Source organism: Lichenostomus cassidix, chromosome 26 (genome assembly GCF_008360975.1).
Source record: "Lichenostomus cassidix isolate B80296 chromosome 26, HeHo_3.0, whole genome shotgun sequence".
Classification (NCBI taxonomy): domain Eukaryota; kingdom Metazoa; phylum Chordata; class Aves; order Passeriformes; family Meliphagidae; genus Lichenostomus; species Lichenostomus cassidix.
The window spans coordinates 3955151-4511825 of record NC_139506.1 but is presented as its reverse complement, the minus strand read 5'-3'; the positions used below and the strand labels follow the sequence as shown (position 1 = coordinate 4511825).

The 556675-nt window shown below is 53.7% G+C and overlaps 19 protein-coding genes, 5 long non-coding RNA genes and 2 other non-coding genes across 107 annotated transcripts in view; 10 read left to right on the top strand and 16 right to left on the bottom strand.

Annotated features, from left to right (window-relative positions):
• CNTN2 (contactin 2) overlaps positions 1-308 on the bottom strand; it is a 29957-nt gene extending 29649 nt beyond the window's left edge. The window contains exon 1 of the mRNA XM_085082766.1: positions 136-308. The gene's annotated coding sequence lies outside the window, so the exon portion shown is untranslated. The remainder of the gene's footprint in view (positions 1-135) is intronic.
• Positions 309-8409: 8101 nt separating this feature from the next.
• On the bottom strand, positions 8410-114737 carry NFASC (neurofascin). Of its 19 annotated transcripts, XM_085083087.1 has the most exons (34): positions 114607-114737; positions 85845-86019; positions 85541-85558; positions 84076-84181; positions 83760-83956; positions 81979-82101; positions 80168-80338; positions 77453-77503; positions 72303-72414; positions 70389-70573; positions 69329-69460; positions 68480-68623; positions 67589-67700; positions 67322-67488; positions 65870-66017; positions 65133-65257; positions 63967-64002; positions 62693-62794; positions 61573-61770; positions 58582-58652; positions 56833-57055; positions 54828-54943; positions 53439-53643; positions 49071-49193; positions 47592-47765; positions 43029-43043; positions 33202-33247; positions 32996-33150; positions 30522-30638; positions 27417-27572; positions 20431-20562; positions 18190-18259; positions 14482-14493; positions 8410-10748 (listed from the first exon to the last, which is right to left on the bottom strand). In XM_085083087.1, the coding sequence occupies exons 2-34, from the start codon at positions 85936-85938 to the stop codon at positions 10517-10519; spliced, it is 4068 nt and encodes a 1355-aa protein (XP_084939213.1). In that variant the 5' UTR covers positions 85939-86019; positions 114607-114737; the 3' UTR covers positions 8410-10516. The 19 variants fall into 19 exon arrangements, 18 of the variants coding, with proteins under 18 accessions (XP_084939213.1, XP_084939204.1, XP_084939208.1 ...); XM_085083078.1 differs by having other exon boundaries at positions 32996-33247; XM_085083082.1 differs by having other exon boundaries at positions 8410-10718; positions 32996-33247.
• Positions 114738-140912: 26175 nt separating this feature from the next.
• On the top strand, positions 140913-158461 carry LRRN2 (leucine rich repeat neuronal 2). Of its 2 annotated transcripts, none has more exons than XM_085083098.1 (2): positions 140913-141162; positions 155880-158461. In XM_085083098.1, exon 2 carries the CDS (start codon positions 156127-156129, stop codon positions 158155-158157), a length of 2031 nt encoding a protein of 676 aa, XP_084939224.1. In that variant the 5' UTR covers positions 140913-141162; positions 155880-156126; the 3' UTR covers positions 158158-158461. The 2 variants fall into 2 exon arrangements, with proteins under 2 accessions (XP_084939224.1, XP_084939225.1); XM_085083099.1 differs by lacking the exon at positions 140913-141162 and adding an exon at positions 141683-142380.
• A 1726-nt stretch (positions 158462-160187) lies between these two features.
• On the bottom strand, positions 160188-179899 carry MDM4 (MDM4 regulator of p53). Its single transcript, XM_085083100.1, has 10 exons — positions 179820-179899; positions 178627-178701; positions 174524-174657; positions 173488-173537; positions 167015-167076; positions 165888-165975; positions 164624-164784; positions 163095-163211; positions 162096-162179; positions 160188-160876 (listed from the first exon to the last, which is right to left on the bottom strand). The coding sequence occupies exons 1-10, from the start codon at positions 179880-179882 to the stop codon at positions 160334-160336; spliced, it is 1377 nt and encodes a 458-aa protein (XP_084939226.1). The 5' UTR covers positions 179883-179899; the 3' UTR covers positions 160188-160333.
• On the bottom strand, positions 167229-171727 carry LOC146427043 (uncharacterized). Of its 3 annotated transcripts, none has more exons than XR_014856617.1 (4): positions 171016-171727; positions 169160-170707; positions 167892-169033; positions 167229-167464 (listed from the first exon to the last, which is right to left on the bottom strand). It is a non-coding gene; the product is annotated as an uncharacterized LOC146427043 (long non-coding RNA). The 3 variants fall into 3 exon arrangements; XR_014856618.1 differs by lacking the exon at positions 167229-167464 and adding an exon at positions 167515-167848 and having other exon boundaries at positions 167997-169033; XR_014856616.1 differs by lacking the exon at positions 167229-167464 and having other exon boundaries at positions 168050-168338; positions 168482-169033; positions 171016-171300.
• Positions 179900-188451: 8552 nt separating the features above from the next.
• On the top strand, positions 188452-188524 carry TRNAK-UUU (transfer RNA lysine (anticodon UUU)). Its single transcript has one exon. It is a non-coding gene; the product is annotated as a tRNA-Lys (tRNA).
• A 171-nt stretch (positions 188525-188695) lies between these two features.
• On the bottom strand, positions 188696-188768 carry TRNAK-UUU (transfer RNA lysine (anticodon UUU)). Its single transcript has one exon. It is a non-coding gene; the product is annotated as a tRNA-Lys (tRNA).
• Positions 188769-191412: 2644 nt separating this feature from the next.
• PIK3C2B (phosphatidylinositol-4-phosphate 3-kinase catalytic subunit type 2 beta) lies at positions 191413-218696 on the top strand. The gene is made up of 33 exons (XM_085082855.1): positions 191413-191457; positions 198638-199528; positions 200516-200616; positions 200703-200863; positions 200944-201064; positions 204134-204245; positions 204350-204429; positions 204894-204957; positions 205576-205722; positions 205923-205956; positions 206778-206973; positions 208768-208890; positions 209604-209771; positions 210509-210620; positions 210692-210834; positions 211710-211898; positions 211990-212083; positions 212594-212688; positions 212795-212975; positions 213652-213759; positions 213847-213939; positions 214431-214560; positions 214740-214876; positions 215428-215597; positions 216067-216223; positions 216330-216439; positions 216523-216724; positions 216803-216927; positions 217004-217121; positions 217243-217324; positions 217600-217706; positions 217790-217918; positions 217994-218696. Exons 2-33 carry the CDS (start codon positions 198689-198691, stop codon positions 218180-218182), a joined length of 4818 nt encoding a protein of 1605 aa, XP_084938981.1. The 5' UTR covers positions 191413-191457; positions 198638-198688; the 3' UTR covers positions 218183-218696.
• Positions 205175-208922, bottom strand: LOC146427039 (uncharacterized). The gene is made up of 2 exons (XR_014856580.1): positions 208784-208922; positions 205175-206059 (listed from the first exon to the last, which is right to left on the bottom strand). It is a non-coding gene; the product is annotated as an uncharacterized LOC146427039 (long non-coding RNA).
• Positions 218697-219198: 502 nt separating the features above from the next.
• Positions 219199-227301, top strand: PPP1R15B (protein phosphatase 1 regulatory subunit 15B). The gene is made up of 2 exons (XM_085082870.1): positions 219199-220806; positions 225850-227301. The coding sequence occupies exons 1-2, from the start codon at positions 219373-219375 to the stop codon at positions 226060-226062; spliced, it is 1647 nt and encodes a 548-aa protein (XP_084938996.1). The 5' UTR covers positions 219199-219372; the 3' UTR covers positions 226063-227301.
• Positions 227302-234119: 6818 nt separating this feature from the next.
• PLEKHA6 (pleckstrin homology domain containing A6) lies at positions 234120-285383 on the top strand. Of its 13 annotated transcripts, none has more exons than XM_085082862.1 (29): positions 234676-234907; positions 235204-235280; positions 235799-235856; positions 264471-264551; positions 264678-264792; positions 264868-264972; positions 265048-265120; positions 265438-265538; positions 267783-267898; positions 268351-268848; positions 269360-269861; positions 270497-270583; positions 271198-271251; positions 273616-273696; positions 275929-275997; positions 276911-276991; positions 277999-278148; positions 278414-278509; positions 279386-279497; positions 279639-279778; positions 280574-280726; positions 281336-281462; positions 282057-282145; positions 282408-282605; positions 282712-282876; positions 283002-283135; positions 283628-283770; positions 284827-284951; positions 285204-285335. In XM_085082862.1, the coding sequence occupies exons 1-28, from the start codon at positions 234825-234827 to the stop codon at positions 284940-284942; spliced, it is 3804 nt and encodes a 1267-aa protein (XP_084938988.1). In that variant the 5' UTR covers positions 234676-234824; the 3' UTR covers positions 284943-284951; positions 285204-285335. The 13 variants fall into 13 exon arrangements, with proteins under 13 accessions (XP_084938992.1, XP_084938985.1, XP_084938984.1 ...); XM_085082860.1 differs by having other exon boundaries at positions 267723-267898; XM_085082866.1 differs by lacking the exon at positions 234676-234907 and adding an exon at positions 234120-234511 and having other exon boundaries at positions 264678-264972; positions 267723-267898.
• Positions 271260-272545, top strand: LOC146427036 (uncharacterized). The gene is made up of 2 exons (XR_014856581.1): positions 271260-271442; positions 271478-272545. It is a non-coding gene; the product is annotated as an uncharacterized LOC146427036 (long non-coding RNA).
• A 2765-nt stretch (positions 285384-288148) lies between the features above and the next one.
• GOLT1A (golgi transport 1A) lies at positions 288149-289843 on the top strand. The gene is made up of 5 exons (XM_085082954.1): positions 288149-288264; positions 288633-288724; positions 288801-288979; positions 289346-289409; positions 289517-289843. The coding sequence occupies exons 1-5, from the start codon at positions 288240-288242 to the stop codon at positions 289553-289555; spliced, it is 399 nt and encodes a 132-aa protein (XP_084939080.1). The 5' UTR covers positions 288149-288239; the 3' UTR covers positions 289556-289843.
• Positions 289844-294387: 4544 nt separating this feature from the next.
• REN (renin) lies at positions 294388-300465 on the top strand. The gene is made up of 9 exons (XM_085082947.1): positions 294388-294705; positions 295144-295300; positions 295396-295519; positions 295814-295932; positions 296575-296780; positions 297784-297906; positions 298446-298590; positions 298667-298765; positions 299856-300465. Exons 1-9 carry the CDS (start codon positions 294605-294607, stop codon positions 300015-300017), a joined length of 1236 nt encoding a protein of 411 aa, XP_084939073.1. The 5' UTR covers positions 294388-294604; the 3' UTR covers positions 300018-300465.
• Positions 300466-302838: 2373 nt separating this feature from the next.
• Positions 302839-314447, top strand: ETNK2 (ethanolamine kinase 2). Its single transcript, XM_085083175.1, is given in 10 exon segments — positions 302839-302854; positions 302857-302880; positions 302883-303118; positions 307319-307578; positions 308431-308568; positions 310939-311081; positions 311192-311275; positions 312081-312250; positions 312929-313002; positions 313338-314447. Coding segments are annotated over 10 exon segments (1218 nt in total). The 3' UTR covers positions 313411-314447.
• A 124-nt stretch (positions 314448-314571) lies between these two features.
• Positions 314572-355479, bottom strand: SOX13 (SRY-box transcription factor 13). Of its 21 annotated transcripts, none has more exons than XR_014856634.1 (16): positions 355244-355479; positions 323846-324032; positions 323335-323434; positions 322016-322102; positions 320886-321058; positions 319813-319881; positions 319537-319651; positions 319370-319452; positions 319107-319266; positions 318849-318958; positions 318660-318756; positions 318441-318584; positions 317769-317985; positions 315678-316977; positions 315552-315614; positions 314572-315509 (listed from the first exon to the last, which is right to left on the bottom strand). XR_014856634.1 is itself a non-coding variant. In XM_085083169.1 (14 exons), the coding sequence occupies exons 1-14, from the start codon at positions 355408-355410 to the stop codon at positions 316704-316706; spliced, it is 1983 nt and encodes a 660-aa protein (XP_084939295.1). In that variant the 5' UTR covers positions 355411-355479; the 3' UTR covers positions 314572-316703. The 21 variants fall into 21 exon arrangements, 4 of the variants coding, with proteins under 4 accessions (XP_084939295.1, XP_084939297.1, XP_084939299.1 ...); XR_014856638.1 differs by having other exon boundaries at positions 315594-315614; XR_014856637.1 differs by having other exon boundaries at positions 315573-315593.
• Positions 355480-358156: 2677 nt separating this feature from the next.
• On the bottom strand, positions 358157-362824 carry SNRPE (small nuclear ribonucleoprotein polypeptide E). 2 transcript variants are annotated; one of them, XM_085082923.1, is made up of 5 exons: positions 362668-362820; positions 361708-361734; positions 360321-360383; positions 359649-359727; positions 358157-358398 (listed from the first exon to the last, which is right to left on the bottom strand). In XM_085082923.1, the coding sequence occupies exons 1-5, from the start codon at positions 362719-362721 to the stop codon at positions 358343-358345; spliced, it is 279 nt and encodes a 92-aa protein (XP_084939049.1). In that variant the 5' UTR covers positions 362722-362820; the 3' UTR covers positions 358157-358342. The 2 variants fall into 2 exon arrangements, with proteins under 2 accessions (XP_084939049.1, XP_084939048.1); XM_085082922.1 differs by lacking the exon at positions 358157-358398 and adding an exon at positions 359178-359198 and having other exon boundaries at positions 359553-359727; positions 362668-362824.
• An 898-nt stretch (positions 362825-363722) lies between these two features.
• ZC3H11A (zinc finger CCCH-type containing 11A) lies at positions 363723-379251 on the bottom strand. 10 transcript variants are annotated; one of them, XM_085083214.1, is made up of 20 exons: positions 378567-378951; positions 378402-378473; positions 377402-378368; positions 375076-375128; positions 373685-373868; positions 373323-373442; positions 372574-372697; positions 372041-372238; positions 371735-371851; positions 371310-371390; positions 370956-371066; positions 370598-370660; positions 370326-370427; positions 370071-370136; positions 369112-369606; positions 367874-367947; positions 366946-367252; positions 366221-366381; positions 365924-365985; positions 363723-364836 (listed from the first exon to the last, which is right to left on the bottom strand). In XM_085083214.1, the coding sequence occupies exons 3-20, from the start codon at positions 377498-377500 to the stop codon at positions 364566-364568; spliced, it is 2688 nt and encodes an 895-aa protein (XP_084939340.1). In that variant the 5' UTR covers positions 377501-378368; positions 378402-378473; positions 378567-378951; the 3' UTR covers positions 363723-364565. The 10 variants fall into 10 exon arrangements, with proteins under 10 accessions (XP_084939340.1, XP_084939343.1, XP_084939339.1 ...); XM_085083217.1 differs by lacking the exon at positions 378402-378473 and adding an exon at positions 378370-378391 and having other exon boundaries at positions 377402-378337; positions 378693-378951; XM_085083213.1 differs by having other exon boundaries at positions 377402-378473.
• A 1953-nt stretch (positions 379252-381204) lies between these two features.
• On the bottom strand, positions 381205-441968 carry ATP2B4 (ATPase plasma membrane Ca2+ transporting 4). Of its 17 annotated transcripts, none has more exons than XM_085082904.1 (24): positions 441809-441968; positions 421175-421640; positions 415809-416006; positions 414500-414757; positions 413275-413400; positions 412913-413038; positions 410746-410781; positions 409030-409191; positions 408307-408521; positions 407988-408230; positions 406545-406786; positions 404758-404992; positions 403458-403637; positions 402652-402739; positions 402433-402539; positions 400493-400684; positions 397398-397611; positions 395668-395879; positions 394670-394777; positions 394198-394380; positions 391858-391947; positions 385169-387374; positions 382905-385090; positions 381205-382661 (listed from the first exon to the last, which is right to left on the bottom strand). In XM_085082904.1, the coding sequence occupies exons 2-22, from the start codon at positions 421368-421370 to the stop codon at positions 387078-387080; spliced, it is 3708 nt and encodes a 1235-aa protein (XP_084939030.1). In that variant the 5' UTR covers positions 421371-421640; positions 441809-441968; the 3' UTR covers positions 381205-382661; positions 382905-385090; positions 385169-387077. The 17 variants fall into 17 exon arrangements, with proteins under 17 accessions (XP_084939030.1, XP_084939036.1, XP_084939038.1 ...); XM_085082910.1 differs by having other exon boundaries at positions 381205-382905; positions 383033-385090; XM_085082912.1 differs by having other exon boundaries at positions 381205-382871; positions 383064-385090.
• LOC146427028 (uncharacterized) lies at positions 398736-400453 on the bottom strand. The gene is made up of 3 exons (XR_014856582.1): positions 400346-400453; positions 399176-400303; positions 398736-399121 (listed from the first exon to the last, which is right to left on the bottom strand). It is a non-coding gene; the product is annotated as an uncharacterized LOC146427028 (long non-coding RNA).
• Positions 441969-468112: 26144 nt separating the features above from the next.
• Positions 468113-474707, bottom strand: OPTC (opticin). 3 transcript variants are annotated; one of them, XM_085082945.1, is made up of 7 exons: positions 474455-474707; positions 473444-473704; positions 472477-472615; positions 470871-471029; positions 469682-469884; positions 469059-469154; positions 468113-468451 (listed from the first exon to the last, which is right to left on the bottom strand). In XM_085082945.1, exons 2-7 carry the CDS (start codon positions 473663-473665, stop codon positions 468281-468283), a joined length of 990 nt encoding a protein of 329 aa, XP_084939071.1. In that variant the 5' UTR covers positions 473666-473704; positions 474455-474707; the 3' UTR covers positions 468113-468280. The 3 variants fall into 3 exon arrangements, with proteins under 3 accessions (XP_084939071.1, XP_084939072.1, XP_084939070.1); XM_085082946.1 differs by having other exon boundaries at positions 473444-473672; XM_085082944.1 differs by lacking the exon at positions 474455-474707 and having other exon boundaries at positions 473444-474287.
• Positions 474708-477315: 2608 nt separating this feature from the next.
• On the bottom strand, positions 477316-486516 carry PRELP (proline and arginine rich end leucine rich repeat protein). The gene is made up of 3 exons (XM_085082830.1): positions 486403-486516; positions 479569-480520; positions 477316-478060 (listed from the first exon to the last, which is right to left on the bottom strand). Exons 2-3 carry the CDS (start codon positions 480503-480505, stop codon positions 477882-477884), a joined length of 1116 nt encoding a protein of 371 aa, XP_084938956.1. The 5' UTR covers positions 480506-480520; positions 486403-486516; the 3' UTR covers positions 477316-477881.
• Positions 486517-508727: 22211 nt separating this feature from the next.
• Positions 508728-515042, bottom strand: LOC146427024 (uncharacterized). Its single transcript, XR_014856575.1, has 3 exons — positions 514618-515042; positions 509478-509548; positions 508728-508930 (listed from the first exon to the last, which is right to left on the bottom strand). It is a non-coding gene; the product is annotated as an uncharacterized LOC146427024 (long non-coding RNA).
• Positions 514308-521965, top strand: FMOD (fibromodulin). Its single transcript, XM_085082804.1, has 4 exons — positions 514308-514621; positions 517913-518917; positions 520601-520769; positions 520850-521965. Exons 2-3 carry the CDS (start codon positions 517927-517929, stop codon positions 520750-520752), a joined length of 1143 nt encoding a protein of 380 aa, XP_084938930.1. The 5' UTR covers positions 514308-514621; positions 517913-517926; the 3' UTR covers positions 520753-520769; positions 520850-521965.
• Positions 521966-533776: 11811 nt separating this feature from the next.
• On the bottom strand, positions 533777-538430 carry BTG2 (BTG anti-proliferation factor 2). The gene is made up of 2 exons (XM_085082829.1): positions 538198-538430; positions 533777-536671 (listed from the first exon to the last, which is right to left on the bottom strand). The coding sequence occupies exons 1-2, from the start codon at positions 538355-538357 to the stop codon at positions 536337-536339; spliced, it is 495 nt and encodes a 164-aa protein (XP_084938955.1). The 5' UTR covers positions 538358-538430; the 3' UTR covers positions 533777-536336.
• Positions 538431-554316: 15886 nt separating this feature from the next.
• The window catches only part of LOC146427021 (acidic mammalian chitinase-like), a 3980-nt gene continuing 1621 nt past the window's right edge, over positions 554317-556675 (bottom strand). Inside the window, exons 5-11 of the mRNA XM_085083128.1 lie at positions 556635-556675; positions 556421-556545; positions 556124-556241; positions 555819-556004; positions 555479-555598; positions 555242-555383; positions 554317-554623 (exon numbers count right to left, since the gene is read on the bottom strand). The exon at positions 556635-556675 is cut by the window's right edge and continues 125 nt beyond it. Of these exons, the coding sequence (XP_084939254.1) occupies positions 554349-554623; positions 555242-555383; positions 555479-555598; positions 555819-556004; positions 556124-556241; positions 556421-556545; positions 556635-556675 (1007 nt within the window). The 3' untranslated portion in view covers positions 554317-554348. The remainder of the gene's footprint in view (positions 554624-555241; positions 555384-555478; positions 555599-555818; positions 556005-556123; positions 556242-556420; positions 556546-556634) is intronic.

The following is a 556675-nucleotide window of genomic DNA, read 5'->3' as shown; positions in this document are numbered from 1 at the left end:
TGCCCGAACCACCCCCGGCTGCTTCCCCATCCCCTCCGGAGCCCACCGGCAGTCCCCACGGCCGGAGCGGTGCGCTGACCCCCGGAGAGTCCCCGATCGCGCCGGGGATGGAGCGGAGCGGCGCACGGAGCTCACCTGGGGCGGCAGGGCGGCGCGGGCATCGGCCGGGGGCCGGCGGGGCCTGGCGGCTGCCGGAGCTTCAGCTGCGAGGCAGCGCTCGGCGGGTGCGTGGCCGAGTGGGGCTGTGTGTGTGCCCGAAGCCACTGCAGCATCTCTGCATTAGGATGTGCTCCTCCCTCTCCTCCCTCCTTGCGTGCGCGCTCCCTCGCTCGCTGCCAACCGCCACGCCGCTCCCCGGAGACGCCGGATTTATTTATTTGATTTTTTTTTTTTTTTTTTTTTTGCTGGCTGGCTTTACCTCGCTTGCCACAGCGCGAGGAGCAGGCTGGCGGGCAGAGCGGCTCGGGGATGGTGAATAATTCATCCCCCTCGGCTGCTCCCAGCGCCGCCGGCTCGGCGCTGTCCCTGGGGCTGGAGCAGGTGTAGGGCCGCGGGGGTTTTAGGGGCTCCGAGCCCTTCTCTGTGGGGTGGGAGAAACCCCAAACCCCCCCGGCTGTGTGCCGTTCTGGCTGCTGAGCCTAAATATATCCGCGGGTTACACAATCTAGCCGTAATTGTACAATTATCCATATATATCCGCGCATTGCTGTGCCTATAGACAGCCGGGGCTGGCAGGAAGTACCAAATTTTGGGATATCGGAGGATCCCCGACCCTCCCGCGAGGGGAGGATGGGGTTTCCTCTCAGTGACGGAGCGCTGGCTCTAGGGACAGGGCGACAGCGCCGTCACCTTGGGGGTTTTGGGGTGCCCGAGCCACCTTTGGGGTCACCGAGGGGCTCAGGGTGCAGCCGGAGCCTTTCCCGGGAATATCCGCAGCTCCTGCCGGGCGAGTGACACTGGGGATGTGACACTGGGGATGTGACAGCGACACTCCGGGACCTCCTCCGCCACTCGGGGGGCGAGGGGTGCCCGTGTTTTTGGGGGGCTCAGCGGGAACAGGACCCGGGGATGTGCCAGGGACCCTCCAGCCCTTCGCAGAGCTTTTAATGATGTCGGGAGATCAGCGGGGCTGGCCGCAGGTTAATGGGCTGCAATTAACAGAAGAGTAATTAAGGCATTAGCGGCGAAGTGGCATCAGTGTCGTTGATGTCACTATCGATCGGCGAAGCTCCCGCGGGCAGGAGGGACTCGGGGGTGGCATGTCGCTTCCTGTCGCCCAGTTTGTCCCAATTTCGCTGCCGGTTTTGGGGTGAGACTGGCAGAAATCGGTCACACCCTGACCGGGGAGGGAGCCAGGCCGCGAGAAGGATGGATGGAGGGAAATCCGAGGGAGGAGACGCGAGATTTTGAGGGTTTGACGTGGAATTTTGGGGACTGACGCGAAACCTTGCCGGTCCGACGGGGAATTTTGAAAAGTTTGGCGCGGAATTTTGGGGGTTTTGACGCGGAAATTTGGGGGTCTGACGTGGAATTGTGGGGGTTCGGCCTGGGATTGTCGAGGTCTGACGTGGAATTTTGTGGGTTTGATGTGGAATTTTGTGGGTTTGACATGGAATTCGGGGGTCTGACATAGAAATTTGCGGGGTTGACCTGGAATTTGAGGGGTTTGATGTGGAATTTTGCGGGTTTGGTGTGGAAATTTGTGGCTTTGACATGGAATTCGGGGGTCTGACATGGAATTTTGGGGTCTGACATGGAATTTTGGGGTCTGACATGGAATTTTGTGGGTCTGACATGGAATTTTGGGGTCTGACATGGAATTTTGGGGATTGACATAGAATTTTGGGGTCTGACATGGAATTTTGGGGTCTGACATGGAATTTTGGGGTTCCCCCAGAGGACCGAGGGGGACCCGCCCTTTGTCCCCTCCCCTCCGTGTCTCTGCCACCATCAGCTCTGCGAGGGTCACTCCGCGGGTGACAAGGACAGCGGGGACCTCCGCGGATATTCCCGGTGAAAACAGGGAAAGCTCTCAGCCTCGGGAATGGGCAACAGGCTGGGATCTGCCGGTATCGATCCTGTCCCGGGATTTGCCGATATCGATCCGGCCGGGGTCAGTCGGGTGTCACCGCCGGGCCACCAAAAGGGACAAACGCCAATCGATCCATCCCGAGGATAAAATCCCGACGGGAATGCTGGAAGCAGCTCAGACCTTGAGTTTGGTGTTTCCAGCGGCTGCGGGAGGTGGGAATGGGGGATTTGGAGGATTTGGGGGATTGGAGGAGTCCCCGCTGAATTCTGGAATTATTCTGGAATTCTGGAATTCCTCACCAGGAGCCAAGCGCAATTCCACAATTCCTCCTCCATCCTTCTTCGGGATAGCGCTGGGAATGTCTCGCCGGGCAAAAAGTGCTTTTTTCCCCTCTCTGCCGTTCCTGGAAATGCCGGGAAGGGGCGGGAGAAGCACTCAGCCCTCCATCCCCTCGGCCGGGCTGACCGCAATTACATCTCAATTAACCGAATTACTCCAAATTAGCCCCTCTTCGCCTCGGGGAACTCTGCCAGGAGCACTCCGGGGCCTCGGGGCAGGAAGGGCTGGAGGGAGATGGGATGGATCCTGCCGGGAATGGGGGGTTGAGGTGAATTCCGCATTTTCCGAGCTCTCCCCGCGGTGATTCCCGAGGGTCTGGGGGCTGGAAATGGAGCTGGAGAGGATCCAGAGCTGCTCTTTGCCAGCTGAGCATCCTCTTTTCCCGGCCAGGATGGGAATTTTGGGAACACCGAGGAGCAGCACAACCCAGGCTCTGGATCTCCCCCTGAGCATCCTCCTTTCCTGGGCCGGGTTGGGAATTTTGGGAATTTATTCCCAATTTATTTATTGGGAATGCAGAGAACCTGCAAAATCCAGGCTCTGTGCTGGAGAGGATCCAGAGCTGCCCCTGAGCATCTTCCCTTCCTGGTCAGGCTGGGAATTTTGGGAATTTATCCCCGATTTATTTCTTGGGAATGCCAAGCCACCAGCACAATCCAGGTTCTGCTGCTTTTCCCACCTGGAATTTGACGGGAATGACTTTCAGGCCCAGCGTGACTTTTGAACCATGTTTTATTATATGTTTAGTGTTTTCTCTATACAAAAAAATCCAGTCTTTTCTTTTTTTTTTTTCATTTTTTTTTTAACAGTGATTCAAAAAAAAAAAAAGATATCTGAGTAGTTTGGCCTTCTCTCGTCTCTCATGCAGTCGGTTTAGAAGTCCTTAAATTAAACTTATTTCCATTTTTTTTTTTTGTCTTTTCCCTGTAGTCCATAAATCTCGCTGGAAACTGAATTTCGACAGCCTCAGCTTTACATTTCTCATCGGAACAGGCGGGGTTAACGCAAAGGTGGTGCTGTTTTTTCATTTTTTAAATTTTTTTTTTTGCTTTTTTGCTTTAAAAAAAAAAAAAAAAAAGCAAATAAATACGTGGAATACTCGAGACCAGCCGGCAGGTCGGACGGAGAGGACGGACGGATCGGGAGATATTTACAAATTAAATTAAAACGAAACACTTCCGGTGCTTTCTGGGGGTGTGAGAGGGAGGAACGGACGGTGGGAATGGGATTTTGGAGGGAGGGCTCTGGGCTGGGGGGTGACATGGGATTTTGGGGGTTTGACATGGGAATTTTGGGGTCTGACATGGGATATGGGGTTTTGACATGGAATTTGGGGGTCTGACATAGGATTTGGGGGTCTGACATGGAACTTTGAGGGCTGACATGGAATTTTGGGGGTTTGACATGGGAATTTGTGGGTTTGACATGGGAATTTTGGGGGTTTGACATGGAAATTTTGGGGGTTTGACATGGAAATTTTGGGGTTTTGACATGGGAATCTGTGGGTTTGACATAGGATTTTGGGGGTTTGACACGGAATTTGAGGGTCTGACATGGGAATTTGGGGGTTTGATGAGATTTGGGGGTTTGACATGGAACTTTGAGGGCTGGCATGGAATTTTGGGGGGTTAACACGGAGTTTCAGGGGTCTGACGTGGAATTTTGTGGGTTTGACATGGGATTTTGGGGGTCTGACATGGGAATTTTGGGGTTTGACATGGAATTTTGGGGTTTGACATGGGATTTGGGGTTTGACATGGAGTTTCAGGGGTCTGACACAGAATTTTGGAGGTTTGACATGGAGTTGTGGGCTCTGACATGGGACTTTGGGGGTTTGACATGGAATTTCGTGGGTTTGAAATAGGATTTTGGGGGTTTGAAGTAGGATTTGGGGGTCTGACATGGAATTTGGGGGTCTGACATAGAACTTCGAGGGTCTGACACACAACTTTGGGGTTGACACGGCCTTTTGGGGCTTGACACGGAATTCTGAGGGCTCGACATGGGATTTCGGGGGTCTGATGCGGAATTTTCCAGGTTGACATGGAATTTTGATGGATCCACTTGGGATTTTGAGGGTCTGACATAGAATTTTGCACATTCAACATGGATTTAGGAGGTTCAACACAGAATTTTGGGTTCTCACACGGGGTTTAGACAATTCTGGACAACCAAATCCTGATTCCTGACTCGAGGACACGCAGACAAGAGCAAGGGACACTACGGATGCCATGGGTGACACTGTGAGGACCAAAAAGCTTCGTTATTCTCGTTAATAAAACAGCTTTTAGTGCAAGAAATAGAAGGTGGTCTCTCTTTTTTTTTTTTGTCTTTTTTTTGTGTGTCTTTTTCCTTTTCTTAATAAGTTTTTTTTTTTTTAATTTTTATTTTTTTTATTGCTTAACTGAAATCTCGGTTGCTGCAAGTAGAGGGAAAGCCTGGGCTGAGGAGGTGACATCGAGGAGGTGACGTCAGGGAGGTGACATCGAGGAGGTGACATCGAGGACCTGACGTCCAGGAGGTGATGTTGAGGAGGTGACATTGAAGGTGACGTCGAGGAGGTGATATCAAGGAGGTGACATCGAGGAGGTGACATCTAGAGTGACATCAAGGAGGTGACATTGAGGAGGTGACGTTGAGGAGGTGACATCTAGAGGGACATCGAGGAGGTGACGTCCAGGAGGTGATGTCGAGAAGGTGACATTGAGGAGGTGACATCGAGGAGGTGACATTGCAGGTGGCACTCGCAGCTCTGCTGGGAGCTGTGTGACGAGGAGAGGCTCTGGGATGTGCCACGTTGGGTGGTGGCATTTGAGATGAGACAGGAGAAGGCGGTGGCGTTGGGATGTCCCAGATCTGAGGTGACACGTGGAGTTGGGATGTCCCGGATCCGAGGTGAGTTGTGGATTTGAGATGTCCCAAGTAAGAGGTGACACGTGGATTTGGGGTATTCTGGATCAGAGGTGACATGTGGATTTGGGGTATTCTGGATCTGAGGTGACATGGAGTTGTCATGTCCTGGATCTGAAGTGATATGTGGAGCTGGGATGTCCCGGATTCAAGGTGACACATGAAGTTGGGATGTCCCAGATCAGAGGTTACATGTGGAGTTAGGATGTCCTGGATCAGAGGTGACACGTGGATTTGGGATGTCCCAGATAGGAGCTGGCACATGAAGTTGGGATGTCCCAGATTCAAGGTGACACGTGGATTTGGGGTATCCTGGATCAGTGATGTGGAGTTGGCATGTCCTCGATCTGAAGTGACACATGGATTTGGGATGTCCCAGATCGCAGGTGACATGTGGATTTGGGATGTCCCGGATTCAAGGCGATATGTGGATTTGGGATGTCCTGGATCTGAAGTGATATGTGGATTTGGGATGTCCCAGATCAGAGGTGACACACAGAATTGGGATATCGTGGATTCAAGGGTATACATGGATTTGGGGTATCCTGGATCCAAGATGACACGTGGAGTTGGGATGTCCCACATCAGAGGTGACGTGTGGAGTTGGGATATCCCAGATTTGAGGTGACACGAGGATTTGGGATGTCCCAGATAGGAGGTAACATGTGGATTTGGGATGTCCTGGATCCGAAGTGACACGTGGATTTGGGATATCCCAGATTCAAGGTGACACGTGGATTTGGGGTGTCTTGGATCAGAGGTTACATGTGGAGTTGGGATGTCCCAGATCAAAGGTGACATGTGGAGTTGGGAAGTCCCAGATCAGAGATGATACGTGGATTTGGGATATCCCAGATCAGAGATGACACATGGATTTGGGTTGTCCTGGATCTGAGATGACTCGTGGTGTTGGGATGTCCCAGATTCAACGGGACATATGGATTTCAGGTATCCTGGATCCAAGGTGACATTTGATTTGGGATATCCCGTTTCTGTGGTGACACATGGATTTGGGATCCGTCACCGGCAGGAAGGCAATGCCGGCAGCAGGGACACCATGTCCCATCATCTGTTTGGGTTCCTCCGAGCAGCACTGTGGTTTGGACCAAAATCCCAGCTTTTCCAGCTGTGACATCACCTCGGGGAGAAGGACAGCAGCCTCTGGATCAGGGCAGCACAGCGGTGTCCTCTGGTGTCCCCAATTCCCGACGTTCCCGTGGGCGATGTCCCGGAATTCTGATGGAGCCTGGATCCGTCCCCAGGACATGGATGAGGTGCTGGCTCCAAATTTTGTAGGAACAGGAAAAATCTGCACCTTTTGGGGTTGAACTTGACTCCTGAGAGTGATGGGATTTGGGGTCTGGTGCTGGGATTTGGGGTCTGGTATTGGAATTCGGGGTTTGATGCTGGAATTTGGGGTTTGGTGCTGGAATTTGGGGTCTAGTATTGAAATTTGGGGTCTAGTATTGAAATTTGGGGTCTGGCATTGGATTTGGGGTCTAGTATTGAAATTTGGGGTCTAGTATTGAAATTTGGGGTCTGGCATTGGATTTGGGGTCTAGTATTGAAATTTGGGGTCTAGTATTGAAATTTGGGGTCTGGCATTGGATTTGGGGTCTAGTATTGAAATTTGGGGTCTGGCATTGGATTTGGGGTCTGGCTCTAGAATTTGGTGTCTGGCCCTTCCCTTTTTATTTGTCAATTAAATGTTGGATCCTGATTGAAGCCCTTGATGAAGGAAGGGTTATTTCTCCTGGAAAACTGGAAGTGTTTCCTGGCCCAGAGAAGTTGTGCAGATCCCCCAGAAGGATCCTTGTCCCTGCGGTGGGAATGGGAACATCCCTGCCAATCCTGGGGTCATTATGGGAAGAAGGACCGGGATGTCCCCTCTGGAAGGGGATTGGGAATCCCCAAATCCTGCTGTGGATTCTTCATCCACCCCTCTCCTGCCCCAGGGGTGCTCCTGGGACACGGTGTGGATTCATCCCAGCCCTGGCTGTTTTTGGGATCTGTGGGGTCACCCCGTCAGCCATGTGGAAGATTTGGGGTCAGCGCTTTGCTCCCCATACAAACCACGAGTGAAAATGTGAAGCTCAGGATGAGTTCTTAACCTGAATTTTCTTTGGGCTCTAAAACCCCAGGGGAGGAAGTTTTGAGGAAAAATCGGAACTTTTGCTGAAACTTAAAAATTTGGAGTAATTTTTGAGTCATTTTTACCCCAAAAGGGCTGTGAGTAACTTACACCGAGTTGTTCGTCCACCTTCATCTCCTCCCTCTTCCCATTACTCAGAGTAACCTGGGCTTAGAACTGGGAAATTTATGAGGAAATTTGGGACAAATCCCATTCCTTCCCATCCATGAATTTCCAAATGATGCCAAGAGGTTTCCTCAGGGTTGAGGGATCTGGGATTTAATGGGAATGGCACATCATGGATACCCAACACAGAGTTGTTCCTAGGAATTCCAGCCAAATTCCCGGAGGTTTGGAGGGGTTTGGGGTCACCGAGGGTCCTGTGGTCAGCTGGGCCATGGGGCAGTGAGGACTGGGAACGCTGGGAAGATCCCACATCCAGAGGCTGGAATTTCTCTCTCCTCATTCCCAGCGGGAATTTGCCCAAACTCCACACTGAGGACAGCAGGGAATGGCATTGGGATTGGGAATGGGATTGGGAATGGGATTGGGATTGGGATTGGGAATGGGATTGGGATTGTCCCCGTGCCCGGGGCAGTGTCACCTTTGGCCTGGGGAGTGTTTCCCTAAAAGCTGGATGGAGCTCTGGGTCCCAGATGAGATTGGTGGCAGGAATGGGATCAGGATTGGGATCAGGATCAGGATTGGGATCAGGATTGGGATCGGGATCGGTGGCAGGAATAGGATCGCTGTCCACACCGAGGGTCACAGCAGAGCTGTCCCAGCCAGGGGACACAGCCTCAGGTGACAGACAAGGGACATCCCTGTGCCAGCTCCCCCATCTCTACCTCATGATCCCAACCTAAACCCTGGAATTCCTTTGCCGTCGGGTTCAGGGGACAATCGGGGTGGGAAGTGACCTTTGAATGTCACCAAATCCAACCCCACCAGCTCCATCTTCACCCCGCGTTTGACCCATCAGAGAAGACGACCAAGATCAATGAGAATTATTATTTTAAGGAAGGCATTTGCATTGGATTAATTGGAATCCGTCTCTCCCGCCGGCCCCGCGGGACCCGCAGGGCTCCTCCCGGGATCCGTCGGGATGTGGCAAAATCCCTTTCCAAAATCCATCCCTGTCACCGACGTGGCTCCGGAGCAGAAGGAATAACTGCACGAATTTAAATTCCATCCAAAAAAACCCCTCCATCCTCCTCGGGGAAAAAACAAAATAAAAAAAAAGAAAGAAACAAAAGGAAAATCCATCCGAAAAATCCATCTTTTCCAAAAGAAATTCCATCTCTCTCTCTCTCTGAAGGTACCTTTGGTTTCGAAAGTGCAGGAGGTGGGAGGAAGGTTGGAAATCCCTGCCTTCGACCCTGATCCGTGCTGGGAGAGCTGGGAACGCTCCCAGTTATCCCATTCCATCCCAATCCTACTGCTCGGGCGGATCCGAGGCCGTCGGGGGGCGCGGAAGCGGAGCGGGAAGAGCGAATTCCCGGGAATTCCCAAGCTGTGTAAGGCATGTGAGGGAGCGCTGGGATCCTGGGAATCTCCAGGAATTTGGGGTCCCACGGTGGCCGGGCTGAGCGGGGCAGGGGGGGGAAAGGCCACTGTCAGGAAGGAGGAGGAATTTTCCTGGGAAAGACAGCGTCCGTCCGGCTGTTCCCGGTTCCCGTGGAAGTGTGGGATCGACTCCGCCGCTCCTTCCCAAAATCCTTCAGGGAGTCCTCCACCCGATCCCGGCGGGGTTTTTTCCATCCTGGGATTGATTTTTGTGAAATCATTCCGGTCTCCTCATCCCGTCCCCATCCCGCTCCTGCTTCCAGGCCCTCTTTGCTACATAGGATTTATGGAATTGCCTTGGAAAGAAAGCAGGCGTGGGGCTGCAGCCCCTGAAATTCCTACAAAGCGGATTTCAACCCCAAAAGGGTTTTTTTTTTTCTGCGGCGCTCGGCGGGCGGGAGGTTCCTCCCTGTCCTTCCAAAAATCCCACAAGTTCCTCCGTGATTTCTTCTCCTCCCGGGATGCTCCTGGTGGGAATGGGGGATGAGCTCCCCGTAGGTTTTCCCAGCCTCAGCACGGACAAATCCCAGTGTCCAGGAGGTGATGGGGATCCTGGAGAGGTTTTTTCAGGAAGGAGCAGTTTTTTGGGAGAGGTTGTGGGCAAGGTGCTGCTGTGAGCGTGGACAGCGCGGTGATCCGGTGGTTTCACCCCAAAATCCACCCCAAAATCCATCCCAAAATCCACCCCGTTCCTCCTTGGCTCTGCCCAGGCACCTCTCACCCCCAAACCCTCTTTGCTTTCCCCCCTCCCCTCTGATCCAGAACCTTCCTGGGAAAATTAAACCCAAAATTTGCAGTTCACTCCTAAAAGAACAGAAAAAAGCCTCGGGGAGCTGAGCCCAGCCTGGAGCCCTCTGGACCGGCCCTGAGGCAGCCCCAAAACTGGGGGCAACCCCAAAACTGGGGGGCAACCCCAAAAAAATGGGAAACAGCCCCCCACTGGGGTACAACCCCAAGCTGGAGAGCAACCCCAAAACTGAGGAGCAACCCCAAAAAACTGGGAAGCAACCCCAAACTGAGGAGCAGCCCCAAAGTGGGAAATAACCCCAAACTGGGGAGCAGCTCGAGCACCTCCTGCCCCTCCAGCCGCCCCAGCCCAGCCCCAATTCCCAATTAATTCCCAATTAATTCCCAATTAATTCCCAATTCCCGCTCCCCTCCCGCCAGCACGTCCTTTGCCGTTGGCTCTTTGCTAAGGATAAGATGGCATCGGCAGCCGCCTGGGCCGCCTGGCTGCTTAGTTTTTCTTTTTTTTCCCTTTTTGTTTTTTTTGGATTTTTTTTTGTTTGTTTTTTTTTGCTATTTTTAATCTCTTTTTCTATTATTTCTCTCTCCGTCCATCGCATTTTCCAGTCCCCCTCTCTCTCTCCCCTTCCCCCTCGGATCCGGCAGAACCTCCCGGCCACTCCGAACCCCGCGGGTTTGTTGTTTTTCCATTTTCCCATCCGTTTTTTTCCATTTTTCCATCCATTTTTTTCCATTTTTCCATCCGTTTTTTTCACTTTTCCATCCGTTTTTTTTTCTCCCCCCGCTTCCCGCTATGCCAAGGAATAAATCGCGTTCACAGGGGAGGTCGCCTCGGAGCTCTCGTTGCCCTCGGTCTCCTCCTTGTCCTTCTTGACGGTGTACTGCCCGATGAACGACCCGTCCTCGTTGAACTGACCTTCTCCTCCTTCCCCGTAGTCCACCAGGCTGTCGTCGCTCTCCTGCTGCTTTATCGTGCCGTCCAGCGAGGTCTGGCTGTTGGGAAGAGGTTTGTTGTCCTCATCGCTGGCGGCGGGAGACAGACAGACACGGCATGGGGTGAGAAACGGGGCGGGAAAGGTTTTTCTCCCGGGAAAGGTGGAGATCCTAAATCCGTCCGGGATGGGGGCGAGGCTGGGAGGAGCTCCGGGAAAATGGGGGTTTGCTGGTGGGGGTGGAGGGGTGGGAGGTGGAGGTGGTTGGGAGTTTTGAATACCCAATTTTGGGGTTTTTTTTCCTCAAAAAAATCAATTTTTTTGGACCTCCGTTTCTCAATCTCGATTTCTTAATCTCAGTTTCTCGATGTCAGTTTCTCAGTCTCAATTTCCTAATCTCAATTTCTTAACCTCAGTTTCTAAATCTCAATTCCTTCACCTCAATTTCTTTCCTTCGATTCATTCATTTCAATTTCTGAACCTCAATTTCTAAATCTCAATTCCTTCACCTCAATTCCTTTCCTTCAATTTGTTCATTTCAATTTCTGAACCTCAGTTTCTAAATCTCAATTCCTTCACCTCAGTTCCTTTCCCTCGATTTATTCATTTCAATTTCTGAACCTCAATTTCCTAATCTCAATTCCTTTCCTTAATTCGTTAATTTCAATTTCTTAACCTCAGTTTCTAAATCTCCATCCTTTCACCTCAATTTCTTTCCTTCGATTCTTTCATTTCAATTTCTGAACCTCAATTTCCTAATCTCAATTCCTCTACCTAATTCATTCATTCATTTCAATTTCTTAACCTCAGTTTCTTAATCTCCAATTCTAAATTTCTTAATCTCAGTTCTTCTACATCAATTTCTTAACCTCAGTTTCTTCATCTCCAATTCTTAATTTCTCAATCTCAATTCCTCTACATCAATTTCTTAACCTCAGTTTCTTCATCTCCAATTCTTAATTTCTCAATCTCAATTCTCCTACCTCAATTTCTTGATCTCAATTTCTTAACCTCAGTTTCTAAATCTCAATTAATTTCTTCATCTCAATTCCTTTGCCTCAATTTATTAATTTCAGTTTCTTAACCTCAATTTCCTAATCTCAATTCCTTAATTTCAATTTCTGAGCCTCAATTTCCTCATCTCAATTCCTTCCCCTCAATTTATTAATTTCAGTTTCTGAACCTCAATTTCTCAATCTCCAATCCTCACACTCCATTCCTTAATCTCAATTTATTCACCTCAGTTTATTCATCTCAACTCCTAAATCTTTTAGTTTCTTAACCTCAATTTTTTAACCTCGATTTCTCAAGTTTAATATTAAAACCAAAACTTGGATCAGTTAAATTCTTTCCCTCTCAATGTTTTCTATCCCCTTGGTTTAGTGATTTATTCCCAGATTTCCTTGAAAAAATGCATTTTTTCCTTGAAGAAATTCAGTTTTTCCTTGAAAAACCATAGGTTTTCCTTGGAAAACACAGTTTTCCTTGAAAAAACATATTTTTTTTCTTGAAAAACACAGATTTTCCTTGGAAAAAAATGCAGTTTTTCCTTGAAAAAACCACATGCACTGTGAGTGGGACACTTTCAGCTTCCTAAACTCCTGGGAATTCACCTTTCCCAGCTGATTTCTAGGAATTTTGGGGTTTTTCTCCTTTTCACTAAAAGCCAGGGAGCTAAAAAATAAAGAGTTTGACCCAACAGGGAGGAATATCACTTAAAAAATTCCTTTTAACTAAAAACTAACCAGGGAAAAGCTGTTTTCCCTCTGGAGGGTCGGGATTGATATCCCATAAATTGAGATATTTTGGGAAGGACGAGAGTGGATTGCTCTAAACTGATATAAAAAATCAATTTTTCTGTCCGCTATTCCTCCCTTCATGCAAATCCTGCCATATTCCTGAAGATATCCCCGAAATTTTTCTCCTCCCACCTCCATTCCTGTCTTTTCCTGGTTTTTATTTTTTATCTTGGGATTTGCCAGATTCGCTCCACTCCTTTATTTTACCTAAAATCAGTGAAAATATTGGGATTTATTTTCTTTTTTCTTGGCACTCTGCTCGGGCTCTTGAGCTGGGCAAGGTGTTGATTTCCCCTCATTCCCTGGGATTGATTTTCCTTTATTCCATGGGATTAATAGGATTTGGGATTAATTCGGGATCCCGAAGTGGCTTTCCGAGGGAATTCCCTGGAAAAATTCCCACCCACTTTGGGAATCCAACAATCCCAATATTTGAGAATTTCTGTTAGATTTCATCGCAATTAAAAGAATTAATTTGTTAGGTCTGGAAGCACTGTTTTTGGGGAAAAAAAGGGGATAATTCAGTGTGGAAGCAGGACTGGTTAGAAAGCCCCAAAAACGCCGAGGAGAGAGCGGCAAAACCCTAAATTCCCGACATCCCTTCCCGAAATTTTTGGGGTGAATTGAGCCACATTAACAACCAGATTATCCCTATCAGGGTGGATTTGCAACACCAAATTCCCGCCGGGAATTCCAGGGAATTTCCCCTCTCTCCAGGAGCGTTGATCCCGTTAGCGCGTTGGGAAGGAGCAGCCGTGATCCGTCAGCTCCTGGGTTGGATTGTATTCCGTAAAAATGGATTTTATTCCGTAGAAATGGATTTTATTCCATAAAAATGGATTTTTGGGAGGTCGGCTGAGCCAGGAATTATGGGATGCAGATGGGAAATGCTGTTCTGAATCCCATAAATCCCATAAATCCCATAAATCCCATAAATCATCGGGAACAGGGCGAGGCTGGAGCTGGAGGGAGGATTTTTAGGGCTAAGAGCAGCCAGACCCATTGGGATCTGGATTTTGGCTCATGTCCCTTGTCCCCAACCCCTGGGATGCACTTTTCCTTGGAAAACCAGATTTTTCCTTGGAAAAATGCAGTTTTCCTTGAAAAACCAGATTTTTCCTTGGAAAAAAACACAGTTGTCCTTGAAAAACCAGTTTTTCCTTGGAAAACCACCATTTTTCCTTGAAAAAAAACACAGTTTTTCCTTGGAAAAAGAAAAAAAGCAGTTTGAAAAAAATGTAGTTTTTCCTTGAAAAAACACTGTTTTTCCTTGATTGAAACACAGTTTTCCTTGGAAAACTACCATTTTCCTTGAAAAAACCCACAATTTTCCTTGAAAAAATGTGGCTTTTCCTTGAAAAAAAGCTGTTTTTCTTGGAAAGAAAGCAGTTTTCCTTGGAAAAATCGGCAGTTTTCCTTGAAAAAATGCAGTTTTTCCTTGAAAAAATGCAGTTTTTCCTTGCAAAAAAATGCAGTTTTTCCTTGGAAGACCACAGTTTTTTTCCTTGAAAAGAAAGGTTTTCCTTGAAAAAACACAGTTTTCCTTGGAAAAAACCACATTTTTCCTTGGAAAAAACCCAGTTTTCCTTTAACAAAACGCAGTTTTTCCTCGAAAAAACTGCAATTTTCCTTGGAAAAATGTGGTTTTTCATTGGAAAAACACACTTTTTTCCTTGAAAAAAAATCACATGCATTCCCAAGTTCAATCCCGCTCCACCGGGAGGGATCAGCAGCTGGAGCTGGGGGGTGCCTGGCTGGATTTTGGGGCGAAATTCCAACCCCTGGAGCAATTCCAAGCAGGATCTGAGTCTCCGGAAGCCCCGAATTAGCGGGAATTAGAGGGATCTGGTTGGATGTGTTAGGCGGGGGGATTTGGGAAACGGGGAAAAACGGGGGAAATTCTGGCTGTGAAGAAACCAACGGGAGGAGAGGAGGAGGGAGGAGGAGGAAGGAAAATAAAATTCCCAAAAATTAAGAAAAAAAAAAAGCGGGATGTGCCGGACTTCTGGCAGCACGAGGTCCTACCTTTCAAGAGACCTTCACGGCCCATGTGGATAGACCAGGTGAAAAGGAGGAGAAGGGAAACGGGGAATAAAAAACAGAGAGAAGCAGAAAGAGCCTGATCAGAGAGAGAGAAAAACGAGGAGGTTCTGCATTCCCAAAAAAAAAAAATTTAAAAAAAATTAAAAAACCCCAAATTTCGGCATTCCTTCACGTCCTCGTTATACCAAATGGAGAACCATTCCAGGCGGGATTTGGTTCCTCCTGGGAGCATCCCGAGCGGAATGGGGGTGACATCCAGGGGACAGCGGTGGCTCTGGTGTCCCGCAGGCAGCAGGACGAGGGTGGCCAAGTGTCCACCCAGGAATTCCTTGGAATTACCCTCTGGACAAAGCCACACCTTCCCAGAGCTTTTCCGGCAGTTTTGTCCCTCTGGGAACAGCTCAGTGTCCTCCTGCCTGGCTGAGATGTCCCCTCCTGCCTGCCCTGTGGTGTCACCTGTGTCACCATCCCGGAGCTGACCCGGAATTCTGACCCTAAATCCGCTCGGCTCTCCCTTCCCGGCATCCAGAGTTTCCAGATTTTTGGTGGGAAATTTGGTATAATGAGGCACGGAGTGTTGTCCGTGGATAACGGTGTCCTGCTTGGGGAAAGAGCTTCCCTGCTCGGGATCACCATTATCCCGGGATGGGAGCAGTGCCGGGATTTTGGGATTTTGGGGTTTTGGGGTTTTGGGATTTTGGGATTTTGGGATGAGTAGCTCGGAGAGTGGCATGCACGGGGCGCTGGGGACGTGGGGGTGGCGAGGGTGGCATGGCAGCCATGGGGAGGGGACAGCAGCCGGGATGGGCTTGACTCCTTTTCCCACAGAAATCCCAAAAATCTGGGAAGAAAGAGGCTTTTCCCTGGAATCCTAAATGCTGCCTCAGCCCTGCGATCAGCTCCAGCAGCTCCAGCTTCACCTTCCCTTCTTCCCTTCTGGGATTCTCCCGGGAATTCTGCTGTTCCTCAGAAGGAGAGGGAAAATTTGTGGGTTCATGGGTTTTTTGGGGTTTTTTTTGTTCTTATTTGAGGGGTTTTTTCCCCTTTATTTACTCCACAAAACTCCATGGATTCCATCCCAGAGTGTTGCTGTCCTTCCCCTCGGAAATTTTGGGAATGGGGCTGTGGATAAAATCGGAGCTCCAGCTGAGCAGGATGGAGGATTGACCCCAATCCTTCCCCTCGGATGGTGTCAGGGAATTGATCAAATCCATTCCAAGAGGTTGGATTCCCTTTGGAATTCCTTTCAGCCATGGATTTTCCTTGGAATGGCAGATTGGGGCCAGGAGGGGTTGGCTGAGTTCTCCTTTTTGGGGTTTTGGGAAGCAGAGCAGGGAAATCCTCGAGTGCTGCCAGAAGCTCGGCCTGGGGGAATCCCGGTGGGAATAGGGATTTGAGGTTTCCCACAGAAATCCCAAAAATCTGGGAAGGAAGAGGCTGCCTATCCTGCCTGGAATCACGATTTGGGGCCAGGGGTGTGTCCTGATCATGGTTGTTTCCTTCTCCAGGAGTGTCCCATAAAATCCAGCCTGGGAAGGGATGGGTTCGGGGTTTTGGGGTTTTGGGTTTGACCCCAAAACCTGCGGCTGAGCTCATTCCTGTTTCCCTGTCCCGGCGAGGAACCCCAGAGGAGCATCCCAGGAATCCACAGGTGGATTTTTGGCCACCCTGAGCAGCTCCAGCAGGGAGGTTTTGGCCCCAAATGTTGTTTTAGGACCTGGAGGAATGCCAGCCTTTCCCTACAGCATCCCACTGGGATCTGTTTGTGTTCTGTGGGTTTTTTGGGAGCTTCGGGATTAATGGAATCCTTTGGAATTTAAAAAGTCCCTCTGGAATGGACTTTCTGTGCCACTGACAAAATAAATATGATCTCCTGCTCCATTTCCCTTCCTGATTCACTTCGTTTCCCCTAAATCCTTCAACAAAACCTTTTCTTTTTCCATCCCTTCCTGCATCCCAAATAAATCCTTCCCCTGCTGGGAATGACGCTGGATTGACTCAACCCCTGGTTTAAATCAGGAGGAAAATCCCTTATTTTCAGCTCAGCTCAGGCGGGAAAGGGAATTTGAATTCTTGAAGGAATTCTTGAAGGAATCCTTTAAGGAATTCTTTAAGGAATTCTTGAAGGAATTCTTTAAGGAATTCTTGCAGGAATCCTTTAAGGAATTCAAATTAAAACGTCCCAGATCCCCTCATTTTCCAGGTGAGCCCTGGCAGTGGGAATCATGGGAAATTCCTGGAATCCTCCAAGGGGTTTTGGTGGAATTCTGTGGGGCTGGAATGCAGGCAGACCCCAAATCATCCCCTTTTCCTGCTTCCAGGGCTGATCCCAATGGAATTTTGGGAATTTCTCCCCTGGATATTCCTTTATGGGAAGGAGAGGGGTTGAGCTATGGGGTGAGACTGCAGAAATACCCTCAGGGTGGGACACAATTTGGGGTTTTGGGGTAATTTTTTTTGGGTTTTATTGGGGTTTGTGTGTCAGGAGCTTCATTAGGGTTGAGATCCAGAAATACTTTCAGGGTGGGACAAAATTTGGGTTTTTTGGGATGATTTTTTTTGGGTTTTATGTGTTAATCAGGAGCTGAGCTGATTCCAGAATCTCAGCTCTGCCTGCACTGATCCCAAAAAAACTTTGGGTATTGCTCCCCTGGATTCTCCTTTATGGGAAGGAGAGGGGCTGAGCTATGGGGTGAGACTGCAGAAATACCCTCAGGGTGGGACAAAATTTGGGGGTTTTGGGGTGATTTTTTGGGGTTTTATGTGGGTTTTTTATGTGTTAATCAGGAGCTGAGCTAATTCCAGAGTCCCAGTTCTGCCTGCACTGATCCCAAAAGAACTTTGGGAATTTCTCCCCTGGATTCTCCTTTATGGGAGGGAGAGGGGTTGAGATTTGGGATGAGACTCCACAAATACCCTCAGGCTGCTCCAAAATTCAGGGTTTTGGGGTGATTTTTTGGGTTTTATGTGCTAATCAGTAGCTGAGCTAAATCCAGAGTCCCAGCTCTGCCTGGAGTGATCCCAACAAAACTTCAGGCATTTCTCCCATGGATCTTCCTTTAGGATATTTCACAAATGCCCTCAGGCTGCTCCAAAATTCGGGGTTTTGGGGTGATTTTGGGAGTTTTATGTGTTAACCAGTAGCTGAGCTAATTCCAGAATCTTAGCTCTGCCTGCACTGATCCCAACAGGCATTTCTCCCATGGATCTTCCTTTAGGATATTCCACAAATACCCTCAGGCTGCTCCAAAATTCAGGGGTTTGGGGTGATTTTTTGGGTTTTATGTGCTAATCAGTAGCTGAGCTAATTCCAGAATCTCAGCTCTGCCTGGAGTGATCCCAACAGGCATTTCTCCCGTGGATCTTCCTTTAGGATATTTCACAAATACCCTCAGGCTGCTCCAAAATTCGGGGTTTTGGGGCGATTTTTCGGGATTTTACACCTCAAGAGCTCCATTAGGGTCGCTCTGCTCCCTCTGGGATCTTCCCCAGATGGCCAATTCCAGAATCCCAGGAAAACAAGGAGCATCCCAGCGTTTTGGGAACCGTTTTTTTGGGGAAGAACGGGCAGCGGGAAGGCGGCAGGAGGAGGGAAAAACCAGGGATCGTTCCGGGGGGATTTGTGGGGTTTGTGGGGGGAACAGGGGGTGGTGATGGTGGGGAGGGATCCGACATTCCGGGGGATCCCACCTGTAGTCGAAGGATCCGTCCTCCACGTTCTTGTCCTCGGGGTTGAGGTGCTCGTCCTTGTTGTCGCGCACTGGGGAGGGAGGAGAGGATTCCCAGTTAAACCAGTAAGGACTGGAAGGGACTGGGGAGGAGTTGTGGGGGAGAGCTGAGGGGGAGGAGGTTGGAGAGGGAAAAATTGCGACGGGAAGGGTTGGAAAGGGAGTTACACAGGGTTTACAAAGGGGTTACAAAGGGTTTATAAAAGGTTTATAAACAGGGTTACAAAGGGGTTATAAAGGATGTGATAAAGGGGTTACAAAGGGGTTACAAAGGGTTTATAAAAAGAGTTACAAAGGGGTTACAAAGGGTTTATAAAAAGAGTTACAAAGGGGTTACAAAGGGGTTACAAAAGGGTTACAAAGGGGTTACAAAGGGTTTATAAAGGGTTTATAAAAAGGGTTACAAAGGGGTTACAAAGGGGTTACAAAGGGGTTACAAAGGATGTGATAAAGGGGTTGTAAAAGGGTTACAAAGGGGTTAAAAAAGGGTTACAAAGGGATTACAAAGGGGTTACGAATGGGTTCATTAAGTGAAAAAGTGTTTGAAAAGGGCTTGTGAATTATTTACAAGGGTTTTACAAGAGGTTTGCAAAGGGTTTGACAAGGTTTGGGTTTTTTTTTAAAAGAAATTTTTAAAATGATTTTTTTATAAGTAAATAACCCCCTGAAAAAAATAAATAATGAATTAAATGATGCTTCTTATAAATTCATATATAAATTTCATGGATATAATTTGCATATTCATTTATATACTCACATAAAATATAGCTCTGTATTTCCCACCACCGTGCTATCCCAAACCTGTTTGAATTTTGGGAATTCCCATTCCCATCTCTCACTTGGATATTTCCCAGGACTGGATGAACCCCAAGAATACCAAACCTGTTTAAATTTCAGGAATATCCATTCCCACTCTCATCTGGGTATCTCCAAGGACTGGATTATCCCAGACCCATCCAAATTCTGGGAATGCCCATTCCTGCTCTCACCCGGATATTCCCCACCACTGGATTATCCCAGACCTGTTTCAATTTTGGGAATGCCCATTCCCATCTCTCACTTGGATATTTCCCAGGACTGGGTTAACCCCCAGAATCCCAGAGCTTTCTAAGGCCTTGGGATTGGAAATTCTTGTCCTCACCTGGATATTTCCCAGCACTGGATTATCCCAAACCTGTTTAAATTTTGGGAATTCCCATTCCTGCTCTCACCTGGATATTTCCAAGGACTGGATTATCCCAGACCCATCCAAATTCTGGGAATTCTCATTCCCACTCTCACCCAGATACTTCCCACCACTAGATCATCCCAAACCTATTTAAATTCTGGGAATTCTCATTCCCACTCTCACCTGGACATTCCCCATTACTGAATTATCCCAGATCCATGTAACCCTTGGAATTCCCAATCCCACTCTCACCTGGACATCTCCCACCACTGGATCATCCCAAACCCATTTAAATTCCGGGAATTCCCATTCCTGTCTCTCACTTGGATATTTCCCAGGACTGGATGAACCCCAAGAATCCTGGAACTGCTGAAGTTTTGGGAACACCCATTCCTGCTCTCACCTGGATATTTCCCACCACTGGATCATCCCAAACCTATTTAAATTCCGGGAATTCCCATTCCCGCTCTCACCTGGATATCTCCCAGAACTGGATCATCCCAAACCCGTTTAAACTTTGGGAATGCCCATTCCCACTCTCACCTGGGTACTTCCCACCACTGGATTATCCCAAACCCATTTAAATTCCAGGAATTCCCATTCCCATCTCTCACCCAGACATCTCCCACCACTAGATCATCCCAAACCTATTTAAATTCCAGGAATCCCCACTCCCACTCTCACCCGGGTACTTCCCACCACTGGATCATCCCAAACCTATTTAAATTCCGGGAATTCCCATTCCCGCTCTCACCTGGACATTCCCCACCACTGGATTATCCCAGACCTGTTTCAATTTTGGGAATTCCCATTCCTGCTCTCACCCTGTTGTTCCTCACCACTAGATCATCCTAAACCCATTTAAATTCCAGGAATTCCCATTCCCATCTCTCACCCGGACATCTCCCACCACTGGATCATCCCAAACCCATTTAAATTCCAGCAATCCCCGTTCCCGCTCTCACCCGGACATCTCCCACCACAGGATTATCCCAAATATTTTTAAATCCCAGCAATCCCCGTTGCCGCTCTCACCCGGGTACTTGCCGCCGCGGCTCCTCTTGATGAAGCAGACGATGAGCAGGATGAGCACCAGCAGGGCGATGGCGCACATCAGGCCGATGAACCAGCCCTGCGTGGCGATGTCCACCTGGTTCTTGGTGTAAGCTGCCGGGAAAACGGGAAAAACCATCCTGAGGAACGGAGAAAAACGGGGAGGGAGCGGAGGAGGAGGAGTTCAGGGAGCTGGTTTGGGAATTTTTTTGGGTTTGGGTGTGTGGGTGGTGTTGGCTGAGGGTGGAGCTCAGGGGGTTGTGGGTTTTGGTGTTTTTTGGTGTTTTTTGGTGGTTTTTCGTGGTTTTTTGGTGGGTTTTGGTGGTTTTTGGTGGTTTTTTTGGTGGTTTTTTGGTGTTTTTTGGTGTTTTTTGGTGGTTTTTGGGTGGATTTTTTGTGGGTTTTTTGTGTTATGTTGATGTTCTTCTGGTGGTCCTTTGGTGGAATTTTTGGTGGTCTTTCAGTGACATTTTGGTGTTTCCTGGTGGTTTTTTGGTTGCTTTTGGTGCTTTTATGTGTATGTTTTTAATGGTTTTTTTGGTGTTTTTTGGTATTTTTGGGGGTGGGTTTTTGGTGGGATTTTTGTGGGTTTTTGTGTTTTATTGGTGAGTTTTTTCTGGCTTTTTGGTGTGTTTTTGGTGGGGTTTTTGTGGTTTTCTGTGGGTTTTTGGTGGCGTATTTTTGGTGGCGTTTTTGTATTTTATTGGTGGTGTTTCCTTGTGTGTTTTTTGTGGTTTTTTTCCCTTTTGCAATGCTAAATAACTCCATTTCCTCCAGAACAGCAGAGGAACAGCAGAGGAACCCAACAGAAAGGAAAACCTGGGAAAAGGGAATTGCAAACAAAAGCAGAAGAAGCTGTGGAAGAGATGGAATGGAATTTGCTGCGTCTGAAAACTGAAGATCCAAGAGAAACATTCCCAAATCCTGCTCTCCAGGGATTTTGGGGAACACCATGGATCAGGGAATTGCTGAACCCTCAGGGTCCATTGGAAGCCTTGAACTGGGGTGGACTGGGATGAACTGGGATGGACTGGGATGGACTGAGATGGACTGGGATGAACTGGGATGGACTGGGATGAACTGGGGTGGACTGGGATGGATTTGGATGAACTGGGATGGACTGGGATGAACTGGGATGAACTGGAGGTTCTCCAGGACTGGGAAGGTCCAGGTGGAAGACCTGGGAACAAGTGGGAAAAGCTTGGAATGACACAGGGAACAACAACAGGAATGACAAGGAATCCCAAAGAAACCCTAAAGAAGAGAAACCCAAAAAGAGAAAAAGAAAAGAACTCAAGAAAAACCCTAAAGAAATCCCTCAGGGTCCATTGGAAGCCTTGAACTGGGATGGACTGGGATGGATTGGGATGGACTGGGATGAACTGGGATGAACTGGGATGAACTGGGATGAACTGGGATGGACTAGGATGAACTGGAGTCCCTGCAGGGGGGACTGGAGGAAAACCCCAAGACCTGGGAACAAGTGGGAAAAGCTTGGAATGACACAGGGAATGACATGAATGACACAGAATCCCAAAGAAACCCTAAAGAAAAGAACCCAAAAAGAGAAAAAGAAAAGAACTCAAGAAAAACCCCAAAGAAATCCCACATAGAAGAGATCTGATCTCTCAAATTTTTTTTCCCCTCGAGCAAATTCCTGCTTCCAGCACCTTCCCAAGTCTCCTGCCTGTTAATGGGATTAATTCCGAGCCTGGAAGTGCCTCATTCCCATCCTCCAGTGTCCTCCATGCCATTCCCAGATTCCCACACGGTCGGACAGACAATTCCATGGCCTATAAATAGCTTTTTCCAGCCTCTCCTTGGAATTCAGCGAGGCAGAGCAGAGCAGAAAATAACCTTCAGGGATTTTGAAGGGTTTGTCTGAGCTGTGGGAAAACTGAGGAGTTCCCGGTGGGAATGTGGGAGAATTGGGATGGGATTTGGGATGGAGATGGGCGGAGAGAGCAGAGAGAGTCCTGGAAATCTGGGGGAAAAAAGGTGGATAAAGAAAGCAGGGAATGACCTTCCCTTAACGTGCTGGGATGGAAAGGATCTTGGAAAAATGGGATGGATTGGCAAAAATTCCCACCCCACAAAATTTCAGGGCTTAAACGGCAAACTGAAAACTGAAAACTGAAAACTGAAAACTGAAAACTGAAAACTGAAAACTGAAAACTGAAAACTGAAAGCTGAAAACTGAAAACTGAAAACTGAAAGAGAAGAAGTTTTTCCCTCAGGATGAAATCCAAGGAATTCCAGGCAAACCACAGCAAGGAAATTCGGATAAAAGAATTTATCAAGGGAACGAGGGAGAACCTTTGGTCAAGAGATGATGCCGAACCCGGAACTTTTTGGGATTTTGGGAAGGACTGAGGGTGGAAGGAGCTGCCTGATGCTTCCTTTGGCTGTTTTTCCCACTAGAGCTGCCAAACCCCACATTTCCTCCATCCCAACCTGAGCTCCCCGAGGATGCACTTTTGGGTGGAGAGGATGAGATGATAATGAAGAAATTGATTCGATTATCGGAGCGCTCAGGGAGGGAAAACCTGGAGATGGGAAAAGATTCCGTGGATAGCAGTGAAATGGGATTTTTCCAGGGGGAAACAAAAGGGTCGTCAAGTAGGAATAATGGGATGAGGTTTGGAGCTGAGTTTGGAAAGGAGGGAGGATTTTAAATTCCAAGTGCCTAGGAGATCTCTGGGCTGGAAGTAGTTTCTGGAGGTAATTTCTACCCTTTCCCCCCCAAAAAGGGGAATAATTTCCATCCTTCACGAAGAAAAATGGGATCATTTCAACCCTTCCCACAAAAAATGGAGTATAATTTCCATCTTCTCCCCAAAAAAAGGGGGATAATTTCTATCCTTCCCAGAAAAAAGGGGGATAATATCCACTGTCCCCCAAAAAAGGGGGATAATTTCCATCCTCCCCCAAAAAATGAGGATAATTTCCATCCTCCCCAAAAAAGCAACACCTGAGGACCAAATCTGAGTCCCAGCAAGGATGGATTTGGAATAAACGAGTGAAGGGAAGGTTTGGAGCCTGTGGATCTCCATGGGGATTTCGTGATTTGCTTTAAGGTGACAACAACCTCGAGGGAAAACGGGAAAGCAGCTGCCTGATCCAGCAGGTCCTGATTGGAATTGCAGCTGCAGAGCCTTTTTAGAAATAATTAAGGATAATTTCGTGGCAGCAAAGTCGTCAGCCAAGCGGTGTGATTGATGTGCCAGGAGCAGAGCTCGGCGCCAGAGAGTTTTTGTCTTTGATTGCAAAGATTCCTGGGGGTGAAAAGTCCCTGTGGGATCTTATTCCCAGAATTCCAGGATGGCTGAGGTTGGAAAATCCCTCTGGGATCATCGAGTCCAAGCTGTCCCTGATCCCCACCTTGTCCCCACCCTGAGTGCCACATCCAGGTGACACCTGCAGGGCTGAGCACTCCAAACCTCCCTGGGCAGCTCCAATCCCTGACCACCCTTTCCATGAGGAAATTCCTGCTGCTGTCCAACCTGAGCCTCCCCTGGCCCAGCCTGAGGCTGTTCCCTCTCCTGCTGTCCCTGTGCCCTGGGATCAGATCCCAAATCCCTCCTGGCAGGGAGTTTGCAGAGCCACAAGGTCCCCCTGATCCCCTTTGCTCCAGGCTGAGCTCCTTTCCCAGCTCCCTCAGGATTCTCCCAACCCTTCCCTTTCCTGGATGTTCTTCCCAGCGTTTGGCCAAGCTGAGAAACTCATTTATTTTATTCCAAATCCAGCAGACCTCCTTCCACTCCGCTATTTCTGTCGTTTCCAAGCACCCTTTGCTCCCGGGAGGAATTTTTTTTTTGCCTTAATGAGCCGCCAGTTAATCAGGAGCAAAATCCAAGCAGCACCTCCCGCGGTGGAATATTCCTTATTTATCCACCCCCAGCCTGAAGAAACCTTCAGAACAACCATTTGCAAGACATCAAAAACCCCAAAACCCCCCAAAAACCTGCAAAATTCCCTTTTATCCAAAGCATTCCCGGTGCCAGCAGGGTCCTGCAGCATCCAGCCAGGATGGGAATGGATGTGGAGAATTTATTCCTGCAGGGAAGGCGACAACTCCGAGCATCCCACAGGGCTCAGGTCAGCTCCATCAGCCTCCATCCCGGGGAGAAAGGTGGCCGAGTCCTTAATCTCCATGAAAATATCAGTAGGAACCTCTCAATTATGGAAAATATATGCAGAGCCTTCCCGGCAGGAATCAGCCGAGGATATTGTGCTTTTTTTCCGGGTTTTTTAATGATTCCCGGCCCCTTGCTGTCCCCCCATGGATCCTGAAGTGGGGGGAAAGCAGGGGAGAAAGGATAAAAGGCGGGTCCAGGTTGGGAATGGTTGTCCAGGGGGATAAAATATTATCCAAAGGGATAAAATCATCATCCAGAGGGATAAAATCGTTATCCAAAGGGATAAAATCATTATCCAGAAGGATTAAAATCCAGATAAAATCGTTATCCATAGGGATAACTTCCACGTCAGGGTGGGAGATGTCACTGGTAGTGATTTTGGACTCAGAAGGATCTGGAAGCAGAAACAAAATTGGGGATTTAACCCAAAATTGAGGCATCTGAGTCCAAAATCAGCTCTGAGGTGTGGGATCGGAATATTCCAGAGGTGCTGTGCCATGGATTTGCTCAATCCCGGAGCAGTCTGGGGACAAATCGCCGGCACTCACTGGAGATTTGTCCTTGTTGGGCAGTGTTGGACACCCCAAACCCACCCGGGTGTGGCACCTGGGGACACGGTGGCCTCGGCGGTGCCAGGGCGATGGCGGGACTCGATGATCCTAGAGGTTTTTCCAACCTTAATTCCACGGAATGCCATCTCTCCCTACAGGGGAATTCCCCAGATTTTTGGATTATTTTGGATACACATGGGCGTGGGGAGCTCTGCTCCCCAATTCCCAAATCTCTCCCTTGCTGGGAATCCCATTTTCCTTCCACCCTTCCTGGCAGAGCCCAGGAATTCCCAGACCTTCCCATCCCACGGCTGGAGCCAAAACCATTTTAATTCCTTGGAAATCTCCACCTCTCTCAGGGTTTCCTGCTCTGGTGTTTCCTGCTCTGGGGAATTCCAGTGGAATACTTGACAGGAGCACAGATCCCTACGGAAAAGCCTCACGAGGATTCGGAGGGATTTAGGGCTGTTTGGATTTTCTGGGAATGGTCAGGAGGGAACGGCGGGGATTTAAAAATGGATAAAACTCCTGTGGGACAAACGAGGAGCTGGGTGGGAATTGGGAATCCATCGGCAGGAAGATGTGGAAACCACACGGATCCAAAGCCTGGGAATTACACCCAAAGTGCCACAGGAAAGATGCCAGGAGGATGGAATCCCTATGGATACACTCGTGCCAACACTGCATTCCTGCTCCGGTCCTGCATCACATCCCATCGCCCTCTGGATTGTCCCCAAGTGTCCCCAGCATGCTTGGGGGGCTGTGACAACACGGACATGTTCTCCTCCCTTTCCTTCATCCCGAGGGATCCCCAAATTGAGGAATCTCCAGATTGAGGAAACCTCATCCCAAGGAATCCCCAAATCGAGGAATCCTCATCCCAAGGAATCCCCAAATTGAGGAATCTCCATCCCAAGGGATCCCCAAATCGAGGAATCTCCATCCCGAGGAATCCCCAAATTGAGAAATCTCCATCCCGAGGAATCCCCAAATCAAGGAATCTCCATCCCGAGGAATCCCCAAATTGAGGAATCTCCATCCCGAGGAATCCCCAAATTGAGGAATCTCCATCCCGAGGAATCCCCAAATCGACGAATCTCCACCCCAAGGAATCCCCATCCCTTCCTGGGATTCTCCTCCTCCTCTGCGCAATGCTGAGGTTTGAGCAATTCCAGGAGCTGAGGGTGTGGGATGAGCGTTTTCCATGCAGCCGTGGCTGGAGCACCATGGGGATGGTGGGGAGGTGCTGGGGACACTCTGGGGACACTCTGGGGACACTCGGAAGACACGACGGGGCCATGCTGGGGACATTCTGGGGACATGTTGGGGACACCCTGGGGACACGCCGGAGCCATGCCAGAGACACACCTGAGACATGCCATGATGGGGACACACCAGGGACACTCTGGGGACATGTCACAGACACTCTGGGGGCACTTTGGGACATGCTGGGGCCATTCCAGGGACACTCAGGGGACACTCTGGAAACACCATGGAGACACCCTGGCGACACTCTGGGGACATTCCATGGACACGTCGCGGAAACTCTGAGGACACTCCGAGGACACTCTGGAGCCATGCTGGAGCCATGCCGTGGACACTGTGAGAACACTGTGGGGACACTCTGGGAACATCCCGAGGACACTGCGGGGCCATGCCAGGGACACTCTGGGGACATCCTGAGGACACCGTGGGGCCATGCCAGGGACACTCTGGGGACACTCCGAGGACACTCTGGGACCATGCTGGGGCCATGCTTGTGGATACTGTGGGAACACTCTGGGGACACGCTGGAGACACTCTGGGGACACTTCAGGGATGCTCTGGGGACACCCTGGGACCATGCCGGGGACACTCTGAGGAAACTCCGAGGACACTCTGAAGACACCCTGGGGCCATGCTGGGGACACTCCGAGGACACTCTGGGGACACTTTAGGCACAGCCTGGGGACACCTTGGGGCCATGCCAGGGACACTCTGGGAACACTTTAGGCACAGCCTGGGGACACTGCAGGGCCATGCTGGGGACACTCCGAGGACACCAGGCTGTGCCTTGCAGTGTCCCCAGTTTAGGCACAACCTGGGGACACTGTGAGGCCATGCCGGGGACACTCTGGGGACACTGCGAGGCACAGCCTGGGGGCACTTTAGGCACAGCCTGGGGACACTGCGGGGCCATGCTGGGAACACTCCAAGGACACTCCAAGGACACTCTGGGGACACTTTAGGCACAGCCTGGGGACACGGCGGGGCCATGCTGGGGACACGCCCGTCTCACCTGAGCTGGTGGTAAAGGTAATGTACGAGTGCTCGCTGGGGTGAGACCATATGGGGAACACCCAGAGCTTGTACATCATGCCCGGCGTCAGATCGGCCAGCTGCACCGAGGACGGGCCCTGAGCCCTAACGGGGATGGAGCGCTCTGTCTTGTTACCTGGGGAACAGAAACCGCACATCAAACCCCGCCCGACACCCCGCGGGGACACGGGGACACCGCCGCCTCGGCGCTGCGGGGCTGGCGCTGCGGGATGGCCGGGAACGGCGTGGCTCCCGGGGCAGGGTTTGGGATTGAGAACGAGCCAAGGGGCTGCTGGTTTGGGATCGAGAACAAGCCAGGGAGCTGCTGGTTTGGGATCGAGACTGAGCCAAGGGGCTGCTGGTTTGGGATCAATACGGATTCAAGGAGTTGCTGGTTTGGGATCAATATGGATTCAAGGAGCTGCTGGTTTGGGGTCAATACTGAGCCGAGGAGTTGCTGGTTTGGGATCGAAACCAAGCCAAAGAGCTGCTGGTTTGGGGTCATTGTCCCAGCCAAGGAGCTACTGATTTGGGATCAGTACTGATTCAAGGAGCTGCTGGTTTGGGATCAAAACCAAGCCAGGGAGCTGCTGGTTTGGGATCGAGACTGAGCCAAGGGGCTGCTGGTTTGGGATCAATACGGATTCAAGGAGTTGCTGGTTTGGGATCAATATGGATTCAAGGAGCTGCTGGTTTGGGATCAATACTGAGCCAAGGAGTTGTTGGTTTGGGATCAAAACCAAGCCAAAGAGCTGCTGGTTTGGGGTCATTGTCCCAGCCAAGGAACTGCTGGTTTGGGATCAGTACTGATTCAAGGAGCTGCTGGTTTGGGATCAAAACCAAGCCAAGGAGCTGTTGGTTTGGGATCGAGAATGAGCCAAGGGGCTGCTGGTTTGGGATCAATATGGATTCAAGGAGCCTCTGGTTTGGGGTCGAGATGATACAAGGAGCTGCTGGTTTGGGGTCAATACTGACCCAAGCAGCTGCTGGTTTGGGATCGAGACCAAGCCAAGGAGGTACTGGTTTGGGATCAATATTGAGCCAAGGAGGTAATGGTTTGGGATTGTTTCCTGACCCAAGAAGCTGCTGGTTTAGGATCAAGACCAAGCCAAGGAGGTGCTGGTTTGGGATTTTTTCCTGAACCAAGGAGGTGCGGATTTGGGGTTGTGCTGTTTTGGGATCGTTACCCCAACGCCTACATCTGAAATGCCAATTCCAGGGATTCCAGACCAGCACAGCAGCAGATCCAAGGGCTGGGAATAAACTCTGGGATAAACAGCAGCCGATTTCTCCAGAAATCCCAAACCAGCCAACACCACAAAACCTGCCCCTAAACCAGCCCCGAACCCTGAGATCCCGGCTCTGCTTCCTGCCCGCGACGGAGCCTGACAGCGCCGAGAGACACCGAGGAGGAGCTTTGGGATCACAGAGGATTCTGCCAACTCCAGGTTCAGGAATCCCATCTTCCAATTCCCATCAGTTTCCTTTTTCTCCTTATTTTCCATCTCTTTCCATCGACCACAGCTCATTATCCCCAAAAATCACCCAACCCCACGGCCGTCGGCGCACGGAGAGGGAACTGCTCCAGAGCCACCCTAACCACCATGACCACGAGGTTTTCTCCTCCCGATTTTCCAGCTGGAATTGGGGAATTCAATCCAAGGAATGGGCAGGATTTTAAAGGGCATCGCCATGACTATGAGGTTTTGCTCTCATTTTTCCAGCTGGAAAATGAAATCCAAGGGATGGGTGGGAGCTGGCAGGATCTCTAAGGGCACCGAAATGACCACTAGGTTTTACTCTCCTGCTTTTCCAGCTGGAATTGGGGAATTCAACCCAAGGAATGGGCAGGATCTCAAAGGGCACCGCCATGACCACGAGGTTTTCCTGTTGTTTTTCCAGCTGGAAAATGAAATCCAAGGAACGGGCAGGAGCTGGCAGGATCTACAAGGGCACTGACACAACCACGAGGTTTTCCTCTCCCATTCTTCCAGCTGGAATTGGGGAATTCAATCCAAGGGAGCTGGCAGGATCTCTAAGGGCACTGAAATGACCTCAAAGTTTTCCCTTCCCATATTTCCAGCTGGAATTGGCGAATTCAATCCAGGATCTCTAAGGGCACTGACATAACCATGAGGTTTTCCTTTCCAATTTTTCCAGCTGGAATTGGGGAATTCAATCCAAGGAATTGACAGAATCTCACCTCTGAGATGCCTCACTGCCATGACCATGAGGTTTTCCTCTCCCATTTTTCCAGCTGGAAAATGAAGTCCAAGGAACGGGCAGGAGCTGGCAGGATCTCTAAGGGCACTGATATGACCATGAGGTTTTCCTTTCCCATTTTTCCAGCTGGAATTGGGGAATTCCATCCAGGATCTCTAAGGGCACTGACACAACCACGAGGTTTTCCTTCCCTTATTTCCAGCTGGAACTGGGGAATCCAATCCAAGGAATGAGCAGAATCTCAAAGGACACCAGCACGACCACGAGGATTTCCCCTCCCATTTTTCCAGCTGGAATTGGGGAATTCAATTGAAGGGAGCTGGCAGGATCTCTAAGGGCACTGAAACGACCTCAAAGTTTTCCCTTCCCGTTTTTCCAGCTGGAATTGGGGAATTCAATCCAAGGAATTGGCAGAATCTCAAAGGACACTGCCATGACCACGAGGATTTCCCCTCCCATTTTTCCAGCTGGAATTGGGGAATTCCATCCAGGATCTCAAAGGGCACTGACACAACCACGAGGATTTCTCCTCCCATTTTTCCAGCTGGAATTGGGGAATTCAATCCAGAATCTCGAAGGGCACCACCATGACCGTGAAGTTTTCCCCTCCCATATTTCCAGCTGGAATTGGGAAATTCACTCCAGGATCTCTAAGGGCACTGACACAACCACGAGGATTTCCCCTCCCGTTTTTCCAGCTGGAATTGGGGAATTCCATCCAGGATCTCTAAGGGCACTGACACAACCACGAGGATTTCCCCTCCCGTTTTTCCAGCTGGAATTGGGGAATTCCATCCAGGGAACCGGCAGGATCTGCCAGGGCACCGCCACCCCGTAATGCCCCACGCGATCTGATGCTTACTGGTGATATACTTAACCACAAAGTCAGTTCCTGCCGAGAAATTGTGGCTCCAGGTGATGTTTGCCCAGTTACTGTTCGCCATGGCCCTGATGTCCCATATGGACGATCCATTGGCGGCTGGGGACGGTTAGAAGAGCGGTTAGTGGGGTGGTTAGTGGGGTTGGAGCCGGATTGGAGGGTGCATGGAGGGTGGCGGTGGGGGGAGGTGGAAAAATGGTGTGGAAACCTAAAAAACCTTAACAAAACCTAAAGAAACCTTAAAAAACCTTAAAAAACCTTAAAAAACCTTGAAAAACCTTGAAAAACCTAAAAAAAAACTTGAAAAACCCTAAAAGCCCTAAAAAACCCTGAAAAAACTAAAAAACCCTAAAAACCCTAAAAAAAATCCTAACCCCCCCAAAACCTTAAAAAAACTAAAAGACCCTAAAAAAACCTAAAAGACCCTAAAAAAACCTTAAAAACCTTAAAAAACCCTTAAAAACCCTAAAAAAACTTAAAAAAACCCTAAAAACCCTAAAAAAACCCTAACCCCCCTAAAATACCTTAAAAAACTTTATAAAACCCTAAAAACCTTAAAAAAACCCACTAAAATCCACCTTACAAAACCCTCTCTAAACCTCACAAAAACCTTACAAAAACCTCGCAAGAACATTATAAAAATGTTGAAAAAGCCTTTCAAAATCTTTAAAAACACCTCACAAAACCCTAATGTAAACCTCACGACAATGTGGTAAAAATGTTTAAAAAAACCTTACAGACCAAAAAAAACTTACTAAAACCTCTCAAAACCTCACAAGAATATAACAAAAACATTTTTGAAACCCTCACAAAATCCTTACAAAAAGCCCACAAAAACCTTACAAAATCCTCACAAAAACATCACAGAAATACTTGAACATCATAAAAACCTCACAAAAACCTTAAAAAAAAAACTTTACAAAATCCTTACAAAAATCTTACAAAGCTTCACAACAACCTCACCAAACCCTTACAGAATTCTCACAAAACCTCACAAAAACCTCACAAAAATCTTAAAAATCCTTACAAAATCCTTACAAAAACCTTACAAAAACCTTACAAATTCCTGGAGTGAACACTCCAATCCAAACCCAAGCATGGATTAACTTCATCCTAAGGATAACCTTATTTTTTCCAAGATTCTCAAAATTTTAGGGAATTTTGATGGTGTTTAAATCCAACCCCACTCTGCTCATCCCAGAATCCTTTCAGGGCACATCCCTCCCGGAATTCCCACCTGGATGAGCACTGGGGGTTTTCCTGGCATTTTTCCTCGGGAAATTCTGAGGTTTTGACCTCACAAAATTGGGATTGACACCCACAGTCCCTGGGAAAAACTGACTGAGGGATTTTTAGGGTTCTGCCACTGCAGGGTGACCCAAAATCCTTTAAATCCTGGGCTGGGTGAGGACACAGGAAGTCCCTTTTTCCTTCCTGTCCTTTTTCCCTGCTCTGTGCCTCACACCACATCCCCTATTCCAAATTTTCCATGGATTAATGACTGTTTTTCCATGGATTAATAACTGTTTTTCCATGGATTAATGGCTGCTGTGGGGTGACTTCACTCCGTCACCAAACCTGGGCTGTCATATGGGGGAAAATCCCCCCTGATTGAGGTTTTGGGGGATTTTTAAAGCATTTTAACCTGATTTTATGGAAAAATACAAAGAGACTGCTTCGAACTGAGTCACGGAATCACCCCGGGCTGGTCTGGGTTGGGAGGAACCTCAAAACTCATCGCATTCCACCCCATATTCCACATTTCCCACCACCCCAGGTTGCTCCAAACCCCATCCAACCTTTTAATCCAAATTCCATCCCTTTCGCTCGATTTATTTCCAAATAAACCTAATAATTCACCAACCACACATCCCACCACCCCGGCATTTCCAACCCAAGGCTCTGCCAGATAAATCCTTCCAGATTCATCCCCAAAACACAACCGAGCAGGGAAGATTTCCCCACCAGATCCGAGTCGGCACGAGACGCTTCCCCTGACCCGGGAAACACCCGGCGAGGGAACTGTGCTGGAAATCCTGGAATTCCCACCCTTCCCGCGGGGGAATTCCAGCGGGATAAACCCGAGAACTCGGATAAATCCTGACAGCTCTCCTCGCCAGCCGCCGAAGCGCTAAATCCGAGGTGACGTTTCCTGCGGGAGCGCCAGAACCCGTTTTTAACAGCCCTAAATGCAGGATCGCGCTTTGGGGTGAGAGTTTGTAGGGTTTTTTGGCTCTTCCCAAACACTCATCGCCACACCCCAGAACTGAGACCAGAGAGACCTCCAAATTCCCAGTTTTACACCCAAATTCCCAGCTTTACACCCAAATTCCCAACCCTCGGCCACTCCCAGAGCACGGCACAGCTCCGATTTCCCCCGGATCCGCGGGAATCGGGGTGGGGAAGGATGCCAGTAGGGTCAGCGAGGGGTTAGGAGGAAAAGGAAAGCTCAGTACCCAACTCGTGCCTGGTGGTGGCTGCCGGAGCCCTCTCGGCAGCGGCGCTGGTGCTGGCGGCGGTGCTGGCGGTGCTGGTGGTTGTTGTGGTGGCGGTTGTGGTGGTTGTTGTGGTGGTTGTAGGGCTGGTTGTAGGGCTGATTTCAGGGCTGGTTGTAGGGCTGACTGTAGGGCTGACTGTAGGGCTGATGATTTCAGGGCTGGTTTCAGCACTGGTTTCCTCCACTGCGGTTGGAGGTGGCCCAGTTGCCTCTGGGAGAGGGAAATACCAGCTTTGTACCCGAGGTGACGCCCCGGGGCTCGGCACGGGACAGCATGGCACGGCTCGGAGCAAATCCCACCAGGAACACATGGCTGAACCCATTTTCCTATGCCTCTCCCCATGCAAGGATGAGCTGCACACATTCCAGGAGCTGGCAAAGGTGTTGGAAAAAAATCCCATTGGGAATGCACAGCTGAACCCCTTTTCCTGACCTTGACCCCATGCAGGAAGGGTCTGCACACATTCCAGGAGCTGGGAGAGATGCTGGAGCAAATCCCACTGGAAATATGAGGCTGAACCCTTTTTCCTATCCCTGACCCCATGCAGGGATGGTCTGCACCCATTCCAGGAGCTAAGGAGGTGCTGGAGCAAATCCCACCAGGAATACAAGGCTGAACCCTTTTTCCTATGCCTCTCCCCATGCAAGGATGAGCTGCACACATTCCAGGAGCTGGCAAAGGTGTTGGAAAAAAATCCCATTGGGAACACCAGGCTGAACCCCTTTTCCTATCCATGACCCCATGCAGGGATGGTCTGCAACCATTCCAGGAGCTGAGGAGATGCTGGAGCAAATCCCACCAGGAACACAAGGCTGAACCCTTTTTGCTATCCCTCACCCCATGCAAGGGTGGTCTGCACACATTCCAAGAACTGGCAAAAGTGCTGGAGCAAATCCCACCAAGAATATGAGGCTGAACCCCTTTTCCTATCCCTGACCCCATGGAGAGACAGCCTGAGCCCATTCTAGGGGTTGGAGCAGATCCCATTGTGAACACCAGGCTGAACCCATTTTCCTATCCCTGACCCCATGCAGGGATGAGCTGCACCCATTCCAGGAGCTGACAAAGGTGTTGGAGCAAGTCCCATTAGAAATCCATGGCTGAACCCATTTTCCTATCCCTGAGCCCATGCAGGGATGGTCTGCACACATTCCAGGAGCTGAGGAGGTGCTGGAGCAAATCCCACCAGGAATACAAGGCTGAACCCTTTTTGCTATCCCTCACCCCATGCAGGGATGAGCTGCAACTATTCCAGGAGCTGGGAGACGTGCTGGATCAAATTCCACTGGGAATATGAGGCTGAACCCATTTTCCTATCCCTGACCCCATGGAGAGACAGCCTGAGCCCATCCCAGGGGTTGGAGCAAATCCCATTGGGAACACCAGGCTGAACTCCTTTTCCTGCCTTTGTCCTGCTGTGTCCATCCCAGGAGCTGAGGAGGTGCTGGGGCAAATCCCACAGGGAATATGAGGCTGAACCCATTTTCCTATCCCTGACCCCATGCAGGGATGGTCTGCACCCATTCCAGAAACTGAGAGAGGTGCACGAAAAAATCCCATTGGGAACGCCAGGCTGAACCCCTTTTCCTATCCCTGACCCCATGGAGAGACAGCCTGAGCCCATCCCAGGGGTTGGAGCAAATCCCACTGGGAACGCCAGGCTGAATCCCTTTTCCTATCCCTGTCGCCATGCAGGGATGGCCTGAGGCCATTCCAGGAGCTGCTCCCGTTCCCCCAGTCTGATCCCAATCCCGATCCCAATCCCAATCCCGATCCCAATCCCAGGGCAGAACGAGCTGCTTCTCCTCTGACTTTTCCCTGCCCATCACCCTCCTGGGATGAAACAGCACAGATTTCACCCTGGAAAAACGGCTCTGAGGGGACGCACGGCTTCGTCCTCATCCCATCCTCCTCATCCCATTGTCCCACCGCGCTCGGGGCTCCCGGGAAAACCTAATGGGATTTAGCTCTCCAGGAACAGCCGCTAATCCCATTAGTCGGGCGAGCCGCAATCCCGTTAATCCAGCCGCCCCCGCACTACACCTCCAGTATTTTTGGAGCTGCCAGCTCAGCCTGAAGCTTCACAGCTTTTTTTTTCCAGCCTGGAGAAGGAGAAGTTTCGGTATTGAGGAGGATTTGAGCTCATGGAGGAGGGAGGGGACGGAGATTTGCCGGAATTTGCCTGAAATTTGTATTTAAATCGGGACGGAGGGTTTGGAACACCTCGGGCTGTCCCGGGGGAAATCGGGAGCGATTTGTTTGCTAAACGATCTCACTTGAGCTGCGATTCCAAGGAAAAATGGGGAAACGTGTCCTTTAAACTCTCCCTGAGTGTGCGTGAGGCTCCTGCTGACAGGGAGGAAAGCATTTCCAGCAGAAAAAAAGCAGCTGGAATTCTGCTCCAAATACCGAAGGTAACTCGGAGGGGATTCACCCCGGCACGCTCAGGTTAAATCAGATTTATACAAATCACTCCTGCAGGTCGAGGCATTCCCAACCCCTCCGCTGGGCAAAGGGAAGCAGATTTTATAAATGTCACCCCCGGACGAGATCAGCTCCAGGAAAGCACTTTAGAACCAGTTCTAGGGCCGAGCGGGGCTTTTCTTTCCCTCCCATCCCATCCCCGAGGAGAGCAGAGCCCTAAAAGCTCCATCCCAAAGCGGAGAGGGGCGGCAGCTCGCTAAATCCTTCTGGGATGCAAAAAACCCCACAGTTACAGCTGGGCCAGGCCAGGGGTGACCCCAGAGTGCTCCAAAGTCCTAAAAAACATCAGTCCAGCCCCAGGGATGACCCCAGAGCACCCCAAGATACTAAAAACTCCAGCCCAGCCCCAGAGGTGCACCAGGAGCAACCACAGCTCCTGAAAATCTCCAGCCCAGCCCCAGGGATGACCCCAGAGCACCCCAAGGTCATAAAAAAATCAGCTCAGCCCCAAGGATGACCGAAGAGCACCTCAAGATACTAAAAAAACTCCAGCCCAGCCCCGGAGGTGCCCCGGGAACATGCACAGCTCCTGAAAAACATCAGCCCAGCCCAAATTGTGTCCCCAGAGCACCCCCGGTTCCTCAAAAGTGCCCCCAGAGCAGCCACAGTCACCCCAAAATCCCCAGCCAGACCCAGAAGTGCCCCAAAGCATCCACAGTGACCCCAAAACCCTCAGACAGACCCAAAGCATCCACAATCACCCCAAATCCCCTCCCCGCTCATGCAGCCCCAACCCGAAGCCCCCGCCGGGCCCAGCCCGTCCCTGCCCAGCTCGGGAGCGGTGACAGGGAGGGGACAGGGAGGCGACACATCCCACGGCTCGGCTTTGCCCTCGGGTGCGGTAAAAAAAAGGGATTTTCGCGGTTTGCCCTTGTGGGTTTGTCCCGCCCGGCTGTGGGGGAAGGACTTTGTGGGGTCCTGAGGTCGCTAAAAGGTTTGGCTGGGCTGGGGTTTGGGATCCATCTCGGCGGATTGCTGGAGGGGTTTTGGGGTTAAGAGATTGGGGTCGCGGGGTTAATGTTCCCATTAGCGGGATGGAGCAGACTGAGCGATCAAACAGCGCCGGGGAGAGCAGATAATGCGGGCTGGGAGTTCCCTTGGGGATCCTGGGCTCCCCGGGAAGGAAAATGAGACCCCAAAAGGCACAAATGGACTTTGGGAAAACACAGAGAACCTGGCAGAGCTTTCCAGCATTCCATTGGGAATCGCTGGCTTCTCAGGAAGGAAAATGAGATCCCAAAAGGGGAAAAGTGACTTTGGAAAGGTGGAAAATCTGGCACAGCCTTCTAGGATTCCTTTTGGAATGCCTGGCTGCCCTGGAAGGAAAATGAGACCCCAAAAGGCACAAAGGGACTTTGGGAAAACACAGAGAACCTGGCACAGCTTTCCAGCATTCCCTTCGGAATATCTGGCTCCCCTGGAAAGAAAATGAGACCCCAAAAAGGAAAAAAGGACTTTGGGAAAAGGCGGAAAACCTGGCACAACATTCCCTATTCCCTCGGGAATGCCTGGCTTCTCGGGAAGGAAATGGAGACCCCAGAAGGGGAAAAGTGGCTTTGAAAAGGTGGAAAACCTGGCAGAGCCTTCCAGCATTCCCGTGGGAATGCCTGACTCCCCTGGAAGGAAACTGAGACCCCAAAGGGGGAAAAGTGACTTTGGGAAATCACAGAGAACCTGGCAGAGCCTTCCAGCATTCCTTTGGGAATGCCTGGCTCCCTGGAAGGAAAATGAGACCCCAAAAAGGCACAAAGGGACTTTGGGAAATCACAGAGAACCTGGCACAGCCTTCCAGCATTCCCTCGGGAATGCCTGGCTCCCCTGGAAGGACAACGAGACCCCAGAAGTGACTTTGGGAAAGGCAGAAAACCTGGCACAGCCCTCCAGCCTTCCCTCTCCGCTCCGCCGGAGCAGCAAAACTCCATCTCCTAATCTCCTCCAGACTTCAGACGGGAAGAGATTACCCGGGATAAATCCCAGCCCTGGCTCAGGATCGCATCCCTCCCGCACGGAAATCCTCCGGGACGAGCCGGCAGCGATTCCAGGCGGGATTTGCCCTCCCTGCTCCTCCCGGGCGAAGCGATGGCCGGGAGCGGAGCTGTCGCTTCCCATCAGGGTGACCCCGAGCGGGGATGTGGGGATGGAAATCACGCTGGCAGGAGCGGGGCTGGGTGAGGAGTGCGGTGGGGTGAGCTGGAAAGCTCGGCGAGGGGAGGGTGGGGATGAGGGGAGAGGGAGGGGTGGGATTTGAGCCGGGATGGGAAAGTCGGGGAGCACACCGGGGGATTGAGGCTTTGAAATTCATCCCCTGATGAGGGCTGGGGGGATCTGAGGGATCTCAGGGACGAGAGGGATCCAAGATCTCCCCAAGAAAAGGGATCAGGGAGTTCGTGGGGGTTTGAAATCCATCCCCTGATGAGGGCTGGGGAGATCAAGGGGATCTGAGGGATGTGAGAACTCCCGAAGAAAAGGGATCTAGGAGTTCCTGGGTTTTGAAATCCATCCCCTGATGAGGGCTGGGGGGATCAAAGGGGATCTGAGGATCTCAGGGATCCAATATTCCCCAAAGAAAAGGGATCTAGGTGTTCCTGGGATTTGAGATCCATCCCATAATGAGGGCTGGGGGGATCAAGGGGATCTGAGGGATGTGAGATCTCCCGAGGAAAAGGGATTAAGACATTCCTGGGATTTGAAATCCATCCTGTAATGAGAGCTGGAAGGAGTAAAGGAGATCTGAGTATCTCAGAGATCTGCTGTCCCCCGAAGGGAAGGGATCTAGGCGTTCCTGGTTTGAAATTCATCCCATAATGAGGGCTGGAGGGATCAGGGAGATCCGAGGGAATCTCAAGGATCAAATATTCCCCAAAGAAAAAGGATCAGGGAGTTCATGGGGCTTTGAAATCCATCCCATAATAAGGGCTGGGGGGATCTGAGGGATCTCAGGGATCCGAGATCTCCCAAAGAAAAGGGATCAGGGCATTCCTGAGCTTTGAAATCCATCCCCTGATGAGGGCTGGGGGGATCAAAGAGGATCTGAGGATCTCAGGGATCCAATATTCCCTGAAGAAAAGGGATCTAGGTGTTCCTGGGCTTTGAAATCCATCCCATAATGAGGGCTGGGGGGATCAAGGGGATCTGAGACATGTCAGATCTCCTGAAGAAAAGGGATCAGGGCATTCCTGGGCTTTGAAATCCATCCCCATAATGAGGGCTGGAGGGATCAGGGGGATCCAAGGGAATCTCAAGGATCAAATATTCCCCAAAGAAAAGGGATCAGGGCTTTCGTAGGGCTTTGAAATCCATCCTCGAGTAAGAGCTGGGAGGATTAAAGGGGATCTGAGTATCTCAGAGATCTGATATCCCCCGAAGAAAAGGGATCTAGGCTTTCCTGGGATTTGAAATTCATCCCCTGATGAGGGCTGGGGGGATCAAGGGGTTCTGAGGGATGTGAGATCTCCCAAAAAAAAGGGATCAGGGCATTCCTGAGTTTTGAAATCCATCCCCTGATGAGGGCTGAGGGGATCAAAGTGGATCCGAGCGATCTCAAGGATCACAGAGATCCCATAACCCCCAAAGAAAAGAGATCCAGCCATGGACAATCCCTTCCCGATGTCCCCTCTGGCTGCCACCAGCAGTGACAAAGATCCCAAAGGGATCCAGGCTGGCACTCCCAGCCCAGCTCCGTTTTTCCTTGGAAATCCCATCCATCCTTCCTCCAAACTGCCGCGACATTCCCGATTTTTGAGGAGGAACTGGAGCTGATTTCCTTCCCAGCACTCCAGGGCTTGGGCAGCGATTTTAGGGACAGGATGGAGCGCCTGGAATTTGTGGGATGAGGGGAGAAAAAAAAATCCCCAGTGCTGGGCAGAGCCTGGAATTGCTCCGAGCGGGGAGAAATCTCCCAGGAAATTCGGATTAAAACCACCAGGAGCAATTTATCCCGTCTGGGAAGAGCTAAAGGAGCACTCAGGTCTTTAATTGTCTCCTTTCCGAGGCTTTTCCTGTCTGGAAAATCCATTTATTCCCTCTCAGGGAAGGATGGGGGGAGAGAGAGGGTCTGGTGATGGATGGGGGGAGGCAGCAATTAAGGATTTCGTTAATGAGAGATGCTGAGATCTTGTTCCTCCTCCCCAGCCGGGATGGAGCGGGAAAAAAAAAAAAATAGAATCCAAATATTCCACAAAAAAAACCCGTTTGAAGCTCGGATTTGGGGAAAAAACCAGCAGAGAGGAAGAATCCTAAAAGAAAAATGGGATTTTTTTAGGGGAAGAGCTAAGGAAAAGACACAAATCCTGCTCAGAGTTGGATAATTTAGTGAGGATTTTTTTTTTTTTTGGCCCAATCCCAATCTCTGCTGCTTTTTAATTATTTAAAGATGCTTTTAAAGCGTTGTTGGGCAGCAGCTTTCCCTGGGGTGTGCCTACCAAATAATTAGGCTTGGAGGAACGGGGATGAATTTTTCATGATTTTTGATGATTGGGGCCGAGTACATTTGCGGAGGTTTATTTTTAATTCTTCCTGGTTTCTACTGATAGCACAGGATTGGAGAATCTCAAATCCCACAGGTTTTTTATGTTCGTTTTTGGAGTTTTTTTATGTTCATTTTCGGGTTTTTTTATGTTAATTTTCAGGGGTTTATGCTTATTTTCAGGGTTTTTATGTTAATTTTTGGGGTTTTAATGTTCATTTTTGGGTTTTTCATGTTCATTTTCAGCTCCCCACCACCTCAACCAGACCAATCTGTCATTCCTCATTTCTTTTTAAGAATGGGAAGGAAGAGAAAAAAGACAGGAAGCAGAAAGACAGGAAAGATCTATTCAGAAAGAGAGGAAAAAAATCAAAATAAAATCGGGAAGAGACATCACTGTGACAAAACCAAAGGACAAGGGACACCGAGGAGGCAGGAGAGCAAATCCTACAGGTGCAGAGAGAATTCCTGCACTTGTATCCCTCGGGAAGAGAATTCCCTGGGAAGTTTTCCTGCCTGGGCTGAGCGAAGGCAAAGCTGGAAAACCCTCGGAGCGGGAAATGGGGAATTGTTGGTGTTCTGGATTTTTTGGGATGAGTTTGGGGTCGGCTACACCCCCTAGAACTTTCTTTAATAGGGAAAAACTTGTGTATCATAGGGGAAACCTCACTTTAATAGGGAAAAACCTGTATGTAATAGGGAAAAAACTGTGTGGAATAGGGAAAACCCCATTTCAATAGGGAAAAACCTGTATGTAATAGGGAAATCCTGCTTTAATAGGGAAAAATCTGTATATAATAGGGGAAACCCCACTTTCATAGGGAAAAATCTGTATATAATAGGGAAAACCAACTTTAATAGGGAAAAACCTGTATGTAATTGGGAAAACCCCATTTTAATAGGGAAAAACCTGTACATAATAGGGAAAACCCCACTTTAATAGGGAAAACCTCTATATAATAGGGGAAACTCCACTTTAGTAGGAAAAATCTGTGTATAATAGGGAAAATGCCACTTTAATAGGGAAAAACCTACATATCATAGGGGAAAACCCACTTTAATAGGGAAAAAACACTCTTTAATAAGGAAAAACCCTTTTAATAAGGAAAAACCCTGTTTAATAGGGAGAAACGGTTTAACCATTCCATTTCCAGCTGGGAAAAAGCTCTCCCACCGCTGGAATGTGGGAAACGCCTGCTGGGTGTGGAAAAAATCCCAATTTTTCGGGTCTGAGATGTGGGAATCCTATTTGGGATTTATTTGCAGGGCGATCGCCGGGATTTCCAGGGCAGCGGGAGGAGCTGTCCGTGGTGCTGGAAAAGGGACTCTTCCCCTGCTCCCGAGGGGAATTTGGGAATTCCCGAGCGGGGGGATTTTAATTTTGGGGGATCGCGAGGAGGGCAAAGCCAGCGGGAGGCTCCATGCAGAACATGCGCAGCTCAACCCTTTCAATGGGCACCGGGAATGGGGAGGAATCTCCTGGGAAACCCGCAGGGAACTCCGTGAGAATCCTAAAAATCCCAAATATCCGGCAGCGGGGTCCTGGGAGGATCCCAAAGGAGGTGGGGATGGCCGTAAATGTTGGTGGTTTTGTAGGGTGGGGATGGCGAGGCTGAAAATGGGAGAGGGGTTTGGGTTTGAAACCCTCTGTAAGAGGGGAAAAAAAGATATTTAATAGGGGGAAAAATCCCCTATTTACTAGGGGGAAAACCCTTCTAAAATAGGGGGAAGCCACTCTTTAATAGGGGAAAAAAATCCTTTAAAATAGGGGAAAATCCCTCTAAAACAGGGGGGAAAATCCCTCTTTAAGAGGGAAAAATCTATTTAATAGGAAAAAACCCATTTTAATAGGGAAAAAACCCTCTTTAATGGGAGAGAAAACTCCTATTGTTCAGGGGGGAAAACCCTTCTGTAAAAGGGAAAAAAGATCTTTAACAGGGGGGAAAAACCCTCTTTAATAGTGGAAAAACCCTTCTAAAATAGGGGGAAACCCCTCTTTAATAGGGAAAAAAAACCCCTTTAAAATAGAGGGAAACTCCCAGTAAAATAGGAGGGAAATCTCACTAAAATGGGGGGAAATCCCTCTTCAAGAGGGAAAAAACTGATATAATAGGAAAAAAAACCACTTTATTAGCGGAAAACCCTCTTTAATAGGAGAGAAATAATTATGAGAGAAAACTCCTATTAATCGGGGAGAAAACCCTTTTATAAAAGGGAAAAAAGGTCTTTAATAGGGAAAAAAACCCTCTTTAATACAGGAAAAAGGAACTCCCTAAAATAGGGGGGAAACCCCTCTTTATCAGGGAAAAAACTGTATGTAATAGGGGAAACCCCACTTTAATGGGGGAAAAAACCTCTTTAATAGGGAAAAAACCACCTGTTTAGCAGGGAAAAAACTGTTTAATAGGGGAAAAAAACCCTGTTTAATAGGGGAAAAACCCTGTTTAATAGGGGAAAAAACCCTGTTTAATAGGGGAAAAAAAACCTATTTAATAGGGAAAAAAACCCTCTAATATCAGGGGAAAAACCCCTTTAAAATAGGAGAAAACCCCTCAATAGTAGGGAAAAAAACCCAATTTTAATGTCCAACTCGCCTCTCCTTTGGCCTCACCTACTCCGTGGCCAATGCGGTTTGGTTTTAGGGGATTTTTGGGGTTTTTTTTGTTTTTATGGGATTTTTTTGGAGAACCTTAGAACCCTTTTAGGAGTCACCCTCATCCCTGGAATGATAATTTTTCCCTGGAATGACAATTTTTCCCTGGAATGACAATTTTTCCCCGGAATGACAATTTTTCCCTGAAATGACAATTTTTCCCTGAAATGATAATTTTTCCCTGGAATGACAATTTTTCCCCGAAATGACAATTTTTCCCTGAAATGACAATTTTTCCCCGGAATGACAATTTTTCCCCGGAAGGATCGGAACGCCCAATGGGATCCTGGGAAGGGTGGCCATTGGAAGGGTTTTAACGAAGTTTTTTCCGCTTAATTGGCAGCCCGGGAAGCTCCTCGGCCCCATGCCGGTTACCTCCGGTACCCTACCTGGGCTCGGCGTGGCTTCGGGGGAAAAACCGGGAAAACAACGGGAAAACGGAGAGAAAGAGGGGAGAGAAAAACACAGGAATTTATCAAACGACCCCAACGCGCCGCCGGGAGAGCCGGAGTCACCGGAGAGGAGAGAGAGAGGGGGAGGAATGGGATTGGTTGTTATTTTTGGGGGGTTTTGACATTTTTTGGGTTTCATTTTTTTGGGGTTTGCCATTTTTTGGGTTCCATTCTTTAGGGTTTGACAGTTTTTGGGTTCCATTCTTTGGGAGTTTGACATTTTGGGGTTTGCCTTTTTTTGGGTTTCGTTCTTTAGGGTTTGACAGTTTTTGGGTTCCATTCTTTGGGGTTTGACAGTTTTTGGGTTCCATTTTTTGGGGTTTGACAGTTTTTGGGTTCAATTCTTTGGAGTTTGACAGTTTTTGGGTTCCATTCTTTGGGTCTGTCATTTTGGGGTTTGCCAATTTTTGGGTTCCATTCTTTGGGGTTTGACATTTTTTGGCTTCCATTTCTTTTTGGGTTTGTAATTTTTTTGGGTTCAGTTCTTTGGGTTTACCTTTTTATGGCTTCCATTTTCTGGGGGGTTTGCCAATTTTTGGGCTCCATTCTTTGGTTTAGCCATTTTTGGGGGTTTGTCATTTTTTGGGTTCCATTTTTTAGGGTTTTGCCTTTTTTTGGCTTCCATTTCTTTTCAGATTTGCCATTTTTGGGTTCCATTTTTTGGGGTTTGCCATTTCTTGGGGTTTGTCATCTTAGGGTTCCATTTTTTTGGGTTTGCCATTTTTTGGCTTCCATTTTCTGGGGGGTTTGCCATTTTTTGGGTTCCATTCTTTGAGTTAGCCCTTTTGGGGTTTGCCAATTTTTGAGTTCCATTTTTGGGAGTTTGCCATTTTTTGCATTCCATTCTTTAGGGTTTGCCAAGTTTTTGGCTTCCATTCTTTGGGTTTGGCCATTTTTTGGCTTACATTTCTTTTCAGATTTGCCATTTTTTGGTTCCATTTTTTGGGGTTTGCCATTTTGGGGTTTGCCAATTTTTGGCTTCCATTTTTTGGGTTCAATTCTTTGGGTTTACCTTTTTTATGACTTCCATTTCTTCTCAGATTTGCCATTTTTGGGTTCCATTTTTTGGGGTTTGCCATTTCTTGGGGTTTGTCATCTCTGGGTTGCATTTTTGGGGTTTTGCCTGTTTTTGGCTTCCATTTCTTTTCAGATTTGCCATTTTTTGAGTTCCATTCTTTGGTTTTGCCATTTTGAGGTTTGCCAATTTTTGGCTTCCATTTTTTGGGGAGTTTGACATTTTTTGGGTTCCATTCTCTGGGTTTTCCCTCTTTTTTGGCTTCAATTCTTTGCAGTTTGCCATTTTTTGGCTTCCATTTCTTTTCGGGTTTGCCATTTTTGGGTTCCATTCTTTGGGGTTTGCCATTTCTTGGGGTTTGTCATCTTTGGGTTCCATTTTTGGGGTTTGACAGTTTTTGGGTTCCATTTCTTTTCAGATTTGCCATTTTTGGGTTCCATATTTTTGGGGTTTGCCACTTTTTGAGGTTAGATTCTTCAGGCTTTGCCATTTTTTGGGGGTTTGCCATTTTTTGGGTTTCCATTCTTTGGGGTTTGCCATTTTTGGGTTCCAATTTTTTGCGGGTTTGCCATTTTTCGGGTTAGATTTTTTAGGATTTGCCATTTTGGGATTCAATCCCCATTCCCTGGAACGTGGGAATCAGGGACAAACCACGTTAAACACCCGGGAGGTGCCAGAGGTGACACCGAGGTGACACCGAGGTGACAATGGGCTCACTAAACTCAGTCCTTGAGCGGGGCTTTAGGTCTAATCCCAACAAAAACCGGTTTTGACACCGAATTTCCCCTCGGGGTTTGATTTAAACTCCGAGTCTGAAGGAGTCTGGCAGCAAAAATCCACCTCGGGATTTTTGGGTATTCATGAGTTTAATTTCCCTAAAATCTGCTTATTTTCCTCAAATTCCAGCCTAGTCTTCCCCTCAGCTCTGGGCGCCACCTGACATGTGTATTTTATATAAAATTGATCCAAATCCATTAAAATTTACGCCCTGAAAGGTGCAAATTTCATCTGCTAATTTATTTATCTGCAATTTTTTAAAAATCTGTAAACTTTATCTGTTTATCTGTAAATTTTACCTCTTTCTCTGTAAATTTTATCTGTTTATCTGTAAATTTTATTTGTTATATTGCTTATCTTGCTTATCTTGTTGTTCACGTCCAGAAGTAAATTTGGCTAAGAAAATTGTTTATCTGTAAATTTTCTCTGTTTACCTGTAAATTTTATCTCTTTATCTGTAAATTTTCTCTGTTTACCTGTAAATTTTATCTCTTTATCTGTAAATTTTATCTCTTTATCTGTAAATTTTATCTCTTTATCTGTAAATTTTATTTGTTATATTGCTTATCTTGTTCATGTCCAGAAGTAAACCTGGCTAAGAAAATTGTTTATCTGTAAATTTTATCTGTTTATTTGTAAATTTTATCTGTTTATCTGTAAATTTTATCTGTTTATCTGTAAATTTAATTTCTTATATTGCTTATCTTGCTTATGTCGTTATCCATGTCCAGAAGTAAACCTGGCTAAGAAAATCTATCTATCTGTAAATTTTGTCTGTTTATCTGTAAATTTTGTCTGTTTATCTGTACATTTTACCTCTTCATCAGTAAATTTTATCTGTTTATCTGTAAATTTTATCTGTTTATCTGTAAATTTTATCTGTTTACCTGTAAATTTCATGTTTATCTGTAAATTTTGTCTGTTTATCTGTAAATTTTGTCTGTTTATCTGTAAATTTTACCTCTTTATCTGTAAATTTTACCTCTTTAACTGTAAATTTTACCTCTTTAACTGTAAATTTTATCTCTTTATCTGTACATTTCACTTCTTTATCTGTAAATTTTTTCTGTTATCTCACCATTTTCCACGTCCAGAAGCAAACCAGGCTAAGAAAATCATGGCAAACCACCTAAAACCACCAAATTTTCAACTCCAACCCCAATCCCTGATCCCTCACAATTCCTTTTCAAGCAATTCCAGGCTGCAATTTTGCTCTTCCTCCCCCAATCCCATAAATTCTGCCGGATTCAGAATCGTCAGGAAGAGTTTTATTCCCACCAGATCCGGGCAGGGATCGTTTTCCCCACTCAGCCCCATTAACAGGGCAGAGGGGATGGAGGGAAGGAGACCAAAACCCCATTAAATCCCAATTTCAATTAAATTTAAAACCCAACCCCAGCCCCATCAGCCGAGCCTAAAGAGGGGGAAAGTCGCTCTTGGTTCCCTCGGGGCTCCGGAGATTCCACTTAGATTTGATGGATGTTCCACAGTGGGGATTTTATCTGATTTCGGGGCTGAGATTGGGGCTCTGGAGGCTCTGTAGGGTCGGGTGATGCCCAGGGGGTGACACTGGGGATTTTATCTGATTGTGGACATCCACCTCGGCAGGAAAATCCACGTCTGGCACTCCTGGGGTTTTTTTGGATTCCCTGATTCTGGTTTTTTTTGGGATTTTCCGTGGGCTGTCACGGTTCTGTTCTTTGGGTTTGCCATTTTTTGGGTTCTACCACCACCACCCACACCACCACCATTCTTTGGGGTTTGCCATTTTTTGGGTTCCCTTTTTTGCGGTTTGCCAATTTTTTGGGTTCTATTCTTTGGGTTTGCCATTTTTTGGGTTCCATTCTTTGAGTCTACCAATTTTTGGGGTCCATTCTTTGGGTTTTGCCATTTTTTGGGGTCCATTCTTTGGTGTTTGCCGTCTTTGGGTTCCATTTTTTGGGTTTGCCATTTTTTTGGGTTCAATTTTTGGGGGTTTGCCATTTTTTGGGTTTGTCATTTTTTGGGTTCCATTTTTTGGGGTTTTCCATTTTTTGGGGGGCGTTTGCCATTTTTGGGGTTCCATTTTTTTGGGTGCACCAATTTTTGGGTTCCATTCTTTGGGTTTTACCAATTTTCAGGTTTGCCATTTTTTCGGGTTTGCTATTTTTCGGGTTCCATTCTTTGGGGTTTGCCATTTTTTTTGCTTCCTTTTTTTTGGGGGGGATTCCATTTTTTGGGGTTTGCCATTTTTCAGGTATACCATTTCTCAGGTTTGCCATTTTTTGGGTTCCATTCTTCATGCTTTACTATTTTTTGGGGTTCCATTTTTTTGGGGTTTTCAATTTTTTTTGGGTTTTCCATTTTTTTGGGGTTTTCCATTTTTTGGGGGGTTTTCCATTTTTTAGGGTTCCATTTTTGGGAGTTTGCCATTTTTGGCCTCCATTTTTTTGGGTCTGCCATTTTTGGGGGTTTTCCATTTTTTTGGGGTTTGTAATTTTTTGGGGTTTGCCATTTTTTCAGGCTCCACTTTTTGGGGTTTGCCATTTTTGGCTTTCATTTTTTTTGGGTCTGCCATTTTTTTGGGTCTGCCGTTTTTGGGGGTTTTCCATTTTTGGGGTTTGCCATTTTTTCAGGTCTGCCATTTTTTGGGGTTTACCATTTTTTGGGGTTTGCCATTTTTTCAGGCTCCACTTTTTGGGGTTTCCCGACCCGGGAGCTGCCCTTACCTTCATCCAGCAGCGCCGGCGACTCCTCCACCAGCGGCTCCCCCTCTCCCACCTGGGTTCGGGCGCGGAGCTCGAAGCGATAGCGGGAAATGGGGTCTGTCCTCTGCAGGGTGAAGCGCGTCTGGTTCGGGGAAAGGTTCTCCACCACCGTCCGGCCCGTCCGGGATCCGTTAACTGCCGAGGGAAATCGGGGCTCAGGAATTTTCTGGGGTTTTCCAGCTGTGGGGTATCTGTGGGGTCACTGTGGGGTCTCTGTGGCGTCACTGTGGGGTCTCTGTGGGTCACTATGGGGTCACTTTGGGGTCCCTGTGGGGTCACTGTGGCATCACTGTGGGGTCTCTGTGGGGTCACTGTGGGGTCACTGTGAGGTCACCATGAGGTCACCATGTGGTCTCTGTGCGGTCACTATGTGGTCACTGTGAGGTCACTGTGAGGTCACCGTGGGGTCACTTTGGGGTCTCTGTGCGGTCTCTATGAAGTCACTGTGTGGTCACTGTGGGGTCACTATGTGGTCACTGTGGGGTCTCTGTGGATTATCTGTGTGGTCACTTTGGAGTCTCTGTGGGGTCACCATGGGGTCACTGTGAGGTCATCGTGGGGTCACTATGAGGTCACTATATGGTCACTTTGGGGTCACTTTGGGGTTACTGTGAGGTCCCTGTGAGGTCACTTTGGGGTCTCTGTGGGGTCACTGTGAGGTCACTGTGTGGTCACTGTGTGGTCACTTTGGGGTCTCTGTGGGGTCACTGTGTGGTCACTTTGGAGTCTCTGTGGGGTCACCATGGGGTCACTGTGAGGTCATCGTGGGGTCACTATGAGGTCACTGTGAGGTCACTTTGGGGTCACTTTGAGGTCTCTGTGGGGTCACCGTGGGGTCACTTTTGAGTCACTGTGGGGTCTCTCTGGGGTCACTGTGGAGTATCTGTGGGGTCACTTTGGGGTCACTATGAGGTCACTGTGGGGGTACCGTGGAGTCACTGTGAGGTCACTATGTGGTCACTTTGGGGTCTCTGTGGGGTCACTGTGAGGTCACTATGTGGTCACTATGTGGTCTTTTTGGGGTCACTGTGAGGTCTCTGTGGGGTCACACTGGGGTCACTATGTGGTCACTTTGGGGTCTCTGTGAGGTCACTGTGAGGTCACTGTGGGGTCTCTGTGGGGTCACTATGTGGTCACCATGGGGTCACTGTGGGGCTCAGAGCCATTCCAGTGGGCAGGGAAGGATTAGGGACATTCCGGCTCTGAGCATCACTTCCTAAAATTTGTTTTGTGCTGAGCATAAAACCCACTCAGGCTGCACCTAAAATCTTCCCAAAACCCACAGATTTTCCCTCAAAAACTGAGTCTGGGAAGCTGCTGAGCTCCCAACACTTTGTCCCACCACGGAATCCTCCGGTTCCTCATGGGTCTCCCTGCTCCGGGAAAAACCGGGAAGAATTCCCGGATGGAATGATCGCGAGGAGGAGCCGCGGGACGTACAGGGCCGGTAGCGCAGGGTGTACCCCGTGATGATCCCGTTGGGGTGCTCGGGGTGATCCCACTCCAGGTTGATGATCTCCAAGTTGGGCTGCCGGATCCGCAGGTACCTGGGGGAGCTGGGCACTTGGAGAGGGGAGAGAGGGGAGAGAGGAGAAAACACGCCCGGGATGACAAATCCTGAACCGCTGCACCCGCCGTGCTCTGAGATCCTGCATGGATTGCACAAGGATTGATCCCAAAAACCGTGAGCCAGGTGGCTCAACTGCACCCACCACAGGCTCTGAAATTCCATACGGATTGCAGAAGGATTGATCCCAAAAAATGTGAGCCAGGTGGGAATTTCAAATCCTGAACTTCACCCACCACAGGCTCTGAAATGCCACACGGATTGCACAAGGATTGATCCCAAAAACCATGAGCCAGGTGGGAATTTCAAATCCTGAATTTCTGCACCCACCATGGGCTCTGAAATCCCACAAGGACACAGAGATCACACAAGGATTGATCCCAAAAACTGTGAGCCAGGTGGGAATTTCAAATCATGAACTTCTGCACCCACCACGAGCTCCGAAAATTCCACACACCCCAGATGGATTGCACAAGGATTGATCCCAAAAACCACGAGCCAGGTGGGAATTTCAAATGCTGAACTTCTGCACCCACCACGGGCTTCAAAATCTCCACATGGACACACAGATTGCACAAGGACTGATCCCAAAAACCGTGAGCCAGCTGGGAATTTCAAATCCTGAATTTCTGCACCCACCACGGGCTCTGAAATCCCACAAGGACACACAGATCGTACAAGGATTGATCCCAAAAACCATGAGCCAGGTGGGAATTTCAAATCTCACACTGCTGCACCCACCATGGGCTCTGAAATCTCCACATGGATTGCACAAGGATTGATCCCAAAAAATGTGAGCCAGGTGGGAATTTCAAATCCTGAATTTCTGTACCCACCACAGGCTCCAAAATCCCACAAGGACACATAGACTGTACAAGGATTGATCCCAAAAACCATGAGCCAGGTGGGAATTTCAAATCTCACACTGCTGCACCCACCATGGGCTCTGAAATCTCCACATGGATTGCAGAAGGATTGATCCCAAAAACCATGAGCCAGGTGGGAATTTTTAATCCTGAATTTCTGCACCCACCACGGGCTCTGAAATCTCTACAAGGATTGCACAAGGATTGATCCCAAAAACCGTGAGCCAGGTGGGAATTTTTAATCCTGAATTTCTGCACCCACCATGGGCTCTGAAATCCCACAAGGACACAGAGATCGCACAAGGATTGATCGCAAAAAATGTAAGCCACGTGGGAACTTCAAATCATGAACTTTTGCACCCACCACAGGCTCCGAAATTTCCACACACCCCGGATGGATTGCACAAGGATTGATCCCAAAAACTGTGAGCCACGTGGGAATTTTAACTCTTGCACTGCTGCACCCACCACAGGCTCTGAAATCTCCACATGGATTGCAGAAGGATTGATCCCAAAAACCGTGAGCCCAGTGGGAATTTCCAGCAGAGAGCAAATCCCAATCCCATGGGATCCTCCAGCGAGGCCACAGAGCTGGAGCACAGATCCAGCCCTGCTTCTCCTGCTGGATACAAATTTCCCAACCTTCCTTACTCACTCTGCCCATCCCAAAATTTTCATCCCGAAGAAGATCAAAATTTATCAAGGTTTTTATCTTAGAAGATCAAAATATCCCCAAAACTCCTCTTAACTCCCGTTCCACTTCTCCTCTTGGACACGAATCTCCTGACCTACTTTACATCCCTCACCCATCCCAAGGTTTTCATCCCAAAAATTTCTCTTGGGACAACAAAAAGGATCCCAAAAAGTCCTCAACTCCAGCCCTACTTCTCCTGTTGGACCCAAATTTCCTGACCTTCCTCACACCACCCACCCATCCCAAAATTTTCATCCTGAAGATTCCTCTCTTAAAACCCCAAAAATTGGCTTCTCTTATCCCAAAAAATTGCTGGGAAGTGGAATTCCAGATATCCTCCACAGGGAGCTGCTGCCCACCACTCCTCACCCTAAGGAATATTTGGGATTTTCACTGCTAAAGGAAGGAAAGAATTATCCAACCTGGATTTAAATTATTCTCCTGATTTCCTCTTAATTGTGGTGTTTTAATTGGGGGAAGAGAGATCGTGGAGCTCAGGGATTTATTTTTAAGGTGCAGGAATATCCTTCATTTGGGGTCAATAAAAGGGATTGGTGGTGTAGGAAAAATAAAAATCCCCGTTTTCCTGGCGATGAGAGGAAAATCCAATGTGGTTATTAAAAGGTTATTAAAAAGTGACCTTGTTGTCACCCCAAATGTCCAAATTCACCCCAAAACCCCCAGAACGTGGAGTCACAACATCCCTGCCTGAAAAACCTACAGGAATCAAACCCTTCCTCCTGAAACTACATTAATTATCCACAGAAAATCCTTAAAAAATGAGAATAACATCCAAAAAAAATGCGAAGGAAGAGGCAGCGCTGAGAGGTGCTGGGATGGGGTGGGGAGGAAGAGAAAGGGGAAAACCCCACAACGTTTTGAGACGAAATTTCTGAATTTTTTGTCATGTTTTCCATGACATTTTGTTCCCAAATTCCCTCCCGTGCTGCAGGGAAAAGTCACTTCCAGCCGCTGGAATTGCAGCTCCAGCCCAGAATTATCGGCAAGTCTATAAATAGCTCCCGTGCTGGGATAAAATTAAACCTCAGAGTTCATCCCTGGCGCAAGAACGAGGTGATCTCGCCTCAAAAACCTGGCAGGGGAAGCAGGGATGTCCTTCCAGAAGGTTCTGGGAAGGTTTTCCAGCCTTTTCCGGGATGGATCCATGCAGGGTCATGTCCCCAAAGCGTGGTTTGGGGACATTGGGGACACTGAGCTGTGCCTGGGGAAGGGTTTTGGGAATATTCCTTTTGCTCAGTCCGAAATAATCTTGGCTGAGGTGGGCAGAGCACCTGGCAGGGATGCTTTTGGGGATTTTTTGGGATTTTTGGGGGGATTTTTTTGGATTTTCTGGGGACTTTTTGGTGACTTTCTGGGGATTTTTCAGGGGACTTTTTGGGGGATTTTTTCGGGGATTTTTGGGGATGCTGAGGGGGTCAGCACAACCCCAGCTGTGGCTTCAGGAATGTCACAAACAGTGAGGTGTCCTGAGCACCTGGCAGGGATGTTTTGGGGATCTTTTTTGGGATTTTTGAGGGATTTTTGGTAGCATTCTGGGGATTTTTCAGGGGACTTTTTGGGGGACATTTTCAGGGACTTTTTGGGGACGCTGAGGGGGTCAGCCCAAATCCAGCTGTGGCTTCAGGGATGTCCCCAAGAGTGAGGTGTCCTGAGCACCTGGCAGGGATTTCTTGTTGGTTTTTTTGTGATTTTTTGGGGGATTTTTTTTACTTTTTTGGGGATTTTTGGGGGTCAGGGACCAACCCCAGTTGTGACATCAGGGATGTCACCAACAGGGAGGTGTCCAGAGCAATTGGCAGGGATTTTTTGGGGGGTCAGGGACCATCCCCACCTGTGGCACCAAGAGTGAGGTGTCCAGAGCACCTAGGAAGGATTTCTTGGTGGGGTTTTTTGTGATTTTTTGGGGGATTTTTTTGACTTTTTGGGGGATTTTGGGGGGTCAGGAACCATCCCCAGCTGCAGCTTCAGGGATGTCACCAACAGTGAGGTGTCCAGAGCAATTGGCAGGGATTTTTTTTTTATTTTTTTGGGTCTTTGGGGTCAGGGACCAACTCCATCTGTGGCTTCAGGGATGTCCCCAAGAGTGAGATGTCCAGAGCACCTGGCAGGGACTTCTTGGTGGTTGTTTTGCAATTTTTGGGTGACTTTTTTTTTACTTTTTGGGGGATTTTTGGGGATCAGGAACCATCCCCAGCTGCGGCTTCAAGGGAGGTGTCCAGAGCAATTGGCAGGGATTATTTGGGATTTTTGGGGTCAGGGACCATCCCCAGCTGTGGCTTCAGGGATGTCACCAACAGTGGGATGTCCAGAGCACCTGGCAGGGACTTCTTGGTGGTTGTTTTGCGATTTTTTGGTAAATTTTTTGGGATTTTTTGGTGACTTTTTTGTGGTTTTTTGGGGATTTTTTGGGGGATTTTTGGGGGATTTTTGGGGCTCAGGAACCATCCCCAGCTGTGGCTTCAGGGATGTCACCAACAGTGAGGTGTCCAGAGCACTTGGCAGGGATTTTTGGGGGATTTTTGGGGTCAGGGACCAACCCCATCTGTGCCTTCATGGATACCCCCAACACCAACACTCACCAAAAATCCCTCATTTTCCCCTACACCTCCAAACCACCCGAACCTCTCCCACCGGGACACCATTCCCATCGGGATCATTACCTCCTTCAGGGGTTGGGAACTCCTTCACCTCGCTGCGGGGTCCATCACCCCGGCCGTTGGTCACCACCATCTCCAGCTTGTAGTTGCTGTAGGGGAACAGCCGGGACACGACGCCCCGGTTCCGATCCCCGGGAAAACTCACAAACTGACGCTTCTTGGACACCCACAGGTTCTTCAGCAGGCTGCTGTCTCTCCAGAAATACGCCTTGGGGAAACAGCCGGGCCAGCTGAAGTTTTTTTTCCCGGTTTAAATGTGATTTTTGGGGTTTTTTTTTACGTTAAAAAGCGGGGTTTTGGCGTTAAGAGCGGTGGAGGGTTTTTAGGGGAATGAGTGAAGCTCCAGGAGGTAATTCGAGGGTTAAGAGCATCCCGAAATCACTGGGCTCAGGTTAAAGCTGTTCCTAATTCCTGAGATTTTAAAAATTTAAAGATAAAAGAATTTTTTAAAAAAGGGATTCTCCCATTCTGCTAGGGTAGCAGCGGACAGAGAAAGGTGGGAACCACCCAGATGTAAGAAAAGCCTAAATTTGGGAAATTTCCCATTTGAACCCTTGTCTTGAAATCCTATTTTGTGCAGAAACAAGAATCCATTCGGAAAATCCATTCAGAAAATCCATTCAGAATGGGGAAAAGGAGAGCCAGAGGAAGACTGGCTTTGGAATGCTGGAATTCTTGGCTAGACATGAGGTTTTGGGAATGGTTAAAGAGGTTTTGGGAATGTTTAAAGAAATTTTGGGAATGTTTAAAGAAATTTTGGGAATGTTTAAAGAAATTTTGGGAATGTTTAAAGGAATTTTGGGAATGTTTAAACGCCAAGGGAAGGGCTCAGAGTTTGGCTTGGTTTGAACAGCTCCACCCTCTGTGCATCAGCAGCAGATGTTAAATATTAAATATGAACCCGGAAAGACGGATAAATATTAAATAGAAACCCGGAAAGACAGATAAATTTTAAATAGAAATCTGTAGAGACAGATAAATATTTCTGGGTTTAAATATAATCCCAGAAGGACCTGGAAAAACTCGGATCCATTTTGGCTTTAGTGCCCAGTTAGACTGTGGGTTTAGGCTTTGCAGGGGTTGTTGGTCAGTAAAACACGCTGTCAGGATTTTGGGGATGACACAAAACCTGACCTGCATGGCCAAAACCGTCCCAACCCCTCCCTGATTCCTTGGAGAATCCCAAATCCCACAGCCAAGCAACGGGAGAAGTTCCCAACCCCATCCTGAACACCCCAAAGTGCAACCCAAGGCTTCTCCAGGGTGACCAAAGGGAAGTTTTCTGTCATCCCCACAGCCAGAAGTTCCATCAGGTGGGAGTTTTAGGGTTTTTAGCTGGGTTAGAGGTCAGTGCCGGGGATTTGGGATCGGGGGATTTGGGATTTGGCTCACTCTGTACTCCTTGAGCTGTCCCTGGATGGTGTCCAGGTGCACCCTGGTCCAGGTCAGAGCTATGGCAGTGCTGTTTAGCACTCTGATCCTGACATCCGTGGGGGCAGCCTTGGGATCTGGGCGGGCAGGGATAGAGCAGAGTGGTCAGCAGGGAGCTGGAGTGACCCCGGAGCTCGGACAGATGGACAGACAGATATTCTTACCATGCTTTTCCCATCAAAAATCCCATCAGCCCCATGATGGTTCCACCCTCTTCCATTGGAAAGGGAGGAAAATAAATCCTATTTCAACTCCTTCAACCATGATGAGAACATTCCTGACCCCATTAAAAGCAGGAATGACCCTGGAGCTCGGACAGATGGACACACGGACACTTCCTGTGCTTTTCCCATCCAAAATCCCATGAGCAACAACCCTGCCATGGTTCTGCCCTTTTCCACAGGAAAGGGAGGAAAATAAATCCCATTTCATTCCTTCAATCAACAGGAGAACATTCCCAATCCTGTTAAAAGCAGGAATTCCTGCCTGACCTCCCTCTCCAGGTGAAGTTTCCCAGCACAACCCTTTCCTGCCTCACTTTGGACCCCAAACTTCCAAACCCACCTCATGTCCTTATTTTTAATAGGAATTTGGCCAATTTTCTGTGGATCCAGTTGGGATTTTACCTCCTTTTTACAGCTCCTGCTGTGTGTGGGAATCCGGAGTGAAGCAGCTTGGATGTGACTATTTTTGGCAGAGTTTTTTGGGGTATTTTGGGTTTTTTAACACATCCCACCCCTCAAATAGAGGCAGGAGAAGCTCTGGTCTCCCTGCTTTGCCTCCATACAACACCAGAGGCTCATCCAGTCATGCATGGTCACCTGTTTTATCCCAAAATTCCAGCTTTGATCCCAATTTCTGTGCCCTGTTTGTGCCCTTTGGCTTCAAACCTGGAATCTCCCGGCTTTATCCACCTTCCTTCCCGAAAATCCCAAAGTCCCACCGCCAGGACACCCCTGACACCCCAAAATCACAGGAATTCCTTTGAAAATCCAGCAGCTGGCAGCAAACCCCGTTATCCCAGCGGGATTGGGATGATGGAAGTCAGGAGTCTCAGAAGTTACAAGCACAGGATGTGATCCCAGTGATCCCGAGAGGGAAAGGACAGGGAGACCTTCTATAGCCCAGGTGGCCATGGATAAGGACATTTTCCATACCCAGGTGGCCATGATAGGGACATCTTCCGCTGTCCAAAGTGGCCATGATAGGGACATTTTCCATATCCCAGGTGGCCACGGATAAGGACACTTCCACAGCCCAGGTGGCCACGATAAGAACATTTTCCACAACCCAGATTGCCCTGGACAGTGACATTTTCCATATGTCCCTATTTTCCATAGCCAGGTAGCCACGGATAAGGACAATTTCCACAGCCCAGGTGGCCCTGACAGGGACACCTTCCACTGTCCAAAGTGACCATGGACAGGGACATTTTCCACAGCCAAGGTGACCATGGATAAGGACACCATCAAGAGCCTAGGTGGCCACAGACAGGGACACCTTCTACTGTCCCACGTGGCCATGGACAAGGACATTTTCCATGACCCAGCTGGCCATGGATAAGGACATTTTCCATGACCCAGCTGGCCATGGATAAGGACATTTTCCATGACCCAGCTGGCCATGGATAAGGACATTTTCCACAGCCAAGGTGACCATGGATAAGGACATTTCCCACAGCCAAGGTGACCATGGATAAGGACATTTCCCACAGCCAAGGTGACCATGGATAAGGACATTTCCCACAGCCAAGGTGACCATGGATGAGGACATTTCCCACAGCCAAGGTGACCATGGATAAGGACATTTCCCACAGCCAAGGTGACCATGGATAAAGACACCTTCCACTGTCCATCTCCTCCAATCCTTGTCCAACCCAAACCCCAATTTTCACCCCAAACCCCACACCACCCACACCCTACAACACCCCCATCCCTCCCCTCCCTCCCTCCACGCCAACACTCACAATCCTCCCCGGAATATCCGATGTACGTATCCGGCTCTGGGGCTCTCCCAAAGTCGTTCTCCGCCTGCACCTTGATCTCGTAGGGCACGAAGATGGGCGTGTTCCACACCACGTGCCGCGCCCCGCGCACCGTCTCGTTGTACCAGCTGCCGCGCGGCTCCCGCCGCCGCCAGCGCACGATGTAGCGCAGGTTGGGCCCGAAGGCCTGCGTGGCGTTCAGGGGCTTCGCGGGGGGAAACCGAGAGGGGAGAGTGAGAAGAGAAATCATGCCTGATGGTGTTTTCCGTTTTCATTTTTACGTATTTTATATAGGCTTTTATATGTTTTCTGTACCCTTAACCTACTCGCCTGGATGGTGTTCAGAGGCTTCGGGGAAAAGAGTGAAATTGAGAAAAGGAAGTGAGAAGAGAAATCATGCCTGATTTTTCTTTTTTACATATTTTATATAATTTTTTCTTTTTCTGTGCCCTTAACCTACACACCTGCGTGGCGTTCAGAGGCTTCATGGAGGGAAACTGGGAAGGGAAAGTGAGAAGAGAAATCACGCCTGATGGTTTTTTCCTTTTCCTTTTTTATGTATTTTATATAGGCTTTTATATGTTTTCTGTGCCCTTAACCTACATGCCTGTGTGGTGTTCAGGGGCTTTATGGAGGGAAACCGAGAAGGGAAAGTGAGAAGGAAATCATGCCTGATGTTTTTTTCCTTTTTCTTTCTTATATATTTTATATGCCCGTTTATATGTTTTTCATAACCTTAACCTACTCGCCTGGATGGTGTTCAGAAGCTTTGGGGAAAGGAGCGAAACGGAGGAGAAAAGGAATTGAGAAGAAAAATCATGCCTGATGGTTTTTTCCTTTTTCTTTTTTATATATTTTATATAGCCTTTATATGTTATTTGTACCCTTAACCTACATGCCTGCATGGTGTTCAGAGGCTTTGGTGGAGGAGAACCAAGAAGGGAAAGTGAGAGGAAAAATCATGCCTGATGGTTTTTCCCTTTTTCATTTTGATATATTATATATATTTTATAAAATCTATATGTATTTTCCGTAGCCTTTATATGTTTCCAATATTCCAATCTCCATTCCCTCTGCTATTCCAGCCTTCCCCACAGCTCATCCCTGATCTGTGGCTGACACCTGCTGGTGCAGGGAGCAAAGCAGGAGCTGCACCCTGAATCCTCTGATCCTAATTATTCTAATTATTCTTTTCATCACAGACCTTCTTGGCACTAAAAATGGCCTTTCTGGTGTCTCCTGATTTTTATTTCATCACAGAATCGTGGAATGGTTTGGGTTGGGAAGGAGCTTAAATCCCAATATCCCATCCCAATCCCATCCATCCCATCCCATATCCCATCCCATATCCCATCCCATATCCCATCCCATCCCATATCCCATCCCATATCCCATCCCATCCCAATCCCATCCCATATCCCATCCCATCCCAATCCCATCCCATATCCCATCCCATATCCCATCCCATCTCATTTTCCCATTCCATCCCATCCCATATCCCATCCCATCTCATTTTCCCATTCCATCCCATCCCATATCCCATCCCAATCCCATCCCTGCCATGGCCATGGAAAAATTCCCCAATCCCAGGTTGCTCCAAATCCCATCCAACCTGCCCTTGGACAATTCCAGGGATGGAGCAGCCACGGATTTTCTGGGAATTCCATCCCAGCCACTCCCCACCCTCTCAGGGAAGGATTCCATCCCAAAATCCACCCGAGGAGAACTCACAGTCCACGTTATCTCCATGTTGTTCTTTTGGGTCCCAGCACCTTGAACTCCTGTCGGGTTTATCTCAGGACCTGAAATAAATGATAAAACCCCCAATAAATTAAAAAAAAATGAATTTTTCAATGTCAAAGCACAACCGCTGAGGGGTTAAAACCCCACAAGCCAAAAGTCCTTCCGAGACACAAGTCAATGGCCTGAATTTTCCAGAAGTTCCCATTCAGGTTAATGGGACACGAGACTCTCAGTCCTCTGGAAAATCAGGCCATTTATTTATTTAGGAGGCTCTTTTTTGTTCCCCCAGGAATGTCCTAAATCCTTGAAAGGAACCCATTGTGGAGGAGATCCAGGGGCAGAGTTTGTCGCTCCGAGCCCGAGATGTGTCGGGCACTGTCGGGAGCCAACACTAGATGCCAGCAGATCCTGCAAAAATATCCCTGGAATGGAAGATTTCCTGCAAAAATATCCCTGGAATGGAAGATTTCCTGCAAAATGTCCCTGGAATGGAAGATTTCCTGCAAAAATCTCTTAGAATGGAAGATTTCCTGCAAAAATCTCCCTGGAATGGAATATTTCCTGAAAAAATATCCCTGGAATGGAAGATTTCCTGCAAATATCTCCCTGGAATGGAAGATTTCCTGGAAAAATATCCCTGGAATGGAAGATTTCCTGAAAAATATCCCTGGAATGGAATATTCTCTGCAAAAATCTCCCTAGAATGGAAGTTTCCCAGCAAAAATCTCCATGGAATGGAAGTTTCCCAGCAAAAATCTCCCTGGAATAGAAGATTCTCTGAAAAAATCTCCCTGGAATGGAGGATTCCCAGCAAAAGTCTCCCTGGAATGGAATATTCCCAGCAAAAATATCCCTGGAATGGAAGAGTCCCTGCAAAAATCTCTTGGAATGGAAGATTTCCAGGCAAAAAGATTGGGAAAACTCATGTGCCCCGTTGGGTAAATCTATTTTTAAGGATGGAGGGAGGAATTTCCTGTGGAGTATGGTGGATTCCAAGGATAAAAAGATGGGAAAAAATCATTCATGTGCACTTTTGGGTAAATCTGTCTTTAGGATGGAGGGAAAAATTCCACGTGGTGAGTGGTCAATTCCAAGGACAAAAAGAGTGGGAAAAATTCACTCACGTGTCCCATAAGGTAAACCTATTTTTGGGATTGAGAAAAGAGTTCCCCACAGAAAGTGGTGGATTCCAAGGATAAAAAGACTGGGAAAAAATCATTCACATGTCTCATTGGGTAAACCTATTTTTGGGATGGGGGGAAAAATTCCCCATGGAGAGGGATGGATTCCAAGGATAAAAAGACTGGGAAAAAACATAATTCGTGTTCCCTATTGGGTAAATCTATTTTTGGGATGGAGGGAAGAATTCCCCATGGAGAGCGGTGGATTCCAAGGACAAAAAGACGGGAAAAAAATCATTCATGTGCCATATTGGGTAAACCTATTTTTAAGATGGAGGGAAAAATTCCTCGTGGTGAGTGGTCAATTCCAAGGAAAAAAAGACTGGGGAAAAACTCACTCACCTGCCCCATTGGGTAAACCTATTCTTGGGATGGATGGAAGAATTCCCCACACAGAGCAGTGTATTCCAAGGATAAAAACACTGGGAAAAAATAATTCAGCTCTCATTGGGTAAACCTATTCCTGGGATGGAGGAAGAATTCCCCATGGAAAGCAGTGCATTCCAAGGACCAAAAAAATGGGAAAAATTCACATGCCCCGTTGGGTAAACCTGTTTCTGGGATGGAGGGAAGAATTCCCCACAAAGAATGGTGGATTCCAAGGATAGAAAGACCGAAAAAAAAAAATCATTCATGTCCCATATTGGGTAAACTTATTCCTGGGATGGAGGGAAGAATTCCCCACGGAAATTGGAACATTCCAAGGACAAAAAATCCTGGAAAAACTCACATGCCCCATTGGGTAAACCTGTTTCTGGGATGGAGGGAAGAATTCCCTGTGGAGTATGGTGGATTCCAAGGATAGAAAGACCGCGAAAAAAAAAATCACTCATGTGCCCTATTGGGTAAACCTATTTTTGGGATGGAGGGAAGAATTCCCCATGAAAAGCAGTGCATTCCAAGGACAAAAAAATGGGAAAAATTCACATGCCCCATTGGGTAAACCTGTTTCTGGGACGGAGGGAAGAATTCCCCACAAAGAATGGTGGATTCCAAGGATAGAAAGACTGGGAAAAAATCATTCATGTCCCATATTGGGTAAACTTATTCCTGGGATGGAGGGAAGAATTCCCACGGAAATTGGAACATTCCAAGGACAAAAAAACCAGGAAAAACTCACATGCCCCATTGGGTAAACCTGTTTCTGGGATGGAGGGAAGAATTCCCCACAAAAATGGTGGATTCCAAGGATAAAAAACCGCAAAAAAAATCATTCATGTGCCCTATTGGGTAAACCTATTTTTGGGATGGAGAGAAGAATTCCCCACGGAAAGCAGTGCATTCCAAGGACAAAAAAATGGGAAAAATTCACATGCCCCATTGGGTAAACGTGTTTGTGGGATGGAGGGAAGAATTCCCCACAAAGAATGGTGGATTCCAAGGATAAAAAGACTGCAAAAAAAAATCATTCATGTGCCCTATTGGGTAAACCTATTTTTGGGATGGAGGGAAGAATTCCCCACAGAAATTGGTGCATTCCAAGGACAAAAAAACCAGGAAAAATTCACATGCCCCACTGGGTAAACGTGTTTGTGGGATGGAGGGAAGAATTCCCCACGGAGATTGGCGCATTCCAAGGACAAAAAAACCGGGAAAAACTCACATGCCCCATTGGGTAAACCTGTTTCTGGGATGGAGGGAAGAATTCCCCACAAAGAATGGTGGATTCCAAGGATAGAAAGACCGCAAAAAAAATCACTCATGTGCCCTATTGTGTAAACCTATTTTTGGGATGGAGGGAAGAATTCCCCACGGAAATTGCTGCACTCCAAAGACACAAAAACCCGGACAAACTCACGTGCCCCGTTGGTCTGGTAGCGCTCGGAGGGCAGGCTGGGCACGCTGCTGCCCACGTCGTTAACGGCGATGACGCGGAATTGGTAATTAACGTAGGGCGAGAGGCTCAGCAGGGCCGTGTTGACGCTGCCGGGATACCGGGAGTGGTTGTGCCACACCCCCGGCTGGAAGCGATCCTCCTCGAACTGCACGATGTAGTCTGGGGACAGGTGGGAGAAGGATGGGATGGGGTTTGGTTTGATTTTCCCTGGATGGGAAGGAAGGGATTTTGGGGACGGGGATTTTGGGAGTGGGGATTTTGGGAACAGGGATTTTGGGGATAGAGATTTTTTGGGATGGGGATTTTGGGGATAGAGATTTTTGGAGATGGGGATTTTGGGGATAGAGATTTTTGGAGATGGGGATTTTGGGGATAGAGATTTTTGGAGATGGGGATTTTGGGGATAGAGATTTTTGGAGATGGGGATTTTGGAGATAGAGATTTTTGGAGATGGGGATTTTGGAGATCCTCCTCGAACTGCATGATGTAGTCTGGGGAGAGGTGGGAGAAGGATGGGATGGGATTTGATTTGATTTTCCTTGGCTGGGAAGGAAGGGATTTTGGGAACGGGGATTTTGGGGATGGGGATTTTGGGGATAGAGATTTTGGGGACAGAGATTTTTGGAGGTGGAGATTTTGGGGATGGGGATTTTGGGGATGGAGATTTTGGGGATGGGGATTTTGGGGAGAAAGGGATTTTGGGGATGGGATTTTGGGGATGGGATTTTGGAGGTGGGGATTTTGGAGATCCTCCTCGAACTGAGCGATGTAGTCTGGGGACAGGTGGGAGAAGGGTGGGATGGGGTTTGATTTGATTTTCCCTGGCTGGGAAGGAAGGGATTTTGGGGACAGGGATTTTGGGGGTGGGGATTTTGGAAACGGAGACTTTGGGGGTGGGGATTTTGGGGATTGGGATTTTGGGGAGAAAGGTATTTTGGAGATGGGATTTTGGAAATGGGGACTTAGGGGACGAGGATTTTGGGGAGAAAGGGATTTTGGGGATGGGGATTTTGGGGACGGGGATTTTGGGGACAGGTGTTCTGGGGACAGGGATTTTGGGGATGGGGATTTTGGGACAGACCCGTGATGGGGCTGTTGTTGTCATCGCCGGGGATCCACGTCAGCTTCACGCTCCTCTCAGCCAGGTCCGACAGCTCCAAGTCCCGCGGCCGGTCGGGTCGTTCTGTTGGAATGGGATCAGTGAGGCTGGAATTGTCCCAGGAATTGTCCCAGGAACGAGTCCCAGTTCCCACCACCTCTCCCAGCCCCTGGCGGGATGTGCTCCAGGGCACGATCCACGTCCTGAGGCTCTTTGTGGGACTGGAGAAGGTTTTAAAAATATAAATGTGGTCATTTCAGACAGTGCCTTGCCTGGAAATGTTGCGCCTTTCCCAGAAAAATCCTGCCTTTCCCAGAAAAAAACCTGCTTTTCCCAGAAAAAAAACCTGCTTTTCCCAGAAAAAATCCTGCTTTTCCCAGAAAAAATCCTGTTTTCACCAGAAAAAATCCTGTTTTCCTCAGAAAAACTGGCAAGGGAAGCACCAGGTGCAGTTTTAGGGGAATTCGTGACTTTACACCAAAAAAATGACATGGATTTGTTAGAAATCCCCTGGGGTTTTTTAAAATTTGGTCACAAGGAGCAGCTTGTGCGATAAAAGGAATAAATTCCAGGTAAAAATTAAGGAATTCCACATGGGTTTGGGGTTTTTTTTCCCCCCATGGGGATTTTCAAGTGCAGGCAAAGCTATTCCTGCACTCGGGAAATGCCACAAAGTTGGGACACAAAATGTGGTGGCACGGGACCTTTCCACCCATCTGGATGGGTTTTCAAGGACAAATTGGGCAGGACTTGGAAAAATGAGTTCCTTCAAGGAAAATTTGGACAGGACTTGGAAAAAAATCAGCTTTTTCAAGGACAATTTGGACAGCAGTTGGAAAAATTATCTCCACCAAGGACAATTTGGGCAGGACTTGGAAAAATCAGCTTTTTCAAGGACAATTTGGACAGGACTTTGAAAAAAATCAGCTTTTTCAAGGACAATTTGGACAGGAGTTGGAAAAATCATCTCCACCAAAGACAAATTGGGTAGAACTTGGAAAAATCAGCTTTTTCAAGGACAATTCGGACAGGACTTGGAAAAATGAGTTCCTTCAAGGACAACTTGGACAGGTCTTAGAAAAATCATCTCCACCAAGGACAACCTGGAATCACCAACTCCCCAAAACTTGGAATCACCAACTCCCAATTTTTCCAGCTGCTACCCTTTCCTCTCGCAGTCACCGGCGACGGAAACCAAAACCAAGGCGGAAAAAAACGAAAGGAAAAGGTGAGGAATTAGTGGGAAATCCTTTTACCTTTGGGTAAATCTCTCAACCGGTTAGCAGGGACGGCTGCAAGGTAAGACAGTGCTGGTTAACCAGGTTAGTTTAAGCTTGGGTGGCCAAAGGAGCACCTGGCAAATGTAAATTTTGGGATTTCAGCGGGAATGGGTCCGGTTTGGGAAGCAGAGCGGGAATATCCTGACCCTAAAGATGTCCTTGGAGGGAAATATCAGCCTGGTGTGGGGTTAATGAGCCATTAGGGGGGAGGAAATCTAGTTCGGGGGGTTATTTGGGATTTGGGATTCCGGGTTGTGGTGTTCCTGGGAATGGGAGGTGGCCAGGGGAGGATCAATCCCTGTTGGCCAAGCAGGATTTGGGGTTTGTGCGGTGGCAGAAATGGGGAATGGGGTGAGGTTTGTCCTTCCCTCACCGCAAAGGGGACACGCAGGGTCCACCCCAATCCCACTGCTCAGCACCCCAAAATCCCACTAAATTCACCCCCAGATTTAGGACTGTTCTCTTGGAGCTCCAACATCCCCCTGGGGATATTTTGGGCTGCGTGCAATCACAACACTTTCCTATTTTCTGCTCTCAAATTCCATATTTTCGGACACCAATTCAATGTCACTTCCTGACAACGGAACCCTTGCTCTGCCAGCACCTCCCTGAGCATCCAGGGGACAATCCCAAAGCCTGGATCCCCTTTTCCTTGGGGTTAGGGGGTCCTGTGGGGTCAGGAATTGTCCTAGGAGGGGACAGTTGGGTTCTGTGCGGTCAGGAATCATCCCAGGAGGGGACAGTTGGGTCCTGTGGGGTCAGGAATCATCCCAGGAGGGGACAGTTGGGTCCTGTGGGGTCAGGAATTGTCCCAGGAGGGGACAGTTGGGTTCTGTGCGGTCAGGAATCATCCCAGGAGGGGACAGTTGGGTCCTGTGGGGTCAGGAATCATCCCAGGGGGAGACAATTGGGTCCTGTGGGGTCAGGAATCGTCCCAGAGGAGGACAATTGGGTCCTGTGGGGTCAGGAATCATCCCAGGAGGGGACAGTTGGGTCCTGTGGGGTCAGGAATCGTCCCAGGAGGGGACAGTTGGGTCCTGTGGGGTCAGGAATCATCCCAGAAGGAGACAATTTGGTCCTGTGGGGTCAGAAATCGTCCCAGGAGGGGACAGTTGGGTCCTGTGGGGTCAGGAGGGCTTTACCCAGCACGGTGAGATAGGCTTTGGCCGAGTCCTTGTCCAGCTCCGTGCTGGCCACACACGTGTAGTCGCCCTGGTCCTTCTCCATCACGCCGTAGATCGTCAGACCATCCTCTTCCTTCTTCATCCTTCGGGAAAACAACATCCCAAAACTCTGCCCCGGCAGAGGGTTGGGCGATCCCTGACAAAATCCAGCCGGAAAACCAACTGGGAACGGAGAACATCTGCGGGCTGGAGGTTTTATCAGCTGGGGAAGCTCATTTTTATTCTGGGAAAAGCTCATTTCCTAAGGAATCGCGTGCCCTGGGGTGTATCCGGGGAATAATCACATTTTGGGACAGCAGCCAACCCCAACCTCGTGCCCTGAGATCAGATCTTGCTTCCCAAGCAAGGAGAGTCAGGTACGGAAAGGAAATTAAAGCCGCGCCAGCCGCGGCTGAGGAATATTAATTTTGGGGCTCCAAGGTTTTATCAAGGTGTCCTGAAATATCCTGGAATAAAACCTGCAGGGAAGTCTGGATTTACTGATAAATCAGCTGTAATTGTTGAAGGAGCTGGCGAGATTAAAAACATCAAGAACATCAAATCTTGCTGAGGTGAGAACTCAGTATTCATCCCTGGAATAATTTTTTTTTTCCTGTTAAAAATATTTTTTTCCGTTAAAAACCCAGCAACGCCGGGATTCCATTAAAAACCCAACAACCCCGGGAGAGGAACCCACGGAATTTCGGGGCACTGACCTGTTCCCCAGGTACAGCGGGGCGTCGTCCTTGAGCCAGTTGACGGTCAGCCGCAGCGTGGGGTCGTGCTTGACCCGGCAGTGCAGCCTGGGCATGGTGCCCCTCTTGACCACCTGGTCCTCGGGGCCTCTCACGATCCGCGTGGGGTCTGTGGGGTCACAAAGAAAGGGGACACGGCCCTAAAGCCTCAGGACCACTCGTGATCTGGGTGGGGTCTGGGTGGGGTCAGGGATCATGTCCCAAAATCATCAGGTTCCCTGCAACCCTTGTGGGGTTTGTATGGGGTCAGAGATCATGTCCCAGATTCCTCAGGTTCCCTCATAACCCTGGTGGGTCAAGGATTGTGTCCCAAACTCCTCAGGTCCCCCACAACCCTTGTGGGGTTTGTATGGGGTCAAGGATTATGTCCCAAATTTCTCAGGTTCCCTCATAACCCTGGTGGGGTCTGTGTGGGGTCAAGGATCATGTCCCAAACTCCTCAGGTCCCCCACAACCCTTGTGGGGTTTGTATGGGGTCAAAGATCACATCCCAAAATCATTGGGTTCCCTCATAACCCTGGTGGGGTCTGTGTGGGGTCAAGGAACATGTCCCAAATTTCTCAGGTATCCTCATAACCCTGGTGGGGTCTCCACGAGGTCACAAATAGTTCCAGAAGATCCAAGATTTTAACCTCAACTGTTTCTCCTGGAAACTTCCAGAAAATTCAATATTTTGACCTCAACTGTTTCTGGTGCAAACTCCAGAAGATCCAAGATTTTAACTTCAGCTATTTCTCCTGAAAACTTCCAGAAAATCCAAGATTTTAACCTCAGATGTTTCTGCTGAAAACTGCCAGAAAATCCAAGATTTTGACCTCAACTACTTCTGCTGCAGCTTCCCAAAAATCCAAGATTTTAACTTCAATTATTTCTGCTGAAAATTCCAGAAGATCCAAGATTTTGACCTCAGCTATTTCTGCTGAAAATTCCAGAAGATCCAAGATTTTAACTTCAACTATTTCTGCTGAAGCTCCCAGAAAATCCAATATTTTGACCTTAACTATTTCTCCTGAAAACTCCCAGAAAATCCAATATTTTGACCTCAACTACTTCTGCTGAAAATTCCCAAAAATCCAAGATTTTAACTTCAACTATTTCTCCTGAAAACTCCCAGAAAATCCAAGATTTTAACCTCAGCTATTTCTCCTGAAAACTTCCAGAAAATCCAATATTTTGATCTCAACTACTTCTGCTGCAGCTTCCCAAAAATCCAAGATTTTAACTTCAACTATTTCTGCTGCAAATTCCAGAAGATCCAAGATTTTGACTTCAAATATCTCTGCTGAAAACTTCCAGAAAATCCAATATTTTGACCTCAACTATTTCTCCCGAAAACCCCCGGAAAACCCAACATTTTGACCTCAGCTACTTCTGCCGAATCTCACAGAAAACCCAAGATTTCTTTGCTCCTACCTTTGACCTCCAGGCGCACCTGGGCCTCCATCTTGCCCAGGATGTTGGTGGCCACGCAGGTGTAGATCCCCTGGTCCTCCTTCCGAGCCATGAACATCTCCAAGCTCCCGTTCTCGTGGGCTTTGTAGTTCCCTCCATCCAGCATGTTCCCCTGGCCGTTCTTAAACCTCCCAACACCACAAAGTGCTGTTGGAAGGGAAGGGAAAAGCGGGAAAACCCAACTTTTCCCACCCCTGGGGATGCAGCGGGACGGGCTGCGGGTCTTACCAGCGCAGGGTGGGGATGGGGGAGCCGAAAAAGGGACAGTCCAGGCGGGTGTGGTTGTTCTGGATCACTCGGATCACCTGGTTCCTGGGCGCCAGGATTCGCGGGGAAACATCTGCCAAGGGACAGAATTCCAGCCATGGAGGGGGAGGAAAAATGGATTTTGCTGCTCCTTTCCACCCTTCTCTCAGTTTTTTTTTTGTTTGTTTGTTTTATTTTCCCGCTGATGCTTTCAAAACCTAGTAGAGATTTTCCTTTCCCTCTCCTTCCATGACTCACATCCCAGGATTTGCTCAGCCTGGTTGGAATCCACGGGAATGGATTCCTCTTCCAAAGCCTGGGAGCTTTTGGAGCCTTTTTCCCTTTTTCCCTCAGAGCAGCAAACAGCAAAATCAGGGAAAAAACATGGAAAATTTCTGCAGGGAAAAGGGGGTTTGGAGAAAACAGGGAGAATGAGTTTTATGTTGCCACGAGGGGGAATGGATTTAAATTAAAATAGGAGAATTTATATGGGATATTGGGAAGGAATTCTTCCATAGGAAGGTGAGGACGGGCTGGGATGGAATTCCCAGAGAAGCTGTGGCTGCCCCTGGATCCCTGAAAGTGCCCAAGGCCAGGCTGGACAAGGCTTGGAGCACCCTGGGATCATGGAAGGTTCCATCTCCCACCCACGGCAAAGGGATGGAATTTTAGATGAATCCCAGAACCAACCAGGCTGGAAAAAGGTTGGAAAAGACCTTTAGGATCATCAATCCCAACCCGTAACCCAACACCGCCTCACACCCAAACCACATTATTTGAGATGAGCTTCGAGACGAACTTTCAGCTCCTTTTCCATCTGACCCATCCCGGGATTCCGCGGAATTCCGAGGTTTGGGCGCTGTCAGGACTCACCCAGCACGCTGACGAAGGCGTTGGCCAGCAGGTAGCCGTGCTCGTTGGAGGCGTTGCACTGATAGACGGCGCTGCTGCCGATCTGCGTGTCACGGAACACGATGGTGTCCCCGGCCACCTCCCGGCTCGGGTTGGGCGGAGCCGCTGCGAAAAAAAAAAATGGGGAGAGCTTCTTCAATTCTATTTCTGACCAGCAGTTCTGGTTTGTGCTCAGACGTGAGATCATTGGTTGGGATTTTGGTGGGATTTTGGAGAAAGAGGCAGCTCTGGCTTGTGCTCAGCCATGAGATCCCTGGCTGGGATTTGGGCTGGAATTTTTGGTGGGATTTTGGAGAAGGAAGCAAACTCTGGCTCATGCTCAGCAATGAGGTCCTCTGCTGGAATTTTGGTGGGATTTGGGCTGGGATTTTGGAAAAGGAAGCAAACTCTGGCTCATGCTAAGCCATGAGATCCTTGGCTGGAATTTTGGTGGGATTTTGGAGAAGGGGGCAGCTCTGGCTCATGCTCAGCCATGAGATCCTTGGCTGGGATTTTGGTGAAGGAGGCAGCTCTGGTTTGTGCTCAGTCACAAGATCCTCTGCTGGAATTTTGGTGGGATTTGGGCTGGGATTTTGGTGGGATTTGGGCTGGGATTTTGGTGGGATTTGGGCTGGGATTTTGGTGAAGGAAGCAAACTCTGGTTTGTGCTCAGCCACAAGATCCTCTGCTGGAATTTTGTGGGATTTTGGCTGGGATTTTGGAGAAGGAAGCAAATTCTGGTATGTGCTCTGCCATGAGATCCTCTGCTGGAGTTTTGGTGGGATTTGGGCTGGGATTTTGGTGGGATTTTTGACCCTGCCCCTCACTCACCCTCGATGGGCTCCCCGTTCACCAGCCACTGGATGGTGGGTTTGGGATTCCCGTTAGCCCGGCACACCAGCCTGCCGTCCTCGCCGGGAGACAGGATCAGGTTCTCCGGCTCATCCAGCCAGTAGGGAGCAGCTGGAAAAAAACATCCCGACCCCAGTGACACAGGGACAGCGGCACCACCCCCAAAATGCCCCTCTAACACTCCCTGGGGGAGGAAAACGATGGAAACATGGAGAGGATTTCCCAGGATGTGGTGAAGGTGGGGAAATCCTATTCCCTCTCCATACAAAACCACCCTCATTCCTATCAGAGAAACCCCATCTGCTTTTGGGGCAGCTGGGATAAGATTTATAATGGGAAAAGGGAAGATTTAGATGGGATATTGGGAAGGAATGGTTTGGATTCACAGCAGTGGATTCCTGCTCTGTGCTTTCCCTCAGAGCAGCGAACAGCAGAGAGGAAAACTGATGGAAAATTTCTGCAGGGAAAAGGGGGCTTGGGAAAAACAGGGAGGAAGAGTTTTATGTGAGGATATGGTGATAAGAAAGGGGGAACTTTGAAACTAAAGATTTGAAAGATTTGAAACTAAAATGGGAGAGTTTAGATGGGATATTGGGAAGGAATTTAAAGGTTTAAAATGAAGAAGGTTTAAAATGAAGAAGGTTTAAAATGAAAAGAGGCAGATTCGGGATCTTCTTTAGATGGGATATTGGGAAGGAATTCCTCCCTGTGAGGGTGGGGAGGGACTGGGATGGAATTCCCAGAGAACCCATGGCTGCCCAATCCCTGGGAGTGCCCAAATCCAAGTTGGACAAGGCTTGGAGCAACCTGGGGTCATGGAAGTTTTCCCTGCCCATGGGACTGGACGAACTTCAGCCTCCCTTCCAACCCAAACAATTCCACGAATCCCTGAAGAACACGGCTCCAGCCCATCCCCACCCCCAGGGCGATCCCCCGCCATCCCTCCCAGCATCCCATGAAGATCCCTCCCCAGCATTCCATGAATTCCATGAACTCCCAGGCGGGCAGCTCCCGAAGAGGGAAGGTAAAGGCGACGTACCCTTCACTCTCACCGAGATCGTGTGGCGGATGATGCCCATCTTGTTGGAGGCCAGGCACACGTACTCCCCGGAGTCCTCCTCGGACACGTTGGCGATGCGCAGCGTCTTGTTGAAGTTCTCCAGCTTCTTCTTGTGCGCCGGCAGGTCGCCGCCTTTCTTGTGCCAGTTGATGACCGGCGTCGGTCTGGGGAGAGGGGAGGACATGTGGCAGGACGTTTCCCCCCTTGCCCTTCTCTCTCTCTCCCTGATCGCTAGCTGGAGATGAATGCCTCAGATTAAGCTGATAAACTTAATCTTAGCTATCTATCTATCCTGGCGCCTGGAAGTCAAGGTGAGACACTGAGAGAATGTGAAGAATTTTTAAGTTACCTCAAATCCACACTCTTTTCCCTATAAAGACACCACGAAATCTCGGAAAGGTAGAAGGTTTTCTACATGGACATTGGAGCGTGAGGGAAAGTCTTCTCCCCAGGGTCTGGACGCAGCCCTGTGGTTACTTCTCGTGGGATTGAGTGAGGAAGTCTAACGTATTCCAGCTCCAAAATCGGATTTGGTAAGATCATTGGTTTCCTAAATTGTACTATTCCGGCTAATTTATAGGTACCTTTCTTAACATGCATTATAGTTCAAGTAAGCATTTCTTAACTTGCATTCTTAACTTGCATTAACTCTCCCTGATCGCTAGCTGGAGATTGATGGCTCAGATTAAGTTGATAAACTTAATCCTAGCTATCTATCCTGGCGCCTGGAAGTCAAGGTGAGACACTTAGAGAATGTGAAGAATTTTTAAGTGACAGCAAATCCACACTCTTTTCCCCACAAAAACACCACGAAATCTCGGAAAGGTAGAAGGTTTTCTACATGGACATTGGAGCGTGAGGGAAAGTCTTCTCCCCAGGGTTGGACGCAGCCCTGTGGTTACTTCTCGTGGAATTGAGTGAGGAAGTCTAACGGATTCCAGCTCCAAAATCGGATTTGGTAAGATCATTGGTTTCCTAAATTGTACTATTCCGGCTAATTTATAGGTACCTTTCTTAACATGCATTATAGTTCAAGTAAGCATTTCTTAACTTGCATTTTTGGAGCTATTTTTATAGTTCAAGCAAGCTTTTACCCCATAATTGCATTTTTAGCTATTATAGTGTTGCAATTATGCATTCATTGCGTGCCTATGTGTGTCAATCTGTTCTATGTTTGTATGTTTGTTATTTTCTGCATCTAATAAATGGTATTTTTAGACCAATCGACCAAATATCAAAGATCCTTGCGAACGGGACTAAGTCTTGGGGAGCTAGCTACCCTAAAGCCTGGCTAACTGCAGAAACTCATAAAGCTTCTGTCTCCCTTGCAAGACAGGACATCGGGAATTCTCCTGTTGTTTAGGAATAACCACCCTTTCCTTGGGAATAATTCCCTCACCTCGGAAAAGTGAGGGAAAACCCCCCTTTCCAGCACCACCCCTAAATCATGGTCCTGAGCATTCTCAGCTCATCCGGAGTGGTGTTCTCTTCCTGGTTTTCCTGGGAATGCAGGATCATGGAGTTCTGGAATGGTTTGGGGTGGAAGGGACCTCAAAGCTCATCCCTGACCATGGTGTGGGCAGGACCATCCCACCAGGACACTTCTGGAGGCACAAATGTCCTCTCCCACAGTGTGGTGAGGGTTTCCCTGGAAATTCCCAAACTTTAGGATAAATCCATGGGGAATTATCCTCGGACAAAGATCTGAAAACACCCGGAAACCTCAGCGCTTCCGTTTGCTCATCAACCAGGTCATGGGAACATCGTTAACAATCAAAAAGGTGGGAATGATCCCTTTTTCCCAATCCGTGGGTAATTCCATGTCCTGATTCCACGCCCAGATCCCAATTCTCTCCGGGAATTCCCGGGGATCGCCCTCCCCGTGGTACGTACACTCCGGAGGCGATGCATTCCAGCAGGAGATCCATCCCCCGGAGCACCATGTGGCTGCTGGAAGTTCCGTAGGGATACATGAAGCTGGGAGTCGTCTCCGGGATCCCTCGGGCTGGAATCAGCGGGAGAGAAGGAAAAACAAAAAACCAAAAACAAAACAAAAATAGAGAAAAAGAAAACGTGGGGGTTTTTAAAGTCTCCTTGGATGGTGGGGATCCGTGGAAAGAGTCACCTCCCTGGCCATCCCGGGATTCTGAACTCACCCGGGAACGCGCCTGGAAAGGAGAGGATGGATTTGGGATTGGGAAATAAAAGGGGAGAGAGAGGAAGTTGGGCAGGAAGGGAGGGGAAGGAGCAGCAGAGCCACAGGGATTGCTCACATTCCATCAGCTCCTGCTTTTCCTGCCCTCCCTGCCTCTGGAAAACGGGCTGGAATCAGATGGAATCGGGAAATATCGATGGATGTAACGCGCAGTGGAGAACAAAAGGACAAAAGGGCACGGGAAGGGTTTGTTCAGCCCCTGAGCTGCTTTTCCACTGAGATCTCCGGGATACGGAGAATTCCCGGGGCTCCAGCAGCACCAAGGAGGTTTTCCAGCCTTCCAGGAGGCCTGGAAGGACAGTTCCCCTTGGAAAGGAACAGCTCAGCCCCCAAAATGACCCATTTAGGGCTGGAAAGGGAAGTTTAGCGGGGAAAAAGCAAAGGGAAAGACACGAGACAGCTCCCTACGGATCCACGAGCAGGGAGAATTAATTATTCACGGAAAAAATTCCATTAATGAGAGGGATGGTTGACCTAGATCTGGATCAGCGAGGACAAAGCGGGATGGGATGGGATGGGATGGGCGGGAAAGCGGCAGCAGCAGGGAGGGGAGTTATGGGATTGGGAAAGGGGATGGGATGGGATATTGGGATGGGATATTGGGATATTGGGATATTGGGATATTGGGATAGGATATGGAATGGGATGGGATATTGGGATGGGATACTGGGATGGGATACTGGGATATTGGGATGGGATAGGATATGGGATGGGATGGGATATTGGGATGGAATGGGATGGGATATGGGATATTGAGATATTGGGATATTGGGATGTTGGGATGTTGGGATGTTGGGATGGAACAGGAACAGTGATCCATGGGGAGATCCCAGTGAAGGAACAGGATTTGGGATCCCAAAACTTCCTTGGCTCAATGAGTGGGAGGCAAGCAGGATTTGGGGAATTTTGGGAAACCTCCGGAGCTGCAGCAGGGGAAGGAGGAGGAGAGGGAGGGGAGGGGCTGATCCTGGAATTCCCACCTTCGGGAAGGAAAACTCAACTCCATGGGTTGATCCACGGAATCCCTGGAATTGATCCCATACCCCACCTCTCCCACAGGCTCCACATGCTCTCCCAGTTAGTCAATTAGGGATTAATTGATTACCAGGGCAGGAAAATCCCGATTTTATCCCAAAAAGCCAAGTTCTCCACGCCTGTTTGCATCCCTGCTCCCGAAAAAATCTCATTCCCAGCTAAACCCAGTGACTCCCAAACCTCCACCACGCTCAGGAAATTCTCCCATCAGATCAGGGAAGTGGAATTTATTATTTTATCAGCCAAGATCGGCTTTGATCAGGATTTATTCCCACTCCAGATCCCGTGGGATAACCGGAAGAGCTGAGGCAGCAGAGCAAGCTGGATTTTACTGTGTTAATGATGGCAATTAAAAATCAAGGGGATTAATTAGCACCCTCACGGCTTTAATGAACCTAAGCACAACACGGAGAAAAAGTGGATTTTTGCCTCAGCATGGCACCACTGATCAGTAATCAATAATAAGTCATAGATAATGAATATTAAATAATAAAAAATTATTAATAAATAAAATATTAAATAAAATAAATATCAAAAAAGTACTAAATGATAAATAAATTATAATTAATGGATTATAAGTAATAAATATTAAATAATAAAGCAAAAAGAAGAAATAATAGATAATAAATAATAAATCATAAATAATAAATTATAATTTATAATTTATAAATATTTCTCCATTTCTAAGAGGGAGCAGCCAGAAATTCCCTCAGAACCAGAGGAAATTCCAGCTGGAAGTGTCAAGGTTTCCCTCATCCCTTTGGATGAATCCAAGTCGGAAAAATAAATCCATCCCAGGGCTTTTTATTTCGGCTCAAAAGTCTACTCTGCTCCCAAGCTTTGTGAGAAAGGACTTGGGATCATCCCAGAAATATCCAGTTCTCACCCCGGAGCTGCCAGCTGCCCCTTTCCCATCAGGAATTCCTCCACCAGCTCTGTTTTCCAGACTGGGAAAAAGAGATCATTCCCAACTCATCCCAGCTGCTCAGCCAGGCTCAACCAGCCTCAGGTTTGCCAAAAAAATTAGAAAAAATATATAAAGAAAAGAGAGGAAAAGGAACAAAACAAGTTCTTATTTCTGGTAAATTTTAAAAAAAATATATATCTGCTAAAGAAATATCCAGTTTATCCTTTTTGGATCATTTTTCCTTGATAATTTCAGCCGGTTTGCCCACGGAATTCAGGGAATTGTGGCTCCGAGGTGACACTTCCCGTGGTTATCCCTCTCCGTGGGATTTGGGATAAATGTCCCACAAACCCTCCGTGCTCCACATCCACACCGGCAGATCCCACATTCCCAAGCTCGGGATTATCCCGGGAATGGGATCTGCAGCCTTCCGGAGCTTTTCCAGCCCTTTTCCAGCACCCCGAGGAGGAGCAGCAGAGAATCCCAAATCCTCGGGATTGCCGTCCCTCGCCGCATCCCAAACACTCCCTGCTTCCAGCATTCCCAGACAGCTCATTCCAGGGAGAATTCCAGGAAAAGGGCTGAGGGTCAGAGGTTTTGTCCCCCAGCTCGTTAATTAATGGGTTAATTAACGGAGTTCAGGTCTGCACAGGGGTGGGAGAGGGGATTGGAATGGGGAGGTTTTCCAGGGAATGTTACGACACGAGCAGCTGGAAGCTTCTGTGCACCAACAGAGGAACAGAAATCCATGGGATTGTGTGGCTAAAATCCCATTTTTCTGGCGGAGTGACCCTCAAGATCCCTTTTCCCTGAACAAAAACATGCAGTGGGAAATCCGGAAACCCAGGAGAACTCTCCACTAGAATTCCCTTTCTCCCTGTCCCTGTCCCATCTCCCCCAGGAGGTTCACACAACTCCCCCCGGAGTTGATTTTCCTGCCAATCCCTTTTCCCAGCCATTTCCCAACTATTTCCCAATTTCCCAGCCCATTCCAGCAGCGCTTCCCCCAAAGCTGATCTCACTGCGGAGCTTTCACTGTTCCTCATCCTCCCAACAATCCCATTCCCCATTCCGACATCCCGATTCCCTCCGCTGCGCCCAGCCTGGCACTTCACTCCTGCTCTCCCTGCTCCCAGCTGGCAAACGCCACCCTTGTCCCCAAAAGTCCCCGCGGGATGGGAACAGCGCCCTGGGCTGGGCCAGGCGACAAGGAAACTCTGGTTTCCAGGGATTTCACTCCAGGACGTTCCCGGGAGTGAAAGTTCCCGGGATTTCACTCCAGGACGTTCCCGGGATGTCCCAGGTCATTCCTAGGAGTGAATGTTCCAGCAGGGATTTCACTCCAGGACATTCCTGGGACATCCCAGGACATTCCCAGGAGTTAATTTTCCTGGGATTTCACTCCAGGACATTCCCGGGACATCCCAGGGAGTCAATGTTCCAGCAGGGATTTCACTCCAGGACATTCCTGGGACATCCCAGGACATTCCAACGAGTGAATGTTCCCAGGATTTCACTCCAGGACATTCCCAGGGCTGACCCCACACAACCCCGATCCCAAAAGCAGCAGGAAGGGCAGGAGGTGAATCCAGCACTGGATTTGGGAGCGGGGATTGTCGCACTCCTGGAATTCCCTGGGATCCCAAACCAGCCCCATCTGCCTGGGATCCCTAAAATCCCCCACAGCCGCCCTGGTCATCCCAACACATCCCTGACAATTCCAAGCCATTCCCAGGGCACCATCCTGCTTTTTTTAGTGCCTGAAGGATCATTTGGAATGGGATTCTCCCAGCAGGAGCAGGATCCAGAGGGAATTCCCTGCCCGGACAAATTTAGGATTTAGGGATGAATTTCTCCCAGCAGGAGCAGGATCCAGAGGGAATTCCCTGCCAGACAAAAGGAAGGAGCCTATGGAAGCATCCAGTACATGTCCAAGCTCTCTGCACACAAAGCACCTGGATTTCAGGAAAAGCCAAATATTCCTCTTCTTCCCCCACTTTTTTCCCCTCTTTTTCCCTCCTGGAAATCCCAGGGATGCTCCTTCTGGGAATGTTCTTTCTGGAGCCAAAGAAAGAGGGAATGTGGGGTGTGATGTTTAAATCCTGAACATTCCCGGGGACAGGACAGGAGGGACAAAACTCAGCCATGCAGGGTCAGATCCTATAAACCCCAAATCCCCCAAGCCAAACTTAACTCTGGCTCAGATTCTATAAACCCCAAACCTGGCTTAACTCAGGCTCAGATCCTATAAACTCCAAACTTCCCCAGCCAAACTTAACTTGTGGTCAGATCCTATAAACCCCAAACCAGGCTTAACTTGTGGTCAGATCCTATAAATCCCAAACTTCTCCAGCCAAACTGAACTCAGGCTCGAGTCCTATAAACCCCAAACCTCCCAAACCAGACTTAACTTGGGATCAGATCCTATAAACTCCAAACCAGGCATAACTCGGGCTCAGATCCTATAAACCCCAAACCCCCCAAACCAAACTTAACTCAGTGTCAGATCCTATAAACCCCAAACCAAACTTAACTCAGGCTCAGATCCTATAAAACCCAAACCAGGCATAACTCAGGCTCAGATGCTATAAACCCCAAACCTCCCAAACCAAACTTAACTCAGTATCAGATCCTATAAACCCCAAACCAGGCTTAACTCGTGCTCAGATCCTATAAACCCCAAATCTCCCAAATCAGGCTTAACTCTCTCAATCCTCGCACGAATTTTGTGGGGTTTTTTGGGTTTGTTTCTGGGATTTTCCCCGGAATCTTTGCCTGGATAGATTTGGGGCCGGCAGAGGGGACTGGGGCCGGTTAGGCGGGTCGGTGAGCGGGGTTAGGCGGGGCTGGGTTAGGCCGGGACCCCCAAAGCCAGCGTGGACTCACCGCGGTACATGGCGGGGGAATATCCTAGGGACGTTTCGTTATGGGGTTTCTCTGCAATCAAACAGAACACCGTGAGCGGCTCGGGGACAGCGGGGACAGAGCAGGGGGACAGCGAGTTCCCAAAAAACAGCGGCGGATTCCCAAAAAGTTCAGCGGCAGCGGGGATACGGAAGCACTCGGAGCGCGGCGACTTCCAGGACAGACACGGGAACGGGAGGGAAAGGGGCTGGTTTCCTTCTCCAAGGGGTGGGGAGAATCAAAAGTCCTAAAAATTCCCAATGAAAGTGTGGGAATTGTGGCGGAAGTGTTTCCTTGGAATGTTTTGCTCTTTGGGATCTTTTTCTCTTTGGGATTCTTTGGGAAAACCCAAAAATCGGATTGGTTTGGAGGAGAAAATGGGGGTTTTCCTCTGTTTTTTGGACTGCAAAGGAAAGATATTCCAGCTGTTTTTTCCCAGCTGGAAAATGATGGAGGAAGGCAAGGAGGAGATGGAATAATAATTAATAATAATAATAATAATAATAATAATAACAACAATTTTACAGCAGGTTATTCTCTCGTGACCTCATCCCCTTCCAACACTTCCAAGGATAAAGCATTTTTTGGGTCACAATATGAGGAATCAAAACCTCAGTTCTGGAATTTTTAAGGAATCTGGGAGGCTCCCGGGGTGGAATTTGCCTCTGATCCTACAAGGAATTGTTTCCCAAGGAAAACTGGAAGAGAAGGAGCTGATTTTCCATTGGGAGTGAAGGAATTTGGAGGCACCTGAGGGGAGATTTTATCCATGAAAATCCACCAGGATTTCACCCATGTTCCTTCCAGAGCTGGATAAATCCATCAGGATGGAGCCTTTGGAGGCTCCAAACGCCACAGATCTCTTTTTGCCAGGATTTTTCCCAAAAATAAACACTGGGATTCTTCACCCAGAAAAATATTCCAAATTACTAAATAATATCCAGAATTAATGACCTTCCCACATTCCCAACACTGGAATTATTTAATTCCTGGATTCCCTACTCCAGCTTTGCACAGAGGAGGAGCTGCTCGTCCCTTCAATCCCATTTCCTGCCAGAAAATCAAATTAATTTCCTCCCACTGGGATTTGGGAGCACCTGGTGCTTCCCAAAAAACAGCCAGCACCTCCCAGGTGGATTTTACCGGGAATGGGTAAAATTTTACCAGAATGGGTAAAATTCCTGGGAATGGTTAATGCTGTTCCTCAAGGATTTTGTCCCATCCTGCCCCAAAACATCTGAATCCCTCAGATCCAGCTCAGTTCCCACAGTTCAGCAGGAATTCCTTTTCCTTCGGGAATTCATTTTCCTTCAGGAATTCATTTTCCTTCGGGAATTCCCATTCCTAGTAAAGAACCTGCCCTGAAAGAATCCATGGGAAAGTTCTGGAAAGAGCTCCTCTTGTCCCCTCCAGTGGGGACACCTGGGGACATCAGTCCTGACTGTCCCACCGCATTCCAGAGGCTCCTGGAGCGAAGGATTGCCAGGAATATCCAAAACCATTCCAAACCCCTTTTCCCTACATCCAATCCCCTCGTGCAGCGCCAGAACCTGGAGCAAACCGCGGCCACTCCCTGGATATTCCACACTTCCCTGGAGATGGTGGGAATGTCCAATCGCTGTCCAAACATTCCCTGTTTTGTCCCAAATACATGGAATTGATGATTCCCGCGTCAAGTTTCCATTTCCCTGGAGATGGCGGGAATGCCCCAGCTGTGCTGAACATTCCCTGTTTTATCCCAAACTCGTGGAATTGGTGATTCCTGCACCAAATCTTGGTATTCCACATTTTCCTGATGATGTCAAAACATCTCCCTGTTTTATCCCAAACTCATGGAATTGGTGATTCCTGCACCAGGTTACCTCTGGATAGTTTCCATTTCCCTGGAAAGGGCGGGAATGCCCCAGCCGTGCTGAACATTCCCTATTTTATCCCAAACACAGGGATTTGGTGATTCCCACATTTCCCTGGAGATGATGGGAACGCCCAATCTGCGTCAAAACATTCCCTGTCTTATCCCAAAAGCATGGAATTGGCAATTCCTGCATTTCCCTGGAGATGGTGGGAATATTGAAACATTCCCAGTTTTATCCCAAACACACGGAATTGGCAATTCCTACACCAAGTTCCCTCTGGATATTTTCCATTTCCCTGAAGATGATGGGAATGTTCCATTTGTGTGGAAACATTCCCAGTTTTATCCCAAACACACGGAATCGGCAATTCCTGCATTTCCCTGGAGATGGTGGAAATATTGAAACATTCCCAGTTTTATCCCAAACACATGGAATCAGCGATTCCTGCATTTCCCTGGAGATGGCAGGAATATCCACGGTGAAACATTCCCAGTTTTATCCCAAACACAGGGATTTGGTGATTCCTGCATTTCCCTGGAGACAGCGGGAATATCCATGGTGAAACATTCCCAGTTTTATCCCAAACACACGGATTTGGCAATTCCTGCATTTCCCTGGAGATGGCAGGAATATCCACGGTGAAACATTCCCAGTTTATCCCAAACACACAGATCTGGCAATTCCAACCCCAAACCACCTCCAAAACCCCAAATCCACCAAGCCACCCAGGACCCACCCAAACCTCCCTCATCCCACCCTACAAACCCTTTTCCCACACCGCATCCCCAGCCGGAAAACCCCGCGGAACAGAACCCAAACTGGTCTCCCAGTGGTCACTTACTGGTTTTGACTTTCAGGGTGTAAGGGTTCTTCTGCTGGATGGTGTGGGTGAAGTGGAATCTGGCGTTGCAGCTGTAGTCGGTCAGCGCGTCCTGAGCCAGGACGTTGGCGAAGTACAGGTCACCGTTGAGACCCTGGGACACCCGCTTGTCCTGCGGGATCGGCTCCATGGCTGCGGGAAAACGGCGGGAATTCAGTGGGATTTGGGGAGAAAGGGATGGCAGAGGGGAGGGAGGGTGAGATGTGGTGATCCTAAAGTTGGAGGGAGGGTTGTGAATGAGCGGGAATGACCCTGAACTACTAAAAACTATTTGAAATTATCAGCCGTGACCCTAAACTATTAAAAATGATCCAAAATGATCAGCCATGACCCTAAACTAGCAGGAATGACCCTGAACTACTAAAAACAATCTGAAATTATCGGCCGTGACCCTAAACTAGCAGGAATGACCCTGAACTATTAAAAACAATCTGAAATTATCAGCCGTGACCTTAAACTATTAAAAATGATCCTAAATTATCAGCCATGGCGCTAAACTAGCAGGAATGACCCTAAAAACAATCTGAAATTATCAGCCATGACCCTAAACTATGAAAACACATCCAAAATTATCAACCGTGACCCTAAACTAGCAGGAGTGACCCTAAACTACTACAAACAATCTGAAATTATCAGCTGTGACCCTAAACTAGCAGGAATGACCCTACTCTACTAAAAATAATCCAAAATTATCAGCAGTGACCCTGAACTACTAAAAACACTCTGAAATTATCAGCTGTGATGCTAAACTAGCAGAAACTACCCTAAATTAGCAGGAATGACCCTAAACTACTAGAAATTATCCTAAACGAGCAGAAACCACCCTAAACTAGCAGAAAGTGCCCTAAATGGTCAATAATAACCCTAAACTTGCAGAAACAACCCTAAATGAACAGAAAGTGCCCTAAAAGAGCAGAAATAACCCTAAACTAACAGAAACAGCCCTAAATGAACAGAATTTACTCTAAACAAGCAGAAACAACCCAAAACTAACAGAAACAACCTCAAACCATCAGCAACCACCCCACCCGCGGTTCTTTGAAACCCCGCCAGCGATGGAGACACCATTCCCAGATTCCTGGGGGGAAAGGCTCTCCCACCATTCCCAGGATTCCTGGCAGGAAGAGCTCTCCTGCCATTCCCGGATTCCTGGCGGGAACAGCTCTCCCACCATTCCCTGGATTCCCAGTGGGAAAAGCTCTCCCACCATTCCCAGGACTCCTCGCAGTAACAGCTCTCCCACCATTCCCAGATTCCCAGTGGGAAAAGCTCTCCCACCATTCCCAGGACTCCTGGTGGGAAAGGCTCTCCCACCATTCCTGGAATTCCCGGCGGGAAAGGCTCTCCCACCATTCCTGGATTCCCAGCAGGAACAGCTCTCCCACCATTCCCGGAATTCCCGGCGGGAAAGGCTCTTCCACCATTCCCGGATTCCCAGCAGGAAAGGCTCTCCAACCATTCCAGGATTCCCGGCGGGAAAAGCTCTCCTGCCATTCCCAGGATTCCTGGCTGGAAAGCCTCTCCCACCATTCATGGATTCTTGGTGGGAAAGGCTCTCCCGCCATTCCCAGATTCCCAGGCGGGAAAAGCTCTCCCACCATTCCCAGGATTCCTGGCAGGAACAGCTCTCCAACCATTCCTGGATTCCTGGCGGGAAAGGCTCTCCCACCTTTCCCGGTGGGAAAGGCTCTCCAACCATTCCCGGAATTCCCAGCAGGAAAAGATCTCCCGCCATTCCCAGATTCCCGTCAGGAAAGGCATTTCCGACTCACAGCTGCTCATCCAGAAGATGACCGGCTCGGGCAGGCCGGGAGGAGGATTGCACTGCAGGCTCAGCGGAGCTCCTTCGTCCACCTCGATCACATCTACCTTCTCCTTGGGCCACAGCGGGGATTCTGGCGGGAAGGAAAGGAATCGTGTCAGGGAAGGAGGGAAGGATTCCTGCGGAGAAATTCCCGCTGGATCTGGCCTGGTTTTGGTGCAAAATTCATCTCTGCGTGCGTGAGATTCCCTGAAATCCACACCCTCAAATCCATCCCTCAAATTCATGCCCTCAAATCCACCTCCTGAAGTCCAGACCCTAAAATCTATACCCTTAAATCCATATCCTCAATTCCATTCCTTCAAATTCATACCCTCAATTCCACCCTCTCAAATCCACACCCTTAAATCCATAACCTCAGATCCACACCCTCAATTCCATACTCAGAAATCCACAACTTTAAATCCACACCCTCAAATCCACCCTTGAAATCCGCATCCTCAAATTCATATCCTCAATTCCATCCCCTCAATCCCACACCCTCAATTCCATCTCTGAACTCCATACACTTAAATTCATATCCTCAATTCCATCCCTGCAACTCCATCCCCTCAATTCCATCCCTAAAATCCATCCCTGTGGTCCACACCCTCAATTCCACACCCTCAAATTCATATCCTCAATTCCACATCCTCAATTCTACCCCTGAAATCCACACCCTGAAATTAATATCCTCAATCCCACAAACTCAATTCCACACCCTCAATTCCACACCCTCAGTTCCATCCTCTCAATTCCATCCCTGAAATCCACACCCTTAAATTCACATCTTCAATCCCACACCCTCAATTCCACACCCTCAATTCCATCTCTGAAATCCATACACTAAAATTCATATCCCCAATTCCATCCCCTCAATTCCATCCCTAAAATCTATCCCTGCAATCCACACCCTCAATTCCACACCCTCAATTCCATCCCTAAAGTCCACACCCTCAATTCCGCACTCTCAAATTCATATCCTCAATTCCATCCCTGCAATCCATACCCTCAAATTCATATCCTCAACTCCACACCCTCAATTCCATCCCATCAATTCCATCCCAAAATCCATCCCTGCGATCCACACTCTCAATTCCATCCCCTCAATTCCATCCCTATAATCCACACCCTCAATTCCATCTCTGAAATCCATACACTTAAATTCATATCCTCAATTCCATCCCCTCGATTCCATCCCTAAAATCCATCCCTGCGATCCACACCCTCAATTCCATCCCCTCAATTCCATCCCTAAAATCCACACCCTCAATCCCACACCCTCAATTCCATCTGTGAAATCCATACACTAAAATTCATATCCCAAATTCCATCCCCTCAATTCCATCCCTAAAATCCACCCCTTCAATCCACACCAATTCCACACCCTGAATTCCATCCCTAAAATCCACACCTTCAATTCCATCCCCTCAATTCCATCCCTAAAATCCATCCCTGTGAGCCACACTCTTAATTCCATCCCCATAATCCACACCTTCAATTCCATCTCTGAAATCCATGCACTTAAATTCATATCCTCAATTTCATCCCCTCAATTCCACACCCTGAATTCCATCCCCAAAATCCACACCCTGAATTCCATCCCCTCAATTCCATCCCGACCAATTCCCCACCACCTCCAGCCACAACCCCATTCCTTCCCCTCTCCAGGACACCCCTGGATCCCTTTGAGCACCAAACATTCCCCCCAAACCACCCACAGCCCCGCTCGGCTTCCCGGGAATCACTCACTGGAAACCTGGAGGTGGATTTTGCTGGACAGCGCCGTTCCGTAGTCATTCCTGGCGAAGCACTGGTACTCCCCCTCGTAGTCGTCCGGCCGTCCCCCGCTGTGGAAATCGATGACCAAAGTCCCCGAGCGTCTCCTCATGGACACCTTGGGATCCTTGGCCACGTTGAAGAACTTCCCGTTCCGCGTCCAGGAGAAGCTGGAATTGCAAGGAAAAGCTGGAATTGCAAGGAGCTGTTGGATCCTCACCGTGGATGGGAGGGAGGCACAGCTGGAATTGCTCTGGATTTTGGGATGGAGGGATGGGAATTCACTCACGTGGGAACGGGATTGCCTTTGGCTTCGCACTCGATGAAGATGTTGTCCCTGGGATCCACGATGTAATCCTTGATGGATTGCTTGGTGATGGTGGGAGGCTGGGGCACTGCGGGAACAGGGAATTCTGTCAGGATGGGGGATCACCTGTGGGTCCTGCAGGAATTCCTGCTGGGATCTCAGCTCCTTCCCTGGGCTGGGTGTGCGATTTAGGGTTTGGAAATTCCTGGGAATTCCTGCTGGGATCTCAGCTCCTTCCCTGGGCTGGGTGTGCGATTTAGGGTTTGGAAATTCCTGGGAATTCCCTCTGGGATCTCAGCTCCTTCCCCGGTTGGGTGTGAGATTTGGGGTTTGGAAATTCCAAGGAATTCCCTCTGGGATCTCAGCTGCTTCCCCAGCCTGGGTGTGTAATTTGGGGTTTGGAAATTCCCAGGAATTCTTGCTGGGATCTCAGCTCCTTCCCCGGGCTGGGTGTACAACTTGGGGTTTGGAAATTCCCGGGAATTCCTGCTGGGATCTCAGCTCTTTCCTCGGGCTGGGTGTGCAATTTAGGGTTTGGAAATTCCTGGGAATTCTTGCTGGGATCTCAGCTCCTTCCCCAGTTGGGTGTGAGATTTGGGGTTTGGAAATTCCCGGGAATTCCCTCTGGGATCTCAGTTCCTTCCCTGGGCTGGGTGTGTGGTTTGGGGTTTGGAAATTCCAGGGAATTCCTGCTGGGACCTCAGCTCCTTCCCCGGGCTGCATGTGTGATTTTGTGATTTGGAAATTCCTAGGAATTCCCTGAATTCATCACCCTTTGGAGCATCACAGTGCCCAGACCCCAAAAAACCCCAATCCCCTCCCCAAATCTTGGTCTCCTCAGGGAATATCCCAACTACATCCTCCTGCTCCCACAGGGTGAATCCAATGGGAATTCATCCTGGACCTGCAGGGATCTCAGGAGGGTTGGGAAGGAATCCTGAGACATTCCTGGTGCAAGGAAGAGACTCCAAACCCCCAGGATGGCCCCAGAGGAGCTCAGACCTGGAATTTAGGAGGGTGGGAATGGGGAAAAGGGACACAGGGGCCTTGTGGCTGCAGTAGGACCTGGAATTTGGGAATGCAGGGATGGAAAAAGGGACACAGGAACCCCAAGGCTGGAGCAGGACCTGGTCCTGATCCCAAAATTTCAGATTCCAGCCCCTGGAATGAGATCCAGGGCTGTCTCCTCCTCCCCCAAAATCCAGGAAGAAAAGTATCAGGATGCCAGGAAGGGAATTCCACCTTTGTCCAAACCCAACCCCTGCAGGAACCATTTTTCCACCACCTGGATTCTGCTCCAGGGACAGCCAGGAATTCCTCCCAGCTTTTCCACACCTTTCCCAGCCCGGATGTGCAGGAAAAGTGGCTCCAAAGGGGTTGTGTCCCCCCTGTGCCACCCTCCGGGACCCCTGGTGCCCTTCTGGGGACAAGGACAGGCAACACTTACATTCACTCTGGATATTTGCTGTTATTCCCAAAGGGAAAGCGTAGAGGGAAAAAGACAGGAGGTTAATCCGGGAGCAAACCTGTTTCCAGCATGGCCATAAAACAAATCCATGGGGTTTTTCCAGGGAGTTTTCCCAGTTTTTCCAGGCAAACCCTACACAAAACCCCTTTTTCCAACCCCACTCCCCATCCACGGGGGAGAAGCTCCTGCTGGCTCCAAACTCCTCTCCCGTTTTCCCACCTCCTCCCCATTCCAGCTGGGAATTTTCGGGGAGGGATTGGAGGGAATAAATCCCCAAACTCACAGTCCAGAGGGACCTCGATGGCACTGACGAGGTGCTGCAGGCAGAGGGCGAAGGCGATTCCCGCAAAGGTGATTTGGGATCTTCTCGGGGTCATCTTGGAGCTTTCCCGGGCGGCTTTGGGATCTCGGGATGTCCCTAAATGACCTCAGGGTGGCACAGGCAGAGGGATCCTCAGCTGGGGAAAAAAAAAATAAACCCCAAAATCACATCCCTGAGCCATTCCCAGCTCAAATCCCGGTGTTTTCCCTTTGGGAACGGAGAGTTTCCATCCAGGAAATGTTTGTGAGGAGGGATTGGGGTGGGAACAGTGCCAGGAATGGTGGCCAGGATTTGGGGACAGCTCTCCCGAGCCCTGGATTGTCCTGCTGGAAGGATTTATGGGATTGTTTGTGCTCCAGTCCTGGACGGAGCGCTGGGATGGGAGGAGGAGGATGTGAGCTCTGCCCAGGGATCGGCAGAAAATTCCTGGGAGCAGTGGGATGGAAATGGAGGATCAGATAAAAAGGTGGATTTGCTGTTTAAAAGATGGAATTCATTGGAATTTATGCGCAAAAAAATATTTAGGAATATGCAATCCCTCAGGGCTTTGGGAGGAGCTCAGGGGTTTGGAGTCTCCCAAAAATCCTGGTGTTGATCCAGCAAAATCCCAGGATTGGGATCTTCCCTCACTGATCTCCAAACAATCCCATTCCCAGCCAGGCTCCAGATGTTTCCCTCCCTGGAGTTCTGATGTTCCATCAAAACCACGAAAATGACCCTAAATCCAGACCTTTGACATTCAGTGATAACACAGAACTGATCCTCAATCCAAACCTCTGATATTCCATAAAAACCACAAAAATAACCCTAAATCCACATTTGACATTCAGTGAAAGCACAGAACTGATCCTGAACCCAAACCTCTGTTATTCCATAAAACCCACAAAACTGACCCTAAATCCTGACCTTTGGCATTCAGTGAAAATACAGAACTGATCCTGAATCCAAACCTCTGTTATTCCATCAAAACCACAAAACTGACCCTAAATCCTGACCTTTGGCATTCAGTGAAAACATAAAACTGATCCTGAACCCAAACCTCTGATATTCCATAAAAACCACAAACTTGACCCTAAATCCAGACCTTTGCCATTCAGTGAAAACACAAATCTGATCCTCAATCCAAACCTCTGATATTCCATAAAAACCACAAACTTGACCCTAAATCCAGACCTTTGCCATTCAGTGAAAGCACAGAACTGATCCTGAATCCAAACCTCTGATACTCCATAAAACCCACAAAAGTGATCCTAAATCCAGACCTTTGGCATTCAGTGAAAGCACAGAACTGATCCTGAATCCAAACCTCTGATATTCCATCAAAACCACAAAACTGATCCTAAATCCTGACCTTTGACATTCAGTGAAAACATAAAACTGATCCCAAACCCAAACCTCTGTTATTCCATAAAAACCACAAAACTGACCCTAAATCCTGACCTTTGGCATTCAGTGAAAACATAAAACTGATCCTGAATCCAAACCTCTGATATTCCATAAAAACCACAAAAATAATCCTAAATCCTGACCTTTGGCATTCAGTGAAAGCACAGAACTGATCCCAAACCCAAGCCTCTGATATTCCATAAAACCCACAAAACTGACCCTAAATCCTGACCTTTGGCATTCAGTGAAAATACAGAACTGATCCCAAACCCAAGCCTCTGATATTCCATGAAAACACAACCAACCCTATATCCAGACCTTTGCCATTCAGTGAAAACATAAAACTGATCCGGAATCCAAACCTCTGATATTCCATAAAACCCACAAAAGTGACCCTAAATCCTGACCTTTGACATTCAGTGAAAACACAGAACTGATCCTGAACCTCTGATATTCCATCAAAACCACAAAAATAACCCTAAATCCTGACCTTTGGCATTCAGCGAAAACATAAAACTGATCCTGAACCCAAAATTCTGATATTCTGTGAAAACACAACCCACCCAGCCAATCCAGGGATTCCTCGGGGGGAAATTCCATGAGTTTTTAGGATTTTCCCATCCCGATGCTCCATTTCCCTGCCATAGAATCCCCTGCTTGAAATTCCCTCCCAACAGAGACATTTCACGGGAAGGAGGGATTTTAAAAGGGTTTAAATTGGAGGAATTTGGGGCTGGAAAGTGAGGAATTTGTTGTTTTCCTTGGATTGGGGGGTAGGGAATGGCTGGGAAGTGAAGGAGGAGGATCCTGGCACAGATTCCTGAGGGATATTTGCAAATCCGGGAATGAAAAAAGGGCTGAAAACTCGGAATCCTGGAATGGTTTGGGATTGGGAAGGGATATCAAAACTCATCCCACGGGCAGGGAAACCTTCCCCAATCCCAGATTTCCCCAAGCTTGGACATTCCCAGGAATCCTGGGGCTTCTCCTGCAAACCCCTGCAGAGCACCACCGCTGCAAAAAACACGGGAAAATCAGGAAGAAACGAAATTCCAGCCAACTTTTGAGCTTTGAACAGTCAAAGAATCTCCATCCTGAACCCAGGGGCAGAATGCTGGATGATCCATGGGATTGCACTGCCCGGGAACAGGGAAAAAGCAGAACCCTGGATGATCCATGGGATTGCAGGGAAAAAGCAGGATCCTGGATGATCCATGGGATTGCACTGAGCAGGAGCAGAGAAAAAGCAGGATCCTGGATGATCCATAGGATTGCAGTGCCCGGGAGCAGGGAAAAAGCAGAACCCTGGATGATCCATGGGATTGCAGGGAAAAAGCAGAATGCTGGATGATCCATGGGATTGCAGGGAAAAAGCAGAATGCTGGATGATCCATGGGATTGCAGGGGAAAAGCAGAATCCTGGATGATCCATGGGATCACACTGCCCAGGAGCAGGGAAAAAGCAGGATCCTGGATGATCCATGGGATTGCAGGGAAAAAGCAGGATCCTGGATGATCCATGGGATTGCAGGGAAAAAGCAGGATCCTGGATGATCCATGGGATTGCAGGGAAAAAGCAGAACCCTGGATGATCCATAGGATTGCAGGGAAAACGCAGAACCCTGGATGATCCATGGGATTGCAGGGAAAAAGCAGAACCCTGGATGATCCATGGGATTGCAGGGAAAAAGCAGAACCCTGGATGATCCATAGGATTGCAGGGAAAAAGCAGAACCCTGGATGATCCATGGGATCGCACTGCCCGGGAGCAGGGAAAAAGCAGGGAATTCATCCCCTGGGAATGCCAGGCTCCTCCAGGCTCCTCCAGGCTGCTCCGGGGCGCCTTTGTGCGGAGCAGATGTGGGCAGAGGGAACAATTCCCGGGAACAATTCCTGCCCGCGTAGGTGGATCGCGGAGAACACAGCCCGGCTTTGTCCCGCCGGGAACTGGGAATTCTCCCGGCACGGAGGCTGGAGTGGATCAGGGACATTCCGATCTAGGGGTGGAGAGGAGTATTTTCCGAAAAATTGGTGGTTTTGCAGCGGTTTTGGTGGATTGGGAGGATTTGAGCTGAGCCTGGAGGGAAGGAGAAATCCATCCAAAGGGAGGGATGGAGGTGGGAAGGTGGGGGAGAGGAGGGTGGGATGGATGGAGCCAAAATTGAGCTTGAATCTGGACCTCTGATGTTCCACAAAAACCACGAAACTGGTCCCAAATGCAGACTTTCGACAGAAAACGTAAAACTGATCCAGAATCCAAACCTTTGATGTTCTGGGGAAACACAAAACCAGGCTTAAGGGGGAAAAAGGGGGAAAAAAAGAGAGAAAAAGGGGGAAAGGGGAAAAAGGGGGAAAAGGGGGAAATGTGGGAAAAACGGGGAAGAATGGGGGAAAAAGGGGGAAAAAGGGGAAAATGGGGGAAAATGGGGGAAAAAGGGGGGAAAAAGGGGAGAAAAATGGGGAGAAAAATGGGAGAAAAATGGGGAAAAAGGGGGAAAAAGGGGGGATAAAAGGGGGAAAAAAGGGGGATAAAAAGGGGGAAAAAAAGGGGAAAAAAGGGGGAAAAAGGGGAAAAAACGGGAAAAAGGGGGAAAAAAGGGAAAAAAGGGAAAAAAGGGGGAAAAAAGGGGAAATAAATAATGGGGAAAAATAATGGGGAAAAATAATGGGGAAAAATAATGGGGAAAATAAATAATGGGGAAAAATAATGGGGAAAAATAATGGGGAAAAATAATGGGGAATAAAGGGGGAATAAAGGGATCAGGGCAGCCGGGAATTGTCCCGCGGCAGCGGATGGTGCGGGGGAAGCTTTGGGATCGGCGGGACCAGCAGGACACTGCAATCCCTCTAATCAGCTTCCCACCCTCCTGCTGCTCCCCGCGCCTTTCCCTTCCACCCTCTCCCGCTGTTCTCCATGGTTTTCCCTTCCTCCAGGAAAAATAAAATAATAAAATAATAAAAAAATAAAATAAAATAAAATAAAATAATGAAATAAAATAAAATAAAATAAAAAATACAATAAAAATATAATAAAATAATAAAATAATAAAATAAAATAAAATAAAATAAAATAATAAAATAAAATAATAAAATTAATAAATAAAATAAAATAATAAAATAAAATAAAAAAAAAAATAAAATAAAATTAAAATAAAATAAAATATAAAATAAAATAAAATAAAATAAAATAAAATTTAAATATCCCAGCTATTTGGGATTGTCGGTGGCTGAAAATGAAGGGGGTGTGGAGCGTTCCTGCATTTTGGGAATTTCAGGAATCTGAAAACTCCCTAAAAACCATTTAGGCATTCCCTAAAATACTCCCGGGTTTTTAGGGAATGAGTTAAGATGGAAATTCCTGGTTTTCCCTTGGAATTTTGGGAGGGAGAACCCTTAACAGCCCTCCTGATATCAGAACAATATTTCAATCGTAATAAATCATCATAAATCGCAATAAATCATAAAAAAATTTAATTTAATTAACCAGAAAAATCACCCAGTGGCTTAATCAGGATATACCTGGATTGGGATGAAGGAGGAAAGGAACTGGGGTGAGAAACAGGGATGGGGAAGGGAAAAATCCAGGTGGGAATGTGGGAAGTTATGGAACAATTGGAAGGCACAGGACTCTCCCAGTGTCCCCTCACCTGGCACTGGGGACACTGGGGGACACTGGGGTGATCCAGCACCATTTTTCCAGCAAGAATCCTGACAGGAAATCCCAAAGAATCTGTGGGGTGGGAGACACTCTGCTCCTCTCATCCCATTTCCAATGGAAAATCCCAAATAATCCATGGCGTGATGACTCTGAGGGACAATCCGAGTGCCTTATCCCATTCCAAAGGGAAAATCCCAAAGTTTCCATGAGTTGGTGACTCTGAGGGACATTCCAGGACACTGGGGTGTCCCAGCACCATTTTTCCAGCAGGAATTTTGACAGGAAATCCCAAAGAATCTGTGGGATGGTGACTCTGAGGGACAACCCAGGTGCCTTATCCCATTCCCAATGGAAAATCCCAAAATTTCCATGGGTTGGTGACTCTGCGGGACACTGGGGGACACTGGGGTGTCCCAGCCCCATTTTCCCAGCAGGAATTCTGAGAGAAAATCCCAAAAAATCTGTGGGGTGGTGACTCTGAGGGACACTCTGCTCCCCTTATCCCATTCCTGATGGAAAATCCCAAATAATCCATGGGGTGGTGACTCTCAGGGACAGTTCATTCCCCTTATCCCATTCCCAATGGAAAATCCCAAAGATTCCATGGGGTGGTGACTCTGAGGGACAATCCAGGACACTGAGGCTGCTCCAGCCCCATTTTCCGAGCAGGAATCTCAACAGAAAATCCCAAATAATCCATGGGGTGGTGACTCTGAGGGACAGTTCATTCCCCTTATCCCATTCCTGATGGAAAATCCCAAAATTTCCATAGGGTGGTGACTCTGGGGGACTCTGTGGGACACTGGGGCTGCTCCAGCCCCATTTTCCCAGCAGGAATTCTGACAGAAAATCCCAAATATTCCATGGGGTGATGACCCTGAGGGACAACCCGGGTGCCTTGTCCCATTCCCGACAGAAAATCCCAAAGATTCCATGGGATGGTGACCCTGAGGGACAATCCCTTCCTCTCATCCCATTCCTGATGGAAAATCCCAAAGAATCTGTGGAGTGGTGACTCTGAGGGACACTGGGGGACACTGGACTGCTCCAGCCCCATTTTCCCAGCAGAAATCCCAACAGGAAATCCCAAAGAATCTGTGGGGTGGGGAACACTCCATTCCCCTTATCCCATTCCCCATGGAAAATCCCAAAGATTCCATGGGGTTGGTGACTCTGAGGGACAATCCAGGCACCTTATCCCATTCCCGATGGAAAATCCCAAAGAATCTGTGGGGTGGGGAACACTCCGTTCCCCTTATCCCATTCCCGATGGAAAATCCCAAAGATTCCATGGGGTGGTGACTCTGAGGGACAATCCAGGACACTGAGGCTGCTCCAGCCCCATTTTCCCAGCAGGAATCTCAACAGAAAATCCCAAATATTCCATGGGGTGGTGACTCTGAGGGACAATCCGTTCCCCTTATCCCATTCCTGATGGAAAATCCCAAAGATTCCATGGGATGGTGACCCCGAGGGACACTCCATTCCCCTTATCCCATTCCCGATGGAAAATCCCAAAGATTCCATGGGATGGTGACCCCGAGGGACACTCCATTCCCCTCACCCCATTCCCCACAGAGCAGCAATCCCCACCCTGACCCCGCTGGCACCTCAGGACACGCCGAGGTGACACCGTGCCATTGTCCCCAACGGAAAATCTCCTTCCCAGGGCCACCCATCCCACGCTGCTCCCGGAAAACCCACGGGATCTGGTGGCACGGGGGGACACCGGTCTGACCCCAGGGTGTCCCCGGGCCACCTCTCCCTGCTGGTGGCAGCTGGCGAAGGGTTAATCCGGGATAAAACCAGCCCTGGGATGAATCCCGAGCCGTGGGGAAGGGAGAGGTTTGGGGATTCCTCCGGGTTTGGGGAAAACGGGACAGAGTTTGTCCCATAAATCTGGGGAATTTATGAGTTTTCCGGTTAAACAATCTCATGGTGTCCCCAAAGAATCCCAGAAAATCTGGGTTGGGATTGACCTCAAATCCCATCCCATAGCCAGGGATGTTTTCCACCATCCCAGGCTGCTGTCCAACCCAGCCTTAAGCAATTCCAGGGAATTTTATTCCCAAAAAACCCAGCTGGTGATCCCAAAAATCCGTGCTCCAGGTGTTTCCCAAAACCCCTGACAGGTTTGGTGATCCCAATCCCACTTCCCATCCTCAGGAATGGTAACAACCCTGGAAAACTGATGGAGTTTTTCCACAATAACAATGTGAAATCCCATTTTATTTATTCCCCTGAGCTTGGAATGAGGAGGAAAACACCATTCCCTGCTTTTTCTCACCATTCCCTAATTTTTTCTCACCATTCCCTAATTTTTTCTCACCATTCCCTGGCATTTCTCACAACTTTTTTCCGTCACTTTCCCTGGAATTGTCACCCTTTGTCACTCAACCATCAGTTCCCGGTGTCACCACCTCTCCATCTGTCCCCTTCCGGAACGGGAATGAATTAATTGGGAGAAGATTTCGGCTCTTGGATAATGAATTTGGCAAAAATCCAGCTCAGGGGGGAGGCTGGGGGATGCCGTGGCTGGAAAAAATTCCATGGAAATAAAAGGGATTTTGGGGAATTCAAAGGCAGGTTGGGATTTAGGGTTTTCCCTGGAAAAAGGGGAAGGATGGGAGGAAGGATTGAGCCAGGGATGCATCAGGGTTTTATCCAAATTCCCTGAGATGCCAAACCTTCCCAAAATCCCTGGAAAAGGTGAAATTCGTGTCCTAAAAATCCTTGGAAACACAGATTTCCCCTTGCTGACACCACTGGAAGCGGGAGGGGAAAAATCCATGGAAAAATTGTGGAGTTGAAAGCCGAGGAAAAACCACCAAGGAATGGGAAATTTCAATATTTAATATTGAAATTAATTAATGGGAATGAAAATATTTAATGGGAAATTTCAATATTTAGCTCCCACCTCATCTCTGATCCATCAAAGCTTCCTGCTGGGAATATTCAACGGGAAAAGTGTGAAAATCCGTTAAAAACCTGGAGCTGAGAGGAAAGAAGGAGCAGGGAGTGGGAATGAGGGCTGGAGCAGCAAATTCCTGGAATTCCTCTGAATTCCAAGATCGGAGCTGGAATTCAACTTTAGTTTCCTAATGAAATAATGAGGTTTTCCCGGAAAAATTCAGGGAGAGGAGGAAAGATCCACAGGATCTGGGATTGATCTGTCCCAAAAAAAACATTCCAAGCTCCTTTTCCCACCTTTCCCGGGATAATGTGGGAATGCAGAGCCTGTCCTGAGGTGATGTGGAAAATTTTTATGGAAAAAACAGAATTTCCATGCGGGAAAGGTGAATCCCACAGGATCCAGGCACAAAACCCCTTTAGATTTTTGGGGAATCCCACAAAAAACTCGGAGTGGGATGATCTGGATCACCCCTATGGGATGTCAAACCCCTTTTTGGGATTTTCCCGACCCTTTCCCTGCCTCTCTCCCGCATCCCTCGGGATCTCATCCCTCTCTCGTAGCCATGGCAACGCCAATCCGGGCGGGAAAGGGCAGGAATTGGGAAATTATTCATGAGGAATGAGGGAAAGTTCGGATCCAACCCTCCGGAGCAGGAGGGAAAAATCACCTTCCTCCCTCTTCCCGCCGGGAAAACACTCCGGATTTATTATTAAAAGGGGAAAGAGAACAAATTTCTTTGTTGTTGTTGTTTTTGGGATTAATTAGGAGGAAAATTTCCCTGGAGGGATCCTGGTGATCCCAAAATTCCTCCCAGACCCTTTCCAGCTTCTCTGGTTCAGCTCCGAATCCAGCAGGATTTCTCATCCCATTGGGATTATTTGGTATTATTGGATCCTGGAATTGTCCAAGGCCAGGCTGGATGGGGTTTGGAGAAATTTGGGATTGGGGAATGTGTCCCTGTGGGGCATGGAATGGGGAATTCGAAGCCAGGTTGGGATTTAGGGTTTTCCTTAGAAAGAGGGAAGGATGGGAGGAAGGATTGAGCCAGGGATGCATCAACTGAGGGGTTTATCCAAATTCCCTGAGCTGCCAAACCTTCCCAAAATCCCTGGAAAAGGTGAAATCCACATCCTGCAAATCCTTGGAAACACAGATTTCCCCTTGCCAGCACCACTGGAAGCGGGAGGGAAAATCCATGGAAAATTGTGGAGTTGAAAGCCAAGGAAAGGAGCCCTGGAATGACCCCAATCCCACACCAGGGCAGATCCCAAAAATCCCAACTCCATCAGCTCCAGCCCCAAATTCCTGGAGGAATTCCTTGGTTTTTCCTCAGCTTTCAACTCCACAATTTTCCTGTGGATTTTCCCTCCCGCTTCCAGTGGTGTCAGCAAGGGGAAATCTGTGTTTCCAAGGATTTTTAGGACACGAATTTCACCTTTTCCAGGGATTTTGGGAAGGTTTGGCAGCTCAGGGAATTTGGATAAAACCCCTCAGTTGATGCATCCCTGGCTCAATCCTTCCTCCCATCCTTTCCCAGGAAAACCCTAAATCCCAACCTGGCTTTGAATTCCTGGAGGAATTAAAGAATCTCCTGCTTGTCCTTCCTTCCCACAGCTCTGGAATCACCTCATCCCACCCAGCACTGATCCCAAAATCCGCTTATTCCCAGATTATTCCAAACTCCTCCAGCAGGAAAAACCTCCTGAACAACCCAAGGAGCCGGGAGAGAACTTTTCTACCTTTTGGGATCAACAGGGATGAATCCTAATTAAATGGAAAATTGGGAATGGGTGATGAGGGTTTTACACCAATCCCATCCCATCCCTGTTCCCATTGTTTGGATTTTGGGAATTCCAGGCTGGATGGTCAGATCTTCCCAGCCTGAGTGGGAAATGCTCGAGAAGAAGGAAGGAAAATGGGATAAAAGGGATGAAAATGGAATTAATTCATCCTGGGAAGCACCAGGGAGGGAATCCAAGGGAAAATGGGGATTCTCCTCACACCTTATTCCAAAGGCAGGGAGTTCCTCTCCCATTTCAGGCACAGTTTTCCCTCTCCAGAGCTCAGGTTGAAGTTTTCCCTCACTTTATCCTCCAAAAAATGCCTCAAATCCAAGGATTTCCAGGAAATCTCCACCTCCTCACATGTTATTCCAAAGGCAGGGATCCTACTTCCTTTGCCTCTCCCAGTTTTTCCCCCCTCTGAAACTCCAGCTGAGGTTTTTCCTCTCTCTTTCCCATAAAAAAAACAAAAAAAGTGTCTCAAATCCAAGGATTTCCAGGAAATCTCCACCTCCTCACATTCCAAGGATTGCAAACACCTCCCTTTGCCTCTCCCATTTTTCCCTGTCCAGAGCTGAGGTTTTCCTTCTCTCTATCCCCAAAAAAATCTCTACATCCTGGGAAGGACACGCTGAGCCTTCCACATCCCAAAAAATCAAAAAAAAAATCCCCAAAAAACCCCCCCAAAAAACCTCAAAAAATCCGAAAAAAATCCCCAAAAAATAAAAAAAAATCCTCAAAAAATCCACAAAAAATCCACAAAAGATCCACCAAAAAAATCCCCAAAAAATCCCCCCAAAAAAACTCCAAAAAATCCGAAAAAAATCCCCAAAAAATAAAAAAAATCCACAAAAAATCCACAAAAAAATCCACAAAAAAATCCACAAAAAATCCACAAAAAATCCACAAAAAATCCACAAAAAAATCCACAAAAAAATCCACAAAAAATCCACAAAAAATCCACAAAAATCCACAAAAAATCCACAAAAAATCCACAAAAAAATCCACCAAAAAATCCACCAAAAAATCCACAAAAAATCCACAAAAAATCCACAAAAAATCCACAAAAATCCACAAAAAATCCCAAAAAAAACCCCAAAAACCCCCCAAAAATCCGGATCCAGGCCAGGTTTATCCCAAACCCCTCCATCCCGCGGCTCCACAGCCTTTATCAAAAATCCCAATTTTCTCCATCGCGCCGTTTTTTCCCGCTGAATGCCGAGCCGAGGGACACTGCCGGCTCTGTCCCCAAGTGCCACCCGGGGCCTGGCCCTTTGTCCCCGCGGCTGTTCCCAGATGTTCCCAGCTCCCCTTTGTTCCCCATCCTGCGGGAAAGCAGAGCGGAGACATCCCCGGAAAATTCCCATTTAAACACCGGGAAGGAGATTCCCGGAGTTTTGGGAACAGGGAATAGGGATTTGTCCTTCCTGAATGGAGAATCCGGATATTCTTTATCCCAAAAAACTCTTCCCTGATCCAAGGGTTGCTCATTCCGGAGGGTCTGAGTGTTCTCAACGCTTCCCAATCCATGGGAAGCACCAATTCCCATGGAATATCAATGGGATAAAAGAGATCCAAACGGAATTAATTTCTCCTGGGAGTTATCAGCCCAGGGAGGGAATCCAGGGAGGGAATCCATTCCAGCGGAATTTTGGGATAAACCACCCCAAATCCACCCCTCTGCCCCATCCCAACCTCCCTCACCATCCTGGGATTTGTGGTTTTCCCAGCGGTGAGAACCAAACTGGGAAAGAGCCAAACCCAAACCAGCAAAAAAAACCCAAAAAAACGGGATTTAATTAAAAAATTTAAATATCCAGGCAGGGCCATCCCGGCTCCAGCGGTAATTAGGGAACAGATGGGGGAAGGAGAGGAATCTTTGTTGGGATAATTGTTGGAAAGGCTGAATTTCCCTGGAGGGCGGCGAGGGAAATTTGGGAGAGATTTTCCAGGGAATAAAAAGAGGGAATTTCCCGGCGATCAGGGCTAATCAGGCAGGGCCAGGAGGGATAAAGTTGGTTTAAAAACAAAGCTCGGCTTTGGGGTTTTAAAGGGGGAATCGCCCAATCCCGTCGGCAGCTTCATTAGCATCTCATTAGCATCTCATTAGCATGCGATTCCCGTTTTCCCGATTAAATGGTTGGGAGAAGGGGAGGCTGGGAGGAGGAGGTGGCTTGGGGACAGTTCGGGTGACACTTTTTGGGGTGAGAATTCCCATTTTCCAGCTTCCCGAGGTGCTCTCCAAGGATTCACCTTTTCCCGGATCGAATGTACCCAAAAATATCAGGAAAACCCAATATTTTGCAGCAAACATCCCAAATTTTGGAATTGACATCCCGAAGGGAATTGCTCTTATCTCCACCACCAAAATTCCTTTTTTAGCCACAATTCCCAGAACTTCCAGGAATTTCCAGGGATCTCATCCCAGCTCTTTCCACCTCCAGGACACCCCAAATTTTCCCCCAAAAAGGGCCCAAAAAACCCCTCAGGCTTCCTCTTCCCACCTCATTAACCCCACCGGGATAATTACAGATCCGGATTTTCTGGGATTGCCCACCGGGCACGGAGGAGAGATTTCCAACGGCTGGAAAACTGGGAATGGGAGAAGGATTGGGACAACGAGAGGATGGGATTTGGGATTTGAAACCCTCCAAGCCTCATCCCTGCCGATCGAGGGATTCGTTCCTCATCCCGGTTTTCCCTCGATCCCGTGGAATTTAATCCCGTGGAATTCAATCCCGCTCCGGCCTCGGGAAGAGGGAATGTTAAAGGGAGATGGGATCTGAGAGAGGTTTTCATCAAAAGCTCCTCGGAGGTTCCGGCAGGATATCGAAGGGAAAATGGGATTTTGGAGAGATTTTGGCCTTTCTGAGGTTTCCCAGGGAGAGGAGGAGGAGGATTGGGAAGAGCAGACGCTCGACGGGTGACCCTGATGGCACCTCGTGGTCAGTCTGGGTCCTTCCCAAGGATTTGGGAATTCCTAGTGCCTGGAGAGACCTCTGGATCCCAATTTTCCTGGGAACAGAGTGAGTTTGGCTCTGGCTGTGGGGGTTGGAGCTCTGGGGAATCTCCTGGAAAGGGGTGATGTTCCCAGGAATTTCCCCTGATCCTAGTGATGTTCCCAGGAATTTCTCCTGACCCTGGAGTTATTCCCAGGAATTTCCCCTGACCCTGAAGAAGTTCCCAGGAATTTCTCCTGACCCTGGAGATGTTCCCAGGAATTTCTCCTGACCCCGAAGAGGTTCCCAGGAATTTCTCCTGACCCTGGAGTTGTTCCCAGGAATTTCTCCTGACCCTGGAGTTGTTCCCAGGAATTTCTCCTGACCCTGGAGATGTTCCCAGGAATTTCTCCTGACCCTGAAGATATTCCCAGGAATTTCTCCTGACCCTGAAGATATTCCCAGGAATTTCTCCTGACCCTGAAGATATTCCCAGGAATTTCCCCTGACCCTGAAGATATTCCCAGGAATTTCCCCTGACCCTGAAGATATTCCCACGAATTTCTCCTGACCCTAGAGATATCCCCAGGAATTTCCCCTGACCCTAGAGATATTCCCAGGAATTTCCCCTGACCCTGGAGATGTTCCCAGGAAGTTCTCCTGACCCTGAAGATGTTCCCAGGAATTTCTCCTGATCCTGGAGATATTCCCAGGAATTTCTCCTGACCCTGAAGATGTTCCCAGGAATTTCCCCTGACCCTGAAGATATTTCCAGGAATTTCTCCTGATCCTGGAGACTGGAGATGCCCACAGGGATTTTTCCTAACTCTGGAGATGTTCTCAGGAATTTTCCTTGATCCTGGAGAGCTGAAATTCTCACAGGACATTCCCTGGAAAAAGGAGATATTCCCAGGAATTTCTCCTGACCCTGGAGATATTCCCAGGAATTTCTCCTGACCCTAGAGATGTCCCCAGGAATTTCTCCTGACCCTGGAGATGTCCCCAGGAATTTTCCCTGATCCTGGAGAGTGGAGATTCTCCCAGGACATTCCCTGCCCCTGGAGAACCAAGATGTCCCCAGGAATTTCTCCTGACCCTGAAGATATTCCCAGGATTTTTTCCCTGACCCTCTATGGGGTCCTCAGGAATTTCTAACCCTGGAGATTAGGATCCTGGAGATCTTCCCTGATCCCAGAAAGTGGAGATGTCCTCAGGAATTTCCCCTCATCCTGGAGAGAGGAGATGTCCCCGGGAACTTCTCCTGACCCTGGAAATGTCCCCAGGAATTTCTCCTGACCCTGGAAATGTCCCCAGGAATTTCTCCTGACCCTGGAAATGTCCCCAGGATTTTTCTCTGACCCTGAAAATGTCCCCAGGATTTTTCTCTGACCCTGGAAATGTCCCCAGGATTTTTCTCTGACCCTGGAAATGTCCCCAGAATTTTTTCCTGATCCTGGAAATGTCCCCAGAATTTTTCTCTGATGCTGGAGATGTCCCCAGGAATCTCTCCTGATCCCAGAGAGTGGATTTATCCCCAGGACATCCTCGGAATGTCCCCAATGTCACAGCAGGACCTCGGGAGCTGGATGGACTCACTGGGAATGAATTCCCTGTCTGTATTCCCTGAGTTTGGGATGGGGAGAATGAGGGGAATAAAGGGGAGAATGAGGGGGGAAAAGGGAAAAAGGGGAAGAACGAGAGGGGAAAAAGGGAAAAATAAAGGGGAATAAAGGGGAGAATAAACGGAAATAAAGGGAAAAATAAAGGGGAATAAAGGGAAAAATAAAGGGAAGAATAAAGGGGAATAAAGGGAAAAATAAAGGGGAATAAAGGGAAAAATAAAGGGGAATAAAGGGAAAAATAAAGGGGAATAAAGGGAAAAATAAAGGGGAATATAGGGGAGAATAAAGGGGAATAAAGGGAAGAATAAAGGGAAATAAAGGGGAGAATGAAAGGAAATAAAGGGGAGAATAAAGGGGAATAAAGGGGAGAATTAGGAGGGAAATAAAAGGAAAAACAAGCGGGAATAAAATTCCTTTTATCTTCCTAATGAACACCGCATCCTAAAAACCCTCCAGAAATCCCAATTAACACCTCAGCGCCCCTTGAACTTCCCTCTCCTCCTCTCCCAGCATTCCCAGCTGTTCCCAATTCCCATTCCACCTTTCCCTGCTCGAAACCCCATCCCCAGCACATCCCACATCCCGATTTTTTTGGCTCCCAGTGGGGCAGGGCAGGACCCTTTGGGGTCCTTTTCCCCCAAAAAAGCACCTGGGAGGAGATTTTGGGATGAGTGGGGTTCCGAGGATGGGCTGGAGCAGCCGGAAGGATCCCAAACCTCTGGATCTGAAGGAACCATTCCCGCTGTTCCCTCTCCTCCTCCGGCGGAGCACGAGGCTGTAATTATCCCAAATCCCATTTTTTTTCCCTGCCCTCTGGACAGAAATAGCGGGAGGGTGGCACAGATCGCTCCGAGGTGGCACAGTTCGGGATTGTCACATCCCGAATTGTCACATCCCGAATTGTCACATCCCGAATTGTCGGATTGTCCCAAAGCTGCCCGGGGCCAGGGTTGGGAAATCTCCCGGGAATTGCCTCTCCACAGCCTCTCCCGGCTGAGGTTTAGTGGGAAAAAGATCCTAAATATTCCAAAAGCTCCTCCATGGCTACTCCCAGACCAGGATCAGTGGGAAATGGTCCCAAATATTCCCAAAGTTCCTCCACAGCTACTCCCAGCCCAGGTTTAGTGGGAAAATGATCCCAAATATTCCAAAAGCTCCCCCGCAGCCTCTCCCTGCTGAGGTTTAGAGGGAATGAGATCCCAAATATTCCCAAAGTCCCTCTGCAGCCTCTCCCTGCTGAGATTTAGTGGGAAAAGGATCCCAAATATTCCCAAAGCTCCTGACAACCTCCTGGCTCAGGTTCAGTGGGAATGAAATCCCAAATATTCCCAAAGCTCTTCCACAGCTTCTCCCAGCACAGGATCAGTGGGAAAAGGATCCCAAATATTCCCAAAGTCCCTCTGCAGCCTCTCCTGGCTGAGGTTTAGTGGGAAAAGGATCCCAAATATTCCCAAAGCTCCTTCACAGCCTCTCCCTGCTGAGGTTTAGTGGAAATGAAATTCCGAATATTCCCAAAGTCCCTCTGCAGCCTCTCCCAGCCCAGGATCAGTGGGAAAAGGATCCCAAATATTCCCAAAACTCCTCTGCAGCCTCTCTTGGCTGAGGTTTAGTGGGAAAAGGATCCCAAATATTCCCAAAGCTCCTCCACAGCTTCTCCCAGCCCAGGATCAGTGGGAATGGGATCCCAAATATTCCCAAAACTCCTTCACAACCTCCTGGCTCAGGTTTAGTGGGAATGAGATCCCAAATATTCCAAAAACTCCTCCATAGCTACTCCTAGAGCAGGATCAGTGGGAAAAGGATTCCAAATATTCCCAAAGCCCCTTCACAATCTCCTGGCTGAGATTTAGTGGGAAAAGGATCCCAAATATTCCCAAAGTCCCTCTGCAGCCTCTCCTTGCTCAGGTTTAGTGGGGAAAGGATCCCAAATATTCCCAAAGCTCCTCCATAACCTCTCCCTGCTCAGGTTTAGTAGGAATGAGATCCCAAATATTCCCAAAGTTACTCTGCAGCCTCTCCCAGCCCAGGATCAGTGGGAAAAAGATCCCAAATATTCCCAAAGTCCCTCCACAGCCTCTCTCCACACAGGTTTAATGGGAAAAGGATCCCAAATATTCCCAAAGCTCCTCCATAGCTACTCCCAGACCAGGTTCAGTGGGAACGAGATCCCAAATATTCCCAAAGTTCCTTCACAACCTCCCGGCTGAGTTTTTGTGTGAATGAGATCCCGAAGTCCCCCAAACCCCACTGTTCCCACCCCATTCCAGGGCTAATTGCACCACCTGCCCTCCCTCGTCCCAGCAGCTGCTCGGGGTCAGTCCAGCCATCCCAACCCCTTTCCACCGGACAGTAGGGTGGGAATTGCTTTTCCACGGGGAAAAAGGGTTTTGTTTGCCTCCTGGGGTTTTCCAGCCCTGGGATATCCACGGGAATCCCTGGTTTTCACCCTCACTGCTGTGGGGTGGAAGAGGAATTCTGAGAGCCATCCATGGGTGGGAATTCCCAGGGAGTGTTCATGGAGGAATTGTCCCCACGGAGCTGGGATTGTCCCCATGGAGATGGGATTGTCCCCATGGGATTGTCCCCATGGAGATGGGATTGTCCCCATGGAGATGGGATTGTCCCCATGGGATTGTCCCCATGGAGCTGGGATTGTCCCCCACTGAGATGGGATTGTCCCCACGGAGATGGGATTGTCCCCCACTGAGATGGGATTGTCCCCATGGGATTGTCCCCACAGAGATGGGATTGTCCCTGTGGAGTTGGGATTGTCCCCACGGGGATGGGATTGTCCCCATCCTCCTTTCCCAATTCCCTGTGCTCCCACACCCTTGGAATTTGGGCTGAAAAAAAAAAAGAAAAAAAATCCATATCCCACATCCACAGACTGCAAATTTATAGGGAATTTTCCAGCTCCTCCTTCCCTGAACTTCCTGGTTGTTCTACAGGAACCATTCCCACCTCAATCCCAAATCCAGAACTCAGGTCCTAAGCCCACCAGGAATATTTAGGAAGCCCAGACCCCTCATAAGAACAATTCCCACCCCGATCCCAATTCCAGAATTTAGGTCCAAACCCTGCCAGGAACATTCAGGAATTCCCAAATCCCCCAAGCTCAGCTGTGCCACTCCCAGTAACAATTCCCACCTCAATCCCAAATACAGGATTTGGGTCCAAACCCTGCCAGGAACATCCAGGAATTCCCAAATCCCCCCAGCTCAGCTGTGCCACTCCCAGAAATCATTCCCACCTCCATCCCAAATCCAGAAATCAGATCCAAACCCCGCCAGGAACATTAGAAATCCCCCAAAACCCCCCCAAAACCCCCAGCAACAACCCCCACCTCCATCCCGACCCCAATCCCATCCACCAAGGGGTGGGAAAAGGCAGACAAAGGAGTTGGAATCCCTGGAATCAGCAATCCGGGAGCAGCCTGCTGCCCTGGGCCGCGGCCAGCTCAGCCTCCCAGCTGTCACCCCAGACGAGGTCAACCAAAAACGCCAGCTGCCGGAACGGCCGGGGATAAATCCCTGCGGGGCTCTGGCAGCTGGATATCGGGGCTGGCCGGACGGGGACGGCAGCCCGGGATGGGGAAAATCAGATTTTTGAAGGACGTTTTGGGATAAAGTTCGTCCTCTCCGCGCGCGCGAAATGGATTTGGCGAGAAACGAGCAAAAGTGATTTTTGTGTTGGTGAAATGGTGTTTTGTTGATGTGAAAAGATAAATATGTGGGTGGATTGGACTGAATTCCAGATTTTTTTGGAAATAAAGGGAGGAGAGCGGAGTTTTGACGGGAAGTTTGGTTTCGAGATGTTTTGCGTTTGGGATTTGAATTCTCCGGATTCAGGGGGAGAAGGAAACGGGATTTTTAAATGTGGGATCACGGAATGGTTTGGGATGGGATGGGATTTAGGGATCGTCCAGTGTCACCACAGGGACACCTCTGCTGTCCCAGGGTGCTCCAGGCTGGCCTGGGACACTCCAGGGATCCAGGGATCCTCTGGGAATTCCATCCCAGCCCCTCGCAGGGAACAATTCCTTCCTAAAATCCAACCGGAATTTCTCCACCATGGACTCGAATGACAGATTCATTAGGTGGATAGGGCTGGATTTGGGATGGAGGTGGGAGTTTGGGATTTTGGGATTTGGGATGGAGGTGGGGATTTGGGATTTTGGGATTTGGGATTTTGGGATTTGGGATCCAGGTGGGAATTTGGGATTTTGGGATCGAGGTGGGAATTTGGGATTTTGGGATTTGGGATGGAGGTGGGAATTTGGGATTTTGGGATTTGGGATGGAGGTGGGAATTTGGGATTTTGGGATTTGGGATTTTGGGATTTGGGATCCAGGTGGGATTTTGGGATTTGGGATCGAGGTGAGAATTTGGGATTTTGGGATTTGGGATTTGGGATGGAGGTGGGAATTTGGGATTTTGGGATTTGGGATCAAGGTGGGGATTTGGGATTTTGGATTGAGGTGGGAATTTGGGAATTTGGGATTTGGGATCGAGGTGGGAATGGTTCCTGCAGAGGAACCGGGAAGTTCAGGGAAGGAGGAGCTGGAAAATTCCCTATAAATTTTCAGTCTGTGGATGTGGGATATGGATTTTTTTTTTTTTTTTTTTGCAGCCCAAATTCCAAGGGTGTGGGAGCACAGGGAATTGGGAAAGGAGCATGGGGACAATCCCATAACTGCCACGAAATTCCACTAATTTCTGGGTAAAACTGGTCTTTATCCAGGGAATATTTCCTTGGATCATCCCAGAACTACAGAATTACACTAATTTCTCCATTTGTGGATAAAGCTGGTGTTTATCCAGGGAATATTTTCAGCCTGGACTCATCCCCTTGTCCTGGCACTGCAATTCCTGCTGCAGATTCCCCTCTTCCTTCCTTGTAGTTCCTTTCAGATCCTGAGTTTCCACACAAATCACATCCTGAGTTTCTGCAAAAATCCGATCCCACTGTCCCCACAAAAATCTGATCCTAATATCGCCACGCAGATCACACCCCGAGTATCCATGAAAATCAAATCCTGGTATTCCCACACAAAGTAGATCCTGATATCCCCACAAAAATCAGATCCCGAATTCTCACAAAAATCAAATCCTAAATTTCCACACAAACCAAATCCCGATATCCCCACAAAAATCTGATCCCAAATTTCCACACAAATCACATCCTGAGGTCCCCACAGATCCCGAGGACTCCACACAAATCAGAACCCGAAGTTCCCACAAAAATCAAATCCCGATATCCCCACAAAAATCAGATCCTGAATTTCCACACGAATCAAATCCTGAGGTCCCCACAAAAATGCAATCCCGATATCGCTACAAAAATCAAATCCCAAAGTTCCACACAAATCAGATCCCGAGTTTCCACACAAATCACATCCTGATGTCCCCACAGATCCCAAGGACTCCACAAAAATCAGATCCCAAAGTCCCCACAAAAATCAAATCCCAATGTCTCCAAACAAATCAGATCCCAATTTCCTGACACAAATCCAATCCAGATTTTCCACACAAATCAAATCCTGAGGTCCCTACAAAATGCAATCCCAATATCGCCACACAAATCAGATCCCAATATCCCACAAAAATCAAATCCCAAAGTTCCACACAAATCAGATCCTGAGTTTCCACACAAATCACATCCTGATATCCCCACAGATCCCAAGGACTCCACAGAAATCAGATCCCAAATTCCCCACACAAATCACATCCCAAGGTCCTCACAGAAATCTGATCCCAATATCTAATCCCGATTTTCCGCACAAATCAAATCCTGATGTCCCCACAAAAATGCAATCCCGATATCCCCACACAAACCTGATCCCAATAACCCACAAAAATCAAATCCCAAATTTCCACACAAATCACATCCTGATGTCCCCACAAAAACCAAATCCCAATATCCCCATGCAAATCAGATCCCAATATCCCCACAAAAATCAGATCCCAATATCCCGACACAAATCCAACCCCGATTTTCCACACAAATCACATCCTGACGTCCCCACAAAAACCAAATCCCAATATCCCCACGCAAATCAGATCCCGAGTTTCCACACAAATCACGTCCTGATGTCCCCACAGATCCCAAGGACTCCACACCAATCAGATCCCAATATCCCCACAAAAATCAGACCCCAATATCCCGACACAAATCCAACCCCGATTTTCCACACAAATCAAATCCTGAGGTCCCCACAAAAATGCAATCCTGATATCCCCACGCAAATCAGACCCCAATATCCCAAAAAATCAAATCCCAATATCCCACAAAAATCAGATCCCAATACACAAATCCCATCCCACAAATCCCATCCCAATATCCCACAAATCCCATCCCAATATCCCCACACCAATCCCCTCCCCACATCCCCCCACAACACCTGCTTCTCCAGCCCCGATGTCCCCATGCCGTCACAAGTGCCACCGAGGGAATGTCCCCAAGGCTCCTGGCACGTGCCACACAAAGCCACCATTGTGTCCCCGCCCTGCTCCCGTCTGGGATGGCACCGACCCCATCCCAAGGCCATCCCCACAAGGAGCCTTTGTCACCAGGTCTGGTGGGAAGGTCAAAGCTGGATTTTGGGAATGTGACACTGCTGGGGTGACAGCAGGGCTGGGAGAGCCTCTGGGGACTGGGATGAGCTGGTGGGACAAGGGACAGGCTGGGGAGTGGGGACATCGGTGACACACATGGAGCTGAGCACAGGAAAATTGGGAAGTGGGGAAAATTCTTAAAAGTGGGAAAAATCAGGGGAAATAAAGGGGAGAATGAGGGCAAATAAGGGGAAGAGTGAGGGGGAATAAAGGGGAGAAACAGAGGAAATAAAGGGGAGAATGAGGGGGAAAAAAGGGAAGAGTGAGGGGAAAAAAGGGAAGAAGGAGGAGGAAATAAATGGGGCAGAATGAGGGGAAATGAAGGGAAGAATGAGTGGAAAAAAGGGGGAAAATGAGTGGAAAAAAGGGGGAAAATGAGGAGGAATACAGGGGAAAATGAGGGGAAACAAAGGGAAGAGTGAGTGGAAAAAAAGGGGAGAGTGAGGGGAGGGAAAGATCCTCCTGGGACTGGGAAGAGCTGGTGGGACAAGGGACATCGTGGGGAGTGGGGACATCGGTGACACACACTGAGAGGAGCACGGGAAAATTGGGGAAATTCCCAGGAGTGGGAAAATGAGGGGAAATAAAGGGGAGAATGAGGGAAAATAAAAGGGGAGAGTGAGGGGGAATAAAGGGGAGAAGGAGGGGGAAATAAATGGGGGAGAATGAGTGGAAAAAAAGGGAAGAGTGAGGGGGGATAAAGGGAAGAAGGAGGGGGAAATAAATGGGGCAGAATGAGTGGAAATGAAGGGAAGAATGAGTGGAAAAAAGGGGAAGAACGAGGGGGAATACAGGGGAAAATGAGGGGAAACAAAGGGAAGAGTGAGGGGGAAAGAGGGAAGAACAAGAGGGAATAAAGGGGAGAGTGAGGGGAGGGAAAGATCCTCCTGGGACTGGGAAGAGCTGGTGGGACAAGGGACATTGTGGGGAGTGGGGACATTGGTGACACACACGGAGCTGAGCACGGGAAAATTGGGAAGAGGGGAAAATTCTTAAAAGTGGGAAAAATCAGGGGAAATAAAGGGGAGAATGAGGGGAATAAAGGGAAGAAGGAGAGGGAATAAAGGGGAGAATGAGGGGGGAAAAATGGGGGAGAATGAGTGGGAAAAAAGGGAAGAATGAGCAGAAAAAAGGGGAAGAATGAGGGGGAATAAAGGGGAAAATGAGGGGAATAAAGGGGAGAATGAGGGAGGAAAAAAGGGAGGAGTGAGGGGGGAAAAAAGGGAAGAAGGAGAGGAAATAAAGGGAAGAATGAGGAGGAATAATGGGAAGAATGTGAGGGAAGAATGGGAAGAACAAGGGGGAATAAACAGGAGAACGAGACAGAAAAAAGGGGAGAATGAGGGGAATAAAGGGGAGAATAAGGGGAAAAAAAGGGAAAACAAGGGGGAATAAAGGGAAATTTCACCTGGGGAAAAAGGGAATGCTGTCATCCTTTCCCTGCCCCCAGGCTGGGGGTTTATCCGGTAAAAACTGATGGGAATATCCAATAAACCTGCTGGGAATAGCTAATAAAAACTGCTCTGATTATCCGTCAAAACCTGCTCTGAATATCCACAAAAAACCTGCTCTGAATATCCGGTAAAAACTGCTGGGAATATCCAATTTAAACTGCTCTGAATACCCAACAAAAACTGCGAGGAATGTCCAAAAATCGCTGCTCTGAATATCCAAAAAACCCTCTCTGAATATCCACCAAAAACCAGCCAGAAATATCCCATAAATCTGCTCTGAATATCCACCAAAAACTGACAGAAATATCCCATAAATCTGCTCTGAATATCCCCCAAAAACTGCCAGGAATATCCCATAAATCTGCTCTGAATATCCACCAAAAACTGCCAGGAATATCCCATAAATCTGCTCTGAATATCCAACAAAAAATGCCAGAAATATCCCATAAATCTGCTCTGAATATCCACCAAAAACTGCCAGGAATTTCCCATAAATCTGCTCTGAATATCCACCAAAAACTGCCAGGAATATCCCATAAAAACTGCTCCTATAAGGATGGGCAGCCGAATTTTGCCCATGAGGGAAAAAATCCTCAAAGCCACACCAGGAGGGAGTGGATTTTGTTCCTTGATCCCAAAAACCCCGCAGCAGGATCCCAACAGAATTCCAGCTGGATTCCCAAAGAACTCCAGCAGGATCCCCACAGAATTCCAGAAGGATTCCCGAAGAATTCCAGCAGGAACCCCGAAGAATTCTGACAGAATCCCCACAGAATTCCAGCAGGAACCCCAGCAGGATCCCCAAAGAATTCCAGCTGGATCCCAAGAGAATTCCAGCTGGATCCCAAGAGAATTCCAGCAGGATCCCAAGAGAATTCCAGCAGGATCCCCAAAGAATTCTGGCCAGATTCCCAAAGAATTCCAGCTGGATCCTCAGAGAATTCCAGCAGGATCCCAACAGAATTCCAGCAGGATCCCCACAGAATTCCAGCAGGATCCCCACAGAATTCCAGCAGGATCCCAAGAGAATTCCAGCTGGATCCCAAGAGAATTCCTGCAGGAACCCCGAAGAATTCCAGCTGGAACCCCAAAGAATTCCAGCAGGAACCCCGAAAAATTCCTGCAGGATCCCCAAAGAACTCTGGCTGGATTCCCACAGAATTCCAGCAGGATCCACACAGAATTCCAGCAGGATTCCCAAACAATTCCAGCAGGATTCCCAAAGAATTCTGGCTGGATCCTCAAAGAATTCTGGCTGGATTCCCAAAGAATTCTGGCTGGATCCTCAAAGAATTCTGGCTGGATTCCCAAAGAATTCCAGCTGGAAGGAACCTCAGGAGGTCACCCAGAGCAGCCATGGGGAATGGGATCAGCTGAGCTGGAATTTTTCCAGGTGGAGTTTAAAATCCCAAATTTTGGAGATCACGGCTTAAAACCCACGCTGGAGATGGGAAACGGGGAAATTCCCTCCCTCTCCCCATCCTATTGATCCAATAGGATAAATATCCCTGTTTTCCCTTTTTTTTTCCTGGATTCGAGGGGGAACAGGGCGGTGGGAATTCAGGGAATAATGGGGAATTCCCAAATTCCCGGGAGGACCTTCAGCACCCTGGAGAGCTGCCTGATCCCAGAGGATCCTTTTCCCATTCCCGCCCTCGGTATTCCCAAATTTTCCAGAGGATTTTTGGTTGCCACATCCCTGGAAGTGTCCAAGCTCGGAGCAGCCTGGGATTGGAGCTTTTCCTGCCTATGGAATGGGATAACTTTTAATTTTCCCAATTTTCCAACCTGAATCATTCCAGAATCCTCAGGAAAACCAGGAAAATAGGGGGAAAAAAGGGAATTTCAGTGCGTTTTTCACACATCCGAGACATTTCTCCCGCTGGAACAATGGAATCATCCGCGCCAGGAGATTTCAGGAGGAATTCGGGATTCGGGCTGACAGCGCCGCGGGATCCAATCCCGAATTCCTCTCCAAACCTCGGGCTGGAAAACGGCAAAATTCCCGTGCCAAGGAGTTGGGAAAAGCTGCCAGGAATTCTGACAAACCTCCGGCTGCACCAATCCCAGTTTTCAAACCAATCCCAGTTTTCCAGCCCTCCGGGTTGGCTGCCAAAGGTGGGAGAGGATAATCCGGGAATTTTGGGATTTAGCGGCTATTCCCGAGCTTGGGTTGTGTAAATTTTCCTCTTCCCTTTGGATTTCCTTCTGGAAAACTGGGAAAGCACCAACCACCTCCTGTTTGAAAGGAATGACAGGAAAAAAAAATCCCAAATGTTGATTTGGAAGGAAAATTTCCATTCTGTCTCCCCCCACCCGTGCCCTTGGTGCTGCATCCCTGAAAATATTCCCTGGAAAAACACCAGTTTTATCCAGAAATGGAGAAATTAGTGGAATTTTGTGGCAGTTCTGGGATGATCCAAGGAAATATTTCCTGGATAAACACCAGTTTTATTCAAAAATGGAGGAATCACTGGAATTTCGTGGCAGTTATGGAATACTCCCTGAAAATATTCCTTGGATAAACACCAGTTTTACCCAGAAATGGATAAATTAGTGAAATATGGCAGTTGTGGGATGATCCCAGAAAATATTCCCTGGATAAACACCAGTTTTATCCACAAATGGGGAAATTAGTCAAATATGACAGTTATAGGATTCTCCCAGAAAATATTCCCTGGATAAACACAAGTTTTATCCAGAAATTAGTGGAATTTCGTGGCAGTCCTGGGATGATCCAAGGAAATATTCCCTGGAAAAACACCAATTTTTACCCAGAAATCGGGAAATTAGTGGAATTTCGTGGCAGTTCTGGGATGATCCCAGAAAATATTCCCTGGGAAAACACCAATTTTTACCCAAAACCAGCAGAAACCAGCAGCTGCATCCCTGAGGATAACGGGGTTTGGATCCCAAAACAACGGGACGAGACCCAAAGGCACCTGAAGAGGCTGGAAAAGTGGAATTTCTCGGGAATTTCTGCCCATCCCGGTTTGTTCCTGGGTCAATCCCCATCTCATTTAACGGGAATGGTGATCCCTGTAAGCCGAGGGATAAATCCTCCTCTTTTTTAATCCATAATAACCCAGCCTGGTTTCTTTCAGCTCGGGATTAGAGGGGGAAAAAAAGGAAAAAGGGAGTGCAAAGAGGGGGGATTATGGGACATTAAAACTTCCAGCAGGTTCGTCCCGAAATCCCTGGAATTACACCAAAAATTATCCTGGATGGGGAAAGGAATGAGCAAAAAAAAAGGAAAAGGTGGAGCAAAAATCATCCAACAAATTGCCGTCCTGAAAATAAATGAGGTTGGGAAGGAATTTCCTCCAGGGCAGGAAGGAAAACTAGATTTTCCTGACGAGATTTGAGAAAAATTGTAAGGGAATCCAAGCCCTGGGATGGAGCCTGATGGCACCTTAAAAAATATTTTAGGAATATTTTGGGAAGAGCAAATGAAACCCAAGGAATAAAGGGAAGTGCCAGAAGGTTTTTTCCTATTTTTTAAGGAGTTTCCTCACAGGTTTTGCTGTTCAAATTCAAATAAAATCTGATTTTCTGCACATTGTTTGGACATTCCACGGGTTTAAATCCTCTTAATTCTGCTGCTTTTATCCCACCTGAAAAAGCGTGGAAAGCAGGGAATTCCAGAGCTCCCAGAAACCAGAGAAATGAAGGAATTCCTGCCTGAAATTCCACATTTTCCCCCCTGCGACTGAGATCGGAGAGGTGGATTCCTCCCAGACGAGGAAATTACAATCCCACGGCAAATCCACTCCCCCAGAGCGCTCCGGCATGGAAAACAAATCCAGAAATTCCTGCCCAGCCCTCCCAGATAACATCAGCGCCTCTGAAGTTTCCTGGGAATGAGGCTGCTTGGTTTTCCCAGATTTCTCAAGCAAATCCCAAAAACTTTCCCTCAAGCAAATCCCAAAATTCCTCATTCCCTGAGAGCACCAAGGGCAGGATGGAAACCCCATTGTTATTTCGTATTTTTGCCCATTTTTGACCCTTTTTTGGTGGAAATTTGCCACCACAGCATTGATTTTATCCCCTAAAAAACCCCAAAAACAATGGGATCAGAGCAAAACAAATCGATCCTTATCCATCAATACCTCTGGGAAAATTGGGATAATTTTATCATTTTATCATTTTATCATTTAACCACCAGCTGGGAGAAGAGATGGTTGGTTTGGATTGGATTCCTCACCACAGCAAAATTTGGGATCGGGATGAGGATGAGGATGGAGTTTTTTTAATCCCAAAATGAACCCCAAACCAGGCCTAGATCCCAACTCCCGGAAACAAAATTCCCTTTTCCAGCAGAACAACTTCCCCCCCGGGCCAGCCGAGCTGCTTTTCCCATGCATTATTTATGGAGGATTCACGTTACAACCACACACAAAACAAAAAAAAAAAAAAAAATATATAAAATAAAACCAGGGACAGGCAGCAAAGACAGCCCAGCCGGGCAGCTGGGAAAGGGGGAAAAATTAATTAAAAATTAAAAATTAAAAATGGGAATCGATCAGAAAACGCTGGATTTGAGGAGGTTTGGGGTTTTTTTTTTTTTCCCCAGGATGGAAAGCAAAGAAGTTTCCTCGGAACAAAGCAACCCCTCGGCGCCTGCCAAGGGGGGAGTTTTTTTTCCAGGAGCACGGGCGGAAAGAAAGGAGTCAGCATCCCTGGAAAAGTCACAGGATTCCTGCTTTTGTCCTCGGCAGCTGCCGGGAGCACCCCGGAAACAGCGCAGCGCCACGGGATCCATCTTAAAGCGGCCGGCCTTGTCAGAATTCCAGCTTTTCCCGCAATTCCCGCAATTCCCGCAATTCCTGCAATTCCTGCATCCCCCCTGGCAGTGTTTCCCTGTCTCCCGAGGCAGCCCGGAGCAGCCCGGGGTGACTTTCAGGAGTGTGGAGCATTCCCAAGGACCTGACCTTGAGGGAGGAAGCGGCAGGGAGGATTCCAGAGGGGGAAAAGCAAAACCCAGCCGAGCAGGACGCGCCAGCCTTGCCCAGGTTGGGCAGGGAGGGACAGAAGATTGCTTTTCGCAGCACAAAACCCTGCTTGGAGGAGGGAAAAGTGCCCCTCAGAAGGGGGTTTTTGGGAATTCTCTTTTCCAGAGGTCTCTCCAGGGTGGGAGGAGTGTTTTTTCTGCTCGCTGTGCTCCAAGGAGCACCTGAGGCCATGGAAAAGGGAGGACTCTGATCCATCCCAGCTCCATCTCCATCCCAGCTCCATTCCTGCTCCATCCCAGTTCCATCCCAGCTCCAACCTAACTCCAGCCCTGCTCCATCTCCATCCCTGCTCCATCCCTGCTCTCCATCCCAGTTCTCCATCCCAGATCCATCCTGCTCCATCCCAAATCCCATCCTAACTCCATTCCAGCTCCATCCCTGCTCTCCATCCCATCTCCATCCCGGCTCCATCCCAAATCCCATCCCAGCTCCAATCCCGGCTCTCCATCCCAGTTCTCCATCCCTGTGCCATTCCCAGCTCCATCCCAGCTCCATCCCTGTGCCATTCCAGCTCTCCATCCCTGCTCCATCCCGGCTCCAATCCCAGATCCAATCCTTGCTCCATCCCATCTCCATCTCTGCTCCATCCCTGCTCCCATCCCAGCTCTCCATCCCAGCTCCATCCCAGCTCCATCCCGTCTCCATCCCATCTCCAACCCCTCTCTCCAGGCCCCACCGCTCCCCCCTCGGCCTCCCCGCACACGCAGCCGAGCTCTCCCCTCTCCCTCCCCAGCCATTCCCGAGCTTTTCCCGGCCATGGCAGCGGCCGCGGGGATCCCAGTGATTCAGCACTTTCCCCCCCGGTTCCCGGAGGCCGATCGATGCCCGGGAGCCGCTGCGGGAGGATGCGGACCGCGCTGCTGGCACTCACAGCCGCCGCTCGCCGCCCGGGCCCGGCGCTTCCCGGCGCCGCATCCCAGCCCAGGTGCGTTTTCCCGACGGATTCGGCCGGCCCGGGATGAATCCGGAGGGAGAATCCAGGGGGAAGGAGCGGCGCGCTGTCCCCGCCAGGCTCGGAGGCCCCAAAGTTGCGCTGTCACCCCAAGGTCCCCGCCGGGGCCGCGCCGCCGCTCCCCCCGCCCCGCCGCCGCGGGATTTTGGGATCCTGGCACGCGCAGGGAGGGACGCGATGCCGTGACGTAAGAGCCAAAATCCCATCACATGCCCCAGCTCCCCCCTGCCGGGGTCCGGCGGGTGAAAACCGGGCGATGCTGGAGGTCACCGAGCCGCTTGGGGACCCCAAACCCGCCCGGAGGGTGCGGAAATCCCTGCCGCGCCCCGCGCCGAGCATCCCCCGGGATCCTCCCGCAGCCCCGCGATTCCCGAGCCCGGCTGTCCCTTACCGGCTGGCCGCGGCTCGCTGCGGGCTCGGGGAGGACTCGGTGCGCCGCACTGCGCGCTCCCGGGCGCGGCCGCGCCGCACTGCGCGCTCCCGAGCGGGCGGAGAGCGAGCGGGAGGAGGAGGAGGAGGAGGAGGAGGCAGGGAGGGGAGGGAGGGAGGAAGGCTGGAGGGGAGGGCGATGAGCGAGGGGAGGAGTTAATTAGCGGCGGCCTTAATGAGCAGCTGCAGCCGCGGCGGGCTGAGCGGAGCCAACCCCCCGGTTTGGGGAGAGAAAAGGGGATTTTGGGGAGGGCGGGACGGGCTGGGGTCAGCCCAGGGTGACGGGTGGCACGGCTCGGCTCGGGCTGCGACATCCGCGGGTGGCACTGGTGGCACTGGTGGCACTGTCCCCGCCGGGTGACCCCACGGACCGGCCAGTGATCAGAGCCGGCCGTTAATTAAAGGTTTAATTAAAGCCTCCCCCCCACCCCCCGATCAGAGCTGTCTGGTTTGAATTAAATCTCCCCCTCCCGATATTTGTGGTTTTCTTCTCTTTGAGGTTTTTTTTTATATCTCATCCCGAAAATTCTGCTGAGGCTGCGGAGTTGGGATGGATGGATGGATGGATGGATGGATGAGGGATGGAAGGATGGAGGGATGGATTTTCATCTCTGGGATTTCATCTCTGGGATTTCATCTCTGGGATTTCACCTCTCTGCCGAAATTACAGATCTAAAGATGAAATATTTTATGTGCGTGAGGATAAACACATAAATTAAATAAATTGGATGTGCCAGAGGAAATAATGAATGGAACGAGGGAATGGTTTGGGTTGGGAGGGAGATTAAAGATCCCTCATCCAACCTTTCCTTGGACATTTCCAGGGATCCAGAGGCAGCTGTGGATTTTCTGGGAATTCCATCCCTCCCAAGGAAGGATTCCTTCCCGATATCCAACCCAAATTTCCCCCTTTTCCTGGCACTCCAGGCCCTTTTCCAGAGCATTTCTCCATCTTTCCCGTCAGCTCCTGGAAGGTCACAGTGAGGTCATTCCAAAGATTCTCCTCTCCAGGCTGAACAATCCCGATTTTTCCCAGTTTTTCCTCACTCCCGAGCTGCTCCATCCCTCTTTCCCGAGCTGGGAATTCCAGGGCTGGAATTCTGCAGGTGGAGTCTCACCTGAGGGGTTAGAGGGTCAGAATTCCTGATTTATCCCCAAAAAAAAATCCATTTCCAGGTGTCACCATCCCAGGGAAATGAGGGGAAAATTCAGAATTCCCACGTCAGCAATTCCACATGGAATTTTTTTCCATCCCCAGCTTTGCTGGATTGCCAGAGGGGGAAAAAAAACCTTCCTGGGGGGATGTGGGGAAGGAGCTGGAAATCCCAATTCCCACATGGAATAACAGATCCAGGCAGCAGCTGCTGGCAGGGGATGGAGGGAGATAAATCAATCAGGAATATTCCGGAGCAGAGCAGAATTCCAGCTGCCCGGAGGTGGGGAAAACAGGGAAAAAGGAAAAATGTACTCAGGGATCGGCAATGAAGGGGAAAAATTGCTGGAGTTAAATTTGGGGATATTTTTTCCATTAAAGTCGGCAAAGACAGGGATCATCAACAAAAAAAAAATTTTAAAAATTTAAAAATCTGGAAGAAAAAAATCCTGGAATTAAATTTGGGGATATTTTTCCATTAAAGTCGGCAAAGACAGGGATCATCAAAAAGAAAAAAAAAATTTAAAAATGTGGAATTGAAAAAAAAAATGGGGAAAAAATCCTGGAATTAAATTTGGGGACATTTTTTCCATTAAAGTCGGCAAAGTCAGGGATCATCAACAAAAAAAAAGAAAAAAAAATTAAAAATGTGGAATTGAAAAAAATCTGGGGAAAAAATTGCTGGAATTAAATCTGGGGATATTTTTCCATTAAAGTCAGCAAAGTCAGGGATCATCAACAAAAAAAAAAATTTTAAAAAAATTGAAAATCTGGGGAAAAATTTTGGGGACATTTTTCCATTAAAGTCAGCAAAGTCAGGGATCATCAAAAAAAAAATTTTTTTTTTAAATTTTAAAAAAATTTTAAATTGTGGAATTGAAAAAAATCCAGGAAAAAAAAATCCTGGAATTAAATTTGGGGACATCTTCCCATCAATGTCGCCAAACTCAGAGATCATCAACAAAGGACAAAAAAAAAAAAAAAATCCCAGAGCTCAATTTGGGGACATTTTCCCACCAAAGTCACCAAAAAGTCAGGGATCTTCTCCCTGACGCTGCAGCTTTGGGAACATCAGATTTCACCAGGCTTTGCCTTTTTCCCCCCAGATCCGGTTGTTCCGCTGGATTTCGGGAGGAAATCTTCCTCCTCCGAGCTGCTGATCCCTGCGGGTTCCCGAGGGATCCAAGGGCATGCTGGACTTCTGGAAAATCCACTTTTCCCCCTTTTCCCTGTGAAAATTTTTCCCTTCTCTCCCATTCATGGCCACAAACAGCCAGGAAGGAACTAAAATATCCCTTTTTTGGGAAGTTTCCGTGGAAAATCCAATCTGGGAGAGGTTGCTGCACTCCCATCCCTCAAAAAAAATCTGATTGATACAACTCAGGGCTGAGTTTTTGGGATGAAAATTGAAAAAAGTGAGGTGAAAATTCCTTATTTTTCCATGTAGGTTCCTCTGGAAGAGGTGGGGAGCAGGAGGAAAAGCTTGGAATCTGCTCGTGGAGGAAAGGGGTGCAAAAATGATAAAAATGCCCCAAAAAAATAGTTGGAAACTCCAGAAAAATCCCGTTAATGGAATGGGAAACTCATCCTGCAATTCCAAGATCCGTTCGGGATGGGGGAGTGTTGGAATCAGCAGGAATTTGGGTTTTTTCTGGGAAATCCCTTCCCAAATCCACCCTGGATCTTTGTCTTCTCCCAAAACCCCAGGGAAATTCCCCAGGGATCCACGGCAATCCACTCATCCCGGTTAATCACGGAATGGGAAAGCGGGAAAATGAATCCTTCCAGTCCCCTTGGGATAATATTGATCCGCGGGAAAGGATTCGGGAAAGATGGATTGGTGGGTGGGATTGAGACTTTGGGGTGAGCTGGTGATGGATGTGCAGCCCAGGGACTCGATTTTCGTGGATGTGCCTCCCAGGTTTTCATGGATTCCACATCCCAGGCACTCAGTTTTCATGGATTAACTCATTTTTCATGGATGCACATCCCAGGTTTTCATGGATCCATATCCATGGCACTCAGTTTTCATGGATGCACATCCCAGGGATTGGGATTTCATGGATGCACTCGGTTTTCATGGATGAACTCAGTTTTCATGGATACACTCAGTTTTCATGGATCCACATCCCAGGTTTTCATGGATCCACATCCCAAGTTTTCATGGATCCACATCCCAAGTTTTAGTGGATGCATGTCCCAGGCACTGGGTTTTCATGGATGCACTCAGTTTTCATGGATCCACATCCCAGACATTCAGTTTTCATGGATCCACATCCTAGTCATTCAATTTTCATGGATGCACTCGGTTTTCATGGACACAAATCCCAGGGACTTGGTTCTCTTGGATCCACATCCCAAGTTTTCATGGATCCACATCCCAGGCACTCATTTTTTATGGATGCACATCCCAGATTTTCATGGATGCACTCAGTTTTCATGGATCCACATCCCCAGTTTTCATGGACGCACATCCCAGACACATGGTTTTCATGGATTCACTCTTTTTTTTTTTTTCATGGATTTCCACCCTAGGCACTCAGTTTTCATGGATGCACATCCCAGGCACTCAGTTTTCATGGATTCACATCCCAGGTTTTCATGGATGCACTTAGTTTTTATGGATCCACATCCTAGGCATTCAATTTTCATGGATGCATTCGGTTTTCATGGATGCATCCCAGGTACTCGGTTTTCATGGATGCACATTCCAGGTACTTGGTTTTCATGGATGCACTCAGTTTTCATGGATCCACATCCTAGACATTCAGTTTTCATGGATGCACATCCCAGGTTTTTATGGATCCATATCCCAGACACATGGTTTTCATGGATGCACTCAGCTTTTAGGGATCCACATCCCAGACATTCAATTTTTATGGATCCACATCCCAGACACTCAGTTTTCATGGATACACTCAGTTTTCATGGATGCACATCCCAGCCATTCGGTTTTCATGGATGCACTTGGTTTTCATGGATCCACATTCTAGGCACTCAGTTTTCATGGATTCACTCGTTTTTCATGGATGCACATCCCAGGGACTGGGATTTCATGGATGCACTCAGTTTTCATGGATCCACATCCCAGGTACTTGGTTTTCATGGATGCACTCACTTTTCACGGATCCACATCCCAGACATTCAGTTTTCATGGATGCACATCCCAGGTTTTCATGGATCCATATCCCAGACACATGGTCTTCATGGATGCACTCAGCTTTTAGGGATCCACATCCCAGACATTCCATTTTTATGGATGCACATCCCAGACACTCAGTTTTCATGGATCCACATCCCAGGCATTCGGTTTTCATGGATACACTCAGTTTTCATGGATACACTCAGTTTTCATGGATACACTCAGTTTTCATGGATACACTCAGTTTTCATGGATGCACATCCCAGGGACTCAGTTTTCATGGATGCACTTGGTTTTCATGGATGTGCATCCCAGGTTTTCATGGATCCACATCCCAGGCACTCCTTTTTTATGGATGCACATCCCAGATTTTCATGGATGCACTCAGTTTTCATGGATTCACTCGTTTTTCATGGGTGCACATCCCAGACATTCAGTTCTCATGGATGCACTTGGTTTTCATGGATCCACATCCTAGGCATTCGGTTTTCATGGATGCACATCCCAGGTTTTCATGGATACACTCAGTTTTCATGGACACACATCCCAGGTTTTCATGGCTGCAATCCCAGCACTCAGTGCTCATGGAGCAGCAGCTTTTCCCACCCCGGGATGTCAATCATCCCATTTCCCTCATGGAATTCCCTGGACACGGTGATTTCCCGTCTGTCTCCATGGGCAGAGGGTTTGGCCTCATTTTATTCCCTATTAAAACAGGAATTAAATCCTGGATCGGGAGTTAAATAACAAATCCCGAGTTTGTTTTTCCAACACAAGCAGGAAAAGCGGGACAAATCCCGAAGTGAATTCCTTTGGGACAATAATTTGAATCCAAGGAGAAGCGATCGCTCCTTCCCCAAACATCCAATTCGGAGCTCCGCCGGCACAAAAGGAGGGAAAATCCCAATTGATATTCCCAAAAAAACCGCCATCCGCGGTCGGGGACTGCCACCTGCTGTCCCTGCTCCAGGGGAATCCTTGTGTCATTCCCAAATCCCGGAGCTGAGGGAATTCCCGGGAATTTTGGTGGGAATCACATCGGATCTCCGGATCTCTTAGATCCTGCAGGAATTAGGCTTTTCCCGGCAAAAAAATCCTGGAAAAATCACTTTGGGAAGCAGAATTCAGCCTGGAGCGAATCCCATGGATCCGCTTCGCCACTAGATCGCAGCACAACCCCAATTTCGGCATTCCCGGCAGGAGAAGGCAGCCGCTGGAACATCTGGGAATTTCTGGAGCGAAAATCCAGGTGGGAAATGGTGCGGAAAGAAGGACAAGGCCGGGAACATCCCTGCCCTCAGGATGGATCCAACCCGCGGGAATTTCTCGGGATAAAGCAATTCGGGCATTTTCCAGCTTTTCCAGAGCTTCCCATTCCACGGGAAAAAGGTTGGAATGGAATCGCTGGGTTTGTCACAATCCTTGGGAAAACTCGGCGGGAAACCGGATGGAAAATCCTGGAATTTTCCATCCCCGGATTGGAGTCGGTGATCCCGAGGGATTTTCCAGCCTCAGGGATCCTGGGATTCTGTGCAGGATGTTCCTGGAGGTCCTGAATTCCATCCCTGGCAGTGTGGGATATTCGGGGGATGAGGATGTAATTCCCAGTGGGCAGAGGAATCTTCCCCATCCCTGGATTCCTGTCCTGTCACATCCCTAATTCCTTCCCTTTTCCCACTCAGATTCCCTAATTCCTGCCCTTTTCCCATTCACATTCCCAAACTCCTGCCCTGTCACATCCCAGAATTCCTGTCCTTGTCCTATTTTCATCCCCAAATTCCTGCCCCTGTCCCACTGCAGGGACACATTCACATCCCCAAATTCCTGCCTTTTTCCCACTCCAGTGACAGGATCACATCCCCAGATTCCTGCCCTGTCACATCCCTGAATTCCTGTCCTTTTCCCACTCACATCCCCAAATTCCTGCCCTTGTCCCATTCACATCCCCGATTTCCTGTCCTGTCACATCCCTAATTCCCGTGCTTTTCCCTTTCACATCCCTGAATTCCTGCCCTGTCACATCCCTAATTCCTGCCCTTGTCCCATTTTCATTCTCAAATTCCTGTCCTTGTCCCACTGCAGGGACAGGATCACATCCCCAAATTCCTGTCCTTTTTCCTTTCACATCCCCAAATTCCTGCCCTGTCACATCCCTAATCCTGCCCTTTTCCCTTTCACACCCCTGAATTCCTGCCCATTCACATCCCCGAATTCCTGCCCTTTTCCCATTCACATCCCCAAATTCCTGCCCTGTCACATCCCTAATTCCTGTCCTTGTCCCACTTGCATCCCCAAATTCCTGCCCTTGTCCCACTGCATGGACACATTTGCATTCCCAAATTCCTGCCCATTCACATCCCCAAATTCTTACCCTTTTCCCATTCACATCCCCGAATTCCCACCTTGTCACATCCCTGAATTCCTGTCCTGTCACATCCCCGAATTCCCACCTTGTCACATCCCTGAATTCCTTCCCGTTCCCTTTCTCCATCTCCTTCCCTTACCAGATGAATCACCCGAGAAAAAAAAAACAAAAAAACAAAAAAACCTGGAATTCCCTCCCTCCTTTTCCCCTCTATTTTTCCTCCATTCCCCCTCTTTCCGCTGCCTTTCCCAGCCCCGGCAGCTCCCAAATTCCCAAATTCCAATCTCACGAGGTGTTCCAGAGGTGTTCCAGAGGTGTTCCAGAGGTGTTCCAGACTCCCGCGGCTGTTTGCTATTCCCGGCAGGATCATCCCGAGACACCGAACTGCTCTGTTGATCCTGCGGAGGGAATCGATCCCGGAGCAGCTCGGCGCCTCTGGAATGTTCATCCCCGAATTCCCGGGAGCGGGAAGGATCGGGAATTGGGAACGGAACCATCCCAGAATTCCCGGGAGCGGGAAGGATCGGGAATTGGGAATGGAACCATCCCAGAATTCCCGGGAGCGGGAAGGATCGGGAATTGGGAATGGAACCATCCCCGAATTCCCGGGAGCGGGAAGGATCGGGAATTGGGAATGGAACCATCCCCGAATTCCCGGGAGCGGGAAGGATCGGGAATTGGGAATGGAACCATCCCCGAATTCCCGGGAGCGGGAAGGATCGGGAATTGGGAATGGAACCATCCCCGAATTCCCGGGAGCGGGAGGGATCGGGAATTGGGAATGGAACCGTCCCGGCATTCTCAACCCGTCTGGAATCGAGTTCTGCCGGTTTAAAGCTGGGGATGGAGCAGAGGGTTGGGATTTAGGGAATGCCGGCAGGGATGGACGTTCCAGGGCGGGAAGTTCCCATAAAATCCGGGATGTGAGATTTGGGGTTTGGAACGGGATCAGAGCCTGTAGGGTTCCTCCCAACCCAAAGCATTCCAGGATTCCATGTGGAGATTCCATGTAAGAATTCCTTTTAAGGATTCCATGTAAGGATTCCATATAAAAATTCCATGTAAGAATTCCATGTGAAGATTCAATGTAAGAATTCCATTTAAGAATTCCATGTGAAGATTCCATGTAAGGATTCCATGTGAGGATTCCACGTAGGATTCCATGTAAGAATTCCATATAAAAATTCCATGTAGAATTCCATTTAAGGATTCCATATAAGAATTCCATGTAAGAATTCCATGTAAAGATTCCATGTAAGGATTCCATGTAAGAATTTCGTGTGAGGATTCCATGATTCCATGTAAGGATTCCATGCAAGGACTCAATGTAAGAATTCCATGTGAGGATTCCATGTGAAGATTCCATATAAAAATTCCATGTAAGAATTCCATGTGAAGATTCCATTTAAGGATTCCATATAAAAATTCCATGTAAGGATTGCATGTAAGAATTTCGTGTGAGGATTCCATGATTCCATATAAGAATTCCATGTAAGAATTCCATGTAAGGATTCCATTTAAGGATTCCATGTAAGAATTCCATATAAAAATTCCATGTAAAGACTCCATATAAGGATTCCATGTAAGAATTCCATTCCATGATTCCATGTAAGGACTCCATGTAAGGATTCCATATAAAAATTCCATATAAAAATTCCATGTAAGAATTCCATGTAAAGATTCCATATAAGAATTCCATATAAAAATTCCATGTAAGAATTCCATATAAGAATTCCATATAAAAATTCCATGTAAGAATTCCACGTTGGCACAGCGAAAACCACCAACTCCCAAATCCTTCCCAGAGATCCTAAAGCTCCTTGGGACAGGAATTATAGGATCATGGAATATCCCAAGCTGGAATGATCCCGAGGGAATTCCGCCAATTAACGCTGGAATTGAACTAATTAAAGCTGCAATTCTGCCAATTAATGCTGGAATTACCCCTCGGAATGCTCCAAACAACACCAGGAAAAATAGGGAAAAGGAACTGGAGTTTCCCATCAGCAGCAAGCGGGGAAATCCCTCAGTTAATACAATAAAAAATTAAAATTCCGGGATTTTTATTCCTTTTCCCTCCTCTCCAACAACCCCGCGGATATTTGGAATCTCCTCCGAGGAATTTAATGGGAAAACCTCCAGGATTTTCCAATGGATTCCGGCAGAGCTCCTGGAATTTAAAACATTCCCTGGGAGAAGGATGGGAATAAATCCCGGGAGTTGACCATAAATCAAAAATTAATCTCCGCGGAGCGCCGGGCCTGTCCCGATCCTTCAAACTGCAAAACAGCGGGAATTTATCACGGGAATTGCTGCGGGGCAGGGAGGGGTGGGGAGGGAAGGGCAGGGAGGGAAAAACAGGAAAAAACAGGGAAAAAAATGGTGGGAAAATCAGCGGGAAAAAAATCAGGGAAAAAAAAACAGGGGAAAAAATCTGGGAAAAAAACAGGGGAAAACTTAGGGGGAATTTATCACGGGAATTGCTGCGGGGCAGGGAGGGATGGGGAGGGAAGGGCGGGGAGGGAAAAATAGGGAAAAAAACAGGAAAAAAACAGGGGGAAAATCAGTGGGGAAAAAAAATCAGGGGAAAAAAACAGGGAAAAAAAAACAGGGGAGGAAAAAAACCAGGGGGAAAAACAGGAGAAAAAACAGGGGAAAAATCGGGGGAAAAATCAGTGGGAAGAAAAATCAGGGGGGAAAAACAGGGGAGAAAACAGGGAAAAAACAGGGGAAAAATCAGCAGGAAAAAAAAATCAGGGGAAAAAACAGGAGAAAAAAAAACAGGGGAGGAAAAAATTCAGGGGGAAAAAACAAGGGAAAAACAGGGAAAAAATCGGGGGAAAAATCAGTGGGAGAAAAAAAAATCAGGGGAAAAAAACAGGGGAAAAAAAGCCAGGGGAGGAAAAAAAAAACAGGGGGAAAAACAAGGGAAAAACAGGGAAAAAATCGGGGGAAAAATCAGAGGGAAGAAAAATCAGGGGGAAAAAACAGGGGAGAAAACAGGGGAAAAAACAGGAGAAAAATCAGCAGGAAAAAAAAATCAGGGGAAAAAACAGGAGAAAAAAAAACAAGGGAAGAAAAAAAATGGGGAAAAACAGAGGAAAAAACAGAGGAAAAATCAGGGGGAAAATCAGAGGGAAGAAAAAACAGGGGGAAAAAACAGGGGAGAAAAACAGGGAAAAAATCGGGGGGAAAAAAAAAACCCATTGAGCATTCCAGGCCAAATTCCCTCTTGGATTTGTTTTCTGGGATGCATCCAGAGCATTTTGGGGAAAAAAAAACCAGGGGGAAAAAATAGGGGAAAAAAACAGGGGGAAAAAAATAGGGGAAAAAACAGGGAAAAAAATCAGGAAAAAAAAAACCAGGGAAAAAATCAGGGAAAAGAAAAAAAAAACAAAAACAAAAACAAAAACAAGGAAAAAAACCAACGCAGGAGAAATTAAGGAAAGAAATCCCAGAATCACTGAGGCTGGAAAAACATTCCAAGGTCACCAAATCCAGGCTGTGCCTCATCCTTGTCACCCCGAGTGTCACATCCAGGAATTCCTTGGACACCTCCCGGGATGGGAATTCCAGGCGGGAGATGATTCCGGGAATTCCCTGGAATCCTGGAATTGGGAGGGAGAGGAGCTGGAATGGGAATTGCAGCCTTTCCGGAGGGAAATGTTGGATTTTCCAGGGAGGAGGGGAAAAATCTCTCCCAGATTTTCGTTGGGATGGGAAAACTCTGCATCCAGCGGAATTCCAGAGAATCCTTGGATGTTTTGATGTGGATATCTTGGGAAGGGGAGAGGAGAGGAGAGGAACAAAGAGTTTCCATGGATTCTCCAGGGAATATTTTTCCAGGATCAGCTCCGGAGCTGCAGCCTCCACATTCCCACATCCCCACATTCCCATGGATCCATCCCCAGTTTTAAAGCTGATTCCTCCAAATTCCAAAATAGCTTTTCCCTCCCTTCCACCATTCCCGGCAATTTTCGCCGCTTTTCCTTTGAAAAAATTCCTTTTGATCTTTTTTTTCTTCTTTTTTTTGTTCTTTTTTTTTTTTTCCCCTCTCCCTTTCTCCCACAGATTAAGCCCAAATTCATCAGCAGGAATTTCTCCCGCTGGAATTACTCCCAGCACCTCCGGCTAGGGATGGAATTGTTCTATTTCCTTAAAAAAAAAAAAAAAAGAAAGATAGATGAGGAGATGAAAGGAATTTATTGGAATTTTTCCCTGGAGGTGGCTTTGGAGTCTCCTGGAGCACTCGGGGACAGCTGGGACACTTTTCCCTGAAATTTGCATTTTATGGAAGTTTCTCCTCCTGTTCGGAGTCGGGATTTTTTGGGATGTTGCTCCCAAATGTTGGAATATTTTAAGGAGTGGGATTTAGAAAGTATGGGGGTTCCAAGGCTGCCTGGGCAATTCCTAGAGGAGAAATTCTGCACTTCCATCCCCTTTCTTCCCAACCATTCCCACTGCTTCCTACCCATTCCCATTCCCATTCTATTACCATTCCCATTCCTGTTCCTTTCCACCCATTCCCACCCCTATTTCCACCCAACCATTCCCACTTCTTCCCATTCCCATTCCCATTCCCATTCCTTTCCACCCATTCCCATTCCTTCCCACCTATTCCCAGTCCTTTCTACCCATTCCCATTCCCATTCTTACTCCCACTCCTTCCCATTCCCATTCCCACTGCTTCCCACCAATTCCCATTCCTTTCCACCCATTCCCATTCCTTTCCACCCATTCCCATTCCCATTCCCTCTCCTTCCCACCCATTCCCATTTCTTCCCACTCTTTCCCACCCATTCCCATCCATTCCCACCCCTTCCCTGCTCCTTCCCTCCCATTCTTGCTCCTTCCCACCTATTCCCATTCCTTTCCACCCATTCCCATTCCCATTCCCATTCCCATTCCATTCCCATTCCCATTCCATTCCCATCCCCATTCCATTCCCATTCCCATTCCCATTCCCATTCCCATTCCCATTCCCATTCCCATGCCTTCCCATTCCCATTCCCATCCCCATCCCCATCCCCATCCCCATCCCCATCCCCATTCCCGTTCCTGTTCCATTCCATTCCCATTCCATTCCCATTCCCATTCCATTCCCATTTCCATGCCTTCCTATTCCCATCCCTATTCCCATCCCTATTCCCATTCCCATTCCCATTCCACTCCCATCCCCATTCCTTTCCAACCATTCCCACTCCTATTTCCACTCATTCCCACCCACTCCCTCTCCTTCCCACCCATTCCCACTTCTTCCCATTCCCATTCCCATTCCCATGCCTTCCTATTCCCATTCCCATTCCATTCCCATTCCCACTTTTTCCCACTCTCTCCCACCCATTCCCATTCCCATTCCCATTCCCATGCCTTCCTATTCCCATCCCCATTCCATTCCCATCCCCATTCCATTTCCATTCCCATTCCCATTCCCATTCCCATTCCCATTCCCATTCCCATTCCATTCCCATTCCATTCCCACTCCCATTCCCACTCCCATTCCCACCCATATTTCCACTCATTCCCACCCATTCCCACTCTTTCCCATTCCCATTCCCACTCCCATTCCCATTCCATTCCACCCATTCCCACCTGTATTTCCACTCATTCCCACCTACTCCCACCTATTCCCAGTCCTTCCTACCCATTCCCATTCCCACTGCTTCCCATTCCCATTCCCATTCGAATTCCCACTCATTCCCACCCATTTCTACCCATCCCCATTCCTTCCCACCCATTCCCACTCCTTCCCGCCAATTCCCATTCCTTTCCACCTATTCCCACTTCTTCCCTAATCCTTCCCACGCATTCCTGCTCCTTCCCATCTATTCCTATTCCTTTCCACCCATTCCCACCCCTATTCCCAGAGATTTCCCTGCCACCATCCCACGCTCAGCCCTCTCAGCCCGGCACGTCCATTTGCTGGATGCACAAACACCAGCTAATTAGCGTTGTCCCTAATTAGCGTCATCCCTAATTAGCGGGATGCTGCCAAGGGAAGGAAAACGAAGGAAGAGGAGAGGGGGAAGAGGGGGGAGGGATGGGGAAGGAATTAAAAAAAAAGGAATATAAAAGACATGGAGATAAAAGGTCTGGATAAAAATAGAAATTAAGTCGTTCCCTCGGATTCCCTATTCCCACCTGGAGCTCCGACAGCATTCCTGGGAATTCACACTGCCGGGGAGGAGCGACAGGCAAATCCTTCCCGTCCCTCCTTCCCTGAAAATGGGAATCCTGGGATCAACTCCCACCCCTGCTGGCTTTGGGTCCTGTCTGGGAGGGCAGGAAAGAGGCTGGAGAAATCATGGAATCATGGAATCATGGAATTGTCATGGAATCATCATGGAATCATCATGGAATCATGGAATCATCATGGAATCATGGAATTGTCATGGAATCATCATGGAATTGTCATGGAATCATGGAATCATCATGGAATCATGGAATTGTCATGGAATAATCATGGAATTGTCATGGAATCATGGAATGGTTTGGGTGGGAAGGACCTTAAACTCATCCCATTCCATGGGCAGGGACAACCTCCATCATCCCAGGTTGCTCCGAGCTCTGTCCAGCCTGGCCTTGGACATTCCCAGGGATCCAGGGGTTCTTTTCCTGCCTTTTCCATAGGATTTGGGTTCTTTTCCTGCCTTTTCCATAGGATTCAGGCTCTTTTCCTGCCTTTTCCATAGGATCAGAGCTCTTTCCCTGCCTTTTCCATGGGATCAGAGCTCTTTCCCTGCCTTTTCCATGGGATCAGAGCTCTTTCCCTGCCTTTCCATAGGATTTGTGCTCTTTTCCTGTCTTTCCATAGGATTTGGCTCTTTCCCTGCCTTTCCATAGGATTCAGGCTCTTTCCCTGCCTTTTCCATAGGATTTGGGCTCTTTCCCTGCCTTTTCCATAGGATTCAGGCTCTTTTCCTGCCTTTTCCATGGGATCAGAGCTCTTTCCCTGCCTCTCCCGAAGCCCTGGAGAGCAGATTTGATTCCAGCCCTGATTCCAGCAGCAAATCCAGCCTTCATCAGGTGCTATAAATATCCCTGTCCTTCTCCCAGGCTCAGCTCCCATTCCAGCAAAACCCTGGCTCGGAACATTCCCAAAAATCCCCTTCCTGGATCTCTCCCATCATCTTTCCATCCCACATTTTCCTCGCCCAGCCTGATCCTGGTGTGATTCCATGGGAATTATTCCGTTGGAAAAATTCCATCAGAATAATTCCATCAGAATTATTCCATCGGAAAAATTCCATCAGAAGAATAATTCCATCGGAGTAATTCCATCCTAAATTTTTTTGGGGACTTGGCCTGGAGCACCTCCAAGGACTCTCCACGAGTCCCGAGCTTCCCGAAAAACCCAAAAATCCCAAAATCCAACTCCATGTTGGATTCGCGGAGTTCTCTCTTCCCAAGGACTTCCCAAGGATTTTCCGTCAGTCCTGAACTTCCCGAAATCCCCACGGCAGCGCCGGATGCACGGAGCTGTCTCTTCCCGAGGAACGAATCCTCATTAATCCTCCCCCTGTCATTAACCACGGCATTTAATTAATAAATTAGCATCTGGTTAGGTCCGGACAGGAGATGGATCAGCGGGAATGAGTCTCCAGAGGCCACGGAGTGTTGGGAATGTGGGGTGAAGATGGGAATGGGAAAATCCTGTGGGATGGATATGGGATGGATGGATGTGGGATGGATATGGGATGGAGATGGGATGGATATGGGATGGATGGATCTGGGATGGATGTGGGATGGATGGATGTGGGATGGATGTGGGATGGATGTGGGATGGATATGGGATGGATCTGGGATGGATCTGGGATGGATATGGGATGGATATGGGATGGATATGGGATGGATATGAGATGGATGTGGGATGGATATGGGATGGATCTGGGATGGATATGGGATGGATGGATATGGGATGGATATGGGATGGATATGGGATGGATGGATATGGGATGGATATGGGATGGATATGGGATGGATGGATATGGGATGGATATGGGATGGATATGGGATGGATATGGGATGGATATGGGATGGATATGGGATGGATATGGGATGGATGGATATGGGATGGATATGGGATGGATATGGGATGGATCTGGGATGGATATGGGATGGATATGGGATGGATATGGGATGGATATGGGATGGATATGGGATGGATGGATGTGGGATGGATATGGGATGGATGTGGGATGGATGTGGGATGGATGTGGGATGGATGTGGGATGGATCTGGGATGGATCTGGGATGGATGGATATGGGATGGATATGGGATGGATGTGGGATGGATATGGGATGGATTTGGGATGGATATGGGATGGATGGAAATGGGATGGATATGGGATGGATGGAAATGGGATGGATATGGGATGGATTTGGGATGGATATGGGATGGATCTGGGATGGATGGATCTGGGATGGATAGGGGATAGAGAATCCCTGGAATCTGGAAAGGACCTCTTCACCAGGAGCTGGAGGGACAGGGCACAGGGAATGGCTCATTCCCTGGGGATATTGGGATATCCTTTAGGATATTGGGATATCCCCATATCCTAACTGTGAATATTATAATATCCGATATTATCCCTTAGGGATATCGGGATATCGGGAAGGAATTCCGGCTGTGAGGATGGGGAGGGCTGGGATGGAATTCCCAGAGAATCCGTGGAATCTGCCCAATCCCTGGAACTGCCCAAAGCCAGGCTGGAGCACCCTGGGATCAGAAAATCTTCCATCGTGGAATGGGATGAGCTTAAGGTCTCTTCCCACCCAAACCATTCCATGATTCCATGATTTTTCCAGCCCAGTTTGTCACGATCTCTCTCCAGCAGCAGCAGCAGCCACATTCCCATATTCCCATATTCCCACATTCCCCTATTCCCACATTCCCACATTCCCACATTCCCACATTCCCATATTCCCACATTCCCACATTCCCACATTCCCACATTCCCACATTCCCACATTCCCACATTCCCATATTCCCACATTCCCACATTCCCATATTCCCACATTCCCACATTCCCATATTCCCACATTCCCACATTCCCATATTCCCATATTCCCATACTCCCACATTCCCACATTCCCATATTCCCAGCCCATTCCAGAGCCATTCCCTCTCACCTGGCACCTCAGGAACATCCCACCCACCATCTCCACCCCACCCCAAATTCGGGATAAAACCCCATCAGATTCCTTCCCTTCCCCAATCCATTAAATTCCTCATTTCCCTCATCCACCTTCCCTTCACCTCCAGCTTTCCCGGGAATTCTCCGCCAGGCTGGAATTATTATTCAGGGGAAGGAGTGGGAGAGAAGCTCCAAACGCAGAGCTCCGGAGCGACTCCTTAATCACCCTCATCATTAGCTAATTGCCGCAGCCCGCTCCGAGGGGAGCGCGGGAGGTTAAATTTAGACGGAGCGACCGGATCTATTTTTGGGGAATTCGCGGATCCCGCCTGCCGCTCTTCCCGGGGATGTCAACACCCCGGGAATGGCAAAGCCTGGCGTTCCGTGGGCTCCCAGCAGGAATTCCTGGGAATGTGGGAATGTGGTGAATCCTGGGAAATTGATGGAATCAGGATCCTGATGGATCCTGCGCTCGGGTTTTTGGGGGAAAGCTGTTCCGTGCCTGGTTTTGACAGCATCGTGTCCAAAGGAATCTCGGGATGTGCCAAATCCTGCCCAGGATCCATTTCCCTCCATTTCCGGGATCCCAGACTGGCAGAATTCCTCGCTCTCCTCATTCCCTGCTCCTCATTTTCAGAGCTCTTTTCCAAGCCCTCCTGGTGACATTCAGATGGAGCTCCAGCAGCAGATCCGGAATTTCCCACCTCAATCCCTAATTCCCATTGTCCTCCCGGAGCAGGGCTGGGAATTCCAGATCCAATCCCTGATTCCTGTTTTCCCCAGCAGGAGAAATGGGAATCTCCCATACCAATCCCTCATTCCCATGAGCAGATTTGGGATCTCCAGCTCCAATCCCTGATTCCCATTATTCCCAGCAGCAGATCCAGAATCTCCAGCTCCAATCCCTCATTCCTGTTATTTCCAGCAGCAGATTTAGGATCTCCCACCCCAATCCCTCATTCCCATGAGCAGATATGGGATCTCCAGCCCCAAACCCCTGATTCCCATTATTCTCCAGCAGCAGATTTGGGATCTCCCACCCCAATCCCTCATTCCCATGAGCAGATTTGGGATCTCCAGCTCCAATCCCTCGTTCCTGTTATTCCCAGCAGGAGAAATGGGATCTCCCATACCAATCCCTGATTCCCAGCTGCAGATTTGGGATCTCCCACCTCAATCCCTCATTCCCATCAGCTCTGCAGCCACGCTGCCTCCTCTCCCTGTCCCCCACCCCAACCCATGAATTCCCAATTTTTGGGACCCCGGAAGGAGCTCTGTCACCCCTCAGCCACACCCTCACCACCATCCCTTCGGATTCTGCTTTTCCCAAGAAAACCAGCAGCAGGAAAGGGGGGAAAAAAAGTCAAAACCTACAAACACATTAGGACAACAGATCCATCAAGAACTCGTTAATTCCTGCCAGGAGCTGCTTTAATTAACGAATCCCGGGAATGCGGCAGAGCCTCGTGGCTCCCGCGGCCACCTGAGCGCCGCTAATTAAATGCCGGTTGAAATTCCCCGGAATCTGGCAGGGAACGTTTCTCCCTCTGCCAAGTTTTTCTCCGCAGCCTCCGAGTTCACCTCGTTTGTCATTGTCCTCCCCGCGCTGGAGAAGGGGGAGTTTCTTGGAAAATATTCCCGGGTTTCTCCTCTGCTTCTTCCCGAGAAGGGCTTGGGAAAGGTTGTTTGCTTCTCCCCCTGGGGGGTTTAGCCAAATTCCGCTTTTCTGGTGGATTTTTGGAGCTGTGGGAGTGTTGACGCTGCTGCTTTCCATGGAATGTCATCCTGCTGGGTCTGGTGGGAGATGTCCCTGCTCAGGGACTTGGGGACTTCCAAAGGTCCTTCCCAACCATTCCGTGGTTTTGGGGAGATTTTCCTCAGCCAAGATTTTCCTCATCTAAGATTTTCCTCATCCAAGATTTTCCTCATCTAAGATTTTCCTCATCCAAGATTTTCCTCATCCAAGATTTTCCTCATCCAAGATTTTCCTCATCCAGGATTTTCCTCATCCAAGATTTTCCTCATCTAAGATTTTCCTCATCCAAGATTTTCCTCATCCAAGATTTTCCTCATCCAAGATTTTCCTCATCTAAGATTTTCCTCATCCAAGATTTTCCTTATCCAAGATTTTCCTCATCCAAGATTTTCCTCAGCATCCTCAGCCGTGGAAAATCCTCGTTCCTCCTCCCACCCCTGGGTGAGATCTCCAGTGGGATCCTCACTCCCTGAGGATGCTCCTTGGCTTTCCCACACATCCCTTGGATCATTTATCCCTTCGTGTCGCATTTCTCCCCAAGAATTCCCAACCGGAAATTTTCCAATCAGCGGGAAAGCTGCAGGAAAGTTCTGGAAGGGCCTCGGGATCCAATCCCAGCTGGGACTCTGGGGGCAGAGGGAGCTGAGGGCCTGGAATAGCTGAGCCTGGCACCATCTGGAGCTTGGGAACACCCAGGGAAACAAAACCTGCTCCAAGAAATCCAGGAAGGGCTGTGAAGCCCTTTGGAGAGGGAAGTAGGAGAATCCATGGTCTGAGAGTTGGGAAAGGGATTTCCTTTCCTTTCCTTTCCTTTCCTTTCCTTTCCTTTCCTTTCCTTTCCTTTCCTTTCCTTTCCTTTCCTTTCCTTTCCTTTCCTTTCCTTTCCTCTCCTCTCCTCTCCTCTCCTCTCCTCTCCTCTCCTCTCCTCTCCTCTCCTCTCCTCTCCTCCCCTTTCCCTTTCCCTTTCCCCTTCCCCTTCCCTTTCCCCGAACTTCCCTTCCCTTCCCTCTCTTAAAATAAAATATTCCCAAAATAATGGGATTTCTTTGCCCAATTCCAGCCTCCTCCACACTTCCCGCCGACCTCTGCTGGCAAAACCAACTTATCCACAGTTTTCCCGATTTCCCGGAATTTTTTTCCCTCATCCCTAACTCTCCTCACAGTCCCTTTGATGTGACAACCCCAGGTGTTCCCTCAAACACCAATTCCATAAAACCCACGGCGTTCCATAAAACTCACAGCATTCCATAAAACCCACAGCATTCCCACGCTGGGATTTGCCCAGCAGGGACACCAGAGGCATCAAAAGGAATCAGAGATGAGGTTTGGGAGGAATTAGAGATCCCGAGGAAAGGAGGGACACGGCAAACACCGGGATGTCCCCAGCTCTTGTCCCTTCCCACCCAGAAATTCCAGCTCCAAACGTCCCCACGGTTTTCCTCGGGAATTTTCCAGGGAGGGTTTTGAGTTCCTGGAAGTGTCACCAAGCCGAGGAGGGGACAGGGGGTGGCTCTTCCCGAGGGGATTTGGAAGGGACGGAGGGAGGTGACGTTCGATCCCAGAAATCAGAGGATTGCAGGAATTCGGCATTCCAGGATTCTCTGGAATTCGGGAAATGGCTTTGGGAAGGAAAAAGCATCCAGCAAACCCCCACGGGCAGCGCCGGGGCCTGACCCAAATCCATCCAGACACCCCAAAAAATCCCAATTAAACCTGGATTCCTTGAGCCAGATCCCACAGCAGGGGAAATCTGTGGGAATCTGGGGGAGATTTGGGATTCCAGGACCAAATGCCCCACAATCCACCCCAAACTCTCTGGTTTTTCCTACTCCAAAGCCTGAATTTTGGGATCTCAAGCACCGGAGCTTGAATTTTGGGATCTCTCCTCCTCCAGGATCGGCATCCCTGAGCTCCCAGCCTCCTCCTCCTCCTCGAATCCCAACCCTCTTCCCACCCTCGGCGAGGCTTTCCCTCCTCCTCAGCAAACCCGGGGAGAAATAATCCGAGGATTTGGAGATGCTCGGTCGCCATGGCAACCCCGCAGGCTTCCTCCTCCTCCTCCTCCTCCTCCTCCTCCTCCTCCTCCTCCTCCTCGGATCGTTTTCCCTGCCGATGGAATGGGATCATTTTCCATCCTTTCCCACCCAAACCATTCCAGGAATTCCTGACTCCATCCTCGCACTCTGAGCTTCCCTCCCTCTCCCTCTCCCTGTCCTTTTCCTCCTTTTCCCAGCCGGAAATTCCCAATTCCCGTCGCATTCCCAAGGCTCCGATCCCCCTGGATCAGCCCAGCTCTGGGGTTTGTCCCTGTCCAGCCCTGCTGGTGGCACTGGGACAGCTGGGATTGTCACCAGTGTCCCCTAGCTGTTCCCAGTGCTGGGAGCTGGGGCAGACTGGGAGAAGAATGCCATGTTATCCATAAAAAAACATGTTATCCATAAAAATCCCTGCTATCCATGTTATCCGTGAAAAAACCTCATGTTGTCCATTAAAAACTCCCATGTTATCCGTAAAAACCCTCATGTTATCCATAAAAAACCCCCATGTTAGCCATAAAAACCCTGTGTCTTATCCATTAAAAACCCCATGTAATCCATAAAAAATCCCTAATGTTATCCGTAAAAAAAACCCCACGTTTTCCATTAAAAACTCCCATATTATCCCCAAAAAAACCCACAATGTTATCCATTAAAAACCCCATGTTATCTATAAAAAAACCCAGTGCTATCCATAAAAAACCCTCATGTTATCCATAGAAAAACCCCACACTATCCATAAAAAACCCCAACATTTTCTATTAAAAAAATCCCATATTATCCATTAAACCCCCATGTTATCCATAAAAAAACCCCATGTTATCCATAAAAAACCCAACATTTTCCATTTAAAAAATCCCATGTTATCCATAAAAAACCCCATGTAATCCATAAAAAACCTTACGTTATCCATTAAAAAACCCAATGTTATCCATAAAAAACCCAATGTTATCCCTAGAAAAACCCCACACTATCCATAAAAACCCCCCACATTTTCCATTAAAAAAATCCCATATTATCCACAAAAAACCCCATGTAATCCATAAAAAACCCTCATGTTATCCATAAAAAACCCCCACGTTTTCCTTTAAAAACTCCCATATTATCCCAAAAAAAACCCACAATGTTATCCATTAAAAACCCCATGTCATCTATAAAAAACCCCAGTGTTATCCATTAAAAACCCCCACGTTTCCCATAAGAAAACTCCCACATTATCCATAGAAAACCCCATGTAATCCATAAAAAACCTCACGTTATTCATAAAACCCCCAATGTTATCCATAAAAAACCCAATGTTATCCCTAGAAAAACCCCACACTATCCATAAAAACCCCCCACATTTTCCATTTTAAAAATCCCATATTATCCATAAAAAACTCCCATGTTATCCATAAAAAACCCCATGTTATCCATAAAAAACCCTCACGTTTCCCATAAGAAAACTCCCATATTACCTATAGAAAACCCCATGTAATCCATAAAAAACCTTACGTTATCCATTAAAAAACCCAATGTTATCCATAAAAAACCCAATGTTATCCCTAGAAAAACCCCACACTATCCATAAAAACCCCCCACATTTTCCATTAAAAAAATCCCATATTATCCACAAAAAACCCCATGTAATCCATAAAAAACCCTCATGTTATCCATTAAAAAACCCCCACGTTTTCCATTAAAAACTCCCATATTATCCCCAAAAAAACCCACAATGTTATCCATTAAAAACCCCATGTTATCTATAAAAAAACCCAGTGCTATCCATAAAAAACCCTCATGTTATCCATAGAAAAACCCCACACTATCCATAAAAACCCCCAACATTTTCTATTAAAAAAATCCCATATTATCCATTAAACCCCCATGTTATCCATAAAAAACCCAACATTTTCCATTTTAAAAATCCCATGTTATCCATAAAAAACCCCATGTAATCCACAAAAAACCCCACGTTATCCATTAAAAAACCCAATGTTATCCATAAGAAAACCCAATGTTATCCATAAAAAAACCCATGTTATCCATTAAAAAAACCCTCATGTTATCCATAGAAAAACCCCACGTTATCCATAGAAAAAACCCCAATGTTATCCATAAAAACCCCATGTAACCCCTAAAAAACCCACTTTATCCATAAAAAAACCCCACGTTATCCATAAAAAACCCTATAAACAGGGATTCTCGGCTCAGGAATCGCTTCCCAAGGCGGATGTGAAAGTTTCTGGGAATGGGGAAAGGACAAACCCTCCTGCCGCATTCCCTTTTGGGCTCTAATTCCCGTTATCCCAGAGTTTTATGGGATCAGCCGGGATTCAGGGCAGCTTTTATGGCGGCTGTGAAGCAACCCCAAAACAGGGGAGTAAAGGGAGGAAAAATTCCAATTTCCATTCCCATTCCCATTCCCAGATCACGGGAAGGGCGCCAGGAGATGGGAATTTGGGAATGCTGAGCTAATTTGGGATTGCGGGAGGAAAAACGGGATTTGGGATCCCATTGGAATTTGGGGGAATTCTCGGAATGTGGGGAGGGAGAGGGACAGCAAGGGAAATCCGGATTTGGGAATTCACCTCCAGCTTGGGAAAAAGGGATAAAATCCCATTTCCATCCCAACCGCATCCATTCCATCCCGACCTTGGCTCGCCCCATAAATTTATGGGAATCCCAGAATCAGTTGGAGGCTGAAATGTCTTTATGGATTGAAAATTCCCAGCTCCAGCAAAATCCTGGAGCAGGAATTCCCTGCATCCAACACCCCCTTGTCCTCCTGGAATTTTTTCCCTGTTTTTTGGGGGATTTTGGGGATTTCTCGGCACAGTTTTCGATGCCCAAAGGGGCACTAAAAGTGGAAATCTGTGGAATTTCTGTGGAAATTCCATAAAATTCCATAAAATGTTATGGAATTTTATTTATATAAAATTTTATTCCGTAAAAATCCATCAAATTCCAATAAGGAATATCCTCATCCCGGCAGGGATTTATGGATAACCCTGGAAAACGGGGTCAGAACGCCATACAAAATCCCCTCCGAGATTCCCAAATTCTCCCAAAATTCCTCCTGAATTTAAATCCCTAAATTTGAGGGTTTGGCTCCTAAAAAATGGGAATGAAATCTCCAGGTTTGATCCGTGAGGAATCACGGATTGGGATCCGGAGGAAGCGAGGGAAAGAGGGAATGGGAAGAAAACAGGGAACGAATCCTTTAAAATCCCTTTTTCCAGGGCAAGTCCGGGAAGTTTTGGGGTTGATATTCCTTGGAATTGCAGCCGCTGGATGAACGGGAAATCCTGGGAAGCAGGGCAGGGATGGATAACTCAGGAACAGATGGAATTACGGCTCCATCCTGCACCGTAAATTCCCACTTTTGGCTTTCCAGAGCCAAAAATTCCCTGTTGAATCTTTCAAAACCCGGAGGGATTTGGGTTTTTCCTCGCAGGGAATCTCCCACCTGGATCCAGGGAAGGGCTGCAGGTGGCTTTTCCCAACTTTTCCTGGGTTTCCCTCCCTGCTGGAATCACGGAAGGAAGATAAAATCCATGACGCCGACAGGAATTCCCACAGCTGGATAACCCCAGCAGGATTTTCCAGGAGCGATCCCGATGGTTTTCCCAGCAGATCTCATCCCTGCTGAGAGGTTCCGCAGTGCTGCTTGGCTTGGATGATTCCCGGCAGGAAGGAGAGGATGGAAAACATCTGGGAATGGATCCTGACCATCCCAGGATCCAGTGGGAATCCACAGGACAGGAGGTATCACCCCCAAAGGGGTGGGAGCTGCCGGGATCCCAAATCCATGAGGTTTTCCCGATCCAGAAGGGGAAAAAAAGACCTTGGAGCTCTTTGTCCATCCGGGTGTGGTGGAGCCGAGCCCGGCTGAGGTTGGCTTATCCCTCCGAACCTCCTGGTTCTCCAGGGAAATTCCTCAGGGGAAAATTCCTCCAGGAAATTCCCGAGGAAATCGCAAGGGATAAAAGGATGGGAATCTCCTCCCAACCCCGCAGTTGTGGGGTGGGAAAAACCCACCCTGAGACCCCAGAAAAGCCAAGTTTAAACCCCTTTTTTTGGGGGGAATTTTCTCAGGATTCTCCCGGAGCAGGCCAGCGCTGAGGCAGCAGGGAAGATAAATCAGCTCCACCTCGGCTGCAATCCCACGCAATTCAAACCTGGATCGGGCTGTTCCCCATCTCCGGAGCGGCAGGAATTACTCATCCCCTGCAGCAGCTCGGGAATGCCAGGAGTGGGTGACAGACAGGGGTGACATGGACAGGCAGGGGTGACATGGACAGGCAGGGGTGACACGGATGGGGGTGACATGGGCAGGGGTGACATGGATAGGGGTGACATGGACAGGGGTGACATGGACAGGGGTGACATGGATAGGGGTGACATGGACGGGGTGACATGGACAGGGGTGACATGGGCAGGGGTGACATGGGCAGGGGTGACATGGACAGGGTGGCACGGACAGGGTGACATGGGCAGGGGTGACATGGACAGGGGTGACATGGGCAGGGGTGACATGGATAGGGGTGGCACGGACAGGGCTCCAGGCCACCCGGGAGTGGCTTTTTTCTGCCCCCAGAGAATGGCTGGAGCAGCGGGAATTCCTGATTCCAGTTCCTTCCCTCCCCTGTAGCAGGAAAAATTCCTGATTCCAGTTCCTTTCTTTCCCCTGGAGCAGCAGGAATTCCTAATTCCAGCTCCTTCCCTTCTCCTGTAGAAGAGGGAATTCCTGATTCCAGCTCCTCTCTTTCACCTGGAGCAGAGAGAATTTTTGATTCCAGTTCCTTTCTTTCCCCTGGAGCAGAGAGAATTCCTGATCCCAGATCTTTTTTCCCCTGGAGCAGCAGGAATTCCTAATCCTAGTTCCTTTCCTTCCCCTGGAGCAGCAGGAATTCCTAATTCCAGTTCCTTTCTTTCCCCTGGAGCAGAGAGAATTCCTGATTTCAGTTCCTTTCCTTCCCCTGGATCGGCAGGAATTCCTGATTTCAGTTCCTTCCCTTCCCCTGGAGCAGTGGGAATTCCATATTCCGGTTCCTTTCCTTCCCCGGACAAGGGGCTGGCTGGAAATTTGGTCACGGGGATGATCCTGGTGATCCTAAAGGATCCTAAAGGATCCTGATGAAGAGAGGGTTGAAATAAAGGCAAATGGTAATGGGGTTTTTGTTGTGAAAATGTGTAAGCAGGAAAAGAAAAAAATCTGCAAACCAACCCCAAATCTGAGTATCCACAGCAGCAGGATGTGGGCAAGGGAACAAAATCCACTTTTTTCTGGTGGTTTTTGGGCTTTTCCAGCCCACCAGGATCTCCACAGGGGATTTTCCACGTGATGTTAATGGGATTTGGCAAAAATAAAAGGACATTTCCTCGCGTGACCCAGAGCTGGGTGAAACCTCCCGTTTTTCCTTTCGCCGTCGGAAAATCCTCTGATCCCGGGAATTCTCTGCCAAGCCAGGAGCGATGCTGAAATCCAGCCCTGATCCCTCGGAGCAGAAGGGGATGTCGCTGCTGCCACCCCAGAGCCTCCAGGGTCACCTTTGGGTGTCCCAAAAGGACCTCCCGGGAGCTCCAGGCTGGGAGGATCCAGCGGGAAAATCCTGCCGTGGGATGTCGCGATGTCGTGGGAAGTCCTGCCGATCCAATTCTGCTGTCCCCACCCCAAATCCTGCCCTTGTCCAGCCCAGCAGCTGGGGGTGACAGAATTTTGTCACCACCTCATTTCGGGGTTTCCACCTCCATTTTTCCCAGTGTTGGGAATTTTGGGGTTTCCCCCTTTTCCCCTGAGGGAATTTTGGGGTCCCACCATCCCATTTTTCCCTGCGTTGGGGAATTTTGGGGTCAAATTTTGGGTTTCAGGGTGGGTGGGGTTCTCCATCCCCGCCGCTGAAACGGGTGGCACAACCGGAACCCCAAATCTGTCGTTTTCCCAGTTTTTCCAATGTTAAGAATCCCTGGACATCTGGATTTTTGGGGAAATGAGCCCCAAATGAGCAGCGCATCCTGAGCTGCCAAACCCCTCGGGGTGTCCGCGCTGTCCCCTGGGAGGGCGTGGGGACAGGAGGGGACGAGCTGGCGAGGCCACAGCAAGGCGCATCTTTCCAAAGCCAAAAATTCCCTGCCGAATCTTCCCAAATCCAAAAAATCCCGGTGGGATCTTCCCAAATCCAAGAAATCTTGGTGGGATCTTCCTAAATCCAAGAAATCCCGGTGAGATCTTCCTAAATCCAAAAAATCCCGGTGGGATCTTCCCAAATCCAAGAAATCTTGGTGAGATCTTCCCAAATCCAAAAAATCCCGGTGGGATCTTCCCAAATCCAAGAAAACCCGGTGGGCAGGAGGGGATTTGGACCACCCCGAGGGGTGACCCCAACCCTCCGGAAGGGCAGCAGAGATGCGCTGCGGTCGCTCAGCATTCCCTGGAGCTTTCCCAATCCCTCGGGAACATTCCCTGGAGCTTTCCCAATCCCTCGGGAACATTCCCGGGAGCTTTTCCCTCCCTCGGGAGCATCCCCGGGAGGTTTTCCCTCCCTCGGGAGCATCCCCGGGGAGCTGCCGGAGCCGCAGGGGTTAAGGCGCTGCCGGCAGCAGCCGCTCGGGTGGGCGGCACGTCGTGGCGCCGAGGCTGGAGCGAGGGGGAGGAGGATCGGGGAAGGGAGGAGGAGGAGGAGGAGGAGGAGGAGGAGGGGAGGAAGAGCTCGCAGGCAGCTCGGGCTGCGCGGCTGCGAAGGCGAGCGGAGGGTGAAGAGCTCTCCCCGCCGCCTCCCGAGGGTCAGCGCGGCCGGAGGCTCCTGCTGGCCTTGTCGCCGCCCTGAGGGACAAGGAGAGATTCCACCCCAGGCGGTGACAGCTCGGCAGCCAGCCGGCCCTTTGTCTGCCAGATGTGCGGGCAGCTGTGGCGGTGACAGCGGCGCGGGGACGGGGACAATCCCGGGGTGAGTTGGGGGCCGTTTGGGGTTCGGCGGTGCTTAATTCCGGGGTGGATTTGGGGGAAATCCTGCGCTCTGCAGCAGCGCCGAGCCGGTTTGTTTGGGGTTGGGTTGGTTTTTTTCCCCTTCCAGAGCTTCGCTTTCCCTGCTAAACGGTGGGTTTGGGGAGGAATGGGGGAAAAAAGGTGGGAAAAAAAAATCGGGAATGGGCAGAGAGCCGGGAAGGGTGCGGGAGGCAGGCAGGGATGGAGCTGCATTCCCGATCCTGGAAACTCCGCTGGGATCGAGAGGATTCTCATCCCGATGGGGATGGAATGGGGATGGGAATGGGGATGGGAATAGGAATGGGAATGGGATGGGAACGGGAATAGGAACGGGAATGAGGATGGGAATGAGAATGGGAATGGGAATGGGAACGGGAATGGGAATGGGAATGAGAATGGGAACGGGAATGGGAATGGGGATGGGAAAGGGGATGGAGATGGGAATGGGATTAGGAATGGGGATGGAAATGAGGGTGAGGGAGGCCGAGGCGGCGGGATGCGCTGGGGCTGAGCCGCCGGCGGGGCTGCGATCCAGGCAGGATGCGATCCAGGCGCTTCCCGGCCATTAACCCCTCGGTTCCCGAGCGCAAATGTGACAGGAGGGAGGCGGAAAAGCGGCTGTTGAATCAAATAAACACGGCGGCGCTCCGCGCTCCTGCCCTGCCCTCCCTCACCTTCCGCCGCCGCGGGGAGGGGACAGCCCGCCGGGAGTGGGGGCGGACAGGCGGAGGTGATGGCAGAGGACACTCGGGAGCGGCCGCGGTGTCATTTTGGTGTCGTTTCGCCCATTTCCGTGCCCGTTCCGTGTTTACCTCCCCCTCCCCGGCGCTGCCCCTCCCCGCCGCGGCGCCGCCCGCAGTGCCCGAGCGCCGTGCCAGCAGCCAGCCCTGCCCGGGCCGAGCCGAGCCGAGCCGAGCCGTGCCACCGGGAGAGCCCCGGGAGCATCCCGGCAAGGGCTCGGGGCTGCCAGCGACCTGCTCGCCCATCCCGGTGCTCGCCCACCTCCCCCGGCTCGAGGCAGAGCCTGAAAAAAGGGGGTTGGAGGCGCCCAGGAGCAGCGGCTGGAGGGGCAGGGATTGTCCCAGGCTGGTGTGACACCCAGCGGGTGGCAGGGAGTGTTCAGGGCCGGGAAAAGGCCTCGGAGCGGCGCTGGCAGGGAGGGTTTGGCCGGGAGGTGCAGGTGGGTGCTGCCGTCACTTTTTGGGGGGAAAAGGATGGCCGGGATCGGCCTGGATCCGCCAGGGCTGGGAGCTCGGGAGCCACCTGTGTCCCCTCCGTGTCCCCTCTGTGTCCTCCCTGTGTCACCTCCGTGTCCTCCCTGTGTCACCACCGTGTCCCCTCCGTGTCCCCAGCTCGGATGCCGCCCTGGCGCCCAGCCAGGACCCAGCCCTGCCTGCCCCGATCCTGCAGCCCGGCTGCTGCCGGAGCGCCTGGAAAAGCTGCCAAGGGAATATTCCATCCCTGCCCTCCTCACCCCGAGCCGCGCGGTGACGCCAGGTGCCTCAGGGCGACATTCCCGGCCTCGGGGATTGTCCTGGGGTGTCCCTCGGGGATGTGGGGTGGCATCTCCCAGCTCCGTGGGGTTGTAGGATTTTGATCCTGATCCGCCGAGGCTTTTCCCGGTGTTCGCGGCTCTCCATTTCCTGTGTCTCCGCCTTGCTGGGGCTGTTTTGTCACCTCGGTGTCACCTCTGGAGGTGGCAGGGCAGGGCAGGGCTCAGCGTCGGCCATTCCCAGCCCTTTCCTTTGGCTGCTCGGGGTCAATCCTTGGGAATTCCAGGGAATTCTTTCCTCCTCCGCGGTGGAAAACAGGGAGCTGAGCTGTGCCAACACCCCCGGCAGAGCCGGCAGGATCCCTCTGGAAAAGGGTCAGGAATTCTGTAGGATCTCCCTGGAAAAGGGTCAGAAATTCTGTAGGATCCCTCCGGAAAAGGGCTGGGAATTCTGGAGGATCCCTCTGGAAAACGGTTGGGAATTCTGTAGGATTCGTCTGGAAAAGGGTCAGAAATTCTGTAGGATCCCTCTGGAAAAGGGTCAGAAATTCTGTGGGATTCCTCTGGAAATGGGCTGGGAATTCTGGAGGATCTCTCTAGGAAAGGGCTGGGAATTCTGGAGGATCCCTCTGGGAATTCTGCGGGAACCCAACCTCATCCCACCTCAGCAGGGCTGGGGAGCAGCAGGAATTCTCTCTTCCCAAAGCTCCGGGAATTGAGCTGGAATTGCCTTCCCAAGGGTTCGAAGGAGCTGTTCCCATTCCCTTGGAATCTCCCATTCCCATGGAAATTCCCATTCCCATGGAAATTCCCATTCCTACGGAATCTCCCATTCCCATGGAAATTCCAATTCCCATGGAAATTCCCATTCCCACAGAATCTCCCATTCCCACAGAATCTCCCATTCCCATGGAAATTCCCATTCCCATGGAAATTCCCATTCCCACAGAATCTCCCATTCCCAAGGAATCTCCCATTCCCATGGAAATTCCCATTCCCACAGAATCTCCCATTCCCATGGAAATTCCCATTCCCACGGAATCTCCCATTCCCACGGAATTTCCCATTCCCATGGAAATTCCCATTCCCAAGGCGACCACCCTCACCTCCTTCTCCCTCTGGCTCATCCCTGCTCCTCATTTCATCCGGAAAAATCCCATTTCCCTGCCATTTAGGGACGCAATCCCAAATTTCCTGGATTGCTAGGGCAGGGATGCTGGGAAGGTCCATGGGGAAAGCTGGGAATGTCACCTGCCCTGGTGACGTGAGGGAGAATTCCCGCTGGGTTTTTTTCCCAATTTTTTTCCCCAATTCCAGAGTTCCTGGCCCTGGAATGAGGGTTAGGATCCCGGCAGGCACCGGTGACTTCGGTTTTATGGGATTTTTTCCCGGGAAAAATGCCCTCCAGGCGCTCCGGAGCTCCGGAAGGAGAATTCCAACCCCAGCCGCTGCTTCCCGGGATAATCAGGAAAACGGGATGAGCTGATAACTCATCCAGAAATGTCCCTGTGGATAAAACCCTGAACTTTTGGGGGTTTTGGAGCGCAAATTTGGGATTTTGGGGTGGAAATTTGGGATTTTGGGGTGGAAATTTGGCATTTTGGGGTGGAAATTTGGCATTTTGGGGTGGAAATTTGGGATTTTGGGGGATCCCATTTATCCTCCTGGATAAACCGGATCACTTCCAGCATCCCTTTTTCCAACACCAAGGAATTCCAGCATTCCAGGACATCCATCTGATGATGGAATGCTCAGGAAAAAGCTGCTCCAGCAGCTGGATTTTAGGATTTTTTGGGAATATCTCTCTTGTCATCCCCTCTCCATCCAGCTGGGAGTTCCTGGACATCATTCCCATGGAAAATTCCCAGATTTCCAGCCGGAATAGGGGCTGGAAAACCCCCTCGGCTCCCCCTGTGAACGCTGGCAGCTGGAGCTGTTTGCAAACAGTCGGGAAAAAAAGCAGGAATTATGTGGCGGCTGGGTTTGGAGAGCGATCCGGAACGACAAACAAACGTGGGGAAAATTGGGATTCGTTCCCAGGCGATTCACAAAGGGCTTAATTGGGAGTGAAGTCTGGGGTTGCTTTGCACCCAAACTCCATCCATGAATGATTTGGGATGAATTATTTGGGATTAATTATTTGGGATTAATTATTTGGGATGGATTTTTCGGGATAAATTATTTGGGATGGATTTTTTGGGATGAATTTTTTGGGATGAATTATTCGGGATGAATTTTTTGGGATGAATTTTTTGGGATAAATTATTTGGGATGAATTATTTGGGATGAATTATTCGGGATGAATTTTTTGGGATGAATTTTTTGGGATGAATTTTTCGGGATGAATTTTTTGGGATGAATTATTCGGGATTAATTTTTTGGGATGAATTATTCGGGATGAATTTTTCTGGATAAATTATTTGGGATGAATTATTCGGGATGGATTTTCCGGATGAATTTTTCGGGATGAATTTTTCGGGATGAATTATTTACCGGCTCAACCAGGTTTTCCCTCCATTTTTCCTGATCCTCTCCAGGCTCTGCAGCCTCTCCCAACCTCCCTTACAAACCCATTTTTCCATGGAATTTAGAACCCAAAATAATAATAATAAATCACTCCCAGATGGAATTTGAGGGTCAGGGTTTTGTCCTTCCCGCTGGTGAAAAATGAGATTTTTCCAGGTTTAAGCTGGGAAAAAAAAAGAAAAAAAAATTCGGGAAGAGAGAGGTTTTAATAAGGCTCGTTTGGAATTTAAAAGGCTTCATCAGTGAGGAATTTGTAATCAGCAGGAAAAAAAGGGTTTTGCATCTTAACCAGCTTTTCCCAAAGGATGAGAGGAGAATTCAGATCTTTGGTTTAGGGGGAAAAAAAAAGAGCTTTGCTCTTCCCTGTCCTGATTCCCGGCAGGAGCGTTGGGAATAAAGCGGGAAAAGGATGAAAAATGTGAATTTTGGCTGCTTGGAAAGGGGAAAAAAACCCCAAAAATGGGTTTTTTCCTTATTTATGATCCATGAAAAACGATCCGGTTTGGTCTGAGCTGGGAGAAGCTTTTCCATCCTCTGCTCGTCGCCTTTTCCAGAGGATGATCCTTCAATTCCAGGGAATATTTTGGGTCCTCAAACCATCCTTTGACTCCTCATCAAAGCCTCTCCCTTCCCTTGAAATCCCAAAAAAATAAATTAAAAAGAAAAAAAAAGGGGAGAGGAGGCTTTGATCCCGACTTGCAAATTGCTGCGGAGGTTTTTCCCGGGAAGGCTTTGATTCCCATGGAAAATTCTGATTTTCGCTCCCATTTCCTGAGTCACTTCTCCCAACTCCCACTCGCTGCTCCCACCCTGGGTTGTCCCAAACCCTGGGACATTCCCGAATTCCCGGTTTTCTGCGGGATTTATCCCTTTATCCGCGCCCAGGGTCGGGATTGGGGTCAATCCTTTGGAATTTTGGGGCTGGAATTCCCCGCCGAGCTTCCCTTTCCATGGAATTCTTGTTAAATAGGATAAAAAAATGGGATTTCAGGGATGTTTTCCAGCTGTTTTTATGGTTCTTTGAGAATTCCTTGGCTCTGTTTTTCCCGGTTGAATTTTCTTGGGAAATTCCTTCCCTCAGCAGGGTTGTCCTCGCTTGGATTTTCCCGATTTTCCCGATTTTCCCGGTTTTCCGCAGGCTTTGGGGTTGTTTCCATCCCAAACCATCCCAAACCATCCCTCCGGAATTTCTGCTCCGAGGCTGGCAGCAGGAATTCGGGATCTGCCTTTGCCTTTGGGTGGGATTTGTTAGGGAATGGGAAATCTCCGGGATATTTCTGGGATTTTTCTGGGATATTTCTGGGATATTTCTGGGATTTTTCTGGGATTTTTCTGGGATTTTTCTGGGATATTTCTGGGATATCTCTGGGATATTTCTGGGATGTATCTGGGATATCTTCGGGATATCTCTGGGATATCTCTAGGATTTTTCTGGGACATTTCTGGGATATTTCTGGGATATCTCTGGGATATTTCTAGGATATCTCGGGGATATCTCCGGGATTTTTTCTGGGATATTTTTGGGATATCTCTGGGATATTTCTGGGATTTTTTCTGGGATATCTCTAGGATATCTCTGGGATATCTCCGGGATATCTCTAGGGTATTTCTGGGACATATCTGGGATATCTGTGGGTTACTTCTGGGATATCTCTGGGATATTTCTAGGATATTTCTGAGACATTTCTGGGATATCTCCGGGATTTTTTCTGGGATATTTTTGGGATATCTCTGGGATATTTCTGGGATATCTCTGGGATATTTCTGGGATTTTTCTGGGATATCTCTGGGATATTTCTGGGGATATTTCCAGGATATTTTGGGCATATTTCTGGAATATTTTTGGGATATCTCTGAGATATCTCTGGGACATATCTGGGATATCTCTGGGTTACTTCTGGGATATCTCTGGGATATTTCTAGGATATTTCTGGGATATCTCTGAGATATCTTTAGGATATTTCTGGGACATTTCTGGGATATCTCCGGGATTTTTTCTGGGATATTTTTGGGATATCTCTGGGATATTTCTTGGATTTTTTCTGGGATATTTCTAGGATATCTCTGGGATATCTCTAGGATATTTCCGGGATATTTCTGGGATATTTTTGGGATATTTCCAGGATGTCTCCAGTCTCACGGAGAAGCCACTCCCAGCGTTTGCCATCCCATTCCTGGTCCATGGAATTCCATTCCCAGCCCGTGGGAACAGGGATGAGCTTTTCCCGCTGCGTTTTCCAGGTTTTTCTGTTTCCTCTCACAGAACCTCTGGAAACTGCGGGATTTTCCCGTGGGAATGAGGGGGATGAGCAGCCGGGATGCACCTTGGATCCCCAAAAATTTCCCTCCTCATCCAGCTCCAAACCTTTGCCTCACCCCAGTTTTTCTCCCACGGATTAATTCCCTTTCCCCTCCTCTCCCGGCGGCCAGCGGGATGATTTTATTCCCAACAAACCAGAGGTGGATTTTGCCAGGAATCATCTCCATCCCTCACCCTGGGGAGGTTTTTCCATCACTTCCCACTCCGCTGGGTGCAAAATCCACATCCCGCTGGAAAATCCCTGAGACCCGGCGAGGAGCTCATCCATCCCCCCCAAAAAAAATCCCATAAAAAACCCCAAATCCCATCCTCCCCAGCTCCCCGGCGCTTCCAGAGGGATTCGCTTCCATCCCCCGGATCCGCTCGGTGCCCGGGGAGGGGTGAGGCAGCCAAAATCCTGCCTGGCAGTTGCCATGGCAACCGTACGTTTTCCTGATGATTCCTAATGACTCCTTGGCATTCGCGCCAATCCAGGGGGGTTTTTTTTGGGGATGCTGGAGGTTGTTTCTCTCCCTTCCCGGGTTTGGATCTGCTGGATCTGCTTTTTGCAGTGGGAAAAGCCTGGATTTGCTCTTTTCCTTGTTTTTTGGGTTTTTTTTACTGCTGGATATTCCCTTCTGTTTGCCCTGTCCTGCAGCCAGCGATTCCAGAGGTGGGATTGGTCAGGAATTGGGAGCTGGGACACTTCTGGCTGTCCCCTCGTGTCCCCTCGTGTCCCTGTGGCAATTCCAGACCATCCAGGTGGGATCCATGGGGCTTTCCAGCCATGGATCCACAGGGCAGCATCAGCTCTGCCAGGAGGATCCCAGATCCTGCTGGGATGTCACTCCATGGTGTCCCCAAGCCCTCGGGGGCTGTTTGGTCACTCCAGCCCTTGACGGCATTCCATCTCTGGGATGCTCCAGGGAAAAACAGGGAGAGGTTTTCCTGGATTGGGAAAACTCTGATCCCGCAGGTGCCACCCTGAGTTTTCCCCCTCTGGAATTCAGCGGGAGCAGTTTTGGGGATCTCCCCTCTCTCCAGCCCTCATCCCAGCGCCCATTCCCGACTCTGGAATCCCCTGGAATTCCCTCCCGGCTCCCTTTCCTCCCGGAGGAGCAGCTCCATCCATGGATGGAGACACAAATCAGCCCAAAGCGGGAAGATTCCGTGCGACATTCCCGGTTCTCCAGCCTCTTCCCCTGCGGCATTCCCGCCTGCCGAGCCGCAGGAATGTTGTTTCCAACCGCGGGAACCTCTGGAGAAACACCAGGAGAGATCCCGGGATGGGTTGGGTTTTAATCACACCCTGGAATTCATTCCCGGCTTTTCCAGCTTTAATAACCTGAATTTCCCCTCCCGGCCCTCCCTGGCTGGGGGAGTTTAAAGAGTCTGGATTGATCCCTCTGGAGGGAATTCCACATATTTCTTCCCAAAATATCCCGAGGGCAGTGCTTGGAGCAGCCAATGGCCATTCCCAGCCTCTGGATTGGGAGGTTTTCCACCCAATCCAGCATCCTGGAATGCTGGGAGCCACAATTTCCAGTGTCCCACTGGGAATGGACTGGTTTGGATGTTCTCCCGAAGCCTCTCTGTCCTTCAGATCCAATCTGAGCTCGGAATCACGGCAAATTTATGGAAAACCACGCGGATGTGGAGCTCCGACCCTTTGACTTTGCCCGGAGCATTCCCAATCCCATCGCGCTGCCCTCGGCCTTGGCCTGGGAAGGGGAAGGGGGAGGATCGGAGGGGGAGCTGCTCCGCAAATGAGGCGGCGTTAATGATTGGTTAATTAATTAATTATGGATCATTCCCGCCGGGAAGCTGATCCGCTGGGAAGGTCATTGGGAATGATGCAGCAGCAGAGCAGCAGCAGCAGCGTCCCTTGAGTGTCCTGGAGATCCCTGTGCTCCTTTAGGGAATGGGATATTGGGATATTGGGATATTGGGATATTGGGGTATTGGGATATTGGGATATTGGGATATTGGGATAGTGGGATGGGATAATGGGATATTGGGATATTGGGATATTGGGATATTGGGATATTGGGATGGGAATACCAGGATGGGAATACTGGGATGGGAAAATGGTCAGGAAATGAAAGTGCCGGGAAGGGTTAGGGGAGTTGGGGAGGATGGAATTTGGAATTTTTGATGGGATTTGGCGGGCTGAGCTCCTCGCTGGGCTGCCAGAGAGGGATTTTCCAATGGGATGTGGATTCTGCACCCACCGGAGGGAGAGGAGATGGAAAAATCATCTGGGATGGGATGGGATGGAATCCTGGGATGGGATATTGGGATGGGATATTGGGATGGGATGGGATGGGGTAGTGGGATACTGGGATATTGGGATATTGGGATGGCATACTGGGATGGGATATTGGGATGAGATATTGGGATGGAGACCCTCGTGTCTCCAGCAGTCAGGAGCAGCAGGGAAATGGACAATTCCATGTGGGAATTCTCCTCCCTGGGGGAGCCTCGGCTCCGCTCGTCTGTCTGATCAGAGCAGGGAGAGATAACAGGAAGCGATCCCAGCATCCCTCCTCATTCCCAGCTCCTCCGCGGGACTGACTCGGTTTTCCCAAAGGATTCAGCATCCGGAGCTCTCCAAACCCTTCCCAAGGGGCTCAGGGTGGAGGAATCCTTGAAACAAACACCTCGTCCCGAGCGCTGCGGGCTTTTCCCCTTCACCCCAGCCGGGCCGGTGCTCTTTCCCTGCATCCCCGGGGGAGAGATCCAGCAGGGAAACCCCCTGGATCTCTCTTTCCACCTCCTGAAAACCGGGATCAGCCTTTCCCGTGCCTTCCCAGCGCCGCCGGGCTCAGCCGCTCGGGGTTTGACGAGTGCCTGCTGCTGTCATGTTGGCGAAGCTCAACAGGAGCGATCCCAGCCCCTGGCAGCTGCTGTGCTTCCTGGTCCATGTCCTCCCTTCCTGATCCATGTCCTCCCTTCCTGGTCCATGTCCTCCCTTCCCGATCCATGCCCGAGGCCTCCCCAGGGCTGAGGGAGTGGCAGGAGGTGGTTCTGGGTCACAGAGTCCTGTGGGAAAAGGAAAAGGGGGAAAAGGAGCTGCAGGAATGGTTTTGGGTGGATGTGCCTGGCTGGGGGGGTCCAGCTGGGGTCTGGCTGGTCCGGCTCTGCTCACCTGGCTCTGCTCACCTATCTCTGCTCACCTGGCTCTGCTCGCCTGGCTCTGCTCACCTGCCCTGCTCTCCTGGCTCTGCTCACCTGGCTCTGCTCACCTGCCCTGCTCACCTATCTCTGCTCACCTGGCTCTGCTCACCTGGCTCTGCTCACCTGCCCTGCTCTCCTGGCTCTGCTCACCTATCTCTGCTCACCTGGCTCTGCTCACCTATCTCTGCTCACCTGGCCTGCTCACCTGGCCGTACACTCCAGCCTGGAGTGACAGCGTTAGGGACATCGAGATGAGCCATCCCTCGTTCCGCGGTGACACCAGGAATCTCCCGGCTAAACCTGGGGATGGAAAAGGGATGGAGAGTGGCTGGCAGAGCGATGTTTTCCCAAGGGAAAGACCACCCCAGCCCAGGCTGTGCAGCCCCCCAGGCCGGGGGTCCCTGGCAGGAGCCGCAGGTCTCAATTCCCGCTGCGATCTGTCACCTTCCCCTCGCCGGCAGCTATAAATACACGCCAGCGCTCCCAGCGCCTTCCCCAGCGCCCTGCGGAGGAACAGCGCGGAGGATGCTCGAGGGGGAGGTTTGATGGATGAGAGCTGCGCCTGGCGCCGCAGCGGGATGGAGACCCTCTGGGGTGGCAGGGGGTGACAGGGGTGTCACCGTGCGGGGGGAGGGCGGTGGAGACCCCCAGGGATGTGCAGATCCTTGGAGCAGGGTGGGCTCGGATTTATCCCTGATTATCTTTTATCCCTGATTCTCTTTTATCTGGAATCCCAGCGATTCCAGATGTGGGATTGGTCAGGAATTGGGAGCTGGGACATCTCTGGCTGTCCTCTGCTTGTCCCCTCGTGTCCCTGTGGCAATTCCAGAGGCATCCAGGTGGGATCCATGGGGCTTTCCAGCCATGGATCCACAGGGCAGGATCAGCTCTGCCAGGAGGATCCCAGATCCTGCTGGGATGTCACTCCATGGTGTCCCCAAGCCGTCGGGAGCTGTTTGGTCACTCCAGCCCTTTACGGCATTCCATCCCTGGGATGCTCCAGAGAAAAACAGGGAGAGGCTTCCTAGGATTGGGAAAACTGAGATCCCACAGGAGCCATCCTGAGCTTTCCCCCACTGGAATTCTGTGGGAACAGCTCTGGCACTCTCCCCTCTCTCCCTGCCCTCATCCCAGCGCCCATTCCCGACGGGATTTAACACATTCCGGGCGCTAAACCTGGACAAAATTCCCAAAATTCCCACGGAATCACCGCCGGCTCCATCTCCGCTTTTCCAGCCGGGCTCTTGGCCTCCCCACCTGGGACTGAGAGCAATTAATTCCCGCAATCTGCCCGCCGATCGCCGCCGAGGAGAACAATTAGCAGGGCACAAATTGCAATTGTCATCTCGCTCCCGGTTTTAATTTGCCCTAATGAGGGCTGAGTGATTCCGGCGCGCTCCTCCTCCCCTCCCGGCCCCTCTGGCAGCCCGTTTTTCCCGGGATGCAGGGAAAAGCCGTGAATTCCAGCCGCTTTCCGAATTCCAGAGGCGATAAAAGTTGGATTTGAGGGCTGTCGGTGCATCCTGCTTTGGCACTTCACCCCAAATAACGCTCGGTTTGCATCCCCTTCCCGATTTTCTGCTCCTCGTGCATCCTGAGCCATCCTGGGATTCTCACATTCCCGATGGATCCACATTCTCACGGAATTCCCTTTCTCTGGAATGCTTCGTTTAGGTTGAGGATGGTGCTGGTTGGGTGTCGAGTACCGAGCGAGTCTCCGGCTGGAAGTGCGCGATTCCCGCGGGGATCGGGATGTGGGAAAACATCCCAAATTGGTGGAGCATCCGGAAGTTTTGGGGGGCTTGGAGATGGAGAAATTGGGATTTGTGATGGAGAAAGTGGGGTTTGTGCAGATGGTGAAACTGGGATTTGTGCAGGTGGAGAAATTGGGGTTTGTGCAGACAGAGAAATTGGGATTTTGATGGAGAAATTGGGATTTGTACAGATGGAGAAATTGGGATTTGTGATGGAGAAATTGGGATTTGTGCAAATGGAGAAATTGGGATTTGTCTTCACTCACCCCCTGCCCCAGCGCCTGTTTCCCCAAAAACTCCCATTTTCCTGTTTATCTTGGAAACCCGAGAGTTTAAAGGCTGTTCGAGGGATGGATGTGAAAGCAGATCCAGCAGATCCAAACCCGGGAAGGGAGAGAAACAACCTCCAGCATCCCTTCCCTCCCCAACCAACCCTTCCTGACCCAAACCAACCCTTCCCGACCCCAAACCATCCCTCCCCGAGGCTGGAAGCAGCAGGATGGGAACACCAAGCTGTTTTTCCAGCTCTCCTGATTAAATCCCAGCCGGGCAGAGGCAGAGAAGCTCCCGATAAGAAGCAGGCGCTGCTGCCCCCGGGCTGCCGAGCCTGAGCCGCTCCCGGCTGCGTTTTTATCTCCTGGCTGCCTCCCAGACCAGCGGGAATTACGTTATCGGCCTCCCTGCCAGGCTCGGGGAAAATAAAAAACATCCCTGAGCACAAAACAAGGATTAAGGGAGGCTGGGAAAGGAGGTGGAGCAGCATCGGTGGGTTTGGAGAGATTTGGGAGCTCCTGGGTGATCCAAACGCTGTCCAGCCTGGCCTTGGACAATTCCAGGGATGGGAGAATCCCTGCCAGGGCCTTTTCGCTTTCCCAGGGAAGGATTTGTTCCCAAAATCCCATCTAAACCTGCCCTGCTTCCAGGAAAAGCGGCCTGGTGAAAGCAACAAGGGAATATTTCCAAAGCTGCTTTTCCCGAGGATAAATCCCGGCAGGGACTTTGCCAGATGTTCCCCGGGTTGGGGAAATATTTATTTAGGGAATGGCATCCCGAAATGCCGCTGGGGACAGCACGGGGTGGGACACGCGTGGGGACACTGCTGTCACCCTCGGGGGGCTGCTGGATTTCGGGGGGAGTGAAGCGGCTGGAAAAGTAGGGTGGGAATGCCGGGAAAACCCTCCCATCCCAGGAAAATCCTCCCATCCCGGAAAAATCCTTCCTTCCCAGGAAAACCCTCCCATCCCTGGAAAATCCTCCCATCCCAGAACACCCACCCCTCCAAACCCCGATCCCCAAAGCGCTGAAAACCCCCCGGAATGCAACAAAACGCCTCAAAAAGAGCTCAAGTTTCTCCCCTCGCCAGCTGCCGGGTGAAGCCATGGGCGGTGGAGCTCCAATCCCGGAGCTCCAGGACCTGGGGGTTGCCATGGAGCTCCGGCTGTGCCCGGGAATGCAGATGAGGAGGGGACGCTGGTTGCCACCGTTACCGGGGACATCCTCGGGCCCTTTATTCCCGGTTTGTTTTCCCCGCCGAGGTTGGGAAAATTCGGGAAAAGCGGCGGATTTCGCATTCCGGGGATTCGGTGGGGTTTGGGGGGAGTTGGGAGGTGCTGGGGGGTCCTGGATTTTCCTGGGATTTTGGGATATCGGGAAGGAATTGCTCTCTCGGTGAAGGTGAAGAGGGGGTGGGATGGAATTCCAAGAGAATTCCCGGAGGGTGGTGGATTGGGAGAAGCTGCAGAAGCTGGGAAAGCTGGAAAAGTTGGGAAACATGGGAAAGATGGAGAAGATGGAAAAGCTGCAGAAGATGGGAAAGATGGAGAAGCTGGAGAAGATGGGAAAGACGGAGAAGATGGAAAAGCTGGAAAAGCTGGAGAATATGGGAAAGATGGAGAAGTTGGAGAAATTGGAAAAGCTGGAGAAGTTTGAGAAGGTTGGGAAGCTGGAGAAGGTTGGGAAGCTGGGAAAGATGGAGAAGATAAGAGAATCCAGAGAATATGGAGGAACTGGAAAAGATGGAAAAGCTCTCCCAGTTTGTTCCTTTCCATTTGAAACCGTGAATTTTAGTCCCAAATTTTCCCAAAATCCAGCATTTCTCCACCAGCTCTGACCCCGCCAGTCACACAAACACCTGGATTATCCAGGAATATCCAGGATTTTTCTCAGCCATCCCTGCTGCAACACTGATCTGCGCTGGGAAAAATGGGATAAAATCCACTTAAGGACAAAAACCAGCAGAGCTGGGGGATATTTCCCTGGAAAACAACGGTTGGATTTCCCAGTTTTGCTCCACAGCCTGAAGAAAATAACTAAAAAACCCCAAATTCCTCTGTAATATTTTTTCTTAAACGAGAAAACATTCCGAGATATTTGAACTGCCGGAGAGTTTTTATAGACCCAAAACCATCGAAGCACTTAAAAGGAAAAGCTGAGTCCATCAGAAGGGAGTGGGAATCGATGGATCCATCCTTCCCTTTCATGCCGTTTCCCCGGGAGCTGCTGTAAAAGCTGAAAGCCTCGCAGCAGGAAAAGAGGGGAAAAAAAATCCAGGATCAATCCTGGAGGAGTTGATGCTGGAATAAACTCGGCTCGGGAGCACTTTCCCGGGAGAAAAGCAAACTTTGCTTTTGGCCATTCATTTATTTTTTCCTGCTGGGTGAGATGTTTTTGAGGGAGGAAAGGTTGGATTGGGGTCAGTGAGGGATAGGAGAGCTGGAGGAAATCAGGGAATAAAAATTTGGATGGATGGGGAGAGGGGCAGGAGGTGCCAGGGGGATCAAAGCCATCTCAGTTTTTCCCTAAACATTCCCAGTTTTTGGGGAATGTTTCTCCCCAAGGAATGACCCACTGGAGGGTTGAAAATGGGGCTGGAGCTCCTGGATGTGGGAATTCTGAGCTGGGAGGATAAAGGACAGGGAGCAGAGCCTGAAGGAAAATTATCCCTCTGGATAATTATTCCCAATACAGAATTATTCTGAATCTGCTCAGCCACAGATCTGGGGGCTGTCGGGGGTCCTGGGCAGATTCCACGGGATAAACCCACCCAGATCCTGTGGAACAGCAGGGCACAGAGCATGCCATGGATATAAAATGGAATAAATGGATTTTTTGGAGAGTCCTGGGCAGATTCCATGGGATAATTCCACCCAGCATTATCACCCTGCAGGGCACAGTTGAAGCCACGGATATAAAATGGATTAAGTTGATTTATTGGGTTATTTTGAGGGTCCTGGGTAGATTCCATGGGATAATCCCACCCAGATCCTGTCGAACAGGAGGACACAGAGAATGCCATGGATATAAAATGCAATAAATGGATTTTTCAGGATGTTTTGGGGGTCCTGGGGGTCCCACACTCAGCTTTTCCCCTCTCCACTCCATTCCTTGCTCCCCACAAACCCTCCCCTAACAAAATCTCCCTGTTTTCCCAGGAATGCCCTTGAGGAGGAGCCGGGAAGATGCAGCCGAGCTCGGGAACAACCCCTTTGAGGAGGAAGCAGCTTCCCCCCTCTCCCTGAGGCTGCCCCCGCTGCCATGATCCCACACCTCGGGGCTCCAGCCAGGCGCTGACACTCCCGGAGGCTCGCATGGAGCATCTCCCCCCTCGGGCACCGTGCCCACCTCACCACCCCCCTTCGGCCACCTCCGGACGCCCGCAGTGACCTCTCCCAGCCCAAAATGCGAGGCCTCCAGCCCAGCTGCCTGCTGCTGTGCGCGGTGGCCGCCAGCGCCGTGCCCACCGTGCCCTGGAGGGTGCCGTGCCCGCCGCGCTGCGTGTGCCAGGTCCGCCCGTGGTACACGCCGCGCTCCGCCTACCGGGAGGCGGCCACGGTGGATTGCAACGACCTCTTCATCACGGCCGTGCCGGCGGAGCTCCCCGAGGGCACCCAGACGCTGCTGCTGCAGAGCAACAACATCGCGCGGCTGGAGGAGGGCGAGCTGGGCTACCTGCGCAACCTCTCCGAGCTGGATTTGTCGCAGAACAGCTTCTCCCGCGTCGGGGATTTCGCGTTGGGGGAGATGCCGCAGCTGCTCAGCCTGCACCTGGAGGAGAATCAGCTGTCGGAGCTGCCCGACGGGAGTTTCCCGGGGTTGGGGAATCTGCAGGAGTTGTATTTGAACCACAACCGGCTCCGCAGCATCGCCCCCCGCGCCTTCGCCGGGCTGGGCAGCCTGCTGCGGCTGCACCTCAACTCCAACCTGCTGCGGACGCTGGACAGCCGCTGGTTCCAGGCGCTGCCCAGCCTGGAGATCCTCATGGTGGGCGGGAACAGGGTGGACGCCATCCTGGATATGAATTTCCGGCCGCTGGGCAACCTGCGGAGTTTGGTGCTGGCCGGGATGCACCTGCGGGAGATCTCGGATTTCGCCCTGGAGGGGCTGCGGAGCCTGGAGAGCCTCTCCTTCTACGACAACGAGCTGGCCGATGTCCCCAGGAGGGCGCTGCAGAGGGTGCCCGGCCTCAAATTCCTGGATCTGAACAAGAACCCGCTGCAGAGGGTGAAGCAGAGCGACTTCGCCGACATGCTGCACCTCAAGGAGCTCGGCCTCAACAACATGGACGAGCTGGTGTCCATCGACCGCCTGGCCCTCAGCAACCTGCCCGAGCTGACCAAGCTGGACGTCACCAACAACCCCAAGCTGTCCTTCATCCACCCCGAAGCCTTCCGGCGGCTGCCGCGCCTGGAGACGCTGATGCTCAACAACAACGCCCTGAGTGCCTTGCACCGCCGCACGCTGGAGTCGCTGCCGGGGCTGCAGGAGATCGGCATCCACGGGAACCCTCTGCGCTGCGACTGTGTCATCCGCTGGGTCAACGCCTCGCGCTCGGTGCGCTTCATCGAGCCGCAGTCCACGCTGTGCGCCGAGCCGCCCGAGCTGCAGCGGCGCACCGTGCGGGACGTGCCGTTCCGGGACATGACGGAGCAGTGCCTGCCGCTCATCGCCGCCCGCAGCTTCCCCGCGCGCCTGGACGCCGAACTGGGTGACAGCGTGGCTCTGCACTGCCGGGCGCTGGCCGAACCGGAACCGGAGATTTTCTGGGTGACGCCGGATGGGGTGAAGCTGCTGCCCGGTGTGGATGATCCCAAATTCACGGTGCACGCCGAGGGGACGCTGGAGATCCGCGGGGTGACGGCGGGTGACGCCGGGCTGTACACCTGCGTGGCTCACAACCTGCTGGGCGCCGACACCCGCAGCGTCCGAGTGTTGGTCAACCACTCCTTCCCGCTGGGCCCCGAGCGCCTGGAGCTGCTGGCCGTGGATGTCCAGCCGCACCACATCCTGCTGGCCTGGCAGCCTCGCCTCAACGCCGTCTCGTCCAACCTCACCTGGGCCAGCTCGGCGCTGGGCTCCCGGCCGGACGCGGCGAGGATCCCGTCGGGAACTCACGCCTTCAACATCACCCGCCTGCGCCCCGCCACCGAGTACTGGGCTTGTCTCCGCGTGGCCTTGGTGGCCTCGCCGGCCAGGGTGGCCTGTGTCGCCGCCAGGACGAAGGAAGCCACGCCGGGGCCGCTGTGGGGTCGCGGGACGCTGGGGACGGCGGTGCTGCTGGTCGTGCTGCTGCTGGTTGTCGGGCTGGCGGCTCGTTTGGGATCGGAGCGGGATGGGATCGGAGGGACAGGGATTGTGGTTTACCCCGTGCTGGCGCAGCCCCGCAGCAGAGTGCTGGCCGTGGAGGTGCAGGCTGCACCCCTGGATTGCTGAGAGGGGAGGATTTGGGGGGATTTGGGGTGGGTGGGGAGGGGGGAAGTGTTTTTTTACCAAAAAAAAATGATGGAAGTGCCGAAGCGGACGGCGGGAAAATGGGATTTTATGGATGTGAACTCAAGGATTTGGCCGTGGATCCCCAAAAAAGCCCGGGAGGGCCCCGAGAATGGGGTGAAGAGCCATAAAAACGATCAGATCACCCCAAAACTGTGTCCCCCCCGGACTCATGGGACACCCCAGAGGTGGCACTTTCCTCGCTGGACATTCTCTGCTTTGGAAATACAAAAAAAACCTTTAAAAACCCTAAAAAGCAAGAGGTTTTCCTTTGGGATCCATGCGGGGTTTGGGGTTCTTTGGGTGGATCCTGCAAGGAGGGAGAGCTCCTAGTGCCACCTAGTGACCTCTGTTCCCAAAAAAAAGCTGGAAAAGGGATAAAAATCCTCCTGGAATTGCCACAGGGAATGGGAAATGGGAAAGGGGAATGTCAGAGGTAATGGGATTGGGAATGAGCTGGAGAACAAGAGAGCAAATTCAGAGCCATTCCCAATGGATTTGGGAAGCTCCATGGGATTTATGACCTGAGAGCTGTGGATTAAAAAACTGGGATTTATTTCCTCACCTGGGAGCAAGAAAATCTTCACCCTGCTTACCTTAATAAAAAAAAAAACAAAAAACCCGGGAATAAAGTTATTTTTCTATATTTCAGGAAAACCAATCCCAAACAAACTCCACCATAAATATTTATTTTTATTATTTTTTATCTCACGGCTCCAAAGGCATTGCACAGGTCGGACTTTATGGAAAAAAAAAATCATTTCCCAAAAGTCACAGCTTTTCCCAAAGTTTCTGGTCTCGGTCGGATAAAGAATCCCAGAGAAAAAAAAGAATTGGAAAATTGAGACAAGTTCCAGGCTTGACTCCGAGGTGTTGCTCCCTGTTTGATTTCCATGGAAAAAGTGGATTTTGGAGAGGATCCTTGGTGGGATTTAAACCTTAATTCTCTTTGGTTTCGCTGGAAATTGGTGGAATTGGGGTTTGAGTGCAAGAAAGCTCTTTTTGGGGTTATTTTAGGGACAGAAAATCCTGATGACCATTCTGATCCTGCACCACAGAGCTCTGAAACTGGAATTGGAGTGCAAGAAGTTTCTTTTTGGGGTTATTTTTGGGGTAGAAAATCCAGATGACCATAAGAAACGTCTTTTTGGGGTTATTTTTGGGACAGGCAACCCAATTACCCCATAAAAATCCTGATGACCATCTTGATCTCCTTCCTGCACACACTGAGGTCATCAAGATTTTTATGGAATCGGGGTTTGAGTGCAATAAATCTTTTTTTGGGGTTAGTTTTGGGGCAGAAAATCCTGATGACAATCCTGATCCTGCACAGAGCTCTGAAATTGGAATTTGAGTGCAAAAAGCCTCTTTCTGGGGTTATTTTAGAGGCAGAAGATCCTGATGACCATCCTGATCTTCCTACACACAGCTCTGGATTTGGGGCTTGAGTGCAATAAATCTCTTTTCAGGGTTATTTTTGGGGCAGAAGATCCTGATGATCACAAGAAAACTTTCTGGGGTTATTTTCGGGGAAGAAAACCCCAATTACCCCATAAAAATCCTGATGACCACCTTGATCTCCTTCCTGCACACACTGAGCTCTGGAATTGGAATTTGAGTGTAATAAATCTCTTTCTAGGGTAATTTTCGGGGCAGAAGATCCGGATGACCATCCTGATCTCCTTCCTACACACACTGAGCCCTGGAATTGGGGTTTGAGTGCAAGAAATCTTTTTATAGGGTTATTTTCAGGGCAGAAGATCCTGATGACCATAAAAAACCTCTTTTTGGGGTTATTTCAGGGACAGAAGATCCTAACGACCATCCTAATCCTGCACAGAGCTCTGCAACTGGAATTTGAGTGCAAAAAGCCTCTTTCTGGGTTATTTTTGGGGCAGAAGATCCTGATGATCACAAGAAAACTTTCTGGGGTTATTTTCAGGGCAGAAGACCCCGATTACCCCATAAAAATCCTGATGACCACCTTGATCTCCTTCCTGCACGCACTGAGCTCTGGATTTGGAATTTGAGTGCAATAAATCTCTTTCTAGGGTAATTTTCAGGGCAGAAGATCCGGATGACCATAAGAAAAACCTATTTTCGGGGAAGAAAACCCCGATCACCCCATAAAAATCCTGATGACCATCTTGATCTCCTTCCTGCACACAGGGCACGGCGACCTCTTCCTCTTGAGCATCCTGGCGCACCTAAAGCAGGCCACCAGGTGAGCCGTTTTCCCATGGACAATATTCCCATCCCGAGGCCGGTGCTGGCACAGGAAGCAGGGATTCAACAGGGTTTTGATACTCTCCAAAGATTCCACCTCCTCCTCTTCCTTAATCCCGGAAAAATCCCGATTTTTCCCATCCCGCGCCAAATCCAAGGACTCGACGGAGCCGCCGGGATCGGCGCGGGGTTTGGGTTCTCCCAAAAAAAGGTTTCTAGGTTGTCCTACCGGGGCTGAAATGGTCCTCCTGCAGTCTGGGACGTCCAGACCCTCATCCCGCTGCGGGTTTTTGATGGAATTGAGGCTGGAGAGGGACAGGGAATGGGGCAGTTTGGGGCAATCCCGATACCAGTCCTTGCGCAAGGCCCAGCAGCGATAGCAGTACCTTTTCCCCGGGGAGTTGAATTTCTTGCATTTGGAGCACTGCCAGCAATCCTGAGGGGTTTAAACCAGAAAAAAATAATCAATTTTGGTGGATTTGTTGTTTTGTGCGGGTGGGAAAAGCGGTGGGGAAGCCTAGTTAAAAAAATTTGATTTATTAGGGATTTATCAGTTGGAAAAATCAGCGTTTGGGGTTGGATTCCCATCAAGGAATTGATTTTTTCCCCTTTGTGATCTCTCCCTCATGGAATTCTCTCCTTCCTTTCTCTCCCAGCCCTCATGAAGAATCCAAGATGGGGAAATTTACTGGAATTTTTTAATCTCTCGCATGAAATTCCAAGGGAAAGCTCCTGGAATGGGCTCCATGCTGGGGCAATTTATTGGAATTTTTAACTGGAATAAGCTCCATGCTGGGGCAATTTATTGGAATTTTTACCTGGAATCAGCTGCAAGCTGGGGCAGTTTGCTGGAAAAATTCTGCTAAAACCATTAAAATTCTGCTAAAACAACTAAAATCTGCTGAAACCATGAAGTTTTGCTAAAACCATTCAAATTTTGATAAAACCATTTAAAATTTCTGAAAAAACCGATTAAAATTTCTGCTAAAATCAGATTTGGGAAAAGGAACAGGGTGAGAACTCAGGAATTATTCCAGGTTCTTCTTCCCACCTTGTTTTGTCATTAAAACAGGAAAAAAAGTGGTGATTTGTCCTTTCCAGGGGACAAATGACACCACAAAGCGTCACAAAAAATGGGATTTTCCAGAAGGGGATTCTCTTCCCATCCTATGGAATGGAACAAGAGGCAGCTCCACAGACAGGACTCAGAGAATCCCTGATTTTGTCACGGAAAAAGGGGATTTTTCCACCAAAAATGGGATTTTTTTGCACCAAAAATGGGGTTTTTTGAGTATAAGTTCAGTGATTTTGGGGCATCTCCTTGAGATTTCCAAGGACAATCCTCCAGATCTCCTTCCAGAGGAACACCATGGAATTAAAACCTTATTAAAACCTCATTAAACCTCATTAAATACTGATATCCATGCCTGGATATCCATATAACTTCATCCATCCTGGGGGTTTTTTTGTTTATTTTTTGGGGGTTTTTTTGTGTGGGTTTTTTTGGGAGGGTTTGTTTTTTTGGGGGGATTTTTTTAGGGGTTTTTTGGTTGTTTTTTTGGTTTGGTTTGGTTTTTTTTTGGGAAACCCACCAAGAAAATCTACTTTTCCCACCCCAAATCCAGCAGGGAACGCTGATCCCAAGGAATTCCCACCTCTGCAGCAGCCTCCGTGTCTGTGTCATCGCTCAGGCACTGGGAATCCTCCAGCTCATCCCCACACACATCCTCCTCAGGCACCTGGAATTATGGGAAGCATTAGAAAAGTGTGAGAATGTCAGAATAATCCTGATTTATCCTGTGCCTGGAGCTGCACACCCCAATTAATGATTGGCTAATCACCCTGCTCATTAAGTCGCTTCTAAAAGTGAACTAAAAGCTTTTTTTCTTGGATTTTTTGATTTTTTAAATTTCATTTTAGGGTTTTATTTAGGGTTTATTTATTTTATTTCAGGGTTTTTATTGAGGAATGTTGGGAATTCTTCATTGTTTCTTGCAATCCAGGATTTTCCTCTTGGAGTCCTCAGCAGGACTCCATCTTAAAAAAGCCTTTTCCAGCCTTAATTCCATTATTTTTTGTTTATAATTCTTATTAGAAACCCACTTCAGTTGCTGGCTGACATTGAATTCATTTTAAATCAATTTTATGCCTTGAAAATATGGATTTAACCCCAAAATACAAGGAATACATCATCAAAAATATAAGGAATGGTGACAACGTTTCCTAAATATAATTTACCCTCTGGATGGGGATTGATCCAGCTTTTCCAAGCAGCATGGGATTAATTAAACCAGGGAAAACTGTTTCTTTTTAATTAAATTAAATTATTATATAACATACAATATACAATGAAATTCATTTAAATTAAATTATTTTTATAATATATATAATGTATAATACATATAATATAAAATGAAATTCATTTAAATTAAATTATTTTTATAATATATATAATGTATATTAAATATAATGACATTAAATTAAACTAATCAAAATTAGATTAAATTATTATATCTATTACATATATAAATATAATGAAAGTAATTTAAATTATTTTATTATATATAATATATAAAAATATAATGAAATTAAATGAATTTAAATTAAATTAGTTTTATTTAATTTTTAATTGGATTGAATCAAAGCAGAGGTACCTTGGTGTCACTTTCCGTGAGCTCCACCTTGATCCCAGCGTTCCCCTGATCCAAAGGACATTCATTCAGGAACCACAGGTCATCCGTGGTGTCCGAAACGACGGCAGTGTCAACATCCTGGGGGGGAAAAATGGGAAAAAAATCCAGGAAAAGCTCTCAGGAGCAGCTCCATATCCAGCACTGCTCCCTGCTCCTCTCCAAACCAACAAATCCCTGGAAAGCTCCTTCCTGGGGCTCCTCACGGGGCTCAGAAATCTCTTTTTCCCTATTTTCACCTCACGGATTCCCATTTTTCCAAATTTCCACCTCAAAGATTCCAGTTTTCCCAATTCCCACCTCACAAATTCCTCTTTTTCCCAATTTCCCCCTCACAGATTCTCATTCTTCCAGCTTCCACCTCACGGATTCCCATTTTTCCCCATTTCCACCTCACAGACTCTCATTTTCCCAATTTCCACCTCACACATTCCCCTTTTTTCCCAACTTCCCCTCACAAATTCCCCTTTTTTCCCAATTTGCCCCTCACAGATTCCCCTTTTTTCCCAATTTGCCCCTCACAGATTCCCCTTTTTCCAGCTGCCACCTCACAAAATCCCTTTTTTTTCCAATTTCCACCTCACAGGCTCCTTTCTTCCCAATTTCCCCCTCACAGATTTCTGTTCTTCCAGCTTCCACCTCACGGATTCCCATTTTTCCCCCAATTTCCACCTCACAGATTCCCATTTTCCCCCCAACTTCCACCTCACAGATTCCCATTTTTCCCCCAATTTCCACCTCACAGATTCCCATTTTTCCAATTTCCCCCTCACAGATTCCCTTTTTCCCCCAATTTCTACCTCTCAGGCTCCTCTTTTCCAAATTTCCCCCTCACAGATACCCATTTTCCGAATTTCCACCTCACAGATTCCAATTTTCCCCTCACAAATGCCCTTTTTTTTCCTAATTTCCACCTCTTAGGCCCATTTTTTCCCGATTTTCCTCTTACAGATTCCTGTTTTTCCAGCCTCCACCTCATAAATTCCCATTTTTTTCCAACTTTCCCCCTCACAGATTGCCATTTTTCCCGATTTCCACCTCACAGTCTCTTTTTTTCCAACTTAGCCCCTCACAGATTCCCATTTTTCCAATTTTCCCCTCACAGTCTCCTTTTTTCCAACTTTCCCCCTCACAGATTCCCATTTTTCCAATTTTCCCCTCACAGTCTCCTTTTTTCCAACTTTCCACCTCACAGATTCCCCTTTTTCCAATTTTCCCCTCACAAATTCCCTTTTTTCCCCAACTTCCACCTCCCAGGCTCCCCTTTTTCCATCCTCCAGCTTGGCTACCACCTCACAACATTCATCCCAGCAGAAAAAAAAATCCAAAAAACCCCACAAATCCTGAAATTCCCAGAGCTAAGCAGGGAGAGTTTGCCTTATTTAAATCCACTAAAAATCCCCAACCACCCCCTGGGAAAGGCGAGAGGAAGAAAATCCCAGAATGGAAAGGGAAAAGGGAATAAAAACCAGGAATTTTGAAGTGCTACACACCTGGTTGGTCTGGATATCCGTGGATCCATTACTCCTGGAATTATAATTGCTCCTGAGGTTTCCTAAAAACCACCAGGGCAGCCCAGCTACATCCCATTCCTCAAAAACCAGCTCCACTTTGGGTTTTTTGCTCCTGGAGAGGTTTTCCGTGGAGTCTTGGTCTGGAAAAACCAAGTAGGGTTTGAGTTATTTCATAGTAAAATTGGGAAGAGAAAAACAGGGAAAAATTGGATTAATTAGGTTTTTTTTTTCTTTTTGCACCAGTGGGATGGACTGGTGGATCTGGAAAAAATTATGGGGATATTGCAGTATTCCCAGTGCTGGTAATTGAATTTTCATCCCAAATTTCCCCATAAAAACTTCCAAACCCTGATCTCAAAAAAAACCCTCACTGCCCTCCCACCATAAATTATCTTTATTTTTTATTTCTCAGCTCCAAAAGCATCACACAGGTCAGATTTGAGGAGAAAAACATCCCAAGGTTCAGTTTTCATCCTGATTTTCCACAGGGAAACACAAAAACTTCCCAAACCAGCCCTGAGGGAATCTCTGGAATAACTCAGGATGCAGAAAGGAGCAGTTGGAATTCAGGTTGCATATCCTGAGTTCCCAATCTGGGCTCAAAGGATAGTTTTGGGGTTTTATTTTTGGTGGATTCTGCTGGAATGCCTGGAGATTTCTTGCTGGGTCACTCCTGAAGTGAAAATTAGCCAAGGAAGGGGGAAAATTAGCCAAGGAAAGATGGGAAAATTAGCTAAGGAAAGGGGAAAAATTAGACAAGAAAAAGGGAAAAAAATTAGCCATGGAAAGGGGGGAAAATTAGCCAAGGGAGGGAAATTATGCAAGGAAAGGGGGAAAATTAGCCACAGAAAGGGGGAAAAATTAGGCAAGAAGAGGGAAAATTAGGCAAGAAAAAGAGGGAAAATTAGGCAAGAAAGGGGGAAAAATTAGCCAAGGAAAGGGGGAAAATTAGACAAGGAAAGGGGGAAAATTAGACAAGGAAAGGGGGAAAAATTAGCTAAGGAAAAGTGGAAAAATTTGAAAACAAATGAGGCAAAATTAGAAAAGAAATGAGGCAAAACTAGAAAAGGGGGAAAATTACCCAAGAAAGAGGGAAAATAGATCAAGAAAAGGAGTAAAACCACCTAAAAAAGGAGGGGAAACTCCCCAAGGATGGTGACGTGCCGAAGAGTCAGCTCTCAATTCCCCCCTCCAGGATTTTTCCAGATTTATAAACCTCGGGAATTTATAAATTTCCCCTCACCTTCCCCAGGGTCACACTTGGCCTCCGAGGCAGCCAGGGCAGAGGATTTGCTGTCACCCTCGGCAATTCCCGAGTCGGATCCTTCCTCCTGGAGGGAGGGAAAAAAGCAGGAATGAGCCCAGCAGAGCTTGCAGGGACAAGGGGATGCAGCACTTCCACCGCCAGGCACCAGCTGCAGGGCGAGAGCGAGCGGGAGGGAGGAGAAAAATCGATGCACAACAAAAAAAAAATAGAAACTATTTCCATTTTACACAGCCTAAAGCCGCCGGAATCGGCACGGAAAATAACCTAGGAAAAACCTTTAGCTTGGCCAAAAAGTCCCCAAATTGCTGTTTTCTTTAGTCTGGCCAAACAGCCCAAAATAGTCATTTTATTTAGTCTGGCCAAATATCCCAAAATTGTAATTTTCCTTAGCCTGGCCAGAAGTCTGAAAAATTCCAATTTTCTTTAGCTTGGCCAGAAGTTCCAAATTTGCCATTTTCTTTAGCTTGGCCAAAAGTCTCAAAATCACCATTTTCTTAGTTTGGCTCTAAGTCCCAAATTTGCCATTTTCTTTAGCCTGGCCAGAAGTCCCAAATTTGCCATTTTCTTTAGCCTGGCCAGAAGTCCCAAAACTCCCATTTTGTTTAGCTCCACAAATTCCCATTTTTCACTCAACAAAACTGGGATTTTGTGACTCTCTGCCACCTCCCAGCTCCTCACCCCAACCCACCCCTGGAGACGCATTTGGAGTCGCCAAGATTTTTCCTAGGTTTCCAACTCTTCCAAACAACCCTAACTCCACACGGAATTATTTAGCCATTCCTACTGGGCGAAAAAGGTGAGAAAAAGTGGGAAAAAGTGGGGGAAAAGCAGGAAAACCACGGAGCAAGCTGGGAAAACCGAGGCTTGGAAGTGCTGCAGCCCGGAAAACGCGCTCAGAGACTGGAGCTCTGCGAGGAGAACAGAGAAGGGTCGCTCTGTCCTTTGCTTTGTGGACTCCGAGAACTTTTTTAATTTTGGATTTTTGATCTTTTTCCCCCAAGGAAATGTGAAGATGTTGGCAAAAGTTCTGGCAGTCCACCACGCACAGGTACAGAGAAGGGGAGCTCTGTACGAGACAAAATCCACCGCAGTGGTTTTTTTACCTTCGGCTGGTCTGGGCTGGGCTTAGCGGCGAGCTGCTCCTTTGGGAGAGTCTGAGCGGCATCTGCAGATGGCAGGTAAAAACAAGGAAAAACTTCCCGGGAAAAACCCACTCGCACCTCACGCCGCCTGGGGAAACCAGCCAGGCTTGGCAGACCTTGGAAAAAGTCACCTAAAGGATGGTGGTGTTGTCCTAGAGTGGGGATTTGGGGATTTTGGGGTTTGGGGCTTGCTGGAGAAGCAGCTGGGTGGAAAGTCTGGATCTTCTTCCCAAAAGGAAAATTTATTCCTTTCCTACAGCCTGACCTTGGAAAAATTCCCTAAAGTATGGTGGTGTTGTCCTAGAGTGGGGATTTGGGGATTTTGGGGTTTGGGGCTTGTTGGAGAAGCAGCTGGGTGGGAAGTGAGAACCTTCTTCCCGAGATGAAAATTGGTTTTTTCCTATACCTGACCTTGGAAAAATCCCTTTTTGGGATTTTTTTTTTTTTTTTTTTTGATTACAGAATCTGGGCCTTGTTGGAGAAGCAGCTGGATAGAAAATCAGGATCTTCTTGGGGAAAAATTGCTCCTTTTTGGAAAAACTTGGAAAAATTCCCTAAAGTATGGAGTTGTCGCCCTAGAGTGGAGATTTGGGGATTATGGGGTTTGGGGCTTGTTGGAGGAGCAGCTGAATGGGAAGTGAGAACCTTCTTCCCAAGATGAAAATTCGTTTTTTCCTACACCTGACCTTGGAAAAATTCCCTGAAGTATGGTCTTGTCTTCCTAGAGTGGGGATTTGGGGATTTTGGGGTTTGGGACCTTCTTGCTGGAGAAGTAGCTGGATGGAATGTCAGGATCTTCTTCCCAAAAGGAAAAATTGTTCCTTTCCTACAGCCTGACCTTGGAAAAATTCCCTACAGTACGGAGTTGTCGTCCTAGAGTGGGGATTTGGGGATTATGGGGTTTGGGGCTTGTTGGAGAAGCAGCTGGGTGGGAAGTGAAAACCTTCTTCCCAAGATGAAAATTGGTTTTTTCCTATACCTGACCCTGGAAAAATTCCCCTGAAGTATGGTTTTGTCATCCTAGAGTGGGAATTTGGAGATTATGGGGTTTGGGACCTTCTCGGAGCAGTAGCTGGATGGGAAGTGAGAACCTTCTTCCCAAAGTGAAAATTGTTCTTTTCCTATACCTGGCCTTGGAAAAATTCCCCTAAAGTATGGTGGTGTTGTCCTAGAGTGGGGATTTAGGGATTTGGGACCGTGGGACCTTCTTGCTGCAGAAGCAGCTGGATGGAACATCAGGATCTTCTTCCCAAAGGGAAAAATGATTCCTTTCCTACAGCCTGACCTTGGAAAAATTCCCTACAGTACGGAGTTGTCATCCTAGAGTGGGGATTTGGGGATTATGGGGTTTGGGCCTTGGAGGAGCAGTTGGGTGGGAAGTGAAAACCTTCTTCCCAAGATGAAAATTCGTTTTTTCCTATACCTGACCCTGGAAAAATTCCCTAAAGTATGGTCTTGTCTTCCTAGAGTGGGGATTTAGGGATTAGGGAGCTTGGGACCTTCTAAGAGAAGTAGCTGGGTGGGAAGTGAGAACCTTCTTCCCAAAGAGAAATGTTGTTCTTTTCCTACACCTGACCTTGGAAAAATCCCTTAGAGCAGACATTTATGGATTATGGGGTCTGGGCCTTGTTGGAGAAGCAGCTGGATGGAAAGTCAGGATCTTCTTGGGGAAAAATTGCTCCTTTCTTGGAAAAACTTGGGAAAATCCCTTAGAGTACAGACCTGTCTTTGTGAGGGAGAAATTTATGGATTTTGGGGTCTGCACCTTGTTGAAGCAGCTGGAAAGTCAGGATCTTCTTCCCAAAAGGAAAAATTATTCTTTTCCTACAGCCTGACCTTGGAAAAATCCTCTAGAGTACAGTCCTGTCATCTTGACAGAAAAATGTATGGATTTTGGGGTCTGCACCTTGTCGGAGAAGCAGCTGGAAAGTCAGGATCTTCTTCCCAAAGGGAAAAATGATTCCTTTCCTAAAGCCTGACCTTGGAAAAATCCTCTAGAGTACAGTCCTGTCATCTTGAGGGAAAAATTTATGGATTTTGGGGTCTGGACCTTGTTGGAGAATCTTCTTCCCAAAATGAAAAACTGTTCCTTTCCTATACCTGAACTTGGAAAAATCCCTCAGAGCAGAAATTGATGGATTTTGGGGTCTGGGCCTTGTTAAAAAAGCACCTAGATGAAAAATCAGGATTTTCTTCCCAAAGGGAATAATTCTTCCAGTTCCTACAGCCATCCCAAGCTGCCACAAAGCAGAATTCCAGAGGGTGGGGAATCCCACCTGGAAAAGGAAGATTTTTTTGTTTTGGAAATCCTGAGGATTTCATCTCTTCCAGCTGAGGAAAAACACCTTCCTGAAGGGTGTGGAGTAAAGAAAGGAAAATTCCATCCACACATCCTGAACACAGCTGGATCCAGCTGATCATCAGGAGTTCATTAAATAAGAAGAACAATCCAATTAAGAGGAATTTTTCTCAGTCTGAACAAAAGATCCCTGTTCCATTTAGCAGGGAAATTCCCAGCTGGATGAGGATGATTCCCACCAGGAATCTCAGATAAATAGGGAGGAGCTGAAAGCTGTTGCTACAGGAAGAAAATTCCACCCCAAAGTGGAATTAACTGGAGCAAAATCCAGGATGGGAAGATGAGAGAGATTTATTTCAATATTTTCTGCTCTCCTTTCTTGCTTCCCGCTTTTCCAGCTGCTGATTGTTGAATTCCTGATGGAAAACTGGATGGTTCATCCATCACTGCCTGGGCTCTGCAGGGGTGTTTGAAAGGAAGGCTCAGCCTGCCAAAAATCTGATTTTCAGGGAGGGAAAACACTCCAGGTCCTTTTGTAGCCAAGATATTCCAAATAAAATATCCTGAGGGTGGGAGATTCCTAAATATACCTCGGAGAGCCTGACTGGGGGGGAAACTGGATAAGGAAAAGAGGAAAATTAGGCAAAGAAAGGGGAAAAATTAGGCAAGAAAAAGAGGGAAATCAGGCAAGGAAAGGAGGGAATGAAACAAGGAAAGGGGAAAATCAGCCAAGGAAAGGGGGGAAAATTAGGAAAGGAAAGGGGGGAACAAAATGAAGAAAAGGGGAAAATTCAGACAAGGAAAGGGAGGAAAATTAGGCAAGGAAAGGGGAAAATTCAGACAAGGAAAAGAGGAAAATTAGGCAAGGAAAAGAAGGGAAAATTAGGCAAGGAAAAGAGGGAAAATTAGGCAAGGAAAAGAGGGAAAATTAGGAAAGGAAAAGAGAAAAATTAGGCAAGGAAAAGAGGGAATGAAACAAGGAAAAGGGGAAAATTCAGACAAGCAAAAGGGGAAAAATTAGGCAAGGAAAAGAGGGAAAATTAGACAAAGAAAAGAGGGAAAGTAGACAAGGAAAAGTGGAAAATTAGGCAAAGAAAAGAAGGGAGGAAAATTAGGCAAGGAAAAGGGGGAAATTGGGCAAGAAAAAGGGGGGAACAAAGCAAGGAAAGGGGGAAAATTCAGACAAGGAAAAGGAGGAAAATTAGGCAAGAAAAAGGGGAAAAATTCAGTCAAGGAAAGGAGGGAATGAAACAAGGAAAGGGAGGAAAGGCTGAAGGAAACCAAACAGCTGGGAAGGAAGAAGGAAAACAGCTGGAAAAGGAAGGCAAACAGCTGGAAAAAGGGAAGGAAAACAGCTGGAAAAAAGGAAGGAAAACAGCTGGAAAGAGAAGGAAAAGAGCTGGGAAGGAAGAAGGAAAACAACTGGAAAAAGGGGAGGAAAACAGCAGGAAAAGAAGGAAAACAGCTGGAAAAACGGAGGAAAACAGCTGGAAGGGAAGGAAAACAGCTGGAAAGGGAAGGAAAGGGAGGAAAACAGCTGGAAAAAGGGGAGGAAAACAGCTGGAAAAAGGGAGGAAAAAAAGGAAAACAACTGGAAAGGGAAGAAAAACAGCTGGAAAAAGGGAAGGAAAAGAAGGAAAACAACTGGAAAGGAAAGGAGAACAGCTGGAAAAGAAGGAAAACATCTGGAATGAGCTCCCTGTGCATTCCAAGGTCTGCTGTGCCAAGCTGGTCCCACTGCTGTCACTCTCAGTCACTCACACCCAGCCAGGGAACTCAACCACACACTGATGGACAGGCAAAGAGGCTGTTTCCAAAAAATTCTGCTGGAAAATAAAAATTCTCCAAAGGATCTTCTGCAAAAATAAATCCAAGGTAGAGAATTCAACCCTTTAGGGTCACGTTTGCCTCGAGATTTCCTGAAGTTTCCCTCAAGTTTTCAAGTTTTCCTCAAGTTTTCTTTGAGTTTTCATCAAATTTTCATCAAATTTTCATCAAATTTTCATCAAATTTTGATTTTTCACCAGCTTTTTTCCACCTGTGCCTGAACCCTTCAAAAGGATTATATCCATTTTGTCAATTTGATTCCAAAAATCCCTGAGAAATTGGGATCCCTGTGGCCCAAAACTCCACAGCTCTCCCAGTGCAGTTGATTTTCCCCCAGTGAAAATTTTGATTTTCCCATTATTTGCAGCAAAATGGGGTTGATTGGTTGATATTTCCCCCAGTGAAAATTTTTATGTTCACATTATTTTCAGCAAAATGGGGTTGATTTTTCCTGCAGTGAAATACTTTATTTTCCCATTATTTGCAGCAAAATGGGGTTGATTTTTCCCCCAGTGAAATTTTTTTCACATTATTTGGAGCAAAATGGGGTTGATTGGTTGATTTTCCCCCAGTGAAAATTTTGATTTTCACATTATTTGCAGCAAAATGGGATTTTTCCCAGTGAAATATTTTATTTTCACATTATTTGCAGCAAAACAGGGTTGATTTTTCCCCAATGAAGTATTTTATCTTCACATTATTTGCAGCAAAATGGGGTTGATTTTTTCTCCAGTGAAAATTTTTATTTTCAAGTTATTTGCAGCAAAATGGAGTTGATTTTTTTTCCCCAGTGAAAGTTCCCAGCAGGAATTGGCTGCAAGGGAAGCAACTTAATTGGAGAATAAATTTTAATTTTATTCTGATTTGATTCCTCTCAGGAGCTGCAGTGACCTTTAAAGGTTTGATTGCTCAGTGGGTTTTTAATCTTTTGGAGATTATCAAAACATAAAATGAGGTGAGAGAGAGAAGTTGTAGCTCTGAGGCTGAAAAAATAATGGGAAATCAATAAAAATTTGGATGAGATATTCCAGCCACACTCATTTATAAATCCAGTTTTTAGCCCTGTTTTTGCTACAAAGTTTGGGGTTTTTTGATGCAAAATTTGCGGGTTTTTCCTCCAAAATTTGGGGTTTTTTCCTCCAAAATTTGGGGTTTTTCGCTCCAAAATTTGGGGTTTTTTCCTCCAAAATTTGGGGGTTTATATCAAAATATAGAATGAGGTGAGAGCAACAAGTTGCAGCTCTGAGGCTGAAAAATAATGAGGAATCAATAAAATTTTGCAATCAATAAAATTCCAGCTATGCTGATTTTTAAATCCAGTTTTTAGCCCTGTTTTTCCTCCAGAATTTGGGGGGTTTTTTTCTCCAAAATTTGGGATTTTTGGCTCCAAAATTTGGGATTTTATATCAAATTATAAAACAAGGTGAAAGCAAGAAGTTGCAGCTCTGAGGCTAAAAAAAACCAGTGGGAAATCAATAAAAACTGGGATGATATATATACACTCATTTGTAAATCCAGTTTTTAGCCCTGTTTTTCCTCCAAAATTTGGGATTTTTGGCTCCAAAATTTGAGATTTTTGGCTCCAAAACTTGGGGGTTTTATCTCAAAGTATAAAACGAGGTGAGAGTGAGAAGTTGCAGCTCTGAAGCTAAAAAAACACCAGTGGGAAATCAATAAATTTTTGGATGAGCTATTCCAACCACACTCTTTTTTAAATCTAGTTTTTTGCCCTGTTTTTCCTCCAAAATTTGGGATTTTTGGCTCCAAAACTTGGGATTTTTGGCTCCAAAACTTGGGATTTTTGGCTCCAAAACTTGGGATTTTTGGCTCCAAAACTTGGGATTTTTGGCTCCAAAATTTGAGATTTTTCCTCCAAAATTTGAGATTTTTCGCTCCAAAATTTGGGAATTTTTGCTCCAAAATTTGGGAATTTTTGCTCCAAAATTTGGGAATTTTTGCTCCAAAATTTGAGATTTTATCTCAAAGTATAAAACGAGGTGAGAGTGAGAAGTTGCATCTCTGAAGCTAAAAAATTACTGGGAAATCAATAAATTTTTGGATGAGCTATTCCAGCCACACTCTTTTTTTCGCAACTCCACAGGATTTTGGCACAAAAGTCAGGATTTCTCAGCAGCCACATCACTCAAGCAGCTCCTGGCACACAGAAAAGGCACAAAGTCCAAGAGGTTTCCTGGTCACAACCTCGGAGAGAAGTTTATTCCTCCTGATTTTCCCACTACTCACCTTGGCAGAGGAATTTTTGTTTGGAATTTTGGATGGAATTTTGGATGGAATGAGCCCAACCTACCTGGGGGAGCAGCAGCTGTCAGGTTCCTTTTCAGCATTTCGTACACAGGGCTGGGGAGGAGGGAGAGGAATGAGATGATTAACTGCTGGAGCAAAAATCCCCCAAAAAATCCCCCAAAAAATCCACCCAAAAATCCCCAAAAAATAATTTAAAAATTCCCCCAAAAATAAAAAAAAATTTTAAAAATCCCCAAAAAAATCCCCCCAAAATAAACAAAAAGTCCCCAAAAATCCCAAAAATATCTCCAAAAAATCCCAAAAATCCCCCAAAATCCCAAAACAATCCCAAATCCCAAAAATCCCAAAGAAATCCCAAAAAATCCCCAAAAAATAATAAAAAAATTCCCCAAAAAGTCCCCAAAAAAACCCCAAAAAATCCCGCTAAAAAAAAAAATCGCATTTTATTGCCCACGGCAACCCCAGAAACTAAAACATCATATGGAATTTTTGCCTAGAAGGACCCCAAAAACCACAGCCTGCTTTTTTCCCAGAGATCCCAAAAATCCTAATGAATTTTTGCCTAGAGGGATCCCAAAAACCACTGATATCCCAGAAATCCTAGTAAGGGTTTTTCCTAGAGATCCCAAAAATCACAGTGAGGTTTTTTTCTTCTACAGAGACTCCAAAAACTATAGAGAGGAGAGGAGGAAAGGGAAAGGGAAAGGGAAAGGGAAAGAGAAGAAGAGAGAGAAGACCTTCCTTTCACCTACCTGGTAAAAAGGATGAAAAAAGGGAATTTTTTCCCCTCACCTAGATGAAAAAATGGAATTTTTCCCCCTCACCTAGATGAAAAAAAGGGAATTTTTCCCCCTCACCTGGATGAAAAAAAGGGAATTTTTTTTCCCTTTACCTGGATGAAAAAAGCAATTTTTTCCCCTCACCTGGATGAAAAAATGTATTTTTTTCCCCTCACCTGGATATAAAACAGGGAATTTTTTCCCCTCACCTGGATGAAAAACAGGGAATTTTTCCCCCTCACCTGGATGAAAAAAGGGAATTTTTCCCTCACCTGGATGACAGAATGTATTGTTCCCTACCTGGGGTCCTTGACAGAGAAGCTGTGCATCCCCAGCAGCTCTCCCAGCGGATCCTCCCCGCAGTGCACCAGGTGCTGCTGCCGCTTGTCGTACAGCTGCCTGGCCATGATGTACTGCCCCAGGAAATGCATCACCTGTGGGGCAGATACAGCTTCAGAACCCCTGAAACCCCACAAAATCCCTTGAAAAACCCCCAAAACCCAAGAGAAAACCTCCAAAACCCCTGGGAAACTTTCAAAATCCATGGGAAAAGCTTCAAAACACAAGAAAAGACCTCCAAAATCCCACAGAAAACCTTCAAAATCCATGGGAAAGCCTTTAAAACCCAAGAAAAAACCTCCAAAAACCCAAGAAAAACCTCCAAAACCCAAGAAAAAAACCCCAAAATCCCCAAAAAAACCTTCAAAATCCATGGGAAAACCTCCAAAACCCAAGAAAAAACCTCCAAAATCCATGGAAAAACCTCCAAAACCCCAAAAAAACCCTCCAAAAACCCAAGAAAAAACCTCCAAAATCCCACAGAAAACCTTCAAAATCCATGGGAAAGCCTTTAAAACCCAAGAAAACACCTCCAAAAACCCAAGAAAAACCTCCGAAATCCACGGGAAAACCTTCAGCACCCCAAACCCCCCAAAATCCCTGGGAAAACTTCCAAAATCCCTTGAAAAACCCCCAAAACCCAAGAGAAAACCTCCAAAATCCCTGGGAAACTTTCAAAATCCATGGGAAAAGCTTCAAAACACAAGAAAAGACCTCCAAAATCCCACAGAAAACCTTCAAAATCCATGGGAAAGCCTTTAAAACTCAAGAAAAAAACCTTCAAAAACCCAAGAAAAACCTCTGAAATCCATGGGAAAACCGTCAAAATCCATGGGAAGCCAGCAAAACCCAAGAGAAAGCCTTCAAAACCCAAGGAAAACTTTCAAAATCCATGGGGAAACCTTCAAAACGCAAGAAAAAACCTCCAAAGCGCAAGAAGAAACCTCCAAGATCCCTGGGAAAGCCTTCAAAATCCATGGGGAAACCTTCAGAATCTAGGAAAAACCTCCAAAATCCAAGGAAAAACCTTCAAAACGCAAGAAAAAACCTCCAAAATCCCCAAAAAAACCTTCAAAATCCATGGGAAACCCTCCAGCACCCCAAAGCTCCCAAAATCCCATGGGAAACCCACAAAATCCATGGAAAAACCCCCAAAACCCAAGGAAAAACCTCAAAAATCCAAGGGGAAACCTTCAAAATCCACGGAAAAACCTCCAAAATCTATAGAAAAACCTCCAAAACCCAAGAAAAAACCTCCAAAATCCCACAGAAAACCTTCAAAATCCATGGGAAAGCCTTTAAAACCCAAGAAAACACCTCCAAAAAACCCAAGAAAAACCTCCGAAATCCACGGGAAAACCTTCAGCACCCCAAACCCCCCAAAATCCCTGGGAAAACTTCCAAAATCCCTTGAAAAACCCCCAAAACCCAAGAGAAAACCTCCAAAACCCATGGGAAACTTTCAAAATCAATGGGAAAAGCTTCAAAACGCACGAAAAAACCTCCAAAATCCCACAGAAAACCTTCAAAATCCATGGGAAAGCCTTTAAAACTCAAGAAAAAATCCCCAAAAACCCCAAAAAAACCTTCAAAATCCATGGGAAACCTTCAAAATCCATGGAAAAACCTCCAAAACCCAAGAAAAAACCTCCAAAATCCAAGGAAAAACCTTCAAAACACAAGAAAAAACCTACAAAATCCCTGGGAAAGCCTTCAAAATCCATGGGAAAACCTTCAGCAACCCAAAGCCCCCAAAATCCCAAGGGAAAACCTCCAAAACCCCAAAAAAAACCCTCCAAAATCCCACAGAAAACCTTCAAAATCCATGGGAAAGCCTTTAAAACGCAAGAAAAACCTCCGAAATCCATGGGAAAACCTTCAAAATCCATGGGGAAGCCAGCAAAACCCAAGGAAAACTTTCAAAATCCATGGAGAAACCTTCAAAACGCAAGAAAAAACCTCCAAAGCACAAGAAGAAACCTCCAAGATCCCTGGGAAAGCCTTCAAAATCCAGGGGAAAACCTCCAAAACCCATGGAAAAACCTTCAAAATCCAAGAAAAAACCTCCAAAAACCCAAGAAAAAACCTTCAGTACCCAAATACCCCCAAAACCCATGGGAAAACCTCCAAAATCCCTGAAAAAAACCTTCAAAATCCATGGGAAAGCCAGCAAAACCCAAGGGAAAGCTTCCAAAATCCCAAGAAAAAGCCTTCAAAATCCATGGGGAAACCTCCAAAACCCAAGAAAAAAACCTTCAAAAACCCCTGGGAAACTTTCAAAATCTGTGGGAAAACCTCCAAAACCCCTGAAAAAACCTCCAAAATCCATGGAAAAGCCAGCAAAACCCAAGGGAAAGCATCCAAACTCCCAAGAAAAAGCCTTCAAAATCCATGGAAAAACCTTCAAAATCCATGGGAAAACCTTCAGCACCCCAAAACCTCCAAAACCCATGGGGAAACCTCCAAAACCCAAGAAAAAACCTCCAAAATCCATGGAATAACCTCCAAAATCCATGGAAATCTGCATGGATTTGGGATATGCTGCTGTTCTGCACTGTGGGAGGCAAATTATGGACGATTTTTGGGCCTTTTTGAGTTTTGGGTTTTATTAGGTTTGGAATTGTTAAGCTTTGGCAAGAAAGGAGATTGAGAGAAAGGTGGGAAAATGGAATTTTCCCAGTAAAAAATGGAATTTTCCCAGTTAAAAATGGCATTATTCCAGTTTAAAATAGCATTATTCCAGTTAAAAATGGCATTATTCCAGTTAAAAATGGCATTTTCCCAGTTAAAAATGGCATTATTCCATGAGTCAGGAATGTGGTTATCCCATCTTTATGGAAATTTTCGATTTCCCTGGATAAATAATTGAAGTTTTCACATTTATTCCAATTCCTCTTAAGGCATTTCAGTCAAGACACATCAGTCCTAGAGATAAAATCAGAATATTTTGCAGATAAGGGTTGAAATTGAGGAAAATAAAGAGTCAGCCTCATCCCAATTCCCAAAAAAATCAGGGATAATGTCAGGTATGTGGTTATCCCATCTTTATGGAAATTTTGGATTTTCCTGGAAAAATAATTGAAGATTTCACATTTATTCTTGACTGAAATGAAGCCATTTTAGTCAAGACACATCAGAAAATCAGAATATTTTGCACATATGAAATGGAGGAAAATAAAGATTCAGCTTCATCCCAATTCCCAAAAAAAAAAAAGCAGGGATAATGTCAGGACTGTGGTTATCCCATTTTTACAGAAATTTTGGCTTTCCCTGGATAAAAAATTGAATTTTTTGCATTTATTCCAATTCCTCTGAAGGCATTTCAGTCACGATACATCAGAAAATCAGAATATTTTGCCTATAAAGGTTGAATTGTAGGAAAATAAGGATTCAGCCTCATCCCAATTCCCAAAAAAATCAGGGATAATGTCAGGAATGTGGTTATCCCATCTTTACGGAGATTTTGGATTTCTCTGGATAAATAATGGAAGATTTCACATTTATTCTTGGCTAAAATGAAGCCATTTTAGCCAAGACACATCAGAAAATCAAAATATTTTGCACAGAAAGGGTTGAAATACAGAAAAATAAGTATGCAGCTTCATCCCAATTCCCAAAAAAAAAGCAGGGATAACATCTGGAATGTGGTTATCCCATCTTTACAGAATTTTTGGCTTTCCCTGGATAAAAAATTGAATTTTTTGCATTTATTCCAATTCATCTTAAGGCATTTCAGTCACGATACATCAGAAAATCAGAATATTTTGCAGATAAGGGTTGAAATGGAGGAAAATAAAGAGTCAAACTCATCCCAATTCCCCCAAAAAAATCAGGGATAATGTCAGGACTGTGGTTATCCCATCTCTACAGAAATTCTGGATTTCCCTGGATAAATAATTGAATATTTCACATTTATTCCAATTCCTCTGAAGGCATTTCAGTCACGATACATCAGAAAATCAGAATATTTTGCCTATAAAGGTCGAAATGGAGGAAAATAAGGATTCAGCCTCATCCCAATTCCCCAAAAAAACTCAGGAATAATGTGAGGACTGTGGTGTCACCTCCTTGAGGGTGAAGGTGTCCCCCTGAGCTCCTGCAGCCTGGAGGATCCTCAGCAGGGCCAGCGAGGGTCTGACCTGCAACAGAGCAGAGTTGGGTGGAATTGCAGGGAAATGGAAAATAATCTTTGGAATGATTGTGGGATTATCCTTGTGGGAGATAAAAAAAATTAAAAAAACAACCAAAAGAAAGCAAAGCAAAAAAAACCCAAACATAATAACAAATCCCGCCAAAAAAAACAAAAAAAACCCCGAAACAAAACAAAAAAACCCCAAAAAACAAAAAACCCCAAAAAACCAAAACCCCAAAACAAAACAAAAAAACCCCAAAAACAAAACTAAAAACCCACAAAACCCCAAAACAAAAACAAAAACCCCCAAAAAACCAAAACCCCAAAACAAAACAAAAAAAACCCAAACCCAAAACAAAACAAAAAAACCCCAAAAAACAAAAAAAAACCCCAAAAACAAAACTAAAAAAAACCCACAAAAACCCCAAAACAAAACAAAAAAAATAGCCCAAAAAACCCACAAAAAACCCCAAAACCACAACCAAAAAAACCAAAAAAAAAACCAAAACCAAAAAACCCAAAAAAAACCCCAAAACAAAACAAAAAAAAACCCAAAAAAACCCCAAAAATTCCCAAAACCAAAACCAAAATCAAAACAAAAAAAACCAAAATAAACCACACCAAAAAACCAAAAAAAGCCCCAAAAAATATCATTAATATTCTATATAAATTGAAATTAATACAGAAAATTACAGTATTTTCTATATATTATTATACAAATAATGTATTAATATATATTATTTCTACTCATATATATTGTATATAATATAGATAATATATTTATTACTATATACAACTATATATATCTATTAACATATGTATACCTATATGTTAATATAGAAATTAATACAGAAATTAATTATAGAAAAATGAAGAGTCAGTCTCATCCCAATCCTCAAAAAAACTGAAGAAAAATTAAAATTTAAATCCAATTTTTCCTTTTTTTTTTCCTCTTTAAAATATCCATAAACCATTGATATGATAGAGAACAAATCAAGGATAAAATCATCCTGATTTCAATAAATTCTGGAGAGGTTGGATTGATTAAAAATCACTGCTGGGAGTGGTGGAGATGCTAATTAGCTGCTGATTAATTAGCTGCTGATTAATTAGCTGATTAATTACCTGCTGGGTCTGGCCCAGGGTGATCCTGCAGGGATTCTCAGCTGCTGCCTGCTGGGAGCTCATCCTGCTGGGGAGCTGGGCTGGGGAGGAAATTAATTCAATTTAATTCATTTAAATTCAATTCATTCCAATTCAATTCATCCGAATTCAATTCATCCAAATTCAATCAATTCGAATTCAATCAATCTGAATTCAATTCATCCAAAGTCAATTAATTTGAATTCAATTAACTTGAATTCAATTCATCCAAAGTCAATTAATTTGAATTCAATTCATCTGAATTCAATCAATTCAAATTCAATTCATCCAAATTCAGTTCTTTCCAATTCAATTCATCCAAATTCAATTCATCCAAATTCAATTCATCCAAATTCAATTCATCCAAATTCAATCCATCCAAATTCAATTAATCTGAATTCAATTAATTTAAATTCAATTCATTTGAATTCAATTCATCCAAATCAAATTCATCCAAATTCAATTCATTTGAATTTAATTCATTCGAATTCAATTCATTTGAATTCAGTTCATCCAAATTCTATTCATCCAAATTCAACTCATCCAAATTCAATGAATACGAATTCAATCCATCCTAATTCAAATTCAATTCATCCAAATTCAATTCTCCAAATTCAATCAATTCAAATTCAATTCATCCAAATTCAATTCATCCAAATTTTCATCCAAATTCCATAATTGCTGGCAGTGGCACAGCACTGGAATTCCCAAATTCCTGGCAGGGAAAAAGCTCTGGAATTCCCAAATTCTGGAATTCCTGGCAATGACACAGCCCTGGAATTCCCAAATTCCTGGCAGTGACACAGCCCTGGAATTCCCAAATTCCTAAATTCCTGGCAGTGACACAGAACTGGAATTCCCAAATTCTGGAATTCCTGGCAGTGGCAAAGCACTGGATGATCCTGGGATTCCCAAATTCCATAATTCCTAGCAGTAACACAGCCCTGGATGATCCTGGAATTCCAGAATTCCTGGCAGTGGCACAGAACTAGAATGGATGATCCTAGAATTCTGGAATTCCTGGCAGTGGCAAAGCACTGGAATTCCCAAATTCCACAATTCCTGGCAGTGGCACAGAACTAGAATGGATAATCCCGAAATTCTGGAATTCCTGGCAGTGGCAAAGCACTAGAATTCCCAAATTCTGGAATTCCTGGCAGTGACACAGCCCTGGATAATCTTGGAATTCCAGAATTCCTGGCAGTAAAAAAAGCACTGGATGATCCTGGAATTCCCAAATTCCTGGCAGGGATACAGCACTGGAATTCCCAAATTCCATAATTCCTGGCAGTGAAAAAGCACTGGATAATCCTGGAATTCCTGGCAGTGACACAGAACTGGATGATCCTAGAATTCCATAATTCCTGGCAGGGACACAACACTAGAATTCCCAAATTCCAGAATTCCTGGCAGTGAAAAAGCACTGGATAATCCTGGAATTCCCAAATTCCTGGAAGGGATACAGCCCTGGATAATCCTGGAATTCCTGGCAGTGACACAGCACTGGAATTCCCAAATTCCATAACTCCTGACAGGGACAAAGCTCTGGATGATCCTGGAATTCCCAAATTCCATAATTCCTGGCAGTGACACAACACTGGAATTCCCAAATTCCTGAATTCCTGGCAGTAACACAGCTCTGGAATTCCCAAATTCCACAATTCCTAGCAGTAACACAGCCCTGGATGATCCTGGAATTCCAGAATTCCTGGCAGTCACACAGCACTGGAATTCCCAAATTCCAGAATTCCTGCCAGTGGCAAAGCTCTGGATAATCCTGGAATTCCATAATTCCTGGCAGTGGCACAGAACTAGAATGGATAATCCCGAAATTCTGGAATTCCTGGCAGTGGCAAAGCACTAGAATTCCCAAATTCTGGAATTCCTGGCAGTGACACAGCCCTGGATAATCTTGGAATTCCAGAATTCCTGGCAGTAAAAAAAGCACTGGATGATCCTGGAATTCCCAAATTCCTGGCAGGGATACAGCACTGGAATTCCCAAATTCCCAAATTCCTGGCAGTGAAAAAGCACTGGATAATCCTGGAATTCCTGGCAGTGACACAGAACTGGATGATCCTAGAATTCCCAAATTCCTGACAGGGACAAAACTCTGGATAATCCTGAAATTCCTGACAGTGACACAGCTCTGGAATTCCCAAATTCCATAATTCTTGGCAGGGACAAAGCTCTGGATGATCCTGGAATTCCCAAATTAATTCCTGGCAGTGACACAGCACTGGAATTCCCAAATTCCACAATTCCTGGCAGAGACACAGCACTAGAATTCCCAAATTCCTGAATTCCTGGCAGGGACACAGCTCTGGAATTCCCAAATTCTGGAATTCCATAATCCCTGGCAGTGACACAGCCCTGGAATTCCCAAATTCCACAATCCCTGGCAGTGACACAGCCCTAGAATTCCCAAATTCCAGAATTCCCAAATTCCCGAATTCCTGGCACTGAGGGAACTCGATGATTCCATCAGCAAACATCCCACAGGGTGGAGGCAAAGAGCAGCTGAGTCACAATTCCAGGGAATTCCACACATTCCATGGATTCCCCAGGGAGGAAGCACAATCAGCACATTCCCAACCTCCCTGATTGTCCCAAAATTTCAAAAAAAAAAAAAAAAAAACCCAGCTGGATTTGGGGAATAAATGGATTTTTAATGGATTTTAAAATGAATTTAAATAATAAAAAATTTAAGTAATGAAATAATAAAATATAATAATAATAACCGATATAATAAAATAATAAAATAAAATTTAATAAAATAATAAAAATAATCATAATAAATTAAGCAATAAAATCATTAAATATAATATAATAACATAATAAAAATAATATAAAAAAATAAGAAAATATAATTTAAAAATTTAAGCATTATAAACCACTTTTCCCAGTAAAATTCCCCCAAATTCTACCCGATTCTCCCAAAATTTCAAACCCAAAAATCTACACTTACCCACCTCGACTTTCCTCTGCCTGCTGGGAAGATTTTGGGATGATTTTCCCGGGAAGATTTTGGGATGATTTCCCGGGAAGATTTTGGGATGATTTTCCCAGGATTTTGGGATAATTTTCCCAGGATTTTAGGATGATTTTCCCAGGATTTTAGGATGATTTCCCGGGAATATTTTGGGATGATTTCGCGGGATTTTGGGATGATTTCCCCAGGATTTTGGGATGGAAAAACTCAGAATTTCTCCTCCCAAACCCCACCCAGGGAGGGGAGGAGTTACTGTTTGAAATTCTGTCCCGAATGTGAGAAAATCCTTGGATTTCCTCTCCACCCCCTTCCCGGGAAAAGGGAATTTTGGGATCACTTTTAACCCCTTCCCTGCTGATTTGATCCCATAAATTATATTTTTTTATCACCTCGGCTCTCAAATTAATTTTTGGGGTTAATTAAGATTTTATCGCTGAGCTTTAAAAATATTTCCAGGTTGCAAATATCACCAAATCAGTGTTTAAATCCTTCCCTGTAAAGCTGGAAGATTCCCTAAAATTCCCTAAAATTCTATTTTTTTTTTTTCAGTATTTTGAATTATTTGAAAGCTGAAATAAAAATGGTGACGATTAACCAAATCCCTGCTGAGTTTCCACTTTAAATAGAATTTAAAAACTTTTTTTTTTTCCCCCCTTAAAAAGAGAATTTTCAGCAAATCGAAACCGAGCTGGGAATCGGTTGGAACTTGAATTTGAAACACGTGGAGGAAATTCCGGAAAAAAAAAAATAAAAATAAATAAATAAATAAAAAGGGGAATTTCCAGCTCGCTTTCGCTTTCTTTTTAATTTCCAAAAAATATCCCAAATTTGAAATCTAAAATCCCAAATTTTCACCCCAAAACCTTAAATCTCAACCCACCTGGAGCCGAAAGGGGATGAAAAACCTCCAAAAATAGGATTTTTAGGCTTCAAAAAAATCTCCCTGGAGCAGAAAAAAGTCGCAGAGGAAATGGTGAATCACCAAAGAGTCACGAAATTTAAATTTTTTTTTCCATTCCAAAAGCTCAGCCTCACCACGGGAAGGAGAAATTTGTCAGTTTTTGGACTGAAACTTCCTTTTTAAAACACTAAAAATCCCCTCCGGGTTGGAGGTTTTTGAGAAAAGAAAGATTTTAAGCGGCTGGGGAGTGGAATTTAAAGAATTCAAACTGAGTTTTGGGGTTTGGAAGTCGGAAAAAAATGGGTTTAAATTCGGTTTAAAGTGGAAATACAGCAGGGGATTGGGTTCAGGTGGGAGAGCTTTTTGGGGTTTTTAAATAAAGGGAAATACTTTAAAAAAAATATTGTGATTTGAGGTGATTTTAGGTAAAAATCTGTGTTTGTGAGCACTTTTTTGAGTTTTCAAATAAAGGGAAATACTGAAAAAAAAAACCTTCGGGATTTGAGGTGATTTTAAGTAGAAAAATCTGTGTTTGTGAGCATTTTTTTCAGATTTCAAATAAAAGAAAATACTAAAAAAAATCGGGATTTGAGGTGATTTTAGGTGAAACAGCCTCTGTTTGTGACTTTTTTCAGATTTCAAATAAAGGAAAATACTGAAAAACAAACTCGTGATTTGAGGTGATTTTAGGTAAAACAACCTCTGTGTTTAACCACTTTTTTCAGCTTTCAAATAAAGCAAAATACAAAAAAAACAATCTCGTGATTTTAGGTAAAAATCTGTGTTTGTGATCACTTTTTTGAGTTTTCAAATAAAGGGAAATACTGGAAAAAAAACCTTCGGGATTTGAGGTGATTTTAAGTAGAAAATCTGTGTTTGTGAGCATTTTTTTCAGATTTCACATAAAGGGAAATGCTAAAAAAAAATCGGGATTTTAGGTGAAACAGCCTCTGTTCGTGACTTTTTTCAGCTTTCAAATAAAGGAAAAGACTGAAAAACAAACTTGTGATTTTAGGTGATTTTAGGTAAAAATCTGTGTTTGAAATCACTTTTTTCAGCTTTCAAATAAGGCAAAATAAATTTAAAAAAACCCAAAAAACTCGTGATTTGAGGTGATTTTAGGTAAAACAGCCTCTGTTTGTGACTTTTTTCAGCTTTCAAATAAAGGAAAATACTAAAAACAAACTCCTGGTTTGAGGTGATTTTAGGTAAAAATCTGTGTTTGAGATCACTTTTTTCAGCTTTCAAATAAAGCAAAATACAAAAAAAACAAACTCCTGGTTTGAGGTGATTTTAGGTAAAAATCTGTATTTGAGATCACTTTTTTCAGCTTTCAAATAAAGCAAAATACTAAAATCAAACTCGTGATTTTAGGTAAAAATCTGTGTTTGTGACCATTTTTTTCAGATTTCAAATAAAGCAAAATACTAAAATCAAACTCGTGATTTTAGGTAAAAATCTGTGTTTGTGATCACTTTTCCCATCTTTCAAATAAAGGAAAATACTGAAAAAAAAAACCTTGTGATTTTAGGTAAAACAGCCCTGGAGGAGAAGCTTTAAAGCTTTAAAAAAAAACCTTTTAAAAGAACCTTTTTAGCACTGATGTGATCATCAAGTCACCGGTAATTAAATTTGTCTCCACCAGAGGCCCTGAGGGGTTTTCACGCCTCAAATCCAGACCTTCAAATTGAAAAAAAAACCACCAAAAAATCCCAAAAAACCAAAAAAACCCCACTTTTTAAAAATTCTGATTTATACCTGAGGTGAGTTTTGCGGCTGGCATGGAACTTTGGTGCTGCTCCCCCCAAAAATCTGCCAAAAAATCTGCCAAAGCTTTGCTAAACGAGAGAAGATAACGAATAAAAAATAAAAAAATAAACGTTACAGCAACATCTCCTTTGGTGGGAAGCGGGAGGGAAAAACAAAAGTGATCTTTAATTCAAATTACAAAGAGAGAATTGCTCTGCAAATGTCCCTAAATGGGTTTGGGATTTGGATTTAAATCTATTTTTGGAGCGGAAAAAATTGACTTTTCGTGAATTTGGGATAGGGCAGAGCTTCCAACACCCTGAACATCCTGGAATAAATCTGTTTAAATCTATTTAAATCTATTTTAGGAGGGGAAAATGGATTTTTCCATGAATTTGGGATAGCAGAGCTTCCAACACCCTGAAAATCCTGGAATAAATCTGTTTAAATCTATTTTAGGAAGGGAAAAAATGGATTTTTCCATGAATTTGGGATAGGGCAGAGCTTCCTGATTTGTATTTAAATGTGTTTTCGGAAGGAAAAATAGTCTTTTCTTAGCTGCTAGTTCCTTGAGTAAATCAAACTGCTGTTTATATGATCAATTCCTGGGTTGTGTCCACCCTGAACATCCTGATTTGCATTTCAATCTGTTTCAGGAGGGGAAAAATGGGGTTTTTTTAGGGTTATCCACGCTAGCTGATAGTTCTTTGAGTGAATCAAAGTAGTGTTTGTGGGATGAACTCCTGATGATGAGGGAGATTGGGTGTGAGCTCAGCGCTGAAATCATGGAATTAGAGTGGTTTGGGATGGAAATGACCGAAAAGTTTATCCCAAAATGATCCCAGAATGATCCCAGAATGATCCCAAAATGATCCCAGAATGATCCCAGAATGATCCCAAATTGCTCCAGCCTGGCCTTGGACAGTCCCAGGATCCAGCAGCAGCCACAGTTTATTTGGGAATTCCATTCCATCCCTCCTCACCCTCACTAGGAAGGGATAATTCCCAATATTCCGTCGAAACCTTGGAATTCCCGTCAGTCCGAAGCCGTTCCCCCTCTCCTGTCACTCCAGGCCTTTGCAAACATTCCCTCTCCGCCTTTCTCCCCTCAGGGCACAGTTAAAGCACCCAGAAAAGTCCCTTTTCGCGGCGGGGCGATGCCGCTGATCCCGGAGTTGTGTGGGAAGAGATAAAGTTCCTGCCGCTCCCACCGCCCCACGCCCCTCCCGCCGGCACCGCCTCCTTCCTCCCCGCCGCCCCGCCGATCCCCGCGGCGCCGTGCTCACCCTACAGCCGCTCCATGGGCTCCGGGCCGGCCTGGGGAGGGCACGGAGCCCCTAAACCCCCCGAGGGCTCCGCGCCTCCATTTTAGCGGGGAGCGGGCCGCCGCTTCCCCTCACGGCCAACATGGCGCCGGGCCATAGAGCGGAGCGGGGTGTGCTGCTAGACGGGACGAGCTGCCGCCGTGGGGGTGTGGCGCCCCCTGGCGGCTTGGAGGACCCCGGCGGTGCGTCCCCTTAGCCCTGTTGGAAAATGTTAACAAATAATTAAAAAAAAATAAAACTAATAACAAATATATTAAATAATATTAAATGATAAATACATAATAAATATCGTGTCTAGTAAAGTATAATATTATATATTGTGCAAGATAACGAATTGTAATAATTTAGTAAATTATTGCTTTTAATTTAGTAATTTATTATATATAATTGTATTATGTATATTACACATTATTTATTATTTATTATTATATATAGTTTATTATACATATAATTATTTATTATATAATTAATAAATAGTAATTCGTTATTTATCATATATAATAAATATAATAATAAATAATAGAATGACACCCATAACAAATATAATTATAATAATTATAATAATAATTTTATTAAATATAGGTAATAATTGTAATTATTACTAATAATTTAGTAAATTTTTACTCTCGGTAAAAAGTCAACAAACTATAATTATTAAGCAATAATTAAAATAGTAAAAATTAAAAATAAAAAAAGTCAATATTATCTCAAGTCTCAGTGCTCTTTGACACAAGACCATCGCATATTTTCAGACCTCATCAGCACGAAATCAGTGGAGCAGACAGCAGGAGCATTCCTGCCTCAAGGACACCTGGAATTATTAAACCTTAAGGATGGAATAAATCAAAATATCGATGCTGGCTATGAGAACATCGCTGACTCGGCAAAACACTCAAGGTCCCTGAGCCCTAGAGCTGTGCTATCTTCGTTTGAATATCCATCTGGACATTGGAATATTCTCCAGGACATTATCATATCCACCTAGATAACAGAATATCCACTGGAATATTCACCTGGACAATAGAATATCCACCTGGATAACAGAATATCCCCTGGAATATCCACCTGGACAATAGAATATCCACCTGGACAATAGAATATCCACCTGGATAATAGAATATCCACTGGAATATCCACCTGGACAACAGAATATCCACCTGGATAATAGAATATCCACTGAAATATCCACCTGGATAATAGAATATCCACCAGGATATTACAATTCCCAACTCTCTTCATTATAAACCCCTCACTTCCCTGCTCCAGGCCACCCTGCCTTGTCAGGGGGTTGCACTGAATGCTCTCCAGAGGTTCTTTCCAATGGATCCACACGCTTGGAAAATTCCCACTAATCCTAGCAGAGAGGCAGAGCTTGGGAAGAGACCAAAGCTTGGGAAGAGACCAAAGCTTGGGAAGAGACCAAAGCTTGGGAAGAGACCAAAGCGGAACCGCAGCGAGTAAACAGCAAAATCCGCCGCGACGGGCTGGATTTGTGGCCGAGCAACCCAGGCTGGACAGAAATAAGTCATGTTTTTTCTCGGGGGAGGGAATCGCGCACCGGGAAAGGATCCAAATTCCCGGAAAAACCGGGATCGGCCGCCCTGGGCTGTACGGTGATAAGGGCGGTGGAGGCGTTTCGAACCCAGAGCCCGGATAGCTCAGTCGGTAGAGCATCAGACTTTTAATCTGAGGGTCCAGGGTTCAAGTCCCTGTTCGGGCGGTTGCACTTTTGTAGAGTTTAATCCCATTTTTTTTTTATTTCCTGCCCCAATTCCCCGCGCGCTCAGCAGAGACCCTCCGGCGGGCAGCGCCGATCGTGCCGAGGGTGTAAAAAGGGTTTTTTTGGGTAAAAAAAAAAATTTCTGCGGGGAAAAAAGAGGGAAAACACTTACGCCCGAACAGGGACTTGAACCCTGGACCCTCAGATTAAAAGTCTGATGCTCTACCGACTGAGCTATCCGGGCTCTGCTGCCACCGAACCTACTGTAGGAATATCACGCTGCACGTGGGGTGAGAGACTGTCGATACTGCCTCTGCCTGCACCCCACTGTGTGCACCCCACTGTCTGTACCCCCTGCCTGAACCCCATTATCTGCACCCCACTGTGTGCACCCCACTGTCTGTACCTCCTAGCTGAACCCCACTGTCTGCACCCCGCTGTCTGTACCCCTACCTGAACCCCATTATCTTCACCCCATTGTCTGAACCCCACTATCTGTACCGCCTACCTGAACCCCATTATCTGAACCCCACTGCACTCTCCTGAGTCCATCTCCCTGCCTTAAACCCCTGCCTGCACCCCATTATCTGCAGCCTCCTGCCTCCATCTCCCCACCTTAAAGCCCCATCTGCACCCCACCATCTGCCCCCTCCTGCCTGCACCTCCCTGCCTTAAACCCCACTATCTGCACCCCCGATTGAGCTCTCCCTGCCTGAACCCCACTGTCTGCACACCACTGTCTGCACCCCACTGTCTGCACCCCACTATCTGCACCCCACTGTCTGCACCCCACCCTCCTGCCTGCCCCTCACTGCCTGAACCCCTTCCTAATTAAACCGCCTAATTAACCTAATTGAACCCCCTGATTGAAGCCCCTCTGCCTGCCCCCCTGTGCCCCCCGAACACTCCCGGGCAATCCCGGGGTTCTGGCACAGCTCAGGATCCCAACAAACCCACACCGGGCTCATCCCACACCTTTTTAAATCCCATTTCATCTTTTATCCCATTAACCCCGCGGGCTGTGGGTCCCCACTGCCGGCTTTGGGGTTCCCCCAGCAAAGTGGGGTTCAGAGGGGAAGAGGAGGACAGGGAATGATCGATCCAGGACAGGGAATGAACCTTTCCAGGACAGGGAATGATCGATCCAGGACAGGGAACGATCCATCCCAGGACAGGGAACGATCCATCCCAGAACAGGGAATGATCCATCCCGGGACAGGGAATGATCGATCCAGGACAGGGAACGATCCATCCCAGGACAGGGAATGATCCATTCCAGGACAGGGAATGATCCATTCCAGGACAGGGAATGATCCATCCAGAACAGGGAATGATCCATCCCGGGACAGGGAATGATCGATCCAGGACAGGGAATGAACCTTTCCAGGACAAGGAATGATCTATCCCGGGATAGGAATGATCCATCCCAGGACAGGGAATGATCTATCCCAGTACAGGGAATGATTGATCACAGAATAGGGAATGATCCATCCAGGACAGGGAATGATTGATCCCGGGACAGGGAATGATCGATCCCAGTACAGGGAATGATCGATCCAGGACAGGGAATGACCAATCCAGGACAGGGAATGATCCATCCAGGACAGGGAATGATCTATCCCAGGACAGGGAATGGTGTCCCTTGCACACGAGGCTGGCTGGGGCCTGCAGGGACATGGGGTCACCCCAAGATCCCAACACCTCCTCGCACGCTTGGTGAATCCCACAAACCCCTCCAGCCTCCCGGGGAACCTCGCGGAAGGCCGGGCTAATCCCCTGCGCTCCATAATCCCGGGATAATCTGTGCCTGCGCTAAACCCGAGCCCAGCTGTGCCCCGCGGCTCTCCCAGGAGGCTCTCCTGCCATTCCGGGTGTCACTGTCCCCACCTGCCAGGGAAAACACAGCCCGGCCACCTCTGCCAGCCCTCGGGCACGTGTGGCCACTCGGGGTGTCACCCGGTCCGGCTGCAGGGGTGGCAGTGTCCCCATCCAGCTGGGGGGCTCTGGGGACCAGGGCGGGGGGTGAATTTGGGGTCCCCAGGGATGTCCCCGAGGGTGGGGGAGGTGGAGGGGGACAAGGGCAGAGCGGTGGGAGCAGCTGGGAGTCCCGGGATGGGGACACGAGGGGGGAATGTCGCCGGGATTCGGTGGGGAGGGCTGGGAGCATCCCGGGGACACGCGGGGGGACAGCGGTTCGGGCTCTGTGCAATGCGAAGGGAGACCAGGAGCATCCCGGGGGCATTCAGGGGGACACCGGGGGACACCAGCTCGGACCCTGTGCAATACCGAGGGAGACCAGGAGCACCCCGGGGACATTCGGGGAACACCAGGGGCCACCAGCCCGGACCCTGTGCAATACGGAGCACCCCGGGGACATTCGGGGGGACACTGGGTGGGATCGGCACAGGCTCTGTGCAATACGGAGAGAGACCAGGAGCATCCCGGGGACATTCGGGGGACATCAGGGGACACCGTGGGACACCAGCCCGGGCTCTGTGCAATACGGAGCACCCCGGGGACATTCAGGGGGACACCAGCCCGGACTCTTTGCATTGCAGAGCACCCCGGGGACATTCCGGGGGACACCGGGGGACACCAGCCCGGGCTCTGTGCAATGCGGAGCGCAGCCGGGAGATGGCCCCGCACCGCCCCGCGCTCTGCCCGCCATTGTCCGCCGCCTCCGCCGCGATGCTCCCGCCTCCCTCCCCCGGCTCCTCCCGCCTCCCCCCGCATCCCTCCGCCTCCCCCCAGCTCCTCCCGCCTCCCCCCGGCTCCTCTCGCCTCCTCCCGGCTCCTCCCGCCTCCCCCCGGCTCCCCCCGGCTCCTCCGGGCTCCTCCCGCATCCCCCCGGCTCCTCCCGCATCCCCCCGGCTCCTCCCGCCTCCCCCCGGCTCCTCCCGCATCCCCGCCGCCGCCGCCGCCGCTCGGAGCAGGTAGGGCCGCGCCGGGCGCTGGGGGCTCCGCCGGGCTCCTGCCGGGCTCTCCCCGCTGGGAAATGATGTTTTAGGTGGAAATTCAGGGCTGCGCGGCAGTGATTTCCCCTCGCCGAGGAGCTGCGGGGCGTTCCCGGCGCTCCCCCGGAGCTGCGGCTGCGGCAGCGCGAACCCCAAAAACCCCGCGGAGGTTGGGGGGGACGCCGGGCTGTCCCTGCTAGGGGCTTGGGATGTCCCCTGGGGCCGCGGGGACAGGGGGTTTGGGGGGTCCGGGGGAGCGGAACAATGCAATGGACCCCGAGGAACGGCGGAGTTGGTTTTGGGTAAAAGGGATGGGGATGTGAGGGTTCTGTCCCCTCCCGGCGGGGCTGAGACCCCCCAGGGGCACAGGGGTGGGGACAGGGGTGGGGACAGGGAAACAGGGGAGAGAAACAGGGGAGAGAAATAGGGAAGGGATGGGGACAGCGGGCACAGAATCCTAGAAGGATTTCGGTCATTAGGGACCTTAAAGACCCTCTCGTTCCCACCCCCTGGTGAGCGATGGCACCCTCCGGATCCGCCGTGGGGACACGGCCAGGGACAAGGGACAGGGACAAGGACAAGGACAGGGCCAAGCCAGCCCTGCTGTGGGGCCGAGCAAACCCAGCAGAGCAGTTTAAGGGCCAGGAGGCTCTTGCAGGGATGCTGGGCGATCTCGGGGTGCTGCAGCTCCCCCTGCGCATCCCAAACTTGGCAGGGATGCTCCTGGAGAAACTCCAGAGGTTTGGGAGTTGTTACCCTGCAGGGATCTATCGACCCCGAGCCTGTGAGGCCGAGCAGGGCTGGGATTGTTGCCGGGATCTGGGCCGGGCTCGGCGTGACCGGGAAAATCAATCCTTCCCTCCCGGAGCGGAGGGATGGGAAAACAGGGAGCTGGGGGGTGAGGGAACCTGCCTGGAGCTCGGAGTTCCCAGGAAAATCAACGTTTTCCTCCCCAAATGGGAGAAATGGGATAACAGGGAGCTGGGGGGTGAAGGAATCTGCCTGGATCTCCCAGGAAAATCAGCCTTTTCCTCCCCAAGTGGGAGAAATGGGATAACAGGGAGCTTTTGGGGTGAGAGAACCTGCCTGGCACCAGCCTTTTCCAGGAAAATCAACCTTGTCCTCCCCAAGTGGGGGAAATGGGGTGACAGGGAGCTGTAGGATGAGGGAACCTATCTGGATCCCAGATCTCCCAGGAAAATCAATCCTTTCTTCCCGGAGTGGGAGAAATGGGATAACAGGGAGCTTTTGGGGTGAGAGAACCTGCTCGGCACCTGTGTTTTCCAGGAAAATCAACCTTTCTCTCCCAGAGCAGGAGGGATGGGATAACAGGGAGCTGTGGGGTGAGGGAACCTGCCCATCCCGGATTTCCCGGGCTAACCGCTCCGGCCAGGCGCCTGCCCCACCTCCTCGCCGCCGAAATTCCAGAGGATCAGCCCTGCCCTTCCAGCCCTGCGTTCGCGATGCACTGGGATGAACTGGGATGCACTGGGATGGGGAAGGGCTGGCGGGTCTGGGGTCCCTGCAGGGAGCAGCATTCCCAGCCCCATCCCGCTTTTCCTTGTCCTTGGCTCTCTGGCAGGGCACGGGGATGCTGAGGGATGAGCACCTCTGGGAGGGAATTCCCACTGCAGGCTGGGGTGGACCTGGGGAGGATTTGGGGCTCCTGCGCCCTAAAATTTGCTGTAGGTGCTGCTTGGGGTGATCCATGTCCTCCTCCCTGCATCCCGGGATTTTCCATGTCCTCCCTGCATCCTGGAGTGATCCCTGTCCTCCATCCATGTCCTCCTCCCTGCATCCCAGGATGTTCCTGGGATGTCGTTCCTGCATCCCGAGGTGATCCGTGTCCTCCTCCCTGAATCCCAGAAGGATCCCTTCCCTCCTCCCCACATCCCGGGATGATCCATGTCCTCCATCCATGTCCTCCTCCCTGCATCCCGTGCTGATCTGTGTCCTCCTCCCTCAATCTCGGAAGGGTCCCTGCCCTCCTCCCCACATCCAGGGATGATGATTCCTGTCCGCCTTTCCCCATCCCAGGATGATCTCTGTCCTCCTCCCTCAATCCCAGAATGATTCCTGTCCTCCCTGCATCCCTGTCCTCCCCACATCCCGGGATGATCTCTGTCCTCCTCCCTCAATCCCAGAAGGATCCCTGTCCTCCCAGCATCCCAAAATGCTTCCTGCCCTCCTCCCTATATCCCGGGATGATCCCTGTCCTCTATCCATGTCCTCCTCCCTGCATCCCGGGCTGACCTGTGTCCTCCTCCTTCCATCCCAGAAGGATCCCTGTCCTCCCTGCATCCCGGGGTGATCTCTGCCCTCCTCCCCACATCCCAGAAGGATTCCTCCCTCTCTGTCCTCCTCCCAGCATCCCGAGATGATGATCCCTGTCCTCCTTTCCCCACCCCAGGATGATCCCAGTCCTCCTCCCTGCATTCCTGTTCTCCCTGAATCCCAGAATGATTCCTGTCCTCCTCCCTGCATCCTAGAGTGATCCCTGTCCTCCATCCCTGTCCTCCTGCCCACATCCCAGGCTGATCCATGTCCTCCTTTCCCCATCCCAGAACGATTCCTGCCCTCCTCCCTGAATGATCCGTGTCCTCCCCGCATCCCGGGATGACGATCCCTGTCCTGCTGCCGCTCCGCCCGCGGGCGCATCTGGCTCGGGGAGCAGGAGCCCCATGGCAACAGGGAAGGGCTGGAGCGTTCGCCATGGATACAGAGCAGATCCTCCCCCGGGATGGCGATGGGCAGCGGGAGCAGCCAGCCTCATCCTGCTGCTCCTTCCCAGCGCATCCCGGCAATCCTCCCCACGGGTCAGCTCTCCGGGGCGCCTTGGGGCTGTTTGGGGGCATTTTTGGGGCATTTTGGGGCCATTTTTGGACCGTTTTTGTGGCATTTTGAGGGCATTTTGGAGGCATACGGCGGACTCGAACTGTGCGGTTTATTGGGGCATTTTTGGGGCTATTTTGAGGCATTTTGGGGAGATTTTGGGGCTCCAGCCCCTCCTGCCCTGCCGCCCCATGCCGGAGCCGGGTGGGTGGCAGGGAGGAAGCTGAGATTTGCATGGGACACGGCTGGTGGCACCGGGGACAGGTGGCACCGGGGATGTCACCCCCACAGTCCCCCAAAACCCCAGCCCTGGGGCGGGGGGGGTGAGTAATCCCGAAACTCCGGCCGTGGGTGTGACATGGGGACAGGAGGGGACACGAGGTGTCAGGGTGGGGGGGCTAGAGCTGCCTAGGGACAGTTTTGGGACACTTTTGGGGCGATTTTGGGGCGATTTGATGGCCAGCTGGCATCCCCCACGGGGCCAGGAGTGGGATTGTCATCTCCCTTTAAACAGGGGATCTGTCACCTCCCCTTTGCCCCATCCCTGTCCCCTTGTCCCCTCCGTTGTCCCCATCCCGATGCTTCCAGGTTTTCCCTCCCTTTTCACTGCTCCCCATTGGGGTTTTGGGGATTTTCTCAATCCCAAACCTCTCCAGGGCAGGATTTCCTCCCGAGGAGGGTGGAAATCCGTGGAAAATGATGGAAGAGCCTCTGGCATCATCCAGCTCCACATCCTGCCTGCTCTGGAGAGCAAACCTGGCTATTAATAGGAGAAAAATCAGCTGGAAAAGCAGGAAACTCCTGCAGGACGGGTCGGAAACGGGGTTGGATCATCGGGAACAGGGATGAAATCCAGGCTTTTCCTCCTGGAAAACCCTTTGGCAGCTCCAAACCCCCTCTGGAAATCTGGGAATCCCTCGGGGTTTGGGATTGGGATTTTTGTGGGGAATGGGAAGGGAGATACCTGGAAAAGTCTGCCGGGATGGGATTTGGGCAGAAATCCAAATTTCCAAGCCTCTTTCTCTTCCAGAGGGTTGGATTTGCTGGATTTGGGGTTTGTGGCTCCAGGAATGAAACCCTCCAGGGGTTATTTGATTTTTTTTTTTTCCATGATTTTTGAGATCTGGTTCCCTTTGGGGCTTCCAGTTCCAAACCAAAATTTGGGATGGGAATTCTGAGTTTCCCCAAAAAACAGCACCCGGAGACCCCAAAGGGCTTTCCATGGGGGATCCCAAAATTCCCCTTTTCCCTTAATTTTGGGGAGAATCAAGACCAGAGAGTTCCTCGGGGAGCGGGAAGAGCAGATCCCACTTTTCCCAGAGCTGCCAGAATCCATCACCCCCAAAATCCTGGAATAAAATCCTGGATTCCCGAGGACATCCCTGGAGTTCTGTGCCTCCAGGGAGCTTTGTGGTGACAGTGACAGTGGCAGGGATCGTTCCAGAGGCTGGAAATGCCGGCAGGATGGATGGAGGGAGAGGTGAAGGCTTTATCCTCCCTCCCTCCCTCCCGGCAGGATTGTGAATGGATTGGGAATTGTCTCCCTGATAGGCATAACCTCCATCCGGGAATGTGGATTCCATCCCGGGAATCCCAGATGCTGCGGGATGGGGCTGGAGAGGGGGAAGGGAGGGATGGAGGGGTTGGGGTGAGCAGGGAATCCTTGGAATTATGGCCCTGGGCATGAGGATTCAGGATTGGATCTGCCATGGGATCCTGTAGGATCCTCAGAGGGGAAAGGGAGGGATGGAGGCATTGGGGTGAGCAGGGAATTCCTGGAATTCTATCCCTGGGCACTGGAAAACAGGGCTGGATCTGCCCCAGGATCCTGTAGGATTCTCAGAGGGGAATGAAGGGAAAGAAGGGATGGGAATGCTCAGGAAACCCTTGGAATTCTGGCCCTGAGCACGAGGATTCAGGGCTGGATCTGCCATGGGATCCTGTAGGATCCTGCAAGGGGAAAGGGAGGGATGGAGGGGTTGGGGTGAGCAGGGAATCCTTGGAATTCTGTCCCTGGGCACTGGAAAACAGGGCTGGATCTGGCCCAGAATCCTGTAGGATCCTGTGAGGGATGGGAATGCTCAGGAAACCCCTGGAATTCTGTCCCTGGGCACTGGAAAACAGGGCTGGATCTGCCATGGGATCCCGTAGGATCCTGAGAGGGGAATGAAGGGAAAGGAGGGATGGGAATGCTCAGGGAACCCCTGGAATTCTGGCCCTGAGCACGAGGATTCAGGGCTGGATCTTCCAGGGGATCCTGTAGGATCCTGAGAGGGGAATGAAGGGAAGGGAGGGATTGGGCTGCTCAGGGAACTCCTGGAATTCCGGGTTGGATCTGCCCCGGGATCCCACAGGATCCTGCTGGGTTCCCCCAGAGCAGGGCTGAGTCCAGGGTGGCCCCAGACCCCTCACCCTAACGATGGCCCCATTAAATTCCCATTAAACCCCCTAGAGCAGGAGGCTCTGGCTGAGATCAGCTCCCGCTCCTGGAGGGCGATTTTGGGGCTTTTCCATGGGGATTTCCAAATCCTTCATCCTTCAGCTGGGAAGGGGAAGGGCTGAGCCACCTGCTCAGGGTGTCCCCAACCCAGGTGACATCCCCTGGGGGCAGCAAAACCCCTCAGCGTGGCTTTGGGTTGGCTCTGTGGGGTCAAACCTGCTTCCCACCCCATTCCCGCCCCATTCCCGTGGCAATTCCAGCCCCACACGCTGGATAAACCCTCCCATGTTTATCTTGGAGACCAGCGCCGAGCTGTGGCTTCCTCAGCCGCAAAAATCACTTCGGGGTTTGTTGCTTTTGGGTTAAAAGCAGATTTTTTTTTTTTCCCACTTTGTTCGGCTTCCAGCAGCCCCTGGCGCTGCCAGCTTTTGGGATTTCTGGTTTTCCAGGAAAAGCCCCCAGCTGCCAGCAGGGCAGGGAACATTCCCAGCCTCTCAGCCCCCCCGGGGCTGGTTTTTTTCCAGCCTGGAAGCACAAAAATGAGGGATGAGCTGGCGCTGGGGGGCTGAGAGGGACAGGGAAGGGGACAAATCCCCTGGGAATGGCAGAGCCTGGAGCAGCTCGTTAGGAGCCATCTGGTCCTGCGGAGCGCGGGGTCAGGGCGGTGGGGAGGGGTGACACGGCTGGGGGTGACAAAGAGCCCACGGGGCCACCGTGAGGGGCTTCAGGGACACCAAAGGGGCTTCAGGGCCACGAAAGGGGCTTCAGGGACACTCAGAAGGGTTTTAGGGTCACCCATGGGCTGCCCATCCGTTCAGCCCTGCCTTTCCCCATTCCCAGCCATTCATCCCATGCCTTTCCCCATTCCCAGACACCCGTGGGCTGCCCATCCGTTAATCCCATGATTTTTCCCATTTTCCCATTCCCAGCCATCCATGGGCTGTTCATCCATTAATCCCTGGCCTTTCCCCATTTCCATCCATTAATCCCTGGCCTTTCCCCATTCCCAGCCATCCATTGGCTTCCCATCCGTTTATCCCATGCCTTTCCCCATCCATTTATCCCATGATTTTCCCCATTCCCATCCATTAATCCCATACCTTTCCCCATCCCCATGCATTCATCCCATGCCTTTCCCCATTTCCGTCCATTAATGCCTGGATTAATGGATGGAAATTTCCCCCATTCCCAGCCATTTATGAGCAGCCCATCCGTTCATCCCATGATTTTCCCCATCCATTCATCCCATGCCTTTCCCCATCCATTCATCCCATGATTTTTCCCATCCCCATACCTTCACCCCATACCTTTCCCCATCTGTTCATCCCATGTCTTTCCCCATCCATTAATCCCTTGCCTTTCCCCATTTTCATCCATTAATCCCATGCCTTTCCCCATCCCTTCATCCCTCACTTTTCCCCATTCCCATCCATTCATCCCATGCCTTTCCCCATCCGTTCATCCCATGATTTTCCCCATTCCCATGCATTAATCCCTCACCTTTCCCTATCCCCGTCCCTTCATCCCTCACCTTTCCCCATCCCCACCTGTTCATCCCATGCCTTTCCCCATCCGTTCATCCCATGATTTTCCCCATTCCCATGCACTAATCCCTCACCTTTCCCTATCCCCATCCCTTCATCCCTCACCTTCCCCCATCCCCATCTGTTCATCCCATGTCTTTCCCATTCCCATCCATTCATCCCATACTTTCCCCATCCATTAATCCCACACCTTTCCCCATCTCCATCCATTAATCCCTCACCTTTCCCCATCCATTCATCCCATATCTTTCCCATTCCCATCCATTAACCCACACCTTTCCCCATCCCCACCCTTTCACCCCTCACCTTCCCCCCCCATTAACCCCTCCGTTCCCGTCCCCAGGAGCAGCAGCATGCCGTTCTCCTGACGCCAGCCCCGCAGGCAGTGCCGGCCATGTCCGGCCCCGGCGAGCACTGGCCGGCGCTGGAGTCGGTGGGGCTGAGCCGCAAGGAGCTGGCGCTGGCCGAGGCGCTGCAGATGGAGTACGACGCCTTGTCGCGGCTGCGGCAGGACAAGGAGGAGAGCCGCGCCAGGAAGGAGCGGCGCCGGGAGCCACCCCTCATCTCCTGGGATGACCCCGCCGACCGCAACGGCATCAAAGCCACGCGGGGACTCTCCGGCTCCGACCCCACGCTCGGCCCCGCCGTCCCCGAGGGTCCCCAGGTGTCCCCTGCTCCCCGCCCGGACCCCCAGCCGTGGCGGAAAGCCCCCCTGAGCGGGGATTACCTGTACATCCTGGAAGGCTCGGGACGGGATTTCCTCGGCGAGCCCCTCAACGGCTCCACGCCCCGAAACGGCGCCGGCTCCCCCAAAAAGCTCTCCCCGCCGCCGCTGCCCCCCCGGCTGCCACTCTGGGCGTCCCCCGAGGGCGGCCAGCGCTCGGGCAAGGTGTCCCCTCCACCCGCCAAGGGGCAGGGCCAGCCCAGGGACATCAACATGTTCTCGGTGGCGCAGGACAAGCTGGCGGGGCGCCGCATCTGCCGCGAGGATCCCTACGGCATCGACGCCATCGCCTGCCTCAACCTCAAGGCCACCTACGAGGCCGAGGTGCTGCGGGAGGCGGCGCGGGGCTGGAAGGAGGGCAGGAGCATCCTGGAGAAGGAGCCGGGCGGGAAGCCGGTGGCGCGGAGCAAGACGATGCCGCCTCAGGTGCCGCCGCGGGCCTGCGGAGCTCGAGCCGGCGGCGGGAAGAACCTGGCGGCCAACAGGAACCGCAGGATCTCCGTGGAGCCGGTGAGGGGATCGGGAGGGGTCCTGGGGGGATGCTCAGAGGGGGTTTAGGGCCATCCTGAGGGGTTTCAGGCCACCCTGAGGGGCTTTAAGGGCACCCTGAGGGGTTCCGGGCCATCCTGAGCGGTTCCAGGCCATCCTGAGGGGCTTCAGGCCATCCACCACCCTGAGGGGTTTCAGGCCACCCTGAGGGGCTTTAGGGGCACCAAAAGGGGCTTTAGGGACAATAAAAGGGGTTTCAGGCTACCCAAAGGGGCTTCAGAGCCACCCTGAGAGGCTTTAGGGCCAATGAAAGGAGGTTTAGGGCCACCCTGAGGGGCTTCAGGGCCACTCTGAGGGGTTTCGGGGTCACCCTGAGGGGCTTCATGGCTACCCAGAAGGGATTTAGGGCCACCCTGAGGAGCTTTAGGGCCACCAAAAGGGGCTTCAAGCCACCCTGAGGGGCTTTAGGGCCTTTCTGAGGGGCTTTAGAGCCACCAAAAGGAGCTTTAGGGCCACCCTGAGGGGGTTCAGAGCCACCCTGATGGTCTTTAGGACCACCCTGAGGGGCTTTAGGGCCATCAAAAGGGGCTTTAAGGCCATCCTGAGGGGATCCAGGACCACTGTGAGGGGCATTTGGGCCACCAGAAGGGGCTTTAGGGCCACCCCGAGGGGTTTCAGGGCCACCCTGAGAGGCTTTAGGGCCACTCCAAGGGGCTTCAGGGCCACCAAAAGGGGCTTCAAGGCCACTCAGACAGACTTTAGGGCCACCCAGAGGGGCTTCAAGGCCACCAAAGGGGGCTTTAAGGCCATCTCGAGGGGCTTGAAGGGCACCAGAAGGGAATTTAGGGCCACCCAGAGGGGCTTCAGGGCCACCAGTCCCCACCACAGTGGCCCTGGGGTGTCCCAGGCCTCTCCAGCAGGGTGTCCAGTGATCCCCACAGGGGTGACCTTCAGGCTGGACCCCCGGAGGTGACCCCAGCTGACCAGAGCTCACGCCCTGCCCCACAGGTAGCCCCCAGGCAGCGCTCACTAGCCAACGGCTACGAGCTCTTCGAGGTGTCCGAGGAGCGGGACGAGGAAGTGGCAGCCTTCTGCCACATGCTGGACGTGTGAGTACCAAAACACCCCCAAACCTCAGGATTTTTGGGGTCCCCTAAAATCCCCGGGGATCCCTGAGCCATCCCTCCCTCCCCAGGCTGCGCTCCAGCTCCAGCTCCAGCACGGAGGATTATTCCCTGATGGGGTTGGTGTGGAACTCCATCAACCCCAGCCCGGAGCAGCTCGGCCACGGCGTCAGCCTGAAGGTGACAGTGGTGTGTGACAGCCTGAGCGAGCCGCTGACCTTCACCTGCGACTGTGAGTGTGGCCCTCGGGATGCCCGGGATCCCCGGAATTCCCGGAATTCCCGAAATTTCCGGAATTCCCTGTCCCCACAGGCTCCTCCACGGTGGACCTGCTGATTTACCAGGCGCTGTGCTACACCCATGATGAGCTCTGCGCCGTGGATGTGGAGGATTTCCTGCTCAAGATCTGCGGCCTGGAGGAATTCCTGCAGAAGTGAGTGGCTGAGGATAAGGGAAAAAGGGAAAAAGGGAAAAAGGGGGAAAAAAGGGGGAAAAAAGGGGGGAAAAAAAGGGGAAAATCCCATCCCGGGCACTCCAGGGTGTGATCCTGGTGAGCACAGCTGGAGCTCCAAGGCTTAGAAGTCTTGGATAAATCACTGAAAAAGGTGGGAGAGGGATGGGGGGACTAGAGGAGAATCAGGGCGAAGGCAGGGATGGGTGTTGGGCACACCCTGAGGGGCTTCAGGGTCACCAAAAGGGACTTCAGGGTCACCAAAAGGGGCTTCAGGCCACCCTGAGGGGGTCCAGAGCCACCCTGAGGGGCTTTAGGGCCATCCTGAGGAGCTTCACTGTCACCAAAAGGGGCTTCAGGCCACCTTGAGGGGGTCCAGGGCCACCAAAAGGGACTTCAGGGCCACCCTGAGGGGCTTCAAGGCAGCCCTGAGGGGCTTTAGGGCCACTCAGCGGGGCTTCAGGGCCACCAAAAGGGATGTCAGGCCACCCTGAGGGTCTTCAGGGCCACCAAAGGGGCTTTAGGGTTACTCAGAGGGGTTTCAGGGCCACCTCGAGGGGCTGTTGCTGGGGTCGCGGAGCCCCTGTGGTGCCACACAGCCCTGTGCAGGTGGGCACAGGTGGGCACAGGTGGGCACAGCAGCCCTGAGGGGCTCAGAGCTGCCGGGGATGGATCCATCCAGCTGTGGGCTGGCATTCCCAAAGGGATGAAGCCCTTTTCCAGCAGGGAGCAGCCCCTGGGCTCAGAGCAGGGCATTCCCTAAAGGACATTTCCCATATCTCCCTCTGGGAAAGCCCCAGGACACAAAGCCTCTTTTGTAGCTGAGCTTTTCTTCCCCCATCTTCCCGTGGCCCAGGAGGTGCTGGAAGTGCCAAATTCCTCCCTGCAGAGCTGCTCAGGGCCCTGGAGCTCCTCACGGCATCCTGAGCCGCTGGCATGGGCTTCCTGTGGGGTTGAGCCAGGGCTAATCCACCCTTTCTGCCGGGAGCCAGCGAAGGGAGCGGGGCTGGAGGGGGTTCTGCTCCAGGGTGCTTCCCATGCCTGGGGATTGGGATGTCATTCCCTGTTTCGGGATGTCATTCCCTGTTCCAGGATGTCACTCCCAGCTCCAGGATGTCATTCCCTGCTCCAGCATTCTCCTGTCATTCCCAGCTCCAGTGTTCTCCTGTCATTCCCAGCTCCAGGGGTGCTTCCCATGCCAATGGGATCAGGATGTCATTCCCAGCTCCAGGATGTCATTCCCTGCTCCAGGATGTCATTCCCAGCTCCAGCATTCTCCTGTCATTCCCAGCTCCAGCATTCTCCTGTCATTCCCAGCTCCAGTGTTCTTCTGTCATTCCCAGCTCCAGGGGTACTTCCCGTGCCAGGGGGATCGGGATGTCACTGCCAGCTCCAGGGTGGTCCCTGTCATTCCCAGCTTCAAGGTTCACCCTGTCACTCCCAGCTCCAGGGTTCTCCTCTCATTCCCAGCTCCAGCATTCCCCTGTCACTCCCAGCTCCAGGATGTCACTCCCAGCTCCAGGATTCTCCCTGTCACTCCCAGCTCCATGGTTCTCCTGTCATTCCCAGCTCCAAGATGTCACTCCCAACTCCAGGATTCTCCCTGTCACTCCCAGCTCCAGGATTCTCCCTGTCATTTCCAGATCCATGGTTCTCCTGTCATTCCCAGCTCCAGAGTTCTCCCTGTCATTCCCAGCTCCAGCATTCTCCTGTCACTCCCAGCTCCAGGATTCTTCCTGTCACTCCCAGCTCCAGGGTTCTGCTGCCATTCCCAGTTCCAGGATGTCATTCCCAGGTCCAGGATTCTCCCTGTCATTCCAAACTCCAGGGTTATCACTGTCATTCCCAACTCCAGGATTCCACCTGTCACTCCCAGCTCCAAGGTTCACCCTGTCATTCCCAGCTCCAGGATTCCCCCTGATCCCACCTGCAGGGCATCCTCTAGCTCCTCAAATCCATTCTCTGCTTCCCATGGATGCCTGGAGTGGGTCCTGCTCCAAGGGTAATTCCCATGCTGGGGGGATCAGGATGTCATTCCCAGCTTCAGGGTTGTCCCTGTCATTCCCAGCTCCACGGTTCTCCTGTCACCCCCAGCTCCAGGATTCTCCTGTCACCCCCAGCTCCATGGTTCTCCTGTCACCCCGATCTCCATGGTTCTCCCCGATCCCACTCTCAGGGCACCTCCATCCCCTCAGATCCCTGCCCTGCTTCCCACGGATCCCTGGCAGCTCCTGGCAGGCTGTGCTGCTCCACACCCGGCTCTGGCTCTGCCGAGGGGAAGGAGGGAGAACAATTCCTCATTCTTTGCCTTTCCTGGTGCCACAAAAGTCCCTGCGCAGGCAGGGCGGCCACCCTGAGCCCCAGCCAAGCTGCCTGGCCCTGGGAATGTCGGGATGGGGCGTTGCAGGAGGGATTTTGGGGTGTGGGATGAGCTTGTGGGGCTCTCCCTGCACATTGGGAAGCCCCAAGTTCATCCAGCCCTGCAGGGAGTTCAGCCTTGCTGTTAGCCCAAGGCTGCCTGGCCATGGGATATGGGGATGAGGTAATTCCAGGAGGGATTTTTGGGGTGTGGGATGAGCTTGTGGGGTTCTCCCCGCACATTGGGAAGCCCCAAGTTCATCCAGCACTGCAGGAAGTTCAGCCTCACCCTGGGCCCATCCCAATGCTGCTTGGCCTGGCCATGGGATATCGGGATGGGGTAATTCCAGGAGGGATTTTTGGGGTGTGGGATAAGCTTGTACGGTTCTCCCTGCACATTGGGAAGCCCCGAGTTCATCCAGCCCTGCAGGAAGTTTGGATTTGTTGTGAGCTGATCCCAATGTTGCCTGGCCATGGGATATCGGGATGGGATTTTTGGGATTTGGGATGAGCCTGTTCCCCTGTCCCCGCAGCAAACACGCCCTGGGCAGCCACGAGTTCATCCAGCACTGCAGGGAGTTCAGCCTCACCCTGAGCCCATCCCAATGCTGCCTGGCCATGGGATATCAGGATGGGGTAATTCCAGGAGGGATTTTTGGGATTTGGGATGAGTCTGTTCCCCTGTCCCTGCAGCAAACACGCCCTGGGCAGCCACGAGTTCATCCAGCACTGCAGGAAGTTCGACACTGACATCCGCCTGCAGCTGCTGCGGAGGAAGGCGGTGCGCGGTGACCTGGCCCGCACGGTGCGTGTGGCACTGGGGACATCGGGGGTGGTGTCACCTCCCAGTGACCTGATGGGACGCGGGGGGCAGTGTCACCTCCCCGCTCAGCCCCTCTGTGTCCCCAGGCCAGCGATGACCAGAGCCCGTCCACCCTGAACCACCACATCCACCTGCAGGAGAGGCCCATCAAGCAGACCATCAGCAGGTAGGGCAGGGGACACGGTGGCACTGTCCCTGCGGTGGTGTTGTCCCCACAACGGCGCTGTCCCCACAGTGGCACTCTCCCCACAGTGTCACCATCCCCACGGTGTCACCGTCCCCGTGATGTCATCATCCCTGTGATGGCACCATCCCCATGGTGGCACTGTCCCCGTGGTGTCATCGTCCCCATGGTGGCATTGTCCCTACAATGGCACTGTCCCCACAGTGGCACCATCCCCCTGGTGTCACTGTCCCCATGGTGTCATCGTCCCCGTGGTGTCATCGTCCCCATGGTGGCACCGTCCCTGTGGTGGCATTGTCCCCGCAATGGCCCTGTCCCCATGGTGGCACCATCCCCATAGTGGCACCATCCCTGTGGTGGCACCATCCCTGTGGTGGCACCATCCCCATGGTGACACCATCCCCAGTGCCACCAGGCCGGGGCTCAGTGCCACTCGCTGTCCCCAGGCAGGCCCTGAGTCTCCTGTTCGACACCTTCCACAACGAGGTGGACACGTTCCTGGCGGCTGAGGTGAGGGCTGGGCTGGATTTCGGGGGTTTGGGGTCACTCAGGGGTCACTTGGGATTTGGGGTTTCCTCTTTTCCATGTGGGATCCTAAGGGAGAAAGGATGGGAATTGGGGAATGTCCTGAGTGGGAAGGGAAGGAGTGAAACTCCTGGCCCTGCACAGAACGATCCCAAAACCCTACCCTAAAGCAGAGTTACCTGAAACAGAGGCCGAGACAAGGTTAGGAGAATAAAAAGCAGATTAATTCATTAAAGCCCTTTAAGGTACATTTAGGGCAGACAGAGCTTGCTCCAGAGGCTACGCCCTAAACTGATCAATCACGAGATCTTCACCTTTGATAAATTCTCTCTTATTAATATATCAGCCCCAATTCTCCAATCACACCTTCAGGTGATGATGTTAATTACTCCAACTTTGCTCCCCAAATTCCCTGTTGTTACTTATTTCGGGGCTCTGAGGCAGCAAAGTGTCCTTAGGTTCCCAACCGAGAGGAATTATTTTGTATAAAATGCTGACAGCAGAGCTTTCCAGCGCTTTCCACGCTGCCTAGAGCTGCACACCAAAACACAGACACACGAAAAATAAAAGCCAAAAACCCTTCAAACATCACCCACCTTGCAGGGAGATTTCCCTCTGAAGGCTGAGCGGGTGATCCAGTCGGTCATGGCGATCTGCAACGCGCTGGCGGCCGTGGAGTCCCAGGAAATCACAGCTGCCCTCAACCAGATGCCTCCCTGCCCTTCCCGCATGCAGCCCAAAATCCAGAAGGTGAGGTTTGGGAGAAAATCGTCCCATCTGGCTCTTTGCCCTCTTTCCTCACCGCGTGGAAAATTCCGGAATTTTCTGGAATTCCTGGCTCTGGCAGCGCGGGGTGGTTACATAAAGGTCACCTTGGCAGCGCTGGAGCTCAGGAGTTTCTTGTGGTTTCTCTTTCTTTTTTTTTGGGTTTTTTTTTTTTCCTTCTGCAGGATCCAAGTGTTCTGGCCAAGAGGGAAAATCGAGGTATTTCTGCTCTCCTTTCTGGGCTCGACTTGGCGGCGCTTTTCATCTTCCAACCCCTCCTCCCCTTTCGACTCTCGAGGCCAAAAACGGGTTGGAAACCGGTCTGGTTGGGAAAAAAAATAGAAGAAAAAAAAAAGAAGAGAGGGTTTTGGGGTTTTGTGGCTCCCTGTGAAATCCAAATGGGAAATTTGGAATTCTCCTACTCATTCCTTCTCTCAGGGGTCCCAAATCCAGGCTTGAGGGATGAATTGCCTTTTGCTGCTCTTAGAATTATGAGGCAGATGCAGTTAAAGGGTTTTATTTTGGTATTTTAATAGGATGTTAGGTGCACAGCTCTTCAAAGGTGGAGCACGCCCAGATGTACACCCTGTATAATTTTTGTATTTTTTAATTTTTTTGGGGTATATAATTTTTATGGACTTTGACAATTAGCATATCTGTCTAGAATCCCCCAATAAGAAACCCAATAAATGAAGAGATGTCTCTTTATTTTAAAGAAAATCTCCCCACATCAGGCTAGAGCTCATATTATAAAATATATTCCAGAGAGAAGGTTGAAACCTCGAGTTTTTGCTAGCATGGAGCTCTCTGCTTTTTTACTGAAGGTCTTTCTGCCTAAACACCCCAAAGAACCCAAAAAGAACCTAAGAACCCCAAAACTAAGCAGAATTTCAGACTATAAAAATTCCAAGCTTGTAGGCTAAGGGTATGGGGGATATGGAGGAAACGTAAAAGGTACAAAAACGTATAAAAGGTGATATAAAAATCCCAAAGAGTGTATTAAAAGGATCGGGATTGACCCCCATCCCTATTTCCCGCAGAGAGGATCGTGGAGAGCCTGACCGCCGCCATCCTCAACCTGGTGGAGCTCTACTGCAGCACCTTCAACGCCGATTTCCAGACGGCCACACCTGGCAGCCGCGAGCTGGGCGTGGCTCAGGAGGCACGGCTGCTCACCTGTCCCCTCTCCTTCACCGTCTATGCCACCCACCGCATCCCCATCACCTGGGCTGCCAGGTGAGCTCACCTGGGTGGGGTTGGGGTGGGGGGAAGGAGGGGTGAGACGCCCCAGGTTGGAGATGGGGGGAAGAGGGATGGTGGGAGTTGGAGGGTTGGGTGAGGGAGGGAATTGTGGAATGTCCTGAGTGGGGAGGAATCGGTAATTCTGACTGCTGGGATTCGCCAAAGTACCGCAGAGTGTGTGGGAATGCTGGCACTGGGACACCGCAAAATCCCACTGAGTGCCTGGGATGTCCCAAAATACCACCATGTGCCTGGGAATGCTGGCACTGGGACACCCCAAAATCCCACGGAGTGCCAGGGAATACTGGTGCTGGAATGCCCCAAAATCCCACCATGTGCCTGGGAATGCTGGCACGGGGACTCCCCAAAATCCCACTGAGTTCCTGGGATGTCCCAAAATGCCACCCTGTTCCTGGGAATGGTGGCACTGGGACACCCTGAAATCCCACTCCATGCCTGGGATGTCCCAAAATCCCACCGAGTTCCTGCAATGTCCCAGAATCCCGCCCTGTTCCTGGGAATGCTGGCACTGGGACATCCCAAAGTCGCACTGAGTTCCTGGGAATATTGGCATTGCCACCCGGTTCCTGGGAATGCTGGCATTGGATGACCCCAAAATCCCACCCTGTTCCTGGAATGTCCCCAAATCCCCCCATGTTCCTGGGAGTGCTGGCACTGGGTCATCCCAAAATCCCACCATGTGCCCAGGAATGCTGGCACTGCCATCCTGTTCCTGGGAATGCTGGCACTGGGACACCCTAAAGTCCCACTGTGTGCCTGGGATGCCCCAAAATCCCACCCTGTTCCTGGGAATGCTGGCACTGGATGACCCCAAAATCCCATCAGGTTCCTGGGAACGCTGGCATTGGGACACCCCGAAATCCCACCGAGTTCTTGGGAATGTTAGCATTGCCACCCTGTTCCTGGGAACGCTGGCACTGCCACCCTGTTCCTGGGAACGCCCGGCAGGGTGGGATGTCACCGCAGCTCCGGCTGGGCTGGCTCACCCCGCACATCACAGCCCGCTCCCGGGGGAGGTGACAGCCGGCCCCGGGGAGGTGACAGCCGGCCCCGCGCCCCACGGCAGCGGCGCCCCTTTGTTGCGCCCCTCGGTGCCCGTGCCCGGCGCGGGGGGCCCGGGAGGGGCGCGGGGGTGGCGGCAGCGGCGCCGGCAGCAGCCGCCCCGCCGGGGACCCCTCGCCTTTGTCCCCGCGCTCAATGCGTTCCCCTCGGTGAGTGGCTCCGAACAAAGGCTGGAGCCTGGGAAATGCCGCCAGCCCCTGACCCCCGGCGCCCCCCGGGCCGGCCCGGATTGTCGCCCGGCACCTGCCGCACGGAATGTGCCGGAATGCGCCGCGGCATATGGCGCTGGGGACGTCGGGGGGGTTGGGGACACCCCGCGCTGCCCCCCTTTTGCTCCGTCCTCGGGGCAGGGTTTAGGGGAAAGCCGCTGCCAGGGTGGGATTTTGGGGTTGTGTGGGGCCAGGGGTGGGGCTGGGTGATCCCTGCAGGTTCCAGAGCTCCGGGAGGGTTTGGACAACACTGCCAGGGGTGCACAGGGTGGGATTTTGGGATTGTTCTGTGCCAGGCTAGGAGTTGCACCCCACGATCTTTGTGGGTCCCTTCCCTCTCAGGACATTCCCCCATTCCCATCCTTTCTCTGACACACCCTTAGAATCCCACAAGGCAAAGAGGAAACAACCCACCCCAAAGGCCAAGCACCCCCTAAATCCTAAATTCAGGAGGCCCAGGCAAAGCCCCCCATCTCATTTGCTGTTTCCCCCCCAGCTATGAAGATTTCTACCTCTCGTGCTCCCTCAGCCACGGCGGGAAGGAGCTCTGCAGCCCCCTCCTCACCAGGAAGGCCCACGTCCACAAATACCTCTTCCACCTCATCATTTGGGACCAGCAGTAAGGCCGTGGGGTGGGCATGAGGGTCCTGGTGCCACCCACACTGCCTTCCTCCTCCTCATCCTCCTCCTCCTCCTCCTCCTCCTCCTCTCCCGGGGTTTTTGGGGTGTTGGAAGGTTTTGTGTCATCCCCGGGAATAGCAGCGCCCGGGAAAGGGGATCTGCTCCCAAAATAGCGCCGAGCCCTCGCCACGCCTGGCATCTGCAGGGCTCGGGAGGTGGGGATGGGATGGGATAATTTTAGAAGGCGCCGGTGGCCCCAAGGACAGGCGGCCGGCGGGACGGCGGCGAGCGCGGCGGCGATCCGACCCGGGGACAGTCCCCTTCCCGCGGGATGTAGCTGCCACCCCGGGCTCGCTGGGAGCAGAGAGGAGCAATCCCAGCCCCGGGGTCACACTCGGCCCCCCCCGGGCTGTGGGGCAAGGTCAGTGCCCGGGGGGCTCTCGTGGAGGGCCCTGTCCCCTGCGGTCACCTTCCCGAGACGGAGAGCGGCCAGGCATCCCAGAGCTGGGAGGGGAGCAGCTGGCTGTCCCCAAACTGCGGGGTCTCTGGGGTGCAGGACTTCCAGGGACACCCCTGTGCCAGTCTCTGGGGTCCCCAGAGGCGTCTGTATGGCCAGGCTCTCCCAGGACACCTTTGGCATCCCAAGGAGGGCACTGGGAGCGCCCGGCTGATCCCATCCCGGCTGATCCCATCGCGGCCTCTCTCCCGCAGGATCTGCTTCCCGGTGCAGGTGAACCGGCTGCCCCGGGAGACCCTGCTCAGCGTCACCCTGTTCGCCGTGCCGGTGCCACCCCCGGGCGGCTCCTCCGACGCCAACAAGCAGCGGCGAGTGCCCGAGGCGCTGGGCTGGGTCACCACCCCGCTCTTCAACTTCAGGCAGTGCGTGGGGGGCGGCGAGGGGCTGGGCTGGCATCCCTGGGTGGGGACAGGAGGGTCCCCAGCACCCTGGGCATGGCTAGGGGCTGGGGTGGCATCCCTGGTTGGGACAGGAGGGTCCCCAGTGCCATGGGCACAGCGAGGGGCTGGGCTGGCATCCCTGGAGGTGACAGGAGTGTCCTCAGTGTTGTGGACATAGAGAGGGGCTGGGCTGGCATCCCTGGGGGGAACAGGAGGGTCCCCAGTGCCGTGGGCACAGAGAGGGGCTGTGCTGGCATCCCTGGGTGGGGACAGGAGGGTCCCTAGTGCTGTGGGGTCCCCAGCACCTTGGGGTCCTCAACGCCATGGGGTCCCCAGCACCCTGGGCATGGTGAGGGGCTGGGCTGGCATCCCTGGAGGTGACAGAATTGTCCCCAGTGCCATGGGGTCTCCAACACCCCGGGCATGGTGAGGGGCTGGGGTGGCATCCCTGGGGGGAACAGGAGGGTCCCCAGTGCTATGGGCACAGCGAGGGGCTGGGCTGGCATCCCTGGAGGTGACAGGAGGGTCTCCAACACCCTGGGCATGGCGAGGGGCTGGGGTGGCATCCCTGGAGAGGACAGGAGGGTCCCCAGCACCTCAGGGTCCCCAGCACTTTGGAGTTCCCAGCACCTCAGGCATCACCAGCACGGGGACAGCGCCAGCAGTGTCACCCTCATGCCCTGACAGCACAGCCCCCAGTGCCACCTTTGTCCCCCCAGGGTGCTGACCTGCGGGCGGAAGCTGCTGGGCCTGTGGCCGGCGACTCAGGACAACTCCAGGGCCAGGTCAAGCGCACCCAACTTCAACCAGCCCGACAGCGTCATCCTGCAGGTACATCCCGGCATTCTGGGGGCACAGGGAATGCCAGGCGTGGGTCACCTCACCCTCTGCCTCTGCCCCAGATCGACTTCCCCACGTCAGCCTTCGAGGTGAAGTTCACCAACCCGCCGGCGGCAGAGTTCAGCCCCAGGTACGACTTTGGCAGCCTGGGGGAGGAGGACCAGCGCCAGCTGCGGGAGGCCATGCAGAAAAAATCCCTTTATTGGTAAATAAACCCCGGGGGTGGCACTGTCCTGCTGGGGGGACACTGCTGACACCCCCAGGGGTGTTTGAGGGGCTGGAAAATAACTGGAGTTTCCCGGAGTTTTCCGGAGCTGGGTGTTGTTGGTTCTGCTGTGCTCTGCCCTCCCTGGTTGTCCCTCTCCATGGGGACAGCTGGCCTGTGCCACGTCCAGCCTGGCACGGAGGTGCCCAGGGGGATCAGGTGTCAGCAGCTGCGCAGGGTGCAGGGAGTGCTCGGCCAGCAGGGCTGGCTCAAGGGTCCTGGGCAGGGGGACAGCCAGGGCCAGCTCAGCCCCTCTGTGCCTCGGGTCCTGCTGTCCCTCAGGGGACAGGGGTGAGGGCCGTGTGGGGATGCAGGGAGAGCTCAGGGGATTTATTGGGGTTCCATGCACTGTGGGGTGGGGACAGAGGGGACACACATTCCCAGCCTCCCAGCCCTATCCTATCCAGGTGTTTTGGGGACACAGGGATGAAACCTCCAAATTCCAGCCCCATCCTATCCTTGTATTTTGGGGTCAGAGGGATACCAAGTCCCCCTCCTATCCATGTGTTTTGGGGACACAGGAAGGCCACCTCCCTGACCTTCCAGCCCCATCCCACCCATGTGTTTTGGGCACAGAGGGGACATATATTCCCATTCTGCCAGCCCTGTCCCATCCACGTGTTTTTGGGACACAGGGATGCCACCTCCCCATCCTGCCAGCCCCATCTCACCCCTGCATTTCGGGATGCCACCTCCCTGACCTCCCATGTGTGATGGGGTCACAGGGATGCCACCTCCCTGACCTCCCACGTGTGATGGGGTCACAGGGATGTCACCTCCCCACCCTCGCTGATCCCCACCCCGTGCCCCCACAGGCTAACAGACGCCGACCGGCAGCGGCTGTGGGACAAGCGGTGGCACTGCCACTCGTCCCCCGGCGCGCTGCCCATGCTGCTGGCCAGTGCCCCCAGCTGGGACTGGGGCTGCCTGCCGGACATCTACGCCCTGCTCAGCCAGTGGAGCTCCATGAGCCACCAGGACGCCCTGGGACTGCTCCACGCCACGTAAGCCACCCCGGGCTGTGGGGACACGCCACCCGATGTGGCAGTTGGCAGGAGGACGGTGTCACCTCACGGACACGTGTCCTGGCCGCAGGTTTCCAGACCAGGAGGTGAGGAGGACAGCGGTGCAGTGGATTGACTCCATCTCGGACACGGAGCTGCTGGATTACCTGCCCCAGCTGGTGCAGGTGGGTGGTGGCACTGGAGATGCCTGGACAGGGCTTAACTAGAACTAGACAAAGTGAGGAGGATAAAAAGCAGATAAATTTATTAAAATGCCTTCAGGTGCATTCAGGGCAGACAGAGCCTACTCGAGAGGTTACACCCAAAATGGACACTGAGTCATGAGTTCTTCACATTTTATAAGTTCTGTCCATTAACTCATCCTTAATCCTCCAATTACACCTTCAGGTGATGATGTTAATTACTCCAAACTTTCTCCCCCAATTCACTGTTTACGTATTTGGGGCTCTGAGGCAGCAAAAATGTCCTTAGATTCCCAGCTGAGAGGAATTATTTTGTATAAAATGCTGGGAACAGAGGTTTTTAGCAGTTTGTATGGAGCCCAGAGCCACACACAAAAACTACAGATACACGAAAAACAAAAGATAAAAATCCTGAGGCATCACCAGGATGTGCCACGGGGTGCCTGCTGGTGCCACCATGCCCTGACACTGTCCCACACTGTCCCCTTGCAGGCCCTGAAGTACGAGTGCTACCTGGACAGCCCCCTGGTGCGCTTCCTGATGAAGAGGGCCATCTGCGACCTGAAAATCACCCACTACTTCTTCTGGTGGGTCTGGGGGGCTCTGGGAGCGCCGGGGGTGACCCCGAGCCTGGCTGACCCCTGGATGTCCCTGACCCCTGGATGTCCCTGACCCCTGGATGTCCCCGAGCAGGCTGCTGAAGGATGGCCTCAAGGACTCCCAGTTCAGCATCCGCTACCAGTACCTGCTGGCAGCCCTGCTGTGCTGCTGCGGGAAGGGGCTGCGGGAGGAGTTTGACCGGCAGTGCCTGTTGGTCAGCACGCTGGCCAGGCTGGCTCAGCAGGTCCGGGATGCTGCACCATCCGCTCGCCAGGTGGGTGCTGGGAGGGGGTGGCAGGATGGGGGTCAGCCCTCTGTGCCACACTCACCCATCCCATTATCCCATGCCATCCCATTATCCCATGCCATCCCATCCCATTATCCCATCCCATTATCCCATCCCATTATCCCATTCCATTATCCAATCCCATCCCATTCCCACTCAATCTTATGCCCATCCCACCCCATGCCATGCCATCCCCTCTAAATCCCATCCCCATCCCATTCCTACCCCATTCTATGCCACCCCTATCCCATGTCCACCCTGGTTTTTGCCCACTCAATCCCATGCCTACTCCATCCCATGCTAATCCTGCCCCATGCCCACTCCTCTCTATCCTATCCCATCCTATCCCATCCCATCTCATCATTCCCACCCTGTCCATGCCCACCCCATTCCATGGTCACCCTATCCCTTGTCCACCTCATCTTCATCCCATCCCATCCATCCATCCATCCATCTCACCCCATCCCATCCCATCTCCACCCCACCTCATGCCGAAACCTCATCACATATCACCCATCCCATGGTCACCCTGTGCCTTGCCCATCCTCATCCCCATCCCATCCCATCCCATTATCCCATTATCCCATTATCCCATCCCACCCCATTATCCCATTATCCCATCCCATCCCATCCCACCCCACACTCACCCCTGCCCGCCCCACAGGCCATCCTGCGCGAGGGGCTGGAGGACGTGGCTCAGTTCTTCAAGGCCCACGGCTCGTGCCGCCTGCCGCTCAGCCCCAGCCTGCTGGTGAAGGGCATCGTGCCCCGGGTGAGTGCCACCCCCGGGGGGCTCGGGGGGCTCCCCTGCCTGCCCCCAGCACCCCCTGACCGGCTGCCCCTCCCTCCTTCCCTCCAGGACTGCTCCTACTTCAACTCCAACGCCGTCCCGCTGAAGCTCTCCTTCCAGAACGTGGATCCACTCGGGGAGAACATCCGTGTCATCTTCAAGGTGAGCCTGGAGCCTTTGGAAATGCCCAAATCCTGCCCCAGCCCCCTGAGATCCCCCTGCTCCAGGGGCTGAGGGGTCTTTCCCTTGCTTTGATGGCTCTTCCCTGGCTCTGATGGTTCTGGTGGCTCTTCCCTGGCTCTGATGGTTCTGGTGGCTCTTCCCTGGCTCTGGTGGCTCTGTTGGCTCTTCCCTGGCTCTGGTGGCTCTTCCCTGTCTCTGGTGCCTCTGGTGGCTCTTCCCTGGCTCTGGTGACTTTTCTCTGGCTTTGATGGCTCTTCCCCTGGCTCTGATGGCTCTGTTGGCTCTTCCCTGGCTCTGGTGGCACTGGTGACTCTTTCCCTGGCTGTGGTGGCTCTGATGGCTCTGGTTACTCTTCCCTGGCTCTGGTGGCTCTTGGCTCTGATGGCTCTGGTGGTTCTGATGGCTCTGGTGGCCCTTCCCCTGCTCCAATGGCCTTTTCCTGGCTGTGATGGCTCTTCCCTGTCCCCCAGTGTGGCGATGACCTGCGGCAGGACATGCTGACCCTGCAGATGATCCGCATCATGAACAAGATCTGGGTGCAGGAGGGGCTGGACATGCGCATGGTCATCTTCCGCTGCTTCTCCACCGGCCGTGGGCGAGGTGAGCCCGAGCCTGGCTGTCCCCAAAGGCCACCAGGGTGGGACTGGGGATGGCTGGGGACATCCTGGGCTCTGATCCCACCAGCCCAGCCCATCCTGGCCTGTCCCAGCGATGGGTTGGTGGCAAATGGGGTCAGTGTTTGGGGTCGGAAGGTCTCACCTTGCTGTCCCATCTGCCAGGCATGGTGGAGATGATCCCCAACGCCGAGACCCTGCGGAAGATCCAGGTGGAGCACGGCGTGACAGGATCCTTCAAGGACCGGCCGCTGGCTGACTGGCTGCAGAAACACAACCCTGAGGAGGATGAGTATGAGAAGGTGAGGAAGAGTCCTGGTGTCCCCCATTCTGGGGACCAGCGATGCCTTGATGGGCTTGACTAAACCAGAGGCTGGACAAAGTTGAGAGAATAAAAAGCAGTTAAATGTATTGAAGGCCTTCAGGTGCATTTAGGGCAATCTCAGCCCACCCAGGGGCTACACCCAAAATGGACAGCAGGTCACTGTTTTTTCATATTTTATAAGTTTATATAAGGCAATGGGTTTTCATACTTTATAAGTTTTGTCCATCTGGGGTCAATCCTCCAATTACAGCTTCAGGTAATGAAGTCAATCACTCCAAGTTTGCTCCCCCAGTTCACTGTGTACATATTTTGGGGCCTGAGACAGTGAGGTGTCCCTGAGTTAGAGAGGAATTGTTTTGTCTAAAAACGAGAGAACAGCAGCCTGGGACTCAGAGTTACACACCAGAAAGAATTACAGGATTACAAATACATGAAAAATGTAGAAGCTAAAATCCTAAAGCATCACCAGACCCCTCAATTCCCATCATATCCATCCTTTCTCCACCCTCCCTTCCTCCCTCCTCTCAGGCTGTGGAAAACTTCATCTACTCCTGTGCTGGCTGCTGCGTGGCCACCTATGTTCTGGGCATCTGTGACAGGCACAATGACAACATCATGCTCAAGACCACGGGCCACATGTTCCACATCGATTTCGGCCGCTTCCTGGGCCATGCCCAGATGTTCGGCAACATCAAGAGGTGAGAGAGACCCCTGGGACTTCTTCCCTCTTCCCGGCAGAGGGGACACTCCCTGTCCTTGTCCTGGTGCTGGGTGACCTCTCCCTGTCATCCCGGTGCTGGGTGACCTCCGGGTCTTCTTGTCCTGGTGGTGGGTGACCTTTCCCTCTCCTTGTCCTGGTGGTGGGTGACCTTTCCCTCTCCTTGTCCTGGTGGGAGGTGACCTCCTCTCCATGTCCTGGTGATGAGTGACCTCTCCCTCTCCTTGTCCTGGTGGTGGGTGACCATGTCCTGGTGGGAGGTGACCTCCTTCTCTCCATGTCCTGGTGATGAGTGACCTCTCCCTCCCCATGTCCCAGTGGTGGGTGACCTCTCCTTGTCCCAGTGGTGGGTGACCTGTCCCTCTCCTTGTCCTGGTGAAGGGTGACCTCTCCCTCTCCCTGTCCTGACCCATCCCTGCTCCCTCTGTCCCTCCTGTCCCCTGCTGCAGGGACCGGGCGCCGTTTGTCTTCACCTCGGACATGGCGTACGTCATCAACGGCGGGGACAAGCCCTCCAGCCGCTTCCACGACTTCGTGGACCTGTGCTGCCAGGCCTACAACCTGATCCGCAAGCACACCCACCTCTTCCTCAACCTGCTGGGGCTGGTGAGAGCCGGGGGGATGCGCAATTCCCACCCCGGCATGGCACGGGGGTCCCTTTGTCCCATCCCTGTCCCATCCCTGTCACCATCCTTGTCCCCATCCCTGCCAGATGCTGTCCTGTGGCATCCCCGAGCTCTCTGACCTGGAGGACCTCAAATATGTCTACGACGCGCTGAGGCCGCAGGACTCGGACGCCGATGCCACCACCTACTTCACCAGGTAGGGGACACGGGTGGGTGACACAGGAGCAGACGGAGGGACCCTCGGCTGGTGGCACTGAGCACGCGGTGGCCTCGTTGCAGGTTGATCGAGTCCAGCCTGGGCAGCGTGGCCACCAAGCTCAACTTCTTCATCCACAACCTGGCGCAGATGAAGTTCACGGGCTCGGACGCGCGCCCCACGCTGTCCTTCGCCCCTCGCACTCACACCCTCAAAACGTCCGGCCGGATCCGCGACGTCTTCCTCTGCCGCCACGAGAGGGTCTTCAACCCCAGCAAGGGCTACGTGAGTGGGGACAGCTGGGGACAGGCTCAGGGCTGGCCTCAGGCCACCCCGGGTTCCCATCACGGTGTCCCTCTGCAGATCTACGTGGTGAAGGTGCAGCGGGACAACCCGGCCGAGGTGACCTTCGTGCAGCGCACCTTCGAGGAGTTCCAGGAGCTGCACAACAAGCTGCGCCTCCTCTTCCCCTCCTCGCTGCTGCCCAGGTACCCCCGAACCCCTCTGGACCTCCAGGGACCCCCCAGGCCCCCCCGGGACCCCCCTGAGTGTCTGTCCCCGCAGCTTCCCCAGCAGGTTTGTCATCGGGCGCTCGCGGGGCGAGGCGGTGGCCGAGCGGCGCAAGGAGGAGCTCAACGGCTACATCTGGCACCTGATCCACGCCGCCCCCGAGGTGGCCGAGGTGGGGACATGGGTTGGGGACAGCGCCAGGGCCACCAGCACCTCGTAGAGCATGGGTGTGTGGCCTGGTTTGGGGATATTGTCACCGCTGTCACCACTAATGTCACCTCCTGGCTCCGCAGTGTGACCTCGTCTACACCTTCTTCCACCCCCTGCCCCGGGATGAGAAGGCAGCTGGAACCAACCCGACCCCAAAGCCGGCAGGTGGGGAGGGAGTGATTCTGGGGGGTGATGGCATGGGGTGATTTTTGGGAGGTGATTTTGGGGGATGATTTTATGGGGTGATTTTGGGAGGTGGTTTTGTGGGGTTGTTTTGGGTGGTAATTTTGTGGGGTGATTCTGTGGGGTTATTTTGTGGGATGATTTTGGGAGGTGATTTTGGGGGTGATTTTGTGGGGTGATTTTGGGCAGTGATGGCACGGGGTGACACCGAGGCTGTCCCATGCCATTCCATCCCCTCCCTCCTGTCCCCTCTCCAGACGCCACGTGGGCTCGCTCCCTGGGGAAGGTCGGCGGGGAGGTGAAACTCTCCATCTCCTACAAGAACAACAAGCTCTTCATCATGGTGATGCACATCCGAGGGCTGGTAGGAGCACGGCACCCACGGGAGCAGGGTCGGGCTCTGTCCCTGTCCCTGGGCTCATGCAGTGTCCCCTCCGTGCCCCACAGCCACCCCTGCAGGACGGCAACGACCCCGACCCCTATGTCAAGACCTACCTGCTGCCCGACCCCCAAAAAACCACCAAGAGGAAAACCAAAGTGGCCCGAAAAACCTGCAACCCCACCTACAACGAGATGGTAGGCGGGTCGGGGATGGGTTTGGGGTGTCCCAAAGGGATGGTGGCCGAGCGTTTGTCCCCTCGTGTCCCACAGCTGGTGTACGACGGGATCCCCCGGGGGGACCTGGAGCAGCGGGAGCTGCGGCTGAGCGTGCTGAGCGAGGAAGGATTTTGGGAGAACATCCTGCTGGGGGAGGTGGGAATTCGCCTCCGCGACCTGGACCTGGCCCAGGAGAAGATGGGCTGGTTTGCCCTGGGCTCCCGCGGCCACGGCACCCTCTGAGTCCCCCCTGGGACCCCCGGGTTGTGTCCCCGAGCTGGGGACACGACCGCCCAGGTGGCTTTTTTGTTAAGTTTACCTTGTGTCAAGGGAGCAACGCGGGGAGGGAGGGGCGGGGCGGAGCGTGGGGCGGTTCGGGGGTTATTTCTTCCTTCGGGATATGCGTATTTTAATTTTTTTTTAATCACGAGTAGCGTGGGCACCGGGGCGGAGGGGAGGGGGAGGTGGCACAGGGGGTCGCGAAGGGCTTGTGGACCCCCAGCCCAAGGAGCCGGGCAATTCCCACCGCGGGGAATTCGCTCCCAAAGGAGAGCGGCGTGGCGGGACTGCCGGCCACCCTTGCTGTCCCCGTGCCCTGGGGACATCCGTGTCCTCCCCGCCTGCCACCCGGCCCCGGGTGCGGGCTTGGTGCCTGTGGTGCTTTGTTTACAGCGACAGCTCCGTAAACGGACGAAATGTTTCTCAGGATCGAGAATAATGAACTTTAACCTTTATATTAAAAGTTTTAAATATTCCATCTGGTGGCGGTTTGGGGCGTGGGGCTTCCCAGGGAGGGGGGAGTTGGCAATGTCCTGCATTGGGACCCTCCGGTGTCGGGATCCTTCAACCTGGAATATGGGGATGGGGTAAAAAATGGGATGAAAGGCATGGGGTGGCACTTGTGTCCCTCTGCCCACCGCACCCTCCGGAACCTGGGGGTCTGGGGTCTGCCTCCGTCAAACTCCAGAGTTTTCCAGCTCGTCTCTCTCACCCAGCACTCTCGCCGGGGCGGACAAAGCGTCCCCAAAGTGTCCCCAAAGTGTCCCCTAACCACCCCCGGGGATATCACAGCCCCCCGAGCCCCCCGGGACCCGCCGAGCCGCCAGGGGGCGCTGCCCCGCGCAGCGCGCCGGCTGATGCAATCCCCGCGGGGCGTGGCCCAAAATGCGGTGGGCGGAGCCTCAGCGACACCGCCCAATGGGAGGCCGGGACGTGAAGTGGGCGGGGCGAGGGTGGTGCCGCCCCGCCCCTCCCTCTGGGGGCGGGAAGCGCTGAGGCGGCGGCGCCGCCATTTTGTGCTGGAGCTGCCTCAGGATGGAGTCGAAACCCGAACCGGAGCTGCCTGCCGTCCCTCGAGCCTTCCGACTCGCCGCCCCGCTACGGAGCACCGCTGCACACACCCCTCCGCACCGCTGGCAGCGCTGAACGGCCTCATGGAGCACAGCGGTCGCGAACGCGCCGGGCCCGGCTTAGGCTGGGCCCGGCTGGGCCTGGCCGCGGCCTGGCCGAAGCTGGCGGGGCCCAGCGCGGCGCCCGCCGGCGGCTCGTCCCAGGCGAGCCCGCCCTTCTCGTGGCTGCGGGTGGTGTCGCAACTGCTGTCGCCGCTGCCCGCCCTCCTGCAGCGGCTGCTGCCCGGCGCCGCGCTGAGCTCCGCGCTGTGCCCCGCCAAGGCACCGCCGCCGCTGGTGCTGCTGCCGCAGGCGGACACCTCGCTGGACTGGGCCGAGGAGGAGCCCCCGGAGAAGCGGCCTGAGGGCGGCCCGGAGCCCCCGGCGGGGCTGTGGGGAGGCGGGCTGGTGCGGAGCAGCCTGACCGCCCTTCCCGTGGACTGGTACGTGCTGGGCTTGGAGCAGGGCAAGAGCCACCTGCCGCAGCCCCTGCGAGCCGAGGGCTTGCCCGAGGTTGAGTTCCTCCGCAGCAAGCGCCTGGCGTTCCTCCAGCGCTGGCATCTGCCCGTGCCCGAGCCTGACCACGGCTACCACAGCCTGGAGGAGGAGCAGCAGCAGCACAGGAGCGTCCGCCGGGAAACTGAGGAGCAGCGCGGCGCTGCCGGGGATTTGGAGCAGCCCGAGGAGGCAGGGAGACAGCCCGGAGGTGTCCCCGGGGAGCAGGAGGAGCTCCGCGGTGCCGCTGAGGAGGGGGAAGCCTCGGTTGAAGAGGAGGATGAGGACTCGGAAACAGAGCAAAACTTCCCGGTTTCGACCAGACCTGCCTGCGCGAATAAATTAATCGATTATATCATCGGGGGAGTATCTAGTGGGGAGGAGAGTGAGGATGAGGAGGACTGGGATGGTGATGATGATGATGGTGATGACGGGTTTGACAGCGAAGAGCTGCCCTCCGACTCAGACGCTGCCAGCCAGGACGGGGAGAGGCTTCACCTGTGGAATTCCTTCTACAGCCTGGATCCCTACAACCCTCAGAACTTCACAGCCACCATCCAGACGTCTTCCAGCGAGCCGGGAAAGGGAATATCGGACATGGAAGAGGAGGAAGAGGGGGAGGAGGAGGAGGAGGAGGAGGAAGACTCGTGGGCAGAATCCTCAGAGGGCTCCCCTAGCTCCGAGGAGGACGAGTGGGACTGTGACAGCGCGGATGAGGCGGAAAACTTGAAACTTTGGAACTCGTTCTGTAGCACGGACGATCCCTACAACCCTTTGAATTTCACGGCGGCCTTTCAGCCAGCGGAGAAAAAAGGGACGCCGGAGAGAAAAGGGTTGCGAGGGGGAGAGAGGCCGAGCTGTGTCACTGCTGAGCACTTCACGGTGTGTAGGGTGCAGCTGGAGAAACGCAGCTGCGGGGTCACTGACTTGGGGCAGCGCGGCATTCTAGCCGGCGAGAAACCCGCCAGTTCCAAGCGGAAAAAGGTAGAGATTTTACTCCTATTTTATTCATATTTTTGTGGTTTGGATTGCTTAAAAAACTCCACAACAAACCCACACTGCGCCGAGCAGGAGGTGAGGTCACTCGTGCCAACATTCCAGCCTGTGCTGCCGTATGTTGTAATTATTTCCTTGGAATGTTTGTGCCTCATCCTCGGCACGTGATGGGAAATTCTGACACTCGCTGTCACCCGGGTGGAGAATTTCCCCTTGCAGACTCCGATTTTCGTTTTGAGATGTAATTTCTGTTGTGTTTCTCTTGCGGTTTCGACGTCAGAGGAAACTCCAGGGCTGGGATGTTTTTCTCAGTTTTTTTCCCTGAGAAACTCCGGAGCTGGGATGGGTTTTCCTGGAAAGCACCGGTTTCTGTTAAAAGGAAGTCATTTGAGGCCTTAAACCGAAAGCGTTTTTATCACTTTTTTTTACTGGAGTAAACAGTTTCCATACAAATTAACCCAATATTCCCATTTCTATTTAGAATAATGTTAAATACTATAATTCAGTAGTCATTTATAGAGGGATGTAATCAAAAACTGGACTTTCTAGCCCAAACTGTCACTGCAGTTTGGTTTTTTTTTTAAGGAATTTGGGCATTACTAATAATAATAATAATACCTGTGCTAAGATGTAGGTAAATAAGAATTTGCCCTAAATTTTGTGGTGCTGCAGATGTTCAAGATGGATTCCTCAAACATCTGGATGAGTAATGACTTGAAGTACCAAATCCCTGCTGGTGGAACGAGTCATCCAAACAGGAAATACTTACAATTCTTTGCTTTTCCAGCAGGTTTATTTATTTATTTCGATTAATAATTAATTCCGAGCCCCTGCTGGGGTTCCAAGTGCCAGGGCTGGAGGTAGAGGAGGAATTTTTATGGTGAAAGAAGGGATGAGCTGGCTGCAATACCCCAAATGACATCAGAGCCTCGGGAATTGTCCCCCAGGCTGCCTCAGCCTGATGTAAAAAGGCTGCAAGGTGGGGACAGGCTGATGTAAGAGCTCCTGAACCAGGTGCTGCAGCAGGGCCAGGAGCAACCCAGCACCGGGCTGAGGTGTTCCCGGGAATTCTTGGTGCTGTTCACCCATCTCAAGGCCATTTCTGCCTGGAATCCTGTAGGATTTGTGCTCCTAAACCCATAAAACCTGAGGGTGTTTGTAGGATGGATATGTTGTCCCTGTTCCCACAGATATTTGTGATCAGGGGATCTCTGGATCCCGAGAATTCTTGGTGTTTTTCACCCCTCTGAGGCCATTCTCGCCTGGAATCCTGTAATATTTATACCCCTAAACCCATAAAACCTGAGGGTGTTTGTAGCATGGATGTGCTGTCCCTGCTGCCACAGATATTTGGGGTCAGGGGATTTCTGGATCCCGAGAATTCTAGGTGGTGTTCAACTCTCTCAAGGCCATTCCCACCTGGAATCCTGTACGATTTATTCCCCCAAACCCATAAAACCTGGGGCTGTTTGTAGCATGGATATGTTGTCCCTGTTCCCACAGATATTTGTGATCAGGGGATCTCTGGATCCCGAGAATTCTTGGTGTTTTTCACCCCTCTGAAGGCCATTCTCGCCTGGAATCCTGTAATATTTATACCCCTAAACCCATAAAAGCTGGCAGTGTTTGTAGCATGGATGTGCTGTCCCTGCTGCCACAGATATTTGGGGTCAGGGGATTTCTGGATCCTGAGAATTCTTGGTGGTGTTCACCCCTCTCAAGGCCATTCCCACCTGGAATCCTGTAATATTTATACCCCTAAACCCATAAAACCTGAGAATGTTTGTAGCATGGATGTGCTGTCCCTGCTCCCACAGATATTCGGGATTTCTGGATCCCAGGAATTCTTGGTGGTGTTCACCCCTCTCAAGGCCATTCCCGCCTGGAAACCTACAGGATTTATTCTCCCAAACCCATAAAACCTGGGGTTGTTTGTAGCATGGATGTGCTGTCCCTGCTGCCACAGACATTTGGGATTTCTGGATCCTGAGAATTCTTGGTGGTGTTCACCCCTCTCAAGGCCATTCCCACCTGGAATCCTGTAGGATTTATTCCCCCAAACCCATAAAACCTGGGAGTGTTTGTGGCATGGATGTGCTGTCCCTGCTCCCACAATTATTTGGGATTTCTGGATCCTCAGCTGCTGCTAATTCTTGGAGTGTTGGACATGCCTAGACAGCGTTTGGAGCAACCTGAGATAAGAGAACTTGTCCCTGATGAGTTTTAAGGTCCCATCCAACCCAAACCAGTCTGGAATTCCATATTTTCCCATTTTCTGGGAAGCTGGAAGCTGCCTGTACCACAAACACCCTCCTGGTTGTGTGTTAACAAATCTTAGGAATGGAGCAGCACGTTTTTTACACTTCTCCATGTTTTTTTCTCCTTCAGGAATATTTGTCCCACAGCAGAACTATCTGTAATGCCAGTTTTGGGGTTTTTTTTGAGGAATCAATCCTGCTGTCAGTACATTTTTATAGCCAAATGCAAAAGCACAAACAGTTCAGCTGGACCCTGAAATAAAGTGGGTTTAACTCAGCCTTAAAACATGAGTTAAACCCAGGATTTAAATAGGACTTAAATCCTACAGTCGTGGCCTAAACACTGCCAAGTGGAGATCCCAAACCTCTAAATCCCTTTATTTCCTTCAAATAGCTTCATAAGTGTTAAAAGTAGCCAAAAGTGAAAGTTTTCACGTTTGTATTTTTAATTTCCCTGCGTGAAATTTTTTTCCTGAAAAAAAAAAAATTTTTCCTGAAAGAAAAAATTTTTTCCTGAAAAAAACTTCCTGAAATTTTTTCCCTGCTGAGATTTTCCAGCCTGGCTGGAAAAGGAGGGATTGTTCCATCACGTAGTGATGAGTGTTCCTTCCTTATCTGAGCAGTGAGTCCAGTTCCCGTGGTGAGTCTGGTGACTCATGGAGGTTCTTGACTCAGCCCTCCTGCCTGGGTTTTATTTTTATTTTTGGGGTTGTTATGCAATCCCTGCCGTTTTCCTGGAGTGTCCTGGCGCTGAGCTTACAACCCAGTGAGCTCACAGAGGCCTCGGGGGCAGCCTGGAGTAACTGTGGAGTAACTGAGGAGTAGTTTGATCCAGGCGAGTCGGCAGCTTGGTGGTTTTAAAGGTGAAGGTGAAATGCTCTGGCTGAGGTTGGGCAGGAATGGGGAGCAGATTGTAAAATCGTGGAATTGTGGAGTGATTGGGGTGGGAAGGACCTTAAAGTTCATCCCATTCCATGGGGAGCAGATCATAAAATCATGGAATTACAGAGTGATTGGGGTGGGAAGGACCCTAAAGTTAATCCTATTCCATGGGGAGCAGATCAAAAAATCATGGAGTTATGGAATGATTGGGGTGGGAAAGACCTTAAAGTTCATCCCATTCCATGGGCAGGGCAGGAACTGGGAGCAGATCATAAAATCATGGAATTGTGGAGTGATTGGGGTGGGAAAGACCTTAAAGTTCATCCCATTCCATGGGGAGCAGATTGTAAAATAATGGAATTATGGAGTGATTGGGGTGGGAAAGACCTTAAAGTTCATCCCATTCCATGGGGAGCAGATTGTAAAATAATGGAATTAGGGAGTGATTGGGGTGGAAATGACCTTAAAGCTCATCCTTTTCCATGGGGAGCAGATCAAAAAATCTTGGAATTAGAGAGTGATTGGGGTGGGAAGGACCTTAAAGTTCATCCCATTCCATGGGAAGCAGATCATAAAATCATGGAATTACAGAGTGATTGGAGTGGAAAGGCCTTAAATAAGGTTCATCCCATTCCATGGGGAGCAAATCAAAAAATCATGGAATTATGGAATGATTGGGGTGGGAAAGACTTTAAAGCTCATCCCATTCCATGGGGAACAGATTGTAAAATAATGGAATTATGGAGTGATTGGGGTGGAAACGATCTTAAAGCTCATCCTTTTCCGTGGGGAGTAGATTAAAAAAATCATGGAATTACAGAGTCATTGGGGTGGAAAGACCTTCAAGCTCATCCCATTTCATGAGAAGCAGATCAAAAAATCATGGAATTATGGAATGATTGAGGTGGGAAGGACCTTAAAGTTCATCTTCCACCATCCCAGGGTGCTCCAGCCTGGCCTTGGATACCCCAAAAGATGGGGAAACCACAGATTCTCTGGGAAATCCATTCCAGTCCCTCCCCAGTGGGAAGAATTGATTCCCAAAAATCCCATCTAAAGCAGCAGATGGAATCCTGGGATGGTTTGGGTTGGAAGGATCACCTGGACCATGGCAGGGACACTTTTCACCATCCCAGGCTGCTCCAAACCCATCCAGGGATCCAGGGGCAGCCACAGCTTCCCTGGGAATTCCTTCCCAACATTCCACAGCTTCCCTGGGAATTCCTTCCCAATATTCCAAACCCCCAAACCAACCCAACCCCCAAACCAAACCCCCAAACCAAACCCCCAAACCACACCCCAACCCCCAAACCACAACCCCAAACCACAGCTTCCCTGGAATTCCTTCCCAATATCCACACCCAAACCCCCAAACCAAACCCCCAAACCACACCCCAACCCCCATTCCACAGCTTCCCTGGGAATTCCTTCCCAATATTCCACAGCTTCCCTGGGAATTCCTTCCCAATATTCCATGGGAATTCCTTCCCAATATTCCACAGCTTCCCTGGGAATTCCTTCCCAATATTCCATGGGAATTCCTTCCCAATATTCCACAGCTTCTCTGAGAATTCCTTCCCAATATCCCACAGCTTCCCTGGCAATTCCTTCCCAATATTCCACGTGAATTCCTTCCAAATATTCCACAGCTTCCCTGGCAATTCCTTCCCAATATCCCATCCAACCCTACACTCTCAGAGAAAATTTCTCAACCTTTCAGCTCCTTTAAACAGGAAATTTAAAGCAAAAAAAACCTTCATTTTCATTACCAAAACCTATTAAATAACTTCTATATAAACCCCAAACTGACAGCTCCATTCGCCCACGAGTGACAATTCCCTACCTCCGACTCGGGTGACAATTCCTAACTCCAAATCCTTCTTCTCTCCAGGTGACATTCCTCGAGAAAGTGACAGAATATTACATCAGCAGCGAGGAGGACAGGAGAGGCCCTTGGGAGGAGCTGGCTCGGGATGGCTGCAGATTCCAAAAACGCATCCAGGAGACAGAAGAAGCCATAGGCTACTGCCTGAGCCCAGAGCACAGACAGAGGGTATTCCATAGGCTCCAAGAATCCCATTCCCAGAGGACTGATCCCTTCTAGCACCTTAAAAAACTCCTGCAAGTTTTGTGATCCTTTAAAATTCTTGAGATCTCCTGGAAAGGGAGAAGTGGCAGCTGCATGTGCTGAAAAATGAGAGAAAAAACACAAAAAAATGGGGGATTTTCCCGATTTTCCTGTTCCCAGTTGGGTATTGAAGGAGCAAATTCCCATTTTTTTATCCAGACAAAAATCCCTGGAGCTCCCTGAAGGGTGAGGAAGCTCTAATTGCATTCCTGTTAATTAGCACTTGAGAGAACCAGACTGCTTGGGGCTCAGTCCATTCCAAAAAAAATCAAAAATGCCTTGTCCTGCCATACCTTGGGAAGTGGGGACTGTTCAGTTGGATTTTTTTGCACTTTGGAGAAAAAAAAAAAAAAAAAAAGTAAAAAAAAAAAAACCACAAAGCAAAACCTATTTTGAAGGAAATATTTATGGGGTTTGTTCCCTGGAATTGCAGTTTTGATTTAAAATTCCTTCAGGGATGTGCTGGATTTGGTTGGGTTTTTTGTTTTTTGGTTTTTTCTTTTTTGTTGGTGCTTCTCCAAAAATCTCATTTTAAAAATTCCTTCTTTTAAGGGATTTTTCCCCACTTTTTACATGGAATAATCTGCTGTTGGAGTGTTTCTGTAGCTGTTTGAGGTGTGAATATTCCAGTCAGGCTTCAGGTACATCACAACCCCTTTGCTTTTGATTTATTTCAATAATTCCCTTTTCCAGGGAAATTTCCAATTTCCCTTTTCCTTCTGCACCGAATTCCTTGGCTTTTTGGACAAGGAATTTCCTCATCCCACCCAACAATTAAAGGGCTGTGGATGATGCTTGAATTTAGGGAGAAAAAAAATCCCTAATTATTTAATTCATCTTCGCTGTCATTCTGCTTTGGGAGAAGGATTGAAATGAATTTTTATATCCAACCTGCTTATCCTGATAATTTTAAAAATTCTCTTGAATTTAAGGAAATTTAAGGCAAAAAAAATCTTCATTTTCTGTACCAAAAATCAGTATTAACTTTGTGTCTGCACTGAGGTCACCAAAAACATTTCAGTGGGAGGACAAAGCTCTTTATTTATATTCCTAATTTAAAAAAAATTAAATTATTTTTGTCAAATTCTTGGAGGGGAGAGAGGGAGTTTGGAGCTGGAGGTTGCTGTGGGAATTTTCCAAGCAGGTGTGAGGGAATAAAACCCAGAAAAATTCCAATGTTTGCACAAAGTTGGGTGAATAAATAAATTATTTGTTCAGCTGGCCAGAATGATTTCCCTTTTCTGGGGGAGAAACCTGAAAGTACTTCAAATTTATAATTAATTACTTCAGTTTTTAATTTGGGAGAAAATTACAGACAGAAAATTATTTATTTCTGCTTTATCCAGGTCATCCCTTTCAAATTCCAGAAGTTTTTGGATTTATCCTTTAATTTTATTGCATGAAGTAGCTTTGTTTTGAGTTTAAAAAAATCACCTTTTTGTGGTGTAATTACAAAATTTCGGGCTTTAATTAAATTCATTAATGCAGCCCAAACTCCAGCAGCATTCCAGCTGCAAAGTTATTTTCCACCCTCCCCCAGAAAAAAAAAATTTGGATTCTCTTTTCTTACAAAAATGAAATTTTTTTGGGGAAAAAATGAAAATTTTTTTGGGAAAAAATGAATTTTTGTGGGGAAAAAGTGAAATTTTTGTGGGGAAAAAACGAAATTTTTGTGGGGAAAAAGTGAAATTTTTTTGGGGAAAAAGTGAAATTTTTTGGGGGAAAAAATGAAATTTTTTTTGGGAAAAATGAATTTTTGGGGAAAATGAATTTTTGTGGGGAAAAAGTGAAATTTTTTGGGGGAAAAAATGAATTTTTTTTGGGGAAAAAAGGAAATTTTTGTGGGAAAAAAACGAAATTTTTGTGGGGAAAAAGTGAATTTTTTGTGGGGGAAAAGTGAAATTTTTTGGGGGAAAAAATGAAATCTTTGTAGTATAAAACCCTCAAATCCTGAGAAATTCACTCAGAGTTTTGAGGATTTTACTCTCATATTCAACCTGCTTTTTTAATTTAGAGGAGAAAAAAAAAAAGTGGAATTCCAAGATGAAAAATTGGGATTTCTGCTCAGTGGGAATGACAATTCCAACTGCTGTTTGCTGCTCCTGGTGAAAACACACTACACTCATTTTTCCATGCATCTCCCAGTTGGATTTTCCATGGAATTTCCCAATCTCTTTGGGATTTTTGGCAACTTGGTGCTTCAGTTCTTTCTGGACAACTCGGATTTCTTGGTGCTTGGGGAGAGAACTGGGAATCAACACCTGCTGATGTTTGCTTGGGAGGGAAAAAAAATTTGATTAATTGGAGCTAAATTAACGAACAGCTGCTGCTTCCAAAGGGTTGAAACCTTGGAAAAAATGAATTTTTTTATCCATCCAGCATTCCTACTGCTTGGAGGAGCTTTTTTCCCTCCCCAAATTCCCGTTTTCCCAGCAGAAAATGGGATGAAATTCACACTAAATCCATCCCTGAACACCCCAAATCTCTCTATCTCCTTTTTCCCTAAAAAATCCCTAAAAATTCTATGTCCATTTGTGGGTTGAGGCAGTGAAAACAACACAGCTTTTCCAGCATTCCTACTGCTTGGAGGAGCTTTTTTCCCTCCCCAAATTCCCATTTTTCCAGCAGAAAATGGGATGAAATTCACACTAAATCCATCCATAAACACCCCAAATCTCTCTGTCTCCTTTTTCCCTAAAAAATCCCTAAAAATTATGTCCATTTGTGGGGTTGAGGCAGTGAAAACAACGCTTGGAAGGCTTTTTAAATCAAAACTGTGATCAGCAGATTTTATTTTTGTATCATTTTTGGGGGGAAAAAAAAAAGTTGGATTGGCTTTCTATGGGTTTTTTTTTTTCCTTGATTTGTGTCCTCTTGGTTGGGTTTTTTCTACCTAAAGTTCTATTTCTGTACATAAGAAACTATTCAGGACTAATCTGTGCGTTGGAATAAAGAGATTTGCAAGATAAATTTGGGTGGATTTGGGGGAGGAATTTGGGGGAAATGCAGGGATTTCTTGTTTGTGGAAAGCTGTGCTTTAGAGGAGGGAATTCCATTATTCTGTGGTTTTTAGAGGAGGGAATTCCATAATTTTGGGAATCCTGGGAAGACAGAATTCCTGGAATTCTGGCTGGAAGGGCTTTGTGTCCCAAAAATTAGGGGTTAATCCTACCTGGAGGCACAAACTGGATTTTCCCAGAGTTTTCCATGGAATATTTTTCCTTTTGTGAAGGAAAAACCAGAAATTCCTTCAGTAATCTTGAAAAAAAAAAAGCCAAATACGTGGAAAATGAATTTTTAAACTCTAAATAATCTGCTGCCTCTAAAATCAGCCTAAAAACGAACCTTGGGATTTCTCCATGCTGGGAAAAAGCTGGAAAGTGGCACAATTTTGAGTGCAGGAAGGGAAAGCTTCCCTGGGCTTGGCAGCACATCCAGCTGCCATCTGGAACTCACCAATCCTGCTGGGAATTCTTTATCCCATCAGCACCAGGCTGCACTTGGAGGAGAATAATTCCTTTTCTAGAGCTGCAGTTTCTCCACAGGAGCCAGGAACTCTTTTGTTGGAGTCCCTGAGCTGCTGGTTTGTAAATTCGTGGTGCTGGGGAGCTGGTTTGATCCCAAAAAAAGCAGTTTTTTCCCAGCTGGGAGGCGGAGACAAGGAATTCTGCCCCATTCCAGGGAGAGCCCAGCTTTGGGATTTAATCCAAGGTTTATTTTGGTTGTTTAGGGGGATAAAGCCATGGAAAAGATGGGTTTAGTCCTGAGGGAATAAAGGATTGGATGTGTTAGGAGGATCCATCTGCCCTCTGGATGATGCTGGGATAAAAACTCTCCCCTTGGATGGGTGCTGCTTTCCTTGCCTGGGTTTTTTGGGATGCACATGGAATTTTTGGGGACACGTGAACTGTCCTCTCCACCTTCCTGTTGCTCACTAGGTTTGCTGCTTCCTGACAAAAATATCGTGGAATGGTTTGGGTTGGGAGAGACTTTGAAGATCCCTCAGTGCCACTCTTTCCACTATCCCAGGTACCTCCTGGCATTTCCAGGGACAGAGCAGCTACAGCTTCTCTGGGAATTCCATCCCAATATCCCATCTGAACCTCATCTTTAATCCAGCAAAACCTCAGGCTGTGGGAATGTGCCCCTGGAGCTTCTTCCTCTCCTTCTTCCTCTCCTTCTTCCTCTCCTTCTTCCTCTCCTTCTTCCTCTCCTTCTTCCTCTCCTTCTTCCTCTCCTTCTTCCTCTCCTTCTTCCTCTCCTTCTTCCTCTCCTTCTTCCTCTCCTTCTTCCTCTCCTTCTTCCTCTCCTTCTTCCTCTCCTTCTTCCTCTCCTTCTTCCTCTCCTTCTTCCTCTCCTTCTTCCTCTCCTTCTTCCTCTCCTTCTTCCTCTCCTTCTTCCTCTCCTTCTTCCTCTCCTTCTTCCTCTCCTTCTTCCTCTCCTTCTTCCTCTCCTTCTTCCTCTCCTTCTTCCTCTCCTTCTTCCTCTCCTTCTTCCTCTCCTTCTTCCTCTCCTTCTTCCTCTCCTTCTTCCTCTCCTTCTTCCTCTCCTTCTTCCTCTCCTTCTTCCTCTCCTTCTTCCTCTCCTTCTTCCTCTCCTTCTTCCTCTCCTTCTTCCCTCCTTCTTCCTCTCCTTCTTCCTCTCCTTCTTCCTCTCCTTCTTCCTCTCTTCTTCCTCTCCTTCTTCCTCTCCTTCTTCCTCTCCTTCTTCCTCTCCTTCTTCCTCTCCTTCTTCCTCTCCTTCTTCCTCTCCTTCTTCCTCTCCTTCTTCCTCTCCTTCTTCCTCTCCTTCTTCCTCTCTTCTTCCTCTCCTTCTTCCTCTCCTTCTTCCTCTCCTTCTTCCTCTCCTCTTCCTCTCCTCTCCTCTCCTCTCCTCTCCTCTCCTCTCCTCTCCTCTCCTCTCCTCTCCTCTCCTCTCCTCTCCTCTCCTCTCCTCTCCTCTCCTCTCCTCTCCTCTCCTCTCCTCTCCTCTCCTCTCCTCTCCTCCTTCCCCCCATCCCTATCCCAACAGAAAAGCTCCCCAGGAGCACCAAATCCCTGCCAACCTCACCCTTTCTGCATGCAGAGCACAGCTCTGGCTGCCAGCAGCTGGAACACTGGGATTTTGGGATCCTGGGATCCAAGCCCAGCTCCCTCTTTGTGCCGGGAGGGAACAAAACCCCAGCAGGACATTTGGATTCAGCACCTCTTCCCGACCCTTCCCATGCTCCCCACGCCTCACCCCGGGCTGTTCCAGCTTGCTGGGATAATTTTGGATGGATTTGAGGTTGAACAAGGTGCTGGCAAAGCGGGAAGCAGAGCCAGGTGGAAAAGATTCCACTGGCAGAGCTGGAAGGATGTTTTGCTGGAAGGATGTTTTTCTGTAAGGATGTTTTGCTGGAAGGATGTTTCCCTGGCATCTCTCCACCCTGGATTCCGGGAGCTATGGAAACCAGGGCTCGGAGTTCCCGGCTGGATGTTCCTGGTGCTGAGTGTGTCGCTGGGATAAGAGGCTGATAAACATCTGCTCCCAGGCTCCAGCATTCCCACCGGGAAGCAGCCAGGGAGCAGCGTTCCCTGCCACCATCCACCAAATTACAAGGAATTTACAACCAGGAGTAAAGAACAGGAGGCAATTCTGGTTTTTTCTCAGCATCTCCCGTTCACCTGGGGTGATTCCTGATTTCTGTGATCCAGCTGGGATTGCCAGGAGGGAGCAAACAGCCCGGGATTGGCGCTGTGCTGTTCCCAGCTGGGAGCCTGGAGCAGGGGGAGGAAGAGGAGGGAGGAGAGGACACTTTGAGGGACAAGGACAGGCTGAGGAGGCCCTGGTATGAGTTATCCAGGGAAACAATGGCTGCCCCATCCCTGGGAACGTCCAAGGCCGGTTTGGATGGGGATTGGAGCACCCTGGGATAGTGGAACGTGTCTTCCTTCCCTAAGGACGATCCTGAAGCTCCCTCCCAATCCAAACCATTCCATGATTCCAGTCAAAGAGGGGACAACGCCCGTCTTGGGGGACATCAGCTGGGACCCCTGGCAGCACCTGCCCTTGCTCTCCAGCCACATTCCTGGTGGTTTTTTCCCCGGGAATCTTTTGTCCAGGAGGTGGTGCCAGAACCGTTCTCAGTTCTCAGCCCGCGCCGCTCCGAGGCCACCGCCCCCGCTGAGGTTGTCCCCAAGGTGACGCCCCCTCCCAGCCGCCCCTCCCATCCTCGGGATGAGCCTTGGGATGGGAAAATCCAGGGCGGGAGCAACACCCGCCCCTTTGTGCGGAGCAGCGCCCGGTTCTGCGACATTCCTGCCGCCTGAGCCGGAGCTTCCAGCAGGAAATGTCCTTTGTGTCCCTCGGTGGGGTCACCGCCACCGGCTGGCTCACAGCGGTGTCACAAGTCCCTTTTCCAGGTGCTTCCATCCCTTTGTTTTCCTGGTCCCACCGTGCCTTGGAGGCTTGGAATGGTGGGGATGGAGCAGGAGGTGGCTGCTGGTGGCTTTTCCGTGGGGATTTCGGTGTTGGGAGCAAAATCTTTGTCCCCAAACTGTCATCAGTGTCCAACCTGGGATAATGGGAAGTGTCCCTGTGGCACTGGGTGAGCTTTAAGGTTCCTTCCCACCCAAACCAGTCTGGAATTCCATGAAAACAAAAAGCCCCGCTGGTATTTCCCTGTTGAATTTCCACTGGATTAAGATAGAAGTAAACACCGGGCGAAAATTCCCTTGTGGGAAGCAATAAAAAGCCGATTTTTTCACCTGGCAGGAGAGAGCCTGGAGCTGCTCGAGGTTGTTGGCTGAAGATCCTGCAGAGATCCTCCAAGAACCTCAGCGTGGTTCATCCCAGGTCTGCAGCAGCTCCTCCTCCTTCCCCATATTCCTGGTGAGCCCATTCCCATCAATTCCCATGGAAAAATGAGGGAATATTCACGGTCAAAGGGCACTTTAGGAACTTCCTAAAACCATTCCTGCCCCAAACCATCTCCAGCCTGGGTTTCCCCAAAACCACGATGGAAAATTTTGTGTGTGGGGCCGGATTTGGGGTTGTCCTGGGATGCAGCAGCATTCCTGAGGAATCCCTGGCTGCGGTTTGGCTCTGGAGTTTTGACCCTGGGTTTTGACCCTGCCGTGACCTCCCCAATCTCGGGGTGCATCAGGGAGTTTCCCCTGGCCGGGAATGGGGTGGTGAGCGAGGTTTGGTGATGTGATAAAGAGGGTGGCAACTCCCCGGTGTGGCTTTGGACCGGGGCCAACCCAAACCCAGGCAGAGAGCCTGACCTCCTGAAAATTTCTGTGGATTTTTTGGCTCTGAACCCCCCAGGATTGCAACCGTGGGGGTTTGAGGATGTGCTCACCACCCCCAGCTCACAACCCGGGGTATGCACGAGCTTCCCCCATGGATTGCAGCCAAGTATTTCCCCCAGGAAATGGAGATTTCCATGTGAAACAATGCCCAGGACCCAGGAAGTGGAGATATTCCAGGTGAAACCCTGCCCAAGACCCAGAGAATGGAGATTTCCAGGTCAGACAATGCCCAGGACCGAGGTAATGGAGCTTTTCCAGGTCAAACAATGCCCACGACCCAGAGAATGCAGATTTTCAGGGTGAAACAATACCCAAGTCCCAGGAAATGGAGATTTTCCAGGTGAAACAATTCCCAGTATCCAGGAAATTGAGATTTTCTGGGTGAAACAATAGCCAGGACTCAGGCAATGGAGATTTTCCAGGCAAAACAATTCCCAGTATCCAGGGAATGGAACTTTTCCAATGAAACAATTCCCATTATCCAGGGAATGGAGCTTCTCCAGCTGAAACAATTCCCATTATCCAGGAAATGGAGCTTTTCCAGGTGAAATGATACCCAGGACGGTGGCAGCACCAGGGTCCCATCGGCTGCTCTCCCAACAGGACCAACCAGACACGTTTTTCTCCCCCGGTGGTTCAAAGAACTCCGGGAAAAGCTTTCGGGGAACTGGTTTCCCCAAATCCTGCCGGGGAGCTGCTGTGATGTGGAGTTTCAGCCCAGCAGGAGAAATCCCGGAATGCTTTAGGTGCTCGGTCAGAGGCTGAACTCGAGCTCGGAGGTCTTTTCCAACTTAACGATCCTAAATTCCTCCCTGCTTTGGGAATAAACTTCTTTTCCCACCTCTCCCGAGCCTCCTGGTGCCACGAGAGGCTTTGAAAGGCGCCGCCGAGCCAGGAGAGCAAATTGTGTGCTTCAATCAGCGGCCCAGGTGCCTCCCAGACCCCACCTTCGGCCTTAAAAGACTTTTAATTGACGGCTCGGAGAGAAAATACCCAGTGGGCAACCCCAAAAGTGCCGCAGATAATCATCACGGTGCCCTACATACGGCTTGGCTGCGAGATCAGACGGGCCAGAAGAATCCGACATTGTTCCAAACGAACAGGAGAGGGAAGTAACAACTCCATAATTACTCACCTCGAGTTAATTGACGGTAATTACAGCGAGTAGGCAGTGCAGGAAGCAGTAGGCAGTGCAGGCTGGCCCTGGAGAGTCATGGGGAGGGTGCCCTGCGCACCGCGGCTGCGAGGGGGTTAAACTCCATGGGTTTGGTCGGGAATTTTTTTTTTTTCCCTTTTCCCTCCCTCCCGGGTTATTTGCTGCAAACAGAGCCGGGGTGGAAGGGCTGAGCCCAGCCTTTGCTCCTGGGGAGGGACCGCCACTTGTCGCCGGGCACTTCCCGAGCCGGGCTCGTCCCGGCTGGCAGCGCGGGGCTGCGCCGTGCCCGAGCCCCCCGTGCCACCCCCATGGGGGATGACATCGACTGGCTGGACCTGCCGGGCAGGTGGACCTACGGCGTGTGCGGCGACGGGAGAATCTTCTTCATCGAGTAGGGAGCTGCCCGGAGCCGGGCTGGGGTGGGGAGGGGGCTGAGCTGGGGGTGAGGGTAGCTCGGTGCGTGGCTGGGGGGCTGCGGGGGGCTCGGTTTGGGCTGGCGACAAGAGGTGCCACGTGCTGCACGTCTGCTATGGCACAACCGCCTCTGCTTTCATCCCGTTTCCTCCTTCTCGAGGCCACCTCTGTCGCTAAAGTCCCCTCCTATGCCTGGAGAATCTCTCCGGGGTGGGAAGGGTCTCCTGAGCCCCCCGGGGGTGCTGACAGCCCCTGTCCTTGTCCCTCGTGCAGCGACGACACCAAATCCACGAGCTGGGTGCACCCGGGCACAGGCTACTCCATCCAGAGCGGCCACTTCTCCTGTGCAGGTGAGGCTCACTCCCGGCTCTCGTGGGGTCAGGATGGGGAATTTCGGAGCGAAATCCCCCAGCAATGCAAAGGAGACCCCCAAAAGCTGCCAAAAAAAAAGCTCAGATGCAAAGGAGACGTCCAGCAGGAGCTGTGTGCAGCTGGGGAGGGTTGTGGGGTCGGTGCGAGGTGATGCTGTCTCTCCCCAGTGTGGGTTTTCCAGCTGCGGAGATTCCTGGGGGATTTTCCCTTTCCTCCCGTGCTCTCTGCTGCTGATGGGGAGTGACCTCAAACTCCTCAAAAATTGCATTTTGGGTGTCTTGAGAGTCAACCACTGCGGGATAAAATGTCACCATCACCCCTCAATCCCTGCCTGAACGATCCTGCCCTTCCCCAGGGGTTCCTCCCAGGGGAGGGCAGGGAGGTGACCCTGGGGCCCTGCTGTGACACCGGAGAGGGCAGGGAGGTGACTCTGGGGCCCTGCTGTGACACCGGGGAGGGCAGGGAGGGTGACCCCGCTGCTGGCCTGTCCCCGCAGGGCTGCCCCGAGGCTGGGAGGTGGACACGACCATGCACGGCGGCCTCTACTTCATCAAGTAAGTGGGAAGGGGACGCGGAGGGGAGAAGCTTTTCCATCGCCGGGCTGCTCCCCGCAGGGATGAGGAGGGAGCAGCCCCAGCTCTGGGCTCTGCACCTGGAGCTCCTGTCCCGTCCCGGATGCAAAATTCTCCTCGGAGCCTCCGGGAGCTCCGGGGCGGCGTGGGTGAACCAACCGCCCCCTGCCCCGCGTCACCCCGCGGGGAAACATCCCCCGGAGCCCGTGGGGACTTCCCGGAGCTCCCGGGAAGCAGCTCGGTGACGCCGAGGGTCCCCGGGGCACGGAGCTGGCTGTGCTGGCCGGGCAGAGGCAGCAGCAGGAGCGGCGCTCCGGGAGGCTGCAGCCGCAGGCGCTGCTCCCGGTTCATCCCGGCGCGTTGTTCCCCATTCCCTGCTGCCCCGTCCTTGCCTCCAGTGCTGCGATCGGGGCCGCGGCGAGGCGATTTCGGGTGTCTAGACAGGCTGGGAGCTGCAGGCTGTGCCTCGCCTGGCGTGGGGCTCCGGGTCCTGCGGGGTGAGGCTGCTCCAGACGGGATCTTTGAGCCCAGCCCGTCCCTATCTGGCACCCGCAGCTTTCCCCGTGTGCCCAGACGGCAATAAAAACCCGGCGAGAGCAAAGATCCCGAGGCGGGCTGGAGCAGAGCGCAGGGATTAGCCGCTCTAATCTGGGCTGCGGAGACCAGGTGTCCTTCAGGCAGCCCCGGAGGGGGCCGGGAGTGGGGCTGGGGTTGTGTCCTCCGGGTCAGGGACCACCTTCCCTGCGTGCCCCAAAGCCTGGAAATGTCACAGTGGTTCAGGGAATGGCCCTGGGGCTGCTCTGGGAGTCTCCCGGTGGGGTTGGAGTTGTGTTGTGCCTCCTCTGGAGCAGGGACCACCTTCCCTGTGTGCCCCAGGACCTGGGAATGTCACAACAGAGCAGGGAGTGGGGCTGGGGCTGCTTTGGGAGCCTCCCGGTGGGTCTGGAGTTGTGTTGTGCCTCCTCCGGGTCAGGGACCACCTTCCCTGTGCACCAGAGCTCCTGGGAATGTCACAGCAGAGCAGGAAGTGGGGCTGGGGATGCTCCAGGAGCCTCCCGGTGGGTCTGGAGTTGTGTCCTCCGGGTCAGGGACCACCTTCCCTGTGCCCCACAGCCTCTGGGAATGTCACAGCGGAGCAGGGAATGGGGCTGGGGATGCTCCGGGAGCCTCCCGGTCATGTTGGAGTTGTGTTGTGCCTCCTCTGGGGCAAGAACCACCTTCCCCGAGCCCCACAGCTCCTGGGAACGTCCCAGCAGAGCAGGGAGTGGGGCTGGAAGGTGGCAGCCACCAGGCCAGGGCTGGGGAAAGGTCCTGCAGCCCCACCAGGGGACCGAGTGGTGGCTGTTGTCCCCTGGATGTGGCACAGGGCCCGGCTGTGGAGAAGGGAAGCTCCAGGGGATGCTGGACACCCCCAGCCCGGAGTGGGGCAGGGCAGCTCCCAGCGCCCCATCCGGGTGTTCCCGTGGGAAGCAATGCCTGGAAAAGGGATTTTTTCATCCCAATCCGACCCCAGCTCTGCCTGCAGGAGGACAGTGGCCTTGGGGAGGGGACAGCTGCAATTTTGGGGTCCTGCTGTGGGCTGGCAGGGAGGGAAGGTGTCACCCGCCGCTGTGGGGGGACACAGGGGACATCCAGTGAAAGCCACCCCCCTGCCTGGCCCTAAAGCCCCTGGCTAATGGGGGATTATAGGATCAAGGGTGGTTTTCCCTTCACGGAGCGCCTGTCTGTCCCCACACCGAGGGGGGACAATCCCTGAGGGCTCTGAGCCCCAGGGGGTGCAGGCAGGGTGCCCCGCTGGGTGCCACCAGGGGCCTGGCAGCTGTGACAGCAGAATGAGGACAGGGCCGTGGATCGGGGCACGCTGCCATCGCTCCGGGGCTGCAATCTGCAGTGCCAGTGTCGCCGGGAGCCACCGGGCCGGGACAGGGTCCTGCCACCCCCCTGGGCACAGCTGGGAGCTGTCCTGCTGCCCATCCACTCCCTCCCGGGGACAGAGCTGCCCGCCCCGCTCCAGAGGGTTCCACGGCCTGGCTGGGACCGAAGGGGTTCCCCTTTCCCGGGAGATGCAGGATCCCCAGGGAGAAGAGCTCCCGGGGATGTCGTGGCTGTCCCCTCGGTGCACTCTGGGACATCTCTGTCCCCATCGCAGTGCTGGGATGAGCAGGGAGCGCTGTCCCCCCAATGCTGGGATGCAGTGGGGATGCAGGATCCAGGATTTTGGGATGCGGGGAAGGGAGCAGGATCCTCTCTGTCCCTCCAACACCGGGAGTGCTCTCCCCTCCGTGTCCCCGCCGCTGGAACGCGGGTCCCGGCTGTCGCCGCAGGCTCTGGGATGCGGGAGCAGCGCGATCCCCCCGTCCCCCCGGGATGCAGGGGGTGTGCGCGGGGTGAGGGGTGGGCAGCGCGGCTCAGCCCATCGCGGGGTCGCGGCTCCCCTCGGTGCGGCACCGGGGGCGTTCGGGGCTGTCCTCCCGGGGGCTGCGGAGGTGGGGGGCGGTGGGGGCGGCGCGGCCCCCCCGCCCCGCTCGGTGCCAGCCCGGCGTCACGTGCCGCTCGGTGGCCCCCGAGCATGCCCAGCTCCGGCTGCGGCTCCGGCTGGGGCTCGGGCTCGGGCTGCCGATGGCCGGGAGGATGCAGCGCCCGTAGGCAGCGGGGGGGGACCGGCGGCTGCCCGCCCCGCACGGTGAGTGCCTCCGGCGCGGCTCCCTTCCTCCTCCTCCTCCTCCTCCTCCTCTTCCTCCCGCTCTTCCTCCTCCTCCTCCTCCTCGCGGGGGACGCGGATCCCCTCATGGTGCTGGGGGGGCTCTTTTAGGGAAAGGGGGTGGCTGCGCTCCGGCCTCATGGGCAGAGCGGGGCGCGATGTGGGGTCGCCACCCCCCGGGCTGTCCCTGCACCCCCTGCCCCTCGTGTCGAGCTTTGGGGTGACAAGTGTCCCCCTCCCAAGCTGTCCCCGCCGTTGTTTGTGCGCTGCGCGCTGGTTCGTGTCCCCAAAACCCCAAAGGCTGCGGGCTGGGACCCCTCGGGCTGGGACCCCCAGGCTTGGCCCCGACTCCGTGCAGGGCAGAGCAGCGCCGGGGCTTCGGAAAAGCCCCACTGTTGGCTGCCTCAGCCCCCCAAACCCCATCCTGGTGAAGCGGGGCTCGGCAGGGCCGAACCCCCAACCCCCGCGCCGGGGCCGGGAGGTGATGGATGGAGCTGAGCGATGTCGTCTGGCGCTTCCCAGGGAACCCGAGACCTCCGCTTGGCTCCGCGGCTCCTTTCGCTGCCTGCCGCGAGCGCAGAGCCATCCATCCTCCTCCTCCTCCTCCTCCTCCTCGCGGGCCGGGAGGAAGGCAGCGCTGCGCGTTCCCCCTGCACCGGGGGGTGTCTGGCGGTACCGGAGACGGGCGAGCCGCAGCCGCTGCCCCGAGCCCTCAATCGCAGCTTTGTTGCGCCGCTCGGCGATCGCAGGGAAGCAGCCTGTGCTCCATCACATGATGGGGATGTTCATACGCCACGAGTCTATTAAAGCCCGGCGGAAGCGGCCGGACCGGCCTGCCCCCGGGGCTGGCCGCGGACCCCACTGCTGACCGCCGTCCGGGGGGTTCCGGTCACTCCATCACCCTCGGCGGGCTCCGTGCCGTGCTCTCGGAGCCATCCGCGCCACCTGGCCCCGCCATCCCCCGGGGCCGCGCTCCCTTGGGTGCAGGGGGGCAGCCCCCCGCTCCAGATGGCCGCGGGAGCCGCTCCGTAATCCCTGCGTGCGGCCAAGGCGGCGCGGAGGGGGCCGGTGGCCATCCCGGGCTGCGGGGAGGGCCGGCACTGGAGGAGGGAGCCGTTTGCTGCAGGATTCATCCCTCCAGGCTGGTGCGGCGCTGCGGGCGGCTCTGCAGCCGGGCATCGGCAGCGTCCCGCTGCTTTCTCCCACTCGTGCTCGTCTGCGGGAGCGCCTGCAGCCCTCCGTGAATCCCGCCGTGAATCCCGCCGTGAATCCTGCCGTGAATCCCTCCGTGAATCCCTCCATGAATCCTGCCGTGAATCCTGCCGTGAATCCCTCGGTGAATCCCACTGTGCACCCCGCCGTGAATCCCTCCATGAATCCCGCCGAGCATCTCTCTGAGAATCCCGCCATGAATCCCTCCATGAATCCTGCTAGCATCCCGCCGTGAATCTCTCCACGAATCTCTCCATGAATCCTGCCGTGAATCCCTCCGTGAATCCCACTCATCCCCCGGGCTGAGCTGGGGCTGCAGCTTGTCCCGGGAATTCCAGCCAGGCTCGGTGTGGCTCCTCCTGATCCTCCCCTGGATGCTGCTGGCAATTCCCTCGTGGGGAAAGGATAATCCTGTCCCAACCTGCGCTGTCCCTCTTGTCCCCTTCCCTTCCCGAGGCAGCTCCTTCCCTCCTCCGCCTGGCAGAGCCGTGCTTGGGGACACCCGGGCCTGTCACCCACCCTGAGCCACCCCCTTGGGGACCCTGAGCCGGGATCAGGGCTCCTAGAGAAGGGCTGGCCGGGGCTTTAAAATTCCTGAGCTAAGAATCCCATGGGAAGCACAAAGCCGGGACAGGCTGGGCCTGGGGGGAGCAGCCCCTCACCCCCACCCCACCATGGGCACCCCCTGGCACCCATCCTGCCACACTGGGCCACCAGCGCCCTGCTGGGTGCCACCACCCCGTCCCACAGGGGACAGGAACCATGGCCAGGGGACCCCAGGTGTCCAGGCAGCGCCAGGCGCAGAGGTGCCCGCGGCAGAGGCAGTGACAGGGTGACAGTGACAGGGTGACGGCTGGCATCGGGCTGGCGCTGCAAACCGTGTTTTCCTGCCGAGTTCCCATAGAAACCGGCGGGAGCAGCCGCCGGGCTGGCGAGGACGAGGCAGAGGAGGGACGGGCAGCGGGGTGAAGGACACGGCTGGCACGGCCTGGGTGAGGTGCCAGGTGCCAACGCCGCGAGGGCACTGCTGACCAGCGGGGAAGGGACAAGGGACAGCAGCGCGGCCCTGGCTGTGGGTCACTGTGACACGGTGAGCGTGCACATGTGTGTACATGCGTGTCCACGTGTGTGTGCCCATGTCGGGCTGCCCACACCCCTCACACCACCGCCAGGCCTGGCCTCGGGCTCCAAACCCACCCCAGCTGGGCACTCAGGGGGGTTTTAATCCCCCCGAGGCCTCCTGAAGCAGCCAGGCAGGGCTGGAGGTTATTCCTTGCTCCATCTGTCCCCCCAAAATCGGCTGGGCTGAGGATTTCTCCCAAAGCTTGTCCGGAAGGGAGCGCTCAGCTCCATCTCCGCTGCTGCTCCTCTCTCCCTCTCTCTCCAGGCGTTGGTAGTAACATCCCCCACTCCTGTTTTCCTTGGAAAACATGCTAATCCGCAGCAGCAGCAGCAGGAATAGCGCCTCGAGGAGCGCGCTGCCTGCTCTCCAGCCTCGCTGCTCCCCAGCGTTCGCAGCTCTACGCCCACCGGGGGAAGTCCTGCCCTGCCGGCAGCCCCTTCCCGCTGCCCCGAGCTCCAAAACATCCCTGTTTTTCCTGGCACTGCCGAGGAGCTCAGGGCACGGGTAGGGAAATCTCCAGGCAGAGGGAGGAAGGGAAGGGAAGGGGAAATGTGGAGTCCTCCTTCCAGCCCTGCCTGCTCCTTCCACCATCCCCAGCTGGAAAATACCTTGGGAATGGGTTGTTCTGTGCGAGCAAATCGGTGCTCTGCTGGTTTTTATCGTTTGATTCCAGTTTTTACTGGAAAAAAAGCACAGGGAGCTCTCTCAGGGCTCATCCGGAGCTCTCTCAGGGCTCATCCAGAGCCCGGCTGGAGCAGGGAAAAGGCTCCGGAGCAGCGGCTGCAGGGCGAGGTGGCTCCGGCGCTGGCATGCAGGGAATCAGGTTGGATGGTGGCAGGCAGTGAGGCTGGCTGGTGGCACAGTGGCCGGTTGTGGCCTTAATCTGCGAATTCACCAAAGCTCTTTAATAAAGATTCAAAGTCACCAACTTCTCAATTAAGGGATGAGGCAGCTCTTGATCCGCGTTTCTGGGTCAGGCGGGGAAAGGCCATTTAAGACCTGGGCGATCCCTTTGATGTTTCCCAGGAATAAACACCTGGCTGTGCAGGAGGACGTGGGGTTTGGGGATGGACAGGAGGCCTGGAGTCCAACCCTGCCCGCTCCTGACTCATGGGCTCGTTTTGGGAGAAAGTGGAGCTGCTGGAGCGAGTCCAGAGGTCAAGAAGATGCTCCAAGGGCTGCTTGGAGCCAGGCTGGGAGAGCTGAGGGTGTTCACTTGGGGAAGAGAAGGCTCCAGGGAGATCTTAGAACCCTTTCCAGGGCCTAAAGGGGCTCCGGGAGAGCTGGAGAGGGACTGGGGACAAAGGCCTGGAGGGACAGGACACAGGGAATGGCTTCCCACTGCCAGAGGGCAGGGATGGATGGGATTTTGGGAAGGAATTGTTCCCTGGGAGGGTGGGGAGGCCCTGGAATGGATTTCCCAGAGAGGCTGTGGCTGTCCCTGGATCCCTGGCAGTGTCCAAGGCCAGGCTGGACGGGGCTTGGAGTGACCTGGGATAGTGGAAAGTGTCCCTGTTCCCCGCCCAGCTCTCCCTCTAGCCTCGGCCCCTGGGTGGTCTGCACCCCGCCAGGACCCCCGGCTCTCCAGGGCGCTCCGAACGCTCTGTTTACCTCAACAACAGCCGCCTGCACGGGTGTTAATTGCAGGAGCTGGCAAGGCACTAATTAGGGGATAATGAGACGCCTTTTGTGTGTGTTTGGCAGCTCGGCGACAGACGCCCTGCTCCGCACACCCCGCGGGCCGGGGATGGGCTGGGAGCTCGGGGGTGGGCCGGGTCCGTGATCCCCCCGTGCGGGGTCCGTAATTCCCGTGTCGTGTCCATGATTCCCGTGTCGTGTCCATAATTCCGGTGCCGTGTCCATAATTCCGGTGCCGTGTCCGTGATCTCCCCACGCCACGCCGTGTCCGTGATCCCCCCTATCCTCTATCCACAATTCCCGGGCCGTGTCCGTGATCCCCCTCATCCTGTGTCCGTGATCCCCCCACACCGTGTCCCCCCAGTCTCTCACCCCGACCCCTCCAGCCTGTGGGATTTCTCCAAACCCCAAAGGATCTCCCACCCCCTGCTCCGAGCCCCCGAGCCCCCGCCAGGGATTCCGAGGCCGCCGGAGCCTTCCCGAGCATCCCTTTGTTCTCGGAGCAGGAGGCAGGAGCTGATCCGGGCATCCCACTGCCCTCTGCCACCCCAGGGACCATCCCTCCCCATCCCCGGCGTGTCCCACTCCTGGGGGGCTGCGATCGGGGCTGGAGCTTGTCCTGGCTGTCACCGCGCAGGGAGAACATCCCACACCCTCCCGCCGCTTCCCGCGTCCTCCCGCTGCTCCGGCACCCATATTCCTGCCGCTCGTGCTGCTGCTGCTGCTCTCCTCCTGCTGCAGGAGCGCCGAGCTGGCGTTTTCCCCCCTCCGAGCTCTCCTTACGTAACGCCGGCAGCAGCTCCGGCGGCTCGGGGACAGCGAGGCCCGGACCTCGCATCCAGGTGGAGAAATTGGGATGTGGTTGTTGGATTTCTCCAGGGCACGGTGGGAGCGCCAGCTGGGCTCAGCCGTGATCACCCTGCGTGGGAGGGATGGGGAGGTGGGCTGGGGGGGCACAGCACGGGGGGATCAGGGATACGGCATGGGAATTATGGATATAGCACGGGAATTATGGATACAGCACGGGAATTGTGGATACAGTATGGGAATTATGGATATAGTATGGGAATTATGGATATAGCATGGGAATTATGGATATAGCACGGGAATTGTGGATACAGTATGGGAATTGTGGATACAGTATGGGAATTATGGATATAGCACGGGAATTGTGGATATAGCATGGGAATTGTGGATACAGTATGGGAATTATGGATATAGCACGGGAATTGTGGATACTGCACGGGAATTGTGGATACAGCACGGGAATTGTGGATACAGCACGGGAATTATGGATATAGCATGGGAATTATGGATACAGCACGGGAATTGTGGATACAGCACGGGAATTATGGACCTGGCGTGGGAGGATCACGGACACGGGAGATCCCTGTCCGTGCGCAGCCGGGCCGGGAGCAGCGCTGCCCCGGAGCCGCGGGGATGCCGTGCCGTGGGTCGGGCTCCGGTGGAACGGCCAGGACCGGTCGGGCAGCCCCGGCCGCCTCCCAGCCCTGCCCGGCCGGTCCCGCGGGATGAGCCCTGCGCTCGGCATCACTTCCCGGAGCACCTGCAGCGCCGAGCTGCTGCACGCCCGGGTGGCTGAGGGGGGACAGGGGAGGATGGCGAGGGGTTGTGCCCATGGCAGAGCCCTGGCACAGCATCCCGGCCTGGGGGAACGGCTGGAAAACTCCATCCCGCTGGCACTGCCCCCAGCAGCCTCAGCCCCACCCCGGGCTGGGCACCAGGAGGGGTTGGAGGGACCCGGAGAAGGGTTTTGGAGATCCAGGAGGGTTTGGAGGAACTCCCAGGAGGGTTTTGGAGGTCCAAGATCATTTGGAAAAATGATTCCAAGGAGGGTTTTGGAGGTCCAGGAGGATTTGGAATAATGCTTCCAAGGAGGGTTTTGGAGGTCCGAGATAATTTGGAAGAACTCCCAGGAGGGTTTTGGAGGTCCAGGAGGATATGGAGGAACTCCCAGGAGGGTTTTGGAGGTCCGAGATCATTCGGAATAATGATTCCAAGGAGGGTTTTGGAGGTCCAGGAGGATTTGGAAGGGATCCACAGGAGGGTTTTGGAGGTCCAAGACCCTTCCTGGTGGGTGCTGAGCTGCAGCTGAGGTGGGGGATGAGGTGCTGGTGACCCATGGGGACAGGGCTGGGGACAACCAGGACCGAGCAGTCCCCAAGAGCTCCGGTGGCTCTGCGGGGTTGCTGGGGGTGGCTCCGGCCGCAGCTCCGTGCGGGCTCAGCACGGTCACTCCCCAGTCCCAGTGTCTCACCCCATCCTCCCCTCCTGCTCTGCCCCTCTCCGCGGTGACAGGAGGTGAATCCCCCCAGCTTTGCATGGCTCCACTTCCAGCCGCGGAAAATCCCTCGGGGACAGCAGGGTCGTGACATTTTGTGCGTCTCAGGACCCGGCGGGCTGGCGCAGGGTGAGGCCGGGGGCAGCCAGACCTCGCTGGAAAGGGCACGGCTGGAATTGGGCAGCCTGAGCACCCGGGAGTGCGTCCGGAGGCGGCTCAGCTCCCGCTCCACATCCCGCTGTCCCTTTCCCCCCCTGGAGCCACCATCCCCTGTCCCCGTGTCCCGCTGCACCGCTGCCCTCATGTCCCACAGCACCGCAGGGCTTCAGCTCTGCTCCCTGCTCGCTCGGGGGTACAGCAGGACCCCAAATCCCCACCCCGAGCCAGCTGCTTGATGGACTGAAAGCGATTTTCCAGCCTTCATTCTTCCGGAGAATCTGAAAAGGCGATCGCAGCCTCGGGGCCCGGAAAGCTCAGGCAAAGCAGGAGATACAAATCTACCCATTTCTCCTCTGCCGGATGATTTCCGAGCCCATCGCCCTGTGCCAAACCCGGGGCGCTGGGGGACCCTGGGCTGGGACAGGGTGGCTTTTCCCTGCGCCGCTCTCCCTCTTTTCCACGCCAAAGGGGGATTTTTCTCTCCCCCCTCGTCCTTTCCGTTGCTGTTCCTAAACGCCTGTTTTGCGGATGTGCAAACGCAGTGACCTTTCTCGGGGCCGCCCGCAGCTCCGGCTGCTCTGCCGCCTGTCAGGGAGATGAAGGAATTGGGGAGCCGCGGGGCCGCAGGGCTGCGACACTCAGCGGTGACGAGTTCCCGCAGGGCAGCGAGGAGCGCTCGTTGTGCTCGTTTCGCGTTTCTCTCTCCCTGTGCCCGCAATGCCAGGCCCTTCCCCAGCCATCAGCGTCCTGTCCCTGTCCCTGTCCCCCCGCGTCCCCTCCCCGCAATTCGAGCTGTTCCTGCCGCGACCTTGGCCCTGCAGCCGTCGGTGGCCGAATGTCCCCGCCCTGTCGCCCTGAGGGTCGCTGGGATGGTGGGGCAGAGCGATGGGTGCTGGTGGGGACAGTCCAGTCCTGCGCCTGGCCTCTCCTGGAGAGCTGTCCCTTTCCCCAGTGGCCTTGGTGGCCTCTGGCTGCAGACAGGCCCACCCCAGATAAGCCGGCAGGAATGTGATTTGTGCGGCTAAAGTTCACCCGCCCTGGGGAGCCACGGGATATGGGGTGGCCGAAAGCAGGGCTGTCCTGGCCCTGGTGTGACACTGGGCGGTGTGACCCCATTGCAGGTGCCACCAAGGGCAGGCCCAGGAGGGACAGCGGGACAGCACAGACCCCATTCCCATTCCCGAGCATCCCAGTGCCAGCTGGAGAGCTCTGGGATGGGGATATGGGGGTGCTGCCCACCGAGCCAGAGCCACCGCGGGTGATTTTGGGGTGCAGAGAGATGGGGACGGAGCTGTCGGATGCCTCGGGGAGAGGCTGGGAGCAGAATGTGTAACCTCAAACAGGGAAACTGAGGCACGGAGCCAGCACAGTGGCAATCAGAGCCGGTGACCTCCTGTGACGCGTCCCATCCCTGCTTATCCCTGCTCCCGGGAGCTCCCGAGGTTTTTGGGGTGGGATGTGTGCGCCCGGGCACGCGCGCGCCCGCCGGCACCCGGCAGCCCCATTTCCTGATCGGGTTTGGGTGTTGCCATCGCGTAATTAGCCGGTAATTGCTCTCTAATGAGGCAGCAGTCCTGCGGCAGGGCCGCGCTTCAGAGCGCTTCCCCTGCCCCGGGCTGTCCCCGCTGCCCCCGCCGTGTCGCACCCCGAGCCCCGGCGGGGCTGGCTGGGTGCGGGGGTGGCCGCGGGGGTGTCGCGGGGGTCCTGGGACATCTGCTGGGGACATTTGGGGCGATGTCCGGAGAGAGGGGACTCCTCTGCGCTCGGCCCTCGCCGCGGGTGGCGCTGGGGACGCTGGGCGGTGGCGTGTCCCCGCGGTGCCAGTGCCAGCCTGGCAGCGTGCCCCGGCTGCTCTCGGCGCTGGCACCGACCCCGCTGCCTCCGGGGCGCTCTGGGGATTTCCTCTGCCTCGCCCCCGCTTGGCCCCGCTGGCAGGGTCACCTCACTGGCGGTGTCACCTCCCTGGCGGTGTCACCTCCCTGGCAGTGTCACCTCCCTGGCGGTGTCACCTCACTGGCTGGCAGGTTCACTTCACTGGCAGTGTCACCTCACTGGAAGTGCCACCCTGCTGGCGGTGTCACCTCCCTGGCGGTGTCACCCCACTGGCAGGGTTACCTCCCTGAGGTGTCACCCCGCTGGCAGGGTCACCTCACTGGCAGTGTCACCTCACTGGCGGTGTCACCTCACTGGCGGTGTCACCCCGCTGGCAGGGTCACCTCCCTGGCGGTGTCACCTCACTGGCAGGGTTACCTCCCTGAGGTGTCACCCCGCTGGCAGGGTCACCTCACTGGCAGTGTCACCTCACTGGCGGTGTCACCTCCCTGGCGGTGTCACCTCACTGGCAGGGTCACCTCACTGGCTGGCAGGTTCTCTTCACTGGCAGTGTCACCTCACTGGAAGTGCCACCCTGCTGGCGGTGTCACCTCCCTGGCGGTGTCACCCCACTGGCAGGGTTACCTCCCTGAGGTGTCACCCCGCTGGCAGGGTCACCTCCCTGGCGGTGTCACCTCACTGGCAGTGTCACCTCACTGGAAGTGCCACCCTGCTGGCGGTGTCACCCCACTGGCAGGGTTACCTCCCTGAGGTGTCACCTCACTGGCAGGGTCACCTCACTGGCGGTGTCATCCGGCTAGCAGTGTCACCTCGCTGGCGGTGTCACCTCCCTGGCGGTTGCCACCCCGCTGGCACGGTCCCCTTTGGCCTGACCCACCGCTCCCGCATTGTCCCTGGGGTGGAGCCACCCCATGCCAGCCACCAAGCGTGTCCCCACTCCTGTCCCTGCCTGCCACCCTCTGCGCCCGTCAAACCCCGCCGCCAGAGCGGGTGCTGGGTATTCACAGCCTGGCACGGAGGCTGGGAGGAAAATGCCACTCGACGGGGGATTTTTGGCGTGTTTGGGTCTTTTTTCCCCTCCAATCCCCCAATTTTAACCCCAGCCGAGCTTTGGGATCCCCACGCTCGGGGACATCCCGTCTGGAGATCCCGGGAAATGCCACCGAGGGTGCCAATCCACCCCAGGAGAAGGGGACAGCCACCAGGGCTCGGCCACTCTTTGGGGTGACCCCTACAGCCGCTCCGGGGTGGCTTTCCCTCCTCTTTTCCTGGGATATGCAGTCAGGGGATGCCCAGCCCCCGGTGCCCGCAGCGAGGAGGAGAAGGAGGAAGAGGAGGAGGAGGAGGAGGAGGAGGAGGAGGAGGTGGAGGAAGGCTCAGGTGTGCGCCAGGTGAATTCCGCTCCCCTCGCTCTCTCCCGCGGGTTTATTTTCCCTCGGCGCGGCTCTCCTTTCAGCTCGGCTGAGCAGCGATGATTTGCAATTCCTGTTTTTGTGGCGAGAGCCTAACGCGGCCGGGCTGGCTGTGCCCCTCCTCGGTGCTGTCAGGGCTCCCCTGACAAATTATCCTCCCTGCTTTGTGTTTCACTTTTCCTTCGGCTGCTGCTGTTTTCTTTTTTTAATTTAATTCCTCTCCCCCCCGCCCCGAATCAACGATTCGCCTGATCGGCAAGCAGCGATCAGCCGGGAAAGGGATGAATCTTTTGAACCTCGTCAGAGCGAGAGGTGGATGGGGGAGATGTCGGGGGGCGCCTGGGGGGCTCTGAGCCCCTCAGCCTTGGGGCGCGGGGCTGGAGGAAGGGCTGCTGATAGCGGCGAGGCTGCCGCTGCCTTATCTCACCCCCGGCCTTATCACCAGACATGCTTGTGCCGCAGATAAGCAGGACCTTGGCTTCAGGCTCGGGTTGCTGGATGCTCCGCGTGTCCGGGGTGGTTTGGGCAGCAGGGAGGGCCTGAACCCCCCTTTAGGGGTGAGGGGTGTCCCCAAAACCTGGGAGAGCAGGGTGAGTGGAATCTGTGCCTTTTCCTTGCGTGGATGGGGCAGGGATTGGGGCTGGGAGCAGCGCGGTGGGTTTGGGATCATCCCTTCTGCTCTTCAAGCAAAAGAAACTGGAGAAAAAAAAATTCGTTTTTAGGCCGAATTGATGACTGTGGATTCAAAACACAGGAGGGGTTCTCTGTTTCTCCTCCGTTCACCCCAAATCTCCCTCTGTGCTGGCAGGAGCCCCGGGCCGTGCTGGAGAGGCTCTCTGCTCCATTCTCAGGGATTTTTGGGGTCGCTGGAAGGTGGTTTTGGCTGCTCCAGGGATTCTGAGGGTTGCTGGAAGATGATTTTGGCTGCTCCAGGGATTCTGGGGTTGCTGGAAGGTGATTTTGGCTTCTCCAGGGATTTTGGGGTTGCTGGAAGGTGATTTTGGATGCTCCCAGGCCTCGTTGTGACCAGAGGAGCTGCAGCAGGGAGATTTTCACTCCCAAGCTCTCTCCCAGGTGCTGTCCCTGGTGGCCAAAGTCCTCGGGGGGTGGCCGTGGGGAGGAAATCCCAAATCATCCCACTCCATCCAGCCTCTCCAGAAGCAAATTTGCTCTTCCAAAGGACCTTTGGAAGACACCAAGGTCCGGGTGCTGCTCGAGCCAGACCCGTCTGTCCTGGGCGGTGTCCCCACGCTGAGGGGACACCGGTGACCGCTGGTGGCCCTGCCCGGCAGGGAAGGGCTGGCAGAGGGATCTCAGGAGATGGTGAATCGCTGCGGGAGCTCGGGGAGCAGCAGGTGGCAGAGCCGATGGCGGCGCAGCCCGTAAACAGGCTGGGATTGTTTGCGCGCCGCAGGGCCGCTTGTGCAACCGGGGCGGGGAGCTGGCTCAGGGCTCCGTGGGGCTCCCTGCGCCCCAAATGACAATCCCGGCCCGGATCCAGCCTGGAATGTGAGGAAGAGGAGGAATAGGAGGAGTAGGAGCTGGACTTTCTCACCATTAAGCCCCCAGCACAGGTGATGTCCCCGCAGATGTCCCCGCAGATGTCCCTGCTGTCGCCGTGCCACAAAGCGGCTTCACCCGCGGCTGGCAGAGGGTGGTGGGGTTCTCTTTTCCCACGGGTGATTCTCGGGATGATCCCCCGGAGCAGGACAGCTCCCGGCCCGGCCTCGCCCGTGGGGTGTGGCAGTCCCGGTTTGGGGCTGAGCCTGGAGAATCGGGGAGAACAGGGCAGGGTTTTGTGTCGCGGAGGGTTTTGTCCCTCTGCAGGCAGCGCGGCAAGTCCTTCCACACGAGGAAGTGCCGCGGTGGCACGAGGAAGCCCCGCGGTGGCACGGGGTGGCCACTTCCTGGCCATCGGCCACCGTGTCCCCTCCGTGGGGCTGAGCCTCGGGGTGGCACCGGGCACCCACCGCCCGTTGTCACCGCCGGGGAAGGGGACATTTCCCATGGCCACAGGTGCCTCGTCAGCTGATCCAGCGTGGCGCTGAGCTCCTCCCACCTGCTTTTTTTTGAGGCTAAACCCCGCGGTATTCGCTTCTCACGCACGGTTTATTCCCACATCCCCACGCAGTCCCTCCCCACCCGGTGCCCACCGGTGCCCACCGGAGCCTCCCCTTCCCCACGCGCAGCCCCCGCAGCGCTCCGCGGAGCTCCAGCACACCTGAAGCGCCTCCCCAAACCAGCGCGAAGCTCCACCTCGAGCTGGCAGCGGCGCGGCAGACGGGGCAGGACGGCTGCCGAGGGGCTCGGGCTGTCGCTGTCGCTGTCGCAGCGCCTGGCGTGGCCGGGAGCGGCGGGAGTGGCGGGAGAGGCAGCGCGGCCGGGGGTGTGCGTGGTGTTTATATAGCGAGGAGCCGAGCTGCGGGCTCGGATTTCAGCCCTCGCTTATCGGCCGGGCTGCTCCTGCCGCTCCCGGAGGCCACCGGGGCTTTTCCCGTTCGGTCCCCGCCGGCCCGGGGCTGCTAGCCTTGGCTCCTACCCATCGCTCTCCCCTCGGCAGCACCTGGGAGCAGGTAACTGAGCCGGCTGCCCGGCCTCGGAGGGGTTAAAAAGGGGGTTGAGGGGATGGAGGGAGACTCAAGGGCTGGAGGGAGAGCGGTGGAAGTGCTGGAGGGGTTTGAGCTGCGCCGGGGGAGGCAAAACTCGAGTTCGGAGGCTCTCCCGGGGCGAGGGCTCGTGGGGAGGGGACGCGGCGGCGGATGTCAGCGGGGAGAGGCTTTGTCACCGCGGCCGGGGCAGGTGGCAGGGCGGGCACGGCGCGGGAAAGGCCCGGCTGCGCTCTGCCAGGGGTTAATTCCGGGCGGGAGCTCCGGGAAGGTGTGGCGGCAGGATAAGGCTGGCAGGGCCGGGAGGAGGCAGAGGCATTGAGCTGCGCTGCCAGCCGGGATGCGGGAAGGATCCTGCCCGCCCTGGGGACCCTCCCTGTGCCACCTGTGCCTCCCTAACTGTCCCCAAAACCTGGGGGAGCAGCCCTGAAGGAGCCGGCTGGGAATCCTGGAGATTCCAGCAAAAAATCTCCTGGAAATGCTGCTTAAAATCACCTGGGGGAGACCCAGCTGCGCCTCCTGCCTCGCTCCCTTTAAAGGGATGTTTAAAGTAAAGCTCTTTTAAAGTGAGAGCTCTGCCACGCTTCCAGCTGCTTTCCCGGAGCCTGGAAAAGCCTTTTCCAGGCTTTTCCACCCCAAATCCCCGCGGCAGGTGCCCCAGCGGCTGTTGGCAGCGCCGTGTGGGTGTGGTGGGTCTGCCCCGGCCTGCTGCGGGATGTGGGATGGCTGTGGTTTCCATCCCATCCCATTTCCATCCCTGGGGATGCCCGGGAGCTGGGAATGAACTCTCCGGCGCTGGCAGGGTTTGGAGCTGAGCTCGGTCCTGCCTCCATCCTGCTCCGTCCTTTCTCGCAGAAAGGAAAAGGAAAAGGTGAGAGGGAGAAAGGTGCCAAGGCAGGCTGAGCTCGTGGATGGCTTTTTGCTGCTTTCCTGAGGAGCTGAGGTTTGGGATCGCATTCCTTCGACTCCTGGGTCGGGCTGGGCTGGGGGACAGTGTTTGCCGAGCTCGTGGAGCATCCTGCCTGAGCCAAACCCAGGGAAAAGCAGGAGCCACCTGCTGAAGGCATCGCCACCTCCGCGGCGCCTGACTGCTCTTCCCACGTCCTTTATGCCATCTGTGCCCTCTGGAAACGCGGGACGAGCCTCGGGCTCTTCCCAGGGCCGAGCGAACCAGTTCCTTGATCTGCCGGAATAACTCCCGTGCAGCTCCTGGGTCGCCGTGAGGATCCTCGGAGGGATCCTGGGAGCATTCCAAGGGGAGATCCAGTGGACATTCCAAGGGGGGATGCCCTGAGTGTCCCAAGAGGGGATGCTGTGACATTTTTGGAGGGATTCGGCGGACATTCCAAGGGGGGAATCTCATTACCATCCCAAGGGCTTCGTCCCGAGCTGCCCCGCCGCCAAAGGCACCGCCGAGGGCTCTCCCCAGGCTGCGACTGGCGCGGCTCCAGCCCGGCTCAGCCATCCCGTCCTTCCAGCTTCCCTCCCCGGCTGCCGAGGCTGCTCCTCCCCGCGGCGCGGAGGGAGGGCCGGGGCCGCGTTTATTTACGCGCTGCCGGGGGAGAAGGAAGGGGGAGCTGAGCTGGCACCAGCCTCCCGAGCGAATGGGGTTTCTGGGAAGCGGCAGGCTGGAACTGTCCCGATTCCCAACTGGAAGCATCCCACGGTGACTAAACTAAACTATAAACTAAACTAAACTTCACTGAGAGCAAGAGCTCGCTCTGCGCAGCTCGCCCGCCCGCGGCGCTGCGGAGGTGGCGCTGGGAGGGGGACAAGCGACACGGCCAGGGCTGTTTGGTGACACTGAGGTGTGTCCTGTCCCCGCGCCGCCTGGGAGACTCCCGGGGTGTGTTGGGTGTGTGCAGGAGGGGGTTCAGCTCCCTCTGCTCTTCCCCAGCAGATTCCTGGCTTTCCCCCCGCGGCTGCTCCCCGGGGCTGCTCTGGGCTTCGGGCGCTGATGAGGACGCGGCTGGGGAGCTGGGAATGAGCTGTGATTCACCGGGAAGCTGTTCCCGGCCACACCAGGGTGGGGTGGGCTGGGGGGTGACAATAAATCACCCAGGGAAGTGCTGTGACTCCCCCCGGGATGCCCCAAAGGGTGGCACCATTGCAGAGCCAGAGGAAAAATGGTGCCAGCCTCGGCTGCAGATCCTGAGCCTGATCCTGGGATTCTGGGGCTCCCCGAGTGTGGTTTTTTAGATCTTTTTGCTTAGGACAAACCTGGTTTGGAGGGCCTTTGGTTCTTTTGACGTGGAGATTGGCAGGGTGGGTATGTCGCCATTTTTTGGGGGGTCTGGGGGCTGCTGTGGCACCAGTGGGTACCAGGCTTGGTTCTTCCCACCCACTTTGGGGATGTTTTTGGCCACTCCACACATTTCCTTGCACCCTCACTGCGATCCCGGGCCGCTCCCGGGGCCGTGGGATGTGCCGCAGATGGATTTGGGGCCGCAGATGGATTTGGGGCCGCAGAGCCACCGTGGCCAGCCGGAGCCACCCGGAGCCACCCGGAGGTGGCGTTTCGCCGTCCTTGGGAGCTGTTTGGCACAAGGGCCTTGCACAACCCGCGCGCGGTTGTGTCACCGCCGGTGACAGGCTGTTCCCAGGCCCAGCAAGGTGCGGGATCAGATCTAAAAAAGGAGATTTTCCCCATTCACACCCAGGCGCTGCACCGGGGAGGCAACCGGGGCGCTCGGCGCGGTGCCGGGGAGGCGCCAGGCTGCCCACGGTGACAATTTGCTGTGTCACCAGAGCACAGCCGCTCCTTCCCCTCCATCCCCTGGGCCATCCCGGCCTTGCGACCATTCCTGGGATCCGTGCAGCTCCTCTCAGAGCCCGCTGGCACCTCCCCAGCCTCCCGCGCCGGCAGGTGTGGGTGCTCCGCCAGGAATGTGCCGAATGTGTCGGGGCTTGACTGCGGGAGGTCGGGGCGCGGGGTTGGGATGAATCACTCGGAGACCTGGCAGCGCTGCAGCTCCCGGGCTGGGGCAGAGCCAGCGCTGCCCAACCCCCTGATCCAGAGCTTCGCGACAGCGCCGGGAATTGGGATCCCGCGGTGGCAGCGGGGACAGGGAAGGTGGCAGCAGGGACAGGGCAGGTGGCACTGTCTGTGCCCGTTCCCTGAGGTTCCGCGTTGGTGGGTTTGTTTTTCACCCGAGTGAGAGCTGCCCGTGGGAGAGCCGGCAGCGGAAAATCGAGGGATTTATCCGAAAAACCATCAAGGGGCTCCGCAGGGAGCGGCACAGCCTGACAGGGCTGGTGGAGCCCAGGCTGGGCTCACCCTGAGCCACATCCCGGGGGGTTGGATTGGGAATAGCAGCTCCTGGATTTGCAGAGCTTCAGGAATCACTGCTGGGAGCAGGAGGGTGTTTAATTTCACCCCCTTGCACCCCCTGAGCATTCCCAATTCGGGGTGTTCGCGAGGATTTCGTGGTTTTCTATCCCAAACGGATGTGGGGAATGGGAATTCCCAAAGCCGTGCCCAGCGCACGGACACAGCGAGCCAACCCGAGCCCCACCGCCAGACTGCCTTATCAGCTGCCGTGCCTGGCTCCTTGCCCTGCGCGATTTTTCAGCCGTTCGGTGGGATTTTCCCGTGATTGAAACCATCCCGCGGCCGCCCTGGCCGCAGCCCGGCGGGGTGGTGCCGTGCAGATGTTTGTCCGAGGCGATTTGGGATCATTCCAGGCCGGACGCCCCCGGCGCTGCAGCTGGGGCTGGACGAGGGCGAAATTGCCGGGGTGGCCGCGGAGGGAACAGGGAGCTGGGCGGTGGTGCTGTGAGTACCTCCAGGAGCTGGGGAGGGGGTGAGAGACAGGGATTGAGACCCTCTGTGTGTTTGCGGGGTCGTGCTGCTGGGGTTGGTGACATGGGGACAGCGCACGGGCGACAGGGACACGGCGATGGCGCAGGCCGAGGTTAATCATTCAACCCCTCGGCAGGTTGGGTAACGCGGCCAGCAGCGCGGCGGAGCGGGGGGGAGGTGACAGGGACATCTGTCCCCAGGATTCAGGGACAGCCCTCCTGCTCCTCCTCCAGCCCTGCCAGCCTGTGTCCCCTCTCCATGGTGATCCCGATGGTCCCGCGGGGACCGCAGCGTGCGGGGGACCCCCGGCATGGGAGGGGGGCTGTGACAGCGCGGTGTGGCGGCTGAGCGGGAGCCGAGCTGGCCCTGGGCACGGCTGAGCGAGCCAAGAGCCGCAGCTGGGCTGTAAACACGCTGGGGTAAAGTTACAGCCATTGATGTTCCTCGGAAAAGCTGCGCGGGAAGGGAGGGAGAGAGCGCCGAGCTGAGATCCTGGCCTGGGGTGGAGCAGCTCCTGGGGGGCTCAGCCCCTCGGGGGGAACCTGGGGTGGGAGAGCGGCGATTTCGGCATCTCCATCCGGGATGGGGCCATTTGGGATGTCTGGGGACACGCGGGGCTGTGGGTGTCCCAGGGACAGGGCTGAGGGACACGGAGGGACACTGCAGGGATGGCTGCGGGTCCCTGGCGGTGCGGAGCCCCTTGGGAACCCTTTTTCCTCCTCGGCCGTTTGTCCCGCGGTGGCTTTGCCGTGTCGCGGTGTCATTAGCTGCCACTCCAGCGGGGGCAAGGGTGGCTCCCGGCGCTCCGCCCGGAGCCGAGGGGGTTAAGGCCGGCGGCAGCTGCCGCGGCTGTTAATGATTGATACCGATGCCGGTCTCCATGGGCTTGGGAGGGAAATCATCCGCCCGGGCCGGCTGCGGGAGAGCCACCGGCTCGGCGAGTGGCGCAGCGGGCGGAGGGGACGCGCGGTGGCACCGGTGAGTGTGTGTGTGTGTGTGTGTGTGTGTGTGTGCAGCCTTGTCACACAGCCTGGCCGTGTCACACGGACCCTGGACGTGTCACACAGCCTGGACGTGTCACACGGACCCTGGAGGTGTCCCACGGACCCTGGACATGTCACACAGAGCCTGGCTGTGGCACACAGAGCTCGGCCATGGCACTCGCTGGCCATTGTCTGTGGCCACCAGGAGCAGCCGGTGGTGGTGACAGGCAGAGCTGGCAGGAGCAGCCACCAGGGATGGCACCATGAGGACCTGGGTGTGATTGTCGTGGCTCCGGCAGGTGCTGGGGATTTGTCCCCGCAGGATTTTCCCTGCTCCTCTGCCGTAATCCCCTGCCCTGACCTGGCCGGGAGGGGTCAGTTCCAGGCTGCTCTGATGCCTCGCACCGGGGATTGCTCAGGACAGGTATTCCTGTCCCTGCGAGTGGCTTCTTAAAGAGCTTAGCGACAGTTTAAACCCTCCAGGGCCGAGTCCAGGTGGTGGCTTGGAGGTTGCGTTGGGACTGATGGCTCTGGGTGGGAATGGTGGCTCCGGGTGGCACTGGTGGCTCTGGGTGGCACTGGTGGCTCTGGGTGGGACTGGTGACTCTGGGTGGGACTGGTGGCTCCGGGTAGCACTGGTGGCTCTGGGTGGCACTGGTGACTCTGGGTGGGACTGGTGGCTCTGGGGGTGGCAGTGGTGGCTCCGGGTGGCACTGGTGGCTCTGAGGGTGTACAGGGTTTGGGGCTCTGTCCCCACGAAGGGACAATGGAGCGACACCACAGCTGCCAGCGTATGGACTGTCACCCGCGCCGCCCCTCTCCCAGAGCTGTCACCGTCCCCGAATGTCCCCCCATGGGGTCAGGATGCTGCTCCAAATCTCCGGCAGCAGCGTGGTTTGGCCGGCAGCCCCCGCGGGCCGCGCCTGGGCTGGAGCCGGGGTTTCCAGGGAGATAAAACACAAACTCCCGGTGCTTTTCTTGTGCTTTTTGTGCTTCTCCCCGACCCCAGCTGGCGCTGCAGCGGGGGACTCGCCCTCCCCTCCGCCGCCGGCCGCGCTGGCTGCCAGCAGCCGCTTTGTTCTCTGGAAATCCCCGGCCTTCCCCCTGCTCCTGGCCATCCCTCCGTCCGTCTGTCCATCCCTCCATCCCTCCATCATCCATCCATCCATCCATCATCCATCCATCCATCCATCCTCCCATCCTCCCATCCTCCCATCCGTCCATCCCACCGGGAGTTTCTCCCTCCCCGCGCCCCCGGAGCCGGGATGTGCCCGTGGGCTCCCGGGAGTCTCCGCCCGCCCTTCCCGAGGACTTTGCCCGGCTTGGCACGGCTGGCAGAGCGGCGCTGCTGCTTCCCAGAGGATCCTGCTCGGGCTTTTCCTCCTCCTTCCCTCCCTGCGCGGATCCCGCGGGAATCGGGGGGATGATGGGGAGCTGATGGCTCCTGCAGGAGCGGGTGGTGCTGGGGTGGTTTTTGGGGTCTGGGTGGTGCTGGGATGGTTTTTGGGGTCTGGGGGCTCTTAGGATGGTGTTTGGGGTCTGAGGGGTCCTGGGATGGTGTTTGGGGCTCCTGGGATGATGTTTGGGGTCTGGGTGGTGCTGTGATGGTTTTTGGGGTCTGGGTGATTCTGGGATGGTGTTTGGGGCTCCTGAGCTGGTTTTTGGGGTCTGGGGGCTCACACCCCCCCTGTCCCTGCTCAAAGCCTCGAGCTGCTTTGGCAATGGCTCTGGGAGCAGCCAGGGGAGGAGGTGACATTGGGGACATGGCTGCAGGCACAGCCCCGGCTGGGCCATTGCCTGGGAGTGTGGCCTGTGGTGCCACCCGGGATGTGGCACCCAGGAAGGGTGGCTCGGCCACCACAACCCTGATTTTGGCCGGGGTGGCACTGCGGGGACAGCTGGTGGGGACAGTTTGTCACAGGGCTGAGGTGGCAGTGGGGATGCAATGCTCGGGGTGGCACTGTCCCCCTGGGGTGGCTTCAGAGTGGCACCAGCACAGATGGGAGCAGGAGGTGACATCAACCCCACTCTGCCTCCCTGTTCCCATCCCAGTGACACTGGAATGTCACCATGACTGGGGACAGGAGCACAGGAGAGGGCTGTGCAGGGCAATGCCTGGGAGTAGGATTTGTTCTCCAGCAGTGAGATTTGCTCTCCCAGAGTGGGATTTGTCCTCCAGGAGTGGGATTTGTTCTCCAGGAGTGGGATTTGTCCTCCAGGAGTGGGATTTGTCCTCCAGGAGTGGAATTCCTTCTTCCAGAGTGGGATTTTTTTCTCCAGGAGTGAGATTCCTTCCTCAGGAGTAGAATTTGTTTTCCAGCAGTGGAATTTGTTCTCCAGGAGTGGGATTTGCTCTCCCGCAGTGGGATTCCTTCTCCCAGAGCGGGATTCCTTCCCCCGGAGGGCTGCACTGCCCCTGACCCGCAGCCCCGCTGGCCGCAGAGCCGGAAACGCTGGCTCAGCTGGACGGAGGGGCCGGGATTAGGGCCGGGATTAGGGCCGGGATGGGATGGGATGGTGGAGCAGATCCAGCCGGGAGCACTGGGATCAGCCAGGAGCTCCACAGGGATGGACAGGATGGAACCTCAATATATGTGGCTCCACGAGTGGGTTTTGAGTGCCCACGAGCTGCTTTATTCCCATTTATTTATCTATCATGCTGCAAATCTGCAGGAGCTGGGATTCCCAGGGGAGTGGTGTGAATGTGGTGAATCTTCCTAAATTTAATTCCTTTTTTTTTTTTAATCCCTGTGGTCCCTGCGCCCCTGTGCTGAGCGGGATGGACCCGGAGTGCAGAGCATCCCCTTTTTTAGCGCCATAAAATCCATTTTATAATCCATTTTCCCCACCCTGGGCTCCTCCTGAAAATGGGATTCAGCACTTCACCCTCCTTCCTGCAAGGGTAGATTGTCCCTGCCAGCCCCCTGGGTGACAGGGTGACAGGGTGACCCCGAGTCCCCTCCCGTGGGTGCTGAGCGCTGCAATTCCCGGGGAGAACAGAATTCCCGAGGGCTGCAGCCTGCGGAGAGGGATGTGGCTCGGGAGGAGAGGGAGAGGTGAAGGAAGGGTTGGAAAAACACGGGAGGGAGGCCAACGTGCAGGGTCCTTTCCTCGGGAGCTGCCTGGCTGCTGGGAATGTGGAAAACCTCGGGATTTATTGGTTTTATTGCCACTTTGGGGGACTCTGGCTGCCTCCATGCCCGTTCCCCATCCCATCCCGGCATGGAGACCTCTCCATCCCTGTCCTCCCCAGCAATGGGGGCAGAGCTGGGATCAGGATTGGGGCTGGGATCAGGATTGGGGCTGGGATCGGGATCGGGGCTGGGATCGGGATTGGGGCTGGGATCGGGATCGGGATCGGGGCTGGGACCGGGATCGGGGCTGGGATCGAGATCGGGATCGGGGCTGGGATCGGGATCGGGGCTGGGATCGGGGCTGGGATTGGGGTTGGGGCTGGGATTGGGATCAGAGCGTGGGAGGAGGCAGCAGCTGGATCTCGGTGGCTCCCAGCCAGCCTGGAGCTGTTTGGGATGAAGTTTCGCTGCGGTGGGGCTCTGGCAGAGCTGCCCGGCCCTGGGCAGGGCTGGTGGGGACAGCGGAGTCAGGGTCCCTGTCCGTGGATCCGTCATGGATGTGACACGTCCCTGTCCATGGATCAGTCACAGATCATGGATCAGTCATGGATGTGACATGTCCCTGTCCCTGTGCTAGCCATGGCTGTGCCCTGTCTCCATACATGGGTCAGTCACAGATCATGGATCAGTCATGGATGTGACGTGTCCCTGTCCATGGATCAGTCATGGATGTGCCGTGTCCCTGTCCATGGATTACACACAGATCATGGATCAGTCATGGATGTGCTGTGTTCCCATACACGGATCCGTCACAGATCATGGATCTGTCATGCTGTGCCATGTCCCTCTCCACCCCCGGACACCAATGACAGTGACAGAGCCCAGCTGGTGCCACGCCCAGCTCCAGGCTGGCAAACTCAGTCTGACCCCAGCTTAAAAGCCACCGAGCCTGGCACAGCCCTCGTGACCCCAAACTGGGGTGGCAGAGGGTGACACCCCAACCCTGAGCCACCAGCACAGCTCCTGTAGCTCCTCCCCTGCTCCTGCCATGCTGTCCCCTGCCTTTCTGGTCCCAAAAGTGGCCACAGCTCCCCCTGGCAGGTGCCTGGCAGTGCCACCGGGCGAGCGCTGGCACTGTCACTCTGGAGGGCTGGCTGTGCCCGCAGCCGTTGGGGGACCTTGTCCCCGGATGCTTGGCTGGGGCAGGCGGTGGCGATGGAGGAGTGGGTGTGTCACGGCATTGGGGACATGGGGACACGGGGACAAGTGACACTGGGGCATTTGCCACCGGTTTGGATACTGGCCTGAGGCTGGTGCTGCTCACGGGTGGGGTGGTGGTGGTTTGTCCATGCATGTGTCCCACCCCGTGTCCCAAAAAAGTGCCCTAGAAAGGTGGATTTAGTGGGTTTGGGTTTGGATTTAGTTTCGTTTGGATCTCGTTTGGTTTGGGTTTGGTATGGATTTAGTTTGGGTTTGGATTCAGTTTGGTTTGGATCTAATTTGGTTTGGGTTTGGTTTGGTTTGGTTTGGATCTAGTTTGGTTTGGGTTTGGTTTGGATCTAGTTTGGTTAGGATTTAGTTTGGTTTGGATCTAGTTTGGTTAGGATTTAGTTTGGTTAGGATTCAGTTTGGGTTAGGATTTAGTCTGGTTTGGATTCAGTTTGGGTTTGGATTTAGTTCTGTTTAGATCCAGTTCCGTCGGTCCTACAGCGTTGGCACATTCTGGGATGGGCTGGCACCACTGGTGCCACCCGAGGGGCAGCAGGGACATCCCTGAGGTGTTCGCTGGCGCTGAATTCAGATTTTTGGGGAGGTTGATGCCATCGCGGGCAGCATCCCCCAGTGTCCGGGGGTTTTCCGCAGCGGGGCCGCGGCGGGATGGAAACCAGCAGCCTCTCCGTGCTCCGCTTCCTTCTTTGGAGCTTTCTTGGAAATGTCAGCCTGACTCCCTCCCTCCCTCCTTCCTGCCCTCCCTCCTTCCTGCCCTCCCTCCCTCCCCACGATTTTCCTACCCGCCCTGGGGGTTTGGATTTTCTTCCCAAAGCCCAGGTGGAGTGTGGGTCACCCCGAATCCTGCTGCTCCCAACCTGGGACCTTCCCGGGCTTTTTTTTGGGGTGCTGATGCCCCGCGTTGTCTGTCCCCACCCCGTTCGGTGCCACTGCCCATCCTGGTCACCGACATTTCCTCCCGGTGTCGCCTGGGGAAGGGACAGCCCCAGAGGGGACACTCAGGGATGGCTTGGGGACAGAAGCACTACTGGTTTGAGGACTCTCAGAGATGGTTTGGGGACACCCAGGAATGGTTTGGGGGCACTCAGAGATGTTTTGGGGACACTCAGAGATGTTTTGGGGATACTCAGAGATGGTTTGGGGACACTCAGAGATGTTTTGAGGACACTCAGAGATGTTTTGGGGATACTCAGAGATGGTTTGGGGACACTCGGGGATGGTTTGGGGACACAAGCAGGGGGAAGGGATGCAGCCACTGAATCCAGGGCAGCGACACAGCTCAGCTCAGCGCGGCTGCTCCCCTCGCTGTGACACCCCCTCCCCTCTGCCCTGCTGGGCTGGGGGGCCATCAGCCCCTCACCAGCCCTTTCGAGCCCCCCCGAGCCCCCCGAGCCCCCCGAGCCGCCCGTGTCGCCCTTGCCGTGCCAGCAGCAGCTCCCCGGCTCCGCACCTGGGCTGGGGGAGGCGGCCGTGCCGCGCTGCCCTTCGCCTCTCCTCTGCGGGGACGCGAGCGGGAGCTGTTTGTCCCCGCTGTCGCCTTCCCCGCCGGCTGCCGCACACCGGGGCCGCCCAACCCCTGCGCTACCGGAGCCACCGGAGCCCCCCGGAGCTCCTCCACCGCCGTCGGCGCAAGGCGCGGGGCGCCGGGACAACCGGCAGAGGACGGGCAGAGCCCTCGCCCACCGCCCGCGCCCCCCGACCCGCGCGGGGCCGCCCCGGTGTCCCCTGGCAGCGCGGCGACACCTGGCACCGGCCGTGCCCGCCGCGGTGGCCATGCCGGGAGGCGGGAGCGGGCGCTGAGCCGGGAAAACCCCCGGGACCATGCTGAAGTTCCGGGCGGACCGGAGGGTGAGGTAGGAGCCCCCCGGGGGTGCGGGGTGGGTCTGGGGGCTCCGCGGGGAGGTGGCGGCGCGGGACCCTCGGGCCGGGCAGTGGCTGCTGCATTGCAGTGCTAGCGAGGCGATGGGGACTGGCGAGTTTCTGGAGCGGGGTCAGCGCTCCAGCGGCCGCCGGGCGCTGCTTGCGGCAGCATTCCGGCCCTTGCCGGGCTCTGGGGGTGCCGGAGAGCTTGGGGTGCGGGGAGGCAGCGCGGTGGGAGCCCGGAGGAGCCGCGGGGCCGCAAATCGGGGTGTCCTGCCGGCAGGGAGGGTCCGGCCCGAGGGGACAGCGACCTGCGGTGGGCAGGGCCGGGGGGACGCTCAGTGTGGGTTCGGGGAGGTGGGCAGGGCTGGGGAGACCCCCGGCCTGGGGTCGGGAGCGGCTGGTGGGGGCTGGCAGCGCCCACCTCCCACACGGGGTGCTTTCAGGGTGCCGCTGGCTCGGTGTTTGCACCCTCCCCGCGCGTCAGCGTCACTGCGGGGATGGGACCTGCCCCAGTTCCCGGGGCTTGAACCCCTCCGGGGCACCGCCGGGGGAAACGGGCTGGGAACAGGCTGGGCTGTGCCGGAGCGCGGGCAGGGCGCTGAGGATGACTCCGGTCAGACGAGCCCCGCACTGGGGGTGCATCCCGCGGGGTTTTGGGGTGTCCCCGAGTGCTGGCGGAGGGATCAGAGGCCTGGCAGGGGACAGGGTGGGACTTGCGAGGGGTGGCAGCTCAGCGGCAGCGGGTTTTGGGCTGGAAGGGGTTAATGGGGCTGGCACGAGCCCAGGCTGGGATGAAGCTCGGGATGGGATGGGATGGGATGGGATAATGGGATGGGATATGGGATGGGATAATGGGATGGGATATGGGATGGGATAATGGGATGGGATATGGGATGGGATAATGGGATGGGATATGGGATATGGGAGATGGGAGATGGGATATGGGATAATGGGATGGGATAATGGGATATGGGATAATGGGATGGGATATGGGATGGGATAATGGGATGGGATAATGGGATGGGATAATGGGATAGGATGGTCTTGGCAGCAGTGTTTCTTTGCTCGAACTCCCCCGTTTCGCTGACAGGCAGGAAGGGTCGGTGGCTGCTGGCACGGGGGGCTCAGTGTCCTGGTGCCCGGTGGATTTGGGAAGGAGGGGTTGGGATCCAATGCGAATGTCCTGGGATGGAGCCCTGAACCTCATCCTTTCCCCATGGCACAGCCCCATGAGCCCAGGACATGGCATGGCAGGGCTCTGAGGTGCTGGGGTGCCCAGCAGTGCCATCTCAGTGGCACAAGGTGCCAGCTGAGCCTGGCACAGCCTGTCACACTGCTCCTGGCACTGCCAGGGATCCCTTCAGCTGCGCCCAGTGCCAGGGAAGCAGCAACAGCTTGTGGTGGGAATCCTGGGATGGTGTTTGGGGTCTGAAGGGTCCTGGGATGGTGTTTGGGGTCTGAGGGGTCCTGGAATGATGTTTGGGGTCTGAGGAGTCCTGGGATGGTATTTGGGGTCTGAGGGGTCCTGGGATGATGTTTGGGGTCTGAAGGGTCCTGGGATGGTGTTTGGGGTCTGAGGGGTCCTGGGATGGTGTTTGGGGTCTGAAGGGTCCTGGGATGGTGTTTGGGGTCTGAAGGGTCCTGGAATGGTGTTTGGGGTCTGAGGGCTCCTGGGATGGTGTTTGGGGTCTGAGGGGTCCTGGGATGGTGTTTGGGGTCTGGAGGGTCCTGGGATGATGTTTGGGGTCTGAAGGGTCCTGGGATGGTGTTTGGGGTCTGAGGGCTCCTGGGATGGTGTTTGGGGTTTGAGGGGTCCTGGGATGGTGTTTGGGGTCTGGAGGGTCCTGGGATGATGTTTGGGGTCTGAAGGGTCCTGGGATGGTGTTTGGGGTCTGAGGGCTCCTGGGATGGTGTTTGGGGTTTGAGGGGTCCTGGGATGGTGTTTGGGGTCTGGAGGGTCCTGGGATGATGTTTGGGGTCTGAAGGGTCCTGGGATGGTGTTTGGGGTCTGAGGGCTCCTGGGATGGTGTTTGGGGTTTGAGGGGTCCTGAAATGGTGTTTGGGGTCTGGGGAGTCCTGGGATGGTGTTTGGGGTCTGGGGAGTCCTGGGATGGTGTTTGGGGTCTGGGGGCTCACAGCCCCCCTGTCCCTGCTCAAAGCCTCGAGCTGCTTTGGCAATGGCTCCGGGAGCAGCCAGGGGAGGAGGTGACATTGGGGACATGGCTGCAGGCACAGCCCCGGCTGGCCATTGCTGCTGCTGCTGCTGCTGCTGCAGTGACCTGGGAGTGTGGCCTGTGGTGCCACCCAGCATGTGGCACCCAGGAAGGATGGCTCGGCCACCACAACCTTGGGCACTTTTGGGAGTGTCCAGGGAAGGGTTTGGAGAATCCTGAGCGAGCTGGGGAGGCTCAGTCTGGAGAAAAGGAGGCTCAGGAGGAACCTGGCTCTGCACAACTCCCTGACAGCAAGGGACAGCCAGGAGGGGTGCCAGCCTCTGCTTGCCACCCCTGGAAGTGTCCAGCTCAGTGGATGTGACACTTGGGGACGTGGCTGAGTGGCGCTGGGTGAACAGGGTGGCAAAGGGACACTGCGGGGGACAAGGGGACTCTGTTGGGGACACGGGGACTCCTAACCCTCACCCCACCGCTGTCCCCACAGCCACAATGAAAGGCGGAACACCTTCCTGCACCCAGTGACGGGACAGGTCCCCGAGGACACCCCAAGGCTTGACTTGCACAAGTAGGTTGGCTCCCCTCGGTCCCGAGCGGGTTGGGATGGGGGACAGGGAGGGCTGGGAATGGTGGGGAACAACTCCAGTGGGGTGGAGAAACCCAGATCGGCTGATTTGTCTCTCCCGTGTCACAGACAGAGCTCGGACATGTCCAGCAAAGCGGGCAGCAAGCGGCCGGCCACCGTCCCCAGCGAGCCCCCCAACCACGCCATGGTGTCGGAGGTGCCCCCGGAGCGTCCTGGCGGCCGGGTGGGTGCCCAGGGCCGGCCGGGCAGCCAGGAACCCCCCGGCCGGGCGCTGAGCATCTCCTGCCGCCCCGCGCAGGCTCCCCGCTCATCCCGCAAGGGCATCGCCTTCGGGAAACGCTCCAACTCCATGAAGAGGAACCCCAACGCCGCCGTCACCAAGAGCGGCTGGCTCTACAAGCAGGTACCCCGCTGTGCCACCCGCTCCCGGCCCCGCGGGAATTCCGGGAATGCCGCTCTCACCGCCCCTCTCCCGCAGGCCAGCTCGGGGGTGAAGCAGTGGAACAAGCGCTGGTTCGTGCTGGTGGATCGCTGCCTCTTCTACTACAAAGGTACGGCCACCCCCGGAGTTTGTGTCACCTCCAGTGCCACCAGCCAGGTGTTTCCGGCAGCCCCGGGCTTTTTCCACGCTGACAGCAGCGCTGCTGAACTGTTTTTTCCCGCTTCGAGGGGTTAATCCCGAGCTCTCCCCGCCTCCCTGGCAGCTGCCGGGCTGGCATCAATAATTGAGGAGGTTGTTTCCGAGCCAGGCGGAGCAGCAACAGGCAGGGAGAGATCCCACAGGTGGGAGGGGAGGAGCTGCGGGGTGACGGGGCTGTGCTGAGGGGTCCCTCTGCGGGTGTGACACCCCGGGATTTGTCCCCCCCAGACGAGAAGGAGGAGAACATCCTGGGCAGCATCCCCCTGCTCAGCTTCCGCGTGGCGGCCGTGCAGCCCTCGGACAACATCAGCAGGAAGCACACGTTCAAGGTCAGCGGGCGCGGCGCGGCTTGGCGGGACGGCGGTGGCACCGCGGTGGCGCTGGGGTGGCGCTGGTGATGCTGGCAGGGTCCCTGCTGCTCTGCTGGCTTTGTTGGTGACGGGGCATGGAGCGCGCTGGGGTGACCCCGTGGGTACCCTGCGGATCTGCGCTGCTGGGGAAACTGAGGCACGCGTGACGATGTCCCCAAGGCCACCGCCGCCCTCTGCAGCCCCCAGCCCTGCGTTCTGGGTGCTGCCAGTCCCTCTGCCTGCCCTGCTTTCCTCTCTCCATCGCTGCTGCCTCTCCCAGCAGCTGCTCCGGAGCTGAGCCAGGAGTTGTCCCCAATTCCAGCCCTGTTTTAGCTGCGTGACTGGCAAGTGTCACCAGAAAGGGGCGAGCCTGTGACGAGTCACTGCCGTGGGGCTGGAGAGGGGAGCAGGGAGAGGTGACAGCGGCTGCTGCTGCCCCTCATCCATCCCTGGCAGGGCCTGAGCTTCCCTGGCACTTTTTGGCACCGCTGGGCACCTTTGGCATCGCCAGGCACTGTCCCCAGCACGGCTGCTCGTGGGTCACTTTGTCACTCCCTGGCTGGTCCCAGTGTGCCATCGCTGTGGCCAGAGGTGGTGCTGGAATCCCCACAGGGCACTCCCGAGTTTTCCCAGTCGAAGGGAGGGATTTTTGCAGCTGATCTCCCCTAAATCTGAGTTTAGGCTCGGCTGGGTGGGGTTCAGGGGTGAGGGGTGGCAGTGGGTCACACATGGGGTTTGCCCTGTGTCCATGCTGATGTCACCTTCTGCAGGTGACAGGGCCATGGAGGTGACCTGGGGGTGTCTGGGGAAGGGTTGGGAGAACCCTGAGGGAGCTGGGGGGCTTAGCCTGGAGCAAAGGGGATCAGGGGGACCTTGTGGCTCTGCAAACTCCCTGACAGGAGGGATTTGGGATCTGATCCCAGGGCACAGGGACAGCAGGAGAGGGAACAGCCTCAGGCTGGGCCAGGGGAGGCTCAGGGTGGACAGCAGCAGGAATTTCCTCATGGAAAGGGTGGGCAGGGATTGGAGCTGCCCAGGGAGGTTTGGAGTGCTCAGCCCTGCAGGTGTCACCTGGATGTGGCACTCAGGGTGGGGACAAGGTGGGGATCAGGGACAGCTTGGGCTCGATGATCCCAGAGGGATTTTCCAGCCTCAATAATTCCATGATTCCATGAAATATCTCTGCTACCTTGTGGGGAAAACCCTTGCCCACCAACAGAGCTCAGCAGCTCGCCGGCTTTGGGAGGATGGTTTGTCCAGGGAAGGGCAGAGATGTTCCCACCCCACTCACTCTGACCCTGGTCTGTGTTTCCTCCTCCTCCTCCTCCTCCTCCTGCCCCTCGCTGGGCGAGGCTGCCGGGCCAGGAGGGTCTCTGGGTGTCACCACCACGCCAGCACTCAGCCACCACCACCTAGGTAGTACCTTCTTGTCTTTGGGGTGCATGCCGAGGCTGAGGGACCCCGGGCTGGCTCTGCTCCCCTGCTCCCACTAATCCAGGCCATGGATCCCTTTAATTCCATTTTCCCTCTGCCTGCAGAGCTTCCAGGAGTGCATGGGGGGCTCAGGAGGTGACCCCGGCTGGGCTGCATGCTCTGGGGAGGATGGAAACCCAAGGAAGGGGTTTTAATCAGAAATCGTTTTTCTGGTTTATTTCTCTTTTTTTTTGTTTTTTCAAGAGATTGAACCCTGAAGTTCCTTCAAGAGGAAAACTCTGATTTCCTCCCTTTTCTTCCTCCTCGCTTTCCCCCATCCCTTTCCCACAGGGGGGAAGGTGGAAGCTTCAAAAAGGGCCCTCGAATGAAAAGCTCCTTCCAGCACATTCTGGGCAGAGAACGAGCACCAACTCGGGGCAAAACCTAACCTTTTAATCCCAAAACATTCGCTGGGCTGAAGAACCACCTTCTCCCCTCACCCTGCATGGATGATGCTCCCCTGCTGCTGCTCTTGCCGGGATTGGGACCCTTTTCCCCCCCGATTTTTGGGGTGCTGCTCCTCCCACAGGAGGAGAGATCCTGATCCCAAAAAAATCCCATAAATAAACCCCCCTGTGAGAGGGCTGCAAAGCTTTCCCCCAGCTCGGAGGGAGGGCGGAGGGGAAGGCTCTGGGCTGGGCTCGGATCTCTCACCCATGGTGTGTGTCTGTCCCCTTCTGTGCCCTGCAGGTGACAGTGTGCTGGGTGGAGGAGCTGCCGCCCCGTAACGGGCGCTCGCTGTCCCCGCAGGCCGAGCACGCCGGCATCCGGACCTACTTCTTCAGCGCCGAGAACACGGAGGAGCAGGAGGCCTGGATCCAGGCCATGGGCGAGGCTGCCCGCGTGCAGATCCCCCCCACGCAGAGGTCAGAGCCCGCCGTGTCCCCGTGTCACCGCGGTGTCCCTGCTGGGGACGTGGTGCTGTGCTTGCCCCGCGGCTGGGGATGGTTGGGGGCGTGAGGGACACTGTGGAATGGGGGACAGTGACCCTGCAAGGCTCAGGGAGGGACAGGGCCACCCCAGGGGACCCCTCCGTGTTCTCTTGGCATCCCCAGGACATTTGGGGACATGAGGGGCACTCTGGAGCTGGGGGACAGTGACCCTGCAAGGCTCAGGGAGGGACAGCACATTGTTTGCCACCCCAGGGGCACTGCCAAGTGTTGCTGACCCCTCTATGGTGTCTCAGCACCCCCAGGACATTTGGGGACACGAGGGACACTCAAGCTGGGGGACAATAACCCCGCAAGGCTCAGGGAGGGACAGAGCCACCCCAGGGACACTGCCGAGGGTCACTGACCCCTCCGTGCTGTTCCCCCAGGCACGAGAAGCCGGACTCGGAGAACATCCCCCCCAGCAAACACCACCAGCAGCAGCACTGCAACGCCGCGCACCGCGAGCACGCCAAGGCCGAGCCCGACGCCAAGACCCGCGGCGAGGGCGACGGCCGCGGCTCGGAGAAGATGGAGCGCAAGCCGGCCGAGCGGCCCGACGGCAAGAAGGAGCCTCTGGCCAAAGCCAACGGCATCGCCGGCCAGGAGTTACCCTCGGAGCCGGGCAGCCCGTACCCCGAGGGGCCGCGGGGACCGGCGAGCAACGAGCGGCCGGCGCAGCCCAACGGGTGGCCGTACCCTTCGCCCAGCCGGCCCGGCAGCACCGCCTTCCCGCCGGGCGGTGACGGTGACATCGCGGCCCAGCGCCGCGGGGTGGCCCCGCGCTCCCACCCCGAGAAGGTGGCGCAGCGCAAGAGCTCCATGACGCAGCTGCAGCAGTGGGTGAACTCCCGCCGCGCCACCGGGCCGCCCGAGGAGCTGCGCAGGTGAGGAGGAGCCGGGATGCTGCTCGGAGCCCGGGTGGTTCTGTCCCTTCCCGGCTGCTCGGGGCCCTCCTGGGAGTCGGGAAGTGGCGTTTCAGTCTCTCCTTGCTTCTCTCTCTCCCTGGGCTGGGTGTGGGGCCTCCCAAAAAGCTGAGGAGGGTGGGTTTGAAAGGAGGGTGGCCGGGATGGGAAGCCACCTTTGGAGGAGGGACACAAGGGCAGGAAGCCACCGGAGCATCTCTGGGACAAGGGATGCCAGGAGGGGAGGTCACCCCAGGGACCTTGAGAGGAGGGGGGTGACGATGGAAAGCCACCTCGATGTCCCTGGCAGTGGCATCCAAGGAGAAGAAGCCACCACGAGACCCCAGGAAGGAGCAATTCCAAGGAGAAATTCCCACCGAGCCCCTGGCAGGAAGACTGCCACCCACCCAGCCTTTTTGGCATCCGGGCCACCTCCTCTGGGGCTCTCCTCGCCCACCCCAGCCCGGCTCTCACCCCTCCCTCTCCTCCGCAGCCCCACCAGGTTCTACCCCGTCTCCCGCCGGCTCCCCGACTACTACTCGCCCTACTCGCCGCAGTACCCCGAGGAGTACCAGTACTACCCGCCGGGCGTTCGCCCCGACAGCATCTGCTCCATGCCCGCCTTCGACCGCGTCAGCCCGCCCTGGGCGCTGGACGACAAACGCCACTCCTTCCGCAACGGGGGTCCCTTCCAGCTCCGCGACCCCCCCGGCTTCGGCCGCCAGGACGTGCCGCTGTGGCTGCCGGCCCCGGGGAGGCCGCCGAGCTACCTGGACGAGGTGGACGCGGCGTCGGGCTCGCTGCGGAGGATGTCGCTGCAGCCGCGCTCCCGCTCCGTGCCGCGCTCGCCCAGCCAGGGCTCCTACAGCCGCGCCAGGGTTTACTCGCCCGTGCGCTCGCCCAGCGCTCGCTTCGAGAGGCTGCCGCCCCGGGGCGATGAGATCTACGCCGAGCCGGCCGCCTTCGTGATGCGCAGGTCCATCAGCTCGCCCAAGGTCGGTGCTCCTCGTCCCTGGCACGTTTTGGCACCGCTGGGCACCTTTGGTGTCGCCGGGAACTGTCCCCACTGCTGCCGTGGTCATGGGTCGCTTTGTCACCCCCTGGTGATGGAATCCCCACAGGGCACTGCCGAGTTTTCCCAGTCGAAGGGAGGGATTTTTGCAGCAGATCTCCCTTAAATCTGAATTTGGGCTTGGCTGAGTGGGGTTGGGGTGGCGGGAGTGTGGCTGTGTCCCCTCTGCGGGCACAGCCTGGTCTCAAAGTGCCACCAAGCCTGTGGGTTGCAGCGGGTGGCAGGTTTGGGGTCACGCTTGAAATCCTACAAATGTGCCCTGGTTGTGTTTGTTCTGATGGGATGTGGGATATGGGATATGGGATATGGGATATGGGATATGGGATATGGGATATGGGATATGGGATATGGGATGTGGGATATGGGATATGGGATATGGGATATGGGATATGGGATATGGGATATGGGATATGGGATGGGATGGGATGGGATGGGATAATGGGATGTGCCCCATGTGCTCCCAAGCAGGCACCTCTGGTGTCCCTGTCCCCTGTCTGCCGGGTGTTTGTCCCCCCCTGCCGTGTCCCTGATCTGGGGCGGTGTCCCCTCTCTCCGCAGTACGATTACCTGGGGGACAGGCGGCCCGTCCCGGCTGGAATGTACCCATACCACTTCCCGGCGTCCCCAACCATCCATGACAAAATGGTGAGTGCCTGCTGGCCCTGGGGTGACACTGACGGCGGACACAGGGACATAGGGCAGTTTGGGGTCCTCACTTGGTGGCCGAGGAGCAACCAGTGCAGCCTGGTGGGACAGAGCTGGGCAGGTTGGGGTTTTGCTGGAATCCTGGCCGTTCCCAAGGGAAATCCACGTGGGAAAAACCCCTCTGTAGCCACGGGCCACCCTCAGCCCCCCAGGGTGCTCCCCACACCCCTCCCGCTCTGCTTCCTCACATCTGGCGACAGCTGCTGCCTCCACCCCGCCTCGTGTCCCCTCCCGGAGCTGGCGGGTGACACCGGGAGCTCCCTCCCGACCCCAAAACCAGCGGAGCAGGGAGAAGCCCGAATCCCACCACACCCCACCCGTGCCGCCCATCCATCCCCGCAGCCGGAGGAAGGGTCACCCCGGGGGTCGCGGCGCGGGGGACATTCCCGGCGACATTCCCGGCGGCATTCCCGGCGGCATTCCCGGCGACATTCCCGGCTGCATTCCCGGCGGCATTCCCGGCCCGGCGGCCATTCCACAGGCAACCCCCTAACCGCTTTGCTTCTTCTTTTATGTGTTTCGCTGCTCCTTTCTTGCCTGCTGGCTCCTGGTAGGATGAACTTTTAGACCTTCAGTTGCAAAGAAACCTAGAATATTTGGACCAGCAGGTAGGCAGAGCTGGCCGCCCAGGCTCACCTCACCGGCTGCTTCTTGTCCCCGTGTCCCTGTCCCCTCCCGCTGCCATCCATCGTCACCCCTCGCGGCATTCCAGCAGCACGAAGTTGGCTTTGGTTTTTTTGGTTCGGCTTTTTTCCATCCTTCTCCGCATCCCAGGGCTGCTTGTCACCCGGCAGAAAGTGTCCCCTCGGCAGAAAGTGTCACCCCGGCAGAAAGTGTCCCCCGGTAGAAAGTGTCCCCCGGCAGTGCCTCTGGGTGGTGTGGTGGAGTTTTGGGGGGATTTGGAGGGAATTTGGGGAAGTTCAAACATTCTCGGGGAGTTCTCTGGGCTCTGGAATCCCCCAGGGTGGTGCTGGGCACCTCAGGGTGTCCCCAGAGCTAGAGGTGACCAGGTGACCCCTGGGGACAATGTGGTGGCCTCGATACTCATCGGGGGTGAAAGGTTTGGGGCGAAGTGCCCAAAACTCAGCAGAGCTCAGGGATTTTTGGAGGAAAACCCTGATTTTGCCAGGGGGTTTTGGGAGGAAAACTTGATTTTGCTAAGGGTTTTTGGAGTAAAACCCTGACTTTGCCAAGGGTTTTTAGAGGAAAACCCTGAATTTGCAAAGGATTTTTAGAGCAAAACCCTGATTTTGCCAGGGGGTTTAGGAGGAAAACCCTGGTTTTGCCAGGGGCCTTTGGAGGAAAACCCTGATTTTGCCAGGGGGGTTTTGGTGGAAACCCCTGATTTTGCCAAGGGTTTTGGGAGGAAAACTTCATTTTGTCAAGGGTTTTTGGAGGAAAACCCTGACTTGGCCAGCGGTTTTTGGAGGAAAACCATGAGCTGACCCCGTCCCAGGAGCGTGAGCAGTGGGCTACAGCCGCAAGAGCTCCCAGGGATGTGTCCAAAATCCCAGCCGGGTCCAGGAGCTGCCGGCCAGCCTGGCACGGACACGGAGGGAGCCACTCCCGCCACGATCCCATTTCGGCTCCAAATCTCCCTGTCCGCGATCTGTGCTCACCCTGGAGCGGCACCAGCCCCGGCCGGGAGCTCTCGCTGCGATAAAAGCTCTCAGCTCTCCTCTCACCCTCCGGCAGCACCGCAGCCTCTCCGCGGCTCTTTGAAACGCTCCCTAAAAAGGTTTGGCATTTTTGGAGCTCAGGGCCATCTTCTCTTCTCTTCTCTTCTCTTCTCTTCTCTTCTCTTCTCTTCTCTTCTCTTCTCTTCTCTTCTCTTCTCTTCTCTTCTCTTCTCTTCTTTCTCCTCTCCTCTCCTCTCCTCTCCTCTCCTCTCCTCTCCTCTCCTCTCCTCTCCTCTCCTCTCCTCTCCTCTCCTCTCCTCTCCTCTCCTCTCCCAGAGGTTAATTCGGAGTGACACCATCAAGGATCTCTTTTCAAACCTCCTCCTGCTCTGTTTTCTCTCTCACACCTCTCTCGGCTGCAGCCCCAGAGGGGTTTGGTGACAGGTTTGGTCACCTGTTTGGTGACAGGTTTGGGGTCCAACTGTTGTCACCTTTCAGATTTCAGGGATGCTGAGGACTTCCCGGGAATGCCCTGCTCGGGGCTGGTGGCACCGGAGCTCTGGTGGAGGTGGCTTGAGTGGCTTTGTCACCCGGCACCGAGGGAGCTGTGGCCACTGCTGGCTGGGGACAGTCCTGTCCCCATGGAGTGGCACAGACCTGGCAAAACTGGGCGTTTTTGGGGGAAAACCTGATTGTGCCAGAGGTTTTTGGAAGAAAACCCTGATTTTGCCAAGGGTTTTTAGGGGAAAACCCTGATTTTGCTAAGGTTTTTGGAAGAAAACCCTGATTTTGCCAAGGGTTTTGAGGAATACCCTGACTTTGCCAAAGATTTTTGGAGGAAAACCCTGATTTTACCAAGGGTTTTTGGAAGAAAACCCTGATTTTGCAAAGGATTTTTGGAAGAAAACTCTGATTTTGCCAGCGGTTTTGGAGGAAAACCCTGATTTTGCCAAGGGTTATGGAGCAAAACCCTGGCAGCAGGGATGTGCCAATCCCAGTGCCACCTGCCAGCGGGGACGCTGCTGTCCCCCAGCTCAGCTTCCCGTCCCCTCACTCCAGCCCCGGCTGGGCACGGAGGGACAGTGCCAGGGCGTGTCCGTGTGTCCGTCTGTGTGCCAGGCCACACCTCTGCCGTCTGTCCGCGCTGCTGTCTGTCCGTGCCGTCTGCTCCGAGCCGGCTCCGTTTGATCCGTGTTTCCCCCAAAACCAGCGCCCCGAGCGCCCCGAAAATCACCGCAGCACACCCCAGGAGGTGCCACCTCTCATCCCGACGGCTCCCGGATTGGTCACCGCCGGCCTGGGCGGTGTCCCCCGCTGACCTGTCCCCTTTCCTTCCTTCCCTGTGTGCCGCAGATGAGCGAGAGCGAAACCCTCATCACTATGGTGAACAGGATGGTGGAGACCTCCTCCCCTAGGGCTCAGCTCTACATGCAAGTAAGGCTCCGGCCACCCCCGGGGTCACTCCGGCCACCCCCGGGGTCACTCCGGCCACCCCCGGGGGTCACTGCTGCCATCGCCACTCACGGCTCCGGCACATCCCGCTGGCGGGGGACACGCTGGGCCATCCCAGGCTTTGCTATTCCATCCATGAGTCATTCCCGGCCGGCAAATCCTCCCGAGGTGGGAATGGAGCTGCCCGCGGCTTGGCTTGTCCTTGTTTTCCCGGTGTTGTGCGAGGTGAAGGTGTGGGAGGACAGGAATGCAGCCCACGGCTCTGAAACCGACGGAAAAAATTCCTGAAACAGGGACAGGGAGTAGCCTGGATTCTCCTTCCTTTCCCACAACTGGGATATCCCTGCTGGTGTTAGGGAAATAATTCCTGAAACAGGGACAGGGAACAGCCTTTTCCCCCTGGAGACTCCTTATTCCCAGCACTGGGATATCCCTGCTAGCATTGGGAGAACAATTCCTGAAACAGGGAAAGGGAACAGCCTTTCTTCCCGGAGGCAAACCAGTGGAATAATTCCTGAAACAGGGACAGAGAACATCCTTTTCCACCCTGGAGACTTCTTGTTCCCAGCACGGGGATATCCCTGCTGGTGTTGGGGGAATAATTCCCAAAATAGGGATAGGGAACAGCCTTTCCCCCTGGAGGTAAAGCAGTGGAATAATTCCTGAAACAGGGAAAGGGAACAGCCTTTCTCCCCAGAGGCAAACTAATGGAATAATTCCCAAAACAGGGACAGGGAACATCCTTTTCCACCCTGGAGACTCCTCATTCCCAGCACTGGGATATCCCTGCTGGTGTTGGGGAAATAATTCCCGAAATAGGGAGAGGGTACAGCCTTTCTCCCCCAGAGGCTCCTTGTTCCCAACACTGGGATATCCCTGCTGGCGTTGGGGGGAATAATTCCCAAAATAGGGACAGGGAACATCCTTTTCCACCCTGGAGACTCCTTATTCCCAGCACTGGGATATCCCTGCTGGCGTTGGGGGGAATAATTCCCGACATTTTCATTTCGTATGAAGCCCAGAACTACACCAAAGCTACAGACACACGACGAACAGAAGCTAAAAACCCTTCAGCCACCTCCCGGATGGGATTTTCCAACACAAAACTCCTCCTGTTTCCATCCTGTGCCAGCAGGGATGCGCTGCAGGGTGAACTCTGCCCGGCCAGGCTCCCTGCCCGGAGGCAGCAGCATCATCCCGATCCGCCCTGCTCTGCCTCCAGCCCCGCGGGCATTTCCCAGCCGAGTCTCCATTTCCATCACCCCGCAGCTCCAAACGGCCCCAAAGCAGCCTGTCTGCTTTCTAATAACCATCTCCTCCTTCCCCTATCTCGTGCCTTTCATCTCCGGCTCTCTCTGGGAGGAATTTAATTGCTGGAGGAAGGTTCCATTAGTGATTGAGATTTCCAGGAAAGGAGGATGACTCACGGTGGTGAGCGGGCTGATTTATGAGTGCTCCCACTCCGCCGGGGGTGGAATTGCAGCTCCTTTGTTTTCCCTGCCTCTGGAATGGTGGCTGGTCGGGATTTGTGGTTCTCCATCCTCGGGGATGGTTGTCTCTGGGTTATTCCCGATGGGAATGGGCAGGGAGAGGTTGTGGTTTCATCTGGTGCCTTCAGAGGCTGGACAAAGTGGGGGAGAATAAAATCAATTAAATTTATTGAATTGCATTCAGGTGCATTTAGGGCAATCTCAGCCCACCCAGGGTTACACCCAAAATGGACAGCAGGTCATGAATTTTTCATACTTTATAATTTTTTTACAAGGTCACCAGTTTTTCATACTTTATAAGTTTTGTCCATTTGCATATTGAGGTTTAATCCTCCAATTAGAGCTTTGGGTAATGAAGTCAATCACTCCAAGTTTGCTCCCCAATTCACTGTTTTTACATATTTTGGGGCTCTGAGACAGTGAGATGTCCTTGAGTTTGGGGTTTAGAGGAATTGTTTTGTCTAAAAACAAGAGAACAGCAGCTCAGCACTCAGAGTTACACACTGAGAGAATCACAGGATTACAAATACATGAAAAATATAGAAGCCAAAATCCTAAAACATCCCATCCAGCGCCATCCCAGCGACGAGGAGCATCCACCACCTCCCGAATTCAGCTCCTGCCTGCTTTTCCAAGCTCACCGGGATGGGACAGAGGGGCTGGGAGCTTCCTGCCCTTCCCGGGGCTTCCTGGGGCTCTCGGCTCACCCTGGCTCTGCTTGCAGGTGACACCTTTCCCGGAGGCCTACAGGGACACTCTGCACCCCTACAAGCTCAGCGAGCAGGACACCGATGTAAGAGCCAGCCCTGTCCCCTCTCGGTGTCCCCTGTCCCCTCTCTGTGTCCCGTGTCCCCTCTCAGTGTCCCCTGTCCCCCTCGGTGTCCCCTGTCCCTCTCGGTGTCCCCTGTCCCCCTCGGTGTCCCCGTGGGCACAGCTGTGCTTTTGATGTTTATATCTTGTTAGCTGATGTTAACTGAATATTGGGAAAAACCAAAAAATTGTGATTTTCAGTTTGAAAAAATCTCAGCAGGAGATGTTTTGGGTTTTACCCTAATGTTCTTTTTGCTGTCTTGTGGAGGAAAAAAAAAAATCTGGTGGATTTCACATCATTCTCTTGCTTTCCCTTCTGTGTTTAGAAAATCAAACCTCAGGAGGGCAAGGGGCGTTTATGGAAATAATTCTCTTGCTCCTCAGGGTGTAAATCTTCCCCTGAGTTTGGGTCTGGCCACATCATGTCACCCTGATGTCCCTGCAATGCCATCAGGAGGTTGGACACCCCCTGAGATGCCACAAATCCCATTAATCCCACCTTGTGCTCGGCTGTGTCCCAGTGGGATCCTCATCCTCCTCATCCTCCTCATCCTCCTCATCCTCCTCATCCTCCTCATCCTCCTCGTCCTCCTCATCCTCCACATCCTCCTCGTCCTCCTCATCCTCCACATCCTCCTCATCCTCCTCATCCTCCTCATCCTCCTCATCCTCTCCCAGTCACTTCTGCCCCTCAGGGAATAAATCTCCCCCCTAGTTTAGGTCTGGCCCTATCTCATGTCACCCTGATGTCCCTGCAGTGCCATCAGGAGGTTGGACACCCCCTGAAGTGCCATAAATCCCATTAATCCCACCCTGTACCCAGCTGTATCCCAGTGGGATCCTCATCCTCCTCATCCTCCTCATCCTCTCCCCCATTTCTCTCCCCCCTGGTGCAGAAGCTGCTGGGGAAGCTCTGCGAGCAGAACAAGGTGCTGCGGGAGCAGGAGAGGCTGGTGCAGCAGCTCCGGGCCGAGAAGGTACGTGGTGGCACCTCGGGTGGCCATGTGGGGACATGGGGGTGGCACTTCAGCTGGTCACATAGGGACCTGGGGGTGGCATCTTGGGTGGCCACGCAGGGACCTGGTGGTGCCACCTTGGATGGCCACGCAGGGACCTGGTTGTGGCACCTCAGGTGGCCATGTGGGGACCTGGCAGAGGCACCTTGGATGGCCACACAGGGACCTGGGGGTGGCACCTCAGTTGGTCATGTGGGGACCTGGTGGTGGCACCTCAAGTAGTCACATGGGGACCTGGCAGAGGCACCTCGGGTGGCCATGCAGGGACCTGGTTGTGGCACCTCAGGTGGCCATGTGGGGACCTGGCAGAGGCACCTTGGGTGGCCACACAGGGCGCTGGTGATGGCGCTTCAGGTAGCCATGTGGGGACCTGGTGGTGGCACCTCAGGTGGCCATGCAGAGACCTGGCACTGGCGCCTTGGGTGGCCACCTGGGGACCTCATAATGGCATTTCGGGTGGCCACACAGTGACCTGGCAGTGGCACCCCAGCTGGCCATGCAGGGACCTGGTGGTGGCACCTTAGGTGGCCACGTGGGGACCTGGCAGAGGCACCTCAGGTGGCCACACAGGGACCTAGCAGTGGCACTTCAGGTAGCCACAGAGGGTATCTGGCAGTGGCACCTCAGCTGGCCACGTGGGGACCTGGTGGTGGCACCTCAGCTGGCCATGCAGGGACCTGGTTGTGGCACCTCAAGTGGCCACACAGGGACCTGGAAGTGCCACCAACGCAGTGAGGAGGTGAAATGTCACCACAGGACGGTTTGGGGTGAAGGGACATTTAACCATCTCACCTGTTTTCAGCACCCAATGTCCCCGGGTGCTCCAAGCCCCATCCAAGGTGGCTTTGGGCACTCCCAGGGGTGAGGTGGTGGCACTTTGGGGACATTCCCGATCTGGGGGAGAGGCTGAGGCATTCCCCGTGTTTTATCAACCAGCCAGGACCTGGTGGCTGTGTCTGTCCCCGCAGGAGAGCCTGGAGAGTGCCCTGATGGGGACACACCAGGAGCTGGAGATGTTCGGCAGCCAGCCCGCCTACCCCGAGAAGCTGCTGCACAAGAAGGAATCTCTGCAGAACCAACTCATCAACATCCGGGTGGAGCTGTCCCAGGCCAGCACGGTAACCAGCGGGGCTTGGGGACATCGTGCCACCCACCCTGTCCCTTTTGTCCCCAGAAGGGAATTCTTAACTGGCTGGGGAGCAGAGGAGCTAAAGTCCCTCGCTGGGGACAAAGCACCTCCAGGTGTCACCTCAGCTCCTGGTTCTGTCCATGCAGTGCTCTGGGCATTTCAGGGTTTGTCCCCGCTGCTGTCACCCTGTCCCCAGCTTGGGGGGCTGTGTTGGGTGGCAAAGACCCTTCTGATGTCCCCCACTGTCCCCTCAGGCCCTGGCAAACAGCACGGCCGAGTATGAGAGCCTGGAGAGTGAGGTGTCCACCCTGCACGATGACCTCTGGGAGCAGCTGAACCTGGACATCCAGGTGTGTGAGTGTCCCTTGTCACCCATGGACATCCAGGTCATTGTGTCCCTTGTCACCTGAACCTGGACATCCAGGTCATTGTGTCCCTGTCACCCCTGAACCTGGACAGCCAGGTGTGTGAGTGTCCCTTGTCACCCATGGACATCCAGGTCATTGTGTCCCTTGTCACCCCTGAACCTGGACAGCCAGGTGTGTGACACTGTCCCTTGTCACCCCTTAAACTGAACCTGAACATCCAGGTGTGTGAGTGTGTCCCTTGTCACCCATGGACATCCAGGTCATTGTGTCCCTGTCATCCCTGAACCTGGACATCCAGGTGTGTGAGTGTCCCCTGCCACTCCTTAACCTTGAGATCCGGGTCATTGTGCCCCTTGTCACCCCTTAAACTGGACATTGTGTCCCCTACCATCCCTGAACCTGGACATCTCGGTGAGAGTGTCCCCTGTCACCCCTGAGCCTGGCCATCCACATCCTTGTGTCCCTTGTCACCCCTTAAACTGGACATCCAGGTGTGTGAGAGTGTCCCTTGTCACCCCTTAAACTGGACATCCAGGTCACTGTGTCCTCTGCCATCCCTGGACCTGAACATCCAGGTCATTGTGTCCCCTGTCACCCCTGGGTCCCCCATAGAGGTGGAACCCCCTCTGCTCCCCACCATGATTTCCCCATGCCTCATGTCCTGCTTTGGCCACCATGGGCACCTGGGTGCCACCGAGGGGGACAGCTCAGTGTCCCCCCAGCTCCCCAACCCTCGGTGGCTCCTTGGGGAGCAGATCCAGCAGGATCCAAACCCGGGTGTGGCAATTCAGACCCCCCAGCAGGGTTTGGGGTCACCCCGGGACCCCCAGCACCCCTCTGAGCTCTGCCTCCCCCCAGAACGAGGTGCTGAACCGGCAGATCCAGAAGGAGATCTGGCGCATCCAGGACGTGATGGAGGGGCTGAGGAAGAACAATCCCTCCCGCGGCACCGACACCGCCAAGCACCGAGGTGAGGAGAGCCATCCCCACACTGCCCCGACCCCAAAATCCGTGTGGGGTGTTCCTGCGGATCTCCCACTCAGCGAGACAAAAACCCTAATTATTATTTTATAATTATTTTGTAATTATCTTTTCCTGCTCTGTTCCGCAGTGGCTCTGGGCCCCTCGGGGACCTACAGCTCCAACAGCCCCGCCAGCCCGCTGAGCTCCGCCAGCCTCACCAGCCCGCTGAGCCCCTTCTCCCTCATCTCCGGCTCCCAGGGATCGCCCACCAAGCCCGGCCCCGCCGAGGTCAGTCACCCTGCCTGTCCCCTGCTTGTCCCCAGCGGGGCATTGGGGGATGCTGGCACCAGGCACGGAGCTGCGTCCCCTCGCGGCTCTGCCTGGGGGCACCGTTTGTGTCACACGGATGTCCCCTGGTGGCTTTGGGGTCCCACGGTCCTCGCAGGGCGGTGGCTCTGGAGGGATGGGAGTTGCTCAGCTCCGGTTTTTGGCTTCTGGTGCCACTGTTTTTGTCGCACGGATGTCCCCTGGTGGCTTTGGGGTCCCATGGTCCTTGCAGGGCTGTGGCTCCGAAAACAGATCCTTGCAGGGCTGCTCAGCTCTGGTTTTTGGCTTCCGGTGCCACCGTTTTTGTCACGCGGATGTCCCCTGGTGGCTTTGGGATCCCGCGGTCCTCGCAGGGCTGTGGCTTCGGAGGGATGGGAGTTGCTCAGCTCCGGTTTTTGGCTTCTGGTGCCACCACGGCCCCTCCGGCTGCCCTCACTCGGGGCTGCTGTGTCCCCAGTGTCACCTTCGTCCATATAGAATTTATTTAGGGCGGAATCTGGGGACTCCTGGCTGGACAGAGGTGACTCCAGTGTCCCCAAGGGCCGCCAAGAACCCTTCATTTGGACACCCCCCGAGCCCTGCCTGGCCTTGGGGACAAGCGCGGGGACGTGGGACACACCCAGAGGGACAGGGACACCGCAGGGCTGCTCTCCCCGCTCCACCCTGTGCTCCAGGACTCTCCCGCCGTGTTTCACCTCTTCCTCCTCTAACTCTCTCTTCCTCCTCCGCTCTGGCGCTCCCGCTGCTCTGCCCCAGGAACCGGGCCCGCCTCGGCCTCCCCTCCCCAAGTCCTACGTGCCCCTGGAGTCTCCTCCGGCCGTTCCTCCGCTGCCCAGCGAGAGCCGCCTCTGGCCCTACCCCGCCTCGCCCTCCTGGCACCAGGGCGGCGGAGAGGCCAGGCGGGGACAGGTACCGAACCTCCTCCTCCTCCCCGTGACACGGAAGGGATGGAGCTGCCCGCCCCAAACCCGCGGGGACAGCGTGGAGGTGGCACTTGGCGCGGGGACAGCTTTAGGTGATCTCCCCCACCCCAGCGCCGCTGGTGTCCGCAGCAGGTCGCTGTGTCCACTCAGGATTGTCCCCTCCTGGGGAGGTTGTCCCCGGCGCTGCCCTCTCTGCTTTGCTCTGCCCTCGCCTCTGTCACTGTCCTTCCCTGTCACCTGTGTGGCGCTGGCAGCTCCGAGCCCCAGCTCGGGGGAAAACCAGGATTTGGGAATTCCTGGTGACATGCTCCTGCCAGGGGTGGACACGAGGGACACGAGTGTCCCCGAGCCGGGAGTGGGCATGTGTGACCACGGGGGACACAGCAGCTGTGCCGAGCTGGGAGGGACACAGTGCCAGCAGCAGGGACAAGAGCAGAGCCCCCTCAGCCCCTCTCCCCAATTTTGGGGTGCTCTGGTCCCTCCTGGCCGCTGCGTGTTCATGGTGTGTTTGTCACCCCGAGAGCAGCGAGTGTCCCCAGGCAGAGGTGGCCCCGGGCAGGACTGGGACCCACTGGGGACCTTTCTGCCCCCACAGCCCAAGGCAGGCTTCGAGCAGAGCAAGAAGGAGCCCCCCCGGGGCAGCCCCCCCGGGCCCGCAGCCGAGGGCATCCCGCAGGGCAGGACGGAGCAGGACAGCGACAAACAGGCTGCTCTCAACAAGGGTATGGCACTGGGGACACCCAGGGGACACCGGGGTGGCACTGCGGACACCCAGTGGGACAGCGGGGCGGCACTGGGGACACCTGGCGGGACAGCGGGGTGGCACTGGGGACACCCGGCAGGGCCCTGGGGATGGCACTGGGGACACACAACAGGACACCGGGGTGGCACTGGGATCTGGCACTGGGGACACCCGGCAGGACCCTGGAGTGGCACTGGGGACACCCGGCAGGGCCCTGGGGGTGGCACTGGGACCTGGCACTGGGAACACCCAGTGGGACCCCGGGGTGGCACTGTGGGAAAACTCGGTAGGATCCCAGGGTGGCACTGGAACCCTGCCTTGGGGACACCTGGCAGGACCCCGAGGATGGCACTGGGATCCGGCACTGGGGACACCAGGCAGGACCTCGGGGTGGCACAGGGATCTGGCACTGGGGACACCCGGCAGGACCCCGGGGTGGCACTGGGGACACCCATTGGGACCCCGGGATGGCACCGGGACTTGGCACTGAGGACACCCAGCAGAACCCGGGGTGGCACTGGGACCCTGCCCCAGGTCCCCGAGGCTCATCCCGGCGCTTTGCTCTCCCCCGCAGTGGGAATTGTCCCTCCCAGGACCAAGTCTCCGGCGGAGGACGAGGTGGTGCCCAGGAGGAACGGCCTGGCCAACGGGCTCAGCTCCCGGGTACGGCTCGATCTGGGGTCTGGGTGAGCCGGGGGGGACACTCTGTGCAGCCTGGGGACAGCAGCGTGTGGCTGCGTGGCTCCGTGTGTCACCAGCCACCTCCTCGAGACCGCAGCGGTGCTTTCAGCACCTTCCCCCCACCCCGGGAGTGACATCCGGGAGTGACATCTGGGAGTGGCATCCCAGGGTCGCGCAGGGTCCTGGCACCGGGAGGACGCGGCCAGCCCCCCGTGGGTGACCGCAGGGCCGTCCTTGTCCCCAGGAGCGACCCAAGAGCGCCGTGTTCGCCGCCGAGACCAAGGTGAAGATGAGCGTGGAGGAGCAGATCGACCGCATGAAGCGCCACCAGAGCGGCTCCATGAAGGAGAAGCGGCGCAGCCTGCAGCTCCCCAGCCCCCAGCAGCTCCCCGGCCCCCAGCCCGACGCCCCCGGCCCCAAAACCCCCGCCTCCTACAAGGTGGTGAGTGGCCGCTCCCTGCCCAAGGAGCTGCGGGGACACCGGGGTGGGCGAGGCGACACCGCGCCACCGTGCGGGGACGCTGAGCGGGTGGCGCTGTCGCCGGCAGGTGCGGCGGCACCGCAGCATCCACGAGGTGGACATCTCGGACCTGGAGGCCGCGCTGCGCTCCGAGGAGCCCGGCAAGGTGTACGAGACGCCGCAGGAGGAGATCGCCAGGCTGCGGAAGATGGAGCTGGAGCCGCAGCACTACGACGTGGACATCAGCAAGGAGGTGAGGACAGGGTGGCCGCGGGGGTGGTGACGCTGTCCCCAAGCCTCGGGGAGGATCCTGGGGTGGGGAGTGGAGGGGCAGAGGGTGCTGGAGGTCACTTGCTGAGCTGTCCCCGCTGTCCCCAGCTGTCCACGCCGGACAAAGTGCTGATCCCGGAGCGCTACGTGGAGCTGGAGCCGGAGTCGCCCCTCAGCCCGGAGGAGATGAAGGAGAAGCAGAAGAAGGTGGAAAGGATCAAAACCCTCATTGCCAAATCCAGGTGAGGCTGCAGGGCTCTCTCTGGCCATCCTAGGGGTCATCCTGGGGGACTGACCACCCACATGCACCCCATCGCTGGGGGACTGACCACTCACCTGCACCCCTTCTCTGGGCATCCCGGGGGAGAACTGACCACTCCCCTGCACCCCTTCTTTGGGGGGACTGACCACCCACCTGCACCCCATCCCTGGGGGACTGACCACCCAGCTCCACCCCATTCCTGGGGGAACTGACCACCTACCTGCACCCCTTCTTTGGGGGATCTGACCACCCATCTTCACCCCTTCTCTGGGGGGACTGACCACCCAGCTCCACCCCTTCTTTGGGGGAACTGACCACCCACATGCACCCCATTCCTGGGGGAACCGACCATCCAGCTCCACCCCTTCTCTGGGGGGACTGACCACCCCATCCCTGGCCCTTCTGGGACCACCCACCACCCACCGGGCATTCTGGCCGGGGTCACCTGGCTGAGCCCTGGTGCCATCCCCAGCCTGCAGAACGTCATCCCCCTGGGCGAGGGGGAGGTGGACACCCCCCAGGACCCCGAGCTGCAGCTGCAGGAGCAGGAGAAGAGGATCGAGATCTCGTGTGCCCTGGCTGCAGAGGCCTCGCGCCGCGGCCGGATGCTCTCGGGTGAGGAATGAGGGGCTGGAGCTGGCAGAGCCCTGGGAGAATCGTGCCAGGAGGGCAGGAGAGGGAAAACAGGGCAGTTTGGGGACATCAGGAGCAGATTGGGGGGTGGGGCAGGGTCAGTGGGCAGGAGAGGGGTCAGTGGTGTGTCCATCCTGGCATGGAGCAGCCATTCCAGCTGGGCACAGCTTCCAGCGCCTTGCTGGGGATGTTTGTGAGGGTTGGGAGTGCCTGGCTGGGTGGCATGAGGTGGCATGAGGTGGCACGGTGTGGCTGAGCAAGCATGGTGTCACCCCATGTCCAGGGGGTTGTGTGACATCCCATAGCCCAGGGGGTTGTGGTGACATCCCATACCCAGGGGGTTGTGTGACATCCCATAGCCCAGGGGGTTGTGGTGGCATGGGGTGGCACTTCATAGCCGTGCATGGCGGCGCTTAATGCCTGGGGGGGGTTGTGGTGGCACACCTTGCCCAGGTGAGCATGGTGACATCCCACGGTGTCACACCGTGCCCAGGTGCCCGTGGTGTCACGCCATGCCTTGTCCATGAGGAGCCCTGCCGGGAGCTCACGTGTGCATGCTGTGCCCAGCTGTGGCTCTGCCCTGCCAGCTGTGACTCTGTCCTGCCAGCTGTGACTCTGTCCTGCCAGCTGTGACTCTTTATCCTGCCAGCTGTGACTCTGTCCTGCCAGCTGTGACTCTGCCCTACTCTCTGTCGCTGTTTGTCCTGCCGGCTGTGGCTGTTTGTCCTGCCGGCTGTGACTTTCTCCTGCCCAGCCATGGCTCTTTATCCTGCCAGCTGTGACTTTCTGCCCTGCCATCTGCGGCTGTTTGTCTTGCCCAGATGTGCCTCTCTGTCTTGCCCAGCTGTGGCTGTTTGTCCTTTCCAGCTCTGCCCTCATCCCGCCCAGCCGCGGCTGTTCACCCTGCCCAGATGTGCCTCTGCCCCGTCCAGCTGTGCCTCTCTGCTCCCGCGCTCTCCTCCCCGCTGTCCCCTGCCCGCTGTCCCCTGGCCGCTGTCCCCGCCGTGTCCCTCACCCTGTCCCGTTTCTCGTTTCCAGCTCAGTGCGCTACCCCCAGCCCTCCCACCTCCCCAGCCTCCCCGACTCCGCCGTCCAACCCCCTCTCGGCCGAGCCGCCCCGGGGCGCCGACAGCAACCACTTAATGCGGGTGTGAGCCTGTGACGTAAGCACCTTTCTCTCTGACGTCATCCCCGCGCATTCCCGCTCGCATCCCCCGAGCCACGTCAGCCCCGGCGTCCCCATGGACCGAGTGTCCCCTTGCCACGGGGTGGCAAAGGCTCCGTGGCCCTCAGCATGACAACCGGGGGGTCGCGGCGGTCAAATCCCCGCCGCGGGGGGATTTCCACGCGGGGTGGGCGCGGCGTGGAGCTCCACCCGCTCAGCCCCTCCGTGCTGTCCCCTCCTGTCCCCCCAGCTCAAGCCCTGGCCGCCGCCGGCGCCACCAAGTTCCACGGGGCCACGTTTTAGTCCCCTCCCGCCGCGACACCGAGCCTCTCGCCGCCGTCCCTCGGAGCTCCTTCCCGCCCCGCGACGGCGAGGCCACCCGGGGGATGTGGCACCGACGGGAGCGACGACAGTCCCGTGGGGGGTTTGTCCGCCAAGGAGCCGCCGGGGCTGGCAGAGGACACCCCGCGGGGACAGCTGTGACAGCCCGGCGGGGAGCACAGGACTGCCGGGATGTCCCCAAAGGTCTGTGAAGGGACTCCGGGGAGGGGACCGGCCTGTCCCCAAAGGTCTGTGAAGGGACTCTGGAGCGGGGACCGGCCTGTCCCCAAAGGTCTGTGAAGGGACTCTGGAGCGGGGACCGGCCTGTCCCCACCGCGGGTGGTGCTGTCACCTTCCACCGGCCCTGCGCGCTCCTCCCGGGCTCCTCGGTGGCCGTGTCCCCTCCCCGAGCCCTGCCCCGCTTTGGGGACCCGGCCGTGTCACCGCTGGTGGCGCGGCTGGAGGGAGGGGAGGACAGGCTGCCGGAGGTGGCACTGTGGGGACACGGAGGGACCCGGAGGGCTCTCCGAGCACGGAGCGGCAGGTCTGGGCAGGGATGGGGATGTCGGATGGGAGCAGAGCAGGGAATTGGGGTGCGAGGAGGGACAGCCCAGCTGTGGGGTCGCTGCTGAGGAGGGGAAGAGTTTGGGGACAGCAGGGTCACCTCGGCTGTCCCAATCCTGCTGTCACCCTCCCAAACTCGGCCCCGCGCGGCTCTCCGGCCCCTTCCAGCGGTTCGGAATTCCTGTAGCAATTTCCCCCTTTTCTTTATCCTCCCGGAGGGTGGGAAAAAAAGCAGAATCCCTGGAAGGACGTGGGAGGATGGAGCCCGGAGCCGGATCCCAAATCCCAGATCCCAAATCCCAAATCAATCCCAAATCCCAAATCGATCCCAGACCCCAAATCCCAGATCCCAAATCCCATCCCTCCCGGGCTGATCCCAAACCCCCCCAGGCCACCCCAATCCCCCCCATCTTAGCAATACTTGTAGGATCCCCGGAGCCCCAAACCCCGAGCCTCCCCCTTTAGCTCATAAAGCTGGCCCTTTATTTTGCTATTTACATGCCTTAATATATGTTTGATGGAAATTCTACATTTATAATATATATATATCTATATTCGGTTTTTTCCTCTTCTTTTCCCGGGAAAGGCTCTCTCTTCTCCGCGGGGTTTGTCAGCAAAAAAACAAAACAAAAAAAACTGACAAAAAAAAAAAAAAGCAGATTATTTGCCAATTTATCAGAGGGGGAAGGGGAGAAAAAGGAAAAAAAAAAAACCAAAAAAAAGAGAAGGAAAAAAAGGAAAAAAAAAAACTATTTAAAATATATATATTTTTTCTGCTTTTATTAAAAGCAAATTTATTTAAAATAAAGTATACAGAGACTGTAAGATTGAAGAGAGGATGAGTTTATTTGCCTGTGTCACCCTGAGCTGGGGCAGAACCCCCCTTGTAGTGGCTCTGGGGACACCTTGGGGACATCTGGAGAGGACCAGGAGCATCCCAGTGTTCTTATCCCACCAGACACTGTCCCCAAGGTGTCACCCGGCTGTTGGTTTTATTTTAATTTAAAAAAAAAAAATTAAAAAAAAATTAAAAAAAAGAAACCAAACCTGAATTAATTAATTTAATTTTGGTTCTTATTTTTCATAACACTTCATAAACCAGTGACTTGTTAACCCGGAAAGGATTTGCATCGGGAGGAAATAAATCTATTTATGCATTTTGGGGGGAGGGAGGAGGGTGGGACGGGAGGGGTTTAGTTTTCTGGGATATTTTCCTAGCCGTAGAGAAATAAAAGTATCTATGAAACAACAACCTTTTCCTGCCTTTTTTTTCCCAGAGGAAAAATCCATATACCCTTGGATATGGATTTTCGCAGGAAGGGATCCAGAGGCAGCTCCTCCCTGCTTTTTTTGGGATTTCTTTTCCCAGTAGGGATGGAATTCCCATTCCTGAGCAGTTTGTGGGGATGGATTTTGGGACTAGCTGGGTGTGGGTGGCTCTGGGGTGACACAGGTGACACGGGGACACTGTGTGGGGTCAGCAGGAGCTGAGATTCCCTCAGCGACCAGCAAATGCCGGGAGGTGGGACATTCCCAAAATTCTGCTTTCCCACGGAGCAGCCTGGGATCCATGGAGATCCATGGGGACTCCTGGGGACACTGCAGGGACCTCCGGTGTCCCCTCAGTGCCACTGGGCCACCCCAAGTTCTCCCTGCTTTCCCTGTTTGAGGATCCATCCCATCCCAGGGAGCTCATCCTGCTGGGATTGGGGGGGCAGGACCAGCGGGGTGTGGTGGCCACGAGTCACAGTGTCCCTCTGGAGCCACCATGTGCCCCTAGAGCCACCATGTCTCCTTGAAGCCACCGTGTCACTCTTGAAGCCACCATGTCCTCCCTAGAGCCACCATGTCCTGGTGGAGCCACCATGTCCCCCTTGGAGCCATTGTGTCCCCCTTGAAGTCGCTGTATCCCCCCTGGATCCACCATGTCCCCTTGAAGCCACCATGTCCCCCTGGAGCCACTGTGTCCCCCTTGAGGCCACCATGTCCCCTTGGAGCCACTGTGCCCCTTTGAAGCCACTGTGTCACTCTTGAAGGCACCATGTCCCCCTTGGACCCACCATGTCCCTCTGAAGCCACCATGTCCCCCTGGAGCCACTGTGTCCCCCTTGAGGCCACCATGTCCCCTTGAATCCACCATGCCCCTCTTGAAGCCACCATGTCACTCTTGAAGCCACCATGTCCTCCCTGGAGCCACCATGTCCCGATGGAGCCACCGTGTCACTCTTGAAGCCACCATGCCCCCCCCTGCAGCCACCATGTCCCCGGAGGAGGAGCCGTGGGCGTTCCCGGCGCCGTTAATGATTCCCAGGGTGACGTTGGGACTAAAGGGCTTTTCCAAGGGTCACTCTGGCGGCAGGGCCACCCTCGCCCGGCCTCGCCCAGCCCCGTCACCGCCAAGATGGTGTCCCTGAGCGACTTCCAGAGTAGGTGGCCGTGTCCCGGCGGGAATTCCTGTCGGGAATTCCGGGAGCTCCGTGGGGAGGTTTGGCAGCTCCTGGATGGGGCAGAGAGGGCTGAGGTGGGAAAGGGAGGTGGGGAGGATTTCCTGGATCATCCAGGGATCATCTCCAGCTTTCCCTGTCACTGCTCAGTGATTGACATCCTGGAGATGATTTTCCCGTTGGTTTTTCCTTGGTGGTTCATGATTTTTCTGGTGCCCTCGGGGATTTCTGGGGCAAAGGCTGTTCCTGAGCTTTGGAGACAAATCCAAAGGGTGTTTTTGGGTGGGAATGGCACAGGAGGTGCTGATTCAGGACCCGAGCCCTTCTCCCTGCTCTCCTGTTTTCCACAGGGATCGGAGTGGGTCTGGTTGGCTTCGGCCTCTTCTTCCTCCTCTTCGGGATCCTCCTGTACTTCGACTCCGTGCTCATGGCGTTTGGGAATGTGAGTGGGGCCGGGCTGGGGCTCCCCAAAACCAGATCCAGGAGCTGCCCTGACCCTCTGCTGTTCCTCCTCCCAGCTCCTCTTCCTCTCCGGCCTGGTCTTCATCATCGGCTTCCGCAGGACCTTCACCTTCTTCTTCCAGCGGCCCAAGCTGAAGGGCAGCAGCTTCTTCTTCGGGGGGCTGATCGTGGTGCTGCTGCGCTGGCCCGTCCTGGGGATGCTGCTGGAGGCCTACGGCTTCATCTCCCTCTTCAGGTGCGGGGTGGGATCGTTGGGATGGAGGCTGGGATTGTTGGGATGGAGTCTGGGATCGTTGGGATGGAGTCTGGGATCATTGGGATGGAGCTCAGGGATCGTCAGGATGGAGCTCCAGTGTGGGATCATTGGGATGGAGCTCCAGGGTTGGATCGTCAGGATGGAGATTAGGGTGGGATTATCAGGGTGGAGCTCCAGGGTGGGATCATTGGGATGGAGTCTGGGATCTTTGGGATGGAGCTCCAGGGTGGGATCACCAGGATGGAGATCCAGGGATCATCGGGATGGAGCTCCAGGGTGGGATCATCAGGATGGAGCTCAGGGAATTCTCTCCAGAGCTCAGCAGACCCTTTTGCATCCACACAGGAGTTTCTTCCCCGTGGCTTTCGGGTTTTTGGGCTCTCTGGCAAACATCCCCCTGCTGAGCCAGGTGAGAAGGGGCTGAGGACACCCTGGGATTCCCCAGAGAATGTCCTCTGCTGTCCCCAGGGCTGCACGGGTGGATTTCCTGCTAACCCCAATCTGTCCCTGTTGCAGCTCCTGCAGAAAATGGGTGACAGTGGCTCCATGGTGTGACCTGAGCTGTCCTGGGCCGAGTGACCACGATGGGATGGGGTGAGACAGCCCTGGCTCTGGCTGTCCCCAAGAGCTGGTGCCCCTCTCGTCCCTGGGACCCTCCATGCTGGCCAGAGTCCCCCAGCAGGGACAGTGTCCCCACAGTGTCCCCTCGCTGTCCCACGGAGCTCCAGAGCCAGGCTCCAAGGGCTGTGCCAGGCTGGATTCTGGGATCCTCACAGTTATTTAATTCCTTTTGTCTTCCCTTGGTGAAAGAGTTAATTTAATAAAAAGTGTGTCTGAGGCTGAGCTCGGACTGACCTCCTCCGCCATGGCTCAGGGCTTGGCCCAGCGCTGGCACCTCCTGGTGTCACCTGCAGGCATTGCGGCTGTGGCTGGAGATGGCGCAGGGACAATGGCGTGGCTGGAGGTGGCATAGTGACATTCCCATGGCTGAGGTGGCACAAGGACATTCCCATGGCTGGAGGTGACACAGGGAGGCTGGAAGTAGCACAGGGACATTGCCATGGCTGTGGTGGCACAGGGACCTTTCCATGGCTGGAATGACACAGGGACAATGACATGGCTGTGGTGGCACAGGGACCTTTCCATGGCTGGGATGACACAGGGACAATGACATGGCTGTGGTGGCACAGGGACATTACCGTGGCTGGAGGTGGCACAGGGACATTCCTATAGCTGGAGATGGCACAGGGACCTTTCCATGGCACAGGGACAATGACATGGCTGTGTTGGCACAAGGACCTTCCCATGGCTGTGGTGGCACAAGGACATTCCCATGGCTGGAGGTGACACAGGGAGGCTGGAAGTGGCACGGGGACAATGACATGGCTAGGGGCTGGCACAGGGAGCTTCCCATGGCTGAGGTCGCACAGGGACAGTCCCATGGCTGGAAGTGGCACAGGGACAATGACATGACTGGGGTGGCACAGGGACGTTCCTATAGCTGGAGATGTCACAGGGACCTTCCCATGGCACAGGGACAATGACATGGCTGGGGGGTGGCACAAGGACATTCCCATGGCTGGAGGTGGCACAGGGACATTGCCATGGCTGGGATGGCACAAGGCCCTCCCCTGGCCAGCCCGGGCTGTCCCTGTCACTCAGCATGGCCCTGGCGCTCTGTCCCCACCCCTCCCTTGGGACAAGGCTGCCCCGAAATTCCTCTCTGGAGAGCAGGTTGGGCAACTCGGCTGAGGTGAATCCCAATCAGCTTTCCAGGAGCTGCAGTTTAATTAAACCCACCAGCAATCCCATCCCAGCTGCTCCCCGCGCAGAGCCTCGTTAACTCGCAGGAATTAATTAACGAGTTCCAGCCGAGCCTGTTCCCGCTGAGCCCCACGGGAGATGTGGCGCTGTGCCTGTTGTCACCTGGTTGTGCCTGTTGTCACCTGGCTGTGCCTGTTGTCACCTGGTTGTGCCTGTTGTCACCTGGTTGTGACTGGTGTCACCTGGCTGTTCCTGTTGTCACCTGGCCATTTCTGTTGTCACCTGGCCATGCCTGTTGTCACCTGGCTGAGCCTGGTGTCACCTGGCCACTCCTGTTGTCACCTGGCTGTTCCTGCTGTCACCTGGCTGTTCCTGCTGTCACCTGGCCGTGCCTGCTGTCACCTGGCCGTGCCTGTTGTCACCTGGCTGAGCCTGGTGTCACCTGGCTGTTCCTGCTGTCACCTGGACATTCCTGTTGTCACCTTACCATTCCTGCTGTCACCTGGCCACTCCTGTTGTCACCTGGCTGTTCCTGCTGTCACCTGGCTGTGCCTGTTTTCAGCTGGGCCCTCTTGTTGTCACCTGGCTGAGCTTGTTTTCACCTGGTTGTTCCTATTGTCACTTGACCATTCCCATTGTCACCTGGCCATTCCTGTCATCACCCGCCTGTTCCTGTTGTCACCTGGCCATTCCCACTGCCACCTGGCCATTCCTGCTATCACCTAGCCATTCCTGTTGTCACCTGGTCACTCCTGTTGTCACCTGGCCATTTCTGTTGTCACCTGGCTGTTCCTGCTGTCACCCAGCTATTCCTGCCATCACCCGGCTGTTCCTGTTGTCACTCAGCTGTTCCTGCTGTCACCTGGACATTCCTGTTGTCACCTGGTCATTCCCACTGCCACCTAGCCTGTTGTCACTTGACCATTCCTGCTGTCACCTAGCCGTTCCTGCTGTCACCTGGCCATTCCCATTGTCATCTGGCCATTCCCATTGTCATCTGGCCATTCCCGTTGTCACCTGGCCATTCCCGTTGTCACCTGTCATGTCCGGCCCAGGTGCACCCCAGGTGACAGCAGGTCAGGGAACAGCTCTGAGTTCCTCTCCGGAAGTTTTCCCGCTGGGAACGTTTCCCCCCAGCCCCGTAAATCCTCTCCCTGGCAGGCTTTGGGTTCTCCCTGACGTCAATCCCCGAATTCCCCCGGCGCTGGTGCCACCAGAGCCTCCCTAAGCCCTTCCCAAAAGTTGTTTTTGCATTTTCGGTCATCCGGAATAAAGATCCTCACGAGCCTCGTGTGTTTTCCCCAGCAGCAAACCCCTGGATTAGAAAAAAAGTGTGGAAAATGTGAGCAAAAGCCAGAAATTCTCCTCCTTTTTCTTTTTTTTCTTCTTTTTTTTTTTGGTGCTGCTAGAAAATATCCCTCAAGAAATCAAAGCCCTTCAGCCAAACTCCCCGGCGATTCCATTTGGAGAGGGAAGTGCTAAAAAATTCAGATTTTATTGTAAGGAAAGCACCTGCTCAGCCCGACAGGAACGAATTTATCCATCGGGAAGGTGATTTTTTCTCTCTGGAAAGTGTTTTCCTTCCATCCTCCCAACCACTCGACTCCCCGAAGAGCAGGCAGGGAAATGAAGGACTGAAGAGCATTTCCCTGCTATTTCCAGAGGAAATCCTCTGGAATCTTGCTCTTTGTGGGGATAAATTGGATAAAACCCCAGGATTTTGGAGCAAACAGCTTTCCCACATGGATCCGCTGAGGGATTTCTGCCTTTTCCTGTTGAAAATTCAGGTTGAGAGATGTTTTGAGGCTGAATGGGAAGAGTTAAGGATTTCCCCTGTGGGGCTGAAGGGCTGGGAATGAACCCAGAGCTGCCTGATGTCCCTCTCTGTCCCCTACCCCTGTCCCTCTAACCCCCAAAAAAACATATTTCCATGGTTTTTTATCCTTTTCCACGGCAACTCCAGGTTTTTTTATCCTTTTCCACTGCAGCTCCTGCTCGTCCCCACTCCAGGCTGGCAGAGGGGAATGAGATAACTTTTTGGGGTTATCCCGGTACAGGGGAGGTGTGGGGACATCCCAGCGCTGGGAGCAAGGACAGCCACCCCCGCGGTCACCCCACAGAGCCCTCAGCTCTCTGCTGGATCCGGTTTTCCCTGTTTTCCCTCAGTTTCCCATCCCAGGACGCTGTGGGGAAGGTTTGTATCCCTCCGGTTCTCCCTTCCCGCAGCATTTCCAGTTCATCCCACTCCGGATTCTCACACCAGAAAGGTCCCTCTGTCCCTGCAGGGACAAAGCCACCCCCAGGGCACCCAGAATTCCTCGGGGATCCCACAGACGTGGATCAGGAAAACCTGGAAACACCAGATCCCCTCAGCCCCACATTTCCCTCCGACACATCCCTTTTCCTTTACAATCCCTCCGCAGCCGCGGAGATGGAGCTTGGCAGAGCCGGCCGAGCCCGCGGGATGCCCGGGCAGGATTTATGGCCGCTGGATCCCTTCCAGCCCCTCTCACGTCCCTACAGCTCCTGACCCTGCCTGTCCCCGCAACCTGCGCGGCCACCAGGCTCCCCGGAGTGACGCAGGGACAAGGGGACTGCGTGGGAAAAGACGTCAGGGATGGGGCAGAGCGCCGTGGGGCTGAGCCCTGGGGCTGCGCGGGGTCAGAGATGCCCTGGCGGCCGAAATCCCGCAGGGAAAGGGGAGTTAAACCTCCAGTTTGGGGGGAATTGTTTCGTTCCCCTGGCAGCCAAAACCCCACAGAGAAAGGGGAGCAAAACCTCCAGTTTTTGGGGAATTGTTTCGTCCCCCTGACAGCCAAAACCCCACAGAGAAAGGGACTCTAAACATCCAGTTTTGGGGGAATTCTTTCGTTCCCCTGGCAGCCAAAATCCCACAGGGAAAGGGGCGTTAAGCATCCAGTTTTGGGGGAAAGTTGTTTGGGACTTGTGGGGTGTCCCCCGGTTTGGGGTGACGGCAGCTCCCTGGACAAATCCCATTAACGGGAGGGCGGTTGTGGGGCCGGGGCTGAGGGCAATGCGTCCTCGGGGATCATCCAAAAACTTTTTATTGCGTTTAGAGTAATTTCCCCCCGAGATTGCCGAGGTCAGGAGTCCCTGGGAGCCGCGGGGCTGATCCAGCAGCCCTGGGGAGCAGCTGGAATATCCTATTATTCTGGATATAGGATATTCTGGAATATTCTATTATCCCTCACTCTGAGGGCTTGGAGCAGCAAATCCCTTCCCAAACTCCGGGATCTGATCCCATACAGAGCAGCTGTGATGAGTTTGGCTGTTCTCTGCTCGGGGCTTAGGGTGTTCCCCAGAGCATTCCCCAAAAGGGCAGAGGGGGCTGTGGGGTCATCGCTTGGGGTCATCCTTTGGGGTCATCCCTTGGGGTCATCCCTTGGGGTTTCCATGGCCGAGTGTCCTTCGCTGTCCCCATTCCCTTAGGAAAATCCCATCGTTCCCATGTCGCTGTTCCCATTCCCTCGGGGAAAATCCCATTGTTCCTGCGCAGGTGGAGCTTGGGGACATCTTCTTGGCCAGGTTGTCACCTTGACCTGTGCCACCACCACCCCCAGCCGGGATCTGTGTCCTTCCCACTCTGCGGAGCCACCTGGGAGCGATAAACCCCAAGGAATTTGGGCTCACAGCTCCCCTCACCCCTCTCCCCGCGGGCACGGGGGGCTCCCGGCCCTGCCACCCTCCGCGGGGACTGTCACCGTGTCACCCCCGGCATTGCCAGCCCTGCCCCTGCCAGGGGAGGAGGAATAGCGGATCCCGGGCTATAAAGCATCCTCCCCGCCGGGCCGGGCCGGGACAGAGCCCGGACAGGACGCGATGCCGGCGGGAGCCAGCAGGAGGCTGCGCCACTGCCTGCTGCTCTTGGCTGTCACCTGGGGCGCCACTCTTGTCCCCTCGCCAGCCCGGGCTCTGCAGAGGTAGCTCGTGGGGTCCTCACGGTGCTGTCCCCCTTTTTTTGCCGGGGTTGGTTCAGGGGCTGAGGGGCTTTTTCCTTCCTCCTCCTCCTCCTCCTCTGCTCTTCCTCACTCCTCTCCTCGAGCACCAGGAGCTCACGGTGGGACTCGACCAGCCGCGGGGGTCTTTCCCAAATTCAACAATCCCACTGCTCGGGAGCACCCCGAATCCCTAACCACCCCGCTGAAGCGAGTTTGGGGTCTCCGGGTGCCTCCTGCCGCCCCCACCCACCTCGGGGTGCCCACCTGGATGGGCTGAGGTGACAAAGGGACCCACCGCGGGGAGATGCTGCCAGCTAGAGCCACCCGGCTGGAGCTCCCGAGGCCGGGAATGCCGCGGGGAGGTGTCGGGGGGTTTGGGGGAGACCCCGCGGTGCCCCCCAGCCCTGTCCTGCCCGCCAGGATCGCGCTGCGCAGGATGCCCTCCATCCGCCAGTCGCTGCGGGAGATGGGGGTGAAGGTGCTCGAGGTGTTCCCGGAGCTGCGCCGCGGAGGGCGAGGGGCAGGGGATGTCCCCAGGAACGGGACAGCGCCAACCCTCCTCACCAACTACCTGGACGTGAGTGTCACCCAGCGCCGGGGGGGTTTGTCACCCCGATGTCACCCGGCGGCTCCGAGCTGAGCCCCGGCCGCGCTCCCCGTCTCCCCCCCCAGACCCAATATTTCGGCGAGATCAGCATCGGGACCCCCGCGCAGACCTTCAAGGTGGTGTTCGACACGGGCTCGGCCAACCTCTGGGTGCCATCCTACAAGTGCTCCCCCCTCTACAGCGCCTGCGGTGAGTAGGGGACACAGCGACACCCCAAAACCCCATAAAATCCCATAAAATCCCATAAAATCCCATAAAACCCCATAAAATCCCATAAAATCCCATAAAATCCCATAAAATTCCCACAGTCTGCGGCTGCTCAGAGAGGGCTGGGCGGGTCTATTTTTGGCAGATTTTTTCCTGAGGGGTCTCTCTGATATCCAAACGCTGAGGCCGGGTGGGTTCATTCCCCCCCCCGGCGGGTTTTGGGGGGATCAGAGGTGCTCTGTGCCCCCCTGGGATGTCCCTTGTCCCTGTTCCCAGTGTCGCACAGCCGCTACGACTCCTCCAAGTCGCGCACCTACACCGCCAACGGCACCGGGTTCGCCATCCGCTACGGCACGGGCAGCGTGAAAGGTGTCCTCAGCCAGGACATCGTCATGGTGAGCCCTGGAACCCACCGAACCCTCAAAACCCAAAAAATCCAAAAAATCCACACCCCTGGAGCTGCCAGCTCGGCCAGGAGATGCGTGAGGGATTTTTTAGAAGGTGTTCTCAGGCAGGATGTCATCATGGTGAACCTTGAAATCCTCAAAATCCAAAAAATCCAAAAGATCCACACACCTGCCAGCTCAGCCAGGAGATGCATGAGGGATTTTTTTTAGGGGGGTTCAAGGGCATCCTGAGACAGGATATCATCATGGTGAACCTTGAAATCCACCAAATCCACCAAATCCACACATCTGGAGCTGCCAGCTGAGCCAGGAGATGCGTGAAGGGTTTTTTAGGGGGGTTCAAAGGGGTCCTCAGCCAGGATATCATCATAGTGAAGCTTGAAATCCACAAAATCAAAAAAATCCACACACCTGGAGCTGCCAACTCAGCCAGGAGATGCGTGAAGGATTTTTTAGAAGGTGTTCTCAGGCAGGATATCATCATAGTGAGCCCTGGAACCCACCGAATCCAAAAAATCCACACCCCTGGAGCTGCCAGCTCAGCCAGGAGATACACGAATGATTTTTTAGGGGGATTTTAGGGTTTTTCAGCCCTCCCACCCCCTCCAAACCCCCCGTTCCCTCCCGCAGGTGTCGGACATCCCCATCATCCAGGTGTTCGCCGAGGCCACGGCTCTGCCCGCCTTCCCCTTCATCTTCGCCAGGTTCGACGGCGTGCTGGGCATGGGTTACCCCAGCCAGGCCATCGACGGCATCACCCCCGTGTTCGACCGGATCGTGGCGCAGCAGATCCTCCGGGAGGAGGTGTTCTCCGTGTACTACAGCCGGTGGGTGCAGCAGGGGACAGGGACAGCCGGGGGGAGAGGGGTTTGGGGTGTCAGAGCCGTGGTGGGGCTGGGATTGAGGGTTGGGGTTGGGGGGGGAGGGAGGGAAGGAGGGAAGGAAGGAGGGAAGGAAGGAGGGAAGGAAGGAGGGAAGGAAGGAGGGAAGGAAGGAGGGAAGGAGGGAAGGAGGGAAGGAGGGAAGGAGGGAAGGGAGGGAGGGAGGGAGGGAGGAAGGAAGGAAGGAAGGAAGGAAGGAAGGAAGGAAGGGAAGGAAGGAAGGAAGGAAGGAAGGAAGGAAGGAAGGAAGGAAGGAAGGAAGGAAGGAAGGAAGGAAGGAAGGAAGGAAGGAAGGAAGGAAGGAAGGAAGGACCCCAAGCTGCCTGGCTGCTCCCGGCTCGTTTGTCACTGTCACTGCACAGCCACCAGCTCTGTGACAGGGGCTGCAGCCATCCCGGCCTGGAGGGGTTTGGTGTCTCTACAGCCTAAATTTTTTAAAAATCAAACCCCCAAAAAACTATTTAAAAACCCTGAACAAACAACCAAACCTTCCATTTCCTGCCCCAAACTTGTGCTCCTCCCGGCATCCCCCAAACCCGCGGGAGGAGGGGCAGGAATGCTGGGTGTCACCTGGGTGTCACCTGGGTGTCACCTGGGTGTCACCCGTGTCCCCCGCGCTCCCTGGGGACACCGCTGAGCCTCACGGAGCTCCTCTCTCTTTGCAGCGCTTCCAAGTAAGAAGACCCAAAGCACGAGAGCTCCGAGGTCACCCCCGGTGTCCCCTGTGTCCCCCTGATCCCCCGCCAGCTCCAGGACGCTCTTCCCGGATCCTGGAGGACCCTGTCCCCATTCCTGCTCCCCTCAGGAGCCACCTGCATGTGTCACCCCTTTGTCCCCGCTGTGCCCTAACGCTGCTCCAGCTCAGGGCCAGCAGAGCCTGGCGGCTGCGGCTGCTCCCTCCCAAACCGGGTATTTTTGGGGAAATGGGGAATCACTCCCGCTGTGTTTGGCGCGCCAGGAATGCTCCTCCGACACCCGGCGGGGAAATCATCCTGGGAGGCAGCGACCCGGCCTACTACACCGGCGACTTCCACTACCTGAACGTCAGCAAGAGCGGCTTCTGGCAGATCAGCATGAAGGGGTGAGGGTGGGGAGAGATCCAGGGGGGCTTGGGATGGTAAATTATGGGATGGGTTAGGTGGGAAAACCTCCGGGATGGTTGAATTGGGGAGTTAGGGCAGCGGCAGGTCTGCATCCCGCGGCTGTGCGAGGCTGGGGCGGCACGGATGGTGATCCCAGCAGGATGTTTGCCCTGGGAATTGCTGCCGGATGCTTCTCCCCGTCCGGAGAGGAGCGGGGTGAGCTCCTGCAGCTTCTCCGGGCTCAGCGAGGAGCGGCGAGCAGCTGGGAATGCGGAGGGGGTGGCACCGTGGGCTGGTTTTCCACTCGGGAGCTGCAGTTGGAAGAGTGTTTAACCCCCGTCAGAGGAGCTGAAACAATCCCGCTTTGTTTAATCCAAAAATAAAACCCTAAAAAAGCCCAGGAAATAAACGCTGCACATGACGGAGCTTAGATTCCACATCGGGAGCAGCACAGGCCTGGCTGGAGCTCCCCGGGGATGGAGGTGACATTGCGGGGAGTGTCCCCGCGGCACGCTCAGGGTCACCCTTCCCTCCCCAGGGTGTCCGTCGGGGCTGAAATCCTGTTCTGCAAGGAAGGCTGCTCGGTGGCCGTGGACACGGGGGCTTCCTACATCACCGGCCCCGCTGGCCCCGTGTCCGTGCTCATGAAAGCCATCGGGGCGGCCGAGGTGGCCGAAGGAGAGGTGAGTGACCCCAGCCCCGCTCCGTGTCCCCGCTGGCCGTTTGTCCCCCGTGCCAGCGCTGTCCCCTCCTCCACAGTACGTGGTGGATTGCGAGCAGGTCCCTCAGCTGCCCAACATCTCCTTCCACCTGGGAGGGAAGGTCTATGCTCTCGGCGGCCCAGCCTACGTCCTGCGGGTGAGTGAGTCCTGCCTCGGCATCCTGCGCCCTCCTGGAACCCCTAAAACTGCCAAAATCTGCCCCAAAATGCTGCTCCTTGTTTTCCCCGAACCCTCTTGTTGGATGAAGGTTCCACCCTCCTGGAACCCCTAAAAAAGTGAAAATCAACCCCAGAATGCTTCTCCTTGTTTTCCCTAAACCATCTTGTTGGATGGAGGTTCCACCCTCCTGGATCCCCTAAAAAAGGGAAAATCAACCCCAAAATGCTGCTCCTTGTTTTCCCTGAACCGTCTTGTTGGGTGGAAGTGCCACCCTCCTGGATCCCCTAAAACAGCCCGAATCAACCCCAAAATACTGCTCCTTGTTCTCCCTAAACCCTCCTGTTGAGTGGATGTCCTGGATCCCCTAAAGCAGCCAAAACCTGCCCCAGAATATTGCACTCTGTTTTCCCTAAACCCTCTTGTTGGATGGAGGTGCGACCCTCCTGGATCCCCTAAAACAGCTCAAATCTGCCCCAAAATGCTGCTCCTTGCTTTCCCTGAACCCTCCTGTTGAGTGGATGTTCCACCCTCCTGGAACCCCTAAAACAGCCAACATCAACTCCAAAATGCTGCTCCTTGTTTTCCCTGAACCCTCTTGTTGGATGGAGGTTCCACCCTCCTGGATCCCCTAAAACAGCCCAAATCTGCCCCAAAATGCTGCTCCTTGAATGAACCCTCTGGTTGGGTGGAGGTGTCCATGTGAGACAGAGAGATCTATCCCTGCTTCCTCGGGTGGTTTGGGGAGGATTTGGGGTGAGCAGAGACAGGCAGGGATCCTTTTTGCTGGAATTCGGATATCAGGAAAGGGTTTTTACCCCGAGGGTAAAAACTTGGACAGGGGGTAGTGGTCACTGGACAGAGAGGTCACGGAGAGTTTGGACAGCACCGCCAGGCACAGGGTGGGATTTTGGGGTTGCAGGGCCAGGAATTGGGCTCGATGACCCTTATTCGGGATATTCCGTGACCCCAACGAGGAAGGAACAATCAGAGGGTGTGGCGCTGGGGCTCGGTGACACGGTGACCTCCCTCCTGCCACCTCCACCACCCCGCGGCTCTCCATCCCGCAGCAATCCCAGTACGGCGAGGACGTGTGCGTGGTGGCTTTCTCCGGGCTGGACATCCCCCCTCCGGCCGGACCCCTCTGGATCCTGGGCGCCACCTTCATCGGCCACTACTACACCAAATTCGACCGGCGCCACAACCGCATCGGCTTCGCCACCGCCCGCTGACCGCCCGGGGCTCCGGCGGGGCCGGGAGGGGTGTGGGCAACCAGCCCCGGGGCAGGAGTAGCCCCAGGAAGCAGCGATTGGCAGGAAAACAGCAGCTCCGCTCCAGCTCTGCCACCTCCTCTCTCGTCACTGGAGCGAAGCTCGGCTTGGAACCTCCCAAACCGCCGCGCTGCTTCCCGGGAGCTGCCGAGAGCCGAGCCGGGAGGGAATTTGGGAATTCCAGAGGGATCCTGCGGCCGGAGCTGCCCCTCCGGGCGCTTTTAGGGTGATGTGCAATAGTAGGAGCAGCGCACAGTGACTCGCTGCTGGTGTGGCTGAGGGATGATCTGTGACGGTGTGTGTCGTTCCTTAATTTGGGGAGGGAAATAATCGGTGTTTATTGGTAGTTTTAGCTGGTGTTAGCCCTGCCCCTCTTCGTGGTTTTAATATTAAACGATTTAAAGCAACAGGAGGCCGAGTGGGTCTTGCAGCTTTCTCTGTGCTCCCAGCTTTCCCTGAATCCCTCCCGGCCTGGATCTTCATCCCTCCCGGCCTGGATCTTCATCCCTGCCCTGCCCGAATCCTCATCCCTCCCGGCCCGAATCCTCATCCCCACTCTGCCTGGATCCTCATCCCTGCTCTGCCCAAATCCTCATCCCTTCCCTGCCCGAATCCCCATCCCTGCCCTGTCCCGATCCTCATCCCTGCCCGAATTCCCATCCCTGCTCTGCCCGGATCCTCATCCCCGCTCTGCCCCACTGCAGCCCCAGAGCAGAGAGGATGTGGCTGGGTGGATGTTTGTCCCTCCTGGGGGGGTCTCTGCAGCATTTAAAATCTGGGATGCACAACCCCGGCGGTGGGAAAATTCAGGTTCCTGAGGATGAGATGTGTTTTTTACTGTCACCTTCTGCAGCGCTGGCCTGTCACCTCCAGCTCGGCGGTGGTGGCAGTGGCTCTGCAGGGCCTGGGAGTGGAGGGAAGGGACGAATATCTCCTCTCAGCCAGCGTTTCCTGAGCGCTGCGGGCAGCCGCGCATCAGCACAGGAAACCCCGGGAGCTGGGAGGGAGGGAGGGAAAAACCCTCAGGAAAGAGGGAATCTACTCAGGTCAGGGCTGGAGCTACATCCACAACCTTCTGGATGCGCAGAGATGCCGGGGAGAGCTTCCCTCCCTTCCCACCATGGGAAATTCCACTCGGAAATCACTCAGCCTCCCCTGCTCTGTCCTCCACACCCGAGGCTCTGCTCTGGCGAAGACTCGAGTGGATGTGAGCTTTTAAAAGGCGATTTCAACCCCAACTGCGGCTCCTGGAAAATGCTCAGCGCGGCCTAAACCAGGATATTTTTCCCGGATCCTGCTCTATTCCCTTTCCTCACTCTCCTTTCAAGCAGCGGGAGGCCAAACCCTCCGGAGCCCCTTAAGCCGGGCTATTAACACCTCTAATCGCCTGCTCCGGGGGCAATTTCCCGGCGGATGCTGCTGCCCTGCCTGCGGGGCAGCGCTCACCCGCCTCGGCCCGGATTAGATCGTTCCGGCCGAGCAATTAGGCCAAGCTCAGCCCCAAAAAGCGCGGCGGCAGTTCTGCCCATCCTATTAACACTGACAGGGCTGCCGCTATTTTTAGAACCACGGGAAACTGGCTGGCGGGGTTTTTTGTGTCCCCCCCGCCTTCCTTGAATGATTTCCCCCAGGTCTCCATGGTCCGTTGAGCTGATTTCAGCCACGGCCAGCTGGAAACTTTGGAGGGGGCATTCTGCTCTGCCGGCCGTGTGACGCTGTTGTTTCCTCTGGTAATGAATTCGTGTCCGGGGGCTGCGGGGGGCTCTGCCAGCGGGAAAATCCCGCGCTGGCTTTACCCCCAGAACCTCTCCCCAGCCCGCCGGTGGATCCCTATGGAATCAGCGCCTGGAGGGTGCAATGGGAGCAGGGCTGGAGAGGTTATCCCGAGGGGATCCATCCCGCCTGGAGCCTTGGGGTGCTGCCGGCTCATCCCGTGCGTGGCATCCTCATCCTCATCCTTTTTAACCCCGAAGGGAGGGAGTGGGGGCGTGCGGAGCCCCCCGGGATGGCGGAGGGGCTCAGGGGAGGGATGGAGGGATGGATGGATGGATGGATGGATGGATGGATGATGGATGGATGGATGGGAGGCATTGGGGTGGAGGGCACCAGCTGCGGGGGCAGTCCCGGTGCGGATCCTCTAGGACGGCTTTGGGGTTCCAGGAATGGAAGGGAAAGGCAACCGGGCAGGAGGCACCGGCAGCAGGTCTGGAGAGGGAAATCCCGGTGCTGCTACCCGGGGGTGGCTGAGGGGCTCCGGGAATGCGTGGGGGAGGCACCGGCAGCAGGTGCGGCGGAGCGGGGTCACGGTGCCCAATCCCGGTGCGGGGGCGCTGCCCGGGTCCCGGTGCAGATCCACTGCTCGGGATGCCGGTCCCGGTCGGGTGCCAGCGGCCTGGGGACCGGTACGGGTGGGATGCGGGTCCGGTGCGGGTGGGATGCGGGTCCGGTGCGGGTGGGATGCGGGTCCGCTGATGCCGGTGCGGATCGGGTGCGGGTCCGGGTCCGGGTCGCGGTGTGGGTGGGGTGCGTGTCACCCGCCGGGATGCCGGTGCCAGTCGGGTGCGGATCCGCTGCCCGCGGCGCCGGTAGGATGCCGATCCGCTACCCGTGATGCCGGTGTCGGTAGGATGCCGATCCGCTACCCGTGATGCCGGTGCCGGTAGGATGCCGATCCGCTGCCCGCGATGCCGGTGCCGGTAGGATGCCGATCCGCTGCCCGCGGTGCCGGTGCGGGCGCTGCCGCCGCTGCCGGGGAGGCGGGCGGGAGGCGGGCCGGTGACTCATGGCTTCCCAGCGGCGGCGGCTCCTCCCCGCGGCCGCCGGCCCCGCGCAGCCCCCGGCACACGAGCCGCGGCTCCGGCAGCGCGGAGCTGGCCATGGCCGCACCGCCCGCCCGCTGCCCCGACTGCCCGGGGCCGGGGCCGGAGCGGGGGGGCGGCGGCGGGAGCCCGGCCGTGCCGCACCTCGGCATTGCGGTGGACGAGGGGGACGTGCTGCCCGGGGCGCTGCGGATCGTGCGGCAGCTCAGACCCGCCTGGGATTCGGCCGCGGTGAAGACCAAGGTACGGGGGGCACCGTGCGCTGACACCCCGCCAGCCGGCAGCCGCTTCCCCGCGGGGATCGGCCGGTGGGGCTGCAGAGCCCGGCTGGGTGGGGTGTGGGGTTACGGGGGCTGGCCGAGGGGGCTGCGGGGCTCAGCACGGCGGGGTGTGGGGTCAGCTCAAGCGGGGCTGAGGGGCTCAGCCTGGGGGGCTATAGGGTTCCCCCCAGAGGGGTTGTGGGGCTCAAGCTGGGGGCTATAGGTTCTGCCCCAGAAGGGCTGTGGGGCTCAGCTTGGGGGGCTATAGGGTTAGTCCTAGGGGGGTTGTGGTGCTCAACACGGGGGGCTGCGGGATCTGTTCGAGGGGCGGATGTAGGGTTCACCCAAGGGGGTCTGTGCGGTTCACCGTGAGGGGTTTGTAGGTTCCTCACCCTGGAACTCTGTGGGGTTCACCGTGGGGGGCTCTAGGGCTGGCCGTGGGGCAGCAGGAGAGCTCGCTGAGGGGTCTGTAAGGTCCACACAAGGGTGACTCTGGAGCCACCATGGGGGGCTCCAGACCTGCCGCGCAGGGTGACACCCCATGTCCCCCCACCCCTGCGTCTCCCCTCCCCGCTCAGAGCGAACCCAGAGCTCCATCAGCTGTGCAAAGGCGTGACACCCCCATCACACCCCCAAAGAGGCTTAGGGACCCCTCGGGTTGTCACCGAGCGGTGGCTGTCAGCCCAAAAGCGTCCCCAGAGCTCCTGCCAAGGCGTGGGGGTGCCCGCAGCAGCGGCAGCTCCCGGGAACTGCTCTTGCTTGGGATATTCCTCTGTTCCCACCTTCCCCGGGCGGCGTGGGCTGAGCCCCAGCTCAGGTGGGAGTTGGTCACCAGCTCGGGGCTGCTGGCACGGGACAGCGCTCGGCTGAGCGCGGAGCTGCCAGGGCTTTGCTGTGAGAGCTGGGCTGGCGTGGGAACTCCTCTCCTCCTCCTCGCCTCCGGGTCCGGGGTGACACAGGCTGGTGGCGTCTGTGCCCTCAGGTCTCCTGGCGCTGGGCAGCGGAGCGTGGAGGGGCTGGCACCGGAACCCTGCACGTGAGCCGCTGTCCCCGCCGAAGGCACACGCTTCCCGCGCGCCCGGAGCGTCATTAAAAATGTATTAATAGCCAAGTGTAATTAAATACAAGAAGCTGCAGGAAAAGCCATCTGAAAGGGCAGATGGCAGCGGGCAGGAAGCTGGGAGTTGGAGTTTGCAGGGGCAGGAAATGTCTCGTTCTGCTGGCGGGGTTTGGGGGTTGCTGAGGGACCCCGGCTCTGGGGGATCCCGGCACCGCCGGGTCAGTGTTCAACAGCAGCTCGGCTGTGCGTGAGTGTGTTTTTAATTAAAAAAAAAAAGGAAAAAAACCCACTTAGGAGTTGAAGGAAAACCCTGCCGCTGCGTTTCCCTCGGCTGCTTTCCCTCCTCCCGGGTTTCCCCTGGCAGGAGCCGCCCGGGAGGGGATGGAGCGGGGCAGAGCCCTCAGCCCGTTCCCGTTAGCCACCCCGTTCCCTTGCCCGCTGTCCTGGAGCGCTGCCCCGCTCCCAGCACCTCGCTGCCCGGCGGCAAGCCCGGCTGTGCAGGGGCTGTACCAGGCTGTGCCGGTGGCACGGGAAAATCTCCCGCGGCTCAGGAGCTCGGCAAAAAGGATCTGGGTGTTCCCTCGCCCTGCGCTCTCCTTGCTGAGCTCCAGGTCGCTCCCACTTCCTATATATATATATAGATATTTATTTTTTTTAAATTTTGTGCCAATTTACCCTGATTTTTTTTATTGTCGGGAGCGATTCCCAGGTTGCGCCCCTCATCCCCCAGGAATGTCCATGCCGCTGAGTCAGCCGAGCTCTCGGAGAAGCTCAAACTCCTCCATCCATCCATCCCTCAGCCAGAGATAAGGGCGGCAGCGACTCCGAGCCAAAGCCCTGCCAGGCCTCCGGAGGGGTTGGATGTTTTTTAGCCCGAATTTGGCAACAAGTTGCCCTGCTGGTGCGCAGGCCCGGGCTGGAGGTGCTGAGGGAGCCAGCAGGGAGCTGTTTTGGGAATGCTGAGGGATCCTCCCGGCAGGTGCAGCACCAGGTGTTGGATTTTGCTGCTTCATTCCAGCGCTTTCTGCATCGAATCGCTGCGAAGTTGGTGGAGTCACACTCCCTCCCCTCTGTCCCTGCTGTCACCAGCTGCAGAAGGGAAGGATTTGGGGTGGCAGCAGCCTGGATCCACAGGGAACAGCGCCAGGCACCTCCCAGTCGGTTCCCCGGGAGCTGGAGGAGCTGCCACCCCCAAACCAGCCCCTGCAGGTGGCCCAGGAGCCACGTGTGCGTCCCCAGAGTTGGTGGCCTGGAATTCAGGGTGGGGATAAGGCTCCGTAATCCCCTTAAACCTGCTGGAAAAGGGCCGCAAAACAAAGCAGGGCACGAGGATTTTGCTCCACGTGGAGGAGCCACCAACCCGCGCGTGGCCGATGGTGACACCGGCGCCGAGGGGCTGTGACACCTCCGGTGCCAGCCCCATCCCGCTTGGAGGGTCTCGTTCCAGCGCCTCGAGCCTCCCTCGGGAGGCTGCACGGGGAGCCCTATATTTAGGAACCCTATAGGGGAGCGTGGGCTGCGGAGTGGGATGTCTAAAATTATCCGTCCCACCCCCGAGCTCCGCGGCTGCCGGAGCAGGAGCCTTCACCCCCCGCCTGCTCCGGCTCCCAAAATCCCACAGGATGAAGGAATCAATCCCATGGGGAGCCACGGCACCTCGGAGTGCCCAGCTTGGAGCTGGAGTGGGGGACAATGGGACAGGAGATTCCTATGGGGTGACAGAACCTCAAGCCCTCTCGGTGCCCCGGAGGTGCCCAAATCCCACAGGATGAAGAAATCATTGCCTTGAGGAGCCTCAGCACCTCGCAGTGCCCAGCTTAGAGGTGGCATGGGGGACAATGGGACAGGAGTTTCCTATGGGGTGACAAAACCCCAAACCCTCTCACTGCCCGAAATCCCGCAGGATGAAGGAATCATTCCCATGGGGGGTTGTGGCACCTCGGAGTGCCCAGCTTGGAGCTGGCATGAGGGGCAATGGGGCAGGAGTTTCCTGTGGGGTGACAGAACCCCAAACCCTCTCACTGCCCGAAATCCCACAGGATGAAGGAATCAATCCCATGGGAATCTGCGGCAGCCCGAAGTGCCCAGCTCGGAGCTGAGTGTCCCCCAGTGTGGCAGGCAATGGCACAGAGGTTTCCCGCGGGGTGACAAAACCCCAAACCCCCCCGGCGGCCCGGAGGTTCCCAAATCCCGGCGGCACGGGGCGCGGAGCCCGGCGCGGGCGGCAGCAGCCCCGGCATGTGCGCGGGCAGGCGGCCAAGGAGGAGCGCCGGGAGAACAAAACTCCCTTTCCATCTGCGAGGAGCCATCAGCGCGGTGACACGAGACGTCCCCAGCAGCGACATCCCCGCCTATCAGCGCCCCGGCCGGCGGGGAGGGTCGGAGGAGGGGATGGGGGGTGGTGTTTGCTCCGGGCCTTGTTTTCGGCCTCGGCGGAGCGGTTTATTTATTTATTTTTCTCATTTCGTGCCAATTTACGCTGATTTTTTTTTTTCTTTTTCCGGGAGCGATTCCCGCGGGGCTGCTCCCGTGCCAAGAGTGCCGGCGGCACATCTGGCCCGAGCTGCACCTGAGTTATCCCTGAGTTGTCCCTGAGTTATCCCTGAGCTGTTCCTGAGTTATCCCTAAGCTGTTCCTGACTTATCCCTGAGCTGCTCTTGACTTATCCCTGAGCTCTTCCTGAGCTATCCCTGAGCTGTTCCTGAGCTGTTCCTGAACTGCTCCTGAGCTGCTGCTGAGTTATCCCTGAGCTGTTCCTGAGTTATCCCGCAGCTCCCAGGTGAAAAATAGCAAGATTTCCACCCAAACCACCAGCAAACTCGTGTCGCCTCCCCCGGGAGTGTTCCTGGCTGTGCCACCTTGCTCCTTCCAGCCAGGCAATCCTAGAAACCCAGCCTAGATTAAAACACCCAATCCCCACTCCCAACCCATCCCATTTTTTGGGGTGGCCGGGCTGACGCACCAGGCGAGCTTTGGGGTGTCTGGGAATGATTCAGGAAGGTTTTCCAGCCGGTGGGATTCGCAGCTAGGACATCCGGGTGTCACCTCAACCGTCACTGTCCCCACGGAGCTCACCTGAGGTGACATCCAGGTGCCACCTCAGCCTTCACTGTCCCCACGCAGCTCTTCACGGACGGCATCACCAACAAGCTGGTGGCTTGCTACACGGAGGAGGGGATGGCGGACGCCGTGCTGGTCCGTGTCTACGGCAGGAAGACGGAGCTGCTGGTGGACAGGGAGACGGAGCTGAGGAATTTCCAGGTGCTGCGAGCCCACGGCTGTGCCCCCGACCTCTACTGCGCCTTCCAGAACGGGCTGTGCTACCAGTTCCTGCCGGGAATCGCGCTGGGACCTGACCATGTGAGGGACCCGCACATCTTCAGGTGGGTGGGATCCTCATTGTCTCTTGGGGGAGCTGCGGGATTTGGGGATTTGGGGGTTTTTCTAGGGGTTGTGCTGTGTTTGCAGCTCTCCCCTCGCTGCCGTGGTTGGGGGTCGCTGGTGTGCCAAAACTTCAGCCAGGATTATAAAAATTACCAAATTTCTAGAACACAGGGTTTTGGTGAATAGAGGTTTCCTGGGAAGCTGGAATGGAGATTTTCTGGGAAGCACAGGGATAAATGGGAGATAGATGGGGGATAAATGGGAGATAAATGGGGGACAAATGGGGATAAACGGGCCGAAGTTTAGCCAGGATTATAAAAATAACCAAATTTCTAGAACACTGGGTTTTGGTGAATAGAGGTTTTCTGGGAAGATGGAATAGAGATTTTCTGGGAAGCACAGGGATAAATGGGGGATAAATGGGCAGAAGTTTAGACAGGATTATAAAAATAACCAAATTTCTAGAACATCGAGTTTTGGTGAAGAGAGGTTTCCTGGGAAGCTGAAACAGAGATTTCCAGGGAAACACAGGGATAAATGGGAGATAAACGGGTCAAACTTCAGCCAGGAGAATTATCAAAATCACCAAATTTCATGTTTTGGTGAATAGAGGTTTCCCGGGAAGCTGGAATGGAGATTTTCTGGGAAGCACAGCTTTGGGCTGAACTTGCCCTGGAAAGCTGAACACCAAAACGCTCCAGAAGCTGATCCCTGACACAAAAAGGGGGTTCAGCTGCGTTTTTAACCAAGATTTTCAGGGAATCCCCCTCAAGACATCCCAAGGGTGTGTTTTGGGGGGCAGTTTGAGGATCCAGGCTCACCTCTCCCCCCTCCCCTGTGCCCCACGCCAGGCTGGTGGCCCGGGAGATGGCCCGAGTCCACGCCATCCACGCCAACGGGAGCCTCCCCAGGCCCATCCTGTGGCAGAAGCTGCACAAATACCTCACCCTGGTGAAGACGGAGCTCAGCCCAAAGGTATCCAACCCCAGGTAAAGGCAGAGGGATCCCAAAGAGCCAGGCTCTGCCCGGGCACCCCCTGCCCACCCAGCCCTGGTTCCCAGGTAAAGCCTCTGCGGGGATCTGGGGGTGGTTTTGGGGTTGGAGCGCTGCTGGATCACCATCCCTTCCCGAGCCCCGGGAGCAGGGAGGGTGGAGGAAGCTCCAATCCCCTTCCTCATGCCGGTTTGGGGGTGATTTGGGCTCTGCTGGAGCTCTGGGATGGGTCTGTGCAGAATCCAGGCAGGATCCAGCCGAGCCACAGCCTCCCACTGCTGTAACCATCCTCCTCCTCCTCCTCCTCCTCCTCCTCCTCCTCTGGGGAATTCAAACCCAGAATAATCCGGAGCTCAAACCCTGCTGAGCCGCCAACCAACCAGCCGAGATTAAAACCCCCCAATTCCCATTTCCAGGGAAAATGGGAACTTTTTCCCCCGCTTTTCGGGGCGGCTGGGCGGGCCCGGCAGGTGAGTTTTGGGGTGTCCGGGAAGGATTGGGGCAGCCCCAAGAGGCGGAGGAGGTGAACGAACCCCGAGGCTGGCGAATCATTAACCGGCGGCAGGAGCCAGCCGCGCTCCTCAGACTTTACCCGAGCTGCGCCTTCCGCGCGGCTAATTAGGCAATCATTAACGAGCTCTCTTCTGGGAAGCCGCGCTGCTGGGGTTACGGCGGGGCTGAGCGCCCTGGCGGAGTGCAAAACATTCCCCAGTGCTTGCCTGGCTGGATTTGGGGCTGGGAGTGGGGGTTTTAGGGGAAGGGATGGGGTGGGGTTGGGTTGTGATGTCTGCCTGGGTACCAAACGGGTCCTGTCCCCAAAAACAGCCTCGTTAGGCTCTCTGTGCCCGAAATCCTACAGGATGAAGGAGTCAATCCCATGGGGGGCTGTGGTGCCTCGGAGTGCCCAGCTTAGAGCTGGCATGGGGGACAATGGGGCAGAGGTTTCCTGTGGGGTGACAGAACCCCAAATGCTCTCGGTGACCAAAATCCTACAGGATGAAGGAATCAATCCCATGGGAACCTGTGGCACCTCGGAATGCCCAGCTTGGAGCTGAGTGTCCCACAGTGTAGGAGGCAATGGCACTGAGGTTTCCTGTGGGGTGACAGAACCCCAAACCCTCTCGGTGCCCCGGAGGTGCCCAAAATCTCACAGGATAAAGGAATCATTCCCATGGGAATCTGTGGCAGCCCGGAGTGCCCAGCTTGGAGCTGGCATGGGGGACAATGGGACAGGAGATTCCTATGGGGTGACAGAACCCCAAACCCTCTCACTGCCCGAAATCCCACAGGATGAAGGAGTCAATCCCATGGGAATCTGTGGCAGCCCAGAATGCCCAGATTGGAGCTGAGTGTCCCCCAGTGTGGGGGACAATGGGACAGAGGTTTCCTGTGGGGTGAGAGAACCCCAAACCCACTCCGTGCCCAAAATCCCACAGGATGAAGGAATCAATCCCATGGGGGGCTGTGGCGTCTCCGAGTGCCCAGCTTGGAGGTGGCATGGGGGACAATGGGACAGAGGTTTTCTGTAGGGTGACAAAACCCCAAACTCTCTCACTGTCCAAAATCCCACAGGATGAAGGAATCAATCCCATGGGAATCTGCAGCACCTTGGAATGCCCAACTTGGGTCTGAGTGTCCCACAGTGTGGGGGACAATGGGGCAGAGGTTTCCTGTGGGGTGACAGAACCCCAAACCCTCTCATTGCCCAAAATCCCACAGGATGAAGGAATCAATCCCATGGGAACCTGCGGCACCTCGGAATGCCCGCTTTGTGGCATTAATGGGGTCGTTTGTAAAGAACATGAGGGAAGGCAGGGAAATTCCATCCTGAGCCCCATGGAAGAGCTGGGAACAGGGGAAATGCCACAGGGAAATGCCACCAGGGAAATGCCACCGGGGAAATGCCACTAGGGGAAATGCCACAGGGAAATGCCACTGGGAAATGCCACAGGGAAATGCCACTGGGAAATGCCACTGGGGAAGTGCCACCGGGAAATGCCACCGGGGAAATGCCACCAGGGAAATGCCACCAGGGAAACGCCACCAGGGAAGTGCCACCGGGAAATGCCACCAGGAAATGGCACCGGGAAATGGCACTGGGGAAATGGCACCAGGGAAATGGCTCCGGGGAAATGCCACGGGGAAGTGCCACTGGGGAAATGCCACAGGGAAATGCCACCAGGGAAATGCCACCAGGGAAATGACACTAGGGGAAATGCCACAGGGAAATGCCACCGGGGAAGTGCCACCCGGGAATGCCACCGGGAAGTGCCACCAGGGAAACGCCACCCCTGAGCCCCCAGGGAGGCTCCCCGCCAGCAGCAGCGATCCCACCCCGTCCCCTGTCCCTTTTGTCCTCTCGCCAGCCTCCCGCAGGACGTGCCCAGCCTGGAGGCGCTGGAGCAGGAGCTGGCCTGGATGAAGGGGACACTGTCCCAGCTCGGGTCCCCCGTGGTGCTGTGCCACAACGACCTCCTGTGCAAGAACATCATCTACGACAGGACACGAGGTCCGTGCGGCTGGGGACAGGGCTCTGGGTGCCCGGCCGTGTCCCTCGGCCACCCCCGGGGGTGTCACCTGTGTCCCCCCACCTCCCAGCTGTCCCTTTTGTCCCTGCAGAGCGCGTGCACTTCATCGACTACGAGTACACGGGGTACAACTACCAGGCCTTCGACATTGGGAACCACTTCAACGAGTTTGCAGGTGGGGTTTTGGGGTCCTCTGTGGGGTCTGAAGGTGACCCCAGCCCTGGCCTGGGGTGTCACAGTCCCTGGGGGTGGAGGAGGGAGTTTTATCCTCAATCCCGGGGTGGGATTTGGGGTTTCCTTATGACTGGGAATGGAGGAAAAAGTTTTATCCTCAATCCTGGAGTGGGAAATGGGGTTTTCAAACCCCTGGCGATGGAGGAGAGAGTTTTGTCCTCAGTCTTGGGGTGGGAAATGGGATCTCCTTATGACTGGGAATGGAGGAGGAAGTTTTATCCTCAATCCTGGGGTAGGAAGTGGGGTCTCCTTATGGCTGGGAATGGAGGAGGGAGTTGAATCCCCAGTTCTTCAGTGGGAAATGGGGTTTCTCTATTGCTGGGTTGGAGGAGGGAGTTTTATCCTCAATCCTGGGGTGGGAAATGGAGTTTTCAGACCTCTGGGGATGTAGGAGAGAGTTTTATCCTCAGTCCTGGGGTGGAAAGTGGGGTTTCCCTATTACTGGGATGGAGGAGAGAGTTTTATCCTCAGTCCTGGGGTGGGGAATGGGGTTTCCCTGTTACTAGGAATGGAGGAGGAAGTTGAATCCCCACTCCTGGGGTGGGAAATGGGGCTTTCAGACCCCTGGGAATGGAGGAGGAAGTTTTATCCTCAGTCCAAGGGTGGGAAATGGGGTCTCCATGTGTCTCCCCATGTCCCCCTGTGTCCCCTGTGTCCCCCTGTGTCCCTTGTGTCCTGTGTCCCCTTGTGTCCCCTGTGTCCCCCTGTATCCCCCCATGTCCCCCGTGTCCCCCGTGTCCCCGCAGGTGTCAAGGAGGTGGACTATGGCCTCTACCCCAGCAGGGCGGCTCAGCTGCAGTGGCTGCACTCCTACCTGCAGGCCTACAAGGAGCTCACCCAGGGCCACCCAGGGGACACTGCCGTGTCCCAGCAGGAGCTGGAAACGCTCTATGTGCAAGTGAACAAGTTCTCCCTGGTGAGTGCTGCAGGGGGAAGGAGCCAGGGGTGACAACAGCCCACGGGTGACAACAGCCCAGAGGTGACAACAGCCCAGGGATGACAACAGCCCAGGGATGACAACAGCCCAGGGGTGACAACAGCCCAGCTGCTCTCGGGATTCTGGGGGATCTGCCAGGATGGGGGTGCAGGTGCCACCCTGGGGGCTTGGGGACACCTGGGACGTGGTGTCACACAGGGCCTGGCAGCGCTTCAGGGGCATTGAGCCCCCGGGCAAGGTCACGGGGTGTGCTGGGGACAGCGTGTGTGTGACATCAGTGGCCTTGGGCGTCCCTTCAGAGGGGTCAGCCACGGCCTGGCGTGAGGAAATCCTCTTCGGTAGCTGCCAGCAGCAGCCTGAGCCAACTGTCTGGAAATTTCGGGTGAAATACCCTCGTTTTCCTGGCTGGAGCTGCCGGGAGGGTGGCACAGGGGGTGGCACCCTGCGGTCATCATCCTCCCTGCTGCCACCCCTCCCTCCAGCCGGGAGCAACCTCTGGATGCACAAAAATCCAGATGTGGACAACCCCCTGCTCCGTGTCCCATCCTCATCCCAGCCCTGGGAATTCCGGGAATGCCAGGGCAGCCATGAGCACCTCTGTCCCATGGTCAGGGATGCTCCGTGCCCCTTTTCTGATCCTTTTTCTGCCCGTTGCAGGCGTCCCACTTCCTCTGGGCGTGCTGGGGGCTGATCCAGGATAAATACTCGACCATAGACTTTAATTTCTTAAGGTGAGTTTGAGAAATTTGCTCCCAGCGGGAAATGCCTGGAGCAGGAGGATCCCACTAGGGCTCAGGGCTGTCCCACCTGAGGAGCTCAGGGTCATCCTTTTCTCTTCTTTTCTCTTCTTTTCTCTTCTTTTCTCTTCTTTTCTCTTCTCTTCTCTTTTCTCTTCTCTTCTCTTCTCTTCTCTTCTCTTCTCTTCTCTTCTCTTCTCTTCTCTTCTCTTCTCTTCTCTTCTCTTCTCTTCTCTTCTCTCCTCTCCTCTCCTCTCCTCTCCTCTCCTCTCCTCTCCTCTCCTCTCCTCTCCTCTCCTCTCCTCTCCTCTCCTCTCCTCTCTCTGCAGATATGCAAAGTTAAGGTTTAAACAGTACTTCAAGATGAAGCCGCTGGTCACAGCCCTGCAGGTCCCCAAATAGGCGCCACCCCGAGCTCTGCTGTCCTGGCCGTGTCCCCATGTCCCCCTCGCCCCTCAGCCGGGCCGAGGGGGAGGAGAGGAGCTCTGCCATGGCCACCAGGAGCCGCTGGACACCCCCGAGACTGGACCACGAGATGCTGGAGAGGACCATGGCCTCGGAGAGGTCGCAGCCCACCCGAGACAGCCTCACCATCGCCTTAAGGCTGAGCGCCGCTCGGCCCCGTGCCCGGCATGGCCGTGCCCTGCTGGCACTGCTGCTGCTCCGCCTGGCACCCGCCCTGTCCCCTCTGCTGTCCCCGAGGGGGGACACGGGCTCACCCTGTCCGCTCAGGAGCCCCCAGAGCTGCTCGGTCACTTTGGTTGCCCCCCTTCGCCACGCCCTCTGTCCCCTCCTGCCCTGCTGGGTGACATCGGGGTGCTGACCCCAAACCAGCACTGTCCCCATGTCCCTGCTGACCCCAAAGCCCTTTTCCATGAGGGGTGGGAGCTGCGGGAGAAAGGGGCAGAGCCAGCCTGAGCCACGAGGGTTTGGGGACAGTCTGGGTGCTGCTGGTGGCACTGGGTGCCTGTCACCCTGTGCTGTACCCTGTGGCTGGCCCTGCCTGTCCCCACTGTCCCCCTCAGCTCGGTGGCTTCCCCTCCACCCTGAGCTGCCTTCGCCCTCTCCCCCAGGGCCAGAGGGTCCAGAGGGTCTGGGGGGTCCAGGGAGGGTCAGTCCTGTCCATCCCCATCCCTGTGCCCCTCCCTGGGCAGTGTCCCCACCCCGGGAGGAGGTGACACGGAGCTGCCCCGCTCCAGGACCAGGCACAGCTTCACCCCCAGCCCCGAGGGTCACCCCGAGGGTCACCCCGAGCTGCTGAGCCCCGTCCAGCTCATCACAGCAGCCAGGGGTGCAATCAGAGCCCTGTGTCCCCTCGGCGTGGGGACAAGGTGACTGTCCCTCCCCTGCGGGCACAGGGACCTCCCCCAGCCAGAACCGGGACTGCTGCTGCGTCCGTGATCGTTTTGGTGCGAAATAAAAGCTGCTGGTAGCTGGAATTTGGGGGTGGTGGATCTGCAGGGTCCCCATCTGTGGGGTCAGGGGGTGCTCCTGTCCCCTCTGTACCCCGAGATGTCCCCATCGAGCCCTCGTCCCCAATCTGGGAAAGCCCAGGCCCTGCTCTCTGCTCCAAAAAGTCACTTTTATTGTGCCAAGGGACGGGGAGGGTGGGGACGGGACTGTCGTGAACAGGGATGTGAAATATACAGGTTAAGTTACTCGTCGTCTTATTAACAAAATAAAGCTCTATCTATATTTACAATCTTTAAAAACAGAACCAAAAAGAAAAAAAAAAAAGAAAAATAAATGGAAGAGAGACAGGCAGAGCTGCAGCTGGGGGTGGGGAGGGGAGAAATCTGCTTCCAGTCCCTCTGCAGCACCCCGTTCCACCTGGAGCTGGGACTCCTTCCCTTCTCAGGGACACTTTTCCTTCCCTGGGGACATTTTTTCCTTCCCCAGGGACACTTTTCCTTCCCAGGGACACTTCTCCTTCCCCCCCAGCCCCGGGAGTTGGGAATAAATAAAGCACTGACCAAGGGCAGGCAGGAGAGGAGGGAGGGCTTGGCTGGCCAGGTGGGATGTCCCCATGGGTGAAGGATGTCCCCACGGATGAAGGATGTCCCCACGGCAGTGTCCCCAGCACTGGGGAGCTGATGGTGTTGAGCTACGGAGGCCACCCCGGGCTGGGGACAGGGGGACAGGGGCTGGTCCCCGCTTCGTGCAGCCTCGAGAGGGGGTGGCCGCGGCTCTGTCGGTGTCCTCAGCGCGGTCCCCGCGGTGTCCCCAGCCCTGTCGCGGTCCCCGCGGTGGCCGAGGCTCGGCGCCTGTTCCCGGCTGCTGCCACAGGGAGGTGCCGCAGCCCCGCGCACGGAGGGACACGGAGGGGACACGGCACGGCCAGCCTGGGACTGGGCACGGCCAGAGGGAGTGGGGGCACAGCTGGACACTGGGCGGGCACAGCTGGACATTATACACACCTGGACACTGCACGGGCACACCTGGACACCCCAAACTCACACCTGGACATCCCAAACTCACACCTGGACACCCCAAACTCACACCTGGACACTGCACACAGCCCCTCAAACACCCCGTGTGCACACCCAGACACTGGACAACCACACCTGGACACCCCAAAATCACACCTGGACACCCCAAACTCAGACCTGGACACTGCACACAGCCCCTCAAACACCCCGTGTGCACACCCAGACACTGGACAATCACACCTTGGCACTGCACATGCACACCTGGACACCCCAAAATCACACCTGGACACCCCAAAATCACACCTGGACACCGCACATGAACACCTGGACACCCCAAGCTCAGACCTGAACACTGCACATGCACACCTGGACACCCCAAGCTCACACCTGGACATCCCAAACTCACACCTGGACACCCCAAACTCACACCTGGACACTGCACATGCACTGCTGCACCCCAACTCCCCCCCTGGAACAGGCTCTGACCACAGCAAGGTCATTTTTTCCCAATAATTTCTCTTTTTTCCCCCAAACGGCCGTTCTTTCTCCCTCCCTCTCCTCCTGCCTGGCTCAGGTGGAGCCCCAACCTCAGGGACAGGTGCCTAGGGACAGCCAGGCATGTCCCCCCGGTCCTGGAGGGGCTGTCAGGGCAGGAACAGCCCCTGCTTTATTCCCAAAGTGGGCCAGAGCCGCCGGGAGCACAAAGGGCCCCGAGGAGCCCTTGGCCGGAGCTGCGGCCAGGCTGGAGCTAAAATTGGCTCCGTGGGAATTCGCTGGCAGCCGGCAAAGAGCGAGCGGGAAGCGCGGCGGGGAGGTCACTCCGGGATAGGGGAGGGACGAGCGTGTCCCCAGTCCGTGTCCCCATCCTCTGTCCCTCTCCCGTGTCCCCATCCCGTGTCCCCAATCTGTGTCCCCAATCCGTGCCCTGCAGTGCTGCAGGTGAGGCTCTCTGGGAGGTTCTGCAGGGCTGGGAGATGCTGCAGAGGTTCTCCTGCACCCTGAGACCCTCAGGTCCCCACTGGGGGTGACAGCGCAGCAGCCGTGTCACCCGGATCACCAGGCCGGGTGGCCTGAGCTCCACGTGCCACCAGAGCAAGGTCCGAGCCACCTGGCACATCCCAAAATTCGGGGTGCCCGCCCTAGTGGGATCCCTCCGCAGGTGGGCAGCTCTCCCGTGGCTGAGTCCCATCCCACCAGGACACGCCGTGACCTCCTGGGGGTGGCAGCCAGCCCTGCCACCCCCTCCGCTGTCCCCCCGTGTCCCCCTCAGTCCGTCAGCACCACCAGCTCGCCGTCACTCTTGTCCTCGCCCTCCGAGTCCTCGTCCTCGCTGTAGCGGTACATGTCCCCCTCAGGCACCGAGTGCCCGTCGTCACCGGCGTCCCCGTCCTTGAGGCTGCGGGTGTTGACGATGACGGGCATGGTGGGGTCCACGCTGCGGGGCAGGTAGTGCTCCAGCAGGGGTGGGGGCAGCTGGACGCCCACCGGCCGCGGGTACAGCACGTCCGAGGAGCTGGGGGGCACCTGGCTGCCCTGCGGCCTGCGGGACATGGGGGACACTGAGAGGGACAGCCAGGGGGCACGGTGGGCATCAAAACCCATCGGCATCAGTGAGAACCTGCCCCATGGACACCAGGTTGACATCAACCCCATGGATATGAGGTGGGCATCAACCCCATAGGACCAGGTCAGAACCTGCCCCATGGACGTCAGGTGGACATCAATCCCATGGGGCCAGGTGGGCACCCAACCCATGGACACCAGGTGAGCACCCACCCCATGGATATCAGGTGGGCATCCACCCCATGGCCACCAGGTGGGCACCCACCCTATAGGAACCAGGTGAACACCAACCCCATGGGCACTAATGGGGCACCCACCCCACAGGAGCCAACTGGGAACTGACCCCATGGCCATCAGGTGGGCAGCCACCCCATAGGTGCCAGGTGGGCATCAACCCCATCAACATCAGGTGAACACCAACCCCACAGGAGCCAGCTAGGACCCCACCCCATGTCACCAGGTGGGCACCAACCCCATTTCCATCATGTTCTATCAACTCCATGGGCACCAGGTGAACACCAACCCCATTTCCATCACATTAGCATCAACCCCATGGGCACCAGGTGAACACCAACCCCATGGGCACCAGGTGAACACCAACCCCATGTCACCAGATGAACACCAACCCCATTTCCATCATGTTCCATCAACCCCACAGGCACCAGACAACCACCAACCCCACAATCACCCACAGAACACCCAACCCCACACCACCACCTGCTCTCCCACCCCACAACCACCCCCTTTGGGGTTCCCCTTCTCAGTTACCCTATCAAGTATCCCTGCCTGGCGTCCTGCCGCCGGTTCCTCATCAGCGCCTTGTACTCTCCCACTCTCAGCCGCTTTCCCTCCACGATGCAGGTGCGCTTGGGGCGAGGCTTGTATTTGTAATCCGGGTACTTCTCCAGGTGCTGCCGGCTCAGCCGCGCCTGCTCCTCGTAGTACGGCTGCTTCTCCTGGTTGGACATGGATTTCCACCGGGATCCTGCGTGGGGAAGGAGCAGAGACCTCGCTGAGTGAAGAAACCGCGGCTGGGGTGAAGCCGCCGTGAGATTAATTGGTGTTGTTAGGTAATTAAGGAATGAATGGATGCTGGTAATTAATGCTGTTTGCTGTGGAGACGGCACCTGGGTTTCCAGCTGGGTTGGTGGGAGTCCTGTGCCACAGGCAGTTCTAACAGGATGTTGGGAATGGGTTTTCTCCAGGCATCTCCTGGGATTTGTACCCTCATTCCCTGACCTTCCCTCCTGGGATTCATCCCCTCATTCCCTGACCTTCCCCTGGCACCTCCAAGGATTTGTCCCCTCAGGTTCCCTGACCTCCCCCAGGTCAGGGAGGTCCCTCCATGGGGATCCAGAGGGATCCAGCCCCAGGATCTCACCCAGGACCTCATTCCCATCCCTCCAGGGGATCCAGCGGGATCCAGCCCCAGGATCTCACCCAGGATCTTGCTGATGCTGGAGTTATGCATGTCCGGGAATGCCTGCAGGATCTTCCTCCTCTCGTCCTTGGCCCACACCATGAAGGCGTTCATGGGCCGCTTGATGTGGTTGTTGTTCCTGGACTCTGGGAAATGCCGAGACCCTGCGAGGGACACCCGGGATGAGGACAGGGGGTGGCGGAAGGACCAAACCTGGGGTCACCTCCTGCCATCCTCACCGTCCATCTCGCAGCTCAGCAGAGCCTCGTCCAGCCGGTGCCCAGGGGGTTCCTCCATCCTCTCCTTCACCGGGGAGGAATCCATCCCGACGTGTTCCTGCGGGACAGCGGGGTCAGGATGGACACCCAGCCCTGGCTGGTGGCACTGGGGTGGCAGAGGGGACGGTGACCCCGCAGAGTGACCCTCACCTTGCGGTAGGGGCTGCTCAGTGTCCCCTCCATGGCCGTGCTGTGGCCGTGCAGCAGCTGCCGGGCGTCGTGGATGGCTTTGGTGATGGCGTCGCCCTCTCCCAGGAATCCTGCAGGACACGGCCACCCCTCAGTGACAGCGGCCACCCCGCTGGCCCATCCACCCTGCCCTGACCATCTCGAGGGGTGGCACGGCCTGGGGTGCCCACCAGGGATGTCATTATCCCCAAAACCCCAAAATGGCACTGGGGAACCCACCCAGAGGGAGGTTGGACGGGCTGGCCTGCAGCTCCCTGGTGGCCCCGTGGCTCGGCGTGAGGGACTGGCAGCTGCTCATCTTCAAACTGGGCGAACTGGAGGCACTGGGGAGCTCGGAGCCTTTGGGTTTGGCCGTCAGGTTCAGCGGCTGAGAGGTCTCCTGAGGCAGAGGGAGGGACAGAGGGTGAGAAGATGTCCCCAGACCCCCCAGCCCGGGGCTTGGAGGGGTTTTGGGGGCTAGGAGGGGTTTTGGGGGGCTGTACCTGCATCTGGAGGTGGCCCGGGCCTGCGGGTCTCTTCAGCGTGGGAGGAGGAGGGCTGTGCAGGAGCTGCACCGGGTAATCCACTGCGGGGACACAGGGGTGGCGGTTGGGGACAACGGGGACACAGAGAGGGGGGACAAGGCCACCCTGCAGGGGACCTGGCTCACCTGGCTTGCAGGGGATGGGCTGGATGGGCAGTGCCAGCTGGGACTCGGGGGTGACGGGCAGGGGTTGGTGGCTGGGGGTGAAGGCAGGGATCATCACGTAGGGCATGTTGACCTGCTGGAGGGGACAGCGACAGGGACAAGGACACCAGATCAACGCTGCGGGACAGTTGACCACCAGGAGGGGACAGCAGGACACGGGGAGGTTGTGACCACCCAGCAAGGGCAGGGGACATGGCAAAGGGGACAGCAGAGGTGTCCCGTGTCCCCAGCCTTTACCTGGATCTGCTGCTGCAGGAGGTTGATTTTGTGCTGCTGCTGGATGAGCTGCTGCTGCTGCTTGGCGATCTGGGGAGGGGACAGCGGGCTTGGTGACACCGAGGACAGCACTGTGCTGGCCTCCAGCCTGGCACGAGCCACCCACCACCCCAAAAAAGGAGTCCCCAGGACCATGGGAAGGACAGGAGGGGCTGAGCTGTCCCTGAGTCACCTCGAGGGGCACGGGGAGGGAATTGGGCTGGGACGGAGCTGGAGTGTGACAGCAGTGTCACCCCTGCCCTGGGGAGAGGAAATCTTGGTGTCCCAGGAGCACCAGGGGGTGTTCCAGGTGGGCACAGGTGGGAATGACCTAAGTTTGTTTGCTTAAGGAATTTAATTCACATCTCCTTACATCCTCAGTTCTCCCAGCTCCGAGGGAGCGAGGCTTTGGGATGGGAAGAGAAAATGGGATCTCAATGCCAAAGTCACTCCCAGGGGAAGCCTGTCCTGCAATCCCAGAGGAATTCCCACCATCCCAAAGGAATTCCCGCCATCCCAAAGGAATTCTGCCATCCCAAAGGAATTCCCATGATCCCAAAGGAATTCTGCCATCCCAAAGGAATTCCCGCCATCCCAAAGAATTCCCGCAATCCCAAAGGAATTCCCCCATCCCAAAGGAATTCCCTCAATTCCCAAAGGAATTCCCACCATCCCAAAGAATTCCCGCCATCCCAAAGGAATTCCCGCCATCCCAGCCATCCCAAAGGAATTCCCTCAATTCCCAAAGGAATTCCCACGATCCCAAAGGAATTCTGCCATCCCAAAGGAATTCCCACCATCCCAAAGGAATTCCCGTGATCCCAAAGGAATTCCTGCCATCCCAAAGGAACTCCCGCCATCCCAAAGGAATTCCCACCATCCCAAAGGAATTCCCGCCATCCCAAAGGAATTCCCGCCATCCCAAAGGAATTCCCGCCATCCCAAAGGAATTCCCACCATCCCAAAGGAATTCCCGCCATCCCAAAGGAATTCCCGCCATCCCACATAATTCCCGCCATCCCAAAGGAATCCCCTGGAGGCACAGCGCTCCCCACCTGCTCCTGCTGCTGCCGCGCCAGCTCCATCTGCTGCTGCTGCTTCTCGAAGAGCATGGTGGCCATGTTCTTCTGCTCCGAGTGCGCCGTCAGGAGCTGGTCCCGCAGCGTGGACAGCTGGTTGATCATCACCAGCAGCTGCAGCTCCTTCTCGGCCAGGCTCTCCTGGGTTCCTGGGGGAAAAAAAAAGGGTGAGGGTCAGGGGTTTGGGGATGGAGATAGAGTGGATGGCAGTGTGTGGGGAGGAGGTGGTTTTATTTGTATTTTTTTTGGTATTTTTTTAATATCTACTTTAAATATATAAATATATTTTAAGTATATTAAATATATATAATACATATTTAAAATATATAAATATAATTTAAATAATATATAAAATATATAAATATATATATATATAATAATATATTAAAAATATTTTTATTATACATGACATTATATTTCTATTTAAATGTTTATATATAAAATATACATATAAATAATGTAAAAAATATAAATAAATAATATAAATATAAATATAATATATAAATATATTTATATATATATACTATATCTATATATATATTTATACTATAAAAATATATATATAAATATATAAATATATAAAATATATAAAAATATAAAATAGATAAATATATAAAATAAAAATGTATAAATATATAAATATATAAATATATATATAAATAAATAAAAATATATTTATATATTTAAATAAATATTTGAATCCAATACACTTATACATTTAAATATTTGAATCCAAGGATTTAATATAAACATCAAATATTTATATTTAATGTCATATTTTTATATATGTCATTTCTATTTATCCTTTTATTTAAAGAATCCTTTGACTGGGGAGAGAGATGGGAAATCTTTGGGGTGAGCTTGGGAAACGTGAGGCAGAGAAATTCCACACCCACTGGGTGCTGGTGGGAATGATGGAATGGCAAATTTGGGATGGACAGGAAGATCCTCCTGTGCTGAACCCAAATCTGTGCACTCAGAGGCACCAGAAACACTCACCCCCAAAAAAAACAAATTAAAAAAGCACAAATCCCTATAAAATGTGGGCATTTCCCCTGTTGCTTTGCTGGGAAACGCCGTGTTGGGATGCAGGAGGTGAATCCCACCTTTCACTTCCTTGGATTCGGCAGAGTTCCGACCCAGCAGCCTCTCCTTCCAGTCGCTGGACAGCAGCTTCTCGATGGTCGGCATCACTGGGGACAGGACAGGGACAGGACAGGGACAGGACAGGGACAGGGACAGGACAGGGACAGGGACAGGGACAGGGACAGGGACAGGGACAGGGACAGGGACAGGGATGGGGACAGGGACAGGGACAGGGACAGGGACAGGGACAGGGACAGGGACAGGGACAGGGACAGGGACAGGGACAGGGACAGGGACAGGGACAGGGACAGAGACAGGGACAGGGACAGGGACAGGGACAGGGACAGGGACAGGGACAGGGACAGGGACAGAAACAACAACAGGGACAGGAGACAGGACAGGGACAGGAACAGGACAGGACAGGGACAGGAGGGACAGACAGGACAGGGACAGAAGGACAGGACAACAGACAGGGAAGACAGGGACAAGGACAGGGACAGGGACAGGACAGGGACAGGGACAGGGACAGGGCAGGGATAGGGACAGGGACAGGGACAGGACAGGGACAGGACAGGGACAGGGGCAGGGACAGGGAATGGGGACAGAGACAGGACAGGACAGAACAGGACAGCAGGGACAGAGACAGGGACAGGGACAGGGAGAGGGACAGGGACAAGGAATGGGGACAGGACAGGGACAGGGACAGGGACAGGGACAGGGACAGGACAGGGACAGGGATAGGGACAGGGGACAGGGACAGGGACAGGGACAGGGATGGGGACAGGGACAGGGACAGGGACAGGGACAGGGACAGGGACAGGGAGAGGGACAGGGACAGGGACAGGGACAGGGACAGAGCAGCAACAGGACAGGGATGGGGACAGGGACAGGGACAGGGACAGGGACAGGGACAGGGACAGGGACAGGTACAGGGCAGGGACAGGGACAGGGACAGGACAGGGACAGGGACAGGACAGGGACAGGGACAGGGACAGGGACAGGGAATGGGGACAGAGACAGGACAGGGACAGATACAGGGACAGGGACAGGGGACAGAGACAGGGACAGGGACAGGGACAGGGACAGGGCAGGGACAGGGACAGGGACAGGGATGGGGACAGGGACAGGGACAGGGACAGGGACAGGGACAGGGACAGATACAGGGACAGGGACAGAGAAGGGACAGATACAAAGACAGGGACAAGAGCAGCGCAGGGATGGGGAAAGAGACAGGACAGGGACAGGTACAGGACAGGGACAGGGACAAGAGGACAACCAGGTGAGCACACCCGCAGCTCTGTGCAAACCCCTCAGGGATCCCAAAAGGAACGTTTCCCACCTTCCTTCAGGTTCCTGTTGAAGTCCAGCTTCTCCTGGCCCGCCGGCTCGAAGGCGGAGCGCCGCGGCTCGGCAATGTCCCCTGCGGGAGAGCGCGACTCCTGCGGGACACAGAGTGACACTGGCACTGCTGCCACCGCCAGGGACAGCCCTGGTGTCCAGGGAGATCCCAATCCGGTGGGATGATGGAGAATGCTCTGCCAGGTGTGTTCCCCGAATTGTGTCTAGGGAGCATCGCTGGAAATGCTGGAATTTTTTCCTGGTTTTCCAGCCTGCTCCTCTGAGCTCCTTTCCCCTCCAAGGGCTGAGCAGGGAGCAGTCAGGAGGAAGGAAAACCCCACAGCAACGGAAAAGGGATGCTGACAGGATGGAGGTGAAGCCCTCAAACCCCAAAAACCTCAGGAAATCCTCAAATTTCCACTTTAATTCCCCAAAATGAGGAAAAACCACCCAGGGGGAGCAGCCACCCCCTTTCCCACGAGCAGCGATGAGGCCACCTTTGTCACACCCACCTGTGGCAGGGCCTGGGGGTCGGTGCCATCCCTGGGCGGTGGCCCTGGTGGCTCAGAGCTGGGGGATGTCCCCGGGGGGGTCTCGGGGTTGCCATCCTTCTTCTCCTCCGTCTTGATGCTGCAGTTCACCATGGCGCCAGCTCCATCCAGCTCCAGGGGAGGTGACACGGGGCTCCTCATGGACATCCTGTGGACAGCGGGGATGTCACCTCGGCCACCACGGCCACCCCTCTGCCAGCCCAGCCCCACACCCGAGGACAACATCCCTGGGCGTCACCATAGGCAAAGTTGAGCTCTCAGTCCCAGTTTTCCTGGAATTTCTCGTTTTTCCTGGAATTTCTTGGTTTTCCTGGAATTTCTCAGTTTTCCAGGTTTTTGGGGCTCAATCCTCAGGGAAACCAACCTCAGGAATGGAGGAATAAACTCCCAGACAACCCAGGGACTGGGATTGAGGGACAACGTGTGCCCAGCACATCGGGCTGACGGTGACAGGGACATTGTCACCAGGATCGGTGGCGCCCACTGGGATTTCCCTTCTCGGGCCACCAACCCTCACACCACACAGCAAGAACGGGAACAAGCATTGTCCTCGCCTCTCAGGCAGGAATAATGGGAAAAGGAGGTTGTCAGGAAGGGATTTACCCCGGACGCTGCCAGAAATTGGGGTCTGGGGTGGCGACAGCACCTCCCACCCCAACCCCAGCTCCCTCTCACCTCCCAGACCCCAAAGGGAAACCCTAAAGGCGGTTTTGGGGCGCAGAGCGGGGTGGGGAGGGCAGAGCAGGGCCGCCCGGCTCGGGGGGCAGCAATTACATAACAAACAAAGCCCGGCTCAAGCTGCGAATTAATCAAACGGCTGAAAATAAAACCTTCCTCTCAGGAACTTCAAACAAAAGAAATGAAAACAACAAGGCCGGCTGGGTAATGAAAAGCCAGGGCTGTGAATGGGGGACAAAAGGAAGTGGAACAATGGGGTGTTGGACAAAAGCAATAAAGTAAAGGGAAGTGTGACAGCTCCACAATAGGGCACTGTGCTCGCCAGCCTTTCTGATCTTAGCGGGGCTTTTTTTAATCTCGGCTCCCTCGCCCTCCGCCGAACAAACCCGCCGGGTTTCCTCCCGGCCCCGCATCGCCCGGGGCTGCAGCATCCTGCGGCGCCCCTTCCTGCCCCGGCGCACCTTGGCCCCCAAAATCCACCGCCGGGAAGGGCCGGGAGAGCTGGGAAGCTGTGCCAGCTGGGGCAGGGATGGGGAAACTGAGGCAGGAATGAGCAGCGCATTCCCATTTCAGCCCCTCAGGTGTGCATGAAACTCCTTTTTACCAGATTTTCTTGAGTTTTTCCATGCAGAAATTCCAGTTTTTGCACGTCTGGGATGCTGCCCAGGGCAGCAACTGCACCACTTCCCCATCTCAGCCCCTCAGGTGTGCGTGAAGCTCCTTTTTCCCAGATTTTCTTAGGTTTTTCCATGCAGAAATTCCAGTTTTTGCAGGTCTGGGATGCTGCCCAGGGCAGCAACAGCACCACTTCCCCATCTCAGCCCCTCAGGTGTGCGTGAAACTCCTTTCTTCCCAGTTTTTTAGTGTTTTTCCATGGAGAAATCCCAGTTTTTGCAGGTTTGGGATGCTGCCCAGGGCAGCAACAGCACCACCTCCCCACCTCAGCCCCTCAGGTGTGCGTGAAACTCCTTTCTTCCCAGTTTTTTAGTGTTTTTCCACACAGAAATCCCATTTTCCGCAGGTCTGGGATGCTGCCCAGGGCAGCACCGCAGCGCTGAGCGATATTTTTGGTTTCGGACAAGCACAAAATCCCATCCCGCCCCTCCCGCAGCTCCCGTTCCCATTGTGCTTCCCCTCCCGGTGCCGCTGGAAGTTTACTCCCAAAAATGGGGCCAAGCGCTTTAATAGGGCCGCGTTTGAAAGGAACCTCATTGAGGGTTTATTATCCGCTCTGCCGAGCAAACAAAAAAAAAACGGGAAAAAGGGGAAAACGGCGCTGTTATCTGGTTCCAGGCGGGTCTCAGGTGTGGGTCCGGGGCTGCCTGGGGCACACAATGGGCACGGAACAATCCGCCTGGCACCAGAAAGGGATCTTCCTGGCTTTTCATGTTCCCCGCTCAACGCAGGGCGGGGAAGAAGGGAGGGAATGGGGTTGGGATGAAAAATGCCAACCTGGAGGATGGAAATAAATCCCAATCATCCTGGGCTGCTCGCTCCCCTCACAGCGTTTTGGGGTTTATCCCACAAAACCCTGAATTTCCCATTTTTCACCCACCTTGCCTCCCAACCCCAGCCCGGCAGCTCGGAGATTTTTGGGATGGTGAGAGCTTTTTTTTCCCCGCTGTTCGTACCCGTGAACGGCACGTCCTGCAATTCTCCCGGTGGCCGTGCCACCCTTCCTGCCCGCCAGCCAGCCCCGATCCTATCGGCCCGGTTGTGCGGAGCAGAACTGCTCCGGGGGCCGGGAGAGGGGGATGAGGTGCCAGAAAACACCCACCCTGCCCGGCAGCACTTCGGGCATCTGAGAGATGCCAAAATCCCGGCAGTGCAGGAGTTTGGGGATCCAAGAGAGGTGGAGATCCAAGAGATGGCAAAATCCTGGTGCTGCAGGAGTTTGGGGATCCAAGAGATGGCAAAATCCTGGTGCTGCAGGAGTTTGGGGATCCAAGAAATGCCAAAATCCTGGTACTGCAGGAGTTTGGGGATCCAAGAAATGCCAAAATCCTGGTGCTGCAGGAGTTTGGGGATCCAAGAGGTGGCAAAATCCTGGTGCTGCAGTTTGGGATCCAAGAAATGTCAAGATCCTGGCACTGCAGGAGTTTGGGAATTCAAGAGGCAATGAGATCCCAGGTAAACAGGAGCCAGGAGATCCAAGAAATGTTGAGATTCCTGCACTGCAGGAGTTTGGGATCCAAGGGATGTCAAAATCCCAGCACTGCAGGAGTTTGGGATCCAGAAAATGTCAAGATCCTGGCACTGCAGGAGTTTGGGGATCCAAGAGATGTGGAGATCCAAGAGATGGCAAAATCCTGGTACTGCAGGAGTTTGGGAATTCAAGAGGCAACGGGATTCCAGCATTGCAGGATTTTGGGATCCAAGAGATGAGGAGATCCAAGAGATGCCAAAATTCTGGCACTGCAGGAGTTTGGGAATTCAAGAAATATGAAGATCTTGGCTGAAATTCTGGTACTGCAGGAGTTTGGGATCCAAGAAATGTGGAGATTCCTGCACTGCAGGGGTTTGGGGATCCAAGAAATGAGGAGATCCAAGAGATGCCAAAATCCTGGCACTGCAGGAGTTTGGGAATCCAAGAAATATCAAGATCCTGGCTGAAATTCTGGTACTGAAGGAGTTTGGGAATTCAAGAGGCCATGAGATCCCAGGAAAACAGGAGCCAGGAGATACAAGAAATGTTGAGATTCCTGCACTGCAGGGGTTTGGGGATCCAAGAAATGAGGAGATCCAAGAGATGCCAAAATCCTCGCACTGCAGGAGTTTGGGAATTCAAGAGGCAATGGAATTCCAGCACTGCAGGACTTTGGGATCCAAGAGATGGCAAAATCCTGATACTGCAGGAGTTTGGGGATCCAAAAAATGAGGAGATGCAAGAGATGCCAAAATCCTGGCACTGCAGGAATTTGGGAATCCAAGAAATATCAAGATCCTGGCTGAAATTCTGGTACTGCAGGAGTTTGGGATCCAAGAAATGTGGAGATTCCTGCACTGCAGGGGTTTGGGGATCCAAGAAATGAGGAGATCCAAGAGATGCCAAAATCCTGGCACTGCAGGAGTTTGGGAATTCAAGAGGCAATGGGATTCCAGCACTGCAGGATCTTGGGGATCCAAGAAATATTGAGATCCTGGGACTGCAGGAGCTTGGGGATCCAAGAGATCGCAGCACTGCAGGAGTTTGGGATCCAAGAGACACCAAGATCCCTCATCCTGTGTCACATCACTCCTGCATTTGGGCCAATCCCAAGGCTCTGGGAGCTGGGCTGCCCAGATTTTTGGGATGACCCTACACTCTCCTGCCCACGAGGTTGTCCATGTTCTCAGAACTTCCTCTTTCCTCTCTCCCAAAGCTCTCAGCCCATGGTTGACACAGAGTTGTCCCTTCAGGAGCCCAAGGTGGTGCCTGATCATGCCAAAAACCCATGGCCTCATCCCAAAACACCCATGGCCTCATCCCAAAAAACCCATGGCTTCATCCCACCACTGTGGCCCAGATAACCAGGAGAAAACAGGGAAAATCTCAAGAGGAAAACAGGGAAAACCCAAAGAGGAAACAGGAAAAAACTAAAGGAGAAAACAGGAAAACCCAAGGAGGAAAGAGAGAAGAACCCAAGGAGGAAACAGGGAAAACCCAAGGAGAAAACAGGGAAAACTCAAGAAGAAAATTGAGAAAAACCCAAGGAGAAAACAGGGAAAACCCAAGGAGAAAACAGGGGAAAACTCAAGGAGAAAACAGAGAAGAACTCAAAGAGAAACCAGGAAATGACCCAAGGAGAAAACAGGGAAAAACTCAAGGAGAAAACAGGGAAAAACTCAAGGAGAAAACAGGGAATGACCCAAGGAGAAAACAGGGAATGACCCAAGGAGAAAACAGGGAAAAACTCAAGGAGAAAACAGGGAAAAACTCAAGGAGAAAACAGGGAATGACCCAAGGAGAAAACAGGGAAAACTCAAGGAGAAAACAGGGAAAACCCAAGGAGAAAACACCAGCAGAGCACCAACAGCCCCGACACCCCCGGGAGAGAGGGGCAGAGGAAAAAATAAAGACACACACGGACATTTTCCTCTTCCAGGCAGGACCTGAGGAATCCCGGCCGGCCAGCGGGACAGACAATAGCCCATCTCCTGCCAGACGAGCGGGGCGGCTTTCCTGCCAGACTTGGAATGTCCTCCCGGAGCTGCTTCCAAGCGTTTCCGCCCCGGGTGTCTTCCAAGAGAGAAGAATGGATGTTTCCTCCGCCGTGCCCGGGCAGGGGTGGCCAGGGGTGGCCAGGGGTGGCCAGGGGTGGCCAGGGGTGGCCGATGTCCCTGGCTGGGGGAAGTTCACGGGGCTGATGTCCTTTCCCTGGGGATTCAGAGTGTTCTGGGATGGGAAAATGGTCCCTGGGAATGGGAATTACCAAAATGATTCCCAAACTCCTTCCGGGATATCACCACAATGGAAGCAATTCGCACCGAGCCATTGATAAAGAGAATTAAATTTTTAAAACGATGAAATGTGGAGAAATAAAGATAAATCCAGGCAGGCTGTGGGACGAGGATGGGGACAAGTCACCCCGAGTGGCAGGTGGCTGTGGGGCAGGTGGGATGTGCCATCCATCCATGGGAATGAGAAAATCATGGACAAGAAATTGCAAGATTCAAGTTTGCCGTTAGTGAAAAATTATTTTTTAACCCCAAAAGGTGACTGGATGAGCGTTTTTCATCCCAGAAACGCCACCACGTGAGAGCCACAGCTCCGGTGTCACCTCTCGGAGCACATGTCCCCTGCCAGGGCCGTGTCCCCACCCCGCTGTCCCCCACAGCGGAAACGCTCGCTCTGAGTTCAGGTTCTTCCTCCGTGCTCTTGACACCTCACCTGCCCTCCTGCAGCGGAAAAACCCAAACCTCCCCCTGCCCGGAGCTCAGGGCACCGGAAAAGCTGCAAAACCCGCGCTGAGGAGGGAGATTTTGGTGGGCAGGGGGGGTTTGGGGAAGGGGATGCTCCGAGGGGCAGCAGGAGGAGAATAGGACAGCCAGGGACAGGCTGGGAACTGCCTGGTGTGTCATTCCCGGTGGGATCTGATGGAAAATTGTCATCCCAGAGAGAATCCAGACCCCAAATGCACAAAAAAGTGAATTCCCAGGGGAAGAGGAGGATCTGGGAGGCTCCATGGATGCTCCATGTTCTCCATCAGGGATGATTTCCATCCCCTATAAATCCCAGGAGCTCCTGGTGTCGCTGGGAATGGGATGAGGACTGAACTGCAGCAGATCCATCTCTGCCCTGAGCAGCTCCTGCTTTTCCCATGGAATGATCCCTCTTGGATCCCAAATCCACCCCATCCTGACCTCCCTGAGGCCAGAGGGACCAGCAGGATCCTGCTGGGGATGGGAAAACAAAACCTCCCCGTAAATCCTGGTGAGGGTGAATCAATCCCACACATTCCCCGAGGGCACAGGGATGGCTTGGATCCATCCCAGAGCTCTGGGACAAATCCCAGTGTCCCCTCAGATGGAGAATTCCCAGCTTCCTGCCCTCCTGGTGCTCCAAGAGGATTTCTCCTTTAGGATCCCTCAGCCTCTCCCTGCCCCAAAACCAGCAGGGCTTCACTGGGACCTTCCCTCCCAACCCCAAATCCAGGGATTCCTCCTCCCACCAGCGTGACAAAACCCAGCAGAGAGGGAGGTCCACAACCACCCAAACAATCCCAAATCCCTGGAAAAGCAGCCGGATCCTTCCCCGGGCGTCACCTGGCCCGAAGCCACCCTCTTCACAGCCACGACCCAAACACATTTTTCCTCTCGCCGGGGACGAGCGACAGGGAGGGCTTGAAACGCAGAGGGGGAGGCGGAAAAATCCGCCTGGACCTCAGGTGGAACTTCCTGGCCTCGGGATTTATGAGGCGGGAATGATCTCACGGGGGAAGCGGAGGAAACTCCGCGGCGCTGGGATTATTCCAAACCTCCCCCCCTGTCCCGCGGGAAGGCGGCACGGGAACAATCCCAGGACGGTCCGCGTGACGGTTTGGGGACAGCGCTGGTCATTCCCGTTTCCTGGCGGGTTTGGGGTGGTTTTGGGAGAGAAACCCGCGAGGGAAAGGGTGTTTGTGGGACGTCCGGGTCTGTGGGGTTTGTATCTGGGGGTTTTGTGGGGCTGAAAGGATCTTTTTGGGAAGAGGAAAATCACATTTTCTGGGAATGGGAAAATCAATTCCCATTCCCAGAAAATCCCAGGTCTAAACCTCCAGGGAAAAGCAAAACTTTTTTCCCTTTTTCCTCTGCCTTTCGCGCTTTCCCTGCATTAAAAGCCAAGAAAACCCAGAAACATTCCCTTGTTATAAAGAAAACCCCGGCACTCGGAAAAATGGGGATTTACTCCTTATTTCCTGTTTTTTCTGCATCAGAAACGAGTTTTAAAAGAAGATTTGGACGCACAAACCCCCCTGGACTGCGGATGCTGAGCCTTTATCCCAATATCCATCGGGGTTGGATCATCCCTGTGATCCACAGAGGGATCATGGTGCTCAGGGGAGATCCCAAATCCTTGGGATTCGGCAGAAATCCTTGGGATTTCTCCAAAACCCCCTCGGGGACATCACCTCACCCCACAACTGAACCAACTCCCGCCAAGCCGCCGCCGACGGGAATTAAATTGAAAAAGCGACGAAACCCGGAAAAATGAAGAAAAATCCGGGATGAGGATGGGGAAAACTTACCCTGACCCTGGCATGGCTCCCTCCTTCCCCTGGCAGCTCCTGCCCTGCCCTGGCCCCACAGCAGCCCTGGCGCTTATCAGGGTTGATCTCGGGGGCGTTTTTGTGTCATTTGTGTCACTCAGCGTTTCCAGGCAGGGGTGGCTCGGCTGACTGAGCGAGGGAGGGAGACATCCGACCCTTTTCCTGGCCTGACTGGGGGGAAAAAACCCCAAAAATGAGGCTCAACCCCCAGAAAAAAACCCCAAAAACCTGCCTGGCACATCCTGGCTGGAGGGAAGAGCTTCCCAAAGCCTTTTTCCATGGGAGATCCGTGGGTGACGTTGGGGACATGCAGAACCTGGTGTTGTGTTGTCCCCAGAGACCATCCCAGTCCAGACCCTAAATCTTTGAGTTTCCACGGAATTTTACTCCTTCTGCCAATTCCTTTGTTTTTCCAGGAGTTTGGGGAATCCATCCTAGTCCAGAACCCCCCAATCCTTGAGCTTCCATGGAATTTTACACCTTCCAGTAATCCCTTGAATTTTCCAGGCTTTTGGGGAATCCATCCCAGTCCAGGACCCTCCATCCTTGAGCTTCCATGGAATTTTAAACCCACCACTAATCCTTTATTTCCCCAGGAGTTTGGGTGTCAATCCCATATCAAACCCCATATCCACAACACCCCACTCTCCAGCTTTTATGGGATTTTACACCTTCCCCTAAATCCCTCATTTTCCCAGGCTTTGGGGGAAGTTCATCCCACAACATCACCCGTGGCCATGATTCCCCATCCCTGACCTTTTATGGGATTTCACACCACCCCCTAAATCCCTCATTTTCCCAAGCTTTCCCATCTGTGAAGGACAATCCCACCTCGTGTTTCCCGGGATTTCTGGGCTCACCCAGGGGTGCTCAGAGCCTCTCACCCGCGGCAGCCGAGGCCCTAATCGCACCCCAAAATCTCATGGGGCCGCGTTTCCGCCCCACAGCCGCAGCGGCAGCGCCCCGGAAACCTTCGGCGTGCTGAGCTGCGGCAAACGGGTGCTGGCACCCTGATTGTCACGTGGAGGGACGTGGGGGACATCATGGGCGTGGTGGGGACATGTAGGGGATGTGGAGGGACGTGGAGAGGACATGGAGGGGACAAGGAGGACATGGAGGGACATGGGGGGACATCATGGACATGGTGGGGACACGGAGAGGATGTGGAGAGGACATGGAGGGAACATGGAAAGAACATGGCAGGGACATGGTGGGGACATCATGGACATGGTGGGGACATGGAGAGACATCATGGATGTGAAGGGGACATGGAGGGACATAGTGGATATGGAGGGGACATGGAGAGGGACATCATGGACATGGAGGGACATGGAGGGGCACCATGGGCATGGTGGGGACATGGAGGGGATGTGGAGAGGACATGGAAGGGACAAGGAGGACATGGAGGGAACATGGAGGGACATCATGGACATGGTGGGGACATGGAGGGGATGTGGAGGGACGTGGAGAGGACATGGAAGGGACAAGGAGGACATGGAGGGACATGGAGAAGACATGGAGAGAACATGGAGGGGACATCATGGACATGGAGGGAACATGGAGAGGACATGGAGATGACACAGAAGAACATGGTGGGGACATCATGGGCATGGTGTGGACATGGAGAGGATGTGGAGAGGACATGGAAGGGACATGGAGGGACAAGGAGAACATGGAGGGACATGGAAAGGACACAGAGGGGACAAGGAGTCACTTTCCCACCATTTACTCCCAAATTCGGGGCACAGGGATCTCCAGAACTTAGGGCTGTTTCCCACTCCAGCAACGGGTTTTTTGCTGGATTTTTGGGAGCTGCTCCAGGAGCCATCGTGAACCTCACCAGCCCCAAACCATCACTGACCCCAAAACCCTCACCAGCCCAAACCATCACTGACCCCAAAATCCTCACCAGCCCAAACCATCACCAGCCCCAAAATCCCCTCCTGTTCCAAACCATCACCAGCCCCAAAATCCCCTCCTGCCCCAAACCATCACTGACCCCAAAATCCCCTCCTGCCCCAAACCATCACTGACCCCAAAATCCTCACCAGCCCAAACCCTCCCCAAAGGCAGCCCTGACCCCATTCCCGCCGCTCTCCACCTCACAGCACTCAGGGATGTATGGGGTTGGATGAAAACCCCAAAAGAACCACTTTTGGCCCAATTTCCCCCCCAGCCGAGGCTGTTTTGGTGCAGTTTGTCCCGTTTGGGGTGCGGATTTAGGTTCCTGTGCTCATCCCCCACCGCGGGTGACGCAGAGCATCCGGTAACGCCGGAGGAGAGATCTCGCTAGAGAAACAAGAGGGCCTGGGAGCCATTTTTGTCACCATTTTGTCACTTTTTTGGTCACTCTTTTGTCATTCTTTCACCTCAGGGAGACACCCCCGGCTTGTGGGGTTTGGGACGCCACAGTTCCCATCCCGCTGCAGGATCCTAAGGGATTTAGGAGCATCCCAAACCTCTGGGGATGGGTTTGGATCTCTCCCCGCCGGATTTGGGGGAAAACAAAAGGATTTGGGGGGGATTTTGGGGCTGTGCTTGCAGCTTTTCCCAGCTCCCAGGACCAGTTTTTTTGGGGGAAAACACACCAATCCCACATCCAAAAATGTGTTTTCCCCAGCCCAGTTCCCAGGACGGACCCACAGCCCCGAGGAATCCCAGCAGGAATAACCCAGCGCGGCACCCCAGAGACCCAAACCCCTCAAAAATCCCAAAAAAAGGGCAAATTCCTCTCTGCCCCGCCCTGCCCAGCCCGCCCTGTGCCCTCCAGGGGTGATCCTGCAGCTCCCAAATTCCATGTGCGGCAGGGAAAAGCAGCGGGAAGGGCTCTGTGCTGCCAGCAGGGTCCCTGCCACCCCTGCCTGTCGCTGCTGTCGCTGTGTCCCTGCCCGCGGCTCGGGCACGCTCCGGAGCCAGCCCGTGCCCCAGGGGACCCTGCTTTCCGCCGGGCGGGAGAGGAGAACAATAGGGCCGAGCCCTGCATTGTTCCACCCGCGAGATAAGGCCGGGCTCGGGCATTCCCGGGAGCTGCCAGTCCCCAGCGCCGCCCTGCTCGGCCTCTCACAGTCCCAGCTCTGACATTCCCTGGCTTTGCCATTCCCAGGCCTCTCACATTCCCTGACTCTGCCATTCCCTGGTTTTACCATTCCCAAGCTCTGCCATTCCCCACATCTACCATTCCCCAAATCTGCCATTCCCTGGATTTACCATTCCCCAGCTCTGCTATTCCCTGGTTTTGCCATTCCTGAACTCTGCTATTCCCAAGCTCTGCCATTCCCCAAATTTGCCATTCCCCAAATCTGCCATTCCCTGGTTTTACCATTCTCAGGCTCTGCTATTCCCAAGCTCTGCCATTCCCCAAATTTGCCATTCCCCAAATCTGCCATTCCCCAGTTTTGCCATTCCCCAAATCTGCCATTCCCTGGCTTTACCATTCCCTGAGCTCTGCCATTCCCTGGTTTTGCCATTCCTTAGTGCCCTGCTCAGGCTCTGCCATTCCCAACTCTGCCATTCCTGAGCTCTGCCACTCCCCAGATTTACCATTCCCCAAATCTGCCATTCCTTGGCTTTACCATTCCCAGGCTCTGCCTTTCCCTGGTTTTGCAATTCCCTGGCTCTGCTATTCCCAAGCTCTGCCATTCCCTGAGCTCTGCCATTCCCCAAATCTGCCATTCCCCAAATCTGCCATTCCCTAAACTCTGCCATTCCCTGAGCTCTGCCATTCCCCAAATCTGCCATTCCTGGCTTTACCATTCCCAAGCTCTGCCTTTCCCTGGTTTTGCAATTCCCAAGCTCTGCCACCCCCAGTGTCTGCCATTCCCTGGCTTTACCATTCCCAGGTTCTGCCACTCCCAAGCTCTGCCATTCCCAAGCTTTACCATTCCCTGAGCTCTGCCATTCCCTGGTTTTACCATTCCCATTTTCTGCTATTCCCAAGCTCTGCCATTCCCATTTTCTGCCATTCCCAAGCTCTTCCATTCCCTGGCTTTACCATTCCCACCTCTGCCATTCCCTGGTTTTGCCATTCCCCAGCTCTGCCAATCCCAGGCTCTGCCCTGGTGGGGTGACAGGGTTGGCAGCACTGGGCACTACCCTGCTGGTGGCCTCTCTTGGGACCAGAGCAAGACACTGGTGACACTGCAGAACTGTCCCCAGCCCTCGCTGTCACCTCAGCCCTGCTGCAAAATGTCCCCTGGTGTCCCTCTGCCACACCACCTGCCCTGCCAAAAGGGACAGCTTGAATTTTACACCCCAAAACTGCTAATTTTGGGGGGCAGGGTTGGGACAGGAGCAATGTCACCATGAATTCCTCCCTTCCAAGTTATTCTGAATTCCTCCCTTTCAAACTTCTGAATTCCTCCCTTCCAAATTCTGAATTCCTCCTTTTCAAATTCTGAATTCCTCCCTTCCAAATCTGAATTTCTCCTCTTCCAAAATCTGAATTTCTCCTTTCCAAATTCTGAATTCCTCCCTTCCAAGTTATTCTGAATTCCTCCTTTCCAACTTCTGAATTCCTCCCTTCCAAAATCTGAATTTTACCTTTCCAAAATCTGAATTCCTCCCTTCCAAATTCTGAATTCCTCCCTTCCAAATTCTGAATTCCTCCCTTTCTAACTTCTGAATTCCTCCCTTCCAAATTCTGAATTCTTCCCTTCCAAAATCTGAATTCCTCCCTTCCAAATCCTGAATTTTGCTTTTCCAAAATCTGAATTCCTCCCTTCCAACTTCTCCTCCTGGAAGTCTCCAGCCCCTGCCAGCCCCGTTTCCCACAGCAAAGAGAATCAAACGCTGCCTTTCAGCTCCCTGGGCTATATTTAATTCACACCCTCTCTCCTCTTCCCACCCAAACAATGAGCTGCCTGCGCCAGAATTAAAATCACAATCACAGATTTGGGCTGGGAGCCCTCGGGGGGTCCTCAGGTGGCTTCTTATCTTGTCCCTCTCTGAAAAGGGACGCGGGGAAGGTGACAGAGAAGCCACCACTGCTCCTTTTATAACCATCACATGGCTGGGGATGGAGCATTGAATTCTGGACAGGCAGAATTTCAAATATTCCAGAGCTGTCTTTGCTGGGTTGGATCCTCTGGCTGCAGGGACAGGAGATTCCCCTCGGTGTGAAACTCACAGGAGGAGTTTTTCCTCGGGAAAATGATGGATTTGAGTTAAAAACTGACAGATTTGAGCTAAAAACTGACAGATTTGAGCAAAAAGGGGATGGATTTGAGCTGAAAACAGCCACAGGGACATTTGGGGTCTGAGGGGTGTTTGGGGTCAGTGGGATCCTAGCAGGAGGAGTTTTCCCCTCAGAAAATGATGGATTTGAGCTAAAACCGGCAGATTTGAGCTAAAAACTGACAGATTTGAGCAAAAAGGGGATGGATTTGAGATAAAAGGGGATGAATTTGGGCTAAAAGCAGCCACAGGGACATTTGGGGTCTGAGGGGTGTTTGGGGTCAGTGCGATCCTTGCAGGAGGAGTTTTTCCCTTGGAAAATGATGGATTTGAGCAAAAAGCAGATGGATTTGAGCTAAAAGGAGATGGATTTGAGCAAAAATCAGCCACAGGGACATTTGGGGTCCGAGGGGTGTTTGGGGTCAGTGTGATCCTAGCAGGAGGAGTTTTTCCCTTGGAAAATGATGGATTTGAGCAAAAAGCAGATGGATTTGAGCTTAAAAGGGGATGGATTTGAGTTGAAAGGAGATGGATTTGGGCAAAAATCAGCCACAGGGACATTTGGGGTCCGAGGGGTGTTCGGGGTGAAGGGGATGAGGATGAGCAAAGCCCTTTTTGGGGTTGGAGCAGCTCCAGCTCGGGCCAGGTGAGCCTGGAGCAGGTGAACAGAATGGAAAGCAGGGAGGAAGGGCAGGAAAGCTCCCAAACCGCCAAAAACCCCCAAAATTTCCAGCCTGGAAGCCCTGCAGGAGCTCAGCACCCAGAGCAATCCCGGATCCAACCCCATTCCCGGGAGCAGCTCCCCGAATTCACAGGATGGGCTGAAAACCCCGAGAGGTTTCCCAGCCGAGCCGTCTGGAGCCGCGCCGATTTCTCTCCCCTCCGCGCGTCCCCGACGGGGTTAAAGCGGCTGGAAATCGGCTGAGGCATCGCACAAAACTCCGCCGCGGCCCAAGATCTCCCTCCCCGCAGCGCGGCGAAACCCAAAACGCCATAAAATCGTGTGGGAAATAAAGCAGCGGAGCCCAGGAGAGCCCAGCCCTGGCCGGCCGGGGGTGGCCGCGGTGCTGCGGGGACCTCCAGCCGGGGAACGCCTGGCCCGGCGGCGGCTGGGCGTCCTGGGCTCTGCCTCCTGCCGAGCCGGGAGGGTTCAGCCTCAGCCTGGCTCTGCTCGGCTTCTTCTGAGCCCCCCCGACTCCTTCTGAGTCCCTCAAATTCCTCCTGAGTCCCCCAAACTCCTCCTGAGCGCCCCAAACTCCTTCTGAGCTCCTCAAACTCCTCCTGAGCTCCTCAAACTCTTCCAGCCTCAGCCTGGCTCTGGTCGGCTTCTTCTGAGCGCCCCAAACTCCTTCTGAGCCCCCCGAATCCTCCTGAGCCCCCCAAACTCCTCCAGCCTCAGCCTGGCTCTGCTCGGCTTCTTCTGAGTCCCCCGGATCCTCCTGAGCCCCTCAAACTCCTCCTGAGCCTCCCAGATCCTCCTGAGCCCTCCAAACTCCTCCAGCCTCAGCCTGGCTCTGCTCGGCTCCTTCTGAGCACCCCAAACTACTCCTGAACCCCTCAGCTCCTCCTGAGTCCCCCAAATTCCTTCAGAGCTCCTCAAACTCCTCCTGAGCCCCCCAAACTCCTCCTGAGCCCCCCAAACTCCTCCTGAGCCCCCCAGATCCTCCTGAGCTCTTCAGCACCTCCTGAGTCCCTCAAACTCCTTCTGAGCCACTCAGCTCCTCCAGCCTCAGCCTGGCTCTGCTCAGCTCCTGCTGAGCTCCCTAAACTCCTCCTGAGCCCCTCAAACTCCTCCTGAGTCCCCCAAATGCCTCCTGAGCTCCCCGAACTCTTCCTGAGCCCCTCAGTTCCTCCAGCCTCAGCTGGGACCATCTCAGCTCCTCCTGAACACCCCACAGATCGCCCTGAGCCCCCCAAACTCCTCCTGAGCCCCCCAGATCCTCCTGAGCTCTTCAGCTCCTCCTGAGCCCCCCAAACTCCTCCTGAGCCCCTCAGTTCCTCCAGTCTCAGCCTGGCTCTGCTCAGCTCCTCCTGAGCCCCTCCTGAGCCCCCCAAACTCCTCCTGAGCCCCTCAGTTCCTCTGAGCAACTAGCTCAGCCTGCCCCCCACCCCAAACTCCTCCTGAGCCCCTCAGTTCCTCCTAGTCCCCCAGACCCCCTGAGCCCCCCTCTGAGCCCCCAGCTCCTGCTGAGCTCCCTAAACTCCTCCTGAGCCCCTTAAACTCCTCCTGAGCTCCTCAGCTCCTCCTCAGCCCCCCACAGATCCTCCTAAGCCCCCCAGATTCCTCCAGCCTCAGCCTGGGTCTGTTTGGCTCCTCCTGAGCTCCCCAAACTCCTCCTGAGACCCTCAAACACCTCTTGAGCTCCTCAAACTCTTCCTGAGCCCACACAGCTCCTCCTGAGCTCCCCAAATTCCTTCAGCCTCCGACTGGATCTGCTCAGCTCTTCCTGAGCCCCCCAGATACTCCTGAGTCCCCCAAATTCCTCCTGAGCTCCCCAAATTCCTCCTGAGCTCCCCAAACTCTTCCAGCCTCAGCCTTGATATGCTCGGCTCCTCCTGAACCCCCACAGATCATCCTGCGACCCTCAGATCCTCCTGAGCCCTCCGAATTCCTCCTGAGACCCTCAGATCCCCCTGAGGTTCCCAAATCTTCCTGAGCCCCCCGAATTCCTCCTGAGCCCCCCAGCTCCCCCATCAGCCCCTCTCCCGCTCTCAGCCTCCCCAAAAACAGCAGCTCAGTCCCACCACCCTTTTCCCAGGGCAAACCAGCTGGTGGCTCCGGGTTCAAGGTGGGGCTGAGTGATCCCAAAGGTCTTTTATCAACCCTAAGAAGCCTGTGGTTCTGTGGGGTGGGATTTGCTCCCCCCCGACCCTCAGCCCGCAGCGCTGCTCCCTCGGCGGAGCGGAGAACAAAAGAGGGCAGCCAGCTCCTCCGCGACACCGCGGGCTCCGGGTAGCGACTGCCCTGCCTGAGAGGGATTGTTTTGTTCCCAAAAATGTCATTTTTTGGGGGGGGGGGGAATAAGCGGAGTGGGTTTTCCCAGCACGGCTGGGGATTGGCGGGGTGGGAAGGGAGGAGTGGAGCTGGCAGAGCATCCCCGAGGGTGGGAAAGGTGTTCCTGGGGCACCCCAGGGGTTTTTGGGGTTTCTGCAGCTCCACGTGCAGCAGAGCACAAAGCTGGGCTGGCACGGACCGGGCTGGGATGGTTACAGTGGGATGAAGATGGAGAGAGCAGGAAAGTGGCTCTGGGCAAAGCCAGGCTCTCAAAGAGGCCATAGGTCCTGGGGTGACAGCGTCCCTGACCCCCAAATCCACCCCAAAAGTGATGCTGTGACACCCACAGCCACCCCAAAACACCTAGAGTTTGTTTGGGATTGTTCATGGGTTGGGATGCTGGAGCTGAGCACGTGGAGGGCTGGGATAGCAGAGCTTCCAGAGCCCAGAGCATCCCAGAGAGTCCCTTCATCTGTATCCCAAAAATTCCCTCCACACAGCCCAGAGCATCCCAGAGATTCCCTTCATTTATATCCCAAAGATTCACCTCACATCCCAGTGCACCCCAAAAATTCCCTTTATCTGCATCCCAAAGATTCACCTCACACATCCCAGAGCATCCCAGAGAGTCCCTTCATCTGCATCCCAAAAATTCACCACACATCCCAGAGCATCCCAGAGATTCCCTTAATTTATATTCCAAAGATTCACCTCACACCCCAGTGCACCCCAAAAATTCCCTTTATCTGTATCCCAAAGATTCACCTCACACATCCCAGAGCATCCCAGAGATTCCCATCATTTATATCCCAAAGATTCACCTCACAGCCTAGTGCATCCCAGAGATTCCCTTTATCTGCATCCCAAAAAATCACCTCACACATCCCAGAACATCCCAGAGATTCCCATCATTTATATCCCAAAGATTCACCTCACAGCCTAGTGCATCCCAGAGATTCCCTTCATTTATATCCCAAAAATTCACTTCACACATCCCAGTGCACCCCAAAGATTCCCTTTATCTGTATCCCAAAAATTCACCTCACACAGCCCAGTGCATCCCAAAAAGTCCCTTTATCTGCATGCCAGAGATTCCCTCTGCACATCCCAGAGCATCCCAGAGATTCCCTTCATCTGCATCCCAAAAATTCACCTCACACAGCCCAGAGCATCCCAGAGATTCCCTTCATCTGCATCCCAAAAATTCACCTCACACATCCCACCTGCATCCCAAAAATTCACCTCACACATCCCACCTGCATCCCAAAGATTCCCTCCACACAGCCCAGTGCATCCCAAAGATTCACCACACACAGCTCACCTGCATCCCAAAAATTCCCTCCACACATCCCAGAGCATCCCAGAGATTCCCATCATTTATATCCCAAAGATCCACCTCACATCCCAGTGCACCCCAAAAATTCCCTTCATCTGCATCCCAAAGATTCACCTCACACATCCCAGAGCATCCCAAATATTCCCTCCACACATCCCACCTGCATCCCAAAGATTCCCTTCACCTGCATCCCAGAGATTCCCTTTATTCACTTGTATCCCAGAGATTCCCTTTATCTGTATCCCAGAGATTCCCTTTATCTGTATCCCAAATATTCCCTTTATTCACTTGTATCCCAGAGTTTCCCTCCACACATCCCACAGGGATTCACTCTCCACCCTCCTTGCTCACCAGGGAATTCCCAGTGCCTGTGACACCAAATTCCAGGGATGTCCCCTCACCCCCGTGTCACCCAAAATCTCACCTGGGGGGTTCAAATCACCCCAAAGCCACCTTCACCCCAAAACTGCTCAGCCCTGGGGATTCCTGGTGCCAGCTGAGCACCAGGAGCACCAAGTCCCAAAAATAAAAATAAAAATAATAAAAATAACCTCACTGAAAGAGCGGCTTTACCACCACTCCCCAGGGAACCCCAGGAAACCCCCCCAAAATAAAAATAATAAAAATAAAAATAATAAAAATAAAAATAATTAAAAAATAATAAAAATAAAAATAATAAAAATAATAAAAATAATAAAAATAAACCCACTGAAAGAGCAGCTTTACCACCACTCCCAGGGAACTCCAGGAAACCCCCAGAATAATAATAATAATAATAATAATAATAAAAACCCACTGAAGGAGCAGCTTTACCACCACTCCCAGGGAACCCCAGCAAACCCCCCCAAAATAAATAATAATAATAATACTAAAAATAAAAATAACCCCACTGAACGAGCAGCTTTCCCATGTCCCCATTTTTGGGGACACAACCCCTCCCTCGGCACCCCATTAATGACATTTAAACCCCCCGAGCACATCACAACTTTCCGAGCTGCTCCATCTCCCCCCAGCCCAGCTCCCCCCTGGAATAACACACAGCTCGGCAGGGAGACAAAAATCCAGTTATTCCCCTCGGGACATCTCACACCCTGCGCTAAAGTTCGCTGCCAGGAGGATTTGGGGAGCGCGGGGAGGGGTTTGGGTGCTCTGCTTTGGAAAAAAAGGAGATTTTCCGAGAGAGGAAAATAGAATTTTAAAATTTTTTTTATATTTTTTGTGATTTTTGCTCTAATTCCTCTGCCGTGAAGGGACACGGCAGGGACACAAACGGGAAGCGATGGCGAAAATGTGTCACCGGTAAACGACGGAGGAGGAAAAAAAAAACTGTCCCGACTCTGCCCGGGGCTGTCAAAGGACAGCCGCTGTTTTTAACACCACAAAAGGCGCCGAAAATCGCCGGGTTTTGGAGAAAAAAGAGGGGAAAAAGCAGAAAAAAATAAATAAAAGAGAGGAAAAAAGTACTATATCAGTGTCCCCGCGATGGATCCGCCACCAAATGAAATTGAAGCGAAAGGAAATCGCCTGAATTACAAACAGGAGAGGGAGGGAGGGAGAGAGAGACATTACCGGCTCGGCGCTGCGCAGAAAATCCCATTAACCCAGCTAATGGTCCTTTTGCGCTCCTCGGATCCATTTCTCCCCTTTTTTCACTCCTCGGATCCATTTCTGCCCTTTTTCTCCCTCCTCGGATCCATTTCTCCCCTTTTTTTCCCTCCTGGGATCCATTTCTCCCCTTTTTTTCCCTCCTCGGATCCATTTCTCCCCTTTTTTTCCCTCCTCGGATCCATTTCTCTCGCTCTGCCGAGGGAATCGAGTGTTTTCCGAGCCCGAGGTGCTTCCCGAGATGGAACCGAGATTAAAATTGTGATTTTTTTTTTTTTTTCCCCGCGGGCAGCATCATTCCTCCCTGGCAGCGAACCGCTGGAAATCGTTCATCAGGGGTGGAAAGCGCCGAGGATTTGGGTTTATTTGGGGTTTTTTTCGGGTTCAAATCTCTCCTTCAGGGCCGAGCGGCTCCTGAGTTTCTCTTCGCAGCTAAACTTTGCGGAGAAAAACTGGCGGAGCTGAGGATTTCCTGCTCCCGAGGGGTGAAAAACACCCAAAATCAGCCCAAATCGCCCCAAATCTGCGCCGGCAGCCCCGGCGGGACAATTCCTGGGGGGTCTCAGTGAGACTCCGTATTTTTTTTAATCCCGGAGGCGCCGGGAATGTCGCGATAGCAGGGACAAGGTTTAGCCCAGCTAAGCGACAGAGTTCGGCGCTGTCCCCGCTGCCAGACCCAACTCTCCTGTCGTGCGCTGTCGCGACAGTGTCGCTGCTTTCGTGCCTCTCAACAGCGAGTTTTCCTGCCGGGACCCTGCAGGGGTGGCCGGAGCCATCCTGTCCCCAGGCCAGGTGTCGCCGCAGGGACACCTGGAAGGGCCGGCGGGGTGACAAAGTGTCGCTTGTCGCGTGGGGCGGCGGGGACAGGGATGGGGATGAAGGGTGGGACAAGAGGCGGCGACAGGGGGGACCCCAAACTCTCACCGAGCGCCGCACAGCCGTGTCCCCCCCAGCCCCGAGGGGACACGCGGCTCTGTCCCAGCTGTCCCTGCACCCCGTGGGGACACCCCAACACCCGCTCCCGCTGTCCCCTCAGCCCCGGCCGGGTGGGACTGTGCTCCGTGCCCGGGAGAGGGGGACATGGGGACAGGGGTACACGGGGACAGGGGGACAGGGGGACATGGAGACAGGGGGACAGGGGGACATGGGGACAGGGGGACATGGGGACAGAGGACAGGGACAGCAGACAGGGGGACATGGGGATAGGGGGACACGGGACCGTGGGGACAGGGGGACATGGGGACAGGGGGACATGGGGACATGGGGACAGGGGGACATGGAGACAGGGGGACAGGGGGACATGGGGACATGGGGACAGGGGGACATGGGGACAGGGGGACATGGGGACATGGGGACAGGGGGACATGGAGACAGGGGGACAGGGGGACATGGGGACATGGGGACAGGGGGACATGGGGACAGGGGGACATGGGGACATGGGGACAGGGGGACATGGAGACAGGGGGACAGGGGGACATGGGGACATGGGGACAGGGGGACATGGGGACAGGGGGACATGGGGACATGGGGACAGGGGGACATGGAGACAGGGGGACAGGGGGACATGGGGACATGGGGACAGGGGGACATGGGGACAGGGGGACATGGGGACATGGGGACAGGGGGACATGGAGACAGGGGGACAGGGGGACATGGGGACATGGGGACAGGGGGACACGGGGACACGGGGACATGGGGACATGAGCCGCGGTTCCCGGTGGCACTGGGCGAACACCCCACAGAGGGTGCCCGGATTAACCCCTGCCCTGCCGGGCTGCCCTCGGCTCGCAGCAGTTTCCAGCCCCGAACTTGGCGGCAGTGCCGGGGCTGAGCGCGGCCGGACCTGCTCCCCCTTTCCCCCCTTTTTTTCCCTTTTCCTTCTCCTCCTCAGGCCGAGGGGCTCGGCGGGGCTCTCCCGGGAGGTCCCCCAGCCGCTCTCGGGAATCACCACCCCCGAGGATGCTCTCCGGCCCCGCAGGACGTTCCCCGACCCCAGGCGGTGCTCAGCACGGTGGGGTTCAGCACAAAACCCCATTTCCGTCCCCCCGGCCGCACTCACGGCTCCGCTGCGCTGCTGCGCTCAGCCCCGCTCCCGCCGCTCCCGGTGCCGATCCCGGTGCCGGTGCGGGTCGTGCCGGTGCTGCCCCCGGTACCGGTGAAGGCTCAGCGCCGCCTCAGGTCCGCTCCATGTCCCCAGCGCCTCCGGTGGGAGCTGCCCCGGCGCCGGGCGGAGAGAGGGAGCGAGGAGGAGGAGGAGGAGGAGGAGGAGGAGGAGGAGGGACAGCCGTCCAGCCAGCCAGCAGCCAGCTCCGGGGCGGCCCCTGTCCCTGTCCCCTCCCCTCGAGACCCCCCGGCCCGCGGGGGACCCACGTGTGACAGCGCCGCGCTGCTCCCACGCTCTGCCCCGCCGTGCTGCGGGGAGGCCGAGACCCCCCAAGGGCTGAGGAGCAGCTCGGAGGGGCTTGGAGACCCCCTGAGACCCCCTGAGAGTCCCCGGTGCCGGCAGGAGTTGGGGACAGCAGCGCCCGCGGCTCCCCAAATCCCAACTCCTCCCCTAACAACCCCCCGTTTCCGGAGGCTCACCCCCCACCTCCCCTTCCCGCAAATTCCCGAGGATCCCAAAACCCCTCGGCGCGGCGGTGAGACCCTCCAGGTCCCACCTGAGCTGGGCAAGGCGGGAGCAGCCGGAGAGCTCACCTGGGCTCCAGGTGGGGAACAAATCGGATCTTTTCCCCTCCGCAGCCCCGCCAAGCTCCCCCCGGAGCTCCGCCCGGCCCGAGCAGCCCCATTGTGAAGCGCAGCCCGGCTGGAACGATCCCATTGTGCCCCACGGGGAAAGCTTCCCACTCGGCTGGCTGCCAGCTGGGGTTGGGGCCAGCGTGGAAACTTCCTGATGCCCCAAATCGATCATTCTCGGCCCTATAAACACCTCAGGGTGAGGCTCTCCGAGCTCACCTGTGCCGGCAGCTCCCTCGGAGCCTCTCGGGGCTCCCAACCCGTCAGGTTGGGGATTTTCAGAGGATTTTTGGTGAAAAACCCCAAAAAACATCTCCAAATTCCTCCCAGTTCCTTTGCCTGTTGGGGATCCCAAAAGGGATGGGATGTGAGTGTTCCATAATTAAATCAGCATTGTAATTTGAGGGAAATCATCCAATCGCTTTATAAATGTTGAAATAATCAAGGATTAATGTTGCTAAACCTTTTTTTTTTGGGTTTTTTTTTTTGCACCCACATCCTCTGGACCCCTTTTGTGTCCCACAGCAAGGGCAGATGGACAGCTGGACACACGGACAGCAATCCCACACACACTTTGGGATGGATAATTGGGAGCTCAGGTGGATCTAAAGGGATTTTCCTGCCCGGGGGTAACTTTGTACCCCAAATCTATCACCCCAAATCCACACCCCACATACATCACCCCACATACATCCTCACCCCAAATCCATCCTCACCCCAAATCCATCCTCACCCCAAATCCATCAATCACCCCAAATCCATCACCCCACATCCTCACCCCAAATCCATCACCCCACATACATCCACCACCCCCAAATCCACCACCCGAAATCCATCAATCACCCCAAATCCATCACCCCAAAATCCACCACCCCACATCCATAACCCCAAATCCATCACCCCAAATCCATCACTCCACATCCATCACCCCACATCCATCCTCACCCCAAATCCATCACCCCAAAATCCACCACCACACATCCACCACCCCAAATCCATCAATCACCCCAAATCCTCACCCCAAATCCATCACCCCAAATCCTCACCCCAAATCAATCACCCCACATACATCCACCACCCCAAATCCACCACCCCACATCCTCACCCCAAATACATCCATCACCCCAAATCCATCCTCACCCCAAATCCATCCTCACCCCAAATCCACCACCCCAAATCCACCACCCCAAATCCATCACCCCACATCCTCACCCCAAATACATCATCACCCCAAATCCATCACCCCACATCCATCACCCCAAATCCATCCTCACCCCAAATCCATCACCCCAAATCCATCACCCCAAATCCTCATCCCACATCCCACCCCACCGGGAATTCCCTCTCCCACCTTCCCGAGGGAATCAAACCCCAGTGCAGCTGCAGACAGACAGACAGACAGACAGACCGAGGGGTGGTTTTTGGACAAGGAGCCATTTTTCCCCTATCGTGAAACCTTTCAAATGTTGTGTCAACACGGCTGAGCTGTTTATGTTTCACCGACGGGAAAGTTCCCATTGACTCCGAGCTCCTTCCTCCCCCACACCGCGATTATTTTCTTCCCTGGGAATTTCTTTTTTTCCTTTTTTTTCTTTTTTTTTTCTTTTTTTTTCTTTTTTTTCCTTTTTTTTCCTTTTTTTTTTCTTTTTTTTTTCCCCTCCGAGGGTTGTTTTCACCCGGGAGAGAGCGAGGAGAGACGGAGCCGCCGGGATTTGGGGTTTGGGGGAATCACCCACCCGATTTGGGGGTTCTGGAGGGGTTTGGGCACCCACAGCCCCCTGCCAGCCCAGCACGGTGTCCCCTGTCCCTGTCCCCACCCCGCGCGAAGGAGCAGAGCTGGGATTTGGGGTTATTTCGGGATTTAACAGGAAACAGGGAGAGCGGGCTGCACCCCCAGACCCCAAACCCTCCCTGAAACACATTCCCACCTGGAGAAACCGAGAGGGTGCGACAGGACAGAGTCCCTCCCCAGCTGGGGGGACAGCTTGTCCCAGTGCCACCCCGCAGAGGGACAGCCTCGCGTGTCCCCAAAGCCACCAACCCTCCCTGTCACCCCCTGACTCACCACAAGACCCCAGAGGTCACAGCAGGGAGGAGGTTACGGGGGGCCAAGGTGCCCCCGGATGTCCCCGAGGTCCCCAGAGCCACCCCGGGGCAGGACAGGGACACAATTCCCAAGGGACAGCAGAGCCGCGCGCCGGAGCCAAAAGCAGGGAGAGGAGCTTTGTTCGGGTCGCCATGGCGACAGCCAGGCCGGAGCCGCCGCGACTTTCACTTTCCTTTCCTTCCTGTCCGGGTGGCCCTGCGGCTGGTGGCCCTGGCCCTGGCACTGGTGGCTAGTGGCCCTGGGGCTGGTGGCCATCCCTAGTGCCACCCACGCCGCGGCTGGCACCACTCCTAGGTGGCTGGTGGCCCAGCTGTCCCTGCCCAGGTGCCACCACCCCTGATCTGTCCCCACCCTGGCACTGTCCCTCCTGTGCCCTCCTCTGGGCCACCTCCGTGTCACTGCCAGGCATCCCCGGGACCTTCGGGGTGTCCCCAGGAGGAGCAGGGTGTCCTTAGGAGCTGCTGGACACCCTCAGGACCTGCTGGACACTTCCAGGACCTGCTGGGCATTCCCAGGACCAAGGGCAGGAGGTGCCAGGATGGACATGATGGCACAGGACAGTCCCTGTCCTTTCCAATGGGGTCACTCAGGACCTGCCCAGCTCCTTCTCCCACCATCCCATATCCCATATCCCATATCCCACATCCCATATCCCATATCCCACATCCCATATCCCACATCCCATATCCCATATCCCAAATCCCATATCCCATATCCCATATCCCATATCCCATATCCCAAATCCCATCCCATCTCCAGCTTTTCCTCCTCCTTCCCTGGGCAGCAGGAAGCAGGACAATGGCTGGAGAGCCGGAGGGGACAGCGATCCCGGAGCAGGGGCCAGGGGACAGGGGACAGGGGACAGGGGACAGAGGACAGGGGACAGAGGACAGGGGACAGCAACAACACACAACAACAACACAACAACCAACACAAACAAACAACACAACAACACACAACACACACAACACACACAACAACACACAACACAACAAAAAACACAGGGGACAGGGGACAGGGGACAGGGGACAGGGGACAGGGACAGGGGACAGGGGACAGGGGACAGGGGACAGAGGACAGGGGACAGAGGACAGGGGACAGGGGACAGGGGACAGGGGACAGGCACAGCCAGCACTCGCCTTCCTTTTCCCAAGCCCCCCACCCCGCCCGGAGCCCCCCGAGCCGCAGCCAGGGGGACAATCCGGTGACTCTGAGCTGGCCAAAGTCCCCCGGGCAGCAGGACACCAGGCCTGAGTCATGGCGGTGACTCGGACAATGGCTTGGCCACTCGGAACCGAGGGGACAACGCCGGGGGGACAAACCCGACCTGCTTCCTGCCGGAAACAGCCATTGTTGGGGAGTGGCACGGGCTGTGCTGCTGCCAGCCGGCAAAGGGACCTCAGCGGGGTCCCCTCAGCCTGTCCCGTGTCCCCTCAGCCTGTCCCATGTCCCCTCAGCCCTTCCCGTGTCCCCTCAGCCCTTCCAGTGTCCCCTCAGCCCTTCCCGTGTCCCCTCAGCCTGTCCCGTGTCCCCTCAGCCCTTCCAGTGTCCCTCCAGCCCTTCCAGTGTCCCCTCAGCCCTTCCAGTGTCCCTCCAGCCCTTCCAGTGTCCCCACAGCCCTTCCAGTGTCCCCTCAGCCATTCCCGTGTCCCCTCAGCCTGTCCTGTGTCCCCTCAGCCATTCCCGTGTCCCCTCAGCCCTTCCCGTGTCCCCTCAGCCTGTCCCGTGTCCCCTCAGCCCTTCCAGTGTCCCCACAGCCATTCCAGTGTCCCCCCAGCCCTTCCAGTGTCCCCTCAGCCATTCCCGTGTCCCCTCAGCCCTTCCGGTGTCCCCACAGCCCTTCCAGTGTCCCTGTCACCATTCCCGTGATCCTGGCTCGTGTCCCACCCGTGAAAATCCCGGCATGGCGCAGATTTGGGTTGTCACTGCCCACGAGGTGACTGTCACCCACCCCCCAGGTGCCACCGGCCGCTGGGGTGGCACCGCCCGGGCTGGCAGAGCACACAGAGGGACACTGAAATGTCCCTGTCACCCAGCAGACCCCAAGGGAAGCCCCTGGCCACGCGGCTCTGAGGCTGGAGGGACCTCGGCGATGTCCCCAAGCGGTGACATCACGGGGAGCCACAGCGGCCCTGAGGACAGACAGACAGACAGACAGACAGATCCGCAGCCCAGCGATCCTAAACTGGGAATCCCAAATTCCACCATCCCGGCGGCTCCAGAGGCAATTCCAGGAGTTCAGCTGCCCGAATTCCCGGCGCTGCCGCGGGCTGGGCGAGCTGATCCTCCAGCAGCACAACAGGCTCTGATCCGGGAGAAAAAAACCCAAATAAACCCAAAATAAACCCAAAATAAACCCAAAATGTTCCGGGATAACTCCATGGGAGAGCACACTGGGAGGGTCTCTGTCCTGAGGTCAGAGAGAGTGGAAAATCCGAGTAAAATCTGAGTAAAATCTGAGTAAAATCTGAGTAAAATCTGAGTAAAATCCGAGTAAAATCTGAGTAAAATCTGAGTAAAATCCGAGTAAAATCTGAGTAAAACTGAGCAAAACGGAGCAAAACGTGATTCTGGAGGGAAGTGGAGGTGTCAGCACCCCAATTTCATCTTCCAGCACCCCGATTTGAGCTGCCAGCTGCCCAATTCCACCTTCCAGCTCCCCAGTTCCACCTCCCAGCTCCCCAGTTCCCCCCAAACTCCAGGCTCCCCCCACCCCTGCCCACCCTGGCGGTCCCCGCGTGTCCCCCCGAGGCGGCGCGAGTGACACAGCGTGTGCCACCCCTGCCGCGGGGACATCCCGCTCCAAACGGGGGACAACCTCGGCGACTCCATGCCCAACCTGGTTTTACCCAGGCGGTTCGGATTGTCCCCTCCTTGTCCCCTCCTTGTCCCCGCAGGAGGGACGAGCCCAGCCACACACGCGGCACCGAGGCAAAGCCACCGCGGGGAGGGGACAAGCCAGCCTGGCAGCGTCCCCAGAGCGGGGACATCCCCACGCCGCGGGGCTGGGGGTGACGCCGGGCTGGAGAGAGGCTGGGCAGGGACAGAGGGACAGCGGCAGGGACAGAGGGACAGCGGGAGGGACAGAGGGACAGCGGGAGGGACACAGGGAAGGGCAGGACCACCCAGCGGGCTCAGGGCCGGAGGGCAGCGAGGCCCAGCCGCGTCCCCGACCTCCTCCCGCTCCAAAGGCGACACTGCGCCTCTGTCACCCTCCGCCAGCCCGGCTCCGGCGGGGACAACAGCGCCCGGTGCCACCCAGGGCCCGGCGGGAGCCACGGGGACCCTCGGGCTGAGCCCCGCCGAGGGGCTTTCGTGTCCCCCCAGCCTTTGTTTTGTGTTTTGTGTTTAGCGCTTTTGTTCGCCCCGCTCTGCCGCTTTGTTCCAGCCCGTCCTTTGTTCCCGCGCCTTTGGTTTCTCTTCCCTTTGATGCTTTGTCATTCCCTTCATCTTGGTGCTTTTCTTTCTCCCTTTTTTTGTTGTTTTTTTGGTTTTTTTTTTTCCTAAGCTGGCGCTTGTTTTCTTTCTTTTTTTTTTTTCCCTATTTTTTTTCCTTTTTTTTTTCTCTCCCTGGCCGCGCTCCGCTCTTGGCATTTTTCTCCTTTCTTTCTCCAGCCTCGTCCACTCCTCGGGTCACACGGCCTCGGCCCGGATTGTCCCCAAATCCCCATTTGTCTCCTTTCGGCGCCTGGATTTCCCTGCCTTGATGTCTTTTCTCCGGAGACTCGCAGCGATTTCTTCTCCCGACCGAGGGGATGGCAGGAGGGAGGGGGGGAGGTGGGTCGGAGCTTAATTAATTAGCGAGTGTAATCTTGGGCCGCGGGATGCGCGGAGAAGTCATTAGGATTGTCATGAGGGTGTTAAGGGGTTAGCGAGGGTTTAAACACCGGCTAATTGCAGCCGGGAGAGCTCCCGAGTCCTCCGAAATTCCAGCGGGAATTCCATGGGGTTTGGATTTAGGGAGGATTGGGAGCAATTCCCCACTCGGAGGAGCTCCTGACTCGGTTCAAATTCCAGCAGGAATTCCGTGGGGTTTGGATTTTGGGAGGATTGGGAGAAATTCCCCACTCGAGGAGTTCCTGACTGAGTCAAATTTCCAGCAGGAATTCCAGGGGGCTTGGGTTTGGATTTGGGGGGAATTGGGAGAAATTTCCCACTTGGAGGAGCTCCTGACTCAGTGAAAATTCCAGCAGAAATTCCATGGGGTTTGGGGGGAACTGGGAGAAATTCTCCATTCGGAGGAGCTCCTGACCGAGTCAAGATTCCAGCAGGAATTCCATGGGGTTTGGATTTAGGGAGGATTGGGAGAAATTCCCCACTCGGAGGAGTTCCTGACTCAGTGAAAATTCCATCAGGAATTCCATGGGGTTTGGATTTAGGGGGAATTGGGAGAAATTCCCCACTCGAGGAGTTCCTGACTGAGTCAAATTTCCAGCAGGAATTCCGTGGGGTTTGGATTTGAGGGGAATTGGGAGAAATTCCCCACTCGAGGAGCTCCCGACTCCAAAATTCCAGCAGGAATTCCTTGGGGTTTGGGGGGAATTGGGAGAAACTCCCCAATCGGAGAAGCTCCTGACTGAGTCAAAATTCCAGCAGGAATTCCGTGGGGTTTGGATTTAGGGAGGATTGGGAGAAATTCCCCACTCGGAGGAACTCCTGACTCGGTTCAAATTCCAGCAGGAATTCCGTGGGGTTTGGATTTTGGGGGGAATTGGGAGAAATTCCCCACTTGAAGGATGAACAACGCGAGACCCCAAAGGTGGATGATGAGGACAAGAGGGTGACGGAACAAGGAATGGGCTCATCTCTCCCAAAAAAAACCCCAAAAAGCATCACCTCAGGGATTTCAGATGCAGATTTTGGGGATTCCCAGAGCCCAGGGGACGCACGGAAGGATGGGGATGGTTCAACTCCCCCCAAAATGAGCGATTTTCCCCATTCCCATCACCCAGCAGCGCCTTTATCAACGCCAACCGGGACGGGAGCAGCTCGGGCACGACACGGAGCCACCCCTGAGGGGGACAAGGACTTCAAATCTGGCGACTTTAATCGCCCAACCGTCCCCGCCGTTTGCATCAGCCCCGAGCCACGTGCGCGGCGCGCACCGCAAAAATCAGATTATCACCCTTCGGCGAGCCGTTTTTCTCCCCCCTCCACACCCCCCAACTGCTTCAAACCCTCCCCGCTTTCAATTCTGCGCCCCAAAATCTCCCCCCCGCCCCTGGCAGCGGGCAGGGAAGGGCAGGGCGGCACGGCGGAGGTGGCGCGTCGCCCCCAAACCCACCCGGGGAGGATTTTTTTGAGGCTCCCCGAACCCCCCCCCGGAGCCGCAGACCCCACAGCTGGCTCTGCTCGCCAGCTGCGGAGGGGAGGAAACAGCCGAACTTAGCGACAGGATGTGTTCTCAGATAAGGTGATCGATATCGGGGAGCGCTGCTCTCTCGAGCCGAGCGGAGATGGGAGCCGATAGGGGTGGCTCAGACCCCCCAGCACCCCGATTTCTGCCCCCCCCGGCTGGGTTATTGGCGCTCGGTGACGTCCTCGGGGTTTTGGGGGGGCTGGGGTGGGTTTCCGAGAGGGGGAAAGGGCAGGAGGGTTCTGGAAGCTCTGGGAAGTGATGGATGATTTTTGGGACATCCTGGATGTCCAGGGAGCTCCAGGAATGGATTTTTGATTTGTGGGACATCCCTGGATGTCCAGGGAGCTTCAAGGAGGGATTGCTGGTTTTTTGGGATATCCCTGGATGTTCAGGGAGCTTCAGAAAGTGATGGATGATTTTTGGGACATCCCTGGATGTCCAAGGAGCTCCAACAAGGGATATCTGATTTTTAGGACACCCCTGGATGTCCAAGCAGCTCCAGAAAGGGATTCTAGACTTGTGGGACATCCCTGGATGTCCAGAGAACTTCGGGAAGGGATTGCTGATTTTTGGGACATCCTGGATGTCCAAAAGGAGCGATCAGGGTGGATCGGAGGTGTCTGAGTGCTGCTAACACACCCCAAATGTCCTGGGGTTAACCAGAGCGCTCCTCAGGGCATTGCTGGGAAGAGCCAAGCAGCGGGAGACACCTGGGAAGCTCCCAGAGGAGGTTTTTTTGGGGGGAGCAGCTGGATGACACCTCCACGATCCCACAAACCCGAGCCGGAGATCTCCTGGTGGAACATCCTCACCCCACGGCTCATCCCAAAAGTGAGCAACGCCCGGCAATGGGCACAGAGCGACCCCAAACAGCTCCTGCCAGCCCCAAATCCTACAGGAAATCCCACAAGGAATAACCAGAGCTGCCTGCCCGCCCTGCCAGGGGTGCCAAACCCCGAGCTCAGCCCTGCCAGGGCAAGGTTGGCTCAGCAGGGACATCCTGGGGATCATCCCTGTGGGGTCCCAGAGCTCTGCAGATTGTCCCCCAAACCGTGTCACCGCGGCCGGGTGACATTTCCGCGGGGCAGGCGACAGCGCCCAGGGGTGCCAGGGAGCTCTGCCAGCCCCTCCAGCACCCGCAGAGGTTAAAACCCAAAGCACAAAAGGAGAGGCAAAAACCCACCCTGCCGGTCTGCCCGCTCAGCCCCGAGCGCCGCCGTTCAAATGCAAACTCGGCAACGATCAGCCCGCGATTGGCAATCCTAAAAATCCCCGCGACGCCTCGCCGCGAGCTCCCGCTGAGCTCCGTCCCGGCCTGGTGGCACTGATGATGCCACCACCCGCCCTGGCATCACCCCGCGCTCCCCAAAGGGCTGAACCTGATTTTATGGAAAACCGGCACAGGGAAGGCTTTAAAAAAAAATAAAATAAAAAAAGAACCCCAAACCCCCCTCATCTCGGTATCTGCAGCCATGCAAGGAATATTGTTCAGCGCAGCACAAAAGCATCCCTGAAAATAGAAGCGGCAGGGCCAGGCCTGCCAGTGGCTGTGTGAGATAACGTCTACTTGCAAACAGTGTGCCTTTGTGCCGCTGTCACTGTCCCCATTGTTCAGGAGCCTATTGCCTCGGGGATATTGTTCCCTCCTTTTGTCTCAGCCCGGCTCCTTTTTGTTTGACTTCGCTTCACCATTTCATTCCCCTCCTTTGTTGCCGCCGTTCTTGCTTTTGTCTCTCCCTCTGCCTGCCTGTTCTCCGGGTGATTTGTGTTTGGCGATTGCTCGCTGCGAGCACAAAGTGCTGCGGGCTCTGTTCTCACTCCCTTCAGCCCCGTTCAGGTGCGCTGGTTTGCCCAGAGGTAGCGGCAGGAGCGGGATTTGGGGGCGATGTGGGGTTTGGGGGGTCGCAAGGCGAGCTGGCGGTGGCCTTTGGGGACCTTTGGGGACACCAGTGTCACCCAGCCCAGCGCGGCTGCCAGAAAACACCGGGGAAAGGACAAATGGCAGGACAGGACGAGGACAGGGACACCCCTGTGGGGCCGGGGAGGTGACCAGGCTCGGTGCCACCAGGGCTGAACCCCAACAGCGGGACAGGAGTCACACCGCGACCCTGGAACTGCTGCTCCCTGCGTGCCACAGCCCCGCATCGCCACCATGCCCGGATTTGGGGACAAGGACAGCATTCCACGTCCTCCGAGAGGGCCGCTGGGGGTGGCAGGGCTGGCACCACCCCCCGCCGCCAGCCCGGGAGGGATTCGCCACCTCCAGCAGCTCGCGGGGACCACAGGCAGAGCGGGTGGCTCCTCGGGGGTGGCTGGAGGTGGCCTGGGGACATCGGGGCAGCAGCTCGGAGCATCCCGCAGGACGGGGGGACACCCCGCTGCCCCCCGACTCCTCCCCGCACCCCGCGGGGCTCGGCGTGGGTTGGCTCAGCTCCGGGCAGGAGGAGGAGGATCGGGACTGCCCAGGAGTCCTTCAGGGCGAGCTGACAAGTGGCCACCGCGGGCGACAACAAAGCCGCGCTGTTCGCCGGGCTCGGCCCGCGTGACCCGACGGGACTTTGCCATCCCCTCCCTCCCGAGGATCAAAGGGAAATCCTCCTCCTCCTCCTCCTCACACCCGCCGCGACCCCCCAGACTCACCCCGGGCTGGAGGGACGCAGCGGGACGAGGCTTTGGCGAGCGGCGAGCTGCTCGGGGCTAGCGGGAGCCCCGCGGCCGGGCCAGCCCAGGGCAGCCCAGCCGGTCCCGGGGCTGCGGGGAGGCGTGCCTGGCGAGCGAGGGAGCAGCCCCGCGGGCCATTGTCCCATTGTTCGGGCTTCAAAGGACAATGGGCCATTGTTGTCCCCGGGGATGCCATTGTTCGCTTTCCCCGCGGATCGCCCAGCCGCGCGGAGCTGCGTGTGGGACACTGGGCAGGAATGTCGCCTTGCCCACCCCGGATTGTCGCCTGGAAGGGCTCGGCGTGGCACGGCATGGCAGGAGGGTTGGGACCACCCGGGGGATCCCGCTGGGAGCAGAGGGGTTCAGCCCTGAGGACACAAAACCCCAAAAAAGGGATGGAACTGTCCCCGGCAAAGGCAGGGAATGGGAATTTCCTCTCCCGGCGATGGTGGGAATGGGGAATTGTTGGTGTGGGATCACCCCGGGTGGGATTTGTGCCCCAAATCCACATCCCACAGCACCGACCCCGAGTTTTGGGGTTTTCCTTTAGGAATCTCCTTCCCGAAGGGGTTTTTCCCCAACCGGAGCCCTGGGAAGGAATTTTCACCTCCTGGAAAAGTGGAATTTCTGCCTGAGGGATTCCTGAGGGATTCCATCCCCTCCACGTGCCAGCCCGGGGAGGTGGCAGTGCCTGGGGACACAGAGGTGACACAAGGGAGGTGGCAGTGGCCATGCAGGGGTGGCACAGGGAGCTGGCAGAGCCTGGGGACACACAGAGGTGACAGGGAGGTGGCAGTGGCCATGCAGGGGTGGCACAGGGAGGTGGCAGTGCCTGGGGACACAGAAGTGACACAGGGAGGTGGCAGTGGCCATGCAAAGGTGACACAGGGAAGGTGGCAAAGCCTGGGGACACACAGAGGTGGCACAGGGAAGGTGGCAGTGGCTGGGGACACAGAGGTGACACAAAGGAGCTGGCAGTGGCCATGCAGGGGTGGCACAGGGAGGTGGCAGAGCCTGGGGACACATAGGGGTGACACAGGGGAGGTGGCAGTGCCTGGGGACACAGGGGTGGCACAGGGAAGGTGGCAGTGGCCATGCAGGAGTGACACAGGGAGGTGGCAGTACCTGGGGACACACAGGGGTGGCACAGGGAGGTGGCAGTGCCTGGGGACACACAGGGGTGACACAAACCTGTCTGGGAGCCATTTAACGCTCCCAAAACGTGACTGACACACCTGCGGGGTGACAGCGCCGGTGACAATCACACTCACTGTCACCCCCCTGCCCCATTTCCTCCCTGATAAGGAGCTCCCCGTTCCTCTCCCTCCCCCAAAGCTGAGCCCCCCTGGCGCTGATCTTATCTCACTTCCTCCTTAGCACAACCTGCCTGCTGCCAGAGCTCACTTGGGGTCGGGGAGAGATTTGGGGTCAATGGCAGATTTAGGGTCAACAGCAGATTTGGGGTCGATGGCAGATTTGGGGTCGATGGCACATTTGGGGTCAGTGGCACATTTGGGGTTGCTGGCAGATTTGGGATCAATGGCACATTTAGGGTCAATGGCAGATTTGGGATCAATGGCAGATTTGGGGTCAACAGTACATTTAGGGTCAATGGCACATTTGGGGTCAATGGCACATTTAGGGTCAATGGCACATTTAGGGTCAATAGCACATTTGGGGTTGCTGGCAGATTTGGGGTCAATGGCACATTTAGGGTCAATAGCACATTTGGGGTTGGTGGTAGATTTGGGGTCGGTGGCAGATTTAGGGTCAACAGCAGATTTGGGGTCAATAGCACATTTAGGGTCAGTGGCACATTTGGGGTCAATAGCAGATTTGGGGCCAATGGCACATTTAGGGTCAATAGCACATTTAGGGTCAATGGCAGATTTGGGGTCAATAGCACATTTGGGGTCAATAGCACATTTAGGGTCAATGGCAGATTTGGGGTCAATAGCACATTTGGGGTCAATAGCACATTTAGGGTCAATGGCAGATTTGGGGCCAATGGCACATTTAGGGTCAATGGCACATTTAGGGTCAATAGCACATTTAGGGTCAATGGCAGATTTGGGGTCAGGGTTGATCCCCCAAACCGAATTTTGGGGTTTTCCCTGAGGAATCTCCTCCCAAAAGCAGCTTTAAGCTCACCCAGACCTCAAACCCACAGCCCTGGAGGGAATTTCCACCTGGAAAAGCAGAATTTCCACCTCCTGGAAAAGAGGAACTGGGCAAAGCAGAGGCAGAAAATCCAAGGGAAATGGGAATTGGCAAAACCCCCATGGAATTCCTGCAACCCCAGAGCTTCCTCCTCCTCCTCCTCCTCCTCCCAAATCCCGGGAATTCCCGGCAAATTCCCAGCAGGATCAGGGCAGAGCTGAGCCCGCAGCTCCCTCTTCTGTCCGCAGCCTTTTTTCCCGTTTTGCAGGAATTTGGGATTCTCCAGACAGAATTCCAGGCGGAATTCCCTCCTTCCTGCCCGAGAAAAAACCCCTGGGATGAGTCAGGACCAGGTTTGGGGAAGGACAGGGAAATTTCTTGGGAAAAAGGGGTTGGTTTGGGGGAAAAATGGACAGGTTTGGGAAAGATGAGGTTTAATTTTGGGAAGATGGAATTGGTTTCGGGAAGAAAGTTTCGGTTTGGGGAAGGAAAGATTATTTTTTGGGAAGGATAATATGGGAAATTGTTGTCATTCCTGCTGCCCTGAGAGCTTCCCTGTTAAAATCCCATTTTATCCCAACAATCAGCTCCCATTCCGTGGTGATTCCCATCACTAAATCCCCTTTTTTTTACCCCAAATCCTTCCCTTGAAGCTTCCAGAACTCCCAGGATTTTCCAATCCCACCTGGAAAATCTTTTCCCCAACCCCAAAACCAAAACCCCAATCCCAGCTTTTCTGCAAAACCTTTTTATTTCCCACAGCAAAAACCTCGAACTACAAAAAAAAAAAAACCCAAAAAACAATTCCCAAAGGAACTCAGGGATTTTTGGGATTTTCCCCTCTGGCCCATCCCGGGTTTCCCAGAATTCCCATCCCACCCCAAATCCTGCTTTTCCCAAACTGGGAGCAGCCAAACCCTAATTAGAGACACTCTGCAGGAGGGTGATGTTGTCCCCTTTCAGCATGATCCGACCTGGAATGTAATGGGAACAGGGATTAGGGGATGGGGGAAATCTTTGGGGTGGGAAAAGCTCAGAGCCCAGCTTGTTCCAACCCCTGGGATTGGGATTTTTGGGGTTCTGAACCCATGGGATTGGGATTTTGGGGTTCCAACCCCATGGGATTGGGATTTTTGGGGTTCTGATCCCACAGCTCAGAGGCTCCCACAGCTGGACTTTAAGGGGTTAAACCCCACAGCTGGGCTGAGGCCCCAACAGCTGGAATTCCAGGTTCCAACAGCTGGATTTCACATCCTACACCTGGATTTTAGGCTCACACCTGGATTTTAAGGTCCCAAACATGGATTTCAGGCTCCAACACCTGGATTTAAGATCCCACAACTGGATTTAAGGTCCTAACACCTGGATTTCAAATCCTAAACATGGATTTTAGGTTCCAACCTGTGGATTTCACATCCCACACCTGGATTTAATGTCCCACATCCAAGTTTCAGATCCCAAACCTGCATTTCAAGCTCCAACACCTGGATTTCAAATCCCAAACCTAGATTTTAGGGTTTCAACACCTGGATTTCACATCCCACACCTGGATTTCAGGTCCCACACCTGGATTTTAGGTTCCCAAACCCGGATTTCAAGCTCCAACACTCAGTTTTCAGGTCCCAAACCTAAATTTAAGGTTCAGGAACACCTGGATTTCACATCCCACACCTGGAGTTTAGGCTCCCAAACATGGATTTCAAGCTCCCACACCTGGATTTCAGGTCCCAAACCTGAATTTAGGATTCCAAAACCTGGATTTCACATCCTACACCTGGATTTTAAGTTCCCAAACCTGGATTTCAAGCTCTACAACCTGGATTTCAGGTTCCAAACCTACATTTAAGGTTCAGGAACACCTGGATTTCACATCCCACACCTGGATTTTAATGTCCCATATCCAAGTTTCAGATCCCAAACCTGGATTTTAGGCTCTGACACCTGGATTTCACATCCCAAACCTGAATTTAGGGTTCCAACACCTGGATTTCACATCCCACACCTGGATTTTAAGGTCCCCCACCCCAAGTTTCAGATCCCAAACTTGGATTTTAGGTTCCAACACCTGGATTTCAGGTCCCAAACCTAAATTTAAGGTTTGGGAACACCCAGATTTCACATCCCACACCTGGATTTCAGCCCCCCCACTAGGATTCCGGGCAGAATCCCCCAATTTCCAGGCCATTCCCAAATTTCCTGCCCCACCCCAGCACCCCAGACCCACCCAGCTGCTTCCTGGATTTGGTTTTGGAGTGAATCTCCTCAGCATCATCCAGCACCAGGTTCATGTACTCATCAAAACCCTGCAAGAGCAACACCAGACCCACTCAGAGACCCCAAACCCCACAGCAAACCCCCCAGACCCCACAGCAATCCCCCAAACCCCACAGCAAACCCCACAGCAATCCCCCAAACCCTACAGCAATGCCCCAAACCCCACAGCAAACCCCACAGCAATCCCCCAAACCCTACAAAAATCCTCCCAAACCCCACAGCAATCCAACCCCACAGCAATCCAACCCCACAGCAATCCCCCAAACCCCACAGCAATCCCCCAAACCCCACAGCAATCCCCCAAACCCCACAGCAATTTCCCAAACCCCACAGCAATCCCTCAAACCCCACAGCAATGCCCCAAATCCCATAAAAATCTAGTCAGAGACCCCAAACCCCACAGCAATCCCCACAGCAATCCCCCCAAACCCCACAGAAATCCCCCCAAACCCCACAGCAATCCCCAAACCCCACAGCAATGCCCCAAACCCCACAGCAATCCCCCAAACCCTGCCTTTCCCACAGACACAGCAGCATTCCCACCCCAGGCTGGTTTTTAACAGAAAAAAGGGAATAAATGGGTTTATAAATGGGTTTAAAACAGTGAGGGATTGTCACTCACGATGATGCATCCTTCTATCCTCATGTTCACCTGCTCGTAGAGCCACACCTGGATCCGGGAGCGCTGCAGACAGGGAGAGCAGGGAGGGAGAGAGGGAAAAATGGGGTGAAACGGGCTGGATGGGGTTGGGGAGGTGAATAGTAATGGGATATGGGATGTGGGATGTGGGATGGTGGGATGTGGGATATGGGATGTGGGATATGGGATTGGGATGTGGGATATGGGATGTGGGATATGGGATGTGGGATATGGGATGGTGGGATAGTGGGATAAAGGGATGGGATATGGGATAGGGGATATGGGATGGGATATGGGATGGTGGGATAAAGGGATAGTGGGATTATGGGATAGAGGGATAATGGGTAGTGGGATAGTGGGATAAAGGGATAACGGGATAGTGGGATGGTGGGATATGGGGTATGGGATATGGGATGGGATATGGGATATGGGATAGTGGGATAAAGGGATAAAGGGATAGTGGGACGGTGGGATAGAGGGATAATGGGTAGTGGGATAGTGGGATAAAGGGATAGTGGGATATGGGGTTAAAGGGATAGTGGAATAATGGGATATGGGATAGTGGGATAATGGGATAACGGGATAGTGGGATGGTGGGATGGTGGGATATGGGATGGGATATGGGATATGGTGTGGCTAGCACAGGTTTTTCCCATGAGAAGTTTTCCTGTGTTTTGTAAATAAAGATAAAGTTTGGATGTTATTGGAACAGTGTCCCAGAACTTGGACAATGCAGGCCTGGCCAATCAGGCCTGGGGGAAGGCTTCTGACTGACCAATCTGGGTGACTTTTGAGAACTCTATAAATGTGATGAAATCAAAACAATAAAGGTCATTCCTTCTTGCCACTGAGAACTGATGCATTCATTACTCTGCTAGCTGCTCAACAGCGACAATATGGGATATGGGATAGTGGGATAGAGGGATAATGGGTAGTGGGATAGTGGGATAAAGGGATAGTGGGATATGGGATGTGGGATATGGGATAGTGGAATAATGGGATGGTGGGAGAGTGGGATATTGGATAGTGGGGTAGTGGGATAACGAGATAGTGGGATATAGGATAATGGGATATTGGGATAGTGGGATAGTAGGAGAGTGGGATAGTGGGATAATGGAATAATGGGATATTGGGATATGGGATAGTGGGAGCTGTCCCTGTCCGTGGCAGGGGGAACGGGATGAGTTTGATTCTCCCCCAGCCCGAGGGGATAACGGGATAATGGGATATGGGATAGTGGGATAATGGGACAGTGGGATAACGGGATAATGGGATAGTGGGAGCTGTCCCTGCCCAGGGCAGGGGGAACGGGGTGAGGTTGATTCTCCCCCAGCCCGAGGAGAGGTGAATCCCCAATCCGGATACTCACGTTCTGCAGGTAGCGGAAGATGAGGTTCTGCAGCAGAGCGTTAAGGGTAACAGCCGGGGGGTGGAACTGAGTAACCCGGGGACGAACAGCGTGATCCCGAGCGCTGAGATCCCAAACCCCTCAGGAGAGCTGCGATCCCAAACCCCTCAGGATGAGCTGCGATCCCAAACCCCTCAGGATGAGCTGCGATCCCAAACCCTTTAGGATGAGCTGCGATCCCAAACCCTTCAGATGAGCTGCGATCCCAAACCCCTCAGGAGAGCTGCGATCCCAAACCCTTTAGGATGAGCTGCGATCCCAAACCCCTCAGGATGAGCTGCGATCCCAAACCCCTCAGGATGAGCTGCGATCCCAAACCCCTCAGGAGAGCTGCGATCCCAAACCCCTCAGGATGAGCTGCGATCCCAAACCCCTCAGGAGAGCTGCCATCCCAAACCCCTCAGGATAAGCGATCCCAAACCCCTCAGGATGAGCGATCCCAAACCCCTCAGGATGAGCGATCCCAAACCCCTCAGGGTCAGCTGCGATCCCAAACCCCTCAGGAGAGCTGCGATCCCAAACCCCTCAGGATGAGCGATCCCAAACCCCTCAGGGTCAGCTGCGATCCCAAACCCCTCAGGAGAGCTGTGATCCCAAACCCCTCAGGAGAGCTGCGATCCCAAACCCCTCAGGAGAGCTGCCATCCCAAACCCCTCAGGAGAGCTGCGATCCCAAACCCCTCAGGATAAGCGATCCCAAACCCCTCAGGACAAGCTGCGATCCCAAACCCTTTAGGATGAGCTCTGATCCCAAACCCTTTAGGATGAGCTGCGATCCCAAACCCCTCAGAGAGCCGCGCGGCCCTCAGCGATGAGCGAACCGAACCGTTACCCGGGTGACCAACCCTCCCTCCGCCCGCCCCGCGCTCCCCGCGCTCCCCCCGAGCCGCGGCTCTCCCGAGGCGCTGCGGCGGCAGGATACGATGGGCTGCACCATCACCTTCTGCACCTTCTGGCCTTGCCCGCGGTACGCCATGGCTGCACGCCGGGACAGTAGAGCTGCGCGGGATGGGGAACCGCGCGGGGCACGCTGGGATAGTGGCGGTGCGGGGGCTGAGGGTGCGCGCGGGGCACTGTGGGATAGTGGAGGTATGATGGCGGCGGGGGCGCGCGGAGCACTGTGGGATTGTGGTGGTGTGAGCGCGCGGAGCACTGTGGGATAGTGGCGGTCTGACCGCGCAGGGCACTGTGGGATAGTGGCGGTCTGAGTGTTTTTGCTCTTAAAAGGTTTTTTATTACTATTCTTAGGGGGTTTTGTTGTTATTAGGGTTTTTTCCTTGCTGTTATTAGAGAGTTTTTCGTTATTATTCTATTTGGTTTTAAGATATAATTCACAGAAATTAAATTTAAAAAATTCAAGAAATTAAAGAAGTCAAAGAAATTAAAATTATTTTCTTTCCAACTCCCCTGGCTCAGAGCTGCAGCAGAACTTTGCCTTACAGCAGCTGAATTTAAAACCAAGTGGTTTTTAGGCACCAGGAGCTCTCTGCTCATTTGTCCCCCAAAACACCTGAAAACCCCAAAATCACTGCATTATCCCCAACCCACAGTGTAAAATCCCAAATCCCTCCTGTCAGGAGTTTGCAGAGCCACAAGTTCCTCTGATCCCCTTTGCTCCAGGCTGAGCTCCCCAGGATTTCCTTTCCTTTTTCCTTTCCTTTTTCCTTTCCTTTCCTTTCTCCTTTCCTTTTTCCTTTCCTTTCCTTTCCTTTCCTTTCCTTTCCTTTCCTTTCCTTTCCTTTCCTTTCCTTTCCTTTCCTTCCCTTTCCTTTCCTTTCCTTTCCTTTCCTTTCCTTTCCTTTCCTTCCCTTCCCTTCCCTTCCCTTCCCTTCCCTTCCCTTCCCTTCCCTTCCCTTCCCTTCCCTCTCTCCAGCCCCTCTGGAAGTTCCCAAAAACCCCTCATTAACCCCTAATTAACACCCCGAAATCCCAAACTCCACCCCAATCCCTGCAGCGAGCTCAGCACAGACACCCTGGTGAGCAGCCTACCTTTAATTCCTTAAATACAATCATACAAATATAAAATGGAAGAATAAAATATTTACAGGAAAAAAAACAAACACAAAAAACCCCAAAAAAACCAAAAACCCCACAGGGATTCCACCTCATCCCAGCTCTGGTGGGGCTGGAAAAGAAGGGAGGAACATTCCAGGTGCTTTTCCTGCCTCCCAAAATGACTCCAGGGGGAGGTGGGAGCTTCACTCCAGTCCTTGGGCACGGGGAGGGATTGCTGGAACCAAGAGGCACTTGAACCAATAATCCTTGTTTTTTCCCCCAAATTCCTGCAGGGGGAAAAAAAAAAAAATCCTCCCTGATCATCCCAAATCAGGCTGGATCCTCACCTCCAGGTTTGGTCCAAAATCCTGACTCTGCTGTTCCCTCCTTCCCAGCCTGGTTTTCCTGAATTTTCCCTAAATTCCTCCAAAATTCCAAGTCCAGCTGTAAATTCCTGAGTTGACATAGTAACTCCAGGATTTTTTTTTTTTGGGGATCTCACTGTCCAGGGAGGAGGAGGAGGAGGAGGAGGAGGAGGAGGTGGGAATTCCTCCACACAGCAGAATTCCAAGTGCTCTGTCCTCTCTTCACCCTCCCAGGGGATGAGTTGGGAATTTTGGGATAACGAAATCTCAGCGCAGCTTCTGCTTATTCCTAACAACCCAACAGTTCCTCCAGCCAGGAAAAGGATCTCTTCCCACAGATCCAACAACATTTACAGGATTTGGGGATATTTTTCTGTGTGGAGGGAAGGGAAATTTTCCTTTTTTAAAGGTTTTTTTTTGGCTTTGAGTCTTTTTTTTTTTGTGTGTGAAAATCCCCATCTCAGCTGTCGATCATCTCGGACAGTTCCAGCAGCAGATCATCCTCATCCTTGCCCGGATCCAGGTCGATTTCTGCCTCCAGTTTGCCTCCAGAGATCTCCCAGATGAGCTTCTCGAAGTCATCCTCCACCGAGAGGGGAGCTTTGGTGGAACCAGCCGAGCTGAGGCGCCGCAGCTTGACGGGAACCTCCAGCGAGGAGGAGGAGGAGGAGGAGCTGGAAACCTCCGAGGGAGGCAGGGAGTCGGCCTGGCTGGCAGCCTGCAGCTCGGGGCTGGGGGAGAGGGGGAAAAGCAGGGATTGATGTTGTTTATTTGGGGTTTAACATGTTAGTTTGGCGCAGGGGAAACGGGAAAATCAGTGATTGACATTGTTTAATTGGGGTTTAACTTCTTAACTTGGGGCAGGGGTGGAGGTTTTGGGGGTTTGGGGAGGAGTTTGGAGTGTGAGATTGGATTGGTTTTTAGAGTTTGGGATTGGTTTTTGGACTCTGGGATTGGATTTTGGACTCTGGGATTGGTTTGGATTTTGGTTTTTGGAGTCTGGCATTGGTTTTTTCAAGTCTGGGATTGGATTGGTTTGTGGAGTCTGGCACTGGTTTTTGGAGTCTGGGATTGGATTAGTTTTTGGAGTCTGGGATTGGTTTTTTGGAGTCTGGAATGATTGGTTTTTGGAGTGCTGGGATTGGATTTTGGAGTGTGGGATTAGATTGGTTTTTGGAATCTGGCATTGGATTGGTGTTTGGATTTTGGAGTCTGGGGTTGGTTTGTCTTTGGAGTCTGGGATTGGTTTTTGGATTTTGGAGTCTGGCACTGGATTTTGGAGTCTGAGATGATTGGTTTTTGGAGTGTGGATTGGTTTGTTTTTGGAGTTTGGGATAGGATTGGTTTTTGGAGTCTGGGATTGGATTTTGAAGTTTGGGATTGGATTTTGGAGTTTGGTGTTTGGAATCTGGGATTGGATTTTGGAGTTTGGGATTGGATTGGTTTTTTCAAGTCTGGGATTGGTTTTGGAGTTTGGGATTGATTGGTTTTTGGAGCCTGGCATTGGTTTTTTGGTTTGGGATTGGATTGGTTTTTTGGAGTCTGGGATTGGTTTCTGGAGTCTGGGATCAGCTGGAGCAGCTGTGGGTTTGGGGGTTTAGAAATGAGGAAATACAGCTGGGATGTGGGGGAGAAGGGGCAGGAAGAAAGTCACTGAAGTCACAAAGTCTGTTTTTCAGTCACAAAGTCACTGAAAATAAACCCAGAAGTCACTGGAAAGAAACCCCAAAATGTCACTGAAAATAAACCCCAAAGTCACTGTGAAGAAACCCTAAAGTCACTGAAAATAAACCCCAAAAAGGCACTGACTGTCCTTACCTGCTTTGGGAATTCTCTCTCCTAGGGATGGAGCCTGGGCTGTCCTCAGGAGAAGCACCAGCCTGGGAAGGAAGAACAGAACAATTTTTTTAAGGAATTTTTGCTGTTTTATGGACAAAATCCTTTACAAAATGGGGAAATTCCAGCAGGGAATTCTGGAGCTGCTCCCACCCACCAAACACAAGCAGGAATTGCTCCCACCCTGCCACTTCTGGGGTTCAAAGGGCCAGGAGAGCTGGAGAAAGTTTCAATTTTCCAGTTTTTTTTTCCTGGGAAGAGAGGGAATTTGTGTCTTACCGTGGCTCTCTTGGCTGGGGGCTCCTGGGTGTCCCCAGCAGTGGCACTGAGGGGTTTCACTGCCACCACAGCTGGGGGGTGACCCTCAGCACCTTTCCTCTTCAGGGGCTGCTTGGGGGAAGCTTTGCCATCCAGAGGCTTCAGGCACACCTTGGACTTGGCTGGGAGGAAGGGGAGAGAGGAATGAGTCAGCCTGGCTTTGTTTTGGGTTAAAAAAATGTAGGTTTGGTTCATAATCCCTCAATTCCAGGGTGGTTTGGGGAGGGAGGATCATCCAGTGTCACCCTGGGTGTCCCAGGGTGCTCCAGCCTGGCCTTGAACACTGCCAGGGGTGGACCAGCCATGGGTTTTTTGGGAATTCCATCCCAAATCCCATCCAGCCCTGCCCTCTGGCAGTGGGAAGCCATTCCCTGTGTCCTGTCCCTCCATCCCTTGTCCCAAGTCCCTCTGCAGCTCCTGGAAGGTGCTGTGAGGTCTCCATCCACCCTTCCCTTCTCCAGGCTGAACATTCCCAACATTCCCAGCCTGTCTCCAATCCCTGGATTTGCTCCTGAGATTCCCAACCCTTCTCTGGGTGCATTCCAGGTGGGATCTCAGCACAGCTTCCCCTCCCTCCCCACATTCCCATGGATATTTCCAGGCTGGGAATGACCTCAACCACCTCACACTGACTTTTCCCACCCATCCCAAACCCAAAATTCCCCCAAGGAACACCCAACACCTACTTCTGGCTTTCCTCTCAGGCAGCTGAGCTCCCTTTTTCCCTGGAGACACAGCAGGATCCTTCTCCAGATTTCCCACTCCATCCTCCTGGAATTTCACCAGTTTCCTCCTGCCTGGCTGGTGAGCTGATCCCAAAACCCCTGTGGGTTCAGGGCTCCCAGCTCCCGGGGTTTTATCCTTGTTTTTCTCTGGTTTTTCAGCTGGAATTGCTGCTTTCTGGAGTTTCTCCTCCTGCCGCTGCTTCAGCTGCCGTTTCTCCCACATGATCTCCTCCAGGCTCTTCACCTGAACTCCAGAATTCCCAGCATTCTGGGCAGGAAAAAAAACCACCCAGGAGGGTTATTAGGATGAAAATCGATGGATTCATGGAGGAATTTGGGGTGGCAATCACTCCAAAATGGCTCCATGTGGAATGCAGGATTTTTTTGTAAGGTCTCTGCTGTGGAAATGTAGTTTTAAAAGTGGAATTCCCCAAAAAAATCCAAGTTTTAATGGAGCAGAAAGCTCTGGATGTAGCAAAGTTTTTTAGGGAATATAAAACAATCCAAGCTCCTCCACAGAGCCTGATTTCCTTTAAAATTCCAGCATTTAGGATTACAACATTTGGCTCAGGGAAAAGTCCCTGAAAACCAAAATATTCTCCCCACATGAACTTCTGGTTTTTACTCACTGTCATGCATAATCAGATTAATTTATTAAAGTTAATTAATTAAAGTAAATTAATTTGAAGGGAGGATTTTAATGTTTTCTGGGAACTCTGATAGAAGTGACAGGATTTAGGATTTCACTGCAGCAATTCCCAAATGAGGAAAAGTGGGAAAAACTGAAAACAGGAAACAAAATTGTTCGGAAAGTTTTATGATTTTATAATCAAATGGATCAGAAATTTGAGATATTTCTGTATAAATGTTCATTTCACACCAGACTCACCTCAGCAGGTGCAGAGACACCTTTGGGGGAAGGTTTGTTCAACTCCACAATCATTTTTTCTTCTCTTCCAGGTGCTTTAAACCGAGAAAAATATTAAAAAATTGGTCAACAGCAGAAATAAAGAAACCTTGGAGGAGTTTATTTCCCTTTTTTTTAATAACAGGATGGAGGGGAAGAGTGCAGGAAGCAATTCCTGGAGGATTTTCCTTCTCCCTCAGTCCCATCATGGTTAAATCATCTTTAGGAGGAGATTTTTAGAAGAAAAAAAAAGATAAATCATTCCCAAGCAATATTCCAAAGAGGAAGGTAATGATTCCAGCACAGGGAAAATCCCACCCCACCAACCCAGGGCAGGAAAAATCCCAGAGGGAAATCAGACAAAACTCCTCAAGGAATTAATTTTCCAGAGGGAAATGGAGGAAATTTATGGAATTCATGAAAAATCATGAGATCCTTTTGACTCTGGAGATGACAAAGCTCCTCAAGGGATGAATTCTCCAGTGGGAAATGCAGGAAAGTCATGGAATTCATGAAAAATCATGAAATCCTTTTAACTTTGGAGATCACAAAGCTCCTCAAGGGATGAGGGATTCCCACTTGTGTTTCTCCAGTGGGAAACACAAGAAACTCATGGAATTCATGGAAAATCAGGTGATCCTTTTAACTCTGAATCCTGGAACTTTCTGAGTGCACAGAGCAGGAAAATCCAAGGGATTCCTGATGGAATGGGGTTAATTCCTGATGGGATTGATTCCCAAGGGAATGGGATTGATTCCTGAGGGAATGGGGTTGATTCCCAAAGGAATGGGATCGATTCCCGAAGGAATGGATTGATTCCTGAAGGAATGGGGTTGTTTCCCCAGAAAATGGGATTGATTCCTGATGGAATGGGATGGATTCCTGATGGAATGGATTGATTCCTAAAGAATGGGATTGATTCCTGATGGGAATGGGATTCCTAAGGGAATGGGGTTGATTCCTAAAGGAATGGGATTGATTTTTGATGAAATGGGATTGATTCCTGAGGGAATGGGATTGATTCCCAAAGGAATGGATTGATTCCTGAGGGAATGGGATTGATTCCCAAAGGAATGGGATTGATTCCTGATAGAATAGGATTGATTCCTGATGGAATGGATTGATTCCCAAGGGAATGGGGTTGATTCCTGAGGGAATGGGATTGATTCCCAACGGAATGGGATTGATTCCCAAAGGAATGGGGTCGATTCCCTCCTCACCCAGCAGCTTGGTGACCCGCAGCAGCTTCCTGCCCCTCAGGGCAGCCTCGGGCTGGGCAGGAGCAGCAGGAACATTCTCCCCACTCTGCTGCATCCTCAGCGCCTTTTCCCTCTTGATCTCCTCCAGGGTTTTGATCCGAACTTCTCCTCCCGCTTTGGCTCTTCCCGGCTCTGCCAGCTGCACCCTGCCCGGCACTGCTGGGCTGGGAACACTCTGTTTTTTGGGATCAGCCTCAGGTTTGGCCTTGCTGGGGAATTCCTCGGGTTTTTCCTTCTCTTCTCCCAGCCTCTTGTGGTTTTTCTCGGCCAGGGCTCCCGTCAGGGATTTGATGCGGACGGCAGGGGAGGCTCTGGGGGTGGAGTTGGGATCTTCTGGCTTCCTGCCTTCTGCAGGGAGCTTGGCTGGGGGTTCTGCTCGCCTCTGGTTGGCTCTTTCCAGACGGATTTCCTCCAGGGTTTTCACCCGGATCTCCTCGATGGGCTTGGCAGCTTTGTCTGTGCTCAGGGGGAAGAACCAATGAAACAGTCTGGGGATGGGTAAAGGCTCTGAAATTTGTCACAGCCCTGGGGAAATTTGGGATTGAGAGGTCTTGGTGTGCCATGGAGAGGATGGTTTGGGTGGGAAAGGATTATCCAGTTGCATTCCCTGTGTTCCAGGGATAATTCCCACTATCCCAGGTTGCTCCAAGCCCTTTTCAGCCCAGCCTTGGACACTTCCACAGCTTCTCTGGGAATTCCATCCCTCCCCACCCTCAATTCCTTCCCAAAATCCCATCCAAACCTACTCCCCATCAGTCTGAAGCCATTTCCCCTGTCCTGTCATTCCATCCTTTGGAATATTCCCTCTCCACCTTTTCTTCAGGCCACACTGAGATCAACCCTAAGCTTCTCCTCTCCAGGCTGAACAATCCCAATTGCCAAATTCCAGTGAAAAGGAATATTTAAAATGCAGTGATTACCTGGCTCTGTGCTGCTCTGCTCAGAGGGCAATCCCAGCCTCTCCTTCAGGGACTTCAGGACTTGAACTGAAGGACAGAAAGGGAAAAAAGTGGCATAAATCCCAATTTTGTGTGGATATTTGGAAATGAGAGGAGATCACTTCAGTGGGATTCACCCAGCATGGAAAAGAACTACAAGAAGAAAGGAGGAATGGAAAATGCAAAGAGAAGAGCTGGACAGAAGATCCAGATGTGAACTCCAGGTGTGTTTGGTACCTGTGCCTCTCTTTGGGGCTTTGTCAGCCTTTTCCTGCAGCTCTGCCTTCCTCCCCAGCCTGTCTGCAACGTTCCTCCTCAGGGGAAGGAAAGTTTTCCCAGCTGCAGAGAGAAACAAAACGAGAAAAAATTTCAGGATGTTTCTCTGGAGGAGGAGTTTGGAACAATCAGCCACAAACTTGAATCCTCCCAGGTTGATTTTTGGGTATTTTTGGGTTTTAGGTGCTAAGAGAATTCATTTCTGCTGTCAGTACCTCACAAAAAGCTCTCACCTATGAGGGTTTTCCTTTTTCCCAGTCTGTCAGGAAGATTCAGCTGGATCACAGGATCCTCCCCTAAAATCAAGAATAATCTCTTCAGGGCACAAAAAGCATTCCCTTTCCAGCCCTTATCCCCAAAAAATGACATTTTCTGGTAGCCAAACCATAGGAACTAATGAAGGACTGTGAGAAAAGGTGATTTTAATGATAAAAATCCCAAACCTACAAATCCAGCACTTAAAAATCCCAAACTTTTCCAACACAACCACAGCCTTTAAACCTAAAATTAGGAAATGCAGTCTGAATTATCCTAATTATTAATAATTTGATTTAGGAGCCACACAATGGGAATTTTGGGATTTCTCCTCACCTTCCTTGGAGGAGAGAGTCACAGTTCTCAGCACTGTCCTGACGTTTTCCTTCTCTGGGACAGGAATGCTCCGAGCTTGGAGAGAATCCACAGCCACTCCTGAAGGACCTTCTGCATGGGAAAAAAATCAGGATTTTAGCAATTTTCTTGGGATTTGTGCTTGGGATTCCAAGCAGGCCACGTGTCAGAGTAGCCACCCTAAAAAATATGGAAATCTGGCATGGCAAGATCTCTCAATTTGTAAAAAATAAATTCATTCTCTGGGAAATTATTTAAGGAATATCAGGATTGAAAGCAAGGGTGGACAGAAGGCAGAAGGGTAAGGAAGGAGGGATATTGAGGATATTAACTCACCACCTTGTTTTTTGGCTTTTTCCTTGAGTTTCTTCAGTTTGATCTCTTCCAGGGTTTTTATCCCGAAATTTAAGTTGTCATCTGGAAGGACAGAGCAGTTCAGGGAATTGAGGTAAATCCTTCCCAAAATATTGGGAATAAACCCTGTCAACATTCCCCAGGAGTTCAAAAAGCCCCAGGAGAGGTGGGATTTTGGAAAATTGCCACCTTTTTTCACCTTTCAGGGGGAAATTCACTCTTTTAAGCACTGATTCGTGGAGAGGAATTACCAATTCCTGTAACATTTGGATATGGAAGGGACATTTTGATGGGAATGAGCTCCTGGAAAGAACTGATTCCATTTTGTCCTGGTGTATTTAATGAATATTTTGCTTTTAATTGTGGAATTCTCCTCCCAGCCCCTCCTCCTGCAGCTCCTGGAATACCTTGCTTTGCACTGGGATTGGATTTCCTGGTGGAAATCACCCTCAGCCCATTGTGGGTTTCTGCGGGTGGTGGCTGGACTGGGGTTTTGGTTTCTTCTCCTTCTTCAGAAAGCTGGTCTGGAAGGGAAAAATTACATTATTAACGCAGGGATTCAGCAAAAAATTGTCATTTTTAGGTGGTTCAGCCAACATTTCAACCCATAAAGATTCAACCCACACAGATTTTCCCTTCAAAAATCACCCAACTTTGTGATTTCCACACGGATTTAAAGCTGATAAGACTTGAAATAATTCCAAAATCCTCACCATCATCATCTTCATCATCATCTGCAGCGTTGATGACGACAGGGGGATGGGTGGGACTGGGGACATTCTCAGAGTTTTCCACTTTCATCACCCCTCTGAGCTGTGGGGAAGGGTTGGACTGCACTGACAGCTTGTTCTGCTGCAGCTGCACCATCTTCACCTCGTCCTCTGCGGCCTCGGGGGGACTGGGAAGTGTGGCTGGGAAGGGAAATAAAACAAATGTGGCTCAGGAATTCTGAACTTTGATCCCAAAATGTTGGAGGTTTGATAAGAGGTGGGAGATAAGAGAACACAGCTGGGTTCAGGTCTTTGTTCCCCAGCCAGGAATGGATTAAAGGGAGGTAAAAATGACAAAGCACAGAGCAGGGAAAAGATTCCCAAATCATAATTCCACTCTATTTCTGTGACTGCAAACCTCTCCTTGAACCTCCAGGTTATTTAAACAAATATACACAATTAATTATTGAATGTTTCAAGAATTAATCTTCGAGGAAAATCAATTTTCAAGGGAAAAAAGGAGGTGGAAAACTCACTTTTGCTGGGGGGTAGGAAGAGCCCATCCACATAACGTCCTTTGGTGTGGTGGAAAGCACAGTTGTGCTTCTGGCAGCCTCCTGGCTGGTTCTCCCAGTAACAGGCAATCTCACTCCTTTTTTTCTGAGGGAAAAAAACCCAGAAATTCAGCCTCAGGGAATTGTCACTTGGATCTAAAAGCAGATGTAGATTCCCAAGGGGTCACAAGGAAGGGTTGGAATGTTATTGCAAAGGGTAGATGGAGCACTGAAAATATTTCAGGGTTTAGAAATAAGGTTTTGGAGGGTGGAATAAATGAGTATTGTCTGTGCTGGACAATGTCCCACAGTAATTCAGGGTTGAATTAATACAAAAATCCAAAATAATGACATTATTCAGAGGGAAAAATGGTTAGAATTGCTGGTGAAATTTATCCTTCACAGTATTAATCCCTTCTCATCTTTTTTTCCTCCCCAGCCCGTCCTATTCCATGAGCTCAGGATGAAATTTTGGGGAGAAATCCAGGGCAGAAGAGCCATTTCCCAGGAATCTGGAATTCCACTTTTAAGCAGTGAGATCCACATGGTTGCTTTTGCAAAAATTATGGGAATAACAGCACTTAATAAGAGAGACACCTTAAAAACTGATTTTTTATTCTTCCTCCACCTCTGTCATGGTAACTGAAATCCCTGTAAATCCCTGCTGCGGGGATTCCTGGGATCCCTGTGGTTTTTTGGGACGAGCAGAAGGGTTTTTAGGGAACACTCACATCGATCTCCATGTGCCTGAACCTGCAGACATTCCTGAAGCAACGTCCCTCCTGCCACAGGGTGCAAACTGTCTCACTTCCCAGGGCAGCTTCACAGTGGCGGAAGGCACAGCTGTCTCCCTGAAATCCACAGGAAAGCAGCAAAAAATGGGATAAAGAAACAAAAAAAATTCAAAAAAAATTAAACAAAAATGTGTTGGAAAGGGAACCACACAGTGTTAAAAATCCCAGTGTTTTTAGGGAGTAATGAATTAATTAAGGGGAATCTGTTTGCTCACAGTCTTCACGTTATTTGTTAAAAAAAAAGGGAAAAAGTGGGAAGGGAATGGGAGAATTCCAAAGGGAATTGGAGCCAAACTCACCTTGTTGCATGTGGAATAGAAGTAGAAGTAGCAGTCGTCTCCCTGGTTGGACATAGTGGAGAAATCCTTGGGGAAGTTCAGGGTTTTGCTCCCAGGGTTTTCCTGCAGCCTGGGCAAGAATTGGCTTCGCTTCCTCAAAGGCTTCTGCTGGCTTAGCAGTGAGAGCTTCTTTTTAAAAGTAACCCTAAAAGAAAAAAATTCAGTATTTTTAGGTTTTTTCCTATTAATTAAATTTAGCTTTTGAAGGGGAGAATGACCTGAAATCAGCTGGTCACAAAAATGGAGTCGAATTTGTTTAAAACCTCATTTTTAAAGTGAAATAATTTGTGAAATGTAATTCAATTTTTGGTCAAATTTGTCCAGAATTGCAGGAATTTTGTCAGCACAAATTCTATTCTGTGACCTCAGTAACTGTGAGGCAGAGAAAAATTAGGGTTTGACCCAAAAGAAATCCACTTTCTGAAAAACCTGGGTGTCATTTTGAGTTATCAATTATATATGTTATATTATTACAATGCATTATTTCACATTATATTAGAGTTACCAATTATATATATTATATTATTACAATGCATTATTTCACATTATATTAGTTATCAATTATATATATTATATTATTACAATGCATTATTTCACATTATATTATTAACATCATCTATTATTTCACATGTGAAATTAAACTTTAAGGTGTGACTCAATTTCTTCAAAGATTGAGTTATTGATGAGTTTGAGTTATTTTATATATTTTATATTTTATATCATGATGACATGAAAATATTTTATTATTATCGTGTCTTATTTCACATTTTATTTTTGATATAATTATTATTTCACATGTGAAATGAAACTTTAATTTTAGGGTTTGACCCCAAATTCTTCAAAGATTAGGTGTCAGTTTGAGTTATCGACGACATGAAAATATTTTATTATTGTGTATTATTTCACTGTATTATTAACATAATCTATTATTTCACACCTGAAATTAATCTTTAATAATTAGATATTAATAATAATAATATATCAATACCATCAGAGCTCAACAATAGAATATCTCAACTCTGAGCTCTAATTTTGATGACATTTTAACGACATCAATCAGAAATCATTGCAATTAACCCATTTTAACAGTGAGCTGATAATTCCAATTATTTCATATTTTATTTTTTATACAATCTATTATTTCACACCTGAAATTAACCTTTAATAATTACATATTAATAATAATAATATATCAATACCATCACAGCTCAACAATAGAATATCTCAACTCTGAGCTCTAATTTTAATGACATCAATCGGAAATAATTGCGATTAACCCATTTGAACTGCTGATAATTCCAATAAACTCCCAGATTTTCCCCCAAGCCCAGGGGATTTTTCAGCTCACCCACCTGGCCACCTTCAGCCCAGGCTTTGATCTTCCCAGCCATGCAGTTCCCTTCTCCTGTAGGCCGAAGGAGTCCGTGAATGAATAACAAAGGGGCAGAAAGAACTTTCCTCCTCACATTGCCAAGGGAACCTCTCAGCCAACAATTCCAAACTCTGAGGTGCTCTCAGAACAAATCTGACAACTAATGGAGGAAGCCAAGTCCATTTGGAATACTCTCACACTGGAGACAGCCAGGGATATTTTAGCTCTTCCACAAAAAAAAAAAATATAACCAAAAAGAACCATAAAAAAAAATAACAACAACGAAAAAAATAAAAAAGGATCCCCAGTGACTTTTTTTAAAGATGAACTCAGGATTCAGTGTGGCTGCAAAAATGAGGCTCCATCTTCCACAGCTGGGGAAATTCTAATTTTTTTTTTTTTTTTGTAATTATTATTCTTTTTTTTTTTTTTTTTTTTTTTAATGAACGATTTTAAACATTCAGTAAAGTTGCAATTTCGGGTCTTCCGAGCTTTCTTCACCTATTAAGAAAAACACAAAAACCTTCCCCCCGTCCTTTACAACCTGCACAGCAACATTCTGTGTGTATAAACCCCCAGATGTGTTTATACACACCCCAAAATTTGGGGAGAAAAACAGGGAAAAATCAGCAATTTGGGCACAATTCCAACAGCAAAGTCTGTTATGGGGAGCAAGCCGCGGGGAGAAGGAGGGATTTGGGTAAATTTGGGGAGGTGAGGGTGAGGTGGGGATGGTGTGACAAGATTTGGGGACATCTGGGGACACAGGACACACACACAGCCATTTATCCCAGGGGAATTGCATCCAGGGAAAAGCAGGGAGGGAGAGGAGGGATGGAGCAGCTTTGGGAGGCTGGGTTGGGATTTGGGGTTGGGAATTCTTTGGTTTTCCATCCAAATATCACAAATTTCCCATTATTTATCCATTATTTTCCTAATCCATTTATCCATCACCAGCTTGGATCCAATTCAGCAGCTGATTGGGGTTTTTGGTGCCACCAAAACCTAATTTTATTCACTTTTTTTTTTAATTTTTAACATGAAATCACCCATTCAATTCTGATATTCTCATAAAATGGGATTTTTAGGTTTTCTCTCTCACACAACCTGCAACCAGAGCAGCTAAAATCCAAAATAAAAGTGAATTTATCCCCCTTCTCACAAGGGATTTCTGGCTTTTGGGGGGAACAAAACTGAATGGAATTGTTCTTTACAGGTTAAGAAGAAACCTTTTTTACTCACACAAACACTAGTGAATTTTCCCAGGATTTGGGTTTTTTTTTTTTTTGGCAGGGAATTTTCTCCCAAATCTAAAATAAAAAGAGGAAAAGTTGGGTTCCCATATTAGTGATTGGTTGGTTTTTGGGGTTTTTTTTTTGACTGCTTGATAAAGGGAATAAAACAGGAATTAAGTTCAGGGTTTCCTCCCCTTCTTCCATCTCTGCAGGGTTAATTCACTTTACACCTTCAAAACCCACATTTTGGGTCACGGAGATTCCTGGGAATCTATTCCTAAAAATTCCTGGAGCTCCTTCTGGTGGAAGTTCAGCGTTTTTCCAGGTGTTTTACCAACACCCTTGGGAGTTAAAATTCAATTTCAAGCCTGAATTCTTCACTTTGCTCTGGCCAGGAGTTAAAATCCACGGGAATTCGGGGATATTCCAACTGGAATCAGGAGGAATTCCCAGTCGGGAAGGTGGAATTTCCTTTCCTCAGGCAGTCAGACACACCTAAAAATGCAACATTCCTACATCCACCACCCTGGGGGGGAAAGAAAATCCCTTCAGGTTTGATTCCTTTAGCAACTTTTGCTTTTCCACATTTTTTTTCCCTTTTTTTTTTTTCCATGTTCCAAGAGGATGAATCTTGTTTAAAGGGTGGGAATAAAGCAAACCTTTGAAAAAAAAAAACCAATTAAAAAATCAACCAAAAATCCTCAATGAAAGCCTTTCAAAGATCTAAACTCCATCGGGGTAAATTAATGATAAAAAAGGTTCATTAAGAACTTTTTCTTTATTTTTTTTTTAATTTTAAACCAGTGTCAAGGTGGCCATAAAAAAAAATTAAAAATCGAGAATAAAAATGAGTAACTCTGGTGCACTCAGCAGGTCTCTAATTAATTCTAATTAATGAGAATTTTAAACAGTTTTTTTTTGTCCAGAACTCCATAAAAAAATGTTGCAGTGAAATATTTTTAAACCAATTTTCTGTTAAAAAAAAAATCAAATAATTAAAAAACGCAGCAGCTGGTAAAAACAGGTCAAAAAACAACATGAACTTTGTATTTTTAAAGGGAAAATAAACACCTGAGAGGAGTTTTCCTGCACCTCCCTGTGTGGAATTCTCAGGTTCAAATCCCCCAAATTTCCCTGGAAAAGCTTCTCCTGCTGCTCCATTCCTTTCATTCCTCATTCCATCTGATGATTCACCTCCTGTCCATCCGGTGACAAGGAAAAACGTGAGCAATTACACATTTTAAACCCATTTTTCTGCTCTTTTTTTCAGCTTTTTCCTCCTCAGGAATCACCCCCAAACCAAGCCAAGCTGCTACATCCACTCTTGGATAAGAAAAGAATAATTAGAGAAAATAAACTAATTTTTTTTCCCTATTTCTGAGCTCAACCCTAGCAGTGCTTTCCTGTGACAATTCCTCCTCCTGGCTGAAATATTTCATTAAATCCCCAAAAACACTTGATTTCCCCTTGGGAAGGAATCCTCCACTTATTTTTATTTTTTTTTAACAGCCGAATTAAGCCGGATTTTCAAACTTTTCTTTGGGAAATGAGTGTCATTCAGGGAACAACCCGGAGCTTTGTTGATCCCTGAAACGACAAAAATCCCCTTTTTTGGCTTTTCCATCACAAAAACTCAAACCTCTCAGCTCCAACCTTTAAAAAAACAAGAAAAAAAACCCAAAAAAATTCACAAATCGCGTTGTTTGAAGAACCTACGGCAGGAATTCCGAGCTGGTGCATCCAGAGTTACTCAGATCCTGAAATTCCTTCGGGCAACGAGCAGCAATTAGGTGATCACAATACCAACACCCCTCGGACGCGTTGTTACAACAGGAAAAAACACTGTTTTACCCGGAAAATGAGGAATTTTGGGGTAAAATGTGGTAAATTTCGCTAATTTGGTGGTGAGAGGGGGGAAGCTCTATGGAAAGGCTTAGCGGGGAGAGGAGGTCCCCAAAATCTCGGGGGGAAAACATCTCATTTCGGCCTTATTTCCAATAATTTCACCTCATCCTGGTCTAATTCCCACCGAATTCCACTTTATCCTGGTCTTATTCCCATCTAATTCCACTTTATCCCGGCCTTATTCCCACCGAATTTCATCAATTCCACCGAATTCCGGCTTTATTCCCACCAATTCCCCCTCATCTCGGCCTTATTCCCAATACTTCCCCCTCATCCTGGCCTTACTCCCATTAATTCCCCCTCATTCCGGCCTTATTCCCACTAATTTCACCTCATCCCGGCCTTATTCTCACCGAATTCCACCTTATCCTGGTTTTATTCCCACCGAATTCCACCAATTCCTCCTCATCGCGGCCTTATTCCAAATATTTCCACCTCATCGCGGCCTCATTGCCACTGATTTCACCTCATTCCGGCCTTATTCCCACCTAAAACCACCTCATTCCGGCCTTATTCCCACCAATTTCACCTCATCCCGGCTTTATTCCCACCAATTCCCCCTCATCCCGACCTTACTCCCAGTATTTCGCCTTCATCTCGGCCTTATTCCCACCGAATTCCCCCTCATCGCGGCCTTATTCCCACCTAATTCACCTCATCCCGGCTTTATTCCGACTAATTTCCCCTCATCCCGGCTTTATTCCCATTAATTCCCCCTCATCCTGCCTTTATCCCCCGATTCCCCTCACGGCCTCTCTCTCTCTCTCCCGCTGAGGGCACAGCGCGGCCTGCGCGCCTCTGAGGGGAACCCGCAGCGGATCCCCCCGCCATCCCACACAGCCGCCGCGGCACGGGGAAACGCTCTATTTACGGTGGATCGGGGAGGTTTACCGAGCCCCCGGGGGCCGCCGTGCCGTGCCGAGCCGTGCCGAGCCGTGCCGAGCCGTGCCGAGCCGCCGGGCCGGGCTGCGATCCGCGATCCGCCGCCGCTCTCGGCCAGCTCTCCCCGCTGCCCGCATCAAAGATGGCGCCCGGCGCCCGCGCAGCCTCAGCGCGCCCGCCGCCAAGATGGCGCCCGGAAGTGGCTTCACTGCCCGGGACTTCCGCCCGGCGGGGAGAGAGGGCAGAGAGGGGAGAGAAAGAGGAGGCGGGCGGGCGCAGGAAGCGGAGAGGTGCTGCGGGCGGGCGGGTTTTTTCTGTGTTTTTAAATTATTTTTATTTTTATTATTGTTTTTATTATTCCCCGCAAAAAAAAAAAAAAACCCTCAAAAAGCGTCCAAAATGGGGCGAAACGCTTCGGCTGGGGGGAGAGGTGTTGAATCCAGCCTGGATTATGTTTAAAAAAGAAACAAAAAGGAATTGTGGCTGTTGTGTTTATTTAAAAATAATAAAAGCAGGGGAAAGGGTGAGATTGCACAGGAAAGATTTGACATCCTGTTCTTTTCCCCTTGGAATCAGCTCCAGGGATCAAATTGGAGACTTTTGGGATGGAATTTTCTTACAAAATTTTCCCATCGTGGCCCTGGAGGTATTAAAGACACAGAGAAGATAATTCTTCCCCATAAAGAACAGCTTCCCAATGATCCCCAAATCAATGCTTGGGAATTAGAGGATTTAAATAGGAATAAGAGGATTTAAGGGGCTGGTCGCTTTTATTTCCCATTTTCCGTATTTTCCACATTTTTCCCATATTTTCCACATTTTTTCCATATTTTCCACATTTTTCCCATATTTTTTCCAAGGATAAAATGCTCCTTCGGAGGCATTCTCAGCTCTGGAAGCAGCACAGCTGGAAGGCAATCCCAAGGAGATCCCAAACTCCCCCAAGGATCACATTGGGAATGGGGAAAGGGAAGATCCCTGGGGCAGGGCAGGGATGTCACCCTTTTGGTGGCATTTGGCAGCAGTTTGGGGACTTTCCTGGGAGGTGCTGGCAGGAGAAGTGACAGAACTCCACACCAAAGGGGAGTTTGGGTTGGTTTTGTGATGAATGAGTGGATAGTGAATGTTGGCTTTGGTATCTATGGATTTATAAATAATTTATAAATAATAAAGTATTGTGTGAAGTAGCACTAGGATAAAATATAATGAATTAGAAACAAAGTCAGAGTGAATTATAAACTATGTAATAGTTGGAATATGCTAGAAATGTGGTGAGAAATACGTGGGAATAAATGTCTTTTAAACTGATAAGCCACAAAGGCAGAGATCACCTGAAGGAATAAAAAGAAATAAGAAGGAATAAAAAGAGATCACCTGAAGGAATAAAAAGGAATAAAAAGGAATAAAAAGAAATAAAAAGGAATAAAAAGAAATAAAAAGGAATAAAAAAAATTAAAAAGGAATAAAAAGGAATAAAAAGAATTAAAAAGAAATAAAAATAAAAAGAAATAAACCTCATGCATCCCAGGAAATCTGTGCTTTACAGTCACACCTCATTGAGAAGAGTGTCAATAAATTGGATTAGAGCTAAAGAAAACTTCTTTAGACTTCTGAGACAAACCAGAAGACCAAGATGTCACCAGCCTGGCAGAAAGGGGCAAAGAGTGAAGAAGGAGGAATTATTCCAGTGTAAACAGATTTTTTTGGAGTGTAAATATTTTTTTTTGCACTTAATGAATATGTAACAGTTACAGAAAATACTCAAGGCCACATTAAAATGAATAAGACTGAGAAAAAGGCAAACCAACCACTCCTGTAAAGCTTTGTTCTCCTAATAAATGTCCAATATTATATCCCTAAAAATGGGAATTTTGGCTTGGGGATTTGTTTATAGAAGGACTTTCCTAGGAGATGGTGGCAGATGGAGTGACAGAACCTCATGCCAAGGGGACTTTGGGTTATTTGGATCTCCATCCCTCCTCCCACCCCACCAATTCCCATTCCCATTCCTCGATTTTGGGGACATTTCCCGAGCTGCTGGACACACAGAGTGACACATTTACACATTTCATTCTCCGGATGCACTGTTTCTGCTCAACAGCCAAAGCTTTATTGATTCCAAACCATTCCCCTTCTCCCCCTTTTTTTTCCATCCTTTTTTAACTCCTCACCCCCTTTTTCCCACTCTGCTGCTTCCACTTTGGAGGATTTATTTCTTTTTTCTCGGAAGAAGCCAACGGACAATTCATTCAGATTATTATTATTATTATTTTTTTTTTTTGTCCTCCCAAGATCCATATAAATTACATGCAAAACATTGTACATAGAGATTAATATCAAAATGCAATACAGATCAGGTGCACTTGAAGCTGGACTCTAGGATATGGCAAACACACCAGGGTACATATTGCTTTGAAACCACCATTGTTTTTTGTTTGGTTTTTTGTTTTTTTTTTAATGTCATGCATACCACGTAATATTCAGTCTTTTGTTTTGTGTTTTGGTTTTTTGTTTTTCTTTTTCTCTCTTTCCTGTCTTTTTTTTCTTTTAATTTTTTTTTTTTACAAAAATACCAGTGCTTATTATACTGGGGAAAAAAAAGAAAAAAAAAACTCAGCTCGGTGTGCCCTCTTCAAAAGAAAATTTGGTTTTTTTGTTTGGTGAGAGCATTGGATAAATATATATACACACACATAAATGTTGAGTTCAGACTGTATATATATATATATTTATTGTAGGGGAGGAGATCAACTCAAGGAAATAAACTAAAGGCAGTTTTAGCCATGGGCTTTGCTGGGTGAAAATTTGGGGAGCAGGAGGAGAGCAGAGTTGGGGATGCTGGAGAGGAAAAGGTGCCAAAATCCCCTTTTGGGTAAAAAAAACAGGAAAAATGTTCCCCCAGTCTCGAGGGGAGAGCTAGGAGGGAATTTTTGGGGCTCTGAGCTCCACGAGGGGTTGGAGCAGAGCAGGAACTACGCGGGTCCAGGTGTCCCCAAGAGGGACAAAAAAAGCTTCCAGGGATTTCCTGCTGTCCCAAAGGGTGACAGGAACCGGTGGTGGCACTTTGGGGACGCCCTGGCTGGATTTGGGATGTTTTTTTTCCCACCACCCCATCCGAAAATGGCCAAACCCTCCATGCCAGGGGTGGAAAACCACACAGGCAGCCCATGCTAAAAATGTGGTTTAGTTTGTTTCCTTCTCCAGACCGTCCGGAAAAATTCCCTCGGAAGCTTATTGCACGAAATAAAAAACCTTCCAGGGGGGGAAAAAAAATATGGAATCGAACCTCCCCACACCCCTGTCCCTGTGCAAACCACCAGAACCTCGGCGGGAAGAAGAACTCGAGTTGAACGCTAATTTCAACTCAAGAACGCTTCGAGTTGTCGCTAATTTCTCGAACCGCGCACAGGCGGCGGTGGGAATGTCTTTGGTACCAATCCACCAATTCCGCGGAAAATCCATGGGAAAATCTGCCAATTCCACGGAAAATCCACGGGAAAAATCCGCCAGTTCCGCGGAAAATCCGCAGGAAAATCTGCCAACTCTGTGGAAAATCCACGGGAAAATCTGCCAACGCCACAGAAAGTCCGCCAACTCTACGGAAAATCCACAGGAAAATCCGCTAACTGTACGGAAAATCCACAGGAAAATCCGCCAAGTCCACGGAAAATCCGCAGGAAAATCCGCCAACTCTGCGGAAAATCCACGGGAAAATCCGCCAATTTCACGGAAAATCCATGGGAAAATCCGCTAACTCCACGGAAAATCCACAGGAAAATCCACCAACTCTATGGAAAATCCGTGGGAAAATCCGCCAGCTCCACGGAAAATCCACAGGAAAATCCGCTAAGTCCACAGAAAATCCACGGGGAAACCCACCAACTCTATGGAAAATCCATGGGAAAATCCGCTAACTCCACGGAAAATCCGCGGGAAAATCCGCCACCGAGGGGCCCTGCCAGGATGAAGGACGGGATGCAGGAGGATGTTGAGAGAGTTTTAATAACAGAGCATTCCAAGGCGGGTTGAGCGCGGAGCACAGAGGGTGGCTTGGCGTTCCTGGCGGGCATGGCACTGTCCCTCCCCTGCTCCGTGAGGTTCAAACCAAGCAAGAAAAAAACCCCCAGAAATTATAATAATATATATTTATAGATATATTTATATCTCCCCCTAGTCGAGGCGTGTTGTAGGAAGTCCCCAAAAGTCCGTGCCGTTGTTTTTTTTTGGAGCACCAATCTCCCCCAAATCTCTTTTTTTTTCTTTTTACAATAACTTAAGCCAAGAGTCAGCTGCTGCCAGGATATCACTGAAACTTACCCCAAAAGGAAAGAAAAAACAACAACTTTACAGGAAATCTGCACGAGGAACATTTATACTTGAAGCAACCAGCCATACACCAACATAATTTATAGATATTTATATTAAAAAACCCCATTTGTGTCATCCAACTCACGGCTAGTAGAAAGATGGCTGCTCAGAGAAAAGGAAGCTGACTGGCATCCGATGGCTGAATTAATTAATTAATCCACGGAATTAATTAAAGTGTCCCTGCCAACTGCCCTCGCGCAGTCGCGGGACTCGAGATTTATTTTTCTTTTCTTTCTTTAAACAAAATACATATGGCTGACGTAAAAATATCAGTTTCTGAGCTAAAGAAAACTAGATTTTTTTCTTTTTTCTCTTTTTTTTTCCTTTTTTTTTTTTTTTTGCATAATATTTATATATATATATCGTTATTTCTCCCCTCCTAATATGGAAACTAGAACGACAAAAATAGAGCAAACTAAAGGAACGACCAGACCCTTTGTGGCAAACCCTGCCAAGTCACAGATTTCTGGGAGTGACTTCGAGAGCCTTCCAAAGTTGGCTTGAAGTTGTTGTGGTTGGTGGTTTTGAGTCTTTTTTTTATTTATTTTTTTTTCAACAGGCCTGAGGTATTAAAAAAATATCAAAAAGAAAAAAAAAAAATCGGTGCATCCCCCCCCAAAAAAAAAGTATTCAATAAATATTTATGTAAGCTTGTAAGAACACCATCTTTTCTCTTTTTTTTTTTTGGTTTTTTTTGGTTTTTTTGCAAGTATTTAAAATAGAAAAAGTGATTTTTTTTTTTAAGCAACGTCACCTTTAGCGCAGAACCAAAACCCCACAACCACCCCTCGTTTGGTTGGTTTTTTTTCATTTTTCTCGTTTTTCCTGGTGTTTAACCCAAGATCCCCTCACTCCCCTGGGTTATTTTTTGGGGAGGGAGGGCAGGAGGAGCACTGAATTTGCACTGAGGATGGGCAGTGGTGGCAATTCCTTCTCGCTGTTGGCAGTGAACAAAGCCCAGCTCGCCAGCACCAGGGTGGGAAATATTCGGGATTTTTGGGACCTTTCCTCAGCTTTCGGGGCGGGAACGGGGCGAGCTCGTCCTTCCCTCCTCCTCCCACCCCACGGAAAGGCCAGGCTGGGAGCGAAGCGAAGACACTTGGTTTGTGGTTTTGTGGTTTAAGGAACACTTGAATCTTGGCGAAGATCTGGGCCCTGGTGGCAGGAGGTGCTGCAGGCAGTGCTCGGACAAGGCACGGGAGATTCCGCTGTGCGTTCCTGGAGGGAAGGAGGGCAGGAGAACCTCTCCCGGGAAATCTCAGGGTTGGGAGTTACTGGAGGAGAGGAGGAAGGTGGGGAGAACCTCAGCCTTTCCTGAAAAACCTCTGCGCTGCCAGGGATGGGAATTACTGGAGGAGGAAGGTGGGGAGAACCTCAGCCTTTCCTGGAAAACCTCCCAGCTCCTGGGGATGGGAATTACTGGAGGAGAGGAGGAAGGTGGGGAGGAGAACCTCAGCCTTTCCTGAAAAAGCTCTGTGCTCCCAGGGATGGGAATGACCTTGAAATTCCAGCCACTTCCAGCCAATTCCTGCTTCTCCAAACTGAGCCAGAGGGGATGGAGGAGGAGGAAGGTTGGAAGGAGAACCTCAGGCTCTCCCGAAAAACCTCTTCACTCCTGGGGATGGGAATTACTGGAGAAGAGGACAAAGGTGGGGAGAAGAACTTCAGCCTTTCCCAAAAAACCTCTGCGCTCCCAGGGATGGGAATTACCTTGAAATTCCAGCCACTTCCCACTGCTCCAAACTGAGCCAGAGGGGATGGAGGAGGAGGAGGAAGGTGGGGAGAACCTCAGCCTCTTTCAAAAAACCTCAGGAATGGGAATTACTAGACAGGAGGAAGGTGGGGAGGAGAACCTCAGCCTTTCCCAAAAAAACCTCTGTGCTCCCAGGGATGGGAATTCCCTTGTAATTCCAGCCACTTCCAGCCAATTCCTGCTTCTCCCAACCAAGCCAGAGGGGATGGAGGAGCAGAAAGTGGCAGAGATTCCTCCAGCCCAAGGTCACAACCAGAGGAGCAGCAGCAGGAGCTCACGGGGAAGGAGCTCAGCCCCAGCCAAGCACATCCTGCCTCCTGCTCCAGAGGGACAATCCAGAGCCAGCTCCAAGGAAAGGGACTCTCTCTGAGTTATTCCAAGGGATGGAGGTGAGGCAGGGCTCAAGGGGGACAGATGACCAGCAAGCCTCTGGCAGCACCTTCCCTGGAAGCCCTGCAGCCATCTGAGCCCAACCTGCCACCTCCAGGAAAACCAAGGATCATCGGAGCTTCCCTCCCTTCCACTGGATCATGACGGCTGGATTGATCCCTCCCAGGATTCAGGAATTCTCAGTGTTCTTTTTGGAGCTTTTGGGCACGGCTGGAACCTCCTCCTGGATCCTTCTGCAATTCCCTGGAGCTGCAACTGCGAGGCTGAGGGGTTCTGGAACCCAACAGCACAAAAAAAGGGCAAAAATCCTTCTGCTCTGGAGGGCAGGAGCTGGGAGAGCTGCAAAAAACCTCACAGCAAGAGTTTCCCCCCTGGGCAAGAGCAGCAGAGAGGCATCTCTTAAAATTCCCCAGGGAAAAGCTGCATCCCTCACAACTCAGGGAGGTTCTTTCCACCTTTTCCCTGGTGTTTCACCTCCACCCGTGCAGGAAAATCAGAATCTCTCCCCTCCAGCAAGGTCAGAACCAAAGCCACCTTCATTTCTCACCTGCCAGGTTGGGAATGGAGAGAGAAAAACGTGTTGGGCAACACAGAGAGGAGCTGGAAAAAGCCCAGGTACCATTTTTCGAAGGTGGAAGACTGGTGGACATCCCTGGCTCTCTCAACCTTGGAGTAAACACCTTCCCCTGGCTGGGATTTTTTTAGTTTATTCCTCAATTTTCGCACTGGAGTGGTGACTGCCCCATCCCATTTCCCACTGACAACAGTTCCTGGGAGGGCAAATCCCACAAGCAAAGAGCAAACCCCCAACGTTAGAAGAGAAAAAACCCCCCTAAAAACCACAAGTGGAAAAAACAACAAAAAAAAAAAAAAAAAAAAACAAAACTCAAGTCACAAGTGCACCCCCAGCCCTCGGGCTGAGGGTGTGTAAGACTACAACAACTTGAATTTCCTTGGAACATGCATTTTTTCCAAAGTGAAAACCCCCTGGCTCCAGATGCCTGGAGCCCAACTCTTGGAGAGGAAAGAACCTGGCTGCTTCCTCTGGGCGAGTACCACGGAAAATCAGGGATGGAGATGCACAATTTGGTTGTTTGTTTTGGTTTTTTTTTTTTTTTTTGGCTTAGCCTCTCTCCCAACACCCCAGCGTGGTGGTACTCTGGTTCCCACTGCTAAATAACGGTGTAAAAAAAAAAAAAAAACACCAACCAAAAACCCAACAAAACGAAACAAAAAGAGAAAAAAAAAACAGATAACACCCACCACCACCACCCTCCCCAAAAAAAAATAAACAAACCACCCCCCAGATGATGATACAGGCATGAGCAGTTTGACACGGAGTGACCGCGGCGTGGGATCAGTTACTGGTGCTGGGATCACACAGCGCCGAGGCTGACGAGGAGGAGGAGGAGGATGAGGATGAGGAGGAGGAAATCCCAAGTTCTAAGGTCAAACGGATGTCTCCAGGCTGTGGAAGGGGCTCCCGGGCTCCGGGAAGGTGAGCTCGCTGTCCACCGCGTTGTTGTTTCGGTTCAGGGCCGTCGACCCCGCCAGGCTGCCCCCACCTCGCTTCTGGAGTCCGTCGGGCTCGGGGTCGTCGTCGGCGCCGTCAAGGAATGGTGTCCGAGGCTCGTCTTCCTCCAGGATGAACTCCGGGTGGGTCATGAAGTTATGGATGGAGCTTCTGGATTCGGGTTTCTCGAGGCCTTCGTAGAGGGAGCTACGGAACGCATTCACCACTTTGATCTGGGCGGCGTGGGGGGAGAAAAAAACGGGGTCAGTAGGGCTGAAGGAGGGCGAGCTCGGGGGAGAAAGTGAAAAATAAATGATGGGAGACAAACCATCGAACGGAAAAGAAAAAAAATAAAATAAATAAAACAACGAAACAGCACGACCACAGCGACAAAATCACCACTGAACAGACAGCTCGGTCAAAAATGAGACATCTACGGTGAGCTGGGCTCGGACTCAGGCACTACGGGGGAGCTGGGTGGCCTCGGAAGCCACCTGCCAGCTATGGGGTGGCCTCAGAAGCTGCAAGAGAAGACACGGGATGGCTCAAATCCACCACCCTGGATGGATGGATGGAGGATGGATGGATGAAGCCGGGATGCATTAGTCGGTCGTTACGGGTTGTGCGCGCCCCGCGGTGCTCGGACACAGGACAACGAGGTGGGACACTACTGCTCCAGAGAGGTGGGTTAGGCAAACAGCGGGGGCACTTCCAGGCAAATCTACCGTGGGTGGGGTTGGGTGGGGTCGTTCCTATGTTGGTGGGAAGGAATGGGACTTTCCAGAGGTGTCTCTGGGGTTTTGGAGCCTGAGATCCAGGTGGGAGTGGGAAATTGGATCTGGGTGGATGTGCGGGGAGGATCCAGGTCTGGGTGGGTTTTCCCCACGCTGCTGGAGCTCTGGATCCTTCCCCTGAACCTGAAGGAGACCCAGTGGTTTCTGGAGGCAGGAATTCGGTTGGGTATTCCAAGTGAAAAGGAATTCCAGCCGCAAAAAAAATCCTGGGAAAGCCCCAGGGTAGCTCCACCAAAATCCAGGCTCATCCTGCTGCAAGCAGGACATCCAGAGCCTGGTTTGCACCACCAGGGAATGGCTCTGCCCTCCACTGCACTGGAAGGGAGAGAGCTGGGAACACGCCTGGATGGTGGCTGGCAGCGGATTCCAGACCCTGTGGAATTCCAGATCCTCTGGAATTTCCAACCTCAAACCCTTCCAGCCGAGCTGTGAGGCCAGGAGGGTGACAAGTGTCACATCCCAGCTCTGCTGGGTTCTAGGGGAGCCTTGGCTCTGTGGAGCAGAGCTGATGCAGGACCAGGAGATCTCCTCTCCCGAGGAATCCCCTCCAGATCCCTGGGGATTTGTCCAGCACTGCTGGGAGCAGCAGGAAAGGCAATTCCAGTCGTTGTGCTCCATCTCCTGCCCTCTGGAAGGAGCTTTGCTCCTCCTCAGCTTTCTCCACTTGCTCCCCACCTGAGGAACCATCCCTGCCTGCTGCTGTGGTGTCCCTGTGACCGAAACTGGGGAACAAAAGGGATCCATGGATCCCACAGATGGGGTGGGAGAGCAGCATCCCTGTGGGAATTTGTGTGCAGATCCAGAAATCCCCTAGGATGAGGGAAATGAGCTGTGTGTGTTCTGCCACCTCTGTGGGCTGCAGATGTGTGGGGGAGCAGGGACCTTACCCCAAATCCTGGTGACATTAAATTAAATTGTTAATGAAATTGTTAACTCGTTTAATAAATTCGTGACAATTAACTGGGTTCAGTTGTCCCCCTGGGTTAAACTGTCCTGTCCCAGGCACCCATCCAGGTGGGAATTCCACCTCCTGAGGATCTCTGATCCCACAAAACCAGGAACCTGATGGGGCTGGGGACCAATTCAGAGCTGGATTTGTGCACTTATCACCCTGGATAAATCCAGGTGAATGCACAGGACAAGGGACACCACCCAGGCCACCTCAGACTGACCATCTGTCACACCAGCAATGACTTCAGAGCAGCAACTGCGAGTCCTGACCCCTAAAACACCAAATTAATTACGGATAACGAATCCAACCAAGCCAAGGAGAGCCTGGGGACTGAGAAAGGCTCAGTGACTGCCAGAGCCACGAGGTGGTGGCCGAGGAGAGCTCAGATTTAGGAGCTCTCAGCCCCTCTCAGCCCCCTCAGCTCCTGCTGCCGCTTCCCTCACATTTTCCTCCTTCCCCCACGCCTGCTGCGAGATGAATTCAGCTGTTCCCTTGTCAAAAGGAGGGGAAATGCGTTCTGAATGAGGCAGGCAGCGCCGGCAGAGCTGAATTCCAGGCTGGGAGCCCTCCCTCGCCGCCGCCCACGGCCAGCCTGCCGCCTCCTCCCCACCTGGAAACTTCACAAACAACCTCCAGGCTGGGAATTCGTTCCGTTCTCACACCATCCCTGCCTGCAGCACCTCCACGTGCCGGGCAAACCCCGCGGGAATGACATTTCCAGGCTCTGCCCAGCTCCCTCAGCCCGGGGCAGAATTCATGGGGGAGCAAAACCTGGAGGTCATCGCTGAGACCTCCCCAGGAGGGACACGGCAGGTCCAGCCCTGCAAAAACTCATCCACAGGAGAATTCATCCACCATGGAGCTGCATGGAGGGAAGAGGAGCTTTGGAAAAAAAAGGGAAGCAGCAGAGGGAAACGAGAGAAGTCCAGGCAAGAAAACAGCAGGAAGGTTTGGAGACCTGGGTTAGCTCCTGAGGCCTGAGCTAGCCACGTTTTCTATTCCCTCACTGCAAAATGGGGGGAAAACACAGATCCACAGGCTGCAAAAAACCTGCATTTTGGCCTCAGCCCGCCCCAAACCCTCTGCCCTGAGCAGATTTTATTCCCTGAGCAAGTCTGGGAGGCACTCAGCTGCAGCTGGGAGCAGGAGGCAGCTGTGCTGCTCCAGCACCGCCGGGGTTAAACCCAATCAGCTGCCAGCCCCAGAGTCAGCTAAACAGAGAGAAAACAAAATTATCCCAAATTCTCTCTCCTCCCCCACAGTGCATAAACAGCGGAGCCTGAAAGCTCTCCACCAAGTCACCGAGGGTATTTGTCTAATCAGAGAACGGGGATAAGTGACTGTGCAATAAAAAAGCCAATTATCCGGCAGAGACACATTGCCTACTCCCAGCCTGCGGAGAGGATCCACATCCACGTGCTCAGCAGCCCCAACAACCAACACTGAGAGAGGCTCTGCACCAGACAGGGCTTTTTTTTGGGGTCTGGAATGCCAGTCCCGGGTCCAGGATTCAGAATTCCCACTGATATCCAGCAGGAATGTGGTTTCCATGCCCATTTCCATGCAGAGTTGTGTCTGCACACCCTGAGATCCAGCACATAATGAACAGAGAGAGTGGCTCTGCACCAAAAAGGGCTTTTTTTTTGGGGTCTGGAAAGCCAGGGCTGGATCCAGGATCCAGAATTCCCACTGATATCCAGCAGGAATGTGGTTTCCATGCCCATTTCCATGCAGAATTGTGTCTGTACATCCTGAGATGCAGCACATAATGAACAGAGAGAGTGGCTCTGCACCAAAAAGGGCTTTTTTTTGGGGTCTGGAAAGCCAGGGCTGGATCCAGGATCCAGAATTCCCACTGGGATCCAGCAGGAATTGTTTTCCATGCCCATTTCCATGCAGAGTTGTGTCTGCACACCCTGAGATCCAGCGTGTGCAGAGCAGCACATAATGAACAGAGAGAGTGGCTCTGCATCAAAAAGGGCTTTTTTTTCGGGGTCTGCAATGCCAGTCCCAGGTCCAGGATCCAGAATTCCCACTGATATCCAGCAGGAATTGTTTTCCATGCCCATTTCCACGCAGAGCTGTGTCTGCACACCCTGAGATCCAGCGTGTGCAGAGCAAGGTGGCACTGAGGATCCTCTGGCTGCCCTGGGGAGCAGGAGAGCCCCAGGGATGTCCCCATGGAGCCCTGGGAATGTCCCCATGGAGCCCCAGGGCAGCTCAGGGATGGCTCAGCTCTGTCCCCCAGGCCATGCAAGCCCCCAGGTGGGGACAGAGAGGGGGACAGCAGCCCCGAGGTGTCACTAGCTGAGCCACAGGCAGGGCTGTTCCCAGGCACCACCCACAGCAGGAGCAAATCCTGCTTCTCCCTCAGCCTTCCCGTGGCTCAGCCAGCCCTGGGGACAGTCCCAGAGGCCACTGTGCCTCCAAAAGAGATTCAAAGCAACGCCTCTGCCCATCCCTGGGGCATCCCAGGGCCGGGCAGTGGAAAGAACCAGCAGGATTTGGGCTCAGCCTTGCCCTTCTCCCAGCAATGCTCGTGAACTCGGGGTTTTTTGAGCAAGAACTGCCAATTTTAGCCCCTCCCTGAGGAGGGTGGACTCAAAACACCAGCCCTGCAAAGGAGGAGAAGAGGTAAAACTGGAGGAAGCAACGAGGAATGGGGAGGGAAAAAGGATCAGCGAGGTTGATAACTTGTTAACAGCATAAAAACTGGGGTTGTTTTTTCAACTTTCCCGCCCCGTCCTTCGGGTTTGGGACTGAGTGTGCGAGTCAAGGCTGAGAGGGAGAGAGAACAGGCAGGGTTAGGGGGGTGCAGGTGCTCTCTGTGGTTATTAGAAGTCATGCATTGTAAAACCATCACTCACTGCCCGCAGGAGGAGATGCAGCAGCAGCAGCAACAGCAGAAGTGGTGGGAGTGGAATTGACGGAGGAAAGAGCTACATGGGTTGGGCTAGAAACATTTTTTACATCGTGGTGCTGGCTCACGATGGAAGGCTGTCTCCTGAGGGCTCCCTGCAAAGAGGAGGCGCCGGTCTGGAATGTGTAAACTACGTCCATCTGCAAAGAACCAGAGAGTGAGATAGCGACGCCCGGCCAGGGATGGGGACAGGGGACAGGGGGACAGGGGGACAGGGGAGCAGGGAGGCCGGGCAGACACACAGACAGCGAGGAAGGAGGAGGATGGAGAGGTGAGGAAGAGGAGGAGGAAGGAGGAGAGAGCCCCACCACCCCACGCTGCCCTGAACCCACTCGGGGTTTTGCTGGCTGGGAGCAGAGAGAGCGTCCAGCTCTGCCCTTCCCTGGGGAGGCAGAGCAGCAGGATTGATCCCCCCACCGGGAAAAAGGCTGTGGTGGGAGGCAGTGGCAGAGGAAACATCCTGGGGATCTGCAGGAAGAGCAGAGAGAGAGACAGAGGGTGGGCAGAGGTGTGAGCAGGCAGCCGTGGGGCTGGAGAGCTGCGCTGGGAAAGGGCTGCTGGTGCCTCAGCCCTGTGGGGCCGCTTGGGGACACGCCGTGGGCTCCTCTGGCACGAGGAGATGGCTCAGGAGGGGCTCTGGGTGGGAGCTGGGCTGCAGCACCCTGGTGCTGGGGCCACCCCTGTGGATGTGTGACACTTGAGGAACCCAGCGGCGTCCCAGTGCCACCGTGGCTTCTTTGTGGCTGGATTGTCCCAGCCCTGTGGCACCTTTGGGACACCTCCAGGCCCAGCTGTGGCTCGTGCTGTGGAGCTGTTTTGCTCCTGCCCCACTTTGGTGTCCCTCTGTGCCCCACCCTCCAGGGAAGAGCCTCTTCAGGCACCCCCAGTGGGGACAGGAGCTCCCCTGGATGCTCAGGTTGGACCCTGAGGAGGCTCCAGGAGCATCCAGGAGTGTTTCTCATGTGGCAAGAGCTCATCTCATCTCATCTCATCATCTCATCTCATCTCATCTCATCTCATCTCATCTCATCTCATCTCATCTCAGCTCCACCACAGGGAAACACCTGGGAACACCTGGGAACACCTGGGGCACTTCTGGCACTGCAGAAATCTTGGGACCTCCCAGATTTCCACCCCATCTGGATCACTTCCAGCAGCTCCTGGAAGCTCCCAGCATGTTTTTCCTGTGGATGAAGCACTGGTTACCCCTCACAAAAAGCCCCTTGGTGCTCACAGCAGGAATTGAGGCAGAGCTTCGCCTTGAAGCCATCGAGGTGACACAGAGAAGGGACATTAGCTCTGCCCTAGCCAGTGTCCCCAGGCCATCTGTCAGAGGGACAGGAAGGAGGAGGAACAAAGGTGACCCAGCAGCCCTGAGTGCCAGGGGACACAGGGACAGCTCTGCCCAGGCCTCGAGGGAAAGTGAGAGGCACAAAACTCTGCCTGCCCAGCGGCCTGGGGCAAAACCCACCCTTTTGGGGTGGAAAAAAAGGGAAAAAAGTCATGGAAAAAAGTCAGGGAAAACCAACTGATGTCAAAAGGAGATGAAGAGAGGTTTTCTCCTGTCCTTCTGTGCTGTGGGGCTGAGAGCTCCGGGTGTGGAGCACAGGGGTGGCACAAGGACAGAGTGGCCAAGGAGTGACACCTTGGCTGCTGGCAGATCCCTGCTGGGCACATTCCCACCGGGAACAGCATTCCAGCAGCTGCCAGGAGCACGACAGAGCCTGGGGGGCTCTGTGGACCCTTCACAGCCTCCTGTGGTGCTGAGGTGACCATCAGTGGCATGTCCAGCCTCCTGCTACCAGCAGGACACCATGACTGCAGCAGAACAGCCTCAGAGGTGACCATCAGTGGCATGTCCAGCCTCCTGCTACCAGCAGGACACCATGACTGCAGCAGAACAGCCTCATAGGTGACCATCAGTGGCATGTCCAGCCTCCTGCTGACCAGCAGGACATGGTGTCTGCAGCAGAACAGCCTCAGAGGTGACCATCAGTGGCATGTCCAGCCTCCTGCTGACCAGCAGAATGTGGTATCTGCAGCAGAACAGCCTCAGAGGTGACCATCAGTGGCATGTCCAGCCTCCTGCTGACCAGCAGGACACCATGACTGCAGCAGAACAGCCTCAGAGGTGACCATCAGTGGCATGTCCAGCCTCCTGCTGACCAGCAGGACACCATGACTGCAGCAGAACAGCCTCCCCCCACCCCCAGCTGTCCCAAAATCCCAGCTTATCCCAACTCCCCGCCCAGGGAAAGGCACAGGCTGGCCCAGGAGGTGACAGATCCTCCGAGCAGCAGCCAACACCTCTGTGCAGACTGAGCCCCTGGAAGGGGAGAGAGAAGGAGAGAGGGGAGGAGGAGCCCCCCAGCCCCCGTGCCCCCCTATACCTGGGTCTGGATCCTGTTGAGCCCCCGGAACCACAGGATCTGCCCTCGCCGCAGCTCCATCTCCGCATGGTCGATCTCATCCACGTCCTCGGGCAGCTCCTCCTCGGGGATCTCCTCCTTGGTGATGCCGTGCCCAGCTTCCTTCAGGAACTTCAGGCGGCTCGTGGGGACGGTGCAGATCACCTGGGGACACAGCAGAGCCTGAGCCCGAGGGCGTGGCAGTGCCAGCAGGGCGCTGTGATCCGCGGGGATCCAGCGGGAATGTCACTGTCACTGCTGGGTGTGTCCCTCCGGGTGGGAATGAGGATGAAGGGATGAGGATGGATCTCCAGTGGGAATGTCACTGTCACTGCTGGGTGTGTCCCTCTGGGTGGGGATGAGGATTAGGGGATGAGGATGGATCTCTCCTTGCTGCTGTTTGGAGAAAAACTGGGGAGGGAAAATGGGGTGGGATTTGGGGATTGGCTCTTACCTGGCCCCACAGGAGCTCTCCCACTCCAATGAAAATGCACCAGAACCACTGGCTCAGGGTGAGCCCGGAGCAGCTGAAGGGCTTCCCACCGAATTCCACGATGATGATCTGCGGCACAGGAGACAAGAATCACACCCTGGGCAGCTCTAAGGGCGTGGAAATTCCCCTTGGGCCACACTTTTCCCTCTTTCCTGGGATTACCAGATGAGCAAAGACCTCACACCCAGCCTGGGAGCTTTATGGGACACCAGAGAGGTGCAAGGACCTCACATCCAGTCTGGGAGCTTTATGGGACACCAGAGAGGTGCAAGGACCTCATATCTAAGCTGGGAATTTTGTGGAACACCAGAAGAACAGAGACCTCACATCCAGGCTGGGGATTTTAGGAACAGAGACCTCACATCCAGGCTGGAAATTCTGTGGAACACCAGAGAGGAACAACGACCTCATATCCAGCCTGAGAACTTCATGGAACACCAGAGAGGAGCCAGAACCTCACATCCAGGCTGGGGATTTTATAGAACACCAGAGAGGAGCCAGAACCTCCCATCCAGGCTGGGGATTTTATAGAATACCAGAGAGGAGCCAGGACCTCATATGCAGCCTGGGAACCTCATGGAACACCAGAGAGGAACAAGAACCTCCCATCCAGGCTAGGGATTTTATGGAACATCAGAGAGGAGCAAGGACCTCCCACCCAGCCTGGGAACTTCATGGAACACCAGAGAGGAGCAAGGACCTCCCATCCAGCCTGGAAACCTCACAGACCACCAGCAGCACCTCCCAACATGCTCTAGACCCCAAATCACAGAACACCAGGACAAACTGGCTTGGAAGGGATTTCAACCCCACCCAGATCCACAGGCAGGGACACCTTCCACCAGCCCAGCCCTCTCCGAGCTCCACCCAGCCTGGCTTGGGCACTTCCAGCGTGCCTCTTGTGCCACCAAGGGGACAGAACCGACCCTGCCAGTGACACAGTGACCCCGCGGCGTCACCTGGGCGGCGAAGGTGCCCAGCACCACGGTGCAGAAGATGGGGTTGCGGTAGATGGACTCGAAGACGTTCCTCTCGCCGTGGATCTTGCGGGCGTTGATCTCGTTGAAGAGCTGCATCATCACGAAGGTGTTGAAGACGATGGTGTAGTGCTCGGTGGGGGGAGAGTGCAGCGGGGCGTTCCGGCCGCTGTCGATGTCGAAGAACTTCTCCCCTGAGAGGGGAAAAAGGGAGTTTGGGAAGAGGGAAGAGAGCAGGGGATGGGGTCTTGCTGCTTCCTTCTGCTCGGCGCTGGGGGAGGAGGGATTAGGGTGCCTTCAACTCTATATCTTTAAAAATGTTGAATGATGTCTTTACAAATGCCAAAGAACTTCTCCCCTGAGCAGGGAAAAGGGAGTTTGGGAAGAGGGAAGAGAGCAGAGGATGGGATCTTGCTCCTTCCTTCTGCTCTGTGCTGGGGGAGGTGGGATTAGGGTGCCTTCAACTCTGAATATATCCTTAAAAATGCTGAATAATATTTTTAAAAATGCCAAGAAGCTCAAACTCTGCACCAGGAGCAAAAAGCCCTCTCTGGGTCACCCCTGCTCCCCATCCATCCATCCATCCATCCATCACAAAGCTCTGTCCTACACGAGGTCACCGAGTGACAGTGACAATGACAATAGGGTGCCCTGATCCCTGACAATTTTTTGCCTTCTCTTTTTTAAACAGGAAATTCTTTTCAAATTTTAAATTCTTTTTTATAATACCCTTTCATATATTTTATATACCCTTCTACATCTTTTATATACCCTTTTATATGCGTTATATATAAAACATATTTATTTTCTGTACCCTTCCCTTTTCCCTCTTCCCTTTCCCCTTTCCTTTTTCCCTTTCCTTTTCCCTTTCCCCTTTCCCCCAGCACCCCAGGGGCTGCGTGTTGGGGAAGATGAAATAGGAAAGCCTTATAAATATGATTACCTGGCAAAAGATGCTGAGAATGTGGAGATTGAAATGCAGACAAGCTTTGAGATACCAAACCCCAGTTACTGAACAACTAGAAAACAATGATATAGCCAACTGAAGGTAATCCCACTTTTTGATAGAACAATCCCCTCTGCCTGCAGGCAGCTCCAAGGGTCAGAGCAGACCCTGCCTGCTTGGCAGAGGGTCCAAAAAGCAGTTTTTAGGGTTTAAAATATAACCCCATGTGGTAATGGGATGATTCTTATAGGTTGTGTGTAAATGTTGTAGGATTTGTAGCTTGTTCTAGATTGGTTAATGAGAATTAGAATATTCAAAATATAACTCTGTATGGTAATGCCATGATTCTTACAGGTTGTATGTAAATGTTGTAGGGTTTGTAGCTTGTTCTAGATTGGTTAATGGGAATTAGAATATTCAACACAGAAGATGAGTAGGATTTGTAGCTTGTTCTAGACTTAGAATATTCAACACAGAAGATGATTTATTGTATTGTAAACGGCAACCACGGAATCTAGCTCTCACTGTCTCTATCTCTCTCTCTTGCTCTCTCTCACTCTCTCTTTTCTGCTCCTCTTCTACTCTCTCTTGCTTCTCTGACCTGCTTTGGGCTCGTCTGACAGCCCCTGGCAGCTCTCCTACACCCACCCACGGGATTTATTCATTTCCCAACAAACCCCATGCTCTAAGCCCTGACCTCAGCCACCTCTCACCTCTGTCCCCACCGTCCCAAACCCACCAACAGACCCTCCAAGGCGCGGCTCACCGGCGAAGAGCAGGGTGAAGATGATGGTGAGCTGGTAGACGGCGTGGCCCAGGATGTTCTTCATCATGGTGCGCGAGATGAGCGGCTTGTTGCGGCCGTAGGGCTTGCGCAGCAGCAGCGACTCCGACGGCGGCTCCGTGGCCAGCGCCAGCGAGGCGAACGTGTCCATGATCAGGTTCACCCACAGCATCTGCACGGCCTTCAGGGGAGAGTCCTGCAGGGGAGCAGCAGGGAGAACACATCACACCACCGAAATCGAGCTTTTTTCCCTCTTTGTTTCACTCCTGTCCTGATAAAAGCTCCAGAATTGCTCTGGGATCTTTAACACCTTCCTAAAACACTCCCAGACATTTCTCCTTTGCTCCAAGCTCCTTCAGGGGAGAGTCCTGCAGGGGAACAGCAGGGAGAACACATCACACCACTGAAATCGAGCTTTTTTCCCTCTTTGTTTCGCTCTTGTCCTGATAAAAACTCCAGAATTGCTTTGGGATCTTTAACACCAAACATTTCTCTTTAGGTCTAAGCTCCCTCAAGGCCTTCAGGGGAGAATCCTGCAGGGGAGCAGCATGGAGAACACATCATGCCACCAAAATCAAGCTTTTTTCCCTCTTTGTTTCACTTTCATCCTGATAAAAGCTCCAGAGTTGCTTTGGGATCTTTAACACCTCCCTAAAACACTCCCAGACATTTCTCCTTTGCTCCAAGCTCCTTCAGGGGAGAACCCTGCAGGGGAAGAGCATGGAGAACATGTCAGGCAACCAAAATTGGCCTTTTTTCCCTCTTTGTTTTGCTTTCATCCTGAAAAAAGCTCCAAAATTGCTTTGGGATCTTCAACATCTTCCTAAAACACTCCTGTTCCAGTGAAGAACAATCAGAAAACCTGTTAAAATCAAGATTGATTCTCCTGCTCCAGTGAAGAACAACCCACTGAAAACCTCTTGAAATCAAGATATTTACTCTCCTGCTTCAGTGGGAAACAATTCACTGAAAACCTGTTAAAATCAAGAGATTTATTCTCCTGCTCCAGTGAAAAAGAATCCACAGGAAACCCGTTAAATCCAACAGGTTTATTCTCCTGCTCCACTGAAAAACAACCCACTGAAAACCTGTTAAATCTAACAGATTTATTTGCCTGCTCCAGTGGAAAAGAACCCACTGAAAACCTGTAAAACCCAAGAGATTTATTCTCCTGTTCCAGTGAAGAGCAATCAGAAAACCTGTTAAAATCAAGATTGATTCTCCTGCTCCAGTGGCAAACAATCCCCAGGAAAACCCGTTCAGTCCAAGAGATTTATTCTCCTGCTCCATTGAAAAACAACCCACTGAAACCTGTAAAAACCAAGAGATTTATTCTCCTGCTCCACTGAGAAACAAGCCACAGGAAAACCTGTTAAATCCAAGGTATTTATTCTCCTGCTCCAGTGAAAAAGAATCCACTGAAAACCTATAAAAACCAAGAGATTTATTCTCCTGCTCCAGTGAAGAACAATCAGAAAACCTGTTAAATCCAACAGATTTATTCTCCTGTTCCAGTGAAAAACAACCCACTGAAAACCTGTTAAAACCAAGATTGATTCTCCTGCTCCAGTGAAGAACAATCCACTGAAAACCTGTTAAATCCAACAGGTTTATTCTCCTGCTCCACTGAAAAACAACCCACTGAAAACCTGTTAAATCCAACAGGTTTATTCTCCTGCTCCACTGAGAAACAACCCACTGAAAACCTGTTAAATGCAACAGATTTATTCTCCTGTTCCAGTGAAGAGCAATCAGAAAACCTGTTAAAATCAAGATTGATTCTCCTGCTCCAGTGAAGAATAATCCACTGAAAATCTGTTAAATCCAACAGATTTATCCTCCTGTTCCAGTGAAAAAGAACCCAAAAAACCTGTTAAATCTAACAAATTTATTCTCCTGTTCCAGTGAAAAAGAATCCATTGAAAACCTGTAAAAACCAAGATATTTATCCTCCTGCTCCAGTGACAAAAAACCCACTGAAAACCTATAAAAACCAAGAGATTTATTCTGCTGCTCCAGTGAAGAACAACCAGAAAACCTGTTAAATCCAACAGGTTTATCCTCCTGCTCCACTGAAAAGCAACCCACTGCAAACCTGTTAAAATCAAGAGATTTATTCTCCTGTTCCAGTGAAAAAGAATCCACATGAAACCTGTTAAATCTAACAGATTTATTCTCCTGTTCCAGTGGAAAAGAACCCACTGAAACCTGTACAAACCAAGAGATTTATTCTCCTGTTCCAGTGAAGAACAATTACAAAACCTGATAAATCCAACAGATTTACTCTCCTGCTCCACTGAAAAACAACCCACTGAAAACCTGTTAAAATCAAGATAGATCCTCCTGCTCCAGTGACGAACAATCCACAGGAAAACCTGTTCAATCCAAGAGATTTATTCTCCTGCTCCAGTGAGAAAGAATCCACAGGAAACCTGTTAAATCCAACAGATTTATTCTCCTGCTCCACTGAAAAACAACCCACTGAAACCTGTAAAAACCAAGAGATTTGTTCTGCTGCTCCAGTGAAAAAGAATTCACTAAAAATGTGTTAAAAGCAACAGGTTTATTCTCCTTTTCCAGTGAGAAAGAACCCACAGGAAACCCACTAAATCCAACAGGTTTATCCTCCTGCTCCACTGAGAAACAACCCACTGAAAACCTGTACAAACCAAGAGATTTATCCTCCTGCTCTAGTGACAAAAAACCCACTGAAAACCTATAAAACCCAAGAGATTTATTCTCCTGTTCCAGTGAACAAGAATCCACTGAAAACCTGTAAAAACCAAGAGATGTATTCTCCTGTTCCAGTGACGAACAATCCACAGGAAAACCTGTTCAATCCAAGATATTTATTCTCCTGCTCCATTGAAAAAGAACCCACAGGAAACCTGTTAAATCCAACAGATTTATTCTCCTGCTCCACTGAAAACCTGTAAAAACCAAGAGATTTATCCTCCTGCTCCACTGAAAAACAACCCACTGCAAGCCTGTTAAAATCAAAATTGATCCTCCTGCTCCAGTGACAAAAACCCCACCGATTTCTCCTCAAAACACCCATTTCTCCTCCCTCTCCATACCTGGGTGATGCAGGCACCAGTGAAAGCCACGATGACAGCCACCACGTTAACAGTGAGCTGGAACTGCAGGAACTTGGAGATGCTGTCGTAGACGTTGCGACCCCACATGACAGCCTTGACGATGCTGGTGAAGTTGTCATCGGTCAGGATGATGTCCGAGGCTTCCTTGGCCACGTCCGTGCCAGCAATGCCCTTGGGGGAGCAGGGAGAGAGCAGGGGGTGAGTCATTGTTGGCTCTGATGCTTCCCAGGAATATTCCTGGGAGTGTCACTGTTGAGCTGCTAGCAGAGAGAGAAGACTCAGTTCTCCGTGTGGTGTAAAAGAGAGCATTTTATTATTTAATCCCAACTTATATAGACTTTTCAGAGGTCACCCAGATTGGTCAGTCAGAAACCTCCCCCTAGGCAGACTGGCCAGGCCTGAACTGTCCAAATCTCGAGACACTGTTTTTAATAACATCCAAACTTTATCTTTGTTCATAAAACACAGGAAGAAGAGAGAAAAGAATTCTCATGGGAAAGGTGTGTGCTAGCCACAGGGGAGGAAAATTGGGTGGAGATAAAGCCAAGCTGGGCTTGGGTGGCAGCAGAGCTGCAAAGATTCAAGGATGGGCTGTGAGTCAGCCCAGCTTTCTCTGAGCACATCCCAGCGTGGAAAAGCCGGAAAAAACTGAAAAGAAGCTGGAAAAAACTGAAAAGAAGCTGGAAAAAACTGAAAAGAAGCTGGAAAAAAGCTGGGGAAAAGGTGGAAAAAAGTGGAAAAAAGCTGGAAAAAAGCTAGAAAATGGCTCTTTGCTCGTGCTAGGGAATGGCTCCAGCCCGGGCTGGGCATCTCCCAAAGCAGGGAGAGCTCGGTGTGGCTTTCTGCCCCACAATTCCCAAAAATCTCCCGGGCTGGGCTGTGCTTCCCGGCGCCGGCACAGCGAGGCGCTCGCCCTGCAGGAATTCCACAACGAGCCCATTGTTGCCTGGAGCTTCCCTGGGGAAACTCTCTTGGGATCCCGTCGGGAATTCCCTGCCAGTTGCAGGGCATGAGGTTTAGGGGAATAGCCACCTGCCTTCCCTGCTCATCCTAAAGGTTCTGGAATTGTGCTTGAATGTTTAATACAACCCCAAAAACACTTCCCAAAAATCTCTCATTTGCTCAGAGCTCCCTATGCAGCATGCCCACCCAGCTCCTGCTCGTGTCCCTAAAATTAATCCACAATAAACCTGTTAAAAGCAACAGGTTTATTTCCCTGCTCCTTTCAGGCAGGATGAAATTTTTTAAAAAAAGCATCAAAGCAGAGTTTTCCACCTTAAATAAATTCCCAAAGTCTGATCCAGCACCGTGCTTGGAATTGGGGTGGAGAGCTGCAGGGAAAACCAAGTCATGGGGCAGCTCTCCCAAATCCAGGAGATCCAGGATTGTGGGAGCCCCAGTCCCTTGCTAACACTCATGTGCAGCTCAGAATTAAATCCAGCATCCCAAGAAAGATCCTTTTTGGGTTTTTAAGTCATCCCACAGATTGGGAAGAGAATTCCAACAGTCTGGAAAAAATTTTAGTGGGATAACCAAGCAAGCCATGGATTTCTGATACCGTGGAGCAAAGGGAATCACCCAGGCCATCCCTACCATGGCAAACCCAATGAATTTCCTAAGAAAGTTCCCTTTGGGGTTTTTAATCCATCCCACAGATTGGGAAGAGAATTCCAATGGTCTGGAAAAAATTCTAGTGGGATAACTGAGCAAACCATGGATTTCTGATCCTGTGGAGCAAAGGGAAACCCCCAGGCCATCCCTACCATGGGGATTCATTTCCCATGGGGATTCAAACCCAATTCATTTCCTAAGCAAGCTCCTTTTGGGGTTTTTAAGCCATCCCACAGATTGGGAAGAGTGTTCCAATGGTCTTTTGGATACCCAGAAGTTTCAAAGGGAAACCCCCAGCCCGTCCCTACCATGGCAAAGCCAACGTCTGCTTTCTTCAGGGCTGGGCCATCGTTGGTCCCATCCCCTGTCACTGCCACCACCTGCCTCTGCTCTCCCACAGTGCTGTCGATGATTCCTGCAACAGAAACAAGTAATTCCTGAGAAATTAAACCCCCAGGGAAGGCTCCCAGCATGGATCAGGCTGGGAAAGCCCCCAGGGAAGAGCCCTTTGGGAGAGCAGAACCCACCTTTCACCAGGGTGTGCTTGTCCGTGGGGGAGGAACGCGCCAGCACCCGCAGCTTGGGCCAGATCTTGTCCAGCTGCTCCTGCTCCACCTGCAGCACCGGGGAAAAGGGAAGTCATTTCCCTCCAGGAGTCTGCTGTCCCTCTGGAGAGCAAAGCCCAGCCGGGGCAGGGTGGTGCCTTCACCCCTAAATGCTGCTGAGCATCCCAGGAGCTCCATTTATCCAAGGAAAAGAGGGGAGCCCAGCAGGATTTGGGAAACCCAGGTTTGGGAAATCAAGTAGGATTTGGGAAACCCAGCAGGATTTGGGAAACCCAGCACGATTTGGGAAACTCAGCAGGATCTGGGAAACCCATCAGGATTTAGGAAACCCGTCAGGATTTGGGAAACCAAGTAGGATCTGGGAAACCCAGCAGGATCTGGTAAGACCATCACGATTTGGGAAACCCATCAGTATTTGGGAAACCCAGCAGGATTTGGAAAACCCAGCAGGATCTGGTAAGCCCAGCACGATTTGGGAAACTCAGCAGGATCTGGAACGCCAAGTAGGATTTAGGAAACCCAGAAGGATTTGGGAAACCAAGTAGGATTTGGGAAACCCAGCAGGATCCAGTAAACCCATCAGGATTTGATAAACCCAGCAGGATTTGGGAAACCAAGTAGGATTTGGGAAACCCAGCAGGATCCAGGAAACCCAGCAGGATCCAGTAAACCCAGCAGGATCTGGTAAACCCATCAGGATTTGGTGCTTTTTGGGGCTGCAAGGCCTCCCAACCCCACCCAGAGCAGCCCCCAGAGCTGTTTCCCACCTCTCCCTTCTCGTTGCGGATGAGCCGATTGAATTCCTTCCCCTCGAGGCACAGGAAGTCCTCCCCGGGCAGCAGGATGCCACACTTGGTGGCGATGGCACGGGCGGTGTTGATGTTGTCCCCTGTCACCATGCGGACGGTGATCCCCGCGCGCTGGCACTTCAGGATAGCGTCTGGCACCTGGGGACAGGGACAGGGGTGGCACTGGGAATCCCAGGAATAAAGCAGCTCCTTTCCCAGCCTCCCTAGAAGGTTCTGGAAAGGGGTGAGGAGTGTCCATCTGTCACCCCAAGGGGAAGGGACCTTGCTGCCACCTTGCTGTCACCTCGCTGTCACCACCCTGGGTGACAAGGCACGGCCAGGCCACCCTAAAAGTGGGAATTTCATCCCCCTCCCGCCCCAGCACTAATAGGTTTATCCATCAGGGAGCAGTGGGGGAAGAGAGGATATCAGTGAGGAATGAGCAAATCGAATCAGGAGCCTCCAGAGCCTGCAGACAGGGATCTGTAATGCAATTCCCAGAGCCAGATCCCTGAACATCTAATCAGGAACGGGGCGAGCAGGGGGGCCAGCTCCAAATTGGAATCCAGGGCCAGGAATGGGGGGATTATTGCATTAGCCCAGCAGACAGCTCAGAGGGGAAAGCCAGCTCCAGGAGCCCTCCTGCTCCAGGACTCTTCCCTGCTGTTTCCATCCACCTTTGGGGCAGCACAGAGCCCTGGAGCAGCTGGGGTTGGGAATTTCGGGTGGGAACAGAACCCCTGGAGCAGCTGGGGTTGGGAATTTTGGGTCAAACAGAACCCCTGGAGCAGCTGGGGTTGGGAATTTCGGGTGGGAACAAACCCCTAAACACTGCTGAGCATCCCAGGAGCTCTGTTTATCCAAGGAGAAGAGGGAAGCCCAGCAGGATTTGGGAAACCCAGCAGGATTTGGGAAACCCAGAAGGATTTGGGAAACCCAGAAGGATTTGGGAAGCCCAGCAAGATTTGGGAAACCCAGAAGGATTTGGGAAGCATTGCAGGATCTGGGAAACCCAGCAGGATTTGGGAAGCACTGCAGGATTTGGGAAACCCAGTAGGAGTTGGAAAGCCCATTAGGAGTTGGGAAGCCCAGCAGGATTTGAGAATTTCAGGCAGGAACGTGCCGCCATGGGGTTGTTTTATCCAGGAATGGGAGAGAAATGCCTGCAGCAAGGAGCTAGGGGCACAGAGAGGAGAATCAACCATGGGATCAACCCCCTGAGCAGCAGGAAAAGGGCCAGGAATGGCGCAGGACAAAGGGGACAGGTGACACTGGGTACCTCAGGCCGCACAGGATCCTCAATCCCCACCACAGCAATGCAGGTCAGGTCTGACAGGATCTCGTTCTCGCTGTCCCAGTCGGGCTCGGCGTTGGCAGGGAAATCCCGGAAGGCCAGGCAGATGGTCCTGAGCCCGTGGCAGGCCATGGGCTCGATCACCTTCTTCACCATCTCGTCCCTGTCCTTCACCTTGAACAGCCGCGGCTCGCCGTTCTTGTCCAGGATCTTGGTGCACCTGGGGTGGGAGCAGCAGGGTGAGGCAGTGGGACCTTCCTGTCACCTCATTTACAGAAAGGGTGATGTCCCCCTTCCACAGGACCTTCCAGGCTTCCCAAATCCACCCAAAAAACATGCAGCACATTCCTGTTATCTCATCTATAAAATGGGCATAACCCCCTTTCACAGCTTTCCCAAAATCACCCAAAAACCATTTGGCTCACTCCTGTCATCCCATTTACAAAAGGGTGACATCCCCCTTCCACAGCTCCCTCCAGCTTCCCCAAAAATCACCCAGAAAACACTGGGCACATTCCTGTCACCCCATCCAGGCATCCCTCTTTCCACAGCTCCCTCCAGCTTTCCCAAAACCACCCCAAAAACACTCAGCACATTCCTGTCACCCCATCCAGGCATCTCTCTTTCCACAGCTCCCTCCAGCTTCCCCAAAACCACCCAAAAATCACTCAGCACATTCCCATCACCCCATCTAAAAAAGGGGATATTCCCTTCTCCACACCTCATTCCAGCTTCTCCCAAAACCATCCAAAAAACACTGGACACATTCCTGTCACCCCATCAGGGCATCCCTCTTTCCACAGCTCCCTCCAGCTTTCCCAAATCCACCAAAAAACACTTGACACACTCCCATCACCCCACCCACAAAAGGGTGACATCCCCCTTCCACAGCTCCCTCCAGCTTCCCCAAAATCACCCAAAAACCACTCAGCACATTCCCATCACCCCATCTAAAAAAGGGGATATTCCCTTCTCCACACCTCATTCCAGCTTCTCCCAAAACCATCCAAAACACACTCAGCACATTCCTGTCACCCCGTCCACAAAAGGGTGACATCCCCCTTCCCCAGCTCCCTCCAGCTTCCCCAAAATCACCCAAAACACACTCAGCACATTCCCATCACCCCATCTACAAAAAGGAAATATTCCTTTATCTACACCTCATTCCAGCTTCTCCCAAAACCATCCCAAAATCACTCAGCACATTCCCATCACCCCATCGAGGCATCCCTCTTTCCACAGCTCCCTCCAGCTCCCCCAAAATCACCCCAAAAACCACTCAGCACATTCCTGTCACCCCATCAGGGCATCTCTCTTTCCACAGCTCCCCCAAAATCACCCAAAAACCACTCAGCACATTCCCATCACCCCATCTACAAAAAGGGAATATTCCCTTCTCCACACCTCATTCCAGCTTCTCCCAAAACCATCCAAAAAACACTGGACACATTTCTGTCACCCCGTCGGGGCATCCCCCTTCCACAGCTCCCTCCAGCTCCCCCAAAATCACCCCAAAAACCACTCAGCACATTCCTGTCACCCCATCAGGGCATCCCTCTTTCCACAGCTCCCTCCAGCTCCCCCAAAATCACCCAAAACACACTCAGCACATTCCCATCACCCCATCGGCACATCCCCCTTCCACATCTCCCTCCAGCTCCCCCAAACCCCCCCAAAACCCCACTCAACACCTCCCAACCCCCACTCCCCATGCCCCCTTCACCCACAGGGCCACCAGAACCCCCAAACCCCCCGTGAGGAGGAGGATTTACTTGCGCAGGATGATCTCGGAGGCTCCCTTGCTGTACATGCGGAAGCCGCCGCCGCCGCTGCGGATCACGGTGCTCATGGACTTGCGCACCGAGTTGAAGGTGTAGACCTTGTAGAGCTTCTCCTCAGGCACCTCGTTGCGCACGGCCTGGTAGTCCTGCTTCAGGTCCAGCACGAAGCCCAGCAGGGCACACTCTGTCTTGTTGCCCACCTGCCGGGGCAGCCCTCCTTCCTTCTCCGGCGGCTGGGAAAAGGATGGGAAAGTGATGTTTGTTAAACCTGAGTGTGGAGCGGGATGGCTGACAGGGAGGAAAGGTATGGTGATGGTGATGCCTAGGATTTTAGATTCTGTATTTTTCGTGTGTCTGGAGTATAAGTGTGTGGCTCTGGACTGCATATAGGTGGCTAGCACAGGTCTTTCCCATGAGAACTTTCTCCTGTGGCTCATAAACAAAGATAAAGTTTGGATGTTATTCAAACAGTGTCTCGAGATTTGGACAGTTCAGGCCTGGCCAATTAGGCCTAGGGGGAGGTTTCTGACTGACCAATCTGAGTGACCTCTGAAAAGTCTATATAGGTTGGAATCAAAATAATAAAGCTCTCTTTTCTTGCCACACTGAGATCTCAGGTCTTTTTCTCTGCCAGCGGCTCAACAGCGACACAGAGAGAGTGCTAAAACTTCTGTTCCCTATTCTTTCTGTTCCCTGGTTTTTTCTGATTCAGCAAAAATCATCTTTATTTGTATGTTTGAGCAAAAATCTTAGGTATTTCTGTCCCAAATATTTGATGATATTGGGATAAACGCATAGCTTTAAACTCTGAGCAGGATTCTTGCAGTGGGACGCAGTTATTTTATTAGTAGTAGTAATACCTGCTTGTGTGTAACATCCCAGAGGTCCTTCTGCCAGAAGTTACTAGTATTAGTTATTTAGTAAGTTTTTCAGACATCTGTTTTAGCCCATGTAGGTGCAGCCTTTTAGTGGGAATTACTCTTGGTTTTGGAAAGCTGTTGTTTCAGTTATAGAAACAGTTTGGGAAAATAAATGCCTTGATGGTGAAAACTTGGGACAGGCAATTGGGAACAGAAGTTCCCAATTGATAGACAAAGCAATTCCTCTAGGTTGGGAATCCAAGGATACTTCGCTGCCTCAGAGCCCCAAAATACGTAAACAACAGTGAATTGGGGGGAGCAAACTTGGAGTAATTAACACCATCACCTGAAGGTGTAATTGGAAGATTAAGGTTCAATATGTTAATGGACAGAACTTATAAAATGTGAAGAACTTGTGACTCAGGGTCCATTTTGGGTGTAACCTCTCGAGTAGGCTTTGTCTGCCTGAAATACACCTGAAGTATTTCAATTAATTTGTTTTTTGTTCTCTTAACTTTGCCTGGCCTCTGTTTCAGCTAATCCCTGCTCAGGCACCACTAGCACCGCAGCTCACCAGGATTTTGGAGGTGTAGGCCGAGTTGATGGCCACGCCGTGCACGATGAGGTCCAGGATTTTGGGCAGGATGGCCTCGGGGTCGGGGATCTGGCGGTAGTGCGTGTCCCCGACGTACGCCTGCACCACCGTCATGCGGTTCATGGTCAGCGTCCCCGTCTTGTCCGAGCAGATGGCCGTGGCGTTGCCCATGGTCTCGCAGGCGTCCAGGTGCCTCACCAGGTTGTTGTCCTTCATCATTTTCTGCAAGCAGCCAGAAGGTCAGAGCTCACACATCAGGTTTCCTCCTCGCCTAACTCACGGCGTGACCGAGCCTCACCTTGACGGAGTAAGCCAGTGAGATGGTGACGGCCAGCGGGAGCCCCTCGGGGACAGCCACCACCAGCACGGTGACGCCGATGATGAAGAACTTGACGAAGTACTGGATGTAGATGGGGGTGCACTCGGCCAGCCAGGGCCGCTTCTGCACCCCGAAGGTGTCGATGACGAAGAAGAGCACCAAGATGATGACGGTGATGGCCGACATGAGCAGGCCTGGGGACAAGGGTGGGGTGAGGGGACACGAGGGACAGCCCTTCCCAACCAGATGTGGTTATGACAGAATGATTTTTGCCTTTTTTCTTTTACATATTTGTAATCTTCCCAGTACTTTTCCCTAGGCTTTTCCCCAGCTAGAAAGACTAAAGCCATTGCAGAGCTCCTGGGGAGCACGAGGCTCCTCTCCTGTCTTGGTTCTTCCTGGGAACAAAGGCTAATATTTTCATAAACAGCTAATACTAAGAGCTCCAGAGAAGGGGCTTAACCTGGAAAAAATTGTATCACCACTTGTCCTCCTAATCAGTGCTTTTTATCAATTCTGCTAATTTCCTAAAACCTATAAAATGGTATTCAGCCCTGTGGGGTTGGGATTTTGTGGATATTCTTCCACCACTGCCCCTGGAGCTTCAATAAAAATCCACATTTGGGTTACCTCCCATACTAAAATGGTCTCGAGTTTCATTTCTGGGCTGAAAAAGGCAACTCTGGGGTCACTGCCACTCACCTGCCTTCCCGATCTGCACCGCCAGGCGCGTCAGCTTCCCCTGCAGCACCGACTTCTCCTTCTTGGGCACCTTCACCTTCTTCTTCTCCTTCTCCTCGTTCTCCACCCCCTCCTGGCTCTTCAGGGGCTGGATCTCTAAGGCCACACCATCCTGAGTTTTAGCTACAGCCCGGGGGGCAAAACAAGACACCACGTGTGAATAGGAGAGAGACCCGGGAAAACCTGGAGGACACCACTGAGAAGGATGGTGGTGGGAGAGAGAGAGAGAGAGAAAGAGAAAGAGAGAAATCCCAGGACAAGAACCACTCCCGACACACGCGGCCGAGCACATGGAAGCTCCGTGTCCCAGGGCCCTGCCACCTGCCTGTGGGGTGGTTTTCTGTCATCTACCCCCAGCCCATGGGTAAGGGATCCTCAGAGGTGACACTGGCACTGGTTAAACCTCTGCAAGAAACCCTCTAGGCCAGATTTTGGGGTCTTTTCCAGCCTCTAGCCCTGCAGCAGGCTGGGAGCGCTTTGGGATGACCCCAGAGATGCTTTGGGATGACCCCAGAGAAGCTCCAGCACCCCAAATCCCTCGAGGAGCGTCCCCAATTTCCCCCTGGTGCCACCTCTGCAGTGCCCAGCAGGAACCTCTCGCCAGGGAAGCGACTGAGGGGGTGAGATGGAGGGGAGGGTTAGAAATTCGGATGGAGATTGAAGAGCAGCGAGCCAGGAATCCTCGAATCCCAGCCTGGAGCCATCCACCACGCCTTTAGGACCCGAGACAGCCCGGCTTCCCGTTCCTAAAATTGCTCTAATCCAGCTGGAAGGCTGCCCCGGGGAATCCCAAGCCTGGAAGCTTTGGAGAGGGATGGGAAGCCCCCCGAGAGGCTCCTCCTCAGCGGTGGCCCCAGGAATGCCCCAGGACCTGTCCCCTCCTGGCTGCTGCTGCTGCTGGAGGGCTCGAGGCCACCCCGGAGCTCCCGGACACCTCCACGGTGACAACAGACCCGACACGGACACAACAAGCACCCGGACACAGTCTGAGGCAAGGAGGGAAACTCAAACTGCTGAGAGGAGAGAGAGAGAGAGAAACAGAGAGAGAGAGAGAGAGAGAGGTGGAGAGAGAGGTGCAGAAATGGCTTCCTCCACAGCCTGCAAAGAACACTGTGAGAAACACGGGCGAGGAGACGCTCACGGAGTCGAGGCCATGGCAGGACAGGGTGCAAGTGTCCCCAGGGCCAGGCCCTGTCATCCCAGGAATGCCACAAGGGCACTGTCCCAAACACCAACCCCATGCAGGGACAGAGCTTCAAGGCCACGAGAGCTTCACAGCCACCAAATCCCTGCTGTGACTCAAGTTTATCCCATAAAGGATGCTCTGCCGAAGGTCCAGGCTGCAGGAAGTGCCCTGTCCTCCCTGCAAAATGGCTTTTCCCCACTCAGGAAGGTTCATCCCAGCAGGCACAGCCCCCGTTGGGATGCTGGGGACAACAGGAAGGGTCACCCCAGAAGGCAAAGCCCCCATTGGGACGCTGGGGACACCGCGGTGCCACACCAGGGCCACCGGCCACGGGACCCTTGCACCCTGTCCCAGAAAAACGAGGCGAGAGTCCCGCCGGAGCAGCCAAGAGCACAGACTGATGAGGAGAAGGAAGGAAGAAGGAAGAAGGAAGGAGGAATGCTCGGTAGTTAGTGTGGTGCTGGTTCAAAGGATGGAGAGGCTGGCGTTACCTTTGTTGCGGTTTTCGGGGGCTCCGCTTTTTTTACCTGTTCAAAGAGAGAAAGGGTGGAGGGCTGAGCACACACGGCTCAGATTTTGGGGTCTCTTCCAGCCTCGAGCCCTGCAGCAGGCTGGGAGCACTGTCCCCCATCTGGCTGGGACACTCCGAGGGGCTGCTCCAGTGACATCTGTGCACGGTCACCCTCGGGACATCACGCCTTGGTCCACACGGCTCGAGGAGCTCCCTGGCTGCCCCAGGCACCCCATTCCCAAGGATTCTGACTTTCCCCACCTGCAGATCATCCCCACAGTCCCAGAGGTGCCTCGAGGGTGCTGGAAGTGCCTCGGATTTCCAGGAGGAGGAATTGCAGAGCAGAGCTGGACTTCCTGCAGCTCCAGGTCCCTCCCTCCTGCTGCCGTCGGATCCAGGTTTGTCCCCACTGTGGGCAGCACCGGGCCCAGAGGAGGGGGTTGTGACCCCCCAAAATGTGTCCAGGGAGTCCCCAGGGTGCCACACGGGGCTCAACAAGCCGTGGGTGATGAGGGGTTTGTGTCACCCCCCAATTCCAGCAGGGATAAACTGGTGACACCCCCTGTCCCAATCTGCCCCCACATCCATGGAGCTGGAAGGTTGGGAAAGCTCAAAGCACTGTGCCTGGGTGGCTCCCACAGCCATCCCCAGTGCCATCCCCAGTGCCATCCCAGTGCCATTTTCAGTGCCTTTCCCAGTGCCACTCCCAGGGCACCTCATCCTCCCACCTCCACGGTGGCAGCCAAACCTGGGAGCTCCACAGCTCCCAAATCCCAGTGATCCTGACCAAGGAAACACTCCCCAACATCTGCTAAGGAAATATTCCCCAACATCTCCTGCAAGGAAACACTCCCCAACATCTCCTGACCAAGGAAATATTCCCCAGCATCTGCTAAGGAAATATTCCCCAACATCTCCTGACCAAGGAAATACTCTCCAACATCTCCTGCAAGGAAATACTCCCCAACATCTCCTGACCAAGGAAATATTCCCCAACATCTCCTGCAAGGAAATACTCCCCAACATCTCCTGCAAGGAAATATTCCCCAACATCTCCTGGATAAGGAAATATTCCCCAGCATCTGCTAAGGAAATATTCCCCAGCATCTCCTGACCAAGGAAATATTCCCCAGCATCTGCTAAGGAAATATTCCCCAGCATCTGCTAAGGAAATATTCCCCAACATCTCCTGGATAAGGAAATATTCCCCAGCATCTGCTAAGGAAATATTCCCCAGCATCTGCTAAGGAAATATTCCCCAATATCCGCAAGGAAATACTCCCCAGCATCTGCTAAGGAAATATTCCCCAGCATCTCCTGACCAAGGAAATATTCCCCAACATCTGCTGAAGGAATACTCCCCAACATCTCCTGACCAAGGAAATATTCCCCAACATGTCCTGGATAAGGCAATACTCCCTAGTGTCTCCTGGATAAGGAAATATTCCCCAGCCTCTCCCGGAGCTGGGGGAAGCCAGCACACACACACACACCCCCCAGAGCTCAGAGCTGGCAGCCAGCACAGCCCGGGAAGCCTCTCCCTGCCTGGCATTGTCTCCCAGGAAAGGCTCCCTGGCACAGGATGGCAGAGCAGCCAGCAGTGCCAGCTCGATCCTGCTGCCAGCGCCTGATCCTGGTGAGGATCCCACTGAGGATCAGCAGCTCAGGGAGCTTCCCAAGCTGGGAATGAGGAGCAGGATGGGAAAGCTGAGACAGGAGAGCGTTTGAATCCCAGCATGGTGGGAACACCTCAGCCTGGCTGCTCTCCCACTGTCCCCTCCATCCCACAGGGAGCTCAGGGAATGCCGCTGGAGATCCTCAGCCAAGTCCTTGAAGGGTGGGATGGGCTAAAAACACCCTGTTTTTAGCACCCAGGACTCACCTTCCCACCTGGGTGGGCAACAAGCACCGTGGGGCCACCAGCCCCTTTTCCTGTGGGATTCCTGATCCTCCCACCCCACAGCTCTGGGATGGGGAAGAGGGAGGTCTGGGGGGCTTTCCTCTGGTGGGGGGAACAGGGAGGAACCCCCAAGCCCTCCCTGTAGCTGCTGGGCCAGGGGATTTGATCCCCAAGTGGGGGGAGCCTGTGGATGCTTGCCAGGAAAGGGAGAAAGGTGGGAAAAGGCAGGCTCAGGGCATTTCCTTACCTTTCTTCACTTTCTTCTCCTCATCTCCTTCTCCTGCTCCCAAGAGGGTGAAGATGATCCCTGTCTGGGAGTTGATGCCCACGGCAGTCACCACCATCCTGCCCGAGCCCTCCATCACGTGGGTACCTGGCACAGCGGGAATGTCACGGATGGGGACACGTCTGTCACCATCCTGCAGAACCCCAGCACGGAAGGGACCCTAAAGCTCATCCCATTCCATGGTAGGGACACCTTCCCCTATCCCAGGGTGCTCCAAACCCCATCCAACCCAGCCTTGGACACTTCCCCAACCAGGACCCAGCCAGCCACCCCTATCTGAGCCCAAACTCCTCCCAGCCCTGCTGGAGCTGCCAGGACCTCACCTGACAGCAGCATGGGGTCTTTGTCCATGGATTTCTTGACCTGGTCGGACTCCCCGGTCAGTGAGCTCTCGTCTATTTTCAGGTCATTGCCCTGGATCAGGATCCCGTCCGCCGGCAGGAGATCACCTGGGAGAGGAGGGAAAAGAGGGATCAGCCTGGCCTGGATCATCCCTGCCTGCCCCATCCCATGGCAATGCTCCAGAAAGACCCTAAACTCAGCCTTGGGCCAAATCTAAAAGGAGGGGAAGCAGCAGGTTAAATAAAATGCAATAAAATGATATCCAATCGCTCCCAAACCCTCGCTGGGGCATGGGAAGAGTGAGGATTTGGCTCAGTGCTTCCCCATCTGGTTTTAATGAATCCTTCCCAAAGCTCCTGATACATCCCAAATCCACCATATCCACCTGCCAAGGAGGGAAAAAGGCCCTTGGGAAAGCAGTGCTGGATCAATCTCCTTCCCGAATGGGAGGAATATTCCCTCTGGGAAAGAAGGAGCAGAGCCTAATCTATCCCAAAGGCTGCATCTCCTGGGAAGGAAATACTTCCAAACATCTCCTGGATAGAGAAATATTTCCCAGATTCTCTTGGATAAGGAAACATTCCTGAACATCTCCTGGACAAGGAAATATTCCCCAGCATCTCCTGGATAAGGAAATATTCCCCAACACCTCCTGCATAAGGATATATTCCCCAACACCTCCTAGATAAGGAAATATTCCCCAACACCTCCTGGATAAGGAAATATTCCCCAACATCTCCTGGGTAAGGAAACATTCCCCAACATCTCCTGGATAAGGAAACATTCTCAAACATCTCCTGGATAAGAAATTATTCCCCAACATCTCCTGGATAAGAAATTATTCCCCAACATCTCCTGGATAAGAAATTATTCCCCAACATCTCCTGGATAAGAAATTATTCCCCAACATGTCCTGGATAAGGAAATACTCCCCAGCATCTCCTGCATAAGGAAACATTCCCCAGCATCTCCTGACTAAGGAAACATTCCCCAACAGGGCCAAGACTGGGAAAACAAATCAATTCTGAGACCACCAGGGGGGCACAAGAAGGCGAGTGGAGCTCCATCACCATCACAGGACCATTTCCCACCACCCCAGCAGCCAGGCCACGGAGAAACCAGATGAGCCAACACTTGTCCTCGAGGAAAAAGGTCTGGGGAAGCAGGGAGGAGGATCCCAGGGGGAAGGATCCCAGCCCCACTCACCGTACTTGATCTGGGCGATGTCCCCCACCACGATCTCGGCCACGGGGATCTGGATCACCTGGCCCTTGCGGATCACGGTGAACTTCTGCTCCTGCTCGATGCGGCTCTGGAGGCCACGGAACTGCTTCTCCTTGCTCCAGTCGTTGAAGGCAGTCACCAGCACCACGATGATGACGGAGAACAGGATGGCAGCGCCCTCGATCCAGCCGGCCTGCGCCTCGCCCTCGTCCTCCACGCCGCCCGTGGACTGCCCACACACTGCCCGGGGGGGAGAGTGACCCATGGGATAACCCCACACACTGCCCAGGGGGGAGAGTGACCCATGGGATAACCCCACACACTGCCCAGGGGGGAGAGTGACCCATGGGATAACCCCAAACACTGCCCAGGGGGGAGAGTGACCCATGGGATAACCCCAAACACTGCCCAGGGGGGTGAGTGACCCATGGGATAACCCCACACACTGCCCAGGGGGGAGAGTGACCCATGGGATAACCCCACACACTGCCCAGGGGGGAGAGTGACCCATGGGATAACCCCAAACACTGCCCAAGCACAGAATTCCCCATGGGATAACCCCACACACCGCCCCAAGCAGAGAATTCCCATGGGATAACCCCAAACACTGCCCCAAGCAGAGAATTGCCAAAAGGATAACCCCAAACACTGCCCAGGGTGGAGAATTCCCCGTGGGATAACCCCAAACTCTGCCCCAAGCAGAGAATTCCTAATGGGATAACCCCAAACACTGCCCCAAGCAGAAAATTCTCATTTGGATAACCTCACACACTACTCAGGGCACAGAATTCCCAAAAAGATAACCTCACAAACTGCCCAGGGTGGAGAATTCCCCATGGGATAACCCTAAACACTGCCCAGGGCACAGAATTCCCATTTGGATAACCCCAAGGGTGGGGGTCACACCAATCGTGACCACCCCCATCCCAAATCCTGCTCTTATCCCAAATCCCTGCTCCCATCCCAATCCCTGCTCCCATCCCAAATCCTGCTCCCATCCCAATCCCTGCTCCCATCCCAATCCCTGCTCCCATCCCAATCCCTGCTCCCATCCCAAATCCCATTCTCATCCCAAATCCTGCTCCCATCCCAATCCCTGCTCCCATCCCAAATCCCTGCTCCAATCCCTGCTCCCATCCCAATCCCGGCTCCCATCCCACATCCTGCCCCCATCCCAATCCTGCTCCCATCCCAAACCCTGCTCCCATCCCAATCCCACTCCCACCCCAATCCTGCTCCCACAGGGATCAGCACAGACCCCACCAGTGTCCCCTGACCCCGTGGGACTCACGCTCGTTGTCCCCTCCCGGGGGGTGGTAGAAGGAGAGCCCCAGGGAGATTATGGCTGCGATTTCCAGGATGATCAGCGTGACGTCCTGCAGCGCTTCCCACACCAGCTGCAGGAACGTCTTGGCCTTTTTGGGAGGGATGAAGTTCTGCCCGAAGACCTGGCGCCTCTTCTCCAGGTCTGTGGGGTTCCCAGAGAGGCCTGGAGGGTGGGGAAATAGGGGTGAGGGGAAATCCCACTGTTGTCCCGATGGGATTTGCCCAGCTGCCTGCCTGCCCTGGAGAACAGGAGGTGCTGGGAGCAAAGGAATAAATAAATTTTAAAATAAAAAAAATAAAGAAATAGGGAAATAAAACATAAGGAAGGAAAAAAGGAAAGGAAAAAGGAAAAAGGAAAAAGGAAAAAGGAAAAAGGAAAAAGGAAAGAGGAAAGAGGAAAGAGGAAAGAGGAAAGAGGAAAGAGGAAAAAGGAAAGAGAGGAAAGAGAGGAAAGAGAGGAAAGAGGAGGAAAGAGAAGGAAAGGAAAGGAAAGGAAAGGAAAGGAAAGGAAAGGAAAGGAAAGGAAAGGAAAGGAAAGGAAAGGAAGAAGATTAAGTAAATATAAATAAATTAATTAAATGAAATTAATAAATACATAAAATTAAAAACTTTTCAAAGGGCTTTTTGTCTTTGGGAATTGAAGTTTCTCTTCCAAAGCCTCCATTCACCAAGGTTGGGTGAGGCCTGATGAGCTGAACATGCACAGGTCGGGAGTAGCGAGAAGATACCACACAGATTAAGTATGAATTAAATAAATATTATAAATAAATATTTACAATTTCAATAAACTGTACAAAGAATTACATATCCCACAAAAAAGTTATAAATAAATATTTATAAATTTAGAAATGAAGTAAATATTCCACCCCCATGGTGCAGTCAGAGACACCTGGAGTGGGAAAAGATCGATAAGAGAACCAAAGAACCACAACCAAATCAGCATGGAAAGGATCAAAAACCAATAAAAGACCAAACACCAAGATCTGTGTCACTCACAACCAACCAACAATAATTCCTCCAGATTTTTTTTTTTACAGACAAACACACCAAAAACCTGGAAAAGAACCAGCTGTGACCGAGTGAAATCATTTCCATCACACAATAAAATAATTCCTAAACCCTCTGATGTTCCAGACAGCAGCAGGGCTGTGCCCCTGTCACCCCCAGGGCAGGGGACACCTGGCTGCAGCCTGGCGAGTGCCACATGCTGCCAGCTGGCACCGCCGGGGTTGTTTACAGGCTGCGGCAAATGAGCCGTAAATCTGGGCAGATCTGGGCAAATCTGGGCAGATCTGGGCAAAGCTGGGCAAAGCTGGCACCGGCAGCACCCGTGGCCTCCTGAGCGCTGTCCCCTGCCAGCCCCGGAGCAGCGGGAGTGTCTCGGAGTGACAGGGACACGGAGCTGAGCTGATCCTGGCCGGAGAGGGAGGGGAGATGGATGGTCCTGCTGGGAAAGGGTGGGGAGGGGGGGAAGGAGCAGGAGCTGGAGATGGGAGAGATTCCGGAGATCCCAGAGAGAGGGTGGGAGGAAATGGGGAGGAAAAAGGAGCCTGAGGCCCTTCAGAGCCCTCAGTGATGGGTGACAGTGGCACAGTGACAGGGCCACCCCAATGATGCCATAAATGCCGAGGGAGCAGTGGGTGACAACAGCAATGGGACAGGGCCACCCCAATAATGCCATAAATGCTGAGGGAGCAGTGGGTGACAATAGCAGTGGGACAGGGACACTAATAATGCTGAGGGGGTCCCTGGAGGCAGCGATGGGTGACAGTGACACAGTGCCACAGCCACCCCTACTAAAGCCATAAAGCTGAGGGGTCCCTGGGGCTGTCCAGCACCACCTTAAGGGAGTCCCCGTCCTCCTCCACCTTAAGATGTCCCTCGGGTCGCTGCCAGGTCCCGGGATGCTCCGGGGAGTGGCCCTGGACACATCCCGGTGGTGCCTGGAGCAGCCTGGCGGCGATGGGGAGCCAGTCCTGGCGCTCGAGGGACAGCTCCGTGTCACTCCTGGGGTCACCTCCCTGCCAGCTTCGTGTCATTCCCAGGGACACCTCCCTGCCAGCCCCGTGTCACTCTGGGGGACACCTCCCTGCCAGCCGCATGTCATTCCAAGGGACACCTCCCTGCCAGCCCCATGTCACTCTGGGGGACACTTCCCTGGCAGCCCCGTGTCACTCCAGGGACACCCCAGTGCCCACCCCGTGTCATTCCGGGGACACCTCCCTGCCAGCCCGTGTCACTCTGGGGACACCTTCCCGTGTCACTCTGGGGACACCTCCCTGCCAGCCCCGTGTCATTCCCGGTGACACTTCCCTGCCAGCCCCGTGTCACTCTGGGGACACCTCCCCGTGTCACTCCAGCCCGGAGGAAGCAGCAGCACCGATCCCATTCCCAGCCGCTCCCGCCGCGGCTCCACCCCAGCCCAGCCGCAGGGAGGGGACAGGGAGGGGACGCGCTGGCAGCTGGCGGAGCCGCCGGGGTGTCCCCACCCAGCTGAGCAGGATCCTGGGATGTCCCGGCCTCGCTTCCCAGCCGGCGGATGGAAAATGCGGCTCATGGCCGCGGGGACACACGTGGGGACACCCACGGGGACACGGGATGAAAGCACGCCTCACCCGTGGGAATGATCCCTGGGCTGTCCCCCACCCTCCCGGGGTGTTCGGTGGCTCTGTGCTGGCACAGGGGAGGTGACAAAGAGCACCCAAATCCCACGGCAGGGTCTGGGGGTCAGGATTAGTGGGGGAAAGGGGGACAGATTGTGGGTAGAAGCCACAGGTGACAGCAGGGGACTGTCCCCGGTCCCCGATCGGCCCGGGGAACGCTGTGGGGTGGCAGAGGAGCACCCTGCAGTGGGAAGGAGGTGACAGCCCCGGGTGAGTCAGGGTGGCTGTGCTGACAGCCAGGGGACACCCAGGGGACACCGGTGACTCACCAGAGCCACCGCCCGCCCGCTTGGGGACAGCGGGAGGAGCTGCAAAGGCAGCACGGGGCTGTGGGACACCCCACAACACCCCAAAGCCCCTTTGGGGACAGCCCCGAGGGGTTGGGGGCTGCTGACACCTCCTGGGGACCCCTCAATCATGGGTGGAGGTCCCGAGGGACACCCCAGGCTGGCTCTGGGGACAGTGCCAGGCTGGAGAGGGGACAGCCAGTCCTGCAGCACAGAGTGACACCACGGCTCAGGAACCACACGGATCCAGCTGGGATGGAACCATTCCAGGCTGAGGGCTGAGGGGACACCCTGCACACCCCTGGTGACACGCAGGGGGACAAGGCCCTGTGCCATCCCAGCAGGGTGATCAGCAGAGGGACAGGGACAAACAGCTGGGAGCAGGGATGGACACAGAGCTGGGACAGGCACCCCAGTGGGATCAGACTGAGGTGCCACAGCCTGTCTCGGGACTCTGCTCTTCCCAAAAATCCCAGCTTGCAGGAAAGAGCTCTTCCCAAAAATCCCAGCTTGCAGGAAAGAACTTTTCCCAAAAATCCCAGCTTGGAGGAAAGAGCTTTTCCTTGCTCTCTGGGCTCAGCAGGGTGGGATTTGGGACAGGCAGCTCAGCTCCAAGGGATGTGCTGGGGATGAGAGATCTGGCATTGGGATGGGACTGAACCCTTCACCTCCCCTAAAAGAGCCTTTTGGGATCTCCTCCCCTCTCCCCTCCCACCCCAAAGGAGCGTGATCCCACTTTGGCAGGGCCGAGCACATTGTTTTGTGACCTGGGCTTTGCATTTCCACCGGGATTTCCCCCCCCTCTCTAATGACATCCCGGGATTGTCTCTCCTTCCCGGCCCTGCTCACAGCTGGAAAGCTGCAAATCCCCACCTCGCAGCCCTAAAAATAACCCACAGATTGTCCCAGCTGAGGCACGGCCAAGTCCCCAATCCCACAGATCCAGGAACAGCCTCGGAGCTGGGATTTGGGGGTCTCACCCCCCTGCAGCCCCCCAATGCCAGGGGAGGCTACATGGCTGTGCCCAAGTGCCACCAATGCCACCAAGTAATGGCACCCCACAAGCCAGCCTAGCCCATGAGGGGACAGGTGACATCCTGACACCCTCCCAGAGGGCACCTGGCACCCCCAGGCATCACTGCCACCACTCCCACAGGTTTTCCTAGGAGAATCCTCAGATCAGGGTCCATCTCCCATCGCTGGGTGCATCCCCCACCTCCTCTGGGGTCCTGCTGCCCCTGTCCCTCACCCCAAGGTGCCACCAGCAGCTGCAGGTGACAGCCTGGACACCTCCAACCTTTCCACCCTCCTTCCCACCCCATAACTCCATCAATGAGTTAAACCCTAAACAGGGAAAACCCCAAACAGCAGCAGCTGGGCTGTGGGGATGAGCCCCCCGCAGCCCTCCTACACCCCACAGCTCTCATCCCACATCCCTCATCCCTCATCCCTCATTCCTCATCTCTCATCCCTCATCCCTCCTCTGCTCCATTCTCCCAGGTTACACCTCAGGGAACCCCCTGGAAGTTGGGGAACCCCCTGGGAAGATTTATTTTCCTTTTTTCCTCCTTTTCCACCTTAAATGACCATTTTATAACACACAGGGATGGACATGGGGTGTGACAGAACCGGCTGAGATCAGCCACTGGAGCCACCACCCTTGGGTGTCACCTTCATGTGAATCCATCCCTGAGGTGACAACCCCAGACCACGGGAGCCACCACCCTTGGGTGTCACCTTCATGTGGCTCCATCCCAGAGGTGACAACCTCAGACCACAGGAGCCACCACTCTTGGATGTCACCTTCCCACAGTTCCATCCTGAGAGTGACAACCCCAGACCACGGGATGACCACTGGAGCCACCACCTTTGAGTGTCACCTTCACGTCCCTCCAGAGGTGACAACCCCAGACCACGGGATGGCCACCGGAGCCACCACCTTTGAATGTCACCTTCATGTCACTCCAGACCAGAGGTGACAATCCCAGACCACGGGATGGCCACCAGAGTCACCACCTTTGAATGTCACCTTCATGTCACTCCAGAGGTGACAACCCCAGACCACAGGAGCCACCTCTCTTGGACATCACCTTCCTGTGGCTCCACCCCAGGAATGACAACCCCAGACCACAGGACGGCCACCAGAGCCACCATCTTTGAGTGCCACCTTCACATCACTCCAGACCAGAGGTGACAATCCCAGACCACGGGAGCCACCACTCTTGGACATCACCTTCCTGTGGCTCCACCCCAAGAGTGACAACCCCAGACCACAGGACGGCCACCAGAGCCACCACCCTCGGGCGTGCCCTTCCCGAGGCGCCACCCTGGTGGTGACAACCCCAGAGGTGACACCCCCAGCCCGCAGCAGGGCCACTCACCTTCGACGGGCGACGTCTTCAACCTCTTGCAGACGTTCTGCACGCCGCCGTAGGAGTCGTTGAGCCGAGCCACGGCCTCGGCGCTCCTCAGCTCCATGAGGTTCCTGAGCTCCACCATGGAGCACCCAAAGTCCCCCTCATGGTTGCCCTCGGCCACCGAGTTCCCGGGGTGGTGGTCGGCCACGTTGTTCGTCATCTCACCCCGGTGACGGTGCCACCACCGCTGTGACAGTCCCGCGGCGGCCTGGCTCGGCAGGGGTCTGGGGGATGCTCCGCGCTGCCCCTTCCCTGGGGGCTTCCCGGGGGGAACGGGCGGCTCTATCCGAGCCCAAGTTGTCGGGATGAAGGTGTAAACAGGATGTGCATGTTACCGCGGAGGCGACCTTAGCAACGCCCGGCGTGCGGCTCCTGCAGCAGGAGGAGGAGGAGGAGGAGGAGGGCTCCCTGGATACCACAGCAACTGGAGCTGCGAAAACAACCATGGGAAACAAAAATATCGCCGTTAGGAGGGGTTGGGAACGAGCGAGGAGCCCCGCGGGGTGGGGATGGGGGAGTGGTGCTACCCCCGAGGAGGGGAGAGCGTGGTTTGGGTAAAAAAATCGTGGGTGAGAAGTTGAGTGAGAAGGGAGTTTGGAGCTGGGGAAAAGCGGGGCTGGGCAGGAAGGGAGCCCAGGTGGTTCTTCGCTTTCGGCCCAGACAAACCCTGCCGTTGATTTCGGGTTAAAAATACCCCTCGGCAGTGGGAAACAGCTGCTTCCTCCCCCGGGGCAGGACGCTGGGGCTGGGGGGCTCCCCGCCCTGCCAGCAGGTAGGGAAGGATCCCAATATCCTGATATCCCAATATCCCAATATCCTAATACCCCAATATCCCAATACCCTGATATCCCAATATCCCAATACCCCAATATCCCAATATCCCAATATCCCGATATCCCAATACCCCGATATCCTGATACCCCAATATCCCAATACCCCAATACCCCAATATCCTGATATCCCAATATCCCGATATCCCAATATCCATGAGACAGGGGCTGCAGCCCCAGCGGGCTCTACATCAACAGGAACCACCGAAGAGAAGAGAGAAGTGGCAGAGAAGCCACCAAAACTGGGAGTTTGTCAGAAATCGAGGTTTTCCGTTCATGCCCCGTTACGAGGTGGCTCCTCGAGGGCAGCGAGTGGCTCTCGGCCTCGTTTCTGTGTCCCCAAGTGCTGCCACCAGGGTCACAACCCCCCCAGCCCTGCTAGCGAGGACGGAGGAGCCCCAAAAACGCTGCAGCCAAACCAGGCAGGGATCAGGAGCATCCCACAGCTCCCACATTCCTCAGGGATTTGGGGCTGGGATTCCCCGCTGGCATTCCAGGCAGAGATCGGTTCTAGGGACAAATAGGGACATGGAGGGAACAGCACAGGCCAGAGGGAAAAAGGGCTTTTTGTCAGGCAGGGTTAGCTGAGCTCCTGAGCTCCAGGGAAGCTCCCGGCACTCCAGAGGCAAAAAGGCTGCAAGCAGGAGGCTCTCATGGAGAGAAAATAAAATCTTTCCTAGGGCAAAATAAATAAGACCAAAAGGGGAATGGTCACTCCGGCAGCATCAGCCTGAGACAGGGCCCAGGGGTGGCAGAGCCAGCGGGGAAGGGACAGGAAAGGACAGGAGGGAGGAGGGAGAATGGCATTGCTGCTTCCCAGGAATGCACAGGATGCACCAGCCCTGAAAACCCAACAGAGCAGCACCAAATCATCCCAAAAAAACCCAATTCCAGCCCCAGCAATGGGACTTTTCAATCCCTGGGGCAGCACAACCCCAAAAAACCAACACCCTCCCTGCCTGGCCCCCGGGAGCAGCTCCTTATCCCACCAGCAGCACCCCCAGGGCAGCTCCTGGGGCATTATCAGGACACCACAGGCGCCAACCGAACCTTAGGAACAGCAGTGACACCGCCAGAATGTCCCCACCTCGGGAGGGACCTGTCCCCAGCTGCAGGGATGGGGACACGGGGATGGGGACAGGGATAGGGAGAACAGGGATGGGGACAGGGATGGGGACAAGGGGGATAGGGAGAACAGGGATGGGGATGGGGACAGGGATGGGGACAAGGGGGATGGGGACAATGGGAATGAGAGCACAGGGATGGAAGGACAGGGATGGGGGACATGGGAATGGGGAGAATGGGGATTAGGGACACAGGGATGGGAGCACAGGGATGGGGAAAGAGGGATGATGGACACAGGGATGGGGACACAAGGACGGCGACACTGCAGCTCCCAGGACACCCAAACTCCCACCCTCGGTCCAGAGCGCTGCTGCTGCCCCACCCAGCAGGGATCACCAGCTCCCCCATCCCTCCCAATTCCCATTATCCCACGGCTCCTGGTGGAGCTGAGCTCATCCATCACTGCGAGGATGGAGCAGGCAGGCTCCCGGCAGCGGGAAGCAGGAGGTGGCAGGCCCAATTAAGCAGTCTCCTGCTGATTAAGAGAAAAAACGCTAATTCCCCCACCCCACCACGCTCATTTCCTCCTCTTTCATAGCAACCGGCGCTGTCTGAGGAGAGCTCCGAGGTTAAGAGGGAGACGGTTAATTAATACTGTAACGGCCTGGCCCTTAATTAGCCCTGAAGGAGCTCAGGGGGCAGCGATCAGCACCATCCCTGTGTCCTACAGAGATCCCAGCCTGGGATTTGGGAACAAGGGAGGGATTCAGCACCATCCCTGTGTCCCACAGAGATCCCAGCCTGGGATTTGGGAACAAGAAAAGCATCCAGCACCATCCCTGTGTCCCACAGAGATCCCAGTGTGATTTTTGGGAACAAGAAAAGGATCAGCACCATCCCTGTGTCCCACAGAGATCCCAGCCTGGGATTTGGGGACAAGAAAAGGATCCAGCACCATCCCTGTGTCACACAGAGATCCCAGCCTGGGATTTGGGGACAAGAAAAGGATCCAGCACCATCCCTGTGTCACACAGAGATCCCAATCTGGGATTTGGGGACAAGGAAAGGATCAGCACCATCCCTGTGTCCCACAGAGATCCAAGTCTGATTTTTGGGAACAAGGAAAGGATCAGCACCATCCCTGTGTCCCACAGAGATCCAAGTCTGATTTTTGGGAACAAGGAAAGGATCAGCACCATCCCTGTATCCCACAGACATCCCAGCCTGATTTTTGGGAACAAGAAAAGGATCAGCACCATCCCTGTGTCCCACAGAGATCCCAGCCTGGGATTTGTTCTGTCCTTGGGAAGAAAGGAGGGACTGAGGTGTGGGATGGCCCCTATATGCTCTGAGCATCCTCCTCCAGCCCTTTTGGGATCCCAGCCCCATTCCTGGCCCTGCCCCATCCCACCAGCTCAGCACACCCCCTGGGAATGATCCACCAGGATCAGAGCCATCACTCCAAGCATCTCCCAGTGACTCCAGCAGTGCTCTGTCCTTCTCTCCAGGAATTCACTCCCAGAGCCTGTAGGCACCGGAGAGGAACAAGTGTTCCCCAAGGGAAGAGCTCGATCCCGAATTCCCAGCGTGGGTATCACCTCCCGAATGACATCCCTGAGCTCGGGGGCGGCTGTGGAGTTTGGGCTGAGGGGCAGGAGGTGCGAGGTGAGGCAGGAGCAGGCTCCAGGCAGGAGGAGCGGCTGGCGAGGAGCGGCACAGCCGATGCGGTGCTGCAGCCGAACCTGCCCGGAATAATAAACGGCTGCACGACACCTCCGTCCTGGCAGGGACAGTGCCCACGGCCAGGGCCACCACCGGGGTGGCCTCTGTGCCCGCCCAGCCCCGGGAACAAGGAAAGGAGCTGCTGGGTTTCACCTCGGGGACGGGAGAGTGCTCGAAAAGTGACAAGGAGAGATTAATCAGCTGGAGATGCCACAAGCGACGCCTCCAGCCACGCCGCGGGTGGCCCTGCTGCCATGCTGGTGGCACTGCAGATGGCACCAGGAGCCTGGCACTGCCAGCAGCAGCCACGGCTGGGTCCCTGGGTGAAGGCAGGGATCCTCCTGGCTCAGGACATGGAATCAGATCCCGGAGGGCAGGCGGGAGCATCGCTCTGTCCTCCCACGGATAATCAGAGATGGAGCAATCCCTGCCCGAGCTCAGGTGGTTTTTCCATCAATCCTCGAAGGAGGATGAAATCCACACCCCAAATCATCTCCTCCAGCTGGAACATCTCCCACCACCCAGGGGACAAAGCGCCATGCCCAGGAAAATCCTCCCCAACCACCACATCCCCTGCCCAGAGCCACAAATCCCAGCTAGGATGGGCAGGATCGGATGGATCGAGGTGGATCATCCTCCCCAAGCACCTGGATCCCAGCCCCACACGCTGCCCCCCTCAGCAGCACCCACCGGGGTCCATCTCCTCTCCCACTTGGGCAACGGGGTGTTGGGAACACTTGGCTGCTGGAGGTTGCCATGGCAAACTCAATGTAAAGCTGTCAGGGATGCTGTTTATGTTGCCAAGTGGGGAGGAAGGAAAAGAATTTAAAAAAAAAAAAAATTAAAAGAAATTAACTCCCCCAAAATTGCCCTTCCTGGCTCGGGTTTAAGATTTTTCTCCCTGGGAATCCGAAGCTGCATCTGAAGTGGGATGAGCCATTCTCCAGATGGATACACAGGCCAGAGTAGGCAATTAAACCAGAAAACAGGGCCTGGAGCACCTTTCCCTGCCCTGCCAGCTGGGAACTGTCCCTGCACAGCTCTCCCTTCCCACCACACGGGTCCTGCTCGGGAGCCTGGGCCTGCCAGGGAGCTGAAAACCTGCTGGCATGGCTGAATCCAGCCAGGAAATCACCAGGAGTGACACAGCGGGTGCTGGGGGGTCTGGGGAGGGGGTGAGACCCCCTTGCAGCCCCTCGGAGCGGGAGGGAGACTCCGGGGAATGTGGGACCAGGGGAGGGGGCGAGACCCCCTTGGAGCCCCTGGGAGAGGGACGGAGACACCTTCCCAGCAGGGTCTGCACTGCGACCTCGGCACAGCTCTCCCACCCCACTCCAACAGGTGACAGCCTTGGGGACAGGGAGAGCTCAGGGGGGCGCTTGGGGTCACAGCGGGACACCGGGAGGGCGCGACCCTCACACCGGCCTGCCAGCTCCATCGCCCAGGCTGGCCATGGCCACCCGGCCACGTGGAGCACGTGGCGCCCGGCCCGCGGCGACAGCCACTCTCGGGGGGTGTCGCGATGTCCCCACCTCCCCCCGGAGCCGCCCGGAGCCCCGCGGGCAGCAGGGTGGCCCCATGGCCCCAGGGCCCGGCCGGGGCCCCTCCCCTGCACACTCACCAAATCGCAATGTGCCGATGGCAGCGGCTGCTGCCTGTTCCCAGCAACACCCCTGGCAAGGGAAGCCTTCCTCCCCCGCTTAACCCCCGCGCCGCCGGGCGCCCCGCCGGGCCACCGCGGAGGAGGGGACACCGCGGGGGTGGCACCTCCCCCGGCGGGCGAGGAGACGAGGCGGCGGCGCACGGGGACCAAGCTCGTCACGGGGACAAACCTCGTGCTCAGGGCTGGCTCTGGGGGGCAGGGGACATCCCAGCGAGGATTGTCACCCTCGGCGGGGCAAGAGCTTCCCGCAGGCTGGCACCCAGGGAGGGTGGCAGCGGTCGGACGGGCGGCGAAGGTCACGGTGGCAGAAGCTCCATCGCGATGCCACGAGGCGAAGGGGACAAGGCCAGGCTGCGACAGCCCGGGCGGACCCTTCAGGCCTGAGCTGCGGCACCCGGCCGGCTCAGGAGATCTGTCCCCTTCCCGCGGTCACGCTGCTGTCCCCTCGCCCCCCTGCTCGCCCCGAAGGCCAGGTGCCCAAAGCAGAAGCGGTGGCCGCCCGGGGCTCCCGGGGACAGGCACCTGTGGCACCCGCGGGACGCTCCCTCCTCCCACCGCAGCATCCGCTTCCTCCGCTCCGCCAGGGGAGGGGACAGCGACATCGCCCTGCCCAGAGGGGCTCCCCCAGCACCCGAGAGCGGGAAACGCCCCAGGGACACCCAGCCCGCACCTGGGGACACAGAGGGACAAACCCTGCCATGGGGAGACCCCCAGGAGTGGCAGAGCCCTCATTGCGGTGCGGTGCGGAGGGGGAAGGAGCTTCCCTCCATCCTACAGTCCGGGGGGAATCAGCGTGACCCCCCGGGCACCGCAGCTGGAAAAGGACCAGGAAAACGCCCAGGAAGCGCTGGGGCCTCCCGGACCGCGGCAGCGCTGTGCCAGGGAAACCGAGTCACCGAGCGAGTGACAAACCCAGTGAGAGAGCAGTGACGAGTCACGGAGCCGTGACTGAGCCCAGGGCCGGGGCTGCTGCAGCCCGGGAATGCCGAATCCAGCGGGAATTCGAGCTGGGATCAGACCCTCCAGGCTGCTCCCCCGCGGGCAGGGTGGCCTCTCCTCCTCCCTCATCCCCGCGGTGACAATTCCCGCGGGTGACAATTCCCGACTCCCACACAGGGCCGGCTCCTCCGCACCGGGCTGGGGACAAGAGAGGGGACATGCCACGAGCCCCCGGGTGCCACAGGCTCAGGGTGCCACGCACTGGCCCCGCGGTGTCACCGTCAGCCAGGATGTCACTGTCACCCAGCTCCCGGCGGAGCGTGAATCGCGGTGGCAGCCCACGGGCGGCACAGCCCTGTAGTATTTTCTCCCACGCGGCTGTGCCAGGCGCGCCATTCCCGGTGCCAGCGGCGCAGCCACGTGCAGGACACAGGGCTGGGGGTCTGTCCCCAACAGGGCTGTCACCCCCCGGCTGCATGCGGACCCTCGTCCCCACGCGGGTGACACTGCGGGCACCATGGACAAAGAGGCCACCAGAGCGTTGTCCCACCCCTGGCAGTGTTACACCATCCTCCTGTCCTCCCTGCTGCCAGGCCTTGCCACCAAGGGGAGAGATGGCAGCAGGGCCAAGGTCACGGGGACAGCACAAGGAAAAGGCACCAAGAGGCGACCGTTCCCAAAAATGAATGTCCCTGCCGGCCACTCCGCAGGCAACTCGCACAGCCACCACCACCCCGCTCCTTCCAGCTGCCCTGGCTCCCATTTTGCTCCTATTTTGCCTGCTGTTAATTGGCGTTGGAAAACTGCTGGGTTTTGGCGTGCCCAAGGCAGCAATTAACTCCTGCAAAGGGCAGGGAAGAGGCTGGAGGCGGAACAGCGGGCACTGCCTGCGCATGGATGCGGCGAGCCGGGCCGGGCCTCCCCAAACCCCGCCGTGAGCCCCAAACCCCGCCGCCCTGAGCCCCAAAACCCACAGCCCGGACCCCAAAACCCACAGGCACGAGGCTGCAGCCACCAGGGGCTGTGACAGCCCCGGCTCCTGCTGCCCAGGCCTCCAAAAGCGTCACGTCCACGTGCCAAAGCCACCGGCGCAGCTGTGATGCCGGGGGCTCAGGAATCCACCCTCGCCCCCATCTGGGGCTTCCCCGCGCCCCAGGGTGCAGCAGCCCAGGAATTCCAGAGGGGTGGAAGCAGAGGAAAAGCAGGGAGTCTCCAGGCGAGCTGTCAGGGGGAATGTTTCCATCTAAGGCCTTGGTATTTCTCTCGCGGCGCCTGCACTAAATCAGCCCGGCTCGTCTCATTATTCTTTTGTGCTTTACAAGGTAGCACGGCCGGTGCAGGAATGCAGGAGGATGGGGGGCAAAGCCAGCCTCTCCTGAGGCAGCAAACACCTGCAGGCCTCACCCTCTGGAGGGGCACAGCATCCCCTGAGTGTCCCCTCTGTCCCCTCCACCTGGTACCTGGTACCTGGTGAGGTGACACGTGGTGGAACCCTGGTGCTGCCAGGCTGGGAGGATTGTCCTGGAGGCTTTGTCCACTCCTCTCCATCCCATCCAACACCAGGAAATTGGTTCATCCCAGCCTGGGAGCACCAAGCAGCCACCACAGGGTGATTTGGCACCATTGGGTGACTCTTTACTCCTCTCTTCCCTTCCCTCCAGGTGAATCTGGCACAGGGAGGTGTGCAGGGCAGCATCTCCCACCCTGCTGCCCCACGACCTTCCCTCCCACCCTCCAGACCCATCCTAGGCTTGGCTCAGCACTGATTCAAAGCAGAGGTCTGGGATTTAGGCAGCTTGGAATGGTAGAGCAGGACTGGAGGATAAAACCTCTGTTTTTATCTGGAGGATAAAACAAGGCAGCAAAGCAGGCCTTGGGGCTGCTCTGGGATGCTCGGGATGGACACGGGATGGACACGGGATGGACACGGGATGGACATGGGATGGACACATCCCAGCCCTGCCACAGCCACCTGGATCCTCCCAATTCCCAGCACACCTGGCCAGGAGGGAGGTGACACCAAGAATCCTGACAGGATGGGCATCCTATTCCCGGGGAGAATCCCATCCTCCAGCTGCTCAGGAGGGCCCTGAGGAGCAGCAGGAGGCTGGGAGAAGTGTCCTTGCTGGCCAGGCTGGAGGAGAGGCCAGGATCCAACCCCGGGATGGTGCCCAGAGCTCTGCCTGGAGGGATGGGCATTCATTCCCTGCCCCACAGAGCTCTTCCCAGGGCACAGCCACAGCCGGGGGACACCAGGATTTTGGCAGGAGAGGCAGGGATGCTCCAGCCATTCCCAGCTCTCCCATGGGATCAGAGATGGGGTGACCCCGGGATGTTCAGCTCATCTCCCCACACACCTGAGCACAGCCCCAAACCGGGGGGGATCCCAACAATCCCACATTCCCACATCCCGCTCGGAAAGCGCAAAAATGTTTTACACCTTAATTTTCACCAAAATGAAGTCCAAACCATCCAGCAAGGCCCGACCTGGAGCACGGGGGAGTCTGACAGGCGAAACAACGCCCGGGGGACGGGAGAGCCACCGGGCAGGACACGCGGATACAGGCCCGGTATTTTTAGCAGGATTACACAGGGACAGGGGATTCCTACCCCGAAGATCCCTGGGGGCTGAAAATAGGTCCCGTCACTTCCTCCAGCAGCAGCCGGGAGAAGCATCTGCTGCTCGGGCAAGGCGGGAGGAGGAGAGGTGGGGCGCTCGGGTTTTGGGGTGCCTGGGACACCCTGGGACACCCTGGGACACCCTGGGACAGCGGGTGGCACCTGGGGACTCACCTCGTCACCGGGAGCTGCTTCCTCTTCCCTGCTCCGCGAAGAATTCCGTGGGAAAAACCAAAACAGCGGCAATTCCCCAAAAATTACTCCTCTGGATCACAGCGGGGGAAACTGAGGCAGGAGAGGAGGAGCTGGCTGGGCAGCACAGGGAAATTTGGGCTGCCCGGAGAGTGGGGATCCCCTAAAATGCTGTAGGGGAACTGCAGCGATTCCAGAGCGGGAAGGGTGATCCAGCACTGCGATCCCGAGGCTGGCAGAGCCCTGGGGACACAGGGAAGGGCTGGGGACAGCAATGCCCCTCCTGCCACCGTCACCACGTGAGCAGGGGGACGGGATGGGTGTCCCCGCTGCGGTCCCAACAGCTCCCGGCTGTCCCTGCTCCGAGAATTCCCGCTCTGGATCACATCCCCCGGCTAACCCCTGCCACCCCGGCTAGCTCGGGTCTTTCTCTCCCCTCTCCTCCGACCCCAAATCCATATTTCCCCACCGAAATCCCCGAGCCGAGCGGGGGATTTCCAAAGGGACGAGCCGGCGACAAGGGACGGGGTGGGGAAAAAAGGGCAGCGAGCCCCTTCGCTGCTCCAAAAGGGTTAAGAAATAAAGTCGGGAAAAGCGATAGGAAAAACACACGCGGCTCGCAGGGAAGAGCGCGCCGGCTGCTCCCGTTTCCCTTCCCAACATGCCCCGCTCCTGGGAAAGTGTGGGCTGTTTTCCATATATAACTGCAAACTGTTCCATGCAGTAAGAAGTCTAATTAAAGGGAGCCAGGCAAGGAGGGAGAGCGGCAGGGACGCAGCGGAGCGAAGGGGGGAAAAAAAAAAAATTATATGTTTACCCCGGCAACAGAAAGCTCCGTCCCTGAATTCGGACCCTCCCCGAGCAAAAAGAAAAAGAAGGGAAAAAACAAAAAGAAAAGGCACCGTGGTGTGGTAGCGGAGATCCCAAAAAAAAAAATAAAATAGGAAAGAAGGAAAAAAAAAAATCCAGGCGGGAGGGGCAAATCGGAGCTTGGAAAATATGGAGAAATAAATAGGAGGGAAGAGCCAGATGGGCCAGGAGAGCACGGGGAGGGGCAGGGAAGGAGAAGGAAAAGCACCTCTGAGCTGGGATAAGGCAGGAGGAGGTGGGAGGGGGCAAATTCACCCCACCGGGAGCCTCCCGGGGTCCCCTCGAGTCGGGAGAGGCGAGGATTTAAGTAAACAGCAGGAATCCGCTCGGAAAATAAATACGAAAGCAAACCTACGCAGGCAGGAGCGGGGCTGGGGGGTGGGAAATGCCAGGAGGCGCCGCGAGGGATGCCACGGTGGGTGGGAGAGGCTGGGAAGGAAGGGAAACCATCCTGGGCACCCATTTGGGGTCCCCATTTGGGACAGCCACCCACCCTGGGGTGACCCACAGGCTCTCAGTGACCCCCAGCCCTGCCCCTCCCAGCCTCCCCCAGCCGAACCCCAGCGGCGTTTCGGGGGAACCTCCTTTCCCCAGCATCCCAGGCGATGGAAAAAAACCCTGGAAAAAGCCAGGATCTGCTCTTCAGAGCCTCTTTGTTCGAGCTGTGCTTCCCACCAGCGCCAGGCACTGCCAGAATCCAGGGCAGGAACCACATTCCCGGTGGCAGGGCCTGTCCCGGGGGTCGGAGCAGTTAAAAACCGTTAGCGAGCTTTAATTAAGCGCTGATTATATTTAAAAGTCGCCGAGCTGGGGAGAGGCAACGGCACCATCATCATCCTCACGGGAATTGCCTCCAACTGGATGGATCTGCCTGTTTGACTCCCTAAAATTGAACTTTGTCCTGCTGCTACACAGCTGTTGGGAAACACACCAGTTGAAAAAGTTTCTATTTTAAAACTCCTCTCCCCAAGGCAAAGGCAGACCAAGCCCGGCTAGGGGAATAAAATAAAATAAAATAAAATTTAAATTGGTGGTGCCACGCCGATGTGGAGCCGTGGAGTGCTGGGCTGTCATTCCCAGTGCTGTCATTCCCAGCCCAGTCATTCCCAGTGCCGTCATTCCCAGCCCCACCTCCCCACCCGCGCCCCAACGCCCGGGGCTCCCGGCACAGTCCTGACCTGCCACCCTGTTTGTGCCACGGCCAACCCCACAACGCCCAGGAGCCTCCCAGCTGCACCAGGAACCCCGGGAAACTGGGATATCCCTTCCCTCATCGCGGCATCCCTGCGAGGAGGGATTGGGGCTTTCCAACCCCTCTGGCATGGAGCCAAGTCAGGCGCTTTGTGCCTCACATAAATCCCAGCTTGGGGTGCTGCAGGTCACCTCCATCCGCAAAATAACCCCACTGGTGAACGTGGAATGATGCCGAGATGGAATCCCAGAATTATTTGGGGTTGGAAAACACCTTCAAACTCATCCCATTCCGTGGGAATGGACACCTTCCACTACCCCAGGCTGCTCCAGCCTGGCCTTGGACACCAAGCTTGGATGAGCTCAACCTCAGACACAACAGGGACAAGGACGTGGTGCTACCAGGGTGACCTGACCCCGCAAACAACATCCCCCAAAACCCTGCAGCCTCTGCCCAGCCACCACACAAGAGGGACAAAGCAGCCCTGGGGTCACCCGAGGTGACAGCCGGCCACCGGCCACTGCGTCCTGGCTGGAGCTGGAGCCGCGGGAGGCTTTGGCACGCCCCGGCCGGCATTGACCCAGGTGGGTCTCTAAGCACCAGCGCTAATCCAGGGATAATTGCGGCTTTAGCAGCGATAGGGCCCAGATTACTGCTAAAATCCGGGTGTTAGGGGCGCTGCGCTGGCAGGGAGCGGCGCTGGAGGCTGGCAGAGCGAGGGATCTGTGGGAATGCAGTGAGGGATCTGTGGGAATACAGTGAGGGATCCCCCCGGACACCAGAGCGCAGCACAGACACGTGCCTGCAGCTCGGGGTGGCAATTCCTGCTCCCCACCCCGCTGGAAAAACGCCAAACCCACCCCCCAGTGCAGGGGGTTTGCATGGACAGCATTCCCGGACAGGATTCCCCCTCCAGCCCCAGCTGTCCCACCCGGGATTGCTCTGCCTGCTGGAATCCCCTCCACTCCCGAGGCTTTGGCTCTGCTGCTCTTCCCCCACATTTTCCCTGCACTATCAGGGTCTTCCTCACCCTCTCCATCAGCCTTCGTCCCTTCTGAGGAGCTCAGGAATGGGTTGGACAGGTGGGTTTGCTCCTGGAATAACAAGGATAGTGGGAATGCAGGATGACAGCTTGGATTGGGGTCCTCTAGCAATGCCTGGGGTCACCCAGAACTGTCTGGGGTCCCCCAGCACCACCTCAGCTGCTCCCACACAGCCCCCAACGGGAAGGCAGGTCCCAGGTGAGGAGGCTGAGATTTGGGAAAATCCCTCTGTTCCCTTCTGGCTTTTCCTGGATCCCTTCCCAGCAATCCTGTGCCCAAAGGATTGCCCCGAGAGGGGACAAATCGCCCTGAGAGGGGACAAATCCCAGCGAGGTCCCTGGGACTGAGACACAACAAGGCCAGGCTGTGCAGGCAGCTGCGTCCGGGGGAGTGGGAGGAGGAAGGGAGGCTCCCTCATTGTCCTTTCCAGAGGGAGAAGGGACAGTCCCCTGCATGGAAGCGCCAGGAAATGCTTCCAGCCTCCTCGCCCCGGGCCGCGTCTGCCCTCGGGGACAAACAGCCCTGTCCCCTCCGGCGCTGCAGAACCTCCGTCTGCAGCATCTTCCCGGGATTCGATGCATTTCACGTCCGACTGCAGGAGCAGGAGGATCCCCTGGCTGCTGACCTGCACGGAAACACCCGGCTGCTGCGGGGAGGGATGGAGAGGAGGAGGAAGGGCCGTTCCCGCTGCCGGCTGCCGGTGTGGGGTGCTCCAGCAGGTGCCCGGTGAGGCGAGACAGGCGTGGAGAGCAGCCACGGGTGGGGGAGAGTGGGAAAACAGTGCCGAGGAGGGAAGCGATGGACGGGAAGGGATGGAAGGCAGCGGGTCAGGAGCTGGCATGGCAGAATTCAGAGGTGGAGGCAGAGCTGGAGCGTGGTGGGGATGGATTTTGGCTCAGCAGGGCCTGCACCCAGCCCTGGAGAATCCACTGACAGCCCCCTCTGGATGAGCCTCCCCCAAAACAGGGAGTGACATCTCAGCACCCCACCCGTGGCTTTTCCACCTCCTCCGGGAACCCCAGCCAGCACCCAGCACACACCAGAAAATCCAAAATGCCCCTGGGATGAAAAACCCATGGATTTCACACCTCATGGAACACCCAGGCCAGCTCCCCAGGGCGCAGCTCACCCCAGGGATGTCAGGGAGCAGGATGAGGTTATCCAGCTGGATTTCCCCCACTGGGATGCGAGCAGGGCTCGGCTGTTTGCTTTCTCCTTCCCCCTGGGAAATCTCCTGCTGACTTGGGGAACACCCTCGGGCAAAGCTCTGCGGGGAGGAGACACTTCCCAGCCGCAGCTTTGGTCCTTCCCTTCGTTTTTTTGGCCGGTCCAGTTGGGGTCAGAGGGAAGAGCAATCCGTCACTTGGGAAATAACACCACTCCAGGCCTCCTCCCTCAGAGAAACCTCAAAAGACAGCATTTAAGGCGAGCTGAATTCGGACAACTAAAAATAGCCAGCACCAGTCACGCTGGAAAATGCAGGATGTGGAGCTTCACCCTCTCCCAGCTCCAGCCTGGCCACGGGGCTTGGTGGCCCCCAGCCCCACCGATGTGTCCCTAGGGATGAGCACGGCCTTGTTCCCACGGGGAATCCAGCAGGACCCTCCCAGGAGCCATCCCAGCTCCCTGCCCGGCTGCTCTGAGGGACCCAAAACTTTCCCAGGCAGGATGCAGTGACTCAGAGCCACGTCTGCAGCAGGACACCCAGGAAGGATCCCAGCCACGCTTCCCAGCTTCTCCCAGCCCAGCCAAGTTTCTGATCCTGGCTCCCTGCAGCTGATTCAGCAGCCAGGCCTGTGCTGTCAGGATAAATCCCGGTTGTCACTCCAGCTTTTTCGTTGCCCCAGAGGTTGTCACCCACCCTGTGACCCTCGCCAGGCGCAATTCCAGCCTCGCTCCAGCCCATCCCAGCGGCAGCTCGGGGTTCCTCCAGCGCCAGCCTGGCATTCCCAGCTGCCGGCACGGCCACAAATCCAGCCTGCCCTCATTTCCCTGCAATCCCCCTCCTTGCACCGAGCTCTCCCTCCTTGTGCTAATCCCTCCCTGCTCCAGAGGCAGGAATAATGTTTAACTCAGGTTCACGCCGGAGCACGAGCTCCCTCCCAGCCCGGGTCACCCCCAGGCGTGTCCCCATCACCGAGGCCATGCTGGTGGCACGGCCACGTGCCCACGGCAGAGCCCGGCTCCGGCAGGAAGCCCCTCTGGAGCGGGAAGCTCTGGGAAGCTGTCGGCACCACGCGCTGCCGGCTGCCAGCTGCAGCGATCCGTCACGGCGGGGATTGGGATGCAGCCGGGCTGAGCTGTGCAGGTGCCACGAGAATTGCACAGCCGGCAGATCCCGCTCGGAGCCATCCCCTTCCCCGGGCTCATCCCAAAACGAGGGGCTTCGACAGAGCTAGGATGAGAGGGGGCAATGCTGGAGGACTGAGCAAGGATGATCTCCTCGCTCATCCCGGTGTCCCTGCGGGATGGCAGGAGTGGAAAAACACCTTCCCCACCGGATCCGATGGGATGTGCCCCCAGCGGCGCTCCAGCGACACGGGGGTTATTTTTTAAGGAGCTGGCGAGAAGGTGGGAAGGGAGGCGAGGAGCTGGAATGCCGCGAGGGCCACGCCACTAAGCCTCTGGAAAAGCTGGAGCCGCGGAGAGGCGAGGCTGAGGCATTCCCAAGCAGGAACAAAAGGCGAGAAGCGAAAAGCCGAGGGCATTGCAGGGGCCGCGGGCACCTCCCGGCTGAGCGAGGGGTGGCGAAGGGACAGTAAAGCTCCAGCTGCTGCGGCAGGGTCCTGAATTAGCATCTCGGGAAACGGCGCCGAAAATCAGACACCTTCTGCCCGAAATCCGAGCCCGGACCTGAAAATCTGATCACTGGCCCCGATGCCCAAAGAGCAAAGGTCACTTCCAACCCCACACGGGCCCTGCCACCACCCCCGGTGCCTGGATTCACCCCCTGCCCACCGCCAGCCCCCCCAGACGGAGCAGAGGCAGCACGGTGAGGGCCAGCGGCTTATTTTTAGCCCGGGGAAAGCAGGAGCCGGGAGCAGCCATCCCGACTCTTGCCCTTGGCATGGGACACGCCGCTTTCCCCCCGCGGCCAGCGCCCCGAGCCCCCCGCAGCCCGCTGCCCCCCGGCCCTGCAGCGCCATGTCCCCCCCGGGCTGGCATCACCTCCCCTGGCACGGCTCCTCGGCCCGGGCGGCAGCAGGAGGATGCTGGGCTCAGCCCGGAGCCGGCCCCGAGGCACAGGGACCGGGATTATTTACAGCTCCTTAACGGAGCGAGGCAGGGCTGACCTTTCCGAGCGGCAGACAAAGAGGAGATGTCGCGAATCGCTGCTGCGGGACCCTTCCCGGCCCGGCGGGACGGAGCGGGGCCAGCCCCACGCCGGGGGCTCGGCAGCGGGGAGCCGGCCAAGGCCACGGAGAGCCAAGCGCGCTGGGATCCCAGCCTGGGAAAAGGAGGGATCGGATTCCTCCCTCCCCGTCCCCGCCGGACAAACTCTTCCGGGTGGGGACTCCTACGCGCCGCGCTCTGCCCAGGCACAGCAGCAGCGAGCTGCTCCTTCCCACAGCCCACGGCTGCCTCGGCGGCAGGAAAACACCGGGATACGGCACGGAATGGGAAAATCGGGACTGCTCCTCGCCCCCGGCGCCCCGCTCGGCTCAGCGCGGCTGCCGACTCATCCCTGCCGTGGAAGCGTCGAAGGAAAAGTTTCCCCGTCAGCACAAAGCGCGGACACTTGGCCGAAGCTTCCCCTTGGCCGCTGCCGCCCTGGGCAGGAGTTCCCCCCGTTGGGGACACGCCAGGGCCCGGCCCCGGGTGGCCACAGTGGGCGGGGGTGGCAGGGGACAGGCCCGGTGACAACGCCAGGGGCTGCCACAGCCCCTGGTGCCACAGGGAAGGAAGGGATTCCCGAGGCCGGGAGCTCTCCCGTTGGCACTGGCATGGGATGATCCTCCCCACGTCCCTTCCCTCGCTCCAAAGCTCCGGGATTTGGTGTCACCGCTGTGTGTCCCCTCCCCAGCCTGCACCCTCCTGATCCCGCTTTAGGCCCCCATTTAGGGCTTGATGCCGTGACCCAGAAGCCCGGAAACCCCAGGGAAGCTGCCCAGGGACACTCGGCGTCCCACCAGAGTCCCCTTGTCCCTCACCACCAGCCCAGTCACCCTGGAGGGAGCAGGGCCAGCCCCAAAAGGGAATCCCACAGCCCCAAAAGGGAATCCCACAGCCCCAGTTCCCGAATCCAGCAGCCTCGCTGAGCATCGGCTTCCCACGTTGGAATTCGAGACCCCTCCCCGAAGCTCACAAACGCAGGAGGACTCTGAACTCAGCTCTTACTCACAGAGAGCTCTCCGGGGATTTAAGGTGCTTAATTAGCGTTTGAAAAGAGTCACCAGCCGGGTGGGTGACACCCCAGCGGGTGTCATGTGCTCTGCAGGGCTCAAGCTACCCCTCCTTCCCCTACTCAGGCTTACCTGGTGTCTTTTTTCCCTTTTCCTAATGATCCAGCAGAGGGGCAGGTTTTATAAGTCCGTGGAAACTCTATTATCCCCGTGCATTAAAGCCAAAAGGAACTAATTAAAACATCAAAGTCACAGGGTTCATTAGCTCGGCCTCGGCGCTGGCAGGAGGTGACAGGGAACGTGGCTGTCACCCGGCTGCTCCCAGGGACCCCAAGGCTGGATGTGCACCCCAAAACACATTCCCTGTCCCAGTGTGGCTGGGAAAACCAGTGGGAAGCTCTGGGCCGGGCAGGATCCTGTCACCTGCCCGTCCCTGTCCCCCCAATTTGGAGAGGAGGGAGGTTGGGGACAGCTCTGCCACCCTCTGCCATCAAAGCTGCTTCCCCCAGGAGCATCTCCAGCACCACCCATGGGATCCTCATTCCCACCCGGCACAACACCAGGGGGAGAGGAATGGGTTTCAATTCCCAGCTCGCCCCCACTGATTTATCTCCTCCTCTGCTCACCAGATCCCCGCCGGGCGTGACAGAACATCCATTCCTGACCGGGAATGCTGCAGGCCTCCAGCAGCATTCCTGCATCCTGGAGCTCCCAGCAAGCCACAGGAGATGGGGAACACCGAGGAAGTGGCACCGCTTTGTGCTGCAGTGGCCACTTCCCACCTGAGGGCCTGCAGCCCATTGCTGTGGTCACACTGAGCACTGGTCACCTCCCACTGCCATGGTCACACTGAGCACTGGTCACCTCCCACTGCCATGGTCACACTGAGCATTGGTCACCTCCCACTGCCATGGTCACACCGAGTATTGGTCACTTCCCATCTAAGGACCTGTATCCCATTGCTGTGGTCACACGGACCACTGGCCACTTCCCAAAGGACCCGCATGCCATTGCCATGGTCACCTCCCATTGCCACGGTCACACTGAGCATGGGTCATTTCCCATCTGAGCGCCCGCATCCCATTGCCATGGTCACTCTCATCACTGGTCACTTCACATCCAAGGACCTGCAGCCCACTGCCATGGCCACACGATGCACTGGTCACTTCCCAGAGGACCTGCATCCCATTGCCACGGTCACACCGAGCACTGGTCACTCCCCATTGCCACGGTCACACTGACCACCGGTCACTTCCCAAAGGACCCGCATCCCATTCCCACGGCCACACCGAGCATCCCCCCGAGGCTCCTCGTCCCTGCCACAGCGAGCGCCTTCCCTGCCCATCCGCTCCCGGAGCCGAGCGGGATCCCCGGGCTTTCACCCCAGGTTTTCCGCCGGCTCCTTTCCCAGCACGGCGCAGCCGTGCCCGGCGGGGAGGAGCCGTGGGCGAGGAGGAAGCCGGAGCTGCCAGCCCTTCCCCGGGCCCTGCGCGGGGAGCAGCGGATGCGGGGAGCAGCGGCGGCGGCAGCGAGTGCCCCCCGCCGCAGAGATTTGTGTCCCCAAACCCCCGCAGACTCCATCCCGCGCTGCTGGAACGGGCGCTTGTGGCCACTGCGGGAAAACTCCGCTCGTGGCCTAGCAGGGAGGAGAAACAGGAAAAGGAAAAAAAACCACAACCCGAGAGAGGAGCGGGGGTCGCGCGGAGAATCCGCGGCCCCGGCGAGGGGCGGGCGGGGAGGGAGCGGGGGGCAGGCGGGGAAGGAGCGAGCTCGGCTCCCAGGGCTTGGGGACAAGGGGAAACTCCAGGCTCAGCTCCACCCCGGCGCTTTCGACTGCGAAACAATAGTGGAGAAGAGCAGCCGTCCCTCCCTGCTCTTACTCATCCTGCCCAAGGACCTGTGCCACCCTTCGGCCGCCCCCGCCCTGCCCGCGCTCTGCCCGGGGGCTCCGGCCCGGCGGCTCCCGGCTCCGGAGGCGCCAGGCTCGGGTGACGGCGACAGATCCCCCGGGAGGAGATGCGGACCCACGGCACGCGAGCGGCGAGCCGGCAGCGCAGGGAATTCCCTCCGTCATCATCTCAGGCGAAAAAAAAAAAAGAAAAAAAAAAAAAAAAAAAAAAGAAACCAACACCCAACAACACCCTGCGCCCTCTCAAAGCTCTCTACCTGCAGCGCTCGCAACACTTCTCAGTGCTTTTCCAGGCGGGCAGGAGGCAGGGAAGGAGCCGGGGCTCGGCCGGGAGCAGCACCCGCCGGCGGCGAGGGTGGGACGGGGATGGAGCCCGCGCCCCGCGGGGAATGCGCGGTGCTCGGGGAGGAATGGGGAAGCGCTGCCTCCTGCCCTGGGCGCTTCCCAGCTGCTCCACCTGCACCATCCCGGCAGCGGCACCTTCCCCGCTCCACGTATCCGAGTGAATCCAGCCCGGCCACGGGGAGCCGCGGCGTGGAATTCGGGAGGCCTCCAAGCCCACCCAGCGCCCACCATTTGGGGGGGTCCTCCTCTCCCCGCACACCTGCAGCCCCCCGGAGCCACCCCCGGCCCGCGGTGGGATTCCCGGGGGTGTCGCCCGAGGGGGCAGCCGGGGAGGGATCCCCGGGGCGCGGCGGGGTGGGGCTGGCGGAGCGCGGGGGCGTCAGCCTCTCTTCGCTCATGATTTAATAATTGAGGTGCGTTTCGGTGCTCAGGGAAGCGAAAGATTGAGGGCAGTGTCTGGAGGCAGGCAGGGCGCAGGCGGCGGTGCAGCCCCTGCCTTGTCCCCGCAGCCCAGGGGGTTTGGGGTGGGGGCTCAGCTCGGGGTCCCCCGGCCCCAGGATGGCTCTGGGTGCCCCGTGGCGAGCTCCGAGCACTCACCTCCACCCCAGCTCGCTGCCCACGGCTCCCGCCAGTCCACTCACGTCCAGGGCCGGCCGGCCACGGCCACGGGCAGAAACTGGCTGCACTGGTTTGAGCTTCGCAATGCGAACCCCCACCCAAGCTCAGGTCTCCAGAGATAAGAGCACAATAACCTATTGTCCCTCCTCCCCTCCCAACATCTCCACTCGCCTCTGGCAAAGCAGGGAGGGACCACCCAGCTCCGCACAGCCCCCCCACCCCTGCCCCACGGGGGGCACGGACCCACCGAGCCAGGCCAGGGATGCCGGGAGGCTCCAGAGCCCGGGCTGGGATGCCGGGAGAGCGCTGGGGGCAGAGGCAGGACGAGACGGACGAGGCCAGAGCCTGGCCGGGCTTCCAATAGATTTCCTGATTTATTTTGCAATTTATTTTTCCGCCTCCCCGCTCCTGTTTTCTGCCGGGGATCTGCCCGGCTGGATTGGTGCAGGCAGGAGGGAGACGTGCCCAGCCGCGGCGTGGGCAGCCCCCACGCAGCCTCCCCGCCGCATCCCACCCCACGCGCCCCCCGCCCCAGGCACGGAGCAGCCCCACTGCTGCCCCACGGGCGGGGAAAAACCACCCCAAACCCACCCACGCAGCACCTTCCCCGCTCTGTCCTTGGGCTGCCGCAAGCCCCCCTCCCCTTCCCCCGCCCCTTCCTTCCTCCATCATCCTCCTCCTCCTCCTCCCCGCAATGCCACAACTCGCTGCCTCCCAAAAATCCAGCCACACGAGCGACCGGGAACCCCGCGCCCCCAACACCCCCCGCCACAAGGGCGGGCAACAAGTTGTAGGATCCGAGCGGAGCGTCCCCCCCGCCCCAAAGCCCGGGGGGCTGCCGGAGTTGCCCCCACAAGAGGTCCGGGGGCCGCACGCCCCGCAGCCCCCACGCCCCAGAGCGGACGGAGCGCGGTCATCCCACCACCCCACCCCGCTGCCACGTGCCATTGGGGTCGGGGGGTCCCACGCCGAGCCCCCCCGCTGCTCTGGGGCGCCACGCCGAGCCCCCCCATCCCACCTGCTGCACCGGGACGGAGCGGGGCGGGAGAGAGCTCCGCGCCCAGCGCCCCACCCGCCCCGGCAGAGCGGCGGCAGCGATGCTCGCACCCACCCGCGCCCCCCGCTCCGACACACAGCCCCCTCCGCCACCGCCCCGCGCCACTCCCGGTGTCCCCCCCGTGCTCCCAGCACCGCCACCCCCCGCGGGACCCCCACACCCCGCTGCCGGAGGTCTCCCCGCGCACTCACCGGCTCCGGTCCCACGGCGCCCGGCTGGCGGCGGAGCCCCCGCGACTGGCCATGGGATGGAGGGGCACCGGTCCCGGAGCTAACGGGAGAAAATGCTTGTCATGGCAACCCCCGAGCCGTGCGGGGCCGTGCGGGGCCGGGCCGGCGAGGGAGGGGACGGCGGGCAGGGAGGGGGAGGGCTCGTCCCAGCCCGCCGGGGGAGGGGCTCCCTTAAGGTGGCTGCACGCCCCGACGGCTGCTTAAGGGGGACGGAGAAGGAACGGGCTGAGCTGCCCGGCCGGGGGCGGAGCGGGGTGTGCGACCCCAAAGAGGGGCAGCACCCCGCGGGCAGAGTGGGGGTGCACCCCGGAAAAGGGTGGGGACCTCCTGGTGATGTGGGGTGAACAGCCTCAAAAAGGGTGGGGACACCCCCGGCAATGTGGGGATCCCAAGCAGGGTGGGGACACACTGGACAGGACGGCGAGGGCACCCTCAGATAGTGTGGGGCCCCCCAGGCAGTGTGGGGTGTACACCCTCAAAAAGGGTGGGGACCCCCTGGCAACGTGGGGTAAACATCCTCAAAAGGGTGGGGACCCCCTGGTAATGTGGGGATCCTCGATCCTCAGGCAGGGTGGGGACACACTGGACAAGGTGGCTAGTGCACCCCCAGAAACTGTGGGGACCCCCGAGCAATGTGGGGACCCCCGGGCAGTTTGGGGATCCCAGGACAGGGTGGGGACACACCAGAGAGGGTGACAAGTGCACCCCCAGAAAATCTGGGGACCCCCAGGACGAGAGAAAGTGTGCACCCCCAAACAGTGGGAAAACCTCACAGGCAGAGTTGGGGTGTGCGATCCTAAAAAATGTGGGGACAGCCCCAAGAAGTGTGGGGACCCCTTGGGCAATATAGGGATCCCCAAGGACAGAGTGGGGTGTGGACCCCTGGACAATGTGGGGACCTGCCAGGGCAGTTTGGGCACCCCAAAAAGCAAGGACACCCCAAAAAGCAGGGGCACCCTCATGCCCAAACCCCTCCCCACTCTGGGCATGGGGAGGCAGAAGGAACTTCGTGACCTGTGGCAAAATCGGGGCTCCTTGTGGGGTCAGAGTGGTTTTGGGGTTTATCCCCAGGGTCTGTGGCAAAATCGGGGCTCCTTGTGGGGTCAAAGTGGTTTTGTTGTTTTGTGGTTGATCCCCAGGGCCTGTGGGGCACAGCATGACCCCCCTGAGGGTGACTGTCCCCTCATGCAATGGCATCACTTGGGACACCCCCAGAGCCACGAGAGTCAAGCATCACCAACCCCCCAATCCCAGATCCAACCCTCACCCCTTTTTCCAAAGCAACCAGGATAAAATCCCTCACAGAACCATTCCCAAAGCATGGAAACACCACACGCAATGGACAGAGGCCAGCAGGGCTGGGAGGAAACGCCTTAAAACCCCCAGAGCCCCAGTTTAGGCCCAGAGATGTCCCAGTTAAACCAGTGCAGCACCCTTGTGGGCTCAGCCCCTCATTAGCCCTCAGAACCTAAAAAAAAGGGGGTTTTTCCCCCCTTGAGGGCCTGTGCCTCCATAACTCCACATTCCTGTGGTGCTGCGCAGGCCGGGAAGCTAGGCCTGGATTCAGGGCCTAGCGAGGGAATGATTCCTTTGCCCTGGAAATTCCATAAAATCCCTTCCTCAGCTCACCAGGATGGACCTTCCCGCCCGGATGAGCTGATCTGGGAGTTGTTTTGGAGTAGGGAATGCTGTTTGAGGTCACTTGAGTGACATCAGGCCTGCCCGTGTTGGATTTAATTTCATCCTCACATCCCTTGGGGTACAGAAAGCACCAACCTGCTCCAGAGCTTTGCTTTGAGGGGAGGAAAACACCCTGGGCTGGGAATTCCTCCTCAATTCCTCTTCAATTCCTCCTCAATTCCTCCTTGGCATCTTCCTGGAGACTTGATGGGGTTATCCCCTCTGAAAATAAAACATTCCAGGGCAAAACTTGCTTCCCAAAAACCAAACTCAGGCCCCTTCCTGAACAGCTCCACACTCGCCCAACACAAAAAAATTGGGAATAAACACACGGATTTTATCCCTGCACCAAAATCCTGACCAGGCTGGCTCTCCACAGCCACAGAACAGCTTGGAAAAGAGGTGCTGGAGCAGCTGGCAGGGATCCCTTCCAACGGGCCAGGATGCAAAACTGCTATTGAGACATAAATGGCCTTTTCCAACAGGTTCTGGGAGCTTGGAAGGAGCCTCTGACCATCTGGATTTGGGCTCCTGGAAGGAAAGCAGCCTTCCTGCCTCGGGGAAGCCGTGGGAGCAGGGCAGCTCGGCAATGCCAGGAATTTGCAGCTCTGTCGAACTCCTTGATTTGGGGTGAAATGGGGAAAAGCAGGTTTTCCACCTGGGGAGGGGAGGGATTGGCCAAAATGTGTTTGGGAAGTGTGATTCCTGTGTGGTGACAGGAGATCAGAATGTGATGCATTCCCATCACTGACAGAACCAGGAATGGCCCCAGAGCTCCTTCCAGGCCATGTTTGAGGAGAAGAATATGGAGAAAAAGGGAAAATCCTGGCAGGAGTGGGAGTGTCACCTCCAATGAAACACTAACCTGCTAAGGGGATTTTTCGGAGGCTCTGAAGGCCCTGGAGTGAGGGGGAAGCAGAGCAGGGAATCGGTGTGGATGCGATGGGACAGGGATGGGACCATAATGGGATTTTTCCTCAGATTCCAGGCAGGGGGCATGGGAAAAATTCCTTCATGGGGTATTTTGGGAGACCCCAAAAACCCTCCATGTGTCTCTGCTTCCCAGGATTCTGCCCGTGGTGGTGTCACCCCTGCTGCTCCACCTGTGTGCACAGGCCACTGCTCCTTCTGGTGGCTTTGCCACCCCCAGGGCGGTGACAGGGGTGTCACCACACTGCCCACAGAGCAGGAAGGAGGAGGACACAACCCTTGAGCTAGCAGAGTTTCCCCTCCTGTCCCATCCACTTGGGCTGGGGTGCAGGATCAGCTCCAGGTGTCACAGCCATGGGGGTGGCAGTGGGGACAGGCTGGGTTTGGGGTGGCAATGGGGACAGGATGGGTTTGGGGTGGCAGTGGGGACAGATTGGATTTGGGATAGCACTGGGGACAGGCTGGATTTGGGATAACAATGGGGACAGGCTGGATTTGGGGTGGCAGTGGGGACAGGCTGGATTTGCAATGGCAGTGGGGACAGGCTGGATTTGGGATAACAATGGGGACAGGGTGGATTTGGGATAACACTGGGGACAGGCTGGATTTGGGGTGGCAGTGGGGACAGGCTGGGAAAAATCTCCCCCAGTGCCCAGCAGCTCCTGAGCTCTCCATCAGGGACCTAAACCCTCTGGAATCTCAGCCATTATCCCGATTTTTCCCTCTTTTCTTCTCCAAGTTCTTTTCTGGATGCTCTGGAAAGCAGAGCAGTGCCTGGCCTGGGCAGTGCCAGGCCTCGAGGAGACCCTGCAGCATCAAATAAAATAAATCACCCCAAAATAGAAAATATTGCTCCATCAGGCTCTTCCCTAGAAAAAAAATAATAAAAAAAATCTGACTTCCCTGATGATTTCCCTTCAAACCCAGCCTCTAATATTTGTATTAATTTGCCTTTAATGCCTCCCAGGCTGGGAACTTGTAGGTGGAGTTTTTAGCCCAAAAAATGAATTAAATCAGCCGAGTTGTATCAGCCAAGTTACAAACCCATCAAAACCCGGGGCCAGATCCTGATCTCATCCCCGGAGGGGGGAAATCCAGCGCTGCTGGAATGCTCGGGGAAGATTTTTTTTTTGTCACGGTGCCTGCGAGAAGAGCTCCGGATTGGACCCCCCGGGTTTCTCATGGAAACACTGAGTGACTTCTAAGCACAAGGCAGAGTCAGGCGGCTGTGAAATCTCTCTCCATTCAAGGGCTAAATATAGGGAGAGCGAGCGCCAGCGCTGGGACTGGCGGTGCTCGGGGATAAATAAACCCTGGAGAGGCTTTGTGGGGAATGCCGGGGGGTCCTGCTGGCCCCACAGGGGGGAGAGCAGAGCTGGGGATGCTCCGTGGGGGTTTAGGGGGATTTTTCCTGCCTTTTCTCCCTCTTTTCCCTGTCCCTGCTCATCCCAGAGGTGGCTGGTCCAGGGCTGGGATTCCTGCCTGGAATCTGAGGAAAAATCCCATTATGGTTCCATCGCATCCACAGCAATTCCCTGCTCTGCTTCCCCCTCCCTCCAGGGCCTTCGGAGCCTCCGAAAAATTCCCTTAGCCGCGGGATTGCTAATTACCCATCAGCGCACTAATGAACCTCTCCCAACCCATTCCTGCTCCCGATTACTCCGACAGCCCTGTTAATTCCTAATTAAGCAGCTCCTTCGTCGGGGAAAAAAGGGGTTTGACGGGAGAAGCGAGAGCGAGAGGAGGAATTTGGGGATTGGGAGGAATTTTTGCTTTATGGCTGTAATTAGGAGGCGAAATTGTTCGCTCACCTCCGGAATTCATCACCAAAGTGCCTGGAGGTCTCTCCCTTCCCCATCCCTACACATTCCCTGCTGGAAGCACGGCAGGCTCTAAATCCATCCAGGGCCCGTTATTAAACCCCAAAATCGCAGGAGGAGCTGCTCCTTCCCGAGGAGGAAGGAGAGGGAATGATGAGGGGCAATTCCGGGATGCTGAATCCTCGAGATCCGCAGGATCCCCCCGCGAAATTCCCGGGAAAACATCTCCAGGGAAAACCCCCGAGGATCCTCATCGCCCTCCCTCCCTCCCGAAATGAACATTTTTCCCTCCAGTTCCGACCTCGTTTCGTTCCTCACATCGAGGAGGAACCTCGCGCTCGGTGTTTGCGGCGCGCTAACAGCTCGGGGACCTTGGTGGGCCCCAGGAAAGTCCCCGCTGCTGCCGCGGTGACAGCGCGGTGGGCGGTGCGGGAAGGGACGGGAGCGAGGTGACAGCGCGGGAGGAAAGCGCTCTGCCCGTCACTGCCGAGCTGGGGAGGCGGGGGAGCTCCCGAGCCTGAATTTGGGGCCTTCCCTCCCTCCAGGGATGGGGGAAACGGGGCTGGAAGGGCTGGAGGTGCCCTTGGTCCCACCTGGATCCTGGTGACCCTGCGGAGCGTGGGGCTGAAATCCCGGGATGTGCCAGCAAACCTCCTATTTTTGGGCAATTGTGGGGTCAGGAGCAGGTTTCCCAGGGGATCAGATCCCAAAACATTCCCAAAATCCTGCAATGTGCCAGCGAGGGCAGGGATAACCTCCTTTTTTGGGTAATTGTGGGGTCAGGAGCAGCTTTCCCAGGGGTTCAGATCCCAAAACATTCCCAAAATCCTGCAATGTGCCAGCGAGGGCAGGGATAACCCCAGCTGGTCCTTTTCTGGCCAGCTGTGGGGTGAAGAGCAGCTTTCCCAGGGGATCAGATCCCAAAACACTCCCAAAATCCTGCAGTGTGCCAGCGAGGGCAGGGATAACCTCCTTTTTTTGCCAATTGTGGGGTAAGGAGCAGCTTTACCAGAGGATCAGCTCCCAAAACATTCCCAAAATCCTGCAATGTGCCAGCAAGGGCAGGGATAACCCCAGCTGGTCCTTTTCTGGCCAGCTGTGGGGTGAAGAGCAGTTTTACCAGAGGATCAGATCCCAAAACACTCCCAAAATCCTGAGTTTGGAGGCCAAACAAGTAGTGAAAACTCCCGGGAGCAGCTTTAGGTCCCTGCGGCACACATGGACCCCAAACAAAGCCACCCGGAGCCTCCTGACCTTCCCCTCCTCCAGGATCCTCTGGATTCCTTCTTCCAGAAAAGCCGATTTTCCCCCTAGCCCACCTCAAGGTGCTTGGGGAGCTCTGGTGACAACAAGGGGACATCACCGGTGTTGATGCCACAAGGCAAAACCGCAGCAACACCCACGGGAGGGGTGAAAACGGGTGGAAAAATCTCGGATGCAAAGGTGACCTCCTCCCGAAACGGGGAGAAAGAAGGAGGAGGGAAAACCAGACATTTCCAAGCTCATCCCCGGGAAAACAAACCAGAAACGGCTCCTTTATTGGAATAATAACCATCAATAATGCATCGCCAAGGAGCTGCAGATGAGTGCAATTAAAAAAAGCATCGCGTTCCCCAAGCAAAAAAAAAAAAACCCGAAATTATTCCTCACAGCTTTCCCCGAGATTTATGGAAATGAAGCGGTTCCTGGAGCTCGGCAGAGCCGGGGAGCCCGGGTGGAAGGCAGGGGAGAAGGGGGGAAAAAAGCAGGAAAAAATGAAAAAAAGGGCCCTAATGTAGGGGGTTATAAATATTTTACAGCCGAGGAGGAGTGGGGAGCCATGGATATAGATGGGATTGCGGGCGGCCGCGGTGGGAGGAAGGAATTAATCACAAAAACGGAGGAGAAACTTTCCTCCAGGAGCACATGGCCGCACCCACGGCTCCCGAGGGGCCCCGGCTGCCGGGGAGAGCTTGGAGTTTGCTCGGGGAGGTGCAGATGTGACCTGGTGGCGATGGCCTCCCTCCCTCTGGCGGCGTGCCGGGGCTGGAGGAGGCGCCGGGAATTCCTTGGGAAAGGCAGAATGCAAATATTGACTGGGAAAAGCTCGGGGATAGGGCTGGGATGGAAAACTGGTGACTTTGGGGTCGCAGAGGTGTCCTGCACCCCACAAATTCCACTCCCAGCGTGGTGGGACACGTGGCAGGGACATTTCCCATGATCTTGGGGTGCTCCAAACCCTGTCCAAGCTGGCTTGGGACACTTCCAGGGATGTGATCCTTGCTCCAGGTTTATGGAGCCATTCTCACCCTCCACAAAGAGCTCCTGGAGCCAGGGGGAGGCCAGGGCTCCTCAGAACCTGCAGGGATCCTCCTGAGGATGAAATTTTTTCCTTGCAACTCTTGGCTTGTGCTTCCCAGGGACTTCTCAGGGGCTGGAGCATCCCCATCCTTGCTGCCTCCCCAGAGCACCACATTCCCAGCTCCAAACCTGTCACCATCTGCCTGGTCCTGGATCCTCAGCACTCCTGGACCATTTCCATCCATCCATCCACCCATCCATCCATCCATCCCTCATCCATCCATCCATCCATCCATCCATCCATCCATCCTCCATCCATCCCTCCATCCATCCATCCATCATCCATCCATCCCTCCATCCATCCGTCCAGCCATCCCTCATCCATCCATCATCCATCCATCCCTCCATCCATCCATCCATCCATCCATCATCCATCCATCATCCATCCATCATCCATCCATCATCCATCCATCCATCATCCATCCATCCATCCATCCCTCATCCCTCCATCCCTCCGTCTGTCCATCCCTCCTCCAAGCTGGAGAAGCTCCGTGGCACCTGCTGGGATCCTCTGCAGGTACAAAACCCTCCGTGTCTCCCAGGGCTTCTTTAAAAATCCAAGCCCTGGTGAGAGAGAAATGAGTCATGGCAGGGAGAGAGGGAGCTGAGGAAGGGAAGGAGAGCCTGCAGCAGGGCTGGGACACACCGGGGAAAAGGATGGGGATTCACTGGGAAGCAGGCACGGCTCAGGCCTCCTGACAGAGCTGGAGATTTGGGACACAGCCACTGTCACCCCAACCAAGCTGGGGGTGCAGGACTTTCCAGGTTTTGGCACCCAGGAATACCAGGCTTGAAAAAGCAGATCCCTGCCTGGCTTGGAAAGGTGACAGGGACATCCCAGCACTGCCCTGACACGGGGGAGGCTCAGGGTGGACATCGGGAGGAATTTCCTCATGGAAAAGGTGGTCAGGATTGGAGCTGCCCAGGAGTTTGGGATGTCTGAGGAAGGCCTGGGCGTGGCACTCTGAGTGACAAGGTGGGAATTGGACACAGCTTGGCCTCGATGATCCCAGAGGGATTTTCCACCCTCGATGCCTTTGGGATTTTGGTTGCAGGATCACCTCCAATCCCACCCGCGCCGGGAGGGTTCGCGCTGCAGATCTGGCACAGATCTCCCTCCCTCCCTCTCTCCCTCCCTCCCTCCCTCCCTCCTGCAGGACGTGCCTGTGTCACATCAGCGGTGACGCCAGCAGCTCCTGTCCCCGCTGACTGCTGAGACAGCTGATCCCAGCTCCCGGCGCTGACGTGGGAACCTGCCCTTCATTCCCGGTGGCACCGATCTGTTTTCTCCCTTTTTTCCCTGCCAAGCCCCACTTTGCTCCATATAGGACGTGGCAGGCGGTGATGGAGCACCGGGAGGCCCCGCGGTTGGCACATCTCAGCCTCCCGAGGAGCAATTAAGCTAACGAGGGCCACGGGCCGGGCTGGCAGTGTCCCTGGCAGCTCCCGGTGAACCCGGGTCAGGAATGACACATCTCATCCATAAAGGATGTGGATGGATGAGGCTGGAGGAGAACTGCTGGGGAGAAAAAACAGCCGAGGAAGGGAGGCCAGCAGGGACTGTGGGCAGGAGGGGAGGGAGAATCCTTCCCTAAACCCCGGGAAAGGGCTGCTGCAGCCCAGGGGATCAGGGATGGAGGGTCTCTGTAGGATTGGGGTGCTGCAGGTTGGGGTTTGAGGGTGCAAAGGTGCAGGGCAGGTGTTGGAGGCAGGGATGCAAACCTGAGTCCAGGTGTGCTCCCAAGTCCAAACCTGAGTCCAGGTGTGCTCAGCTGGCTGATCCCAGAGAAGGGAATTTGGTGATGGAAACACTGTTGGGAAGAGACCCCCCCCAATGTATAAAGGGGTTTCAGTGGGGTGGCAAAAGGCCCTGGGTCGATCTGGCACCTGGAGGAGGTTTCTGGATGGAAGATCTCAGAGCCCCTTCCAGGACCTAAAGGGGTTCCAGGAGAGCTGGGGAGGGACTTGGGACAAGGGATGGAGGGACAGGACAAGGGGAATGGCTTCTCACTGCCAGGGGGCAGAGAGAGATGGGATATTGGGAAGGCTTTCCTGGCTGGGATGGTGGGGAGGAGCTGGGATGGAATTCCTAGAGAAGCTGTGGCTGTCCCTGGATCCCTGGAAGTGTTCAAGGCCAGGTTGGACAGGGCTTGGAGTGACCTGGGATCAAGGAAGGTGTCCCTGCCTTGGCCGGGGGTGGCTCTGGGATATCTTTGCAATCACTCCCAACCCAACCCAACCCATGCCGGGATTCCACGGCTGCCGCAGCATTCCCAGGGTGTGATTTGGCATCCCTGGAGCTCCTTCCCGTGTTTGTGACCCCGCTGACCCCCGGGTTGGCAGGAGGGGACCCACCCCGGGCCGAGGGGAGCACAACCTCTGGGCAGCCGCAGCCTTGCCGAGCTCCACGGAGCTCGTTCCGCTCTGCCGAGTTCGGAATTGGCTGCAGATCCCAACTGCCGGCACTGCGGCTGGGAACAGACGCTCCTTTCAGGCGGGAGCTGTGGGCAGCGCCGCGAGCAGACGGGGAGGAGGAGCGGGAGCTGGAGGAGGATGAGGAGGAGGAGGCTCCGTGCTGTCCCTCGGGGCGCGGCGGCTGCAGGTGCTCGGCTGTGCCCAAAAAACCCAGCCAGGGAGGAGTCCAGGCGGGCAGAGATTCCCTCTTGCCATCCGGGAGGGATGGAACCCTCCACTTGTCCCTTGTCCCCCTGCGACAAACAACCCCCCAGTCTCCCTGAAATCCCAACCTGCGCTGAGCAGGGATTGAGAACTCAACCTTCCAACCCAAATCCTGGCGGAGACCAAGCAGCTGCCGCCCGGCAGGTCAGTGTCCAGCCTTTGGGCACATCAGTGTCCAGCTTAGGGACATCTCAGTGTCCAGCCTTTGGGCACATCAGCGTCCAGCTTAGGGACATCTCAGTGTCCAGATTGGGAACATCTCAGTGTCCACCCTGTGGGCACATCAGTGTCCAGCTGCTTTTTGTCCCTCGTTATCAGCCGAGCAGCAGCAGCCCCGCGGCTGTGGGAAGCTGAGCCGGTCAGGAGCTCATTCCAGCGGTTTTTAGAGGGAAAAAGGAGCCGGGGAAGGGCTCGGGATGCGGATCCAGCCGGGAGCACATTCCAAAGGTTTTTAGAGGGAAAAGGGAGCCGGGGAAGGGCAAAGGACTCTCAGCAGAGCTCTCAGCCCACGGAAAGCAGCTCCCTCCCTGCCTCATGCCCTCGCAGGAACTGCTATCAGGAAGCAGAAGTTCGTTCCTTCCCTCTTGCTCCCCACTCAGATTTTCCAGTGACCCAGCGCTGATGGAAACTCTGCTGCTCTCTGGCTGGTTCTTCTCCAAGGTTTTTGTTTGGGTGTTGGTTTTGTTTTTTTTTTTTTAATTCCCAGCTGTCCCCCCAGCCCTGATTGACCCGTGGGGGACAAAGCATCACCTCTGGCTCTGGCACAGCGCTGGACTCGCTGGGTTCTGCTCCGAGCAGGGGAGATCACGGGGAAAAGGGGAAAATTCCCAACTCCAACATGGAGCGTTGGGAATGCCCAGCAAAGGGGGTCCAGCTCTGAGCAAAGCCCACCGTGACACAGGGCTGGGCCCAGCTCTGTTGGGGACGCAGAGGGGACAGGAAGGGGACAGAGAGGGGACAGGGAGCAGGGGGACATGGATGCAGCATCCCCCTTTTCCTCGGGATTTGTCAGGGAGAGCGAAGAGCGGCAGAGGTGAAGCTGCTGCCCCAGGGGACAGGCAGAGCCCAGCCTGGAGCAGACAAACACCCCAAAGGGACAGCCCTGTCCCCCTCTAGGTGCTGCTCTGATATCACAGCGCAAAATCCTGACTTTTAGAGCATATTTTGGGAATATGAATAGGAAAAGCCTCACACCTATGCAGAGCCTTGCTGGGAGAACTGGGCACTCTGCAGCTCTGGCCACCTTCACACCTCTTTCCCTGGCAGCAAAACTGCTCCAAGCAAGGCTGGATCCAGGCTGGATCCAACCCAGATCCCGGCTGGATCCAACCCGATTCCCCAGCCAGCATCACCGACACGACCCCACAAGATTTTGGAAACGGAACCCACAGGATTTTGGGAAAGGAACCCACAGCGGCACCTCCGGCTCTGCTCCTCCCCCCTCAGTGCACGATCTCGGGCTTAATCAGCTCCTCAATTATTAATTAAAAAGCCCCACAGGTTGGAATCTTCGGCCCGCGCTCGGCCAGAGGCACTGGGCAGCCACCGAGAGCTCTCCCAGCTCTCATTCCCTAAATCTGCTCCTAATTAGGAGTGGACTCACCCCTGCAATTAATCGCCGGAGTTGTTCATTAGCGCCTGGACACCCAGCTCTGTTTGGGAGAGGAGGCAGCAGGGTAATTAATCAGGTTGTAACTAATGAGGGAAGCGTCCAAAGCCGTGGCGAAGTCCCTGTACCTGGCCGGGGGACAGCTGGTGGCTTCCAGCGGAAAGCGCCTGGCTTTGGGACAAGCGGGATTTGGGCATTTTTTCCGAGCTCTGGCCGTGCTGCGGAGCTCGAGGCCGCTGGCAGCCCCCGGGGCTGTCGCTGTCGCTTGGCGTGACACGGCGCCGGTGTCCCCGCTCGCCCCGGCCCCGTGTCCCCGCCTGCCCCTCCTGTCACCGCGGCCGAGCCCCGAGGGTGTCGCTCGCAGCCGGCTCGGAGGTGGCACTGGAGATGCCTGACAGGCTTACCTAAAAGAGAGGCTGGACAAAGTTGAGAGAATAAAAAGCAGATTAATTTATGAAAATGCCTTCAAGGTGCATTCAGGGCAGACAGAGCCGACTCGAGAGGTTACACCCAAAATGGACCCTGAGTCACGAGTTCTTCACATTTTATAAATTCTCTCCATCAACGTATCGAGCCTTAATCCTCCAGTTACACCTTCAGGTAATGAGGTCAGTTACCCAAACTTGCTCCTCCCAATTCACTGTTGTTTACATATTTTGGGGCTCTGAGGCAGCGAAGTGTCCTTGGATCTCCAGCTTTGGAGGAATTGTTTTATCTGAAAATGCTGGGAACAGAAGTTTTAGCACTCTGTGTGGAGTCCAGAGCCACACACTAAAACTACAGATACATGAAAAATATAGCAGCTAAAATCCTAAGGCATCAGCTGCTCTGACTGATCTCCAGGTGCCACCAGCCTTTGGAAGAGCAGGACCTCATTTTTCCCAGGATTTTTTCCCTAGGATTTTTCCCTAGGATTTCCCCCTGTGCCCCAGGAGCTCTGCAATCCTGGGAATTCAGCTCGGGGAAAGACAGGGAATATCCCCCATCCCGTGTCCCCGCCACCACCCTCAGAGCAGACTCAAGAGGAACTCAACCCCTCCCCAAACCTCCTTAAAACCCATTTTAGGACTCCCGTGCCTCAGTTTCCCACCTCCGCAGGCTGCACGAGGCTCAGGGCACCCGCTGACCCCGAAAACACTTGGTGCTATTAATAATTTTTAGGGAAGTGAGAGTGGTTCGGTGCCTCAGCATTTTCATTTTCCCTCAGCGTGGAAAAAATTAATCCCCCGTTCACCCAAGACCCCGCAGGAAATCACCGCTGAAATCACCTGGGTGAAGCCGAGGGGTCACTCGAGGGGTTTGGAGCAGCAGCTCGAGGCTTCCAGAAGGTCAGGGAGGCTTTCGGGGTTGGTTTTACAGCAGTTTGACCATAATTGGGCAGTTTTGGGGAAGCACAAACCCTGGGCTCCCTCCGCTCCTGCCAGGTCGTGGTGAGGGTCCCAAAAAACTTGAGGCTTTTGCGATCTAAAATGGAGACAGTTAGGGGGAATATAGGGGCAAAAATTAGGGAAAAGTTCGGAAAAAAAATAGGGAAAAAAGTGCTGTGAAGTGAGGGAGGGGCTGAGCTGCGTTCTGGGCTAACGGGCTGGTGAAATTACATTAAAAACTGGAGCAAAGCAGAGCCTGGAAGGCAGATCAATGTAAACAGCGCGAGAAACTGGGACGCGAGTCCTAAGCCGCGCTGGCTGTTTCTGGCTGGGTGGCAGCGGAGCCGCGGGTGACTCACGCTGCGATCGGCAGGCTGCTGGTTCCAGCTCTCCCGGGGGCTGGTGCGGCTCCAGGCGGCCTGGCCAGACCCCCGGGGATGGGCTCTGTGACAGCGCCCTGCTCGTGGAGGGGACAGATTTGTGCGCGAGGCAGCGCCGTCCGCAAAAAAAATGCGTTTTTCCGTCGGTATTCCCAGGTTTTCCAGCCGGGTTTGGAAAATTCAGCAAATTCCCCAGGGCGGGTGGGGTCTGGAGGTTGTCCCTGAATGCTCGGGACTGCTCCAAAGGGGGATTTGCAGCGCTGCCTGAGGAGGGTGAGGATAACCAGGGAACAATCCCATAAAGATCCCTTCGAGCTCTGAGGCACCTGGGCAGGAGCGAGATGGATAATTGTGAGGAAACCCATGGATAATTGAGACAGCTGGGTATGGACAGGCAGTGATGGATGTGGAGGGGGACAGGGCTGGGGTGGAGAGCAGCAGGATGGGGACAAGGTGCCAAGGTCCCTGAAGAGCCACCTGATGGATGGCAATCATGAATTTTGATAATTAACCAGCTCTGGGGCTCAGCCGTGCCAGGCTCGGGTGACAAGGTCTGTCCAGCACTTCCCGCTGCCTCCCTGGCCCGATGCCACCGCCAGCCCCGGGGCCACCGCCACATGAGCCTGCTGTGCCACCGAGCCACCGCCTCTGGATGAGAGGGAGCAGCTCCGAGCGCTCGGGAAGGGTCGGGAAGCTCCAGGGGCTGGCAGCCGAGAGCACCGGGGCAGGATTCCAGCGGCGCTCCGTGCCCTGCTGGCCGCTCCGGTGTCACCCGCGTGTCCCCTCGGAGGACATCCGCCGGGAGTGGGGCTCTAAGGACATCCTCTCCCCATTCCTGGTGCTCGGAGCCCCCCAAACCCAGCCCGCTGTGCCTCCCGGGGTATCTTGGCAGCCGGTGCCCGCTCCTGGCGGGTTAATCCCGCTGCCTGCCGCGGGCCAAGCGCTCCGACAGGAATAAACACATCCCACATGCCTTTCCATAAGGGGAGCGAACCTGCTGGCCGAGGTGCCTCTCGCCAGGCTCCTTTCCAGCCCGGCGGTCACCGCGGGCCAGGCGGGGAGAAGATCCCGCAGATCGCTGCAAATCCCGGGCTTTGGGATGCGCCTGAGCCCCGCAGAGCCACCCCCGGCAGTGCCTCCTGTCCCCACCCCGGATGGGGGAAAGATGCTGGGGACAGCCCTGAATGCAGAGGGGCAGTTAATTAATGAATGTTAATTAGCGATAAGAAGGTGATAAGGGGGGACAGGAGCTGGCTGTGCCCTCCAGAGCCACCCCAAATGTGGGAAGGAGCTGCTGGGGACAGCCCTGAATGCATGGGGGCCGTTAATTAATAAATGTTAATTAGGTGATAAGGGGGGACAGGAGCTAGCTGTGCCCCCCAGAGCCACCCCAAATGGGGAAAGACCTGCTGGGGACAGCCCTGAATGCAGAGAGGCGTTGTCCAAAAAAATTAATGAACGGGTGTTAATTAGCGATAAGGGGGGAGGCAGGAGCTGGCTGTGCCCCTCAAAGCCACCCCGAATGGGGGAAAGACCTGCTGGGCACAGCCCTGAATGCAGAGAGGCGTTGTCCAAAAAATTAATGAATGGGTGTTAATTAGCGATAAGAAGGCGATAAGGAGGGGACAGGAGCTGGCTGTCCCCCCCACAAAGCCACCTCCGGCAGCACCTCCTGTCTCCACCCCAAATGTGGGAAGGACATGCTGGGGACAGCCCTGAATGCAGAGAAGCATTGTCCAAAAAAATAATGAATGGGTGTTAATTAGCGATAAGAAGGCGATAAGGAGGGACAGCCCTGCCTGGTGAGGCCGCGGTGAGGACAAAGCAGGGGGTGGCTGTGCCCGCCGGGTGTCACCTCAGCCATCACCAGGGATTCCCCTGCGAATGGAGCTCCGAGCAGCACTTCCCATTCCCGTCTGTTTTCCCATCCTGCCATGGAGAAGCCTCCTTATGTAAACCCTGCTAACTAGGGCGGCCTTTTAGGTCTCCTTTTGCATCTCCTGCTGCCATCGCTGCCAGTGGCTCCGGGTCACCAGGCTGTCCTCTCTGCCCGCCTGGCGCCTGAGGACAAAGCCGGGCTGTCCTTGTGTCCATCCCCACGCCGTGGCCATGCTGTGGTCACACCCAGCCCGGCCAGCGGTCACCAGTTCAGCCAACACCGTGTTGTGTCCTGGAGAGCCATGGGATGGCTTTGCGGCTGGAATGTGGGATTGGGAATTACAGGGAATGGTTGAGCACATGCCCTGCCCTCTCTGTGACAGCGGGGACAGAACAGTTGGGGACAGCGAGCAGGACTTGGTGGCACTGCCACACTCGGATGGCTTTTGCCCCCCACCCCGCTCAGCAGGACAGTCCCATCCCCAGGATCCTCTGCCCACAGGACCATGACATCCCAAATTCCCGATCCCCTCTGCATCCCTCCAGCCACCCTGTCCTGGCTGTCGCTCCCCACAGCCCCCTGTCCCCTGTCACACATCTCGATCGTCAGCTTGAGGGTAAATTTTTGATGATGCAGTGATGAAACATTTGTGGCTGTTGCTGGAGCTCTCAGTAATTCAGCAGGAAGGGCAGCCGAGGTGAGGGTGGCTCCGGCAGCCGAGGTGAGGGTGGCTCTGGCAGCCACCGCCAGGGCTCTCTGTGTGGCACTGCAGGACACGGTGGCCACGTGGAGCACGAGGCTGGCAGGGAATCCTGGGCTGACCCAGCAAGGGACAGGAGGGAAAAACCTCCAGGAACCACTGGAATTCCCGGGAAGGCTGTCCCAGGGAGCAAGAGGTCACCAGAGCCTGGCTGGGATGGAGGCAACACTGTGGGATCTTGCTGCAAATCCAATCTGCTGCCTGATTCCCATGTTCCCAGGTTTCCCTCTGCTCCCTGGATTTGCTGCTGCAGGTGTGGAGTTGTGCCTGAATCCCAAGGCTTGATTTGAGTGGCATCTGGGGACATTGGGGGCAGGGACACCAGGAGCTGGGACACCAATCCCCCATTCCCAAAGCTGGACGAGGTGCAGGTTTCCATTGGGATTGCAGATCCCATTCCACTGGGATCTGTGGGGACACTGGGGACAGGGACACTGGGAGCTGGGACAGTGATCCCTCTCTCCCAGCACTGGGTGAGGTGAAGGTTTCCATTGCTCCCAGTGGGATCTGGGGACACTGGGGACAGGGACAGCAATTCCCCATTCCCAGGGCTGGACGAGGTGAGGATTTCCTTTGCTTCCAGGCTTGGGAATGGGGGCTGAGCTGTCCAGAGGGAGGGGACAGAGATCCGGGCTCAGCCCCCACCTCGGGGAGGTTTGGGAAAGGCAGGAAGAGCAGCTGGACACTCAGGATCCCAAGGCCATTGTCACCTGTGCCTCTCTGTGTCCCTGGCTCCTTCCTGCCACGTTGGGACAGGCCCTGGGGTGACACCCGTGTGGCCACCCAGTGTCACCCACCAGGATATCCCGGAAACACCCTCATGTCCCCAGCAGCTCTGCTGCTTCCCAGCTGGGATCAAACCCTGAGCACTTGCACCAAAATCCCATTTTCCAGCCCCAGTCTGGCTGTGGGATCAGGGAGCTCCATCGGGATCCCAATTCAGCACCCCAAACCTTCCCCTCCCGCTGCTGCAGGGCTGCTCCCGGGCCAGGCTGCTCCATCCCGGGGGAAGCAGCCAAGAGGCATCAACTCCTGGCTGAGCCAGAGCAGCGGCAATTAAACACAAATGATTAATCACAATCAGAGAGCAGCCATAAAACTTCCCGGGAAAAGGAGGGAGAGCGGGATGAGCAGCTCGGCAGAGGGAGAGGTGCTGGAGCAGGGCTGGGCTTCCAGCAGGATTTGGGATTTGGGAGGGCAGGGATGGTCCCTGGGTGCTAGATTCCCTTTTGGATCAGTAAAGGGATGAGTTTTGGCTGCAGGTGTCTCCTTGGATGGGATTTGGGAATGTTTTCTGGAATGTTTTGTGAAAATTTCCCTGGATTTTCCTCCCCATGGCACCCAGGAAAACCATCTGGTGATGACAGGGAGAGGGGGAATGTCAGGGCCAGGATTTGCCCAGGGTCTGGATTGGTTCCACCTTGGAATCCTTCAGTGTATTTGGGATCCTCTCCCTCCCCAAAGCTGCATCCCCGTGGTCAGCTCAGAATCCAAGCGAGCATCCAGGGCTTCATCCTGGATTGTCCCCATGGCAGGGAAGGACAGGGACACAGATGGGGACTGCAAACAAGGAATTCCACCCTTGGGAATGTGGAGCGGGAAAGAGTAGCTCTCCCGCTCGTCGGGATGGGTTTGGATTGGGTTTTTCCCACCGTGTTTGGGTGTTTTTGTGTCTCTGCACACGCGTGGGAGTGGCGGCAGCAGAGCCCGAGCGTCCCACGGTGCTGTTCCCACACTCCCACCGCATTCCCGCAGCTCTGATCCCAGCCGATCCCACCGCATTCCCGCAAAACTTTCGTCCCTTTGAAGAGAGGAAAGCCGAGGATTAGCGCGGCGCTCCCGTTGCCGTGGCAACCCGCAAACATCCATCGGGGAGAATCGCCCATCCTGCTCCAGCCGGGAGAGGGTTTTCCTTGTTTTCCTCGCCCCATCCCTTCCCTGCACCTCCCGGGCATCCAGTCCCGGTGGGAATGACAGCCGAGGCTAAGAACTGTCCCCAGCACCCTGGGAGAGCCAGGAAAAGGCTCCCGAGGGAGAGGGATGCTCTTTCCATTTCCATTTCCAATGTCAGGGGTATCCATCCCCCCTCTCTCTGCAGGAATTCGGCAGCGTCGCCACGGTGGGGATGGAAATCCATTTCCAACGCTTGATTATTCTGATTAATAATAATTTTCAAAATTGGCTGGAAAAGGTTCTGCTGACCTTGGCACGAAGCGTGTGCAGTACCGGTCGGGGTAAATGGGATTTCTGGCCTCATCCCAAGTCACCAACTCCTCCCGAGCTGGTCATTAATCCCAGGAAATGCCCTCTGACTTGGATCTGGGATGCTTCATTAGCACAGCCTCCCATCCCCGCCGTGCTGGGCCAAATCCTGAGGGCATTCCCTGCAGAGCTGCCCTTTGGCTGCGGGAGCTGCTTCACGAGGAAACGGGGACTGGGGGGACAACGGGAGCCGGGATGGGGCTGAGGGGGCTGTGGGATTCAGGAATTGCTGGGGTGTGGATGCTTTGGGATGCAGGAGTTGTTGGGATGTGGATGCCGAGGGATGCAGGAATTGTTGGGATGCAGGAGTTGTTGGGATGTGGGTGCTGTGGGATGCAGAAGCTGCAGGATTTGAGTGGTGCAGGATTTGGGTGCTGCAGGATTTGGAGGAAACAAGAGGTAGGTCCTGTGGGATATAGCTGTTGAGAGATGCGGGTTCTGTGGGATTTGGGTGCTGCAGGATGAGGTTGCTGCAGGATTTGGGTGCAGCAGGATGTGGATCCTGTGTGATGTGGTTGCTGCAGGATGCAGGAGTTGTGGGATTTGGGTGCAGCAGGTTGTGGATGCCACAGGATGCAGTTGCTGCAGGATTTGGGTGCTGTGGGATGTGAGTTCTGTGGGATTTTGGTGGTGCAGGGTTTGGGTGGTGCAGGATTTGAATGCTGTGGGATGTGGGTTCTGTGGGATTTTCGTGGTTCAGGATTTGGATCCCACACGACTTGGGCACTGCAGGCAGTGACAAGGCCAATGGATAATCACTCCCAGCCTGGATCCAGTGATAACATCTCCTTGGATTTGGACCATCCCGTGTCCAGGAAAACCCCTCTGGGGTGAGCACAACCCTGAGCAGTGCAGCCCAGCACCCCAAAAACCCAGAGCCACATGGAAAACCCTCACTTCCCCATCCTCCCTCCATCCCCACAATCCTCAGCATTCCCTTGCTTCTCCCCCTCCTCTCACCCCATCCCTTTATCCCACAATTTTTCCCCAATGGAAAATTCAGCACCTCTTTTATTTTTATCCCCATTCCCCCCTGCCCTGGTCTTTTCCACAATCCCTCTCCTTAAAACTGAAACAAACCCCATTCATCACCAGAACGATTTTCATTTCCCGGCTCTGGGGTGATTTATGGAGCAGCTTCCCGGAGCTGCGGCGCGGATGAAGGTTTGGGAATGGGCTGGGGATGGGATTTGGAAGGACACTCGGGGACTCCGTGGGCTACCGGAGAGTCCCACGGCAGCACGAGCTGGGAAAAACCCTAAAATAACCCGGGGGGGTTGATGGGAATGGGATGTTTCACCATCCCACAGCGTGGAGGATCATGGATGTGGGGGAATCACGGGGTGTGGGAACAGCTTGTGCCATCCAGAGTGTCCCCCGCAGCTGGCAGTGTCACCCGGCCGTGGTGGCACTTGGGGTGGAGGTGACAAAGCAACCCCAAAAATCAACAGGGTTTCAGGCCAGAAATGCAGGTGGGAAACGCGAATATTTTGAAATAAATGTTGGGTTTTTTTGGTTTTTTTTTGTAATCGGGTTTCAACAAATCCCCATTTTCCTAGGAAAAAAACCAATTTGGTTTTCTATTCCAATTGCTAAAAACGGGTTCTGCCTGCGCCCAACCTCGTTCCTATGGTTTGAATTTCCACCCAAAATGAGCACAGCCCTCCTTGAGCTCCATCAGGCCATCCCCAATCTCTGGAAACACTTCCAGCAAAAGGAAGATTTTGGGAATTCCAGGGTTTTTTTCCCAGTTGGAGGAAGGGACAATCTCTCTTGCTCCCGGGGAAAACCCTGGAGAAGCAAAACCATCCTGCTCCTCCAGCAACTACTTTATTTAAAGAAAAATTTACACTTTATTTCAGGAAAAACCCGCGCTCTATTTCAGGAAAAATTCCGTGCTTTTCACCTGAAAAGCGCTGGCATCATTCCATCCCCCGGCGCTGGGATCCTCCATCTGGAGCAGCGCCGATCGATGGGGCCGCGATTATAAATTGATTTTTAGTTCTCTCCCTAGGCAACCTCCTAATGGCGCTGCGGGTCTCCTCCCTCCTGTCCCCGCCGCTCTCAACCCCTGCGGGACAAACCGGGATGGATTTGCAGGAATTTCACCCTCAAAACCTCAATTTTCGCATTTTCTCCCCACTTTAGGGACAATTCCTGTGAGTCTCAACCCCTCAAAATTCCCACATCCCCGTTAATTATGGATTTAAAGCTAATTATGGATTTAAAGCCGAATTTCCCCAGCCGTGGCCCTGCTGATCCAGACAGGACGCGCTGGCGGCGATCGAAGCCAATCCATGGCGCTGCCATCCCTCTGTCCCCACATTTGTCCCCTAATGGGGTTTTGATCCCAATTCCGGCGGATATTTATTGATCCCGACACCGCAGGGATTGAATTCGGGATTTGGGACGTGCCCAAGGGTCATCCCTGTGCCGCCACAGCCGCGGTGACAAGGACAAAACCCACGCGGGTGGGGACAGCCTGGCGTCCCCAAGGCGGTGACATCAGGGGGCACCTGAGAGGCGGAATTTTCCCTAAAATAGGTGAATTCCTGATGCAATTTTTGGGGGGAAAAATGCTTTAATTGCAGAGATAATTCTGGGAGTGCCACTGCCAGCACCCAGGGTTGTGGGACTCCATTCCTGATGCAATTTTTTTGGGGGGAAAAAGGCTTTAATTGCAGAGATTAATTCTGGGAGTGTCACCCGCCGGCAGCCGGGGTTGTGGGATTCCCTCAGAATTCCCCACATCCTGATTTATGGAGGATAAATCCCAAAATCCGCCCTTCCAAAAGGGAATCACCCATCGGGAATCACCCGCCCTGCGCATGGTGCTTAAACGCGAAATAAACCGACTTAAACGTGAAATAAACCGACTTAAACGCAAAATAAATCGAATTAAAACCCAAATAAACGCAGGTGAGGCAGGCGCCGGAGCGGCACATTCCCTGCCCTTCCCGCCCAGCAGGAATTCAGCGGGCATTGATCACCCCAGGGATCAATAATTCATCGATTTTGGGGCATTTCCTGCGGCGGGGTTGGAGCTGTGGGGCTGAATGTGGGCACAGCCGGGTGGGGAAGGGCGAGTGATGCTTTTGGGGATTCTCCAAGTCATTCCTGGGATTCTCCAAGCCATTCCCAGGATTCTCCAGGCCTAATTAGCCCCTGGGGTTTGGCTCATCTCCCTTTTCCACCCCAAAGGATGTCCCAGTGTCCGTCCAGCCCAGGTGTCCCTTGTCCCCAGTGCTCGGCACCTTCGGGGATCACTGGATGCTCCAGGCCAGGAAATGGGATAATTCCTTCATCCCATTTATTCCAATCCTTAGGGAGGAAAAATAGAACTTCAGATGCAGAGCAGACCCTGACCCCAATCACCCCATCCCCCAGACATTCTGGATCCAGGCTGGGAATAATGGGATAATTCATTTATCCCATTTATTCCAATCCTTAGGAAGGAAAAAAGACCTTTTAAGGTGCAGAATGGGACTCTGACCCAAATCACCCCATCCCTGCTCCCATCCCATGGAGGGCCCTGGCGCCCCAAAGCCTCTCCATCCCGACCCTAAAGGAACATCCCGACCCTAAAACAGCAGCAGGGGAACTCCCGAGGCTGTCAGTGACCCCAAATCCTGGCAGGAATTGCACCCCCATGGGCTGGGAAAAGCCCAACCTCTCCATGGAGCGGGAATAATTCCTGGAGCAGCAATTTGGGCTAATCCCACTCTGCATTCCCACAATTTCCCCATGGGGAATCCTTTTCCCCAGCCCTTGGGAAAACAGATTTCTCCTCAGCCGAATTCCAGGTCCTTCCCCTGTAACCTCCCAGCGCCAGCATTTCTCTGATCATAAATTAGCGATCCTTGCACTCGGCTCACTCAGAGCTGTTTCTTTCTCTCTTCCCCCTCTCCAGGTTTCCCACATCCTACAGAAAGGGAAGATCCAGGCTCCGGGTGGTTATTTTAAAAGACGCAGATCAATCAGAGCTCCCCTCCTCCTCCCCGTTTGGATCCTTCAGCTGATGCCACCCCAAACCCATCCCGAGCTCAGCATCCCCCCAAATCCACCCCAGTCCCGCTTGGAAGAGCTCGGATTTGGGTCAAATTTAAAAAAAAATCTTAAAAGGAAAAAGGGGGGAACGCTGAATTCCCAGTGGGGGAGAACCTCGTGCCCATCAGGGTGCTGGATCAATCCCTGGAAAATCGGGATTGCGGCATGGAAAAGCCATTCCTGTTGGTGTTTTCCCCAATTTCGTCATTTCTCCACGATCAGATGGAAGATGATCCTTTTGGGAAAACTTTTCCCTGCACCGGGATGCCCCAGGGCAGGATCCAGGATCCCCTTGGGCTGCAGGGTGGGAAAACCTCCCCTATTTTGGGAAGCGTCACCCAGGGAGGTGACACCGCCACAGGGCCACCACCTCCAACCTCTCCCCGATGCCATCGCAGCACCCCTGAACCTCCTTCCCCCAACCGCAGGTGCCTCAGAGCTCTTCCCTGAGCAGGAATTGGGTTCATCCAGGGCTCCCCTTCCTGGGAAAACACGTTTCCCACCCCGGAGCCTTCCCCAGGCTCCTGTTGACAAGACCTAGCACGCTGTCGCTATAAATATCGGTGTCTCGGTCACATCTCCCACCCCGGAGCCGCTCGGGGCACGGGATCCCACTCTGGGAGAAAGCCAGGAAAGCCCCGGGATGCTGCAGGAACCCCCAGTCCCTCGGGAGTGCTGCAGGGAGGGGGCTGAGCAGGAGAAATCTGAGTTTCTTGGGATTATTTTTACACAATTCGAGGGGGAGGGAGTGGTGGGGGGAGATGTGAGAAAACAAGGAATGTGTTTGCTGCGTTTCGCTGCGTTTTTTCCCCTCCTCCTTTTTTATTTTATTTTATTTTATTTTTTCCAGTGGTGAAGGGGAAAATGGGGAGAAGAAAAGCCCAGGCTGCTCCCCCCTCCCGTTCCCATTCCCATTGTTGGGTTTCCCTGGAGGGACCCCAGAGCTGTCTGCACCCCGGGGATAATTCATGGATGGTCCTTTCATCCCCAGCTCCCACCTAATCAATCCCAGCACTGGGATCCTGCTGGAAAAAAAAAGGGAAAAGCTCTGGAATTGGGCAGTGAGGCTCTCCGTCCCAAATCCCTTTGGGATCAAGGCAGGAAAATGAGGTTCTGGTCATTCCTGGGGAGTGTGACCCCAATCCTGCTGGCAGGGCTGGGGACAGGGGTGAAAGGGGTGGGACAGGGGTGGCACACGTGGCACTGTGGTGATGGTGGGAGCTGGCAGAGAGCTCAAACAGCAATGGCACCGAGCTGAGCCCGGAGTGCCTTCAGGGCCATAAATAACCCCATTATCAGCCCTGTCCTGCTCCCCTGGAGAGCTGGGCTGCAGCATTCCCTCCCCAGTGGTGAATTCCAGCCGGGAACAGGCCAGGAGCCTGTCAGCATCTCCATTCCAGAGGCTTTTTCCATCCTGCCATGGAGATGGGACACACAGAAAGCCACCAGCTGCCCACGCTGAGACCTGTGTGACCCCCGTGGGACATTCCCAGCTTTTCTAGGGCCCTGAGTGATCCCTGTGGGACACTCCCAGCTTTTCCAGAGACCCGTGGGACACTTCCAGCTTTTCCAGGGCTCAGCAAGGCTGAAAACCTCCACGCTCCTTCCCCAATTCCTGTTTCACATCCTCCATCCAGCCACCACTGCGCTGCCCCCGAGCCCTGGCTGAGGAGGGACACAAGGAGATGTCCCCTCGGCGTGGCCGAAGGACGTTGGGTTCGTCAAAGGGAGAAGAAATTTGGGTGAGGAGCAGGGAGAGGATCTCGTTTTGCACTGGGGAGGAGCTGGAGGAAGAAGCTCCTGGATGGAAGAGGAGGAAGGAAATTCCTGGATACACACTGAGTGCCCCAGGGGTGTCACACTGAGTGCCCCAGGGATGTCACACAGAGTCCTCCAGGGATGTCACACAGAGTGCTCCAGGGGTGTCACACAGGGTGCCCCAGGGATGTCACACAGAGTGCTCCAGGGGTGTCACACAGGGTGCCCCAGGGATGTCACACAGAGTGCTCCAGGGGTGTCACACAGGGTGCCCCAGGGATGTCACACTGAGTGCCCCAGGGATGTCACACAGAGTGCCCCAGGGGTGTCACACAGAGTGCTCCAGGGATGTCAGACACTGTCCCTCAGGGATGTCACGCAGAGTCCTCCAGGGATGTCACACTGAATCCCCCAGGGATGTCACACGCTGTCCCTCAGGCTTGTCCCACGCTGTCCCCCAGCGATGTCACACAGAGACCCCAAGGATGTCACAGCTGTCCCACCTCCCCCTCAAGCCCAGCGAAGGGACGTGCTCCTGTCACATCCCCCAGGAGGCACAGAGGGAGTAGATCCCTCTCTCCAGGGCTCGGAGAATTTGGAGAATTCCCTCTCTGTGTTTCCCGAGGCACGGCTGGGGCTGGGGGAGGCCGGCGAGGAGGAGGAGGAGGAGGAGAAGAAGGAGGAGGAGGAGGATGAGAAGGAGGAGGAGGCGGAGGAGCCCATATGGAGCAGCTTCTCGCCGAGAGCTGCAAGATGCTGAGCCGGCGGGGGCTCTGCGAGAGCCGAGCGATCGATGTGTGACAATTCCCGGCCGGGAAGGTGACCTTGAGCGGCTCAGCCAGGAGGAAGGGAGCGAGCGGAGGGCCGGGAGTGCACACGGAGGAGAGATGGAGGGGAGGAGAGGGTGCAGAGCCCCTCGGACAGCCCCGGGCAGGGCTCTGGGCCCTCCTGGCTGCCCCACACAGGGGCCTGGGGACAATCCCTGCCTGGGAGGGGACGAGCGGGGCGGGAGGGGGCTGTGGCAGCAGCAGGGACAGGAAGGCACGATCGATAAATGCCCCAATAATCAATAAGCAAGCCTCCAAAGCAGCCCCAGCTCGGTCCCTGCAGGGCTCTGGGGAAGGGGACACCCCCTGCCCCAGCCTGGGGGTGACAGGGACCCAAAAACCACCCGAGGCAAGACCCCCTGCCCTCAATCCCAACTGTCCCCCAGCGAAGCCCCTCACTCTCGGAAAACTCGGGAATTCTGTAAATCCAGAAGCTCCCAGAGCCATCCCTGCCCTGCCCTCACCCTCCCGCCGCAGCCCAGCTTTCTGCAGCTCCTTCCCCTGAGCATTCCCGGGTTATTCCCAAGCCCGGCGGGCATTCCGGGACATCCAAAGGGATCGGGCAGAGCGCGGTCCGAAGGGAAGGTCCGGCATTCCCCACACTCTGCCTTTGCCCTCTAGCGGGACGAACGCGAAGGGCCTGGATGGGAAAAGCTGGCCAATTCCATCCTGCTGGAGCCTGATGGGGAAAAATCCCAACTTTTCCGAGAGCAACGAGGGGGATTTGTCGGAGGAGAGTCGAGATTTGGGGGTGTTGTCGTGCCTTGGGTGGATTTGGGGTCACCCTTGGGAGGAGGGAAGGGGATGGGACAGGGGTGTCCCCTTTTCCAGAGCTCGGGAGGGGCTGAGCTGGTGCTGGGGGGTTTATCCCATGGGATCAGCGGGATGAGGGCTGGTGGGAAGGTGTTGGAAGGATGGATGGGATGGAGGAGGACGTGGGGACAGGAGATCCACAGGCAGAGCTGTCTCGAGGGTGATGCGACAACACACCCTGGAATTGTGGGTAAAACAGCTCCGAATCCCCTTTTCCCAAGGATTTTTGATCAACAATCCATGCCTGAGCTGGGCTTTGCAGGGAAAAGGGGAGAGAGGAGATGCCCACACTCCTCTCCAGCGCTGCAGGCTCCAGGTCCCCACGGATGAGGAGAAGGATCCTCTTCCCAAATTTTCACCAGCCGCCTCCGGATGCCTCCCCGGGCTCTGAGGATGTGGGCTGAGCTCGGTGGTTTCGGTTCAGGGGTTTGGATTCTCCGGGGATGTGTCATCCCCCTCACGATGTTTGTTACATGTGGATAAAAATATAAGGGATGAATACATCGCGTTGAAAATACCTCAACCACTGGGCAGCTCTGCTCAGGAGCTGAAAGCTGGGATGAGCCAAGAGGTTTTAACTCCATCCCAGTGATTTTCCTGCAGTTTTGGACTCGAGGATCTCCAGGTTTCTCTGCAGCTCCAAACCCAGGGATTCCCTCCCAAACCCAGGGATGCCTTCCCTGTGGGCAGAGCTCCTGCTGGAGATCCCACCTGGTGCCAGGAGAGTTCCCAATCCCAATTCCCAGGACCGCAGTGGGTCTGGGATGAGGGGATAGAGGACTCCAGTTGCCTAGTGCTGGGATTTCCCATTTTACTCTCTTTGGGAGAGTCCAGATGTGCGCAGAGCTCACATCTGGATGTGCAACACGGACCCACCCGATGGACCCAGGGATGGCTGAGGGGACAGGTCACACCTGAGGTGGCCAAAGCATCACCTCCCTGGAGCAAAGCAGCTCCAGATCCCCGTCTGGGACACCCTGAGCAGGACATCAGGATCTTCCCGAAGCACTGGGAGGGAGTGCAGGGAGAAAAGGGACGCAGGGAAATCCCAAATTCCCAAAGGGGCTGGGCGAGGACTTCCCACTGCTCTCACTGCAGACAACAAGCCACTGAATGCATTTAAAACTCCTGATTTTATTTTAATTTTATTACTTCCTGCTGCGTTTGCCCCAGCACCGAGCTCATGCCGGGGCGAAACCCATCCATGGAAACATTCCCACGGAGCAGCAGGGTCTGAGCAGCCTGAGATGGGATCCGGGAATGCTTTCCCAAATTTCCCAGCTCAGGAGAAGCGGCCCGTGGGCAGGCGGGGCAGGCAGAAGTAGGCGTTGGGGAAGAGGCTGAGGTTGATGGGGTTGCCGTCCAGGCGGATGTCCTCGAGAGCGCGGCGGATCTGCCCGTGGTCCTGGCTGTCACAAAACGTGTCCTCGTGCATCGTCTGGATGTTGTTGTTCTGCACGGGGCGGGAAAGGGATGGATCCGGGTCAGAGGAGGAGGAGGAGGAGGACAAGGACAAGGACAAGGAGGAGGAGGAGGACTCTGTTAAACTCAGGTAAACTTCATCACACCTGGAGGTGCAGGAAAAGTGACAAATCCAAGTCAAAGGGATGGGGAAGAGGAGGAGGAGGAGGAGGAGGAGAAGGAGCAGGACCAGGATAAAGATCAGGACCTGGGCCAGGACCAGGACAAGGACAAGGACAAGGACCAGGACCAGGACTCTGTTAAACTCAGGTAAACTTCATCACACCTGGAGGTGTAGGAAAAGGGACAAATCCAAGTCAAAGGGATGGGGAAGAGGATGAGGATGACCAGGATGTGGGCAAGGACCAGGAAAAGGACCAGGATAAGAAGGACCAACACCAGGAAAAGGACAAGGACCAAGAAAAAGGACCAGGAAAAGCACCAGGAAAAGGACCAGGAAAAAGACCAGGATAAGAAGGACCAGGACAAGGACAAGGACAAGGACAAGGACAAGGACAAGGATCACGACCAGGAGCAGGGTAAGGAGGAAGAGGAGGACTCTGGCTCTGCTGCCTCAGGCACAGGTACACTGATCCCACCTGGAGGTGCAGCGAGCGCAGGCTCTCAGGAAGCGGCACTGGGATAAAATCCAGCTGGTTATCAGAGAGATGGAGGAACTGCAGCTGCTTCAGGTCCTGTGGGGAGAGGGCAGAGATGAATCCCCTAGAGATGAAACCCCTGTAGATGAACTGCTTAGAGATGAACCTCCCTGGAGATAACCTCATAGAGATGAACCTTCCTAGAAATGAAATCCCCTAGAGATGAACATCCTAAACATGACCCCCCTAGAGGTGAACCCCTAGAGATGAACCTTCCTAGAGATGAAACCCCTAAAGATGGAACCCTTGGAGATGAACCCCTAGAGATGAACCTTCCTAGAGATGAACACCCTAAACATCAACACCACAGAGATGAACCTTCCTAGAGATGAAACCCCTAAAGATGAACTCCCTGGAGATGAACCCCTAGAGATGAACACCTTAAACATCTACACCCTAGAGATGAACCTCCTTAGAAACGAAATCCCCTAAAGATGAACACCCTAAACATCAACACCCTAGAGATGAATCCCCTAAAGATGAAACCCCTGGAGATGAACCCCCTAAAGAAGACCCCCCTAGAGCTGACCCTCCCTGCTCCCAGCCCTCTGCCCTGGCCGCACCCGGAACGCCTCGGGGCGCAGGCCGGCGCTGGGGATGCGGTTGAGGCGAGCGTCCAGGCGCACGATGCTGCGGGGCAGCTCGGGCAGCGCCGTCAGGCGGTTCTCGGGCAGCAGCAGCTCCTGCAGGCTGGGCAGCAGCCGGAACGCATCCTCGTCCGCCCACGAGATGGAATTGCTGCTCAGGTCGATGTGCTTCAGCTTCGCTGTGGGGACAGCAGGGGAAGGGAAAGAGGGACAGAGGTAGGGCGTTTTATCCCCCTCATTCCCTGCTCCAAATCCTGGATTTTCCAGGCATTTTTTGATGCCAAAAAGAATATGTTTTTCATATATTTGTAGCTCTGTAGACTAATATAATATCATTATAGAGCTCCCTCGCTGACTCAAGTACTTTTCCCACCTTTTCTCTTAGATTTTAGGACAATAAGCTGACCTTCCAAACTCATTCCCCAAATATTGCTTCCTCTCATTCCTACAATAAATGGGGCATAATGGACCAACACCACGGGGCTGACCCAAGGGTGGGACAACCAAATCTCCTGCTGGACATCCCTATTAAACATCCTAATTAACCAATCTTATAAAACCACAGAAATCCCATTCCGCGTGTTCCCATCACCACCGGGACACCAGGAACCTTCCAGTAAAAATCTGTTTTTTTAACTTAACTATTGTCCTAGGTTGCAATATAGATGTGTTTAAGTATTCTATTACCACCAGCTGTGGGCCGTTAGCTGCTATCAGCTGCTAATGACCCACTCTGGATGACAGACAATGGGCCATCAGGGACCCACCGTGTGACTCATGGACTTATCTCATCCCATTGTGAGATGCTCTGCCGAGGAGGGAGGAGCCAGGTGTTCCCACCTGGATATAACCTGGCCTTGGGACTGCCTGAGCTAGCCCTGTCTACTGGGTTCCCAGAGGACAAGAGCTACCACTGGATCTTCAGCTGGAGACTAGACCTTCACAGGATCACCGCTTCAACTGGACTACTTCAGTTGGACTGCTACTACCACCCTAACAGGGTGTCAGGTTGTATCTGACTTTGTCAGTGCTTTTCCTTGTATTATTTCAATTCACTTATTTTTCATTTCAATCTTGACTTGTGATCTCCCGCTGGTTTGTTTCCAAACCAATACAACTATCCTAGAGGGGGTTTTTCTCTAGATTTTGGGTGACACGGACGTACCAAGGCCGGTGAAGTCGCGGGCTCTGACGGCTCCGATGCGGTTGAAGCGAGCGTACAGGTAGGTGGTGTCGGGGGGCAGCGCCGGGATGTGATCCAGGTCAGTGTCATCGCAGTACACCGAGGTGCCCAGGCACAGGCACAGCAGGCAGCTGGGCAGCCCTGGAGGGCAGAGACACCCCCGGGTATGGGAAACCCTCCCTGAGCCCGTAAAATACCCCAGAGCAGAGGGAGGTGCCATGGGGACAAGGAGTCTGTGATACCCAGGGCTGTCACAGCTCCCTGACCCCAAAAAATACCCCAGAGCAGAGGGAGGTGCCATGGGGACATGGAGTCTGTGATGCCCAGGGCTGTCACAGCTCCCTGACCCCATAAAATACCCCAGAACAGCCAGAGGATGTGCCCACCCCGTGGGGACACAGAGTTTGTGACCCCACAAAATACCCCAGAACAGTGAGAACATGTGCCCACCCTACCCACACTATGGGGACATGGAGTCTGTGACACCCAGGGCTGTCACAGCTCCTTCAACCCCACAGAACAGCCCAGAACAGCAGGAAGATGTGCCCACTCTGCCCACATTGTGGGGACATGGAGTCTGTGACACCCAGAGCTGTCACAACTCTTTTAACCCCATAAAATACCCCAAAAATACTCCCAAAATAGTGGGAGGATGTGCCCACTCTGTGGGGACGTGGAGTCTGTGACACCACAAAATGGCCCAGAACAGAGGGAAGTACCCATCCTGCCATGGGGACATGGAGTCACACCCACCACACCCACCCAAAAAACCCCAAACACACCCCACCCCACACACACAACTTGTGACACCCAGAGCTGTCACAGCTCCCTGACCCCATAAAATACCCCCAAATAGTGGGAGGATGTGCCCACTCTGTGGGGACACAGAGGCTGTGACCCCAAAAAATACCCCAGAACAGTGGGAACATGTGCCCACCCTGAGAGTTTGTGACACCCAGAGCTGTCACATCCCCAGCACCATCCAGGAAAGACCAGAAATTCCCCCAATAAATGAGCTGCTCAGGGCCAAATCCCTCCTGCGGGAGAAGGGGACATGGAAAGCTCCCAAATTCTGCTTTTTCCACCCAGGGCTCCCCTTAATTTTCCCACTGGAGGAAACAACTCAAGAAAACAGTTTGGCATCAAGAAAAATGTGTCCCACGGGGGGCAGGAGGGGTAAAACCGAGCCCACCCCAAAACCCGATCCCTCTGCTCTCCCCCAGCTCCATCCCAGGCTATCCCAAAATTCCCCATCCCTCAGAGCAGGATTTCAAAGCAGCACTGATTTCCCTTCACTCCCACTGAATTTGTCCCAGTGTGGAGCGACAGGGAAGGAATAAAGATATTTTACGCCTCGCTCCAGGATTTTAATTGTCATTAATCTAATTGCTACTCGGCGAGGCCTCTGCTCATTAAAGTGTCGCTGCTTTGCCGGAAATCTCTTTTTTTCCCCCAGAAATTTCTCTCTCTGCAGCACCTCCTGCCTCGCTGTGTGAGCAGACTCAACCCCAAAACCTTGCTGGTAGCACCAGAATTCCCTGTTTTTCCCCCCAAAATCCCGGGATGTGGGGATGGGGACACAACTCACCCTGCCTGGGGATGGCTGCTGGGGGGACAGGGACAGCGCCGGTCACAGGCTGCACTTTTGGGGTTCCAACCGTGGCTGATCCCAATTCGGGGAGGGTTTTGGGGTCCTTGGGGCGAGGAGCCAAGGTGCCAACCTCGATCTGCCAACACAGCCTGGGTGTGAGGGTGGGTGGCCTGTCCCCCTCCGGGGTGGGTGGCACTGGTTTTGGGGTCACAGGCACTGGGTTGGGCTTATTGGAAAGGTGATTCCTTCTTGGAAAAAGCTCTCCAAGAAATTCCCCCATCCCTCCTTGCCCAGAGGGATGAAGGAATCCTCATGTCCAGGGGGCAAAGAGCTGGCAGAGTTTTGGGTCAGATAAAACCTTTCCCAGCACTGGGAGAGCTGCCAGGGCTGTCCCTGCCAGGGCTGTCCCTGCCAGGGCTGCTCCTCCTGCAGTGCCACATCCGTCCCTGGTGATGCCTGAGGGTTTAACTTCTATATTTTTCATTTATCTGTAATCCTGTAGTGTGCAACTCTGGACTCCATATTGGGTGCTAAACTCCTGTTCTCAGCGTTTTTAGGCAAAACAATTCCTCTAAGCTCGAAATTCAAGGACACCTCACAGTCTCAGGCCCCAAAATATGTAAATAACAGTGAATTGGGAGCAAACTTGGAGTGATTGACTTCATTACCTGAAGCTCTAATTGGAGGATTAAACCTCAATATGCAAATGGACAAAACTTATAAAGTATGAAAAACCTGTGACCTTATAAAAACTTATAAAGTATGAAAAACCTGTGACCCACTGTCCATTTAGGGTGTAACCCTGGGTGGGCTAAGATTGCCCTAAATGCACCTGAAGGTCTTCAATAAATTTAACTGCTTTTTATTCTCTTAACTTTGTCCAGCCTCTAGTTTAGGTAAGCCCATCAAGGCATCACTGGGATCGATCCCCTTTTTTTGGAAAGCACTCCTGTGTCCCCCTCACCTTCGGAGCAAGGTCCCCATAGTCGTAGAGCTCCTCGTAGTTGCTCAGGTCCAGAATTTCCCCGTAATTATCCAAGGTCAGGTCGTAGTTGTCCAAATCCAGGTTTTCATAGAGCGTCAGGTCACTCTTGGGCTTCTCCGCCTTCCTCCTCTCCTTGGCCGGGACAGCCCAAAGTGTCCCCAAGCACAGGCTGGCCACGCCCAGCCAGCCCAGGGGACACATCGTGCACCTGGCCAGGGTCACCGCTCAGGGGGATGTGGCCTGGAATGGTCACCAAGCTCTGCGAGCAGCGAGGGGCGGGAGGCAGGAGCGGGATGTGGCTGAGCCAGCCGCGGTGGGGACAGACAGACAGACAGACAGACAGCCGCCAGCCCTGGGGACGTTCCGTGGCGCTTTTCTTTTCAGCCCATTTCACGCTCGGCTGTGCAGGAGAGGCCCCGCCGGGCTGCCGGTGCTTCCCGGCTTTCCCAGCCCGGGGAGTGAATGGGGAGGGGGTCGGGAGGTGATGCGGGGCTCGGGGTCCTGCCCTGGCCCCTCGGGGCTCAGGATGAACTGGCCACTGGCCCCACAAGCCCAGCAGCCAAGGACAACCAGCCCCAGGAGCCCAGGAGCTGCTGCTCCCCACTGCTGCTCCCACTCCCAGGTCCAAATCCCAGGATGCTGCTTCCCCTGGTCCTTCCAGAGCCACAGGGTCCGAGTGACTGCTCTGGGACCCCCAAATCCCGGCAGCGCCACATCCAAACCCTCCAGGGCCCGTTCCCAAAGGAGAATTCCCCCGGCAGAGCAGGGGGAAGGTCCCGGAACCTGCAGCCTCTCCCAACCCAAATCCCAAACCAGCCGCCCGGCCCTGAGGTTGTTTTTCACCCCGTCCTGAGGATGCTGCTCCCCAATTCCTGCCGTTTCCCCCCAGATCAGCCCTGAGCCCCCACAGCCCTCGGAGCCCCCCAGGCCCCCCAATCCCCCGAGCGCGGGGGGCTCTGGAGGAACCAAACGAAGCCAACACGGACGTACCTCCTGTCCCTCCTCCTCCTCTTCCTCCTCCTCGGCGTGGGAGAGCCCCGCTCGGCTCCAGGGGCTGGGGAAGCGGATGGGGGAGAGCTGCCCGGCTTTTAATGCACGGAGAGGAGGAGGAGGAGGCGGAGGGGGGCTGCGCGGGGGTCTGGCAGGGCCGCCGAGGGGACAGGCAGGATGCGGCCAATCCAGCCGGCAGCCTCCCGCTGCGACCTTACATTGTCCCCAGGGCCAGCCAGCCAGCCCCGGTGGTAGCTCGGCTCCAGCAGCCCGAGCTGGGGCTGAGAGGGGCGGGATGGGGTGGGATGGAGGGGGAACGCGCGGGGCTGGCCGCCCTGGTGTCCCCGCGGGCGGTGGGGACACGGCTCTGGGCAGGGGGACAGAGCCAGCGCCATCCCTGCCGCAGGTGGTGTCACCGGACAGGGGTTGCCAGCTGTGCCCGGCCCGAGAGGTGCCCAAAGTGACCAGTCCAGCCCAGCCCAGCCCAGGTACTACCCGAGGTTTGGGGGCTACCCAGACCCCCCACTCTGCAGCCACACTGATGGGGACATTCAGCCCACCCACCCCAATTCCCCTCCCGGGGGGCTCAGCACCCCAAACCTTCCTACAATGGGGTGATTTGGGGGTTTTCGGGGTGCAGAGGGGGTCAGCACTGCTCCCCTCATTGGGGTGGGATGGGAAACACTCCCCACACCCCCGGGGGGCAGGGGGAACCCCTTGATCCCCACACAGGGCTCGGTTCGGGGGCTCACAGCCCTCCTGGGGGATGTCCTGCAGGGTTGGGACACCCCGGGACGGGCAGGGGGTGCCCAGCAGCCCCTCCTGGGCAGCCTCGTGCCCACCCACCAACCCACCCACCCACCCACGGCCGCGAAAACATTCCTGCCGCGCATCGCTTCCACCCACCCTCCCGGCGCGCCCATCTGCTCGGGGGGCGGCCGGGGACACCCCCGCAGCCCCCCGGCACCCGCAGCCCCCCGGCCCACGGCGTTTGTCCCTCCCCAGCCCCGCTCAGCACGGAGCGGCCGCTAAGCTTCGCTAAGCCCCTCATTAGGCGGCTCGGTGGCCACCGTGACGGAGGCGATGTGGCAGCTCGGGGGGCGTCAGCCCGGCCCTGAGGGGGGGCTGCTGGCGGGACAAAGCCTGGGCTGGCCCAGGGTCCCCACGGGTGACAGGTCCCCAGGGCAGTGGTGTCCCCAGGGGTAAAGGGGCCCGAGGCCAGGGGGGTCTTTGGGATCTTTGCTTTTCTGTCCTGGGCCACTCGATGATGTCCTGTCCTTGTCCCCGCAGGCAGCAGCTTCCCCTTGTCCCCCCTGCACGGATGGTGTCACCTGAAAGGCCTCTACCCCGCTGCCACCATCCCAAAGGTCCCTGAGTGCCCAGCGTCCCCCAAAGGGGCAGTGCCAACCCTCTCAGCATGGGAAGTCCCTGCTCAGCACCCACAATTGGGTCTGGAGGTCACCAGCTGCCAGGGGGATTGATCGGAGCCAGAATTCCTGCTGTTCCCAACCGGGAAGAGCAGCCGAGGAGCCCCCAGCCCTCTCAGCCCCACTAACGAGGGGCTGCGACCCCACAGGAGCAGCTTCCCAACCCCAATCCCACTCCCACTGGTGCACCGAGGGTTTGCAGGGATCAGGAGCGGGTTTGGGGCTCTCAGCTCCCGAGGGAGATGGGTCTGACCTCCCCAGGGAGGGAAAGCCCCCCTGGGAGCGGGGGATTGGCAGCGCGGTTACGAAACAGCGGGATGGGGAGGGTGGGCGGCAGCCTGCGCCTGCTCTGCGAGCCTCAAACGCACAGAACCGCCGGGAGCAGCCCCCCGCCTCAGCCCACATCCTCACACCTTCTCCCACGGCCGTCCTCCCTCTCCACTCGGGATTCACGTGGGGAGAGCGGCAGGAGCGGCGCTGGGCGGCAGGAGCAGCCGCTGTCACCACCCACCCCGCTCGTGCGGGGACACGAGCAGCCCGAGCCCTGTGACAGATCCCTGGCTGTGCCGGGGGTGGGAGAGGTGTCCTGGAGACCCTCCGTGCTGCTCCCACCCGGAACATCACCCTGGGGAGGGTTGTAGGGCTTTCCCTGGTGCCACTGGGTGCGATTTTCGGTGTCACCTTCTAGCGGTGTGACAGCAGCGCCCACGGCCCTGGGAGCTGCAGCCAAGATCTAATTAGCAGAGGTGTTAATTAGTGCAGGCACGTGGGCCATGAACCTGGCCAGCAGCACGCTGCAGGGGTGACACCAGAGGTGTGAGTCCAACCCATAAATCCCACACCGGTTTGGAGTCAAGGGATTTAAATCCCATCCCGTTCCACTTTCCACCATCCCAGGCTGATCCAAACTTCCAGGGATCCAGGGACAGCCCAAGCTTCTCTGGGAATTCCATCTCAGCACCTCCCCAAACTCTGAGCCAAGATTCCTTCCAAAATTCAGCATCACCCCAGCGAAGTGAAAACCCCGAACCCACAATGTCCCAAAATCCCAGGATAGTTGTCCCCAGCAGAGGGAATTTTGCTCCAGGATGGAGAAAGAGAAGAATCAATCACAGGGAGTTAACTACCCCAACCAAAATCTGGTTTTTCCACCTCAGAAAGGTGGAGGAGCAGCAATGCTGGGGCCTTGCTGTGATGGCCTTGGCAATCCCTTTGCAGCACCAGGATATCTGGAGCTCCAGACCCTTTAGATCTCCTAACCCTAACCCCAAAATGGAGGTACTTGTGGTGCTCTGGTCACTCAGATCCAAGCATTTCACTCAAGCTTCTATTCCTCCCTCTTAGTGCAAAACCAAATCCTCACCAGACACAATCAGGGGCTGAAAATCACACTGAAGATCAAAATCAAACAATAAAAAGTCAATGATCTTTGGCAAAGGTTGAAATACAACATATAATGCATCATAAAATCACTTAACCATAGCATTACTTGGTGTTAATTTACATTTACTCAGCATAAACTCAGCCCAACCAAGAAAAAAACCTTTACATTTACAAAATTCTGTTTCCCAGAACTTCCCGGAAAAGACAACTTGGAAAACAAAGAGAGGCAGAGAGGGAGACTGAAGGAGAAAATACATCTAGGAAAACACACATAGATTTACCACCTCCTAGGACTGCAGCGGGGACAGGATGGGAACTCCAGGCAGGGCTCTGGGGTGTCACCAGGTGCTTACCTTGCCACCATGGCTTTGGCATTCCCTGTCCAGTGCCAGCCTCCCAGGAGCTCCAGACCCTTTAGATCTCTCTAAATAATCACCCAAACCCAACACCACGCTTCTCCTTCTCAGAAAGATGTAGGAGCAGCAATTTTGGGGTTGTGCTGCGCTGGATGGCGTGAGCAGAGGGGAGAGGGAGGAGGGAAAAGGGTCCTGCGTGTCAAACGCTGCCGGGGTGGGGAAATGTCCGAGCAAAGCTGGGCTCTGGGAGGGGCAGGATGGCTAAAACACCACGGACTGCAGGAGGCGGAAACACATCATCAGGTCCAGGGGGATGGGCGGCTTCAGGAGGTTGCCGTCGAGCCGCAGGTAGCGCAGCCGGGGGACACCGTCCAGGTTGGAGGGCGAGAAATCCTGGATGGACACCAGCGAGGTGGGGCAGATCTGCGTGCCGTTGATTTCTGCGGGGAAAGAGGAGGAATGGTGGGAGGCGGGTTAGGGGAAAGGGGATGTGGACAGGGATGTTTGAGCCCCCCCTCGTTATTGAACCCGAAATTGGGGTTGTTTGGCCGCCAAAAGGACAATCCCAGCCTGTTCCCGAAGCCCCAGCGAGAGGAAAAATCTGGCTTTTGATCAGGAGCGAAGTAGGTCACGTTCATCCAGAGCGTGGTGAGAGATGTGGTGGCATTCCAGGGAGAAAAGGGATCATCCCCCTCCCTGAACCTGCCGAGGCAGCCCTAAAATTCCCAAAAAAACATCAAGGAATCTTTATCTCCTGCCCTGTCATGCCAGAGATAACGTCAGCATCTGGATCGTCGCTTCCCTCTGGAATTCCACGTGTCCCTGCATTATGGGAAATAAACCCTGGGATTCTGATGTCAGCACCCAGCTCCTGGGATTGGAACCTTCTAAAAACTGGGGAAACCAGCGAGGAAAAGCTGCGTCAGGGTGTGCACAGGATTTCTCTCCATGGAAAACCCTGGCAGGAGCTGGATACTGGGAGGGGTGGGAAGCCAGCAGGAGTCACCACCTTCATCCCAGGATCCCCCCGTGGCTCAAATTTGGTGGTGTTTGATTAAATTCAGACTAATGAGTGGTGGAAGCAGATGTGATCACAGCAGGGTCCTGGAGTTCTGGCAGCAGGAACATCCGGGGACACCAGGAATCCTGGAATGGGTTGGGAGGACCTTAAAGATCACCCAGTGCCACCCCTGCCATGGCAGGGACACCTTCCACTGTCCCAGGATGCTCCAAGCCCTGTCCAGCCTGGCTTTGGGCACTTCCAGGGATCCAGGGACAGCCACAGCTTCTCTGGGAATTCCATTCCAGCCCTCCCCACTCTCCCAGAGAAGAATTCCATCCCAATATCCCATCTATCCCTGTCCTCTGTCAGTGGGAAGCCATTCCCTGTGTCCTGTCCCTCCATCCCTTGTCCCCAGTCCCTCTCCAGCTCTCCTGGAACTCCTTAAGGTGCTGGAAAGCTGAATGGGAATGCAGAAGGATTCTGTCTCCTCTGCACTCACTCTCTTTCCACATTTCCCAAGCTCCTCTCCCATGGAATTGCAGCTGAATTCCCCTGGAATGGTGTGAAACAGCCCTGGCTGCTCTGCCTCCATGGCAGCTTTGTTCTCCCCATTCCTTCCTCACACAGCTCCACTCGGGAGCAGGGCTGGGATATTTTCTCACCATCCCAAGCCATGTGTTTGGCATCCATTCCTCAAATACATTCCCAGGCTCTCTTCATTAAATATCCCGATTTTTGCCGGGGAAGGAGCCTTTCCAGGGACAGGTGGCCCCGAAGAACACAACCAGGAAAAGTCCTGGGTGAGCTTTCTCTGCTCCTCCCCTTCCACCCAGATCTTTCCTCCACCCTTTCCCTCACGCAGATCCATCCTCACAACTCCCAAAAGTGGTTTTTTTTTCCCCAAAAAACCTCCCCAGAGCCCCACGAGCGGCCGGCAGGACTCACTCTCAATGGAGTTGTTGTTCAGGTAGAGGTGCTCCAGCTTGGGGCTGATGAAGGGCACGTTGGTGAGTTTGTTGTGGGCCAGGTGGAGCACCAGCAGGTTGGTGAGGTTGAAGGAATTTTTGGGCAGCCCCTTATCCGAGATCTGGTTGTAGTTGAGCCGGATGAAGGCCAGGTTGGGAAACTCCTTGAAATAATCGCTGGGGATGTCCTCGATGTTGTTCCTGTCCAGGAAGAGCTGGTGGATGGCGCTGGGCACGCCGGGTGGCATCTTCCTCAGGATGTTGTGGGCCAGGTTGAGCTGCATGAGGTTCTTGAGCCCCTTGAAGGTGTTCTTGTTGAAGACGCCGTCGCTCAGCTTGTTGTGGTGCAGGTCCAGCAGCACCAGGTTCTCCAGCTTGTTGAAGACACCCGCCGGGATCTTGGAGATCTGATTCCTGCTGAGCCTCAGCTGCTCCAGGTTGGGCGGCAGGAAGGCGGGCACCTCCTTCAGCTGGTTCCTCTCCATGTACAGAAAAATGAGATTTTCCAACTTCTCCAGCACCTTCCTGTCCACCTTGCGGATGCGGTTGTTGTCCAGGTTGACCCACTTGAGGCCGGTGGCGTTGCGGAAGGACTCCTCGGGCAGGTCGGCGATGAAGTTGTTCTGCAGGTACAGGTAGTGGATGCGCGGCGGGATCACCGGCACCGTGCGCAGGTTGCGGCTGTCGCAGTACAGCGCCGACGGGAAGTCCGGCGGGCAGTAGCATTCCCGCGGGCAGTCGGGGAAGACGGACGGAGGGCCCGGAGGGAGGGGAGGGGGCAGCTCGGTGGGCTCCACGGGCTCCTCGAAGGGGACGGGCGGCCGGGTGGGTCTGCGGGGGGGTTTGCGGCGCTGCCCGCTGGCCGGCGGGACCAGCGCGAGCACGAGGGGGAGAAGCAACGCCAGGGCCACCCTCATGGTCCAGGTGTTTTCCTGAAGGGAGAGCACAAGGAGAGGGTGGTTGGGAAGGGGCTGGTTGGGGAATTGTCACCTCGTCACCGCTGGGATTATCCCTCAGCGCTGCCACCCGCCTTCCTCACTCCTTCCCTATGGAAATTATCTTCAAATTCAACTTCTCTCCAGGGCTTGAGTCACTGAGGTCTCTATCCCTGGCTCACCATTATCCATGGGATTCCTCTCCCTGCCTCACCAATATTTATGGAATTCCTCTCCCTGCCTCACCAATATTTATGGAATTCCTCTCCCTGCCTCACCATTACCCATGGAATTCCTCTCTCTGCCTCACCAATATCTATAGGATCCTCTCCCTGCTTCACCATTATCCATGGAATTTCTCTCCCTGCCTCACCAATATTTAAGGAATTCCTATCCCTGCCTCACCAATATTTATGGAATTCCTATCCCTGGCTCACCATTACCCATGGAATTTCTCTCCCTGCCTCACCATTATCCATGGAATTCGTTTCTCTGCCTCACTATTACCCATAGGATCCTCTCCCTGTTTCACCATTATCCATGGAATTCCTCTCTCTGCCTCACTATTATCCATAGGCTCCCCTCCCTGCCTCACCATTATCCACGAGGAATGTCAGTGGTGTTTTTAATTTGGGGTTCTATTCCATTTTTCCACCCTGCAGTGGCTGGGCCCTCCCCAGAGAACAATTCCGTCCTGTCTTGCCGAAGGATGGATCAGCCCTTCAGACACCGTGATGGATTGGGCTTCATTTGGCACTGGAGGCAGCAAATCAATGATTCAGCAGGAAATTGGCTGCGGGAAAGTGTCGGGAATCCGGCAGCAGTTAACGGGGCAGGAGAGATGGATGGCCCTGGGATGAGGATGGAAGGAAGAACAGCCCCTTTTCCAGGCTCTGGGATAAAAGGGATTTGGCTCCACAGCTCCCTGTGCTGCCAGAGAACCCATCCAGCCTCACTGCTGGGATGGAGTTTTGGGAAGAGGCTGCAGAAATGGGAGATTGGGAGGGATGAGGCAAAGTCTGTGAGCCCCAAGACAGGAAATTTCTCCTGGACACCATCCCTGGTCACCTCTCCCTCTTCTCTGCATCCTCATCATCCCATCCCATCCCTGCTTCTCCTGCTGCTGCCTGGGACAGTTCCTTGATCCTGCCAGATTTTCTGGGAATTCTCCGGCTGATTCCCTGAGTGTGGAGGGATCCAGCCCTGCTGCAGCTGAGCCACCCAGACAGCCCCGAGCAGGACATGTTTGGGTTCTCCCAGCTGGAGCAGGCTGGGATGGGAGTGGGATTCTGGAATTCCTCACCCCAGCGGGATCAGAGCAGAGCTGGATGCTGGGCAAGGCAGAGGGAAGGTGGGAGAGAGCGTGGAGACAGAGAAGAGGGAGGAAGATGAGGAAAACCAGAGGAAGAAGCAAATGGAAGGGAAAGAGAGCCAGTGCTGCAGGGATGGGAGAAACCTTTGGTGGGTTTTGGGGGGAAATCAGGCACTTCCAGCTCTCCCACTTAGCACAGCAGAGTGGGATTTGCTCCCATCTTCCCTTCCCATCTCATTGCCAGCTCTTCCCACACCTGGAACCCCCAATTCCCCCCAATTCCCCCCAGTTCCCACCATCCCTGGAGGGGGAAAAGCCCCACCCAAGCTGGGGTCACACCAACCCCATTTCTTCCCGGCAGGATCTGCATCCCACCCCGGACAGGCCACCGTTTATCCAGCCCTGCTCCCTTTGCAGCGATCCCACACATTGCTGGGGCTCCAAGGCGTTTCTCCATGAAAAGATCCCGTTCCCATTCCCGCGGCAGGCCCAGCCTGCTCCTCTCCCCGCTCCCATCTGGCTCTGGTTAACCCCACACGCCTCCTGCTTTCCGTCAGGGCTCTGGCATCCCGCGGGGGGAAGGGAGGAGCAGGGAAGGAGCCAGCAGAGCCCAAAGCTGCCGGATCCTCGTCCCCCTTGGGGACAGACGCGCTCCTGTCCTGGCATTCCCGATTTGGCGTCCAGAAAATGGGAAAATCCGTGACGGGGATCTGCTGTTCGTGCAGTGCCCTTCCCATTCCGTCAGCATCCCGCTCCTCCCTCGGCCACACCACATGGATTTCTCTCCATGTCGTCCCAGAGCTTCTCTTGGGGTTTTGGGACATTTCCTCTGCTCCAGAACTTGGATTTTGACACCCACAGACGCCTGAGGGAGCGGCAGGGGCTGAGGTCTGAGTCTGGCCTGGTGCAGAGGGCAGGAAACAGCTGGGATGTGATATTCCAGCTGGGAGATAATATTCCATCCGGGACACAATATTCCATCCTGGACACAATATTCCAGCTGGGAGATAATATTCCATCCGGGACACAATATTCCATCCTGGACACAATATTCCAGCTGGGAGATAATATTCCATCCAGGACACAATATTCCATCTGGGACACACTGCAATCCAGATGTTGGATCCACTCACAGGCTCAGCTCAGGCCACCCAGCAGTGCCCCAAAAGAGTAGGGGACAGGGCAGAGCTGTCACCTTTCTGGAGCTGGTGAACCTGCCCTGTCCCCTCCCCAGGAGGATTTGACATCCCAGATATTTGGGGACTTGGCACAGAGCAGGAATGACCACCAGGGCCAGGAATCCAGGCTGGGAAGTGACAACATGCTGTGGAATTTTGTCAGCACGGATGGGAAGTGTGGGGAGGATGACGCTGCCCCTTTTATCCACCCCATACCCCCGTGGGGACTGTCCCAGCCCCGTGGCACTGCCACCACCCTGCCCCAACGCCAGGGGAAAGCAGGACCCCCTTCCAAGCAAACTGCGGGGAAGAAGATGACATTCCCAAAAAAAAAAAAAAACAAAGCAGGGATGCAACAAGCCCGGGGTGACCACAAACATCACAATCACCTCCACCCAGCTGGGAGATCCCAAGCCAGCTCTCCCAGGACGTGGAGCATTTGGAATTCTGCTCTCCATCCTGTCGGATTTACTGCCCTGAATGCCAAATTCCCAAATCCCACCCCCTGATCCTGCAGGAGCCCCTGCCCTGCCTGCCTCCCCTCCCCAGGCGGACAGGACAGCTCCCATTCCAGCTGCCCACAAGGAATCCGTGCCACTGGAATAAAGTTAAGTCATGGAGCAACGGAGGCATTCAGGAAACCGACGGCCTGGCGTGGAAAAAAGGCTCAATTCATGGGTAAAACCAGTCCTGACACCTCCTGAGCTTGGCCTGGGTGCAAAGCCGAGGCACCCAACAGATCCCAGGGTTTGTCCCAGAAGGAGGCAGCTGCTTCCTCAGCCATCCCCCTCACAATGGACAAAAAAAAAAAAATATATAAAAAATCAGCGCAACAGCTGGAAATTCCAGCCCCGAATGCCACTGGGGTTTGCTTTGCACATAGTTTCTCTTCCCTGCATCCCAGTAACCCCCAGCTCCCAGCAGCGCTGGCTGCCAGCCCCGGGCTGGGCGCCAAGGGCAGGGAGAAGCCACCACCCCGGGGCGAGAGGGAGCTGTGCAAAGGTCACCAAACGGGGGGGATTTGTCACGGGCAGGGTTCCCAGCGCTGTCCCCCGGGTGCCTCCTGCAGCAGTGAGGGGAGAGGGAGCAGCTGGATGCGGATATCTGTCCAAGCCCCTGCTCCTGAGGAGGGATAAAGGGAATTTTAACTCTGGGAGAGGCAGGAAAAGCCTGGCTGGCTGGAGCAGGGCCTGTTTCCAGCCCGTTGTTAGCTCCTCTCACGCCTTCCCCCAAATTTCGGTGGGGGAAAACTCCCCTCCCAGCCTGGGAACGGGAATGCCGAGCAGAACAAGGAGAGAGGGACAAAAATAACCACAAGGATCGGGCAAAGCTCCTTCCTTGGCTTCCCTCGTGTCCAGCCCCGCTCGTGTCTCTGCTAGAGTCTGACCTAACTCGGAGCTGCTTACCCAGCGGCTCTGGACCGTGGAAAACGGGGAGGGCAGCCAGGCTGTCACCCAGGCGGCGCCGGGGGTCCCCTGGGAAGCTCAGCCCTGCTGGAGCAACCCGCGGTTGTCGCCCTTTCCCAGGGAGAAAAGACAGGGGGGAGCTCGGTCCCGCCGGGATGGCTCTGTGTCCCCGCGGGGGTGGGTGACACCCGCCCGGGCTCAGCCGGGACACGGCGACAGCAGCGTCCCCAAAGTCCCCAAACTCATCCCGCGCCGCTCTCCCTCCTCCCGCAGCGGCAAGGCCGCCCTGGCAGGGATCACCTCCCCGCTGCCTCTCCTCCGTGACAGCGATTCCTCCCTCGCTGCGTGTCCTGACCCTTCCCAGCGCCGCTGCCACCCGCCACAAGCGGGAACGCCTGGCCGGGGACAAAAGCGAATCCCGGCGGCAGCCGCTGCCAAAGCGCCGCCGGCCCGGACCCCACACAGCCCCGCTGCCCCCCAAGCAGCAGCCTCGCCCCACTCTGATCTCCCCTAAGGCTGGGAAAAGGCTCTGACGCCTCCTTCCCTCCTTTCCAAGGGCAGAGGAAACCTCCCACGGCTGCGCTTTTATCTCTTCTTCCCGGCTGGAAGTGCTGATCCCCGCTTGCCCGGGGAGGGAATGCTTTCCAGCTTTCCAGCTTTCCAGCTTTCCAGCTTTCCAGCACTCCCAGGAAAGGGCTCTGCGCTTCCCGGCTGGCAGCTCCGGGATGCCATCGGCGCCTCACAAGGCCGGGCAGGGATCGCAGGATCCCAGGAAAGTTTCCAAGCCCTCGCGTGCCCGCAGCGCCGAGGGCGATGAATTCCCGTGTTTCGCTTCGGAGCTGCTTTTCCCCAAACCTCTCCAGTCGGAGGATTTGGGATGAGCCTCTTCCAAGCAAAAAACACCCTCCTTTTCCCAGGATTTCGGCGAGCATCGTTTCCCTGTCGTTCCTCCCATCGTGTCCCGGCGGGGAGGGGGACAAAGAGCCCCAAACTCGGGGAGGGGGACAAAGAGCCCCAAACTCGGGGAGGGGGACAAAGAGCCCCAAACTCGGGGAGGGGGACAAAGAGCCCCAAACTCGGGGAGGGGGACAAAGAGCCCCAAACTCGGGGAGGGGGCTGCACCTCCCCGCCCACCTGGAGCTGAGCTGCCTCCGGGCAGGAGAAGTGGGATTACACGCCCTGGGAAGGCTCGGAGGGATCCAGGCAGGAAAGAAGGGCTTTACCACCTACATTTTGGGCGGAAAAGCAGCGCGCTGGAAGCGGCCGCGGAGCTGAGGGGCTGCTCGCTCCCACCTCGCTCTGAAATTCCCTGTTCCCACTTCGGCACGGGGGGAGCTCCCCCTCCCATGGGAGAACCCCCCCCCAAAAAAACCCCGTGCGGCCCCTCAGACCCTGCGCCAGGCAGGACAAGGTGACCCGATGTCCCCGGAGGCTCCTGGTGGCATTCCTGGCTCCGGAGGGGTTCCTTCTCCTCGCTTTTCCTTGCTTGTTTTCCCTCCCGCTTCTCGAGGCGGGGGGTTATCCCGGGCACGGCTCACGCAGCCCCCCCGGCTCCCCCAGTTCTGACCCCCGACCCCAAAATTTTGGCTCTGCAGCCCCCCCGGCCCCCCCCAATCTGGCTGCAGAGCCAAAGGTGCGTGAGGCTGGCGGTGTGGGGGAGCACAGGTGGCGCGGGGGAAACACGAAGGGACCCTCAGTGTCCCCCCCAAAAAGCGCCTGGCGGTGGCTGTCACACCCCCAGGACCCCCCCCGTGACCCCACAGCCCCCAAACCCCCTTCCCCTCCGCCCCACACCGCGAGAAACTCCCGCAACCGGAGCGGAGGGAAAGAACAAAGACTCCCAAAGTGCCGCAGGACAGAAGAACCAAGAGGAGAGGGAGAAAAAAGAGGAAGAGCAGATGTTTTTTGGGGGATGCAAGGCAGGCTGGAGAGGGCAGGAGCACCGTGGCGTCCTGGCTGGGGAATCACCTGCCCGGAGCTTACCTGTGTGCACCTCTCCCTCCTCCTGCCTCCTATTAATCCCCAAGACAAGTTTCTCTCTGGCTTCTCTCTCCCTCCTCCTCCTCCTCCTCCTCCTCCTCCACCACCACCACCTCCTCCTCCACCTCCTCCTCCTCCTCCTCCTCTCCGCTCCTCCACGAGCGAGCGCGGCCGGGGCTCGGGGGTTTTGTGGCGGGGAGCGGTGGGAGCGCGGGGGGCGGAGGGCTGGGAGGGCTGCGGGCGAGGCACGGTGACAACAATCACGTCTTTCTCTGGCAGCCGAGCGCGGCGGGCTCGGCAACAATCCCTCCTCCCGCTGCCGCCGAGGCAGCTCCTTGTTTCAAAACAAAGCTAATTAATCACTGCGATCTGCCGTGCCCTCCTCCCCACCGGCTCCGCTTTCCCGGGAGCTCGGGGTGGAGTTTTCCAGGTTTTTTATTTTTTTTTTTTTGGAGGGTGTCACCAGCGCCTTGACGCCACACAGAGGGACTCGCAGCTGTCCCCTCATCCCGGTTTCCTGACCCCCGGGAAGTTTTGCGGGTGGGATCTGTGAGATGGGACGTAGCTTTGATTTAAATCCCGGCGGATTTAAATCCCGGGGTGACAGGGTGGTGGCACGAGCTGGGTGTCCCCTGCCCCGGGGGACACTGGGGTTTGCTGGCTGGAAAACGAGGGGACACTGCCAGAAAAGCTTGGGGGGACATTTCTGCTCCAAGAGGACATTTTTAAATCGGAGGAGCTCAGAGGAACGCGGGACTTGTTGAGTGTTCAGAGCTCAGAGGAGTCCCGAGAAAACCAGAAAACCCACGGAATCTTCATCCCACAACCCTGCCCACCCCGCAATCCCCAGGATTTGGGGTCCAGGGGGGCACAGCAACCCCCCAGCTGTGCGAATCGCCCTCCCCCAGCCATCCCGATCCCGGAATTCCCGGGATTTGCATCCAGGGCTCTCCTCCTTCCCTCCCCGCCATCCCCCTCTCTCCATCTGGGAAACCTGAGCTGCTCTGGCTCCTCGAAATCCCAATCCCGACCCCGCCAGGGGCTGGCAGCCGCCCAGGAGGGGCTGCTCTGCACTTCCACACTGGGCTGGCAGCGGCTGGCAGCCAAACTGCAACTTTCCCCAAAATTCCCACTCTCCGGCCTGCCCCGTTTTGCCTTAAATATATTTATTCCCAACACGGGGGAATAATTTTTTTCTTTCTTTTACCCCAAAAACCGCGGGGTTGCTCCTTGCTGAGTGCCCGGAGCGGGATGATCCCAAGGCACAGCCTCTCCCGGACCCTAAAATCCCACAGGGGAATCCAGGAAAAGGAATCGAGAGGAGCCACGGAGGAATTTCAGGCTGTTTAAACAAAAAATCGGGATGGAGACTGGAGTTTGCCAGCTGGAAAGGGACCAGGATCAATAGGGAAAGGAGATGCTCCTTGGAAGGATGTGCTGCTGGAATTTGATGCCAAACCGGTCAGAAAGCCCCCAAATCCATGGGGAAATGTTCTGCGGGTTTGGATTTTTTTGTTTGTTTGTTTTTTGGGTTTTTTTTTTTTTTGAGGTTTTTTTTTTCCTGCTAATTCCCAGCTGCCCAGCTGGGCATGGAAAGGGAGAAATTGAGGCACCGAACGGGGCAGTTCCAAGCAACGCCAGCCATGGAAAGGTGTCACATCCCCGACCTTTTCCATGGCTTGTCCCACCCCGGGAAAGCTCCAAATTCGGGCGGCGGTGGCTGCGAGCTCCGCTCTCAGCCAGGGGACTTTGTTTGTTGAATTTTCTCCCTGCAGGAATTTCTTTCCCGCCGCGTCCAAGTGTCGAATCCACCTTCAAAGGCGCCCTTTTACATTTCTCCAGCCCTGCAGCCTCGGACGTGGCTCCGGGCACCGTTTTATCCACGTCTGGAGCAAAATCCGGCCCTGTCCTTGCAGGGAATGGGGTGCTGGAGGGTGGCCGTGGTGTCCCCAGCCTGGGTGGCTCGGGGACATCGCGGTCCTGACGTGGATTTTCAGCCACATCCCGTCGGTTGATCCATTTTTCCCGCTTTGTCCCGCAGAGATTTGTAACCAAAACCCCCCTGAGGTCCGGCAGAGGTGGGAGAGGGAATGTCCAGAGTGAGGAAGTGCCGGGAGACAGAGCCAGGACAGCGGGAATGACAGTGGGAATGACCACCAGGGGACAGTGGGAATGACAGCGCGAGGGACAGAGGTGGGAATGGGGAAATTCAGGGGAATTTGGGTCCTGCTGGATCCCAGTGTGTCCCACTGGGAACGGGGAGATTGCAGCACTGGTCACTCTGGCCATGTTCTGGTCACTCTGGCCATGTTCTGGTCACTCCAGCCATTCCCTGGTCATTCCAGCCACGTTCTGGTCTCTCCAGCCATTCCCTGGTCACTCTAACCATGTTTTGGTCACTCCAGCCATTCCCTGGTCATTCCAGCCATGTTCTGGTCATTCCAGCTGTTCCCTGGTCACTCCAGCCGTGTTCTGGTCACTCCAGCATGCTCTGGTCACTCCACCATGTCCTGGTCACTCCACCATGTTCTGGTCACTCCAGCCATTCCCTGGTCACTCTAGACATTCCCTGGTCACTCCAGCCCTGTCCTGGTCACTCCAGCCATGTTCTGGTCACTCTAGACATTCCCTGGTCACTCCAGCCATGTTCTGGTCACTCCAGCCATGTCCTGGTCACTCCAGACATTCCCTGGTCACTCCAGCCATGTTCTGGTCACTCCAGCCATGTTCTGGTCACTCCAGCCATTCCCTGGTCACTCCACCATGTCCTGGTCACTCCACCATGTTCTGGTCACTCCAGCCATTCCCTGGTCACTCCAGCCATGTTCTGGTCACTCCAGCCATTCCAAACTGGCAGAGCCGGACAAGAGGCAGCAGAGTTTAAGGGAAGGGTGGGAGCAGAAAATCCCAACCGCCACCAGTGGCTCCATCATTCCAGCTGGGAAACAGGGAGGATCCTCATCCTCTCCATCCTCTCCATCCTCTCCATCCATCCCAAATCCCTCACGGACCACAGGGCCAGTGGCTTCTGTCAGGTTCAAATAAGCAGCCCCTTCCCTGGGAACTGCATTCCAGGGATTTCCTGCATGGATAATCTGCTGGGAGCACCACAGGACAGCAGGAATTGTGGATCTCAGCTCTGGGAACACCACAGGACTCCAGGAATTGTGGATCCCAATCCTGGAAATACCACAGGACACCAGGAATTGTCAATCCTGGGAACCTGAATCCTGCCAAGCTCTGGGAACACCACAGGACTCCAGGAATTATGGATCCCAATCCTGGAAATACCACAGAACACCAGGAATTGTGGATCTTAGTTCTGGGAACACCACAGAACCCCAAAAGTTGTGGATCCCAATCCTAGGAACACCACAGGACTCCAGGAATTGTGGATCTCAGCTCTGGAAGTTCCAGGAGCTCTCAAGCCCCAGGGTTTCCAGGAAGGGGAATTTTCCAGAGCAAAGGGCTGTCCCCAAACCGGGCTCACCTTCCCCACATCCCAGCCTGGATTCCTCGGGAATAGCAGCTGAAAACATGGATTTGACCCCAGGGAGATGATGATTCCCTGTGTTATCTCAGCTCCAACTGCCCTGTCCCAACCCGAGCCTCCTCTGTGCCACAAAAACAGGGGATTTACGGATCTTTCCGAGGGCCAGATCTCCAAAATTCCCTTCGGCGAGCTAAAAAAAAATTAATTTCACCAAGGGAAAGGAAAAAAGAAACAGCTGGAAAAGGGCAAACTGGGGGTGTTTGGAGACAAAACCTCCCAGCCTCGGAGCTCTCCATGGGAAGGGAAGACAGGGAAAGGATATGGGGAGAGCAGAGATTCCCCAAAAGGATGTCTGGCAGTTTGGGATGGAGGATGCGGCGGGAAAGGGCCGCGCTGCCCTTCCCGGGCGTTCCCGGCTGTGCCAGGCTGGAAAATCCCAGTCAGCTTCCCCCCAAACCTCGCCGGCAGCCGGGAAGAAGCTCCCGGCCAGCCCCGCCGCCCCTCCGCCCCGCGGGGAGCTCGCTCCGCACGCCAGAGCGCCGCGACAGCGTCACCGGGAGCCCGAGAGCAGCGCCTGGCTCCGGGAAAAGCTCCGCCGCGGGAAGTGAGCGAAGGGGAAAAGAATTCGGGGCTGCAACGAGCCGATCCTGTCTCACGTGGCCGCGATGGAGCCGGCGGGAGCTTCCCGTGCCTGAAAAACTGCCGGGGATGTGGTGGGGAAGGGGTTGGAGCATCCCCGTGTCATTTCAGACATTGCCTGGTCACTCTGGTCATGTCCCGGTCACTCTATCCCAAAAAAACCACTTTTCATCCCTGAAAAACAGCTGGGAGTGTGGTGGGGAAGGTGTTGGAGCAGTCCCTGGTCATTTCAGACATTCTCTGGTCACTTTGGTCATTGCTTGGTCACTGGTCATGTCCTGGTCACTGTATCCCAAAAAAACCCCTTTCCATCTCTGAAAAACAACTGGGAATGTGGTGGGGAAGGTGTTGGAGCATCCCCATGTCATTTCAGACATTCCCTGGTCACTCTGGTCATGTCCCAGTCATGTCGTCCATAAAAAAACCCCTTTCCATCCCTAAAAAACCACCTGGGAAGGTGCTGGAGAATTCCCTGGTCATTTCAGACGTTCCCTGGTCACTCTGGTCATTTCCTGGTCACTCCATCCCTAAAAAAACCCTTTCTATCCCTAAAAAACACCCAGGAATGTGGTGTGGAAGGTGCTGGAACAGTCCCTGGTCATGCCAGGCATTCCCTGGTGACTTTGGCCATTCCCTGGTCATGTTCTGGTCACTCCATCCCTAAAAAACCTTTTTCCACCTCTAAAAAACACCCAGAAATGTGGTGTGGAAGGTGCTGGAAGGTCTCTGGTCATGGCAGACATTCGCTGGTCACTCAGGCAAAGTTCTGGTCACTCTGGCCATTCCCTGGTCACTCTGGCCATTCCCTGGTCACTTTGGCCATTCCCTGGTCACTCCATCCCTAAAAAAAACCTTCCCATTTCTAAAAAGCACCCAGGAATGTGGTGTGGAAGGTGCTGGAGCAAAGCCAGCCTGGCTCAAAGCTCTCCAGAGGCACCAGGATTTGGGAATTCAGCTCAGATTCCACATCCCTTTGGTCACCCCAGCAGGGATCCAGGGGGAAGAGGCAGCCTGGCTCCCTTCCCTGCAGATTCCAGCCATCCCAAATATCCACCCCTTCTCCCCCGGCCTCTCCATCCATCCCAGGGCATCCCTGATCCCGGAGCAGGATCCCAGGCTGTGCAGAACATCTGGACAGCTGCTGGGCCAGCCTGGACAGGACAAGCTCTGCTCACTTCCAAGTGGGAAAAGCAGCCAGAGGAGCTGATCCCAGTCCCGGCCAGGTGTTTAAAGGGAATTGGGAAAACAAGGAATAGCCCTGGATGGAGCCCAGCTGCTGCTTTGGTCGTTAAATCCATGGGCAAATCTCCCTGGAGGAGAGCCCGGGAGCTGCAGGGCCAGGGAAGGGCTGGGAGTGGAAAAGGAGGGGTTGGGAATGGGAAGGGAGGATTTGGGAATGGAAAAGGAAGGTTTGGGAGTGGGAGGGAAGGATTTGGGAATGGAAAAGGAGGGGTTGGGAATGGGAGGGAATAGTTAGGGAATGGAAAAGGAGGGTTGGGAATGGAAAAAGAGGGGTTGGGAATGGGAGGGAATGGAAAGGGAATGTTTGGGAATGGGAGGGAAGGGTTAGGGAATGGGAAGGGAAGAGGGGAATGGGAGGGAAGAGGTTGGGAAAGGAAGGAAGGTATTTGGGAATTAAAAAGGAGGGTTAGGGAATGGAAGGAGAAGGTTTGGGAATGTGGGGGAAGGTCTGGGAATGGAAAGGGAAAGGGTTGGGAATGGAAAAGAATGGTTAGGGAATGGAAAGGGAGTTAGGGAATGGAAGGGAAGGGGTTGGGAATGGGAAGGAAGGTTTGGGAATAAAAAGGAAAGGTTTGGGAATGTAAAGGGAATGTTTGGGAATGGAAAAGGAGTTAGGAAATGGAAGGGAAGGGGTTGGGAATGGAAGGGGAAAGTGTTGGGAATGTGGGGGAAGGTGTTTGGGAATGGAAGGTGTTGGGAAAGGGAAGGAAGAGTTAGGGAATGGAAAAGGCAAGTTTGGGAATGGGAGGGAAGGATTTGGGAATGGAAAGGTTTGGGAATAAACCAGAAGGGTTTGGAATGGAGGGAAGGGTTTGGGAATGGAAAGGGAAGGTTTGGGAATAAAAGGGAAGGGTATGGGAATGGGAGGGAAGGGTTAGGATATGGAATGGGAGTTAGGGAATGGAAAGGGAGTGTGTGGGAATGGGAGAGAAGGGGTTGGGAATGGAAAGGGAGTTAGGGAATGGAAGGAGAAGGTTTAGGAATGTGGGGGAAGGTGATTGGGAATGGAAAGGGAAGGTTTGGGAATAAAATGGAAAGGTTTGGGAATGGGAGGGAAGGGTTAGGATATGGAATGGGAGAGTTAGGGAATGGAAGGGAAGTTTGAGAATGGGAGAGAAGGGATTGGGAATGGAGGGAAGGTTAGGGAATTGAAAAGGAATGTTTGGGAATGGAAAGGGAGAGTTAGGGAATGGAAAGGGAGTGTTTGGGAATGGGAGGGAAGGGGTTGGGAATGGAAAGGGGGAATTTGGGAATGGAAGGGGAGGGTTTGGAAAAGCTCCCGTGGCTGCTTTAAGCGCAGGGAGGAGATCCAGAGCACAGCAAACCTCACATTGCTGGTGGATTAAATCATCCCACTCATCTCTCCCGGGGAGAAAAGTCCAGAATCCTGATTTTATTCCAGTTTTTTTCCCCCTGCAGGGCTGGGCAGCTGCTCCTGAGCTCCTGGCAGAGGGGACAGTGACATTGGCTCGTGGTCACTATGGCAGGGGCTGAGCAGGACCAGCCAGGGGATCTTGCCTGGGATCACTTCTGTCCTTTGGAAGGCCAGCAAATGGGGACAGGAGAGCCTGGTGACACCCAGAGTGACACCCAGTGACACCGAGTGACACCCAGAGTGACACCCAGTGACACCGAGTGACACCCATAGTGACACCCAGTGACACCCAGTGACACCCACAGTGACACCCAGTGACACCCAGTGACACCCACAGTGAAAACCACTGACAGCTGCAGTGACACTGAGAGTGACACCCACAGTGACACTGAGAGTGACACCCAGAGACACGCACTGTGACACCCAGAGTGACACCCAGTGACAGCGAGTGACACCCAGTGACACCCAGTGACACCAACAGTGACACCAACAGTGACACCCAGAGTGACAACCAGTGACAGCGAGTGACACTCACTGACAGCGAGTGACACCCAGTGACACCAACAGTGACACCAACAGTGACACCCAGGGTGACAACCAGTGACACACAGTAATACCTGGAGTGACACCCAGTGATGCCAAGTGACACCCAGAGTCACACCCAGAGTGACACCCAAGGTGACACCTAGAGTGACACCCACAGTGACACCCAGTGGGACACCTAGTGACAACCAGTGGCACCCAGAGTGACACCCAGTGATACCCAGAGTGACACCAAATGACACCAACAGTGACACTCAGTGGGACACTCAGAGTGATACCCACAGTGACACCAAGTGACACCAACAGTGACACCCAGACACCCAGGGTGACACCCACAGTGACAACCACAGTGACACCCTCAGTGTCACCAAGTGGCACCCAGAGTGACACCCAGTGTGACACCCAGTGACACCAAGTGACACCAACACTGACACCCAGTGACACCCAGAGTGACACCCAGTGTGACACCCAATGACACCCACAGTGACACCCAGTGACACCCAGTGACACCCACAGTGACACCCAGTGACACCCACAGTGACACCCAGAGTGACACCCACAGTGACACCAAGTGACACCCACAGTGACAGGCTCCAGCCCAGGCCACCAGCCCCAGCAGCATTCCTGGTGTCACCTCACCCCCAGGATGAGCTCCCCGTGTGGCTTCGGGCAGAACAAGGGGGAATTCCGGGAAAATCGGGAATTCCGGGAAAATCGGGAATTCCAGGAAAATCGGAAATTCAGGGAAAATCGGGAATTCAGGGAAAATCGGGAATTCCAGGAAAATGGAGAATTCAGGGAAAATCAGGAATTCAGGGAAAATCGGGAATTCCAGGAAAATGGGGAATTCAGGGAAAATCGGGAATTCAGGGAAAATCGGGATGAAACAGGGAATATTTTGTGGTGGGAGACAGAGCCCAGAGAGCACCTCTGGGGACAGAGAATTCAGCCAAAATTCCCAAAATCCCTCAGCTCCCATCCCGGGGAATTGAGTGCTGCCGATGAAATCTCATCCCTAAAAATTCCGGTGAAATCTCATCCCTAAAAACAGCTTCCGTTCCCCACTGAGGGCTTTGCTGAAGGTAAAAATAGGAGTGAAATGTTTTGATTGTATTTTTAAAAAAATTTTTAAGAAAATGTTTTCTTCCGCTGCAAATGGAGATTTTTTTTTTTCCAAAGGTTCTGTTTTGCAGGAAACGTCTTCCCTTTGTTTTTTGTATTATTTTGGAGCGGGAAAAAAGGGAATATTGGGGTTTTTCCAGTGAAAATGAAACTCCAGGGTCTGTCCAGCTCTGCTGCTCTCACTCTGCTTTTCCAGGGATTATCTGGGAATGGCAGAGGGTTGCTGGGATGAGGATTTTGGGATGGCAGAGCTGGAAATCCCAAAGGAGAACTGCCCTGAAAATCCCTGCTTGGTCCTCACAAATCCCAGAGATTCCGGATGATCCATCCCGGGTGGAGATCCAGGTTTGTTTTCCTGGGAATGGCTTTGCTCCAGCTCTGTCTGCAACCTCTTCCATGGAAAGGGGAGAGGAAGGAATGAAGGGACACAAATAAATAAATCCAGTGAATAAATGGAACGAATAAATCAAACAAATCCAGCTCCTCCCATTTTTCGACACAAATAAATAGATCGAGTGAATAAATGGAATGAATAAATCAAACAAATCCAGCTCCTCCCATTTTTCGACACAAATAAATAAATCCAGTGAATAAATGGAATAAACTGAGTGAATAAATCAAACAAATCCAGCTCCTCCCGTTTTTCCCACCCCGTTTTTCTCCATCCCAGCCATCCCCTGGCCTCCTCATCCCTGCTTTCCCTCTCTGCTGGAATCTCCCTCTGCCCTTTTCCTGTTTTTCCGGGTGATCTGGGGTCAGAGGGAGCAGCTGGTGTCCCCTGGGATGTGTCCTGGGAACAAGGATGATGTCCAGAGGAATTTTGGGCTCTTCCCAGGAACTCCAGGCCGGGCTCAGTGAGGGGAGAGCAGCTCAGGTTCCCCGAGTGAGCAGCTCCACTCGGCAGCTTCCAATTATTCCCAATTATTCCCAACTATTCCAAATTATTCCCCCGGATAGGAGCAGGAAAAACCCTGAGCCTGGGAGAGTTTGGGTCCTTCCAGGATGGGAATGGTGGAGGTGGCACTGGATGGGGTGGGGATGTGGGCAGGATGGGATAAAATGGGATTTTTTTGGGGGGTTTTCCTGGAGAATTTGGGAATGCAGATCCCTCTCAGTCAAATCCTGCGCCCAGGGATGAGGGGAGGGAGGGGATGAGTGAGAAACCTCGGCAGGATTTGGGATCTGGGAGGGATGGGATTCGTCCCTCATCCTTCATCCTTCATCCTTCATCCTTCATCCCTCATCCTTCATCCCTCAACCTTCATCCCTCATCCTCATCCCTGCGCCTCCAGCGCCAGTGGGGACAGGGTTTGGGAGCTTGTTGCTGGGATTTTGGGGTTTTTTTCCTGGAGAATCTGGAAATTCTGGAATTCCTGACCGCAGTGTCCTGGTCAATGGGAGGGAAAGGAAAGGAAAGGAAAGGAAAGGAAAGGAAAGGAAAGGAAAGGAAAGGAAAGGAAAGGAAAGGAAAGGAAAGGAAAGGAAAGGAAAGGAAAGGAAAGGAAAGGAAAGGAAAGGAAAGGAAAGGAAAGGAAAGGAAAGGAAAGGAAAGGAAAGGAAAGGAAAGGAGAAAGGAAAGGAAAGGAAAGGAAAGGAAAGGAAAGGAAAGGAAAGGAAAGGAAAGGAAAGGAAAGGAAAGGAAAGGAAAGGAAAGGAAAGGAAAGGAAAGGAAAGGAAAGGAAAAGGAAAGGGAAAGGAAAGGGAAAGGAAGGGAAGGGAAGGGAAGGGAAGGGGAAAGGAAAGGGAAGGGAAGGGAAGGAAAGGGAAGGAAAGGAAAGGAAAGGAAAGGAAAGGAAAGGAAAGGAAAGGAAAGGAAAGGAAAGGAAAGGAAAGGAAAGGGCCATTTCTGCAGGATTTGGGATCCAGCACTGCAGGATTCATCCCTCACCCCTCCACTCTTCCTCACTCCAAACCCAACGCCTGGGGCACTCCTGCCTCTTCCCTCCCCTCCGAGGGGACAGGGGACACCTGGCATTCCCTGCCACCCCCCAGGAGCCGCAGCAGCGCCATCCCCGCAGGCCGGCAGGCCCAGCCCGAGCTGCAGGGGTTAATTCCCGGTGACTCAGACACTCCCGGCTGCAGGAGCTGAGTAATCCGCCTTGCTGCCGAGGTCACCGCGCCTCCTCTCCCTCTCCTCCTGCCTCTTCCTCACGCGGCTCCTTCCCACTCTCCCTCTCCCTCCGCTCGTTTCGATACCGCCGCTGTTGATTATTTAATTATTTTAATCGCTGCCGTTAATTAGCGGAGCTCCTGCCCACCCCACTGGGTTCCGTTCCCATCCGGTGCTGGAGGTTCTGCTCTTCCCAGGCCATCCATCACTCCCTGCTCCCGGGATTGCGGCATTCCCGGGGGAAAAAAACTGGATTTATTCCCCCAAACCTGAGGTTCGCGCCTGTCCCTTTGATTCCGAGCCCTTGGCAGCGAGGCAGGTGGCAGGGTGTCCCCAAGAGGCAGGTGACAAACAGGGACCAGGGCAATTAATCACGTCAAAATCAACATTTAAAGCACTTCGGGTTGTATTCCCGGGTTTTATTCCGAGGTTTTATTCCCAGGTTTTTTTTTTCCCAGATTGTATTCCCAGGTTTTATTCCCAGATTGTATTCCCAGATTGTATTTCCAGGTTTTATTCCCAGTTTTTATTCCCAGGTTTTATTCCCAGATTGTATTCCCAGGTTTTATTCCCAGGTTTTATTCCCAGGTTTTATTCCCAGATTCCTACAAGGCACCGGGGCAGCCGCAGCGACTTCCCTGCCTTTAATCAAATCCCTTCATTAGGTTGTTTAATTAGCAGGGGAGCTCCGGGAGTGTTCCCAGGAGGAATTTAGGGCAGAGCCATTAAAGTCCCATCAATCCGACTTTAATCTTCCGGAGCCTCCTCAAACCTTCCTTATTTCCCCCCTAAACCTTCCCCATTTTCCTCCTAAACCTTCCCCATTTCCTTCTCAAACTTTCCCCATTTCCCCCTTAAACCTTCTCCATTTTCCTCCTAAAACTTTCCAATTTCTCCCCTTAAATCTTCCTCATTTTCCCCTCAAACCTTCCCCATTTCCTCCTCAAACTTTCCCCATTTCCCCTCTCAAAAAAAAAACCCTCCTCATCCCAAAAATCCCAAATTCATTGGGGTTTCCCCAGGGGAAATCAGGAGATCAGAGGAAAGGCTCCTCAGCCCGAAAACCCCAAATTCATTGGGATTTGCCCAGGGGAAATCAGGGGATCAGGGGAAAGACTCCTCATCCCAAAAACCCCAAATTCATTGGGGTTTCCCCAGCGGGGAGCAGATTCCAGGTTGCAGATTCCAGCAGGAGCTGAAGCTGTTCTGCTCCATGACTTTTATCCATATTTCTGCACCCCAGGACACTTTTTGTCCACATTTCTGCACCCCAGGACAGTGACAACAGCTCAGGACGGGGACTGTGACCCACCCTGTGGCCCCACAGAGCCAAGGGAACATTTTCATCCCTGGAATTGCAATCCCAGCTGGCACCAGAGGGATAACGAGACTCAGGGTCAGCTCGAGAGGCTCCTGCCAGCACCGGGATTGGGGAGAGCTCAGCCAAAATCCTTGGAAAAACCGGCATTAGAGCTGGCAGAGTCCATCCCAGCCCCTTCCCAAAAAAAATCCCGAGACCTCTCGCAGCCTCTGCTGCCATTCCCGGGTCCTTTCCAGATGGATTTGCGTCGCATTTTCCGAATTTCTGGACCTCAGTGCTTCCTGCGGGTTTTTCTGACCCTTCTGTCCTCTCTGGTATTTGCAAATCCTCCCAGCTCGGCATCCTCGGAGGGTTTTGTGTTATTTCCTCCCTCGTTCCCCGAGCCCAGTAAACAGCCTGTCCCACAGCGCCGGACCTGCCTTTTCCATCTCTCCAGAATTCCAGAAATTCCTGGGATGAAGACGCAAAGATTCCCACAGCAAATCCCAGAAGCCCAGGTGGGGCTAAAAACCCTTCTAGGCAAGACTCAAACCTCGCCTGGGGCTGCGGGGGACAATCCCAGGTGTCCCCAAATCCAAGGGAAGCTCCAGCCTGAGGTGAAGACCTTCCCTGGGTCATCAGCACTTCCCTCAGGTTTGGAATTTGGCTGGAATTTCTGGCTGAAGGTGCAAATTTCCATCCCAGAGGAGCTGGGCTGGAGCAGCTCAGGGCATTCGGTCACTCCCTGGTCAACGCCATCACTTTCCCTCAGGTCCTGCTCATCCCACATTTGGAATTCTGCGATCAGGGGCTTGAGGTGTCTTTCCTTGGATGTCCCCAACCTCGGCCACGTTCCCTTTCTCAGCTCCATCCCTTGGGAATTCCTCAGGCTCCGAAGGAAACCTCGGCAAGGTATCAAAGCCACATCCAAGCCTTCCCTCTCTTTTTCCCTTCCCCAGGGACAATCCCAGCAGGTTTCCTCATTCCCAGCCTGTCCCAGGAGCTGGGAACAGGCAGGAATTGCCTGGAGGCTCATTCCCTGCAGCCTCAGAGCCCTGCCAGCCCTTCCACCCCAACATTCCATCCCAAATCCATCGCTCCAGGCTGGAGAAGGAGCATCTCCCTCCTTCCCTCTGCCTGGGGAGCTCGGCTCATCCTTCAACGCCGCGAAATCCCTTTGATTGAGGGAGAAGCCGAGCTGCCAATCCCGTAAAATCAGCTGTCAGGAGCCTTCCCGGGAGCTGCCGTGCTCCAGCCGTGCCCATCCCGTGTTTGCCGGGGGTTGGAGCAGAGCTGGAGCAAAGCCCGGGAGCCCCAAACCCCTCTGCTGCTGCGGCAGCACCCCAAAATCCAACCCGGAGTGCCAAAGGGCAGCAGAGCCAAAAGGGGATTAACCCCCAAAGGGAGACAAACCTCAGCCTTGGGGCGCTGCTGGAGCTGAGCCGCGTGACAGGAGGGGACAGGAGGGGACAGCAGGGGACAGCCCCGATGGCGTCACCCGGGGCGTTTGGGGACAGGGATGGGGACAGAGGAGCTCGGCTCTGCCGCGGCACAAAACACTTTTCTCTCGCCCAAAGACCCTGGCAAGGTCGCTCGGTGGGTGACACAGCCCGCGGTGCCACCAGGGCCATCGGGAGTGGGGGCTGAGCACCTCCCGGCCCTGGAGCCGCTCCTGGCCCGGGATAAACACCCCGATCCCGGGATAAACACCCTGATCCCGGGATAAACACCCCGTTCCCGGGATAAACACCCCGTTCCCGGGACAACGGCCGGGCCCGGCTCCCGTCCAGCCTGTCCCGGAGCCGCCGCTGCCCCGACACCTCCTCCCTTCCTCTCCTCCGGCGAAAGGAATCTGGAAAGCTCCCGGGAGCCGCGGCTCCGCTGTTCCCAAATGTCAGGTGGAGGTGGAGGCGGAGGAAGTGTTTTCATCCCCGAGGCATCCGCGCCGCTGCTTCCAGATGCTCGGGGAGCCGCTCCCGCCGCCTCCCAGGATCAGTCCCTCCAGGCCCTCTGCTGCAGCCCCCGGAGTGGGAAAAGGGATGGAGCAGCTGGAAAAGCTCCTTGAAAAACCACCGAGCCCTGCACGGAGCTAGGAAGGTTCTGGAAGGGAAGGGGAGGCACCTTCCTGATGGAAATGTGCATCCGTCTGCCCTTGGAGAGGGGATTTGGCATCCTCCGGGGGGGTTTAGGGCTGGGAAAGGACAGGAGAGGGGCAGGGAAAGGAGAGGAAAGGGGAGAGGGTGGCAGGTGCCCCCTGGTGATTTTCCAGCGATGAGGCTTTGCTGGAGCTGCAGGAATTCATCCCTGTGCAGGAATCCATCCTGCTGCAGGAATCCATCCCTGTGCAGGAATCCAACCTGCTGCAGGAATCAATCCATTGCAGGAATCCATCCTGCTGCAGCTGCAGGAATCCATCCCTGTGCAGGAATCATCCATTCCCCTGCAGGAATCTATCCCACTGCAGCTGCAGGAATTCATCCTGTTGCAGGAATCAATCCCACTGCAGGAATCCATCCTGCTGCAGCTGAAGGAATCCAACCTGCTGCAGGAATCAATCCCATTGCAGGAATCCATTCCACTGCAGGAATTCATCCCATTGCAGGAATCCATTCCACTGCAGGAATTCATCCTGTTGCAGGAATCAATCCCACTGCAGGAATCAATCCCTGTGCAGGAATCAATCCCATTGCAGGAATCCATCTGCAGGATTCCACTGCAGGAATCAATCCCATTGCAGGAATCCATCCTGCTGCAGCTGCAGTAACCCATCCTGCTGCAGGAATCCATCCTGCTGCAAGAGCACTGTTTTTCTCAGAGGAAACGAGACAGAGCTGCTTTTAATAGGAAATCAAACCACAGCAAATAAAGAGCAAGCGAGACACAGGCCTGGAAAAACGCAGAGCCATCCAGCTGTGTCTCACCAGCTGCTCGGACACTGCCAGCAGCCCCGGCGGCTGCACGGCCACACTGCCCTGATCCCAGTGGGAATATCCCAAAGGGCTCCATGTGGATTCACCTCTCTCCCTGCCCCTGTGCCCCAGTTCTGCCCAGGTGGGGTGGCAAGGACTGCTGGGGGTGATGGAGGGATGGATGTGGATGGATGGATGATGAATGGATGGATGGATGGATGGATGGATGGATGGATGGATGGAAATGGATGGATGGATGGATGGATGGATGGAGGAAGGATGGATGCAGGGATGGATGGATGATGGATGGAGGAAGGATGGATGGATGGATGGATGGATGATGGATGGAGGAAGGATGGATGGATGGATGGATGGATGGAAATGGATGGAAATGGATGGATGGATGGATGACCACATCAGTAGATCCAGCTCCAAGGAAAATCACTGATGCTCCACACCCAACTTCCCTGACATTTCCAACAAGGAACAATTCCACACCAGCCCACAGCATTGGCTCTGGCAAAACACCCCCCAGAGTTTCCCACAGGATTGGGAATGACCATGGATACAGCCAGGCAGGGAAATCTGGACATGTCTGAGCCTCCTGCTGCAAGAACCAAACTCAGGGAGCTGTGGAAGCCAAAGCCAGATCCAAGTATGCATTCAGGGGACGTTTCCATGCTCCAGGTCTTTCCTAGCTGTCCCTGGGAACTGGAATCTCAGCCTGGAATTCCCTAAAACCTGGGCTGTGCTGTCCCTTTGTCATCCCTGTCCCCATTCCCTCTGCCTCCCTGCATCCACCCTGGAGCTCCAGCGGCTCTGACAGTGGAGAAATCCTTTGAAAGTTCTCCTCAGAGGCGACCTGCTGGGATTTCAGGAGCTGCCGAGCTTCCAGACAGCCTCGCTCGGAAGCATTTAATTGGGAGGGTTGGGAAGGAGCGAGGAGGGAGCCTGGGAAGGGGGAAAAGCTGGATAAAATCAAGATAAAAACTGGAAGGTCAGCAATTTGGGGTTTTGGGCTGCCCCAGCGATGATCCAGAGCCGGGTGGGGCAGAGCTGCAAATCCCTGGGGATCATGTTCGGGAAAAGCTGGGAGAAGGAGGGCAGGAAGAGGAACCTGGAAGGAGATTCCGAGCGATTCCTGCAGCCGTTTTCCCAACAAAAAGCCCCTTCAGCCGAGCGCGATCGGCCGCGGCCAAGGGCAACATTTGCGCTCCTCTGGAGCTGCAGGAAACGCGTGGATTTTCCAGCACATTCCCTGCCCCGCTCGGGGGGAGAGGCAGCGGCCGGGGGAGCTCCGGGAGCGGGAAAAGCTTTCCCTGGATCAGCTTTGAAACCCACCCCGGAGATCCTGCGGGATCCCTTCCTAACCATCCCGGAGGTGTTTTCCGAGGGAAATCCATCTGGGATTGTTCCTCCCGGCAGCAGGAGTGTCCCCAGTCCCCAAAAATCCCACGGGACATCCCTGGCGGGGGAGTGGGGACACTTGTCCCCATCCCTGTGTCCCCCAAAAGGAGAGCGTGGGTTGGGATTCCCAAACCCCGCTTCCCGAATCCCAAATCCCCGCAGAGCCCTGGCAGAGCTGCAGCCGGATGTCCCCAGGATTTGGGGTCCCCATGAGGTCCCCTCGCTCCCAAGGGTGCTGTCCGGGGGTGTGGGGACAGCGGTGTCCCCCATGCAGCAGCCACGTCACTCCGCAGCTACTCCCGGCCGTAATTAATCCCAGACCTCGTTAGGCTGCTGGCTAATTAACCCCGCGCCGCTGCGGTTTTCCCTGCAAACCCCCTGCTGGTGGATTTGGGGGGCAGAGCCAAGGAAAATGCTGGAAAATGCCCCCGGAGAGGTGAGAGGAGCCCCCCGGGATCCCCCCGCAGTCCCTGGCACCATCCAGGGGTGAAAATTCATGGAGTCCAAACCCAAGGAAAAACCTTCCCACCCCTCCCGAGTGGCAGCGGGAGGGGGAAGGACCCCGCCGAGATTTTGGGGGCTGATTCCCAATCTCGGAGGTCTCCTGGAGCTGTTTGCTCCCCGCTAAACACACCTGGATGGAGACATTTACCCAGGATTTCCCGATATTGGACAGCCGCGGCGGGGAAAGGTCGGGAAAAGCAAAAGCCTCTGTTATTTCCCCGAGGAAAAGCTCCGGGAGAGAGAGAGGATCCTGCGGGGGTTCCCTGCGGCAGCTCCGCAGCAAAGAGGAATTTTCCCCCTTTCAAAACAGCCGGAGGAAAAAAAAAATCCACAAAAAAAATATATTGCCAGAGGGGATGACCGCGATGTGTTGCTCGAATATCCCAGGATGTTCCTGGAGCATCAATCCCCATCCATCCCCATCCCTCCGCAGCCCTCGGGGGCGATCCGTGCGAGGATTAATTAAATTTTACAGCCGGCGCTTAGCGCGGGGCTGGGTGTGCTGGTGAATTATTCATCCCTTCAATAACACGGCTGCTTTATTAATGAAAAGGTCAGGCTCCCCGCGAGGGGAGAAGCGCTGGAAAACCGCTCAGGGATGGGAGGATTCGCTGCTCGGAGCGGGGCTGGCTCCAGCCTCGGGACGAGCATGGAGCTGCCCTGTTCCTTACAACCCGAACAACCCCGCAGCAGCACGTTCCCGCTCCAGACGGCGGCGGAAATTTGGGAATATCGGAGCGCGGAGAGAGAGAGAGAGGGAGGCAGAGAGAGGGGCGGCGGCTGCCTCCTCCCGGCAGGGAGAACCTGGGGAGCCGAGCAGACCCAGAGCTTCCACATCAGCAGGGCGGCGATCCCTCCGCGCGGCGCCGGCAGGGAGCAGCGGGAGCTCCCGAACGGCATCGGGGAGGGAGGGAATTCAACCCGAATGGGAGCGGGAGAGGTTTTCCCCGAGGTTATTCCTGGGGGTTCGCAGCCTCTGAGCCCCGCGGTTGGTTTGGCCCCGATTTGGTTTTTCCCTTTCCCTTTCCTTGCCTTTCCCAGGGTGGCTTTTCCTGGGAATTTCGGGAATATTCCCGGCGTTTTCACACCCCGGGGGTGTCCCTTGTCCCTGACACGAGCTGTGACAGCTGAGGGACAGCAAGGGGAGCACCCGGAGCATCCCAAACCCAGACCCAGACCCGGGTCCAGCCCTTCCCTGCATCCCCAGCAGAGCAGGAGGTCTGGCTCGGGGGATTCCTTCCGGCTTTGGAGGGAGAGAGAAAACCTCCAGAGGCTGCCGGACCCACCATTGTGCAATTCCAGAGGGAAGGATGGAGAGGGAAAAAGGAGGGAAACAACCCCGGGGGGCTCTGCGGGCTGGGATGGAGCCGAGGCACAAACCCTGAGCAGGTGGAGGGGTCGAGGCCGAGATTTTTGGGGAGAAAAGGGTTTTTCCAGATGGTTCTGCCGGTGGGACGAGGCCGGGAAGAGGCCAGGAGCGGCGGGCAGGGGTTTTCCATGGATTTTTGCCCGTTTTCTTGGAGCAGAGCGTGGGGACACCTCGCACAAAGCGGGAGAAGGAGCTGAGCCCCGCAGAGAGTTTTTCCAGCCCCCCGAGGGCAGGAGGAACCAGCGGTGACCTTTTGGGGACAGCCGGGAGCTGTCCGGGCTCCGATCGGACACACAGAGCCCCGGGAGAGGCGGAAATCCAGGGAAAACAAGTCGGGAATTCATCAAACCCCACGAGGCGTGACCGGGGCACGGCTGATCGCTGCTCCCGAGGAACCGCGCCGGGATGAGGAGCAGGGATGAGCCTCTGGCCCCGGGCAGGGAATGTCCGGCTGGGGTGACCCCACCCAGGGGTGACACGGCTGTGGGGACAGCCGGAGGGGCAGAATCCCGGCCTGGGGTGGCCTGGCCGCTGCCCCATCGCCCCCTCACCCCCTGCTCCTCACCCTGAGGAGCTCCCACACTCCTCACACCCCTCAGCTCCCTCTTTTTGACTCGGCCCATGGATCTGGGGACACTCCAGAGCCCTGCCCGCGGCGCCATCCTCCCAGCCCCCCAAAATCCCGGAGCCGGGCAGCCTGGAAGCAGCTCAGACGGCAGCGGGAGTTGTTTTCCCCCCGCCGGCAGCCGGGAGATTTCCAGGCATCCGCATGCGGGGCTGTCGGGAAGGAGCTGCTTTGATCATCGCTAATTATCGCTCACGGGCTGACAGCCCCCGCCGGAGCTCTGCGGCAGCGGCAACACCCCCGGCCCGGCTGCTCCGAGGGGCCAGGAGCGATCCCACAGATCCTACAGATCCCACAGATCCCAGAGCCCACCCCCGGCCCGGCTGCTCCGTGGGGCCAGGGAATGATCCCACAGATCCCATATATCCCACAGATCCCATAGATCCCAGAGACCACCCCCGGCCCGGCTGCTCCGAGGGGCCAGGAACGATCCCACAGATCCCATATATCCCACAGATCCCACAGCTCACCCCCAGCCCGGCTGCTCCATGGGGCTGAGGCAATGATCCCATATATCCCACAGATCCCACAGATCCCAAAGCACACCCCCGGCCCGACTGGAGCTGCCCACGGACCCCAATCCAGCCTATCCCAGCTCCACGGGGCCAGGGAATGATCCCACAGATCCCATATATCCCAGAGCCCACCCCCGGCCCGGCTGCTCCATGGGGCTGAGGGAACAATCCCATATATCCCATATATCCCATATATCCCATATATCCCATATATCCCATATATCCCATATATCCCATATATCCCATATATCCCATATATCCCATATATATGTCCTATATATCCCACAGCCCACCCCCGGCCTGTCCCAGCTCCGTGGGGCCAGGGAATGATCCCATATATCCCACAGATCCCACAGATCTCAAAGCTCACCCCCAGCCTCTCCTGGTTCCATGGGGCCAGGGAATGATCCCATATATCGCACAGATCCCAGAGCCCACCCTCGGCCTCTCCCAGCTCCATGGGGCCAGGGAATGATCCCACAGATCCCACAGATATTTCCCAGCCCCACCCTCCGAGGGGGAAAAGCCCACCAGGGCTGTGCCCAGAGCCCGGGGCACGGCAGAGAGGGACCCCCGACCCGCAGGGGACACATCCACCTCGTGCCACCTTCCCAGGTGCTCTTTCCACCCCCAAATCTCTGCCAGGACCCCCCAGCTCCCCCCAACACCTCAGCTCAGCTGCACAGCAGCGGCAGCAGCGCCGCCCACGCCCTGCTCCTTCCTCCTGTTTATCTCCGAGGATTTTCATTTTTTTTTCCCTCTTTAAAAAAATCCCCCAAATCCTCTGCCTTTGTTCCGGAGGAGTTTTGCAGCTCGGGAGAAGCAGGAGAGGGGCAGAGGTGGCGGCAGGGCCCTGGCAGGGCTCAGCTCTGCCCCGGAGAGGCTCTGGGCACTGGGATTTTTGGGAAGCCAGGTGGCAGGAGCAGGCAGGAATGCTGATGGCTTGCCCAGGCAGCTGATGTTTCAATTTTCCCTTTTTTTTTTTCTGGGTTTTTTTTTGGTTCATATTTTAGATACTTTAGAGAGACAAACAGGAGGGCAGCTCGGGGTCATGACCTTCCCGGAGCTCCTGTGGGATCCTGAGGGATCCAGGATGGGCTGAGCACAGCCTGTGCCCACTGATTGCAATTAATTAACCTCTGTGTGGATTTAATTTATCCTATGGGGATTTATGTTTGTCCTACATGGATTGATATTTGTTCTATATGATTTGATATTTGTCCTATATGGGTTTTATTTGTCCTATATGGGTTTATAATTGTCCTATATGGATTTAATTTATCCTATGTGGATTTATATTTGTCCTCTATGGATTGATATTTGTCCTATATGGGTTTAAATTTGTCCTATATGGATTGATATTTGTCCTGTATGGGTTTTATTTGTGCTATATGGGTTCTATTTGTCCTATATGGATTTATATTTGTCTCTTATGGATTTATTTGTTCTATATGTGTTTATATTTGTCCTATAGGGATTTTATTAGTCCTATATGGATTTATATTTGTCCCTTATGGATTTATTTGTCCTATATGGGTTTATATTCATCCTCTATGGATTTATTTGTTCTGTAGGAATCCCGTGCCAGGATTGGGATGTGCTGATCCCACAAATAAGGCTGGAAAGGGGTCATCCTGCTGGGATTGGCACTGCCTGGCACCCCAGGAGAACCCACACAGCCCTGGGACATCCACATCCCAACCTCAGGCACAGGGAATAACCACAGCAGCCCTGGGACCCCAAAGGGACTTGGTGGCCTCTGCAGCTCCAACCTGCCCTCCTGGTGGGATTTGCCTTGGGATCATCCCTAGTGGGATTTGCCCTCAGATCATTCCAACCAACACCCAACCCAACCAACCCAACCCAACACCCAACCCAACACCCAAAACCCACACACAACCCTTGGATCATCCCTAGTGGGATTTGCCCTCAGATCATCCCTAGTGGGATTTGCCCTCAGGTCATTCCCAGTGGGATTTACCCATGGATCATCCCTGGCAGAACCCCACACCCCACCCCACACCCCAACCACACCCCACAAACCCAACACCCAAACCCAACACCCAACCCACACCACCAACCCAATCATTCCCAATGTGATTTGCCCATGGATCATTCCTAGCAGTATTTGTCCATGGATCATTCCCAGTGGGATTTGCCCTTGAATTATGCCCAGTGGTATTTGCCCTAGGATCATTCCTGGCAGAATTTGCCCTCAGGACATTCCTAGTGGGATTTGCCCTTGGATTATTCCTAGTGGGATTTGCCCTTGGATCATCCCCGGTGGGATTTGCTCTGGGATCATTCCTGGTGGGATTTCCCCTCAGATCATCCCTGGTGGGATTTGCCCTGGGATCATCCCTGGCAATATTTGCCCTCAGATCATTCCCAGTGGGATTTGCCCTCAGATCATTCCTGGTGGGATTTCCCCTCAGATCATTCCTGGTGGGATTTGCCCTCGGCTCACCCCCGGCAGCTCCTCGGCAAAGCCCAGCGCTCCCAGATGTGTTTTTCTGCGTATCCACGGAGGTGTCCGAGCACGGCCAGGGACAGAGGGAACGTCGGGATGAGGAAACGCTTCAGAGTTTCCAGCTCTGCTCCACATTAATCCCTTAACCTTTTCCAAGCCCTTTTTTTTCCAGCGGCTGCGAGGAGCTCTGACCCTCTTTGTGCTGAGCACAGCCTGGGCATGAGGATTTAGGGGATGAGGATTCAGGGAATGAGGATTTAGGGGATGAGGATTTAGGGGATGAGGATTTAGGGGATGAGGATTTAGGGGATGCAGCGCCTTGGATATGTGGGGAAGGGGATGGAGGCCATGGGGAATCCGGAGAGAATTCCATGGGGTTGGGAGTTTGGGAAGAGCTGCAGGGACATTCCTGGGGCTGGGAGCTCTCAGGACCTCCTCACCCCACAGCAACCCACAGACCCCGAGACACCACGGGAATCCTGTGAGATTCCAAGCCTGGAATTACAGCGGGATGGGGAAAACGCTGCCCCAGCCTTGCCAAGAATTCCCCATGCCAGCATCCAAATCCCAGCTGGAGACAGGAAGGGACAACGCGGGATTTGCTGTCCCTCGGGATTTGCTGTCCTTTAGGATTTGCTGTCCTTTAGGATTTGCTGTCCTTCCCTCAGCTCGGGGCAGCTCGCCCCATTCCAGGGCAGCTGTGGGACACATATCATGGAAATTCGGTGATTCCAGGAGCTCCGGGAGCATCCGGGGCTGCCAGCCGAGCCCCGGGGCAGCAGCAGCAGCCCCGCTCAGAGTTTCCAGCGGCGCTCGCTCGGCTGTTGCTCCGTCTCCGGGTGACCGACTCCCTCCAGATTCCCTCAAATCTCCATCCAAGAATGTTGTTTGGGCTGAAGAATGCGTGGCTGGGAAGGAAAAAAGGGAAAGGGAGGCTCGGGGTGAGCGGGGAGGTCGAGGCAGGGTTGGTTCTGCTCTTTCCCGCTGCCCTTCCCGCCCCTGCAGTTGTTGGCCAGATGTGGGGCTGACTCCCTCCACCCCAAAGGGATCCCATTGATGCTTTAGGGTTTTGGCTTCTCTGTTTTTCATGCATTTGTAATCCTGTGATTCTCTCAGTGTGTAACTCTGGGCTCCATAAAGGGTGCCAAGCTGCTGTTCTCTCGTTTTTAGACAAATCAATTCCTCTAAACTCCAAATTCAAGGACACCTCACTGTCTCAGGCCCCAAAATATGTAAATAACAGTGAATTGGGAGCAAACTTGGAGTGATTGACTTCATTACCCGAAGCTGTAACTGGAGGATTAACCCAGATATGCAAATGGACAAAACTTATAAAGTATGAAAAACTCGTGACCTTATAAAAAACTGCATGGATAGAGAGATGCAGAGGTGCCTGGAGAGAGGGAGATGAGGAAGATGAAGGTTTCCTGCATGGGTGAAGCAGTGTGGAAGTACCTGGAGAAGAGGAAGATGAGGAAAATGAGGAAGATGAGGCTTCCCTGAATGGATGGAGTGATGAGAGGTACCTGGAGAGAGAAGGAGGAGGAAGAGGAGGAAGAGGAGGAAGAAGAGGAAGAGGAGGAAGAGGAGGAAGAGGAGGAAGAGGAGGAAGAGGAGGAAGAGGAGGAAGAGGAGGAAGAGGAGGAAGAGGAGGAAGAGGAGGAAGAGGAGGAAGAGGAGTGTCCCTGCACGGACGGAGTGATGCAGAAGCACCTGGAGAAAGGAAGAAGAGAAAAATTAGGATTTCCTGCATAGATGGAGCGATGCAGAGCCCCAGGAGTCTCCCTGCATTTCACAAAGCCTGGGAAGAGCCAGGATTACCAGGAGAGGCAATTTCAGGAACATCCAGGAAAACCAGGCAAACCTGGGATCCACCAGCTCCAGGCACAGATTCCAGAGCTTTGGTTGTTCCACAAACCTCAGGGCCAGGAAGGAGCTCTGGGTTGTGGTTTCACCACTCAGGTGATGCCCAAAACCTTCCTCCCACCCTGCCCGAGCGAGGCTGGAGGTGCCAACGGATTCCTCAGCTCCTGTTTGGGAATTCTGCCCCTGGAATATCTTAAAAGAGCAGTTGGGACCTTCAGGGAGAAGGTCCAGGTCCTTCAGGGAGAAGGTCCAGGTCCTTCAGGACCAGTCAGGGCAAAAATGTTCAATTCCTGGGATTGGTGACTCCTTCCCAGGATGGGGGAAAAATAGCAGGAGTGGGAGGACAGAACAACCAACAGCTCCAGCAAGGCTGAAACTCCTTGGAAGCGTGGAAGGAGCAGAAATTTCCATGATTAAAAAAAAAAAAAAATGGGAAGCTGCTGAAGGAACCGAGTTTGACAGTGGCTGTCGTTGGGTGGGTTTGTCCTCCCTCCATCTGGGATTCAGCCTCGGCAGGAGCAGCAGGGAAATGTTTTGTTGCTGTGTTTTGTTGGGAAGCATCCAATCCCAAAAGCATCCCGATAAATCCATGTCCATCCAGCGCTCCCGGCTCCCGGGACTGGCAGATTAGAGGCAAAGCCGGGCCAGATTCGGTGGTTTCAGATACAAAACTCAGGAGGATTTGATCAAAACAGCTGGAAAAAATCCATCCAAAACAATCCCTGCTCGGTTTGGGTTGGAAAAGCAAGGCAAAGCAGACTGGGATTGCTGGAAGAGCTGCTCCGGTTGGGATTGGGCAGTGATAAAGGACTGTGGGATTGCAGGAAGTCGGGACAGCACATTCCCAGCTCCTGCCACCAGCTCCAGCCTTCCTTTGAACAGCCAGCAAGTGGGAATTGGTGGGTTTTTGGGGGGGAAAGATGAGGAAAAATGTCGTGGAAGCCACTTGGGAAGTGTGAGGAGCTGGGATGAAAGGAGCAGCAGCAGCGAGGTCTTATCAACACCCAGCTCGTGCCAAGTGAGCCTTTCCAGGGTGGAGAACTGCAGCCTGAGACTCCAGGCTTGGATGGAGAGAAAAAAAAGGGAAAAGATGGAGAACTGCAGCCTGAGATTCCAGGCTTGGATGGAGAAAAAAAAGGGAAAAGATGGAGAACTGCAGCCTGAGATTCCAGGCTTGGATGGAGGGAAAAAAAAAGGGAAAAATGTGGTTCTTCAGATGGAAAATTTTCACTTCCCCGAGATAATCCCGCTCTGGTCAGGATGAGATTGGACAGAAGGTTCTGGATTCTGTGGGGAGCACATGGACTGAGCTTCATCCTGCTGATATTCCCTGGTTTTGGCTGGGAATGGGAATGTGGGAAAGGGAATGGCACCACTCAGAGCCATCTCCTGCAGGGAGAGCTCCTCAGCATTCCCAAGGGACCACTGGAAGCCACCACGGTGGGTTCCTCCTCCAAAGGAGGATATCCTGAATACTTCAAACTTCCAGAAGTTGGAATTCCTTATCTAACCCAGCGGGGGAATGTCTCCTTTTCCAGGAAAACATCCAGGCCCTGAAATCCTTGGAGCTGTTGGCCCTAAATCCTTGGAGTTTTGGCCCCAAATCCTTGGAGCTGTTGGCCCAAAACCCTTGGAGCCATTTGCCCAAAGTCCCTGGAGCTGTTGACTCCAAATCCTTGGAGCTGTTGGCCCCAAATCCTTGGAGTTTTGGCCCCAAATCCTTGGAGCTCTTGGCCCCAAAATCCTTGGAGTTGTTGACCCTGAAATCCTTGGAGTTTTGGCCCCAAATCCTTGGAGCTCTTGGCCCCCAAATCCTTGGAGCTCTTGGCCCCCAAATCCTTGGAGCTCTTGGCCCCAAAATCCTTGGAGTTGTTGGCCCCAAATCCTTGGAGTTTTGTCCCCAAAATCCTTGGAGTTGTTGGCCCAGAAATCCTTGGGACTCTTGGCCCCAAAATCCTTGGAGCTGTTGGCTCCAAATCCTTGGAGCTGTTGGCTCCAAATCCTTGGAGTTTTGGCCCTAAAATCCTTGGAGTTTTGGCCCCAAATCCTTGGAGCTGTTGGCTCAGAAATCCTTGGAACTCTTGGCCCAAAATCCTTGGACTTGTTTGCCCCCAAATCCTTGGAGTTGTTGGCCCAAAATCTTTGGGGTTGTTGGCCCCAAACCCTTGGAGCTGTTGGCCCAAAGTCCTTGGAGCTGTTGGCCCCAAATCCTTGGAGTTTTGGCCCCAAATCCTTGGAGCTGTTGGCCCCAAATCCTTGGAGTTTTGGCCCCAAATCCTTGGAGCTGTTGGCCCCAAATCCTTGGAGTTTTGGCCCCAAATCCTTGGAGTTTTGGCCCCAAAATCCTTGGAGCCGTTGGCCCAAAATCCTTGGAGCTGTTGGCTCCACCATTGGAGCAGCTGATGATCCTTACATCAATTTCCTGGGAATAGAAGTCCCTGGAAGAGGGAACCAATCCCTCCATCCTCTCCATCATTCCCATCCTTCTTTCCACGCTGGGATCTCTTCTCCAGCTGCCACCCCAACACCCGGAGGGGACACAGTTTCCCAAAAAATCCCCCTCACCTCCCTTCCCCGGGATTTTCCCGAGGTTTTCCTCCCTTTCCCCGTCCTCTTTCCCCACTTTCCCCACATCCTCCCTCCCTGCAGACAGCCTGTGCTTTCCAGGCACATTTCCCTTCCCAACTATTCGGGATTTCTGGCCAAGTCCCCGGCGTACAGTGTGTCCCTCCAAACCTCCCCTCGCCTCCCTGCCGCTCCTCCTCCTCCTCCTCTTCCCGGCGGGACCTCGGCAGGGACCAGGATCCCCGCGAGGCTCCCCGGGGAGGATGTTTTGGCTGGGAATTTTCTGTGGAAAACAAGGAGGAACGGAGCCCGAGGGGGGAGCTGGCACCTGCTGAGCTCCTCTAAGTAATTCCAGGCTCCTGGAGGATCCGGGAGCTGGGCAAGGGACGGGCAGGGCTCCTCCTTTTTTTTTTTTTCTTGCGGGAGGAAATGCTTGGAGAGGCCGGGAAGAGCTGGATCCAAAGGGCTCAGGGAGCCAGGGTGGGGATGAGGGGAGGGGAATGGGGTGGTGTCACAGGTTTGGGGGAACCCCAGGGTGAGGCTGGCACTGGGATGAGCCTCGGAACACTGGGATGAAATCTGGGGCACTGGGATGAAATTTGGGACACTGGGATGAAATTTGGGGCACTGGGATGAGCTTTGGGACACTGGGATGAGCCTTGGGAAACTGGGATGAGCTTTGGGAAACTGGGATGAGCCTCGGGACATTGGAACAAGCCATGGGACACTGGGATGAGCTTTGGGACACTGGGATGAGCTTTGGGAAACTGCAATGAGCCATGGGACACTGGGATGAGCCTTGGGACACTGGGATGAAATTTGGGGCACTGGGATGAGCAATGGGGAACTGTGATGAGCCTCGGGACATTGGAACAAGCCTTGGGGCACTGGGATGAACCTTGGGAAACTGGGATAAGCCTCGGGACACTGGAATGGGCCTCGAGACACTGGGATGAATCTTGGGACACTGGGATGAGCTTTGGGAACCTGGGATGAGCCCTGGGACACTGGGATGAACCTTGGGACACTGGGATGAGCCATGGGACATTGGGATGAGCTTTGGGACACTGGGATGAAATTTGGGACACTGGGATGAGCTTTGGGAAACTGGGATGAACCTTGGGACACTGGGATGAGTTTAGGGACAGTTTAGGGATGAACCCTGGGACATTGGAATAAGCCATGGGACACTCGGATGAGCTTTGGGACACTGGGATGAGCCATGGGACACTGGCATGAACCTTGGGAAACTGGGACGAGCCTCAGGACACTGGGATGAGCTTTGGGACACTGGGATGAGCTTAGGGACACTGGGATGAGCCCCAAACCTTCCCAACCACAGATCACCCCCAGGACACACTCCCCTTCCCCATTCCCCCATTCCCCTCTTGGGGTGAATGAGACCCCAATCCCATGAGGAAGGACCAAACCCCCCAATCCCAGCTGGATTTTCCCAGCCCACAGAAATGCCAGCTTGGCATCCCTGCTCTGCCAAGCCGAAGACAAATTCCCGCTGTCACAGTGGCCCCTTTGCTAGGGAATTTATTTACCTTGGATGCTGCCGCCTTATCGTTCATGGAAATGTTTATCCCAAATATTTAACGGCAGCACTGCACAAACTGAGGCTTCCTGGGGAGCAGGCAGAGCAGCACCAACCTCTCCCCTGCTGGTACTGTGAAATTCACAGATAATCCCCCGTTTCTCCCCAAGAAATCCCACCCTCAGCACCTCCGAAATCCCATATTCCCTAATCCGGCCAGAGGCCTCCCTGATGAGAAACGCAGGAGAGCCGACAACAGCAAAAAAAAACAACATCCCAATCCCACTAACTCGTTATCCAGAGGGAGCCTGGAAAGTGCCAACACTCCTGTGAGAAAAGCCGGGAGAGAGAGAGAGAGAGAGAGAGGGAGAGAGGGAGAGGCAGAGGGAGGAAAGAAATCGCAGGTTATTTATAACGCCAGGCAGCACCAGGGGCTCGCCAGTCTCTCCTGCAAAGCCGCTGCTGCCGGCAGGTCATTCCCGAAAATCCCCGGGAGGGTTGCCCTGCCAGCTCCGGGATCTGGGGCGGCACCGGCGCTGCGGCTCGGGAGCCACACTCCCATGCTGCTTGTCACACGGCACAGCCCCGAGCAGCGCCGGCAGCCTCTGCACAGGGGGAGCTCACCTGGGTAAGTCCGGCCCGCCGTTTGTGGGAAGGATTTTTTTGGGGTCGATTCGGGTTTTTTTGGAGCTGGTGTGCATCGCTGGGCCCTGGCGCGGTGGCTGCCGCGGGAAACGCGTGGCAGCGCCGGGGGTGGCACAGCTGGAGGGATGGAGGTGCCAGGGCAGCACTTCCCATCCTGCCCGCTTCTCCTGGTGCTCATCTCCTCTCCTGGCCACTTCTCCTGGTGTCCATCTCCTCCTTCCCCATTTCTCCTCATGTCCATCTCTCCTGTCCACTTCTTCTGATGTCCATCTCCCCTCCTTTTCACTTCTCCTGGTGTCCATCTCCTCCTTCCCCATTTCTCCTGATGTCCATCTCTCCTGTCCACTTCTCCTGATGTCCATTTCCCTTCCTTTCCCACTTCTCCTGATGTCCATTTCCCCTCCTGCCCAACTTTTCCTGTTTCCCTCTCCCTCTGCCCATTTCTCCTGCTTCCCATCTCCCTTCTCACCCACTTTTCCTTCTGCCTCTTTCCCATCCCACCACTTTTCCTGCTTTCCTCTCCCATCCCACCCATTTTTCCTGATGCCCATCTCCCTTCTCACCCACTTTTCCTGCTTCCCTCTCCCATCCCACCCATCTCCCCATCCCACCTCCTCTCCTGCCCATCTCCCCTCCTGCCCATCTCCCCTCCTGCCCCTCTGGCACCTCCATGCCCACTTGTCCAGGCGCTGGACACCTTCCCTGCTGCCCACCCAGAGTGGTCAGTGCCCCCCAGCCAATCCCATCCCATCCCTTGGGAATTGGCTCCCTGCCAGGATGACCCCATGGATGGCCACACTCCGTGAATCCCCTCGCTCCAAACCTTTGGGATGGGCTGACCCCATTAGCCCGGGGACACCAGGAGGGGACAGGGACCTCAGGGCCAGATCCCACCCCAAACCCGGGGTGAAACCTCCAGGGAGGGAAGAAGCACCCCATGAACAATGAGGGGACAGCGGGGTCTGCTGGGGACAAGTTTTGGGGTCACCTAAATGTGAGGGGGGGTGCTGGGACAGGTGGGAAGACCCAAGGAATGGGTTCTGATCCCAGGGATGAGGTTTCTTCCTCCAGGAATGGGGTTTTTCCTCCAGGGATGGGGTTTTTCCCCCAGGGATGGGGTTCTGATCTCAGGAATGGGGTTATCCCCCCAGGAATGGTTTTTTCCCCCAGGAATGGGTTTTTTCCCTCAGGAATGGGGTTTTTTCCCCCAGGAATGAGGTTTTTCCCCCAGGAATGGGTTTTTTCCCCCAGGAATGAGGTTTTTTTCCTTCAGGAATGGGTTTTTTCCCCCCAGGAATGGGGTTCTGCCCCACAAGGGCCCCCCCAGAATGGAAAGGGCTGCCAAGAGGGTGGAGAAGCCGAGGCTCTGGTATGAGAGCAGGCACAGAGCCCTGGAGCAGCAGGAGGAGGAGGAGGAGGAGGAGGAACTCCTGTGCCCCTGCCAAGCTCCCCGTGGCACTCAGCATCCCGCAGGATCCTGTTCCTAGCACACAGAGCGGGAATTGGGGAAAAAAAGAGAAATTTCAGCAGCCAGGCCTGGCCACCACCACCCCAATGCCTCCTTTTTCCCCTTGCCAGGCTGGCAGGGCAGGAACACTGTGCCCTCTGTGTGTGCCAGGCTGGGTGTCCCCTCCCTGCTGCGGGCTGGGGACATCACCAGGTGACCTCAGGGCCACCCCAAAGTGGGTGGCACTGGTCCCCACTGGTCCATCCTGGTCCGTGCTGTCCCTGCTGGAGCAGAGCTGGCAGGGACATCCTCCCAGCCACGTATGTCGGATCCTCTCCCGCTCCCAGCAGCGAAATTCCTGGAGGGATTTCAAGCTGCCTGGCTGCAGGAACACCCCGCGTGCTCATTTATCCCGGGACGAGGAGCCGGGATGACTCCAGAGCTGGAATCCTCCCCGCAGCCCCACCTGGGCACGGCAGGAGGCGATCAGGGATGGGTTTGCCTCATTCCCGGTGGTTAAATCCAGGATGCGCCACCAGGGATGGAGGTGTCACCTCTCCCCGGTCACACCGAGGGGACGCTGAGTGCTGCTCCTTCTCCCGTGGGGGGAAATGGGAGGTTGGAAGTGTTTTCCAGCTCAAAAGTGAGGCGGAATTTGTTTACCAGGATCCTCATCCCGATTTTGCGTGGGGGGAAGGGAGAGCTGGATGAAACCCACAGCGATTGCTGTCACCAGAGCGGAGCAGAAATAGCTCCTTCAAAAGGCGCCTCGAGCTCCCAAAATCACCCTGATCTGGCAGCTTCCCCTCTCAGATGGAAAACTCAAATCCCCTCTGCGAGGAAATCCAGATTCCTTCTCCTCCTTCCCGTGCAGAGCCGAGCCCAGGTGGGAGCAGAGCTCGGGTGACCTCACTCAAATCCCTGTGTCCCAAAGATCTGTCCTCCACCTAGAAATCAGCCATAAATCAGGATTGCACAGGCAAATCGTCACTGGGGGTGGAGGTTTTTCCCAGATCTCCACTGATTTCTCCTAAATCTCCACTGGTTTCTCCCAAATCGCCACTGGTTTCTCCCAAATCTTCACTGGTTTCTCCTAAATCTCCACTGGTTTCTCCCAAATCTCCACTGGTTTCCCCCAAGTCTCCACTGGTTTCTCCTAAATCTCCACTGGTTTCTCCTAAATCTCCACTGGTTTCTCCTAAATCTTCACTGGTTTCTCCCAAATCTCCACTGGTTTCTCCCAAATCTCCACTGGTTTCTCCCAAATCTCCACTGGTTTCTCCCAAATCTCCACTGGTTTCTCCCAAATCTCCACTGGTTTCTCCCAAATCTCCATCTGGGGACAGAGGTTCCTCTCAAATCTCCACTGGTTTCTCCTAAATCTCCAGCAGGGATGGAAGGTCCTCACAGATTTCCACTGGGATGCAGGTTTTCCCCAAGTCTCTGCTGTTTTCTCCCAAATCTCCACCTAGGGACAGAGTTTTCTCCCTTGTCTCCACTGGTTTCTCCCAAATCTCAACTGGGGTGGAGGTTTCTCTCAGATTTCCAGTGAAATTCTCCCAAATTTCCTCTGGGAACAGAGGTTTCACCCAAATCTCCACCGGGGTGAAGTTTTCCCTCCAATTTCCAGCAGTTCCTCCCAAATCTCCACCCAAACGGAGTTTCCTCCCCAATCTCCAGCAGGCTGGAGGTTTCTCCGAGGTGAAGAAGGGGAAGATGAGGTAACTCATGTCCACCGCTGGGGATTTCAGGGCAGAATTCCCTCATTTCCCACTCCTCCACCTCCTCTGGTTCACCAGCTCACCTCCCCCGGCTCTGTCCCCCCAGGTCCCTCCAGCGCCATGCCTTGGGCCACCATCCTCATCCTGGCCGGGCTCTGCGGGGCCTCGCTGGCTCAGTACAACGAGGAGGAGGACCTGGCGTGGCTGCAGTACTACCTGCGGCAATCCCGCGTGGCCTCCTACAACTACGTGCCCTACTACGAGGAGGAGAGCCCGCCGTACGCCTACTCCTACCCCTCGGGCCCCGACACGGAGCCGGAGCCGGAGCCCGAGCCGCAGCAAGCCTCGCCCTGGCGCTGTCCTCAAGAGTGTGACTGTCCCCCCAACTTCTCCTCGGCCATGTACTGCGACACGCGGAACCTGCGCTACCTGCCGTTCGTGCCGTCGCGGATGAAGTACGTCTACTTCCAGAACAACCTGGTCACCTCCATCCAGGAGGGAGCCTTCGACAACGCCACGGAGCTGGAGTGGCTGGCGCTGCACAACAACCAGATCGGCAGCGAGAGGATGGGCAAGAGGGTTTTCGGGAAGCTGCAGCGGCTGGAGAGGTTGTACCTGAACAACAACAACCTGACGCGGGTGCCCAGCCCGCTGCCGCGCTCGCTGCGGGAGCTCCACCTCTCCTACAACCACATCTCCAAGGTGCCTGCCAGCGCCCTGGAGGGGCTGGAGAACCTCACGGCGCTCTACCTCGGCCACAACTTCATCTTCGAGATGGGCGCCTCGCTCAAGGGGCTCAGGTCGTTGATCCTGGCCGACCTGAGCTACAACAACCTGCGGAAGGTTCCGGATGGGCTCCCCCCGTCCTTGGAGCAGCTCTACCTGGAGTACAACTACATCCAAGCCATCCCCGATGAGTATTTCCAGGTGTCCCCGCGGCTGCTCTACGTCAGGATGTCCCACAACAGCCTGACCAACCAAGGGCTGGCCAGCAACACCTTCAACAGCAGCAGCATCCTGGAGCTGGACCTGTCCTACAACCGGCTCCAGAAGATTCCGCGCGTCAACACCAACCTGGAGAACCTCTACCTGCAGGGGAACCGGATTGACGGTGAGCGGGGTGGGGAAATGGGGTGGGAAATGCATGGAAAACTGCCCGGTTGGAGAGGGAGTTTGGGGCTGGGGAGGATGCCGAGCAGCCCTGAGCGAGGTCGGGACGGGAGGTGTGGTGTCACCATCCGGAATGCTCTGGTGGGATGGCTGTCCTGGTTTTTGGGGTGGTTTTTGGGAGTTTTTTTGGGGTTAGGGATGGCAGAAAGGGAGGGGTCTGTGGCTTCAGGAGGGGTCACAGATGTGGACAGAGGTCACCACAGCCACACTGGTGACATGTGAGAGCACAGGGGACAGGGACATCCATGTCCCCAAAGCCCTCCAACTGTCCCAGCCTGCAGCCGAGGGGTCTGTCCCTCCCTCAGGAGCTCCCAGCGCTCCGATCCCAATCTCCTGCCAGGCCCGACATTCCCTCCCCTCCAAACACAAATAAATAAAGGGAACAGATTGTTCCGGGGCTGCTATTTATAAAAACAGGCTGGAAAAATAAACCCCCCGAGCTAAACCTCCCGGAAAAACCCGGCCTTGCTCCCCTCACCTGCCAGACCCCGAGGGCAGGGGGGTTCGAATCCCGAGGTGGAGATGGAAATGGGAATGGGGACGGGAACGGGGATGGGGATGGGGATGGGGATGGGAATGGGAATGGGAACGGGAACGGGAAGGGGAAGGTGTTCATCAGCCATCAGCTGTTGCAGGGAAAACACAGAACCCCGCAGAGGGAGCTGCCAGCAGCACAGACATGGGAACAGATTCCCAAATGTTTGCTTTCCAAAGCCGGAGCTGCCGCCGTCTGCCCACGCTGAGCCTCTCCCGTCCTCCTCCTCCTCCTCCTCCTCCTCCTCCTCCTGCAGGTCCTGCTGACCCTCACAGCCCCCCAGGAGCAGGGATTCAGCTCCAGCAGCCCCAACCCCTTTGGAGCATCCCAATCCCCCCAAATCCCAGCCTGGATCCCCCAAATCCCGCTGCCTCTCCCAGCAGCATCCCGGCCTGGAGCTCTGCTGCCCTCTAGGCCCAACTGGAAAAAAAAAATAACGTATTTTGGAGTTTGTTCCATCTCCTGCTTCCAACCCCGGCCTGGGCTGGGCTGGAATTTGCCTGCCTGGCGCTGGTGGTTGAGGAGCAGAGTGGGGACAGCTGGGATAGGGACAGGGACATTCCCCGGCCTGGACACGCTGCCTGGGGGTCCCACGGTGGCCAGAGGGGTGAGGGGATGGAGGCTGCAGCACAGGAAACCTCCAAAAGAGGCTGGGAAGGCAAATCCTGGTGGAAAACAGAATTTTCTGTCTGACTCCACCCTCTGAGTGCTCCGTGCAGGCTGGGCAGGGGAGCCAAGGCCTCTGCTCCCAAATCTGGGATTGGGACAAACCCTCCTGCTCCTGCTGGAGCACCAGGAGCCCTTTCAGCTCGAGGGGTTGAGTCCAAATCCACGGGGAAAAATCAGTGAATTTGGGGTTCTCCCATTGTTTTCCTTAACTGCACTCAGAGCACTTCTCACCACCTGATTAGCCCTATTGGGAAGGTTGTAGGGAGATCATCTCCTCTCCTTCTCAGGAAAATTCAGTGAATTTGAGGTTCTCCCATTTTTTCCCCCCACCTACCCCCAGACAGAGCATTTCCCACCCCAACCCCATAAAACCAGCCCTGCTGGGGTTGATTTTTCCCTCTCCTCTCCTCTCCTCGCCAGAGTTCTCCATCAGCAGCTTCTGCTCCGTGGTGGACGTCATGAACTACTCGCGGCTGCAGGTGCTGCGGCTGGACGGCAACGAGATCAAGAGGAACGCCGTGCCGCCGGACGCCCCGCTGTGCCTGCGCCGGGCCACCGTCATCGAGATCTGAGTGGCCCCTGCCACCCTGGGCCACCGTCATCGAGATCTGAGTGGCCCCTGCCACCCTGGGCCACCGTCATCGAGATCTGAGTGGCCCCTGCCACCCTCAGGACTCGTGTCCCTCATTTTCCCGGGGATTCCCTCGTTCCCGTCCGAATTCCGCTTTTCCATCCGACTCGGCTTCGCAGTAGTGTTCCCGCGGGAGATGTTTTTTTTTCCCAAAATTCTCCCCTTTTCCCACAAATCGGGGGCAGGTCGTGGTGTTGATCCGGCTCTGAGCTTGCCACAGCCACCCCACAAAGCCCTGGATGTTGTCACCTTCTCCTCTGGATTGGGGTGGGACACAGCAGGAAATCCGACCCCAAAATCCTAATCCCAAAAGCAGATCCAAACCCACTGAGCCTGAGCTAACAATCCCTGCAAGGAGCAGCCAAGGGGTTGGGAGCTGTGGGAGTGAAAAGGGTTAAAGGTCTCCAGGCTGGGGGATCCTTCAGTGTGGGGTGAGGAGGAGAAAATCCACTCCTTCCCTTCCTTTTTCCCCTTTTCCACCAGCCTCGTGCTCCAGGGTTACAGGGGAGAAACCCTAAAGGGGAGAAATCCTGAAAGGGACAAACCTTGAAGGGGACAAACCCTAAAGGGGATAAACCTTAAATGACAGAAATTAAATGAGAGAAATTTTAAAGGGGAAAAACCTTAAAGGAGAGAAATCTTAAAGGCCAGAAACCCTAAAGGGGAAAAACCCTAAAGGAGAAAAACCCTAAAGGGGACAAACCTTCCCTGGGGTCAGAGGGAAACCCCCAAGGAACAGCCTGGTCACGGAGGGTCCCAAATCTTCCTCCCAGACCCCTGGATCAGGGCAGGATGGGGAAATTCCCAGTGCTGTCACCACCCCTGGTGCTGTCACCACCCCTGGTGCTGTCACCCCCGATCGCCTGAGCACTTTAATTGGGTATCCCAATTAAAACCCCCAAAATAATCCCAGATCCACGTACGCCCCCAGCACGCTGGAATCCCCCCAAAAAATCCCCCAAACCCCCCAAATCAGACCCTCAACCAGCCGAGTTAGAGGGGCAGCCGAGCTTTGGGGGTGACCCGTCCGGATGGTCACCTCCGCGTTGTTCCTGCATGCAAAGAGCATTTAAAAAAAACCCCAAAAATCCTGTAATTTCACCAGCATGAACTGTAAACCCCAAAGCCGCCAATAAAACCCTTCCCGTTGTGCAGCCAGCGCCTTCCCTCTCCTCTCCTCCTGGTGGTTTTCCAGCCAAAAACCAAAATCCAGGCGGGAATTGCCGTCTAGTGGTTGTTCCAGGCATGGCACGGAGATTTCCCCAGGAAAAAGCTTCATCCCGGGGAAAGGAGGTTGATGGAGGGGAAATAACCGTGGAAAAGTGTTGGAGGGATGGTGGAATAATTGTTTTGTTTTTTTTTTCCGGGTGTTTGGACAAACCACAAGCAGCGTTTTGGGAGATTTGGGAAGGAAATTCCCGATCTGTTCAGCCCCACAGCAGGAGTAAAATGGAGTTGGGATTTTGGGGATTTGGGGTCTCTCCATTCCCTCTGAGATCCCAAATGCTTTGGGGAGACCATGGGGAATGTCTCGCTCTCCATATCACCCCATAAGCAGAGTTTTGGGGGTGTGGGGCAGAGATTTGGGAAGGAAATTCCCAATCTGTTCAGCCCCACAGCAGGAGTAAAATGGAGTTGGGATTTTGGGTCTCTCCATTCCCCTCTGAGATCCCAAACGCTTTGGGGAGACCATGGGGAATGTCTCGCTCTCCATATCCCCCCACAGCAGAGTTTTGGGGGTGTGGGGGAGAGATTTGGGAAGGAAATTCCCAATCTGTTCAGCCCCACAGCAGGAGTGATGTGGAGTTGGGATTTTGGGGATTTTGGGTCTCTCCATTCCCTCTGAGATCCCAAATGCTTTGGGGAGACCATGGGGAATGTCTCGCTCTCCATATCACCCACAGCAGAGTTTTGGGGGTGTGGGGCAGAGATTTGGGTAGGAAATTCTCAATCTGTTCAGCCTCATGTCAGGAGGAAAATGGAGTTGGAATTTGGGGATTTTGGGTCTCTCCATTCCCCTCTGAGATCCCAAATGCTTTGGGAGAACCGTGGGGAACGTCCTGCTCTCCATATCACCCCACAAGCAGAATTTTGGGGGTGTGGGGGAGAGATTTGGGCAGGAAATTCCCGATCTGTTCAGCCCCACAGCAGGAGCTGGGCTCGTGGAGAAGCCAGGTAGGAGAGGCAGGAAGATCCTGCTCCAGCCCTTTGGGATTTCCCCATCCCAGGGTGGCACAGGGACATTCACACCCTCATCACCTCCTCATCCCAATCTCCCAGATCCAAACCCCATCCCACACCGACATCCAAACCCCATCCCAAGATCCAAACCCCACACCAATATCCAAACCCCATCCAAACCCTCCCAGCCTCACCAGGACCCTCATTCCAGGTCCCACCACCCACCCAACTTCCCCAAAACCCCAGGAATGTCACTGGATGTGGTCACTGCTTGGGTCCTCCCCAGGCTGGAAGGGTGGCCCTGGTTGTCCCTGCCCCAGGTGACATCCCCAAGGTTTGGGATCTGCTCCAGGATTGGCTGAATTCCATCTCTCCTCATTCCTGGCTCAGCTTTGTGCCCCAGAAAATCCACATTCCTTCCCCAAATCCAGCCTGAAAGAGCCAAAGGGGTCGAGGGAAATTTTAGGGAGCCCAAATCCCATAATTTCCAGGGCGATCAGGCAAGGAACGGCCGGAGGGGAAGGAGGAGAAGCGAACAAAACTCAGGATCAGCAACTCCAAAGCTCCTCCAGCAGCTGCAGGGTTTGGGATTCCTGATTTCCCCCAGCTGGGGGGGGAAGGCGAGGAGGGGGGAGAGAGGGTCAGGGCACCCCCTGCTCTTCTCCCCCTCCCCAAAATCCAGCCAGAGCCCCCATTGGCCCCACAGGCGCCCAATCCCTGCCTTGTTGTGGTGGGAAAAGCAGGGAATGGGGTTTGGCCTCCCCTCCTTGTCCCCTTCCTCCTCCTCCTCCTCCTCCTCCTCCTCCTGGCCGGGAGGAGCTGCGGGGTCTGGGGGCCCCTGGATCCCACCGGCAACGAGGAGGAGGAGGGGAGTGAAGGGCTTTGTCCAAACCCACGGAGCAGGAAAAGGAGGGGGAAACCCCAAACCAACCCTAACAACCCAGCTGAGGGGGTTTTGGGGGAGTCCTGAAGGGGAACTGGCAGCTGCAGCACCCCGAAGTCGTTTTTGGGCTGTGGGGTTCTCCCAAGGACTCCCGTGGGGTAGGGGGTGTCAAAAACCAGCAGGATTTCCCCCAAAGCCCCCAGATTTTTCCCCAAAAACCTCCAGATTTTTCCCCCAAAACCCCCAAGATTTTTCCCTCAAAACCTAAAGATTTTTCCCCCAAACCCCCAGATTTCCCCCCAAAACCCCCACATTTTCCCCCCAAAACCCCCAGATTTTGCTCCCCAAACCCCCCAGATTTCTCCCCCCAAAACCCCCAAGATCTTTCCCCAAAAACCCCAGATTTTTCTCCCCAAAACCCCCAGATTTTCCTCCAAAACCCCCAGATTTCCAAACCCCAAATTTTTCCCCCAAGCCCCTCAGATTTTTCCCCCAAAACCTCCACATTTTCCCCCAAAGCCCCCAGAATTTTCCCCTAAAACCCTCAGATTTCCCCCAAACCCCAGATTTTTCGCCCAAAACCCCCAAATTTTTCCCCCAAACCCCCAGAATTTCCAAACGCCCAGATTTTCCCCAAAACCCCAGGTTTTCCCAAAATCCTCAAATTTTCCCCAAAACTCCCAGACTTTTCCCCAAACCCCAAGATTTTCCCCCAAAACCCCCAAATCTTTCCCCCAAACCCAGATTTTCCCCCAAAACCCCCAAGATTTTTCCCCCAAACCCCAGACTTTCCCCCAAAACCCCCAAGATTTTCCCCCAAACCCCCAGATTTTTTCCCCAAACCCACCCATTTTTTCCAAAACCCCAGAATTTTCCCCTAAAACCCTCAGATTTTCCACATAAAACCTCCAGATTTTCCCCCAAATCCCCACATTTTCCCTCAAAACCCCCAGAATTTCCCCCCAAACCCCAACATTCCACCTCTACTCCTTTCCACTTTTCCCCCTCCCAATTCTCCTCCTCCCTCTCTTTATTTTTTTTTCCCTTTCCCCTTTGCAGCCTCCCTCCCCCAGCTCCGACACTTCCCAGACTGTTTGTAAACATTCCCTTCAGGATGTTTCCTCAGGAAGCGCAAATTTCTGTCGGAAAACAAACCCCTCCGAATATTTCCCTGGTGGAGAAGCACCAAATATTTTTGGTGGAGAAGCACCAAAACAAGGGGAAAAAAAATTAAAATAAAATAAAATCAGTGAGGCAGCGAGCGCTGGGCTCAGCGCTCATCCCAGAGGTGGGGACAGTCCCCAAAGCCAGCCAGGGAAGTGTCACCGCTGTCACACCCTCTGGTGTCGCCTTTGCTCGATTCTTCCCACATTTAACCCCAAAAGCTCTCCCGGCCGGAGGGGACAAAGGGACAAGGACAGCTCCCGCTGCCCTGCAGGGGGTGGGGATGGGATGGCAATTAAAGTTGATTATTAATTATCGACTGCAGGGATCCGGCGGCGGCAGCTGGGGAGAGATAAGGGAATTGAGGGGAAAGATTGCCAGGAGGGGAATTGGGGAAAAACCCCAATTGTGGGAGAGGCTGAGGGTGGGAGGGATGGGGGGTGATGCCCTCGTAGCTCCAAAACAAAGGGGGAATTGTGGGATTTTGAGTCTCTCCAACCCCTCTGAGATCCCAAATACAAATGGGGAATGTTCTGCTCCCCATATCCTCCCACAGAAGCATTTTGGGCTTTGGGGGTAGACTGGGAGAGATTTGGGAAGGAAATTCCCGATCTGTTCAGCCCCACATCAGGAATAAAATGGAGTTGGGATTTGGGGATTTTGGGTCTCTCCAACCCCTTTGAGATCCCAAACACTTTGAGGGAACCATGAGGAATGTCCTGCTCCCCATATCCCCCACAGCAGCCTTTTGGGCTTTGGGGGATGAGATTTGGGCAGGAAATTCCCAATCTGTTCAGCTCCACAGCAGGAATAAAACCGAGTTGGGATTTTAGGTCTCTCCACCCCCTCCGGGAGACCCCAAATATTTCGGGGGACCACGGGGAACCTCCTGCTCCCCACATTTCCCCCCAAGCAGCGTTTTGGGGGTGCGGGGGAGAGGTTTGGGCAGGAAATTCCCGATCTGTTCAGCTCCCGTTCTTGCCTCCCCCCTTTGTTCCCCCCCCGGCCATCTGTCCCGCTCGCCCCACGCTCCCTCCGCACGTGCCATAAATATCAAGCCGGGCTTTGTCTCTGCCCCAAAAGGCAGCCTGGTTTCCCCTAAAGGCCCCCGAGAGCCGCTGGGGCTGGCACGGCCGCGGGGGGGTGGCTGAGGGGGTGTCTGGTTTGGGTGACACAGCTCAGCGTCACCCTTTTCCCCCCTCCTGTGCTCCAGGAGGGTTTGGGGTGGCGCTGAGAGGGGAATTGCTCTGACCCCACAAATCTGTGGGATCCGTGGGGCTTTGGGATGGAGGTGAACTCAAGGGGGGAAAAGGGGAAAAATGGGAATTTTCAGCCTGAACGTACAGCAGAGCTCCATGGCTGCACCCCAAAATCCTGCCCCGATTTGTGGGGTAACTACTCTGTGGGATCCCCACGGGGGTCGGGAAGGGGGGATGAGCCTTGAGGGAACCCCACAGCCTCGTCCCATCCCAAGCCAGCCCTTAATCCCAAACAAAGCAGCTGCTCCGCTCCAGCCCCGGCCTTGCCCTTCCCTGTTTTATCCGGTGCCATCATGGGAACAAACTCGCCGGGACAAGGGCATTGTCCGAGGGGAAAGGAGCCTCGCCCTCCGTCTGGCAGCTGCGGGATATTGTTCCCTCCAGCCCTGCCCGGTGACATTTCCTGGATGTCCCCGCCAGGAGCGGGTGTGGCATCCCCACGGTGTCCCCCTAGCAGTGACACCAGGCGCAGGGATCCCCTGGCGGAGGGCATGGGACAAGTGCCAGGCTGTTTGGATGCCCCAAAATATCCCCGGGGCACCCCAAATCCTTCCCTGTCTGCCTTCCAGACGCGAGGCTGGCAGGGATTTTGGGATTTAGGGAGCTTGAGGGTACAGGGGAGGAGGCAGAAGGGACACGGAGCACCTCGAAGGCCACCTGCGGGGTCTGGATGTGACCCCATGGACCCTCGTGGGTGTCACCGGTGTGGGGACATGGCAGAGAGGGGAGCATTCCCTGGAGATGGGGATGTGCTCCGTGCGACACGGAGGGACATCGCTGTCCCCAGCCCCGGGCCGAGTCCTTCCCGAGCTCCCAGGGCACGGGATGGGGACTGCCTTGGCACCAGGGCACGGGATGGGGACTGCCTTGGCACCAGGGCACGGGATGGGGACTGCCTTGGCACCCCTGTAGGATCTCTCCTGGGATGCCAGAGCGATTCCCGGCTGCTGCTGGACATTCCTCTCCCTCCTCTTCCCCGATCCATCTCTCTGCCCTCCATCCCCACCCGGACAAAGCTCCTGGCTGCACCTTGACCTCTCCACAGCCGCGAGTGCTCTCCTCTCTTTTCCTCTCCTTTTCCCACCTCCCGGAGCATCCTGACCTCCTCCCACCCCAAAAACCGGCACGGGGGGCAAAGCATCACGGCGCCTTCCCCATCCTCGCTAAAACCGGAGCCGCCTGATGGAAAAAAACCCCTTTTTCCTCCCGAAAAGGTCACGGGCAGATGCAGCGCAGCCGCCGCCGCTCGCCCACTCGCCCACTCGCCTCCCCCGCACGGAGCGGCGCGGCGGCGCTTGGACAGACTCCAGCGGCAGATGGGACAGCGGCTGGAAAGGGGAGAAAAATCCCCCAGGACCATCCCAGGAGCCGCCGGCAGCTCCAGCCCAGGGTTTGGGGCAGGAGCAGCCGCGGGGTGAGCGCTGAGTGGGGTTCTGGTTGTTGGAAATTAAATAGAAAAGGGGAAATTGTCCCCAAAAGGGGGTTAGGGGTCCCCAAAGAGGGGCGGCTGGGAATGGGGACAGCCTGGGAGAGGTCATTCCCAGCTCGACCGGGGAGAATTGGGGTCCGGAGAGGGACACCCCACCCCGGCCCTGCGGTGTGCCCCACATCTGCCCACTGCTGGGGTGTCACCTCGGGGGTCCCGATGGGCCAGATGGGCAGGGGGACAGCAGGAGCTTCAGCTGCTGTTTTGTTTCCCACTGAGCATCCCATGGGGAGAGCCAACCCCATCCCATCCCATCCCATCCCATCCCATTATCCCATCCCATTCCCATCCCATCCCATCCCATCCCATCCCATCCCATCCCACCCATCCCATCCCATTATCCCATCCCATCCCATCCCATCCCATCCCATCCCATTATCCCATCCCACCCCATCCCATCCCATCCCATCCCATCCCATCCCATCCCATCCCATCCCATCCCATCCCATCATCCCATCCCATCCCATCCCATCCCATCCCCACCCCATCCCCACCCTGGCCCCTCCGCCGCGGCTGCTCCCGGCTCCAACGCCCCCATTTACGACCCGGAGGGGATAAAAAGGAGCTTGTTGGCGGCAGCGAGCAACTGGTGCGCGGGGGGACAACTGTTGCCATCTGTCTGCGGGGCGGGGGGGACCCAGCCGGGGCCGGGGTTTTGTTTCTCCTTTCATGCGCCACTAAACTTTGCACCTTTTGTTTGCCGGGGAAGGGCGGCGAGCCGGGGGAAAGAGGCCTCAGCGGCGCACGGGTCAGGGCAGAGCCCTGCCGGCTCCCGGGGGGCTGCGGAGGGGTTTTGTTCTTTGTGAAAATGGCAATTGTTGGTGTTGGTGGAGGTTGTCGCTCTCGGCGCTGAGCGCTCTGCTCCCAGCCGCGCTAAGCCGCGGGGAGGTGCCTGGATGTGTCCTTGTCACAGCTGCTGGGCTGGGTGGCCTTGGGGTGACAGCGGTGCCTGCCAGCTCTGAGGGGTGCTGGGCAGCCCAAGAGACATCATGTCTCTTGTCCCCAAGGGGTGCTGGGCTATTGTCCCCAAGAGACACTTGGGCTCTGTCCCCTAGTGATGCTGTGCCCCATCCCCAAGGGACATCAAGTCCCCTGTCCCTAACGGACGGACGCTGTGCCGACCCCCGAAGGTCACCATGTCCCCTGTCCCTAAAGGACGCTGTGCCCACCCCCGCCCCACACACCCCCCCAAAACCCCACCCCCACACCACCCCCCCAAACCCCCACCCCGAGGGCACAGGCCGGGCACAGGCAGTGGGTGGGCGGTGGGAGCAGCCAGGGCTGCATTCCCTGCCCGGGGCAGTTTCCCTTTTCCCAGAGCCATGTCCGGGATGGGAACACCGAGCCCGGGGAAGGTCCTAGCCGGGCTTGGGGTCCCAGCAGGGCTCTGCTTCCCTCGGCATCCCCTCCGGGGGGGCTCGGGAAGGGCTCAGCCCAGCCCTGCTGGGTCCATATCGCCAGCAAACACCGGGAAAGCTGGAATTTGGGATGCCAAAACCTCCCAGGGAGCTCCATCCCCGTGCCGCGGGCTCGGCAGGGCACCAACCCCTCCAAAAATCCACAAACCACCTCCCCGTTGCCGGGCCACGTGTCGGCAGAATTCCTGAGCTCCGGGAGATCCTGGGAAGCTCCTCCAGGGCTGGGCTGCCTCTCCCCGGATACAGGAGCGGGATTGGCCCCGGCCGAGCCCAAAACGGCGGCACTGCCCACCGCCCCGCGGGCAGAAAACGAGGGCAGGAAACACCTGGAGGAACCCCGAGGGGCGGGGAGGAGGCTCAGGGGGGCAGGTTTCGCTTCTGTCCCTCCTCCAGCTGCGGCGTGGGGAGCCCAAAAGTGAGGTGACAGCACTGTACCCGCTCATCTGCCTCCCTTCTGAGCCCCCAAAGTGCAGTGACATCGCTTTCCCCAATAATTTTCCTCTCTTCTGAGCCCCCAAAGTGTGGTGGCATCACTTTCCCCAATAATTTTCCTCCATTCTGAGCTCCCAAAATATGGTGACATCGCTGTCCCCACTCATTTTCCTCCCTTCTGAGCCCCCAAAATATGGTGACATCGCTGTCCCCACTCATTTTCCTCCCTTCTGAGCCCATCCCACTCGGAAGGGATCGGGATGTCTTCCCAGCACTTCGAGTTGGGAATGGGAACGCTGGAGGTTTGGGGTGGGAAGGGCAGAAATCAACCCAAAGGAGCTCAGTCACATCCTGCTGCTGCTGCTGGGGGGACTCAGAAGTGAGAAATGTCCCATTTCTGTTCGAGGGACCCCAAAAGTGGGAGCAGAAACCCCTAAAAATCAAATACATGTGGAGTGAATTGAGGAAAATTCCCTCCCAGAGCCAGGGGGTCCTGGGTTTTGGGTAGGATTCATCCAGAGAGGGACAATCTGTGGTTTTGGGACAATCTCTCCAGAGGATCCCGGGATGGAAGGATCCTGGTTTTTAGGATTCACACAGAGAGGGACAATCTCTGGACTGAAATCCTGGATTTTCCTGGTTTCCTCTCTCCAGGGGGATCCCAGGAAGGAGAGATCTTGGTTTTTAGGTAGGATTCACTGAGGGACAATCTCTGGATTGAAATCCTGGATTCCCCTGGTTTCCTCACTCCAGGGGAATCCCAGGATGGAAGGATCCTGGTTTTTAGGTAGGATTCACACAGAGAGGGACAATCTCTGGATTCAAATCCTGGATTCCCTGGGTTCCTCTCTCCAGGGAAACCTGGGATGGAAGGATCCTGGTTTTTAGGATTCACACAGAGGGACAATCTGTGGTTTGAAATCCTGGATTTCCCTGAGTTCCTCTCTCCAGGGGATCCCAGGAAGGAGGGATCCTGGTTTTTAGGTAGGATTCACTGAGGGACAATCTCGGGATTGAAATCCTGGATTTCCTGGGTCCCTCACTCCCGGGGGATCCTGGTTTTTAGGATTCACCCAGAGAGGGACAATCTCGGGATTGAAATCCTGGGTTCCTCTCTCCAGAGGGATCCCAGGATTGAAGGATCCTGGTTTTTAGGATTCACAGAGGGACAATCTGTGGTTTGAAATCCTGGATTCCCCTGGGTTCCTCACTCCAGAGGGATCCTGGTTTTTAGGATTCACACAGAGGGACAATCTCTGGATTGAAATCCTGGATTTTCCTGGTTTCCTCACTCCAGGGGAATCCCAGGATGGAAGGATCCGGGTTTTTAGGTAGGATTCACACAGAGAGGGACAATCTCTGGATTCAAATCCTGGATTTCCTGGGTCACTCACTCCAGGGGGATCCTGGCTTTTAGGATTCACACAGAGGGACAATCTTGGGATTGAAATCCTGGATTCTCCTGGGTTTTTCCCAGGAAGGAAGGATCCTGTTTTTCAGATAGAATTCAACCAAAAAGGGACAATCTCTGGATTCAAATCCTGGATTCCCCTGGTTTCCTCTCTCCAGAGGAATTTCAGGAAGCAGTGGGAAGCCCAGGCAGCTCTGCCAGGCTCAGGGCTGAGGACACATCAAAGGCAAAGTCTCTTTTATGCAACACTCAGATCTCTCATGACAGCCCTGACCCAGCTCCTGGAACTGGCACTTCCCTGTCCTTCCTGGATGGGAAAAAATCCCAGCAGTGGGAAAACAAACCCAGTTTTTCAACAGGTGGATTTCGCTGCTTTGAGTCTTTTCCAGAGCTGCTCTGAGCACTCCAGGGGTATCCATGTGCCCACATCCCCTAAATCCCCAAATCCCCTGTGGATTTCAGGCAGATTGGGGAAGGTTTGGGGGGAGCTGACGGAGATGAACCCCCCAGCTCACCCAGCAAAGGTATCCCGATGCTGCCAGAACAAAAAAACTGACGGGGAAAATAAAAATAGCAACTCCGTCAGCGCTCCAGAGGCGGGGAGGGGGGAGGATCAGGCTGTGCTGACTCCTCACCCTCCCCGTGGTGTCAGAGCTGTATTTTTATCTGCAGCCCAAATTTGGGGAGATCCTGGCTCCAAATGCCAGTCGCAGGTCAGGGCATGCAGGGCTGGCAGCAACAGGGGCTGATCCTGCCGCCTGACGATTTTTTTCCTTTCCTTTTTCTGTATACCCTCCTGTACATTTTGATATTTCTGTGCTTTTTGTACACTTTTTGTACCTTTGAGCCCTGCAGGCTTGTAGGTTTTGTAATCTGATATTTTGGGCTTAGTTTTGGGGTCCTCAGAGGCAGAAAAAACAAATATTCACAAGAGGCAAGAGAGCTCTCTACTACCAAAAACTCGAGGCTTCAACCTTCTCTCTGGGATATTTTTTGTAAACTGAGCTCTATCCTCATTCAGGGGGAGGGTGATTAGAATAAGGGGCTAATTACTCAATTTCTTATTGAGGAATTGAGTTTCTTATTGAGGAATTTTAGACAGATAAGCTAATTTAGTCCATAAAAATGTCTTATACAAAGCGTGTGGATCTTGGCGTGCTCCACCTATGAGAAGCTGCACACCTAGATCCTATCAAAATACTGAAATAAAACCCTTTTACCCCTTTTTCAAACCTGTCTGCGTCAACACTCCAGCCTGGGAATGAGGAATGCAGGTCCGAGCTGGAGCTGGGAGGGCACAGGGAGGAAAAGCCACCATCAGCTGATGTCCCCAAGCCTTTGAAGTCACCCTGGTGACTCCGCAGGTGAGCAGTCCTGCCCCAGCCCTGTTGCACAACTCCTCCTGCGGCAGGAATTCGGGTGTGGTTTTGGAAACTAATGAAGGGCTGAGCTCAGAAAATAAAAAAAAAAATAAAATAGGAGCGGCTTGGAGCTCGCTGGCTTGCCAGCACCCAAATCCGCCCACGAATTGTTTTGCTGGCCGAGGAGGAGGAGGTGGTGTGAGGAGCTCCTCCTCCTCCTCCTGGAAAAGCAGGAGGAGCTGCTTTGTCCCCTCCGGGGTGACAGGGGAGCAGCGCTGGGCAGGGAGAGCCTGGAGGGTGAATGAAACCCTCCTGAATTCCGGAAAAAAAGGGAGTTTTGGGTGCGATTAGCACCGTCTGAGCCCAGGAGGGTCTGGGAGGTTCTGTTTTTCACCCAGCAAAAGCAGAGCTGCAGTGACTCAGCCCCGAAGGTGACAAAGCTGAGCCTCCTCCCCATCGGTGCCCCAAAGTTCCAACCCTGTGATCCTTCAGCTTCCCCCCCCGCTGGCTTTGTCACCCTGGGAGGACAGAGAACTCTGCCCTCCATCCCCTCTTTCCCCAAAATCGCTGCAGATGTCTCCAGGATCAGGATGTGCGTCCAGAACACAGCATTTCCACACTCCAGCACAGCCTGAACCCCCCAAAACCCCGAAAAGAAGAAAGGCAGGACACCCACAGCCTTCCCTGAGTCACCAGAGCCATTCCAGGCGCGAATTCCTGGAGTTTGGGAGGGCAGGCTTGGAGTCAGCAGCGTTGACTAAGCAGCTTTCTGCTGAACCTCCCGGGTGACGCAGCCGGAAATTCGGAGTCACCCCCACAACGTGGGCTTTGGGATCAAATCCCAATCAAAAGCCTCTCCAGCTCAAGGTTTTAGACTGAAATCCCAATCCCTTTCCAACTCAAGATTTTGGGGTGAAATCCCAATCCCAAACCTTTCCCAGCTCGAGGTTTTGGGTTGAAATCCCAATCCCAATCCCTGTCCAGAACAAGGTTTTGGGGCTAAAATCCCAATTCCAATCCCTTTTCCAGCTCGAAGTTTTGGGCTGAAATCCCAATCCCAATCCCTTTCCAACACAAGGTTTTGGGGTGAAATCCCAATCCTTTTCCAGCTCGAAGTTTTGGGCTGAAATCCAATCCTAATCCCTTTCCAGCTCGGGGTTTTGGGCTGAAATCCCAATCCCAAACCCTCTCCAACTCAAGGTTTTGGAATGAAATCTCAATCCCTTTCCAATTTAAGGTTTTGGGGTGAAATCCCAAACCCTTTCCATCTCAAGGTATTGGGCTGAAATCACAATACTAAACCCTTTCCAGCTCGAGGTTTTGGGCTGAAACCCCAATCCAAATCCCTCTCCAGAACAAGGCAGGCTGGGTGACAATGCTACATTTTTATTAAAGTAACAAAAGCATCCGGATCTGTACACTCTGGGTATAAAACACTACTGTACATCAGGAACCAGCCACTCCCTCCTCCAACTCCTCACAGAATTCTCACCATTTTCCACTAAATACACAAAGAAAAAAGAAAAAAAAAAAAAAAAAAAGCAGGTCCCGTTCAACAGTCCAGCTTGGTTTAAAAAAAAAAAAAACCAAAATAAAATAAATGACAGAAATCCCCTCAGAAGACACTGTCTCAAAAAAATCCAAAAATCCACATCACTCGGGCGAGCATCAGGCAAAAAGGCAACAGAGCACAGGAATTAATTCACAGCTTTTTTTTTGTGTCACCAGCTACGAGAGAGAGAAGTGGATTCTACCCAAATTTGGTTGGTTTTGAAGCTTAAAAATAAAAAAAAAAAAAAAAAAGAGACATGAGGTTCCACCACCCCCAGGGGTGAGGAGAAAGAGGCTGTTTTGGTTCTGGGGTATTCCTTTGGTGGGAAATTCGTGGGGAAGTTTTCCGGGAAGAGGGAGGGGAATGGAGGGAGGGGTGGAAATCTTCCAGGCTGCTTTGATCCTGCCCGAATTCCAGCCTTCAGGAAGCTCCCCATGCAGCTGGGTGAAGTTCCCATCATGGGCTTCTCTCTCCACGGCGGGCAGGTTAAGTGAGGACTCCCAAAAAAATAAAAAAATAAAAAGCACCAAGATCCCTTTTCCTGGAAAATGGAAATTTTTTTTTTTTAATTTTTTTTTTTTTTTGCCAGGCACTCCCCTCTGGGTGAGGTCACCTATTGCACAAGTTCACCCTGGGAAAAGCCCCCAGTGCTTCGTTTCTGCTTTGCTGACGTGAGAAATTCGAGTGAAGAGGGAAGTGAGGCAACTCCAGACTCTGCTCTGGCTCCTCAAGGACAAATAACAACCACCTGACACTTTAAAAAAAAAAAAAAATTTAAGAATCGAGGCTGATTTTCCAGTTCTGGACTTGATGGATTGAAGCTTGCAACAAAAAAAAAAAAAAAAATCTGAATTTTAGTAGTCAGGGCTGGGTTGGATTATTGAATGTATCAAAGAACCAGGTGGGAGTTTACTTCCTCTCCCAGAGTGCCCAGGATTTGGAAATATATTGCACAAAAGTCTGAGAACTTGAATCATCACAGGCTGGGCGAGAACAACTCTGGTTTAGCCAGAAAAAGGGGAAGGTTTGAAAGCGTGCTGAGAGAGAAATCCGAGAAGTTTTGCTACAACCAACCACATCCACACCCCAAAACTCTCACAGGAGCTCTGGGGGTTGGTGAAAAAGGCAGAAGAGGTGAAAAAATCCCAGGAAAGGCTCCTTTCACGACAGGCAGGTGGAGTTTAGGGCTTTCAGGTCTCATCAAATTTGGGGTTTGATGGTGAAATCCCAAACTCCAGCCCAGCAGAGCCTCCCTGAGTCCTGGGAGTGCAGGAGGAGCTTTACTGGAAAGAGCAGAGCACAGAGTCAGGAATTTGATTGTGCAAATTTCTGTACCAGGAGGTGAGAGCCAAATCCCTTTTCCAGGGGAGGAGGAGAGGGAAGTGCTGTGGCTTTCAAAGCAACGTCAGGACACCCCCAACAGCCCCCCAAAAAAACCTTCTGATCCGAGGAGAAACCACAGCAAAATGGGGTTGTGACACACCAGCCTCCCCAGGACAGGGGTTGGGCTCTTCCAGAGAAGGGATCGGGTGACAAGGAGCACGGAGAGGCCACCAGGGCTGAGGTCTGAGCCCCTCAGAGCAGGAAAACTTTGGAATTCACAGCTGGTCTGGGGTCTGGAGCAGCCTGGTGACAGCTGGGGGCACTTGGGAACAGCAGTGGCACCCTGGGGACATCTGGGCACCCCCAGAGCATCTCTGCCTGCCCAGGTGGCCCTTCCAGGGGACATGGGGACAGGCACAGAGCTGCAGCACTCACAGAGCAGGTCCAGGACAGGGAGCCCAGTGCCCCCAGGGTCACTCAGCCCCCAACACCAAATCCAGACCCCAGCAGAGGTCAGAGCAGCCAGAGAGGGGAAATGCAGCACCTCCAGCACTACTGCAACACCTGGAGGTGCAGCAGTGATGGTGGCAAGCAGGATGGTGACAAGGTGACATCCCAGCCACACTTCCCAACCTGCCTTTCCCCCCCTCATCCCACCCCATTCCAGGACGCTCAAAGCGAGCAAAGCCAGCCCTAAAATCGCCATCCAACACTAAAATTAGGTAGATCTCGGCTTCACAATTAAAAAAAAGGAAAAAAGAAAAACCCCAAAAGACTCACAAGCTTGCAACAGCTTTAGAAAAGGCACCTGGGGGCACCGCCTTCGGGTCAGAACGGCGCCCGCTACTTTAATTTTGGATTTTTTCTGGAGTATCGTTTTTTTTCTTTTTTCTAAAAAATATAAATAGCTCTTCATCTTTTAAAAATAAATCCTCAGCTCGAGGTTATTACAGTAGCCCGTGGTCTTGGCAGTGTAAGGACCAAAGGGAAACAAAAAAAAACCCCAAGGAAAAAAAAAAAAAAGAGGAGATCCGCGGCGTTTCGTGCTTTCCGCCTTAGCTGGAGACGGTCATGATGTAGTTTTTGGAAGGGCTGCTGCGCCCCAGCATCAGCTGGTTCTTGCAGGTGAGCATCCCGTAGGAGCTGGGGGGTTTGGCAGCCTCGTAGAGCACGCAGATGGAGCCATCCTCCCCGATGCGGTAGGAGACCTCGTAGGGATCCACCCAGAGCGTGAGCTCGCTGGGCAGGAGGTGGTAGAGCTGCGGGAGGCTCAGTCCGATCTGGCTGGCGGCCTTGCTGATGATGGGGTCCATCTTGTGGTTGATGCGGATGCAGCGGTAGCCGGAGCCTTTGAAGGGTTTCTCGGGGAACCAGTGGTGTTTGTAGTGCTCTGCGAGGGAAGGGGGAGAGTGGTGAGTGGGGTTTGGGGTGGTGCTGGTACCAAATTCTGCTCCTGAGGAGCCGGAGCTGAGTGATTGGCTGCTCTGAAAGGCTCTTTAGTCCCCAAAAAACCCCTCTGAGTGATCGGCCACTGCCTGCCCCAAAGGGCTCTTTAGTCCCAAAAAACCCCTCTGGAGTGCTCGGCCACTGCCTGCTCCAAAGGGCTCTTTAGTCCCAAAAATCCCCTCTGAGTGATCAGCCACTGTCTGCTTCAAAGGGCAGCTCCTTAGTCCCAAAAATCCCCTCTAGGTGCTCGCCTGCTCGGCCACTGCCTGCTCCAAAAGGCAGCTCTTTAGTCCCAAAAATCTCTTCCAACTGCTCGGCCACTGCCTGCTCCAAAGGGCTTTTTAGCCCCAGAAATCCCCTCTGGGTGCTTGCCTGCTTGGCCACTGCTTGCTCCAAAAGGCAGCTCTCTAGTCCCAAAAATCCCCTCTGAGCACTCGGCCACTGCTTGCTCCAAAGGGCAGCTCTTTAGTCCCAAAAATCCCCTCTGAGCACTCGGCCACTGCCTGCTCCAAAGGGCAGCTCTTTAGTTCCAAAAATCCCCTCTGAGTGCTTCCCTGCTTGGCCACTGCTTGTTCCAAAGGGCTCTTTAGTCCCAAAATCCCGACCCCGGCACAGGACGGGGTGGCTGGCTGGAGCAGATAGGGTATCTCCCACCCCAAAGCAGCCCCGTGGCACAGGCAGGCCGTTCCCAGAGTCAGGAGCACTCTGCTAGCCCTTATCACCAGCCAGCCGTCCCTCCCTGGGGCTGATAACCACCCCGGCCGGGCTGGGCTGGCAGGGAGGGACACCTGAACCACCCAGATCCCGCGGGCAGGGAGCGCCAGGCTCGGTGACACCGCGATGGGGCACAGGAGTGGCACTGGGATCAGCTGGGGGGTCACAGAGTGAGGCAGTTTCACCCCACCGGGACACGGGTGGGGTCCTGGCAGTGCCCAGGGGGACCCGGGTGGGCAGCCAGGCACACAAAGGGACAAAGAGACACCCGGCACTGAGGTGTGCCCGACCCGAGGGGACACTGGGGACCATCCCCGGAGGGACACCAGGTCCTGGAAGGGACACCAGGTCCTCAGGGCAGCACGGGGGGCACTCGAGAGGGACACCAGGTCCAGGAAAGCACTCGGCGGGGACACCAGGTCCCGGAAGGCACTCGAGAGGGACACCAGGTCCCGGAAGGGACAAGGGGGGCACTCGGAAGGGACAGCAGGTCCTGGAAGGGATACCAGGTCCTCGGGGCAGCACGGAGGGCACTTGAGAGGGACACCAGGTCCTGGAAGGCACTCGGGGGGGACTCGAGAGGAACACCAGGTCCTGGAAGGGACACGGGGGGCACTCGGGAGGGACAGCAGGTCCCGGAAGGCACTCGGGGGGCACTCAGGAGGCACACCAGCGGGCGCCCGGTCCCGAGCGCTACAGCCGAGTCCGGCCAGCAGTTGGGCTCGTGTCGCGTCGCTCCTCGCTCCCCAATCTCACCTGTGAGCGCCTCCCGCAGCGCCCCGCTGAACACCTGCAGCTGCTGCTCGCTGACGCAGCCCCGCGTCCGCAGCAGGCCGGACACGAAGCCCACGGCGGCGGCGATCTCGGGCACCATGTCGGCCCGGGGGCCGCGGCGGTGGCTGTGGCGGTGGCTCATCCCGGCGGGGACGGGGAAAGGGCGACAACACCCGGCACGGCTCGGCAGCTCCGCGGCGCTCCGTCTGCGCCGCCGGCTCCGCGCACGCCTTATATAGGGCGGCCCGGCGTGACGTCACGGCAGCCGCGGCGTTCCATTGGCTGCGCCCGTATGGAGATGAGGGAATGCAAATGGCGGTATGCAAATAGCGCGTGAGCTCAGCGCGCGGCGGCGGTGACGTCACAGCGGGGGGGGCGGTTGCCGGGGGAGGATTGGGGTGAGCGGGGGGGACAGGAGAGGGACAGGAGAGGGACAGGAGAGGGACACGGGGACGGGACAGGGACAGCGGGACAGGACAGGGACAGCCCGCCAGGCCCCTCGGCAAGGCCCCCGTCAGGTGGTGGGGCTCCCGGGCGGCTGCCGGGGCTCAAAGTGCCCCCCGAGGGCAGAGCTGTGCTGAGCATGGAACCATCGCGGGACGTTAAAGGGACATTAAAGATCAACCAGTGCCACCCCCTGCCGTTGGCAGGGACACCTATCGCTGTGCCAGGGTGCTCCAAGCCCTGTCCAGCCTGGCTTTGGACACTGCCAGGGATGCAGGGGCAGCCACAGCTTCTCTGGGAGTTCCATCCCAGCTCCTCTCTACCCTCACAGGGAACAATTTCTTCCCAATATCCCACCTCTCCCTGCCCTCTATCAGTGGGAAGCCATTCCCCGTGTCCTGTCCCTCTGTCCCTTGTCCAAAGTCCCTCTCCAGCTCTCCTGGAACTCTCTTAAGTTCCACAAACCTCCTCCAGATGCCAGATCAACCCAGGGCTCTTTGCCACCCCACTGAAACCCCTTTATACATCAGAGGGTCTCTTCCCATCACCAAATTTCCTCCTCGAAACACATCCACAGATCCACATCCCTCAGACAAAGCCAAACCCTTCCCAGAGATCCCTGAAGTGTCCCACGCAGGACATGAGGGGTGACACTGCCGTCACCAGCCTCACCTCCCTGCCTGAGGAGCATCCGAGGTGACACCTTCCAGCCCAAATCCAGGCTGCAGGAACAGCCAAGGACATGTCCCATCACGGGGAACGGGGCAGGACAAGCCAAGGCAAGCGTGGATGGAGCAAAACACCATCTCCAGGTGCTTCCACCCAGCCCAGCAGGAGCGAGAGGAGAAGCCCTGATGCTGTGGGAGATGAAGGAGCACCTGGAAGCCACCACAACGCCAGGAGCTGGCCCAGCTGGCCCAGCCACGCTGCCCAGGGAGCGCTTGCCCAGCTGCTGCTGAAACTGGCCCCGAGCTAGAGAGCAGTGGGAGGCTGAGCTTGGTGCTTTGATCAACCATGAGAGAGTTCCTATCAACCCGGGATGGGATCCTGGATGAATATTCCCTGGCGGAGGATGGGGATCGTTCCAAGCCATCAGCTGGCAGCCTCCTCCCGCGCCGGGGGAGGACCTGAAGCCACAGCTCTGCTGGGATCCCGGAAAAACGCCCTCTCCTCCTCGTCTGGCATCTCCAGCAGCGCTGGGAAGGGCAGGGAAGGAGCTGCTGAGGTTTTGGGGTGCCCGCGGAGCTGCCCCCTGGCCGTTCCCACAGCGGCGTTCCCTGGCAAGGAGGAGCTGTGGCTGCTGGCACGGTGCCTGCCAGCACATCCCATCTTCTCCACAGCTCCTCAGGGTCCTGTCCCTCTGGAAAATCACGGATTTGTCGAGCAGGAATGTCCCCCGGTGTGCCCCCCAAACGGGGATGGTGTCGGGGCTTTGCGGCTCCTTTTGCAAGTCTTAAACTCACAATTATTTCTCAGGGCTCTGGGGTCTGATGGGAATTTTTGGGGCCTTTTTCTTGCAGCCTGCGGTGGGTTTTATTCCCACTCTGCACACAGGATTTCCCATCTGACAGGCTGGGCAGCAAGGGGAACAGGAATTGGGAATAAACCAGGAATTGGGGGAAGAAAAATGGCTTTGGAAGTCATGGAAGAGTTGGATCCAACAGCAGGAAACCAAATATTAAGAACTACTCAACTTGGGACCAGTGAATGCTGACCCAATAAATTTCTGTGAGCTTTGACTGTATAAAATATCTGAAAAATCTAATAAAATCCGTGTGTCATGGGATGATTCTCTCTGCACAGCCGGGCTGTGTGTGGATGAGATGATTTCTGTGGTACATCCTGGCCAGAACAACATCCTGGCCAGAAAATAAAGTAACGCCTTGACTCTCTGACATTCAGAATGTCATTGTTTTTGTTTTTCCCGCAGTTTTGGTGACACTCTGACCCCATTTCGTGCCCTGTGAGTGCAGCAGGCCCAGGTTAGGGTCAGGATTGTGAGGAGACAGAGCCAAGGGGACCCCAAATCCCTCCCTCCCCTCTCCATCTGCCACCCCATTCATCCGCAGGGCAGAAGAAATCAAGCAAATCTCCTGCTATAAACCAGATTTGCCTTTGTAAGCTTTGAAATAAACCCAAGGATTAAAGTCTAAGGACTTTTTTTTTTTTCTTTTTTTTTTTCTTTTTTTAAAGTCAGCAACACACATGAAAGAGTTATTCCAGAGGCCCCTGGAAGAGGCTGGATAAACATCCAGCATGTCCATGCACGGCTCCAGAGCTCTGAACACACCTGTGCTGCTGGGCAGCCACGTTCAGGGCAGGTGGGGAGGCAGAAAAATAAAAATCCAGCAAAGCCATCCCGGTGGGAAACATCCCTGTGCAAATATCGCTGGAAAAAAAACGAAGGGAAAAGAAAAAAAAACAAAAAAACTGTTCAAGTTTTTGGGGTTTTTTTCACTCAGTGAGTTGGGAGCAGAGAGAAGGGCTGGTGTGTGCCAGGGGAATATCAGGATTTATGGAATCATATATATGGAATCATCCTGAGTCAGGGGATTGGAGCAGGAGGTCGCCCAGAATAGCTCTAATAACCAGGGCTATTAATTTGCCATTAGAGGCTAACTGGGCTTGTTAGGCGCTGATGAGGATGAGCCAGCCTGACCCAGCAGGTTCCCCTGGTCCCCGCAGGATGGGGGAAGTGGTGCCACCATTCCCCAAATTCCCATTTATTCCCATTCCCAATTCCCGGTGCGTTCATTCGGGACACAAATCAGCTTGGCCCCGCTAAGCCCTTCCAATAGGAGATTTCCTGTGGAGCTCAAGGCCCTCTAAGCGGGTTATCTGCCCCTAATTTCTGGCCCTGTTACGAGGCTGGAGTTTTTAAGGCTTAAAAACTCCTCTGCTCAAACACCTTGGAGGAGTCACAGAGCGAACAAACCATCAGGAAATAAAATTCAGCTTAAAAAAAAGAGAATTTAGAGCTGGGGTTGAGGCTGTGCTGGCTGGGTTTGTTTTCCACCCTGCGTTTAGCTGAGAGCATTTCGATTTCAATGAGGGAAAAAAACCAACCCAAACTCAATAAATTTCTGCTCAGGGATTGGCCAGGCTGGGGCTGGAACTGGTCTGACAGGAATCAGGAGCTCAGATAGGCTCCCCAGCACTCCTGTTTAGCCAAATGAGGCTCCAAACCAGTCGAGCTGGAAATTTTACAATTTAAAAAAAAAAAAAAAAAAAAGAATAAGAGGAACATTTGGCTTTCAATCAAGGGTTAAAACCCGAGCTGCTCGCAGGGACTGAGGCTTTGCAAGTCAGCAGCTCGGGGTGTTTTCTGCTCACCTGAAAGGCAGCAGTTCCCACGCTAGGCTGGACTCGTTGTGGGTTTTTCGGGGACGGTGACGACACCCTGAAGTCTGAGGTTTATAGGGCATGAGGCACCAAACCCCAATTCCAAGCTGCCCTGGAATCCCAGCCCAGCCAGGGCCACAGGGAGGCAGGAAAAGAGTCCCCCAGAATTAAGAATTAACATTTAAATCCTGCTCATCAGATGTGTCCCACTTGCTAAATCAGCTGTCACCTGTCCCAGCCAGGTCCCCACAGCCACCCCAACCTTTGGGAAGGATTTGAAGGTTATCTCTGTCGATTTGAGCTGGGATTTTTTACGTTTAGGGGGAAAAAAAAACCACGCTGGGAACGGTCGAGAACTGTGAAAAATAATAGATGTATTGGCCCGGCTAAAATCTCATTATGTGGCCATGCCGGAGGAGGGACAGACAACTGAAGCCACCTGGTTGGTGACACCAGTTAAGCACAATCAGTGGGAATTTAAGGGGGAAAAAGCCCAGGGGTAAGCCGGGCTAAGATGTTTAATCACAGCTGTAATTGGTAACCCGGCTGTGACCCCAGAACGGGCCTGGCAGGCAGGGGAACAATAAGGCAGAGCTTCAAGCCCAGCCTACACTTAGGGCTCATCAAACCCGGGTTGTGAAATGAGGCTGGGAGTGACCCGTGTGAAACAGGGGACAAGGGACAGGGACATCCAACCGACCCCTCCGGACCTGGGGCTGCTCAGTGTCCCGCAGCACGTCCGGATTCCCGGGAATTCCGGGCTCCTCGGAGCTCCTCGGCCCCAAAATTGCTCCTCCACCCCGATTTTGGAGGCTTTTGTCAACGCCAGCCTTTGTTTGTCGCTGTAACCGGAGCCCTGGGGACATTGGGATGTGGGGACAGGACATGCCGGGACACATCTGGGGCATGTCCAGGCAGCTTCCCTCGTCCTATAAAAGAGCTTTAAATATTCCCCTCGGCCCCTGGGTGGATTTGCGTGGCTGGGAGCTGGATTTCCACCCTGCATTTCCACACAGGAGCTGCTGCAGCCCGAGGCAGAGCCCAAAAGGTCCCTCAGAGCCACCTTTCGCACACCAACCTCCCTCTGCTCCACTTTCCTTCCTCCATGCCCCATTCCCTCGTGGAAAACAACTCCTCTGACACACTGCGAGTGTCCCATCTGCTCCTGGAGCATTTTGGGAAGCAAACATTGCTTTTTCTTCACCCTGCCCAGGACTTTGGACCCAGTTTGCTGCTGCTGCTGAGCTCCAAGCTGCCCCAGAGCACTCCGGGGTTTCTCTGGTCTCAGTTTCCTGCTTAGCCTCTGCTGATGTCATTTTGGGCAAAAATTTATTGAGAACTCAACATTTTCGCAGTGTCCCATCCGCTCCTAGAGCATTTTGGGAAGCAAACATTGCTTTTTCTTCACCCTCCCCAAGACTTTGGACCCAGTTTGCTGCTGCTGCTGAGTTCCAGAAGCCCCAGAGCACTCAGGGGTTTCTCTGGTCTCAGTTTCCTGCTCAGCCCCTGCTGACGTCGTTTTGGGCAAAAATTTATTGAGAACTCAACATTTTTGGAGTGTCCCATCTGCTCTGGAGCATTTTGGGAAGCAAACATTGCTTTTTCTTCACCCTCCCCAGGACTTTGGACCCACTTTGCTGCTGCTGCTGAGCTCCAGAAGCCCCAGAGCACTCAGGGGTTTCTCTGGTCTCAGTTTCCTGCTGAGCCCCTGCTGACGTCATTTTGGGCAAGAATTTGTCGAGAACTCGATATTTTCAGAGAGGAAGCCTCAGCCTCGGGTTCCTCCCAAAGCTGCCTCGGCGGGGAAGGTGTGGAGATGACCTCAGAGATGGTTTCCTGTTCTTTTTTCCACATCCTCCCCGCACGATGCCACCGCCTCCACCCAGCCCTGTCCTTGTCACACAGAGGGGACAGAGGCACCCCGGGGATGGAGGTGTTTGCACAGCCAGCTCCTGGGAAAGCTGGCAGCTGGAAAAGCCGGAGCAGCCTTGTTGGTTTAGGAGATAAAAGGGTTCCGGAGGTGCTGGAAGCAGAGCAGGGATAAGGGACGGAGGCGAGCAGTGCCCCGATGCTGCCCCACCCGTGTGGCCTCGGTGATAAAATCTCCGCCAGCCCAGGGTAAACAGCACGTGGGGACACAGCTGGGCACAGGCAAATTGTCCCTGTAATCAGCCCTTATCGGGGTGGGGCTGCCAGCCAGGCCTTGCTCTTTCCCCTCTGGAAACTCCCAGGATAAACACTGACTCCAGTCAAAACAGCCCGGCCGCTCCCACGCACACCTGGGCACAGGTAAAGCCACCAGGTAAAGCCACCGCTGGCTCTGCTGGAGGAGGTGGGGATGGCACAAAATCCTCCTCACCACCACGAAGACACCCACGGACATGGATCCGTGAGGAATTAGGAGGAATTCCGTGAGGAATGAGGGGTTCCAGAATGGAGAAAACAGCCTGGGAGATGCTGTGTCCTAATTCTGAGACACAAAACACAGGCAGGACGTGGCACGGTGGGATAAGAGGGAAGAATTCCTCCCATCTCCCAGAATTTTTTGGGGCCAAGCCTCCCTGCTCGGGTCTCTCTCACACCTTTCCTTGTAAGGCAGGGATGGATTTAAGGATTTCCCATTTCCCCGCTGCCACGCGGCTACGAGAAAGGGATTTTTCTTTTCTTAGAAACGAGAAGTAAAAAAAAAAAAAAAACAATAAAAAAAACAACCAACAAAGAAAAAAACCCAAACCCCGTCTGCTGAAACCACAAGGCAGGATTTTTTTTGTTGTTGTTTTTGAGAATGTGCCTGGGCTGCCAAAGTGCAGCTCAGCCAGGCTTGCAGGGGCTGCCAAGGCAGAGCATTGCCCAAAATCTGCGTTTCTTTGCTCGGGGAGCGTATGGAGAGGGGAACGAGTGGTGCAGCTCCATGGCAACCCCAATCACTGCCACAAAAACAAGGCTAAGAGCACCAAAGCCTCCGTGGCTGGAGCAGCTGGGAAGGGAATTTCCTGACCCTGCTCAGAGCCGCCTGCAGCCTCGGCTGGGCTTGAATGTGTTTTCTAAAAGGCTGTGAAAAGCAGTTTATTCTCTGGATTTTGGAGTGGGAGAGCTGGAGACGGTCACAGATTAAATGGATTTTTATTGAGGTGGATTAAATGGATTTTCATTAATGGATTTTTATTTTACACAGGCCAGAGCCCCGTCCTTGGCTGCGGGGTTTTGTGGGGTGCACAGTGTCCCAGTGGGATTTTTCTGGGATGTTCTGTGCTTTCCCACAAGGCTGAAGGGATTGAGGCAGTCGCAGGTGTAGCAGATGCTGATGAGAAGAAGCAAATCCAGATTTGGGTCTATCCCAGCTCATCCAGGGCTGATTCCAGGCCTCATTCCCTCCATCCCGATGGATCCACCTTCCCCTCCTCTCCCTCCCCACTGTTGCTAACCATATCACTTTTAAAATTTTTATTTTATTTCTCAGGCCAGAGCAACATCCTGGCTCAAAAATAAAGTGATGCCTTGACTCTCTAACATTAAAATTTTGTCTGAGGGTTTTTTCTTTTCCCCACAGTTTATATGACACCACCACAGTCTGCACTAGACCAGGAATAACCCACAGCTCCAATCCATCCCTCTCCAAATCCATGGTGGACTTCTGTCCCCCAGCCAGCCTGGGGACACTGCGGCGTGGGAGGGAAGGGACACTGGGAGAAAATCCTGGGGGCTCTTCTCAGGCTACACCCACAAAATATGAAAGAGGCCACGGCTTCCCAGGGAATTAGGAACGAGCAGCAATTAGGGCACAAAGATAAAGCGGGGAACACCCGGGCGGTGCCTCTTCCCAAACTGATCCCTGCTCCCCGAGATCCCTCCTGGTGACACAAGGGGACTCTGAGGGATTGCTCCGGGCTGTTCCCAAGGAGTCCTCGCCCTTCTCCTGGCCAAGGAGGAGGGTTGGGTTTGCAGGGTGAACCACATGGATCCACCTTCTGGAGCTCGGGAAAACTCCATGGAAAAACCCACAGTTCTGCTGTGTTGTCACAGAGGTGTTCCACAGGGAATTTCAAGAGCTTGGGATCTTGACACCCTGGCCAAGGTGGAAGGTTGGGTTTGCAGGGTGAGCCACATGGATCCACTTGGGAAAACTCCATGGAAAAATCCACGGCTCTGTCATGTGGTCCCAGAGGTGTTCTGCAGGGAATTAGGAGCTGATCCCACTTGGGATCTTGCCACCCTGGCCAAGGAGGAGGGTTGGGTTTGTTGGGGTGATGCAGCGGGGTGAATCACATGGATCCACCTTCCAGAGCTTGGGAAAACTCCTTGGAAAAATCCATGGCTCTGTCATGTTGTCCCAGAGCTTCCACAGGGAATTCTGAGAGCTGATCCCACTTGGGATCTTGACACCGCCTGGCCAAGGAGGAGGGTTGGGTTTGCAGGGTGAACCACATGGATCCACCTTCTGGAGCTTGGGAAAACTCCATGGAAAAACCCACAGTTCTGCCGTGTTGTCCCAGAGCTGTTCCACAGGGAATTAGGAGCTGATCCCACTTGGGATCTTGCCACCCTGGCCAAGGAGGAGGGTTGGGTTTGTTGAGGTGATGCAGTGGGGTGAATCACATGGATCCACCTTCCTGAGCTTGGGAAAACTCCTTGGAAAAACCCACAGCTCTGCCGTGTTGTTCCAGAGCTGTTCCACAGGGAATTCTGAGAGCTGATCCCACTTGGGATCCTGACATCCTGGCCAAGGTGGAGGGTTGGGTTTGCAGGATGAACCACATGGATACACCTTCCTGAGCTTGGGATAACTCCTTGGAAAAATCCACTTCTCTGCCGTGTTGTCCCAGAGGGAAATCTGAGGGCTGATCCCACTTGGGGCCTTGACACCAGCAATAGGAACAGCAGGGAAAAATCCCCCATCAGTGCTCCAAGGCCCTTCCCGAGATACCCAGCGCCCTTGGAAGAGCAAACAGCCCTTAAAAGGGTCTCAAATTCCAGCTTTCCCCTCCCTCCTCCTCCTCCTCCTCCTCCTCCTCCTCCTCAGGAGACCTCCCGGGCCCAGCAGCTTCCGCAGGCAGCGAGGCAACCGAAGGCCTCTGGAGCAGAAAAAACCAGCTAAAAATAACTGCCACCCCCTCACCCTGCCGGATCCAGAGCCCAGGAGGGCTTTGCTTGGCCTCTGGCCACATTTGGCAGCCTTAAATGGGGATTTTTTTCCTCTTTCCAGCAAGGCCGCGTTGTGCTCCGAGCTTCAAGGGATTCCAGCTCTGAGCTTCTCAAATCTACCCCTGTTTGAGGCTTTTATTGCCCCTTTTTTTTTTTGTCCCCACCCCTCCCGTGAAGGGGGTGAAATTCCTCCTTAATTTAGGGAAGGTTGGGGCTGAGGGAAAAGCTGGGAATGGGAATTAATCCTGCTGATCCAGGGCAAGGCCTGAAACGCGGGAGTCAGCTGAGGGAAGGAGGGAATGATGAAAAACCCCAAATTTCCCTTTGGGCTGTTGGTGTTTCAGGGTGGGGGAAAAAACCTCAGGGCTTTGAAGGGTTTTAGAAGCTGCTGAAGGCATTAAATTCTCAGATTTTCCTGGAATTCTCTGGACTGATGACTCTGGATGAGGTGCTGACAGTGACAGGAGAGTGACTCAGGTTTCTCTGGATGAAGCCAAAGCTATTCCAGGTTTGGAGGTGGAATGAGGATCCAGGAATTTTGCTGCTCACTCCTCAGGCAGGGAAGGGACAGAATTCCTTGGAAAAGGCTTGGAAAAAAACCCCAGGGAGATGCCTTTTGTCTGCCAAGAGCAGGATTTGAAGGAGGGATCTGCAGAGCTGGCAGATCTTTCTGTTGCAAACAAAACGCTTTAAGTAGGTTTTTCCCCATTTTGTTGGGGAATTTGCTGGAATTTCTCATCCAAAGGAAGGGAGGGAGGACAAAATGAAAGGACAAAATGTCCCCTGTGGGGTGACAGCTCCAAATCTGTCCCTTCTCTGGTGTGCCCCACCTGAACCTGGAGCCTTCCCATCCTCAGGTTTCATTTCTTTCAGAGCTGAAGCAAAAGACAAAATCCTCTTTTTTAAAAAAATAATTAAATTTTTTTTTACAATAAGAAAGGGGAAAAAATGGAGAACTGGAGTCATTCTTCTCCCAGCAGGAGCAGCACAACCACGTCCACTTCAAAGGTGTCACCTGAGCCACACCCGAGCAGGAAAATCATCTGCAGGGCCACCTTGGGCTCCCGAAACGCCCCTGGGGATGCGAAAAATTGCCCCCAATTACTCCTTGGGCTGCTGAAATTCGCCTTAATTGCCTTAATTAGGCCTAATGACACCCGGGCCATGCAAAGAAAGGCATCACACGTGGGATAAAAAAAGGCTCTGACCACATCTGGCCCAACCTGAGCTGGACCCACTCTGCCTCTGCCCAGCAGGTTCCTAGATAAGATGAAAGCTCTGGGTGTGATCCTCACTTTGGGCATTTCTGGATCCTTCCAGGTTGGGGAAAAAGAGATTTTCCAGCCAAACAGCATCTCCCAGTGTCCCTGTCCTTCAGCTGGGGCTGTCCCAGGTGAGCCAGCTCCTCCTCCTGGCTCCTTAAACTGATTTTTTTCCGTGGATTTATTTATTTTCTGCTGATTTATTTGTTTTTAAGAGCAAAGCCTGCCTTATCTCCCAGCCACCCACGCAGAAGGAGGGATTTGGCAGGAGAGCAGAGGGAGGAAAAGGTGCTGTGCCATGGATTTGGGTTTTTCCCAGGAGTCAGGTGGGGATTTGACTTCGGCCTGACTTAAAGGATTGTTGTAAAGTGTTCAGATGTACAGCTATTTTTGTATTTCTATAAAAGCTGGTTGGGATAACACACCCCTGTCAGTGTGCTCTGATTTTATCCCCCATTTCATTTTATTCCCCTTTATTTATAATCCCCCTTTATTTTTTACCCCCTTTTTAAAATACCCCTATTTATTACACCTCTTTCCTTTACCCCTTTTTTATCCCACTTTATTTTTATCCCCCTTTTTAATTCTTTTTACCCCCTTTTTTATCCCACTTTTTTTTAATTCCTCATTTTTTTATCTCCCTTTATTTTTTACCCCCTTTTTAAAATACCCCTATTTTTTACCCCTCTTTCCTTTACCCCTTTTTTATCCCCCTTTATTTTTACCCCCTTTTTAAATCCTTTTTTATCCCATGTTTTTATCCTTTTTTACTCCCATTTTTTTATCCTCCCCTGCCTTTTAATCCTTTTTTTCCACCCCTTTCTTTTTCCTTTTTTAAATCCCACTTTACTTTTTATTCCTCCCTTATTTTTTTATCTCCCTTTATTTTTATATCCCCCATTTTCTACCCCCTTTTTTAAATCCCCCTTTCCCAGGCTCTTTAAACCCCCAAACTTTCCTCCTCCACAAACCTTTCAGACCCCCTAAAAATGCCCCCCATTTTTGCCTCAGCCCACAAAACCCCCAAATTCTCCAGGATTCAAACGATCTTTTCCATTCCCAAAAGGAACAGAGGCTGGAATGGAGGAAAAAGCGAATCTAAATGTGATTTTGGCAAAGAATTCCACCCGAATTAACGCTCGGCAGCGAAGCGACGCTTCCCAAAGAGAAAGGAAAATATTATGCTGAGCCAAGGGGAAAAAACAAAAAAAACCCAGGGAGCTCTGCCAGGCCTGGAGTGTGTTTATCCCAAGGATTGTTGGAGCTCTTAATGCTGAATTACTGACAGAGCCCAGCTGTTCCCGAATCTCTCTGCTCCCAAAAAAGGGCTGTGCTTCCCTTCCTTCCCTTCCCGCAGCCTGACGTGGCCCCACGGACGTCACCCCAGCAGCAGGAAGCGGCCCAGGGCTCTGTCCCAAACAAGTGACGTGGGACACAAACCCTCCCAGGGAGGGCACGGGGTCTGGAGAGAAGCCACCATCCCAAAGATGGAGATTCCGACAGGATTCTGGCGTTGGGAGAGCTCTGGGAATGCCAGGGGGTTCTGTTGTCTGGGTTTTGAAGGGTTTTATAGGGTTTTTTAGGGTTTTGTAGGATGTAATTGATGAAGGGAACATCCCCTGGAATAAGGGGATGAATCCAGCCTGGAAGTGGGGAAGGGATGGGGAAGATCCAATCTGGGTTTTTCCTGGGAGATAATGGGGATTTTCAGCAGGAAAACAAGTCCTTTTCCATGTCCTGGTTAGGGATGGGACCAGGGGGTGTTCGCTTCCCTGGGGGTGAAATAAAGGGTCAGGAAATAGGGAAAATCAGGAAAAATTTGTTCCATGAGGGAAAATGTCGGCTGATCCAAGAAATAAGTATTTGGACAATTCCACTTCCTCCTCTCCCCCCCAAACCCTCCCAGAGAGGCCCTGCAGTGAAAACCAGGAACAGCAGCCAAATCCCAGGGCAATTCCCTCTCTCCAGCTTCCCCAATCCCACAAACGCTGATCCCAACCGGATCCACACCCCAATCCCAGTGCTCCCAGTGCTCCCAGTGCTCCCAGCACAGCCCGGAGTGCTGGCGGTAATTAGCAGTTTCTTTGAGGAATTTCACTTTTATTCCTTTCAACTCCTCGCCCTGCCGGGGTTTCCTCTCCTGGCTGCAATATTCCAGAGGTTTTTTTGCTGAATCTGCTCCGGGTGACACCAGGAATGCCAGACTGGGTTGGGTTGGACTCAAAGGTCCTGGGACAGGAAGTTCTTGTATCCATGAGCTCGCAGAAGGAAAGATTTGGATCCTTTCCAGATCCTTCTCCAGCTCTGTTCTCCATGGAGAAAACCTTGAGGAGCCCAGCCCTGAAAAAGGATTGGAATTGTGGAATTTCACAGCACCATAAAAATCCTCACACCCTTAAAACCTGTAACCCCCCAACCCTGACCCTCGAAAAATCCCCAATTTCTGGCTTCATTCCTTCATTTTCATTAAGGTTTTTAGGCTCTTCCCCTGTTGCTGAGCTAACCACTGCCGAGGGAACAGGATATTCTGTCCCAAAAAACCTTGAGCAGGGGAAAAATACAGGAGATAAACCCCATCCAGCAAGATTTGGGAGCGAAATTTCTGCTGTTCCCAAGCAAGGCCAAGCGTGGGGACAGCGTGGGGACAGAGATAATGGCCCTGGCCAGAATGAAGGTCACATTTAACCCTGCTCAGGAAAGCTGAACTGGGGGGTCAGCCTGACTCTGGATCTATTTTCAGCCCTGGGAGGTTGAAGGGCAGGGAATGTTTTATTTAAAAGCTATTTGGTTGCTCCAGCAGGGTCCGAAATGCCCTTCAATTATTTAAAAACCTTCGTTTTAACAGGAATTTGTGGCTGGGAATGAGAGGGTTTCACACCCTGGGATGGGGATGTGATGATCCACACCATTTTCAGACCCCTTTGTTTTTATTTTCCCCGGCTGTTTTTTGCAGCGTGGGTGTTGGAAATTCAGGATCAGCGGGGTTGTCTCAGCAACAGTTGCCTCGATGCTCCTGTAAATGTTTAATGGGAAGCTTATCTGCCTTCCCTGCCCAGATGGCTCAGGTTCTGGAGCTGGGAGAACACGGATTAATCGGGAAAGGGCAGATGTTGGCTCCCCAGAAAAGGGGCTTAGGATGTAATTAGATGAGCTGGGATGGGGCTGGGGGGGCAGAGCATCCTCAGAAGGGTTCAGGGGGACAAGGGAGGAGCTTCCTGAGGTGCTGGTGAGGTGTAAACATCCCAAAAAAAAACCCGGGATGAAATGCAGGATATCATCCCCACATCCCGGCTGGGTGATGGATTCACCCCCAGTTTGTCTCAGATCCCAGTCCTGGTGCTTCCCTGGGGATTGTCGGGGTGGGAGGGATGAGGAAAACAGGTCCTGCTCCTGCCACGGGGAATCCTGGCTGGAAGGAGTTCGGGATCTGCCCGGTGCTGATGTTTTTCCCCTAAATAACAGCTGAAATCAGTTCGAGCCGGGAGATGCGTTACCAATCCTAAATGGATTTGGGGGAGATTACACACGCTTTAATAAATCCAATTTTTAAAAGATCAGGCTATAACAGAAAAAAAATATTTCATGCAACATAAGGCCCATTAAAAAAAACATAAAGGAAAATCCAGAGCGGCTGATAGAGAGTTCCAATTATCCATGAGATATTTCCTGAGCCAAAACATGAGATATTTCCTGAGCCTCACTGATGTAAATCCAGCATTCCTGGAGTCCTTTTTCCCACTTGTGCTGGGCATGGATATATTTCTGTGCAGGGCAGGGATTTGGGAATCTATCTGAAGGCCTGGAAAGGCAGGAAATCGTGATTTTTGGGATGGGATTTTTGGGATGGGATTTTTGGGATGGGATTTTTGGGATTGGCTCCCATTCCCAGGCACACAGAGCTCCCCCGAGTTCACCACCACAGGGAAAGGCAATGCTGAGCTCCAGGGAATGTCGGGGAGATTCCTGCAGGGCAGAGTCAGGGTTTATTTTTGGGGAAACAGGACGGTCAGAAATCGAGTGGGAGCCTTTCCAGAACATCAGAGAGGCTGGAGATTTGTTTGCAGAGCCTGATGACGGCAGCTCAGCGCCGAGGGAAAATGAGGGATGATGAAAGATGCGCTGGGAGGGAGGAACAGACAATGCGAGGTGGCATGGAATCCTGATGGAAAAAAAAAACTCTTCTGAGCGCTCATAAAACATCCCCGGGGACAGGAGGTGAACAAACGGCACTGGAGGAGCAGCAGGGGGGGAATGGCTGCGGCATTTCGTAATCAGGGTGAGTCAGAGCTGGTATTTCTGGGAATGTGCGTGCGGCAGGGAGGCAGGGAGGTAGAAATCTCCCCCGGAGCAGGGGAGGGTTGGGGTCTGAGAATCAGCGCTGCTTCTTCCGTGAGATGGGGAGAGAAGGAAAATCAGGTGCCAGGGGGAGATGGGGTGAAGTGGGACAGAGGGATGGGGAGTTGGGATTGGGGGAAACAGCTCAAAAATAGAGCCTTTCCCACAAATAACCTGAGGAGATGCAGGGAGAGGGGAGTTTTCCTGGATGTCCCAGGCGGGAGGAATGCCCTGAACTTCATGGATCTCCTGACCAAGACCTTTGGGAGGAGGGAATTCGAGGAGTTTTCTCAACGGCAGTCTGACCAAAACCAGCTGCCAGATATTTGCTGTGCTCCCGGAGGGACAGGGTGGCATCACCATCCCTGGAGGTGTCCAGGGAACACCTGGAGGTGGCGCTGGGCTGGTGACAAGGTGAGGATTGGTCACAGGTTGGACTCGATGGTCCTGGCGGGCTTTTCCAGCCTCAAGGATTTTGGGATTCTGTGTTCATCCTGGACATTCATGCAGGGCTTCCCACAGGATTGATCTCATGGCGGCTGCGACCTCCACCCTGCAGCGACCCCAAATGTTCTGTGCGGCAGAACAGGGAGAAACTGGACCAGGCCAGCTCCCAAATCCCTCTCCTGATTCCAGCCCTGCCAGCATTCCCATTCCCTCCTCACCCCCATTCCAGCAGCTCCCTGTGCACACAGGGAAGGACAGAAAGATGACCTGATGGGACATCTGAGATGGCCAGAAGGGATGGATTTATCCCTGCCAAGGCACTGGGGTGCTCTGCTGTAGGGGATGGGATTCCTGAGCATGGAAATAAATAGATTAATTGAGATAAATTAATGCCTTCCCAGGCATTCTGACAGGTTGCAGGGTTGGAGGAGTTTTTGGTGGGATAATAGTTTAATAATTTTTCTTTAACCCTAAACCAGTCGTGGCTTGGAGAGGGACTTTGGACAAGGGATGGAGTGACAGGGTGAGGGGGAATGGCCTTGGGATGAAGGAGAACAGGGCTGGATTGGGTATTAGGGAGGAATTGTTCCCTGTGAGGGTGGGGAGGGCCTGGAATGGAATTGCCAGAGAAACTGTGGCTGCCCCTGGATCCCTGGAAGTGTCCAAGGCCAGGCTGGACAGGGCTTGGAGCAACGTGGGACAGTGGAAGGTGTCCCTGCCCGTGGAATGGGATGAGTTTAAGGTCCTTTCCCACCCAAACCAGTCTGGGATTCCATGATTCCATGTCTTACACAGGCTTTAAAACCCCGGAGAACCAAATTGCCTTTATCCTGTTTTTCCTCACCTATAGTGAGGACAAATGCTCCATTTCTCTATAAAAGGGCAAAAAACCATTCCTCTTCACCTCAGCTTTCGATTTCTGACTGAACAAAGAGGAACAACAACTGAGCATTCTGGCTCACAACCACTTTTCTCCTCGAAATGTTGCCGGAAGAGTCCCGGAAAATCCCGAAGAAGAGCAGGCAACATTGACATCTGCTGTCTGGAATCTTAATAGCCACGGACTCCAAGATTCCCGTAAAGCCAGGAGCACGAAAACAGCCCGAAAAAAAGCATTTGAAACAGAGAGTATTGTTTGCAGAAAGCTTTATTTAATAATCATTATGGCCTGCAACTGGATCCGAGGCACAGAGCAGCGGGGGGCTCAGTGGGGGGATAGGTGCAGCAGGAGCAGGAGGCCTCAAAAAAGAGCCCCTCGGGGCACATCTGCGAGTAGGTCTGGTCATCATAGCAGTTGTAGAATTTCCTGAGGTCCTTGGGGTCGGGGTATTGCCCGTTGGCTTTGCCGACACAGAATCCAGGATCGAAGGTGGTGGTGGGGATGGTGGTGGGAGCCTCAGTGGCGGCAAGCAGGAGCTCAGTGGAAGGAACACAGTCTGGAATTAAAGCAGGAAAAGAGGATTTTCATGCTGGAAGTGTCTCATCCCACCCATGCCTCCGTAGGAAGCTTGGGAGTCTCTGTTAAGGAGCTGCTGCCCGTGGTTGTGGTGGGAGCCTCAGTGATGAGAAGCAGAGGCTCAGATGGGGGAATTCAAGCAGGAAAGGGAAATTTTCATCTTGGAAGTGTCTCATCCCTCCCATCCCTTCCTAAGGAGCTTGGGAGTCTCCATCAAGGAGCCTCGGTGATGGGTGACAGGGGGAACCCAGTCTGGAATTGAATAAATTGATGTGATAAAGAAATGGATGGAAATAAACTGATTAATGCCTTCCCAGGCATTCGGAGAGGTTGCAGGGTTGGGCGAGTTTTTGGAGGGATGTGTTCAATAGTTTCTCTCTAACCCTAAACCAATCTTGGAAAGGGACTTTGGACAAGAGATGGAGTGACAGGGCAAGTGGGAATGGCCTTGGGATGAAGGAGGGCAGGGTTAGTTGGATTTTAGGGAGCAATGGGAAAACAGGAAAGGAAAATATTCACATTCCCAGTGTTTCATCCTTCGCAGGGAGCTCGGCAGTCTCCTCCAAGGAGCTTCTCCCACTCTCCTGGAGCCACTCACCATCGTTCTGCAGCCCCAGGCCGTTCTTCAGGGTGGAGATCAATGGATATTTGCCCTCCTTGCAGAAATCCCCAGTGAAGTCATCCATATCCAGGTTCCAGACCATGGCACCTCCAAAGTTGTTCTTCTTCAGCCAGTCAACCTGTGGGGTGCCAGGGAGAAATCCTGGTGAGTCCCAGGAACTGATCGCAAGGAAGGTTCCAGCCCTGTCCCATCCCAGCCCTGCTGCCCCCAGACCTTGAGGCGAAAGCTCTTGACGTTGTCATAGCCAACCCATTGGCTGCCCTTGTAGGCATAGGGAACATTCTGGGGTTCATTCCAAGCCTCGGTGCCTCCGGAGCTCAGGAGAGTGCAGATCTAGGGAGAAGGGAGTAGGAATGTTATCCACGGAAAGAGAAAATCCCAGGCTGTGCCATTGTCTTGGCTTTATCCTGGGCTTTTGTGCCATTTCCCTGCTTCTTCAGTATATAACTTTTCCCCAGCAATTCCATCTCAGCCAAGAAGAAAACTCCGTGGGAGCTTCCTGATAAATTCCCCCAAATGATTTGAGTAAGGAATGCAATGGGATCACACACACCTCGTAGTAAGCCAGAGTTCCAGGTGCCCCAGTGTAAGGTCCAGCAGAGCCAGTGCCAGATGCTGGAGCTCCAACGGAGGTGTTGGATGGGTTCTGCAGGGTGAAGGTCTTTCCATAAGTTGGGAATCCCACCAGGAGCTTCTCAGCTGGAGCACCATTTTTCTTCCAGTACTTCATGGCGTATTCCTGCAAGGAACCAGCCCTGCTCAAGTCTTTGCTAGGATTTGTGGGATGGATTCCTCAAAATGTCCTTGGTGGAGCCATCAGGGGTCTGAGGGCTGTGGCTGTCCCACAAAGACACTCACAACGTTCAAGTAGTTCCCACTGTCACTGGGCCTGGCGAACAGGGGGCTGTTCTCACCAGTTTTCCTCTCCAAGAATCCGTGGAAGTCGTAGGTCATCACATGGATGTAATCCAGGTACCTGTGGGGAGCAGGGGCTGTGTGCTGGCCACAGTGACCACAGCTCAGGGTGGCTGGTCACCCCCCAGCCCGGCCATGGCCCCTCCTGCTGCCCATGGGGCTCCCTCAGGGGCTCTTTGGGGTTTTCCCTTGCAGGAACCCAGCCCAGCCCCACCTGAGATCCCAGGCTTTGCCACTCACTTGCCCAGCTCAGCGATCTCGTAGCCAGCCCGGATGGTGGAAAGTCCAGCAGCAACAGCAGCAGTGACCATGAGCCTGGGCTGGTTGGTCTGCCTGGCTTCCTGCTCAAAGGCTGTGAGCATTTCCTGAGGGATGCCAGGGACAGCAATCACTGGGAGCTCTGGGATGGAGCTCTGCAGCCACCCAGAGCTCACAGGCCTGCAGCCAAGCCCACCTTAACCAGGATGGTGAAGAGAGCCTTGTCCTGGGCAGGGC

What these genes read in the sequence shown, in the direction of transcription:
- PRELP (XM_085082830.1), bottom strand. Translation starts at nt 480,505, where the DNA reads ATGAGGGTGGCCCTGGCGTTGCTTCTCCCCCTCGTGCTCGCGCTGGTC. An exon ending in GAACAACAACTCCATTGAGA is followed by an intron (nt 478,061 to 479,568) that starts GTGAGTCCTGCC and finishes CTTTCCCCGCAG; the next exon opens with AAATCAACGGCACGCAGATC.
- FMOD (XM_085082804.1), top strand. Translation starts at nt 517,927, where the DNA reads ATGCCTTGGGCCACCATCCTCATCCTGGCCGGGCTCTGCGGGGCCTCG. An exon ending in GCAGGGGAACCGGATTGACG is followed by an intron (nt 518,918 to 520,600) that starts GTGAGCGGGGTG and finishes TCTCCTCGCCAG; the next exon opens with AGTTCTCCATCAGCAGCTTC.
- SNRPE (XM_085082922.1), bottom strand. Translation starts at nt 362,721, where the DNA reads ATGGCGTACCGCGGGCAAGGCCAGAAGGTGCAGAAGGTGATGGTGCAG. An exon ending in TCTTCCGCTACCTGCAGAAC is followed by an intron (nt 360,384 to 361,707) that starts GTGAGTATCCGG and finishes CCCTGTCTGCAG; the next exon opens with CGCTCCCGGATCCAGGTGTG. An exon ending in GGATAGAAGGATGCATCATC is followed by an intron (nt 359,728 to 360,320) that starts GTGAGTGACAAT and finishes TTGCTCTTGCAG; the next exon opens with GGTTTTGATGAGTACATGAA.
- GOLT1A (XM_085082954.1), top strand. Translation starts at nt 288,240, where the DNA reads ATGGTGTCCCTGAGCGACTTCCAGA. An exon ending in TGCTCATGGCGTTTGGGAAT is followed by an intron (nt 288,725 to 288,800) that starts GTGAGTGGGGCC and finishes TCCTCCTCCCAG; the next exon opens with CTCCTCTTCCTCTCCGGCCT. An exon ending in GGCTTCATCTCCCTCTTCAG is followed by an intron (nt 288,980 to 289,345) that starts GTGCGGGGTGGG and finishes GCATCCACACAG; the next exon opens with GAGTTTCTTCCCCGTGGCTT.
- SOX13 (XM_085083169.1), bottom strand. Translation starts at nt 355,410, where the DNA reads ATGGGACAATGGCCCGCGGGGCTGCTCCCTCGCTCGCCAGGCACGCCT. An exon ending in CGAATCCAAGGAAGTGAAAG is followed by an intron (nt 321,059 to 322,015) that starts GTGGGATTCACC and finishes TTTTTCCCCCAG; the next exon opens with GAACCCAGGAGAGCCTGGCC. An exon ending in GCTGAGCTGCGAGATGGACG is followed by an intron (nt 318,585 to 318,659) that starts GTGAGGATGGCA and finishes TGTCCCTCGCAG; the next exon opens with GGTCTCGGCATTTCCCAGAG.
- MDM4 (XM_085083100.1), bottom strand. Translation starts at nt 179,882, where the DNA reads ATGAGCTCCCAGCAGGCAGCAGCTGAGAATCCCTGCAGGATCACCCTG. An exon ending in CGGATATCCAGACCAACCAG is followed by an intron (nt 163,212 to 164,623) that starts GTGTGTAGCACT and finishes TTTCCCCCCCAG; the next exon opens with GATGTTGACACTGCCGTCGT. An exon ending in TCACGGAAAGTGACACCAAG is followed by an intron (nt 162,180 to 163,094) that starts GTACCTCTGCTT and finishes CCATAATTCCAG; the next exon opens with GTGCCTGAGGAGGATGTGTG.
- PPP1R15B (XM_085082870.1), top strand. Translation starts at nt 219,373, where the DNA reads ATGGAGCACAGCGGTCGCGAACGCGCCGGGCCCGGCTTAGGCTGGGCC. An exon ending in CCAGTTCCAAGCGGAAAAAG is followed by an intron (nt 220,807 to 225,849) that starts GTAGAGATTTTA and finishes TCTTCTCTCCAG; the next exon opens with GTGACATTCCTCGAGAAAGT.
- LRRN2 (XM_085083098.1), top strand. Translation starts at nt 156,127, where the DNA reads ATGCGAGGCCTCCAGCCCAGCTGCCTGCTGCTGTGCGCGGTGGCCGCC.
- ZC3H11A (XM_085083213.1), bottom strand. Translation starts at nt 377,500, where the DNA reads ATGAAAGGAATGGAGCAGCAGGAGAAGCTTTTCCAGGGAAATTTGGGG. An exon ending in AAAAGCCAAAAAACAAGGTG is followed by an intron (nt 371,067 to 371,309) that starts GTGAGTTAATAT and finishes TTTCCCATGCAG; the next exon opens with AAGGTCCTTCAGGAGTGGCT. An exon ending in GTGTCTCTGCACCTGCTGAG is followed by an intron (nt 367,253 to 367,873) that starts GTGAGTCTGGTG and finishes TTTCCTGCCCAG; the next exon opens with AATGCTGGGAATTCTGGAGT.
- NFASC (XM_085083078.1), bottom strand. Translation starts at nt 85,938, where the DNA reads ATGACCCCGAGAAGATCCCAAATCACCTTTGCGGGAATCGCCTTCGCC. An exon ending in TTCCCCCGCCATGTACCGCG is followed by an intron (nt 72,415 to 77,452) that starts GTGAGTCCACGC and finishes CGCTGATTCCAG; the next exon opens with CCCGAGGGATCCCGGAGACG. An exon ending in AGCCTATCTCACCGTGCTGG is followed by an intron (nt 64,003 to 65,132) that starts GTAAAGCCCTCC and finishes CTTACCTTGCAG; the next exon opens with CCGTCCCTGCTAACCGGTTG.
- BTG2 (XM_085082829.1), bottom strand. Translation starts at nt 538,357, where the DNA reads ATGAGCCACCGCCACAGCCACCGCCGCGGCCCCCGGGCCGACATGGTG. An exon ending in GCTGCGGGAGGCGCTCACAG is followed by an intron (nt 536,672 to 538,197) that starts GTGAGATTGGGG and finishes CTTCCCTCGCAG; the next exon opens with AGCACTACAAACACCACTGG.
- PIK3C2B (XM_085082855.1), top strand. Translation starts at nt 198,689, where the DNA reads ATGTCCGGCCCCGGCGAGCACTGGCCGGCGCTGGAGTCGGTGGGGCTG. An exon ending in GGCCAAGAGGGAAAATCGAG is followed by an intron (nt 205,957 to 206,777) that starts GTATTTCTGCTC and finishes TATTTCCCGCAG; the next exon opens with AGAGGATCGTGGAGAGCCTG. An exon ending in AGGAGGATGAGTATGAGAAG is followed by an intron (nt 214,877 to 215,427) that starts GTGAGGAAGAGT and finishes CCCTCCTCTCAG; the next exon opens with GCTGTGGAAAACTTCATCTA.
- PLEKHA6 (XM_085082856.1), top strand. Translation starts at nt 234,825, where the DNA reads ATGGGGGATGACATCGACTGGCTGGACCTGCCGGGCAGGTGGACCTAC. An exon ending in TAGAATATTTGGACCAGCAG is followed by an intron (nt 271,252 to 273,615) that starts GTAGGCAGAGCT and finishes TGTGTGCCGCAG; the next exon opens with ATGAGCGAGAGCGAAACCCT. An exon ending in CCCCCGCCTCCTACAAGGTG is followed by an intron (nt 282,606 to 282,711) that starts GTGAGTGGCCGC and finishes TGTCGCCGGCAG; the next exon opens with GTGCGGCGGCACCGCAGCAT.
- OPTC (XM_085082945.1), bottom strand. Translation starts at nt 473,665, where the DNA reads ATGTGTCCCCTGGGCTGGCTGGGCGTGGCCAGCCTGTGCTTGGGGACA. An exon ending in AGCAGCCATCCCCAGGCAGG is followed by an intron (nt 471,030 to 472,476) that starts GTGAGTTGTGTC and finishes TCTGCCCTCCAG; the next exon opens with GGCTGCCCAGCTGCCTGCTG. An exon ending in TGCGCTCGCTGCACCTCCAG is followed by an intron (nt 468,452 to 469,058) that starts GTGGGATCAGTG and finishes CGCCCCGTGCAG; the next exon opens with AACAACAACATCCAGACGAT.
- ATP2B4 (XM_085082901.1), bottom strand. Translation starts at nt 421,370, where the DNA reads ATGACGAACAACGTGGCCGACCACCACCCCGGGAACTCGGTGGCCGAG. An exon ending in CATCGCCCAGATCAAGTACG is followed by an intron (nt 413,401 to 414,499) that starts GTGAGTGGGGCT and finishes CTCCTCTCCCAG; the next exon opens with GTGATCTCCTGCCGGCGGAC. An exon ending in CTGGTGCCTGCATCACCCAG is followed by an intron (nt 397,612 to 400,492) that starts GTATGGAGAGGG and finishes GCTCCCCTGCAG; the next exon opens with GACTCTCCCCTGAAGGCCGT.
- REN (XM_085082947.1), top strand. Translation starts at nt 294,605, where the DNA reads ATGCCGGCGGGAGCCAGCAGGAGGCTGCGCCACTGCCTGCTGCTCTTG. An exon ending in CCAGCCCGGGCTCTGCAGAG is followed by an intron (nt 294,706 to 295,143) that starts GTAGCTCGTGGG and finishes CCTGCCCGCCAG; the next exon opens with GATCGCGCTGCGCAGGATGC. An exon ending in CCGAGGTGGCCGAAGGAGAG is followed by an intron (nt 298,591 to 298,666) that starts GTGAGTGACCCC and finishes CCTCCTCCACAG; the next exon opens with TACGTGGTGGATTGCGAGCA.